The sequence below is a fragment of the Heteronotia binoei genome, chromosome 5, assembly GCF_032191835.1.
Source record: "Heteronotia binoei isolate CCM8104 ecotype False Entrance Well chromosome 5, APGP_CSIRO_Hbin_v1, whole genome shotgun sequence".
NCBI lineage: Eukaryota > Metazoa > Chordata > Lepidosauria > Squamata > Gekkonidae > Heteronotia > Heteronotia binoei.
Window position 1 is genome coordinate 106,094,618 of NC_083227.1, and position 571,723 is coordinate 106,666,340.

General features: G+C 42.3%; 4 protein-coding genes across 15 annotated transcripts; 1 reads left to right on the forward strand and 3 right to left on the reverse strand.

The window, feature by feature from the left end:
• Positions 1–420: 420 nt before the first annotated feature.
• Positions 421–52,328, forward strand: DCAF1 (DDB1 and CUL4 associated factor 1). 2 transcript variants are annotated; one of them, XM_060239993.1, is made up of 24 exons: positions 421–578; positions 10,513–10,630; positions 11,143–11,219; positions 12,490–12,563; positions 14,661–14,774; positions 16,359–16,496; positions 16,780–17,253; positions 17,717–17,818; positions 19,860–20,018; positions 21,268–21,447; positions 23,060–23,269; positions 23,480–23,649; positions 23,820–23,944; positions 25,734–26,994; positions 27,324–27,522; positions 29,216–29,298; positions 29,956–30,040; positions 32,419–32,652; positions 33,762–33,855; positions 34,573–34,677; positions 34,916–34,989; positions 35,211–35,315; positions 44,740–44,995; positions 51,381–52,328. In XM_060239993.1, the coding sequence occupies exons 2-24, from the start codon at positions 10,521–10,523 to the stop codon at positions 51,437–51,439; spliced, it is 4,488 nt and encodes a 1,495-aa protein (XP_060095976.1). In that variant the 5' UTR covers positions 421–578; positions 10,513–10,520; the 3' UTR covers positions 51,440–52,328. The 2 variants fall into 2 exon arrangements, with proteins under 2 accessions (XP_060095976.1, XP_060095977.1); XM_060239994.1 differs by having other exon boundaries at positions 44,740–44,866.
• A 6,612-nt stretch (positions 52,329–58,940) lies between these two features.
• On the reverse strand, positions 58,941–62,116 carry RBM15B (RNA binding motif protein 15B). Its single transcript, XM_060239995.1, has one exon. The coding sequence runs from the start codon at positions 61,966–61,968 to the stop codon at positions 59,200–59,202; it is 2,769 nt and encodes a 922-aa protein (XP_060095978.1). The 5' UTR covers positions 61,969–62,116; the 3' UTR covers positions 58,941–59,199.
• A 1,759-nt stretch (positions 62,117–63,875) lies between these two features.
• MANF (mesencephalic astrocyte derived neurotrophic factor) lies at positions 63,876–71,990 on the reverse strand. Its single transcript, XM_060239996.1, has 4 exons — positions 70,910–71,990; positions 67,862–67,989; positions 66,736–66,877; positions 63,876–64,299 (listed from the first exon to the last, which is right to left on the reverse strand). Exons 1-4 carry the CDS (start codon positions 71,109–71,111, stop codon positions 64,115–64,117), a joined length of 657 nt encoding a protein of 218 aa, XP_060095979.1. The 5' UTR covers positions 71,112–71,990; the 3' UTR covers positions 63,876–64,114.
• An 11,405-nt stretch (positions 71,991–83,395) lies between these two features.
• On the reverse strand, positions 83,396–424,025 carry DOCK3 (dedicator of cytokinesis 3). 11 transcript variants are annotated; one of them, XM_060240011.1, is made up of 56 exons: positions 423,762–424,025; positions 392,625–392,708; positions 388,262–388,302; positions 374,430–374,485; positions 370,103–370,199; positions 361,941–362,089; positions 359,287–359,371; positions 356,855–356,896; positions 351,204–351,358; positions 350,049–350,130; positions 338,935–338,995; positions 331,315–331,462; positions 324,149–324,237; positions 295,738–295,863; positions 265,688–265,812; positions 261,957–262,119; positions 253,012–253,118; positions 240,338–240,509; positions 231,738–231,835; positions 221,631–221,714; positions 217,833–217,933; positions 214,217–214,298; positions 210,620–210,790; positions 208,610–208,696; positions 199,175–199,367; positions 187,326–187,453; positions 186,560–186,664; positions 183,626–183,724; positions 181,279–181,373; positions 179,054–179,129; positions 173,078–173,178; positions 172,763–172,821; positions 170,866–171,014; positions 167,140–167,225; positions 160,953–160,979; positions 160,743–160,838; positions 160,081–160,141; positions 155,989–156,082; positions 153,477–153,625; positions 150,888–150,974; positions 148,497–148,601; positions 144,096–144,237; positions 139,515–139,681; positions 136,237–136,323; positions 134,704–134,883; positions 133,427–133,510; positions 124,717–124,833; positions 123,889–124,010; positions 122,254–122,389; positions 119,094–119,175; positions 109,048–109,200; positions 104,013–104,131; positions 100,663–100,750; positions 92,546–92,668; positions 91,880–91,962; positions 83,396–85,698 (listed from the first exon to the last, which is right to left on the reverse strand). In XM_060240011.1, exons 1-56 carry the CDS (start codon positions 423,796–423,798, stop codon positions 85,192–85,194), a joined length of 6,342 nt encoding a protein of 2,113 aa, XP_060095994.1. In that variant the 5' UTR covers positions 423,799–424,025; the 3' UTR covers positions 83,396–85,191. The 11 variants fall into 11 exon arrangements, with proteins under 11 accessions (XP_060095994.1, XP_060095992.1, XP_060095991.1 ...); XM_060240009.1 differs by having other exon boundaries at positions 104,013–104,113; positions 186,518–186,664; XM_060240008.1 differs by having other exon boundaries at positions 186,518–186,664.
• Positions 424,026–571,723: the final 147,698 nt, after the last annotated feature.

A 571,723-nucleotide genomic window follows, 5' to 3' on the forward strand; every position in this document is an offset into this window, starting at 1 on the left:
AGCGTGAAGCGGCATTCCCTTATTGCAAAGATTTACGCGTCACACTTCCCACAATAAACTTCTCCGTAAAAGATCAATAGTTTGCAGAATCACCGTGTTGAACTTCTTTCCTCGCGACCATATAAAGAAGCGTGCTTGTAGAACAAAACGTACACCAAGAACAAAATGTTGTTGGCGTTAAAGATTCCACTGGGCTCAAACTTTCCTCTGTACACAACACAGGGAAACACATTAGGTACTTTGCATTCCCAAAGTGCATTGAAACAGGAAGAGAGAGAGAGAGAGAGAGAGAGAGAGAGAGAGAGAGAGAGAGAGAGAGAGAGAGAGAGAGAGAGAGAGAGAGAGAATGAAGACGCATGCGCTCTGGGGCCCTCTGCTATCGAACTACATTTCCCGGCCGACTGCCACAGTTTGCGGGGTCCGTGTGTGACTATTGCGTAAGGGTGACGGTACTCTGGCGCGGTGACGAGCAAAGTGTGTGCCCGCCATAGTGATAGCCGCCGCCGGGCCGTGGTGCGTGCGTGTGCGGGGCCGGGAGGAGGCCGACAGGACAGCAGTGGCGGGGGCACATCGGGCAGGTATGGCGCGGGCCTGGCAGGCAGAGGGAAGGAAGTGGAGTGGGTCGAGGGAGGCCGATGATGAGAGGGACAGGCCGAGCTCCTCTAGCTCAGCTCGCCCGGCAAAAGGAGGACGCGGGAGGGGGGAAGTAGGCGGCTGCTCTTCAGCCCATGGAATGAAGCTCCCCGTGTGACTCTGTGTGAGTCGCAAGACGAGGAGCCGAAGAACAAGACTCACCTGGTCCATTTCAGCCCTGGGCCGGGCAAGTGGGGGAAGAGGAAGGCTGGGTGGTTCTCCCTTTTCTGGCTGGTGCTGTTCCCGCCCGGAGGTGGCGGCATCCCTGTTACAAACAAGGGATCCCAGTTGGGGACAATCGGTGACCCCTTCTTCTCTCTGCCTGCGCCTGCTGCACCTTCGATCTCCCTGTAGCCTGAAGAGCCATCGGCGGGCCACATACTTCCTAAGTATTTCCCCCCTTTCGCCTACTTATTCGCGCCTTTCTGCTGCGGAGCGCGAGCTTCCTTTCGCCCTGGCTGTCATCCTCGTGTCAGTAGTCTAGCGGCTTTTCTACAGACTCTCTTGGGACGTTTCGCCTGCTCTTGAGTTTATTCTGTTGCACGTACATGCTATGCGTACGTTGTTTAGGTGAGCCAAAAAAGCATCCCCAGATAGTTTAAGTACTTGGATTTACCCCTCGAACGTAAATAAACTGGAAGATAAGGTGCCTGTGCCTGTACAGAGTTCCTTTCCTCAATGGCTACAGCAAGCTCCACTTTTCTTGCATCCTGGACTGTGGGCAGGGCTTTCAGTCAAGTCCGTGTCTAGCATCTTTAATTTTAGAAAATAATGCCTGAGAAATAGTGATGGCAGTACAGGTCTGCTGTTTTAGTGTGTTTGGCATCCTTTATGTCCCAGCATTTCTTTGTTGTGTTCTGTATTTTGGCAGAAGTTACATGTGATTAGCAAAATGCTTGCTATTATCATGGGGCTGGATGTGTGTTTGGGGAGGATTGTATATTGTAGAAATTTCTGGGGGAAAGTAAAATGAATACAAAGACCCTCTTATTTGGGCCATGGATCAAGGGTAGAGTTTCTGCTTGGCATACAGAAGGTCCCATGTTCAATTCCCAGCGTCTCCAAGTAAGGATCAGGTTGTGGATGATCTGAAAGAACTTGTGTGTGAAATCCTGGAGAGCTGCTGCCAATCTCATTAGACAATACTGACTTTGATGGACTATTGGTCTGATTCAGTATAAACACAGCTTCATGTGTTCATGAGAGGTCAGGCTGACCAGTGGCAGATACAGCAGGTAAGTTTTACTTCCAGGATAGTGTTGTCCCTAAATGAGTGAGTTGTGTTAAATTATGAATACCAAGGAAAATGAAAGAATTGGCTTTGATGCACAGTTGAGGTGGGGTTGAAGTCATTCATCTTCCTAGTAATCCCAGTATCTCTTGACAAATTTCTCATGTCGTGTCCTGAACTGTAGCCCTTTTGCTTTGTCCCATGGAAATCAATGGGAACCACTGAGAACTGTATATTCTTCAATATGCATTGTCTTCCCTAACAACATAGCAAGTGTGATGAGTTGAGGTGTGTGTATTAGAAATATAATTCCTGGGGAGGGGGCTGTCCATGGTGACTCAGAAGAGGTAAGTGGGCAGGCTTTGCCCTCATTGCAACAAAGCCCCTATTGGAAGCCTTTTTTTCCACAGAAAGCCCAGTAAATTATGTTTTTATCCTATCTTTCCACCAAGGAGTTCAGGTTAATGTATATAGGGTTTCCACATCCTGTTAACCCATAAAGATGCACACAGTTAAAGTGTGTGCTAAATCTGAAGAACTCACAGATTGCAACCCATTTTATTTTGTCCATTATTTAGTTATGCAGAAAACTTGTATGTTGCCTTTCCAGACCTTTTCAAGGCAGCTCACAACAACCAAATAAACCAGGTATACTATAAAAACAAATTTTAACAATAAAAACATAATAAAGCAATTCAGTTGTTTATACTTTGCTTCGGAGTAATGCTCAGGTGGCAGCACAGAACTCCATGGGAGTCTTTGGAAACAAAGCTGGCTCCTCTTTACATAGCTCTGCCCTGGACATGCAACAGTGTGGCACAATGTTGGAAGTGTGTTGGGATGGAATGTTTGGAAGAGTTTTCTCTCTTGATAGTATTACTAATGTGCTAAAAAAATAGTTTTTTATCTTTTGCATCTTTGAACTAACTTATTACCTTTTGTAGATAAGAAACACATCAAGAGGAGTGAGTGAAATAGCATCTAAAGAGCCCTGGATTAAAATCCATTTAGGATCTGAATCAAGGTCTCCGTGGTCACATTCTCTATTAGAGCATATAAGTTTGGGTTCCTTTTTGAACAAAAGTTTACTGACATCAAATATGGGATTTATAGGCTACTTTAATTCTGATAGGTACCCTCTTTTTCACAGCTTGTTGATGGGTAGTTCCTTTTGAGAAGGACATGCTCACCATTTGAAATGACAGCACCAATAATTGTACTTGCATCTTCCCTTTGCTGAGACACATAAAAGGGGACTTCCATTTACTGCAGTGCTTGTGTGTGGTGGAGATATAAATACTAATGTACCTTTTGCAGTATTAAATGTTCCATTGTTAGGCTCACGCCCCCCCCCCCCCTGTAACGGTCAACAGCAGCTCATGGGATTTATTTCATTTGGTATAATGAACCTTCTGGACTAGGGTGCATAAGGATTAGAATAAGTACATTATATCTGTTAGCACATGATACTTTGAGCAAAGCATTGTCTTGCCATGGGATTAACACTTGGATCTCGGGGTGAGTGCATCTCTGTGTGCTAGTTTTGTTATGCTGCTGTTGAACTTTCATTCTTTGCTTGGTTTGATTCTGTAAATATTGCACTTTGAAGCTAATCCATGCAATGGCTTTTTAAGCACACCTGGAACCATAACTGCAAAAAATGTAACTAGTTAAACTACTTAGCAGAGATTATGAAGTAATCTTGTTGTCATGAGTATTGTTGCACACCAAAGTTTGTCAGAACTTGTAAACAACAGACATATGCCTTCAGCTCTTAGAAATCATCTTGGTGATTTTGAGACAAACCAGATGTTCCACAAAATGAGCTTCTAGGTCTCTCCTCCCCCTTTGGAAGAGTAGGGGTGCAGGCCCTGGATTTGTATTGGGACTAAGAGGAAGAATGGCTTAAGCCTTTGCTCCTGTGCCATTTTCCAGCCTGAAATCACCCTTTTGAGACAAAATGAGGAAAACTGAGGCTTTTGTGAGCAAGAGTGCTGAACTCTAGGCTCACTGAGAATATTTGGTACATCTAAAACCCGAGGATTACACACTTCCAATCAAATTGCAAAACTTTGCTTATCAGTATTATTCACCTTGTTTTGTACTGACTGCCAGCTTGCATGTGCAGCTGGTAGGCCTGGTAAATTTGTACACAACTTGAAAAGGAGGAATTGTACTGAATAGAAGTACATAAGATCACTGTTGTTTATTAAGTATGAAAAAGGCCAGCAGCAGGAAGTGTGAAGAAGGGAAGGAAGCAGTCCTGAAGGCAGGAGTCAGGATTATTTACTTTAATGAAACCATAGTATGGCTTTAGACTAAAACAAACAAACAAAAAAACCCACATATACACACACCAAACAATCTTATGGCATCTTAAAGACTCACTTCAATAGAATGCCTCTTCAGTTGTGAGCCTTTGGCATGATGAATGCATTTGTCTTTAAAGTGTCACATATTTCTTTGTTGTCTTGACTGTGAGAGATTTCCATGCTTACTGTCTGGAATTTGTTAAGATTTCTCTTTCTGGCCTTCTGGTCTGGGCAGGTTTGGGAGAGTGGCCAATTTACTTTGATTGGCCAAGTGGAACATGCATTGTATATGACCACAGTCAGACATTGTTGGATTCTTTAGCCACTGTGAAACCATTCTTTGATTTTAATCTGTGCTGTGCCTTGCACTGTATTAAGGAGCTGTCTGTTAGCAAGGGCTTGGTCATGCAGGAGTCAGCTGTAGTAATACTTGTCTGCTGTATAGAATAGATAGCGCTTGCTGTGCTGCTTTCTTCAGAATTTTAGAAGTTAGACCGTACTCGTCTCCAGTGTGGGCAACATATGATTGCTAGAATTACCCTAAATTATGGAGCTGTCCTATCATTGAGTACTAGGTCATGTCCATTTAAGTTGTGAATAAATATAGACTTAATATAGATTATATGATTTTTCATATTTAGGTAAAATCATCAATATTCTGAGATGCAAAAACAGTTCCAGCAGTTGATTTAAATATGTTATTTTGTAAAGGATTACAAGCTTATTTGTAATGGTGGTGGAAAGTGCCATCAAGTCACAGTTGAATTATGGTGATCCTGTAGGATTTTCAAGGCTAGAGACATTCAGAGGTGGCTTGCTTGGCTCTTTGTAGCAGCTCTGGGCTTCTTTGGTGGTTTCCCATTCAAGTAAAAAACAGGACCAACCCTGTTTAGTTTCCAAGATCTGATGAGATTGAGCTAACCTGGGCCATCCAAGTCAGGACCCCATTTTAAACCTTATTTTATGTTTATATCCTTCTGCTGATTAGAAAGCCCTTGGGCTTCTAGGGTTAATGCCCACAGGCGTGGATTTGGTACACATGCATTTAACTTCAACAGTATGATACTGGCTGTTCCAGTCTGTTAGGCTGTTCCAAACATTATCTTGGATGTTTCTTAACCACTATTTAAATCTTATCTGCTCCAGAATTGTGGTTCAGTTGATAATACTTTTGTAAATCTAATCCCATCCATTACTAGGGTCCTGTTGAGTATTTTGTGCACCATTGTATAGTGTCATTTGCACATAGCTGTTAGGGCTTTGATGAATCCCAGGTTAGGATAATGAGAATTTATGAAGATCATATAGTCTATCCAGTTTTAATTTTTAACCCAGGGTTTGACAAATCTCAGGTTCCAAGTTGCCATGGTGCCTAGAAATTTCATCATAGCATCAAGTATTTTCAGCAGTTATTTTATTGTAGTGCCCTTAGTGCAAGTTCACTGCTTATTTATCACTGTGCGGTAGAATGTTTTGTTGTATGATATAAAAATACTTGTGCATGAAATTGTTATCATTGCTTGTTTATATGTAAGCTTAACATTACACTTTCACTGATGGTGGATAACAGAATTTCTTAACCATTTGCTTTCTATATTGGCTCTAAGATTCAAGTAAATGGAGTTTTAAAGATCAGTGATAGAATTATGGGAAATTGTGGTGAAGTTAGGTTAAAGAAATTAGCTTTTTTTTGTTGTGATGACAATAGATTTAGCCCTATATTTATATACACTTTTGTTACAGCTTTAATAAAAATCTAACAAACTGAAGAGGCTAGGATTAGGTTTTGTAGCAACAGTAACTTAAAAATATGGACATTTAAACACAAAACTCTGATGCCTGAAGCATGAGCCTGGTTGCTGAATATTTTGACTGGCTCCCAAAGCCAAAGACAATTTTTGAAGGCCTGAATTCATCAAGTTTACTAGGAACATGACCTGTTAATTTTAATATGACTTGCTTACAGATATACTTATTTAGGATTGTAGCCTTTCAGTCCTCTTGTCCCCCCCCCCCCTTTTTAATTTTTTTCCTCCCAGTTTGAGGCTGAGGCTGAGAGTAATATAGTGACTGAGAGCCACAATGGACTCAGGTTGAACCAAGGTCAGAGAAACTGGGATTCAAATCAGCCCTCTTCCTTGGAACTTTCTGAGTGACCTTGAGTCATGTCACACTTTCTTAGTCTAACCTGCCAGGGTGAATTGAGGATAAAATGGGGAGCACAGAACTGTGGATGTTACCCTGAGCTTCTTGGAGGAAGGGCAGGACAAAAATGTTAGACTGGGTGATTTGTCCAGGACTAGAGATAGTGATTTGTTTTTAGTGCATTCCCACACCACTCACCCAAATTTTAGTATGCCATAAACAAAATTAGAGAGATAATATGTGGTTTAAGGAAGATATCAAATTACTAAATAACAAATAATCCAAGGATACTTATTTCATGTTCTCATCTTTAGACCAGAAAGGGACTATTTCAGTCTTTTTCAAGTCGCTTCCCTGCCTGTCTTTCCATTTGTTTGTAGGACATGTTCCAAGTCATAAATGGTGGTACCCAGCTCTTTATTTTGACTTTGGGATGCTGGAACTGTGTAAATCTTCTTTTGCTTTGAGTTTACGTTAGATCAGTGTTATTCATACACACAAATTTCTGCAGTGCTTTTTAAAAAAGGCATGCACATAATTCTTTTGTTAGACACACGAGCCATTTTTTTCTAGGGGTTTTTTGTTATCCTGATTTTAGACTATAATTCCTAAAATAATAATACAGCAAAATATCACAACCCCCCCCCCTACACTAACATAAACAAGAATCAGCTTAGATACAGCAAAATTAATTAAATCAATTCTACTCTGTCCCTGAAAGAAAAACCCTCAATTAACCTGGCTTCTAAATGCTAAAATTTACATGTACTTAGGTAAGGGGGAATGATAATGTGCTATATAGTGAAGAGATCTGCCCTTGCCATTCCCCCAGAGCGAGTTCTCGTTTGGTGATCTGCCAGCCTGGTGAGCCCAGGAAAAAACAGACACTCCGCCTTTCCAGAAGCCAGTTGTTACAATTTTGAAGGAGGCAGGGCTCTTTTGTCACCCAGTTGCAGCTCATGTGCTGCCCCCCAGCTGCTGATTCTATGTCATCGGTAGCAGAATCCAAGGCACACAGAACTGGCATTTAATCTTCATGGCAGCCCTCCTCTCCACTGGTGCAGATCTTTTTCTAGGGCCTATGGACTCACTATACAAATATGTCTGGAAGTCTTAAAGACATGGAATCTTACCAGATGCAGAAATTCTTGTAGGCTGATGCCACATGTACATTAGAATGGTGATTCCCTCTAATTTTGATCAATGTTATGTAACACTATATTGAAGCAACAGTTGGTTGCCACAGTAGAAGTTCTCAAAATTGGTATTAATTCAAATGTTTGACCTCATATTATATGACATGGAGAAGCAAAAAGAAACATGAAGCTTTGGCTCACCCTCCCCCCTTCCAATCTTGTAGCATAGGAAGCTTGAACATTTTGAGCTATTATAAGTTTCAAAAACAATTTGACATATTTATTGTTAATTTGAGAATTCTTGTTTGTGTATATAAAGGGTTTACTATTGTGTCTTAGAACAAAAAGTACTTTATTCAGTTCACTTGTCATAAGTGTTATGTATTAATATATAATATTCAAAATAGAGAGAGTTTAAATCTTGCTGTATAGACTGTGCTTTAGTATCTTGGGTTATCATACATCTACTTACCTGGAAACAGGGTTTTTTTGAGCAAGAATGCACAGGAACGCAGTTCCAGCTGGCTTGGCATCAAGGGGTGTGGCCTAATATGCAAATGAGTTCCTGCTGGGCTTTTCCTACCAAAAAAGAGCCCTACCTGGAAGTAACTATCACTAATGAGATTTACTGAGTAAAGATGCATAGAAACTGGGTACATGGTATTGTAAATGTATCTTAGGTTTTGCCAGTTGGGAAGATGGTAGGGGAAGTTGAAAAGTATCTACTTCAGTAGTCAAGGTTTTGAAGAAAGGGTTTATTATCTGGACTTGGAAACGATGCCTACATCTCAGCATTGTTTTGTAGTAATTGAAGAAATTTGGATTTTCAGGGAGAGAGCTCAGATATAAGATGTAACAAAGAACTTGCAGTACATGACAAGCTTCTGCTGCCCATTTCCACACATTAAGCCTTTAATAAGGGAATGACATTTTTCTCCATGCTTATTTGCAACAAAGTTCATCATTATATACAGACTATGGCATAGAGCAGGGGTGGCCAACAGTAGCTCTCCAGATGTTTTTTGCCTACAACTACCATCAGCCCTAGCCAGCATGGCCAATGGCTGGGGCTGATGGGAGTTGTAGGCAAAAAAAAAATCTGGAGAGCTGCCGTTGACCACCCCTGGCATAGAGTGTATTTAACTGGGAACAGTATGTTCCATTAAAGTGAGTGGGACAGATGTAAAAGAGATTGCTAGTATTCATGCCAATCTAGCCTGAATTTTATTTTTCAAAATCCTGCTGTTGTAATATAAACTTCTTTTATTGGAACCATCTGAAGAATCCAGAAAGCTTCTGACTTTACTTTGAGTAGAATGTGGAATGATTGCATGAATTTAAGAAACTTCACTATTCTTTCATGTATTATATTGCATCTTTAACATTTATTCGTGCGTGTGAATTTCTTTCGCATACATCAGTTTATTTCATTTGATGGGGAAGATGAAGGTGGTTGAGACAAATACTGTGCTATATGAAGATGCAACCATCTTATTTCGGCAGTATTTTTGCTAAATGCCTAGTTTGAAAATGCTCTATGTTCTGTACTTTTGAAAACCATTTTTCCAATATTTCATCCTAACAGTGTTGCTTCTTTGGTAATTAAGGCAAAAGCAGCAATGCTGTCATTACCAACATTATGACCTTTAATCATGGATGTAGGAGTTTTGCAGCGATGTGAATGGCTGCAATATTTTAAAGCACTACTTTAAAAACTATTTCATTTACAGTTGTGAAAGAGAAAATATTGTGTAAGACTCTGCCCCTCTCAATATTTCCCAAACTTTTCCCGTTTTTTTTACTCCTGAAAATTCCTTGGGATAGACCCCCCCTTTAATTTTTTAAAAAAGTTTCCCCATATCTTTCACGTGTCTTGAAGTACCTACTTACTACAGTCAATTCAACATTCCAGGAGGCTTTATTGACATACATAAATGCATTATTTTTGTTTTTGCTTCCTTGTTTTGAGCTGAGAGATTCCAAATGTTATTGCTGACGTTTTTTATTACCGGCACAATAGTTCATTATTGAGAGTTGTCATGGTGGTGTGATTAGGGTGCCATACTAAAATTAGAAAGATCCACATTCAAACTTTCACTCGGCTGTGAAGCTCTCTAGGTGACCTTAGTCCAGTTATGCTCTTTTAAACCTACCTCACAGGGAAGTTGTGAGGATAAAGTGGAGGAGCAGAAATATGCATACTCCTCATAGGTCTTGGGAGGAGGGTAGGATAAAATGTAATGCATTGAGATTACTGGCATTACTTTAGCTCTCTGAGTGAGAAAACACTGTTGAAGTTAACAGGCAGAGCTGTCTGCATAAAAAAGTACTTTCTAGCTATAGCTCAGATGATGGCCATCTGCTAGTATCCCTCTCCCCCTCCCCCAGTTATCCAGTGGTACTATAAAATTGGACACTTTGCTCTAATACAGAAAAGTATTCACAAACTTCTTTTGGCTGCCTTTCTTATAATACATTTAGAATATTCCAGCTCCTAATAGGCCCCTGACGTATGTACTTATATTATATCTTTCACTAATTTTGCTTGATTGCTTCAACCTTGATGAGAAAGGGTATCTGAATTTTTGTGATAAAGAAACAGTGTTAGATCAAATAAAGCTATATGAGCTCTGGGCCCAAATTGTGCTGTAGAAGGACAAGTGTAAATATTAACTACCTGTGCACATGTTTTTGTCTTGCCTTTCCTTCAAGATGGTATACCTAGTCTTTCCCTTCTGTTTTAACTTTGCAGCAGTCCTTTATGGTAGGTTAGGATGAGATGGAACAACTTGCCTAATGCCACCCAGCAACCTGTTGTGACTCATTGAGGATTGGAACCCACATCTCTGCAGGCCTAGTCTAATACTCTCACCATTACATCCCACTGTCTGTCTCACTGATTGGCTGTTTTGGTTTCCCCCACAAGGCAGGAGGAAGACGTTTACAATTACATTTGATTGATTGAGGTTTATGGATAAAACTCAGATGTTTAAAAACAAAACTGGCTTATTGAATAGCTTTCAGGTTTGTCTTTGCTTGTCCCCTTTTTTGTTAGGGTAAGTCATGACTTCAGGTTCTGGGTATCTGGATTCCAAAGCTGAGCTTACTGCTTTGCTAGAGCAGTGGGAGAAAGAACATGGCAGTGGACAGGACATGGTCCCCATCCTTACTCGGTGAGTATGATTCAGGTATATTTGAAATAATAAGTAATTATTCTTCATCTAATATAGTTGCTTTTCTGCCCTACATAACTGTTGAATTTTAAACATTTGGGGAAATGAGGAGAGCTGGGATAATTAAAAAAAAATAGATGGGAAGGGTGGAGCCAAGAGAGTGTTGTTGCCAATCCATAATAATTAATAATAAAGTATAATGATTTTAAGATATTTCTCTTCACAGCAGCCGCTTGAGGGGCCAGCCCTTTTCAGCTGATTCTTGTATCTCTGTGTTGGTGGATATATGACAGGGACAGCCTCTGTTCTTGGTAGATGAGTGTCTGGTTCTTAGCAGCATAAATTCCATTTCAGCAGAGCGCAGTGCTTCAGTCTTATTGCTGTCCCTTGCTGAGTCATTGTAGTGTATCTTGGCCATCTGTTGTAGAATTGGAATGGGTTGATAATCATTTATGAAAGAGCTTCTTGGGAGAGGGAGATCAAGGGGTTCATTGTTTTCTATTCTTGTCTAGAATGTCAGAATTGATTGAGAAAGAGACTGAAGAGTACCGTAAGGGAGATCCAGATCCGTTTGATGACAGACATCCAGGTAAGTTGTCATGAGAGTGTGCGCCAATGTGGTGTGATCTCCTTAATAGTATTTTTTAAAAACTGAAAAACTGCACAGATCTTATCTGCTATTACTACATTTTAAGCTTGTATACAACTCTCGACTCAAGGTGTAAGTGGCTTTACAAACTCTTCCAGTGCATGATTTTAAAGAACACATGTAGGATGGAAATTCTGAATAAATCTTTGATAATTTATGTAATGACTTGATCTGATGAACTGACTGATGAACAAAACCCTTCCTGCTCACAGCATTCAGTTCTAATGGTACTCTTCTTAAAAGTACAGCTAAGGCATTTATTTATTTATTTTTACTCTGATGCTTATGGGGCTTCTGAAATATCCTCTTTATTGTCCAATCTGGAAATAACTTAGTCTATCTAAAGTGAAGTTGGAATTAATTTTATAATAGGAGGTGTACAATAAGGAATTAGCCTGCAGTTCCAGAGCCAATAAAGGAATTTCTGCGTCATTAAAATCAGTTTATAAGATTGAACCACCAGAAATTACTGATGTACGCATACTGAATATCAGAGGTTGTTCAGTGAAAATAAGGAATTCTTTATGCTAGTGATATGCCAGTGATACAGGACTATTTAGTAAAGGGTTTCTTGATGTTACCACACAGGTTAAGTTGGTGGTGCAGTCTTCTTTTCCTTTGCATGCACATGATATGTCTGAGTTTACAGAAGTGCTGGGACAGCATTAGTCACCAGAAAAATTTGCCTTTACAAAACTTGAAATCTCAGTAATCTCCATACACTGATATGTGAACAGAAGACCTTTCTCACTTGATGATCTGAATATTCATTGTGCATTTTTTAAAAAAAAATAATTAGAACAGTATTTGCATAGCAGTTTGAAATTAAGGATTTTTATTGACTGGATTCAATAAAATTTTTAAATGTCTGACTATTAAAAAATTGAAAGAATGAGAACTGGTTAGTTCCATATCCTTCATATTTTTATCTCTTGATGTTCCTGTGACATGTTATGCCACAACTCTGCCCTTTTTTTGTAATTAATATTTTCATCTGTGAATTATGACGGTCATACTTGGTTCCATACTTGGTTGCTTGGTTACATTTGAACTTGTATATTTGTACAGTATAGAAAATACCTTATAACAACACATGTAAAAATAGTAATATGAAAAATATTCTGTCATGGTTAACTCAGAAACTTTGAGATGATGATATGCTTTAATTATTACATGTAAGTGTCTAATTTTCTTACTCATCCCTTCCTAGGTCGAGCAGATCCAGACTGTATGCTTGGCCATTTGCTGAGAATACTGTTCAAAAATGATGATTTCATGAATGCAGTAGGTTTATTTTTTATCAATTGATTTGCAGCTTGCGCTAGTCACCAATCATCTTATATTCTATAAGCAGAGTCCAGATACCTTGGAACACTTAAATCTGGTGACTGGAGCTGTGAACCAGCAAAACAGATTTTTCTATGAACCTGGAAAGGTCCTTAGGTTTGCAGAAAAATGTGAAATCTAAAAGAAATAAAAATATACTGGGCAACTTTAAAAAATCTGAAAATAATAAAGGAAGCAGCTGTAGCTTTTGACTGTTGCTAGACAACTACAACATTATAAGCTTGGTTCTATCAGTAAAAGGCAGGGGGCAGAGCCCTTTCCATCCCTATTTTTGCTTTTGAGGGAGGACTCATTGGGGGTACACCTGGCTAGATTTGCCATCTCCAGGTTAGGAAATTCCTGGAGATTTTGTGATGAAGTCTGAGGGTTTGGGGAGGGGAGAGACCTCAACATATTATAGTGCCACAAAATCCACCCTCCAAAGCAGCCATTTTTTCCAGGGGGACAAATTACTGGTGTTCAGTAATACTTTTGGGGGATTTCTAGGTCTCACGTGGAGACTGGCAGCCCTAAGCCTGAAAACAACCTTTCTATGACTTGATACCACCCAACTTGCATGACTGAACTAGGCCTGGCTGCCTGCTACTGTTCAGCAGCAGCAGCCACCCTATGAAAGCCAGTGTGGTGTACTAGTTAGAGCTTCAGATTATGGTCTGTGAGACCCAGATTCAGATCCCCACCTTATTGTGGAAGCTGACCAGGTGATTTTGGACCAGTCACATACTTTCAGCCTAACTTGTTGCACAGGTTTGTTGTGTAGATAAAAAGGGAAAGAGAATAATAGCTGCTTTGGTTCCCAGTGTGGAGAAAAATGGGTATAGCTGAAGATTGGGGGGGAGGGGGCAGATAAAAGGTAGATTGGTGAATGGCTGAGAAGGGGAGAATGAGGCAGGGAGAGTATATGGAGATTGCCAAGAGAAGGGAATGAGATTAGGAAATTCCTAGAAATGAGGGGAGATGCTGAGGAGGGGTCAGGTTGAGGTGAGGAAGGACCTCAGAGGGGTATAATGCCATAGACCCCACCCTCTAAAGCATCCATTCCCTTTGGGGAGCTAGGGTTGCTAACCTCCAGGTGGGGGCTGGAGATCACCCAAAAGAAAAAGGAGATAGCGGAAGAGAGGGAAGTGAGATGCTTCCCAGAAGTCCTTGCAGGTTCCCACTTGTCCTGTTACCAGGGATTTATAGGAAAGGAGGTGTCCATGTTGCCTTAATTAATACGGCAATGCATAAATAGATTTAAATTCTGATTTATCAAAGTTTTATTTTGCTGGGAATGAGACAGACAAACATACCTTGATGCAAAGGCAGCATGACTTACAGTGCAGTCCTTAGCAGAGTTACATTCTTCTATGTCCGTTGACTTCAATGGACTTGGAAGATTGTAACTGCAAGGATTGCAGGTATTAGACCATTTGCTGTAATTATAGACATTGTATTTAGTGCTTGCATGAATGGTGTGACATTATGAAAGCAATGTCCCCAACAGCCCCCTGCCCATTTCTTAAAGATTCTGCTGAGGGTTGGGGGACAATCTACAAAAGTATGCCAGGTTGCCTCAGGGCTCTGTGGCAAGAAGTGGAGCTTGTTAGGATTTGCCTTCTGTCATTCTTGTGCCTGTTGATTCCTTCTCCTCCCCCCTTGAGTCTCTCTTTCTGCCTTGCCTCCAGTACTGCATGGTATGTAGGTCTGAATTTTCCCTGTGCTCAGCAGGTAAAGATGGTAGAAAACACTTCCTTGAACTTGTTCTATTAATGGACCTTAGGCTCTGACCCATATTACTATCTTCTCATTTATTTTCACTAATTCTGAAAGTCTCACAATTGGATTGTTTATAGGAGAGTTGGATGTTAGGATGTTCCTGCTTTTAAAACTTTTTGATAAGGAATTATTAGAGCAACTAAACTGTCAGTAAAGAACTCAGTAAATTGTGTAAAGTATGTTATGAAAAGCTGCAGTCTTAATTTACTTTTTTGGGGGGTTAACTATTAAACAAAAAAGAAGACTGATTTAGTCCTATCCTTGATATTTTCTCAGCTGGTGAATGCTTATGTGATGACAAGCAGAGAGCCACCCTTGAACACCGCTGCCTGCCGACTCCTTCTAGACATCATGCCTGGGCTGGAGACTGCTGTTGTTTTTCAGGAAAAGGTGTTGCACATAAGAGGATACATAGATACTCCTAACTATCAAGTTGAATATTTTCACAGTCTTCTGTTCTTTCTGGTTTTGTGTGTGTGTGTGTGTGTGTGTGAGAGAGAGATCTATGTAGTTAATAATTTTTAAAAGGGTTGCTTCCTTTCTTTTTCTTAAAAAGCAATTACCTACTTGGTAGTTGAAGGTTATGGAGTGTGAGAGAAAACAATTTTGGTTGATGAGGAAACCTGAAATTACCTTTAAAGCCCTAAATGGCCTAGGACCTGCCTACCTCAGGGACCGTCTCTCCCCATATGTTCCCCAGAGAGTGCTGAGATCAAGTTCTCAAAACTTGCTTGCAATCCCTGGGCCAAAGGAGGCCCGACTTAAGTCGACCAGAGACAGGGCCTTTTCAATCACAGCCCCTTGCTAGTGGAACCAGCTACCGGAAGAGGTGAGGGCCCTGCGGGACCTTGGGCAGTTCCGCAGGGCCTGTAAGACAGTCCTCTTCCGGTTGGCATACAACTGATCGGTACTTGAAAATTTCGAATAGAAGGCTGTAGTATAGTACTTTGGTAAATGGCTTTGTTTTACTGTTTTACTGTTTTTACTGGTTTATTGTTTAAATGTTGTAAAATGATGTATTTTAAAACTTAATCCTATGTTAGAACATTTGTGTTGTGAGCCTCCCTGAGCCGCTTTGGTGGGAAGGGCGGGATATAAACTAAATAAAATGAAATGAAAATGAAATCTGCACTTAAAAAGAAACCTTCGGTTCTTTTAACACTGCGGAAAGGAAAAATTCCAGATGGGGTGTGGGTATGTGTTAAAGAAAATTAAACATTGATGCAGCTTCAAAAGAAACATAGGAAATAATCATGGCCATAATTACATAAGAGTATTTCACTGGGCTAGACTTGTGCTTTGGAGTATTCTTTAAGTCAGAGGCTCTTTCTCACCACCTGTGCACCTGGGAACAATTTCTGTTTTCTGACCATCAGTGGCAAGTCTGTTACAAATTAAATTATTTTGTAGCATGTAATAAGCCTGTTTTATTCATAGTTTTCAAGAACATGACTTTTGCTGTCTTTGTGATAATATGTTAAGTTAAATTGGTTTAGATAGTATTGTAGCTGATGGCTAAGATTCATAAAAGTGATATCTGCATATAAGGCAGAGTCTGTCCACTGCTTGAGCTCTCTTCGGTGTTTATAGAGGGTCTTTTCATTCATCAGTGGGAGCTGCTACAGCAAAAATATCCAAGAACACTGTGCCCATGAATGTAATTCTTTTGTATGTTTGTATTGCATAAGGGTCATTAGTTTAATAATAATCTGGGAAGTGACACTCTGGGAAAGCAAAAAAAGAAAAAGTATTAGTTATCCTCTTTCTTATAAGATAAATGCAGTGTGATGTTTGAGGAGCCAGTCAATCAGCATTACTGTGTAAAGTGTCTACGCCAAGCAGTGTTAATTCTTCCTGGAAAATGCTTCAATGTTTCATAGACTTCTCCTTACTTTCTCTACATTGGTTGTGACCTTATGGGCTGTAGAGAGAGAACTGAAAATGGTAATGTCTTTTTTTTTTTGGTAATTCTAGGAAGGCATTGTTGAGAATCTTTTCAAGTGGGCAAGAGAGGCTGATCAGCCTTTGCGAACATATGCAACTGGATTGCTAGGAGGTGCCATGGAGAACCAAGATATTGCAGCTAATTACAGAGATGAAAATTCTCAACTGGTAATAACTACGTGAATAGCATTTGTCACTCTGCGCATACTTTTTTCTGCCTGATAACATGTTGAAAAGTTGCATGTCAACTACCTAGGACATGTTTATATTTTTCAGATAAAGGAAATGAGCTCATAGGTGTGTCCAGGTTCTCACTCCTGCTTTAGGATGTCTCAGTGATAGCTAGAAGTATGCTCAGTGTAGTTTATTTCAAAGTAAGAACTCAAAATCTGTACTAAATTGGATGGCTTCTTGACGGGAAGTGATGCATTCTTGTCTTTTTTTGCAACAGGTGGCATTTGTACTTCGACGCTTGCGAGAGCTTCAAGTCAATGAAATGAATGTAAAACAGGAAAACAAGCGACTCAGTCCCCGAAAAGTGCCCTCAGACCCTCTTTTGCCTCTTGACGAAGAGGCTGTGGACATGGACTATGGAGAGATGGCTGTGGATGGGGAGCAGGAGGAAGTTACAGGGGACATGGAAATCTCATTTAATCTTGACTCAAGTCACAAAACGAGTAGTCGGGTGAATTCTGCCACAAAAAAGTCAGGGAAACAACATGAAAGAGAGAATTTCCGGAAAGCAAAGCAGAAACTGGGCTTTTCTTCAGAGCCAGAAAAGATGTTTGTTGAGCTGTCTAACAGCAGCTGGTCAGAGATGTCACCATGGGTGATTGGCACGAACTACAGCTTGTACCCTTTGACCCCTGCTATAGAGCAAAGATTAATTCTGCAGTACCTGACTCCTCTAGGGGAGTACCAAGAGGTGAGTACAGTAAGTGAGTAAAACTAGGTGGAGTCTGGTTTCCTTTTAAGAGAATGAAATGGTATTGTGGAGGAACATGATCACTTTAGGATATGCACAGAGCACCCTAGAAAGACTCTACAAGCGTGAGAAGGCTTGAAATGAAACTGCTGTTTAACTTTATTGCTCCTCATGGCTTTTTTGTACTGAGGCATGGAATTCCTCTGTAATAATTAGAACATGCTGCGAGCATTAGTCATTTAAAGAAGAGAAATACTGCAGAGATTGAACAGGGAATGACTCTTATGTATTTCTTGGCTCATCACCTTGCTCCCAAAAAGCCAGGTAAGAAGTTGTTAACCAAAGAGGGTGGAAATCCAAAAAGTGTTTGCTCAGCAGAAGTCCCAGTTTTCCTGGGAGTGTTGGTGATAATGGACCTCTAATTTTTTCAGGCTTTAAGCAAATCTTTTACTTTTCCTACCAGCTACTGCCCATCTTCATGCAACTTGGATCAAGAGAACTGATGATGTTCTATATTGATTTGAAACGGACCAATGATGTATTACTCACTTTTGAAGCACTAAAGGTAAGCTATAATATAGTACGCTGTTTGTTCACCAGTGGTGGCACTGAACCAATTACTGTATCTGTTAACTTGAAGAAAATGGCTTTGGATCCATATAAATTAGCTGGCACAGAAGTTGCAGTAGACTTTGAGAATGTATTACTTTGTTATGAGTTTGAGAAATGCTCCTGTTACCATTTGGTTAGAGAAATGTTCCTGTTGCCATTACCCACAAAATATTTTTCCTCTGAACTGCTTTGGATGGCCTATCATTACTTGGAGCTCTGCTATGGCAGACCTACAGATGCAAAAGTGCTTAGGAGCAGGTATATTCAGGTGCAACATGCATCTTGTCCTAGCTTTGGTGTGTTTTACTCTGATGCCTTTTTAAAACCTCTGTATGCTTCAGTTTTTGTTATTTTCCAATTGTAACGTATTAATATCCCTTCGGCATTTGCTGTTATGCCTTTCATATAATGCTTTTGAGCATTTCCATTTTTGTTATCTTCTTGTAATCCCTCTGCTTTGAAAGACAGGCCAGTATTGTTCTGTCTGTATTGTAACTGGGGACTAAGGCTGTGTGAGGGATCCTTGCAGCTCCTAGGAATTACACTCTACTGGGTTTATGAAGAGGTGTTCGTGCAACAGGAGTTAAAATTGACTGACCCCAAAAGGATTTGTCATATGTTGATCAAGTATTAACTTGATTAGCCCTGACCTCGATAGCCCAGGCAAGCCTGATCTCATCAGATCTTAGAAGCTAAGCACTGCTGACCCTAGCAAATATTTGGATGAGAAACCTCCAGAGGATACCAGAGTTGACAGGCAGAGGCAGGCTATCAAGCCATTTCTCTGAATGTCCTCCATGCCTCAGAAGGAGTTGCCAGAAGTCGCTATGACTTCTGGGCACGGACACATGAGCGTGTGCGTACACACACACACACACACACACAACCCATTCAAAAAAGTATTAACTTGATTAGAATAGCACAAAAAGATAACAGCAGGTTTGATATTTAATCATGAAAATGAGGCAGTGAGCTGATACTTTGAAACGATGGCTATGTTTTAAAATTGGATAGATTATAACTTTAACAGCAAAGTTTGTGTAAAAGTAAATGATTCACTGGGCAGGTTTTTTTCTGTTTGACCTTTATATTGGAAAACTAGAATCAGCTACGGTTTCAAATTTCTTTCCTTTTTTTCTCTTGGTTTTAAAAAATAAAACTGAAATAAAGCAAAGTAACAGTAACACCTAAAAATAAGCTGATGTTTACTGGATTGTTGTGCAAAGTGTGTATCAAGCAAGAACATCCTGTTTACAGATGACTGCGATAATAATTGCTGGCCACTAGGTAAAGCTTTCTGTGCTGCTAGGCTGTCCTTAACTGCTGCAGGAGTCACTGGCAAACAGCTTTCATGCTGACGTTACTGACAAATGGCACCATGAAGGAATGCAGATTTGGCTGTGATCAATTTGCTCACCATGGTGCTAAGCCTTGCATGAACTATTTCCCAGATTAGTTAGACAGTTCCAGATAAATCTGCTGTTCTGTGTCTAGATAGATCTGCCAGTTCCATGCTGCTGCACTAGGAAGAGCTTAATACATAGTATTCTGCTCGACTCCACTCTTGAAGCTAATGGGACACAAAATTGCTTTCTCCAGAGTTCTGATTATGATGTTTCACTGAGATGAAACTGCTGTTTTGTGTTTCAGATGGCCTACAAAAGGGAGGAGCTGCCCTGTCCTTGGATGTTCTTATTTTTACTTTGAAATACTATTTGAAATTTTGTTTCTAATGTGCATAAGTATTTAACTGTTGTGTTTTATTTGAGTGATATGGCTTCATAAAATTCATTACTTTTTGTTGGTTAGTTGAGTTGGAAGATATTCATTACCAATCTAGGTAGCCATTCTGCCTAAGCTGGCAGATGCATGAGGACACAGCAGTGTCATTTTCTTTAGCACTCTTTGGAACATAGAAGTATATTTCACTTCTTTGGGAGAGCACAGACAGGTGAGCAGTGGTTTTAACCTGATTCTTGTGTTTCTGTCCACAGCACTTGGCATCCCTGCTTCTCCACAACAAGTTTGCCACAGAGTTTGTTGCTCATGGAGGGGTACAGAAGTTACTGGAAATTCCTCGGCCTTCCATGGCTGCTACTGGTGTTTCCATGTGCTTATATTACTTGTCTTACAATCAGGATGCTATGGAGAGGGTAAGATCCCACTATGATGAAGCTGTAAAGTTCCTTATATGGTAGATTCCACATTAGATGGGTTCCCAGAACCACATTTTTCTCATTTGATTATTCTGTCACATATTGGTGTTCTATCATGTTACTATTTTCAGTAGTTTGTGCTGTACTTGTTAATAAGATGATTTGTCAATAGAAATGTAAAATTTCCGAAAATTTTGAAGCTCGGAAGAAAACCCAATTTTTTTCTGGTTTTTTTTCCCAGAAAAAAACACATATTCGGAAAAATTGGGAAAAAAATGTGACATTAGCACTTTTTTTTTCTTTCATCATTCTGTTACTTTAGGAACGTAAAATATGACTATGGACATATTTGGAATGCAATTATCACAACTAGCATATTAAAAATATAGGGTATCTAAACAATTATTACAAACAGAATTTACCTTTTAAATAATAGTTATTTGTAATTGTAACAAATGGAGCAACAATTTCCTGAACTGTTTACTTGTTTATGTGGAAGAGACAAAAAAACCTCCACAAAACCTCCTCCCCACAGTATTAAATAAAAATAAAAAACTCATTCTCATAAAAAAAATTGAAGAGGCGGGAAGTTTATAGAAGGACTAAGTTTCAGTGAATGGGCATGACCTAGAACTTGCTTGTCCTCAGTGCACAGAAATTGGAATAATCTGATAACATACATCTTTTTTAGAAATTATTTGGAAAATATTTGAACACCTTGTCTTAAAATATTTTATTCATTATGTTAAAATAAAATGTTCTATAATCAATTTCTTATCTTTTCTTTTTTTCAATTTTTCCATTTTTGGGGGGGGGAAAAAGGCTTCAGGAAAAAAAATGGGAAAAAATGTTTTCCCCCCAAATTTTCCCGTTTTTTTCCCCGGGGCTTCACATCTCTGTTTGTGAAGTTACAGTTTGACATTCTTGTCTGCTTAGTTTGAAACCAGTAGAGAGTAGACTGTCATGCAGATATTTCAGGGAGGCTTTTAAGGAGAGAATATAATTGGTGGGAATGATTAAAACAAACAGTGCTTGCAAAGTATGACTGTTTCTTCAGTGGCTTCCAGTGCAGGAATCTAAAAAGTAAGTTTGTAGTGGGTAGTGGGCTGAGATTGCAAGTGGTTGAGTTATTCGTTTGCCTCCTTACTACAGCAGTCACTGTGGAAACTGCTGAGAGGGCAAAACACAGATTTGGCATGCTGTTTGTATGAAGTTAAGATTGCCATAATATCTTCTTGTTCCATAGGTGTGCATGCATCCCCACAACGTATTATCAGACGTTGTGAACTATACCCTGTGGCTGATGGAGTGCTCTCATGCCTCAGGTTGCTGCCATGCTACCATGTTCTTCTCTATTTGTTTCTCATTCCGTGCAGTCTTGGAGCTCTTTGATAGGCATGATGGCTTACGACGCCTAGTTAACTTGGTAAGTATTATAGCCATTTTGTTTAATATTCTAAGGTGTTTCCTCTGTGTAGCCCTAAAGCGACATACTCCCTTTTTTTGTGTATTTGAAGTGAAGTTGGATATTTTGGTGGTCCTCCTAGCTTTGCTGTTCTGCATTGTGTAATGCTTTTCTACCATGTAATTTACAGTGCAAGCAAAAGAGAGCTGTAAATTTCATTATGTGGCTCTTACTGACCCCACGCATTTTGAGGCACTTACAGGGCCATCTTCAGCAAAATTAGCACCCACTTCCATTGAAGTCAGTGGACCTAGGAGGAGATAATTCTGTTTTAAGATGGCATACACTCCTTCTGCTTACTGTCTACGCTTCATAAATGCTGCATTTTAGAGATATTTAAGAAATTAGTTGAAGCTGGTGGTGATGGATGTGATAGCTTTTGATACTATTGTGCTGTGTTTGAATAGCACTAAAGAGAGAATCTAGGACAGGAGTCCCCAACATGGTGCCCACCAATGCCTTTCCTGGTGCCCACCAACCATTTTTAGAACATGGGTGAGGTGATGTGGAGCTGTTGCCCAGCAGGGCTTTTGAGTGGACTTGGGAGATCTGATTGGATTAAGATAATGATGTTTCAGTGGCATCTGTCACACAGTGTTGGTTTTATTCTCTCTTGCCAGAGTATTTTTAAAATTACCTTTCTTTTCCCCTAAATTTGAAGGCTACCAGAGAAAGAGCCTTCTCAATTGCGGCCACCCACTGGGGGAACCAACTCCCAGAAGATGTCAGGGCCTTGCGGGACCTCGCCCAGTTCCGCAAGGCCAGCAAAACAACATTATTTCGACTGACCTTCAGCCAAACTATATAGATGCCCAACACTACTGAATGCATTGTATTAACTTTAGCACCAAAGATTGTTTTAAAATTGTATTAATACTTTTAAACTATTTAAATTGTTTTAACTGCTTAATTGATAATTGTAATTGCTTGTTTACTGTTTTATTGTTTGATGTTAAAATGTTGTTAGCCGCCCTGAGCCTGCTTCGGCGGGGAGGGCGGGATATGTATGAAAAAATAAACAAATAAAATAAACTTGGGCAAAACTCTGTGTGTGACTCTGCCTCCTGCAGCAGCCATGTTGTGTTTTGTTCTGCCTCTTGTGGTAGTCATCTTGTAGTCTTATCCACCACACTGTGTCAGAATTCCATTGATGCCACAGGCTTAAAAAGGTTGGAGACCCTAATCTAGGTAAAAAGGTGAGCAGAGTCAAGAAGGCCTCTTAACTCTCCATTGCAATGGGACTAAAGAACATTGTCACAGTGAATGTAGAGGTCAAAGCCAATTGCAATGACATAATACCCCTAACCCAGTTCTTTGACCTTTTCACAGCTCATTTTTTCTGGATGCAGATATAAGCATTGCGCAACCATTGTTGTTTTTTTTTTGCTGTATTCTTGTGTGAAATGTTCTCTGATTAAATATTCCTTCACTGTAAATGAATAAGCACTGTTTACTTTTGCGAAGGAGGAAGGAAGCTCTTTTTTTTTATATAAATAGGAAGGCGATGAGCTTTTAGAGTCCATGCTTTTTGGGAACAAGATGATTTTAAAAGATGTTACCTTTTCCCTTTTAGATCAGCACTCTTGAGATCTTAAACCTAGAGGACCAGGGTGCACTGCTAAGTGATGATGAGATCTTTGCCAGCCGCCAGACTGGGAAGCACACTTGCATGGCCATGCGCAGGTATTTTGAGGCACACCTTGCTATCAAAGTAGAGCAGGTGAAACAATCACTTCAGCGCACAGAGGGCGGCATTCTGGTCCATCCACAGCCTCCGTACAAGGTGAGTAGAAGTAGATGAGCCGCTTGCTGTTGTGGTACTTGGGAATTTCACTGGTGTGCTTTTCATCAGTGTTACTAGATACAGGAATTAATGCTTTGTCATGTGCTCTTTTTTTTATAAGTGTACAGGAGCTGTCTTTTGTGAAAACACAGATTGGAAAGTTTAAAAATAAAATATTCTAATAAGTATTGTTACTTCTCCTCTTTGCAGGCTTGTTCTTACACTCATGAGCAGATTGTAGAAATGATGGAATTTCTAATAGAATATGGGCCTGCACAGCTGTACTGGGAGCCAGCAGAGGTCTTTCTCAAACTGTCTTGCGTCCAACTTATGCTCCAGCTTATTTCAATAGCATGTGACTGGAAGACCTACTATGCCAGGTGAGAGTGTGATGGAGTTTAACACACCCTTGTGCCTGGAACTGATGATTGCTCCAGGCAAGTGCCCAGCATGTGAGAAGGGTTCACTGTCCCCTACCCAAAAACAGCTGCATGTGTAGTGGCCTGTATGGTTAGTATTTGTCTGATGATTCCATACTTTGCATTTCTAGGAATGATACAGTACGTTATGCTTTGGATGTCCTGGCCATCCTTACTGTGGTTCCAAAGATCCAGTTGCAGTTAGCAGAGCCTGTGGATGTGTTGGATGAGGCAGGATCTACTGTTTCCACTGTGGGTATGTACAGTTTGGCCTCTTCTTTGTTTAGGTTCCATCATTCTTTGAGTTGCTTTGCTGGTTCCTGAATTTTCAGTGTCAGGCTTCGTAGATTATTCAAGGAGGTGGATGTTGAATGATCTGTGGCAAGTTGTCTTTGTAGCAACCTGTGCATGGCATTATCTGGGCAAGCACTCATAGAACTGGTCTTAGGCTTGACTATGATATTTTCACTTTTTCTGGGTTTGATTATCATCTGTTGGCTGCATCTGAGAGTCATAGCTTACAGAATTAGCATTATTTAGTTCCTGGGCTCCATCAGAACAAGGAATGCTGAGTACGGTGGGACAGAGAAGAGAGTTGTTGTTACTTTTTGTGCTTGGTAGGAAACAGGTGATTTATGCACACCTGAGTGTTTCCTTTGTCTGGTTGTGTCTACTGGTGTGTTTTAAGCAGAATCAAATGATAGAAGCCTCCCCTCCCCCCCCCCCAAAAAAAGCATGGTGTGAATTCTAGAACTTCTTTTTAATCTGAGTCATTGTTAAGGTTGTATGTGAGCCTCCTTGTTTGAGTGCAAACACACTTTATCCATGTTTCTTTCCATTTAATTTTTGTGGAAAGGAAAGGTCCCCTGTGCAAGCACCAGTCGTTTCCGACTCAGGGGTGACGTTGCTTTCACAACGTTTTCACGGCAGACTTTTTATGGGGTGGTTTGCCATTACCTTCCCCAGTCATCTACACTTTCCCCCCAGCAAGCTGGGTACTCATTTTACTGACCTCGGAAGGATGGAAGGATGAGTCAACCTCTAGCTGGCTATCTGAAAACACAGCTTCCACTGGGGATCGAACTCAGGTCGTGAGCAGAGCTTAGGACTGCAGTACTGCAGCTTTTTACACTCTGAGCCATGGGGCTCTTAATATAATTATACAAGGTAGTTTTGCATGCTTTTATTGTGAGGCTTTTTATGGCTACTTCAAATTAAATGACTCACATTAGCCACTGTTTGGGCTCCATTTAACTTTTATGGAAAATCTCACTTCTAAAGTTATAGCAGATGAATTCTTCTGGCCCACAGGCCAGTGTGTGCTTCTGATTGCCTGGCTGTAAACCAACAGTGTAGAAGAAACTGCGTTTGACTTCCTGCTGGGTCTGGGATGAGTACTGTGTGGGAGGTTAGGGGGAGCTGGTACCATTAGGTCAGATGTAGTTCTTGGTGGGCCTCTGAGCATCATGAAAAAGGGTTCTGAGAGAACAGGAATGAAGCTTTCAGCTATATGTTCTTTTTTGTTCAGTCAGTGGGCTAATTCTTATATTAAGGAATAACTTGGCTGCTGCTTCCCCCTATTTTGATGGTAATAAAAAAGATGAGAGGTTCTATGTGAGAGCTGTTAATTGTTTACCATATTGTGAGGAAAATAAATAAAGAGAGAGAGAGAGAAGTAGACATGCTGGCATGGGAAATAGTTACTTTAGGGAGGGGCTGTGCCTCAGTGACAGAGCATCTGTTAGTCTCAGATTCATCACCTACTGCCTGATCCAGTTTAAAGGACCAGGCAGTAAGTGATGTGAAAAACCTCTCTGCCTGAGATCCCGGAGAGTGTGGTCAATCTGAGTAGGCAGTAATGTCTTCCATGGATCAGTAAGGCAGCTCTATGTGTATGCCCTCCTATGTGATCTTTGTTATTCTGATGTTAGTTCATCAGTGTGAGATGGCAACATAAGGGAGCTGCAACTGTGCTGTTTCTATAATGTCAAAATTGGCCCCGCCTCTTACATTACTGATTGTGGAAATTCTTCCTTTGCGATTAGGTATTAGCATCATCCTGGGAGTTGCTGAAGGAGAATTCTTCATCCATGATGCAGAAATCCAGAAGTCGGCCCTTCAGATCATCATTAACTGTGTGTGTGGTCCAGATAATCGCATCTCCAGCATCGGCAAATTCATCTCCGGCACCCCTCGACGTAAGCTTCCCCAGGCACCCAGGAGTAGCGAGCACACGTTGGCCAAGATGTGGAATGTGGTGCAGTCTAACAACGGCATCAAAGTGCTGCTGTCGCTGCTGTCTGTAAAAATGCCCATTACGGATGCAGACCAGATACGAGCCCTGGCGTGCAAAGCCTTGGTTGGCCTGTCACGTAGCAGCACAGTCCGGCAGATCATCAGCAAGCTGCCCCTCTTCAGCAGCTGCCAGATCCAGCAGCTGATGAAGGAGCCTGTTCTTCAGGACAAGCGCAGCGAGCATGTCAAGTTCTGCAAGTATGCTGCTGAGCTGATAGAGCGCGTCTCAGGAAAGCCCTTGCTGATTGGAACGGACGTCTCCCTGGCTCGACTGCAGAAAGCAGATGTAGTGGCTCAGTCAAGGATTTCCTTCCCTGAGAAAGAGCTGCTCCTTCTGATCAGGAACCATCTCATCTCTAAAGGGCTGGGAGAAACTGCCACGGTCCTTACCAAGGAGGCAGACCTACCCATGACGGCAGCTTCTCATTCCTCCGCCTTCACCCCTGTTGCTGCCACTGCTTCTCCCGTGCCTCTGCCTCGTACCCCTCGTATAGCAAATGGTATTTCAGCCCGGTTGACTGGCCATACCTCTGTGGCTTCCAGTGCTGCCTCTGTCCATGCCCAGCCAAAGCAGGCTGCCCCCCAGAGCTCACTTGCCCTCCCGGGTCCATCTCACGCCAACAACTCCCCTGTGATTGGCAGGATTAGCTTCATCCGAGAGAGGCCGTCTCCCTGCAATGGCAGGAAAATCAGAGTGTTGCGGCAAAAGTCAGACCATGGCGCCTACAGCCAGAGCCCAGCTATCAAAAAGCAGTTGGACAGGCACCTCCCTTCCCCTCCCACGCTGGACAGCATAATCACAGAGTACCTTAGGGAGCAGCATGCTCGCTGCAAGAACCCTGTGGCTACTTGCCCCCCCTTTTCTCTCTTTACACCCCACCAGTGTCCAGAGCCAAAACAGAGGCGCCAAGCGCCAACTAACTTTACCTCACGTCTGACCCGCAGGGCAGCCTTTCCAAAGTATGGCGGGGTAGATGGTGGATGCTTTGATAGACACCTTATATTCAGCAGGTAAGGAAGATGTTTTCTGAATTCCTATGGTTCTTTTGACCAGTGCACATACAGACGTTGCCGTGTGAGTAGAACCTCTGATTTCATGGTGACTTATTTGGAAGACTTCTGTGTGCCCTTCTTCATCGTGCTCTACTGATAACAACCTGCAGCAACTTCCATATTTGGAGCATTGTACAGAAACTTGTCTTCCTTTTAAGAAGAACACTTCCTTCCTAGCAAGCTTTCTGAGGCAGCTGTCAAACTTCAGAGTTTGATTGTTGCTTACACGCCATTCTCTTTCACTTTAAGAATTCACTTTCTTAATTAGTTGCTCTTTCATTTCCCAGGTTCCGTCCAATTTCTGTGTTCCGGGAAGCCAATGAAGATGAAAGTGGCTTTACGTGTTGTGCATTCTCTGCCCGGGAGCGGTTCCTGATGCTGGGTACCTGCACAGGGCATCTGAAGCTATACAATGTCTTTAGTGGGCAGGAGGAGGCCAGTTACAGTTGCCACAACTCTGCCATCACCCACCTTGAGCCATCCAGGGTAGGAAAAGTATCATTAATATTAGTATGTTACTGTGGACTCCTGGTGCATTATAACCTTGTGGCTGTTGTGAATGATATGGGTTTTTCTTATTTTAGCTAAGATGTTTGCGATCCCTTTAAAGGCTGGTGAATTTATTGTACGTAGGTTTCTCTGAGCCAGAAGGCATTTCATCAGAAACTATCGGCTAAGCTCTGTGAAAAGTGCTACCTTTCTTATATTCAGGGTTCTTTATGTACCAGGCATATTTTTATTCTTTTCAGTTTAAGATACTTTTATGCAGGGCTTTTTTTTTGTAGAAAAAGCCCAGCAGGAACTCCCTGATGCCAAGCCAGCCGGAACTGCATTCCTATGCGTTCCTGCTCAAAAAAAGCCCTGCTTTTGTGTCTGATTAAATAATACAGTAGATTAGTCACTGTAAAAAGTGTTATTCATCGCAGGCTATGTTTAGATCTCATGAAAAAGAGATACTTATGGGCATGAGTAGAACCTATTGCCATGCTTGAACATTCCCTTCCCTCTCCCCCTCATGCACAGAGTGCAAGTGAAGGCTTATGAATTTGGTAATCCTTGAATCCGTCTGCACTTTCTGTGATGTCTGACTGTAGGCACCTGGGCAAATTGCAATTTTGGTTTTGTTTCCTCTCTGCAAATCAAATTTTAAGTCTTATGTTTAAAATCCTGGTTTATGAGGTACAAAAAAAGTTTAATTTGTCCAGTTGTCTGTATTCCGATTTTGTGGCAAACTTGAACTTGATTCAAGGCTTCCCAGATATGGAAACCACTGATCACGCTTCATATGTAAGGGAAGGAGGGAGGCAAGTGTGCAAATATGCCATGAAATCTGAATGCAGCCATTGTTATCACTGGCCCTAAGACTCCAGATCTCCAGTTTAAGCATATGGAGATATAATGCAGGAAAGGAAAAATTGCTACTTGTCAGTCTCTTTCAGCTTTGTAGCTTGTTTAAGGGCAGCCCAAGGGAGTTGAATCACAACTGTGTATAGAAACAAAATGATATATGTTTGGGAAGGTGTTGCTGAAGTGGGTATTCTTTATTAAAAGAGGGGGGAAACATGAAAGCCAAGTACTACTGTGTGGAAAAATATTTTCAAATATTGAAGGAAGAGAAAAAGATCCTAGGTGCTGCTCATTTTCAGTGTTCCTTGGCCCAAATTAATGGGATCATCTTTGAAAGGTATCAAAATTCTGTTTCATCAGCCTTCTATGCCACTGTGAGTGACAATGAAACTTTGTGCTGAAGAACTGATTGGTAGTCATTTCATCCAGCTATAGCTTATCATATAGATAAGAGTGGTTAGAGCGGTTCCTCAGTGGAACAGGCTTCCTCGGGAGTTGATGGGCTCTCCTTCTTTGGAGGTTTTCAAACAGAGGCTGGATGGCCATCTGACAGCAATGAAGATCCTGTGAATTTAGCAGGGGGGGGTCAGTATTTGTGAATTTCCTGCATTGTGCAGGGGGTTGGACTAGATGACCCTGGAGATCCCTTCCAACTCTATTATTCTATATGGTGGTGATTTTGCGGTGACGCAAAATATTGTCTGTCGTGTGGTGCATTTAGCAGATTTCCCAAACTGAAATGACAGGCAGAGAATCTGTCAAGAGTCATGCTGCATAGAGTTGTCCAGATATCTAACAATAATAGCCTTTGTCTGCCTTTTCAATCCCACAGGACGGCTCTTTATTACTGACATCTGCAACGTGGAGCCAGCCTCTGTCTGCATTGTGGGGAATGAAGTCTGTCTTCGATATCAAGTAGGTGTGCTTTTTAATTTATTATCGTTGCCCTAAATGGACCAGAATGTAAACTAAGCAATCTTTTAAGAAGCTGTAATTTCATGGTCTTGATTGCATTATAGAAATAGGTTAGATCTGAAGTAGAGCACTGCTTGTAAATCAGAAATTTTTCCTGCCTCCTGCTGCAGTTCCCCAGATGCTTCTCAGCAGTATCAGTGAATCCTCAGGAACAGTTCTGGATACTGGATTGCTGTCTGCGGTGGGGGGGGGGGGTGGGGGGAGGTGGAATGGGTGAAAATCAAATACTCTCTTCTGCTGGCCAAAAATGAAGTTTGGGTTCAACCTGGTGCTGTTCAAGTACATGGCTGGCTGCTGATAGATAGATAGATAGATAGATAGATAGATAGATAGATAGATAGATAGATAGATAGATAGATAGAAAGAAAGAAAGAAAGAAAGAAAGAAAGAAAGAAAGAAAGAAAGAAAGAAAGAAGATTGTCTTGGAGGGAAAAGCAGTTATAAGTAGAAGGGAAATTACTACCTTCTCCTGGCTCAATAACTAGCATTTATTACTTAATGCACTGATGCATTCAAAATTCTACAGAGGTGTGATAAATGACTCTAGAGAAAAAGGATGTTCTGCTGCTTCATTTGACATTTGATTCTCCGGTGCAGGCACTCCTTCACAGATGACCATTATGTGGAATTCAGCAAGCATTCTCAGGACAGGGTCATTGGCACAAAGGGGGACATTGCCCATGTAAGTATCTTTTGTGGAATTGCTAAAGCAATTAAATATTCTTGATGAGGTATTGAAAGCAGCTTGCAAACTAGCACTGCAGCTTGCAGGCAATGGGCAAAACATGGTGTAGAGAAGTGAAAGAACTTGAGGGATTGAAACACTGGGCTGTAAACTGCATAAAATCAAGTGGCCAACTGTAGATCCAAGCAACAGTGAATAGAATAGATCTCTCCTGCTTTCAGCCCTTTTGCACCATCAAAAGTAACCTCTTGAGAGTTGGGGGACTGCTTTCAGAAGGCAAAGCATGAGCCAGCCCATAATTAGATGGGAAAAAGGTGTTCTGATGCCGCAGCGTTGTCTGAGTGCTGGTACTGCTTAAGGCAGCTGTCAGTGAGATCAAACATGAAAGCCAGGCAGCAGTGTTAGACTCTTCAGCAAGATCAGAAGATAGAACAAGCTTTATAGGACTGGACTACATAGTCTGATTTAATGCTTTGAATACTAAACAGGTTCTTTCTTGAGGTAATTATTCTTACCATTAAACATTTATGGGATTGGATCAAATCCTTTTGTGAACAGAAAATGACTTCACAAAGTATTTTTGCAGCCTTCATGTTGCAGTGCCCTGCACACTCCAAAACTCCTGATGGTAGTAGGACACTTGGGAGCAGTGTGGGGGCTACAGTAGGAAGAGAGAATATGCAGAATCACTTCATCATTCCTGCATAAGTGAAGCAAACTCTGGAAGTGGAACAAAATATTGTGTAAGGATGAGGAAAGAATTCTGTCAATTCCCCCTCCTTGCCCATCCCCTTGCCATGTGCCAAATCTCAGGCTGCTTCTGAGGATCCCCTACTCTCAAGTGGCATTTTTAAGGCTTATGAGGGGCTCTATTGAGAAAGCAGCAAATTTTGTTGTTTGAAGGAGACATGGATCAGTTTCTAGCCTGAATGACTAATTTTGAAAAATATTTTCTGGGGCATTTCTTAAAACATGTTTACTTGGCAATTAATAATATTTTGGTCATAGATCATTAAATGTTTCCCTACTGTCTGGGAATAATAAAGGTTTTAAAAGAATCAATAAAATTCATTCTCTTCATAGAAGCTCTTTGATGTGGAATAAATGATAACGAATCAGTAGTTAGACTGTTTCACCAACTTAATATCAATTTGAAAGAGTTACAGGACTTCTGAAGGTGGCAGTCTTCGGCGGAATTAATGTCAGGGATTCTTTTCCTCTTCAGATGTAGAAATGTCAGATAGCATAAAGTTATTCAAATAGTTGACAATTTCCCTTTGCCTTTTATGCATTTCCATAGGTATTTGCATTTAAACAAACTACCTTTCTCTGTTGCCTTTCCGTTCCTTCTGTTAGCCTTCGAGGGAAATCTGATCTCCACTCGTGATCTGCCCATTTGTGAAGCAACAAGCTAACAATGTTTATTCTTAGCTACCCCACAAGATTCAAAGGGAAATTGGCATTTCAGGAATAGGCATAAATGAAATGCATCTGAAAAAAGGCAAATCTTCAAAGTATGACAAATAGAACTGCTTCCTATTTCAGCATGTATACGAAAATAGTTGTTAAAAGAAATTGGGCCCATAAAAAGCTTTTAGCAGCATGTGTCAGTAGTGCTAACATTTCTTCTCATTTTGTCAAGCATTCTACATTGTGTTACATGGAATCTTTCTGTAGCAGCCTCAACAATAATTCACAGGTCCTTAGCTCAGTTAAAACTTTCTCTGGGTCCTGACGTGAGACATCCCCAGCACACTGAGCACACAGCACAGCAGGTCATCTTGTGAATATGAGTAGCTAGGGAAATTAGAAGCAGTAGTTTGATTATCAGTGAGCAGTTGTGAGTTGCATTGCCCTAGAATGATCATTTGTGTATGCTAAAAGACTTCTGTTTCCACATGGTTCATTTGTAAAGGAGCTTTGTTGGTTACCTGCTACAAAGTTGGCAGATGTTGTGGTAAGTTCTCCAGCAGTGAAAGATATATGCCAAGTGCAAGTGTCACTATTTAGCATCAGCTGTGTGCTGAGCACTGTTCATAAGCTACCAATTCAAATGTAGCTATTTCTTACCCTCAGGGTGAAGTATTTAGTGACCACACTAGTAAGAGGACTTTTCATACAGTAACATGTACATGATTATTTTCTACCACAATAGCATCTGCATTGATTTCTGGTTCTCCCGCAGAGAACTGCAGACTTGTGCACTACTGAGCTCTTTATGAAGGTTATATGAGAAGATCATTGTTCACAAGGAAGGGTTTTTTGTTTTTTGTGTTTTGTTTTCTTTGTTAATGAGGGTGTATACTTATTTCTCTTTGGATTCTAACATCTTGCAGATCTTGAGTAATCTTTTTTTCTTCTTTTTAATCTAAAAGATCTATGATATTCAGACTGGCAACAAGCTGTTGACTCTGTTTAACCCAGATCTTGCCAACAACTACAAGAAGAATTGTGCCACCTTTAACCCTACAGATGACCTTGTCTTAAATGATGGTGTCCTCTGGGATGTCCGCTCTGCGCAGGCTATACATAAGTTTGACAAATTCAATATGACCATCAGTGGTGTGTTCCATCCCAATGGACTGGAAGTTATAGTCAACACAGAAATTGTATCTTTTTTTTTAACCTCAAATATGGTTTGCACAATTTAAAGAGCTTGGTATGATAAGTGAATGATTTAATTGCAGCATTTGATGTAATGGCCTTGTTCTGTCTGATGAAATATAGAGGTAGGATTCTGTGAGCTGTTACATCAGCAGCAGTTTGAAGTGACAGATTCTTGAGCAGATGGCTCTGAGTGGGCATTGCCAAGGGCTACAGTGGAAGTGCAAGTAATGCCATAAAACTTAAGGTGGGTTCATCCGTACAAGGTAACTTTTAGCTTTTTTGGTCTAGGGTCCTTCGAATTTCGCCTTAGTTGTGTAATGAGGGAAGTATACCTTGATTATTTTATGATATGATAGATGTTTAAATTGGTTAGACTTCTTGCTGGTGATGACTTCTAGATTTGGTTATAAATTATTTATTTATGTATTTATTACGTTAAATTTATATCCCACCCTTTCCGCAAGCAGACTCAGGGTGTGCTAACAATCTAAAATGGCATCAGAAACAAGTAGATCAATTAAAACCTTAAAAAAACATAAAAACATCATGGTGCTATAAATCAGAATAATACAGAATTAAAAACTATAGATATTCTTAAAGCTGAATTTTTAATGTCATTGAAAAATTCTTTTTCTCTTTTTGTTATAAAACCCTTTAATTTCTGTTTTGGTATAAAAATAGAAACACAACTTTGGAAAACATGGAATTCTTGCCCTGTGATTAGAACATATAATACAAACTGAGGAAACATATGCAGACATTGTCAGATTATTTGTAAATGTCACATATTCTCATGTGAGATGGAATCTTTTGTCTGGCTCAAAATGGTGTGTGAGGGTAAGTCTCAAGGGAGAGAGCAAATCTGGGAGGGCAGACAAGAGTGGGTCACGTGCTGCTGTTACCCTTGCAGCCAGACAGGTGGTTTGGGCTAGAGAGAAGTTTAGGACTGCAACACAAATCTCCTTATGTTAGGGCCATTCGTGGAATCCTTGTGGTGGATCCCAGCTTTATTGCCACAGGCATGTTCTGCTACAGCCAACAGTAACACACTAGATCACCATTGCCATAAATGAGAGACCATTCTGTTGATTTTCCGTAACACACTCTCCAGTGGGACCTGCGGACTTTCCACTTGTTGCATACAGTGCCAGCCTTGGATCAGTGTCGTGTAGTCTTCAATCACACAGGAACAGTCATGTATGGAGGTAAGATGCTGGTCAGCATGAATGATGTTGGTCATTCTTTGTGTCTGTATTTACACCTGACCATAGCCTTTGCCTATGTGTCTTGTGGAGAGCAAAACACTAACTTTATAGGCAAGGATACTTGCTGGCTCACCAAGGCATGTGAAATCTCCATCAAGTGGGCCTAACATATGCAAAGAGTTGTTTCCTTTCTCTCTGCTCCTTCCCAGAAACACAGAAGAGATGGGGAATATCTGCTGTGGGATGTTCATACCCACTCTGTTTGGCTCCTTCACTTTTCTAGCTTCTAGTGCTTCCTGCTTCTACTATGATGTTCAGTTTCTTGTCCGAGAGTGTTGGTGCTTTCTCTCTCCTCTTATTGAATCTCTTTTCCTGTCCTTTGGCCCTTTCTGCAATTATTTACTTTCTGAATGGTTTTCTGTGCCCTCAGGGCTTTACCCTTTCCCTGCAATCAAAAACTGCAGAAAACTCAAATTTCAGGCAAAATATATCACAGTTTGTAAATGTTCTTGACAGAAATGCTTGATACTTTTGATTTTTGGAATTTGGCCTGCTGGTTGTCTTTGTCCCATTTTGTCTTGCTTTAGAGACAAATGTGTATTAAAAGTTTATCAGTTTAATATTTCAGTGTTACATGCAGCTTTTTTATAGCCTCTCTTGGGACTGTTTTAGAACGGAAACAGTTCTCTGCTTACAAATCTTTTCCCCTTCACTCAGCAATGTTACAGGCTGATGATGAAGATGACCTGCTGGAAGAGAGGATGCGGAGCCCCTTTGGATCTTCTTTCAGAACATTCAATGCCACAGACTACAAACCAATTGGTAAAGACTGGTTATTGTCATCTGAAACTGTGTTTGGCAAGTATTTATGTGTTTCAGTTTTCTTTGTGGACAAGTTCTAACTGTCTGAAGAAATGTCCACAGAGCTCAAAGAACTCTTGTTCAAGGCTCCAGATAAAGTGGTTTCCTTGTGGACATCCATTGGATTTTTTTTAGTTGGTGCAAAGGGTAGATTAAGATGTTTTGAGACTCCTGTTGATTCTCATGTGTTCTTTTCCAGCCACCATCGATGTAAAAAGGAACATCTTTGATTTGTGTACTGATTCAAAGGACTGTTACCTGGCAGTTATTGAGGTAAGCTTGATTCTTGAGTAGCAAGAAATATGCTAACAATTGTAATGTGACTCTCCTTGCCAAATTAAATGAAATAGTTGAGTAAGTGGTAAAACTGGTGTTCTGTATATATAACATGGATGGCAATGATTAGACAGGTGGTGAGGCTGTATGTAAAAGTGCACAGTATGACTGGTTAAAAGCAAACACACTTATCTTTGGGGGTGTGGTTCCTGTTTTAGAACCAGGGAAGTATGGATGCCATGAACATGGACACAGTTTGCAGGCTGTATGAGGTGGGAAGGCAACGCTTGGCAGAAGATGAAGAGGACGAGGAGGAAGACCAGGTAAGAAGTGTAGTGTCATTGTGGCTTTCACAGGCTAACATTTCAGGAGAACATTTTGCAAAAGTGGTTTTCTTCTTCCCTATATGTTTTAAGTTACATAGAATAACTACACTGAATTGAGTTCTGGTGACACCTTTTACAGTATTGAATTAGTTTCATATTTATTTATTTTAAATATTTTTAAGCTTCCTCTCTACCCAATATAGGGTCCCCAAATGGCAAACAATAAAAACATTAAAGCAAAATTAAACACACACACAAACACAGACACACAAACGCCATTAAAAACAGTTTGAACGACACTGGTAAACATATGAATGGAGGGGAATGGTCAATGAAGATCAGTGAGAGAATGCCAGACAAACCAGAAAAGTATTCACCTACTAGGAGAAGACAACAGTAGAAGAATAGTCAGATGAATCACATTAGGGAGGGAATTCCATAATCTTGATGCCATGATCAAGAATGCTGTTTCATGGGTTGTCAGCCATTTAACCATAGATGAAAGGGCACCCATGAGAGTAATGGTATGTATGGTCTTATCTTTGTTTTTAACTACTAACCTCATTATTCTGTGGATATATAGTTAAAGTGATCAATTCATAGTACATTGGAACAAGACACTAAAACAGTCAATTTGAAGAGAGAGGCAGAGATTAAGATGTCTTGCAAGGATTCTTGGTTTCCATGGCACTCATCCAGTATCTATTCTTGATGCTTCTGGTGATGAGCCATAAAAATGAGTACACTTTGCTGTGAAAGTTGTCATTGCGAACTGTGAAAAAGAATGACTGCTTATTTACAGAGTCTGCTCTTCCTTTTGTTCAAGTGTCTGGGTCAGCCCATCATTTCTGCCATTACTACCTAGGGCTGCAGAAAGTAATATGACTGTTTACAGTACAGTTGCACATATGTACTTGGTTGCTTTTGAAGCTTGTGGTACTCTTCAGGGGATCAGATTTTTGCCAGGAGAAATGTTCTTGACAGTCTGGATTTCAAGAGTTGAGATCCAGGAGTCCAGAACTGATTAGCTTTTGCTTGTTTGTTTGAGGGTAGAAATACTACAAGTGGTCACAATGGAAAGTCAAGGCAACTGTCAGGGCAAAAGACAATTTAAGATGGGGGAATGTTTTTTTGAAATGTGTTGCCTTTGAGAGCTTTGAAGAAACCTACCTCAGAATAGAAGTGCTCTGTTTCATGGTTTTCAGAGGTGTCATGTAAGGTAGTTAGCACAAAAGGTACATTTTCTATTGAGCAAAAGATCACTAATGTATTAACATTTTTAAGAGAGAAAAAATTGAACTTTTATTTTGCTCCATCTTATCAACATAAAATATATTTATGTGCTTACTGCTGCTACGCATATCTGCTAAAAGCCTATAAAGTCACTTAAAATCTTTGCCTAGTCCATCTAAAACCATCTTAAACGTTTTGTCACATTCTGTAGAACCCTCCCTGTAGAGTGTTCAAGTTTTGGTTTTCAGTATGGTTAAGATAGAAGTATATGATCTTTTCTCTTTATGTTCCTTGAAGTCTCTACACCGCTTCTGGACGGCTGTGCATGAAACAGAAACAGTCTGAGCCAGTGCTGAGGAAGCTGGGAATTCTTGATGAGAATTCCTGAGCTGTGTATCGGTAACTTCCTTAGTACCCTCACTGTTGCCTGTTGCAAGAGAAAATGAGTAAAAAGGGAGGTACCTAGAAAAAACAGGGTTCTCATCTGCCCAGTTATATAGCTGCCTTAGGTTTTTCCAACAGTATGGCCTGGATCGGAGAAGGGCTGGGCTAAAAGTATGAATTTTGCAAAATATTTGTGTATGTGTGATAGAACCAATGAAGAATTCTTTTGCTCTCTCTCCCACTGCTGTTGTGGAAATGTTGTTTCTATAGTAGATGTCTAAGTGGCACCTTCCCCATGGCTTGTTTTGTGTTGTGGAGTTTAACTGGCAGTGAAGGGGAAAAGACAACCCAAAACAGTGGAATTATGGAGCATGAACTTTTTTCTCATAACAGTTTGGGACTGTGTGTGCCAATTTTGCTTGCCCTTGGCTTGCCGTTTGCATTAGTAGGGATGAATAGTGGACATCAATGCTTTTGTCACATGGTAAATCTTGTGCCTAGAAGCACCTTAAGTTTTCTCCCTCCATTAGGCTTGATGAATGACTGGCTCTTTCTGTCTTATCCACTCCTTGGCTGAAAAATCATGGTAGCATTTCTTCTTGAAAAACTCTGCATAGATGTTAAACATGAGATTTCCCAGTCACAATATACTGTCTGCAATAGTTGAGGTGATGCAGCCAGGGTCAAGAAAATTGTCAGATGCCTGACATGAGCCCTCTAACACCAGAAACCCGACTGTGGAAATATTAGGAGTGCCAGGAGCTGGAAGAGTGATTGTTGACATTCCAGACATTCTCTTGTTTCATGTGTCTTGTCTTCCACAGTCCAGAGGGACCTCTGCCAATATGAGCAATCATGTCTGTCGGCCAGTTTTGCTTATCTGCCAGGCTACTGGCAAATGATAAACAAGCAAGAGTTCTTTGTTTATGGGCAGTGGTATAAGGGAGGCAAGTCTTGGGCAGAACCACTGCTTTATTGAAATAGTTGCATAACATTGGAGAGGGTGAGCCTCAAGCAGTAACGTGGAAGCAATAATCTCTGCTTTAAAAGTCCCTCTCCTTCAGCTCAAATGTGTGTGGGATAGCTGGGACAACCCACTTATTATAGATCACATGTCCCAGACCTGGGCCCTGGCAATAAACTGGTTTTTGAGGCTAGGCCTTGTATGTTTGGTTGCTATGCTGGCTGAAATTGGCAGTAGTTTCAAGTTACACATAAAGTGGGAGAGCTTTCTGGTGATGTGTATGTTTGGGCTTACCCTGCTCTTGCCCAGAAGGCTACAATATGGTGTGGCTGTATTTCATACATTTCTGGAGCTGGTAAGGGTAAAAACAAATGAGCCCAGCTTTCCTTTCTTATGCAGCAACAAGGTATCATATAAAGGATGTTGATTGGCCCAACTTGTATTGCAGCTATTATTTAATAATGTAAGTAGAGAGCCAAGTTATTTGTGAGCATAAATGTTTGAGGCACTTAAAATGGTTAACTGCAGGTGGATCTAAGTTCTCTTTTAGGACAAGCAGTGATCTTAATGAAAGGCAGAGTCACAGGTGATTAGCTCTTCTATCCCATCATCATTATAGAAGTGCAGTTGTTTAAGGAAGTGTTGTTTACCCAGATTGTTATCAGCGAGGACAGTGAAAACAATAGATTAGAAGTACTGTTATGAGCTTTTATTGGGTGGGTCCCTTATACTTTAAATATGATGGAGATGGACATTTTCCTCCACAGAGAGGAAACTGTTTCTGTTTCTGTTTTTATTCAAGAAATGGAACTGTTTTCTGAACAGTTCCATTTCTTGAATAGAAATATGTATGTAGCCTCTAAAAAGTGCCTGAAAATGCATTTTACTTATAAAGTTAAAAATTTACACTCTATCCTTTGCCCTTTCATAAGGAGCCAGCTAACATTAAACCTGCATAATATAACAAATTTTAAAAATACTAAACATCTCATCCAACCATTTTTACCAGAGGAAAAGTCTTTATGTTCAGCTGAGTTCTAGTTTTTCCCTTTGGAACATTTACTCTCTTGTAGACTGTCATGCAAGCAACTCACAGCTAAGCATTATGAACAGATTATTCATCTATAAGATTAAGCTGTTTGCAGATCACATAGTATAGCTTGTATAGATGGAATACACAGTTGAAATACAGATTCTCCTTGTAGCTTTGATACAAACCCATGCATAATACACTTAACATAAGGTAAAAATTAATTGTTTTGTCTCTTTTTAAATATAGCAATTTCCTAGTATTCACTTCTTAGTATTTTCATAGAATTTTTACAATAAAAGCATAGTATTAAAATTAAGAGGAAATGCAATATGTGGTTCTACACCAAACTAAAGAGTATTTGAACTACTATTATAGAGTTCCGTAGTTACTGTAGATGCTTGTTTTGGCTGCCTATAATTAAAGAATGGACAATAACTGTCTTTTATTTCTTCGCTCTGATTTGACATGTATGGCAAATTGTTTGCTGTGTTACGTGTATTCCATCTATCCATGTCTTCTGGGTCTCCACAGAAGCCTATGGTAAGAACCTTGCCTTTTGTGAGTTAATAAGCCTAGACAGAGTTTGGTATTATGAGCTGGATGACCCTTGAGGAGCATGCATATGCTTGGAGGTAAAAGCAGACATAACCGTGCCCACTTATGCTGGAGTCTGTGGGTGGGATCCAAACCATGGCAAGTGGAGTTGCATTCTTAGAACAGAGCTTCCTGCCTCCCTACTGTGAGCAGCTTGTGAGGACTGGTGGACAGTGGTGCAGGCTACTGCTGATGGAAGGGAGAAATTACAGATCACCCCATGCGATCAGAAGGGCCTTCAGCTTGCTCGTGCAAGTGTCAGATCTGATCCTACTTCATCCTTTTAAGGATAAAAGAGGTGAATGAGCACTTATTTGGCTTGAGAGTAAGAACAGATTGAGGGTCAAGTTTGGACAAGAAAGATATAGAAAGGAAAGTAAAAAGAATGTGAATTGTATAGTATTGGAAGAAGCAATCCATGCCATTCAGTTAACAGTTTGATAAGTGGTGATTTTATGTAGATGGGTTAATGGTTAAGTATTAAGTACAATAAAAGAAAGTGAGGGGGATTTTCAGAATTAATAGGGTTTATCTGTTTATTTAGAGATATATAGGACAATGGGTGTGTGGCTATGTATCTATATAAAGGGGGAAAAGAAAAAAAATGGAGGGGAGGTGGGATTTATGGGGCAATGGGTTGCAGAGCCCTGGTCCTCATCAGTTCTGCAGTTGTCGTATGACTTGCTGGCCAGTTGTGTGCCTCTCGCTGTGCATGATCTGTCAACAATGAGTGCATATTGCAATCCAAATTACGGAACTTGATTTCAAAAAAGGGAAGTAAACAAGCCTGCAACAATTTCTGTTTGAAGCACAAAACTAAGTATATGCTATTAAGTCAGATCAGGGCTTTTTTTGCAGCAGGAACTCCTTTGCCTATTAGGCCAAGCACCCCTGATGTAGCCAGTCCTCCAAGAGCTTACAGTAGGCCCTGAGTGGGATCAAATTAATCCCTTCTGCTAAGTCAGGATTCTTGCTCCATCAGAGAATGAATCCTCATGAAGCAATAGACAGGCTTTTAAAATAAGTGTCATTATATCTGTAATATGCAATAGATGGTCAAATAGGAACCAAATCAACCATAGCAGGTTTGTTTGTTGTTTGCTGTGACTTTGAGTCAGTGCAATAAAAGTACTTCATTTGACTATAACAGCTTGATGAAATGTCTTTGTTTCAAATCCATTCTTGTGCTTTGGAGTAGAATGGATATTTGGACATTACCTTGACCACAAAACCATACTTTTTCCAGGCCTCCAAAAATGTTAGTCATGGTACACTTCATTAGAAATCTCACCAGTTAAAATCAGTAGCTGTGTTAGTCAGTTACAGAAAAAGCAGTAAAATCTTGTAGCAGTTTAAAGGCTAACAAATGACTTGTGGTAGGAGATTCCATCAGCTTATTAGATTTGTGATGTGTGTGTGTTTATTTACAAGCACACACAAAGTTAGAATGGGGGAATTGTCTGCATGGATAGTGATTAATATACATTTGATATGTTAAGTGTACTAAAATGCAGTCTGAATGGAATAAAGATGTAGAAGCAAATGTGTAGATTTCATAGGGAGTTACGTGGCTGAAACTCACTGTTGTCTGATGGGTAGAATACATGGGTCTGAGTAATATGTCAGATGGCCCTAAAAAAAGCAGTGATCACCTACTGAAAGCAGCAATTGTCTACATTAGATGAATCTGTGACACAGTTACTGATTGGGGGTCAAAAATCCCACAGATATAAAAATGTGCAGACATACCCAATGTTTGCAGTTTGGAAATCAGTTTGCATGGCACAGCATGTGAGAGAATTGCCATTTATACTGCCTTAAGCCATCTAGCCACTCAATTCTAGCCAGAAGAAATCAGATCTGTTAGAGAACTCCAGTTTAGCAGCATCACCCTCTGTCTTAAAGGTGCCACTGGACTCAAACTTTATTCTGTCTGTCCTCCTGACATTCTTTTTCGTGAGTACTGTAACCTTGAGGTCAGAAATGGAATGTCTGGGATATAAAAAAATAGTGTTCTCCTGAGATACCATTACCAAAGGGTGAAAGAGATACTTAAAGAAAAAGAGATTCATTGTCAGAAGGGCATTTTAGTTTGTTTGTGGTGGAGAATAGCAGGTCCTAAAAGGGACTTGGGCTACTCTTTAAAGGCACGGTGTGTGTGTGTGTGTGTGTGTGTAAATGATCCAATAGGGTTAGAAGTGGTGATACCATTGCAGTTGATATTCCTGAAAATGAAGTTGTCTGAAGAGAGAGCTTCTGTGGATGACTTTGTATATAACATGCTGTTACAGAGATATATAATAGAAGCAGAAAACACTTGCTGAATGAAGGGGAAGGTTCTTTTGTGGGTGGTATATTTCACTGTTAAACCACAGCCTCCTGCACTGTATCCCATGCCATTCACAAGAGGAACACAAAGCTGCAATAAGAAGAGGGAAGTTCTTTTCCATTCATAGAACACTCAAAATGACTTACAGATTTTTAAAACAGTTATAGCAACGTATACCGAAGCAATTAGTAAAAATACATTGAAACCTCAGATGTAATAATCAGGTTTCCTCAAAGACTTTTTGGAACAGAGAACTTTTCAAGAGTACCAGAAGGCTTGTAACAGTGGCATTAATTACACATTGAAGGAGGGAGCTCCACAGTGTTGGGATGGCAACAGAGCGCTCTACAATGGGCCCTGCTAACCATATGTTCTAGCCGCTGTGTATTCTACCAGATCATGTTTCTGAACAATCTGCAGAAGCAGCTGCACATAAAATGTGTTACAGTAGTGTAATCTGGATGCAGCTAACAGTCAGGTCCAGAAACAGCTTTAGTTGGCGAACCAACTTAACGTAGGGAAAATACACAATCATATGTGTTACCAGTGTCTATCCAGAGCCAGCGAGGAGTCCAACAGAACCCCCAAATTGCACGTCTGCTCTTCCAGGGACTGTACAGCCTTTGTCTCTTGCCTTGAAAACCCTCCACTTTCACCATAAGTCTACTGTGACTTGAGAGCACTTGCCACCACCACCATAGACACTGATTCAGCACTTTCACTGCCTCACTGGAATTAGGTAAAGAAGAGAAAGAGGAAGCGAGGGAGTGTGTACCATCAGCATGCCTTTGAAAGCTAGTAGGACAATTAAACTTAGGTTGGAGGATGTTATCAGGTGATGTGAGTATAGTATAGGTGATAAACAATGAAGAAACAAACTTTATTGATCCCTTTCACATTTTGTTTTTGTCAGCTCAGGGTGAAGGGTGTAGCTCTTTCTCCCTGTGTAACACCCCTGTGAAGTAGGCTTGGCTGGGAGACTGGCCCAAGAGCACTCATGGCGGAGTGGGGGTTTGCTCAGCTCTCTCCAGTACTAGTGTTGTGCTTGTGCTGCCCAAAAGGATGGATTTTAAAATGGATCTGGAGAATAAACACAATGTTCCTGGCTTCTTTCCTCTCTTCATATTAGATTATAAAGGTTATATGGACTTGAAAGAAGATTTTTTTGGGGGGATGTGTTGATTATGACAATATTTATCATTTTGGATGCTTGAACAAAGTGCATGAAGCGCTTTCAGAATTTAGGAAATGCAACAGTTTTAATATTAAGTATTATATATTGCCTGTTGACCAACAGCAGGTTTTCAGCTTGTGAATTGTGATTTGAGAGAGTCTGTGGATCCTAATAGAATTTTTTCAAGTGGTTTGTTCTTGTTCCCTCAAACAGCCTTTTTCTTCAGAGTTGTCTTTAAATGCATTGTGTCAGTAGCTGTTGCACCTGAGTCTTTAGTTAGAAGTTCTGTTAATTTTGCATTAGGACACATCACTTTCTGCCTTGTTGTCATTTCCATTGTATGGAAGTGAAATTTCAGGAATACAAGCAGTATTTGGAGATACGCTTTTTCCATAAACGGAAACATGCTTCTTCTTTGCCATAGCTGTTCCTGATTTTTATGTGCCTGTGAGCAGATGGTTTTGTCATGGAAGACTGATAGAAGTTTGTTTTCTCTAGTCCCATGAAAAGCTGAGCCAGTTGATCTTGATAGAGCATACCTAGAAAATGTTTGTCCTGACCAGGAAGTGTTTCATAGAGTTATTTGTAAACTATGTAAATTATTTGAAGGCCCATGAGATTTGAATTACAGTCCATAAATAAATCTTGCAGGACTAACAGAGTATCAAGAGTTGCATTTGCTTCTTTAATGTCATTAGACTGTGCTAAGGACATGTGCTTATAAAACTCACCACGTATTTTCGGCTTGATGGGAGTTTAATTTGTGTTGGGCTGTTAGTCTAAGCTCCTTCTGCAGCACTCTTTGTTGAAATATATAAGTAAGTTTTGCAATTCAGTGTGTTTTATTTGCCACACATTGAAATGGAAGACAAAATTATGTATTTCAGCAAAGAGTGTTGCAGATGGAGCTTAGACAACAACCTGACGCAAATGTTGTAAAATGTTGAGCTGACAAATTCAGTGATCAAGCTGATACTGGAACCTTATGTACGGCCTCTGATATTAGCTAAGTTAATAGTAACCGGAGCCATTTGCTATTATTGGTACCTGTTCGGCAGCCTGTGTAGCATTTTGCAGGTGATGATACACTGACAATGTAATGGGGAGTATAATCCCATTTAGCCTTTTCCAGCTGTGTATTGGCCTTCAGTAACATTACCTTTATGGAGAAGGACTCTGTCACATTCCTGTAAATTAGGGAGAAGGAGTTATAAACTCTGAGTGTACATTGGGTTGGCTTCTACAAGCAGATTCCACTTGTAGGCACAGATCTCTCCAATTACCTAGTAGACTTCTGAAAAAAGGTGGACCTTGGTGCCATGAGAATTGTCATGGGAGTCAGGGTGTGCATGACAACTGTAGTGAGAAAGGATCACATGGCCCCTCCCATTTCCCTCTAATGCTAATGGATCCTCTTGAGTCTGTAAAAACACCAGTGGGAAAGGTAAGCGGGGACAATGTAGTTCAATTCCCCCTTTTCAGAGTGGCCCTTTACTATATTTTGTTTATAGTATTTCTCATAACTGAGCACCAGCTGTTTGAATGCTTCAAGAGGCTGCTGGTGGAAGAAGGAAAGACATGTACTTGTGAGCAGCCCTCTTGCTGCTTGGAATACCCAACCCATTGTTTGGAAGGTGTGAATGACTATATATCTACACATCATCCTTTCAGACTTTGTTGTTATTTATGGCTGTTTTGATCTCTCTCTAGGAGGAGGAAGAACAGGAAGAAGAGGATGATGATGAAGATGATGATGACACAGATGATCTTGATGAATTGGACACTGATCAGCTGCTGGAGGCCGATTTGGAGGAAGAGGAAACCAATGAGAATGCGGGTGAGGATGGAGAAAATGACTTCTCTCCTTCTGATGATGAGGAATTGGCCAACCTGCTGGAAGAGGGGGATGAAGGAGAGGATGAAGATTCTGATGCAGATGAGGAAGTTGAGCTCATCCTTGGTGATAGTAAGTATACATAGCCCTGAGGAAGCCACTCTTGAATCAGCCCAAGGTACAACTTGCAAAGGATACTCTGACATCACAGAAATAGGAACTGGTTTGCACAAATAGGCCCAGGGCAGTATGTCAGCTTTCCTTCTGGTTTTTGTCTTGTTAGGAGGCTCATAGAAAAGCCTGTCACTGCTTCCCTCCACCTTTTGATGATTTAGATGCAGAGCTTTTATCTCCTATTATAGTTCAGACTCTGGTCTGGGACTATGTAAGCCAGCAGCCTTTATTTCCCATAGTTATTGTCCATGTGCATCCCTTTCTGATAATAGTGTTAAATGGTTCCCTTCCTTTTTAGCTTGGAAGATTTTAAAAATTAAAGGTTCCTCCAAATATCTTCTAACAGTGGGGAAACCACTTCATTAAGATAGGAGGAAATCTGTGGTTTCCCCCCGCCCAGCTTTTGAATTTCCTAAGTTACATAGGCCATCTTATTTTGGGTAGTTCCATAATCTTGGTTGTAAAGCTGATAGCTGGGTGTATATGGCTGTTTCCCCGCAGAAAACAGGTAAAGTGTGTACAACATAAACACATCTGTAAAAAAATCCATCTGGGAGCCCTGATTGGGTGGCTGTTTGATGATGTGCACATGTTCACATTTCACTTGCTGCATGTAAGACTTGTGCCTTGCAGTAGTGCATTTTCCATGTAGATTAAGGAGCTGCCAGTCCTGCCCTTACATTGGTTTCCTGAGTGCCAAACAAGAATATGATGGATCCCCATCTCCTGCCAGTCTCAAGTAGAAATAATTAATGGAAATTGCTGAGGTTCAGTAACCATGGTGTAGCTTCTCAGTCTCTTGTTTATTTGGTAGTGGTCACATTAAACTCCATGGGGATTATCTGTGAGTAAATGTGCTGTAGGCTCGAGATGTGATAACCCTGCAAAGTTAGTTCCTTGTCAGCACAGTGGAAGGGCACTTGATTAAGCCAACACTGCCTCCTTCTTGCCTGTCTTTCATTGGCTTTGCAAAGTCAGGCATGCAAGTACATTAAAGTAACCAGCCACCATTTTAAGAATCAGGGATAGAGCACGTTCATTCAAATCTGAGGAGATCAGCAGTAAGTAAATGATAAAACTGTGAGGTCATGTTGTATGCTTGATGTTCAGACGCTACCTGCAGATCCACTTCTGCTGTAACTGCTCAGTGCTAGAGCCCCTGCCTCACCCTGTGCCTCTGGGGTCCATCTACTTTAGCTGTCTCTAGTCTGCGCTCTCTGTTTCCTAGAAAGATGAAAGAAGGATGGGGAGTTGGGTTAAGGAACGAGCAAGGAAAATTATGGGGGGAAGGTGGCAGGGTGAAGAAAGGGGGATGCATGAGAGATAAGTGTGTGTGTGTGGGGAACCTGGCATGGATTTTTTGTGATGGGGCATAGACTTTGTTCTAGTAGTACAGAATGATGTCAAGAGGTGGGTTTCAAGCTTACACTGGAACTGTGTTGTGAATGCCCTGAAACTCCTGAATCATTCCTCTTAAAGGTATATAGATGTGGGTGGGTAGGCAGTGGTTGATCAGTGAAGATGCAAAGTCACCCTCCTACATGTGCCCAAAGATGGTTTCCTTAATTATATCATCACGTAATCCAGGGTTTAACCCTGATGAACCCAGACGATTTCGTAGTGGTCATATTAGACTCCAGAGGCAGCAGGGAGGCATAAATTCTTTGAGAAATGGAGGGGAAAATATTGTTAAGGACTTGCTGGAAAGGTGTTAAAGGGGGGAAATTGACTGAGTGGGGGGAAATGGAGTGCAGGGAAGGGTGAAGTGGAGTGAATGGGGAAAATGGAGTGCTTGTTTCCAGTTTATGGGATGCTGACCGAAGGAGGTGGGATGTGCCAAAGTGAGAAGTGGTAGAGCTCAGCCTGTATTAGAGTCATGAAGTCCTCACTGCAATCTTTCTCCCCCTCTCCTTAATTCCATGTTTCTCAAAACAGGCAGCAGTCAAGGGTGAGACAATCTGCGCATGCTCAGAGGCACTTTTCATATTACACCAAATAAAAAATTGCTCATCATTCATTCCAGAAAGGGACACATTACACAGATCGAATTAAAAAAACGAATTGTACCTTGATGGACACTTTGTAGTAGTAATTCTTCCTTTTTGTGCATTACTGGGGAAAATAAGTTTGTGGCTCCAGATTGCACCTGAAACTCACTTTGCCTTAGCAGCCAAGGACAGTGATGATGGAAGGAAAGGCAACTAAAATTATTTATATTTTTCTTACATTTCCTTTTGCTGACTCCAACAGGTTCTAGGCAGCTTCTGTCTATAACACCACATTATATAAAAACTGTTTCCTCTTCCTTGTTCTGCTTGTCCTTGTATTTATTTGGAAAGCTAAGCTCTGTGCAGCTGCTGTGCTATCTCACAAAGACAGGCGTCCCTTGGGTCTGCTTCTCACCCATGCCTGTCCTCCAAAAGGAGACAAGTGCCTTTTTTACATATAGACAGTGCTGGTGAGTATCAAGAAAAACACTGAGGTGAAGGGAAATATTTTCCAGAGGTGGGAGAGAAAATGGAACAGTGATTGGCTGAGCACAGCGGGAGGAAGAGTGTGTGTAGAAGAATTGTATAGAAGCTCCAGCAGTCATAGGCATGGGTACCCAGAGCATTGGTCCTGTGAAAAGAAACAGTTGTGACATCAGTGTGTTTGTTGTACCCAGATGCCATACTGTTGAACATCATAAAAGAATCAAGTTCCAAAAGGAGTTTGTCTCTATCTACTATGATCCTCAATGGAAGGTACAGTGGAAATCCCATAAGAAAAGGCTTCCAAGCAAGTTCCATGGGAACGGTTTATAGCAGGTCTGTTCTCTGTGGATGTGGACTAGCCAAATGATTTTGCTTGACAGGGCTGACAGTCTCTGGCCTCATGATTTTTTTCCCCTTTATCCAGTAGTTTGCTACATGGTGCCTAAAGTCTATCTCAAGTATCCATCATCATAAACTGTATGGGTGTGATTTGGTGGAAGAGAGAAGTCTCCAGACAGACAGGCACGCAGTGCAGTGTATTCATTATCTGGATGAACTGAACTACTGAATGCTGCAGGGCTGTGACTGGCTCTTCAAAGCACAGTCCATGTGGATGATCAACACATCTAACTTTAGAAATTACTACCTAAAGCTAGGGCTGATAGTTGGGAAAACAGGAGAGAGGCAGAGGAATTCCATGCTTGCAAGGGAACACTAAAAGAAGGCAGGCACAGTAGAATGTCACGATGCACAGAGGAACTGCATTCCACCTTATCATCCTTCACTGTTTTATTTCAAAGCACCCTGAAGGAAGATATATGTGCCTTCAGAAAAATGATGTTGAATCATAGAATGCATATACAGTCAGTATTGAACCATGTCCATCCGGGGCTGGAAGTAAGATGGTATGGGCTAGTACAGAGTGCCAATAAGAAAAGTGGCTGAAGTGGTATCTTCTGCTTTGAGCCCCTTGAGACAGGTAGTACCAGTAAGACATTTAATTTACGTTCATACTGGAAGCCATCATGTGGAGGGACGGTGGCTCAGTGGTAGAGGGACGGTGGCTCAGTGGTAGAGCATCTGCTTGGGAAGCAGAAGGTCCCAGGTTCAATCCCTGGCATCTCCAAAAAAGGGTCCAGGCAAATAGGTGTGAAAAACCTCAGCTTGAGACCCTGGAGAGCCGCTGCCAGTCTGAGAAGACAATACTGACTTTGATGGACCAAGGGTCTGATTCAGTATAAGGCAGCTTCATATGTTCATATGTTCATGTGTTGTGTGCATCATGATGTTGCTCTATATTTGGCCTTTGGTTTGAAATTGCTATGCAAATCTAGTGTGTCTTTGAGTTTCATCAATACTTTAAGCCAGGGGTCCCCAAACCCTGGTCCGTGGATTGGTCCCGGTCCACAGACTGCTGGCAGTCGGGCTGCATGAGGCTGAACTTCCTCCCCACCCGCTCTATTTGCAAAGGAAAGTTGAAGCCACTAGAGCAGGATAGGGGAAGAGCTACGATGCTTGCGTAGCATGCTCTTTGCAAGGAGCATGTTACGCAAGCACTGGCCCCGCTCAGTTTTCCCAAGTTGCAGGAAGCCTGAAGGGAGTGGGGAAGCACTACAATGCTTGCGTAGCGTGCTCCTTGTGGGAAGCTTAAGAGTTAAGATCTGTTTCCCTTCCTTTCCTCTCCCCACCCCCCGTCTCAGTTTCCGAAGGTAAGTTGGAGCCCAGTGCCTTTGTTTCTCTCTCTCTCTCCCTCTCTCTGTTTGTGTGAGAGTGTTTGTCCAGACTCCAAACCAGCACATTTTGTTTTATAGACTGGGTATTTTGAATGTAAACCTTTCAAATAGTAGGCTCATACTGACCACTATACCTGGCTGTCTCTCTATTATTGTACTTCCTCTTAGGAATTGTAGCTATTTTTCTGGGAAGACTATAGTTTTATAGGCAAACACTTCAGTTTAGTTTTGTAGACTCCCCCACTCTAGGATTCCTCCCTCTTTCCTGTACTCACTGTACTCTATTTCTGCAGCAATATATGCAAATCATACTTCTGAAAAAAATTCTCTGCGGAGTTTTCTCAACACTAGCCTTATTTCATTTTTCTTGTCAGGTAGTCTTGGAGAATATCTCTAAGATGTGTGCACTCAACTCACTTGACAGAGCTTAGGGTGGCTCCTGATCTTTTTGTCGGTGTTATGAAAGGCGTGTGCTTAGCTGTTTTTTTTTTTATGGAAGTGTCTACTTAATGTCAGAAAGTAAAAGTTCCTAGAAAGGATTGCCTGCCTGTTGGTTAACACTCTTGCTGACTTACTTCTGAGCATTGCAGTGATGAAGTTCCTTGGTCCTGGGCAGACTCATGCTTGTCTCAGAAGTAGGCTGTATAGGTATTTACTTAATCTACATTCCCTTTGAATTTCAAGGCAGAGTACAAAATTTAAAAGAATGCAATAAGATATGACAGCTGCATTCCTGTTCTTAGCAAGGTCCCCATCAGTTGACCAGGAGGACAGATGCTGTTCTGAGAGACAGATTACCATAAACGTTATCTTGAAGACAAGAGGTGTGATTGCCATCCTCTGCTGGGCTGCTTTAATGTTAAGCTGCAATATGAGGAAGGGCCCTCAAGGAATGATATAATAGCAAGCCTTGGAATCTGGTACTCCAACCTTTTCTATCTGTGCTGATGCCACTAAAATCCTGTTTGTAAAAAAAGGTGTTGTTAAGAGTCAGGTCAGAAACAAAGAAGTAGCAGCCCTAGTTATTTCAGTCCTCTGAAGCCTGCTGTATAAAATAAATTCCTACTCAGACAGCAATTCAGCCAGAAACCCTGATCTTGAAAGATTTTCAAACTACCATTTGGGTATTTAAAGCAATCCAAAAGTTGATAATATGTAATAGAACTTGGCAGTGTTTGCATAGTTTATGCAGTGATTGAGTGACAAAATGGCTGGTATTAAGTGGCAACTAGTATGCCTGTATCTACTTCCCTTGGTAATAATTTCCTGGTGAAACTAGTTAGTCAACACAAAGTACAGATCTACTTATCTGACACATCTCCTTAATCCTGCACTTATTCCGAAGAGCTCTTGGTGGCATACATAGGGCCATCCCTCACCCTCCAGTGACCTTGTGAGGTATGTTAGGGCTAGAGATAGTGGCTCAGATTCTGTTTTTCTCTAGAGGAAGACATTTCTGCCAGTGTGGGGGGAGGCCTGCTTCTGAGGACCCCCAATTTTAGTGATCACAATAGGCTGTTGGGGGGGGCGGAGTTCAGTGCCACTCATGTCACTTGACTGAGCTAATCAGTGACTGGTTCAGTGCTGTCCAGTGAGTTTTAAGACTTAATGAGGATTTGAACCTAGAACTCTCTGGAGGGCACCACTCTTAACCAGTGCACCAAAAAGGCTCCAAATTCTGGTGCTTACTTTCCTACAGAAATGCTTAATACATGCTTCAGTTTCGGAACAAGATCTGATGACTGGATTTCCACCCTTTTCTATGTCACTTTATTCTTGCATTTGCAGTACAAGGGATTTTGAAGCTGTCTTAGTGATTTTTTTTCTGATGAGTTTTCAGTACATTACAATGACATCTCACTTATGGTAAGTGATCTGCTTACACTGGAAAATTGCGCTTGGCTTGTGGCAGAAGAGCCCAGTTTAACCAATTTCCAAAATGGGCTGTGATATCAAAGCATCTGCTGATAGCTGGTTTTCTGAATGAAATACTGCTCAAAGGGATGGTTGTGTGTCTGTCTGGTATTACTGTGGTTACAGTGTTACATATTTGATTAGAAGCAGGTTGCCTTGCTTGTCATCTCTTGACATTTGGATCTTTGCATCAAACAATTAACCAATTTGTCCCCTTTCCAGCTGACAGCTCAGATAATTCGGATTTGGAAGATGACATAATCTTGTCTTTGAATGAGTGAGGAGTAGCCATCCACAGGATGTTGGCAGCAGGAAATCTCCCTTTTCAGAAGCAAGGAGACCAAATCAGGAGGTGATATTGAGCACCCTCTCAGATCCTAATTCTTGGGAGAACATCTAAAGAACTCCAGCCCTTCAGTTCTTGAAGTGGACAGATGCAGGTCCCTGGTACATCCAGAGCCTTCTGACAAAGAGACCAGTGGATTGGGCTTTATTTTCTCTGCCTTCTTCTTTTTGGTTTTTAGGCTGAGACATGACTCTCCTCTCTGTGGAGATCTCTGAAGATATTTCACAATATATTTTCTTTGTATAAAGTTCTTTCCTAAAGAACAGAGTAGTTTTGTATGAAACAAACAAAAAAAGATTTAAAAAAAACAGGCAGGTGTTACAAAGAAAGTATGCTTGTATCTTTCTAATACCTAGTCGCCTTGGTGAGTTTTTTGGGGAAAAGAAAGTTTAAAAATAAAAGGGCATTTTTACTGAAAAGGGTGGGGAAGGGGAGTAAGTGAATCATGGTTTGTAAAACTGTGGATGAGTGATATTTTTTATTTTAAATATAATTTTGTAACGGAGGTGTTGCCACCTGCTGTGAAGATGTTCTCTTTTTTTTTTTTTGGTCAGATGCCTATTGTCTTTTCAAAAGCCCAAGGAGAGTTCCTACTGCAGTAGCCATAGCAAATGACTGGAGATTGAGTTCTGTCCTATTTAGAACCTGCCATTGATGAAGATGGACTCTAGTCTGTAAGCTCCTCCTCACCCAAATGACCCCTTTTTGTGATTGAAATTTTAAAATCTTTTTTCCTTCCCTTCTGCCCTCTATGTGCAAACTATGAACTGAAGGTCTTTTTCTTTAATGTAAATTGTATTTATTAAAAAATAAATAAAATGCAAGCCCTGTCTGTTTATAATTTAGAGCTGCGTATGTCTGTAGCCCATCTGTGCATTGCCTGGAATGAGATACAAAGGCAGGATTATTCACTCAGGATCTGTGACTGCATTCCTGTGAAGGTAATTGACAGCAGTAGTTATTTCTGGAGGATGGTTTTCTGGTACCATGACCTGTTGACCCACCACCTCACTGACATAGGAGTTCATGGGGTAATCTTACAGTGGCTTACCTCATTTCTCTGAGGTCGAGGACAGAGGGTAGTGCTAGGGGAAAGGGTGTCCACTAGGTTCCCCTTAACATGTGGGGTTCCTTAAGGGGCAGTCCTCTCCCCAATTTTGTTTAACATCTATATGCACCTCCTTGCCTAGCTGACATGGAGTTTTGGGCTGGGATGTCATCAGTATGCTGATGACACCCAGCTGTATTTGTTGATGAGTGACCACCTGGACACTGCCGCACAAAATCTTGCTGAGGGGCCAGAGGACATGGTGGGATGGTTGAGGAAGAGTTGGCTGAAACTGAATCCAACCATGATGGAGGTTCTGTGGCTGGGTGGATGGGATTCAGGACTGGGGTATCTACTTCACTTGGCAATAATTTCCTGGTAAGACTAGTTAGTCAAAACACAGTGCAGATCTGCTTATCTAACACATCACCTTAATCCTGCACTTATTCCAAAGAGCTCTTGGTGGCATACATAGGGCCATCCCCCATCCTCCAGTGACCGTGTGAGGTAAGTTAGGGCTAGAGATAATGGCTCAGTTTCTAACTATATTTTTCTCTAGAAGAAGACATTTCTGTCAGTGGGGGGGGGGGACTGCTTCTGAGGACCCCCAATTTTAGTAATCACAATAGGCTGGAGGGGTGGGGGAGTTCACTGCCATTCATGCCACTTGACTGAGCTAATCAGTGATTGGTTCAATGCTGTCCAATGAGTTTTAAGACTTAATGAGGATTTGAGCCTAGGATTTTCTGGAGGGCACGACTCTTGACCAGTACACCACAAAGGCTCCAAATTCTGGTGCTTATTTTCCTTAGTCATTAGGACTGGGGTCCCAACTTTCATAAGCCATCAGGATTCAAGATTGAGATCCCAGCTTTCCACTCTTGATGGCGCACCTCTAATACCAGCACAAGCCATCAAGAGTTGGGTGTGTACTTGGATACCTCCTTATCTAGGAAAGTCTAGATAACGAACATTGCTAAGCTGATGTTTTACGACTATGCCAGGCAAGGCAACTGGCGCCATTACTGTAGCTCACTTTTCACTGGTCTGCCCTTGAGACTGTTCTGGATACTCCCAACTGGTCCATAATGCAGAGGAGCAGGTCCTGACAGGAACTCCACAGACTGCACATATCCAACTTACGCTGCACCAGCTGCACAGGCTCCCAGTGGAGTACTGGGTCAGGTTCAAGGTTTTGGTGCAGACCTTTAAGGCCATGTGCGATGTGGGACCCACATGTCTGTGGGATCACAACCTCTGGTATGCTCCCCAAAGAGCTTTGCACTCTGCTGAGTACAACCTACTGGTGATCCCTAGCCCTAAAGGTGTCCATCTGTCCTCAACCAGAGCCAGGGCTTTCTCAGCCTTGGCTCCTACCTGGTGGAACCCTCTGCCAAACAATATCTGTACCCTGCAGGACTTTAAGCAGTTTCGCAGGACATGCAAGGCAGAGATGTTCTACCAGGCTTTTGGTTGAGTACAGCAAGGGGTACCATCTTAACTGGCAGTCCCTTCCCCTCCTGTACTCTTTTTCTCGCTTACTGTGAGACAGTAATGCATAATTATGACAACTTTGGTGCCATCTGATGTTATTTTTAGCTGTTTTATTTGGATTTTAAATTGTACAGTTTGCTTTGTTAACCATCCTGGGCTCTGTGATTTCAGAGAAGGGCAGTATCCAAATCTAAATTATAAATAAATAAATAAATTGAAGAACAAGGCCATGTGTGAGGCTTCTCCCAAGAGGATCAAGTTCAGTCAGATCACATGAAGGTAGTCCAGATTTATTCTGGGATCTGTTTCTTATGCTGTCCAGCTCTCTTGTGATGGATAGAGGTGCTGTGGGAAGGGAAAGAGGGATCCCTACTCCTGTTCAGCTGAACAAGTTAGGGAGGTTCTATTCCTTTTTCTGAAGGCTGCTGCTAACTGTGTAGCTGCAATGTGCTTCTGGAAAATGTACATAGAAAAGTATTCAGCACTGTGGTTTTTAAGGATTTTATATGTTGTAAACAGAGGTAATCAGTTATGTGACCAGTACTAAGTGCTCTAGTAGCCTGCCCTGATATTACCCAATCTTAACCCATTGTGGTGAAAAGTTTCTTCTGTCATAAATATCTTTAGCTTTTGGCACAATGGATACCAGTTGATGGGAAAACATTCTCATTCCTATAATATTGAAGTTCATGGTAGAGTGCCTATCAACAGGAGGCAGTGAAATGTAGCAACCTACAGATAAAGGAAGGGTTTCTGCATACTCCACAATATGTAGAAGTATATTATGAATTTTTTAAAAAGGGGAAAAAGCCACTTTCAAACAGCGTAAGTATGTATGTGCTTTTGAACCTCCTGGACCCAAAGACTATTGAGGGCAGTTGAACCTCATTTTTTAAAAACATGAAGGGGAATGGCCTGCTTGAGCTCCAAAGTTTTTAAGATTACCCCAAACCTCAGCATGAAATCCGCCCCCCATGACTCTTCATGTCCAAAACTTGTTCCTTCAGATACAAAGCTGATGGTCAAGGGCAGTAAAGTAGGGACACACAGACATGGAAGGGGCTTCTCACATACCATAGTACTCCCTGAGAACTGGAGGAAGGGGGAAGATAATTTCTTTTGTTTAAAATAAGGCATCCCTCCCAGTCAATGAGAGCTGAGCAAGCCCATTGCTTTCTAAGAGAGCATGTTGAGGACAGTTGTCATTTGACGGAAGTGAAATAGGATGGTGGTGAATTGGCATGCCGACATGATTTGTGTCCAGGGAAAATTTCTAAAACATTTCTTATATGTAGTTTTAGCCTTCCTATAGTAATTTCTGTAGTGTTCCTGGTACTTCACATGCTTTCTCCTAGTCATTCTTACAAGACGCCTATATTATCCCCACAATGCAGAAAGGGGGTGGAAGCTGAGAAACATGGTGCCATGTCAAGCATCTTCATAGGTTATGGCTGAGGTGCCAATTGAACTGGGCACTTCCTCACATCTCACATTTAGTCATTTACACTTTTTAGAATAGGGAACTTTGGGTGGGACAGACTTATGACTTGTTTCAATTAAATACACCTATCAGTTGATTTGCTAAGTTGCAGTCTAAATTGGTTTATTGAATAATGAAATTTCTGGAATTGGAGCACAGGATGTGAGCATCAGCTATGTAATTGGTCCTGTCCTAGGTGTATCTTCTAACTAGGGAAATTTCTGATATAAAAAGGCTTTTGGAGGTGACAGTCTGTGACCACCGCACCTCTAGTATCACTGAAATGTGACAATAACTATCTGGTCTGCTACCCACAAAAAATAAATGACATGTCTACTTGGCAGGGCCTAGACATCATCTACATTGCAATAAAGTGGCTCTGGCTAGCTTCTTCCGACCTCCAACTTCTGAGAGGGCTATCTTGCTAAGTTTATTAAAATTGTAGATGCAGATAAGTTCATTTTTGTTTCAGTGAAATTAACACCTAAGGCAAAAAGGTAAATCCTGATGCTAGACCTGGATACAGATATCAACATGAAATGCTTAACAGCCTGTTCACACTGCAAGATTAGGGATAGTGCAAATTCACTCAAGCCCTTCTTGTATTCTGGCTGCATCTCATTGGATCCTCCCCCCCTCAGATAAATTCTTTGGTGCGGTGAACCTACTGAGTTTTAGCTACACATGCCCTTTGTTTATAATTAACCAGTGAGTCATTCATAGTTCTGGTCACTGGAGAGAGGATCACGTGTGATGAATGTGTTGGTTCTAATGGGGTACTTAATATGCTTGGGGTAAAATGCCACTGTGAGCACTTTGCTGAGTTGAGATGGATAATTCCTGGACCCTTTCTCTCCCTTGCGCCACGCCCGTGGTTCCTGGGTTTGATTGTCCGCATCTAGGATTACACACAAATTAGCTCACTCATGCTGCAAAAGAATTAATTTTGTGCTCCAAGTTTTCTGTTTTATATAGAGGAAAGGAAAGGTCCCCTGTGCAAGCACCAGTCGTTTCCAACTCTGGGGTGACGTTGCTTTCACAATGTTTTCACGGCAGACTTTTTATGGGGTGGTCTGCCATTGAAGCAGCTGTAAATAAGCATGATGTTTACTTTAGAAACAGGAAAAAACAAGTGTGCAATTTAAAAGTGAGTTACAATAGCAGTTTTAAGGTGGGTAAACTTGCTACCTGACCTAGTTTCTCTTCAGAAGGGGTTGGAAATCTAGGGGGAAAACTGCCCTCTTAAGGCATTGTAAGTACTATTTCTTAAATCTCTCTTATTTCTTAAATCTCTTGTCACATCAGATCTTCTTTGGAAAGTAAGTGAACAAATATATAGAAACCAATTTTCAAGCTATTAAAGTGGGTGGGAAAAGGGGAAGCTATGTCTTTTAATTACCTAACTCCAGGCCTCAGATTCAGAGGGAGCTCACAGGAGCGCAGCTCCTGCACCTTTCTGAGAGCTCCTCCTCTTCCTGAGAGTTCCACCTCCTCGTCCATTGAATAGTATGTGCAGCTGCATAACAATCCCTGGATGAGCTCTATTTTTCTACAAAACGATCCCTGCCTAACTCAGTGCTCCAGACCTTTTCACCAGAGTGAAGGGCTTTTTCTCCTTCAGTGAGACTCAAACTATCCCATTATTTAATGGGATATAAACAAATGCTTTAGTAACTTTAGACACAATGTCCTTACTGGATTCTGTAGTTTATTATTGCTTCTTTTGTCAGGGTTTTTGTCTTAAAACATAAATGAGGTGTGGCAATATCAAATGGAATTGTTTCAGCATTTTGCAATAAGCACATAAAACCAAACTTAACTACAGTTATAAGTGGAGCTAGGCCTCTGGAATTTCGGGCTAAGGTGCAAGGCCTCTGGGTCAAGCATATTAGAGAGGTGATTAACAATGGTTCAAATACTGTTCAATTATCCCCCTTCAAATCAGCAATTTACTAACACTGAGGATTATAGTTCAAGATAAGTCATTGTGTAAATCCACAGCAACAAAATAAAATGAGTCCAGCAGCACCTTAACAACTAATTCATGCCGGGAGAAACTTCTGTGAAAGTTCATCTGATGAACTCAGCTCTGAATCATGAAAGCTTGTTAGTCTGTATCTAAAGTGTCACTGGACTCTGGTTGTAATGAGTATTCTGTATCTTCCATAATTTCAGTATAGAAGAGAATTTGTTATCTTGACATTCTTGAGATTTTTTTTAAATCCTGAATTATATTAGCCTTAAATGACATAGAAAGAAGCTGATGGATGGGTGTGCTAAAATCTCAGAAGCCAGAACTGTGGCCTTAAGCCCTCTGCCTAGTTTTATGGCTCTGAAGTATCCAACTATCCATTTTTTTCGTAGTCTCTTTTATAACTATTTCAAATTCTTAGGACAATTATGCAAGTTTAATTAAGGTATTAATTGCATAATTCAGACACACATGGTGGTGGGTCTGTGGTGCTGTGGCATGTTTAGCATACCCACCTCTTCTACCAGGTAAAATCTCTCTAAAATCCACACTATGTCACAAAAGATACTTCTCATACACAGGAAAATCCTATGTATATTTTGATATGTAACCCTCATGTACCTGTTATAAGCCATTGCTGGTTTCCTGCTGTATACAAAAATGACCCTTTTGAGGTACATTACTCAGTTTCCTGTGCCCTAAGGGTTTAGGAGGGCAGGCTAATCAAAAGGAATGACAGATTGTAAAGTGGACCTCATAAAGGAGGGTCATGCAATAGCTCGTGATAATCCCAAGAAAGGAAGTGAGGAAAATGAGTGTCCATGACAGCCTCTCCTTTCAGCAGAATCCTACATCTACTTGCCTGTTATACATGAATAAGGAGATAAACCATTTGGAGATCTTACTACAATTTAGTCTACATGTGTCCACAAAGCATTTTTCCATTTATTTTAAAGGAACTGATAAACATTTAAATTTGGTATCGAGTTCCACTCAAGTACCTGGTTATCTGTCTTTCTGAGAAACCCACATTTATTACTGAATAGGATAGCTAAAAACAGCTTTGAATTTGCAATATTACATTCAATCCAAAATAAACACAATGGGGGGACAAGGTACCTGTCCTCTTTTATTGCACCAAGATTTGTTGAGGCCTTGAACTGAGCTTCACTATTCTCTTTGGTTACAAAGACTTCAAAAACTTTGCCAAGAGTTAAGTTGGTCCAATAAAGGATATGTGGCTAGGTAGCTAACCAATGAGGAATGAAGCAACCTGGCTTCAACTATTAAAGAAATCAAAAGATCACACAACCAGTATAATAATATCAAACAGTAGAAGAAAGGGCTGTAATGAACTTAAGTAGGTTGAAACAATTACTTGTATCTACTGGAACACAGAACCAGCCAAAGTCAGACCACAGAAACCAGGACACTGCACAAAGTTAAAAATCCATCGGTGAACAAGGCTTTACTGACAGCTTCCCATACATTTAAAAAATAAGAACACAGCAGACAGTGTCACGTATTAAAAACAAATAAAATGGGATTCATTAAAATGGTATTAAAATTAATTATAAACTAATAAAATTGTAGAATTTTTTTGGAGGTCTTTTGGAGCCCCACTCAAAATAATTGGCCTTAAAAGCAACCAGGTGGGGTGAGACAAAGAAAACATGGAATCAGAGAGAAAGAGAGTAAATGCTAGGCAGTGTCTTTGACTATCACTATCACCATATGTTCTTCTTCTAACTTTCCCAATGTTCTTAGTGCAGACTGGAGGTACTGCTGAGAGAATTCACAAGGAGGGAAAGCATAAAGCATGCCAGTACTGTCTCTGCCCTTTGCCCCTCCCACAGGAAGGCTGATCACCCCAGCAGCCTGTTTCTGTTTCAAGTAAGAGACCAGATTCCTGAGAAGCCGTCTTTGCAAGCCAGGCTCCACCACAGGGAAGGTCCCTTCAGCACCTGCCCCTCCTTGGGCAGCCTGGGTAGCCAGCAGTACAGCGTAGCCATTAGGACTTCCTTGCTTGATACGTCGAGTTACTTCGTCCAGCTTGGGCTGGTCAAGCCGAAGTCTCTGGGCGATCTTGAGCTGTGTTAGCTTTCCACCAGACAAGTGGTCTTTCAGAAGTCCATTAATGACTCCCAAGTCCCCTTCAAGGATATGCATAGATGTAGGGAAGCAGCTGTTTTTCAGGACAAGTAGCCCATTCCAGGCAAGCTGCAATGTATGGGCATAATCTGACAAGCTTTTTAATTTTTTTGTTTCCGATTTTGACTCTTCAGGAGTCTTTGATTCAGACTCACCAGTTCGATGATTGCGTTCGCTGTCCCTTTTTTTAGGCTGAGGAGGATCAGATGCTTCACGATGAGGCTTCTCCTCTGATGCATGCCGATTGTTCTGAAGAGAGTTATTCTGTTCTTTCTCCGCAGCAGGTTCTGTTGTGTGGTTCTCCTTTCGAACCCTATCTGGGCTGCGATCTGAAGTTGGCCCACCAGCCTTTGTCCTGCCTCTGTCTTCATAAGGTGAATGGGCAGTCCTCCCACGGTCATTGGAAAGGCTACGGCGTTTACGCCTTTCCTCCCAAGGCTTGAGCACACTGCGGTCACTATCACTGCCCCAACGTTCTCCACTGCGGCTGCGTGCTGACCGACTATAGGTCTCTAAATTATTTCTGCGCTCAGCATTTTTCACAGGGCTGGCCCAATCTGCCTCTAGAAAGCTCCTTTCCCTGTCTGAATAGAGGAGATGAGGAGGCGTCCTATCTCTGACTCTTAAGTCTTGCTCGAGACTCCTGTGTCTGCTGTAGCTTTCAGGAATCAATTCATAGTGTACAGGCAGTGGTGCAGGTTGGTACTGCTGAGGATATCGTGCTTCCTCTGCTTTGGCAAAGTCCACTCGAAGCCTTCTATCTGGCCCACCCAAAGGGAAACCCCTCATCTGTGCACAGGCAGCCTGGGCAGCATCCAAACTCTCATACTGAATATAGGCAAAACTGTCCCCCTTCACATAGTCAATAGTCCTAATGCTACCAAAGCGGTCAAATTCCCGGGCAAGGGCAGCGAGGGAAGTACTAGGACCAAGGCCACCCACCCAGAGTCGAGTGGTGGGATTAACTTTCCCATAGCCAATTTTGATAGGGTTTCTGCCAACAACCCGGCCAGACATGGCAACCTTAGCCCGATGTGCCATGTCCAAGTTTTGGAACTTAAGGAAAGCATAGGCTCCACCTTGACCCCGTGCAGGGCGCTTGATCACCACTTCCTCAATCATGCCATATTTTTCAAAAGCACGTCTCAGTTCCACTTCAGAAACATTGTGGTCTAGATTACCAATGAAGAGATTCCGGGTGGCTCTCTGATCATCCTCAGGCATGAGATCCTCCTCAGCTACTATGGGGTAGCCATAGGGGCGGCCGCGTTCATCATACAGCCCATAGTAATCCAGTACCCTCTCCCGCTCTCTGGAGAGTCCCAGAGCAACTGCCTCCAAGGCAAATGCTGCAGCAGCAGCTTGAGCATGTCTTGGTCTGGGCTCCCTGAGCAAAGGGCTAGCAACAGGAGACAGCGATCGCTGTTTATATGGATAAACACTATGGAGGGGGGGCAGAAATGCCAATGGTTCAGGGGATGGGGTGGGTGGGGGGGTGCGGCTTCGTCGCCCCCCTCGCAGGTACACAGGCTCCACCTTGAGGGGGCGATCAAAAAGGAGAAGCTGTCGGGCTCTGGCATGCCGCCGGGCATCTCGAGCATCTGCTGGATGCCTGAAGTTGACATAGGCAACACGGCCAAGATCAGGAGTATGGGAGAGTTTCACGCTAATGTCACTGGCACCACCGCTGGCAAACCTCTGGAACTGGCGAAAGAGCCCATCCTCCAGGAGCTGATCGGGCAGAGCCGGGCTTAGGCCGCTCACCAGCAGAGTCTTGTACTCACTGGAGCCCGGGGGTTCTCCTGCCAGCCCCACCCCAGCTGCCAATCCCAGCCCGGGCGCCAACAGCAAGGACGGTGCGGCAACCGGTGGGGGTCCGCCTAGCAGCAAGGAGGGCGTCACGACCGCTGCCGGCGGCACTTTGGCCTTGGCCACCCCCAGGGCCCGCGAAGTCGAGGAAGGCGGCGGCGGCGGCGGGGGCGCAGTGACGGCGGCCTGGCTGCTGCTGGTGCTGCTACTGCTCCTGGCGCTGGACGAGGCTGCGCGGTGGTTAGAATCGGCGCCGCCGCCGCTGCCTCCAGGCCTCTCCTCTCCGCGGTGGCTGCGGGAGCTGGAGCCACCCGGCGCGGACTTGTCCCGACTGCTGCGCGATGAGGCGGAGGCGGCCGAGCTCCGGTGCGGGCCCCGCCGGCTACTGCTGCTGCTCCCGCCGCTGGTGCTGCTCTCCCGCTCGCGCTCCCGAGGCCTCTTGGCGGAGGAGGCGCCCCGCGTTCCCCCCGACCCGGCTGGGCTGGAATCCCGCTCGCTCCCCCGCTTCATGGCTCCGGGGCCCGCGGCTCAGGAGGCGCCCCCGGCGGCAGCTGCCATCTTGGACAAAAGGGAACGAACGAAGGCGGCTCTGCCCAGTTGCCGCGCCAAGCGCACACCGCACGTCATCAGCCCGCGTCCCCGCCGCGAGAGGCAGCCGGAGACGGGCCACCGCCGCGCTTATAATGGCTCCGTCAGCAGGCGACCGCGACGCCACGCTCCCCTCCGCCGTGGAAAGGGCGGGGGGAGAAACGCCGTCTGCGTCGCTGGGCCAGGGTGACGAGGCTTCCAGGCACTCCTATGCCTTCCCGCCGCCGCCTCTCGGGCATCTTCATGGCGCGCGAAAAAAGCGAAAGTTGGCTGGCTCGCTCTTTCCCCTTTGCCTCTAACAGCACCCCGCCATACACAAGCCAGGCAGGTGAAGCTTGCGCTGTTTTGCTTAATTACTGCATGTCAGCCTGAGAGACAGATAAGCAGCAATAATAATCAGGAAATGTTGGCAGCCTGCTGCCTACATGTTGTTTAGTAACCCGAATGCGGCTGCTCAGTGAGAGTAACTGTACACGAAACACAGTAGAACATACCAGAATACGCTAGAGACATACCAGAATAGGTTAATGTCACTACACCTTTGCACAATAGCTACTTCTCTGGGCAAAAATACTAAAATACATAATTCAGTTGCCAACTTTTATTCCCATCTCCTTTTTCTTGCAGAGGACTTCTATAACACTTAAATTTTGTACTATTAAGAACTTTCTCATTTCTAGTTTCCTTCTCCCAGTAGATTTGCCTAGTTCTAATATTCAGTGTAACAAATAGAGTAAAATAAGCCGTTATAAAACACTACATTGTTTGACAGTTCTCTTTTAATCCCAAGTATCTTTTTCATATAGAGCTGTGAAATATTCTTGTAGCATCTGTCAGTGACAACTGTTGTACATTTAGTATGTTCATTTAAAACCAAACATTTCATCAATAGTGCCTTTCATCGGAAATATTTCAAGTTATTTATTTAAAACAAGTATACAACTCTCTACTAGCAGCTCTTACTTTTAATGATGACATTTCTGAGAACTGATATAGAACTCTAAAACTAGAATGGCTAAGTTCTTCCCAAGGAGAGTATAGGGATGTCTCCCACCCACCCCTAAGAAGCTCATGAATGCATTGTCCCAAAATAAAGTCCCCAGAAGATATCTAAGGGTAGATATCTAATCATAGTCCTCGCTTTCCTATTTCCTGCATTGGTACACACAGGATTACTACATCAAACTCTGTGCAAGCACCAATCATTTTCGTCTCTGGGGTGACGTCGCTTTCACAATGTTTTCACGGCAGACTTTTTACGGGGTGGTTTGCCATTGCCTTCCCCAGTCATCTACACTTTCCCCCCAGCAAGCTGGGTACTCATTTTACCAACCTCGGAAGGATGGAAAGCTGAGTCAACCTGGAGCTGGCTACCTGAACCCTCCTTCAAGTCATGAGCAGAGCTTAGGACTGCAGTACTGCAGCTTTACCACTCTGTGCCACGGGGCTCTTCTATGTACTGTACCTTCATATAAAAAGAATGCCACTGTTCCCAATTTCAGTTAATCCCCACATAATATCAGATTTCATTTAGATCATGTCACAGGCCTATTCAAATACAGCATGCCTGTTCACTCAAATGCCTGATATTCTATACATCTCCAGGCCATCTGGATAAGAAGTAGCCAAACAGAAGCATATAAGTCTTCACAACCAGGATGATAGGAAAGTAGCCTTTTTATCTTACAGTCAGGCATCTTAAACTAATGCAGCCTCAAACAATGAAAAGATACCCTTCTCAACATATTTTCAACATAATTTCAGTGTGTGCATTTGAAGATCTACTTTGACTTCAACACTTGCACTAAATTCAAACCAACTCATCAGACTGGATTTCTTAATTTTATTTTAAAAATTCCATACATATGTTGACATCTTAGCATAAACCACTGACAAGAGAAATGATAACTAAAGGCATGAGGCAGTTGAACCAGCATTGCAAGAACCGCTTCAATCTGACATTTCAAACTCAGTTTAATAAGTTACAAAACAGTTTTCCGTAAAGAAAATAGAAAGATTAACATAGTTTGTGTGTGATGTGCTAATGTGCTAGAGGCCACTACAGTGGTCAGAGGTCTGTCCTTGAACTGGCTGCCTTTGGTGCATATTTCGGCATCAGTTCATTGATTTTGCGAATGTAGTCCGATTTTTCAGCACAGCCTTTACACGTTTCACCCCAATCGTCTAGAATTTTCTTCAGTTCTTTGACTCTCAGCTTCTTCAGGTCCACAGTGCTCAAGTCAATCTGTTTATCTGATGGGAGGACAGAAAACTGGTAAATACAATGCCTCAAATAGCAGCACATTCCTTAACACTCTTATGCAGATTCCAGTGGAACTTGCTCCCAGTTGTGAATATAGTTTATAGCCATAGCATTAGATAATGGACTATCTGCAAGTCTTGAGGAAACATCTTTAAAGCCATATTTATTCAGTTTCCTCTGTTGTGCTTGTTATTGTTCATTGAAAGAGAAGCGTCATAGTTAATTCACATATTTCCATTATGTCATTTGAAAAAAAACAAACCAGAGCACTTAGTAATTTCTTCTAATTGACAATAACTTAAATTTCCATAGACTTCAATCCATACCAAATACCAGAGAGGTCTGCAACCTCTTTAAAAAAGAAAACGAGAGCTTTTAAGATATATCACAGGAGCAGAAGGGACACTAGAATAACCAATACATGAAAGGAACTGTAAAGATTAGAGATGCCCACAGAATGGGAAATGACAGAATAGTTGATGGTAATCCATGTGCAAACCATGTACCAATGTGCTAATATAATTACACAAGGTTGTTTTGCATGCTTTTATCGTGAGGCCTTTTATGGCTACTTCAAATTAAATGACTCAACAGTGGGCTACAGAATTTCTATGATTATTACACAGCTTGTCAATTATCACTAATGTATATTTTCATCTATATAAATAAGTTCTTTTATAGTGGTTCTTTGTTTATCTTGACACAGTTTGAATCCAGTTATGAAAGGCTGCTGACCCCTGTAGAAAAACTTGGGGTGAGGTTTGGGTTGATCATATACCACCAAGTGAAAATGTATCATTTTATTCAAATTGGCAAGTTTATTTCTTACCAGCTGTTCAGAGTGGAACAAATGACAATGAACTAGCAAATTGCCCAAAATGTAAAACTGAAAACGATCAAGAAAAATACTTGAAGATATATTTCATGTGTGTATGAAGCCACTTGAAAAGGGGAAAAAACAGCACCAACTATAATTAATATTATGGGGCAGAAGTGCCAAGAAACCCATAAGGGTAATTTAAGTGACTAGTGAAGGGCAGACTATGGATTTGAGGATTCCAGAAAGGTAACTCCCCCACCACCCCAGGCCAATTGATATTTGTTATTGGTACAACTTCCTCCCTTTGTATAGGATGGAAAAGTATGGAGTAAAAGCTCTGACAGAGGAAGTTATGGCAACAGGAATATTTGTAAAGGCCACCTTCATTTCCACAAATCAACAACATAATGAAAACTCAAAACCATCCCAGTTGTTAGAAAAGATTACAAGGGAGAGAAGATTACAGGAACAGGCAGGAAGAAAAGACTCCAAGGAAAAATGTTAGAGTAAGGGCTGACACTGTCCATGTCCTTAAAACAGGACCACAACTCAAAGAACACATCTGACATAAAAGATGTTCAGCAACAGAGGTCTCAACGGTTATTAATTCTTGCCTATAATAATTCTTTACATTGCTTGTAATCTTGTTTTACTTGTTATATTCAGAGAACAATTAGCTCCCACTCCGCTTAGCTTATAACTTAACAGTACAGTGGGATGCTTATCCTTTATGCATATTAAAGTTGATCTTCCCAAACTGTTACTTCTACAAGTTAACAATTTCCCTCCCAGAAATGCATTCGAAACTATTATCTTTGTCATCAGAATTATGGTCACTCTAATTCACAGTTGTAGGGACCACAACTGGACACACAGATGCCAATCAAGTGAAACCTGACCAGTGCATATGAAGGAGGCAAATATTTTATTCTACAGGCTGTAATTGGTTTTATTATGATTTTGTGATTTTATTTCTATTTGCTGTACTCCACTTATTCACTTTGACTTACTGTGCAAAAGCCATACTGTATACAAGACAGCCCTACCCCAGCACTGTAACCTTTTTAGTTAACAGATTATCAAGTTATATTGCCCAACCTTTGGTCTTTGGATGAGGCAGCGGGCTTCTATTTATCGATCGGTTGGTCTCCTCCACTACGGTTCTGCTGCTCTACTGCACTACTGTACTGTGGTACTATTTTGTGCTATACCACCTATATGTTGTAATTGGTTTTATTATGATTTTATTGTGATTTTATCTCTATTTCCTGTACTTCACTCTGAGCCCCCAAGGAGCCCCACAATATAACGTACGAAAGAAAGTTCCTGGAGATGTTTCATTCAATGCACTGCTCATATAAGGCAACCTGGCTGAAGCCTTTCAACTACAACGGTCCTCTTTACAAAGGGACACTCAGCACAGGTGACTCATCCAGAACTAGAGATCTTTCTCAAGTATGCACAGATCTTTATTGCAACAGGTATCAGCATAAGATGATCACAACCATTTCAGAACGTACAGAATAGACAAAAGTCTGGATGCATACCAAAACACAGAGTGAAACAAGTCCAATAAACCCTTTATCATATGTCTACTTTTACTCACCATACTTCAGCTCACAGATCTGACTATCTTTCTTCTTCAGCTTCTCACAAATCTTTTCAACAGGAATGTGATTACTCAAAGGTTTTGATACCTCATTAATGATTTTAGTGGCTGCATCACTGGTTGCTCCAATGTAGTAACACTAGGAGGGGAAGATGCAAAGAAATGGGAGTTTTTAGATTTAAAATGATTTTCTTTAGTTGCAGCTTTCTCTAGCAATTTGTCAGATTTGTCTCACAAAACTGAATGTGTTAGCTATTAGCTTAATATCTTTAAAGATTTCTGCTTCCTTTCAAAAAATAAAAACAAGTGACAACTCCAATACAATAGTGCATCCTCCCAGTATTTAGAAGTCTACTGAATTATAGATTATTTTCCCCCCAAGGGCAATCTGAAGCTTCGGCCACCAAGAAAGACCTGATGTTGTCCAAGTTCTAATGCATTAACATAACTACCTGTTACATTTGGCTTTTCTTCAGCCCCTGACAGAACATCTGACAGAAGTTGTTTCTGACTTGGTTATGGTTTAATGTCTGAATCGCAAAGACAGAAAACTTAACTGCTGTACCCTGGCAAACTCCTACTCTCTTATGCCATCTCTCTTAAACGTCCACTGGTCTGCTGAGCCATGGGAAAGGCACCAGCTTTTGGATGTTGTTGAGCCATGTCCTTGTCATTCTGGGATTATTTGTTGGACCCCCTGGGGCAACCTACTGCAGAAGCCTTGCCATTGTAAGTTGGAGCACTGATGGGGGGCATCTTGCCCACTCCCAAACACAAACCCTAACATCACACACTTGATAATTCTAGAGCTATATGTAGTCCCAAGCTAGTGTTCAAACACTTGTTATATAGAGACTTCTTCTGCAGATGCATTCATGACTGTCAAGTCTGTGTGTATTTAAAGACCTAGTCACCTGACAGGAATTTCTATTCAGCTTAGACCATGAAATTAATTTCCATTCAAGGCCTATTTTAAAATTGATTCTTCTTAAACTTTACCAGTGCTTCTCAGAGGCCAGTACTTCAAACAACTAAGAAAAAGTCTTGAAAGAACTTTGGTTTTTTGTTGTTCTTTTCCATTAGACTGTCTCCAGAACCTGAATCTCACTGCTGTTACACTTACCAGCCGGTTCTCTTTGCCTTTTGCCTCTTTACAGGATTTCAAAAGCTCTTTTTCAATACTGTTTGGTGTGAATTCAGCATTCTTGTCCTTTAAGCTTTGGTAGAATCTTCCCATGAATGACAGACATACTGTGAAGGAAAGAAAAGATGGAAAGGCTTGTAATGCAGAATATATTGTAATTTGGAAGTAGAATGGATGAACCTATGTCTCCTATAAGTTAAATGGAGCAGGGCCTACAAAGATCATCAAAGAATTCACAGACATTAATGATGAACACATCGTCACAACCTGTAATGAAGAAGACAAAAATAAAGAGACATTGTACACTTAACATGATAGAAAAGCAACCACTGGTGGAAAAATATGTCCACCTTACTTGTATTAATTGGAGACAAATGCTGCAAATGGAGGTGCAAAGCATATGTGCTTCGTCCGAATGGCATATACTTCCTCTTCCCAAGTCAATAAGTAGAGGCAGTATGTGTCACTTTGCCATAAGCCCAGTTTGTTTCCACCCATATCAAATAGGTGAAACACGCCATCTTACAATTTCTTGCTGTTCAACTTCACTCCAGATTTGAACCTCTTGCCCACACCAGGGGCAACAGTTATAAAGGACAAGCAATATACACGCAAGCCTTTGATGTAACTGGGACGTATCTGTTCGTACATGACATTACGAAGCTCTGGGTTCTTAGATGTGTTTGTTCAATGGCAACCTCCCCACCACCCTGGCCCAACAATGGCAGTCTGGAAGCCACTGCCCCCTTCTGTGCTGCTGGCATAATGAAAAAAATTCCAAGGCTGTGTGGAAGGACACCACAACCAACAACATTTTCCCAGGTTCCAGAGCCATGAAGCCAGCACAGGGAGAAGCCCAGCTGCATGATCTTTGTATTATACTGGTGGACTAAGAAGACACTGTGCTGCAGCAACTGAAATCCTCCAGTTTAATGTGAGAAGGGAATTTGATACTCCAAAATGGAGCCTATTTCAGCTCAGTGTTTAGTGACTCAGAGTTCAACTCTGAAACTATGATTGCAGTGCAAATAAGTAGTTAAGCTACCAGCCCCGTATTTAACTATATTTTGAAGTATGAAGTACTCTTACAGTTATCAGTACGGTAGTTCTGGCATCTTGGGAGATGCAGAAAACTATTTGTGTGAGATTGCTACATCCCTGAAGGTCTTGCAGGGAGATTTAAAGACTTTTCTTTTCTGGAAAGGCTTCAACTTGGATTGATAGGGGTTGACGGTTGTGGTTTACACCCCTAAGCCTGACTGTGTTTTTAAAGATGTTTCAAGGTGATTTTATCCTAATTGTTTTATACTTAAACTTGTATATTTCCTTCATGAACCACTGCATGGGGAAAAAACAGCCTATAAACACACTAAATAGGTACTCTTGGTTGGATCCTGCCAATAGTTTTCCTTCAGTGGGGAATGGGATTTTAACTGACTCTTGCAAGACACCTGATTCATTATGTTCTCGGGTTGCAGAAGGAAGGGGGAAGCAGAGAAATCACACTCTACTGATGGAAAACTTTTCCATCACCAAACATTTTCGGTAGGACTCAAACAATTTTAAAAGAAATTTAAAATTGAGAAGCGGCCCACGGGGAATGGAGAAAAAATATATACAGTATAATACAGAAGCTGGGCGGGGAGAGGTAATATTTACCTCTCTATAGACATTTTTGAGGGAAACAGCACACATCCTCCAATACCAACTGCTTATCTCCCATGTAGAGATAAAGATGCCAAATGCACACTTGCACTATACTGTTTTAAGTGATTACTGCCCACTTTGTCCACAAACCCCAACAGCCAGTAAATGCTAATAGGCTACAGTTTTTGCCTGCCAAAGGTCAGGGCTAGTAGACCATGAAGTCGGTTACCTAGCCCTGGAGTTCAGCAGGCTCACTACAATCAGGATTCTACAAGCCTTTATCTCTCACAGCCCCCCCTCCCCCCCCAAACACATTTGTTAAGGGCTAATTTATATAGCTATCTACATAACCTGTTAACTGCCATATGGTCAGCTTAGCTGTATGAACTCAACACCACAGATTAGCTATCCTGAATAAAGCTTCTATATATGAACAAAATACCTTCCAATGGGGCGAAGTTAATAAAATTTAACAATGCCAGTTTGCACTGGCTGTATTCTCTCTTATTCTTCCACTACTCAATATTACAGTAGCTGAGCAGTGGCCAGCTCTTACAATAAAAGTGTGTTATGTGCCTGGACATGACAAACTTTTCCCCAGAAGCCCACATATCAAATCCCAGGTGTGTGGAGTGCTGCTGTTAACTCCATTATTGGTGATTCCCCCTCACCATACGCTCTACAGAAGAAATTTACCATTAATGTATTCCAGTGAGCCTTCACTTGTCTTTAATCCAAATATACATTAATAAAACCAATAAATTATAAACTGTCTCAAGTGGCATCATCTCTCGTTCATAAGGCAAGGACTGAACAAGGAATACACCCTTTTCCCAAGAGAGAGCAGCTCACTCACACTATCTCTGCCCGAGGGTGAGAACAGAAGCCCAACTGCACAAGAAGGACATTTACCTTGGAGAAGCAGCCATGTGGCAGGGAGGATTCATGTGTGTCACCACAATTGCCCTGACACCTGGGACCGACCACGGCTTAATCATAGGCTGGCTATTACTCGACGAGGCAGGAGGCGACACTTATTTCCCACTTATTAAGGTACGAGTGGCCGGCCTCCATCCATCAAATCCCACCCTAGAGGACCCGATCCTCCTCTTGTGTCTTCCACCTCTTCCAGGAACTTTTCCTGGCTCCTTTCCAGTGGGCCGCTTCCTTTTCTTCTTCTGAAGAGACCACGAAGGCGACTCCCGCAGCCCATAAGATCCCCACACACCTCTGAGGTGGCCTGGCACATCCCCCCCCCCCCCTTCGGAAAGAAAAGAACCGGGAGAGTCTCCGAGGAGGCGGCCGAGTCAGCCGCGCTCTTTCCGGAGCAGCCCAGCCGGCACGCCGTAAGACTGCTTCTCGCCCTCCACAGAGACTCACCTTCACAGTCGCCTTCTCGCAGAGCTCGGCTGCTGCCCGGGAGCAGCATTAAGGCCAGCGCCGCCCAGAGCCCGTTGGCCGCCCGCATCCTCCCTCTCGGAGCCCACCTCAGCCACTGAGCCCCTTCGCAGCCGGCACCTGGACGACACTCTGACCGCCCACGCGCCAGTCCATTGGCTGCCATTCCCTTCCTTTTCCTCATCGCGGGCCGCCATTGGTCCACTCTGCTTGAGGACTCCACGCTACGTTGCCTGGTTGGCCAAGCTGCTTTCGGGACAGGAGAGTTGGCGGCCGCCGATTGGCTGAGTGGCCTCTGAATGAAAAGAGGGAGAGGCACATTTTCTCGCAAACTGGACCCATAGTGGAGCCATATTTATTGAGGGCGAAGGGCTCAGCAAATTCAAGGAGGAAGAGTGTTGCCATCTTTGTTTGAGGTCCATGCATGCCAGAGAAGCGGCTCTGACGACGAGCAAAGTCTGACTCGCGTCAAGAAACAACTTCAGTTGTTCACACGTATAACGCAGGGGCGTGAATACCACGCGAAGCTCACCTAGTTCGCTCCCCTTGACGCTTGAGTGACCCACCGTCCCAGCAGCGTCGGAGCCGTCTGATAGCCGAAAGCTTCAAAAAACACGCTTTGAGTCGTAACTGTCCAGGCGCCCCTCGCAGCGTCGTCTTTGGTGCCCCTCGCGGAGGTTTTGGACCCTTCCCTGGGCCGGGGAAATGGCTTGGCTGGGACTGAGCTGCGTCTCTCGGGGGCGCCTTAGCCCACCACTCACATTTAGTCCAGCAAGTCAGCCCGTCGCCCTTCCGGCTTCTTTTTTCAGAAAAGGAGAAATGTTAACATAATTACTTCAGAATGAAGGACTTGAGGTTCCGTGCAAATGCATGCTCGACCGTGGTGTCTTCAAGGCGCGCGGGGGGGAAGGGGGGGGGGAATCCGGGTGTTTTTTCAGTAAAGAAGGTGCTGTGTTTATAAGTGGCGAGCCAATGGACTTGTCCCGCCGGACTAGTTAAGAAAAAGTTCCTTAGTTTGCTCTATGATATTTCTGGATGGTGCGATTATAAACCTACATGCATATTCTAATATAGGGCTTCCTCGCGTTCTCGTTTTATTCGTTAAGTTCCTGCTTTGGGGTCTCGCCCCCAGCCTGTTCTGCAGGTGCTTTGCTCCCTCTAGTGGTGGATTCGACGTCAAACAGGCTTCCCCCCGCAGTTTAGTTTCCTGCGACGTCTCCAAAGAGTTGGAAACCACTGGGGCTTGCCCAGGGGTACTGTCTTTCCCTTTTTATCATTTGGCATAAGGCTTGACCTGTTTGCCCAACACAGAGAACCTAAGGGCACTGTTGGCATTTAATGGTATGTGTAATGTTAGACTAGCAAGACTGAGAAATTTGTAGGGGAACACTTCAATCTTCCAGGACTTTCAGTAGGTGATCTCAGAGTAGCTGTTTTATTGCAAAAGAATTTCAGGAACAGACTAGAAAGGGAAATTGATGAGTTGCAAGTTATTATAACACTTAGAACAATGGAATCTGCAGAACTTAACAGGGACGTTGGTTTATTGTCTCACTACATAAGCTAACTTCATCCATCCCTTACATATGTATTCTTACAAGAAGAGCTATACATCCTTTTTTTTTTTGTTTGGAACAGTGATTGTAAATAATTAAGAGTAGAATATAATGTAATTTCAAATGGTACGTTGGAATGTAGTTTTCTGGTCCGGGGACAGAGGAGCAAAGCTAATCACCCCACCTCAGATAAAAGGATGCTGTAAAATTACCTCCTTGCTTGAGAGATCAATGGAACGTAACAACAGGACCTCAGTTAATTATTTTCAGCATTCCACAGTTGATATATTCATTTCTTTCACTATATTCCCCCCCCCCCCCCAAATTAAACCCAAACAAACAGTGACCACATAAACTAAACTTGTTATTCTAGTTTGGTCTTTGCACCAAGTATTAAGCTTAAGCTAATTTTCTGCTCACTTTCTACCTATATGGATGGTCTGGTAACTTCCATTTCAGTGTATCTGATGAAGTGTGTGTGCATATGAAAGCTTATACCTTGAATGAAACTTTGCTGGTCTTAAAGGAGCCAGCAGACTCAAAATTTGTTCTGCTGCTTCAAACCAACATGGCTACCCACCAAAATATAACTCCCAGAGTTAGCCCTAGTGCTTTTCCATATGCTCAATTTACTCGTGATTTTCTGGGCAGTCAATCCACAAGCACTGGAATTAGTTTGGGTATGCTTTATCTGCACATCTGTCCTCCCTCTGCATTTTCATGGCTGTGGAATCCATTTATTTTGTTTTGCATGTGCCAAGTAATCAGGGATGGTACTGCCATCATTGCTGGCATCACAGCACCCTTGTTTGATTATTTCTGTGCATGCTTATATTGAAATATCCAAGTCATGGCTGCATATCTAAAAGAAGATATTAAAATATCTACATAACAAAATACCTGTGTATTGTGAGTCTCTAGTTCCTCTTCTCACAAAGATATAAGGAAAAAGACATATTTCCACAAGGGAAACGACTAGAGATTGACTGAAAGAAAAAAAGAAAGCTGGAAATTCACATAGCCTGCTAAACATCATTATAACAGAATATCAGGTGGGGTGGTCTGTAGCAGCGGAACAGTGTTTGAGTTCAGTGGCATCTTAAGACCAACGAAGAATTATTCATGGTATAAGCTTTCGTGGGCAAGCACATGAATAAAAAATATATTGATATTTTACTGCCTTTTTTTTTTTTAAAGGAAACCACTCATCTTCAGAGCAGCAAGAGAGGGAGTGGTTTGATGATGATAGTGTGATCATTGAAAAGTGGGCTCTTGGTGGGCGGGACTGAACAGGTCAAAGAAGACTGACAGAAACATTTCACACAAGGAAAAAGACAACTCAAAATCAGTTTCCAAGGATATATTGCTGTAAAACTGGTCTCAAAAGAACCTGGAAAAACTGCAGGAAAAAAAGCAAAAACTAAAATAAAAATGCATGCAAAAATTGGGATAAACCAAAGCAGTATGTGGTCAGTATTGACAACACACATACGTGGAAAAGTTCCCAATATAGACCAGGTTTTGTCAAGTTGATTTGTATGGTATGAGTCAGTAAGATGGGTAGCCATATTAGTCTGTTGCAGCAAAATTAAGTAGAAGTCTTCTCCAAGTTTTTATACTAAAGCATAGAAGTAGTTTTCAAAAGTTTATGCAAGAATAAAACTTTATTAGTCAAAGCAGCACAAGACTTCAGTCAGTAGGATGGTCAATTCTCCACAATGCTCAATTGTTTGTGAGGGCCTAGTATATAGTAGATATAGAAGAAAGCAGTATCAGCCAATCAACTGTATAGATAAAAGTGAAAAAGGGTCATAAACTAATAATTGCAATATTTCCTTATATAGAACGAACCTTATGATTTAAAACCATAACCAGTCCCTTACTGTAAAATGTATTACACATTTGATTATTACAAGGTAATTAAACATGGGCCCATTATGCAAACACATCTTACTGCAGATTTTCAGAGCAGTAAGCCTTTAACCTTGACTTTGGATTCTGTGTCCATCTTATGTACAATTCTTTTTCCTTTGATGTTATTTATTTTGCAGCTACAATTAAAAAAACCCTGCAATTTTCTAAAGCAGGGTGTAATGTCACTTGTGACGTGTTGGGAGTAGTGTCCAACATTTTTTTTTAATTATGCAATTTCCCTACTGCAGGAGTGTAGAAGCATCTTAGCCAAGTGCCTTCCATTTAAATTCTCATGTTTTAAGGTTTTTTGCATGCATTTTAGCATTCCTTCCTTGAATGAAAGGAAACAGAAAGGATCACAGGCAAAGGGGGAAAACCCAGTGTTGAAACTGACTAGAAGTGGCTGCCAAGCCCTGTTTTCTATATTGCTGTGCACTAGTTGTTGCCCACTCTGAAAAATGGAGTCACACGATATCATAACAGAGGAGAACATGTTGAGTGTACAGAATGCACAGTATAACCCACTGAAACTGACATTGCAAGTGTGATCATTGGCTCTGTGTGTGTGTGTGTGTGTGTGTATGCACCTATGCAAAGTTGGCTGCAGTGCCACCATGCTTTGCACATGACTGCAATTTGTATGGGGGAGGAGTCCTGGCAGAAGCTCTGAAGAGCTTTTTTAGTCTTGTTTCACTAAACTGACAAACAAAAAACATGGGGGGTGTTACCCTGACTGCCTGTCTCAGTTGGGCATAGGGCACTAACAAGGAACAAGGCTGGTCAAAAGGGTACAAAAGGAATCTTTGAACCCATATATACCAACGTTGATTTCAAGAGAAAAACTCAGTAACTAAGAACAATTTAAAAGTAAATAGTTTCTTTATTTAAGATAGATCCAAGTGGGCAATCATGTTTGTCTGAAGCAATAGAACAAAGTAGGAGTCAAGTAGCACCTTTAAGACCAACAAAGTTTTATTCAAAATGTAAGCTTTCATATGCATGCACACTTTGTCAGATGATGAAATGGGGATACAGTGAGCAGTGCTGCATATAGCTGGTGAGCAGTGGTTAAGCATGCAATATAGTACAAGTTAGAATCCAATGACAAAATACTGAAGTTAAATTGAAAGAATAGCTGTAGCAGAATTTTTTTGGGGGGTGATCCTCTTTATGAAATTGGTAACCAGAGGTCCAAGCTATTCAGCACTCTCCAGCATTCCTAATGCTAATAGCTAACAGTTTAGGCTGAGAATCTAGGTCAGTAGAGAAAGTGTGTGAAAGGTAAAAGTTGTCTTATGACAGGAACAGCCTTATATGGTATGAGCAGGAAGCAAGATACTGGCCATCTGTAGATGCATCTGGAGATTATGATAAGATGACGAAGAAATAGAGATAAGTGATAAAGTTTTCTGGAGGAAACTCTTTAAAAACCCTGGGATTTAGAGAGAAGTTGCTGACTGGGATTGAGACGGGGGATCTCTATGCTGGTCATCCCAAACAAATGGGTCTTGGGACTTAGACTTTAAATGAGAAAATGTAGACTAACAGGGTGTTAGTCTAATAGGGTGTTGACTATAGAATTATCTGTAAGGTCTTGAAACTTAGTGTGTATGTATTAGCCTTCTGAAAATTCTTTGGGTTTGGGTTACTGAAGGTACATTGAGGTGTACATAAGTAATTCCGGTACAGTTGGTTTTAGTCTCTATTTGAGGAATATGAATTAAACGTACACACACACACAGAACAATAGATGACTGATGCGATCTGATTGATCAACAAGTGTTATATTTTTCTTTGCTAACTCAGGGAGAATGTAATCAGCTTGCATTCCAGAGAAGATGTCTTGAAATTGGTATATACCAGCATCTCTCCAGACTCTAAAGTCCCTAGTTTCACGGCCTGGTTTAAACCATGCTTGTCCTAAGAAGCTTGCCATCGGTGAGATGGATGGTATTAGAGTTTTTTTATGTTTATCCCAGATTTTCAAAGTCAGGGATAAATATGGATTATCATCAGCAATAAATCGTCTATCTTTTGGTGTGTTCTGGAGAGGAGTGTGAAGTTTTCCAAACCTTAAAGGGTCTGATGATGCTCCGATGGGACACATCCTAGATGTGCTTGCTCAAAGTTAACCTTTTCTTGGTTGCCAGGCTAATAATTCTGGAAGATGGCTGTAGGTGACAGACATACCTACTTTTTAGAGAGAAATCTACTCAAAGAGGAAGCCATAAAAGTGCTTTACAGTACCTTGGAATTTACACTTCTGAATACAAAAGGAAGTGTCAGGGAGGCAGAACTACACATTGGGAAATGCAGGAATGCATGTTTCTTACCTGCGGGGGGTGGGGGGTGGGGAGAATAGTACCATTTAGAGGAAACAAAGGTTTTGCTATCTAGCAGCCTTCCAGAGTCTATGCCAGGCCAGCTCTCATTTTTCATTTGTGTCCTTCCTTAGGACAGGGCATTGACTTGGAGCAATGCCTTGGAGAAATCTGGGTAATACACTACACCAGATAACTCTACCCTACTATGGGACGATGAAATACTCTGTAACACAGAATAACATAATTCTTTATACGTTATTTATCTCTCGTGTTCTTATTATACAGATAATTATTTAAACCTTTTACCTGTACAAGTTGTAGATAAACCTCATATCTTGCTTATGACATTACTTCATCCAAGATCTGATAGCATACAGAATTGTGTTTATATTATAAGGCTACAACATTCCTCCTATGTTGTTCTCTTATTTGCAGATATATTTGCATCATAGCTGTATCATGTTTAAACTTCAAATAAAACTGTTTAAAACTGGGAGGGGGTGGAAATGGGGTGCTTATGTGTTCAGCCTTATATGCAAGTCACAATGGTGGGGTTACAGTGGGTATTTTTGCTTATGCCCTAAGTGCAGCTGCATAGTAACACTAATTTCCTGCTGTTCCTTGCAAATTTTTCCTTTGCAGATTGCAATCCGTCCTCCAAATTAATAGATCCCAAGTGATTCTTAAGTTTGGCAGTTTGAACCCTGTGACTCAACCACTGTTTTAATGTTAGGCTTCTGGGGACTGCCAAAATGGTTCCGTTCCTCCCCCCCCCCCCACAACTAAAGCATGAATGGGAACAATGTTTTCAAAGCGTTAGGCTTCCCATACCAGTTTCCCTCTCTCTCTCTTAACATCTCATTTAAATTTAAAGTGCTGACAATCCTGCCCTTATTTTGTTTGCATGCAGCACTGAAAACTTTTTCTTTCTTGCACTCTTCTCTGATCCCTCTTTCAAGTCAATACCAGCAGGGAACTAAACCTCACACAGCTTCTTTTAAACTCTGCTCCCCCCCCCATCATTTTAATTTTTTAAAATTCAGTGATCTGAGACTACTGATAGTCTCATGCCACTTGTAACATTAAAAAACAAACAAATTAAAACAAGGGAAACATGGAGCTTGTAAACTGATGAAGGGGGGAGGATTGCAGAAGTTGCAGAGTGGGCTAAACAACCTTGATGTTGGCAGGGAAGTGACCTTTGAGGGGCAGCAAAATGGTGGGTGGAGGAAATCCAAGGGAATCTATATGCTTTTGAATTACCTTTGGCTTGGAGAAGAAACAAGGGAAAAATCAGCACAAAAGCAATCTTAAAAAACCTCAGGAAACAGCAACCAGAAAGCAAACTGAATGCTGAGGGGAGGGAAATCAATGTAGAATGAAAAATAAAAGCTGATATGCACAGTGAAAGTGAGGGAAAACACCCATTCATAATAGGTCATGGTTTAATTTAACATGTTTGTTTCACTGGGCATATTATAGAAAAAATATAGACCATGTGCATCTATAGAGTCATGTATTTCTTGAATTATGGGCAGACAGGAGGAAGCAGACCCAGATCTTGAAGCAAACGTCATCGGTCTTATGGTGCCCCTGGACTCAAACTTTGCTTTTATCACACACAGACCCACAGTAACAAGGTGAGTGGAGATGGACCCAAGTAATGAGGGGACGGAATTTGTGTGGGAAAAGAAGAAGTAGCTGATCACAGCCACTGGGAAAAACCCGCCATATGGAGCCGCCCATTACACTGCCAACCCCAACCATAATTGGCAGTAAGTCTAACGATGGAGGAGGATTGGGGGGGGCTCTACCTGTGGGATGAATTAAGGACTTTGGAGGGTCGGTTCTGTCCCGTGCCTGTATGTTTGACACTTATGTCCTAGACATTTTGCTAAGTAACTTTTCATCTTCAGACATAGGGCATCTAAAGCATTAAATAACTCCTTTGTTAAGCACCGAAGATGGCATAATATAAGACTTCTTGCTGCATAATATAGGACTCTCTTGTGCTACTCTGGTAATTCAGGATGGGTAGTTATTTAAAAATGTAGGCATTCCAGTAACAGTCTGAACACATGCTTTGATGATTCTAGTAGCAGAGAAGCTACAAATCACAGGCAGTTGTGGTCTGGCTCACAAGACATTGACTTGCCCTAACAGCAAACAGAAGTCAGAAGGCCTAAAAGGCCACTTATTTCCACCCACTTCCAACAAAAAACCCAATGTTTTCTTAAAGGCTCTGCTTAGGGTAAACTTACCATAGCTGCTTCCTTCCAAGAATCAAGTGGATTTTTATTATGATTTGTGTCTTTTGCAGATAAAATGGCCATCCTTTTTGTTGGAATGCTGGTCTGCCTGGCAATCAGAACAGCAGTTGTCTAATACAGGAAACTCCAAGTCTACCATATCTACTTGTACTCCAAGTCTACCATATGTCAGCAGTGAAATTGTATGAGGCTGCTTTCAAAATCAGTGTAGGGTCTACATGGTAAAAATTGCATGGTACCAGCTGCCTTGCTTCGAAGAGGGGCAAATAATAACTGGCCAAGGTGAGAATATAATAATGTGAGAACCAACAATATGCAGGGACTATAGAGAACAAATGTGATGATGCATATCATATTCTGGTTGATCTATATCCACTCATATGTGGGCATCCACTGCTGTTGTAAATATGTAAAAGGCATCTCTTTCCCCTGAATAAAGGGGAAAAGGCATCTATATTACGTACATGTAGCCCCAACTACACAGGCATTGATTGCTGAATCAGTCATCTCTGTTTATTGCAAATCTCATAAAAGTACTTTAAAATGTTCCACAATTCTTATTACTCAGCTTTTCTGGACAAATTCCCCTGCTGGAATTTACAGATGTGTGAAGGCATAGTCACTCTTCTAGTGCTTTATTGGAGATGTAAGTCCTGTGCCAAATGGATGAGTAAAGCACACAGTCTCTAAGAACTCAGCAGAAAGATAAAAACATTAAAAAGAGAAAAAAAATAAATAGGGGATGGGCATTGCTAGGGGAGGCAGAGTCCTACTTGTACTTGTCCCTTTTAATCTTTTTATTCATTTGTAATATCAACAGAATTACAGTTATATATGGTCAAATAATCTATACATTCAACAGCATTAAAATAGACAGTATTAACAAGTCAGTAATAATATACTAATGCAACAGTGTATCTGTTCTGACAATCTATGTTGAAATAAATAACCAAAGACAAAAATAAACATTTGTTGTTGCTTTTAAAAGGGCTTAATGAGTACACTTGTGTTTGAGCAATACAGAAGAGTGCACTGCTCAATCTTTGCTGACATTAAAAAAGAACCTCTTAAAAGTTACAGAATGGTACAGCCATGAGTGTAGAGTTACTTATCACCAACGATGTCATAGACACTGTCCAGGAGGGCTTCTCTTACTTGTGCAAGCACATCCCACACAGCACCACAACTGTACTGGGAGATTTGCATGTGTGTGTCTAGTAACATTTTCCCAGCCACAAAAGATTGCTGTGCTTGTGGAAACATGATTCCCATCTAACAAATGTGCTAATGGAGGAAAAGATATTTGGTATTCTACAATCAACCCACTGCACATTTATTGTTCAATGCAGTGATTGTCTGAAAAGGTCCTTACAAACCTCAAATAGATGTGTGACTTCCCCAAGAGCTCTTAGTAAGGCTACTGGATGATTAGAGATCTACAGAGACTCTGGTTCTAATGCCAATTCTACTCTCCCTGCACTGATTTTTCCACTAAAGCTTAATGAAAAGTAAAATGTTTAAACACAGATCCTAAATGAATTCCATATTATGCTATCACATTCACTCAATATTAGTTGAGATGTTGCTTTTTTTGTTCCAGTCCATCCCCCACCATCATTCATTGGAAGTGCTTTGAAAGGTAACTGTGTAACAAACAAAGCTAATTTCCACTTGCTGTTCTTTGTGTGTGATGTTGTGAAACTTAAATTATCTATAATAATTTGTATTGAATTATTCTCTATGAATATGACAGGGAGTTCTTATGTTCTGCTCTCCAGCACCTATTCATTTCTGTTCTGCCATGGGTGGTAAAAACGCTGCTGACAACATAATCTCATCTCCAGAAGCTGTTTCCTGGGTTATTGGTTATTGGTCAGGTGCAGGGGACACATTTCTGGATTGATGAAAATGAGCAAGCTGAACTGATGCAGCTCATGATAGGCAACAGATGGGGAATGGCCAAGGTGTCCTAATTAGCCTGGAGTCATAATGTAAGTTGGCCCCAGTAGAGTGCTATACCATGACAAAAACTAAGGCATTGAAAATTCATTAAAGTATTCTGGTAAGAATCCTCATTTCACCCAGACAGGGGCTATTCTACCCACTGCTTTTTTTTTTTGCAGAAAAAGCCCATCAGGAACTCATTTGCATATTAAGCCACACCCTCTGATGCCAAGCCAGCCAGAACTGCGTTCCCGTGTGTTCCTGCTCAAAAACAGCCCTGATTCTATCTCTGTCTAGACTGTTCAGAGCCAAAGCGGTTCCAGTTGGCAGTGAACTTTCAGCAGCCTTTTTGCCCTCACAAGAAGCTTTCTCTCCCCACCTCCGCACCCCGGGTTACTGGTGATAATTAGCAGAAACTGAAAATGATACAAATCTTGGGGACAGCATTTTTACCATAGCTTAACACTGCTGAGTAAAAAGGGTCAAGCAGATTATAAAATACATTTTCCCATGCAAGCAACACCAGCAGCCTTCCCACCCACCAACTTTCTGGTGTGTAACTTCATTTGATATAAACTACATAGCAAAGGGAGAATGAGGTCAACAGGATACAAAATGCATCTATTTTACCTATGGGATTTGGTAAGATGCATTGGGGCATCTCAATAAATATGTCATTGGTACTTCAGACAGTATATCAACTCATTGCTTTAATATTAGGTATTAATCTTTAATTCCACATCACAGCAGTTGAGTGAATGGAAAAGGGAAGGAAAAAAAATCCCCAAACAGCAGATATTTACACCTAAAATCCACACCACTTATTTTTTGATTCAAGAAACATGCTATCACAATATATACAATGAAATATCTTTTAGGATTCTGGTACAAATTTTTTCCCTTTGAATTTGCTATTCCTTACGGTTAGTATAGGTTTTCTGAACATGAATACACAAAAAAGAATGGGTTAGAGGGAAGGAAGGTTTTGTTTTTTTTTAAATAGTAACAGATTGCCAAGATTAAAAACACATTTACAGGGCAGAGTACCAGTCAGACATCACAATCTATACATTTTTTGCTCAGTTTCCTGTACAAATACACAGCATTCAAGTGGGATATTTACACAGAAGCAAGATGGGAAGAAAATTTAAGCAATATGATTACCCCTGTCCAAATTTCCTGCTGTCTCATTCTTCCTCAGATAGGATATTACTTAGTTAGTTTTTATTAGAGAAATAAGAAAAAAAAAAGTGTGGGGATGTTTATTGGTGAAGAAATCCTTACATATTTTCCTGTTGCAAAAGAATTCAGTTATAATCCAATGCAGGATGGAATTGTTTTTTCCTGCTGATTTGCGTCCTCCAACATCTTTGACCCTTTATCCTCCTCTAAACTAAGGGTAAAAAACCCAAATATTTTAGAGCATTTGATAATCTTTTCCCAAGGCACCACGATTGTGTGTGCTATCCATGTATCTGAAACAAATATTGTTCCTTTAATTTTTGTGTCCAAAGAAGGTATAACTATGTTTTTCAAAGCCTATCAACACAAACCCCTTGCAATGGTACATGTGCTGGTGTGGTCTGAGAATTTACAATTTTAGTAATGCAGTATTGGACACCAATTTTAGCATTCAGATCCCATTCACACACCACAAGATATGGTATACTAAGTGGGCCTGTGATTTATATGATGCTTAATTCCATACTCATCAGCTAAAATATACAGAAAATCTCCTCATGTAGACATACAGAGCCTCCTTTTTAAAAGCCACTTAACAATGCACAAGGCATTGTGTACAAATGAGTGCCATAACTCTCAAGTGGGGCTTATTCTAATATAGGGGCGGCCAAAGTTGCTTAACGTAAGAGCCACATAGACTAAACATCAGATGTCTGAGAGCTGCAACAAAAGAACATCAGAGGAAGGAAGGAAGGCGGATGGGGGGAGAGGTGGAAAGAAAGCAGTTTTAGCTTCAAATTAATTCTCCAAGCTGCCAACTTGCTTGTCTTGGAGAAGTGATTTAAAGAGAGAAATGCCTTCTGCAAGCTGGCCAACAGGGTGGTGGGTGCTTCAAGAGCCACACAATATGTGTGAAAGAGCCACATGTGGCTCCTGCGCCACCATCTGGCCATCCCTGTTCTAATATGTTCTGCTGCCAACCTCTCAAACTCCAGAAAAACTGACATGCCTAAAATACCTTCCAGGAGCTTTAGATGGGTCACATTTATGCTACCTGGATGTTTAACATTGTAACATTAACACAAAGTATGCCTTCTACACAAAGAATAACCATTGTTATGGTCCCAAATATTTAAACTGTGCTTGGCAGGAGGTGTTTAAAATGGTATTGAAAAGTTGCTCATTCTAGTGGGAGAAATGTTGTGTTGTGTGGGCAAGAACAGTGAATGCATATGCCTTTTCCATGAAGAACCAGTTTGGTGAGAACAACTACAACAATGTGCAACATTTATTTATTTAGGACAAATAGCTGTACTTAGGGAATATATGGTGAAGACCATCTAAGGAAATTAATACTTCTAGGTTCTATTTTTATTCCTGTCACTTGCTGTTTTGAAAATTAGGTCAGTCTTTTTCCTACCAGATGCTCCAATTTCTCTTTCAATATAAAAAAAATCATAATGCGCTTTCAAGTCTGTTACAATGTTGGGAGTTTGAGTCTGTTACTATTTTTATTTAAGCAGTCAGAGGAAAGATAAACTGCATCTTGTACAACTATTTCTTAAATGTCTGAAGCCGCTGTTGGAATGAAACAGGAATATGGAAACATTGCCTAAAAGTCCTTCAAGTTCAAGTTCTTCAACTGGCATAAAGAAATGTTATTTTTCTTACCATACATTATTTACCTTTAATCTGCTAACACATATCATCTTGATAATACATATTAACATTTCTTTTTTCATAGGTTCAAGATTACATAGCTAGAATCCACATAGCCCATGGCAGTATGTTTAATAGATCAATTTTTCAGTAGTTCTTTTGATTAAAATTGTACAATTATGGCTACTAACTAGTTCCTGTATGTAAATACAATAGCTCTTTTCTTACACACATTCATTCATGTTTTTATATACCTGTACTGCACCTTTTCCCATCCTTAACCTCCTTTGTAAACATTTCAGGACTTTAAAAAAAAGAAGCAAAAGAGAAAATATTTTTCTTTCAATGGAAAATGCTTAAAAACTCTATTGACACACTGGAGCATCATGGACATTTCTTGAAGATCATGGTGTCTCTATGGCACTGTAACAGATAGAAGCACGGTAGTCCAGGAATAGTGAGATGCTTTGTGTAGAAAAGAAAGTAAACAGTATTACTTGAATAATGGTTTTGACCATGCAGATACCCAGCCTTGAACCAACAGAAAGCTGTCAGCTGAAATCGTTCCATTTTATTCTGCTATTTAGCAGCTCCAGCATAAATCATTCCCTTTCCTGAACAGGGTATAGCAACCTATCTAGGCTTCAGCACAGAAAGACCAGCACTGGGCTACAGGAACCTTGATTCTGTATTTCCCTTTTAAACTGCAGTAGTGATGAATGCAGATAAAAATGACAGTGGGAAAAACAAGAAATAAAATAGTCTGTCAGGTACAGTTAGTTTGAAAATTTGCTATAAAATCAACACAGAAGTCAATTAACTCTGGTTAGATTGCTTGAGCACACCAGAGTCAATGCAGGGAAATCACTGTAAAGAAGTTTATAGGCCCACAAACCTGGAAGATCTAGTTTCATCTTCAGCAATTTTTCAGTGCCTCCTTACTATGCACCATCAAGTGACATTACATGGCATCCCTGAATTCAAAATGAGCAAAGAAACACATTTCTAGTGCAACTGCTTCAACTTGTGCGCATCTCAAAACTAGAAGGAAAACTTATAAAAATTCCATGCCACCTCCCCCCCCTCAAAATTCTAATCCTTCTTTATTTCTCCAAAGTGTCTACACCTAATATTATGTACATTACTTCCTGTGTTCTTATCACCTGTAGAAGGAACGAAGCACCCACTGCAAAAAATAGACAAAACCCCAAACCACTAAAAATTTGGAAAGTATAAAATTAAATAAAAAGGAAGCAGCAACTGCACATGCTGGCCCAATCTCTGGCTCCAGACATTAACTCACAGCAGCAGAGAATAAACGAGTTCACTTTTTTCCTTTTCTGAAGACTTATAAATCTCTCTTCTGGTTCCTTAGAGCTGGAATGATCATGCAAACTGTCCTCACATAATTTTGCCTACTGCTCACTGATACCATGTTCCCATGCTACTCTTGCCTGTTCCTCTTTTGCAACACCAGTTGGCTGGGAGATTTTCCGATGCAGTGCCCGGTGTTTTTCATCCTCTTCCATTCTCATTACTTCCTCATTCTCCATATTTGGAAGGTGAGAGTGATATGGTTTAGGGGGTAGAGCTGGAGGATCCATAGTGTCCTGAGGAATGACTCCAGATGGAGCAGAGTGACTTCGGCATGGCTGGGATTTAAGAGTTTCCAGGACATCAGGTTCTGAGAGACTATACCTGACTGGGAGATAGGGTGTCTCTAAGTCTTCATCAGTATTCCAGGTCTGGCTAGGGACAGAATCCATTGTGTCTGTTCGAGGAGGGGGCTCAGATGAGTGCCCAAAGTTACTTTCACTTAATGAGGACACTCCACTACTGGCACTGCCTGAAAGGGTGGAGTTGCTTCCATCCAGGCCAGACTGGGGACTTGTGGGTGATGCAGGGATTGGATGAAGAGGTGACTATTAGAAAAAGAGAAAACAAACACACAAATACATGTTAAAATATACAAATAAATGTTTCTGTTCCTCTATGCTAAAGTTATTCTACATGGATTAAAAAATACAGTTTTTTGTGAGTGCATACCCACACTGTCTAGCTTTCCAAATACAAGCACCTGTTTGTGATGGCAGTGCAATATCAGTACCCAGCTAAGTCCTTTGTGGCAAAGACTAGTAAGGGTGACAACTGGTATCAGAAGTTTTAAGTTCTGAACCTATCCAGCCATGCCATGCATTAAGGACATGGAGCCAACCTCTGGGAACACCACTGTGCTTGAAATTTATCACATTGTCTGGCAAAGCACGGGGCTTCATGATGTTTCTTACACCTCACAAATGCTCCTGTTTTCTACAGCTGCTTCCATTTGTGCAGATCAGTTCTGATTCACTTCCACCCCTATGTCTTCCCAGTTTGCCTGAGCTGTAGCCATTTAGTTATGCAGAAAGTGCCAAGAAGATAGCCCCTTAAATTCAGTGGCTTAGATTGAAAGTGATAACTTCGGTGCATTCAAGAAACTGCTAGTACAGTGAAATTCTTTTGCCTCTGAACAGCATACCCTTAGCCATATGAAAAAAACAGTTGTGGAAACTCTTGTTTTCAATAGTTTGCTATGCAGCAAACCAGAGAGCGGGGATATGTTAAATCCAAACCCTTTGCATGGTTCTTTGAATTCTGCCAGTATCTGTGACACACTGCAAAACTGATGTTTTCTTTTCATTTTTCTACTGTACTTCTATCTGAGCCAGCATTATGATGTGAAGTAGAGTTTAGGTATTGACAAATGACTTACAACCCCATGTATATGAGAACTGTGTACATGTTTGAAATGTCTTCAAAAGCAATAAATGAGAATATGCTATTTAGAAGAAGAGGACATTGGATTTATATTCCGCCCTCCACCCTGAATCTCAGAGTCTCAGAGCAGCTTACAATCTCCTTTTATCTTTCTCCCCCACAACAGACACCCTGTGAGGTGGGTGGGGCTGAGAAGGCCCTCACAGCAGCTGCCCTTTCAAGGACAACCCCTGCCAGAACTATGGCTGACCCAAGGCCATTCTACCAGCTGCAAGTGGAGGAGTGGGGAATCAAACCCGGTTCTCCCAGGTAAGAGTCCGCGCACTTAACCACTACACCAAACTGGCTCTCCAGCTCATGGTTTAGTATTGAGCTGTATCCCATCAAATGGGATGTTGATGCCATCAAAGTGAGGATTTTCTCCATGTTCCCATTACCTCAGCAGCCCCTTTTGATTTCTTAAAAAAAATGTGCTGGAGGCCACAGGAAACTTGTCTGGGGTAGGGGGCTGCAGTGAGGAGTGGGAAATTAGGTGAAACTGCACTCTCCTGCTCATGGTTCTGCAGGAGGATTCTCAGGCTTTTTGTACATAGGATAAAACTCAGTGGGCAACCCTAGTCCTACTTTTTGTCTAGCTAGAAGCAATTTTAACCTGTTGGAATGAGAATGAAAGCTGTGTGAAAACAGCTGGGGAGGAAATCACCTACCAAATATTTGTAACAATAAGGAAAGGAAAGGTCCCCTGTGCAAGCACCAGTCGTTTCCGACTCTGGGATGACGTTGCTTTCACTACGTTTTCACGGCAGACTTTTTACGGGGTGGTCTGCCATTGCCTTCCCCAGTCATCTACACTTTCCCCCCAGCAAGCTGGGTACGCATTTGACCGACCTCGAAAACTGCTGGCGCCCACAGAGATGGTTTATTGGCAATTCAACAATCGAGCAAACAAAAATTTTTAAATACTTGGGGATCACTTTTAACCACAAGTTAAGCTGGGTTTCACATCGTAACAACACCGTCAACTTGGCTAAATGTTCAGCTGCTCAAATTAAACAGTTTTTCTTTGCAAGGGGCAACCAATTAGTTCCAGCAGCTATTAAAGTGTTCAATGCCAAAACGCTTGCCCAAATCCTCTATGGTATCCCTATTTGGATCTCAGCTTTTACCAGGAAAGTGGAGGGCATTCAAGCCTCATTCTTTAGACAAATTCTTGGTTTGCCAAAATGTGTGTCCTACTTTGCTCTCTGCTCTGAAGTGGGTCAGTCTTTGGTGGAGACAAAAGCCTGGATTGCAGTGTTTAAATTCTGGCTCAAAATTCATTTTAGAACAGATTCCAACAGCCTTCTTGATTGTATGAAAAGAGACCCATATATTTCATCCTGGACAGCAGTGCTTCTGTCTAAACTCAATCAGTTGGGGTTAGAGGTAGATGATTTTTCTACCGCTGATGAGTCATATATCTTCAGATGTATTAAACTGAGACTATGGGAATCGGAGGAAACGAAATTACGGCCAACTGACCCCTATATTTGCTCTCCAGCTTCCTTAGGTCTTTATGCTTTTTGTGGCAAAATGCCCAATTATCTATCAGACCTAACCACTCCAAGTCATCACAGGGCATTTATGTTGGCTAGACTAAACGCGTTTCCCTCCAAAGTTTTACAAGGGAGATATCAGCGAGTCCCTTTAGCCGACAGACTTTGCTCCTGTGGAGCAAATACTCCTGACTCAATCCAGCATATATTGCTTGATTGTTCTTTATACCATAACCTCCGTAAAGATTTATTTGGCAAGCTTTCTTTTTCTCCAGATTTGTCTATTCTGCCACCCTGTTATTATTTATTGAGTGATACTGAGGGGGTGGTTAGTGAGGCTGTGGCAAAATTTCTGGCTGACATCCTTAAATTTAATTCTGACCATGTTTGAATGCATCTGTAAGCTCGGTTTTATTTTGATTTTATCTCCAATGTTTAAATTTTTATATTCTGTGTATTTTTATCTGAATCTATTATGCCATTAAAGGTTTGGTATGGACCGACCTCGAAAGGATGGAAGGCTGAGTCAACCTCGAGCCGGCTACCTGAAAACCCAGCTTCCACTGGGAATCGAACTCAGGTCATGAGCAGAGCTTAGAACTGCAGTACTGCAGCTTTACCATTCTGCGCCACGGGGTACATGAGAAACAAAATTAACTGACTTCACACATGTGAAAATGCACAGGGAGGGCAAATGTGAGGAACAGCTGTACCCACAATAAACCCACATTTAAATCCTTAATTGGAATGTAACTAAGGCAAAGAAGATACAAATACTTATAACTGCCTATCAATCTACCTAAAAATCTGCCAGTGAGAAGAGATTTATTAAAACAGGACTCTTTATAAAGGTAAAGGTAGTCCCCTGTGCAAGCACCAGTAATTTCTGACTCTGGGGTGATGCTGTATCACAACGTTTCCATGGCAGACTTTTTTACAGGGTGATTTGCTATTGCCTTTCCCAGTCATCTACTTCTGTTTATACATAAATTCTAATAGTGTGAAAAATGTCATCAAAAGAGAAAAATAAAATCTGATCCTCTTTGCTCTCCCACTGTACAGCCAAGAGCAAATTAATAAGGGACATCTTATAAAATCTGATGTACAAATAATACTTCTATTTAACCCTGTTTTTGATATGCAAAAGGATTGTAGGTAATAATCATCTTGATATTATCAAAAGATGGCATTTCTGAAAACAATAAACAAAAGGACCTAATGGGTTTAATCTCTGGGCTTTTCTGCATGGGCATTTTTTTGTTAGTTCTGGCCCCATATTGCTTTGGTTTATCCCTTGATTTCCACATACATTTTTTGTACTTTTAGTTTTCACTTTGTGTGTATGTGTGTTTTTCCTGTCCCCACTCTCCCAATTTTTTTTTAGGCCACTTTTACAGTGATCTTTTTTTGGAAACCAATCTGGAGTCAGCTTTTTCCTTGTGTATATTGTTTTTTGTTGGTTTTCTTTGTCCTGCCCACTCCCACCCACCTCTAGCCCAGTGTTTGATGACTGGTGTCATGGTCAATCCACTCCCTTCTTCTCCCAAAGATGAGTGATTTCTTTTTGTTTTTAAAGAAGCACTGAAATAGTGCTATATCACAGGAGCATTATGACAATAGGCTTAGAAGGTTATTTGAATTCTCAGCTTTCATTTTAGAAAAACAAGTAAGCCTCTATCTTCTTCCGCAGAGATATAAGGAAAATGGCATTTCTCTGTGAGAGGAAAGGATACTTTTTTTTCTTAAATGAAAAGTGGGAATTCAAAGAATCTTCTAAGCCTAGTGTTACAATACTCCAGTGATATATCACTAGTGCAATTTTTTTTAAAAAGGAGCGGTTATACTGAGACGCTGATGATACTGCCGATGACAACAGCACTCTCCTTTGAAAATCCTCATTACTGAAGGTACACGAGAAGCAAAATTAACTGACTTCACACATGTGAAAATGCACAGGGAGGGCAAATGTGAGGAACAGCTATACCCAAACTAGGGTTGCCAGGTCCAACTCATGAAATATCTGGGGACTTTGGGGTGGAGCCAGGAGACTTTGGGGGTGGAGCCAGGGGCAAGGTTATGACAAGCACAACTGAACTCCAAAGGGAGTTCTGGCCATCACATTTAAAGCGACCGCACACCTTTTAAATGCCTTCCCTCCATTGGAAATAATGAAGGAAAGGGGCACCTTCTTTTGGGGCTCATAGAATTGGACCCCTGGTTCAATCATTTTGAAACTTGGAGGGTTTTTTAGGGAAAGGCACTGGACGCTATGCTCAAAATTTGGTGCCTCTAGCTTTAAAAAGCCATCCCCCCGCTGAGGCCCAGATACCTGTGGATCAATTCTCCATTATACCCTATGGGAATCGGTCTCCATAGGGAATAATGAAGTGCTCAGCAGACATTTCCCTTCCCCTCTCTGCTTTCTGATGACCCTGAAGCGGGGGGAGGGCCTCTGACTCCACCTGGGGATTGGCAACCCTAACCCAAACCAATTCCGATGCTTGTGGATCAACACCAAAGAAAATCAGGAGTAAGCCAAGCATGCAGAAAAGCCCCTTGTCTTGATTTCTCTTCTTTTTATTCTACCTACATGTAAAAATACTGTTTTTATATTAATTGATAGCTTCCAGTTACTCTAATTTTAAGGGCTGATTAAGAAGCTGCAGGTTAGAAATGTAATTAGGAAAGGAGTTCCCAACCTTTTGGAGCCTGAGGGCCTTTGGAATTCTGACACAGCATTGTGAGCTCAGTCACAAAATGGCTGCTGCAAGACATGGAGTCAATCACAAAATGGCTGCTACAGCCGACAATCAGTCACATAGTGAACATCTTTGTGCTGTGGAGGCAGATTGATACCAAAACAGCATTTTTAAAAATCTGCAGAGCCAATCAAATTTCCGATGGCCAACTGGAAGCCATCTGGCCATGCCCTCTTTCTAAAAGCATTTGCAGGGCACCAGGATAGGTGCTGGCAGACACCACGACACCCATGGCCATCCCTGGTCTAGGAGATAGCAATTATGCCAGGGGTGTCAAACCTATTTGTTATGAGGGCCAGATCTGACATAACTGAGATCTTGTCAGGTCAGGCCATATGTGTCATAAAATGTAATGCCAGGTAGTAGAGATATAGACTTTATAGAGGACACAGACAAAAACAATTTTTTTTAAAAAAACTTAAAATATGCTTAAAAGATTAGCACTTTTGCAATATTTTGTTTATTTAACGGTCTCTAATAACTGACACCTTTTGCTCTGAATTATTGCATCAAAAATCTGGAAGCAATGTCTGTGCTGTAGTAATCTTGAGTATGCTGTTCAGGTGTTCAGGTGTGTGTGTGTGTGTAAGTTGCAAACCAACTTTTGATTGATTGACTTTCATTACAGAAATCTCATAGTCAGTGCTTTGAGCCTAAGGCCCAGGGGGAAACGTGAAATGGCTGGGCTTTGTGAGCTTTTGTACATAAGTTGCTTCATGTGCTCGTCAGTCAGTGGAGAAAATAGAGGCTTTTGCTCTGTAGCTCTTGTGTGATTCAGCAAGCCTGGCAAGCTGTGATGCAGAAAGAAGCAAGAGAGAAAGAAGGAAACAGATGACAGTGAGGTGCTCGTGGGCCTGATAGCCCTCTGGGAGCCTGATCCTGCCCTTGGGTCACATGTTTGACACCCCTTCAGTTTCTAGGAGAATAATTGATTTCATGTTAATCTCTCAGGACAAATACTGGAGCAAATCAGTATAAATAACAGATGCGGATGTCAAAAACCTGCTCCTTGAATTAGGCTGATGGCTCTGCAGTTCGAGCAATCATTTTACCTTGCGAAGTGTCCGTGCAGGCAGTGCTGGGGGAGTATCATTAAGGTGGTGATGAAAGGCATCAAAATGCAAGGAGTAGTGACCTTAAACAAGATAAATGAAAGACTTATCAAAGAACAGTAGAAGAGAGTTCGTGTATTTGTTCACAATTCTTAAGTTTTCTGTGCTGTTAGACAAATGTAAATCCTGTAAAGCCCAGTACCAGTTTCCTAGAAAACAACCCTTTTGTGGTGTAACCTGGAACCTAAAATTCACACTGACAAAGAAATATGTGAAAAAGTTCAATATTAGGAAAAAAGATTTTACTCACTCCTATGACTGTATCAAGGCTCTCGTGACAAGACAACAGGCTCTTCAGCATTAAACATTTGAAACCTCAATTTCTTTTCAGCAACTGATGATCAGCAAGTATTTCTTTGCAGGTTAGCTAAACATGAGGTTAGTTTACATCATTCACAAACCTAATTCCAGTCCCAAAGCACATTCACAGAATTCCTGAAGTTTTCAGTATTAAGCTAATGGCTAGCCATGAGAATCAGGAAAGATCTTTCTTCTCTTTGTTCTTTCCTTTTTTTCAAAAGGAAAACAGATGACAGTGTTGGCCGCCACATTTATCTGGGTAGTAATGCAGAATTTTTACTGCAGTCCTACTAGCCATTTCCTTACCATGGGGTAGGCTTCGGGGAGGCACTGGTGGAGCCAGGATGCTCCCAACATGAGCAGACAGGAATGGCAAAGTCTCTCTGGTTCCGCTGTCCAGACTCCAGCTGCTTGGTGCTGCTGGAACAGCTGAAGGATGGAAACAGATGGAATTTGGATAATACTATAGTACAAACTTCATTGGGACTTGATGGACTGACTTTTCAAATTCGTTGAATTTAGTACTTTGCAACTGGCCCCATTCTGGTAGATATGTGCTGCCTTGAAGGCAGTGAGTGATAGACAATTGTGTACTTTTTGATAATAAGAATGGAACAGCCTCTAGAGACTAACATGATCAGAAGAACTAAGAAAAGTTTCTATACAATAAAAAGGTTTTTTTTCAAAAAACAAGCAAAATAAAAGTAAACTTATCAAAGAAATTTCAATATGCACAAGAGAGCCTGTTACTGTGCCGCGATTACCAAGATTAAGTTAAAAAAGCTTATTTATTTAGAAAATATCTATCCTGTTTTTCCATTCAAAATTGCCCAAGATAATTCACAAGATAAAAACATTTTAAAATGTAAAATAAAATGCAACTGACAACATTTGAACCCCCAGGACTAATCAAATCTCCACAGAGGCTTCCTAGAATAAAAGTGTCTTCACTGCAGGCTTGATGACAACACACTAAATGTACTTTCTAGGGGAATTCCAGAGCTCAGGAACAGCAGACAAGAAGGTCCCTGACAAATGACCTCAGAATCCGAAAGGATGAAGGCCAAATGCTAGAAGTGTTCAAAGTAAAATTGGTGAGTTGGAATGTTTAGTGTTGGGAGAAAACATAGACATTGTGGGAATTTCAGAAACTTGGTGGAATGAGGAGAATCAGTGGGACACGGTGATTCCTGGATATAAGTTATATCGGAAGGATAGGGAGAGAAGGGCTGGAGGTGGGGTGGCTCTGTATGTCAGAGAGGGTATACGGTCCAGTAAGACTGAGGTCAGAGAATTAGATTCCCTTCTAGAAATGCTTTGGGTTGAAATAGAGGGCCCTAAAGGAAATTTAACTATGGGAGTTTGTTATCGCCCACCAAATCAAAAGATAGAGGACGATTATAATATGATGGAAGGATTAAAGATAGTGGCTAAACGTAAAAACTGTGTCGTAATAGGTGATTTTAACTACCCGCAGATTGATTGGGTCAATATGTGTTCTGGTCGAGAGAAAGAGATTGAATTTCTTGATGCTCTCAGTGACTATGCCATGGAGCAGATGGTCACAGAACCTACCAGGGGTGGGGCGATCCTGGATTTGGTCCTAAGTAATGCCCAAGACTTGGTGAGAGATGTAAAAGTGATCGCACCGCTTGGGAGCAGTGACCATAACGTTACTGATTTCACCATTTGTATAAATAGAGAGTTGCCCCAAAAGACCAGCACAACCACGTTTAACTTTAAAAGGGGTAAATTCTCTGAGATGAGGAGGCATGTGAAGAGGAAACTGAAAGGAAAGGTAAATACAGTCAAAACCCTTGGGGAAGCTTGGAGGCTATTTAAAACTATAATCCTAGAAGCTCAGATAAAATATATACCACAAGTTAGGAAAGGCACAAACAGGTATAAGAAAAGGCCTGCATGGTTGACAAACAAAGTAATGGAAGCTGTAAAAGGTAAGAAGGACTCCTTTAAGCGGTGGAAAGCCAGTCCAAGTGAGATTAATAAAAGGGAATACAGGCTGTGGCAAATCAAATGCAAGACTGTGATCAGGCAGGCAAAAAGGGACTATAAGGAACATATTGCAAAAAACAAAGACCAACAATAAAAATTTCTTCAAGTATATCAGAAGCAGGAAACCAGCCAGGGAGGCAGTGGGGCCCTTGGATGACCAAAAGGGTAAAAGGATTACTGAAGGAGGATGGGGAAATGCCTGAGAAGCTGAATGCATTTTTTGCCTCCGTCTTCACTGTGGAAGATGAGAAGTGTTTGCCCGCTCCAGAACCACTTATTTTGGAAGGGGTGTTGAAAGACCTGAGTCAGATTGAGGTGACAAGAGAGGAGGTCCTACAACTGATAAACAAATTAAAATCTAATAAGTCACCAGGTCCGGATGGCATACATCCAAGAGTTCTGAAAGAACTCAATGTTGAACTTGTGGATCTCCTGACAAAAATATGTAGTCTTTCATTGAAATTTGCCTCCGTTCCTGAGGACTGGAAGGTAGCAAATGTCACCCCCATCTTTAAAAAGGGTTCCAGAGGAGACCCGGGAAATTACAGGCCAGTCAGTCTGACTTCAATACCGGAAAAGTTGGTAGAAACCATTATCAAGGACAGAATGAGTAGGCACACTGATGAACACGAGTTATTGAGGAAGACTCAGCATGGGTTCTGTAAGGGAAGATCTTGCCTCACTAACCTGTTACATTTCTTTGAGGGGGTGAACAAACATGTGGACAAAGGAGACCCAATAGATGTTGTTTACCTTGACTTCCAGAAAGCTTTTGATAAAGTTCCTCATCAAAGGCTCCTTAGTAAGCTCGAGAATCATGGAGTAAAAGGACAGGTCCTCTTGTGGATCAAAAACTGGCTAATTAATAGGAAGCAGAGAGTGAGTATAAATGGGCAGTCTTCACAGTGGAGGACGGTAAGCAGTAGGGTGCCGCAGGGCTCAGTACTGGGTCCCATGCTCTTTAACTTGTTCATAAATGATTTGGAGTTGGGAGAAAGCAGTAAAGTGGCTAAGTTTGCAGATGACACTAAATTGTTCAGGCTGGTGAGAACCAGAGAGGATTGTGAGGCACTCTGAAGGGATCTGTTGAGGCTGGGTGAGTGGGCGTCAACGTGGCAGATGAGGTTCAATGTGGCCAAGTGCAAAGTAATGCACATTGGGGCCAAGAATCCCAGCTACAAATACAAGTTGATGGGGTGTGAACTGGCACAGACTGACCAAGAGAGAGATCTTGGGGTCGTGGTAGATAACTCACTGAAAATGTCAAGACAGTGTGCGATTGCAATAAAAAAGGCCAACGCCATGCTGGGAATTATTAGGAAGGGAATTGAAAACAAATCAGCCAGTATCATAATGCCCCTGTATAAATCGATGGTGCAGTCTCGTTTGGAATACTGTGTACAATTCTGGTCACCACACCTCAAAAAGGATATTATAGCATTGAAAAAAGTGCAGAAAAGGGCAACTAGAATGATTAAAGGTTTGGAACACTTTCCCTATGAAGAAAGGTTAAAATGCTTGGGGCTCTTTAGCTTGGAGAAACGTCGGCTGCGGGGTGACATAATAGAGGTTTACAAGATAATGCATGGGATGGAGAAAGTAGAGAAAGAAGTACTTTTCTCCCTTTCTCACAATACAAGAACTTGTGGGCATTCAATGAAATTGCTGAGCAGTCAGGTTAAAATGGATAGAAGGAAGTACTTCTTCACCCAAAGGGTGATTAACATGTGGTGGTGGCTACAAGCATAGCCAGCTTAAAGAGGGGTTAGATAAAAATATGGAGCAGAGGTCCATCAGTGGCTACTAACCACAGTGTGTGTGTGTGTGTGTGTGTGTATATTGGCCACTGTGTGACACAGAGTGTTGGACTGGATGGGCCACTGGCCTGATCCAACATAGCTTCTCTTATGTTCTTATCTTTCAGGTACTTTGGAGCCAAAGGCTTCTTGAAACCAGCACTTTGATTGGTCTTGAAACAAAGTGGAAGTTAATACATTCAGTATAATACTGATTTTTTTTTTTATATAGACTCATTGGAGTAATCCCTCTGTTTGCATTCTGGCTTTATTCAGGAACTAATAAACTGGATATGAAAGAGAAGAGATAAACTGCATTGCCTTTTAGCTGAGACAGAGTTCTAGACTGTTTGAGAAGAAAAGTCTCAGAATAGCATACTGCAGACAGACAAGGGCCTAGAATGCACTTTAGCTGATGACTGCTCTGCCAGAGAAGAACAAGTGTCTGCTGTTGGACTTTCTATCTGTAGTGTCTCCTGCCCAATCTGCACCAAGTATTCAAGTAGTGTGTGACTGCTGATAGCTGGTAATTTTAGTTTCAAGTATATTGTGCCATTGAGATACTTTGCCAACCTCTTGACTACATTCTAGTCATTTTTGCTCAGGTGGTTAATTTTTTCTGCATAATATGCCCACAGCTACTGTGATGGCAAGCCATGTCATTGTACTTATGTATGACAGTTTTGCAATTGCTCTTTATTTCTTGTTCAGTGCAGGTTCACTGTCTCCTTGCTGTTTCGGGTAGTTTTCCATAGGAATGGCTCCTAATGTCCTAAAGTTCTAAAGAAGCTAATGTCCATGGAAATTCCAGATGCCTAACCTATATTATAAACTCAGCAAAAATGAGTCCTTTGAGGATAGGAACAATGGACTGAGGGGTCCTAACTATATTATTTGTTCAGGCCTGGATCCATCTAAGTGTGCAGCTAAAAATACCATTTTTAGAAAATATGTATTTCTTTACTAACTGATTTCAGCTGATAGAGCTGGTTTAAGTTCTTCACCACTGGACAGTTTAGGGCACTGATTTTAACAGCTATGTTATATTGACCGTGAGGAAATGGTCTTGCAAGCCCCATTCCTTTTTCATCCAGAACCTCAGAAAAAGCCAATGATCTTCCTGTGTCTCTGCCCTTTCCTCTTAATCCCAGAAGTATCAAGAGGATACTAACTACCGTATTTTTCGGACCATAAGACGCACTTTCCCCCCCAAAGAAGTGGGGGGGAAAGTGTGTGCATCTTATGGTCCGAAGGTACGTACCTTCGGGGGGGGGGGAGATCCGCTGCCTCTGCCTCCGATCCGGCGCTTCCCCCGCGCCTGCCTGCCTGGCTCCATCTTCTTCAGGCAAGCGCTGGGATCGCTCCACGTGGCCCCACCGCAAACCCAGCACTTCGCAAGTGCCGGTTGCGGAGGGGGCAGCGTGCTTCCTCCTTGCCTGTGTGCCTGGCTTCAGCTGTGATGTTTAAAGCAAGTGCTGGGATTGGAGGCCGGAGGGAGCAATCCCAGCGCTTGCTTTAAACATCACAGCTGAAGCTAGGCACACAGGCAAGGAGGAAACACGCTGCCCCCTCTGCAACCGGCACTTGCGAAGCGCTGGGTTTGCGGTGGGGCCACGTGGAGCGATCCCAGCGCTTGCCTGAAGAAGATGGAGCCAGGCAGGCAGGCGCGGGGGAAGCGCCGGATCGGAGGCAGAGGCAGCGGATCGCCCCCCAGGAGGAAGGTGCGTCCTATCCTCCGGAGCGCCTTATGGTGCGAAAAATATGGTATATATTTTTTCCTAGCTCCAGCTTAAAAAGATAAAGGTTAAGGTAGTCCCTGTGCAAGCACTGAGTCGTTACCGACCTATGGGGTGACACCACATCATGACATTTTCTTGGCAGACTTTTTACAGGGTGGTTTGCCATTGCCTTCCCCAGTCTACTGAGCAGTATATCTCCAGTAGTATATGCTGGTTCAGGCGCTCGGCTTCTGCTGCTCCTGGCACTTGCTGACTTTGGCTGATTCCGCATTAGCCTTTGCTCCGGCTCTGGCGCTGTGTTTCCCTCCAGGGCAGATGTTGGTTTCCGCATATCTTGACCCAGGGCGGCAGTTTGACCCGCCTCCAAAGCGGTGGCGCCCCGCATTTAGGAGATCCTCAAAAAGTGAGAAGTTTATTTTTGATGAGGTTTTGGGGCTCGAAATTTATGTGCGGAACTCACGCCAATGTGCTGTCAAACTTCTCGCATCAATAGAACACACCCACATAACTCCAAGCCCATGATTCCGCCCAGTTATTTCATCATACTTCCTTAATTTTACTCCCTTTGAAAATTATCCAATATTTTCCTGAAATAAAGTAATTTTTTTTAACAAATCATGTTTCACATCACAACGTGAAAAATATATAATGATGCAATGCGATTTTCTTTTACTGAATACATCCCTTGCTTCCACCTGCCCCCATTCTTTATTGTATTCCATGTGATTTTGATAATGTGTCATCGTATTGTGATTACTTCCCCCCTCCGATGAAATCACTCCTGACTATTATAATTTTTTTTTCAAATAAGATAGTTACAACACAACTAAATAAATAGCGATGTTACACGAACTACTTTAAAGGTGCACGATTGCCACCTTTATCTATTCCCCCCCCAGTATGGCCTCAAACGGGAATGGGAATTTGATTATGTTTATAGGTTTATATTTTTGATAGGTTGAGGAAACTTTCTCCCTTAACCCCTTGGCATAAATCTCCCCCCACACCTTCATGCATCTATTTTTAATTTGTTATAGCTTTTAATGGAAAACTGTGTGCTTAACATTCAGCGTGTGTGGATAAAAATGGAGGATCGCCGACTCAGATTTCCCGGGGCTTAGATAACCTGCCAATGGCAGGGCGAAAGGAAAACATGTGACTTTGCCAGTATTATGCCTCTGGCATTATGTTGTAATGCAAACAAAGACGATCGCGTTGTAACGCGAACATGCATGCATGTTAAAAAAAAAGGGAAGAGTATGAGGGAGGGGGAAATTGCTACGATTGTGTGGGAAACTCCGGGAGCAGCAGTAATGCGGAATCAGTACACATGGAACAGATGGGAATTGAATTTGGGAGAAATCCTCTAGTGCGGAATCGGGAAATCACGCCCGCATGGAACAACCATGGAGCAAAAGGGAGGCAAACGCCAAATGTGGAATCAGCCTTTGTGTGGACACACTAGTTTCAGCTTAGGGTTCCCAGTTCTGGGTTGGGAAATTGGAGATTTGGGGTGTGGAGCCTGAGGAGGGTGGGGTTTGGGGAAGGGAGGGACTTCAGTGGAGCATAATGACAGAGTCTACCTTGCAAAGTAGCCATTCTCTCCAGGTGAACTGATCTCTGTTGCCTGGAAATCAGTTGTAATAGCAGGAGATCTCCACCCCCCTGGAGGTTGGCAGCCATACAGCTTGATTACATAGATTCTCCAATTCTTCCACAGATCCTCACTTTCTGTCTCACAGAACCCTTAGCAAACATCATTGTGGTTTGCAAGCGCAGAATAAACCCCAAGGCATGAGCTTCCACAACATTTTCCTCTTGATCAATAAAATGTTTTCTTAACTAAACTAAAACTGACATTAGTACTATATTCAGCAGCAGGATATCATCAAATACCATCTAACTGTCACTTATTTCCTTTTGTTTGGCCTGTTTGGGAGCATTTAATAAAATTTACTACAAAGCACATATGAAAACCCCAAATAAAATATGCGGTGTTTTTTTTTTACTACATCTGTCTCAACCTATGTTTACACTGTGTTAGATTATAAATTCAATCCTTATGTTGAATGACTCGTGTCCCAGCTCAATAATCAGCTCAAGGGTAAGGTACTGTGAAAGTTCATGTTGCCCTGTAGTAGTCAATCCATTTGCTACAGGAGTATGCACTCTGAGGTCAGATATCAATAGGGAAGTCAAGTTTGAAAGGTTTAAAAAAAAAAAAAGCTGTGTTATTCAAGAAAAATCAATGCAGAAAGAAAAAAAACAGAGACTCTATTCAGACATCACAACAAGCTGCAACTGTATTCTGATCAGGCATGAACATCATTTGTTGCTGTGCTTGCTCCTCCCTCCTCCTGTAGAGCATGGAGCTTGACACAAAACTTGCCAGTTTGATTACACTCCAATTAATTATCCATTTGCGGGCACCACAGTTTACTTCACACAAGCCAGGACCCTAACAAAATTCTATTTAGAATCCTGGCTTGTGTGGAGTAAACTGTGGTGCCTGCATTTCTGTTTTGAATCCTGGGCAGGTTCCACACTTTGTACTTTCCTGGGTAGTACAAAGCATACCCCCACTTCATATGATGCTGTGATCTGTCCAAACATGGCTTCTGGGGTTTCCATGGCTGTTGGGGTGTGTGTGTGTGAGTTCTCATTCAGTATGCAATTGCCAGTATGAAGAGCAGGTAGGGGATGGTGTGGGGAAGGCTGGAGTGAGCAGCAAGTGGCATGAAGTTGGTGTCCCTGCATGCCTCCATCCTGCTCAATGATATTTCCATAGCAAAGTGACTTTTCTCACACCTGTTTGGGTGCAGCCCTTGTCTGTGTGAGTAATTAATCCACAATATAAAGCAGAGATAAATAATACCTTTTTCAGCAACAGACAGATTGGGATCACTGCAGGGTTTGCATGGTCCTATCACTTGCTGAAGCAAGGCTCGCTGGAAATTTGGGTGCTAGAAGAAAGGAAAGGAAGCACAAGAAATTAAGAGCAAACATTACAGACCTGTCAAACAGTACCATAACATTACTGATTTTCTTTACAGCAATGGAAGATCTCATTCACACAGAGAGAGAGATGAGGCATGTTTTGTTTTCATGTAATTGCCATTCAATTTGGTTGCTTAGTCAGTTAATAATTATAAAGTGTCTTACAAAATAGAGACATTATTTTATTTGTCTAATGCAGTGGATGAGGCCACTGGGGTATGTATAGCCCACTTAGCAATAACTAAACAATAATAAACTGGTTTGCTGGGAGAACATCTTTTTAGGCCAGGTTCATAGATCGAAGGTACCTCTTGGGCTCACCTTTCTTATGGGGTCCTGTATTTGATTGGTTTTCTAGCTATTCCTGTGAGTGAAATGCAGAGACCTGGCCACTATCATTCATATATTGGTAACTTTCAGATGAGACTATGTGGTTGCCCTTTCAGACAATCCACAGGGCTCTTTTTGTAGAAAAAGCCCAGCAGAAACTCATTTGCGTATTAGGCCAAACCCCCTGACATCAAGCCAGCCGGAACTGCGTGCCTGTGCAGTCCTGCTCAAAAAAAGCCCTGGTTACTTTAGTTACTTCAAAATGTTGCAACTTGTCTTTTGAGCATATGATACCTACTCTACAACAGCTGAACTGTTTCCAGTAAAATTCAATATTAGGGTTTGTAGAATCTTTCGGGCTCAAGTGCCGTGTTCTACTGGAGAAAGTTTTCTTTCCAGACGTTTCGTTCTCAGCTGTGGAGAACATCCTCAGTGGCGTTGCAGCCGGAGCAGGCGCTCTGACCTTCTTGGCTGCTGTGCATTGAGCGGGGCCAGGGCTGCTGGAGAGCTGCTATTTCTAGGCTGGAGGGGGTGTGGGGAAAGGGCAATTGGTTTGTGGATGTGCCCATTGTTTGGTGGGGCTTCCTGGAAGGGTAGTGATAAGGAAACTGGCTGTTGAATGTGACCATTGTTCCGTGTTAATTGCTGGGAGGGTTGGAAGGGGTGTGAAGATAAGGAAGATGGTTGTTGACTGTGCTGATTGTTCTGTGGAATGTACTGGTTATTCTGTGACTTTCTGCAATTTATAGTCTGTAGGGTGTTTTGCAGAGCTGGGTACCAAGATTGGTGGATGAAAATGCCTTCTTTCTTTCTGTTAAAATTGTGCTGGTGTTTGTAAATCTCAATAGCTTCTCTGTTCAGGCGGGTATGATAATGTGAGCCGTAGAAAGGACTTCAGTTCTTTCAAAGTGGATGACGTGGTCTTCTTGAAGTGCATGTTCAGCTACAGCTGATTTTTCTGGCTGAAACAATCGACAGTGTCTCTTGTGTTCGGTGAGGTGTCATCGGCTCACCTACCTACGCCATAGCCAAACACTTGACCGGCCTTCTTCAACCCCTTGTGGGCAACACTACCTCTTACATCAGGGACTCATCACATTTTTTTTGGAAAAAATCAAACCCCTAAAACTCCAACCCAGCGATCTTTTAGTAAGCTTCGATGTCGTCTCATTGTTCACTATGGTTCCCGTCAAAGAAACCCTTGTTGAACTACAACACATCTTTCCTGATGACATCACTGCCCTATTCCACCACGTGCTCACCACTACCTACTTCCAATGGAACAATAACTTTTATGAACAGATCAATGGAGTTGCCATGGGAAGCCCCATTAGCCCTGTCATCGCTAACTTTTACATGGAAACCTTCGAAGATACAGCACTAAGATCTGCCCTCCTAAAACCACGTTGCTGGCTCCGATATGTGGATGATGTTTTTGCCATCTGGAGTCATGGAGAGGCTGCCTTGAATAACTTTCTCCTTCATCTGAATTCAGTCCACCCTCGTATCCAATTTACCGTGGAGAAAGAAAACAATGGTCAACTTGCCTTTCTTGACGTCCTCTTTACCAGGAAAGATGACGGAAAATTCGGCCACACTGTATTCAGGAAACCCACACACACCGACCGCTATCTAAATAAGAATTCCAATCATTATCCTCGCCAAAAACGTACAGTTGTAAAAACCCTCATCCACCGAGCATCACGCATCTGTGAACCAAGCCAACTCCAGCAGGAACTACACCACCTCAAACAGTCACTGCAGGCCAATGGATACTCCCTACAAGAAATTAGGAGAGCCCTCCATCCCAAGAGACCATCCACACCAAATCCCGAGCCACACACAAATGTAGGTACAGCCTTCCTGCCCTACATAAAATCTGTCACCGACCACATTGGCAAAATTCTCAAACGCCACAATGTTGACATAGTCTTCAAACCCACACAACAGATCCGCCACATGCTGCACTCGGCCAAAGATATGAGAGATCCACTTTCAACCCCTGGAGTCTACAAAATACCCTGCTCCTGTGGTGCAGTCTACATTGGCACTACCCAACGCAGTATCAACACCCGCCTCACCGAACACAAGAGACACTGTCGATTGTTTCAGCCAGAAAAATCAGCTGTAGCTGAACATGCACTTCAAGAAGGAGACCACGTCATCCACTTTGAAAGAACTGAAGTCCTTTCTACGGCCTCACATTATCATACCCGCCTGAACAGAAAAGCTATTGAGATTTACAAACACCAGCACAACTTTAACAGAAAGGAAGAAGGCATTTCCATCCATCAATCTTGGTATCCAGCTCTGCAAAACACCCTACAGACTATAAATTGCAGAAATTCACAGAACAACCAGCACATTCCACAGAACAATCAGCACAGTCAACAACCATCTTCCTTATCTTCACACCCCTTCCAACCCTCCCAGCAATTAACACAGAACAATGGTCACATTCAACAGCCAGTTTCCTTATCACTACCCTTCCAGGAAGCCCCACCAAACAATGGGCACATCCACAAACCTATTGCCCTTTCACCACACCCCCTCCAGCCTAGAAATAGCAGCTCTCCAGCAGCCCTGGCCTCACTCAATCCACAGCAGCCAAGAAGGTCAGAGCGCCTGCTCCGGCTGCAACGCCACTAAGGATGTTCTCCGCAGCTGAGAACGAAACGTCTGGAAGAAAAACTTTCTCCAGTAGACCATGGCACTTGAGCCCAAAAGATTCTACAAACCCTAATGATGTTACCAGCCGTGAAAACCTGAAATCTTTTTTTGTTTTGTTTTTGTTTTTACTCCCAAAGGTATTATACAAATATACTTGTATGGAAAATGGACCTGTATACTAATTTCATGTTGCAGCTGGTATATAAAAAACCCTTTTGAAATCCTTACCTGTCCATTTTCCATAATAGCTGCAGGATACAGGGCACTGCTGGGTCGGTCCCGGTGAGCTGGCAGTAGCATCATCAGCTCCCGATTGTGGCGATATTTATCTGGTAGAGAGGGAGAGCCTGTAAACAAGTGAGAATAATCACATATATAGGACAAAACATAGTAGGGCTTCTTTATGGCCTAGTTCTCTAGCTTTTCTGAGATTCAAAACAGCAAATATTTGAAGTATTTATAGAATTCCGTAAGATGGTAATGAACCCAATCAGCAGATAATGGTTCATACCACTAGTGTTCATCTCACAGCAAAATGTAACATACATACACACTGTTGGGTTTATGACATACAGCACAGGAAGTCAATGAATGCATAATGCAAACTCCTTGCAAAAAATAAAAGTACATCTGGAAGATCCTGCTGTTTATTTACTCACACATGTTCTTTGCTAGATCACCTTAGATATACATACTTTTTAAAAAGTGCACTTTTATCGTTAACTGCACATGCCCCGATCTGGCTAGTCTGATCTTGTCAGATCTTGGAAGCTAAGCAGGATTAGCCTGCTAAGTAACTGAATGGGAGACCACCAAGGAAGTCTTGGGTTGCTATGCAGAGGTAGGCAATGACAAGCCACCTCTGAATGTCATTTGCCTTGAAAACCATATTGGGTTGCCATACGTCTGGTGCAGCTTGATGGGGCGGGTAGGGGGGAAATCACAGGGTCACAGCCTTTAACATTTACTGGATATTGTGCAATTAACAAACAGTACATTTCACTCAGAAATGTGAAAACATGGTATTTGTCAACATATCCCTATACTACAAGAAGGCTTCAATTGTGAGTTCTGTGGGACATTTTCTTCTCCATTTTGAGACTTATTGGGGCATTTCACGGTTTACCACTGTACTATCTTTTCTTGAAAGAAGCTTTAACATTAAAGTACTTGATGAATATACATCTGTTTAAACTCTGCCTTGATCAAAGAGTAAAAAAATACCATAACTGATGTACTATAGAACCTGATGCACATTTTAACACTGGGCTTTAATTTGCAATTTATTTGTGCCACAAATGAGTTCACTGGACAGGTTCAAAGAGCATGTTGTATCGCCATGCTTGCTATTGAGGATGGCATGCTCCTCCTTGCAAGCTTTTCACAATCACACGAGTAATATCTGAATACCACAAAAATACAGATATTATACGTAGTTGATAAAGCTTTCACATCAACAGAAGCATGACATGCAGACTGTAGAGTGAGACTTAGCACAGAGTGAAACGATATGGTCAGCACAGCAATAAAGCACCCTGCATTTGGTGTAGTTTCTCTTATGTTATTAAACCCAAAAAAATACATACTCTTTTGCATGATTAAACACTGTTTCCTAATTTCCAATAATTATTTTCACCACAAAGCACAAACAAATAATTTGAACATCCTATCATACACAATATTCACTGAATATTTTATGCTGTCTCATTTACTCACACTTCAAAGTTAGTCCTATTTCTGCATGACAAAATATAAAATACTGATCTTTTAGGAGTACCAACAACTGTGCAAAGGCACAAAACACATTACAGACATTTTTCCTTTTTTAAAAAAAATGCATTCCTGATATCATTTAAGGAATACAAATATGGCTAGGTGATCCATTAATATAGGAATACACATGGCTCCAAAATATCTTTGGCATGACAGAAACCAGTCCTTGGTGGGTTTTGGTGACATGTCAGATTAAGTCCTGCTTTCTGTGCTTTTATTCTGCACCTGTAAATAATCAACAGAGGGCAGTATTTTCCCCAACCTACTTTCAACATTTAAGAAACAAAATGACACACACAAACATTGTTTTTTTTCCTGGGTTCTGGAAAGCAACTAATAGGATTTATAAGATAATGCTTTTAGATATATTCTCTTAGCAGAGGGGAAAAAACCCTGCCCATACTTATTTTTGGTAAATGTATGAGTCTTTTTCAATCAGGGCATTTAAAGGCCTACTAACTTTGAGCTTCTTCTAATACCGATAAGGAACTTCACCAATGTATTTAAACCTGCTGAAAGTCCACTATTCAGTAAGTATACATATATTGTATAAAGTGTTGGTTTCAGGTAACTTGTTTAAAGTGATATATCACCAAAAAGCAGCACAGCAACACATGAATGGCGCAACAAAAAAGTGCTCAGTCTCTGAAACAGTAAATCAAGGTCACAAAATAGGATAGAGATTAGGTGGGGACAAAATAATATAGAAACTGCATCAAGATAGGTTTATGTATAACAGCTATATTCTGCACCCATCCACACTAATGAGTGGGATTATCCAGTAGATGCTTCTGAGTTTTGTCCAACCACATGCTACATAGTTCTTGCTATTGTAATGGATACCTTAGCTGGGGGAATATTAATATCTGAGTGACCCACTTCAGCAAACATAGTCCTACTGTAAAGCCAGTGCAGGACAATAAAACTATTGGGAGATTCATCCAAATAGGCAGCTGTGTTGGTCTGAAGTAGTAGAACAAAATAGGAGTCAATTGCACCTTCAAGACCAACGTAATTTTACATTGGTCTTAAAGGTGCAATTGACTCCTATTTTGTTCTATTGAGAGATTCACAAGAGCAATTGCTATAGCTGGATATAGCTTCTATGTTGTTTACATGGAATCAAACAATGTTACATATATATTGAGGTAAATTTTGATAAGTGAAAAACATACTGTTACAAAAAAGAACAGCTTTAAGAAGCATCTTTTATTTAATCCCAGCATCCTACAAATTTATTAATATGAATCTAGTATGGTATAGAGCAGGGGTGGCCAACGATAGCTCTCCAGATGTTTTTTGCCTACATCTCCCATCAGCCCCAGCCAGCATGGCCAATGGCTGGGGCTGATGGGAGCTGTAGGCAAAAAACATCTGGAGAGCTACCACTGGTCACCCCTGGTATAGAGGTTGACAGCATAAAAAGTGAAGCCAGAAGTCTCTGGTTCGAATGTCAGACTCACCAGGAATTTATTATGTGGCAAGCCAGTGTTTCTTACTGTTAACCATTCAAGTATTCTCAGTCACTTAATACAGGGGGCAGCACCACTGGTTTAACTTTAGAGAGTCATAAAGAATATTAAGAGGCCTGACCTAGACTTTCAATGGAATTAGGTGGTAATGAGATGACAGAATGCTGAGGTGATAGAATAGACACACCACTTCAGACTGCAGGGAAGGGTATTACATTCTTCTTTGTTCAACTGCCTTTAGAAAATGGAAAGCTAGCACAGCATTTGATAGGCTAGGCTACACCCCACTGCCTAGATGCCCTGATTTTTTATTTGCAAGAGATTTGCACAGGGGGAGATTAGAATTGTGGCTATCCCTACGTAGTCTGAAGTGATACAACCCATTCTGCTGTACATATTTACTAGACTTCAGATAATATATGAACTCAGATAATTTAAGAACTCAGAAAAGTGCTGTACAAAAATGTAATTGTGTTCCTAATGCTACCAAATAATTTACTTATAGTTCAAAAATGAACAGATTTTTCCCCTCATTCAGCTTGTATAAAACTTTTAAAATATAAAGTAGGATGTTTAGATACACCTGGGTAGAACTGATTAAACAGCAGTGAACAGAAATCTGAATACAGCAGCAAGGATGACCTAATGGCTCCTTCTGTGAGTACATACTCCAAATATAGCTTTAAAACATTAATTAAACATATTTACTTGTTAGATGTTTATATGGTAACCATATAATAATTTATATTGTAATAGATTACATATTCTGACATATAATGGCATCCTAAGCAGGTTACGTTAGAATCCTACACAAATCTATTCAATGAGAATTAAGCCCAGGAAAGTTTTTTTTAGGACTGCACTGGTTGTCTACCGATATTGAGGCTACTGTGTCTCTAAAATGAGACCACACTTTGACTTTAATAAGGATTTAATTAGGAAGTTACAATATTGGGAAAGATAGAAGGATGCATGCTATTTTCAGATGCATAATAACTGCCAATGTCAAATTTGAATTTGCCTCAATAAGCTTATCTCTACAGTACAGTGCTAAATGTGTCGACTCATCCCAAACGCTGATTTATGATACATTGCTGCACAAGGTTAACAATATATCATTCTTATTATTCTGTAAAATGGAACGCTACAAAATGAATTTCTGTTTCAGTAAGCATTAATTTCAGGAATTCCATGTTATCCTGGTTACATTTTCTTTTATAAAGGTAGTCCCCTGTGCAAGCACCAGTCATTTTCGACTCTGGGGTGACGTTGCTTTCACAATGTTTTCATGGCAGACTTTTTATGGGGTGGTTTGCCATTGCTTCTCCCAGTCATCTACACTTTCCCCCCAGCAAGCTGGGTACTCATTTTACTGATCTCAGAAGGATGGAAGGCTGAGTCAACCCTTAGCCGGCTACCTGAACCAGCTTCCGCTGGGATCGAACTCAGGTCATGAGCAGAGGGCTCCGATTGCAGTACTGCTGCTTTACCACTCTGCGCCACTGGGCTCTATACATTTTCTTTTAGCATCTAATATATTGGACTGTTATTGGAAACTGTATATGAAATGTTTTGCTATGTTACTCATTGATATGTTTAAACTTCAAATGTTAGAAATGGGAGGTGTCAAATTTTAGCTGATTCTCAACTAATTTTCTGATTCTCAGCTAATTTTAGCTATTTCTTGATTCTTAAGAAAGGCTAATACTTAAGATTAGACAGAGATATGGCTGGCTGCAAAAGTGTAGTAATTGGGAGAGATATTTTTATGTCTCTGTCAGACTGTGAATATTGACAGGTATATTAATCATCCAGTAAATCAAGGTTTCACTATCAGTTTTAAAATCACTGTGTAATCCACCAGAGGAAATAAGGGACAGTGAAATGTACTGGTATGGTGTACTTCCTGACAGATAGGTCTCAAGGCATTCCATCACAGTTGGTGACTAACTTGGTTGTCAATCTCAACAGAAAAGCCAAGGACTGAATGTGTCATGGAGACTGAGCTATCCTCTCACCTCTAGAGGTGGTCCCTCCAGGACAGAGATGAGGCACATTGGTGGGGGCAGTGTGGGGAAGCTTGCACTGCTGCCGCCCATGCTGAATCTGTTCTGTGGATAAATAGAGGGCTTCAGCCTCCAGTGTTGTCAATCCAGCACCTTTCATCAGCACTAAATTAAAAAGAATATAAATAAATATAAAAGGACTGAAGCATAATGGCAGAGCTAGGCATGTGAAATTTTGCACAGCACCTTGCTATAGCGCCAATGCTTATCAATCTCTAATTTTTGTAAACATAAAATTCATTAAAAGTACACAAAAAGGAATAAATAAAAAACAAACCCCATCTTTTTTCCAATGCCATGAAGCTTATTTTCTGCTACACAATTTAATTCCAGGTGGAGATTTTACAATACAATAAATTTGTATACTGAAGTAGAGAAAGAGTGGGGTTTTTCTTTTAACTTGCCTCCCCTGAAATTTCAAATAGACTTTTAGCTAATTTGAGCAAAACAGTCAAGAAGAAATAACAGTGTTCTGAAACTTATCAGAAACAGCAAGAATTGGAAGCGTAAGTAAATATGACAGTGGGTCATATTGTGAGCTTTTTTGCCATTTCATATCTCATATTCTGTGAGTAATCTATTGTCAGTTGAAGACGCTTTTTTTACATTATGAAGTAAAAGTATTAAGAAGTCAAACAAAACAGTAGCTCAGAAGGATAGATGTCCTGTAGCTGTGAGTAATGAATTTATGAAAAGCTATCAGCAACTACTTAGTGGTGCTCCTCTTCCCCCCCAGAACAAACACACAAACACAGACTTCCTATGGAGTAAAATCCTAAAATAGTATATGAACATATATTTATTTTCCTTGCAGTTATCACATTTATTCTATTTATTAATTCCATTTACTCAGCCTTTTATCATGTAATACTTATAGCAGTTCGACATGTATGAACTGGACTGAGATAAAGGGGTGGCGGTAGTGTGTTTAACTACAAATATTTCTACTGATTGCCAGCAGTTGGTGGGAAATGAATGGAATAAGCATAAACACTCCTCTCTGTCACTTTATAGGAAGACAACTATCATGACTAACATAATAGTCATAAATATAATGTAGGCAGGAAGAATGGCCTCAGAATCACTTCTTGAATGTTAAGACACATAGGATTGCACCCCAGAAGTGAATGTTCATTGACTCTCTTTCTAAAGTTATTACCTCCAGGTGTGCTAGTTTGAGGGAAAGCAGCTGAAAATTGTAGGTTCTTAAAACCTCAAAGTACTTCCTTATCAGTTTTGACCACAGAGGAAACAAAAATATCAAGGAGGTTTTTATAACTGCATGTTCAGCAGAAACTGTAGAAAGGTAGAATGGGATACATTTTTTTTTAAAAAGTAGACCATGGGTATTGAAAAGTATTGTCTAAAGTCTCAGGAAGGAAAAGAAATAGAGGGACAGGAGCCTGGAAGTACTAGGGCTCAAGAGCACACTGAAGAACCCATCTTTTGCCATTTTCTGAGCATGGAGTAGGGGTCACTGTGTGTGTGTGGGAGGTATTTGTGAATTTCCTACATTGTGCAAGGTGTTGGACTAGATGACCCTGGATATCCCTTCCAACTCTGATTCTATGAACTGTTCTGCCAAATGATACATGAAGCCAAAAGATTAATTCTATAATGCCTAGCAAATATGTGCAGAGAGGACTATATTGCTGCTATACACTACTGAAAGCACAAGATCTGATAGAGGAGAGAGAGAGAGAATGAATATGCCCTGGGGCAATGTTGTCAACAGCTAAACAGATCTCACCAATACATACTCTAAGCTGTCAGAGGGTATTCAAAGCCCTGCTGGCCCAATGGTTTCACTACACATCTTCTAAAAAGTTGAGTGCTTTTTGAGATAAGCCTTAAGCACCTTTCTATCTAAAAATAAAAGGTCTCTTCTTAGCATGGCTGAGAAAATTTTGAGTCAGTAGCTTTATGTGAAGATGCAGTTGATGAGATCTGTAACCAGGGATGTCTCAGCTACTTGAGGTCAATCAAGGTGACGTCTGAATGTTCCTGATAAGAATGTAACCCTTGCTGGATGAGACCAGTAGTCCATCTGGTCTAGCATCCTGTTTCACACAGTAACCAACCATGTAGATAGATCCAGGTGGGCAGCCATGTTGGTCTGAAGCAAAAGAACAAAGTAGGAGTCCAGTAGCACCTTTAAGACCAACAAAGTTTTATACAGAATGTAAGTTTTCATATGCATGCATACTTCCTTCAGACAATGGAATGAGGTACAGTGAGCAGAGCTACATATAGCTGGTGGGCAGTGATTAAAAATGCTGATTTGAATGAAAATTTACTTATACCGATTAGTAAATTACTGAAAATTTACTTATACCGATTAGTAAAACTTATACCGATTAGTAAATTAGGAAACTCACATTTGAGTTTCCCGAGAACTCTTGGGATCATCAGGATCTGGAGACTTATGGTTTTTTAATTTCTCAACAAATCTAGAACGTCATCTCTCATCATCTCAGTTCTTTTGACTCTGTTTCCTAAAATAGACCTAGATACATGATGTTTGGGCTTGCTCAGCACCTTGGATTTTGGGGGGCAGCCTTGGTCCTCCTCCTTACCTAGGAAAGTAGAGGGAATGTCTGTTGGGGGAGGAGAGTAAGACAGCTCAGCACACACCTCCAAGCACCACCAGGCACAGAGCACTTCTAAATGCCAATGGAGCCAAGCCACCCGTCAGGCAAGGCTCATGGGAAAACACACTGGCAGGATCCTATTAAGATGTTGGCCGCACCCATCCCAGCTGCACACATGGGCTTGACCCTTAGTGAGCTGACACAGATGGAAGCTGCTGAAAGGGAGAGGGTTGGGACTGAATGCATTGCCCACCTGAGCACAGCTGGCTGAAGCATCCAGGGGCTGATGGGATGTATGTAGGTGCACAGAAGCAAGGACAGAGTATGAGGGAATAAAAGACAAGGGGAACCTGGGAGAAGAGATCTTACTGGATCTCTGAGGGAAAGAAGGTGGCACAATCTCCCATTAAATTGGAGAGCTTCCCAAATGGCCAGGTAGGATGACAACAGTACAAATAGGGGAGAAAGTGTTCAGGTGCTCTTTTGGCAAGTCACATTGCTCAGGTGTACATACTGAGAATTCTGTTGTCCCTGGTCCTGGTGAAAAACCTCGGGGCCTTGGCATCATTTGGGGAGCTAAATGGATCAGTTGTGGGTTTCCAAAGCAAAGATTCAACTGTTTGAATACTTCCTTATGAAGATCTGACTCATCTGGGTCCAGAGCTCTTCTCCTTAGCCTATCTGCCTGGATGTTATATGTACCGTTAATGTACAGCTGACACTGTGAAACTCAACCCACTGGAAGAAGAGGTCTGCCTCTCTAGTCATCACTGAGGATCAGAAGTCTCCAGAAACACAGTGCTGCGGTTTTGTCAATGCGAATGAATACATTTATGACCTGGAAAAGAAGTTGAAATTCATGTCTAGAAGAATGATGCTAAGGCTTTCCTCCTGAGATTTCAGCCACTGTGTCTGTGTCATGTTATCCACAGAGCAAGTTCTCCAACAGGCACTGTTTGTCAATGTGATCCAAACAGATACTTGACAAAGCAGTATCCTTAGTTGCCCATGCTAAGTGCTCAGTCACCAGTCCAGGTAAGAGTTGAGACTGTCTGGAACTTGCATCAAGCATTCCAACCTGGCCAAAATGAGATGGTGGTAAGGTTGATGGAAACATTGCAGAGAACAAAGATGGAATGACAGCAACCAGCATGTCTGTCAACTGTTAGAACACACTGAGGTGAGAGGCAAGGGTTCTGCTTCTGTACCTCTAAGCTGATGAGCTTCCTCACTCTGTCCTTAGACAGCAACACCCCGGAAACAGGCATTGACTACCACACTCAAATGTAGACTATATTACTCTGGAGTCAACTGTTTCTTCCTGTTGATCTGGGGCATTCTATGCCAACACAATGAATGGGGGATGCCTCATAGTCATGTAGTTTGTTGAAATTTTGTAGATTTGCTGAAATGTATTTACAGCCAATATAAATGTATGCTTATTCTCATTGCCATAGAATAAGATGAGCTCTGTTTACAATCGTCTTTAAAGCCTCATGTTAAAGCTCAACTCCACTTGGAAAAATGTAGACAATTGTCACAAGAACCTTGAAAACATCGTCAGCAATGTGGTAAATCCAAATGGAAATTATGTTACTTAGAGTACCACCCCTGGTAAAAGACCCAACACATTTGAGCTGAAAAACTGATAGGAATAAGCAGATAAGCATTTGTGAGGTCAGTGAAAGACAGGAATTTCCGTGGATACATAGAGGATGGAGGACTCTTCAATTTGAAATTGTGGATCTCAAGATATATTTTTGAGATTTAGGATGTCTTTTGCTCACTTTTTTAAGGTGAGAGAAAGGTGCCAGTAGATGCTTGTTTCCCTCTCCAGTTCTGTGGTTCTGATATCGACCAGTCTTTGATTGCTACTGCCATGAGTCAGTTTTTTGTTGCTTTTGCAGAGCAAGGAGAGACTAAGAATCTGTTTTGAACTGGGCACTGTGAGGTTTTACACAAGACTCTCCTTGCTCCAGTAACCAGCCTCTGAAGCATACTGTAGCATATGAAGTTAGAAGTATTTTTGGCACTTCCCTTAGAAGGTAAGGGGAAGGCACATTTTGCCAGAACTGTGAGTCCGATGTGGAGATTTTACAAACCTTGAAAGATCTGAATAGATTGGATGGCCTATTCTGGTACTAGAACAGGCGGAAATGGAAGCTATCTTCCCTGTCTTGCCTTTGAAGCCCACTTCTGAAAATATGGTAGCCACTGTATTATGGAGGGGGGCATTATGGAGGCACTCAGCAAAGGTATCCCCTTGAAGATGCAAGAATGGACTTGGTGGGTGGGACTTCATCCCTAGGTCTCAGCCACAAATAGAACTGTGGTCCTGCCAGCATTTACAGTTGCCAGTTCTGGGCTGGGAAACTCCTGAGGATTTGAGAGTAGAGCCTGGGGAGGGGAGGGACCTCAGCAGGGTATAATGCTATACAGTCCACACTCTCCAAAGCAGCAGTTTTCATCAGGAGAATAAATCTCTTTAGTCGGGAAATCAGATCTAATTCCAGAAGATTTCCAGGTCCCTCCAAGAGATGACAACCCTATCAACATACTGCAGGGTATTTGTAGCACTACCAGCTAGGAAAGACAGCTGCTATAACACATAATTGAGAGTGTGGGACACTGATTCTAAAAGCTGTTCCTTCTGAAGACAAGTGTGGACAGCTGTAGCCACCAAGAAAGATATGGACACAATTCTATTGCCTGTTTTGTTTGGGTCCATAGCTCTGTTCAGGGTGGTGAGGCCGTAGGCCTGTCTCTATTCTGTGTAGGACATTTCTTTCAGGAGGAAGACAGGAATCCTTTGATAGGATTGCAACCATTTCATCAACTGCTGGAAGCAAAAATCCTTATAGCCTTTTATAAAAGGATACAGTCTCCTGCTAGGTCCCACTAATCATTCTGACGTTGTTCAGGAAGCAGAGAAAATCAGGGGTATGCCCTTTAAACTTGGGTATGGCCATCTGTACTCTGGCTGTGATACACTTTATTTATTGTTCTATTGTCCTTATTTTGTTCAGTTTTAATGCATTGTTTTTAGCTCTGAATTGTAGTTTTTTATTGTTGTCAGTTTATGTTGTGATCTGCCCTGAGCCCATTTATGGGAAAGGGCAGAAAATAAGCCTACTAAATAAATAAATAAATAAATAAGCTTGAATTCAGATTATTTTGGAGTTCTTTGAAGAAGAAGAAGAAGATGATATTGGATTTATATCCTGCCATCCACTACAAATCTCAGAGTCTCAGAGCAGCTCACAATCTCCTTTACCTTCCTCCCCCACAACAGACACCCTGTGAGGTGGGTAGGGCTGAGAAGGCTCTCACAGCAGCTGCCCTTTCAAGGACAACCTCTGCAAAAAAAGAAGAAACTTCTTTGAGTTTTTGATCAGAAGCATAGTCTGTAAATAAATAGCAGACAGCACCTTAGGTATGAATTCAGTGAGGACTGAGGAAGAAAAGAACAACTGGGTATGGCATTATCTCATCACATGAACACATGAAGCTGCCTTCTACTGAATCAGACTCTCAGTCCATCAAAGTCAGTATTGTCTACTCAGACTGGCAACGGCTCTCCAGGGTCTCAAGCTGAGGTTTTTCACGCCTATTTGCCTGGACCCTTTTCAGTTGGAGATGCCAGGGATCAATCCAATGCCTACTTCAGATCCGGGAGAGGGTGATTTATTCCTTCAATGGTTTGTGTGGCAACATACATAAAAGAGTCTGAAGTTTTTTGGATGGTATGGTCACCATGAAAAGATTAGGAGCAGGTTCTGCCCCCAACTCCTTATCTAAGAAACTTTGGGAAAATGCTGTTGTTTAGACCTTGAGGAAAATTGGTGGTCACAGCTGAAGAGAGAATGAGCACCTTGCTGGGCAGGCAACAGCTGTCAGTGGGGTGAGGGAGGGGCTAGTGTTCTGGGTGGTATGTCTAAATCCAGTGAAGAAAGAATAGCATTCTGTCTCAGAGACTGATGGAACTGCAGGGGAGAAGGAGACTGGGAGGGGGTAGTGCTTGCTCCTGAGAGGTTTACTTTGTACCACTTGGGAGTTGAAGATATACCCATGGGCCTGAGCAGGTGACTAATTTATAAGATTTAGCAGGTTTTTAAGCCAAAGGTTAACGTTTTCTTCACCACAAACTTGCAATGGCTGGATGCAATCCTGCTGACCTTTCCCTGACCCTTGCTCAGTGCTGTGAAGGGGGCTCCGTGTTAACTTGCAGCCCTTTTTTAGTAATTCACAAATGAAAGAGGCTCAAGCCTGCCTGTCGGCAGCAAATTTCTTGTTTTGACTCCTGCAGAAGAAATCCTTCCCACTTTCCAGCCAACAGTCCAGAATTTGAGGAGTCTAAAATATGTGTGTGCGCACACACACATGGGATAATGAATTGCTGTGAATGTGTAGAGAAACTCAAGGTCAATGGTCTCTACAAACAGGAGGGAGGCAGAAAGAGAAATGGACCAAATAGAGCTATAGCTACATACTCATCCATTATATTATACTTATTTTGCCATGAGAAGTCAAGCAAGGTAAGCCCTATACTCCACTACTACATGGAGGGGGCAAAAAGGAAGGACAAGAGCTAAATTATCTCTATGGATAGAAGGAAGGCAGGGGAAGAGCACTCCTTACCCAGCAGACACTGCCCAAAGGCAAAATGCCATACAGCCTAAGAAAACCCTCCAAAGCTTTTACGCCAGGGAATGAGATGATTGCAGCCTTGTGATAGCTGAATGGTAAAGCCCATCAAAAATTATGCCTGCTGACACATGGAGACCCAAACGTGGAAGGGAGCCAGGTTATAACCTCCACCCTATTTTATCTACATAAAAGACAGCCTCAACATACTGACTTTCAATTCTTATGAGCAAAACAGACTGACACCTTTTATGCTCACTCTGTGCTCCACTACTACTACAGAACAGACTGGCAGCAGATGAGCTGATGCTATAAGCCTTGGCCACAAAGATATAAGACTCATCCCTGGATGAAGAGAAAAAGTACAAAGGGGACAAGGGATAACTGTGAAACTGTCTTAGTGTCACTTCTGAGCAAAAGCTCCGGCTCACACTAACATCACTTCTTTTTTCTTATCATCTATCTTCTCTTCATGTTAAATCCTGGCTTGAAGAAAGGTAAGGCACCTGTAAAAGGAAGCAGCATGCAGACAAGGGTGTGTCTGTTCACTGCAGAGGCACAATAAAAACTAGATTGGCCCTAGGCCAATTCTTATTCTTCAAAGAGAATGTACAGAGCAGTACAACATCATAGTCTGGATTACTTAAGGATGACAATTAGGGAGAAAGTAAAATCCGTTTTCTGCCTCACAAGAGATATGACCAAGTTCCTCTGGTTCACTAGAAGTTCCTGCCCCAGTTATGACAATTCTTGTTGTTTTAGCTATAAAGCCATCACAATACATATCAGCAATTAAAATGGAAAAAAATGCCCACTAGAAGAGTTTGCATTTTCAAATATAAGCAGCAAAGCTAAATGTTGGAAGACTAGTTTCAAATGTAAGATTAGAATACATTTTTATCTTCCTAATGAAGAAGAAGAAGATGATATTGGATTTATATCCCGCCCTCCACTCCGAAGAGTCTCAGAGCGGCTCACAATCTCCTTTACCTTCCTCCCCCACAACAAACACCCTGTGAGGTGGGTGGGGCTGGAGAGGGCTCTCACAGCAACTGCCCTTTCAAGGACAACTTCTGCCAGAGCTATGGCTGACCCAAGGCCATTCCAGCAGGTGCAAGTGGAGGAGTGGGGAATCAAACCCGGTTCTCCCAGATAAGAGTCCGCACACTTAACCACTACACCAAACTGGCTCTCTAATGACCATTATATGGGAGTCAACCTGAAATGGAGTTGTATAATAAATGTACATTCAAAGTTTCATTTGCTATCACAATGCTTTATGTTTTTCCCAGTCTGCTTGAAAATACATATGGAGGCAGGATCAAACTTGAAATGTAAAATTATGTTCTCAACATGCATATTAAGTTTCCTTCCAACATTTCAGTGTTCAAAAGGGATATTGAATTATAAACAGAAAGACTAAGAATGTGAAACAGGCAAGTTATACCAAAGGGCTTGTTTTGCTTGAGTAAAAAGCATCCAGTTATTTTCTGAACACATTTTTGCATCAAATTTACACTGGGTGCCTCAGAAAACTGGGAGAAAAATTGATCTATCCCATCTTGATTCTCCAAGTAGCTTTGCTCTCAGTGCAAAGTGGTACCAGAGATCAAAGACCTTCAAGGCCAGTACCTCTTTATTTTTTAGTCTTTTTCAAGGACTGTTGTTTATGGCCAATTGATTTTTTGCTCCCTGGACAGTAAAGTCAATCTCTAAAGAAAGGATGACTTTTCATTTATTATAACCCAACAGGTTAGTAGCTGCAGTGGAAGCAACATATCTCTCTTAGGTCCACCTGTAACAGAAATTTTCAGTAGCAGCTGCACAGAAATGCAGACACCATTTGTCTAAAATAAAGCAGCATGGGTGAGTAGCAACAATGATGGTCTCTGCATATTTGATGATGAAATATTTCCTGTAGAAAAGGGAAATGAAACAGCCACCTGTGGTAGGCCTTTTAATTCCACGACAAATACGTCTCTAGAAATTCACTCACAATTCCATATTCTGACTTTAGCCAGGTTGAGATCATCATGGTCTCCCCAATTCACAGCAACAACTGCCAGTCAAGAGGGTGTGTATGTGGAGAGAGTGTGTTTGCATGCTTCTTGGCTTCTGCCACACCTTTAGAATCTTCCCATGTTCAGGTCTCCAAGACCACTCTCTCCAAAAGTAGGCCCACACAGACTCATTAATAAATGTTCAATAAACATGAAGAGGTCAAAACTAGTTTTAAAGAAAGAAAATATTGGATAGCAAAAGCTATTCTATGTCCTCTCTCCCCCCCTGACTTTGGTTCACTCATAACCTATGCAAAGAAGGCCAGTTTTGTACATCTTATTTCATGCCATTTTAATTTCATGCTGCCTGTTCTCTTAACTCCATTGTCCTCATTAATTTTCTTTTGATAAAAGCTTGGCATTAATTTTCAACCTCATGTTGTTATTCTTAGGCTGCTTCTCTTGCAACTGAAATAAATTCATGTATGTATAAGTGGACAGGCTGAAAGTTTGGTGGGTACACTGGATACAAACGGTTCAACTGCTTAAGAGTTTATGTATGTCAGAGAAATACACCAAAGGGATCTGAAATGATGACATGCTATGTGGGATCATTATAAAAGGAAGTTTGGAATAATTTGCTTTTGTAATAATGAAACTATTCCATGTGTCAAGAAAGGAATCACAGTACAGTCTAGAATACTGAAGATGAAAAACTATGGCTATTTCTTGAACTTCATATAAGGAGCTACCCACTTCTTACCTCGTGCACTAGAAGGAGCAGAGTTAATCATCTGTGATGGAGCAGAATGGGTAGAGCTCAGGCTTGAGGTGGACGGACTGGCCTAGGAAGAGACAACACAAACATCAGTTCTGATATTAGATATTAGAGTTAAAGGACACTAGATATGAATGGCATGGTAGCAAAAGAAATGATCGAGGGAACCTGGATTTTAAGAGTTTATCTGCTTCATATCAAGTATCACATGTAAAATCATATTTTTAATCAAAACTTGCAAGCTTAAGGTGCTGCTAACTGAAGAATTTCCCCACTATTCAAAAATATGCAAGCTCATAAATTTATGCTTAAAGTGATTTTCTGTACGGTCACACATTTAGACCATAGCATCCGACCTTCAAAAGCTGTAAGCAGAAAAAGAGCGCTGCACTTAAAGCTGACTGTCGTTCTTTAAGTGGTTTTCTGTGCAGGCACACATTGGGATTGCATGTGAGAAGGCCAACCACAAAAAAGATTTCTGGAATGAGGAGAACCAGCTCAAGGTCACACCCCTCCCACATGGGTAGGCTAGACGGCTGACTGGGATCAAATGGTCTACTGTGTCAAAGGCAGCTGACAGATCCAATGGGATCAGTAGCACCATCCTGCCTGCATCAAGGTGTAACCAAAGATCATCAACCAGAGTGATCAGAGCTGTCTCAGTCCTGAACCCCAGTCAGAAGCCAGATTGAAAAGGATGTAGAACAGATGTCTCATCCAGGAATTCCTGTAGCTGTTCAACCACTGCTCGCTCAATCACCTTCCCAGAAATTGAAGATTAGATACTGGGTGGTAAGTGACTAGGTCCCTCTTATCTAACGATTACTTTATCAGGAGGAGTGTCACAACTGCCTCCTTGAGGAAGCTAGGGGAAAAGCCGAGGGAGAGTGAGAGATTTATAATGTTTCCCAAGGTTTCTCCTACCACTTGCCTGGAGGCTTTCACCAACCAGGAAGGACAGGGGTCCAAGGAACAGGTAGTAGGCCAGTCAATAGGACCCTGTTAACAGCAACCTGAGAGAATAGGTTGAAGGGGTCCATAAATAGATCCAATTGCACAGGTAGGGCCCCAAGATTTCTACTGACTCCAAATAGGGCAGCCAAGTCTTGGTGAAGGAGTGAAACTTTATCTTTTTAAAAAATTGCAGATGTGTCACAGCTAATCGCCAGTTTTTCATCTACTCTTGGAGCCACCAAAGGGGTGGTCAATTGCCTAATAACTCTAAACAGTTGAGCTGGACAGGACATTGCAGTTACAATGAAAAAAGAGAAGAAAGAGTGCTTTGTTGCTTTCACTGCCACGTCATAGGCCTTCAAGAGGGCTCTATAAAGTATTCTCATTGCTTTGTCATGAACTTATCACCAGAACTGCTCCTTTGTCATGAACTTATCACCAGCAGTCTAAGCCTCCTTTTTACTATCCTTAGTTCATCTGTATACCAGGGAGACAAGGTAGTACAGGGGAGAAGAGGGAGCCAGGGGGCAACTTGGTCAATGGCCTCCAGAAGGCCCAGATTCCAGGCATTACATCAAGAGATCTGCTGGCGGAGCCAGACAAATCCCTCAGAGCAGTCCAGAATTTGATTGGATTCACGAGTCTCTATGGGTGAGCATAAATAAACTTGCCACCCCTGCTCAGGGAGCAGACAAATCTCAAACCAATCTTCACAAAGTAATGATCAGTCTATAGTACCAGTTTGCAAAGCGCCACTGAATCCAGATAAATTCCTGTGCAAAATATCAGATATAGCATGTGGAAGCCAATACAATCTAGGAGAGTCCCAATGATGCTGTGGCAATCATAATGTCTAAGGAGGCAGCAGACAAGGCAGCGTTGGCATGGACACTGAAGTCCTCCAAAACTATCATTTGGGGGAAATACAAGGCCTACTTCCCCACCAACTCAAACAGCCTCAGCAGGGAACCAGCTGGTAAGCTGGGCGGACAGTAAACCAGCAAGACTCCCACCTTCTCCCTGACACCCCATGCCAGGCCTACACATTCATTGTCAGTGATGTCTGGTGCAGGAATTACTTGAAAGAGAAAAAATCTTGGATGAGAATTACCACCACCCCTGTCTTTCTGTTTGCAACTCATGAAGGAATGAGTATCCTGGGGGAGTCAGCTGAGTGAGAGCCACCACTTCATCCTTGTCCACTCAGATCTCACTGAAGCATGCCAGTTCAAAACTGCCTTTCCGAATACATTCTTCAAGGGAGGCAGTCTTCTTCATAATCAATCTAACATTGCACAACATCAGGCTTGAAGAGGAAGGCAAAGAAGTCTGGCTCTGCCACCATAATTCCTTGGAATGGGAAGGTGATTAGAAGGGGACTGAGCATGCCATTTCTCAATCTTCTTCTAAATCCATCACCATACCTCCCACTTCCCTATCTTACAGGGATTCCCTGGTCACCTAGGCACGTCTCACAGCTTACTCTGGTTTCCCTCTCCACCTGTGGGAAGATCTAACCAGTTGTGCAGCAGATTTATAGTGTACCAAAACCCCCCACAATCTACCAAGCCCACAATAGTCCAAGCCAAGCTATGGACCTCCACCCTACCTACCCTTACAGTCAATCCTCCCCCCCATCAGCAGCCAGCCATGATTTGCAAAAGTTCTTACCTCTGCTGAGATACAGCAGCTTCTAGACTCTGCCTGGTGCTTTTCCTGATGTCCCAGCAAAGCCGCCTGAAGCACACCTGGCTCTGCCTTCAGTTATTATTCAGGTAATTAGCTTGAATCACCAGCCAGCCATGGTCTACAGGAGCTGCTGCCTCTACTAAGACAGAGCTGTAGCGTCTTGTGGTTCTGAAGCCAAACATGTTGATTGTACCAAGCACTGCATCTTTAATTGTGTTTGTCTGTGTCCTTTTATCTCCACTTACCTGACATTACATTTATGACAAAGCCCAATAAAGTCCTATTTATTTAAGATCCAGCCCTTATAACAAATGAGTTTGACATCCTTGTTCTACTACTCTACATTCTCATAACTTTGTATTAATTATTTATAAGCCTAAATGTTACATATAACTTCTACAGTTGCTTATTGTAGATGCACTGATTTTCTTTAAGTGACCTATACATCATGTTAAATCTACATATTTCTTGCAATGGGCTCCTGAAGTGTAACAGGGTATACCTGCATGTGGTACATGTCCTCTGCATTTTCTCCAATTGAACTGTCTGTTAGGATAACCAAATTTCCTGCTTCACTTGATGTATGGGAAGAAAGAGAAGAGGACGAGTGTCGGACTGTACCCAGCATGTTCAATGGGCTACAGAGATAGAAAAACAGATAAATAATTTTAATTGTTTGTTTTGATAAAGGACTCAGATTTTTTAAAATGTAGAATCTGCATCTCATTCACTTGGAAGCTGTAGCACGGTGCTTTTTAAAATCTTGAAATAATGTACATATGAAAGTCTTTACATGCTTCTACATTTTCAGTTCATGCTAGAATTGTCACTATATTAAATAAGGATGTCCAACTTTTGTCCAGTTGGAGATCATTATCACCAGAAGAACAAGACTGCCAGACTATGTTACAGAAGACTCCCTTATTTTTCATATGCAAATCAAACAATAAAACTACAATGAGCTAAATAATGGTTCCTGTGTCTATTCAGTTCTATTCACAGTAAACACTAATCTGTTATGTAAATACAGTAGTCCAGAATATATTTTCACATTTATATAAATAGACCATTACTTATACAGACTTCAGCTTGATCTATAAAGTATTAGAAAAATTGCAATTTTTGGAATTTAATATATATTCACTGGTTTGGGTCCCTAGCTACTGCAAATGCAGCAAGTTTGCAGAAGTGGGGTTTTTTTTTACCCCTCCCTATCCCCAGTAAAGCCCCTGACCCCACACACACCCCATCATAGAGATAGGGGGACTTGGGAATTGCAGAGGACTGCAGCCTGAAGGAAAAATGGGTAGAAACACCTGCCCCCATCTCTTGCATAGTGCTTCCTCACCTTGTGCAAGAGACTAGTGGATAGGTTTTTACTAGTCAATTGTTCATTCTTTTAGCAGACCTAGAGCACTGAACACCATCAGACATTAACAACATTAGCACCAAACTGTTTTAATTGTTATTTATTGAATGTTGTATATTTTAATTGTATCATGATTGTTTTATTGCAATTTTATTCCTTGTGAGCCGCCCTGAGTCTGCTCCGGTGGGGAGGGTGGGATATAAATCTAATAAATGATAATAATAACGTTCCACATATTGTCCTTCATAATTCAGAAAATGTAACCATTAAATAGTCATCTTTATAAAAAGAACCCTTTATCCCCAAAATAATTCCAATTGAAAAAGACTGGACTTCCTTATAACTCTTAAAGTTTGGTGTTGTGGTTAAGTACGTGGACTCTTATCTGGGAGAACCGGGTTTGATTCCCCACTCCTCCACTTGCACCTGCTGCAATGGCCTTGGATCAGCCATAGCTTTCACAGGAGTTGTCCTTTAAAGGGCAGCTACTGTGAGAGCCCTCTCAGCCCCACCCACCTCACAGGGTGTCTGTTATGGGGGGGCGGGAAGGTAAAGGAGATTGTGACCACTCTGAGACTCTGAGATTCATAGTATAGGGTGGGATATAAATCCAATATCTTCTCTAAAGTGTCTCTCTGCATCTGTACCTGGCAGCTATGCAGCTGTTATTCCATTCTAGACTTTATTCAACAAAAGGCTGCTACATAAAGATCTTCTTTATGCGGAAATTATTAAAGCAAAATAAAAATAAATAATTAAAGCAAATACCTATGACGATGCACCAGTTTGATGCTCTCTGGACTCATAGGACTATGCGATGCAAGCATATTGCTGCGTGGTGTGCTGGTACCTGAGCAGACTGGACTCAATTTATCCAAAGCAGGCAATTCCTGTCAAGGAAAAGGAGAAAAAAGTTGTGCTTCTTGTGAAAGAAAATTTGGACATCGTTATTGTTTATGGAGCTGAACATTCCACATGAATGAATTTGTAAATCTACTTTTAAAAAAACTGTCTCTTCCCTGTGGCGGCAGATCAAGTATCTATGATCAAATTCTATTGAGATCAATGGGCTTATATTGAAGTAACTCTGTATAAGATTGTACTGCAAAAGTCACAGTAGAATTTTACCATATATAATAAAGTGCCAGCATTGCAAGTATGTCCTAGTAGTTAATAATAAGCCATCAAAGTCCCCCAAATTTGGTTTATGCTTTCCCGTTAAGGGATATACTAAATGCTTGCAGCAAGCCTTGATGCATATTTCTCTCCAGGTTTCCATATTATTTGTTCCTAAACTCACTATGCATTTTAGTGTCAGTGAAAATACACATTATTTATACTGCATTATATACCACTGTGTCTCACTATCACCTCCTTCGGTGTCTTTCTAAAATATCCATGATGCAGATTAAATAAACAGAGGAACAAAAGAAAAATGTTGTCCATTTCCTTGTAATTTTCTTAATGTCTGATTTCTAGTAGATCACAACTTTTTGTATATTCAGCTTTCCTCACATCTGCTATTTTATCACACAGTAAAATATTTCAAAATACTGCTGTATTTTTTTTAAATAAACACCATGATTAGCAACTTACATGATACAAACTGGATCGCATCATCTGGAACTGGTCAATTAATTTTTTATGTAGTGGGCGCATCTCCGGATGTACAAATTTTTCATGCACTGCCAGACCTACTCCTAGGATATGAACCTATTAACAATAAAATCAGAAAGGCTTCATAATTACAAGCTATGCACCTCTCATTCACTGAAGAAAAATGGTTTGTAAATATTTGTAGCTCAATTTGTCAGGTTGCTCATGATTACTATAACTGAATTCCAGATTGCATCAAGAAGCAACAGGGAATAGGGCAAATGGATGGCATGGGGCAAATAATCTTAACAATCTAAGAACTCTCTTGATGGATCAGACCAGGGCTCTGTCTAATCCAGTTTCTTGTTTCCAAGTTTGCGTCCACGATGTAACTGCTTTCCATGTAACTCTCATTGCTGCTGAGATTGCAGAGATAATTGTGGTGGCAAATAAGCATCTACATTGAAGTTTCCCTGCACTTTCCATGCCTCAACACTCCATGGGTGCCACTTGGCCATTTATTGCTGAGTTATAAAGAAAAACACAAACCTAGTACCTTTCCCCTTATAAGTTTGTAACCAAAATTTCCCCTAGCCAGCTGCTCAGCCTGTCCTACTTAAAACACAATTAAGGTGGAGGAGAAGGGAGGCAGTTGCCTTGCTGATAACAAGAAACTTGTCTGGTTAGAAAGCACTTTTTCTCCCTGTCCCAAAATACTGTTGACAGGAAATAGGTTTAAGACAAAGAGAAATACTTCTTTACTCAATGAGCAATTAAATTGTGAAATTCGATGGCAGTAGATGTTGTGATGGCTATGAGCACAGATGGCTTTAAAAAAATATTTAGATGGATTAATGGAGGATAGCTCCATCAATGGTTACTTGCCATAAGGTAACCTCCATATATAAAGGCAGCATATCTCTTAAGTGCTAGTGCTAGGAGGCAACATCAGGTTGTGGACTGACTACTGGACTGATCCATCAGGATTCTTATGTTCTTAAGAGCAAAAGATGCAAACGGACAAGGTTATGCTGGTCTCATTAAATGCATGCACTTCACAGTTGGTTCTGTGCTCCTTTAGAGACCTATTCTTCATGAAGCAATATCAGCCACTGACCCTCACCACATCCCATGGCAATAAACCCCATAGATTAATTGTGTTACATAAAGAAGTATTTCTTAAACCCATTGTTTCAGGAAGGAAAACTCTCATGGAAAGCAGTCATTTAGCACTTTAATACATGATGTTTGCTGTCTCTCCAGTTCACATATATAGAATGTGACAGAAAGGTTGCTGAAACTTATTGAGGCCACTGTTGAGACTTTCAGGTCATTTTTCCTCCATGCTCATCTCTGTGGAAGTGAATGATAGGTATGAGCATATCACAAAAAGACCATGAGACTCTAGGAAGGAATGTGAAGGACTCCGGATACTTTTGTCATTTTTTTTCTATAAAAGGCATAGTGAGAAAAAATATTAGTGTGTAAATGTCAAGAGATGTTTGGGGGTTTTGATTTAATTAAGATATTCTTAGTTAAGGACTACTAGCAAGAAGTGGATTACACCTTACAAGGTTTGGGAAAACATGTTTGGCAGAAGCTTCACAAACCAGATCAAGACAACTTTAAACTGAATCTGTATGGGATGAAGACATAAACCTGAGCGGGCTGAAGTTGAATCCAACGAAGACAGAGGTCCTTTGCTTGGGTCGCGGTGCCCTGGGAAGGGAAATCCCCTTGCCGATTTTTGACGGTGTGCTGCTGAAAGCGGCACATAGGGTCAAGAGCTTGGGGGTTCTTCTGGAGCCTTCACTATCAATGGAGGCACAGATAGCGGCCGCTGCCAAGTCCGCGTTCTTTCATCTCCGACGGGCGAAGCAGCTGGCCCCCTTCCTAGAGCGCCGTGACCTAGCAACGGTGATCCATGCTACGGTCACCTCGAGATTGGATTACTGCAACGCTCTCTACATGGGGCTGCCCCTGTGCCGAACTCGGCGGCTGCAGCTGGTGCAGAACGCGGCGGCTAGGCTGTTGTTGGGACTCCCAAGATGGGAGCACATACAGCCGGGGCTGCGCGAACTGCACTGGCTGCCAGTGGGATACCGAGTTCGTTACAAGGTGCTGGTTATCACCTTTAAAGCCCTATATGGCCGAGGACCTGCCTACCTGAAGGACCGTCTCTCCCCATATGAGCCCCAAAGAGCATTGCGGTCGGCTGGAAAAAACCAGCTGACCGTCCCTGGGCCAAGGGAGGCCAGATTGAAGGCCACCCGAGATAGGGCCTTCTCTATTGCTGCTCCACTGCTGTGGAATCAACTCCCGGTAGAGGTGCGGGCCCTGCGGAGTTTGGAACAGTTCCGCAGGGCCTGTAAGACCCACCTCTATAAACTAGCCTTCAACCAATGATAAACTAGGAAATGCCTCTAAAAAAGTGCTCTTGGTTACTGAATTTTATGGAATTATTGAAGATCGAATGTTTTAGCACCATTGTAATTTGTAAATTTTAACTTGTAATTTGTCTTAACTTGGATTTTATTTGCAATTTATGTAATCTGATGTATAATGTATTTTATGTTGTAAGCCGCCCTGAGCCTGCTTTGGCGGGGAGGGCGGGATAGAAATTAAAAGTTATTATTATTATTATATTATATTATAAACCGGATGATGTGAAAACCTAAGTAGTACAATATAGGTATCTGGGAATTATAGCATGACATATCTATCTGTTTGTCTGTCTGTCTATTATGGTGTTTATTTACAACACCATAAATAAATAAAGACAGCTTTAAAAACAGACCAAAATAGCAGAGAAGGCATTAAGCAGGGATGCTCTTACTGTAACTGTTGTTCATTCAGTGGTCTTCTGTGCAGGCATACAACATTGAGATTGTGAGTGTGCAGCCCAGCTGTGGAAAAGATTTCCAAAGCTTTCTAGTAGGTTAGGAACACCCCTCCTTCCTCTAATGGTTTCCTGCCAAATGATCACATGACCAAGGGGAGAACTGCTACTACCTCAGTTCTCACTGCCAGAGAGCCCAAGACACTAAAGTTACAGAGAGGTCACAGTGGGGCAGGAAGGAGGGATGTGTGCCTGCACATAATACCACTTGATGAACAACAGTTACAGTTAAGTGCAACCCTGTTTTCATCATCATGGCTTCTGCGCAGTTCCATATTAGCAAGCTCACTGAGTGAAGCAGGTGAATGTGAAGCTCTCAAAGGAAGACACTATGGAGGAATGCCATCTCACCTGTTGTTTACTGCCCCATACTGACCTTCACCCAGAACTGCTTTAAAGGAGCAGGGAGCTCTCTACAAATGTCACAACAGAAATACATACAGGAAAGTGGCAAAGAAAAACAGCACTCTTCTGGAGAGAGTCAGGATACATAAAGTGGCAATCAACAGCCATACACTCAAGACAGAGTGTGAAAGCCTCTACCAGCCCACAAGGATGGGTTGTGTGAGGATACTGACCAATCCTTCCCCAAACAACAGAAAAACAATGCTAATGATTGTTAGATATGTAAGTGGGATTAACGCCGGATTTAATGTTTTTTACATTTTTATGTGTGATTTAATTTTTGTTTTATCAAACTGTTTTAAAACTGTTGTTACCAACTGTGAGGAAAAGCACCTCAAGGGTTAGTGATTACTACAGGACCTAGTTCAGCTTGCAGGTGTTTGTGACTTGAACTTCCTGCAGCTACCATCCTTTTCTCTTTTGAGGCTGGACTCAGGCATGAGGTAATTAGTCAATCACGAGAACCTGTGCCCAGCTGTATAATTATTAGGCAACTCACCAAGAAAATCACGGAAAAAATAGACAGAGAAATCCAAAGCATGCGTGTTGGAACACAAACCGAGAGTGAAAAATCTTGTGATGGATGCTCCTTTGGTGGAGCATTTCCTCCAATTCAAGCATGAACCTGATTCTTTACGCTTCTGTGTGCTGCTTAAATTTCCAATAAGGTTGTGGGGCAAGGTAGACAGCAGTAGATGGCTTCATCAACAGGAAATGTGGATGATTTTCAAATTAAGGACCTTAACTCCGCATGGGCTAAATAATGATTGGGACCTGACATGTTTTCTGTAATTGAGGTTAGATATGTGCTTGAATGATTTCTTGTGATTTGTAAGTTTTGGTTGGGACACTGCTGTAGCTTGCTACACTGTATCTTTAAAGAACGCCTAAACATGTCACACCTGTTACATATAAGCCACTTGTAATTGTTTTCCTTAGGACTTTTCAAGTGCCCTTCAATGTGATAATGGAATGGCGTTTTTTGCCCAGGGTATGAAAATATTGTTAAAAGGTATGTTTTAACTTTTTATATTAAAAATTGGTGGCTCATTTGTATATTGCTTAAATTTTATATGATCTTGTTATGTATTCAGGATTATTTGCAGCTTGAAGAAGCTTGGGTGAAACAAGGGTTCCAGTACGACCTTGTCTTCTCAATTTTTGGATTGTTGGCTGCATATATTAAGAGACATTGATCATCTGTACAACTATTTCACCAGGATTCTTTGGAATAAACTGAGCAATTTGCCACAAAGACTGGATTGATTCTTGGTGAACACGTTCCCTTTTGTGTTAAGGACTAATTGTATGGTCTTTTATGAATTAATATATGCTTATGTTTTCTTGTATTGTTTACTAAGTTTGGTGTTGATACGGAGGCTGGTCTTTACGGAAAGCCTTCTGCTTTGGATTTCTCTGTATAATTATTAGGAGCAGATATTAAAGCCCTCTGGAAAGTTGCATGAGGAGGGATTCCTGATTGGATCCAAAAGACCACTTGATGCCAGGGGGCAAAAAGTGACCCAGATGAGGTCAGGCTTGGGTCTCTGATAGGGGCACATGACTGAAATTTATAAATTGATGATCGGGGTAGAGAGAGCTGACAAAGAGAAATGGGTAGAGAGAGCTGACAAAGAGAAATGTTTTCCCCAAAATTCCAGAACTCAAGTGCATCCAATGAAGCTGATGGGCAGTAGGTTCAGTTTGGACAAAAGGAAATACTGCTTTACACAAAGAATGATTAAAATCTGGAATTTGCTGGCAGAGGATGTAGTGATGGCCAAAGGAATAAATAGCTTTTAAAATGAATTAGATTAATGGAGGAGAGGTCTATCAGTGGCTACTAGCCATGGTGACTGAGGGAAACCTCTATATTCAGAGGCACTAAACCTCAGGCTTTCAGAGCAGGGAAACCAATGGTCTCTGTGTCCTGTTGCTGGCCTTCTAAAGGAACTAGTCTGGCCATTGTTTGAGACAGGATACTGGATTAGATGGACCGCTGGTCTGATCTAGCAGGGCTGTTCTTATGTTTTTAATATTAAACCTTTAAGGAAAGCAAGAGTTTTGTAACAGTGTAAAGTGATGGCTAATACAATTGGGGTTTCCCCCCTATATTTAATCCAAACTTGTGACAAATTGGTCATATAATATTTTCAGACTCTGCTGAGGAAAAAGTCAATGAAAGCATATTTCTACAATCTACACAGACATCTATTTATTGTGGAACAATTGCTAGACTAAGTTAGGTTAATGTAAGATAAGTAGTAAAAAACCCTCAGAAACTACTTAACTTTCATTAAGCAAAAGGTAAACACTTCTATCTAAAAAAACCCAGATTTCCTACCTGTAACTGATGATCTTCGAGTGGTCATCTGTGCATTCACATTCATGGGATGAAGCGCCAGAGCCGATTGGTAATACCGAAGTCCGGGATTTTTCACTGCCTGACCCCGGTGGGCATGCGCTAACATCCCTCCAGTTCCTTCCCACCACCGCCTATCTAAAGTACCCATGACCGGCAGCAGAGGGGAAGGAGGGTGGGGAATGCACAGATGACCACTCGAAGATCATCAGTTACAGGTAGGAAACCTGATTATCTTCTTCGTGGTCTCTGTGCTTCACACTCATGGGAGATTAGCAAGCTAGGTTTACCTGGTGGCAGGAGCTGGTGGTTATGCAGAAGTAGCGGCTTGAAGGACCAGGGTATCCAGCTGTGCTCTGCAGCGCTTCCGGACATCCAGAAAATAATGTCGCATGAAAATATGAGGGGATGCCCAGGATGCAGCCAAACGGATGTCCACCAAGAAAGCACTCTTCAGGAATGCTGTAAATGTAGCCATAGCTCTAGTGGAATGCGCACGGAGTGGCCCTGGCAAGGGACGCTTCGCCAACAGGTAGCAGAGTCTAATGGCCTCTGTGATCCACTTGGAAAGTCTCTGTGCATAGGAGACAAATAGATTGGGATCCTTTCTAAACGGCTTAGTATGACGCATGAAAAACAACAACGCCCTCTTAACATCTAGGGCATGCAAACGTCTCTCTTCTGCAGAAGACGGAGAAGGATAAAATGTACGCAAAATCACCTCTAGATTAAGGTGGAAACTAGACACCACTTTAGGGAGGAACGAGATGTCCAGAGCCAAAGAAACTCCATCATCATGGAATGAGATGTATGGAACATCACACCGCAGAGCCACCAATTCACCTGCCCGCCTGGCCATAGTGATGGCCACTAAAAAGGCAGCCTTCCAGTCAAGAAGATGCAGTGGGCAGGTAGCCAAGGGTTTAAAGGCTGCCTCGATAGCCTTTCTAGGACCAATTGCAGATTCCAAACAGGAGGAGGACTCTTTGATGGCGGCTGAAGCCGCAAAAGACGTTTCAGGAAACGATTTGAATGAGGATGTGTGAAAACCGATATGCCATCCACGGGATCGTGATGTGCCGAGATTGCAGCTAGATACACTCGAATCGAGGAGTGATTAAGCCCAGCATCCACAAGAGTCAGTATAAACTCAAACACAAGCTCCAGACTAGTATTATGCCCTTGTCCCCCAGAAATGCAAGGAAATAGGAGCAGCGAGTTGATAGCTTTCTACTGTTCAACATTACATGCTTCACTCTGTCCAAGAATTCTGAAAGTTGACCCTCCAAGCCGTCATTTTGAGATGAGGGATGTCGTGGTGAAACAGGAGGTGCGGCTCTGAAGGAAACTTGTGGTGACACCCTCCCGTCATGGCCAGGAGGATAGGGAACCACTTCTGTCTCGGCCACCATGGAGTAATCAAGATGCACTCCGGATGCTCTTGGGCCAGTTTGTGAATCACTCTGGTGAGAAGAGGCATGGGTGGAAACAGGTAGAGGAACTTGTTCATCTATGAGAGTAGAAGACCATCCCCCAGGGACCCTGGGTCCATTCCCCCTCTGGAACAGAATAGCTCGCATTTCCGATTGCTTGCCGTGGCAAACACTTCTATCCTGGGATGACCCCAGTCCAGGAAAAGAGGTTCTAGATAAATCCAGTTCATCTCCCATTCGTGATGGGAAACCTCCCCTCTGCTCAAGGAGTCCGCTTGCACATTGAGCTCCCCCAGCAGGTGGGTGGCCACAACAAAGGTCTGGGCAGCTATGCAGGCTTCCCAAAGCATGAAATGGATAGCTCCCAAATGGATATGCCCACGGGCGTGGGTCCCAGCTGGGCAAAGGATGCGGCCGCTGAAAGGGGTCTGGAGTCTCACCAAACCGATCAGGCTGAGGTATCAGCAGCAGTTTCGGTGTCGAGCGGTCCTTCGGCTGGGAAACTTCGAGGTCCGACATCAAACATGGATCGCCGCCTTCCTTTGAGCATGCCGACCGCTGTGTAAGATCAATCTCCAGATCAGAGCCAGACAGAGAGGAGTGTTGAACATCCATCGGACCTGAGGGGCTTTTTGGTCGAATCGGTGAGGCAAAGATCTTTTCCAGAGGCTCTCCCGAAACAATTGCTGGGTCCTTCGGTGGCGGAGAAGGGGTCTGCCGATCTTGGCGCTGCTTCTCCTTCCTATGCTTCTTGGACTCAGCGGAGCAAGAGTCCTGATCCCCTTTGGCCTTCTTGGCTGGAGTCGAGGGTTCGGACTGGGATACCAAGCCCGTGCGCTTGTGGGGGCGGTCGGCTCCCTGGAGTGGCTGAGTTGGCTGGCTCGACAGTGAGACTGGAACCGATGCCGATGTGGCCATCGAAGTGCTAGGTGACGCCGATGTTGACATCTGCGGTGCGAGAGCCGATTTCAACAGCGCCGCTGATAGTCTTGCCGATCGTTTTTTTCTGGTTTGCTTAGAAAACTTCGAGCAATTATGGCAGGATTACACTCGGTGACCTTCCCCAAGACACAACAAACAGAGGGAATGTCCATCGGGAGGAGGAATCTTGCTCCCACACTTAAGACACCGCTTGAAAACCCCCCAACGCTTTTCCATAGATAGGAGATGGCAGGAGGAGGGGGGAAAGAAAACCCCCAAAGGGTAGCAACAATAAACTAACAGTCTCTTCTTCTTCTTTTTTATAGAACAAGAACGAGGAGAAACCCAGAGAGGAAAAAAGGTAAGTGAACTACCGACCGGAGCAACCACGAACATGTCTATCCGACGCGGCGGTAAAGAAGGAACTGGCGGGGTGTTCGCGCCCACCGGGTCAGCATGCGCAGTGGGGCTGTCGTGCGTGCCCACCGGGGTCGGGCGGTGAAAAATCCCGGTATTTGGTATTACCAATTAGGGATCGGCGCTGGCGCTTCATCCCATGAGTGTGAAGCACAGAGAACACGAAGAAGATCTGAATAATGCTCTGACCAATTACTTTACTCTGACTATATTGCTAGGGATATCAAATCAAATCACAGTACTTTTTCTTCATCTTTAAAAGCACAAGGATACCTGTTCATGCATCAGCTCTTTTAGTTGTGTGATTTTTTCTGCATCTCCGGGGTGAGTGGTGATATACTCTCTATCAAAAAAAGCCTAGGGAAGAAAAAAAAACAAATTTTGACTAGAAACTGAATGTTCCTTAAAGACCATAAAGAAGGTAGAAAAGACTCCAGCAGTCTTGTTTTTACACTGGTATTACGTAAGTGTTTTAGAAAATACATGCATATAGAGTTCTCAGCTCTGGCCCTAATTTTGGATATGGGACTTAAATTTATATTTTTTACCATAGTATGTTCATCCTCCCCCCTGTTTTTCCTGTTCTACTTTTTGTCCAGCCCCATTTTCCGCCACTTTTTCTTCTTCTCATGTTTAAAAAGCCTTAAACAGAAAACAAAAATGATGGTGGTGGTACTAGCAGGTATGATTCCACCTTACAGTCATAGTTCAGTTGCAAGTCCAAGCCCTGCAGCTGAAGACCAATGGTATAGACAATTTCTCCTTACATAAAATAATTCCTACTGAATATTCTCATTTCTGAGACCCAAAGCAGCATAAATTTGATCCAAACATACATGCTAATCATTATCACTTCTGACTATATCTTCAATTATTTTTAAATTTCTACTACTTCTATGCTAGAAAAACTGTGGGAAATAAGCAATGTGGGACATGAACAACTTAAAAATTAATAATATAAAAAAGGAGTGTGTTTTAGCATTCTATGTAGGTGAATACATAATTTTATGTAAGTTCTTTTAGAAATATATATCTAATTCCTGGCTCACAAAATAGTAGAGTGGATATACCTTTAGGGCTATGGCCTGTTGAACATTAATGAGGCCAAAGACAATTCTCCCTTTCTTCAGAAAAGTATTTTATTGCCTGCGTTTAGCATTAGTATAGGAACTAATTTGTTTGTACTATGCTATTAGAAATTGGGTTTTCTAAAGATAGCAGTAGCTTTCTGTTCTATAACCAGTTCCCAAGGTCAGTTCTTTTTTCTATGAACTTCACTAATTGTATTGGGACTGAAGTGTTTTGCATTATCACTACTTTCTTAATTAGAACACATACATTATTCAAAATACTGAAACCTCCAATATAAAATCTTTACAGCAATGCTTAGCTGTATGTACATTTTAATTAATCAGAACAATCTTAATGTTCTATTCCTGTTACAAGCATCTGTCATGACTCCTTATATTATTAAAAATTAAAAATTCAATATAGCTAGAAAACTGGTACTATTAAAGAGTTGCTACAAATAATAAACAGCCTCTGCTTACCTCCTGATATCGTGCTATGCCACCATTCACAGCTGCATCAATAACTCCATTCAGGCACATGCTGAGTAGGTTGATGTTACCGTGCATTTGTTTGTGTTGGTACTGGCTTATCAGTGTCCTTAATTCCTGGTTTTTGTTCTCCACTACTTGAATGGCATTTTCCAAGGGGCTTACCTCAACCTGCAAGATAACAGATGACCAACACCATCCTGGGCAGACATATGGAAATGAGAACAGGAAAAACAACCCCCTTCACCTCTAATTTTTTCAGTTGAAAGCAGCATAGGGTGGAAGGGAAGGAAGGATGAAGCCTCTCCTGCTGCTGTGCCATGCTCCAGAGCTGAGCCTCCCCCACCCATTTTTAAGATCACCTCTCCCCATATGAGTCCTGCAGGTCTCTATGATCAGCTACCCAACATCTTCTGGTGGTCCCTGGTCCCAGAGATGTCCAACTTGCCTTGATCAGGTCAGAGCCTTTTCAGCCCTGGCCCCTGCCTGGTGGAATGAGCTCCCCTTGGAAATCCAGGCCCTGCAGGATCTGCTTCACTCCATAAGGGCCTGTAAAACAGAGCTCTTCCACCAGGCTTTCAGTTGAGGCAGCGGACGTCACCTGTCTTTTGGTCTCCTCCCTTCATTCCAGCAACTGGGATCCAAAGGACTTTTTGGACTGATAAGTCAGTACTGTAGAGTCAGAGTTTTAAATTTTAGCTGTATTTTTATTGTGATTTTAATCTGCTTTAATTGTTTTGTTTGCTTTTTGTTGGAACCTGCCCTGAGCCTGCTTTGCAGGGAAGGCGGGATATAAATCAAATCAATAACTATAAATAAATAAAAGTTGCATCTCTGCTCAGCCATGAAAAGTGAGTCAGGCTGGGGGAATCCCCAACCTGACTCACATATCATGTAAGGAGGCCCTTTTAATTTTATTCTTGAGAAACAGCAGTATTTACTCAAAAGGAAGATGGCCCTGAATGTAAGATGGCCCCCTAAAAATGCTTACACAAAGAAATGTGTTTAAACTGTAACTTTAATATGAATGTAAGTTGACTCTATTATTTTGATGGAATACCTGGGGAAAACCTAGCATTGCACTGGAGTTAATACTGTATCAGTGGACATATGCCACAGACCGGCAGCATAGCATTTCAGCTGATCTTACCAAACATTAGGTTTGGTTAGCAGTTACAACAGCAGTCATATTGGACTGACAAAAACAAAACTGACAGTGTGGCAGGCTGGGCTCTCCTTGATCACTCAGTATTGCTTCTCTAATTATGAATGCTATCTCAACTAGTGTTAATGATAGTGGGTTTGATCCTATAAAATCATGAGAACTGTGGGGGTAATTTCACTTGGAGACCCCAGGCTCTCAGGATCAGCTTTTTGGGAGATCATGGGGGCTCCTAAGGGAAGGAAATGCAGGCACATTCATAAGGTTCCGCCTAATATATTTATATACATGGTGGACAGAAACTTTTCTACTCTTTTGCTATATATATTCAGTGCTTAAGAAACAAATATAATCCATGTTACCAGTTCTCTTCTCTCTACTTCAAACCATCGGGAGATCCCAGGTAAACTGTGAGTCAGGGTGAGAGTGGTACGTTCAACCCACAAGCTCTGCAAAAGAAAACACAGAACAAGCAAAACACAATATTTCAAGTTCAAACAAACCACAAGCAAAACACAATATTTCAAGTTCAAACAAACCACACATGTAGATGATAAGAATATAAGAAAATCTCTGCTGGATTTCATCAAAGTTCCATGTAATCCTGTATCCAACAATGGCTAGACAGGTGCTTCCACAGACTGGACATTGAAAGTAACAGCTTTCCCTGTTCGTTTGCTCTGCCAGGGATTGCTATGCAGAAACACGTTGCATCTTCTGGCAGCAAATTCCATAAATTAGTTATGTATAGTGGAGAAAAGTACTTTTATCAATCCTGAGAACTATAGGAAAGTTCTCTGTTTATCCACTTTAATCATACATCATTTTATAAACCCATTGTCCCCTTTTGATGACAGCCATTAGTTTAACACTGCAATCCTAAGAGCACTTTCCTGGGAGTAAGCCCCACTGAATAGACCTTAGTAGAATTCAAAGTAGACCTTCTTAGGATTGCTCTCTAAGTCACTTTAAAAGAAGAGTGCAAAAATTAATGGATAAGGCTATCAATGACTATTAATCATATTTAATCCTCTTACATTCTGAACCCATTTTAGAATGGCAACTAAGACATTCTGGAGAAATGATGATTAAGAAATTGACAACTTATTTCAGCAGACTCTGAAATAAGCCAGGGGCATCAAACATTCAGCCCAGGGGCCAAAACTGGCACACTCACAGAACTTATTCATTCTGTGAGCAACTGACTTGAGGGAGGGAAGGTAGGATGCTGCTTGGGTGTAGAGCAAGGTGCACATGGTTTGGTGTGTATTGTTGAAGCTGTCAAGAAATACAAAGGAAATGGCTAGAGGGCAGGTTTATGCTTCATTTCATTTCATTTGATTTATATCCCTCCCTACCCCACCAAGGTCGGCTCAGGGTGGCTCACAACATAAAAATTCTAACAATAAAATTCAAGAATTAAAATACAATAATAATTTACATAATTAAAACAACTAAAATATCAATACATCAATCAGTCACAGTATGCTATCTTATAGTCTTCTGTCAGAATATTTAAATGTTTCAATGCCGGTCAGTTATAAGCCAACCGGAAGAGGACTGTCTTACAGGCCCTGCGGAACTACGTGGCTGAGGTAAAATACTATTGGGGGAATGGCAGCAAAAGCAGAGAAAGGGGAGGCATGATGTTTTTCCCCCTTCTGCCTCCTTTGACTGCAGCTCAGTGAAGACTGGTGAATGCACTGCATGGCGGGGGTGGGGAGGGCAGTGCCAGGATCAGATCTACATGTTTTTTTAGGGAGGCAAAATTAAAAAATGGCGCCCCCTTATGGGCCATTCTGTTTTATGGTCCCATAGAACACAATGGACTCTGTACCCAATTTGATGCCCCCCACCTGTCGGCACCCGGGGCAAGCACCCCCCTCTGCCCCCCCTAGATCTGGCCCTGGGCACTGCTGAGCTGTCAGCACTGCCACCGATGAACCAACTGTGACTGTGAGGAGGATTGATGAGAGTGGGTGTGCAGATCAGCGATTTGCTGCCAAAGGGTCAGTCAGCAGGGGAGAAAGGAGGAGGAAGACTGGCACATGAATTGGGAGGAAACTGGGCAGTCTTACGCATGCTGCTCTGAGGGGGGAAATCTCCTAGCTTTGGAAGTGACTGGAGGAGAAATAGGGGAAAGAGGGCACCACCATTGGTGCTGCAAACCCAGACAGCTGCATAACTAGGAGGTAGAATGATTGTTGGGTCAGATGAGGGACGGTGACTCTTCTCTTCCCATTCTCAGCCTGTGAGAGAAAAGGGGGCAAGGGAGGGAAAAAAGCACTCCTTGGAGGTTTTTGAAACAGCTTCTTCATCAGGCCTTCTCCTCAGCCCTGATGCTTCTGTGGAAATGCAGGAAGGATGGGGGTGGAGGGATCTGGGACAGCCAGGTTCAGACCCCGTCCTCTTGAGCCAGGATCTTCTACCAGATAAATACTTCTGCTGGAAGAAGACCCTGAATTTTGCTTAACAGAATGATGAGATTCAACTCATTACAACTGGGTCACCTGAGGCCAATTGCTCAGCCTGGATCCCCTCAAAGGGTTGTTGACTGAGATGGGGATGGTGGATGGAGGAGTCTGTTGTACCTCTCAAGATCCTCAGAGGTACAAGTGGGGGTGGGAGGATGGGGAGAGAAAACAGAGTGAGACATGGATTGTAGTCATGCTCAGCTGCTGAAGCTGGACATATGGGGAAGGGGTGCTTAAAAACTACCTTATTTACTAGCAAGGAAGATGACATCTCCTAAAAATGCTATATAAATGAACAGTAACTAATTTGTATTAAATTGTAAGTTACATTCCCCCTCCCCCTTTATAGTATCCCTTGGAGAAAAAAATGGTCTTGCATATGATTAAATACATTTATTGGGGCTTTTGTGGGTTTTCCAGTGAAATCAATTGCTTTCCCTCCTAGAAATTAATTGCTTTTGTTTGTATTTTGAGTAAAAATAATATTGTTAATTGCATTTGCCTGTGTCCTTTATAAATGTATATTCCCAATGCCTGGCATTACATTTTATGGCACACATGGCCAGGCCTGACAAAGTAACATTTATGTCAGAACTCGTAACAAATGAGTTCGACACCTCTGCTTACATTCGAGGGCAAAAAAATCTGAATCCTAAAATGCTCTATTCCAATGTTATATGTTAAAGTTAGCAAGAATTTTTTGTGTCCTTCACGTTTCTTGGGAGTTTCAAAAGCTCTTATTTGGCTATTATTATTAGTCCCTATAAACAACAACATTGCTTAGGATGCTTACAAGAGGATGAATCACTGTTGTGCAAGAAAAAAGTGCATAAATGGTAACGTTTTCTATTAAATCTATTCAATGTGTTGGATCCTACTACTTCTTTCAGATACACAGACTACCTAAAGATCAAGGAAGCTCTCTGGAGGATCCTCTGCCAGAGAAATGCTTCTCATGCTGGAAGAAGCCCTGCATTCAGCCTAACAGAATTGTGAGATTCACCTCATTACATTTTACTGCAATTTATTTGCTCACTTTTAATACCTTTGGATACTTTAAAGTGTATTTTAAGATAGTAATCACCTAAGGCTACTGTTTCAAGCAGACATCTAACTTAAGGAACACAAACACAGCCAGGATAAACACTACTTTTAAGCATTCCTACCTTAAATTCATTTTCCTTGTCTTTTGGGCCTTTATGGAATGGCCTGTCATAGCGGAACTTTCTGATGTTGTTAACACGATAAAAGCTCTTTATACGATCAGGAACATGGTCCATTTGTAGCACATCAATATTATCTGGAATGGGAGTCACTGCATAGATCTGCAAATCTGTGAAGGACTTGAGTCAAAGAAAAAACAGTACATAGCACCCAACATGATAAGTCAGGTGAGTTTCACATATTACACTGTTAAAAGGCATATTTTGTTGTTGTTCAGTCGCACAGTCGAGTCCACTTTTAGCGACCCCATGGACAAAGTCACGCCAGGCCTTCCTGTCTTCCACCATCCTCTGAAGTCTGCTCAAATTTGTGTTAGTTACATCAGTAACGCTGTCCAGCCATCGCATCTTTTGCCATCCCCTTCTTCTTTTGCCTTCTGTCTTTCCCAGCACCAGGGTCTTCTCCAGTGAGTGCTCCCTTCTCATTTAGTTGCCAAAGTATTTGAGCTTCAGCTTCAGCATCTGACCTTCCAGGGAACAGACAGGATTGATTTCCCTTAGGACTGACTGATTTGATCTTCTTGCAGTCCAAGACGCTCTCAAGATTCTTCTCCAGCACCACAGCTCAAAAGCATCTATTTTCTGCGCTCGGCCTTCCTTATGGTCCAGCTCTCACAGCTATACATTATTACTGGGAATACCATTGCTTTGCCTATACAGACTTTTGTTGGCAGGGTGATGTCTCTACTTTTTATTATACTGTCTAGGTTAAAAGGCATATGCCAGACTTGAATTGCATTCAATATGATTTCCAAATCAAATATTATTTCTCTTAAACTGAGTTGACACAAAACTGAATTTTCTTTTCATTATTCCAAAGCAGTGAAATTGTTAGATTCACTGAAGGCCATGATTCTGTAGAAAGTTAAAAAATTAAGAAGCACTGCTTTAGAAACAGAAAACTGGCCTACCTTGTAATTGAACTGCCATATAACTGGACAGTTCCTGTTTGAATCAGTTTTCATTCTCCACATTTGGTTTGTTACTGAAAAGACATAAATCTAGTAGCTAGTTTCTTAACTAGAACCATAAATTCTGTTCCTGACATGCTCATAAATCCTCTTCCCCATCTCTATTTTCAATCCTGTGATACCTGAGCAATATTCACACTACCTTTCTTGTGTGCCTGTTACAGGCATAATGCATCTGCATTATGAATCAACCTTCACACTCTCTCTCCAATCATACCTCAACACAAGCACATATATGCCAGCAGGCTGGATATCTATGTGGCTTTTGAAGGCAGGCTTCTGTTGCAGACCTGGAACAGGGTGGCTTTGATGCTCAGCAGTTGGAGTCCAAGCTCTCCCTGTTGTTGTCACTTGAGGGATGAATAAACACATGGAAGAGCATCTACAACCAGTTTTGCTAAGTGCTTGGCTAGCAGAGGGTGGTCCCCCAGGAGTTGCCCTGCAGTGGACCTGGCAGCCCCTGAAGCACATACAAGCTGCAACCATGTCCCTCCCCCCTTGACACATGCTATCCTGACCTTTTGCACTTGTCTGGCATTCACAGCTTTTTTTTTTTTAAGCAGGAATGCACAGGAACGTAGTTTCAGTTGGTTTGGTGTCAGGGGGCATGGCCTAATATGCAAACGAGATCCTGCTGGGCTTTCCCCACAACCCCCCCCTGCGCGAAACAATGGTGACATCAGGGTGTGTGGCCTAATATGCAAATAAATTCCTGCTAGGCTTTTTCCTACAAAAAAGCCCTGCTGGCATTCATGTCCAAACCACCAGCAAATGAAAGGAGCACCTTGGAAGTTACATCAGGGGATTCTGTTCAGGGATTATGTGGAATTGCTCAGCACTCAGCATGGTGGGGCTTCTCCCCTTGCACTCTGCATGGCTTCTCATGTTCTTATTCACGTATCAGTGACACATGAACACACAAAGCCGCCTTATATTAGTCCTGTTCACAAGTGAAAGTGAATGCATGTTCAATTTATATACAATGTATGCTTTGTTTTTCTTTCTTGGTTTTTTGGCCCCACTGATGGACCTCCTGATGGTGCCTGGGTTTTTTGGGGGGGGGGGTTTGCCGCTGTATGACACAGAGTGTTGGAATGGATGGGCTATTGGTCTGATCTAACATGGCTTCTCTTATGTTCTTATACAAGCACTGAATAATTCTCATGTTGCATACAGTGCTCGTGCAGTTGAACATGCGATTTAAACTCCACATTTAGATCCCAGCCATTTTCTGTAACATGTGAGCAGGATTACTAAATTACACCATCAGTCTATCAAGGTCAGTATTGTCTGCTTTGCCTGGCAAGGACCTTCCGGCATCTCAGCAGATATATTCCAAATCACCTACACCTGATTCATTTTGTTTTGTTTGTTTAACTGGAGATGTAGGTTCAAACCAGGCTTTTTCTAAATGCAGGGTAGATACTTTAACACTGAGCCACATTCCTACTATGCTTATTTCTGAAAATATTGGTTCTTAGTTTTAGGCTTTAAACAGTTTGGGATAGTGGTACCTGAAGGAACACCTCGTTCCATACTGTCCATTCCATTAGTTAAGACCTTCCTTCTCTTTGTATCAACCCTAAAGGTGAGGCTGGTAGGAACTACAGTGTGATGCCTTGCCTGTGGAATGCTCTCCAACTTGAGGCCTGCCTGGTACCTACCTTACAGTTATTTAGGTGCAAGGCTAAAACATCTCTTTAAATCAGACTTAAAATTACAGTATATTCTATGTAGCCATTTGTTTTTGTGGCCTGCATAGTGCTGTTTGCTTTAATTTCTGGAACAATTTGTCCCTCCATGAGGGTTTTCTCAACAACTTTCATTATTTTATGTTGCATATTTTAACTGTTTTTTAGTTGATTGTCTCAAGCAGGTCTCCAGAGAAGTGGCCTATACATTTCCTAAATAAATAAAATACAGTATAAAGCAAATCATCTTCAGTATGTGGTTAAAGTGAAATGAAATTAACAAAAGATAAAAATATTGAGCATCACCCAAGCTTTCTGCACAGTGCTATGTGCACCCACAGCTGTGTGTGTGCATTCCCTTTTTCTTTAATAAAAGGGGCAGCTCTGCATTCACATTCCTTGACCAGAGTGGTATCCATCATCGTCTAGGGAGAAGATTCTGCAGATCTATCACTGTGGGCAACCTGCAGCCTATATAGCATAATCAGGCTGAAGATGATAGAACACAAATACAACTGAAAACATCATTTTTTCTCTCAAAGTTACATGATAGCTCTTTCTGTCTGACTGAAAATTAACATGTATTTATTATTATTTATTTCATTTAGAATATTTTTATACCACCTCTCCAGGAACTTGTACAAGGCTGTGATGTTTTTTCGGTTCCAAACAGAACCTTGGTCTAGAGGCCTGACTCTAAAATTTAACTAAGCCTCTTAATTGCAAAACATTCTCTTGCAAGGGCTAATTGGTATGGCATGTGGCCTTCAGTTAAGTTGTCAAGCACCTGTTGGAAGTTGGTACCATCCCTAATGACTTCCAATTAAAAGAAATTCCATGCAACTGAGAGAAGTATCTCTCTGAAGTTGTGAGAACCAAGGACAAGACTTGTCACATGGCTTCTTGGTTTCTCTGGCAACCAGGGAGAAGATTATATCACTTCTAAGATTCTGATGGTCTCAGGGCCTGAGAGCAATCAGACTCTTTCTATAAATTACATTATACTGTGCTCAGAATGGGAGTAGCTTAAACCCCTAACACTTCATCATATCAAAGACGGCTAGCAATCCAAAAGCTATGCCTGGCTGAAAACTTCTCTGTCTTGTGAACGTCCTTCTTGTCTGGAATCTTGGTAACGATGTGCTTATGTGTGAGCTAGTCTGGAAAAGAATAAGTCTTTTTATTTTGATTTTCCTTCACAGTCTTGTATTTGAAATATATATTGCACCTATATAAACCATTTATTTTTTATTAAATTTGTGTGAATCTTGTCTCTTCAGTCTCAAAGCCTAAGTCCAGAAGCCTTGGCTAGCTTGCCTGTAATTAAAGGTAGTTTGGGAACTCAGTGTTGCAAGCCTACCTTGCAGGACTGCTTTCTGGAATAACTTTCCTGAGAGGCTCAAAGGATGGCTGTGCATTTGAAGTTACTTGGGAATAGTCTCAGAGCCTGGTAGCAGCCTGCTGTTTAGCCTGAAGAGAGGGGATAGACTCTCTGAAGGATCTTGGTAATGTTTTGACTCTTCCTATATATCCTGGATATCTCTCTTTCCCTGGGCTTGGAAGAAGGGGAACCCAGTACAAAGGCAACATATAAAATAAAATTAATAAAACAAAATATTAAAAGAATATTTGAAGGATTATACAGTTAAAAATTTGCATATTGCTTTCCTTCACAATATCGCCAATTTTGATTTTGATTTTACTTTTGATCAAAAATTTGATTTTACTTTGTATCATTTACTTATTTTTTTAAAAGAGTAATATAAAATATCAAAATTCTCATATATATGTTGTAACCATAAGATCATTTTCATTGTACAGCAGCCTGATAAACATTAGACCAATTTTGCATTAAAGGATACACTGGGCATCACATTGCAGAATGCTATCATCTGGGTGATTAGGGTGCTGCATTGCAATGGCCTGTGGAAACTCACTAAGCATCCTCTGTTGGAAGGCCTCCAATCTCTCATAATCATGGCCTCGACAAACATACTCTTTGTTCTAAAAAAAAAAAGATAAAAGAAGTAAGTGTGAAAGCTGAAGTGTTTTCTCACTATTGTGGATAGAAAATCCTCTCAAAACAAATGTTCCTTAAGATATTGTCATAAAAATGCCAATTTATTAATTTCTGGACCTACACATCAATTTAAACCAATGAAAATATTATTGCTGATTCTCCAACATCAAATTTCCAGCCTGTGAAATACTTTAGTTAACAGATCCAATCTCAGAAATGTCTGTTTACTGGATCATTAAATGAAAAGCAGAAAGATGACACTTTATGTGGTAGTTAATTTTATTAATTCCCACTATGCTATAAGAAAGATTGCAATAAAGCTGCATAAAAGAATAAATATGGATCCAGATTATTAATGAAAATAAATTTTATCTGACTGTGGCAGAACACATCTGTTCTGACCTGCAGGCCTTGTTCCACCCTGCCCTCCTAGGAGTTCCCAACTCCCTAGAGTGGCTTTACTCTCAGGGTAACCTACCACCACCTGATAAGAATTTCCACTGTTTACCCACCAGGAGGATCAGCCTGCCCCCCAGCTCCCCTTCACAGTTTTGAGGCCTTGCCTCTGTATCTCCTGCTGTCCAGCACCTGGCCTCCGTGGGAACAAATCAATGCCTTGGGCATGACTGTCCTTCTTGCTGTATGTGCCCTAACTGATAATAAAATAGGAAGGATCTTTTAGGCTTAGCTGTTTTAGTTCTTTACAGGGATAAATCTGGAGCTTTATCCCTGGAGTTGTTCTAGCCCTCAGCCCACAAACTCTGCAGATGCTCCAGTAGCTGCCTTTTTGTTACTAAGCTCAATTTAAGGTATAAGCTATCACATAAAAAGCCCTTTATGGCCTTGTCCCCTCTTATTTGTGGACCACCTTTTGCCTTATGCTCTGCCATGACATCTTCCTTCATGTCAGTAAATCAAAATCAACAATTGCCTGTACACATGTTTCTCCAGTGTGACTCCCACTCTGCGGAAATGCCTGTCCAAGGAAGTCAGGAAAGCTCCTAGTCTCCCAGACTTCCGTGAACTATGCAAAACTGAGGGCTCTTCTGCACTGGTAATAGGGTTGCACTGTACAAAATGGTTCACAAACTTATTTTGATAAATGATTGAGACTGTGGCCTACACTGTTGCATAAAGCTTATTGTAAGTAGGATCCTATTATGTAATTTCTGTACTGCTTAATGTATGATGTTAATACTTATGTTGTTCTTCATTCTTTCTCGTGGTTCCAGACTTCGAAAATCCTAATGCACTGGTTACTGAATGTCCCATTTTGTTGACTGTACTGACTCATGTGTAATCTGCCCTGAGACTCTGTGAGAAAAGGCAGACCATAAATTATGTAAATCAATAAAGTTAAATTATATGTTTTAATTCTGGCCAATTGCAGAAATTGCTGATATAATAATGAGGTTTTCCACACAGAGATAATTTCCTGTGGTTTCTCCCTGCTGGTGCAGTTGCCAGTCAGTGCAGCAGCAACAGGGCTTCCACATGGTGAGCTTCCCTGAATTTTCCCTGTACCTATAATTTCTCTCCTTACATCAAGGGTTTTAAAAACGAACAAACCCATATCACCAGATTGCCAATGGTGATCCACTGCCACAATCTCCCAGTTCTCAGTTTTCTTTCTTTTTTTTTAAAGCCAACTCTCTAGGACCTTTTAATTGTGAAGTTGTAAGAGGGGAAGTACAAGCTGTACATTATATAACAGTACAACAAAAAAGGCCTAGAAACTTACATTGAAATGCAAAGCTAGGAACTAGTACACTGTTGCAACAGACTGCATTAAAAAATCCTCTAGTGCAAGTAGTAAATGGTGGCTGTAGGGCAGCCATCCCAACCTTTTTGGCACTAGGGACTGGTTTTGTGGAAGACAGTTTTTCCAGGGGGAGGGTGATGGTTTTGGGATGATACAATTGTGTACTTTATCTCTATTAGTTTGACATAGTGGTTAAGTGTGCAGTCTCTTATCTGGGTTTGATTCCCCACTCCTCCACTTGCAGCTGCTGGAATGGCCTTGGGTCAACCATAGCTCTTGCAGAGCTTGTCCTTGAAAGGGCAGCTTCTGGGAGAGAGCTCTCAGCCCCACCTACCTCACAGAGTGTCTGTTGTGGGGGAGGAAGATAAAGGAGATTGTGAGCCACTCTGAGATTCGGAGTGGAGGGCAGGATATAAATCCAATGTTGTCGTCTTGTTATTATTACTATCTTGTAATATATAATGAAATAATTATACAACTCACGGCCCGGTTGCTAACAGGTCATGGACTGGTACCGGTCCATGAACCGGGGGGTTGGGGACCCCTGCTGTAGGTTTTAACAAGAAAAATGCCACTCATGGGGTGGGGGCATGGGAAAGATCTTCACTTTTCTATCCACACATCAGCAGCCCAGCTTTGCTGTGGTTTTTCCAAGAAGACCAAAGTAAAGTAGGGTTTGAAAAGAATGCAGGAAAGCTAGGGAAAAAAAACCATAGGGGTGCATGAAACCACCACAAAGTTGTGGAGAAATAAGATTCCCCCCACCCTCCATTTTTCAATAGCATTCAAGCTGGGACCCACTGCGCCTCTTAGTCTGGCTTCTCTTCTCCACTTTCATCTAGGGTTCTCAGGTTCAATTTTGTCCCCAGCAGAGGGGGGGGGGATTTGGGGGGGAGCATTCTGGGAAGGGCAAGGTCATCCTGATGCAACTTTAAATTTTAAAGGGAAACTTTAAAGGGAAACTTTAAATTTCCTTCGGCTGGGGGGAAAAGCAGGAGTGGCGCCTGCCCTGCAAGAGGCAAATAGCCTCTTGTAAGGTAGAAGCCAACAGCACCCGCTTGGAAGGAGTGGACGCCAGGTGCTGCCATCCTGAAAGAGGCAAAATTGCCCCTTGCAAGGTGGGAGCTGGTGGCGCCTGCTTGGAAACAATGAGTGCTGCACTCTGCCACCCTGCAAAAGACAGGGTGCTGCGCTTGCTGCCATCCTTGCAAGGCATGAGCCAGTGGCACCCGCTCTTTTCATGTGGAGCCCCAGAGAACTGTTGGGTGGTGGGACTTCCCCTGCTGGCCAGGTGGCTGGCATGGGTGGGGGAGCCCTAAAAACTGGGGGAATCCCTGCCAGCACCAGGGGATTGGCATCCCTATACCTGTTTTTCTCTGTTGACACCTGCCCTTTCCCAAGAAGCTTCCACTATCTTACTACATATGTTACCCAGATAAAACAATTATCTCAAAATACCCAATACATTCAGATTTAACCTCTGAAACTACAAGACACATTAAGCTACTCACCGTAATATGTATATATTCTTATTACTACTTGCATTGATTGATTGTATCTTTATCTAGCTTTGCGGACAAAAATTGGCTTTCATAATTGCTCACATCAATCCCAATATGATATGACAAATCAATAAAGTGGTCCTTTGGGAGAAGATTTTCAGCTGGCTACTTCCTGCCTCTGATGATTCCAGGTGGAGGGAGGAGTTTCTCTGCTAGAGCTGTGGCCAAGCATGGTGGTCCAGAGCCCAGCTGCTGCCTCTCTTCCCTTTCCTTGGTTTTGTGTTTGCTACAATGCTTATGCTCATTTGCTGCAATGCTTATGTTCATTATACAATACTTAAGCTCAATGCATGTGCTTATTACACAATGCTTATGGTCGTTATTATTATCCCGGGTGTTTCATATTTATCTGTAATTATATTTATTTAAGATAAAAGGAGCAAAACTGCACACACAAAAATGTAGGGAAAATCCACAACAGGTTTATATTCCATATAAAGGTACCCCAACACATTTGAAATAGCACTATTTTTGTGAAAAAGAAATAATCTAATGCATTCTACACTGGACTCCAGTGTAAAATTATTCTTACAGCGTACACCAAGGAATATTTATTTTCATTTAATAGGTGAATTTTGGCATCTAGTTTCCTAGAGCAAGAAGTGACAACGCAGTGAAGCATCTTTTTCCCACAACCTCTTGAGTATTTTTGCCTACCTTAAAAAGGTCAACATAATTGCCTCCTCCTAACCCAGCAGTTACTAAGTAGCATTAATATTAAGTACAAAGCACACGTACAAAAAGTCCTGTGGAAAGTATTTTACTTTTTGTATTCAGCAGTTGTATTCCTTTCTAAATTAGCACTTTTGTCACTAAACTGGACAAAAAGCCTACTTAATATTTCCTGTCCCTCCGCAAAGAACCCAAATCCCTTCATTATAAGTTGTTCGTGCATTAATTCTTATTCTAAATGGCTTACCCGAAGAAAGAAGGGAAATTTTCTTCCATAAAAACCAACTCTGAAAAATTCAGGTTCCAACCGCTGCTGTTCCATTATGTTATCATAATAGGTAGCTTCCATTTTCTGGAGATGGAAAAAACAAACAATGGGCTCAAACAATGTTATAGCGGAAGACCTCTGTAGAACTTCAGGCTTGAAAATAACACTTCACCTTTAACACACTACCAGCCATGGAATAATTTCAAAAATGGGACTGGACCTAGTGAAAAAAATCCCCTGATAGAAGGGACTTCCATCACTGAAGGGAAAACTCTCTACCTTCTTCCTCCTGCTGTAACCCAGCATGCAAATAACATTTAAACTTGCTCTGTTTTGAATTATGGTTTTTCATTTTTTTTTTGAGTCAGCCCTGTTCTGTGGATCTGGTACCTACCCAATAGTCTATATAACTCCTGTGGAAGGGAACTTCTAGAAAGATAAAACTGGCAGACAGTTTGTTTAGTTTATCTTAGGACCAATTCATATGATAAAAGTCCTGTGGCGTGTTTAGAAAAGGGGCTTCAGTCTCCCAGCCTGGGCTGCTTCCAAAAACTGAAACAAAGGATCTCTCTTATGTGTAACTATAATAACATGTAAGTTTCCCAACAGAACAAGCAGCAGCTCCATGAAGCTATTTTTGTTTCTGAAAACAGTACAGTGGGAAGTCTGAAGCAGCTCAGGGTGGTGTACATCATTATTAAAAACATACAATTGATTAAAGTGTAAGATAAAAATTAGTTACAGATATGATCAATAGACCATAGAACAGTAGATTAGTTTGTGACATCTGAAGAGTGTGGCTAAATGGGCCTGGTCTGGCCTGCAGGCCCTGTTCCACCCAGCCCTCCAAGGTTTTCACAACACCTGGAGAGGCTTTTCTCTCTCTCTGGTAATTTGCCATCACCACCTGACCTTTATAAGGATTGTCTGCGAGGGGAATCCCAGCTTCCCTTCCACATTCTGAGGCCTTGCCTGTGTCTCCCACTGCCCAGCATCTGGTCACCATTGGGACTGCCTTGTGTGCCCCTGTAAGAATAGCCATTTGGCAACTGTCTGCCTTCTCTCTGGTGCCCCTTTTAAGATAGTGCATCCAATACGGTGGAGGTGTATGTGGTACAGAAAACCCAGCAGCAACAAAAGCTATAAAGTATTTGTTAAAAAGAAAATGCTCACAAGCACACTTTTAGTATATCACCTGACTGAACAAGGGATTCAAAAGAAATGGGCAAAATGCAAATCCTGTCCCTATCTCTACACGTACCCTACCAAATGTTAAAATATAGAACAGGCTCCCTTAGCTTAGAAAGTTACATATCTTGAAAGTATACATATCTTTACAGAATACATTATCTTGACGTTTCCTTCAGCTCCTCAGGACAGCACACGTTGTTAAATGGCTGCTACCTTCAGACCTCAGTTAAGGCAGAGTTCTGTCTGCTCAGATGGACTCAGCACCCATAAAGAGATCCTCCTCCTCACTTCCAGGAGTTTTATTACCTCTCTTTTCCCCACCCACTGACAAGGTCAGGCCAGGTCAAAGAAGCTTTTCCTGGAGAGCTCCAAGAGTTCCTTCCTGAAGTCTGTTTACTCTTTGAATCCTCCAAAGCTCTATTCCCTGCTTAAAGGTGGTGGGGGGAGGGAGCTTGACCATCATATTGTCTAGACCAGGGGTCCCCAACACCTGGGCCGCGGAGCAGTACCGATCCATGGCATGTTAATAACTGGGCTGCAGAGTGAGGCAGAGATACCACCCCTTTCACCCAACCAGGTCCCAAGCAGACGAAAGAGGCAATGCAGCCTTACTCCAAAGCACTACCTCTTTCATTCACCCGGGTCCCGGGTGGGTGGAAGGGGCAGCACAGCAGTGACCTTCACCTACCCCTCATTTAAAGACCCCCCATGAGGGGGCAGGAACAGGGTGTGGGGGCAGTCTGGGGCAGCAAAAAATCCAGCACCCCCACAGGTCCGTGGAAAAATTGTCTTCCACAAAACCGGTCCCTGGTGCCAAAAAGGTTGGGGGCTACAGGTCTAGACTTATTAGCAAATGTATGAAGGTAGGCTGATTGAACTAATGTCCCCCATTCCTGCATGTTCTCTTCCCAGAAAGATAGGAGGGAAAAACCCTTTAAAAACTCAGAGTGAAGGTTTTGCTCATTTCAGACTTCCAAAGAAAAAAAACACATTTCTTCACAAGAGAAACAATGAATCTTTACCCATATGATCACAATATTGATCCTGCCTAACATCATAAAGTAAGCATGCAAATAACTGCTTAGTTCATTTGTTTCTCAAGAAAGCCTAAGTGTATTTCACATTTCTAAGGCACTACATGTGACTGAATACATATTGTAAAACAAAGACACCACGTACCCGAATCCAGCTGAGGCTCTGATAATCATATAAGCTTTCATACTGAAAAGCCAATTCTCTGCATAGTGGGATTCCAAATTCCCAGCTCTGGGGGGGTGGAAAAAAAGATCAAAATCACAGACCAGGTAGGATTTTTAGACATACCGAAGTTAAGATGCAAATTTTAGTAGTTATAACCATGAGATCTCAAAGGATGAACAGACAAGATCACACCTGTCCCCAGAGATCATACTGATGGAATACCTCAGAGCTGCTCTTGCATTAGCCCTTTTATTCTTTTTTTAAAGAAAGCCCCATAACAGTTATTCAAATCCAAAAATTACCCATACATTTAAGAAAAATTAAGCTTTGAAAATTTATATTTTTATCTGTGTACTATTTCTGGGGACAACTTATTGAGATGATTTATTAAAAGTAAAGTGTCCTATAGCATATGTGTGCAATCCTGAATCCAAGGTGAATCTGTATTTTTCCAGTAGCAATTCATGGCCATTTTAGCAGCATTTTAGGAAGCTGGGTTCAGGTAGCTGGCTCGAGGTTGACTCAGCCTTCCATCCTTCTGAGGTCGCTAAAATGAGTACCCAGCTTTCTGGGGGAAAGTGTAAATGACTGGGGAAGGCAATGGCAAACCACCCCGTAAAAAGTCTGCCATGAAACCGTTGTGAAAGCAACGTCACCCCAGAGTCGGAAATGACTGGTGCTTGCACTGGGGATCTTTCCTTTCCTAGCAGCAATTAGATTATTTTGAAACATTTTTGAAAAAAAATGCAGTCCCTTCACTATAAATAGATCTACTGAGAAAGAATGTGAATAATCTGGTATCCAGAAGTATCATTAATCATGTTTAATACCAGGACCCCAAATTTCTGAATTTCCTGTCAAGACCACCAACACTATAGAGCCTTCTTAGTATAATCCATTGATGAGTTTTACCAGTTAGATTAAAGACAAAATAGCTCAAACAGTGCTACTTCAACATAACATAACATACACAGCACTGGCAGATAACCTAAGGAACCAATCCATGCCCATTTATTCACAGTAACAAGAATCTTCTGGTGGTCCCTGGCCTGAGAGAGATCTGGCTGTCCTCGACTAGGGCCAGGGCCTTTTCAGCTCTAGTCCTTCCCTGGTAGAACTCTCTACTTGAGAATATCAGTGCTCTACCTTTCTGTAGGGCTTGCAAGGCAGAGATGTTCTGCCAGGCATTTGGTTGAGGACAGCAATGTTCTAGCACTCCCATAACTCCCACCTCCTCCTTTTCTCCATACTCCCTCCATCCAGGAGGCTGGTAGATACTGAACCTATCTGTCATCTTTGACACAGGATACAGTATCTTTCAGTACTGTTTTTTGATGAAGTATTTTAATGTATTTTAATACTATGTATGGTATTTTAGCAAACTGATGTAAGCCACCCTGAGCCCTGCTTGCAGGGAATGGGCGGCCTAGTAAATCAAATGAAATAAAAATAAATAACATTTTCTTAAGAACATAAGAGAAGCTATGTTGGATCAGGCCAATGGCCCATCCAGTCCAACACTCTGTGTCACACAGTGGCCAAAAACTCCAGGTGCCATCAGGCGGTCCATCAGTGGGGCCAGGACACTAGAAGTCCTCACACTGTTGCCCCTCCCAAGCACCAAGAATACAGAGCATGACTTGCCCCAGACAGAGAGTTCCAACAATACGCTGTGGCTAATAGCCACTGATGGACCTTTGGCTCCATATGTTTATCCAATCCCCTCTTGAAGCTGGCTATGCTTGCAGCTGCTGCCACCTCCTGTGGTAGTGAATTCCATGTGTTAATCACCCTTTGGGTGAAGAAGTACTTCCTTTTATCCATTCTAACCTGATTGCTCAGCAATTTCATTGAGTGCCCATGTGTTCTTGTATTGTGAGAAAGGGAGAAAAGTACTTCTTTCTCTACCTTCTCTATCCCATGCATAATCTTGTAAATAATCTTTTAGGCTCCTGCAAGCATTTGAGGAGATAATTATACAAAAACGTTGTCCTTCCTTTCACAGGACCATCTCAATAGAACTCAGAATCCTGTTTGGATTTTTGGTTGTAGTCCTGAATTCATAAATATTTGAATCCTGGCATCCTAACTTCCCTTGTATTGTTGTTGCAGGGCATTCTCAAACAAATCTTGAAATGCCATTATACTGGTTTTCAAATGTCCCTAGTTCTTTCCCCTTCCAGGCAAAAAGCAGCAATAGAGCTTCAGGTAGACAAATGTTCCTATTAAATCAAGCGTAGTGGGCCACAAAGGAGAAGTGTAAAAATAACCTGGCCGTGGGAAAGAAAAGTTTGGGAAACCCTGCTCTAGACTGATCCTGCACTGAGAGCAGGGGGTTGGATTAGATGGCCTGTATGGCCCCTTCTGATATGTGGCTCCTGAGCTGCAGTTTGGCCACGCCAATCTAGAACCTGCTTTTGGTGGTCCATGGTATCTGAAAAACTCTCCTCCAACACCACATTTTAAATGAATCAATTTTCTTTCTGTCAGCTATCATTGTCCAGCTTTCATATTCATAAAAAGTAATGGGCAATACCCTAGTATAACTTATCAATCTTTTTTACATACCTTCCCTTTATTAAAATAGTGAATAATCTTCCGACAAAGACTTTCCTTTCGCTGCCACTCTGTCTGGGATGGATAGTGCAGGAACTCCCGAAGAGGTCTATCTTCCCATTGAAGCAGCTCACAGTACAACAACAATGTAAAAGCAGCCTCTGTTGGAATAAAGAGAAAGCTGTGATCACTGAGCAACAAATTTCCAACTGTCAGTTTAAATAGCTACACATGATCTCAAAAAGTATGAGGAAGAAAGAGAAAGTGAATTTGACACATTGAAGTTAAATTCTATTCACTGCATACATGCTATTAGAAAAGAAAATGGTACATGAAGAAAGTTCTTGCCCTTCTTATAGTTAATTGATATGTACAACAAAAAAAGGATTTTCAGCTGTTCAACTAAAACTTTATTTTTTCCAAGCTGTCATTTCAGCATCTCTTACAAACCCCAACATATGTATCTAATAAGATGTTATTACTATTAGATAGCATAGGTGTAATATGCAACAGATTAATGTTATTTACCCCAGAGTTACAGTTTGCAAACTATATACTTCACCAGATATTGTTTGAAAAATTAATGTAAATGTAAAATAATTAATCATATTTAATTTACTGCATTTGTATCCTGCCTTTTCACAAGAACATGAAGCAACACTTTTGTCTCTTAGCAGCCTGTGAGGTAGGATTAGAATGAGAACTTTGTACAAGTCGACAAGTGGAGTGCCTCGGATCTATCCCGGGGCCTGTTTTATTCAACGTCTTTATAAATGATTTCAATGAAGGAATAGGGGGAATGCTTATTAAATCTGCTGATGATACTAAATTGGGAGGGGTTGCAAATACAGTAGAAGACAGAAACAGGATACAGGATGACCTTGACAGGCTGGAAAACTGGGCTAAAACCAATAAAATGAATTTTAACAGGGATAAATGTAAAGTTCTGCATTTAGGTAGGAAAAATCCAATGCATGGTTATAGGATGAGGGAGACTTGTCCTAGCAGTAGTATGTGCGAAAAGGATCTAGGGATCTTAGTGGATCATACGCTGAACATGAGTCAACAGTGTGATGCGGTGGCTAAAAAAAGCAAATGCAATTTTGGGCTGTATCAACAGAAGTATAGTGTCCAGGTCACGTGATGTGATGGTATTGCTTTACTCTGCTCTGGTAAGATCTCACCTAGAGTATTGTGTTCAGTTTTGGGCACCAAATTTTAAGAAGGATATAGACAAGCTGGAACGGGTCCAGAGGAGGGCGGCGAAGATGGTGAGAGGTCTGGAGACCAAGTCCTATGAGGAAAGGTTGAAGGAGCTGGGGATGTTTAGCCTGGAGAGGAGGTGGCTGAGAGGTGATATGATCACCATCTTCAAGTACTTGAAGGGCTGTCATATAGAGGATGGTGTGGAATTGTTTTCTGTGGCCCCAGAAGGTAGGACCAGAACCAATGGGTTGAAATTAAATCAGAAGAGTTTCCGGCTCAACATTAGGAGAACTTCCTGACAGAGTGATTCCTCAGTGGAACAGGCTTCCTCGGGAGGGATCTCCTTCCTTGAAGGTTTTTAAACAGAGGCTAGATGGCCATCTGACAGTGATGAAGATCCTGTGAATTTAGGGGAAGGTGTTTGTGAGTTTCCTGCATTGTGCAGGGGGTTGGACTACATGACCCTGGAGGTCCCTTCCAACTCTATGATTCTATGATTCTAAGTTCACCTAGTCACTTTTACAGTACAGTGATGACAGGAATTTGGGTTCCCACATTAATACTAACTATTGCTACTAGACCACACTTAAGGCTGGATCTCATCTTGGACTTCCATGTACAGAAGTGTGACTTCCCTGACTAGCAGTGTCTTTTGGTTGTGTAAGAGACAACAGACATTTGTAAAAGCCTAGAGAGTGTATTTGTGCTGTTGTGCAGTGAACTCCTATGAATGGCTCAGCAGTTAGAGATCTGATTAGTTATCTGATAGTTGATAAATAGGTGGCTCATTTGCAAGTGGTGATTATGAAACAATCTGAACCTACAAGAGTTCAGGCATCCTTAACTGTGATGTCATTTAGATAACAGTTATTGTATAGTACAAGAGAGGCTAGATGGCCATCTGACAGCAATGAGGATCCTGTGAATTTAGGGAAAGGTATTTGTGAATTTCCTGCATTGTGCAGGGGGTTGGACTAGATTACCTTGGAGGTCCCTTCCAACTCTATGATTCTATGATACTACTACTGTATGCGTATGCCACTTGGCTGTAATATTTGATTTATAGATTTGCAGTTGTTAAAAACTATGTGAAGAGTCCAGTGGAACATTTAAGACCAACAAAATTTAATTCTGGGTATAAGGTTTTGTGTGCATACCCATTTGTTGGTCTTAAAAGTGCCACTGGATGTTCTATTGCTTCAGACCAACATGGCTACTCACCTGAAACTATGCAGCTTGTTACTTGTTAAGGAATCCTCCTGAATGCATATTTAGGGCTTTCAAGTCCCCTTTCCCTGCAGTGTCCTTTTTTACATACCTGTGTAGTTTTCAGCTTGCAAATGCATGTCACACAACTTGTGGATATAACGGATATACATCTCCTCTTTGTTAATTTCAGATTTATAAAAATTCTGTAGCAAAAGAAAAGAATGAATATTTAACAATTTGCCTAGATTAGGATATTTTTAGTGTTCTAAATTTATTTATACAAATGCACTTAAAATATGAAGGGGACTTAATTCTGTTTTTTATTTAGTGGTTTAAAACTAAAAAATCATACATTTCAATACAGTAAATGTTAACACAACTGGCTGAATCGAGCACAAGGTTCTTAAAAGGTCTTCACAAGGATCCCTAATTTTTCCAGAGTTCGCCTCCCTGCGTCACAATTTCCAGTCCCTGGGACATTTATTCTGAGGTCACAGGACCTGCAGGAAGTAATAACAGGGAAACCACAGTATACATGTTTAGCTAAACAGCAAAAACACTGTGTGCCAATTAACCAGCAATTCAAAAACTACTGAACACTATATCCAGTACTACTTTTTAGTCTCTTGTTTTATATCTCAATAATCATTCCAGAAATATATTGCATGTCAATTTCCAACAAAGTCCATATCACATCAAAGAGTCAAATTCATTCATACACTTCTAAAGTCCACATTACAATGTCCGTCGATTCACTGAATGCACTGAAATTGTTGCTTGCAGCAAAAATGATGTCTAAACTGTATCGTAAGTGAAAGCTGATAATATGCATCCTAGATTTGAGTCAGCATGTTTCAATCCCCATCTTCTTTGGGTCACAATAATTCTTGTGGAACAACTGCTCAGTTAGTATATAAGCAATACAAGGTTGTCCTCTCAATGATATCGGCAGTGAAGTTCTCATAATAACTAGAGGTGCTTGGTTCAACAAGTTTAGAAGTGGAACAAGCAGTGAAGTATAAGCTTTGTTTTCTCCCAGACCAGTTGATACTTAGGAGCCATTTAACTACTTATCCATAAATTATGTTTGTCACGTTTGAATCTAGTTTGAGCTGTTATATCATTGGTTTACGATCAAAAGCTCATAACTGCCTTGATATCATGAGAATGGTCTTTGTCTGTCACTAACATCATTGCACCAGATATTGAAAAACTTGCATGTTTGCATCAGTCACAACTATCACACTGAATAAAATGCCAATTATAAAAAATATATTATGTTAGCAGGTCTTATGTTGCTATCATATATTTGATGTCTCCTTTGCTACTTAGAAATAAAGTACTGATTATTAGATTTTTTTCTTTTTGCAGGTTTTATGCTGCTGCTAAATGCTTGTTTGCTATCACACAATTATATCCACATAGAATAAATCATTTTTGTTACCTACTACAAATACTTTGTCTTTATATCATATGGTTTAGAGTAATAAGCAGTGCAAATCTTTATGCAGAACCTTTTATACATAATTCCCTTGTGGTGGTGGCAAAACTGAGCACCCTCACTGGTTGGAACTTTTCTGCATGAACTATTGGCTCATGAACAATCTACCACCGTCTCTGGCCTCCCATTGGCTGACTCCCCTACCCCTGCCTACTGCAGGCCCAGAAATGTTGAACAAACCACCAAAACAGTCTTACCTCAGAGACAGATATCTCTCTGATACTTCTCAGTGTCTTCTCTGTCGACCGGCCTCAGAAAGGCCTGCTGCTGTACTGCAGCCTCATGAAAGGCATCACGGCTGGTGGCAGCCAAAGACCTCTGCTACCTCATCAACGGTCCATACAGACAGCCTCCCAACACATGTAACCTCCAAAGGCCACCAAAATAGCTAGGAATCCACCACCTCCACTATAATGTGACTAGGAAGCAAGGCCTGGCACTGCCAGGAGCATTTCCTCAGAGGGCATGGCTGTCCCAACTTTACTGTCTTTCCTGCCTCTTTCCTGTCACTTCCTCTTCCTTCACCCCTCAGCCTCACCCCAGGATGGCGGCTGAGAAGGAGATAAGGTTGCCAACTACATGTAGGGAAATTCCTGGACATTTGAAAGGTGGAGCTTGGAAAAGGTTTGAGGAAGAGTGGAACCTCAGACAGGTACAATGCCATAGACTCCAAACTGACAAGTTCCTCCTGGAGAACCATTGTTGCCAATCTCCAGGTGAGTGAATGAAAAGCCTAGAGTTCCACAGAGAATGACTCAACCAACAACAGGTTTTCTCCAGAGCTAGTGTCATAGAAATGTTGTATGCTGGAAGTTGATAAGTGGAATACGTCTCTCAGATGAAGACATTTGAAACAGTATTACAAGCTTTACTATTAGAGGCTTATGACCATCCACTATATAATAAACATCTTTATAGAAATGAAATTTAAAGCAACGTCTTAACATCATAAATTCTTTGCTGAAGAACAAGAATTATCTGCAGTTGCAACACATTGGACACTGGCACTTTAATTAATGGTTTTCAAGGACTTCAAACTGGATATGGACTAACTGCAAGCACTTTTGAATATTTATTCTTTGCACTTTATATCTTGCATTTGTGACAATATGCTGTTGTATGCAGTGATATGTGAAAATGTGTGAAGCTGAAGTGTTTAATTATCTATTACACTTTTGAAGTGTTTTTCACTAATTTTTCGTTATTTTTCCACAGTTTTTTGTTGTTGGTTGAATCTCCAGGTGAGGGCTGGAGGTCACTCAGAATTACAACTAATCTCCAGATGGCAGAGATCACTTCCCCTGGAGAAAATGGCTGCTTTTCAAGGTGGACAGATACAGAGAGTGAGAGAGATATGGAGGGAAAGTGAGACACAGAAAGAGATTGAAGTCATCTGCTTAAGACCAACAACGTTATCAGAGACAGACTGTTGGTCTGAAAGGGATCATTAAAGGCCCCTGGGGGAGAACTCACTGGGGCCAGTCCTGACTACAGCTGCCAGTTCCAGGTTGGTGGGAAATTCCTGGAGATTCTGTAATAGAATTTGAGGAGGGCATAGGAGTTAGGGCTCCAGCGTGGGGTTTGCCAGACACAGGTTCTTGCTGTTGAAGCTGCCTGGGTGATTTTGGACCAGTCACAGACTTCCAGCCTAACCTGCCTCACAGGGTTGTTGTTCAGATCAAAGGCGGGGGGACAGGAGAATGATGCATTGGTCTCCCCCCCCCCACTGTGGATAACGAGTAAAGACTGTCTTTTTCTGGCCACAGTCTACAACAGGTAACAATTTACAAATATTTGGGGGTCATGATTCAGTTCTCAGGGTCAAAGAAGGCTCACCACGAATATGCTGCCAATTCTGGTCGCAAATCGACCCAGGCCACCGTTAGGTTTTTTCTCACGAAAGGGGGGCATTTTATACCAGTTGCATTAAAACTCTACTTGACCAAAACAATACCCCAACTCACTTATGGAACTATGTTGGGTCCATCCTTATCAAGTTTTGATCCCCTTGCGAAAATTCAGTCCAAATTCTTGAGAGCCATTTTCCACTTTCCAACCTGCGTTTCCAATGCAGTACTACGCTTGGAAACTGGCTTGCTAAGGATAGAGGCTAGGGTGAGCCTACTTTCAGTCACCACTTGGCTTAATCTCAGCCATTGCCCCATGAATATCACATCGTTAATTTTAAAGGATAGTTATTGTTCCTCTTGGGTTAGAGCCATCCATCAGAAATTGTCTACGCTTGGCTTTTTACCTGAATCTCTCCAGATAATGGCCCTGGATCAAGCCAGGGCCATAGTCAAACAGAGACTAAAAGACATTGAGAGACAGAATGATATTGCCAAGGTCCCGGATTATCTAGCTCCCCCTCAAAGGATATGTGTGTTAGCTCCAGCCCCCTATCTCTCAACTCTAACAATACCATACCATTGTGGGGAGGAAGCAGGCGAAGTGAGAGGGATTGTTGAAATAGAGGCAAGTCATTTTAACAACCTCTATCACTCCCTTCCCCTGCTTCCAAGTGTTCCCTTTAAATAGCTTTTACAAGCTGCGCGAAAGTGAAGTCCAAGCGGTAAGTTCACCTCTCCACCATTTAAAGGAATGGTTTTTGCAAGCAGGCACTAAAAGTTGCATAAAGGAACTTGAAGAATGGTCAATACACATACACAAACCAAATACAAAAGTACATAGTGTTCTTACCATAAGGTTAACAGTGCAGCCTATTTTCTTGTTCTCTGTTTCATCTCCTTTCATACAGTCCCTATAGAAAAAGGAGGTGGCAATTGTTGGAATTTGCATGTTTCAAAATTTGTTTCAGAAATAAAAATTAGTGTGTATGTGGGGGGAGTGGGAATATGCACATAAAGATCAAAATGTTCTTTTTGATGTGAGAGAGGTGTTAGATTTGCATGAGTTCTAAATAAAGTACTTAAGCTACAGAGTAGAGAAAAAATGACATTAAACCTTTAAATATGCCTAACATATAATATAGTTACTGGTATGTGTTTGGATCCACTCCCTCTATGGAGTGTGATTTTCTCATCTCCCTCTTTTGCTGAAACCCCAAATGTTCTCTGAAATGCTGTTCCTGGGGTACCCCAGAAGCAGAATTTTGGGCTACAGAGGGAGGAGGGAAATTAGAAGACTTACCATCTTCTATCCTTCCACTAACAGAAACACTCAACTGGATCTAATCCCTGGAACCTAAGTTAAAATGGCAAATTATTCTGCTATTTTCCCCTTGCCTTATTAAGAGATAAATGACTACATAAGCATAATGGAGAAAAGTCGTATCTCTTGTTAGCACTGATATCACAAGCACTATGCAACAGATACCCATGAATGTTCAACAGACTTCTTACCTGTAGTCAAGGAGACGCTCCATCAGACGAGTAACTGATGTAACAAAAGAGATGCCAGTCTCCCGCCAAGTCTCCTGCTCAATCTTTTCCAGCAGGCTGTGTGAAATTAAATAGTGTATAAATCTTCCTTGGAAATATAAAGCCTGGAAATCCCTGGAAGCAATTTTAGTATTTATAATACTTCCACACAAAACTCAATCATCATCTTACCTGGGATAGGGCCCAAAGAGCTGAGTTCTGATCCATGTTGCATGAAGTAAAGATAAGGAGATTACTGATCTAAGGTTATACATTATCACTACTTCATACTAAGGGAACACTATACCCCCACTCTTTTTATGGAACCATAAATAGATGAAAATGTATTTTTCTTTAATATGATATAATCAGACATGCAAATTCATCCCCACATTTCCTTATTTTGGCCATTATGAAAAATAAATTTGCATTTTCCTTTTTTCTATGATGAGTGTTGTTTAATCATCTACCTCTCACCATCTTTATTGGTCCATGGAACATCATCAACTATCATATCACGCTAGAAGGATTATACACAAGCATGGCATCTTATACAGGCAACTATGGGCATTGATCCTCTCTTGTTCAGAGACTCTAAATATTTTAATAGTTTGTTAACCCAGCAGATCAAAAGACATATTGATTAGTTCAATTCCCTAACTGTAACACACAACAAATAATTTGTTATCCAGTGTCCTTGTAGATTAATGACAGGATCCTTGGAAGTTTGAGGTCTACCACCTTGCTTGTATTACCCTTGCTCTTCCTGGTTAATTAAATCTTCTGGTCAAAGCAGCTGGCTGACGGGGTCCAAGAGGGAGTTAATGACTCTGGTGTGTCCACTTCTAAAGAAGCCTACTCAGGACCCAGAAGATCTCAATAACTCAAAAGTCTCAAATGTTCTGTTCTAGAGCAAGGTGATTGAATGGGTGGCAGATGAACAACTTCAAGCTTTCCTGGATAAGGCAAATGCTTCCGATCCTTTCCACCGTTTTTAGGTCTGGTTATAGGACTGAATCAGCCTTAATTGCTTCGGCAGTACCCTGTTCTGGAAGATGAATTAAGGGAATGCATGTCTGTTGATTCTCCTGGATGTCTCAGCAGCTTTTGATACCATCAATCATGATATTCTTCTGGGCCACCTTTCTGGGCTGAAATTGAGAAGCACCATTTTGTGGCAGTACATTTTATTATGGCCATAGACCAGTAGTATTGTTTTGTGGTAGTTCTGGTCTGACGTATCTGGGTAGGTTTCAGAAGATGGTGGGTTTTCTAGGTGGACAAGTATCGTGCTTGTCAAGGCTTCTTTCACATTCTGAAGGACTAGGAGGTTTATAATGGGAGACAGCAGTCTATTGTCTGTTCCTCAGTTTCACTCAGCCTATTATCAGTTTTTAATCATTCATTGCAAGCCATTGCTGCAACTTGCTTGTGTGAAAAAATGTGTGCTTTTGTTCACCTGCAGAATGCCTTTTGGCTACACATCATAATACTCATCCCCCCTTACTTTAACATTTCTAACTATGGGCTTGCTTTTAGATGTCCTGATCATCCTTATTTCAGACAGGAAGAACTTTTTTCTTGTCTTTCATTTCAGTGAGTATGGAATTGGATTTCACAAATAACTTGGAGCCTGAAAAGGGACTTCTTAAAAAATGATGGCTGGAAAACCTCCGCTTGTGGATACCATATCTAAGCTAAGCAGTGTAGAGAACCAGACTGCTGCAGTAGAGGGTGACACCCTATTCTGGCCTGAGAGAGAAGAGAAGATTAATTATGTTTACTCTTTTCTGTCTTGGAAAAAGTAGCAATGGTAGGAGCTGAGTGTGCTTGACAATCAGTCTCAGGAGAAGAAATAACCGGCTTTTCCCATTTTTTCAAGAGGAGGGGGCAGCACATGAAGTGAAGGTTTCTAGAAATTGTTCTGCTATTTCTCCCTTGCCTTGTTTAACAGACAAGGGATAGATACTGGGAGCCTGAGGGAAGCAGAATGCTTCAGGATGGTGTGCACCTACTTCTCTGGATTTGAGGTTGTTGCGCCCTCAACATTCTTGGAAAAATTTTGTTGCCTGTTAGCTACATAAGGAACCTCTGGGATTGTAGGATCCTTGCTGTCATTCTGCAAGAAGACTCTGCTTATATATGCTTCCCAATATACAAAAACTTCTCAGGTCATATATAACTCCAGAACTCTGACACCTCGACAACAGGCCCATCCATGAGTTCCACTCTGGCCCCTGTTTCTCTGTCTAAAGATACTACCACTCTAATACATTCTGCCTCCAAGCCTCCCAGTAAAATACCAAGGTCACAACACAGAGGCAGGAGATGACAAACCACCTCCAAACATCTCTTGTCTTTAAAACTCCACAGTATCACCCTACGTTTGTTGTTATTTGACAGTAAAAAAATAAAGATAACACCAAACTTTATAAATATAATTACAAAGTGATTTTTGCTGAAATAAGAAATAAACTTAATTTGTGAAAAACCTATAAAACCTATAAATTGTTAGGTCAAATAAATGCAGTAAAGATGTCAGCAATATCAAAGATTATCTATATGCTATATAATTTATCAGTTACAATACGACACAAAACACTTAATGAACGGCAAAAAATTATAAATGGTTTTGCTTGGGAAAATAAGAAACCAAAAGTTAAATTACAAGTAGCTTAAAACAAACAAATTTACAGTCTTGTCATAAAAGTCTGCAAATTCTTGAACTATTATGATCTGCCTGCATAATTTTATAACCGTCTTTAGTTTGTACTGCCACTACAGAGCTTACAGCTTTCTTTTTATTCACTCTATAAGCTAAGAATTTACTAGCTTTATTGCCATATTCAAAATAATGTTGCTTTGCTGGGGTCATTTCATAGAAAAAGAGGTGCCGGAGTTAATTATCACAACTCATTTGCATATTTAATTTACATATGCCACACATCCTTGACATCACTGGAAGGTGTACTAAATTATATCAGCTCAGCATCTACCTTAAAATGCTTCTTAAATTATAACTGTCATAATAAAACCTTACTCCCACCATACTTTTAAAAATTGGTTTCTGTCAGGGCCCGGACCTGCAGGTAGAGACGGGCGGCTGCTGTTGCCCTGGCAATCGGCCAGGACGCTGGCAGCCGGCTACGGTGCTTTCAAGGAGTAGCTCAAGCGTTATCTAGCAGTCCTAATTAGTCTCTACCGTAAATCAGTCCAGCCGAAGGGAGAAGCAGGGCGCGTCGTCACAGGAATGCAGTGGGTCAGAAGCCAGAGGAAGCAAGCCGAATATATTCAAAGTACCGAAAGCCAGTCCACAGAGCAAAAGCAGAGTCCAGTTCCAAGTCCAAGATTCAGGCCGGGTCAGGAGCAAACGGGTTCTCTCAGCAGGCAAGAGGGTGCAGGGCGTGGTCACGTCCGAGGAGGATCGTTCGTTGCCAGCACAGTTTGCCCTAAGGCGAGGACTACAGATATACTGTGCTGGCTTGTTAACTCGTTAGTACTCCGGGCTTAGATCTCTCCTCCCACGCATGCGTGCTTCTTTCCGTCTGTCTTTGAACTCCTGCCGTCTCCTTTCACGGAGCCGGCTCACAGGTGGCGGGGATTCAGGAGGTGATGCACTAGGGCCCGGTGTGGCCTGATCAGTCTCAGGAGGGGATGAGCTAGGGCCTGGTGTGGCCTGATCAGTTTCAGGTGGCTCCTGCTCTGGGTTAGCAAGGGCTGGGTCTGGTGCAGGCATGACAGTTTCTGGCTTTGTATATAACACATTTTTATGCATCCTACAAATACCTAACTCTTCTAGCTCAGTTCTTGTTTCTTTCAGTTCTTTGCATATTCCAGAAAAATCTAGGCCTTCCCCCAATCTAAAATTTTAATCTTTGCTATCAGATTTGCCTTCTCTAAGTCTCTCTGTTTTTCAAATGTGTTGAAATACTGATAACATGATTTCTTATAACTGCCTTAACTGCCTCCCATACTGTAACAGGAGGTACTCCTTTACCAGAGTTAAGTTGAAAAGTTTGTCTTATTGCTTATACCAACCCATCCTATGGCAAACAATATGGATGTTATAATATCCTGAGATACCATGCCCTCTATTTAAATTAACAAAGCCAGAATGTTACCTAGATTTATGGCACCTGCACCTACGACAGCAGTCTGCTTTTTATCACTCTCCAGTGTTTTTTCAGCCCTGTTTTGTCCTACACCAGGGGTGGGGAACCTTTTTTCTGGATATTTATAACATCATTCGCGGACCATACAAAATTATCAACTTAAAAAACAGTGCTCCGCTGAGGGAGAACGATTCAGGCCAGCAAAATTAATGCAATAATTGTTTTTCTATTTGAAGTCATGTGGGGAGAGCCTAATCTGGTGCACACACAGCCCGCCGTCCTAGGCAAATGCCTAGGTCCAGGGCTTTTTTGTAGAAAAAGCCCAGCAGGAACTCAGTAGCACATTAGACCACATCCCCTAATATTAGCATATTAGGTCACATACTCATTAGCATATTAGGTCACACCATCTGGGATAACCAAGTGCAAACTGAACTGTGACAGTGACTTTTCCACGCCCTGCAGCAATTCTGTCCAGCCAGGCCCCAGGGAGGCTGCCGCACAGTACATCTGGGCCCTGTGATTCCTGCCTGGCCCTGGGGAGGCTGCTGCACAGTGCGGTTGGGTCCCACAATCCTCGCTGGCCAGAGAGGCTGCCACATGGCTCGGTTCGGCCCAGCAATCCCCGAGGGCCACACCAAGTGACCTCGAGGGCTGTATACGGCCCTTGGGATGGAGGTTCCCCATCCCTATCCTACACTAACAAACACAGATCCCTATTTGTGATTCTTTTAATCTTCTAAAAACATTCCCATAATTCCATGATTCCACACTGCCCACTTATATTAAGAATTGCTGCTTGCCATTCCCATTTTGTCAGATGAAGTCTGCTTAAGAGCATACGGAAGCTTACATTCTAAATAAAGCTTAGTTGGTCTTAAAGGTGCACTTGTCTACTGCTTTGTTCAAACTGAAAATATGCTATAATTGATTGTTAAAGGAGCTTTACTTAATTTCCTATATAAACTTTCTTTCATAGGTGCTGAATCAAAAGTTACCAAAGTATTCCCAGCTCTTGCTGCTTGGGAGTTAATCCTAAATGCATGAGAAATCTTAACAGCATCTATTAAGTCTGAGCCTAAGATTCCAAAAAACAGGTCCTCTAAATTAGTAAACTAGTTCACTTCATCCACCTTCTCCTTAACCTCCCTCAGGCTAAGAGATAATCTACTGTTGTTATCCAGTTCTTCTAACTTGTTTTCAAGTTCAGTAATTTTGTCATTGTTTCTATGGCATGATCTCATTGATGATATATTTTGTTTCTAACCTCAAGTTTGTTCTTCAGCTCCTCAACCACAATTTACTGATTTTACAGTTCTAAACTCTGTAAAATTAATTCAGTCTTTTTTTCATTAATCCTGTTTTCCATAGATTCAGTCTTACCATCTAATACTGCTACAGATTTTTCAAACTTTAATTTTTCTCCCACAAATGCATTAAACTCACTTTTAAGATCTCTTATGCTACCCAAAGACAGCACCACATTTGTAAGAGAACCTTCTCCAGAAGAGAGTGTAGTGGAGTTTTTTTGCATTATTTAGTTTTTGATGTCCCTTTACTAATTTATTTTCGATAAGGAAATTTTATAGGTCAGAAGCGCTGCACATCATCTGGAGTGCATTCCCTCCTCCCTAGCCATTCCTGCTGCCTCCTCAGCTGTTCCTAATCCCAATACTATCAGAAGTGAAAATATCAGAATAAAGAGTAATAATTGGGGGAGGGGCAGCTTTCCACTATTGGCTACTGTCAATCCAATCCTTGATATATCAGGCATTTTACAGAGCTGGTAAAGTCAACTGTACATTCCTAAAGTACTCACTGTGGAAAAGCATTTGAGACCAAAAGGACTTGCCCTCCCAAGAGCTGATGAATCTAGCCATCTACTATGAAAAAAGTACCTTTACATACATTTTTTTAAAAATAAGAATGAAGCTATCAGAGACTGAATTGTTCTGTGGACTAATTATTCTGTGTTTTATGTAATAGCACTTATATGCAAAAGGGTTTAAAATAATGCATACTTTTCAAGTGTTAGTATACATGATTTATAAGCAGTATTAATACTAGTTTCTCATACATAGACATATCATACTATTTCGCATACTAAAAAGCTAGACATAATTTCCAGACTTTTATTTCTGAACTGAGCTTCATGCTATGACACGAGTACCTTTTAGTGTTTTTTGGAGAAAGACTTTAATCATCATGCTAACATCCTTGCATGTGTTTATTAAGAGGTTTCCTGTAATATTAAGAATAAGGCTTACAGCAGACTGAAGAGCTCCCGATAGTTCTCATCTCCTTTTCCTTCTGACACCAAGCTGTCCAGTTTGTCAATCAACTCTGCCTCCACCTTAATCAGAAAGAAATAATACATAAAACCAGATTTCATCTTTGTAAATCCCAAACACTAGTGAAATTATATTTTATGGTTCATATTTTCTGCAGAATGTCTGTTTTTATGAAAGGACGGATGCTTTCTGTCCTTAGAGAAAACATTCTTAAGGCTAAATTGACCCAATTTAGTTTTCATGAAACAAAGGCATTTCTGGAAAATTGTACCTCATTGGTACAAATAAGGCAGCAAAAAGCAGAAAGGGCTATTTTTGCTTTTGAAATCTTACATTTCTCCCTCTCCCTGACTTTTTGGGAGTAGTCACCACAAAGATTTTCCGGAAAATCAATATGATGGTAAAAATATACCTATCACATTATTCTGTACTAAAGTGACAATTTTCTAGATACAGAGAATAAACACACTGCAAGCAATTCATACCGTAACAACCTTCATAACAATAATCAACCTACCACAAAATACCTGAAAAAAACCCATATTCTACCGCTCTACTCAGCAAAGTTTGAAGTCTTCTTCTAAATTAAGTGTCTCTTTGGTTAGAGGAAGAAGTGAAGTATGATAAAGGTCAGTATTTTATATGCTAGCACAAAAGGCTGCTGGGGTGGCTAACAATCAATCCAAAGATTAGAGTTAACAGCAATAATAATTTTACCATGAATGGCTGAAGCTGCTGCACCAGCCTAAGACAGTAAAAGAGACTCTTTGTTACCTTAGCCACCTGTTTATCAAGTGATAAAGAGGCACCCAGAGTTTCTCCAAATTGTGCACTTGCTCCCTTAAGGGGAGTGGTTATCTCCCACCAAATCCTCATTAGCATTATGCAAATTAGAGCCTTGTATGAAGACTCTTGGCCCTTCCAGGTACTCATCTTCTTCGGGTTGGTTTGGACAGACATTATGTAACTGCCTAGACATTATTTCCTCAAGACAAACTCCTGTTCTTTATGGTAGAGTAATGTTTCTTCAGAAACAAATGAAATATTATTTCAGGAAACAGTTATTTTTATACTCAACAAACAAGGTTTTGGGTTTTTTAATGGGGAAACTGACTTTGTTATTCTCACAGGAACCTCTTGGATGGTGCCCCATAACTGCAAATTCATACTAGTTTGGTGTAGTGGTTAAGTGTATGGACCCTTAACTGGGAGAACTGGGTTTGATTCCCCACTCCTCCACTTATAGCTGCAGGAATGGCCTAGGGTCAGCCATAGCTCTTGCAGGAGTTGTCCTTGAAAGGGCAGCTTCTGTGAGAGCTCTCTCAGCCCAACCCACCTTCAGGGTGTCTGTTGTGGGAGAGGAAGATTAAGGAGATTGTGAGCCATTCTGAAATTCTGAAATTTGGAGCGTGGGTGGGATATAAATCCAATATAATAATAATAATAATCTTCTTCTTCTTGTAGTAGTAGTAGTCCTTGTTGAAGTGTGCAGCTCAGCATGCCTGGACATTGGGGGGCACCACATAACTCTAAGGGTGTGTAGGTGTTATCGCCATGAAAAGAGTACTCTCTTTGTCTTAACCTGGGAGCTGCCTTCTGAACCCTCCTCTCTCTTGCTTTATCTTTTCAATCCCTTCACTTGGCCTTCCATGGAGACAAAAACTTCTGCAAGTGTCTCCAGTAGATACAGTGCCCCCATATTCCCCTACACATGGTGCCAGATTAGCTGGCTATTTGTGATAGGGATAGCAGTACTCTTTAGATTAGGCTTCTCTCTCTTCTTTTAACTGCATCCTGAATGTGAATGTGATCTACTTGAATAAATGTAACTTTGCCCTTTTGCAATATACTTATTGGGAGATTTATTTATTGCACTCAGTATCACGCTTCTATGATTAGGCAAACTCTATTAACCAAATATCCCAATAGTCCTTTCCTCATTTTCTGGCAGCATTTTGAACTGCTTGCCAATAACTTCATTGCAGGGGTTTTTTCCATTGACCCCCACCAAACTCCTAAACTCTTCAGCACTGACTTGCACATCTATAATTTAAAAACAAACAAACATGGTATACTGTCCTAGTGCGTCTAATTTTTCTGCATAACCCACACATGGGGACAAGTGTTACAACATCAAGCCTGAGAGAGGGTTGATGTCTGGAAAGGTTCTAGATAGTGTTTCTCATCTTTTTTGGTATGCTGACACACAACTCAAAATTTACTTGGTACAGTGACCCACTTAAAAAAAATAGAACATGCACAAATTAATAAAATTCCAAGTCTGAGACCCACTTTCACAGGCTTTGCAATCCACAGGGTTGGTCTATGCTACTCTCCTATTTCATCACATTCCTCATAATGTTCTTCAGAAAGTGTAGTCGTTTGTCCCACCACACTGCCTTTTTCTCTCCATGATTATAAGTAACTTGCCCACCTTCTCTTTCTGAATCCCAATGTTGCGTATGCTCTGTTCTCTATGTATCACCACAGGCCTGCATCCCCATTGGCTGCTCTCTTTTTTCTACTACTCACAGATCTATCTAGAGTGTTACTCACATTTTTCTGTTTCTTTCAGCACTCCCATGTTCATTATCCTCTTTCCCCATCCCATAGGTTTCACCACAGCCCTTTTTATTCCTTTTCTCTTTTCCCACCTCCACCTTTCACTTCTTCCATCAGTGTTTTTCTGTGCTCCACGTCTCTTCCTCATTGCTAAATTTAGCAATATCAGCCACCAAGGATTCAATTTTCTGGGCAGCTCGGACACAGAGGATATCAGACAGATCATGAAGTATCACTGGCTCACTGGATGCAACAGGCTAGAAAAACAGTCTCCATCTCCCACACAGGCAGCAGGTGTGCTGCAGCATTTTGCACCAGCTGTAGTTTTGAGAGACTTTTCTCCATCATAAGACATCGTGCTAGTCACTCTGCAAAAAACTTGAGAGCCTGACGACTGTTCAAACTTTTTCCTCCTGGACGAAGATGACATCACATTGAAACATGTAGAATATGCTGCTATCCATGTTGAGGGTCGTTTGGAACGTCTACTCCGTCTGGAATATGTGAAATATGGACTTTGTATTTTTCCTAGCACTTTGTTCTGTTCCAATCAATTTATAGCTCTGTGGCTACTTTATGGAACTCTTTTCCTAAGAATTTTGATGAATTGTTTATGAACTTTATACTAAAAATTTTGTATAATTAATTCTAATAAGTGTATGAGAGTCATTAGTAATTTTTTCACAGATTTTGTTCTTTGTTTGTAGTTTCCAGATCAGCTGCAAGAGCAAGCCTGTTCAGAGCAAGTTACAGTAGTCAAGCCAGGAAGTTACCATTGCATGGGCCACTATGGCAAGATCCTGGGTGGAGAAATAGGGGACCAACTGCCTTACCTGCTGTAGATGTGATGGGCCTTACACTATGAGGACTATATTAGGTACACGTTAGATTCTTCTAGAATATTTTTCAAGATGTAAAATAAAATTCAAGTCACATAACATCTTAAAGATTGACAAAATGTTTCAGGGTTCCTTTCCAGGATGTTTGAGATGCTACTACACTTGAATTTAGTTTTGCAACTATGACTAACACAGCTGTCTATTGGACACCTTTTGCAGATGTGAAAGTGTTTTGTTTGTAAATTAGAGATGGGGAGAGAGAGAGAGAGAGAGAATAGTGATAATGCTAATAAACCCTTACCTGTTTGAAGTTGCCATTTTTTCTCTGCTCCCAGTCCATCATGTCATGAAAAATGGGGATCATGATGTTTCGAACCTCTGGCTGTGGGACCAGTGTCACACCAAGAAAGGGACCAATCATTCCGGGAATAAAATTAATTTTATGTTCACCTGGGTTACAGAAAAATACATGTTTATTCAAGATATTCCATTTACATTTCCTGTTGTCATGTTTTTTAACTGACAGTCACATGACAACTCCAAATATTCAATCTTCAGAACTCAAGCAGCATAGGATGGCATTTCTTGCTTTGTTTTTAAAGAACAGCATATCTGCGTTTTAAAGGGTTGTTAATGTTGCATCCTTTCCAGACTAGCCACTTAATCTGTAATTGCCATGATTTATTCACTAATTTGTTGTAGACAATTTTGATGGCGCTGAAATCAACCTATTGCATTCCCATATTTTCTGTGTTGTGGTTTCATGTTTTTCAGATCTCTTTTGTGGTTATTCTTTTTGATATACTCCACAATTGCAATGCCAGGTTGTGCAGAATCAAAGTGCTACTGAGGCTTCCCAGAGTTATGGTCCCATTCTCCATTCTGCTGAATTAGTTATTCCCTAATCTCTGCCAGACTAATCTCTGCATTTATGAATCTTTGGGACAACTCCAACTGTTTTTCAAATTTGTGATAAAATTATGTGTAGCAGTATAATAAATTTATTATCAAAGATTCTGTCTGCTATGAAATAAAAAGATAACTGACTTGAAAACTACATGTGAGTGACCATATCCAAACAAATATGCATGAATATGTATATCTATTTGTGTGTGAATGCATGCACACACATATAGGAAGAGAAAAGAACACCAAATGTCTTAAGTAGGGAATAACTGACCTTGTAATATTGCTTTGATAAAGGCACTTCAGTGAAATAGCACTAATAACAATTTAAAAAACAAAGGATAAGACTGTAAATAAGCAATAATTTTGGAGCTTTACTGCTGTGGCAATGAAGGTAAAGAGGAAGTGGTAGGTAATTACTTTGTGTTTGCATACCTCTCTTGAGTACATCTGAAGAATGGTGAAAGTAATTGGAAATTATTAATTTCCTAAACTTGTCTTGGTTCTGAGAGGAAGGGAAGCAATGGCAGATAACGAGTGTGTGAGCTTCTGGGGGATGGGTAATGGTCAGATGTTATTTCTTCACTAAAGTATCAGTTTCAATACTGTTGGTGGCTGGGAGGAAACAATCCAGTCCTATTACATATAATGTGAAATACTCCTGAGTGCGGAGTAGACATAATTAGTATCTTACTATTTGTATGGATAAAGAATTATTGGACTACTCCAATAGTTGCATCATGACATTTTCACAGCAGACTTTTTATGGGGTGGTTTGCTATTGCCTTCCCCAGTCATCTACACTTTCCCCCCAGCAAGCTGGGTACTCATTTTACCGACCTCGGAAGGATGGAAGGCTGAGTCAACCTTGAGCTGGCTACCTGAACCCAGCTTCCATCAGGATTGAACTCAGGTTGTGAACAGAGAGCTTGGACTGCAGTACTGCAGCTTTATCACTCTGTGCCACAGGGCTCCAAGCTATTAAAACAAGCAGCACATTAAAAGCTGGTGGCTAATTGTCTGTCTGATTTAGTACACTCTGAGACCGTAGAAAGATTAAAGATTTAACAGACACCCCCAACATAGGATCATGTGTTATATAAATAAAATAGGAGATTATACTTAAAGAAATTATAATGCATAGCAAAATCCAATGGTTTTTTTGGGACAGGAAGATGTAATGCTGGTTGATCTTTAACTAAGGCAAAGAGATGTTTCAGCATATCAGACTGTACCAACTGCATCCTGTTTCACAAATTTTTAAAAATTTGAGAAATATGGAAAACTCATACCAAGATTCTGCCACATGCTGAACAGTTCGTATGCCATCATTACACGCATATCCCCATATCTGGAACAGAGTGGAAAGATATTATTCCATTATATATATAAAATGTAGCAAGGCAATAGTTTATATTAAAGTGGGCATTCACAAGTTTTCTTTAAGAGACAATATTAATATTTGAACGCTGGACTGCATTTTATGGCTTCTAAGATTTTCCTTGATTATTTTTCCAGTTGTTATAACATATAAGAAATAATGAATGGAATAGATAAATACATAGTAAAAAAATCTGAGGTTGGAAACTCAATGAGTATGTTCTTACTTATCTAGAATTTTTTTACGCTTGGCTGGAGTAACTGTTTCCATCTGGAGACTGGGCTGGTTTATAAACAAAACTGATAAGCTGAAATAGGAGTTCCAGACCTGGAAAGCAGAAAACAATTAAACAACAAATACAGTTATCTGTCATGCACATTATGTTGCATAAATATTTCATGAAGACATTTTACACCTAGAATTAACTCACACTGCCAATAGGGATCAGGAGAAAATAAAAACTCACAAAATGCCTACAAAGGCCTCTGTAAGTGTTGATCATATTCAATAATGCTTCAAGTGACACATGAAACCTGCATACTATCAGAGCAATCTGGGGGGAGGGAACAAATTGGAATAGGAAGCCAACTGACCCTAACTCTGGTATAATTTGGAGATACCTGATATAAGGGGCGTTTACGCCAGCTGAAGGCATGAGTGGTGCCACGTGGCATGTTTGCACCCATACAGCTGCATTGCAGTCACATGTTGGCAGAGCAATAGCATGACCCCCCATGCTGGTGCAAATGTGTATATGCCATGATGCTAGCCAGTAGGCTCCCTATGCACTTCCAGCATGGGAAGTCCCCCAGAACATTTGTAAAACTGCACTGGCAAAAATGGTGATGCAGCCCATTGACACCCATGATAAATCCCTGTTCACTGCACCCTACTTAGCTGTGGCCATGTCCTTGGGAACCCAAGCAGCTTGGGATACAGCCAAGTGTACACTCTATCAGCTCACACACCCATGCTGTCCCCACCCTTCACTGGTATCCAATGATGGCCCACCCTGCCCTACGAATGGTTCCTGGAGGTCGCCTCACAAAATCAGAGGTACGGTACATGACACAGGATGCTGTTTGACAGCTCCTTGCCATGGGGACTTAGGAAAAGAGCATACACACCTTGGTGGTAGTCACAAAACAGACAGGGCATCTGGCACCACTGGGCAAGAACTCTGGGGGAAGAGACCACTGGGGGAGCAAAGTCCACACTCCGTGGCTGACCTCTCCCTGATTTCAGGCCCCACAAGTACTGCAGCTCCCACCTGATGGCCAAACCCTTCCCTTGAAGTATGCCCTATTGCTGCTGACAAAGTGTGTCCCCAGATACATGGAAGTTTTGACAGGATGCTAGATCAGGTGTTGATGATCTAGATTCTGCTGTCTGTTGGGTCCCCCTGGCAACATTGAAGTGTCCTACGGTGCGTCCACAACTGCCAAATGCCTCACAAACTGCCAGCAAAGAATGCTGGTGTTTGCTCAACCATGGATCTCCCCACAAGCAGGTGCTTATCCAACAGGGAGAGCCATTACCCCACCAGTGGAGCCAAACCCTGCCATGTGCCCTCCCTTCACCAGAAGCTGGGCCTAAGGAGCACACAGAGACACCCAGCCTTCTGGCCCTTCCCTACTAATGCCCACTGGGGAGGTGCTTCTAGCACTAGGACCAAGTGGCGGTCCACATGTCAATGCCACGATTCCAGCCTTACCACGCTGCAGTCCCAGGTTGCCTCTAATAAAGCTCACCCATTGTGTTCATTCCAGGTGTCAATGATGGTTGTAGACCATGGGAGGTCAGATTGTGTAGGGGGTTTAGTGCAAGCCAGTCTGCAAGCTTCAGCGAAGTGCTCATCCTAACAATGATGCTGCCACAGCAGCGCACACAGATGTGTGGGAGAGGAAGGCTATGCCAGAGGCCATCATCCCCCCAGCCAAAAGTGTGTTCATTACAGACCTGGCTGATAATTACATTACCTCCTATGGATGGAAAAAGGTATTTAATGAGTGATTTTATTCTTGCCCCTTGATGTTCTGGACAAACACCTTATAGGTCTATGGGAAAAACAATCAGGATGCATTCTTTAAGAAATGCTAGTGTACTTTAATTGGGTATTTGTTTAATGTAATAAATTCTGTATGCTGCATACTAGAATGTTATATGATTAACAATAACTTCAACATGGTTTTAATTTTAATAACTGGTTTTAATTTTGGAACAGGCTTCTCTCTCTTTCTCTCAATTTATGGGGTTCTTGCCAGTCATTCCCCACACCCTTACTGAACCTGTTGGGAATGGGAGTCATAGAAGTCTCTATACTCCAAAAAATTCCCTAATAAAAAGCACAGACCCCATACCCAAAATCTGCAGGGCCACCCCATGAACCATCACAAATCAGTCAGGGTGTTCCAGGCACAGAAAGACCGGGTTAGCAGCAAGTACAAGCACAAATGCCGTGGGCACAGGCTAATGGACTGGCCCTGGCAGAGGAACTACTGCACTAATGATGCTGTCAGGGCCACCACTTCAAGGCTTGGTGAGTAGCAACATGTGAAGCTGAGTGGAGATCGTCAGTTTCAGAGGGCCTTGCAACAACACCAGACAAGGATGCTGAAGTGGAATCACTATGACTGCTACTGTGGTAGCAGCCAGGAACACCTTTTCCCCCATTCAGATGCCATGTATCTATCCCCTTAGGGAGATGACTGGTGGTGCTGCAGCTTTGCAATGGCTGGCCACCACAGTGTAGGTGTGGCTCAGGACTGTTGTGCCCAAATCTGACAGAATATAAAGATACATTCCCCATTTGCCTTACAAAATGGCATATCCTCTTACATACTGACACCTTTCCTGTGCACATTCTATGCAGATTAAACTGCACACAATGGCATTCTGACACCCAGTCTCCTGGCCCTTCCTTACTAACGCCCATTGGAGAGGTGCAAATATAAAAAACAGACCTCGGAATAGAACAAAATCATAAATTTATATCAAAACAAAAATTCTGGAATGAAGAATTTAAAAATCGTTTAAAAATAGTGACTGTTCTTAATGTGTTGTTCGATATTCTGATTGTACTTTGGTCAAACTTGATTTAACCAGATAGTTTTAGAGACGTCTACAAGGTTTTTGACGCAGAAAGAATGGTGGGGTACAAATATTTTAATTGATTAAATGAATTATTTTCTATAATGAGGGGCTATCAATAAACTTCAACATGAAACATCAGTCCCAAGTGGCACAAGTAGCAATGCTTGAAATAAGTAGCACCAACTATGGAAACTCCATAAGAAAGACAAAACAGAAGTTGCAAATGGAACTCGGGGGGGTGGGGTGGGGGGATGGAATGAGTGTCTATAGAACAGAGTCAAAGTGAGGTGAAGAAAAAAGTTCTAGGACCACCAGATTCTTAAAGACCTCAAATATGAAATTGCTGATCTACTAAAATGTAATTTCTTTCCAAAACTAAGAGCTTTCAAAAGGCTTTCAACAAGATACCTCACCAAGGACTCCTGAATAAGCTTGACAATCATAGGATAGGCCTTGTTATCAGTAATAAATAAAAGCCCTACCATGGTGACAAATCTGAGGATTTTCATTGGTTGGATGTGGGATTCGCAGGATTGGTTCACACTCTGTCTCTGACATGTCACTGGCTGATTCTGCTCTCCCCTGGCCACTGCTGGCTCCATCAGATGAGAACTCCACCAGATGTCCACTGACCACTGAGGGAAACAGTTCTCTGCTGACAGATTCTCCTGGGGGCTTACTGATCACTACTGCCTCTCCTAAGGGCCCGTTGTAGGAAGGCTGGGACAGTCTGTCTCCCCCCGCCCCAACAATGCTGCCACGACGCAAACAGTGAAACAAACAGTAAACTGTGAGGACATGTTTATGGGACAAAGCAGTAGCAGTTCCTTCTCTTCAACTGACACAAAAAGAATGTTCATTCACAGCAGGGAGAGACCAGTTCAACAGCAGCAGATAAGAAGAAAGAGAAGGAGGAGAAGAAGAAACTGGATTTATACCCCACCCTCCACTCTGAAATTCAATCTCCTTTACCTTCCTCCCCCACAACAGACACCCTGTGAAGTAAGTGGCACTGAGAAAGTTCTCACAGAAGCTGCCCTTTCAAGGAGAAGCTCAGTGAGACCTATGGCTGACCCAAGGCCATTCCAGCAACTGCAAGTGGAGGAGTAGGGAATCAAACCTGGTTCTCCCAGATAAGAGTCAGTGCACTTAACCACTACACGAAACTGGCTTTAAACAGCCTGACACTATACCAGGTATCAAGCCCCCTTTCTATCTGCAAATATACTTCACACTTTCTATTCAAAATAGGCTACAGTGTGTTCATATGATAGAATGGACTCTATTCTGTCCTATGGGTCCATAGGACACAATGGACTCCATTCTATCCTATCAGCCCATAGGACAGAATGAACGCCATTGGACAGACCAGAGTCCATTCTATACTATGAGCTCATTGGACAGAATGGACTCCATTTGTATCCTATGGGCCCATAGGATGGAATGGACTCCATTCTGTTCTATGGGCTCATAGGATACAATGGAGTCTACTCTGTTCTGTCGCCCCATGAGATGCAATGGACTCCTCTTTGCTTTCCCACTGCTTACAAGCGGGAGGGAGCAAAAGAGAGGCTTACAATGGCTCCCTGCCTCTTACAGCCACCTGTGGAGTGGGTCCACCTATCAAGCTGCTTGCTTTAAGAGGTGGGGAGCCAATGGAAGGCTCCCTTTCACTCCCCTCCCCCACCAGCAAGTAGGAGGGAATGAAAGGAAGGTTTCTAATGGCTGCCTACCTTCCTTCTTTCCTGTCTGTCTTCCTTTCATTTTTCTGTCTTCTTTCCTTCTTTTCATTTTCCTTTCTTTCATTCTTTTCCATAACTCTCCCTTCCTTCCTTTCATTCTTTATCTGTCTTTGTCTTTCCTTCTATCTTCCTTTGCATATTTCTTTCTGGACGTTTTCGCACTCACCTTCAGCCGGCGCGACCCCCCTCTTCACCGCGCAGGATCTGTGCGGATTTCGCACTAAATGCCGCGGAGCAGCCGGAAGAGCCGGAAACTTCCGGCGCAAAAGCCGCTCAAATGGAAACCGCCAAAAAGCAGTTTCCGTTTGAGCGGCTTTTGCGCCGGGAGTTTCCGGCGTTTAGTGCGAAATCCGCGCAGATCCTGCGCGGTGAAGAGGGGGGTCGCGCCGGCTGAAGGTGAGTGCGAAAATGCCCTCTGTCTTTTCTCCCCCTCTTTTTTTACCTCTCCCTTCTGTTCTTTCTCTCATTCTTTTCTCTTTATCTTTTCCCTACCATTCCTTCCCTCATTCTTTCTCTCTTTTATCTTTTATCCTGTTTGTCTATCTTCCTTCCTTACTGCCACCTACACGTTCATCAACCTCCTCCAATATTTTTCTAGGACCCATTGTATTTCTTCCTGCAATAGGTTTTACTGCTAGTGGGATAATATTAGAATTTGAGGGCACTTGCTGAAGTTGTTGGAAAAGAGGTTCAAGATAGAAAAAAGAGGACATTTTTCTCTACTCAAAGAGTAATTAAGCTAAGTAACTCACTGCCAGTGGCCATAGTGATGGTTATTAGCACAGATGGCTTTAAAAAGGGTTTGACAGGCTTATGGAAGAGAGATCCATCAATGGCTAGCAGCTTTGGTGACTAATTTCCATATACAGAAGCAGCAATTCTCTGAATACCAGTGCAAAGAGGCAACATCAGTGGAAGCCTTGGTCTCTATGCCCTGTTTGTTTGGCCCTCCTGGGTAACTGGCTAGTCACTGTGTGAAACAGTATGATCCTTGTTTGATCCAGCAGGCTCCATTTGTGTTCTTAATTTTAAGTTCAGCAATCACTATTGTTCAACAGGTCTAAAAATGATATACAATAAATTACAACAAAATATGGTGATCTATATCTGTAGACTTTATATACATTTTACATCCAATTTCAGATAGATACTTTCTGACAGATGAATGCCCATACAGGTGGCATTAGCACATTTTCTTATTAATATCTCTTACTGGAATTTCTGTCTTGGTTCACTGAATTGCTAAAGCTATGCTTTTATCATATTGTCATTGAATGAATTGATAACAAATACATAAAGTAAATATTCAAAATCATGGTGTTTATGAAAAGAGATGCTATTTTAAGAACATTTTAATATTTCCTTACCTTAAAATCAAAATCTGTTTCTGTGAAGTTCTTATGTAGTGCAGGGGACAGATACTGGACAGTTGTAACTATTATACTGCAATAACAGAAGAAACCATGTTGCATCTTTGTATAAACATAATGTATTATTTCAATCGGCAATGCAGACCACATTCTCTTTACAAATGTAATGCTAACTGATGTAAAAACACCTTCTATCATTATTTCATTATAAAATATTTTAAACAGTTTGTAATACCATCAAAGACAGATAAGACAGTGTCATTTAAACCCCAAATATTTTATTATACATGGATTTATGGATTTATTTTCCCTTGTAAAAGTCCCTAACCTAGTGTCTTACAACAACATTGTAAGACAACTTTCCTTATTAACATTTATCACCTGAACTAACAAAGCAGATTTTCACAAAATCTTGAGAAAAACTAACAAATATTCACAAAATGTTCATATAACTATGAGCATCAGTGGTGGTGTAGTGGTTGGAACAAGGGAAAAACTGGATTCAAAGCTCAAGTTACGAAGCTCACTGATTACATTGGGCCAGTAACCATTTTTAAGTCTAATCTACCTCACAGGATTGTTGTGAGGATAAACTACGCATGCCACTCTGGACTACTTTGAGAAAGGGTGAAATAAAAATTAATAGAGGTATGTAGTCATGTGGATTCCAATAAAGGTTGCCAACCTCCAGGTGGTATTGTGACAGAAGGAAAAACTGTATAGAAGTAAAAACTGTTAATACAAGTCTTTGCTTGCTACGCTATATTTTGAAACAAACAATTTGATATCAGTATTATTAACAAAAACACTTATGCCAGAATTTAACAAAAATTGGTAGAATTACAATAGAAGGTTGATATTACAGCAAGAGCAGCAATATTACAGCAAGACCAGCAATGTATTGCCTAAGTAACTTTCCGTTTAATTCGCCTTCTTCAGGCTACAGTACACTAGGTAAAGTCTTGAGTTCAGTGATTGAATAACCCAATATTTCCTTCCAATTTGTGCTAAGGACACCCTCCAGCTTTTGCAATTGCTGTGCAGATAGTTGCAGTGGAGCCTCAGAGATCAAGTCTTCCGTTAGGGGTTACTCTTTGTCAGATTCAAAATGTGTTTGTGCTAGGAGCCCGGGGAAAGAAGGGCTTCAGCAGTCCCTCCTGTGCAATTTCCCTGAGTTGGAATGGCCACGGTTGCTTGCCTCACTGTGGGGCTCCATGTGTTATAGTCAGGGTATGTGGAGCCCCACTTCAGAGCAAATGGGCCTCTTCTCATGGCTGTTTCAGCTTGAGGAAATGGCATAGGAAGGAAAGCTGAAGCCTCTCCCATATGTGCTGCACTCCCGAGTACAACTGGACCCCAGAGTATTTGGGAACATAAGTTCCCTGACATTATATTTACCTATAAATATAGGATCCCTGACCCAACTCATGCCAGATATCATGTTTAGTTTGGTCCAATGGCTACTGCTAACCACAGACAATCTAAGCGATTGTCAAAAACCCACTCCAGATTATGATATCTGTTTCTAGTTTGATGGGCAGCTGTGGTTATTGTGCACTAAGAATCAGGAAGAGGAAAGCAGAGAGAAGAGAAAGGGATATGTAGGCCTACAGTATATTAGTTCAGACATGACATTGGCTTCTGAAGTAATCCTAGCCTCTGGATATATTTCCAGTTATCTAGTTAAAGGTGTCTATGTTTACTAAAAGCAAAACTTTTTTTATCATTTCAACTCAGCATATAGATAGAATTATTAGATTTTTAAAAAAAGTGTTAGAATTAGGTTAGAGAATGTCTAGCTTCCCAAAAGACAAGGCTTCTCTATTTACACATATCCCACTTTTCATTCTTCCCTGGGTTCCCAAAGAACATTTAAAGCAGCACTATAAAATACAATTAAAATCATTAAATATCTAGCAAATTACAGACCCAGATCAATACCTTAAAGTTGTCCCTAATCCTCAAAAATTTGTCCCAAAAGAACTTTTGTTACTTTTCTGAACAGAACAGATTTAATATACTCCCTTTGGAAGAAAAAAATTATTTCTCTTCTTACTTCAGACCCTGGTAACACTTGAAACTGTGTCCCAATATGCACACACATAAACATGCACATTTTGAAGGTAAACCAACACCAAACTGGGTAGAAAAAACAAGTATATACAAACTACATCATCCTCAGGGGGGAAAACCCCCTGGAGTGTTTTTGAGTCTATACTTACTTGCTGGTGAGCAACCTCATCACCATCCAGTCTCGAGGGAAGACACTCATTTTCATCAAGTTCCGAAACACACAGAAAATTTTTAACAGAAATTCCTGGCAGAAAAGAAAAATCAGTAGTTACTGATACATACTAGACATACACATCCTGCTTACTGAATCAACATAAAGTAGACATATCTTCCTTATGTTATTTATTTATTTATTTTATTGGATTTATATCCTGCCCTCCCCACCGAAGCAGGCTCTATGTCACTGCTTCATAGTAGATAGGAGGAGAGTCTATGGGCTTGGCTGTCACATAAAATCAGGCATATATTGCTATTTATCTTCCATCGTTGCATCAAAAACTGCTCTTTTTTAGTTCAGTAGACTAGATACAAAACCAAGACTCAGGAGGTCTCATATGCTTTCTGGCACACTTTAGAATGGTATTATCATACACAATGTTGACATGATAGACTTACCAAACAGTAAGTCTTCACTGGAACAGAATAATGGGGAAGAAATTAAGTACTTCCGCAGAAGCAGGCCTCCCCCCAAAAGGTGCAATCTTAAAAAGTTACATCCTTCTAAATCAGTGGGTAAGACAGCTTAGCAGTGAATAAGTCTGCTTAAGACTGTACCACCAGTCACTTAATTACTACCTGATAGATGCTTAAAACATATAGGCTGTAATTGCTTGTAATGGAGTTTGTTGCTAATCATGCTGCAGAATGTGCAGAACAGAAATGTTCAAAAGGGTATTCCCATATGCAGATCAGTTGCGTGGTAGAATCAAACAGTTCAGGAGGATACTTATATAATGGAAAAGGATTTAAGTCTATTGCAATAATTAATGTAAGTATCACCTACTTTTACTGCACTGTTTTATACCATTGTGATCCACTGTTTATCTTGCCTTTGACAGTTTGTTATTCATACTGTTTTCTAGTTATGTGATCCTAGACCTATTGCAAGGGTCCCCAACATGATGCCCTTGGGTTCCACGGTGCCTGCCAACACCTCTCTTGGTGTCCCTTTTAGAAGGTGGGTGGGGCCAGGTAGCGCTTTTGCCCAACATGTTTTCCAAATGGACACTGAAGATTTGACTGGTTATGCAGATTAAAATAATATTCTTGCAGCAGCAGCTGCCATTACAGTGTTTATTTTATTCCTACTCTTTTTTCTCAGTGTATATTTTAAATTAGCCTTCTTGCACCCTGCGCCTGCACTTCCACTGTGTGTTTGGCTCTGCCTCCTGCTGCAGCCATTTTGGAGTTGTGTCCATCAACCTGTGCCAGAATTTCAAAGGTGCCCATGGGCACAGAAAAGTTGGGGGCCCCTGCCTTATGTTGTCTGACGGCATTACTTGACATTCTGCAATGTGCTGAGTTACAATGAGAAAGATGAGCTATAAATAACAATAATAAATAAATGGGATGTTTTGTTGTAATATATAAGCTTAGCATTGGTTACTATATAAGCTTAGCACTGGTTACCTACCAACTTTTGTGGACACAACATGGATAGAAGTGGTTCAATGTATTAAAATGTTTAATGTTTTGTGTTTTTTTTCAGAAGAAACTGGTATAAAACCTGTAACTTCCAACAAACTTACATTTGTACTATAAATCTGGGCAGCTCTCCATATTACAGTTCTAATAAATACTAGCCTTCTTCATATGTTATCCGCATGATTGAAAGCCAAACTAGATATGATAGCTATATTTTTAAATATTAATTGTATCTGTGCTCCCTCTCAAATTTAGATCAGGTCAGTGGTATGTGACAAGGAGGGCATAACTTTTTCTCCTGCACAATTCTACTGAATACACTTCCCCCTCCTAAAGCTGTTATACACCCTGTGGTGGAAATTATGCAGGAATCATATGTGTCTCACTAGATCTGTGTATGTGTAATTTGCACTGCATGTTATGATCCTGATTTAATTTCCCCTCCCAGCTGCTTTTCAGCCTGAAAACCACCACACAATTTTTTAAAATATGTAAATCTTGCTTGTCCCCCCATTCATGGATCTCCCACCACCACATCTAGTTTGGCCCTACAACAAAGGTAAGATGGATTTGTATTTACATATACTTGAACATGATGACTTCAAGGGTGGCACTGAAGACAGTTTTCTTAAGGTGTGAACCCATTTGAGTAATAATATGCTCAAAATTTACTTAACAAGCCTCTGCTGTTAAATATGATAGAGATATGCAACAAGTATTCATAAACATTACAGCCAGAGGAGATTTTCACCATATGGAGATAAAGTTTAGCCTTCCTATGGAAAGGAAATGGACTACAGATCCAAGATATAAGCATGAAATATAATTCTGAATCTGCTTTTTCTTTCTCACCTTTAGCTCATCCTTGCTCTGGAAATTGTCCAGTAAATGTTGGAAATGAGTGTCAGACATTTGACGAAGTAGAGATAAAAGACATGACACATATTCTCCCTGTCAATCCCAATGAAAAACTATTTCAGTAGAATGATTACATGCACAGTTCACATAAAATCAAATTTTAGGGTAGAGGGGAAAGGAACAGGGTTTGAAAATGTTCCAGCATCTATGAAAGGGGAACACATGCTTGGATTTTTAAAATGGTATAGCTGCAGTAACTTAAAAAGACTAGAATGTTTCCATTTTCATTTAGTAAACAGTGAAAGTGTTCTCAAGGTCTTATTTCAGTAGGCTAACGCAATAAAATTATGCAGATATTTCAGCTTCTGATCCAGCAAGTTGTTAAACTAATAACAAGTATAGTACTACATATAAAGAATGTTGTGATATTGTGTCAATGATACAAGTGAAACCACTATGTTACCATCAGCATCGATCAGTACATGCAGATTCTATGCTAACAACATCTGTCAATTCCAGAAGTGGTAGCATTCTATACCATTTTGTGACCCAGCAATGGACAGTGAGACATGGCCAAAGTAAAACAATAGTTTACTAAATGAAAACTTCATGATGGCAACAGGACTCAATGAGTCCTTAAAAGCTTTTGAGATTAAATACTGATACATAAGAGGAACTTGATGTATTGTGGAAAGCCTTCTCTAATGCATTGAGGACGGACTTGGGGTTTTAGGGTCCAGGGGCATTTGAGCTATATTTTACCATATACTAATTTCTCCATTTTTTTTTTCAGACCAAGGTAATCTGGATTGAGAAAATGCATCTATAGCCAACATAATACTGATAGCTTTTGCCTGACATTTAGGATTGTTGATAACAACTGGGTGAGAATGAATATTTGGAAGGTGAAGAGTAGTCATGCCTCATGCCTGCAATGGTGGTCTGTCCCAAGGAGCTGGAATTGTGGGCCCAGGGGCACAGAGGGAAGTGCAGGTGAGAAATTGACACAATAGACCTAAGTTACTTTTGAAATGGAAAAAGGCCATGGGGACAGATCCTGTATCAGGCAACCCACCTGATGCTCAATAAACCCCACACCCCAGTCCACCTGTTGGGGAGGAATCCAAGGAGTGGCAAACCTGAGGGAACCACATGGGCACCTGCCACTATGCTCAGCATGCCAGCTTCCTTGTTCCAGCCCAGGAGCTTGGACATTTAGAACCAGGCTGGGCTAGAACACAGCTCTCTGACTTTTTTTAGGCCTGGTGTGGAGATGTCATCAACCAAAATGTCTGCTGGCCCACCACCCCAATGACCGGTGTTGTAGTGTGTTGATGTGTATTATTGTTGGTAAAAGTGCACAGAGGATGCTTATGCATGTACAGTGTTGCTGCCTCTCTGCAAAGCGGAAGCCATCACTGCCAACCCATCCTTTTGATGGAGACCAACATCTCTCTCCAAAACAGACTTTTGTTTGCTAGCATACAAATAGCTTCACAGTTAGATGCTGCATTTCATTTGATACTGAAGAAAAAGACTGCCCAACCTTGTGGCTGAATGTCTTCTAATGCCCATCTTCTTTCTTTGAAAGAAGATGAAGTAGAATTCTGAATATTCTGGTTGATGCCATTTCCACTGTTGTGACAACAGGATACTGAATCTCCCCTCTCCACTTACTTCAGTATAGTTCATATAGGAAGGGAGGAGGATATTGGATTTATACCCCACCCTCACTTGGAGACTCAGAGTGGTTTACAATCTCTTTTCCCTTCTCCTCCCCACAACAGACACCCTGTTAGGAAAGTGGAGCTGAGAGCTTTCCGAGAACTGTTCTTGTGAGGAACAGTTCTGAGGGAGTTATAACTGACCCAAGGTCATACCAGCAGGTGCAGGTGGAGGAGTGGAGAATCAAACCCGTTCTCCCAGATTAGAGTCCACACACTTAACCACTACACCAAACTGGGTCTCTACTAAACCCAGTTACTCTACTAAATAATCTTTGTTATTAAAAAGAACTTGAGAAATATATCACACAAGGTGATTAAATGCAGTTGGGTCATGCTTTTGCACACTATGTACATAGTCAGCAAGAAAGGCAACATTATAATATTTTAATAAACAGATTATTTTGTTTTAAGATTATCACCTGTTTCTGGACCCAGCCTTGGCACTGCAATTTTAAAAGTAATTTTTCCTGTCATGTTTTCACATAAGGAAAAACAGCACCTGCTTTATTGTTAAGTTTTGGGTTGTATTAAAACACATAAAACAGGACCTAAAGGAAACATGGTAGTCCTAGTTAGTTCTTGCTCATGAATTGATACTGAACACCTATTTTGTAAATTAATACTGTATAGAAAGTATCTGGGTAAGAAAACATGAAAACTGTAAGTTCAAGACAGAAAAAAATAGTGAGAGAACTTGCTTTGTCTCCTTTCATAGTTTAAGGAATGCCAGTCTCTTTTTGCTTTAGCAAAATGGAAACAGCCCATCCTAAGCAGCATGCAACACATTATCTAGAAAAGGATCATAATTTCAACAGAGTGAGAAGAAGGAACTAACTGAGCAGAATCTTTCCAAGTACAAATGTGTGGTTAGGAACATTCAGTAGGTAATTACTGAGACACCCACTGATAATTTAAATAATGAGAGCAAGTTTTCTGTAAAACAATAATATGAATTAAGAAGGTAGGCCTTTTGAGGAGCTAAGTGACCAGCAGCCTAACTGCTGTGCTTAAATTTACCTGAGAATGTAAGTTTCAAGCTTCTCAGTTTTAAAGGAGACAAAGTTCATTCAAGAGCTGGTAATAAGGTGAATATGAAGATGGGAGGGGGGAGGAGTAGGTTAGATAAGCAGGAAATATAACCTGATTGTTAGTTACTAACAGTGATTTCAGCTGTGCATTGTGGGCAACGCTGCCCTCTTACCGCCTCCTGAGACTGCGATTTACTCATGATAGTAAGTAAAGTCTGTAAAAGTACATCCAGAAGGCTCTCCACCATCATCTCTACTTCCTCAACTACATCTGTCTCCTATAGTAAGTAGTCAGAACATAGACAGGTATCACTCCATGTAATTGAATGCGAAGACAAACATCTTTCACATATCTCAGGAGAAATCAGACTTTCGCTCTTAACAGAAGAAATAACTAAATATAGAATTCAGATACTGAGATAAAAATAATAATGGATTGCTGAAATACATAAACATACTTTCTAAAGATAAAAGTCCTTACAAAAGATTTAAAACCACAGTCCAGGATCCTGAGTGTTCCTGAATTCAACAGAATCAAATGTCACTGTTGTGCTCTATTGACAATTTGATACTCAAAATCCTGTATTTTGCAAAATTTTACCAGTATTTATGAAAGTTTTAAGGCATCAAATTCTCTCTGTAAATGCAGTTATTAACTCACAATACACCAAGCCTTCAATCTCAGTTAGAGATTGTCATGCTATGCAATGTCTACACACTCTGTTGTTAAAATTTCTGTGATATGTGTGCACAGCTGCCTCATGTAATGATTATATGACCAATCCCAACCAAAAATTGAACCTATATCCATATCTGTGGCAAATTTATCACAAACAGCTTTGCTATGTGGTGATATGCATTCATTGCTTGGATAAGGCCTTATAATATGAATTCATTGCTTGGGTAAGGCCTTATAATAAGTAAGCAGACACAGATTACCAAAGAGCTTGTTTTGATGATTGAGAAGATACTGCTAAGAATCCCAGAGCAAATCAGCAACTCTTTTTGCTGTCTCAGGTGAAGATGAATATGATGAAGAACCACAGGTAGCAAGATACGTCGGGATTCTAGAAGAGAGATATCACAAACTCAGCATTATTTGAGAACTACATTTAAATTATCACTACAAGTTCTTGATTTTAGTCAAAAGCATGCATGTGAAAGGTGAACAACTATCATAAATAAATATGCTAATACTATAAAATCCTCAGCTGGTCCCTTAGTAAATTATATGCTAACTGAATTAAGGACTGCCAGGAAAGAGATAGCCTCAATCTAGGTCAGGCCATTCCTGCAGCTGCTTTTGCAGGCCCAAATTATATGTGCGGAATTCCAGTCAGGGAAATCTAGAGGGCTTTGGCCCTCAGACATGGAAAACAATGTTGCACCTACCTATAACTGTTGTTCAACGAGTTGCCTTTGTGCAGGCACACATGGGACTGCACACGTATGCAGGTCCGTAGTCCAGAAGATTTCTAGCTTTCCCCCCTCTTTCTTAGCAGGGATAGATCCTCCCATAAGGAGCCCGCAGAGGCTATTTTCTCACTTAAACATTAACATGCTTTGGGGGGAGGGAATCCCCCCTTCCCTTTCCCCTCTGTTGGCTCTGTATAGGTGGAGCTCCCCCTGGTCTCTTGATAAGAAAAAAGAAAAAAGCTGGAAATCTTCTAGATGGCTAGCCTGCATGTGTGCACAGTCCCATGTGGACCAGAATAACAATGATAAACATGGAGAATATTTCTACATCATCTTCAATTACATGTTTGAAAACAAAAATAACTACCATTAAGCCTCTCTGATTTAGTTTTTAGTTCATAGCATCACAAAATGTCTAATAAGAGATTACTTTTCCTTTTTCATTCCTTTTGCTTATTTTTATTTAGAGTATTTATTTATTTAATTTCTATCCCACAAGCAGGCTTAGGGCAGTTCACATCATTAGAGTCTCACAACAGACCTATTTTTAAAACCACAATACAATAAAATTTATATTCTGGTTCAAAGCAAAAGTTAATGAGTCAACTCACAGTCCATTATAAAAATGCAATAAAATCTATATAATAATTTAATCACTGGGATCAGCATTTCATCACTAACAACCAAATCACCATAACAGTATCAGAAGAAAGAAGGCAACAGAAAAACAAATGACTTACCTGAAATGATTATCTTCAAATGGTCATCTGTGCATTCACACCCATGGGATTAGGGTGCCTGCACTGATCCCCATTGGAAACCTACCAAGCCAAAGGGATTTTCATGCCCTTTCCCTGCTGACATGTGCACGAGCCCCACCATGCATGCTCACCAGGATGGGCATGGGCATTCTTCCAGTCTCTTCTGACCACTGCATGATTTCAAACAAGTACTAGAGAACCAGCAGCTGTGGGGAAGGAAGACGGGTTGTGGGAATGCACAGATAACCACTCAAAGATCATCAGTTATGTGTAAGCAACTGTTTATCTTCTTTGTGATCTCTGTGCATCACACCCATGGGAGAATAGCAAACTCAGGCCTACTTGGAGGTCGGTGCTGGAAGGTACTCATGTACAAGCAGACTGCAGAACTATAATAATAATAATAATAATAATAATAATAATAATAATAATAATAATAATAATAATAATAATAATAATAATAATAATAATAATAATAATAATAATAATAATAATAATAATAATAATAATTTTTTATTTCTATCCCGCCCTCCCCGCCAGGGCAGGCTCAGGGCGGCTCACAACATAAAACATACATTACATCAATTATACTTATAAAACATAGTTAAAACAATTACAGGGTATTAAAATTAACATAACAGTATGGCGTTATAAACAAGTTTCAATAAATTTCAGAAGTAAAAACATTTCAAGAATAAAAGCATTTCTAGCCGCATATCTAGATTTGTCACAGTTTTCCGCTAGTTGAAGGCCATCTTGAAAAGGTGGCTCTTACAGGCCCTACGGAATCCCTCTAAACATCGTAGGGCCCTCACCTCCTCAGGGAGTTGGTTCCACAGTAATGGAGCAGTAATAGAGAAGGCCCGGTCCCGGGTGGCTTTCAGTCTGGCCTCCCTTGGCCCAGGGATATTCAGCTGGTTTTTCCCAGATGACCTCAGTGCCCTCTGGGGCTCATATGGGGAGAGACGGTCCCTTAGGTAGGTAGGTCCTCGGCCATATAGGGTCCTCGGCCATATATAGAACTGATCATCCCACCACTGTCTGTTGATGAAGACAGATGTCCAGGGCATAGTGCTTCACAAAGTATGAGGGGTGGCCCAAGTGGCTGCTTTCCGTATCTCTTGCAACAGTGTGCCCTTGAGAAACACAGCGGAAGTAGCAAGTGCCCACAAACAGGACCAGGAAGTGGATGCTCAGTCTTGATAGTCTAACTTGATAGTTTCAGCCAACCATTTGGACAGTCTGCAAGGAGATTTTACAACCCTGTGTATGGGTTACATATGACACGAAGAGGCTAACATCCTTGCAATATGACTGAGTCCTCTGCAAAAAGAAGAGCAGGGCTCTCTTTACACCCAAGAAATGTAATCATCTATCATGCTCATCCTTAGGTGAGGGGAAAAACACCAGAAGCAAGATATCTGACTGAAGGTGGAACGTGGACATCACCTTTGGAAGGAAGTTCACATCTGGAATCAACAGACACACACCATCCTCGTAAAACCGCAGGTAAGGAGGATTGCATCTAAGTGCCATAAGTTCTTCAACCCACCATCAGGAAGGTCATTGTCCAGGACAAATGTTGAAGTGAGTTCAAGACATGGGTTCAAAAAGCTTCCCTGTTAGTTTGTGCAGGTCTAAGGGAAGCTCCTACGGTGGTGTAGGATGTTTAACTGGAGGGTATAGATGAAGCAGATCCTTGAGGAATTTTGAGTATCTGAGTGAGTGAAGACAGAATGATCATCCACTGGAACATGATATGCTGAAACGGCCGTGAGGTGCAACCTATAGAAGAGTGGCCAGACTCCACAATGGAGAGGAGAAACTCAAAAATGATTGGCAACCCTGCTTGAGTCCAAAGGATGGTGACGAAGATGGTGAGTGGTCTGGAGACCAAGTCCTATGAGGAAAGGTTGAAGGAGCTGGGGATGTTTAGCCTGGAGAGGAGGTGGCTGAGAGGTGATATGATCACCATCTTCAAGTACTTGAAGGGCTGTCATATAGAGGATGGGGTGGAATTGTTTTCTGTGGCCACAGAAGGTAGGACCAGAACCAATGGGTTGAAATTAAATCAGAAGAGTTTCTGGCTCAACATTAGGAGAACTTCCTGACAGAGTGATTACTCAGTGGAACAGGCTTCCTCGGGAGGGATCTCCTTCCTTGAAGGTTTTTAAACAGAGGCTAGATGGCCATCTGACAGTGATGAAGATCCTGTGAATTTAGGAGGAGGTGTTTGTGAGTTTCCTGCATTGTGCAGGGGGTTGGACCAGATGACCCTGGAGGTCCCTTTCAACTTTATGATTCTATGAGTCAGGGAGAGCATCCTCAAAGAAGCATATTGCCCAAACTTAAACCACTTATACTGGTAGGATTTGCATGAAGAGTTCAGAGTCTATTACTGCCCCTATGAATTAGACTTGAGTAGACAGAATTAGATTGGACCTTTTTCTGGTTAAATCAAAGGGTGAATTTTTGTAGGAGGATCAGAGTGGTGTTTATACTGTACAGAAGAGTCTGTCATGAGCAGCCAGTCACCTATGTAGGCGCACAAAGTAATCCCTTGGAGACATACGTGTGCTACAATGACCATCATCGTTTTGGTGAACTTCCAGAAGGCAACTGAAATCCCAAAGGGGAGAACCTTGTACTGGTAGTGGTTTGAGCTGAAAGCGAAACACAGGTATTTCCTGTGGTGGGGCAAATGTTAATATGAGCCCTGTAGATCCAAAGTGACCATCCAGTCCCCCCTCCCCTGACTTGAAGAGTGGCAGAATGTTCTGGAGGTCATGCGGAACTTCTGTTATGTGATAAAGTCATTCAGAGTCCAAAGATCCATGATGGGTTGGAAACCCACACCCTTCTTTGGAACTGTGAGATAGCATGAGTAAAATCCCTGGCCCCTGAGGGTAGGTGGTATGGGTTCTATTGCATATTTGTTGAGCAGAGTTTGAACTTCTTCCAGAAGCACTGCTTATGGAGGAGTAGTGATGAAGAGCAGAGTTGGAGGAGTCTGAATAAATTCTATTGCATAGCCCTCCTCAATTACAGAAAGGACCCAATGGTCTGATGTAATGTGCCTCCAGATTGGTAGACATTAGTGGAGGCAGATAGGGTCAGAGGAGGGTGAAGGGGGGGAGTGATGAAATTGTAAAGTCAAAGACCCTGTTGTGTTGTCCTGGACCCCTTGGATCTGGCTGACTGAGAGGCTGTGGGGGAGAGGACTTGGATTTATGTCTGAAAGAATCTCTGGAGGAAGACTGGGTGGACCTTGGGTGCCAAGCCTGTTCTGGCATCTGTCTGGTAAAGAGGCATCTGGACCAAAATTTGGTCTATGGTTCACTCTTGGTAGAGTGTGAGGAAGACGACACTTCCAAGTTCCTTGAGGTCTTCATGGTCTTTTTAATCTCTTGCAGGACTGAGTCTGTAGTGGAACTGAAGAAACCATCACCACTGAACAGGGAGGGATGGTGGCTCAGTGGTAGAGCATCTGCTTGATAAGCAGAAGGTCCCAAGTTCAATCCGTGGCATCTCCAACTAAAAAGGATCCAGGCTAATAGGTGTGAAAAACCTCAGCTTGAGGCCCTGGAGAGCCACTGCCAATCTGAGTAGACAATACTGACTTTGATGGACTGAGGGTCTGATTCAGTAGAAGGCAGCTTCATATGGTCATATGTAAGTCTTCCACATAAGATCTGGTGTCTGATTGGAGGAGGTTGAACGGAGCCTTGCATGTTTCCTAAGTGTGATGGCATACGTGAGTGCCTTAGCAAAGACATCAACTATGTGTTTTGAAGAGTTCAACTGTTGCTTTGCTAGAAGCATTCCTTTCTTCTGGATGTGTGTAGTGGCCAATAATTTGTCTTAAGGGAGGGAAAGTATGATTTCCAAGAGTTGTTCCCATAAGGCATACTGATCTGCCCAAGCATGCTGTATAATTAGATGTTTTAATGCCCAAAGCTCCTGCAGAGTACAGCTTTCTATCAAGTTTCTTGCCCTCTTTGTCCATCAGTGTTGAGTGTGTCTGGTGGGAACTGGATGAGGAGGAAACCACAATTGAGTTTGGTTTAGGATGTGAAAAGAGAAACTCTGCACTGATTTCTTGGTTGTGGTACATGTGGTTGAGTCTCCACGATGAGATGGGTGTAGAGGCTGGTTTCAGCCATGAAGCCATTGTTGCTTGAAGCATGACTAATGTGAGAGGTAGGGAGATAGCAGTAGAGGTATCCATCTATATGACATCAAACACCAGGTCAGTAATGGTGGGTTGTGGTTGCCCGGTGGACAAGTCTAAGACGTGAGCCATCCATTTGGTAAATTCACCATAGGACTTCAGGTCTTCAGAGCGAGAGATATGGAAGTCATCTGCCACTCTCAGTGTCAGAGATGGGTAAGTGCTGGGAGTCAGAGTCAGCTAGCAAAATTACAATCTTCTCAGGGTCTGAATAAGAATGTCAATCAGATAGAATCTCAGAAAGAAATTTTAATCTGGGTTGGACATCCATTGTGCAATTAATATAAGTGCTAGGAGTCTGTTGATCCAAGTCATCCTGGTCGGATTCAGCCTCTGAGCCACTGGTGGGTCCTCAATGTCAGAAGGTTCAGACAGATGAGGTAGTGGGAGAAGATCAGGGTTTGGCGTCAGAGGCGAGACCAGAGAGAAGTTCAGTGGGGTGGTTGGGATGAACCTTTTGTGGTTGATCTGAGGGTACAGGATGTTTGGAAATGCCTGCTGATGCCAACAAATGAGGAGGGTGATGAATTCGGTGTATGGGCTTAATAACAGATTTCCAAATATTGACCCCAATCCTGTGGTCCATGAGATTGAAGCCAGGGAAAGACAAATTAAAGCAGACAGGCTTCATAAAGATATTGCCATTGGTGCTGGTCCCAAGAGACAGGAAGTGGTACTGGTGGCTGAAGGAAACGAGAACAGTCCCACTTGTGACTGGATGACTGGTGTTGAGGGGAGTGATTGTGGCTTTGTGGGTGATTGCCGATTGTGAGGTGGAATGAAGCAGCCTTGATTAGACAGTGTACTGTCCTCACTCTGGGATCTAGAATGAGAGCAGGAATGTGATGAGTGCTGAGTGAGATCTATCTCATGTTTGGATTCAGAGAGTTGTATCAATTGAGTTACTTTACTTTATTTGATTTATATCCTGCCCTTCCCGCCGAAGCAGGCTCAAGGCAGCTCACAGCAATAAAATCACAACAATCAATTAAAATTTCATAGCATTAACACATCAATTTAAAATTCAATAATTAAAACAATCTGGTGCTAACATCATATGTAGTTGTTCTGATGGCTTCAGTGTTCTTACATTTTCTCCTACCATAATGGTAACTCTAAATCAGCTACAGGCCAACCGGAAGAGTGTGGTTTTACAGGCCTTGTGGAACTGGGCAAGGTCCTGCAAGGCCCTCACATTCTCCGGCAGCTGGTTCCACCAGTAGGGGGCTGCTACTGAGAAGGCCCTCTCTCTGGTAAATTTTAGCTTTGCCTCCCTGGGCCCAGAGATCACTAATAGGTTTTGGGATCCAGATCTAAGTAATCTCTGGCTGTCCCTAAGGTAAGCAATCTTGGTGCCAGAGTTGGGAGCAATCCTGGTGCCGGAGGGTTCAGCAGATGGATCAGTGACCCCAAGAGTTGGATGGGTGGTATTAGTGGGGATGGCATCAGTTCTGATATTGGGCATTTTGGAGAGTCAAACATGGTCCAGTGAGAGTGACTGCGCCATGAGCTGCAATGTTTCTCAGAATCTTTCTTATGTTTCTTTTTCCTGTCCACTTTCATACTCTTGTCCTCTCTGCTTTTTGTAACAGGAGTGAAGGATTTCAACTTGGAAGCCAAGCTCAATTGTTTTGAGGAGTGGTTGCTGTAGGATTGGCTTGCTGCTGGGAGTGTTGATCTCCTGGTGTCGATTTGCATGCTGATGTTGATGACTGGTTTTGAGTGTCAGTCAGAGGAGATGACATCAGCACCATCAGAGTCAGGGAAAGCACTAATTCGATTAAAGCTGCGGAGAGTCAAGCCGCTTGATTTTTCCTCATCTGCTTCAACAATTTAGTGCGGTGTGGGTACAAGTCAATTCACTATGCTTCACTAAGGTACAACAGGCATGGAGCATGACCATTGTTTGGTGAAATTTTACTCCAACGCCTCATGCAGCACTTTAAAAAACCCCAATGCCTTCCTGTAAGCTGGGGGGAGTCAAAGCAAGGGGAAAAATAAAGGAGGGGGGGCGGACCTGAAGGATGGTACCCTCCTCCCCCCCAAAAAAAATAAAACTAGTCCTTTTTTAAAAGGGAGAAGTAGATAGCAGAAAAGAAATAAAGACTCAAGAAATAAGAAGCTAACTACAAATGAGGTAGGTCCACTGACTACAGTATTGGAGATTAGTATGATCATTGTGACAGTCAGAAGAGAAATGGCAGGATGTACGTATCCACCCTGGTGAGCATGTGCAGTGGGGCTCCTGCACATGTCAGCAGGGAAATGGCATGAAAATCCCTTCAGCTTGGTACATTACCGATCAGGATCGGCTTTCCCGTGAGTGTGATGCATAGAGACCACGAAGAAATCCAATAGAATAATCATTAATCAACATTAAAAGCTAGAAAAACAATCATTTGGCACCTAAAACCCAAAAAGTCAGTGCTGTATAGACAGATGCAGGGAGAGAATTTTTTTAGTTCTTAGTTCAGACCTTTATTGGCATAAGAGCAATAATGATTCACAATCAAAAGCAGGTACAAAGGCATGAAATATAGTAAGAACAATACATAAACAAAATAGCAGCCAATAATACTAATCAAAAGTAGACACCCAGCAATTAAAATACAGTAGTATGCCTAGATTTAATTTTATAGGCTTCTACTAAGAAGTTTGCAACACATGTAGTAATGTGGGGATTAACATCTTCTAAAAGGTAGGATAGAATTTTCCTTTTAGTAAATACATTGTGTTGGAGATATTCAGCTAAAAATTGTCTATGCTCTGAGGCCAGGAGAGGACATTCTAAAATAATATGGGATATAGAATCAAGGACTCCTAATTCACATGGACATAATCTATTTTGGAGAGGTATCTGTCTAAGCCTAGCATAGAGAACTGTTGATGGGAAGGCATTTAAACGTGCCAAAGTAAAAGTCCAACGACGGAATGGGGAGTCTAAAGTAAAAAAAATAATGGGGTATCTTCCCATGTCTTTTGGGGTATACCTAGATTGGATGCAGAGCAAACAGGGGAATGTGAGGGGAACACTTTTTGGTATTTGTGATCCATAAGCCTAAATTGGATTGTTCTTTATATAATTTGTCACATAAGAAAAGAGTGTCCACCTCAATACCAAGTTTTTGTAGTTTGTGGGTAAATGTAGAGAGCCAAGTAATGCTATGCCTGTCTTTCATCAGGTAGTACAATAAACTTCCTGAATCCGTTCTGAAATGAATTTTTAACCAGAACTTAAAAGCCATAATCCAGGCTCTGGTTTCTAGAAGGTGTAAATCTAGCTCTGCACAAATGAATGAGTAGGGGACACATTTGGGAGCACCTAAAATCTGACGGCAGAATGATGATTGCACATTCTCCACACAGGGACTAAAGGCTCCCAATCCACAAAGGTATTCCATATAGCAACTGAGGGAGGATTTTAGCATTGTAAATTTTCAGAGTTGCTGGAATGAACTGGTTACCTCCTAAGAAATAGAACTTTTTAATTTGCGCCAGAGAACATCTTACTAGACTTACAGCTCTATTACGATACGTTGGCCATCTAAGGTTGTAATTAAAGGTAATTCCCAGATACTTGTAAGCCTTCACTTGTTCAATTTCTTCTGTACCAATGCAACATTTTCATAGCTGCCAGCTCTTTGAAAAAACTAGGATTTTTGATTTTTCATAATTAATTACCAGTTGATTCAATCTACAGTATTGATGAAAGGCTTTCAAGTATTTTTGGAGGCCAATTCTGGTACGTGAAAGAATAACAGTGTCATCAGCGTATAGCAGTAAGGGCACTGCTAATTGTTCTAAGAAGGGAGGGTGGCCATTCACAACGGACATATGTTGGTTGAAATCATTCAGAAACAGATTAAAGAGATAAGGAGCAAGAACACAGCCCTGTTTTACTCCTTTAGTAATTGGGAAACTGGAAGAGAGTTGACCATCAGGGGATACTTTAATAACACCTGAGGTAGCATCATGTAGTTTCTTGATTAAGAAAAGTAGGCGTGGTTCCATCTCCAGAGTTTTAATTTTTTCCCATAGCAGATCTCTGGTGACTTGAGTCGAAAGCGCCCTTTAAATGGATAAAGGCTGCATACAATTTCCCTCTTTTAGGCTTCAGATATTTATCTGCCAAGAAGGCAAGGGTGGAACAATGATCAATTGTAGATTTCCCTTTGAGGAAACTAATTTGTTCCAGGCCAATGACCTTCTCTTTAGTTAACCAATTTAATAGGTGACGTTCAAGATGTTTAGAATACAGCTTACATGAGATGGAGAGTAGGCTGATTGGGCGATAGTTTCCAGGGGAAGCCGAATTACCTTTTTTATATATTGGGCATATTAATGATCTTAACCAGGACTCAGGGATGTTTCCGTTCTGATCAATAAGAGTAAATAGGTTTGCCAGTGGAATAGCCCACCAGTCCACATACTTCTTAAAGAGTTCAGCTGGAATCCCATCTAGACCAGGGGCCTTGCCAGTCTTCAGTTCAGAAAGAATTTCACAGTATCAGGATACAACAGGAAGACCCTGGAGTGTGATAGTAATACAGCTCTTCTCTGAGGATGGGGGCAGACAGAGCAAGCTCTCTGATGAAAATTGGTGCAAGCCTTCTGATGCAAATCTTATTAGGAGGCTTTGTATATTATGTGGAAGACTTTACTACATGAATACATAAAACTGCCTTATACTGAATCAGACCACTGGCCTATCAAGGTCAGTAGTGCTTACCCAGATTAGCAGCTGCACTCCAGGATCTCAGACACAGGTCTTGCACATCACCTTCTACCTGATCCTTTTAACTGCAGATGCTTGGGACTGAATCTGAGATCTCCTGCATGCCAGCAAATGCTCTACCACTAAGCCATGTTCTCCCAATCCATGACACCTTAAAAAACCCAGATCCCAGGTATATAGGGCATATCACACTTTCTAATTCAGATGGAAAAAAGGAGTTTGGGTTCTTCCTTTTTCCTCTCTGTAAAACTTGATAGTAAAACCTGAAGTTAAAAAATACATTGTTAGAAGAATCTGGATTTCAATGAAACAGTGATTCTCAATCCATGGGAATGCCACTCTGAAATGCATGGAGGAACAGCACAAAGCTCCAGGGAAGAAAAGAATCCCACAGCAGGAAGGTCAAGAGGCACTTCCACCCAGCACTAGAAGTTTATGCAGCCATTAAAATCGCCATGCTAGCTATGAAGATGCAGAAAGGAGGGAAAATATAGATGTTCCTGGCCACAGTAACTCTTCCCTGGCTCCCTTCCCTGGCGGGTAGGCTTATGGAAGTAGAAATCCCATTCTAGTTCTCTTCTGTTGGTACTGTTGAATTAGAACTCTACTTGCAGGTTCTTAGGGTGCTTTCAGGTGGATTTTGTCATTCTTACACAGTAAAAACCCAATTGCAAAACAGGTTATTTAGTGTGTGTGAATACACCTTTAGATATTCATTTTTCTATATCTAAACCTCCAGAAGAGGATTGCATAGACTAACTACATGTGAGGATTTTATAAATTTATCCATCAAAGAGATGATTGCTAATAAGTAGGGGAGCTCAGAAAGGGAAGTGTATATTTGAAAAAAGGACCTTGTTCAATAAGTTTGAGAAACATGGCTTTGAATTAGAGATGAGCAGATGCTTTCATTTCTACTCTGTTATCATTCCCTAGATCTATTATTATTTGGATTCTGCACTAATAGTCTTCCAGCAATAAAGGAGCATTTTACTAAATAGATCTCACTTTGGATTCTACCTAAAATTTCACTAATGGAAGGATTATAATCAGGACAAGCATGACTTCCCCACCTCTCCCTTGCAGCCACTAATGCTCCCTCCAAATGATGTTCATAGGGGCCAGGGGCCTAGGAATAAATTTATTGGGGTGGGGGGATCAGAAGTCTTCCACTGGAGTGGGGAAATGGGTGAAAACTGCCCAAGCCTGCAACTACAGAAATATTAGGCAGGATCCAACATGAGAGGTTTTAAGCAACAGCAAACTTGTGATTTTCCTTGAAATTCCTCAAATTCCTTGACAATTGCAGTAAGACGGATTCTAGCTATTACTTATAGTGTGCACCTATTTGTTTCACACTAACACCAGCAAATTCCTGTGACCCAATCAATAGTCTTGAAGTACTTGATGGTGCAGAATTGCTAGAGCTGAGCGGGTACAGACCTGAGCCATAATCAGTATGAGAAAATGTATATACACACACACACTAAACTCTGAGTATGCATGGCCTAGTTATATTATATCAGCACATTAGCAGCATTCTATTATTACTCACTTGTACATTAACAAAGTCAATTGTTACTATTTTTCTATATTACTTTTCATTTCCCCACATTTTTGTATATGTAGATGTAATGCCTCTTACCTGGGAAAGAAAACAGGCGACTGTCTACAGTACGAGCTATAGACTGCAGTTTAACTACATCCATAGATTGTCCAATATGCACTGTACTGGGCATGCTCCCAAGAGTTCCCCGTACAAATTCTGCTACCTCTTGCACTGTAAACATCTGCAGTAGCTCATCAAAAATGGCAGGGAAAGAGTTCAACAGAGCAGCCTAGAAAATGATATAAAGAATATGAGACTGAGATCTGTGTTGTTGCAGCAGGAATATAAATTCACAGGTTTGTGTGAAACACAAATAAATGATGGTGCATTGGGAAAAAGCAGAGAATCCAGACTAAGGTTCCAATTTTATAACACCTCGCTGTCTGTCTTGGGGAATATGGCATACGGTCTCATGGTTCCATCTTGCAGTTTTGCCACAGTAATAAACGAGTACAGTATCTTTTAAAAGGGGATGTTTTTAACTTCACTTTGTAAGTAGAATCAAAAGAATGCCAGATTGTTCTATTTTTGAGGGATTGGAAATTTTATGTTAGGTTTCTACTTTGATAAAGCTAGGAATAAACTATAACTCTTCAAAGTTGTTTTAAAATATTTATTATAACTGCCCCAGTTACAATACTACAATGTAACATCATTCTTTAATTCTAAAGGAGAACAGAGTTATGGGAAAAGTGCACCAAATAATACAAAGCATACACTTTAATTTTTTTCTGTAGCACTAAGGTATCTTCACTAGCTCTAAATTAGCCTAAACTAACCTCTGATTTGGATACAGGATCTATAACTGTTAACAAATAAACATAAATTCTAAGGATTACTTAAAAGTCGGGGTGCACCAAACCCTGATCATAAGATGTGGAAGGAAAAAAGGGAGCTGAAGAAAGCAGATAAAGATGTGATACTAGTTGATTTTAACTACTTTCACACTGACTGAGTGAACATATGCCCAAACTAGAATGTAGAAATAAGGCTTCTAGACATTATAACAGACTGTGCACTGGAACAGATGGTCACAGAGCCAATTAAGACTTGGTTTTGAACAAGGCTCGATACCTGGTACAAGATGTAGATGTTGTTGCACCATTTGACCACAATACATACTGACTACAATACTATTAAATTCAGCTTTGCAAAAAAAAAAAAAAAAAGCTTTATGACATCCAAACTATTTTTAGGCAACTAGTGTTTCTGTGAGAGAGCAGCACCAGATCTCCACATATATTGCAATTGGACATTACTTGAAGCAACAGATATAAAACAGAATGTTACTTTGTTTGCTGAATTGGACATTAAACTAACTGAGGAAGAGGTAAGGCTTTTGAAAGGAGAACAGCTAGAATAGAACTTAAAGAACACTACTTTGACCAAAGGTATGACTGAGGCTTGCAAGATATAACCAGTGTTTTCAAGATGGGACGGTGATGGAGAGTAGAAGGAAGAGTGGCATATATTACATTTTTAACTACAATATACCCAGTGGGGCTTATAAATTCTTGATGGTTATATCATTTAACTTTAACTCTGTTTCATAGTATTAACAACCTTTGTTAACATAATTTCTTCAGAACCAAGACTAAGGATGTTAAGTAAAGTGACTCATTAAGAGTTTAATTGTTTTACAGAAAAGCACAATCTTATTTCATTTTTAAGTCTATCTTGTAATTGATTAAGAGAAAAATGCTATAATATATTTTCTGGTGCTATTAACCTATTTTACCTAATTCAGTTGTTTATTTCTAATGTATAAAAATCAAAATAGTTAATTCTTGATGAAGATAATCTACTTTTAGTATCTTCAGGAATACTGGACCCTCTTCTGTGTGAAAGGGCTATTATATAAGGATATATAATAATTTGAATGGAGGAAGCACGCCGCCCCCTCCGCAGCCGGCGCTCGCGAGACACTGGGTTTGCGGAGGGGGCGGGTGCTTCCTCCGTGCCTGTCTGCCTGGCTCCAGCTCTGATGCTTAAAGCAAGCGCCGGGATCGGAGGGCGGAGGGAGCGATCCTGGCGCTTGCTTTAAGCATCAGAGCTGGAGCCATGCAGACAGGCACAGAGGAAGCACGCTGCCCCCTCCGCAGCCAGCGCTCGCGAAGTGCTGGGTTTGCGGTGGGGGCAGCGTGGAGCAATCCCAGCGCTTGCTGGAAGCAGAGCTGGAGCCAGGCAGGCAGGCGTGGGGAAGCGCCGGGATCGGAGGCGCAGATCGCCCCCCAGGAGGAAGGTGAGTTCTATGGTCCGGAGCGCCTTATGGACCGAAAAATACAGTAAATATTTCTTAGTTATATATATATATTGCTTAACACTTTGATACCTATAGAATTGGATTACTATGAGTTATATCTATTTCAGTTCTTTAAAAGAGTCACTATATGGAGAGCAACTATAGAATAACTTCTGAAGATTTTGTCAAACATGATAGATTTAAACTGAGATAATAGCTGGTTTTTAACTTGGTTTTTTGGACTTTAATGAAAGGCTGCTGGCTAATTAAACCTGTACAGAAAGAGGGGAAGAAGGATTAAATGAATAAGACTTTTTCTAAATCAGGGTCCTCCATAGCATGTGCTGTGTTCAGACAGAAAAAAGACACATTTGTTTTCCTTTTCCCTCCCTTTCTCACAGTTTAAGGGAGTTTTTCTTTATTTTTTATCTGTTAAATACTGTTCTTATATAATTCCTCCAGATCTTCCCCATTTTAAGGGGTCCTTTTCCTTTTAGCAATTATTTTAAGAAAAGTGAAGTTGATACATAGTAGATATTAGAAAATTCAAAATAATACTAGTGATGAGAGGTATATAAATATCCCCCTTGACATTATTTTAAACCAGAAATTGTTATTACAAGAGGGGGCTCAAACTACAATGCAGACTTGTCATATAATAAGACCTATAAAGACAATAAAATTTAAACTTGTATGGGTAGTAGTATATGATACCAGTTGTGGTGCGGTCTCTCAGACTATTCTTGGTTTATTAGATCTCTTGAAGCATATATTGATAATAAGACATGTTGAAATGTAAATTTTATTGGAAAAAACACAATATGTACAAGGACATATAATAGTATAAAGAATAGAATCCTAGATCTACAGAATTCTTATGAATACAACAGAACTTAATGGTGTTGAGATAAAATCTGAATAGAAACACTCAGGGCTTTTTTTGAGCAGGAACGCACAGGAACACGGTTCCGGATGGCTTGGCATCAGAAGGTGTGGCCTAATATGCAAATAAGTTCCTTCTGGGCTTTTTCTACAAAACCCTGTGTGGAAACCATGGTGACATCAGGGGATGTGGTCTAGTATGCAAATGAGTTCCTGCTGGGCTTTTTCTACAAAAAGCCCCATAAACACTAAAACTTGTAATACTAAGAAGATATAGCTTGAGTCAAAAGTGTCCTTAAACCACATTTATATGATTTAAGACCTCTAAGGTAAATGTTATACTGTCCTTAGAGATACTGCCTTCTTATTTTTTATTCCCCTCTCTGAAATTTATATATGTTAGCTCATCTACTTCCAAACCTCTATTTTATTTTTTAAAACCTATTACATTATAAGGAAGGAAATAGTAGAAAGCAAATTGTTTTAACAATGCAGTTAATAATAACATTTTTTCTACTGTTGGAATAATTAAACTGTTGCTGTAATATTGTTCTGGTCCATTGTATTTTTTATTGTTACATTGATAAAACTAAAAAGTTCAGTTAAAAATAGAATTATGCAGCATTAATATAATATATTGCTATAGTTTTACCACCTACACTCTCTGCCTATATACCTATCTGTATACTTTTATAAGGAGAGAAATGTAGGGAGTCTAAATGCTGAAAATGTCCCAATTCCACCTTAGTCTACACTTACACAGCTGGAAGTCGGAAAATAAGCACTGACTCCTCATCTACCGAACAAAATATTAATGGAAGAGACAGGCATTATGATCAGCTTCATACTAGTTTTACACACACACACACACACACACAAATTCACTTTATTACATAGCTCACAGCCTTAGCAAATAACACCAAAAATACCAAAAGCAACGTCAAAACTATAATACTGAAATCAATAAAAATTAATAATTGAAACTCTTAATATCCATTACAATTTTATAAACTATTAAAATCATATCAGAAACAGCAATTTAAGTTAAAAACAGCAACAATTCAATCACTCAGTCAATATAATTCATAAATTTATCAATCATCCATATTAACAGTGGATGATTTTGGCAAAGCCTTTATCACGCATGCATAGTTGATATGTGCTGAAATACGGTTGAAATATTATTGCCAATGCGGGTGTCGAAATTTCCCAGAAACATAATCTTTGTCTTGGGGAATGTGATCTCAAGCTCGAGATAATCTTCCAAGTCAGGCCAGCAATACTCATAATAGAAGGGAGAAGAATGTGGGGGAATATATACATTAATTACTACAATTTCCTGGTTTGTAAATGTCAGAAGGCAGGCCATCGCCAAGGACCCCAAAGGTCAAACACAAAAAAAGCCAGAAGGCTGTCACAATCACTCTTCACTAAAACATAAATCTCCTCAAAAAGTATACAACAAAGTCTTTTTTTGTCACCTTATACAATATTATAACAAACATATAACTATTACCAGAGCTCTTTTTCTAGCAGGAGCTCCTCTGCATATTAAGCCACGCCCCTGATGTAGCCAATCCTCCAAGAGCTTAGAGGGCTTTTCGTACAGGGTCTACTGTAAGCTCCAGGAAGACTGACTACATCAGGGGGGCATGGTCTAATATGCAGAGGAGCTCCTGCTAGAAAAAGAGCCCTGACTATTACAACCATGAATGCTCATATTGTCTTATACAACCACAGCACATGTTGTTATATGTGTCATATGTGGATTGAAGACCTCCAAAATGATGTTTAAAGTCCAAAGTTTTCTTTTAGTAATAATCCAAGGGAATCAGGCGAGGATGTTCTGTAATCATTGCCAACGAACTTGTCTACCTGTAGTCCATTTCCCCAATGCTTTTTCTAGATGGGACTTGTTACCAAATAGCCAAAGTTCCAACCCTCACACGTTGACTGAATACATTCACATCAAATGTCTTTCATTGTTCCAACAACTGCATTTTGCTACCAATCATCAACGCTGCAATCCTCACACACAACTCAATAAATCTTTTACTGTTCAGACTGCAGTGGTGATTACAGAACATCCTTGCCTGGTTTTCCCATAAATCCAGCGGTGTGTCCTATTCTTCACATATAGATCAGTATTTAAATTGCTATTCACCTATTTATCATTTATTCTGCTGCTCTTTACATCCAATAATTCAGTTATAATTCAAGACCTGAATACATGTATGACCCATACACTGTGTCTTAACAATAAATTATTGCATTTCAAAATAACTGAGGGCAACTCTGCTGAGATGAAAGTTACTGCACACCTCAAATCTGGTCTTGATGCTGGTAAAACTGATTAAGTCTCTTAATCTACCTGGAAAGTTGATCTATAGCTCCAAATTAACTCTGATTTGGGACTTCAATTCCTATCTGGGAACCTCCCTGAGCCCATTAGGGGAGGGCGGGATATAAATTTGATAAAATTAAAAAAAAAAAGGCCACTAGGCAGGGGAAGTACTGAAAATGGTAAATAATTATTCAACAGATATATACCTCTGTCCTTATAGTTGCAATGCATTTCTGAAATGATCATAATAGGCTCACCAGACTCTCCAGTAGCAACGTGCAATTTTCCAGAGCTATCATGATCACATAAATGAATCTCTAAATGCCTTTAACTTATAATAGTAGGCCTTTGCAATACTTTCTGTTTTAAAACAGTTATAAGAATGACCTGAATGTCAGCCACTCTAGATTTAATTTCACTCAAGGTTCTGTTAATCTCGAATAAACTGTAAAATAATTTTGTGGGCAATTTACTAGTTGAGTGCCCACATTCCTGATCAAATCAGGTTTCTCCTTGATGTGTCAAGGTGATCCGGAAAAGAAATTGAAATCATTGTTGCCAATGGGAATTTTTTCTGCAGAGAAAAAAAATCACTATTGCTTAATTGTGGTGATTCTAAATCACCATTCTTCAAAAGAGGTGTGTAGTGGGTTGAAACTGAAATAGGACAACAAGACCCTATTGACTAATTCACTTTATGGGGGGCATGCTCGTGCAGATAGTTATCCAGCTTGGATTCCTTTAGAAGAGGAGTGCCATTAAGGAGGCCGTTGAGTGATCCAGACCTTTTCTTCCGCTTAAGAGGCATATCAGTCACTAGTTCCTCTGTATGTAATTCTTGTTAACTTTCTTTCTTAGATAAGAAGTCAGGGAAAAACTGTTCATACACAATTCAATACAAAAATCCTCATAATAAGGCCATCTGTGAAGATTAATTTATCTAATTAAACCAACAATAATTTCAACACCCCTACTGAGCGATGCATTGTAAAGTAGATGAAATAAAATGGCTCTTTTCATTAAAATAATTCCAGGGGGCACTTCTCTTTTGGCTGGTTTTCACTTTGTTGTTAACTCATAGATACTAAGGACTTGATTATCACTGGGAGAGAAGCTTTAGGCTTAAGCGGCCCCTGTCTTCAGAATGGAGCCGAAAGTCCCATAACCCAAGCAAGGTAATAACAAACAGATCAAGTTTCTCCAGTTCTTCAATTTATTTTACAGAGTTAGATTAAACTTCAACACAGCAGGAGGTAGATAAATTTCCTATGTTTTTTTTTTAATGGGGGGGGGGATGTTTTGTTTTTTGTGTGCCTATGCCTGGAAGTCATGGCAACTTCTGACAATCCATATTGAGGCATGGAGGATGTTCAGATAAGTGGCTTGATACAGCCTGCCTCTACCTCCCACTCCTGGTATTCCAAGGAGGTCTCCCACCAAAGCATGTACCAGGGTTGGTCCTGCTTAGCTCCCAAGATCTGATGAGATCCGGCTTACATGGGCTATCCACACCAGGGCATGTATTTTATCTTCATGAGCTGTCAGAGATAGCTAGGTCTTCACAACACTCAATTCAATCCAATTACATCTCTATAGAGACACTGGGAGTGGAAAACTAAGCAACGTAATGAGCTAAAATAAAACATTACAAACCCTTCCTATTTTCTTATTTCTTCTTGATTCTCAACAACAGTCTTTCTCTTGTTCATGGATGGAACTTATTATCAACAATTTAAAACAGTTTAAAAGAGCAGAGCTACAAACCATCTGCTGCAGATGCCATCTTGGAGCCCTTATACTAGTTAAACTATTGATAAAATCCTCTGGTTAATTTATAAACAAAACAGACTGTGGGTCAACATGCTAACTGGCATACAACCCAGTATATCAGATAATAAAGACTTTGTCATATTGCTGTCAATTCTTTAAAATATTACCTTTCTCCAGTCAAAGAGCACTGACACAATACATAAGGAATCCCACTGATTTATTTGATTTCAGGCTGTGTGCATTATTTGGATCAACTGGTAAATTGGCAAATTAATCAACTTAAACTTTAAATTGTTCTAAAGCTTAATGAACAAATCAATGAGGAAGATTTGTAACCTGCAGGTCTAGGAATAAAAGTACACTTCCTGTTTTTTAGACTCTGATAGTACTGAGGTATTGCTGTAATAGCGAATGAAAAAGGAAATCTTGAAGAGGCCATTTCTTTTAAAAATGAATGCCAGCTAGTTATTGTTGATCAAACAGTGAGATTTCAAAAAGTAGCTATATTAAGGACTAGGTAAGAAAAAAAACTGATTGATCAGTGAAAAGGCACCTAATTATTCAACTAAAAATCTCCAATCAATTGATAGCCCTAAACTGATTTCTCTGAAGAGCAGAGTAGCAGTTTCATAGTCTTGCAACAACCATGTGAGTATGTTACTCTGACAGAAAGTAGCCAACGTCATTATAAAAATGTCTCCTTAACATAATCTACCTCACAGTATCACACAATTGAGAATATGAAAATTCTGTAATATTCCTTAAGTGTCTGAGAAAATGGGACTTATATCTTAATTAAGTAAATAAAAATGTGTCATGTTGGAGGGCATTTGCATTTAAATTAATGCTCATGATCACTTATATAAAACTATGGAAACTTATCTGTATATCTTATATCAGGAATCCCCAATGTGGTGCCCATTCACCTTAGTTGCCTGTCAAGTGCAAGGGGTTAAGTGGGTATCCTCCCAGCAAGGCATCTGATTGTCTGTGCAAATTAAAAGGCATCTTGCTAAACAGACCTTCTGCCTGAAAAACTGAAGTTACTTTTAGTTATATTTAATCTTGCTCCCAAACATTTTGTGGATTTTTCCACATCTTGCAGCACCCATATTTTTTATTGGCTATGGCAATTTTTTGATGTCCTATGGCAGCCATTTTGTGATTGCGTCCATCACCCGGTGTCAGAATTCCAAAGGCACCTGCAAACTCTAAAAAATTAGGGACCCCTGCCTTATATCTTTCCATAATAACCTTCATAAGGAAAACCATACTGTCTTTTTTGGCTCTCTCAAGTTCTTGGGACGTTATATTTTGAACATAGTAAATAAAGTTTATTTTGTGTTCCCTAAAAAAAGTGGGAAACAGCTATTTAGCTTGGTTGAGTAATATTATACCCACACTATAACAGAGTTACACCCTTCTATACTTACTGACTTCAATGGATTAAGACTGGACTGTAGCTCTGCTTGGGATTGCACTGTTATTTACGTTTATAGTACTTTAATTTTCAAAATGTTTCAAAATGACTTGAAGGTTCAGAAGCAGCATATTAAAAACATAACCGTAGTAAAACAGGATAACTTCTTAATATACAATCACTGTCATTTCAACCTTTCTGTCTAACTTAAATTATATTATTGGTACATTTTATGAAACCTCAGTTAGATTTAGTCCATATTGGTACAATATTCAGCAACTATTATATAGTGACATTATTTCCAGTGATGTATGTGTTTAGAGAATGAGGTACTAGAAGACCTGTAATTAGAGAGAACACATTGCTGTTTGTGGCCATCATCAAGGAAAATCAGACTATAATAAGAAAAAATGAAACCAATCCAAAATGTTTTCTTATAGATTCTTGTGTTAATTGAATATTTAGTTATCACCAAGAACAACATCTGAAACAGAATCAATCTCTTTGATTTTTCAATATTCTTTTACATTATTTTACTTATAGCTGCTTTATATTATGTCATTATTAAACATTCCTTGTGCTACAGGATGATGCCCAACAAATTCTCTCTAATCATCAGTTCTCATAATCAAGTTGATACATGCAGAGTAGCCCTTTTATTTGAGTGCTCTGAAAATCATTTCATAGTTGCAAACATTGAGTTGTGTGGTGTATTACCATTCTATGTGCAGAAAAATGGATTAGGTAGGGAAGAACAGTCATTGGGTATATCTATGATGAAAACTTGTGCAGGATATGGGGTTAATTACTTACAGAATTAAACGATGGCCTTGAAGTACCACCACATTTTTGTGGGGCACATGTCCCAGCTCCGCTCACCTGTCCTCCAGGCTGAGGGGCCTATGGGGCAGTTAGGATCAAGGGGCAACACAGTGGCAAATGGGAAACAAAAAAGTAAACTATTGAAGTATTAAACAGGTCATGTTGTATAAATATATAATCTCCTCAAGTAACCAAGGTCAATTGAGAAAAAAAATCAAAGTCAGTGGTCGGAGAATACTGCAATCAAGCACTTTCTTTTCCTCATAATATCAAAACAGAACAGCTGATTTCTTAGAATCTTGGATAACTGTTTCCATAATCAAGCGATTCAGTCATAGACTCATTAAAAAGGCCGTAGCCAAAAAGAGCCTGAAACTACTGCATGTTAAGGAAATATTTTTGAGAAAACATACGTGTAGATATTGCTTCCGACATTCTTTCATAAATATTTCCTAAATATGTAGCAGTATTGGAATCTTCTTGGCTAAGGCTCTATTAAGAAGTCTGTTTCCAAAACACCTGACTATGGAGGCAATTGTCTTTGTTGAATGCCTTATATTGCACCGTGACTGACCGCTGTTGAGAAAACTGATTGTGATATATGAATGCAGCTCATATCTATTCTTATTTAAGGAATGACAATCACAACGGAACAGTGTACAAAAAGAATCTCACCCATAAACATATATATCTAAACATACACACGCACACACACATTTAGATATATTTTTGCAGTGGTATGTTTCACAGCATTCATGTTTTTGTTCTTATTTATGCAAGCTTTGCAAAGTGCACAGATGGAAGTAAGACTATTTGAATTTGATAATATGGTTCAATTTTTTTTAACATGGATGTTTACATAGATGATAGTGGGTTAATACTCATTATGCAGTATAACACCTCAACAGTGTACAGATACAATATATTTCTGAGACCTGAGGTCCATGGGGCTTAGAGAACCACTTGACAATAAACCTCCACATTTAACAGACTGGGTCGTGGTCTGTTAGGTTCATGATGCCTTGCAGCTTACAAAGCCATGCATTCCCTTTAAATTGCAAAGCCCCATGCACAAGTGGTGCACAACCCGTGCACAAGTGGTGATTTCACACTCTTCTGGTTCCTTTCTGGGTGAACTGGAAGTGGATGAACGCACCACTTGGCCTTCACCTGCAGCATGGCCAAGTGGATGAATGGCCAAGTGGATGAATGGCCAAGTGGAAGTGGATGAACTCACCACTTGGCCTTCACCGGCAGCATTTAAATTTTAAATGGCTTTTGAAAGCTGTACAGCATGCGAGTGAAGGCTGAGCGATGATTTCACCCACTCTAGGTGGGTTAGCTCAGTGCTCGGCCTTCACTTGTGCATTGCAAAAACCACACCGTGTGTGAGTGGAGGTTGAGCAGCAAGCTCATCCACTCCACTTAAATTTTAAATGGCTTTTGCAAAACTACATGGCATGCCAGTGAAGGCATGCAGCAATTTCACCCACCCAGAGTGGATGAATTCAATGCTTGGGCTTCACTTGGCTTTGCAAAAGCCATTTAAAGGGAGCATGGACCTTACAAACCTCCTGTGAGGGTCATGGGAGTTCCATGTCGGCAAAACGGCACTGGGCTCATGGACTGCAAACTTGGCCCCGGTCCATGGAAAGCCCATGGTCCAGTTCATGCCCATATGTCGTATCAACTACTCTGTCCTTAAAATGATTACAAAACAAATTACACTTCCTTCCCACCAATTCTAAGACATGAATATGAGCAAAACATTTCAGGAAAGCAGTCAAGGGAATGCAAAAGACATATCTAACCAAATATTAAATTGCCAAACTTTTAAACCTTAAAGTAGACTAGCAGCTTTTTATCTCTAAACTTGATGGAGACCAAATATGCATAAATATTTCAATGTAATGAGGCATTGCATGAAAACTCAAAATCACACTCTCATGCAAAAACTTATGTTTTCTTCAGATTAGAACAGAAATGCAGAATATTTCTAACCTGTGTAAAGATGAGAGTTTCTGAGCTCCTGCTGTCCAGGCTGAGCACAAATCTGATGGACTGGAAAAGTTCTTGGATGCTGGTTCTGAATTGTTCCTCTTCCATTCCGCAAGTTGCTCTAGAGTAAAGGATCCGAGACTGCACAATAAACTTAAAGAGATATTCCAAGGCCTTAAGGAGCAGAAGAAGGACAGTACAACAAAGAAAAAGAAAAGTAAAGGAGCTTTAGAAAAAGCCAGAGGGGAAAAATTAGGCAAATGAAAAACAAATAGATTCTTCATTTTCAAAATAGACTGTAAATTTCAGTGTAAAATTGGGACATTTTGGAGAAAACTGAAAAATAATCTTTATGATTTTTCCTCAGAGGGAAAGAAAAGAAAATTATTTTATTCCTAATAGTATATTAAAATTAACTATGTTTGAAATGTATTTACAGAGGATTGTTTTCCTCCTACAAGTTACTCAAACTTCGGATGAACTGTATTTTCAAAATAGGCTGACCATACAATATGTATTCTTGAAAAAAACAGATTAATTTATTTAGGTAAAGTACAAAGAGCAATTTGACCATACAAAATCTTGATTAAATGTATGCTTCACTGTGCATCTGCCTGCATGAATTAACTACATGACACGAGAGGTACATCATTAGCAGCACAATCCTAAGGGGAGGGGCTGAAAGTGCTCTGGAGGTGGACTTACTGCTATACCAGCGGTAGGGAGACATACACCGGTGTATCCTTCTCTGCGCTGGCGGAAATGGGGCGTGCGCCACTCTCTGGCCGCCACAGCATGTTGCCGCCGTTGGCTGAGGATGCAGCACCACCCCTCCCCCGCCAGGCGCAAACCTCCGCCACGGAAAATGCTGGCGTGCCCCATAGGCACTCATTGAAACCAAAAACAAAGGTTGGCTCCACCGCTGTAGGAGCTTGCAAACCCCCTAGGGAGAGGAGTGATTGCCTTACCAATCCCCTTGTGCCTCAGGCTGATGAGCCCCCTCCCTAGCACCCAATCGCAGTCCCCCCCTCATATAAATACTTCCACTCTGGCCTCACACAACTCAGTTGTTAGGGACAGCTTCGCATGGCAGGAAGTTCTGCTGGTGAGCTCCCTGCCATACAGACTTAGAGCGAGGGACAGGCAGGCACGTTGGTGACGGGTTTTGCACTGCGCGGTTGCTTTGACAGTATCTTTGACTTGCGAGGGGGAGAGTGAGGTCTCTCCCCTGGGGCTAACTGCTCTTGTTTCCAGGTCTCCACAGGTTCTGGGCTCCCAGAGGCTCTGCATGCGAGGACTGTTGCCCATGGCTGGGTAAGTTGCACTGTGCCCCCCTCACTGTCTTCCCCCTTCCCTCACTCTTGACCACTTGTTGTGCAAGCATCTCTGGCACTTGAACCTGGCAGTGGGCTCCAGCAGAGGGCATTTGCTGACCCCGCTACCCTGTGCTGCTGCTTGCTCCCTTCCTTTGGTCTGTCCTCTGCTGTTTTCCCAATCCCTGGCAGGGCACGGTGGGGGGGGGGGGTGGCAACTGCCCCGATGTGGGGAGGTGGATCAGAGACTGTCCCTTTAAGAGAGCAGCTAGCTGAAATGCAGCCTGCTCCTCCAGCTGCCGCCCTTGCAGGTGCTCTTGATCTCTGTCTCCGTTTTGCAGGTGGGAATCCAACACAGAGGCTTCCGCATGTGTCGCTCCACCCCCCCCTCCACCCCCCCCTCCACTCCCTCAGCTGTTTCTGCCTGCCACTCTGAATGGAGCCCCACCATGGCGAGACTGCCCAGCACACACCAGGGAAACTGTTGTACTCTGTTGCGGAAAAATAAAGTCTGATCTGTACCTTCTGTTGTCTCTCCTGCTTGGCATTTGCTGCACGTTCCCTGGGCAACCCCCCCACTCTGTCAGTGACCACTCCGAGGGAGTGCCTGGGAGGGTGGGCAGACTTGGGTCTTGGGGGGGAGAGTGGGCTATGAGATGCCATGCTGCCCCTGTGTGGCTGGACAGGGGAGGGGCGGTGCTGCCCCTCAGCATGCCCAGCCTAATGACCTACCCAACCCCACAGGGCTGTTGTGTGCAGGGCACAAAGGGGGGGGGCTGATGAAGTGGATGCATGCCCAGTGCTCCCTCTCCACGTGTGGCATAACGTTTCCCTTTGGAAGCTGACTGTAGCTGCCTACGCTAGTTCTGCACTCAAGCACAGCTACATGGCAGTTCTCTGGATTGGGCTGCCCATCTCCTAACATTTCATCTTCTTGAAAGTGCCCAATGGATTCACAAATTGGATCAGGGCTGCAGTATAGTGCAAAGATTAAACCATTACTCCCAGTAAATCTCTCCTTCCCAACTTGCTATTTGTCTTCTTGAAGAGAATATATAGGTAGTAATGTGAAAAGTAATATATTTTCTACTGCATTATTTTATTAAATTACTCAGTTCCATAGTGAATAGCTACAATTCCAATTAAATTGGACAGTTCCGAGATTAACTTCTTAACTTAGGCTCTCTCACACACTCAAATCATATCATGCATATTTTATCAAACATTTTCCCTGATTAAATTTTCAATTCAGGTAATTTTAACTATTGGGGAAAAAATGAATATTTATATGGCATATAAAATTAAGATAGTGTACTTTTAAAGTCCCGCCCCCTCAAAAAAATCAAATATACATACTAAATCAGATCTCAACTGATTTAGGGTACTGAATTTTTGCTTATGAATTACTGCAGTTGGGGATGAGCGGGCAAGAAGGTTAAATTTCATTTGCAGCATCCTTGGTTATAGGAACCACAGTTTAAGAAGGATGATGCTGAAAAGCATTCAGAGACTACAAAGCCAAAATACAGTCTTTAAAGCACCTCATTTACTTTAACTGAGTAATCTTTACAATAGCCTGGCTTAAAAAGATTCTTCATCTGTACTCAATGTAACAACATTCATATGGACCATGAAGCCAATCTCTGAAGCTTTCATCAGAATATACAAAGCACATCAAGTTGACAGACTTTTCTGACACAAAACTATTTACACATCCCTAAGGTCTATGTCTTGCCATACACAAAACTCTTAAAAGTAGTTTGTTTTGAAATTCTGGAACATCTATAACAAAGATGAAAAATATATGCCAGAAGAAAATTAGTTTTAAAGAAGCCAGTTTCTTGAAGTTATTGAAATAAAGAATTGTAAAGAATAAGAAAAATAAACTGAAGGTACTGAAGTTAAAAAGATTTTGGACTTACTGTGAGGGTTTTGTCTCATCACTGGATTATAATTTATCCTTGTGATATGTAATGCCACCTACTCACTCTACAGGTAGTCATATGCAAATTTAATTGCAACTTCTTCCATTACTAGCTGGAGGTAGACGCCAATCAGTGACTTGCAAAGTTACAAGGTAAAAATAGCTTTAACCAAATCAGACACTAGAGAGACTGCCAAGTGGAAGAAAATGGGAAAGGACCAGAAGTAAAAGATGCAAGCAAAGACAAATGAAATGTCTAAGTACAGTCAAGGTTCTATGATTGTTCTCTCAGATTTTTCAGAGACCACAAATTCAGCCAACAAGTGTTTTTTGAGCACAAAGGTATTTACATAGAAAACATACCCTCATTGCCTCCTGAATATGGTCCTGTCGCACAAGTTCAGCTGATCGATCCATATACCACTTTAAACACCGGATCAGTTCTCTGAGTTAAAAACAACAACAAAATTATACCAGGCACTGGCTCTGAAGTTATCAAGCACAAATCGTCATTTTCTGAAACATGTCCTTTGCTAGCAATATTTTTACTAAGTTTATTTTTCATTGCTGTATACTGAAGTAACACAGAGATGTTACCAAATAAATGGAACAACAAAATATAATTTCTAGAATCTCAATTAGTTATGCTATATTAATGGAGACAGACAAAACAGATTAGAGACAGAGATTACAACAGATACTGTTGGAAAAGAAAATATGAAATACTTTTTCCTTAAAATTAAGACGAGAATATTCTGTCAAGAACAGGGAGAAAAAAGACTCCTGAGTTTATGACACATGTGGCCTAGCCCCACAAAGTCCTATTTATGTCAGATCCGGTCCTTGTAACAAAAGAGTTCAACGCCCTGGGTTACATGTAGAGTCAAAAGCAGACCAAAAGTCAAGTAATAAGAATGAATACAGAACAAGTGAAGAACTCAATGCACTGTACTTGATCATTCTCAGGACAGGTAGCACTGGAGAAAAGTAAAATAGTAAAATTAAGGTGGGTTGCCCCAGAGTTGTCTGCAGAACCAACAGAAGTGAGCCCAGAACATACTGTGTTGACTTGCATGGAAAGTCATAAATGGTGATGGAAAAGTAGAGATTATGCCAGTTGTGGGGTGTCACTTTTCAGATGAGATATAATACCTACTGTAGTGTTGCTCAGCACAATCAGTGTGTCTATTTTCAAACTGCACCACTATCATAGCATGGAAGGATGAGTCCTTATTGGATGAAGAAGTGGACAACCTGTCCTCAAGCCCTGCCTTGGCAGACCCTTCCTGAGAAGTTGGGGTCTCATGGCTTTTCTGAAGGGACTCTGAGCCACCACTGATACCTTCCCCTGAGCCAACAGGGCCCCAGAATGGACCTACCTGTGACCAGACCCACCACAGTCTCCCAAAGCACCCCAGGAGCAAAGGAAAGGTTAGGGCTGAGGCATGGACCCAGAGCAGAAGGTGCATGCCTCTCCTCTGCTAAGGAAATGCTAGAAGAACAAGTATGTCACCACAGGATCTGGGCCCCAGTACTCCTTAATGAGTATAGGAGCTAACTCAGTGTGTAGGGAAGAGTCCAATGCTGGAACCAGCAGCACCTGTAGGGAAACTCCCTATTTAAGGCTGCAGGGAGGCTGCAGCCAGAGGAAGACCAACTTATTCACGGTCTTGCTGACTACCCCATTAGTTTCTTGACCTGCTTTGTATTCATTCTCATTACCTGACTTTTGGACTGTTTTTGACTCTATGTAAGGAATATGGAACCCAGGGGTGTTGAACTCATTTGTTATAAGGGCCAGATCTAACATGAATGGGACTTTATCAGTGGTGTCACAGCATCCCCTTAGTTTTTCACAAGGCCATAAAATATTGCTATAATGCATGTAGAGTGGTATCGATAGTTTAAGCAGTTTCCCCAAATTCCAAGCTTTCATTTATTTTTTTAAAAAAAGTCTCCCTCACATTTCCTTATGGAGATATACCTTTTTCCTATATCTCCATGAGGGAATACTCTAGAGATTTCTTTTTAAAAACATTGAAATCACTCATCTGGTGGGGGGAGGGAGTGGTTTAACAATGTTGACAGTCCAATAATTGAAAAGTTGGCTCAGGGCAGGTAGGATAAAATACCACAATAGAATTACACACTAAAGGGAAAAAAGTTGACTTAAAATTGGCTTCTAGGGAAAAATCAGAGTAAAAATGGTCTCGAAACATTTGGATCCTCCCACTGAGGGGGGAAATGAAGTAAAAACTAAAGGCATAACAATATGGAAATCAGGGGATAAACCCTAAGCAGTATGGGACTAGAACCGATGGGAAAAAACCTCATGTGGAATAGTCCATTGTGTAAGGGGCTGAACCTATGGACACTCCCTAGATCCTTTTGGTACTTTACAACTAGTAAAACAAGAAAAATAAATAAACATTACAAATCAATAAGACATTCATCTACAATGTTCCACTATTTCATATTATAGTCTGACACTTTTCTATTCTATTTGACTATTCACCTGCACCCACTAACAATCTGGCTTCAGCTCCCACTAGAGGGTCTTTTTTTTCGCAATTAATGTTTCCTTGTGTCTTGCTACTCCTTACTCTGGGCAGCTTTGAAGCTGCAAAAGGATTCTTCCTTGGCCCTGACTTGCTTCGGAGCAGTCTTCTCATTTCCTGGCCTTCTTCAAGACTTCAGGATTTTCTCTGGCCCCAAGCTCTACCCTGTTGCTTCAGTAGATGGAGTTGCCTCCTCTTGTTTTAACAAAAGAGTCAATTTCAGTGAAATTTACAAGAATATGCTGCAGTACAAAGTCATAGTAGGTGCACTTTGACCTCTCCTGATGGATGACGATGTTGTCTGCGATGTCAAAAACTACTTTGCAGTACATTGAAGACTCAACACATGAGGCAATGTCTTTATAATGAAGTGCAAATGATAACACGTTCCCTAGGTTTAAAAAGCCGTGTTTTGGTTGTAGATCTTCGTCTTGATCAATTCACTTCATATTATCTGCAACCAATGCTCACAACAATATGCACGCGACTAGTCAGTTTCTTTATCTGGCATTAGCAGTTCTTGAATGTGTTATCATTTGCACTTCATTATAAAGACACTGCCTCATGTGTTGAGTCTTCAATGTATTGCAAAGTAGTTTTTGACATCGCAGACAACATCGTCATCCATCAGGAGAGGTCAAAGTGCACCTTCTAGGACTTTGCACTCCTTGGAGTCCTTACTCTACATGGACTCTCATGATGAAAAATGGCAAATGCTTTATTGTGTACATTATATGTTATAAAATAGTACGAGCTATTCCTTCAATAGCGAGTCTTTAAAAAATTCTTTGCAGCATATTCTTGTAAATTTCACTGAAGTTTTTTGTAGAAAACAGGTCTCCTCTGCTTTCTAACTGTATTGTGTTCATCCCGTTTGGTTTGCTTATCCTCTTGTTTTAACAGCAGGACCCTGCTCAACAATGCCAGGCTGGTTGCTCGAGCAACAGTTATTACCACTTCCGATCATGCACAATGCCCATTCCTTGGTTTGTGTTGTTGGGCCTCCTGCTGGCCAAAGCATTGAGACCAGCTGGAGGACATTAGACAGCATGATTTGATTTCCTCCTGGATGACTCTCTGTCCTCTGGGGTGAATTCTAGAAACCCTGATACAAATATTGTTTTAGAAATGAGGCACGAGGCACTGCCCTAAGCCATTTTGGGTTCAATCTGCATCAAAGAAATGACAGGAAGTCCACAGGATTGTCATCCTGGAAATGCAAGGGAAAATATGAAGATCTTATAGATTTGTAGTATTTACTTGTTTCTCTTCTTTTATTTGTTTTTCTACTTCAAATGTACCCAGTATATGCGAAACATAATATATGAAGTATATCAATAACTACTCAGATTAGAATTCTACATTCAGGTTTACATCTCATAGTGTTACCATGTGTGATAAACTTATAAAGCAGGACCTACTTGTATGCCAGTGCTCCTGCAAAATGCTTTTGAATGTAGGTGTCCATCACAGGTCGAAAATGAAAATATTTGCTGTCACGCAGGAGATTTATGATAAACACCTGCATGATTTAGAGAAAAAGAATACATAAACAGTAAAATATAGATAAAAATATAGCACATTAATAAACAGACATTAGAAATTCCATAAGCTTTTCTGCATTATTATTCTGTGATTTATTATAACTTTTCTGCTCCTTTTGTCTTCCAGCAAGAAAGGAAAACTTTAGGGACGTGAAAATGGGTTTTGTGCAAGGGAAAAAATTATTTCTTTGAGATTTATAAATATATTACAAAAACAACCCAAAGAGAACAGTATTTTATCTGTGTTTGTTGTCTTCCCACATAAATACAATAAAAAACTGCAGTCCTTTCTAGAATAAAAGCAAAGAAATCCCTTCAAAATCAGCCTCTTATACCCTGGAAAACATTCATGAAAAATTACAAAGAAGCCTAGCTCCCAGATGTAAAGTGGAGCATCATTTGTGCTTGGGTAGAAGGCTGCCAGTTCTGGGTTGGGAAATACATGGACACTTGGATGGTGAAGCCTGAGAAGGGTGGGATTTGTGGAGGGAAAAGACTTCAATGGGGGGAAATCTGTCGGCTGCATTTGATACAGTCGACCACCAGCTACTGTCTCACCACCTCGCTGACATGGGGATTCAGAGGTCTGCCCTTCAATGGCTTACCTCTTTTCTCCAAGGCTGGGGACAAAGGGTGGCTATAGGGGAGCAATCATCCCAGAGGCACCCACTTGTATGTCGTGTGCCTCAGGGGGTGGTTCTCTCCCTGATGTTATTTAACATCTACATGCACCCCCATGCCCAGAATGTCTGGAGATAGGGGCTGCAGTGCCATCAATATGCAGATGACACCCAGCTTTATCTATTGATGGAAGGCCAGTCCAACTGTGCCCTGGAAAATCTGGACCTGGCACTGCAAGTCGTGGGGAAATGGCTCAGGCAGAGTCAATTGAAATTGAATCCATCAAAGATGGAGGTCCTGTGCCCAGGTCATGGTGGTCTCGGAAGAGAGATCCCTCTGCCGACCTTTGATGGGGCGCCTCTAGCACCAGCTTCTAGGGTCAAGAGCTTAGGGGTGCTCCTGGAGCCTCCACTGACAATGAAGGCCCAGGTAGCAGCCACTGCCAAATCTGCATTTTATCATCTTAGGCGGATAAGGCAGTTGGTTCCATACCTGGAGCGTAGTGACTTGGCAACAGTGATCCATGCAATTGTCACCTCAAGATTAGACTACTGTAATGCCCTCTACATAGGGCTGCCCCTGATGCAAATTTGGAAGCTGCAGCTGGTGCAAAATGCAGCAGCCAGGTTGTTATTGGAGCTACCTTTACATGAGCATATTCAACCTGCGCTGCACTGGTTGCCCATAGTGTTCTGGGTTCGCTTCAAGGAGCTGGTTATGACCTTTAAAACCCTATATGGCCAGGGACCTGCTTACCTCTGGGACCGCCTTTCCCCATATGAGCCCCAGAGAGCACTAAGATCAAATTCCCAAAATCTCCTTGTGATCCCGGGCCAAAAGATGCTCGGCTGGCTACCACCAGAGATAGAGCCTTTTCAGTAGCAGCCCCTGTCCTGTGGAATGCTCTCCCTGAAAATATCAGGGCCCTGCGGGACTTGCCACAATTCCACAGGGTTTGTAAAACAGAATTGTTTAAATTGGCCTTTAATACCTAACGGGGAAGCGACCACTACACCACAGCATGGATATAAATATAATAAATAAATATAGTGCCATAGAGTCCAGCTTCCAAAGAAGCCATTTTCTCCAGGTGAATTAATCTTTGTTGCCTGAAAAACACTTATAATAGCAGGAGATCCCCAGTCACCACATGGAGGATGGCAACACTAGGAGGGGACAGGATCTGGGCAATTGAGCTCAATACTGATGGTCATCCAAGTGGCTCTTAAGCAGCTTGCCAGAGCCCCACCCCTAAAGGCCAACCATATTGTTGGTAAGGACAGGGTCAGCAGACCTGACAGCTGCAGGTTTCAATATGGTCTGCAATTCATGTCGGAAAAAGAAGGGGCTGCTGGGCACTCAGCAAAGAATTATTCCAGCAAAGAACTTTCATCCACAGCAGTTTTGAAACTACACTAAGCTGAACACGTTCAGAGGAGGAAGGAGAAGGAAACAGGTAGGTATGTATATGCAACCCCTCTAGGCCCACCCCCAAGACATTTGCAAACCAATGTACTGTGTTTCTTATGGAACTCAGCTATGCCTCCATGACCATATGTGCTTAGCAGCTATCATCTTCTTTAGCAAGGCCAATGGCTTTTGAGATCCCTGTGGATCTTACAGAACCAGACAGGCCCTTGAAGGCTGACACCACCACAGGCCTGGCAGCCTGATCAAAGGCATCCTCTAACATATGAGCTCTTGTACTACCTCTGCTGTACCCTGGTAACTACATGTCAATCCCAGTACAAAACAAAATTTTTCAAAGCAGCTTCTTGCCTAGCTTTCTTTGGGATCCTTAGGGTTAGAAAGTAAATGGTAGCCTCCCACTCAGACACTTCTGGTTGAGAGTTGTCCTACAACAATGTGCAGTTCAAAAGCAGCAGGCTGGTTTTCTGGATCCATAAGTCATCCCTGACTATATGAGGTGGGGGAGCAATTTGTATCTTTACCCATCACCATTATCTAGTCTATACCCAGTAAGAGTGGACAGTCCATTTCTCAACACCTGCTCAGAAGGGCATGATACCTTGATAATACATCTATACCATCACAAAAGGCTACAGTATTATGAGTTCTGTCTGACAGTGAATACCTGAAGTCAGTAGTCCTGGGAGGTGCTGCTTATATGGTCTGATATGCTTCAGGGGAGAGCATAGTGCACTCAGAGAACACAGAAAGGGCCCAGGCCAAGATGAATGATGCGGTGATGTGCCATATGTATAGGAGGTGCATATTACACATTCAGGAATCAAGAATGGATATATCCCTGAATTACGAACATGTTTCTTTTAACATTTTCCTTCCAGCTCACATTAAAAAGACTAAAAACTATAAATAACAGTTCAATAGTTCCACTGCTAAACATTTCACCCATGGAAAGCTGTTAGCCAATTTCAAAAAGACTTCATCATTATTACAGGGCTTTTTTATAACAGGAACTCCTTTGCATATTTTGTTGCACCCCCCTGATGTAGCCAATCCTCCAAGAGCTTACAGTAGGCCCTGTAAGAAGAGCCCTATAAGCTCTTGGAGGATTGGCTACATCAAGGGGGTGTAGCCTAATATGCAAAGGAGTTCCTACAACAACAATAAAAAAGCACTGGTCATGAACATAGTCAAGAATCCTTGAAATATTTTTATATACATAGTTGATACTGAAGGAGTTTACTTCCCTGGTGGCTACTGAACTTTGTATCTCCTTTCAACCAAAAGCACTGCAAAGGTTTAGCATATGGTTTAGTATGCTGCAGACATCTTGCAAAGCAAATCATTGCCAGATGTACCAGTCATATGAAAGGGAGGGGAAGGGTTCACTGAAACAATAAGAACTAAGCAAAATTGCGACTTGCTCACACAAATGAGTAATAGTGCAAGATATAAGTGAAATAAAAGAATTCTCTACAGTTTCTGCTAAAAATGGGGGGAAAGAGAGGAATGGTTTGCCTCCTACCGCCTCCTCACATTGTGAACTGTTGGAAAAAACAGTTGACAGTATCATACCAATCATGAAAGGGAAGATGAAAGTGTTCATCAGGAATGGGTCATGCTTACCAGAGACTGAAAGACCAGCAGTCCATATTTTTCTGTATTGTCATCCAAAATCACAAATAAGGTATCCAAGATATCCTGAAGGAACTGGAAAGATCCAAAATTCACATAGTATGTCATTTAATGTGTTCTCATAAACCAGATCAGTTAGTGGTTTATTCATATTATGTGTAAAAGAAGTGTGTCCTCAAATTCAAAAGGAAAATTATTAGTACATATTAAAACTATCATAGATTATTACTTTTTATAGTGCTAGTTCACTTTATAATTATAAATTGTCTGAACAGCTGCAGTTTTCAGAAGACATAAAAGATAATGGCCAGCTGTTCCTGGCCGCTGCTATGAGTGGAGCCCCGCCCCCAGCGAGACCGTCCAAGTTGCACCTGGGATACCATGGCACACCATTCCAGCAGAATAAAGTCTGAGCTGTGCCTCCTTTGTCTCCCATTTCTGTGTGCTCCTCTGCTCTGCCACTCTGTCCTTGGTCGGAGGGGGGGGATGTCTCAGAGGGCGGGCTTCCTTGTTTCTGGGGGGGCAGGGTGAACTATGAGCCACCTCTGCGAGAGGCTGGACAGGGGAGCCAGAGGGTCTTTTCCCTCACAGTCTGCCTCGCAGCAAGCTATGCTTCTCCCCTCCCCACGCTCAAGTGTGCTGAAGTCCTCAGGAAGTCTACTAGCAGCGCCGCAGTTACGTCATGGCTGGCCACCATCAACTTCAGATCTTTTGTTTAAGGTGTCTATTCAGCAACCTGCTTAATCACCAACTGTCATATTAAACACTTACATACTTTGTGGAAAGAGGCCAAAATGGGTACAATCCTAAGAGTTTCCTAGAAATAATCCCCATTGAATAAAATGGGAGTTATTTTTGAGTTAGACCTGCTTTGGATTGCTCCCTATTTGGCTGACAAAAAGTAAATATATTCTTTACTCACATAAGTATAATTCATAGACTTTATAATGTAAACAACTTTAATGACACAATTTATCAAATTCAAGTAATCTAAAAAAATTCTAAGCACTTTCAAAACGACCCTTGGCACTTACCGTGAGGGGTCCTTCTCCTAAGAGGACAGGAGGACATCTTGGGTGTTTCCCACCGTCCAATCAGGGAGGCAGGAATCTTTAAAAACTTCCCCTTCCTGTGGATGTGGGAACCACCCTCCTTCCAGTTCGGGTGACTCCGAGAAGCAGTAAAGAACTCTTGCAACCATCGCTGCTATGAAAAAAGGTGAGCTAACTGGTGGTCGGTACAAAAACTTGGCATGAGCCTCCCAAACCGACTGAAATAAACTCGTATAGAAACTGAGAAAAAACATGTAAACTACAGGTAGCCTGTGTTAAAGAGTAATCAACAGCTGTAGGTGAGACTACAGGAGAAGAAGTTAGATCCAGATACATAGATGCTGCCCAGGGTAGGACGATAGAAGAAGGGGAGGGCAAGATGTCCTCCTGTCCTCTTAGGAGAAGGACCCCTCACGGTAAGTGCCAAGGGTCGTTCTCCCTAAGAGGCGGAGGACATCTTGGGTGCTCCCATAGCAGTATGTCATACAGGGTGGGATCGTCCTACTCAGGCAGCACGTGTTGCAGGATTCGTCTGCCAAAGTTGCGTCCGCCGACACATATGCGTTCAACTTATAGTGTCGGATGAAAGTGGAGATAGATGCCCACGTAGCTGCCTTGCACACCTCCTCTATGGAGGCATTCCTGTTGAAGGCAGCATTGGTGGCCGCACTCCTGGTTGAGTGTGCAGTGATCCCTGGTGGTACTTGAAGGTTTAACGCCTTATACGCCTCCGATATACACTGCTTGATGGCGTAGCTAATTGCTGATTTGGACATCTTCTGTCCCAGTCTAGGAGCCGCTATATTAATGAACATGAAGTCTAATTTTCGGATAGATTCAGTTTTGTAAGATAGACCTTAATTGCTCTTCGCACGTCTAAGGTATGCCATGTGCGCTCCTTGGGATGCTTGGGATCCGGACAGAAGGATGGTAAGTTGATCTCTTGACTCTGATGGAATCTAGAAGAGACCTTCGGTTGGAAGGTAGGGTCCGGATAGAGGACCACCTTGTCCTTGTGGAACACACACACAGTTCCCTCTTAACCGATAAGGCCCCGATCTCTGAAACTCTTCTGGCCGATGTTATTGCCACCAGAAAGATGGTCTTCATACGCATGAACTTTAGGAATACAGAACTTAAGGGCTCGAAAGGAGGACCTGTTAGGGCCGAGAGTACCAGGTTCAATCTCCAGGTAGGAAACCGATGTACTTGTGGTGGAGAACTCATGGAGGCTCCTCTAAGGAAGCGTCGAATATGGGGGTGAAATGAGAGGTCCACGCCGTCCACCTGCTGGAGAACTGAGGATAAGGCTGCCACCTGACGTTTGAGGGTAGCTGGCTTCAATCCAGAATGGAGACCGTCCTGAAGGAACTGTAGGATCTTGGGGACAGAAGGATGCAACGGGTCCACGGCTTTTCTCTGACACCATCTGTGGAAGGCTTTCCAGGACATGTCGTAGATCCGCGTTGTGGAGCTTTTTCTGGATGCTAGGATGGTGATCGTCACGTCACTTGCATAACCAAGATCTAGGAGAGAGCGCCGTTCAACCTCCAAGCGGTCAACCTCAGCCAGTCTGTATGAGGATGCCACACCGGGCCCTGTAACAGCATGTCTGGACAGATTGGTAAGTGAAGCGGCTCCGCTACTGACATCTGTTGGATTGATGAGAACCAGTGACGTCGCGGCCACCAGGAAGCAACCAGAATGACGTCGGCCCTTAGCAGCCTGATCCTTCTGAGCAACCTCGGAATGATCGGGATTGGGGGAAAGGCGTATAGAAGGCCTTGCGGCCAGGGAGAAGTTAATGCGTCCGTGGCCTCCGCTTGGTAGTGGTAGTACCTCGTGTAGAATCGAGGAAGCTGGTGGTTCTGAGAAGACGCAAAGAGGTCCAACACCGGCGGGCCGAAGCGTTAAGAAAAGCTTCTTGTTGGGAGACCACTCTCCCGATTGAATGCTCTCCCGGCTGAGCCAGTCCGCCTTGATATTGCAAGTCCCCTTGATATGCTCCGCCCTTATGGACTTTAGATGTCTCTCCGCCCATTCGAACAGTTTCACGGCCTCCTTGCGAAGGAAAGTCGACCTGGACCCCCCTTGATTGTTTAAATAGGCATTGGCAGCGATATTGTCCGTTCGCACGGAGTTCCAGAAGGTTGATGGGAAGACTCGCCTCCTCGGGTGTCCACTGGCCCTGGGTAGGTATCTCGTTGAGGGTCGCCCCCCAACCTGAAAGTCTGGCGTCCGAAAGGAGCTGTATTTCCTTCTCTACGAGGAACGTTCTCCCCTGACGCAGGTTGTGGTCCTTCGTCCACCACAGGAGACTCTCCTTGACCTTCTTGGGAACAGACAACGACATAGGGCGCTTCTCCATGATCTGGATCTGATAAGGGCGCAAAAACATCTGAAGTTGTCTGGTGTGAAAAGCGACCCCATTGAAGCGCCTCCAGATTTGAGACTAGAAGACCCATAAGTCGTGCCAGGGTCTGGAGAGATGACAATGGTTCCCGCACTAACTGGAGCACCAATGCCTTGGTCCTCAGTATCTTGTCTTCTGGGAGGAAAACAGAATTCATCCTTGTGTCGATGACCATACCCAGATGTTGTAGCCTCTGGGACGGTTGTAAATGACTCTTGGGAATGTTGATTATGAACCCGTGTTGTTGAAGACAGGATATGGTGTGTATAACGTCCTGCTCCGCACTCTCCCTCGACGAGGATCTTATCAGCAGGTCGTCGAGGAAGGGGTGCACATGTATCCCTCTCTGTCTGAGGATTGCAATCAGGTTCACCAACACCTTGGTGAACACCCGTGGTGCCGTCGCCAGGCCGAAGGGTAAGGCTCTGAATTGGTAGTGAGTCCCATTTACGCAAAAAACGAAGAAACTTGCGATGTGCTGGGAGGATTGGAATGTGCAGATATGCCTCTGTTAGGCCCAGAGAAGACATGTAGTCCTGATGGTGCAGGGACTCCGTTATAGATTTGAAGGACTCCATCCTGAAGTGACGGAGGTTGATATGTCTGTTTAAAAAATTTCAGGTCTAGAATCGCTCTCCAGCCCCCGTTTTTCTTGGGCACCGTGAAGAAGATGGAATAGACGCCTTGACCTCTCTGCAATGGAGGAACAGGTTCTATCGTTGCAATTTGCAGCAAATGTTGAATTGCTTGAGGGTGATGCTTTTTTGTTCTGGGTTTGAGCGAAGAGGAGACACCAATTAACGAACAGGAGGTGCCCTTTTGAATTCTATGGGGTAACCCCATGAAACAATTTCCAACGTCCAAGCATCGACCCTCGAGGCCACCCACGCCTGCTGGAAGTGTAGTAGACGGCCCCCCACTGGAATAGAATTCCAGTCATGCTTTGTTGGGCTTGGGGCCCTTCTCAAATTTGTCGGACCTATCGGGCTGATTCCTCTGGAATCGTGAATTGGAGAAGCCCTTTTGGAAACTCTGTTTGGACTGTCCCCAGGTTGTTCTTCTGAAGTCCTGTTTTGGTTTGGAGAAGCTGGAGGAGGCACGAAAGGAACCAGACCTGAAGCTTCTCTTATCGGAGCGGCGCAGATACTTGGGCATGGCCTTTTTCTTATCCCGTGTTTCCACCAGGATCTTATCCAGGGTGTCTCCAAATAGCTTTTCTCCCTGGAATGGGTATGCTGACACGATGGACTTTGAGTGCACGTCTGCCGGCCAAGCCCGGAGCCATAACCCCCGCCTTGCTACAGTGCTTGATGCCATTGCTCTAGCGGAGAAAGTGAGGGCATCCAATGAGGCATCCGCTGAAAATTCGGAGGCCCTAAGGAGTCTGCTGGTACCTTCCAGGACCCATTTATCCACGTCCGGCAGTAGCTGAGTAAGCCGTCTTATCCAGACGATCGCTGCTCTGGAAACTATAGAGGTGGCCGCAGCTGCCTTGATGGCCAGAGCCGTAGCTTCATGGCTCCTCTTCAAGGCCAAGTCTATCTTTTTGTCCCAGTTGTCTCGCACCAAGCCATGGCCATCCTCAGCTAATAGACTGTAAGGCTGTTAGGCTAACAGACTGTAAGGCTGCGATTGGTGCATCCACCAATGGTACTTGCAGCATATCGTTAGCAAAGGCAGGTAATTCATAGAGCTTCTTGATAGAATTGGGTACCTGTCTGTTGGTACTAGGTTTGGCCCACTCAGATTTCAACTGACGCTCAAAGAACTCAGGGAAGGGAAAAACCTTTTCAGAGGATCTGAATCTGGGGAAAAACTCCGTATTTCCCTTGGGTTTGTTTCTGGGGTTGGCAAGTGGGTGGGGAGACTCCTGCTCCTCGGGTGATGCTTGTAAGTCTAGAGCAGACAGCACCTTGGCTAAAAGAGGTTGGAACTCTTCTGCCTTGAAAAAAACCGTGATGAGGGTTCCGGAACTGCAACGTCCTCTATCTCCTCATCAGATAAGAATTCGCCCTCCTCCCGATCTCCCCCATAGGAATCATCAGAGTGGGTCTCAGAAATGGATCTTTCGCTCTCCATCTGGTCACAGAGCAGAGGTTTCTTTGAAGCCCTATGGTGGCTGGAGCTACCTCTGGACCTCTTTGGAGAAGGTGATCTGGAGGGGGAACTGGACCTGGGGGACCTGGGTCTCCTATGGCCAGATGCCCTGACTGCTGCCCCCACCGTCTGCTTTATTGATTCAAGAAACTCAGTAAAAAAGGAGGGCCCCATAAAGGGTACATTACCCAAGCCCGACTGGGGCTGGCAGGTCTGCGTGGCTTCCAGCGCAGGTTGGATCACATCTGCAACTGAGTCTCCCGCCAGGAGGTTGGCATCGGGATGTTCCTGCGTCTGGAAGCTGCATGGCTGAGGTCTGTCCCCGTTTCGCGCCTTTTTGCGCTCCCCAAGATGGCCGCTGCCAGTGGGGAAGAGCCCTGACGAGGAAGCCTCCTCCGTGGCTGGGGAAGACCAGCGCCGCCTGCGTTCGCCTTTGGGTTTTCTCGCCCCTACAGGGCACGTTGCCGGTAGCCGAGGCAAGCTTAGAAGACATGCCGGCTCCGGAGGCGGGCCTCTCGGTTCTGCGCCAGGCGTCAGGAACCAGGTCGTCGTCCATGAACGCGTCTCTTGACCGACGCGTCATTTTCCCTCTCCTCTGCGGCTTGAATGCTGTGCGCTCGGCCGCGGCTTGAGTTTAAACAGCCGCGCCGCTTCTGAAGCGCTGAAGAAAGTGGGGGGGGAAAGGAGGCAGAGAAGCTGAGAGGGACTGAAGGACGGATTGAGAAGGCAGAAAAAGATCTGAGGTAGAATATCAGGAGATGAACAACAAGGTAGGAACTGAGGGGAAAGAAAAAGTATCTTTTTTTTTTTTTTTTTTAAGAGATAGGCAAGTAATGAGAAAGGGTAGGAACCTAGCCTAAACGCTGCTACTCCCTGTCGAGGCAGGAAATAAACTGGAAGGAGGGTGGTTCCCACATCCACAGGAAGGGGAAGTTTTTTAAGATTCCTGCCTCCCTGATTGGACGGTGGGAAACACCCAAGATGTCCTCCGCCTCTTAGGGAGAACAGGATTTGTCCACATTTCATGAATCTGTTCTAAATCTAGTTAATTGGGAAAGGTGGAAAAATGCTTTTCAAACTTCTCTGGGAAGCCTAATTCATTAAAGATTTATTACTGAATAATTAATACTTCTTACAAGAACTTATATTAATTTTAATAATCTTACAATAGTCTACAACTGAACAATTAAGGATTTTTTGTAGCGCACATAATATGGTTAAAGTATAACCATCTTACTTAAATACAATACTCTTAACAATTGAATTCACAATTAGCAAAGACATTTTAAAAATCAAAATATTGTACTATTTTAATAATAATAATAATACATTTATTTTTATATCCCGCCCTCCCCTGCCAAGGCAGGCTCAGTGTTTTATTAGATCAGGGGTGGCCAATGGTAGCTCTCCAGATGTTTTTGCCTACAACTCCCATCAGCCCCAGCCAGCATGGCTAATGGCTGGGGCTGATGGGAGTTGTAGGCAAAAACATCTGGAGAACTACCATTGGCCACCCCTGTATTAGATCATGTCATTGTTTTCATAAAACAAATGACCATATCTAGAACTAGAAACCATAGAGCATGGGTGTCGAACTCATTTGTTATGAGGGCCGGATTTGACATAAATGAGACCTTGTCAGGCTGAGCCATGTGTATCAAAATGTAATGCCAGGTAGTGGACATATAAACTTTATAAAGGGCACAGACACACAAAGATTTTTTTTTGCTTAAAATAAAACATGCTTAAAATATTAGCCCACTTGCAATATTTTGTTTTACAGTCTCTGATAAATGTCACCTCTTGCTATGAATTATTGCATCAAAAACTCCAGACAATGTCTGTGCGGTACTAGACTTGAATATGTGCTGTTCAGGTGTGCACATCTGTAAGTTGCAAACCTACTTTTGATTCATTGACATTCATTACAGACATCTCATGGTCAATTTTTTTGAGCCTAAGACCCAGAGGAACATGAAGCAGCTGGGCATTGTGAGCTTTTGTACATAAGTTACTTCACATACTAGTCAAGAACATGTGAAGGCACCATGGCACAGACTGAGGGCTATGTGCTTGTCTACAAAACTATAATTTTCCCCAGAAAAATGACTACAACTCAAAACAAAATACAATTTTCCTCCCAAAAACAACTACAAGAACAGAGAGACAGCCATGTACAGTGGTCAGGGTCAGCCTGCTATCTGGGAAGTCTAAATTCAAGACCCCTAATCAAAGGAAAATGTGAAAGAAAAAAATAAGGAAAATTTGCTGGGTAAACCTAGGGTGGAACACACTCTCAGCCAAATGCTGATTTTTCTCTTCTAAATAGTTCACATGTTTTCCTATTGAGAAAGACCGGAGGACATAAGTACAGATAAAAAGAGGAGGGGAACCCAGTTACAAGCCCAACAAAACTCTCTCTCTCTCTTTCTCTCTGTAGCAAGGCAAAAAGCTCATACCCTCACTAAACATTACTAGTCTTAAAAGCATTCTTTGTAGCTCTCCTGATGGTGGGGACTGGGCAAAGGAAGCTTTGTGTCATGGGTGCTGGGGACCCTGCAGAGGAAGACGAGTCTGCCAAGGAAACTGTACCCCTGCCACCTGCACCAGTACCCCTGCCTCCTGCTGAAGAAGATCCCAGCCCCCCTGCCTCACCCTCTCGGGTGGCTTGTGTGCGTGACCGCCTCCGTCAGGACCTCAGGGATCGGAGGAGGGCGGCACGCTCACAAGCAAGACGCTCCCTGAGTCCTGAGTTTTGAGAGGATTCTGGCCCTCCTAAGAGCAAGGATGCTTGAGTTGTAACAGGATCCTGGCTGCCTCCCAGAGCCAGCAATTAGCCCAAATGGGCAACAGCCAGCAGAGGGCTATATAGCTGTGGGCTTTGGGAGGAGGCTTTGTGGAAGCAACTAGTCATCTCCCTGACGTTCTAGCATCCACTCCGGCTTGACTTTGGTTCCTGACTCCCTGACTTTGGCTTTTGACTTCTGGACTCCCTGACCTCGGCTTCTGGACCTCGGACCTGCGATACTTGCACAGCGATTTGGATTTGGCACCTCGGACACTCCTGCTTGCTGGCTACAGACCTCGGCCTGCCTCTGGACTTTGCCTGACCCGGCCCCAGCCGTGACACTTTGGCTCTTTCTTTCCTTCCCCAGGGCAGGAGGAGGGGGAGGAGCCTCAGCCATTCATTAGAAGGAAGAAAGGCTTGTCTCAGTAGCTCTGCAGAGTGATAAATTGAGCCTGGCAAATGTAATCAACCAGCAGAGCTATAGAGCCAAGCTCCCTCATTGGCTGAGGCTGCTCCTCCCTCCTCCTCTCTTTGGGAAAAGAGAAGGGGGAGAGGGAAAGGCTGCTTTGCAGCTCTGGCTTATCTAGGAAACACAAAATGGCGACCGAAAAAAGCAGGCAAAGGGAAATGAAGCAGATGACAGCTAGTTGCTGGAGGGCCTGATTGGAGCCCTCTGCGGGCCTGATCTGGCCCGTGGGCTGTATGTTTGACACCCCTGCCATAGAGGATGTGTAGCTCCCACCCCATCTCAGCCTTACATGTCCTCTTCTTTCCTCCAATAATAACTAGTAGTACAAAATGGGAAATATGATATCATCATGATCAAAGCTAGAGAAGTAACTTTTCAGGAAATTTTGAAACCACGGGAAAAATTGGGCTAATTGTTTTTTGTATTAATTTTTAGGTTACTGTGGGAAACTGCATGTTTTGCATGTATTCTTGAGATAGGAATCAGCTCCACAGAATTGCCTGTGGAACACCGGATCAGATTCAAGTTCTTGGTGCTGACCTTTAAAGTTCATAACGGTCAGTGTGATGTAATGTTACCTTAAGCATTGCTTTTGTTTTAATTAACACACCTGAAGCCTGTTAACCTTAGCATTTTATCAGCATGCTGTGTGCATGCTCCTGTCTGCTATCTGTTCTGCTTTCCTGGCTGTTTGGATTGTGTAATAAGCTACATTCTGAAAGCAATGTCACCCCACAGTCAAAAACAACTGGTGCTTGCACAGGGGACTACCTTTACCTTTTGTATTATTTAATTTGTTTTTCATACTGTAGAGCCAAATTGTTGTAAACTTGCCCTGAGCCCTGCACAAGTGGAGGGTAGAAAAAAAAGAGAGTCAAATTAAATAAATATTTGTGAGAAAGAATTTTGTATGGTTGACCACTGATGAAGCCAGTTTGTAAAAAAATAACATTTTGGTCTGTTATTTTACAATTAAAATTAGAAGAAGTTTGTATGTTATGATCTTTTGTTATATTTATTATACATTTATTAAAAGGTATTTTTATTCTAGAACTCACTGGATTTACAATAATTTAGTTTTTACATATATACTTCAACTTTTATAGTTTTCTGGCCTTCCAGAACATAATTTCATAGGTTTAGAGCTAAGATGATAACAACTAGATTTCTGTCAACTAACAAAAGGCAACCAGGGGAAGTAATATTTTTGGCTTTTTCAAAGACTATAAATTACTAAAAAGTTGCCACATATAATAGTGGCTCAGAGCTGATTCAGTACCTTAACAATTTCTTCACCACTGACATGCCTCAGTCTTCCCAAGATATCCATTATTCGATCTGGATAAGCCTTCCATTTTAAGAGAGCAAGCAGGTCCACTGTAAAGTATTAAATGACAGGTATACTTATTACATACTAAGACACACTAGTTACAACAGAAAGTAAGGTAAAAGATAAGATGCCTCTGAAAAACAATCAACAATAGTAAACATTTATTTCCCCAAAGGCAAAACTGTACATTAGTAACATACAGAGCAGGAATCCCTAATTTTTTATTTACTGTGGGGAGGAAAGACAGACTGGTTATGGAAAAGGTAGCATTTTCCACACTGGCAGACAGAAGGCAACTTTTTGATAAAAAGTTATGTGATAGATTGTTCTAAAAAACAGGGTTGCACTTACCTGTAACTGTTGTTCATTGAATGGTCTGTGCAGGCATACATCGGGACTGCACATGCCAGCAGTGGAAAAAGTTTTCCAAAGCTTTCTGGTAGACTAGGAATGCCCCTCCTTCTGCTAGCACTTTCCCACCAAAATGATCATATGACCAGGAGGAGGGGTGCTGCTCCCTCAGTTTTCTCCATGCTGCTGCTGGAGAGCCCAAGAAACTAAGGTACCAGAGAGTTCATAAAGGACAGGAAGGAGGGATGTGTCTGCACAGAAGACCACTCAATGAGGAACAGATAAGTCCAACCCAGTTTCATCATCATGACTTCTGTGCAGTCCCACATAGGGAGATTAGTAAACTCACTAAGTGAAGGAGATGGGTGTGAAGCTCTCAAATGAAAAGACCATGGAGCAGCACCTTCTCAACTATACTTTAGTGTCCTATATTGACATTCACCTAAAAAGGAGCAGGGAAGTCTCTACAAGTGTTGCAACCAAAGTACATGCAGGAACAGCACTCTTGGAGAGAGCCATGATACGTAAAGTGGAATTGAACAGCCAACCCACAAGGATAGGTTGTGGGAGGATGCTGACCAATGCTTTTTGGAGTCTGAGAGACAAATAAAACTAGTGTTGGGTCCCTAGCAGACCAAAACCCAAGAAAAGTCACATTCAAGGAATGTACTAAGTGCACAGATGTTTGGCATCAGCAGTAAGTATAAGGATAGCATTGTATGGCAAGAGGACTGAGAAATAATCCCTGAGAGGGGATCTTGGCCCTTATCAGACACTTATGAAACTTCATGGATGGAGGGGGCATAGGTTAGAATCCACAATGTCCTCCTTCCACAGTTCAAAGTGCTGCATACTAAAAAATCTTATACCTCTGTTTTGTCACATCTTTAAAAAGCTAATAATGGAGAGGAAAGTTTAGAGAGTGTGAGTCCTAGCAATGGCCAAAAATGAATCAACAACACAAGAAGCAGGGGCAAAACCCTGTGACAGCCTTAGTAGTCTCTTTTCCACTTAAAGGTGCAAGATCTGGTAGTGAAGGAGTAGTGCCTGTTACTCAGAAAAGTTGGAGGATACTGCTACAATGCAGGAAAGAAGCTGACCAAATTACCAAAGTTGGCAGTGGATGTGAGAAAAGTGAAGTAGATGTGATGTGTCCAAAAAAAGGATGGACAGGATGTGCCATAAATGAACCTTATGCAGTTTGCAAAACAATCTGTGCAATAAAACAGCCAGAGGGAGGAAAAACCTAAGAACAGATTACCTTACCAAGGGATTAGAAGGGCATTCCCCAATGACAGCGATCCCTCTCAGGAGAGGAGCAAAAAAGGACAGGGCATGGAATGTCTCATTGTGGGCAAGGCCAAATAGCCCTGGCCTTCAATCAGAGTATCTGGGAGTTGGTCCGCTAGTCAATGAAAATCACAGTGCATTCCATGACCATATGGTGTGTTTGCACTAAAATAAAATACAAAAGTAAGGTATGTCTCGTGCTCTAGGTGAAAGTTGTAGTATGACAAACCAATTTTGCAGAAGACCCTGAGCCACTGGGGAACACATGCCCACAGCTGGGTCTTCACACTACAGGGAAGGAGGCACCTAAGATGACAATAACTTCCAGAGGTTTAGAGTCAAAAGTTTGAGAGAATGTGGTAGCCCAAAGTCACAAGCAAGTTTTCAGACAGAATGGCATTTGAACCTGGGTCTCCCCAACCAGCACTCCAACCACTATACCACACTGGCTTTCATTACAAATGTTGTCACATAACAGTGACTCCAGAGACAATTTGAACCGAGTTGAAATAACAGCTGTCTCCTAGAAGCAGCAGTGAGACTGAGAACCCTGGGGAGAGTAAGTGTCATTCCCTGCTAGGAGGAGGGAGTGTAGGCATATAAGAAACTGATGGCGAAATTGCCTACGAAAAGATTGGGCTTCAAGGTGCAGGTTTATCATTGTTACTGAAAACAGTAGCAGCTAAGGAGCTTCTAAAATCATTGATGGCTCAGAAGGCTACCACAGAACTGAGAGGAGAGGAGAGCTGCTAAAGATTGCCTCCAAAGAGCATACATTTGATCACTTCTGAGTTGCCCATGAAAATGGCAACAGCAAGCCTTGCCTGTGCTTGAAACAGCACCTGTGCTGAAAGACCAATAGGATTAAATTTCAGTGCTGAGACACAGCAGCAAGATGGTGGACTGAAGGCTGCTGTGACACAGTGTCAGCCTTTAGAACTAGGCATTAACAAGAGGGCTCGAAGCCAAGATCACCAGAGAATTAAAACTCAGCAGGTTTTAACCACTAGTCTGTTATCTCATGGATTGCTGCCTTGACGTGGTGAGAGGGCTTGCGCAGTTCAGTGAGGCTGTGGGCTATGCCATGCAGAGCCACCCAAGATGGACAGGCCACAGCTGAGAACCCAAACAAAATGTGATCCACTGGAGAAGGAAATGGCAAACCACTCCAGTATCCTTGCCAAGAAAACCCCATAGACAGTAACAAAAGGCTAAAAGATATGGTGCTGGAAGATGAGCCCCTCAGGTCAGAAGGTGACCAATATGCTACTGGGGAAGAGCGGAGGACAAGTATAAGTAATCACAGAAAGAGTGAAGCGGCTGGGCCAAAGCCAAAAGGACGCTCAGCTGTGGATGTGTCTGATGGTGAAAGAACAGTCCGATGCTGCAAATACTGCATTGGAACGTGGAATGTAAGATCTATGAATCAAGGTAAGCTAGATGTAGTCAAACAAGAGATGGCAAGAATGAATATCGACATCTTGGGAATCAGTGAACTAAAATGGACGGGAACGGGTGAATTTAACTCAGAGGATCACTACATCTATTATTGCGGGCAAGAGTCCCATAGAAGAAATGGTGTGGCCTTTATAGTTAACAAGAGAGTGAGGAAGGCAGTAATGGGATACAATCTCAAAAATGACAGAATGATCTCAGTCCATATACAAGGCAAACCATTCAATATCACAGTAATCCAAGTCTATGCCCCAACCACTGACGCAGAAGAAGCTGAAGTGGACCAGTTCTATGAAGATCTACAACACCTTCTAGAATTAACACCAAAAAAAGATGTCCTCCTCATCATAGGGGACTGGAATGCCAAAGTAGGAAGTCAAAAGGTAACTGCAACAACTGATAAGTTTGGCCTTGGAGAACAAAATGAAGCCAGGCAAAGGCTAATAGAGTCTTGTCAAGAGAACAAGCTGGTCATAGCGAACACCCTCTTCCAACAACCTAAAAGGCGACTCTACACGTGGACATCACCTGATGGGCAACACAGAAATCAGACTGATTATATACTCTGCAGTCAAAGATGGAAAAGCTTCTTACAGTCAGCAAAAACAAGACCTGGAGCTGACTGCAGCTCAGATCATAAGCTACTCATTGCTAAATTCAGGCTTAAACTGAAGAAAACTGGGGAAGCTATTAGGTCATTCAGGTTTGACCTTGATCACATCCTTATGAATATACAGTGGAGGTGAAGAATAGGTTTAAGGATCTAGAGTTGATAAACAGAGTGCCTGAAGAACTATGGATGGAGGTTCATGACATTGTACAGAAGGCAGCAATCAGCACCATCCCAAAGAAAAAGAAATGCAAGAAAGCAAAGTGGCTGTCTGATGAGGCTTTACAAATAGCTGAGGAAAGAAAGAAAGCGAAAGGCAAAGGTGAAAAGGAAAAATTCACCCAACTGAATGCGGATTTTCAGAGAACAGCAAGGAAAGATAAGGAGGCCTTCCTGAAGGAACATTGCAAAGCAATAGAGGAAAATAATAGAATGGGAAGGACAAGAGATCTCTTCAAGAAAATTGGAGAAATCAAGAGAACGTTTCGTAAAAAGATGGCTATGATAAAGGACAAAAACAGTAGGGACCTAGCAGAAGAGATCAGGAAGAGGTGGCAAGAACACACAGAAGAATTATACAAGAAGGATCTCGATGTCCTTGACAACCATGACAGTGAAATCGCTGACCTTGAGTCAGACATTCTGGAGTGTGAAGTCAAATGGGCCTTAGAAAGCATTACTAACAACAAAGCGGGCGGAGATGACGGTATCCCAGTTGAGCTATTCAAAGTCCTAAAAGATGATGCTGTTAAAGTGATGCACACATTATGTCAACACATTTGGAAAATGCAACAGTGGCCACAGGATTGGAAAAGGTCAGTTTATATTCCAATCCCAAAGAAGGGTAATGCCAAAGAATGTTCAGACTATCACACCATTGCACTCATTACACATGCCAGCAAGGTCATGTTAAAGATTCTACAAGCTAGGCTTCAGCAGTCTGTAGATTGGGAACTACCAGAAGTTCAAGCTGGGTTTCAGAGAGTTAGAGGAACTAGAGATCAAATTGCCAACATTTGCTGGATTATGGAGAAAGCACAGGAATATTAGAAAAACGTCTATTTCTGTTTCATTGACTACTCTAAAGCAACAAATTGTGGCAAGTCCTTAAAGAGATGGGAGCATGAGACCTCCTCACATGTCTCCCGAGAACCCTGTATAAGGGTTCAAGAAGCAACTGTCAGAACAGGATATGGAACAACTGATTGGTTTAGAATAGGAAAAGGAGTTCGACAAGGATGTATATTGAGACCCTGCTTATTTAATTTATATGCAGAGTACATCATGCAGAATGCTGGCCTGGATGAAGCTCAAGCCAGAATTAAGATTGCCGGGAAAAACATCAACAACCTCAGATATGCAGATAACACCACTCTAATGGCAGAAAGTGAGGAGGAAGACCTAAAGAACCTTTTGTTGAGGCTGAAAGAGGAGAGCACAAAAGTAGGCTTGAAACTCAACATCAAAAAACCTAAGATCATGGCATCCGGCCCCATCACACCTTGGCAAATAGAAGGGGAAGACATGGAAGTAGTGACAGACTTCACGTTTCTGGGATCCAAGATCACTGCAGATGATGACTCGTCATGAAATTAAAAGACGCTTGCTCCTTGGGAGGACAGCTATGGCGAACCTGGGCAGTATAATAAAAAGTAGAGACATCACCCTGCCAACAAAAGTCCGTATAGTCAAAGTGATGGTATTCCCAGTAGTAATGTATGGCTGTGAGAGTTGGACCATAAGGAAGGCCGAGCGCAGAAGAATAGATGATTTTGAGCTGTGGTGCTGGAGAAGAGAGTCCCTTGGACTGCAAGAAGATCAAATCAGTCAGTCCTAAGGGAAATCAACCCAGACTGTTCCCTGGAAGGTCAGATGCTAAAGCTGAAGCTCAAATACTTTGGCCACCAAATGAGAAGGGAGCAGTCACTGGAGAAGATCCTGATGCTGGGAAAAACAGAAGGCAAAAGAAGAAGGGGATGGCAAAAGATTAGATGGCTGGACAGCGTTACTGATGTAACAAACATGAATTTGAGCAGACTTCAGAGGATGGTGAAAGACAGGAGGGCCTGGCATGACTTTGTCCATGGAATTGCAAAGAGTCGGACTCAACTGTGTGACTGAACAACAAAAAGTCTGTATCTCCCAAATACAGCTAACAAGAAGAACAGGAAATTCACCAAAACTCTCCAAAACTACAGGGGATGAAGAGGTCCGAACAACCCCAACTAAAAAACATAATACTTTTCTGGTACATAACACCTTTCACAAAGAACAAAGGTAGTGTCCAATGGCACCTTAAAGACCAACCAAGTTTTATTCAGGGTGTGAGTTTTTGTATGCGCACACATTTTATCAGACAAAATAGAATGAGACTTACTGGTACATATATATTTACACCCTGAATAAAACTTAATTGGTCTTTAAGGTGCCATTGAACTCTAACTTTGTTCTACTGCAGGGGTAGCCAAACTTGCTTAACGTAACAGCCACATAGAATAAACATCAGAAATCTGAGAGCCTCAAGAAATAAACATCAGATGTTTGAGAGTTGCAAGACAAGAAGGAAGGAAGGAAAGCAAATAGATGGGGAGAGAGGGAGAAGTGGAAAGAAAGCAACTTTAACTTTAAATGCATTCTCCAAGCTGCCAGCTGGCTTGGCTTGGTGGTTCAAAGAGATAAATGCCTCTTCCAAGCTGACCAACAGGGTGGTGAGGGCTTTGAGAGCCACACGATATATGTGAAAGAGCCACACTTGGCTCCCAATCCGCAGTTTGGCCCCCACTGTTCTATTGCTTCAGACCAACACAGCTACCCACCTGGATCCACCTTTCACAAAGAGGCACAGGGAATTGCAAGACTCTGTTAATTCATGCCTCCAAGGATTTCACCTTGAAACTGAGGGCAGTCAGGAAAAGGTTCTTTCAGTCAGGCATAGCTAAGCCTTTAAAAAAGGCTTCCATCAGGCCACACTCAAGGCTTCCGGTTGGATCTGAGAGAAAGCAGAGAGGGGGAAGGTTTTCTTCAGTCAGGCAGCCTCTGCCAGGCCACACTTCTAAGCTTCTTTCCAAGAGAAGAGAGGGAGAGGGATTACTTCAGCTAGGCAGTCTTTGTCAGGCCATACCTCCAGGCATTGGATCTAACAAGCCAGGGGATGGGAGGGATTCCTTTAGTCAGGCAGATCACAGTCAAAGCCTTAAAAAAGAGCTATTTTGTATCAGAGCTCTGACAAGCCACACCTCCAGGTTTCTTCCATCAGAGCAGAGAAAGCCAAGGAAGAGGAATGTGACTTTATTCAGGCTGGCTCCCAGCCAAAGCCTTCAAAAAGAGCCAGTGAATCCAAGGCTCTGTCATACCACACCTTGCCAGGAAGGGGAAGGTCCCTTTATGCAGGCTGGTGTGCTCTTTTGAGTTCAGCTCAAAACAGCTCTTTTGAATTCCGCTCTAAAAAATCATGCCTTCAGGGGGTATGAGTGACAGAAAAAGATGGCAGCTCTATTGCGTTGAACCCTAAGGCAGATAAGATAGAGAGAATGGGTGTTTATCAGCACCATTTTAAAGCCACTATTGGTACAATCCTGAAGAGACCCCTTTTGAGGCATAATGACATAGTGGAAATCTAGAAACATTTCTTCTTTAAATGTAGTTTATTCTTTGCTAGAATATTAATGACAAAAAGAAAACTTTGGAGAGAAAGAAGTATTCTCAGCCTCAAGAAAGTAAAGGGGAAACAGAAGCATTGGAGATACTTTCCTCATGGCAGCAAAAAGAGAACTAAGGGAGTACTGCCCCTCCTCTTGGTCTTGTGATTATTTTGGTTTATTTATTCCGTAACTTATTCCGTAACTTTTGGTGGAAAGCCCCAGACAGTAAGGGACCTTCTATACTAGAAAGCTTTGGAAATCTTTTTTGTGGCTGGCCTACATACACACAATACCAATGTGGGACTGCACAGAAGCCACAACGATGAACACCAGAATCCTAATAATTTATTTTATTTGATTTGTTATAGACTTTTATGCAGTCATCCTGGGAATATGTGCTTTGTTGTATCTATATAGTTGATGTGTTATGACCTATGGCAAAAAGGCATTGGATTGGATAACCCAGGCTAGCTTGAGCTCATCACATCTTGGAGACTATGCAGGGTGGGCTTGGCTCAATATCTGAATGGAAGACCACCAAAGACTACCAAGGTCACTGTGCCGAGGCAGGGAATGGCAAACCACCTCTGAATATCCCTTTCCTTGAAAACCCTGCAGGGTTGCCATAAGTCAGCTGCACCTTGATGACACCCCCACACCCTCAAAAAAGGAGAAATGAACAAGTATTCTTACTTAGCCATTAATGATTGTCAGTACTTAAACTAAAATATTCTTTTCTCTAGTCCTTGAATCTACTTTCAACCTTATAATTCAAAACTACTCTACAAGACACTCATAGTAGTTGCACATGGCCAGTATAAAGACATTCTGCAAGGAAATGCAGTTATTCAGGATTTCCCTGCAATGTGAATCTGCATCAGATACATGTTTTAAGTACTATGCTTTTTGTGTGTAAAACACACACTAAAATATAATTATGATAGACAGGGATAGGAAAAAAATTCCACAACTCCATTACAACTGGGATTTATTTTCTCTTTATTCTTGGAGTTTTATCAGTTCTGCAGAATTCTATCCATTTTGCAGAATTTTAAAGAGCAAAATCCAAAGACTAAAGAGAGAGAATGCCATTTCCCATAGCTAAAGACATGGAAAATATGTTTGTTTTTTGGCAGCTCAATAATTCAGCATCCTTGAAACTTCCTGTATTCCATGTTTCCTTGAAAGAAAAATTACTTTACCATTCTGTGTGAGTTTTGTTGAAGAGAGCTGGGTAGACACTGAAAAAGTCTCTTTGGTACTGCGCTGAAAAATCAGGCTTGAAGGGATGTTGGGACAACCATTATAGTCTTCTTTGCAGCACGGCAAACCCAGGTACAATGCATGGTTATTGAATGTGCTGTTTTCATCACACTGCAGACATAAGAAAGTAAATGTATTCTATGCATGCACAGACAAAATATGCTATAGATGTAAGACATAATACTCATTTATTCAGTACATATTTTAGAAAATAAAGTGCTGTTTTCATCACACTGCAGACATAAGAAAGTAAATGTATTCTATGCATGCACAGACAAAATATGCTATAGATGTAAGATATAATACTCATTTATTCAGTACATATTTTAGAAAATAAAGTTTTCTACTAAATACTTTTGATGATGTTATGGTTATTAACAAAAAAAACACATTTTCATTTGCAGTAACATCTTCATGGAAAAAACCCTAGAGAATAAAACATTTCTGCTGAAATATCCCAAAGGTATTAAATACCTTCTGTTAAACATGATGCCAGAGCATAAACATTTCTATCAGCAAGTATGTCTCTAAGTAGTAAATGTAAGCAGATTAAAATAAAGGGGGTTGGTTGGTTGGTTTTGCTAAAAGGTTGTGCTGATTATTGGTCTGTTTGACATTTGGCTCCATCTTTCTATAACAAAAAAAGATTTCCTAAGTGGGTGAGGAAAATAGCTGCATTGCTCAGCAGTTGTGTATGGAAGGGATTGTGTCAGGGTGGGCTTATAAATGGGGACAAGGCTTTCCATATAACTTCTGTATAATAGCTTCTGCGTTATAATGAATTTTTTCCTTGATAAAATTCTGTTTCTAAATCCTACAACCAGTGGTTCTGAACCTGAGGGCCAGGGATCCCTAGGGGGCCATTAAATGATTGCAACAGATCCATGCATTCATGCAGCTTGAGCAGGTTTCCACCTTCCCCCACTGGAGCCTTCCCCTGGGCTCACCTCCATGGCAGCAATGTCCCTGTCATTGCTGTGTCAGGCCACCTACTGCCTGAGCTTCATCTGCCAGCCGGCTTGCTGCACCACAGCCACTTTTCACTAACTGGGTCCACCTGCTCTGCACCACCATCCAGGCAGGTGGTATCCAGTCATCCTCAGCCAGAGGACCCCAACTGTGCACCAGCCCGGTCAGGGCAGTTTGTCTACCTCCTAGGAGAATCATTCCTCATAAGAGGCTTCAGTCCCACAATTCCTGGAGACAGGAAATTTATTGCACTTTCCATCACGGGGGAGGAGCCCACCCTTAGTCAGGAGATTTCCAGAGCTGATAACAGTCCACAAAGATAAACTGTTAGAACAGTGAAAGAACAATGAACATGAAGATTGGTAGTCAGTCACCCTCTGGGAAGAGTAATAGGTTGAACAGAGACCACCACCACCCAAACTAGGGTGGGGTCAGCGTGTCCTCCTTGCCCTCAAGAATAAGGAACCTTCACAAGGAGTCCAATGCTCCATTATATCCCAAGGGGAGAAGGACACTCTGATATTCTTGGGATGTTACCAACTTCATCTGACTGCCAAACATAGAGATAATAGTAGGACTAGACCACTTGCTGTAGGAATCTCTGCAGCAATAGAGTTCATCTTGTAGTGCCTGATAAATGTTGACACCAAGGTCCAGGCAGCAGCCTTGAAAGAATCTGCAATGGATACATTTGTGCCAGATGGTGCTTATGCAGAAACACTTCTTGTTGAATGAGCTATGATCCCCCTGGGATTTGAAGGCCCTGAAATTCATATGCCAAGGAGATGCAGTCCTTTAGCCACATGCTTAGTGTAGCCTAGGAACCCTTTCCCTCTTGACTCCTGGATGAAAATCCACAAAAAGGGAATCTGACTTCCTAAATGGCTTAGTCCTTTTAATATGAATACGAAATGCTCTGCAAAGGTCAAGCGAATGCCAATTCTTCTTCCTAGGATGAGACAGCTTTGTGTAAAAGGACAGCAACTAAATCTCCAAGGAGCTGTGGGAATGAAGGTGGGATCTGTGCGCAGAACCACCATGTCCTTATGGAAGATGAATAAGCCCTTTCTGATGAAAAGAGCACCTATTTCTGAGACCCATCGTGCTGATGCAAGAGCTACCAAGAAAAGTATCTTCAGGGTAAGGAACTTACGAAACTTCCCTCAGAGGCTCAAATGGAGGACTGGTTAGAGCCTGAAGAAAAACAGGTTGCTTACCTGTAACTGATGATCTTCGAGTGGTCATCTGTGCAGTCACACACATGGGTCTTGCCGCAGGCAATGAATCCATTCCTCGGAGTTCCAATAGCTCGCCTATAGCGCTTTTGGCGCGCTCCCCTCCCGCTCTGGAGAGCAGGCAGCGACCGCGCATGCCTGGAGCGGGGGGGGAGCGCCCATTCCACTCAGTTTCTTCCAGCCGTCGCTGACACAGACACTGTACAAAGTTAGATAACAATCACAAGAGGCCAGCAGCGGGGAAGGCTGGGTGGGCGTGTGTGACTGCACAGATGACCACTCGAAGATCATCAGTTACAGGTAAGCAACCTGTTTATCTTCTTCGTGGTCTCTGTGCAGTCCCACACATGGGTGACTAGCCAGCTGAGTAACCTGGAGGAGGGTGCTGGTAAAAAAAGATAGTTAGTCACATAAAAATACCACATCATACACCAAGACTTAGGGGCAGAAGCAAAAGCACTCACCATACTTCAGTGGAAGATGGATCGGAGGACTGCTTGTCCGAAGGAAGCGTCTCGTCTCGCACGAACGTCCAAAGCATAATGGGAGACGAACGTGGAAGGAGAGGACCACGATGCAGCCGCACAGATGTCCTCTAGAGAGACGCCTTGTAGAAAGGCCGAAGACGTCAAGACCGCTCTAGTAGAGTGAGCCTTAAGGCCTTCGGGAGGAGGCTGTTTAGCCAGTTCGTAACACAACCTGATGGCACTAACTACCCATTTGGATAGTCTCTGGGTAGAAATTTTGTGTCCTTTGCGAGGTTTACCGTAGGCCACAAACAGGTTAGGGTCCTTACGGAAAGGTTGTGTACGATTCAGATAGAAGGCTAACGCCCTTCTGACATCCAGAGAATGTAGTGATCGCTGCCCTTGGTCTGATGGGTTAGGGAAAAACGTTGGTAGCGAGGTGGAAGTAGACAGATGAAACTTGGAGACAACTTTAGGGAGGAATGTAGGGTCCGGTCGTAAGACAACCTTGTCCCTATGGAAGATGGTGTAGGGAGGGTCATGTCGGAAGGCACATAAGTCACTTGCCCGCTTACCAGAGGTAAGGGCTATTAGTAATGCTGTCTTCCAGGAAAGAAGGTTGAGCTGTATTGTCGCCATGGGTTCAAAGGGTGTCTTCATTAGACAGGAAAGAACAAGAGATAAACTCCACGTTGGAACAAACGGTTTAACAGGTGGATGTAGGTGCAGCATTCCCTTGAGGAAGGATTTGGATAAGGGGTGAGAAAAAACCGTCTTGCCATCAATGGTGTCATGGAATGCCGAGATGGCAGAGAGGTGTACTTTAAGCGAAGAGTAGCACAGGCCTGATTTTTGCAGGGATAAGAGATAATCTAGAATCAGGTTTAGAGGTGTTGATTCTGGTCTTAGCTGATAGGGTGCGACGAAGGAGCAAAAGCGCTTCCATTTGCGTTGGTAGGAAAGTCTGGTGGAAGGCTTTCTTGCGTTGAGAAGGATATTGGTTACCTCGGTGGAGAGGCAGGCGAGTGTATTCTCCAGGCAGTGAGGGCCAGAACCCGAGGGTTGTGATGAAGTACCTGGCCGTTTGCCTGCGACAGGAGATCTCCCACGATCGGAAGGCGGCGGTAAGTGTGTTGTGACATTTGCAGAAGTCTGGTGAACCACGGTTGCCATGGCCACCACGGTGCGATAAGGATGCAGTCCGTGCCATCCCGTGCGACCTTTGTCAACACCCGTGTCAGTAGGGGGGTTGGAGGAAAAATGTAGTGAAGGGGACCTCTCCAGAGATGTAGGAAGGCATCGTTGCCCTTCCTGCAGTAGAAGCGATGACATTTGGCATTGTCCCTGGAGGCAAAGACGTCCACTTTGGGAGTGCCGAAGCACGTGAAGATCCGACGAAGGTAGGTCAGATTGATGGACCATTCGTGGTCGTCTATGCGTAGCCTGCTTAGTGAGTCGGCCAGAACATTCTCTACACCTGGGAGGTGGATGGCAGTCATATGGATGTTGTGTTTGATACACCATTCCCAGAGCAGTATGGCTATGCGGCACAGTCGAAGAGATCTGGTGCCTCCCTGCTTGTTTACATAGAAGACTGTTGCCATATTGTCTGTGGAGATCTGGATGTGGCGACCCCCGATGAGAGGGAGGAAAGATTGGAGAGCTCTGTGTACAGCAATCAGTTCTAAACAGTTTATGTGCCAGGTCCTTTCCTGAGGAGTCCAGAGACCTCTGACAGTCTTGCCTTCTAAGTGGGCTCCCCATCCCCACATGGAGGCATCTGTTGTCACGGTAGCCGTTGGAGTAGTTGGTAGGAACGGCATGCCCTCGAGGAGGTTGTCGAGGACGGTCCACCAAGTGAGAGAAGGAAGGACTCTCCTGGGAACGGTGAGCAGGGTGCTCTGAGGTTGCACATGAGGACGGTAGGCACGTACAAACCAGAGCTGAAGTGGTCTCATTCGTAGCCTGGCGAAGAGTAGGACTGCTGTAGTAGCGGCCATCAGGCCTAGAAGGCGTTGGATAGTTAGGGCCGATTGGATAGGTTGTAGCTGGACCAGCCTGGCAAGGCTGATGATTGTCAGAGCGCGGTCCTCTGGGAGGAAGGCACGGTGTATAGAGGTGCGGAGATGGGCCCCTATGAAGTTGAGATGCTGAGTGGGGGTGAAGTGCGATTTGGTGACATTCACCCTCAAGCCTAGAGAAGACAGGAGGAGAAGTGCTGCGTGGAGATTGGACTCGAGCTGATTTGGTGTTGGTGCAATGAGGAGCCAGTCGTCTATGTAAGGGAAGACTGTGATGTTTCGAATCCGTAGAGCAGCTGCCACCACCGCCATGCACTTGGTGAAAACCCTGGGTGCAGTGGAGAGGCCGAATGGTAGGGAAACATACTGGTAATGATGTTGGCCCATCGCAAACCGGAGATATCTCCGATGTTGAGGTCGGATTGTTACATGGAAGTAAGCATCCTGAAGATCTAGGGAAGCCATCCAGGAATTCTTTGGAATCAAGGGCAAGATGGACTGCAGCGAGATCATTCTGAATTTCCTGTACTCGATGAATTTGTTTAGCTTCCGAAGATCTAGAATAGGACGCTTGCCTCCATCCCTCTTGGGGACCAGGAAGTACCTTGAGTAGAACCCCGTTCCCCGATGTTGGGGGGGAACAGGCTCTATGGCCCTTTTCTGGAGCAAGTCCAGAATCTCCTGATGGAGGTGATGGGATGGGGGGGTAGTGACAAAGTAGTGGTGGCGAGGTAGTGAAGCGAACTCGATTGCGTACCCCAGGCGTACGATGGTGAGGACCCAGGAGTCGGTCGTAATTGAGCTCCAAGTCCTGTAGAATGGGGAGAGACGCGTGGGGTAGGGCGACTGAATGGGGAAGTCAAAGAGACTGCTTGGTAGGGAGGGATGATTTTTTGGTCTGCTGAGAGCGCTGTCTTTGTTGGAAAGAAGGCTTTTGTTGTGCAGGTCTTCTTTTCCAGTATTCAGTCTGCTTAGGAGAACGTTGGCGTCTTTGGAAAGATGGTTTCCAAGGTTGTTTGCGAATGAACGGTTGTGAAGCTGGTTGGGATACTCCTAGGCGCTTGGCCCTTTTACGACCGTCGTCAACGGAAGACAAGACCTCATCAGTGGAGGCATGAAAGAGGCCCAGGCCGTCGAAGGGAAGATCCTCTATCTTCTGCTTGATGTCGGGTTGCAGATTAGTGGATCTAAGCCAAGCGTGACGACGCAAGGCAACTGAGGAGGCGAAGACGCGGGAGGAACAGGAGACCGCATGGCGAATTGAATTGATTTGTTGTTTGGAGACCCTGGAGAGTTCAGAAACCAGGGTTGAGGCTGTTCTCTGAGAGGAATCAGGAAGCGAGGATATGAGTGGTGTAAATTGGTTCGCCAGATTAAAGGTATAAGCAGCGAAGTATGCTAGGTAGTTGTTAAGCTTCGAGTTGGTGGAAGCTAGAGTAAAGATTTTTCTTGCCAAAGTGTCTAATTTTCTTCCCTCACGATCCGGAGGCGTGGGATGTCTGGAGGGTTTGGTCTTCATGGCCGAATGAACAATAATAGAGTTCGGAGCGGGATGTGAGGCTAGGAACTTAGCATCGGGGGCATGGACGCGATAGAGGGAGTCCAGCCTCTTTGAAGTGGGGGGTACTGAGGCAGGTTTGTCCCAGGCCTCCTGAAGACCCTCCAAGTGCACCGGTAGCATTGGAAGCAAGGACCCGGGCGGAAAGTCGGACTGCACCAAGTCATGTACCATGTCCGACACCTTGGGGGAGTCCGCCTGGAGCGGTATTTTCAGTGCCTCAGCCATCGAAGTAATTAGGTTGAGGTACGCCTTGGATGCATCCGAAGGAGAGAGCCGGAGCTGTTGTGCAGGATCGGAAGGAAGAGATGGAGAGTGGTCTTCCGAATCCGAAGAGGCTGGGGACTCTCTGCCCGAGGAGGAGGCTGCCGTGGAGGGAGAGGGTGGAGGAATGATCGGTTCCGAGATGGGAGCTGTAGGCTCCGAGGTCTTGGAAGGGGACCGAAGTCGAGAATCCGGGGCCACGGATACAGTGGCAGAAGCAGTACGAGATTTAGCCACGTCTCGGTACCAAGGGAGCTCCCGGCATTGACGCGAGGGGCCAGCCTCTTGTTCCGATGATAGGAGGCGGTTAAGGAGTCTGGGTGAGTACTCGAAATGACTTCGAGGGTCACGAAGTCGAGAGGGGCGGTCAAAATGGAGTTGAGGTGAGTCTTCGCGTCGAGTTGGGCGCGCGTAACGAGGCCGAGGCGAGCCTCCATAGCGGATCCGTGGAGTAGCGGCATCACGATGGAAGTAAGGGTCGGACTCCTGGTATCTATGATGGACGTCCCAATCGGAGTACGAACCGGAATGGTGGCGAGATCGGCCTTGTCTCGGTGAAGGCGATCTGGAGAAAGGAGAGTATTCATATCGCCGTCTGGAGTAGTAATCTTGTTGCTCAAAATAGACGGAGGAACCGGAGTCGTGGCGGCTACGCGGAGAGCGTGATCGGATTCTAATCCGGTGGGAGGAGACTTGAGTTGCCGATTCACGGTACAGCGGGGAAACCGCAACATCTTGGAAGGAATCAGGTCGTAGAGATGGGCGTAGGTAGGCCTGTGTCGGGTCGGTGGTGCGGTCGGGTTCAAGGATCTCTGAAGGTACCACGCTGTGGACGGAGGGCGACCGAGACCGAATTGGAATCACCTCCACAGCCGTGGAGGTGTGAGGTGTAAGCCGAGGCATGTCGGTGATGACATCTACAGGAGTCGACAATTCGGGCGGCAGGAGTGGTTGAGCTGAACTCGATTGAGCAGTCGAAGCCATGGAGGTCGAGGCCGTAGTGTCACGGGGCTTTATGGGCGCCGAGTCTGCCGATTCGGAATGGCGAGCCGATTCGGAATGGTGAGGTTTCTTAGGCGCCGAATCCGAATGTCGAGGCTTCTTAGGCGCCGACTCCGATTCGGAATGACGCAGTTTTTTCGAAGACTTATGGCCAGTTTCGGCGTGCTTCGAAGGTCGTTTCCCGGACTTGTGCGTCTTTTGAGACTGAGGCGCGGCCGGGGAAGCCGAATCTCCCGCTCGAAGTGGGGGAGGCGGCAAGTCGGAAGTGGGCATAGCCCGCAAGGACCGTTCTAAGAGGAAAGCCTGTAGTCGTGCAGCGCGGTTTTTGCGTGCCTGCTTGCCGAAGTTCGCACAATACGGGCAAGCGTCGACTCGATGGCCTTCCCCGAGGCAGAAAAGGCAGTGACTGTGGCCGTCTGTGGTGGGGATTTTAGCTCCACAGTGCCTACACTTTTTGAAAGTAACTTTCCCTTCCATACGCTCCGGACGGTGTGGGGGGGGAAGGGAAGGGGGAAGGGTTGGAAAAGGAAGAGAAAAGCGCAGAAACGGTGTATTTTCTTTTTTTTTTTTTTAGGACGAATAAAGGGGGAAAAGAAAGCGATACCAAACGAAGTAGAGAGCGAAGTCCAAGGAGAAGACGAGCTAAGGAAGAGCGCAGCGAGGAAGGTGTTGTCCGGGCGGCGGAAAGGAAGAAACTGAGTGGAATGGGCGCTCCCCCCCCCGCTCCAGGCATGCGCAGTCGCTGCCTGCTCCCCAGAGCGGGAGGGGAGCACGCCAAAAGCGCTATAGGCGAGCTATTGGAACTCCGAGGAATGGATTCATTGCCTGCGGCAAGACCCATGTGTGGGACTGCACAGAGACCACGAAGAAGATCAACATGAAGTCATCAAGAGTGACACCTGAGGACTTTAGAGCGGCTGAGACAAAGTAACTTCTTTCAGAAATCTCTTCACTGATGGGCCTGGAGAGTAGTGCACCGATAACTGATGAAAGTATGGAATCTTTTATACCCCATATTGGCCCAAATTTTAGAGACCTCTGATGATTTTAAGGTGCTTTTTTTTTGCTTGATAATTCTCATCCGGAAATAACTGAATTAGTAGCAAAGGTTTTTTTTACAGAGCTATGGTTACTCGTCCTGATAAGTAGTACTATGTATCAGGTTTCACTATGTGGCTACTTTGTTTTTATCTTGTAATCCTAATTTTATTCCGTATGGATTTTGCACTCTCTTAATCTGTAACCTGGCTGACCCTCTATTTTATATGCCAATACAGGTTTGTGTGTGATGAAAGTATGGTGCTCAGAGCAGCCACCTGGCAACAGAGAGTGCTTGCTCTTAGACCCTGAGATACTCTATCCTGTAGGAAGGTCAATACCTGAGGAAGATCCTGAAATACCTGGTTGTAGGTATTTCACCATTTGACAAAAGCCTTCCAAGAACTGTTGTAAATTCTAGAAGTGGAGCTTCTCTGGGCCACCATCATAGTCTGAATGACCTGATCAGAGAACCCCTGTGTGATCAGCGCTTGCCACTCAATCTACATTCTGTCAGATGAAGCCAAGCTGCGTATGGATGACAGATGGGACCCCAGGTTAGCATACTGGGCAACAGAGGTTGAACTGATGATTTCAGAAGGCTGGAAAACTAAGGTCTCCTGGGCCAGAATGGGGCCTGGCCAATTAACTCTGCCTCCTGTTTCATTTTGTTCAGAACCTTTGGAATTAAAGGTATGAGGGGGAAAGCATAAGGAAGGCCCAATGGCCAAGGGGACATCAGAGCATCCACTTGTTCTGCTTGCTGACATTGGCGTCTTGAGAAAATGGGTGTCTTGGCATTAGTTGGGGAGGCAAAGAGATCTGTGCATGATAGGACAGAATATAAAACCAGGAACTGGAATGTTTCCTGGCTGAGGGACCACTTACCCTGGTCCAGCCTGGAGTGGTGAACTGAAGTGGCTCTGCCTTGCTCCTTGACCTTTCGGGCACACCCAGATGGTTGGTAGGAAACAAAGCACAGCAAACTTTGTGCTTGCCCATGGAAAAATACTGAGGACAGTAAACATGGTTATCTGGTCTCTGCTCTCGAGCACATCACATGCCTTGACCAAACAGCTTTGTACAGCTCAGTTATCCACCTCAGACAGTGACTCGTGATTATCTGATATTACTCAATAAAATGCTGGGGAAGACCCCAGCAGCTCAGCTCATGCTGCGGCCTGAAGACTGGCTCTCGAGTTGTTCTTTGCTTCAGTGAGCCAATCTTCTTGAACATTTGCCATGTTGCTGATGTGTTCTACTCTGAGAGAGGCTAGATATTGTTCTGCATGAGGATAGTTGACTCCTGCTGCAGCTTCTTTGCTTTGGCACCTCTCTGGTGGTTCACATGTGCCTTAGCCGTACCATTGTCTGTCTGTATACATATGATCAATTGAGACAAATGGTCTTTGAAGTGGAAAAGTACCAAATGAATTACATGCAGTTCCAAAAGAATGATACTGAAGGAAACTTCTTGATGGGACCAGGTCCCCTGCAAGTGGCCCAGTGTGCAATGGGTTCCCCAAACCATCAGGCTGGCATCTATTGTGATCTATAGGTCTGTCGTCACTTGGAAGGGTTTGCCTACAAACAAGTGTTTCTTGATTGGCCACCAAAGAAGGTCCTTCCTGAGATGCCAACCGATGCTGACTCTGATATGCTTTCGGAGAGCTAGGAGTCTTTGATATGTCAATCACAACCACTTAAGTACCCAAGCATGTGCCCAGGCCCAAGGGACTGTCTCAATAGCTGCAATCTTGTAATCTAGCAGATGTCCTAGGCAGGGCCGTCATGTGGGGTTCTGCCGCCTGAGGCAGAACCCCAACGTGCACCCCACCCCCGAAAACTTTTTGCACTGTGAAGCATGATGACGTCACACAGAGGTGACGTCAAAAGCGCTGTTGTTTCTGGGCACTGAGAGGCCAGGCAAGTTCCTCTGACCCCTCAGCACCCAGAAACAATGCAGAGCTTTCAGTCCTGAAAAAGGGGAGAGGGGTGAGGTGCATGTAAGAAAAAAAAATAACTTGACGCATGATGCAGACAATGGCCAACATTGTCCCGAATCAGGAACTCTTCTCTTTTCTCCCCCGCCCTTCCTTCCAACTCCATAACTTCAAAGTGACTTTAAGTGCCGGTTCATCAGTCACTCCCCCTCCCCCACCTTTGTCCACCTGCCTTGTAAATAATGGTTTGGAGATTGGCTAATTAAGGCGCATTAATCACTGCTCAAAAGGGGATAAATCAAAAGCCTTGCTCGGAATTGGCAACTCTTTCCCTGCCCCCCCCCCCTACATTTCTGAAAGGAGGAGCATGGCGGGGCTCTCTCCGCAGTAGGACAGACAGGCGCGCTCTCAAGCGCCACCACCGCCAACTCTCTCCCCAGCCCTAAGAGGGCGATTTTTAAGTAGGTGGGTTTAGGAAGGAGAGAGGGAGGGAAGGAAAAGAAGAAACAGAAAGGAAAAAAGAAGGGATCAAAGACTTTGCAAGAAGATAGAAGGAAGGAAGATTCAGATATGTTATTTGACACCTTCCAATTTGCATTCAGGTTTTCCCCTTCAACACCTTATTTCTACAGTCTGTTATCTACAGTCCAGATACGAAATCTTTTGCTGTTGTTGTTGTGAAGTGCGATCCCCCCCAAGCCCACTTGATGCAATCTTCCTGTGGGAGACCCCGAGCAAGGCCAATGAGAGTTGCTGAGGGGGACTTTTTGGATGCAGCCAGCCTGGCCCTGGAGGAGCGAGCCGGCCAGCCGGTCTGCTTCAGCCTGTGACAGCCTGGGGGCTCAGTACAATCCAGCCTGGGGGAGGGCAGGAGGCGGTTGTCCCCCCTAGTGGGGGACATGGGAGTGGAAGCAGAGGTCTCCCCCTTCCTTCCAAGTCCCACCCCCCACACGACATCAAGGGTTTTTTGAAGGCTGCCTCTCTGGTTAGTTTAGGATCGCCCTGGCCCTTCCACATCCCTGCCCCTGAGAGACCCTCTCCTCCCCACAGCCTCCAGTGGGCCAGCCATACCGTCATGCAGCAAATCCTCCGGGCACCCCAACCCCTCTGAACAGCGCAGCCTTCCTCTCCCCCACCCCCTTTGCTTCCCCTCTTTTTTAAAATATCTTTTTGCCCAAGACCTTATAATTAATTTTAAGTTACTCGATGCACCGTATCACTAAAACCAGGCTGGGGAACATGGGGGCATCGAAAAAGAAGGGATGGGAGACTTGTGGGGTGGGCATCGATTTGCATAAAGCTTTGTCTTTTGCGCCTGTAGAGCTGCCAAGGGTTAGAACACTAACAACGCGCCCCCTAAGGGCCGAAGCCCCAGGCAATTGCCAAATGTTGCCTAATGGACATGCCGGCTCTGATCCTAGGATCATCAAGTCAATTGATCTCACACAGTGAACCTGTTTTGCAGACTGAACGATCTTTTCTGCTCTGTTTACTGGAAGAAACTCTCCAGGAGCTCTGCCACAGCAGAATGACTGGGCAAGGGGATTTGCAGGAATTTCCTATTCTGCTGCCTGGGAATCACCTCCCCCAACTCTCCTTTGGAGGAGATCCCATGGTCAGAGATCTTAGCTGCAGACATCACTGTGACTGAAGCAGTGGGCAAAAGACAAACAGCCTTGGGGAAGATAAAGCCAGAAGAACAAAGTTGGCTTGTTTTTTAAACAAAGGGAAAGGCACACACATGGAAACAGGAAAACAAAGTACAACCAAAGAAGCTCCTTAAAAATAAAAATTTTCTTGTGAGCTCTCTAAATCCACTGATCTCTCATGCAGAGGCAGGAAAAAGACTGAGGGTGGACTCTTCCTTCCCCCGATGATGGAAAATGCAATATGTTTCCTGGCTCCAGGTGATTGTGGGAAGAAGAACCAAATAGTATCACAGAGTCCTCCTCCCCTCAAGGGATAACAAATGGTCCATTCAGGTACTTGTTTTCTGACATTGTGATGTGAGCCATTACACATCTACTCATGCACAATTACAGCAAAGTATGGAACAAATTGATGGCAGGTCATGAGTAGTGATAAACTATATATGAGTAATAATGAATGTTGGTACCTTATAAACATAAAGCTCATGAATATCATCTGAAAGAGTAGTCCCATCATCCCGCATTAATGGTGTAAAAGCAAAACCAAAAAGCTTCTTTTCTCCTTTATCTTTTGCTGAAATAAAAATTTACATACTTGCATGATTAATGGGAAGACTGATTTTAGCATGTCTCTCTCAATTATAAAAAATGCAGAAAACCCTTTCTTGATTCCTGGTTTGCAATGTCCTAATTCAGACTGTGGTTTTCACTGTCATAAAACATTTTAGATCTTTTATTACATGCTACAGCTATAGATTTATATCCTGGAATGTAGACTGAGCAAAACAATTATAAAACAGTAGTTAATTTCTAGTGGTGATGCTGTGTTCCGGAGGTTCTAAACCCTTCCACTGAAATCCCCAGGTAATTCTCATAGCCTGGCTCATTAATGATTTCAGCAACTCCCCTAAATCACAGTTCAGCACTCTAACATATACCTGATTCTTTATGGCATATTCAGTTTTGAGGAATTTCCCCCACCCCAGTCAGTCAAGAATATTTTGTTGTTGTTGTTCTTTATGGGCAATGGCATATCTATCCTATTTTCTACCCAGGGCAGATAATTTTTAATACCCCCCCCCCTTTATTTAATTTTTGCTTTTGCCATCAAGGCTCAGATGACTTATGGCAACCCCGCAGGGTTTTCAAGGCAAGGGATGTTCAGAAGTGGTTGCCTGCCTCTACATCGGTTCTGCTTAACCTATGAGACCTGACAAGATCAGGGAGGTTGAGGCCATCCATGCCCCTTCTCTATAGGACAAAATCATGAAATAACTGTGAAATAGAACAAATAATAATAATGGCCAGAAAATAGATTCAAGAGGGTAGCTGTGTTGGTCTGAAGCAGCAAAACAAAGTTTGGTCTTATAGATGCCACTGGACCCAAACTTTGTGTTCAATGGCCAGAAAAGAAATGTAGATAGTGAAAAAATTATTGTATTTAACTTCACATATATATAATCATGCCAGAAAAGAAATAAATCAAATTCCAACATGCTATTCCATCACAAGAGCCAGTGGGGTATAGTGTTTAAGGTACTAGGCTAGGATCTGAGAAATCCAGGTTTGAATCCCCACTCATGCCATGGAACTCATTGGGTAACCTTGAGTCAGTCACATTGCTCTCAGCCTAGCCCCGACCTGGATAACCACAAGATAATCTGATCTCATCAGATCTCAGAAGCTAAATAGGGCCAACATGGAGACAGGCAATGGCAAACCACCTCCAAATGTCTCTTGCCTTAAAAAACCTACAGGGTTGCCATAATTCAACTGTGACCTTATGGGGAAAAATCCATTGTACCACTCATATTCTAAGCAGGCATTTGGGAGGGCTTCTGTTCTCCATTTTGAATCCCAAGAGATGACCCTCTTAAATATCTACAAGGCATTTTTGAGAGCCAGGAGTCTGCCTGTGTATTAACTTTTACTAACTAACACTAGCCAAAACATCACAAAATGGTGATTATAAGCCTCAGCAGACTGGATGTTAAGAAACACAATGTGCTTCAAAGACGGTGCTCCCTTCCTCCATTGTTTCCAAAGGAAACCAGAGAATCTTCACAGTAGAAACTGAAGAGGGGGCATTTTTGCAAGCGCAGCAGAACCAGTGCAATGTACTTAGTACCCAGCATAATATTAACAAATAATAATATATATTTATACTCCTCTTAAATACATTTTGTTATCAAACAGTATAGGGATGAGAAAGTCTTGAGAGCAAGAAGTGAAAATAAAGGAGAGGATACAGAAAAATTAAGTGAAGGAAGACAGAAATGAATGAGAAACATGTGGAAAAGAGGAACAGGAATTAAGAGAGGGAAAGGTTGCTTTATCTTGCTGCAACACTCTTAACTACTGCTTTGCAAGATCTGGCTGAGCTGGGTGCAAGAAAAGGGAGAGAGAAAGGCTAGGCTATTGGAGCAAATGACCTGCAGGCTGGCAACTACCATCAAAGCTATCAGTACAATCTGTTAAGGAAGTTTGCTTGAGTCCTGGATAAAAGGGAAGCCTAATTAATCCTAGAGCTTTCTGCTCATTTGTGGTTTTGGAATAAGGTGCCATCAGTATGCTGATATTATCCAAAACACCTAGGGATGTTATAGAATCTCTGAACTAATGTCCAACTGCTGTAGCTGAGTGGCTAAACGTAAACAAGCTGAAACTGAATCCTGCAAAATGAAGTTAATGGTGATTGTGAAGGCTAATTCTGTGAAAGATATGGGGTTTTGAATAGGTCAAACTGTTTCTTGACTTGTTCAAGTGCCTGGGGTGATTTTGTATCCAACTTTATTGTTGAAGTAAGCTAATGCAGCAACAACAACAAAAAATGGAGTTCTAGTAACAACTCTGTGTTCCAGAGGGCATTCTTGTAGAGCAGGGGTGGGGAACGTCAGGCCCGAGGGCTATTTGTGGCCCTCGATATCATTTGATCTGGCCCTTGGGGACTGCTAGGCTGAGTCAAGCCACGTGGTGGCCTCCCTGGGGCCCAGCTGGCTGGCAAGGATCATGCGGACGAACGGTACTGTGCAGCAGTGAAGGACTGCTGCTGGGGTATGTGAGTGCCTTTAAAGGTGTGTTGGGAGCTGCTGCAGTTTCCACATGAAGGGAGGGATGGCAGCAGTGGGGGGTGGGAGCCAGCTACTACCAGTTCAATTTGCACGTGATTATCCCAGATAGTGTGGCCTAATATGCTAATGAGCGTGTGACCTAATATGCTAATATTAGGGGATGTGGTCTAATATGCCTGGACCTAGGCATTTGCTTAGGGTGACGGGCTGTGTGTGTGTGTGTGCCAGTTTTACTGAGAAACTTTGCTGTCATATTTTGTTATCTTCTTGCTACTGACTGAATAGTATTGTTTTATTTAAAAATTCTTTGCTGTTATATTCAGTTATTATCTTTGCTGTTATATTCAGTTATTTAAATGTTATCACATTTTGTAATTACTTACTGATTGACTGAACAGTTCTATAGCAATTGCAATCCACCTTCCATCCCAGTAATGAAGGTTGACTATGAATGAAAATAAACAAACAAACAAAGCTATGTCTTGCAAATCAGGGCCAACAGAACAAAATGGAGAAATGCCAGGTGATAGATGATTGATTTTTTATTTTACAAAGTCCCTACACGTTTTGCCATACGAGCTTTGTCAGGGGAATCAGAGCATTCACCTAGTGCTCTTAAATTCTTGTTCCAGCACTAGGTGAATGCTCTGATTCCCTAATGAAAGCTGCATGGCAAAATGAGCAAGGACTTAATTTAATGTTAGACTTGTTCAAGCGAGGAGCTCCTCCTTGGTCTCTCTCAGAGTACATGCTCTTGATAAGGTCCAGTCTAAATTCCTCTGTAATATTTTACAGTTACTCCTAGGTGTTCCAAATGCTCCCCTATGTCTTGAAACGGGTCAATGAGAACAGAAGATAGAATACCTGCGTATCAGTGGCTTAAGATCTATACTACTAATAAAAAAAGCCTTTTTCCTCTAATCATTCAAGATCCTCATTACCCAAGATGGATGCATAACATTAAGTTCAACCTAGAAAGAATGGGACTCTTGCCTGAGGATCTTTTGGCACAAAGCAGTGCCCAGGTGAAAAGTACCATCAAACAAAGGGTTAGTGACAAAGAGTAAGAATGAGATCTAATACAAGCTCCTTCTTTCCTTGCCCCTATTGATTCTAAATATATACTGAATATGGCCAAATATCTTACTTATTTGTATGTTCCATCTTATAGAACTTTTACTTTGGCTTGTTGTGTGGTTATCCCCTCAAGAGTTATAGATGGGAAATATAGGAAGATTCCATATGAAAACCGATGTTGTTCATGTTCTGTTGGAGAAATCGAACATCTGTATGTTCTTTCGTACAGATCAAGTTTATAGGGATAAGTTTATTTCCCTATTTCTAGACAGATCCAGTGGATGTAGGTGAGAGACTTCTAATTAATAAAAATCCAGGCAAGCAGCCAAATTCTGCTTCCACTTGGTAAAATCTCACAATATGAACTATGATCATGAGCATGTATAGTTTTTTACTGGTATGACTCAAAATCATTTTATATGTATTGGATATTTTAGACTTAACATAGATTTTGGGATTGTTATATTTTGCAAATGTTTTTAAGGTTTTATGTCTAATCATATGTTTTGTGCTAGAATTAACCTCCTCAGTTTTAATAAGATTGTATGCTTATGATTGTCTTTGACCGCAAATAAAAACATTCGTTCATTCAGAGGTTTTGATATTTGATTTTCTTTCTCCTTTTTCTTCTGGATTGGAGATCTGATGTTGCGGTCTCCCTGCAGTTGGACTGTCGAATAGTCTAAATCAGTGTTTCCCATTTTCAGGTTTGTGACCTGGTACTGGGCCACGGAAGCCTCACTACCGGATCACAAAAAAAGCCAAAGCTAGCCCCATTCCATCTCTGTGTTGTGCAGAGAGGAGCTGGGCTGCCTCTCCTTCCTTTTCCCCCACTCCCAGCGTTTGAGAGAAAAGCTGGCATCCATTGGCACTTTAGACCCATGAAGTGTTCTTCAAGGTATGAGCTTTCATGTGCCTTGCAGTATGTTCTTCTGGGGAGATTTCCCTGGGAGGCCTGGGCAGCAAAGAAGGGTGTGCGTCTGTTTTTCAGCTGGGAGAGGTGGGAAGTGGGCATTCCAGTAGCTGGTTGTTGTTTTTTACCAAATGATCCCTGGGCAGAATTTTTGCAGACTGGGGTCATCTGATAGTGAGGAAGGCTTTTTTTTTCTTTGCCTGCTCCTTCCTTCCTTCCTTCCTTCCTTCCTTCTTTTTTCTTTCTTTCCCTGCAAGTGACGCTCTGTCTGTATTCTTGGTGCTGGGGGGGGGGGAAGCAACAGTGGGAGGGCTTCTAGTGCCCTGGCCCCACTGGTGGACATTCTGCTGTTTTTTGAGCGTATGAGGGAATTTTTGGATTAGATAGTCCACTGGCCTGATCCAACATGGCTCCTCTTATGTTTATGTTCTTTCTTCCCATGTCTTTCTTTTTCTTTTCTTTTCTTTCCTTTCCTTCCATTTCATTCTTTCATTCTCTTTCTTTCCTTCCATTTTTGCTGGATGAAACTTTTCTGTTCATTATACTGTTGTTGCGGACATAGGAGCTCTGCCAATGAAAAGTTGTAGCCAGTTGTAGCCAGGTGGCCTTCTATGAGATTTCTGTGTGAGTGAGAGTAAGAGGTGTGGGGCAGAAAGAGATTATTGGAGATTACTGTGGTATATCTCAACAGCACTGGAAGAGATGGTACTATGAACTTGGCACCATTTTACTGGTCCTGCTTTTAACAGCTGTCTGACACCAAAATTAAACTCCTCCTGTAGATATTAAAAAGGATGAAAGTAGTTCACTGTCTAAGTATCTGCACAACAGGTTGTTTTTAAAGGCATGGGAAACACAGCCAGTAAAAAGCTGCAAGCCCCTCATAAATATCCTTTTTGGGATAACTGCAGAAAAGCTTGTATGAACTTTATATAACTTGAAATTAATTCATTAATTGCAGCACAATTCTCTGCTACCTTTCACAGCAATTTCCCAGTGTTTCAACCAAAGAAAAGTATGAAAAATAGCTGTCGAAAGGTTTTCTTGAAACCCAGCAAGCTTGGTTGTAGCTTGAGGCAGGGTTCCAGTAGCAGCAGCTGAAGGAAGGGCCTACTAAATGTGTCAGCATATTTTGAGGTAGAACAACTGCCAGTGCTCAGTGTGGGTGGTACACAGTGCTGGCATTCCTGATGGCAATGGCAACAGCATTCCCAGCTGCATACACTGGCCAGTGCTGTTGAGGAAGGGATGTGTAGGTGGTGCAGGCAATTGAACATGGACATTAGGAGTGCTTGCAAGCTGGAGAAGAATACACAAACAGATAGTTGCATGCAGGTGTGGGGGTGAAAAGAGGCGACTGCCCACTTTCCACCCCCATTTTGGCTCAGCATGAATTTCAGAGAGATTTTTATGAAAATGAATTTACTTCCGAAAAAGAGACAGGTTTGGGGGAGTGCCCTGGAAGTGACATCACAGGAAAAGGTGGAGTTTTGGTTCAGTGTGCCCCAGAAGTGAAATCACTTGGTCCTTGACACCACAGGAAATGACATAATTCCTGTCTCCTGGCTCCACTCCCAAATTTTAGTGGGCCACGAAGGAGGTGTAAAAATAACCGGGCCACAGGAAAGAAAGGTTTGGGAAACCCTGGTCTAAATGCTTCGAGGGGGGGGGGGGCTTCCTTTTGATTACAAACTTACTCTCAATTAGGTTCTATCCCCCCCTCCATACTTACTTTGCTCTTTTCCCTCAATTGCCAACAAAAGTAAGACAACAACAAAACAACTGAGGGGTGGAACTTAATAACAAAACTTCTGCATCTTTTAGAACACCTAAGCAAGCAGGGGCATCATTTCATACAATTTGTGATGTTAATGTGATCATTACAGCCTCAATTGTTACTTTTCTCCTTTCTATCCATTCTATTCTGTTTTGTTGTTTTAATTGGTGTTCAATTTGTTTTAAGGTTGAGACCAATAGGGAGTGGGACATCTGTTAATTTAGTTACCCATAAGAGTAGTACGTTTCAAAAGTATTGGTTTTAACTTTTAATTCCAATAATATCAATAATCTAAATGATGTATTATCTAACTAGATTAATTTCATACAGTAGACTCAAGGATAATTGAGATAGGGGCCTCTGTTTCTTTGGTAATCTGTTTGTGGATTAATATAGTACCAGGGATATGAGAAGTACAAGCTCTTTCTTTCACTCCTCTCTCCCCATCTATTCCTTTCCTTTCTTTCTATCTCTACCCTCTCTCCCCTTCCTCTCTCCACTCCCATCCTTCCTTCCATCTTGCTTTCTTTCTTAGAACTTTAATTCTAGTAGGTCTTTTGGCTCACAAGACTCTATAGCTTAGAGGGAACATTGTGCTTATTTAAATTCATTCATATTTCACCTTTGTTTCTGGGACACAAGGTGGATTGCAAGTGCTATAGAACTGTTCAGTCAAAGCTCTGATTTCCCTCGATGAAGCCTGCACAGCAAAATGTGTAGGGACTTGTAAAAAAAAATCAATAATCTATCACCTGGCATTTTTCCCTTTTTGTTCTGTTGCCCGGTGCAACCATTTTTCATAGGGAAAGTATTCCAGCCCTTTAATCATTCTAGTTGCCCTTTTCTGCACTTTTTCCTATGCAATAATATTTTTCTTGAGGTGTGGTGACCAGAATTCTACACAGTACTCCAAATGAGGCTGCACCATTGATTTATACAGGGGCATTATGATACTGGCTGATTTGTTTTCAGTTCCCTTCCTAATAATTCCCAGCATAGCACTGGCCTTTTTTATTGCAGTTGCACACTGTCGTGACATTTTCAGTGAGTTATGTGCCATGACCCCATGATCTCTCTTTTAGTCAGTGAACTGGTGAAGACTGACCAAGAGAGAGATTAGGGGGTTGTAACACTTCCCATATGAAGAAAGGTTAAAACACTTGGGTTTTTTTAGCTTGGAGAAACTTCGACTGAGGGGTGACATGATAGAGATTTACAAGATTATGCATGGGATAGAGAAGGTAGAGCAAGAAGTACTACAGGAGGTGGTGGCAGCTACAAGCATAGATAGCTTCAAGAGGGGATTAGATAAACATATGCAGCAGAGGTCCATCAGGGTTTATTAGCCACAGGGTATTGATGAAACTCTCTGTCTGGGGCAGTGATGTTCTGTATTCTTGGTGCTTGGAGGGGGCACAGTGGGAGGGATTCTAGTGTCCCAGCCCCACTGACACCTGGTTTTTGGGCCCCATGGCGCAGAAGAAGATATTGGATTTATATCCTGCCCTCCACTCCGAAGAGTCTCAGAGCGGCTCACAATCTCCTTTACCTTCCTCCCCCACAACAGACAGCCTGTGAGGTGGGTGGGGCTGGAGAGGGCTCTCACAGCAGCCGTCCTTTCAAGGACAACCTCTGCCAGAGCTATGGCTGACTCAAGGCCATGCTAGCAGGTGCAAGTGGAGGAGTGGGGAATCAAACCCGGTTCTCCCAGATAAGAGTCCGCACACTTAACCACTACACCAAACGGGCTCTCCTACACCAAACTGGCTCTCCTGTTAAAGCTGCAGTCCTGCAGTCCTAAGCTCTGCTCATGACCTGAGTTCGATCCAAAGTTGGGTTTTCAGGTAGCCGGCTCGAGGTTGATTCAGCCTTCCATCCTTCCGAGGTCGGTAAAATGAGTACCCAGCTTGCTGGGGGGAAAGTGTAGATGACTGGGGAAGGCAATGGCAAACCACCCTGTAAAAAGTCTGTCATGAAAACCGTTGTGAAACATCACCCCAGAGTCGGAAACGACTGGTGCTTGCACAGGGGACCTTTTCTTTCCTATGGTGCATAGGGAGAAGTGCTTCAGTCTTCCCTCCCAGCCAGTTTTCTGAACCTGACATGGCTCCAGGGAATCACTAGAAATTCCTAGAAATACTTGGAAATTACTGGGAAGATTTTTCTTTCCTCCCCCCCCCCCTTTGTTTCTGTATCTGGGGTAGGGGGAAGTTGGGGGCTTTTTTTGTACAGTGCTTGCAAACCACCACCACCACCCCAGCTTGGATTTGTTGTTTTCCTTGACATCAATCCTGTTGTGGTTACACTGCTACAGTGGCACTGGGTTCTGCTGGGGGTTCTGTACATTGCAGCTGGTTGTGCTGTGCTTATAAAAATGGTCATCTTGCTGAAGGTTGGTGCAGGTGGTAATGAGCAAACTGCAGCTGCTGTGCACTGAAATAGTAATGAAAACACATCCTGACAATGTGTTTGATCTGGTCCTTTGCAGGATTAGTGCAGAACAAATCTTCAAAATAAAAAAAAAACTTTATGCAAATCAGGTTCCTTGCAATCAAAGAAGTATGTTACACTCACTAGAACAATGCCTGAACTCAAAACGAAGGTGAGAACCACGGAACCTGTCTATGGGAATAGGCAGCTTGATGATTTCTCCCCAGCGAGGGCTATTACTATGATAAAGGACAAAGGAATGATATACACTTCTGCATGGCTCTCCTGAGCCCAAGCTGATACAATCCTAGGGGGAGGGAAGAAAAAGAGCACAAAATAAGAACAAAATAATATAAAACTTTACAGAAATTGCACTATAACGCTTATTGAATTCTTATATAAAGGATCCAGAAATGTTATTTTTTTATTACCACCATTCATATTTTCTGCAATTTATTGAATGATCATCCAGGGTTAGGGCTTTCTCTTGCCTTAGATCCCCCTCTTGTCTTGGATTCCCTCCCTTTACCTGACTTCTAGTTTTAGAGACCAGATGATAACATCCTGTTCATTCAAGCTTTATGTTGATTTGCTTGATTTTGGCTGTGTTTTTCTCTCTGTCTCTCACTCATGTGATCATCCATTTTCTACCCTGCCCCTACCCATCCAACAAGCCAGCTCAACTTTCCCTCTTTGACCATTCTTTTTAATTTTGTTTTCACACAGATTTGTTTGTTCATTGCCCACACATACACAGATTTCACAAATTATTTTGGGCCTGTGAACCTTCTAAATTTTGGGAGCAACTTGTTATATTTGTCTGAACACCTGAGGATTATCCCAGGTGCTCTGAATAATATAACCTAGCCCTGGATACCCATCCTTGAAGATTTTATGATTCACATGTGAGGGTCACTCATCACTATCAGCTATATGATAAATAATTAACACTCACCTGGCAAACAAAGTCAGGGATGAAATAGGATATAAAAATTACTGCATCTAGAGATGCTAGCAATAAAGGATTTAAAGAATTCATTTTAGATTGTGTTCAGCCTGAGGACCAGATAAAGAGTATATGCTAACGGAGGTGTTCAAGTAAGACATACTAAATCTTTCTTATTCCTTAACTGTTTCTTACTTCAGTTTTTGAATTAGGCAAGCAGTTTTTAAGTTATACCTATTTTCAGACATCAAAAACTTACTAATACACAATACTAAACACCTTAATATTTTGGACTCTTGAAGCACTTCCTATTCAGATCTCTTTAAGTGAAAAGGTGGCATACTTAGAACACAATGTCCTAATTCTTTAATTAGCAGTAAGAAAAAACTCTCAGGTGAATAATTAACATCCTAAATAACATAGCAACCATCTTTCTGTTGTGAATTAGTACAATGCACCAGGGCATTTTCAACATCTAACTTAAGTAATGAAAAAGGAACAAAAGTCATTTAAGTGTCATACAAGGTTCATAAATTTTCATTAGTACTATGAAATGACTAATTAAGACAAATAATAGTTTTCATGAAAAAAGTGTTCAGACAGACGCTCCTCTGTTCATTACACAACCTTCAATTCCATCTTATGTTATTCCAAAGCCCCATTGACTTAGATATCAAATACAAACACAAAAATAAATTCTTCCAGTCTTCTTAAAATCAGAAAAAACAACAGCTTTCTATGACATAAAGGCCACTGCAGCTCTATTTCTGGTAACAGCTGTTCTCATCTGAAACAGCAGTGGCATCCAAAGCAGTCTGAGGAATAGAACAAGAGTGGGGATTGATAATAGAAGTTAATAGTTGGTTTCTGTGTGTTCCTGAGCATGAAGAGTTTCAAAGGTTATACCAGTACCTCAGCATGGGCTCAGAAGAAGATAGGAAGCCAGAAAAACTGATGTAAATTGATGAACATGCTGACTCCCCCCCACCCCACAAAAAGTGAGGAGGCATGAAGCAATTGCTTGCACTAGTTGAAATTTCTGGACAGCCCTACATTGAGTACCAACTGAATGGTTATAGTTCTTCAGAGTCTCAGGCAAAGGTCCTTACCTACCAAATAACTTTTGGCTGGGGATGCAGAGGATTGAGCAAGACTATTCTGCATTGAGCAAGACTATTCTGCATTCAAACATGCTTTCTCTTTTGTGTCCATAAAGGGGCAGAAAAGTCACAAAAACTGCATCCCTGGTCACATATAGAAAAAAGAAGAGCTAAATCCAGGATCATATCCAAGCTCTGGACATGCCTATAAGATGGCATCACAACCCCATTAATCATGGGAAGTTCTCTCACCTCTAAAAGCCATGTGTTCCCCATATACCTCTTAACTGATGCCTGAATTCTGCTTTCATCTTCACCCATTCAATCACAGCTTTCAAACTGGTTCAGAACACCTCCAGATACTTAGTCAAAGTAATATAAAGCTGAATGTCATCAGCTTACTGATAACACTGAACACCAAATCTATGGATGAATTCTTCAAATGGATGTTGAAAAGCAATGGTAGATACACTGATCATTGGAGAACCCAGTATACCTCATGGCTAAGCCAACTTTCCCAGTGCCCCCATTCCTAAAAAACGTGCACAGATAAAAGTAAAACTAGTGGATAGACAGCCCAACCAGATGTTAAGACTGCTTAGCATGGCCTGCAAAATCAAAACCAGATGTTAGGACTGTTTAGTATGGTCTGCAATATCCAACTAGGCAAGAAAGAATGTGTTACTCTTCCTAGTCTTGAGATTCAAATCATTCACTAGGGCCACTAAAGTCACTTTTGTCCCCATAAAGCAGGTCAGAAGCCAGTTTTAAAAGAATCAAGGACAGATGATCATCTGAAATTGCTCTGTCACCACACATTTCACCAACTTCCTGAAAAAACAAAATGAAGGTGAAGGGTGGACGTAGAGCTAAAGCTGCCTAGAAAAAGGAAGGCCTTTTCCACAGGAGCTGGCCTCCTGTATGAAAAGGGAACTTCTTGAGAAATCACTAGTGAACAACTTAGGGATTCCCTTATCTCCTTCATCTAATGGTATGTAGAGTAGGCACAGAATCTGAAGTCAAGTTTAAAGGCCTGACTGCTTGGATTCTCTTCAGTAAGCTGTGCATGCATTATAGACCTTTGTCTAGGTTTGTTAATGTTGTCTGAGAGTTTTTAAAGTTGTGAATTGGATGTATGGTATTGGTTTTCTTGGAAATATAGTTTTATAAATATTATAGGGTTTCCTTGTTTGTAAGCTGCTCTGAGCCTGACTGGGGAAAGATGGAACATAATTGTTCCATGAAATATAAAAGTAAATCCTCCTAATCTCTTACAACAGGACTTTGGGTTTGTTTTAAATTATGACTGTATTTAATTGGATAAAGGATTGCTTATGATTGTCAGATGCAATATGTGAATCTTAAGATAACCTGTTTCAGAGGCTAAAAAGCATGACTATTTAAGGTTCAGAGACTAACAAAATTATTTCAGACAAAATCCTGTTTGACAGTGTCAAAAGACATCCAAATAGTTCTGATCACTGCAACAGCAAAACTGCAAAACAATAATGGGAATGTTGATGGAGTGGGAAAGACTGACAGCTTGTTAATATGACTTGTTGGCTCAGAGGACTTAATAGCCAAGGACTCCCTTGTTGTCAGCTGTACGTTTTTACATGCAAGAGCAACTCAGAGTTCAGGCATGTGAAAACAAATGTGTAGAAACACTTTTACACAATTTTTTCAATAGTGACAGCTCACTTTTCACATGGGAAATGTAACATATACATCATATCTAAAGCTCTACACAGAACCGGTCAAAAAAATTCAGTCCATCCATCATTAAACATCAAACAAAAACCAAAACCAAATGGACTTTGTATCTTTACCTTTAGAATCTCTCCATCTGCATAAAGAACATACATAGTGACTTCAATGTTCTTCTGGACACTTTTCCCACCTCTCTCAAAGTCCCCCTTCTCTAATGTCAGGTACAAGTCATTGCGTATATCACCTAAATAAACAAAGAGAAAAATTACATTTCAAAGAACATAATGAAAAATGTTATGCCTCTGTGAAGGTCAGTGATTTTTGTTCACAGTTTTGATGGGAATCCAACTCATTCCAAATATAAAATAAATAGTTAATAAAGATGAACATTTTAACACTACTAAATTAGATGGTTGTTAGTAATGCATTATGAAGCCTGAACTAAGTAATCTGTTATGAGATAAGGGGAAGGAAGTGGGATAATATTTTCGTATTATTCTGCTAAATTATGTGGTTTACAAACACTAAGCATTACTATTCTGGAAAAGCAATGACTTGACTAGCAACTTGTGAGAGACATTCAGCCATTCTTGATTTCTTGTAGTCAAGCCCTCATCCTGGAACACCTACCTAGCACTGCTCAAGTAACCACTCGGGGAACAGCATCAAGCGTCTCATGTGGCCGTTACTCCAAGCACAAAATAAGCAAGCCACACATGCCTCTGTGTTATTGCAGGGTGTTAGAGCAACAGCATCAGGATTCAGCATCAGTAACAGTAAAAAAATCACACTGATTGGCAGGTGACTGGGAAAGAGATTTTGGTGGACAGCTGAATAAGACTGAGTGAGCAACAGTATAAAAAAGTTAAATTATGTGGTACAGATTATAAGGGAAGAGATCAGGAGAAAAAAACTTGATGACTTTGCGGTGCTGCTATATAAAGCAATGGTGCATCTGCATTAGGCATATTGTATGTACTTGTGACCATCACGCCACAAAAAAAGTATATTGCAGAGCTACAAAGGGTGCAGAAAGGGGCAACCAAAATGATTAAGGGGTTGGATCACTCTCCCTGTAAGGAGAAGCTAAAGAGCTTGGAACATTTTGGTTTAAAAAAAGTTGACTAAGGTGTGGAGGACATGGCAAAGGTTTATAAAATTAGGTGGTGTTGAGAAAATGATAGAGGATATCCTCTCTGTCCAGTGACTCAAGGCCAGCCAGTGAACGTGATTGTCAGTTGATTGGAAGAGTAAAAAAAACCCTCACTTAACCTTAAGCTCTCTTTTCACATACCTGTTTGTAATACTAACATTAGTTTTTCTAAACTGAATGAAAATAACTTCCTACTTAGCTAGATTCCAAGCTGACTTACATATTTTGTACAGGTCACAGCAAAGTGGGGAATATGGGGAATGCTGACCCACTTTTCAATAACATTCAAAAGAGATTATTATATTCTAGAGAATCATCAGCTAAGTGCACAATGTAGCAATCTGTCATTACTGAAAAAAAAGTTTCAACACAAAATAACAGGATAGTATTACCTGGCCTACTTGCAGCAACAATCCTTTCCTACTCCAGTGCTCAAAACAACTGAAGAGTTTTAATGTGTTTATTGACTAGCAAATAAGGGAAAGCATTTGTTCCCAGACAAAAAAAACCACTGTATGACAAATTTATTTTCTTTCCTTGCATAATGCTTATAGTTGGCTTGAAGGTTTGCCAGTTGCAGTCTTTGAGAATAATACGTACAACTTCTTTGTTCTGTATAATATTCAAAGCACTGCACTTTGCTGGAATGTTGAGGACAGTTTCTTAATAGGAATTTGACATATAGGCTTGCTTCATGGCCCTCATTTCTACTGTGTAGCTCCATGAGAGACTGCTAGCCAAAAGTATCTCATGGCCAGGATGCTCCAAGTGCTAAGATCTATTAACAAAAATTTAAAAATCCTAAGTTGGCACCAAGGGGACTGTACAATGACTTTCAGATAATTTGTCTACCTTACCATACTATATGTTAATAACATTCAATGACTCATAACAAGGCAGACAGTGAATTTTAATCATTTTCCCTGTTGTTGACCATTGAAACATACTGTGAAATGTGAAGAATTAGCCTTTACATACAAAGAGTTAATAATTGGAAATTTATTTTGCCCATTACAATTCTGGGTATCTTGTTCCTAGCTGACTCTCACTTTACTGTGGTGCGGTGAAAGACAGCAAATATGTCAGCAGTCTAGTTTAACATCACACATTACAAATGTGCTTTTAAAAGGCAAAACAGCTTCAGCCCTCAATGCAAAAATAGCTGTTTTGATCCACCAAGGGAAACACATATATGGAAGCCATTTCCATGCAAGCATTCCTTGGCTGGATTGAAAAACTAACACAAACACTAAATCAAATGTGCATCAGCATTGTGAGGTACATTTAGAGACGAAGCATCCGCTGATTCAAGTTACACAGAATAGACGTGGATCGCATTTATTCCATATTGCAAAATGGATAAAAATGATCATCTCTCGAACTCCTCTGATGGAATGAATACACTGTTGTATGTGCAACAGTATCTAGAAACAGGTCACATTACTTTTTAATGTGTCTATCAGTGGAGAGAACTGACACACAAATTAGTATGCAAAATGTCACAAAACTGTAAATATAATACAGGTGTGCCATATCTTTCATAAAAAGACAGTGCTTACCTGTATATAATGTTCCTTGAATAGTTATTTGTACCTTCAGGCTATTGGGCTTTGCACCTCTGCAGATATTTGATTCAGAAACTTTCAGAAATAGCTTTTTGGCACAAAACTCATCCTTCCCCTTCAAAAGCAATCTCAGTCCAAGGGGAAAGAGTGACATATTTCCACTCAAACCTACCCCCAAGAAACTGCACCAAGTTAAAAGTACATGTTCAGGGAAGGAGGATGGGTCACCACTCAAAGAACAGGTAAGCAACTTCTCTTTCTTCTTTGTGGTCTTTGCACATCACAGTGATAGAAGAAAAGAACAGCAAACTAACTCATCTGGATGTGTACATGTACAGCTAGGAGACAAGAGCACTAAGCACAGCCCTGCTGAAGATATATCTGCTCTGGCTCTGAAATCTATGGCATAGTCTGTCATGAAAGCTGGGCCCAGATGGCTGTTCAGAAAAAGAATACCTCTGCTGAAGGCTGACGATGTGGTAAAAGCTCTTGTGATATGAACTCTGGCTGTCCCAGGAGTGCCTTATGAGCCAACTCAGCAGAATATGACAGAAGTTGTGACCCAGTGATTGAAATACTGGAAATAATCTTTTTTGTTCTTCTGGGGGGCTTGGGTAACATAAGAAGAAGTCCTGGTGTCTCTAGAGTGGTGCAGTTATGTCCAGGTAGAAGGACTATATCCTACAGGCATTAACAGACTATATACCCTCCTCCTTAGATGGGGTTAAGGAAGCAAGTGTGGAAGACAAGTTCCAATTCAGATAGAATTCAAGAGCAACTTTTGGCAGGAAAGAGAAGTTTGGGTGTAGGACTGCTTTATCAGTGGAAGTTGCAAACGAGGAGATTTTGAGCACAGAGTTCACTGGACCTCCTTGCTTAACAGTTTACAACCCCAGAATCCAACCTTGAAGGTAAGAAATCCCATCACAGGTAGCCAGAGATTCAAATGGCTTCCTTGTTAGCTGGGAGAGAATCAAAAGGTGGCTTAGTCGGTGGATGAAGCCTGGTAAAGCCATTGAAGAACTCCTTCAAACAAAGGGCTGCTTTGTTTCGCTGCCTTTATGTACTCAAGCAGCTTAAAGCTAGCAAGTTTACACCTAGCATGCATCTAGAAACCTGTTTGCAAGATATATTAGCTGTTTGCCATGAAAATAAACAAATCTGCTCACCCTGATCAAAGTTACTGAACCAAGTAAACTCAACTTTCAAGTGAAATTCATAGCATTCCAGACAGCTGGAGGAGGAAACAGGTTGAAATTAAAGATCTTATTTGGAAACTCCAGATGACTTATAGCACTGAGTGGCAAACCGAGACTTGAGGAAAGAGGAGGGTTTATGCAATGTTGCAAAGAAATGCCTATGTTACAAAGACCGACCTGAGGAAGAGCAGAATGGCCTCAAAGGCAGCTGTTCTGTGATGGGATGGAGAACCAATGGAAGGTCTGGTGCTGAACAGCATTAACTTTGTTCCAGTCTGTCCTAGAGCAAGTAAAAGACCTAGTATACTTGCTTCAGTGCACTGTGCACTGGTTTCTTCCCGTAATGCTACCTTTGGAAAGCCTTCCACAAGTGTCTTCATAGTTCCTATGGGTAGAGAGCTTTCTAGAAGCCAAAATCTCAATGAAGACTTTTGGATAGCTACGTTGCTCTATCATCTTCCTTTTGATTCCATGCAAAGTGGCAGAGCCATCCTGTATAGAGATGGAACAGAGGAACCTGTAGGAGGATATAATGGGTAATTGAGATGATCCATGGTGATCCACTGATAGCATCCAGTCTGAGAACTGGGGTCTCCTTGGCCAGTGTAGAACATTGTGGTGACTACAGCTAATGGGACCATTTGTTGGTGTCATTTACTGGGGCTTATAGCAAGTGCTTGCATCAATAGTTTAGGATGTTATGTGATGAATAGGAATGGGCATAAACCAGGAAAATGGAGGTTTGTCCCAGGTTGAAGTCCCACAAACTGGGACAAACTTCCCCCACTTTGCAAACTTGTTCATGTTTGTGAGGTTTGTGGATCTTCCCTCCCTCTTTTCTGCTGGTGGCAGCTTCCCAATGCCAACAGAATGGAAAAGGAGGGGGAAGAGAAGCCTTCTCAGTTGATTTGCTGGGTTGTGCTGCCACCACAGCATGATTCACACATGAACTGAGAAGGCATTTAAATGCCTTCCCAGTTCACTTTCTGAGTCATGCCATGAGTGAGTCAAATTAAAAGGCATTTAAATGCCTTTCCAGTTTACTTACTGAGTTGCACTTTCAGTGAGTCAACCAAAAAGGTAGCTTCATGCATTAATGCATTCAGGAGAGTTTTCCAAAATGCTGTGTAGCAGATAAGGAAGGAGTAGGAAGATGTGACTCATACCTCTTGAGCACACATGCACAGTCAAGACTGAACCTCTGAGCAAAGAGGACTTTCATACTTTAAAATCTAAGTTCTGTGCAAGAACAAAGCCCATAGGGGTGATTCAAAGAGACCATGAAGAAGAACAATAAGTATTGTAGAATTATGAAAATCTGAGTTTACTATAACTGCAAAAATCTATAATGTAAATTAATCATTTTTAAATCCTAAACATCCTTGATATGAATGACTGAATATGAACATGGCAACTCGTTTTTATAATCTAAAAAATTTGGTTTTAAATTTGGTTTTTACACTGAAACAGCTGTGAACATTTACGATACAGTAAGCTAAATACAAATAAATATTCTTAGTTGTTCATTGCTAACAATTTGGTTCTCTTAGTTAAATTTGTTGTAAAAAGATTTAGGAAATTATGTGGTCTTTCAATGTTGTAAACACTCCTTATACAATGTGCCTGCAAGTAGATAATTATTTATGCCATAGCTTCAACTACTTACATGTTAATTGCAATGAAGAAATTATGTAATTTCTGCATTGCTTAACATGACCTCTTAATACTTATGCCCCAGCCTATGGACAACATTGATTTATACTGCATAATCTGCCTTGTGTCTTAGTGAGAAAGGTGGACTGTAAATAACAGAAACCAAATTAAAAAATAATTGAAGGTGAGAACGTTATAAGTACTGGTATAGAAAATTCTCTCATATTTAACACACTTTAAAGTGCTGCATGAAAAATGTAAGCAAGAAGCTATAAATGCCCTTATATAAACATACTTCTATGGAAACAACTGTTTCAAAGCAAACAATACCTATTGTCTGTAACCATCTGATCAGTGACAGATCCTGAGGGAATGTGGATTCCTCTTAGCTGTGAACTTTCCCTTTATCTGTGATATTGCTTATGAGATTTTCAGATGTTTTTGCCATCAGTAAACGACAATTATGTTTTGGGTATAATTATTTTGATATTTCATTTGTTTCTTTGAAGTGTTATCCAAATGCCTGCTAAGTATAATGTTGTACAAAAAATTAAGTTGAGGAATTGTGAATCCTTCAAATCACAGCTCAGCAGGAAATACAAAAAGAATTTTAATATTTAGTTGACCATAAGAAATCATTGGTTGATCTGAGATTGGCATGTGACCTTAGTCCCTCCTTCCTGAGTTGTAAACTAGACAAATGTTCCAACTCTAATTTATTTAAGCATCTATTTTTAAAAAGGCCTTTTATCTAAGAGACAGGTTGTACAGTGACAACCTGTTTTTTGGGGGAAATCCTGAGCTGTACTGCTAGAAAATTTTCAGCCAGTCTCTAATTTTCCATTCTTGGCAAAGTGCTAGAAAGGGTTACACCCTCTCAGATCCAGGGTTGTTGTTTTTTTTATTTGTAAGAGACTGATTTATTTTTGACCCATTTCAATCTTGCTGATGACCTCTATCAAGAATTAGACAGGGGTAATGCGACTGCACTGGTTCTGCTGGATTTCAGTGGTCTTTGATACTATCAACTACAATATCCTACTGAGCTACCTCTCACCACTGGAACTAAAGGACATCATATTATGGTGGTCTGAGTCCTATGGGGGGGGGCGGGGTTGGGTTTGTCTCAGAAGATGCTCCATTATAGTTTTTAATGCTGCAAGCTCAAAGTTACCACATGTGCTTACCAGCACGGTATGTTCCTCATCTACGTGCAATGGATAGAGGAAGGTTGAAAAGAGAGAGACCGATTATGCACTAGGCTTGTTCCGGGTGGAAAGCCCTTTTGCTACCAGGGCTTCTCTCCATTTTTTCACAAGTTGCCCCAGAGCTGCGAATTGGCATGCTGCTATTCCACAGCAAGTGAGATCCTCTGACAAGTGGTTTCTGCTTGCTGCAGAAAAGCAGTGTGCCAACTTGCAGCTCCGTGGCAGCTTATGCGAAAATGGAGAGAAGCCCTGGGAGCAAAAGGGCTCTCTGTCCGGAACAAGCCTTAGTGCAAAATAGGTCAGAGTTGCTTGTTCATTGCCATCCTAATCCCCTGCCCTATGAGTGGTACCTGAATACAATATTTTTCATGAAGCAGCTGCAACTACTTTTCTCTCAGAAACACACAGAGGAGTACTTTTAGTAAGAATGCACATGACTGTCTGCAAAAAGTGGTATTCCAACTCTCAAATGAACAACTAATGACACATATTCTCATTATAATGTTATACCTCGTATTTATTAATCTCAAACATTCCATGAAATATATGACACAGATGAGAAAACAGCAAGCAATAAATGGACAGAACACAGTAAAGCAAAAACTTACACCCAACTATCTTCATCTCTGAGCCATTAAGAAAGGGGAGAGAATGAAGGGAAAGTAAACAAACAGCCAAGAAAATTTAGACAAGATAAAAAATAAAACTCACAGTTAAAAGATGATAAATGCAGTTTTCATCAGACACTCAAAATAAAAGACTGAGTACTCAGAATGAGGTAAAGAGAAAGGATGTTCTTGGGAAAACAGACAAACTTGCTTGCTTAGCTGACTGCTATTCAATTCATACTTTCAGATTTGATATAGACGCAGAACCAAAGCAGTGTTTTAGGCAATCCCTTTGAGGAGTTTTCTCCCATTATTTTCTCTGAACAGCAAATTATCATGTAACATGACAAAGATGTTTTTAAATGCCCTTCATTCTTAAAAGTAATTTCCCATGCAGCAAGGACTGATTCTATTCGAAACACAATTTACAATGCACCCTTGCACACAAAGAACTAACTGCAGGATTCCTAGGACTCAATGCAGAGTTTGGAAGCAAGTAGAACATGCATCTTTCCCAGTTGTTGTTTTATGTAACAGACATACTCTTTATTTTATTAGGTTTTAGAATAAAAAAATGAATCCTTAATGTGAAAAGAGCAATATTACCCTTATTATCATGGTCTTCTTTGTTTGCTAAACAACAAAAAGCAAGTTTTTTGAGACTGAAAGGTTGCCAAATATGTTTTGTTTCTAAGAGGTTTCTACAGAGCTCTGTGCATAAAGCTTCTAACAATTTATTCTGTGCACAGTTAGGGGTGTTCAACTGATTTCAAAAGGGTGTAAACAGTTTAACTCAGGGGTGTCAACATGCGGCCCGGGGGCCGAATCAGGCCCCCAAACAACTGGCTGTCATCTGCTTCCTTCTCTCTCTCTCTCTTGCTTTCTTTTGCATAACAGTTTGATTTGCAAGGCTTGTTCAATTACACAGGAGCTACAGAGTGAAACCTCTATTTTCTCCATTGGCTGACGCTTCTCCCTTGGGGAGGAACAGGGGTGGGGAGCTTGCTTTGCCAGGCTCTATCAATTGCACAGCAGAGCTACTGAGCTAAGCCTATCTTCCTTCTATTGGCTGAGGCTCCTCCCTCTCCTGGTCCCTGAGGAAAGGAAAGAGCCAGAGCTTCCTTTGCCCAGTTCCCTGGATCCCATGGGAGAAATACAAAGAAAGCACCTTTAAGACCAACAAGTGCTAATGTTTTAAGCATGTTTTATTTTAAGATTTTTAAAAAAATCTTTAATTGTGTTTGTCTGTGTCCTTTATAAAGTTTATATCTCTGTTACCTAATCTTAAATAGGTACATATACGGCCCGGCCCAACATGGCCTGGCCCAACAAGGTATCATTTATGTCAGTTCCAGCCTTCATAACAAATGAGTTTGATACCCCTGGTCTAACTATATACAGAATTGCACCCTTAGATGTCTAGACCAGGCTTGCCACAAAATGAATAATGATCACCAGAAAAGAACTGTGCTTACTATGTCACATCTGCTCCATTATGTTATTGACTCATCCTGGGCCTTATTTTATTGACCAATCACAATGAAAAGAATCCTAATCTTAGAATTTCTGTGTTTAACAAAAACATAGCTAGATCCAGGTGGTCTGCCATGTTGGTCTGAAGCAGTAGAACTAAGAGTCCAGTGGCACTTTTAAGACTAACAAAGTTTTATTCAAGGTATGAGCATGCACATTTCCTCAGAAACGGAAGTTAACGGTTCATATATAGAGACAGATGCCTCTGCATAGGTGAACAGCAAATTATCATACAACTTAATGAAAATGTTTTGACATATGTAAAGGCCAAACAGCGATAACAAATAATAACCATGGTGAGCATATAAGCTTAATTTTCTGCCATTTGTTAATTTAATAATCCAAATTGTTAAAAAGCATAATCCCCATATACACTTCTCACACAAACTCTTTCAGAGAGAAGCACCCAAAATATTTTGATTTTGCAAACAATGGAATTGGGGTTTTTGGTAGTAGCTTACAATTTTGAAATAGAATACTGCTATTTTGTGCAAAATACCATCCAAAAATGTTTAAACCCACAATATTCTATATTTTTCAAATGTATGTCATTCTATCATATGTAGTTTGAGTAGCTTTGAGATGCTAGAGGAATGTTTTCATCTATTACTTTTTAAATTTTAAAAAGATGGATAGAGCCAAGGCTTATCCTGTTTTTAAAAGAAACAAACAACTTTATAGCCCATATTTAAAGTCCAGTTGCCAATAGCTCATATGCAGGGGTCGCTTTGTAGAAAATAGGTGGTGGAGCTCATCCAGGGATTGTTATGCAGCTGCACCTACTATTCAATGGACAAGGTGGGGAGGAGGAGGGGGAACCCTCAGAAAGGTTCAGGAGGTGCACTTCTGTGAGCTCCTGCTGAATCCAAGACTTGCTCATATGTCTCATCAATCTCTCAAAAACCTACCAGATCCTCTTAAGAATATACAGATTACCAGTTAGGTTTGTTGTAAAAGTCCTTTTGTTCTGCTTACAAACCCCCCCCCCCCCCTGTATTAAAATTTAGAAAGAAACACTGGACTTACCAGTAAGGTTTCTTCTCATCAGCAGATTGAAAGGTATCCTTACAGTGGGCAGGGCATATACAATTTTTTTACAAAGACCTACACTATTCTTAGGAGGCAGATTCCCAGTTCATGTCTTGCCAAGCTATCAAGGAAGGTAAGCCCACCTCTAGTGTTGTAGTCACAGATGAGAGGAGGATTCTCCACGAAGACCTGTAACTACAGATACCCTAAGATAGGGATGGCCAAACTTGCTTAACATAAGAGCCACATAGAATAAATGTCAGGAAGGAAGGAATAGATGGGAAGTGGAGGTGAAAAGAAAGCAACTTTAATTTTAAATGCATTCTCCAAGCTGCTGGCTGGCTTGGTTTGGTGAAGTGATCTAAAGAGACAAATGCCTTCTCCAAGCCAGCCAATGGGGCAGTGGGAGCTTCAAGAGCCACACAATGTGTGTTTAAGAGCTACATGTGGCTCCCGAGCCACAGTTTGGCCACCCCTACCCTAAGGACTAAAAAGAATATGCTGTCAGTATCCCACCCAGAGGTGAGGGTGAGTTTCACAATTCCTCATTTGGCATGAGAATGGTAAAGAGTAAATTCCAATCCCCTGATTAAAAGAAACTCTCATAGTAAGTCCAATGTTTCATTCTCCATCAGTGGAGGAAGGTACTGTTATAGTGGAACATTGAAAAGCTCTGTTATCCCAGGATGGTCAAGCTCGAAGCATTACTGAAGAATCGTTCACTGAAGAACTCTGCGGTCAAATGCTGTCTTGGCTGAAGCAAAGAAAACTATCCTGTAATGCTTCATGAAGTCTGTTTCTGATCTCTAATTCTCGCCCTACATACTTCTTCAGTGGAGACACTGATGGGGAGCTCTGTTGGCATAGCAGTAATTCAGGTGAAGTGGGTGGTGACTCCTGAAGGCAATGGGAGATACTTTATTTATTTGTATTCCACTCTCCCCAATGTAACGTGGCGCAGAGTGATAAAGCTGCAATACTGCAGTCCTAATCTCTGCTCACGACCTGAGTTCGATCCCCGGTGGAAGCTGGGTTCAGGTAGCCGGCTTGAGGTTGACTCAGTCTTCCACCCTTCCGAGGTTGGTAAAATGAGTACCCAGCTTACTAGGGGGAAAGTGTAGATGACTGGGGAAGGCAATGGCAAACCACCCCGTAAAAAGTCTGCCGTGAAAACGTTGTGAAAGCAAAGTCGCCCCAGAGTTGGAAACGACTGGTGCTTGCACAGGGGACCTTTACCTTTCCTTTCCTCCCCAAACGGGCTCCAGGCAGATTCGAACGAGCAGAGTCAAAGACTCATTACAATAAATTACAATAGATTAAGAACATTAAAACAATAAAATTCAATGTAGCAGCAATTAAAAGAGACCTATTACCTCATATGCCAGGCAGATGCAAGCTTTGATCCAGCTGGCTATGGTTGTTTTGGATGCCCTTCTCCCTACGTAGGTGGGGGGAAAGGAAACAAATAAGGATTCCAAGATCTGAAAAGCAGCTGAGTGCTTAGTGGGATATGGCTTGTCCTCAAAATGTCAAGTTTCTGGAAGAAACAAGATCTTTCCTAATCAAGAGAGTTAAGAGTTCTGGGACCCTTCAAGCTGAAGTGATGTTTACTAAGGAAGATTACCTGAGGGACAGTATTCTCAAGGGAGTTCTTAAAGGTCTTAAAATGGGGCTTTTGGATGACTCACAAAACATTATTTGGGAAACAGCATCGAGTGGGAGTTTGATAGGGACATACCACATCGCCAGGCTGTACCTGGATATAGTCTGGCCCTTAAAATGGCAAGGACAGAAGACAAAGTCATCACTTGTCACCTCATTTCTCCCTGTTGGCTGATGCGGGCTTTTGTCTTCATACAGAGAGAATGAGCATGTGAGTCCCTTGTAACAGGTGTTAGAATGAGACACCTGCTCTTGGCTTCAGCTAATAGAGGCTGTGAGAACCAGCATGGTGTAGAGAGGCAGACTCTAATCTGGAGAACAGGGTTTGATTCTCCACTACTCCACATAAAGCCTGCTGGGTGACCTTAGGCCAGTCACAGTTCTCTTAGAACTCTCTCAGCCTCATCTACCTCATAAGTTGCCTGTTCTAGGGAGAGGAAGGGAATGTGATTGTAAGCTCTGTTGAGACTCCTTAAGACACAGAAAAGTGGGTATTAAAAACTTTTCTTCTACCTGCCTTCTGCATTGCTCCAACTTCCCTTCAGCAAACTGAAAGTGGCAGCATGTTTCCTAGATAAGCAGACTGGCCTCTGTGGTGATTTCGACTCTGCATGGCTCTGAAAAAGGGGATGCTTGAGCTACCAACTACAGGAACAAAGTACCCTGCATGGTACAGGTATCTGCCTCTGACAATGCTGAAGAATAACCCTCTGATATGGTGACAGGAGTCACTGGAGTGGAAACAATGACCAGATAGGAGATTATGAAACCCAGGATGCAGGTCAGGATCATCAGGCCTGCTGGAGTCACAGGTAGAAGTATAGTAATTGTTTCCCTGAAGGTGGCTGCTCTTCAGAGGACCAGAAGGATCATCTGGGTGACTAAGAGATTCAATGATCTGATTAGGAGGAAATCCAAGTACGGGAGGCATGTACTGCCTGGACCTGAGGAGGCAATGCCTGGAGAGCAAGTGGACTGGTACCTGAAAGTAGGCCTCCTTTAGGTCAATGGAGGTCCAAAGGTCACTTGCTTGGAGAGACAATGGACTGGACTGTCTTCTCCTAGTTTACTGAGCTACTATCAGGGCTTTTTTTTTAGCAGGGACACACAGGAACTCAGTTCCAGCTGGCTTAGCATCAGGGATGTGGCCTAATATGCAAATAAGTTCCTGCTGGGCTTTTTCTACAAAAAAAATCTTCATCAAATGGTGATGGTACCGTGTTGTACTCTCATCCCTCCCCCTCTAGGAAAGCCTTGAATGTTTGTTTAACTGGAGGATGGTTGGTAGCTGACCTCATTTCAGGTGCTATTCTACCCAAGGACAGCAACAATACCCTCAGAGACCATGGCTACAGGAAGAACAACTTCTTCCTCAAGAAGGGCTATGTTGCTGGGCTTCCAGGGTTGGAGCATGGTGAGCTGACCAGCCTCTCTTAAGAGGAGCAGACCGAGATCTTTGTTTTGGACATAAAAGGCATTTTAATGCCGGCTGCCTACATTTTCCAGTCAGGAATTTGTCTAAGACATGCATAGCAATTCAAGGGGACTTACTTTGGCTGATGAGAGATCCCAGGAGGGTTTTTTTTTCGGCTTTGAAGGATCCCTGATGAGAGTTTGCATTCCATCGTCTACAAAGAATCTCCGGAGTCATTGATTTGACATAAACTCATCAAGGTTCCAGCTTTCCATGGACTTTTGAAGACAGAGTGGACGGTATAATTAATTATAAACGTCGTTCAGGTAAAAGATTCTTATCTTTCACTTCAGGACCAGATTAAGACTTTTTTTTTTTAAGTTTTAAGATCCAGAACTATTGGCTACAGCATGATAATAAAGAGAAGTGGAAGGGGGTGAAAATGGAGTTTTTGGAATTAAGGGAAAGCAGTAAAATGCAACAAAAATATTGGCTGTTGAAAATTCCTGTGGCTTCTGAAAAAAAACCCAGCCATAACAAAACTGCAATCTCCTATTACAAGACAGGAAGTGACGTGTGCTTCAAACATCGTGAGATTTTCAACCAGAGAGAACGGGACTTCATTGCCAGAGAGTCAGGAAGTAACTGCTCAAAGAAAGAGGAACTTCCAAACATCCGGGTATTTTCATGAACCAGAAATCATAGAGAACCATTGGAGGCCATTATAGAAAGGTCAAAGTTTTTTTTATAAAATAAACTGGAATTGGACTGTAATAATATTCAAAACTAATATAAATCATCCCCAAAAGGTGAAACAATCTGGACTGTACATTTGGAAATGAAAAATAAGTCCTAGGGGGAAAAGGAAAAGTTTTTTAAAAAGAGAGGCTTGTAAACACTGCGGCCGCCATTTTGGAAATTTAATAACTTTAAAAATTAATTTCTCGAGTCAGGGCGCTCTGAGCATGGCGATTTTGGGCTTGCTGGAAACGGCATGCTCCAATCTATCAAATGCAACTATCAGATTGTGGATTGGTGAGATCATCTTGAGACCCATTATTTGCAATGGGCAGTCAGTAATGTCTGATCAGAAGCTGGGATTAAGAGTTAAATGGCCAAGAGCCTCCTCGTTGGGAGAGGGAAAGATGTCTAAACAAGTGCAAGATCAACTGAATGCCATGAAGCAAGACTGGTGAAAGCAATGAAGGACTTAATAACAGGAAGTGAAAAAAACTCACAAAGGAAATAACTAAAGAAATAAATTCAAGTGCTGAAGAAGTAAAGAAGGACATTAAAAAAGAGATTGATGAATTAAGAAATGAGGCTCAAGCAACAGCTAAAAAGATTGAAGAGATTGAAGTAAAAATAATTGATCAAGATGCTACCATTAAAAAGATGCTGGGCCGTGCCGCGCCGCTTCTAGCCACGGAGTGGAGTGGAGAGCGACGGAGGGCGAGGCGAGCGGAGTGACCGACAGCGGACGGCACTCCTGGCCTGCTACGGTGCCGGACTGAGCTGCGACACGCCGGGGCCGCGGAGCCAGGCAGAAAACGGCGGCGGGCGACGTGAGCTGCTGCAGCGGCCCGCTGGCCTGCCGAGGTGCCGAGACGAGCCACGCCGGGCCGCGGAACTGAGTAGAGAACGGGCGGCGGGCGGCGTGGAATGCAATGGGCGGCGCCCGCATAGCGGGAGGAGCGAGCCGAGCCAGCCGGGGCCGTGGTGGAGCGCGGCGGAGGCAGAGACTTTGAGCCGTGAGCTGGAGGAGCAGAGCTGTGGGCCGGAGGAGACTGAGGAAGGGACTAGTGAGGGGTTGGTGGGGGTGTCGACCACTGCATCAACTGTGCGTGGCGGAGAAACTTGGGGACGTATCCCCCCCCTCCCTTCCCGGTGTGGGAGTGGTTGTAGGGCGTCGCGTAGGGACACGACTGGTAGCCGAAGGGCCCGGATAACAGCGAAAGGGGCCGAGCTGAGCTGCGGACTAGGGCGGAGCCTGTGTGACGAAGGGGGCGTAGCGGAGCTCATGCCCCTCCGGGCCCCCCGAGATTGCGCAGTGGGCCTCCCGAATCCATCGGCCAGCTATATAGTCATCATAAGATCATCCCAACGACTCCCCTACCGAGCTGTCTACCTCTCAGCAACCCCCCCCTCCCACCACTTTAAAGAACAAGCTCCACATGGAACTCAGCACGCCCGAAGATAAAGACAAGGACACGGAAATAAGATCAATGCACCTTATGGACTTCAGCACTTTAAAAACTACTGCACTTTACTCAATTGTGTACATCTTTATATTAATCCCCCACCCCAGCAGATCTAAACTGCCAATGTAATGACAAGATTGGTTTGGTTTTATAGGCTATTTAAGAGGTGGATTATTAGCTAATTGAAAGTTGATTAGTAGCAAGTTAATTAGGGTAGAAATTATTGGGAGGGTTTTATAATTAACGAGCTAGAAAAATTGATTGGTGGCAAATTAATTAAGGAAGATATTTATTGGAAGGGTTTTTACAATTAATGAGCTTTTAGATTAAATTAATTGGATTTTTGGCTAATGATTGTGAAGTTAGGGAGCTAATTAATTAAATAGCTATATAGTAATTGGCAGATTAGTTTAATTAGATCGGTTTAATTAATTTATAAAAACAGATAGATTGGCTGGAAGGAGGGGTGAGAAGAAGAGGGTAGCTCTAAAGGTTCCATCGGACTAGGGATCATTGACAAGATGACTGGCCTAGGGATACCAGTACTCCTGGGGAGGGGAAGATATGACGGTGGGACGAGGCAGAGTTATAAGGGAAGGAGATCGAGACATAATAGTGCTCGACCCCCTTCCAGCCTCCGTCCCATCCCGACGGTGACAAGTAGTAGGACCAGGCTGAATTACTCGCCTCCGTCACTGGTGTTATGCAACGCCAGGTCCATTAATAATAAGACCTCTGTCCTGCGAGAGTTTCTGACCGAACAGGACATGGACCTGGCTTGCGTGACCGAGACCTGGGTGCGGGAAGGGGAGACGGTAGCTCTCTCCCAGACCGTTCCCCCGGGATACTCGGTCTTCCACCAGTCACGGACTAGCGGGCGGGGGGGAGGGGTGGCTCTTCTCATACGAGAGGCTTACTCCTTTAGGGCACTTCCGGCCCCAGAGATTTCAGGCATAGAATGTGTTGGCCTGATGTGGGATGTTGGGGAGGGGTTGGCGATCTGGCTGGTGTACCGACCGCCTAATGCACCGGCCAGCGCCTTACCGTCCCTGGTGGAGGCCGCGGCGGGCTGGGCGTTGGAGCACCCAAGGCTTTTGGTCTTGGGTGACTTCAATGTTCATGCTGACGACGCGGCCTCCAGCCAGGCGACGGACCTGGTGTCATCCATGGCGACACTAGGACTCTCCCAGGTTATTACAACGCCCACTCATCAGGCGGGACACATGTTAGACCTGGTCTTTGCGGCCGGAATACCAGTGACTGATATTGCAATGGAAGCAGTGCCATGGTCAGATCACTTTGCCCTTAAGGCCCGTGTGGGAGTGTCACCCAAAACCTGTTTAGGCGGAGAGCGTATTTTAGCTCACCCGCGGAGCCAGATGGACCCGGAACGGTTCCTAACAGCTCTTCGGGACACCTGGCCTGCTGGCGACTCCCTGGATGATCTGGTAGAGTCCTGGAACGATGGGCTCTCCAGGGCCATCGAGGAGGTCGCACCCAAGCGCCCTCTGCGTTCCCGCCCGAAGCCATCGCCCTGGTTCAACCAGGGGCTGCGGCAACAAAAGCGGGGACTCAGACGGCTAGAGAGGCAATGGCGGCGTACTCGAGACGAAGTGACCCGAACATCTTATAGAGAGAATTTGAAGGCCTATGAGATGGCAATCAAAGCCGCAAAGAAAGCGTTCTTTGCGGCTAAGATTGCGTCCGCAACTTCGCGCCCGGCCCAATTGTTCGACATAATTAGAGGACTTACAACACTGCCGCAAGGCAGACCAAATTCTATTGAATTGGAAATAGGCTGTGAGGCTTTTGCGAAATTTTTTGTGGATAAAATCGCGTCACTCCGCCCCGACTCCTCTGCCAATTTTGAGACAGTTAGTGAACCCGAGGCTCCGAGCCTGTCTTCGGATTATACGCTGGATGACTTCGACCCCCTCAGCCTGGAGGAAGTTGACAGGATACTCTTAGCTGCTCGCCCAACTACCTGTAAATTGGACCCATGCCCTTCCTGGCTTATTAAATCTTGCCAGGGTGACCTTAGATATCCTATACGGGATATCATAAATAGATCCCTGAGGGAAGGGCACTTTCCAACGCCACTCAAAGAGGCCGTGGTCCGTCCCCTCTTAAAGAAACCATCTTTAGACCCGGCCCAATTGGCACACTATCGGCCGGTCTCAAATTTGCCCTTTTTGGGCAAACTTATTGAGAGGGCAGTGGCGATGCAGCTGCAGACCTTCCTGGAGGATGCTTCCATCCTTGATCCATTCCAGTCCGGCTTTCGCCCGGGACATGGGACAGAGACGGTGCTGGTCGCCCTAATGGATGACCTTCAACGGCATCTGGATCGGGGCGGCTCGGCGGTGATGTTGCTGGACCTGTCGGCGGCGTTCGACACGGTCGACCATCGGCTACTGAAGGGTCGCCTCGCCGACGCAGGGATTCAGGGGTTGGCTTTACAGTGGCTTTCCTCTTTCCTTGAAGGTCGGGGACAAAGGGTCGCAGTTGGGGGGGAGCTGTCCCGGAGGTGCACACTTGACTGTGGTGTGCCCCAAGGGGCGGTTCTCTCCCCGATGTTATTTAACATCTATATGCGACCTCTTGCCCAGATTGCCCGAAGGTACGGGCTAGGGTGTCATCAGTATGCTGATGACACCCAGCTCTATCTATTGATGGACGGCCAGCCGACCTGCGTCCCGGAAAATCTAGACCGGGCATTATATGCCGTGGCTGAATGGCTCAGACTGAGCGGGCTGAAGCTTAATCCTGCGAAGACAGAGGTCCTTTGCTTGGGTCGCCGTGGTCCGGAAGGGGGAATCCCCCTACCAGCCTTTGACGGTGCGCCGCTGATAGCGGCGGACAGGGTCAGGAGCTTGGGGGTGCTGTTGGAGCCTTCCCTAAAGATGGAGGCTCAGATAGCAGCCGCTGCCAAGTCCGCGTTTTTTCATCTTAGGCGGGCAAGGCAGTTGGCCCCCTTTTTGGAGCGCGACGACCTAGCAACAGTGATCCATGCCACGGTCACCTCGAGGTTAGACTACTGTAATGCCCTCTACATGGGGCTGCCCCTGTCCCGAACTCGGAAATTGCAGCTGGTGCAGAATGCCGCGGCCCGGCTGTTATTGGGTCTCCCAAAGCGGGAACACATTCAGCCGGGTCTTCGGACCCTGCACTGGCTTCCAGTAATATACCGAGTCCGGTACAAGGTGCTGGTTATCACCTTTAAAGCCCTATATGGCTTGGGACCTGTCTACCTGAAGGACCGTCTTTCCCCGCACGTTCCCCAGAGAGTACTGAGGTCGGGAACACAAAATCTCCTTACTATCCCTGGGCCGAAGGAAGCCCGTTTGAAGTCCACCAGAGAAAGGGCTTTCTCTGTTATGGCCCCTACATGGTGGAATCAGCTGCCGGAAGAGGTGAGGGCCCTGCGGGACCTTGTTCAGTTCCGCAGGGCCTGTAAGACGACCCTCTTCCGGCTAGCCTATAACTAGCTTGAGAATTTTAATGTAACTTGCTGGATTTCTTTTATATACAGTTGAAATATTTATTAATGTGTATTAATAACTAAGGTTTTATCTGTTTTATCTGTTTTATCTGGTTTAAATACGGATCCCTTTATATGTTTAACTATTGTAATTTTGTTGGATCTACTATTGGAAGCCGCCCTGAGCCACTTGTGGGAAGGGCGGGATAGAAATCTTAAATAAATAAAAATAAATAAATAAATAAATAAAGCAAATACTACAAGACTGCAAACTGATGGAGAACATGATTCGTCTAAGGGGAGTACCTGAGACTGACCAAGAGGATCTAAAGAACTATATTGTCACAATAATAGCCAACTTTATGGAAGATGACCCTGTAGAGATGGGACGTTTGTGTGATTATGTTTACAGCGTCAATTCAGAATTTGCCAGAAAGCGCAAGCTACCCAGGGATGTGGTAGTGAAGTTTACCACAAGAGACATGGTGGGAAGGATCTTAAGTAAGCAATTTGAAAGCCCATTGGTGGTGGAGGAAAGCAGAGTTTGGATGACGAAGGAACTGCCGAGGAAAGTCATCACTGACAGAAAACAATTTAAGAAATTGACAGATAGGTTGAGAGACAAGGATATAAGATATAGATGGATTTTACCTGAAGGTCTTAGCTTTGAATATAAAAGACTGAGGAAAACAATAGTGGACATGCAAGGCATGAATAAATTTTTGGCGGACAATAATGAATTTGAGGATACAAAATAATTGAAAAATCATTATGGATTACAAATTAATTTCATGGAATGTAAATGGACTTAATTCACCTCAAAAAAGAAAAGCAATTTTTCATTGGATTAAAAAACAGAGATGTAATATAGTATGTTTACAAGAAGTACATATTAAGCAATTGGATTACAAATTTTTGTGGAATAAGGCTTTGGGGGAAGAATTTTTTTCATTAGCTAAAGAAAAAAAAAGGGAGTGGTTTTTTATATTAAAAAAGAATTGGAGCCAAAATTGGTTTTTAAAGACAATGAAGGCAGATACATTGCTGTGGAAGTGTTTATGAATGAAAAAAAGATGTTGTTGGGATTATATGCCCCTAATAGGGCAAAAGATGCTTTTTTAAAAGACAGTCAGCAACAACTTGATCAAATGACTAATGAACAGGTAATGTTAATGGGAGATTTCAATTGAACAATTAAGAACTCTCTGGATAGATCTGGAAACAAAAAGAAAAAAGATGGTAAGCTGCCAAAGTCTTTTTTTGAAATAATAAAGCCCGAAAATTTGGAAGACATCTGGAGAAAGTTTAATCCTAATGTACGTGACTATACTTTTTTTTCAGTAAGGCATGATTTCTTCTCAAGAATTGATATGATATGGACTACGATGGATTTGGGACTTATTACTAATAAAATAGAGATTCTTCCGAAAATAGGTGCAGACCACAATCCATTAATGTGGTCAGCAAAGGGAAGGAGAAAGAGAAGATGGAGACTAAATGAAAACATGTTGTCAAAAGCTGAAGTAATGAAATCTCTTGAAAAAGAGACCAAAGTTTTCTTCCAGGTTAATGAAGACCAAGAGGTTAATATTCAGACCGTATGGGATGCATATAAAGCTGTTATGAGAGGATTACTAATTACATTGAACAATAAAGATAAAAGAGCTAAGGAAAAACACCTGAAAGCCTTGCAAGCAGAAATAGACAGAAAAGAAAATTATTTGAAGAAAAGACCGGGGGGGGGGGGGAATAATGACAGAGATAACAATTCTACAGAATCAATTGAGACATTTATTGAATAAAGAGGTGGAGTGGAATTTAAAAAGGCTACAACAGAAATCATTTGAAGGCGCTAATAAACCGGGAAAATACTTGGCCTGGCAACTGAAAAAAAAAGGGGGAGAAAAAGTTCATAAACAAGATTTTTTCGGAGGGTAAAGATATTGTGGACCAAGCTGGAATTAAAAGGGAGTTCTACAAATTCTACGCCAAAAGATTCAAAGGTCAACAAGTAAATAGAGAGAAAATTGATGCCTATTTGCGAAAAATTAAAGTACAACCCTTTAAACGATCCAATTGAGAAAATAGAAATTGAAGCAGCAATTTGTTCAGTTAAATTAGGAAAAGCTCCGGGTCCTGACAGCTTTTCAGCAAAATTCTATAAAGTCTTGGGAGAAGTACTAATACAAAAACTTCAAAAATTGATCAACTGTATAAGGCAAGATGGGAAGGTGCCAAACACATGGAAAGAAGCTGTTATCTCTTTGATTCCGAAAGTTGATAGAGATTCCATGAATGTTAAAAACTATAGACCGATTTCACTATTGAACAATGATTATAAGATTTTTGCTAGAATTCTAGCAGAACGACTCAAACAGCATTTGAACATTTCTATTTAAGAGGAACAAGCAGGTTTTCTCCCCAGAAGGCAGATAAGAGACAATATCAGAACTGTAATAGATATTGTAAATTATTATTATAAGCATCCAGAAAAAGAGGTGGCTTTATTTTTTGCTGATGCAGAAAAAGCTTTTGATAATCTCAAATGGGACTTTATGTTTGCTGTAATGGAAACAATGAAATTAGGAGATGATATTATAAGGATGATTAAGGCAATATACACAGAACAACAAGCTGAACTTTGTGTGAATGCTGACTTGACTGAGCAGATGAAGATTAGCAAAGGCACAAGACAAGGCTGCCTCTATCTCCGTTGTTGTTTATAATGACCCTAGAGGTCTTGCTGTCTCAAATTGATAAGGAGATTGAGGGTTTGAAGTTGAAAGGTTTTTCATATAAATACAGGGTCTTTGCGGATGATGTGATGTTTATCAATGAAAATCCATTGCAAGTGACACCCTTGTTGTTGAAGAAAATTAAAGAGTATGGTGAGTTAGCAGGTTTTCATATTAACAAAGAAAAATCGAAAATTCTTAATAATAACTTGTCATCAGGCAAACAGAAAGAGCTACAAAATGTTACAGGTTGTGAAGTTGCTTCAAAAGTAAAATATTTAGGGGTAGAAATTACAATGAGAAATATTGATTTATATAAGAATAATTATGAAAAACCTTGGCATAAGATTGAAGAAGACATGCTAAAATGGAATAAATTGAACTTATCTATGTTGGGGAGGATATCTGCTATTAAAATAAACGTTTTACCAAGAATTTTATTTCTTTTTCAAACCATTCCAATTGTGAGAGGCAAGAAACAATTTAATTGCCGGCAAAGAAAGATCTCAGAATTTATATGGGTGGGCAAGAAACCAAGAATTAAGATGAAAATCTTAACGGATGCAAAAGAAAGAGGTGGCTTCCAATTACCTGATTTAATGCTATATCATGATGCAGTATGTTTGGTATGGATTAAGGACTGGATGACTTTGATTAATAAAAAATTACTGACTTTAGAAGGGCAAGGAAATCTTTTTGGTTGGCATGCATACATGTATTACGGGAAAGAGAAGATGGATAGTTTTTTCACACCATTATATAAGGAGGAATTTGCTGAATACATGGAAAAAATATAATAAATATGGTGATGAGAGAAAACCATTTTGGATAGTGCCGACTGAATTTATAAAATTGTCTCAAAGTCCACGAGAAGAGAAATACGTATCATATGAACAACTGCTAAAATTTCAGGGAGGTAAAGTCGAAATGAAATCGGCTGAAGAATTGCAAGGAAAATTTTATTGGTTTCAAGGCTTCAGATTAAAAGCTTGGTGGGAAAAGATATTAGAAGTACAGGTATAAGATATAAAAAACAGAAATGGAAAAAATGCTGTTGGGTGAAAATGAAAAATTGATTTCAAGGACTTATAAGCTGCTATTGAAATGGTCTACAGAAGAGGAGGTTGTGAAACCTCAAAGGATTAAATGGGCAATAAACTTTAATAAAGAAATACAAATGGAGATGTGGAAACACCTATGGAAGAACTCTATGAAAATATCGTGTTACAATATAAAAGAGAACTGTTTTAAAATGCTGTATAGACGGTATAGGATACCTAAAAAATCAGCAAAAATGCGCAATCAAGCTTCATATAGGTGTTGGAAATGTAAAAAACATGAAGGTTCTTTCTATCATATGTGGTGGACTTGCGATAAGGCGAAACAATTTTGGCTAATGATTCAACAATAGATTTTGAAAATTTTGGGATATAATATTAAGAGAGCACCGGATGTCTTTCTGGTGGGATTACAAATGGAAAGTTTTCCAAAGCAAGACAGGACATTGTTGTGGTATTTGCTTTCAGCTGTGAGGACAATGTATGCGCAAATGTGGAAGCAAGATAAAATACCAGAAAAAAGGGACTCCAATTGTTCTTATTTGGAGTGAAATGGAGAAACTTACTAGAATCTTAAAAGACTATAACTTGGAGAAATTTAAGGAAGATTGGAATAAATTCCAAACCTATGTGGAGATACAATGGAAGGTGAAGAGCCATTTAGTGGGTTTTGATAATATTAACTGAACTTTAAAAGAGAAAAAAGACTGTGATTACTGAGTAGTGTTTAGTAGTGAAATATAAGTTGCTGAGTTCATATAGTAAGTTTATGTGAGTTAAGATAAGATTAAGATTTGAATAATTTTTAGTGATGACTTAATGACTACGAAATTTATGTTTAATGTTTAACAAGTAATAATTGAATTTTTAAAGTGCAAAGGAGAATAGATTATGGCTATCTGATTAAATATGTAATATTGATGATTAAGTAGAAAGTTTTAAGTAAAGGAATAAGAATAGTAGTTATATTGGAGTTAAGATAAAGTTAAGTGAATGATAACTTATAGTTAAGATTCTATATATGGGAAATTTTACTTTTAAAAGGTTTTTAATTTGTTTTGTATACCGGCGGAGGTCACAATTTGGAGGGTGGCATGGGTGAGAAAATGTGTAATGTATTGATGAACTATATTTAGATTCTGATAGTAGAATATTTTTCAATATATTGCAAAGTAAAAATTTTTGTTATATATAAAAAAGAAGGGCTATGTTGCTCATCAGAGCCAATGCTACTATAGATTTATGATTGCTCCATAGGCAATGTTATCCCTGGGAAGAACAGGCAATACAGCAGAGATACTTGGAATTACTCACATTCTTCCAACACTAGTTCCATGGCTTGTCCTTTTTGGGGTGGGGGTGGGGGTGGCAAAGGTTTATGACATAAGCTAGAGAATTTGGCAGTCCCATTATCCCTGCATGGAATGGGGAGGGACGGTGGCTCAGTGGTAGAGCATCTGCTTGGGAAGCAGTAGATCCCAGGTTCAATCCCTGGCATCGCCAAAAAAAGGGTCCAGGCAAATAGGTGCGAAAAACCTCTGTTTGAGACCCTGGAGAGCCGCTGCCAGTCTTAGAAGACAATACTGACTTTGATGGACCAAAGGTCTGATTCAGTATAAGGCAGCTTCATATGTTCATATGTTCAATTAATTAGGCATGAGAAAAGGCCTGGAGCCACCCTTCCACAGTGGTGTTAGATGGAACATGGGGTTAAGCTTAGTGTTTAATCTGGATCTGTTCCAGGAAGGCTATGGAGTCTGGAAATCTTGGAGTCTCTGGGTTGGAAGGAGCCTCTGGACGGTCAAAATACTTGGAGTCTGTACTGTTAGACGTGTTCTCCACTTTAACGGAAGGAGAGAGCAAGGTTTCTTCTTCACCTTCATTTCCATCAGAACCTTATTAAGGGCCATGCCACCAAAAAGTTTCTTTCCCCAATAAGGACTTATGAAGAAGTTGGTTCTGGAGAAGTGATCAGCCTTCCAACATGTCATTCACAGATTATCATGAATGACAACATCAGAAGTTAGAGACTGTGCTGAGGCCTTTATAGTGTCCAGGCTGGCACCTGTCTGAGAATTGAGAGGCTCTTTTGATCTTGAGAAGATTCTGGCCATGACTAACCAGGTCACGAGTAGGATTTTGAAGGAGTTCCTCCATCCTGCAGATGGAAGCTCTGGAGAAAAAACCAGAAGAGTCAGAGCTTGCCCTGTTGAGCATCGGCCCTGTTGAGCAACATGGCCCTTTTTTTGAGGAAGAAGTTGTTCTTCCTGTAGCTATGGTCTCTGGGTAGAATAGCACCTGAAATGAAGTCAGCTACCAGCCATCTTCCAGTTAAACAAACATTCAAGGCTTTCCTAGAGGGGGAGGGATGAGAGTACAACAGAGTACCATCACCATCTGACAAAAAATTATTGTAATTCAGACTACTTACCATCACCTGTAAAATACTGAAGATTTAGGTTATTAGTATTTTAGTCTTATTTTAAATTGTTTGATTGTTTGATTTTATTGTGATTTTACTTTGATGTCAACCGCTCTGAGCCTACTTGTGGGGTAGGGTGGGATATAAGTTAAATAAAATAAGAGTAAGTCTTCTGCAAAGTAGCTCAGGCTCCTCCCTTTCATCCAGAGAAGGTCATGGCTCAGGGCCCCACCAAGAGTCTGGAAAGGGGACTAAGGATGTGATGTCCCTGGCAAAACAAAACAAAACAAAACACCTCACCCTGGATTGGCTTCTGTTCCAGTGCCTGAGGTACCAATGGAGTGGCTACAGCTGCAGAATTTAGGTCTGTAGAAGAAGCCAGCCCCAAAGAAGAAATATACTGCCCTGATTGTTCTCCCTTCTGCTCAAGCCATGGAGGCTGAGGCAGAGTACAGCAAATCTAAATGACCAGAGGGGGCAGAGTATCTGGATCTGGAGACAGAGGGTGGGGCTGAGTAGAGTCTTCGTGTGCTGCTAGAAAAGAAATGCTTGCACCACATCTAGGTCTACAGAAAAAAACCCTTGCACTGTGCGAATAGGAGCCAGGGTACTCTAAAGCTGCAAGAACTTTTGTTTTGGCTACCAGATCTTTTGCTTTGCCTCATTTCGGGGGAGGAGAGAAAAAAGGGAAGAGAAAAGTTTGTCCCTGATCTATGCCAGAGCTTTGGTGCAGAGAAAGGCTGTCTGTCTGAGCACTGTCCTTAATGGAACTTTGGTGAGTATATGGCAGGGGGAGCAGCAGAAGAGCAAGCTGCACTTACTGGACCTATGACATCTTTGGCAATCGGAAAAAAACCCACAGGAAAAAACCCACATGGAAAAAAGCCCATACAGAAAAATCCCACACAAAAAAAAGCCCACATGGAAAAATACCATGTAGAGCACAATAGATAATTTAAAATTGTGGATAACCATTCACCTCCATTTATGAGAATGAGCAGGTACATTTTAAGTTGTTATTTTAGGATTAAAATATGTCATATTCACATGCAACAATTTGTGTTGTGATTTTATCAAGTATAATTGAATAATAATTTTGCTATGATTAGTATATTTGATGGACGGCAGAGGGATCTGGCTTGCCACAAACTAACACTAGCTAATGTACAGGCATGTCACCAATATAAATGACATGGTTGCCACTTCTGTGCAGCGATATGATCGGCGTGTGGGAGAAGGCAGCTGCCTGGGATTCTGTCTCACCTACAGGGTGCCGCCAGGTCCTCCCACCCCTCTCCGCCACTCTCAACTTCCCGAAACGCAGACCCAGGAAGTTGTGAGTGGTGGGATGGTATGTCAGCATGCACTCTCCTCCAAGCCCAGCTTCCATTGCAAAGGAAGCCAGGCTTGGAGGAGAACGCCCCCTGCCCAGCTGCTCTTGCCTTTAAAGTGAGAGCCACCGGCTGGGGTGCGTTCTCCTACAAGTTCGGCTTCCCTTGCAAGAAAGCCAGGCTCAGAGTAGAACATCTGTGCAGTGCCTGAGAAGGGCAGTCTTGAAGTGCCTCTGAGAGCACACTGAGCAGGCATGGCTCGCCTGCAGTCCTGGTCTCAGCCTTCTTGGGCAGATCCAAGAAAGCTGAGAGCAGGGGCTGCAGGCAAGCTTTGCATGCACAATGCGCTCTCAGAGGTGCCCCAAGACTGCTCTAAGAAAGGCAAACTCGGAGTGCCTCCAGGAGCACCTCCAAGAGAGCACTGCACAAGCATGGCATGGCCGGAGTCTGCCCTGCCCTCTCCTGCTGCACCTGTCCTCCCAGCGGGTGGGGGTGCGGCAGCAGGGCAGGAATAGGTGGGGGGCGTGGGCAGGTGCTGGCCTGGGGTGCCTGAGGTCCTAGCACTGAGCCTGAATATGAGCAGGTGGAAGATAAACTTAATTATTATTTATTTATTTTTCATATTTATATCCCACCCTCCCCGTCAAAGCAGGCTCACTTAACGAGAATGGCTAATTTGCAATGAAGAATTATATCTGAATTGTTATTATTGTCATTGTTGTTCTTAAATAATTGTTGCTTTTACTATTAGAATTAGGTAGTCTTTTGTAGTGGTCATTGGGTGTCCACAATGTATTTGTTAAAATACAAGTAAAGGGAAATTGAGCTAGGAAATCGACTTATTTTAATGTTATCTTATGGTATTAATTTTTAATAACAAAATAAGTAAATATTAATCATTGGAAATGTTTTAAAAACCATATAGTTGTTCAAAAGCTGTGAATACTAGACAGTACTTTAGAAATTACTATATACCAACATTAAAAAGGTTGACAAATTGTAAATTAATAAATATTTTATTTTATTTAAAAATATTGTGATGAGTTTAATTTCAGTTATTATTGTTTTTCCTTCTTAATAACATTCATTGATAACAAAATGGTCACTTTTATTTCCTGTATTTTCCCTTCCAAACCTTTACTCTCAATAGCATTAAAGGCCTCTTCATATAGGCCAATTTTATTAGTGATGAGTTAATATACTTATAACATAGCAAACTTATTGTTTAATTATACTTGATAAAATCACAACACAAATTGTTGCACGTGAATATGACATATTTTAATTCTAAAAACAAATAAAATATGGGCAATACTCTCATAAATGGAGATGAATAGTTATCCACAACTATAAATATCTATGATGCTTTAAAAGCCAGTTTGGTGTAGTGGTTAAGTGCATGGACTCTTATCTGGGAGAACCGGGTTTGATTCCCCACTCTTTCACTTGCAGTTGCTGGAATGGCCTTGGGTCAGCCATAGCTCACACCGAGTTATCCTTGAAAGGGCAGCTTCTGTGAGAGCTCTCTCCGCCCCACCTACCTCACAGGATGTCTGTGGTGAGGGAGGAAGGTAAAGGAGATTGTGGGCCGCTCTGATACTCTGAGATTTAGAGTGGAGGGCAGGATATCAATCCAATATCTTCTTCTTTTAATGGTATTTTTCCATGTGGGCTTCTTTCTGCGTGAGCTTTTTTCCCATGTGAGCATTTTTCCTGTGAGCATTTATGACCGTGGGTTTTTTCTGTGAACTTTTTTCCTGTGGGCTTTTTTCATGGAACTGACATATTTCTCCCCACATATGCCATCCCACAGAAGGAGAACTGGGTCATTGCCCCCCAGTTGCTTGCTTGAACTAGCATGCAGTTGTGGGAGAGAATGCATGTGTGTGCATGTGTGTGGGAGTGCATAGGTAGTATTTATATGTGCCAGGGCTTCTGGTCAAGGGACGTCAACAGAGCTAAAGGTGGTTTCAATTTGGACTCAATTAGTGTTGGTAAGTATGGCCTCACAACTGGAGGTAGGAACTTACAGGTAGGCAGAAGGATAACAGCATCAGTGGTATCACTCTAGCATTCACCCCAAACTCTATGGTTTAATAATAGAGTTTGGGGTGGATACTAGAGTTACGTTGTAACTTTCAGCTTGCACAGGAAGCTGGGTCATTACATCAGGGATGCTGATCACGCCCCCTCCATTTTGCTGGACAGTGACCCACCACCAACGAAAGGGCAACGAGCAGGAGTGATAAGTTTGGCAAGAGCCAGTTTGGTGTAGTGGTTAAGAGTACAGACTCTAATCTGGGAGAACTGAGCTTGATTCCCCACTCCTCTCCATACAATTGCTGGTGTGACTTCGGGTCAGTCACAAGTTTTCTCACAGCTGTTCTCTCAAGAGCAATTCTCTCAAGAGCTCCCTCAGCCCCACTTACCTCACAGGGTTTCTTGGGAGATGAGGGAAAGGAGACTGTAAGCCACTCTGAGACTTCAACTGAAGGGCGGGGTATAAATCCTCCTCCTCCTTCTTTGTATTATTCAATTCAATTTATTGCTTATGGTCTACGACCAGCACAGATCATTATTCCTTTGTAATATGGCATCCTTATGCCTCACCAGCACTGGAGCCTCAGTGCAAAGAAGGACCAGCTGCCCACTTACTGCCCCCCACTGGAGCTTTGGTAGGGGTGAGGGAAGCAGTAGAGGAGCAATCAGTGTTTGCTGGGCCAAAGGCAGCTGATTCCTGGAAGGAGAAGGAAGAAGCTGATTTCTGGAAGGAGCTGGTGATTGTTTCTGCCTCAGGCCCTTCTTTCACAGCATTTTCAATGTAAGGAAGGACTGGCAGCCTGCTCAGTTTCCCTGCCAGAGAAAGGAACAGACTGGGGTGGGGGGGGAAGACAGATGAACAGTGGGGCCAATGGCATTGTCTGGGCACTGTGGCAGTATGTCCCTAAGGTTTCTATAAAAGCTCATCTCTTGGTGCTGCCACAGATAGTTACTCTTGCTGGAGCAACTTTCTTTTTTTGCCCCCACCATTACTATCAGGAAGCAGGGAAGGGGGGGGGGGAGGGTGCACTGTGTATTTATTCAGATAATTCAGAATGCTCTAGGAGGGAGAACCGTGGAAGTTTGCTCAACCATTGAGTGGGCAAATATAGACTGGTGGGGAAGGTCTACCTCTGAAAGATAGTGAAAACCTTTTCCCAAAAAAATTTAATATGCCTGCCCATGGAACTAGGAGGAGGCACAACCCATGGTAAGGATAACTTTCTCCACCAAATAAAAACTGCCCCATATTACAAAGTGCTGTTGAAATTCTCTTTAATTTTAAATGCCATCCAGCAAGGGGAAGGACTTTAAAAAAGACACCTTAAGTCACAGCTCCCAGAACTAGTTTTGGGGTCCTTTGGTTCCTGTAAAATATAACTCTTTCACACCATTTCTTAACTTTGGAATGAGGCCAGTGAAAATGTATTCTGATATAACCAAAATAAAGGTTCCTTCACTAATTCAAATATTATAATTTTCATAGATTGTAGCCAGAGATTCCCCAGCTTCAGATTATCTCTTGGCCATCAATCATTGTTTTGTGCATTCTTCTCCAAATACTATTCCATCCTTCTTACTCCACCTTCTTTCCTCCTACCATCAAGTATCACCAGGCCTATTCATAACCTATAAAATGTTTAATAAAGAAAAGAGAGTATTTTAAAGTTTTTTTAAAAAAATATTGCTTCTGCCAAAGTATTCCTACACAATAAAAGTAAATACAATTTGCAGATAAATCATTGAAACTTATTATCAGGAAATAAAGAAGGAAAATATTTTACTAACCTAATATGAATTACAATAATCAGTACTGAAAAGCCAAATGAACAGCTGAATGGAGCCTTCAATTCCCCATTTAGTGGTGATCTACTTACCAGGCATGATGACATCTGGGAAACCTATTTTTCTGGTAACAGTCACCCCCCTGTTAAAGATCATAGGGTATTCTCTGCGAATCTGTTCCATTTCTCCACGAAGCAGCTGAAGAGAAATTATAAGTCCTGCAAGGAAAAAATGCAACTATTTTTCTGAAAACATCAGCCTCACATTCAGAAAACACCTTTTTGTTAGAAAACTATTTATATGGGAAAAGTACATTTTTGTTAAACAAAGGAAATTGTTGTTTATATGCGTTTATTTCTGGACCTACAATGGACAGTAGTATGGAATACAGTTTCCTCTCCAACCTAATACTTTGGTGGCAGAGAGTCAGAAGCTGAAACCTCCAAAGTTAACCAGATTCCAAAACAGAAGGGCAACCTGAACAGAATCTAAACAAGGGAATAAACAATGTGGTAAGGCATGAGAAACTGCACAAGCTGGGGGTGGGGGGTGGGTAGAAATTTGACTGTTGCCTCACTCCTGATTCACCCTTCCAAGTTCTATAAACTTTTGGAGGATTGACTGGCTGATTTCCCCTCATCCTCCCCCTCTATTTTACTGATGCTCAACTTTCTGTACTCCTGGAATATATATAGTCCTTATCAGGTGATTCCCCCCCTTTTGCAAAGTCATATGTTTACAAAGTCAAATGTTAAATAATTTACAAAGTCATATGTTTCTGCATACCTGGGAACTCTCACAAGAGTGTGGCCTGATTTTGTTGCTTCCATTATTAACATGGTCCTATCTACTGTCACACCCTGAGCTAGCCACAGTAATCCATGCAATGGTCATCTCCAGACTAGATAGACTATTGTAACTTCCTCTATGCTGGCCTGTCCCTGAGACTGATCCGGAAGGTCTAGCTGATCCAGAATGTGGTGGCATGTCCTGACAGGAACATCATGGATGGCACACATACAACTTGTGCTACTCCAGCTGCATTGGTTTCCAGTGGAGTACCAAGTCAAGTTCAAGGTTTTGGTGTTGACCTTCAAGGCTTGGAGTGGTCAGTGACTGATGTATCTATGGGACTGTCTCCTCCATTATGTCCCTGAGAGCGCATTGTGCTCCTTGGACAGTAAGCTGCTAGTGGTCCCCACTATGTATTGCTATCCTCAACCAAGGCCAGGGCCTTTTCGGTCCTGGCCCCAACCTGGTGGAACTCTCTGCTGAACACCATCAGGGCTTTCTGAGATCTTATGCAATTGGAGATGTTCCACCAGACTTCGGGCTGAAGACAGCAATGGTTTCCAGCTGGCACCCTCCTTTGCTCTCTCTACTTGCCCCTCTTTCCCCCTACCTGTAAAGTAGTCCGCAGTCTTAAACTGGGAAATAACTAGAACTCACTATCTGATTCTTTTAGATTTGTGGCACTAATATTGTATATTTTATCCTATATTTGATGTTTTTATCATGGTTGTACATCCCCCAGAGACCTGCAGTAGCAGGGATTGGGCGATCCATAAGTTGTCATCATAGTAATAATAATAAATACTATACTGCTGATACAGTAACAAACTGGAAGCCCATAAACAATCATAGGAGGCAACTTTTAGCTACCCCACCCCCCTGGATGTCCTTGTCCTTCTATAAATTCTCAGGGATTTCAGGATGCTAATTGCTCCTTTTCCCATTTAATTATTAATCCCCACCAATGATCTGCGCTACCAATAATCTTTAAAAAATAACCCTTGTTAAGAACGAGGTAAAATAAGTTAACATTATCCCCTCACAGTAATCCATGCAACAATCACCTCCAGACTAGATAGACTATTGTGACTTCCTCTATGCTGGCCTGTCCCTGAGATTGATCTGGAAGGTCTAGCTGATCCAGAATGTGGTGGCATGTCCTGACAGGAACATCATGGATGGCACACATACAACTTCTGCTACACCAGCTGCATTGGTTTCTCGTGCAAAAAAAAAAAATTGGCAGGGCTGATAGAATAGCTGCCAATCTTAAAGCCGCAGTAAATCTATATTGTGGCTGAAAGATGAGATTTGAAATAGAGACACTCCCAACTTAGCTCCGTCTCTTGAATACTTCTAACAGCTAAATTGTATTTAGATTTTGGGAACTCCTGAACTTACTTAAAGGCATATCCACTATGCAGGTGACCATGGCTGTTAGGCTGCTAAAGAATGCTTTATATGCTAATCTGAAATATTCCTTAAATTGGCAGTGTTTCCTTCTCAGTAAAAATGGTATCAACATGGGGATTGTAGTTTCCCCATATCACTCCTGACATTTCCTGACAGAGCAGACAAGAACAAGGAAGACATCAGATCTGTCCCCACTTTTATCCAGATCATGGGGGAGGGGGGGGGCAGAAATCCCAGGCAGCAGATTGTAATATGCAAATAGGGCTACTAAGTGCAGCTGTCTGGACACAGCTCTTTCTCCTTCTGGTAGTCTTCCTTGAAGCTTGGATTGCATCTCATGGATGTGGGATGGAGGAGGAGAAGGAACTGCAGCTGCCCATCATCAAAGAGGTTACATTGTACTGCCAGGTTAAAGGCTGGGTTATTTCCTGCTCCCCCCCCCCCCTCAAGCAGGTACATTTCCTTGTCCCCATCAGCAAACCTATCTCTGTCCTAGGTCTGTGAAAGTGGGGTGGGCACTTTACTATTTAAAAAGTTCGATGCTAGTCAAATAATCCTGCTTCTTTGCAGGGATGTGTGTGGTCTGGTGATGTAAAAGGATGAAGGCAGATAAAGAGAGGAAAGTTTGCAAATGCATCTCATTCTCCTTACCCTTCTTGCTGCATGCTCTACTGAGGATACAGAGTATTTTAATGACCCAAGAACCTATGACTGCTATCAAACTTGAACATGGATCCCATATGGTTAAAAAAAACCCATCAATAAAGTTAAAATTTATAGACACACTTCTGAAATGTTTATTCACCTTAATAGTCACATTGGGAAACATAACTTGAGTTGCATTAGTCCATATTCAATTTTAATAGTAATTGATTTGATACGGTAAAGATTAGTTTCATCTGCATGACTGTACACTTTAAAAGTTTGTACCCATACCTAATTTCTAACTTAAAAGGAACTACTATAGCCATTTGCCATTAAGGTCTCTGATAGGAAAAAAAAATTAAAACACAATATACCAAATTTTAAGACAGAGTTTTAAAATGGTCACAGTGACTGAAAAGTTCTGAAAACAAGATAAAGGCCTGACAGTAGCTTGCCTTTGTCATATTACCTCTTGTAATCAGAGCAGATAAGAAACCATTTAGTCTCCACAGCACAGATTTCTCTCTGCTTGTTATGTGCTATTAGATTTATGGTAGATTTGTTGAGTTCTCATGTTGAGTTCTCATTATACCCTCTTTGATCATTAAGAGTCCAAGAATATGATACAGTAAACTGGTACAAACTGCAGTATGGAGAATAATATTTTAAATGCTATTTTTTTTTCTGAAAAAGAATAACTACTTGCAGTGTTGAAAAGGAACAAAAATGATAACTATGAAACTGGAATGTCTTGTACATATTTACTAGGGACCTAGAAGAACAAATTAAATTCTACCCAGGAGGGTATCTCTAATTGGCTATTAAAAGAAATGGAACCCAGAAATAGACAATTTTGTCAAAGTAATTTCCTTTTCAGTTTACATGGGCCCAATGCGTTCATCTACCTTAATTTTTTTTAAAAAAATATTGAATACTTTGGTGCAAGGAATCTATCAGAACCAGGTTTCGTAGCACTGATTTACAAGTGAAAGCTAGAGGCCTGGAAAAGAGGAAAAGTTTGCAATAGTAAAGGTAGGAGATGACAAAGGCACAATCCTAACCAGAAGTAAGTCCCATTTCTCAGTGGGCTTACATTCAGGAGACTGTTCACAGGATTACACTAAGAGCATAAATCCCAGTAGTTTAACCAAAGAGTCAGACAGGGTGTTTTTTTGTACTGTCACAGAAGAAGAAGGAAATGATTTTGTGATTATCTCAGTACGGAGCCCAAAAGGGTGGGAGTCATCTAAAACTAAGGCTTCAGTATTAATCAATAGGGTGGCTAAGAAGAAGGATGAAAAACTATGCCTACCCAAGTATACATCTATTTACATGAATTCAGATATTCTGACCTTTTTGATATTTTTTTGAGATTTCTATCCCACCCTCCCCTGCAAGCAGGCTCAGGGCAGTTTACAACAGGTAAAAACAATTCTATGTAAAACCAGAAATTAAAACCTAGAAGTTAGTTAATTGACCAAGGTGGTGGGCTAAGAACAAGCAGAGTCAACAAGGTCCTGTGGGCGCACTGCAAATGTGCACTAAGGCCTGCATGTCAGTAGCTGGGTCAGGCCATCACCTCTTGCACAGTTGGTACAATGTATAGCATAGGCGGGTTAGGACAGGGAAGGCCAATATAGCCAGACAGGATTAAAGCAGGGGAGGCCGATATCTGTCCTGTACTGGCATGGCTGGCAAGAATATACACACAGTTTGTCATGTACAATAAATGTCCAGCCACTTGGTATGTAATGTACACATACTGTTAGAGGGTATCTTGTGGGCTTAAGTCTCTTTTTGTACTTGGTAAGTGTGGGATCAGTCCTGGAGCTCATGACTACTTTGGTAAGGTATTTGGACAGGGGACTTTTGTTCTCAAACAGTATCTGTTAAATCATTTGGATCCTTCCCTTCCCTTGGAATGCATTAGGAATGCCATCATAACCCCTGCCTCTGAATAGGGCAAGTAAGCTCAATATTTAATGTCTGCATATCTCCAGATGTGCCTGTGCCAAACTGTGTCAGACCACAATACTCCAGCATTAGCATAGAAGTGGACAGTGTCAGAGGCATGTCTGGGATGGACAGGGGCTTAATCATCATCTTAAGCCTCCTCAACATTAACACAGCTAGAGTAACATCGTGTCAGCAATAACCCTACCATAATTTTAAAAATCCCCATACAACACATTCAGAGGGAAAACCCCCACCACCCCTGCCATGTCACAAACTCTGCCTTAGGATGCTGACTAAATATGCAGCCGATTGCAGCCCATCTAAACACTGCGTACCAAGCCGGGACAGCCACATCCAAGATGGTACAGTAAATGGCATAGGGTTTTCATGCTGGGCACAAGGAGGAGATAGTTTGTCTGCAATGGGCCATGCTGTGAGTGCCATGCCAGTTTAATCCCTGCCACAAGTGGGGGATACAAGAAGCACAACTACAGGTATGCTTCACAGTGTTAGTGCTGGGCACAGTGTTACTGCTGGCCATACACTAATGGTTCCTTACTACTTGCTAGATCAAAGTCCTGTGGAACAGCCCCAGCTGAAAGCAGAGATAGATTTGATAAAAACTCACTACAGGTAATCAGTTAAGTATTGGCACCATGGATACACAATGGCTTCCAAGAAGTGCATCCCAGCATGTGGGAACCTCCAAGGGGGAGGGGGCTGAGGGGAACAGCATCTCCGAGTGCAGAACTGCAAGCTCACTTGCTGTTTGCTGCTGCGGTGGAATGTTATGCATTACCGTCTGTGTGTCTCTTTGGACTCTCTGCAGGTAGCCCTCCAACAGGGGTAGAAGCTAGGATGGACTCCATTCACAGTTCAATCCCAATCACCTGCTGAGCCTGCAACACAACCAACAGCTGCAGTGACTAGTGTGAATCTAGTTGCTCTACCACCTCAATTGTATCCTGGTTCCTCCACCATGGCAAGCTGCTTGACAATCAGCTGTTTGATCAGCACAGTTGTCCCCATCATGGGCATGCAGTGACAGGGATAGCTCTATCTATGATTTTCCTATCTGTCAGGGCAGTGATCAAAGGGCCTTGCTGGAGGAAGAGAGCTGACAACCTCATTCATCTACCTACCTTGCTCTTAGAACTCTACACTTAAACCTGATCAATAAATGTATGGACTAAGAAACAACTTTGTCTCTCTTTCATTTGACATAAGACATACAGGGATTGGTTCCCACTCATTTCTTTTCACTAACATCAGACCAGGAGACGACAGAGGGTGTCCAATGTTTGTATGGGCCTGCTGTTTCAAGAGGGAAGGGGAGGCTCTTCAGGTTGCACAATCCATCTGATTACTGCTATTATTTAAGCCATGACAGGGGGAAGAAGGTAGTATGAAGAAGAATGTACAAGAGTTCTGTGATGAAGGTGAGCAGATGGCAGTAATGAACCACTGACTGCAGGAGAAGGATAGTGCATTATGGTTTATCAGCCAAAATTATTTGTGTGTATGGCAGCAAGTTAGCATGGCTGCATCATTCCAATTGACTGTTTAATGATGCACAACTTCAGCTGTGGCTGGATCTCCTAGGATGGCCTGGTAGCTATCTCAATGCAAGGCTTGAACAAATAAACTAGGATATGCTATAACTGTACATTTCCCCTGCACTATCATTTTCCTTGTGGTCCTGCCTGGTATACATGGCTGTCAACATCAGGGCTGCTGGAGGATTCCCAATACTCTGTCCTGCATCTCATTCCTGTATGCCCAGATGGATGCGTAGTTACATAACAGTTCCTGAGTGTGAGATATGTGAGTTCTAGTCTAGTATCTTTTATTTTGAAGCTGATTGTCTAGTTGCTAGTCAATATGTGAATTTTGCCTTCTTGCAAGCAGCCCATGGGTATAATGCAAACCCATAGTCCCTGTTCGCCACATGGGTGAAAACACATGAAGCTTTCTTATACTAAATCTGATTTAGTATAAGGTCAGTATTGTCTACTCAGATTGGCAGTGGCTCTCCCAGGTTCTTGGGTAAAGGTCCTTTACATCACCACCTACCTAGTCCTTTTAACTGGAAATGCTGGGAATTAAACCTGTGACCTTCTGCAGGAAAAGCAGAGATTTTTCTCAGTGGACAGTTGGGGAGATAACAGGAATCTGCCACAAGGACTGTGGCTGCCGTTGTGGCCTCACGGCTGGAGGGCAAGGAGGAATGGACTATGTGGTCTGCTACATGGTTAGGAATCCTGGGTCTGGGTCAACAGGCAGCAAGGGCTGACTTGGGCCATCAAGTTGGCATCTGCTGGGGAGGAGCAGAAGGCAGTCCCAATGTCTCCTACTTGCTAGCCCCTCTCTATTTAAGTGGCTGCCACCAGACTACTGCTTTCTCTGAGTTTTATCTTGACCTTCTGGCTAAGTTATTCAGGAACTCTTTCTCCTCTGTGGCCCACATGTGCTGGCTACAATGACAGATTGGGTGGGCAGCAGCCCGCTGGGAACAATTGGCAGCCTTGCAGCACAACCTGGTTGCACAGTATCCTCCTCTCCTTGTTTCACTAGTGTCTGTATCCCCTTTACCCAGCTAAAAGCCGGTGCTCTTCCACTCCAAGACCTGAATGAATGTGTGAGAGGTCTTGATGTTGAGCCTGCCAACAGAACTACAGAGGTGTTGGTGTTGCATCCGCCAACAGAACTACAGAGGCACATGGACAGTGTAGCTAAAATAGCTGTGTTTCCTTCCCCATGTGTGCATTTAGCAAAAGGAACATGGTTGCGGGGGGGGGGGTGGATGTGAGCTTGCATCTGTAGTGTTACAGAGCTCCTCCTGCTCACAGCACCATTCTCCTACAGTAGAGGATGCTGCGTTCCCTTAATTTCCTCCACTGTTCTCATTTGCACGGGAGTACCACTGAGTACATATTAGGAGGCTATGGGCACATCAGCATTTACTAGTTGGCTACTTCCATCTCTTGCTGTCATAGGGGCATAATTTAACACTCTGTGGCATGATAATTTAACACTCTGTGGCAGTAGGGGAAGTGTTGCTATGGACACTGGTGCAATTGGTATGCTCTCTGTACATTTGCTTATCTTATTTACTTTTATCGTATCTGTGGAATGGGCATAAGATAATGACGCGAGCTTCATACTGGTGTCTCTGGATGAGACTGTTAAGTTGATTAAAGAAAGAAGTCCATATTCACCTACCTCAGGCCTTTCCAGCATCAACTCCACACTATAAATCCAGAACTATTGAGGTAAGCGTATTAAAGAACTGTAAATGTTTGCATAAATGAATAACTGTTATATGTTATTAAATTATACTAAACAGAATTGTTAAGGTAGACTAACAGTAAACTCCAGATAGAGGAACTTTTTTTATATTGAATGCTGAAAACACAAAGCTGCACTTTACCTAATAGGAGTAATCAATCTAGCAAAGAGAAACCCCAGCTATACAAAGGATGGAATTATGAACGCGATTGGGAAAGGAGGGGATGTCTGTTGACAACCAACAACACTGCACATAGTCTTGCGGTATGCAAATTATACTACCTAGCATGTGTATTTAAGCACACAGATTCATTATATTATTTTTTTTAAAGCAATATACTGAACCCTTTAACAAATGATTGGTACTCAGGTCCAGAATAAAATATGCTGATGTGTAATTACCCTTAAATCACAGTAAATTAAGCTATGTAAAAACTAAGAATAATAATAGATTCTGGCATCCAGCTGTGTTGCTCTATCAACTCAGATTTTTTCACCCTGAACTGCAGATTATGCTACTTTACAAGTGAGGACCCACAAGGAACTTGTGGGGAGGGCATATCCCATTCTCCTTGTCTCTACTTCATCTCCATCACACCTTTTCTGACACTCATCCTCTCTTTCTTTAAACTCCACCACTTAAGTCACTCAGCCCCAACACTTGGCTGTCAACCTCTCCTCTGTTGCCAGCTTGGTAGGGAGGCGGTGACAACTCCCCATCTCCAGCTTTCCCGGGTTGGCATGGGGAAGCTACTATTCCTGTTCTCCTCTCTCCCACGTCTAGCTTCACCAGGTCGGGGGGGGGGCAGCAATTACTACTGCGTGCCACCTACAGCTTTGCCAGTGATAGCGTGGTAACCTCCACACACCTCTCCAAGTGTCGGGTGCTCCCCCCACTGCTACTTGCATCTTTGCCAGCTGGGGGGGAAGGGTAGCAACACCTTCTCCATTCTTATGACCTCTCCCTCTTAATGCATCACGAACTGCATCAGCAACCTCAGCCCCAGCATGGCTCTCAAGCTTCATTGATGGGGTATCCAGACCCAGCGCAGCTTTCGCAGGCCACAGAGGAGATTTCAGGCCATGAGATATTAACTTTGAAGAGTTCTGGGGGAATTAAATCTGCACCAGGGCCTTTGCATTCTTCATCTGAGATATTAGAAAACTAATTTCAGCTGATTGAGCAGGGGGCCACTCTGGTAGTTCAGCTAGGTTCCAATTATTCTGATAATCACAGTTACTACAAGAACTAGAGAGGGTATTCTTAGCAAAGTGTTCCTCACAGGTATGCAAGGAGAGATGAAAGTGTACTCCTAAGATGTAAAACAGAGCTAACTAGCTTTCAAAATTCATTCAGATTTCTATTATTTCTGGTAGCTCTGCTTAGCTATTGCTGATCAGCAAAAGCTTATCCTACCTTTAACTAGGCCAGTATTGGGAGGACAAAAAGATACCAGGTTTGTCTTCAGAACCGTGGTATAATTAGCATAGATTTATGTTTTAAAAAGCAGTGTGCTATCTGGAGCTCTGCCTGAGCTTCAGTGAAGGCAAATGCTTTTAGACAATTTATTCTCCTTTAGCTTGCCATATTTTTCAATTAAGGAGCACCTGAATTTCCATACAGGAAACCAGGGTTGTTCAAATCGAACAATTGCCCCATTGCCCCACTCCCCTCACAGCGCCTCCTCCACCCTCCATTTTTACCATTTTAAGGCAGAGGAAGGGGTGGTGAAGCACCGCCTTCCCCAGCTCTTTAAAGGCTGAACCCCACCGCCGCCGATTGGCAATTTTCCCAGTCAATCAGCTGATCGGTGGTGGTGGGGAGTCGGCCTTTAAAGAACCATGCAAGGCAGCGCTTCACTGCCCCTTCCCCGGCCTTAAAATGGTAAAAACAGATGGTGGAGGAGGCACTGTGGGGGGGGGGGAGGGTGGCCAGGCTGTGCAGCGCTGAAGTGGGGGGGGGGTCAGACTGCGCAGCCCGGTTATGAACAGGCTGCAGACTGGTAGCAGTCAGCGGACTAGGGGTTGGGGACCCTTGCTCTAGAGTCCAGCAGGTCTTCTGAGCAGGGACAGGAGGGAAGCTAGAGGTGGTGAAAGAGATGGAGGTGAACCACGAGGTGCTGCCATCTCAACCCTTCCCCTCTCAGCCTGCCGCTCCAAGCTCCTCATAGGACATGGCTCCAGGGATGCCTGCAGCTACTGGTTAGTGTGAGTATCCCTGGACCTCCAATGCCTGGAAGTGTTTCCAGCTGATGGAGAATACCAACTTTGCACAGTGCCAGCTGTGCAGGGCCCAGATCAGCCATGGGAAGGACCTCAATAAACTCATGACTTCCAGGATGCAGAACCAACTGAAGCATGTGGAAGCACCAAATGGAGCTGCTTCTTCAGGAAGAGAGGGACTGCTCCTGGGGTGGCCAAGTGGCCACCAACAGCCAGCCAGGAAGTGAGTCATCCTGTGACTGCCTCCAGTGCTGTTTCTTAGGGTTCCATGGTAGGGTTAGGGAGGGGAAAACAGAGGGCTAGCAGGAAGGTCACTCACCTCATTCCTGAAATGCTTGCTTCAGATGGTCGCCCCTTTTCAATGATAATAATAATAATAATACTTTTAATTTGTATCCCGCCCTCCCCGCCAGGGCAGGCTCAGGGCAGCTCACAGCATACGATCAAACACAATGGTTTCTGCAGACTGCTCCAAGATGCCTATCCCTGGTACATGCCCCCTGCTTGCACCACACTAAGCAGCACCAAGATTTCTTCATTGTACAGGGCTGCCAGAGACCATGTGAACTGTGCACTTCACATTCAACATCTGGTCCTCCTGTCAGGCACACAAGTCCTATTTCTCACGGACTGCACACTGGTGGCAACCCAGCAATGTTTTGAGTGGGAGTGGGGAAACTATTGTCAGGTGAGGTCAGGGCTGCCAGGCTCTGCTCCACATCCAGAAACTTGATGGGCCACACTCAGTGGACAGCATCTCAGCCACAACTGAGAGACATTGAGAGACAGTGGTGTGGGTAGGCAGGGACCTTTTCATGGACTACATGGTGAACAGTGGTGATGTGAATATGAAGGCAGTGGCAAAGCAATTGGGCCTGATGTGCATTTACTGTGTGGCCCACCTTCTCAAGCTGTGTTTGTTTAATGTTTAATTCGATTTATACCCTGCCCTCTTCGCTGAAGCGGGCTCAGGGCAACTTATATCTGAGTCATAGCATGCTATGATCACCGTCATAAAACAATAAAACCATTTAAATAATTGTTAAAACCCATAAATTAAAACAATATACAGTTTGGTGCTAACACATTAGATGTTCCTCATCGTTCCAGGATTGTGGTTATTCCAGAAATCTCCTACGATAGGTTGAAGGCCTGTGGGAAGAGAGCGGTCTTACAGGCCTTGCAGAACTGGGTGAGGTCCCGCAAGGCTCTAACCTCTTCCGGCAGTTGATTACACCAGGACGGAGCTGCCACTGGAAAAGCCCGATCCCTGGTGGTCAGTAATCCCACCTCCTTCAGCTTGGGAATCACTAGGAGATGTTGGGATCCAGATCTTAGCACTCTCTGGGGAACATGTGGGGACAGACGGTCCCTCAAGTAAACGGGTCCTCGGTCATACAGGACTTTAAAAGTAATAACTAGCACCTTGTAACGAATCTGGTACACTATTGGTAGCCAGCGCAGTTCCTGCAGTGCTGGCTGTATGTGCTCCCACTTGGACATCCCCAGTAACAGCCTAGCAGCTGCATTCTGCACCAGCTGGAGTTTCCGGGTTCATAACAAAGGCAGCCCCAAGTAGAGGGCATTACAATATCCAGTCTCGAGGTGACTGTTGCATGGATCACTGTTGCCAGGTCGCAGCGGTCGAGGAAGGGAACCAACTGTTTAGCCAGCCTCAGATGAAAAAAGGCGAATTTCACAGTTGCTGCTATCTGAGCCTCCATTACCAGGGAGGCTTCCAACAGCACCCCCAAGTTTCTGACCTTGGGCGCCATTAACAGTGGCATCCCATCAAAGGCTGGTAGGGGGATTTCCCTGCCCAGGCCGCCACGACTCAGGCAAAGGACCTCTGTCAGCTTCAGTCGGCTTAGCTTCAGTCGGCTTCAGTCGGCTCAGCTTAAGCCAACCAGCCACAGCTTTCAGCACCTGATCCAGGTTTTCTGGGACAGCGCCAGACCATCCGTCCATCAGTAGATAGAGCTGGGTGTCATCAGTATACTGATGGCAACCCAGCCCATACCTCTAGGCAATCTGGGCAAGGGGTCGCATGTAAATGTTAAACAACATTGGGGATAGAACCACTCCCTGAGGCACACCGCAATTAAGCGGGTGTCTCTGGGATGACTCTCCCCAATTGACACCCTTTGTCCTCGGCTGCATAGGCAAGAGGAAAGCCAATGTAAGGCTAGCCCCTGAATCCCTGCGTCGGCGAGGCAGTGGACTAGCAACTGATGGTTGACAGTATCGAACACAGCTGATAGGTCTAACAACATCAGTAACTCCGAGCCGCCTCGATCCATTGGTTAAGGATGCCTTGGGTCTGGATTCTGTAGAGAAATGGTGCTACCACAATAGCACTGGTTCTGCTGCTGGTCTTGCAAAAATGCCATCCTCACCTCTAGTTTCTACGACAATGACTGCAGATTGATACCTCGCCCTTCTCTCTGAATCAGAGACTCAGAGCAGCTTACAATCTCCTATATCTTCTCCCCCCACAACAGACACCCTGTAAGGTGGGTGGGGCTGAGAGGGCTTTCACAGCAGCTGCCCTTTCAAGGACAACTCCTGAGATAGCTATGGCTAACCCAAGGCCATTCCAGCAGGTGCAAGTGGAGGAGTGAGGAATCAAACCCGGTTCTCCCAGATAAGAATCCACACACAACCACAACACGAAACTGGCTCTCTACCAAAGAGATTCTCTGGGAACTGCTGGCCTTGTATTTCCTTGTCATTTTTCCCCACTGGAAACAATGGAGGATGAGTGCATCCTCTTTGAGTGCCCATAGAACTGGACACCCTGCTCCAATATATTTGAAACTTAAGAGTTCTTTTGAAGAGAGGCTCCAGCAGCTACACTGCAAATTTAGTACCTCTGCCTCAAACCCTCTCCCTCCAGCTCACTGAATATACCCTAGGAGATTTGCCATTGAGTATAATGGCCCCATAGTGGACCCAAATATACTCAATATTTCTGAATATTTCCTGAATCCAAATACAATAACGATACTGGTATTCAGGAATATTCAAGAATACCAATATTATTCAGGCCCAATATACCTGAACCTGAAAAAAAAATGAACATTGCCTTCTTGCACAACCCTAATTTCTCTCTTAAGAGCATGGCATTTATCTGAGAGCATCAAGCTTCTACACAAAGTATAGTTCTCAAAATTCCATTTTATTGCTCTCAATTTCTTAAGATTGTTATCAGATGATAACCATCTGATTTGAACACCAAAATCATTAAGCAAACTTATTAATAGAAGGGCATATGATTGCTAGCAATAGTTTCCCCCACTTAATGACAGTTTACCAGATCAATCAAATCAGTGGAGGTAAGAAAATAGTCTATAACACTTGCCCAAAAATTGTTCAAATAGGTAAATTCTATGCTTGCCTTAAGACTATTTAAAAGCAGGGCTTTTTTTTTTAAAAAAAAGGAAAAGCCCAGTAGGAACTCATTTGCATATCAGGCCACATCAAGCCAACTGGAACTGCATTCCTGCTCAAAAAAAGCCATTCAAAATAATAAATTTTGTACTGTCGATAAATGTGGCCATAGGTTTACCCGATAAATTGATCTTGTTTTCCTTGGATGATCTCTAAGGGTGATTAGAAAAACTTATTTCCATTAATATTCCTGGAGACACAAAATAAAAGACTTCTAAGGGCAGTGCAAGAACATGCATTAAAATCTCTGCAAAAATAAAAGATGCCCCAGGGATATCTGCAAGTCATATAATATATGAAGTTATCAAACTGATCCCAAAGAGTAACAGTTGACTTCTTCACTCACTGTGGAGGCAAATAAACACTTATCAAGACCAGTGTTAAGGAGTTCATCACAACTGCTAATGCCCAAGAGGGGAAATTAAAAAGTGGGAAGCTTTTAAAACATAATGACAGTGGTATCAAACTAAGGAGAACCCCTGAGGGTCTTCCCTTACCACCAGATTGAATTGCAACAAATGAATAAGCCTGATACCCAGATAACAAGATTTATCTAAGGTCCATGTCTCCTGAAGAAACATGAAGTCATTCTGTGCCAATAATTCTTTCATTTCTGGAGAGGAGCTTTTACGTTTCCATCTAGCAGTGTTCCAAGAGAGAAGTTACAAACACTGGCCATTTGGTGCCTTTGACACATTTTCCAGTCATTGGCTGGCACAGATTTGTTGGAAAGTATCATACAAGATCTAGTTTGTCCAGTTACAAGACTAGATTGTTTAAAGGTTTTCTTAGGTTCAAGCAGAAAAGAATTCTGTTCAATAATTTTAAAAAGTCACATGATCCTGTTGAGCATCTACCCCAAAAACCCTAGATTCAGAGAAAACATTAGTAGCAACCTGGCAACTCTGTATTTCAACAAGAGGAACCGGAAATTTCTGCTTTGTCAGTGACTCCGGAATGGCCTTCAGCACTACTAATGGTAGCCTGACAGAACATTTGACTAATTCAGAGGAGTTAACTTATCTAGAAAAAGAGATCCCCCACAAGGTTCTCTAAAGAGTTTTCAATCTATTAATTAGGTACATTGTTCACCAAAAGGTAGAGCCCCAAATGGTTCTGTAAGATTTGTTTCCATTGGTTCAAAGTGAAATCCCATAGCTGCCTTAGTAGTCTCATCCTTTGGGGCTTTATCTGATGGTTAACAGAGTATGAAGAAAGAAAAGCGACTTGCTGAGAAGATGTCACAAGATCAGTGAAAACAGGCTTTTCACCGAGCCTGCCTCGGCGGGGAGTGCAGGGTATAAATAAAATTTATTATTATTATTATTTATTTGCAGTATTTGCCCAGATAGTGAAAACCTAATAAAAAGTAGAGGGACTAGCCTCTGTGTATCAAAAGTTCTATCAGGATGTATACTGTACTATTTGAGATGTGATCATTTAGTGCAGTGGCCCCCAACCTTTTTGGCACCAGGAACCAGCCCAAGGGCCAGCAGTGTGCACGCACTGAACTCGACCTCCCCCCTGCCCCTCCCCCTTAGTTAATTGTTTTAATCAGGTTTTTAAGGTCAATTAATGTTTAATGTTTCTAATGTAACTGTTTTATTGTTGGTGCACCATTGGTCACCGTATTGTTAGCCGCCCTGAGCCTGCTTCGGCAGGGGAGGGCGGGGTACAAATAAAATTTATTATTATTATTATTATTATTATTATATCCACAATTCACAATTTTAAGACTCAGGAAGGGGCAGTGAAGCGCTGCCTTTCCAGGCTCTTTAAAGGCCAACCCCCTCCCTACTGATCACCTGATTGGCAGGAAAAACCGCAGCGAAGGCTGGGCTCCTGTGTCCCTCTGGTGTGCTCATGATCAACACTGGGCGCAGTAGCGGTGAGCGACCTGCTGGAAAAGTGGCACCACCCTTGCCTCCTCCCCACTTCCCACGCCTGCGAAGGAAGTGGGGAGGAGGCAAGGGCAGCACAGCTTTTTCAGCAGGCTGCTCGCCGCTGCTGCCCCCAGCACTGATCGTGAGCATGCCAAAGGGGCATAGCAGCCTAGCCTTCACCAAGGTTTTCCTGCCAATCAATTCATCGGTGTGTGTGTAGGTGTGTTGGCCTTTAAAGAGCCTGGGAAGGTGGCGCTTCACTGCCCCTTCCCGGGCCTTAAAATTGTGAATTACGGAGGGAGGAGGAGGCGCCAAGGGGGGAGCAGGGGGCAAGGGCCTACGCAGCCCAGTTGCTAACAGGCTATGGACCGATACTGGTCCGCAGCCCGGGGGTTGGGGATCCTTGATAGAGCATATTAAAGATGAAATTTTTGAGGAATAAAAATAAAGGGCTACATGGTCACCACAAATCAAATCTAGGGCAAGACAAGACTGACATAATCTGGACCAGACATTTTGATTCCTTCATATATGGTTCCCATATCTCTGCCAAATGGAGTGTAGCAGTATCTGCATTTTACAGTAGGCTCTCTGAAGCTTTCCTTGGTTCCAGTGTTAGACATGCTTTGATGAAGGAATCAAAATGTCTGATCCAGGTTACATCAGTCTTGTCTTCGTGGCAACTTGACCTGTGCAGCTCTACAAGAGATTTTTAAAAAGATTTTTTGACATTTAATTGTTTCTCTGAATGTCAGCAATGGAGGTCTTGCCAGCAGCTGGTTTTGCCAGTGTGTTTGTTGTAACTCCTATTAAGTTGTGAATAATCCATTTGTTATACTATGTGCTAGCTGCAAAACAATAGTAATTACATTTATAAACAATGTGGATTAAATGTTAATGTAAATATTGTTAACAATTCTTGTTAACACAGTGCTCTTGGGTTTCACTGAAACAAAAACTAATCAAAACCCAAACAAACAAGTCTGAAAGAACAGATAATAAATAATAAAAGCAAAAAAGAAACACAGCTCTTCACAGATGACAACAGCACACCACCACCCAGTCCACCAGAACCAGTCCACATAGACCTGAGTGGTTGCTGCTAACACTGAGAGGAAGGCCAGAGAAGCTCTCACAGGCCACTGAGGGCTGGCCAGAGCAGTTCCAGGAGGTTACTGCTGCCAAGGGTGGGTCTGGAGGAGAGAAGTCCATTGTCTGCACATATGCAGATATTGATCTCGTTTGGGAGGGATTTAAATCCTTCCATGTAATTTTTAACAAACATCAGATTTTTCTGCAAACTTGGGAGATTCTCCAAGTTTGGGGAAAAAATCTGATTGCTCTCAGTGTTGACCCAATCCACAGATTTTGTGTGTGAGAGAGAGAGGGAGAGAGACAGAGAAGGGGGGATAGAAAGAGAAGAGAGGATAGAGAGATGGAGGGAGGAAAGAAGACAGGAAGAAAAACAGAAAGACAGAAAGAAAGACAGAGAAAGTCTTCATTTTGCAACAAAATATCTAAGGCACTGTACCCAAATGAATATAGCAAGAACAGAGATGAACAATTCCTACTCAGTTTTCAAAATGTAAGGAAGTATTTTGAAGCTGTTTGTGTCTGTGGGCTGTTTTGCACATTTGTGGCAGTCATGTCACCAACCAAGTTGCAGCCCAAACTGCATTATAGATATGTATATCCATACAACACAACACATGTAAGTGGTTAGAGAGTCAAACAGGATCTGGAAGACTCAGGTTCAAATCCTCATTCTGGGTGACCTTGGGTGAGTTACAGCCATGAAGATTAAACAGAGAAGAGGAAAAGCTTGTACATCATTCTAAGTCCCCATTGAGGAGAAATGAAATAAAATAAAAACATATTTGTTGCATGTACACTTCAGTTTTTTAGGAATGCATGTCACGCCAATAATGAAATAACTATAAAGAATTAAATTTATCAGGGGCATTATAAACTATTTTAGGCTATCCTCAAGTTCTGCAGCCCTCAGAGTCATATAACCATTTGAGCATACACAAAAACTGTTCACTGAGTCACAGCCACTCAAAACGTTAAAAACTAATATAAAATGACATGCCTCGCTGGAATAGGATTTATGATAAGATAAGCATGTTGAGAATTTGATCATCTGTGTGTAATCTTTTTTATGAGCAGGTACTAGATTATTCTACATAAATCATCTATACAGAGACAAGAAGGCAGATGTATCGTTAGAGAAAGATTTACATGATGTTATAGATGAAAATTTAAGAAAGAAACACAAGTTACAGAAAAACTATTATCTGATAGGGCTCCTTGTACAGTCTTCTTCCATTATGTACATAAACCATATTTTGTAGATGATATACTTCAATTCCATAAACATTTTACATCATGCTGTGGCAATATGAAGGTTGCAAAATTCATTTTAAAAACAAGTTGTTTGACTGATGAACTTTGGGTGGTCATCTGTTCAGTCACACTTGGGTTAGCGCCTGCTCATGAACCCAACCATGGAAATATGAGAGCTAGCCTCAAATTGGTTTTAACTAACTTTGAGCTAGCCTCAAACACTTTTGGTGCATTTTCCTCCTCACTCTGAAGAGCAGGCATTGACTGTGCATGCCTAGACCTGTGGAGAAAGTACCCTCCCACTTAGTTCCTTCCAGCCACTAGTGGTAAGTCCCCTCAACTAATGTTAAGTGAACGAGAGATGCCAACAGCGGGAAAGGATGGGCAGGCAAGTGTAACTGCACAGATGACCACTCAAACATCATCAGTTACAGGTAAGTAACCTATTTATCTTCTTCATGGTCTCTGCAGTCCCACACTTGGGTGACTAGTGAGCTTTGATGTAACATGAGAGAGGGTGCTGGCAGCCAAGTTATGGTAGACAGTCACCAGTTCCAGACCTCAGCACAGTCTGACCAAAGGATGCGTCTCAACATGCTCTGACATCTAAGACACAGTGCAACATGAAAGTTAATGGAGAAGACCATGTAGCTGTGTTGCCGATGTTATCTAGGGACATGCCCCCAAGGAAGGCCATAGAAGTGGACACAGCTCTCATGGAGTGAGCTCAAGGCTGAACAGGTAATGGTTGTCCTACCAGTTCGTAGAAATGGTGGACATTATTCACTTGGATAGTCTCTGGAATGATATCTTGCGACCCTTCCTGGGTTTACCATAGGCTACAAACAGGGGAGGGTCTTTGCGAAACAGTTGTGTCCGAGTCAGGTAGAATGATAGGGCTCAATGGATGTCTAGGGAGTGTAATGCCTTATGCCCCTCATCAGTTAGATCCAGGAAAAAGGTAGGCAACATTGTAGGCTGTGAGAGGTGGAATGCTGAGACTACCTCAGGCAGGAAAGATGGATCAGGGAGCAACACCAGCTTGTCTCTGTGAAAGATGATCCGAGGAGCATCCACTTGGAAAGTACAAAGGTGGTTGGCAGGCCCGTAGCCAGAAAATTTCAGTTGGCGGGGGGGGGGGGAGTCCACAGGAAAAAAGTTTGGATAGAGGGCTCTCCCTCTGGCGGCCCCCACTCTCTCCACTGCCACCTTACTCCCCCAGCTCTGGAGGCCCCGCCCCCTCCACACAGCACCTCTCCCTCCCTCCCTCCCACCCACTTACTCACCCACCAACCGGGTGAAAGAGTAAAGAGCCAGCTCCTGGGGCTCTTGCAAGGTGCCTCCCCCCCGCCGATCACATGATCGGCAGAAAAAGTCCCAGGAGCCAGCTCTTTACACTTTTGCCCGGTTGGTGGGTGAGTAAATGGGTGGAAGGGAGGGTGAGGGGGGGGGCCGCCAGAGTCGTGAGGATAAAAGTGGCAGTGGAAAGAGTGGGGGCCAGGGAAAGGAGGGGCCACAAAAGTCCAAGGGGGGGTTGGGTGAGGGGGGGTGTGCTCCCCCCCCCATGGCTATGGGCCTCATCACTGGCCCATTTTGCTAAGGTGACGATGACCAGGAATGCTGTTTTCCAGGTGAGAAGATGGAGAGGAGTTGTTGTCATGGGTTCAAAAGGTTTGCTCATGAGCTTGGTCAAGACAAGGGACAAACCCCACCCAGGGACTCACTAGAGGCTTCCGTGGGGGGTGGAGTTGTAACATGCCCTTAAGGAAGGTCTTGGTAAGCCTGTGGGATAAAACAGAACTGTACTCTACCAAACTGTGATGGACTGAGATCACTGTGAGTTGGAACTTCAGGGTAGGCCAGACTCCTGCAGGAACACTAGGTATGACAAGACATCTGGCGACAGAGCCAATCTGGGGTCAGGCTGTCGAGAAGATACATAGACAGAAAAATGTTTCCACTAGACCCCATTAATGTGGTGGGTAGCAGTATATGGTGTACTTGTGAAGAAATATCATGGGATATCCTCCACACTGTCAAGAACAAGTCGTGTCAGATCTCTTCTTTGGAGAAAGTGACTACCTTGCTGGATTGGGGAAATGCTGTAGACATAGTTTATCTTGATTTCAGTAAGGCTTTTGATAAGGTTCCACATACTATCCTTGTTGACAAGTTGGTGAAATGTGGTTTGGATCCTGTTACCGTTAGGTGGATCTGTAACTGGTTGACAGATCACACCCAAAGAGTGCTTGTGAATGGTTCCTCATCCTCTTGGAGAGAAGTGACAAGTGCAGTGCCTCAAGGATCTGTCCTGGAACCTGTTTTGCTCAACATCTTTATCAATGATTTGGATGAAGGAATAGAGGAAATGCTTATTAAATTTGCGGTTGATACTAAATTGGGAGGGGTTGCAAATACAGTAGAAGACAGAAAAAGGATACAGGATGACAGGCTTGAAAACTGGGCTAAAACCAATAAATGAATTTTAACAGGGATAAATGTACAGTTCTGCAATTAGGTAGGAAAAATCCAATGCATGGTTATAGGAAGGGGGAGACTTGTCTTAGCAGTAGTATGTGTGAAAAGAATCTCGGGGTCTTTGTGGACTATACGCTGAATATGAGTCAACAGTATGATGTGGTGGCTAAAAAGGTAAATGCAATTTTGGGCGGTATCAACAGAAGTATAGTGTCCAGATCACATGAAGTGATGATATCGCTTTACTCTGCTCTGGAGTATTGTGTTCAGTTCTGAGCACCACATTTTAAGAAGGGTATAGACAAACTGGAACGGGTTCAGAGGAGGGCGACGAAGATGGTGAGGGGTCTGGAGGCCAAGTCCTATGAAGAAAGGTTGAAGGAGCTGGGCATGTTTAGCCTGGAGAGGAGGTGGCTGAGAGGTGAAATGATCACCATCTTCAAGTACTTGAAGAGCTGTCATATAGAAGATGATGTGGAATTGTTTTCTATGGCCCCAGAAGGTAGGGCCAGAACCAATGGGTTGAAATTAAATCAAAAGAATTTCCGGCTCAACATTAGGAAGAACTTCCTGACCGTTAGAGTGGTTCCTCAGTGGAACAGGCTTCCTCGGGAGGGGGTGGGCTCTCATTCCTTGGAGGTTTTTAAACAGAGTCTAGATGGCTATCTGACAGCAATGAAGATCCTGTGAATTTAGGGGGAGATATTTGTGAGTTTCCTGCATTGTGCAGAGGGTTGAACTAGATGACCCTGGAGGTCCATTCCAACTCTATGATTCTAAATGGAAGAAACTGGGGTTGTGGTGTAGAACCCTGCCCTGCTGCTGTGACAGAAGGTCAGGAACTAGAGGGACATGACAATACATATTTCAAAACTGTAGTAGATGCTGAAACCCTGGCTGCTTGGCCCATCAAGGAATCACTAAGATGCATGAAGTTTGATCGTGAAGGAGCTTCTGAATGAGACGCTATATCAATGGAGGTAGAGAAAATAGATAAAATATATTCCCTGCCCACTGGTGCAGAAAGGTGTCTCTGAGCATGCCATGGGTCACTGGTCCCTTGCCATTAAAAAAAACACTGCATTTGATGTTCTCCTTGGTAGCCAGTGCACCTATCAGTGGGTAGTTGAAGGTTCTGAAAATGGGAGTCATACTTCCAGTTGAGAAACCGCTCATTTTTGTCTGACAAGATCCTGCTGAGAAGAAGAAGATGATGATATTGCATTTATATCCCGCCCTCCACTCTAAATTTCAGAGTCTCAGAGCAGCTCACAATCTCGTTTTACCTTCCTCCCCCACAACAGACAACCTGGTGGGTGGGGCTGAGAGGGCTCTCACAGAAGCTGCCCTTTCAAGGACAACCTCTGCCAGAGCTATGGCTAACCCAAAGCCATTCCAGCAGGTGGAAGTGGAGGAGTGGGGAATCAAACCTGGTTCTCCCAGATAAGAGTCCGCACATTTAACCACTACACCAAACTGGTTCTCTGAGGAGATCTACCGAACATTCTGGACTCCTGGTACATGAACAGCAATCAGAAAAATGTTGTGCTCTCTGTACCAGTGCCACAGGGCAATCACACTTGAGTAATTTGGTTGAGGCACTGCTCCCATTTTTTTTAGTATAATACATGATTGCCACATCGCTGGTGGTAACTGATATGACTCAGCCTCTCTGTGACAGCAGGAAAGGTTGCAATGCACCACCAGAAACTCAAGGCAGTTGATATGAAGGTGTTATTCCATAAAGAACCACTGACACTGCGCATGAAGACCCACACAATGGACTCCTCAACCCCAGAGCAAGGCATCTGTGGACAGCACAACCTCTGGGGTAGTATGAATATATAAACATATGAACACATGAAGCTGCCTTATACTGAATCAGATCCTCAGTCCATCAAAGTCAGTATTGTCTACTCAGACTGGCAATGGATCTCCAGGGTCTCAAACTGAGGTTTTTCACGCCTACTTGCCTGGACCCTTTTTAGTTGGAGATGCCGGGGATTGATCCTGGGACCTTTTGCTTACCAACCAGATGCTCTACCACTGAGTCACCGTCCCTCCCAAGTTCTTTTGGGAGGTAGTCTTATGGGGGGTAGTAGATGGAACAGCATGCCTCTCAGGAGGTTGTTGGTTGATGCCCACCAGAGAAGTGTGGAGAGGACAGCCAGAGGAACTGACAATACAATTGACTGAGGCTAGCATTGAGGCATGAAGTAGCATAGGAACTATAGTTGTAGTGGTCTCATGTAAAACCTCACAAACGGGTGACGACCATGGTTGATGCCATGAGACCAAGGAGCTGCTGGATCAACTCTGCTGGCTAAACTGGTGTTGCCATCAGATCCTGAGCCATTGATTGCAGGGTGGAGGCCCTATCCATAGGGAGATAGGCCCATTGGTGGATGGCATGCTGGCCATGTTGACACATAAGCCTACGGTGGCTTGGAGGTACAGGGCAGTTGAAGTGTTGATCTCGAGTTGCTGGGAGGGGGGATCATACCACAAAGAGCCAGTCGTCTATGTACGGGTACATCAATATGCCCCACTTTCTGAGGGCTGTTGCCACCACAGCATTTGGTGAAGATCCATGGAGTGACTGACACTCTGAAGGAGAGTAACCTGTACTGGTAATGATGTCTTCCTACTGTGAAACTGAGATAGTGGGAATGCTGTGGCCTGATGGTCATATCAAAATAAGCATCTTGAAGGTCAATGGAGGTCAATGAAGGTCATGAAGGTCAAATGAAGGTCATGAAGGTCAAAATAAGCATCTTGAAGGCCAGGTGCTAGCAAGAAGCAATGGAAGAATAGTCTGTAGAATGACCAAGCAATATTTTGTCTTTATAATGTGATGGTTGAGACCTCTCAAGTCCAAGATGAGGCATTTGCCCCTGTCTCACTTTGGCACAATGAAATACTCAGAATAAAACTCTTGGCATTATAAAGCGGAGGGCACCTAGCCAATGGCCTCTTTTGCAAGAACAGTCTATACTTCTTTCAGAAAAAAGTGGGATGGGGGTGTGGCCACAAAATGTGGGATGGGGACAGGGATGAAACTGTATGGTGTACCCCACCAATGATAGTTAGGACCCAGGCATCTGGAGTGACAGCATCCCAAGTTGGAAGGACGCTGCCTGGTTCCCACTGGTGGGGTGACGGTGGGTGGAGGAGGCTTCCAGGTGGTGAAGTGAGTCAAAGAGGCTTCTTAAATGGTTGTGCAGGCCCCTTACTAGATGAAGGATTGTGCTTGAGCTTGGGTTGATATGACTGCTTGGGAGGAATAGGACTCTTTCTCCAGGTGTCTGTTGCTAGCAGGAAGCACTGATGCTTGTGGTAGGTGGTCTTCCAGTGCTTTGATTTGAACTGGCACTGGGTAATGAGCGACCCCAAGTTTCCAAGCATGCTTCCTGCTGTCATCTATGATGGGTTTTGTCAATGAAAGCATGGAAACCTTGGCCTTCATGTCAGGCTGAAGCGAGGCAGATCGGAGTCAGGCGTGGTGGTGAAAAGCAATAACCACGGCTAGGGTATTAGAAAAACAAGTGACAGTGGGTTTGATGGCATTAATTTGCTGTTTCAAGACTCTGCAGATCTCTACTATTGTAGAGGTAACTACCGGCTGGGAGAGTGAAGTCTGGAAGCAAGGGTATGAACTGGTTGGCTAGGTGGAAATTATAAGCTGTCAAATACTAGAGCCAATTGTGCATTTTCGACATGATAGTTGTCAGGGAATATACTTTTCTGAACAGGGCATCTATTTTCCTCCCCTCCTTACCTAAGAGAGCAGTGTTTGGATTGGCTTGTTTGGATTTCAAGGAGGAATGAATTATGACTAAGTTTGGGGAAGGATGTGAGAAAAGAACTTTGCATTTGACTGCTGTACCTTGTACATGGCTTCGTACCTTGTCAATGTAGGGCAACCACAGCTTCCTTCACATGCTTCCTTCAAGCCCTCTAAGTGTACCAGAAGCATGAGTACAATGGCTGCTGGAGTTAAGATGGATTGCACCAACTTGTACACCGTATCTGTCACTTTCGGTGTATTGCTGGTCATTTGCAGCTGGGGGGCCTCTGCAATACGCTTAATGAGCTCAAGATATGATGTAAATCCTCCAGGTGGGCAACTCTGGATTTGGGAGATATATGGAACACGCTGTCCTTGTTCAAATCCAAGTCATTGGTACTGTTAAGAAGTTTGATTCACTCAAAATGATTATGTTTCAGAAAGTTTGGTCAGGCTGCTTGTGGCCTGCCTTACCTGTTCATTTTTTCCTCTAGAAATTCATCTTGTGTTGCTGGGAAGAAGTGCACAGTGATCTCGCAGAGGTGACAACACCAGCTATGCCTTGTCTTCTCTGTCCGCTTATCTATTTTGTACATTCCACACAATTAGCCACCTGGAGGGGGGAGCAGTAGTTGGCTGCAGATGACTCTGGTACCCTCTCACGTGCCCAGAGACTATGAGGTCTTATGGTCAATCACTGGTTAACACATTTGACCATAGAAACTTGCTTGGAAGCCCTGACTGGCACAAAGGCCTAGACTCTTAGCGGTAAAGGTAGCCTCCTAACATATTCTTTAGCCTGGAAGGTACCTGTACACTGTCATGGCCTGTTGGCATATCTTGGCTCATTTCAGCCATTTTTTTACTTAGCTTGCGGAAGCCAAACCAGCACTTGCACCTGAACTCTGGAGACGAGTTGTCTTGAGCCCTGCAACTGGAAGGGTAACATCTTGTATTTGTAAACCATTGTTTTTGAAGTATTTTAGTTAGTACCTTAATATTTCACTTTCTTATTTTCCCCTCACTGAACTATTTTTCAAGTATTAAAGTACTACTTGCACCTTAATGAAATATATTTTAACATTCATAACTCCGGTTATCTGTCTTCACAGCTTGCAATATCTTCTAGTGCTTTAGGCTGACAAAACCACCTATCACTGAAACTTAACTCTTCTGAGTTTCTGCTGTGAGTCTACCTTGCAGGGAGGGATTCTTAGTCATTCCTGGTATGGTCTGGAGTTGTTCCTTTGTCTCCTGACAGGAGGGAAGAACAGAGGGCTGGTGGTAGCTACCAAAGTTGAGGTGCAGACAGATGTATCCCAGATGTTTGTAATTTGTTAACCTGCCTACTTGAACCCAAAGGTTGCCTGGCCGGGCTATGTTGGTGACCTTTGTGATAGGTACTGACACTGGACGGTTCAGAGGAAGAAATCTGCACATCTCCAGATAGGCAGGACTGGTTTGTGGATCAGGTCAATAATCTGCTGGAGAGAACCATCAGAAGCAGGCTTTGAACCTGGGGTCAGAACTGTAAGGTCGCATGGTGGACAAGGGACAAGATCCACAATATGGGCTTCCGTTGTAGCAGCATGGTCTAAAATCCAATGACTGGGATGATTGAGAGGTCTTGGAATATCGACCTAAGGAACCACAGCACAATGAGCCATAAAACAGGGATTGATGGCAGTGGCATGGAGTTCTGGACCTAGAGCAAGATCTCCTGTAAGAGTGCTGAGGAGATCTCGAGGTTGAATGGGATCATGCACAATAAGTCCATCAAAGGAGTTATCAAGCCCAGGATCAATGTTGAGAGGAGGCCCTCATGTCCAAGGAATAGCTTCAATGATCCTCTCTGATGTCATCAATAAAGAAAGTGAGATCGAGTCCCAGGTGTAACAGCAGCGATCGCCGTACAAGCCCAAAGAATGCTGCCTTGCCCCTGGGAAAAGATCTCTCGGGTGGTGGGGGATTGGTGTGACTCTTTCAGCTCCAATCATCGGGTTCAACTGTGGCTGTCTTCAAGCAAGTAAGTCCCAAACCGCTCTAACTATGCACCAAGAGGGAGTGAGATGGGACACTAATGGCTTGCTGTCCTGGGCGTAATTGCTTCAAGGTGGCAGGTGGAGTATCAACTGGCACTGAGACAGCCAAGGCAGACAGGGTTGAGGCTGCCACTGTGGAGGCATGGTGTGATCAGATGGCCCACCCTGAGTTAGAAATATTGCTGGGTGGAGGGAGGATTCCAAAAGAAGGCAATGGAGTTGAGCTACCCTGTTTTTTCAAGCCTGTTTAGTAAACTTGGCACAATGTCTAAAAGAGACCACTCAGTGTCCCTCTCCCAGGCACAATAGACACAAATTGTGGCCATCAGAAGATGGTAATTTGGCCTTACGCTTCTGGAAGAAAATTGTTTTTTCCATATGCCATAGCCCATGAGAAAGGAGGGGATGGAGGAAGGGGAGAAGAAACCCACGAGCTAAGAAGAAACTTTTTTTTTTAGGAGAAGATCAATGGAGAGAAGAAGCAAAGAGAGGAGGTGAAAGATTTCAAAGAGAAGAGGCATAAAGGAAAGCTTCAAAGAAGAGAAAAAGCAATGAGATGCAATGTGATGGCCAAAAAGGAACTTACTAGCAGTGGCTGACAGGAACTGACTGGGAGGGCATTTTTCTCCTCAGCTCCAGGTATGTGCAATTGATGCCTGCTCCCCAGAACAAGGGGGAAAGTGGGTCAAAAAGCATTTGAGACTAGGTCTGATATCTCTGAGGTCGAGTCTGTGTGCAGGTGCTAACCCAAGTGTGGGACTGCACAAAGACCATGATGAAGATGAGATCATAAAATTCTACTGTTATGGGTTTTCAAAAATAAATGTTTATTTTATTATTATAATGGTAATTGAATTCTGGAAAAGAAAAAGAATCAGACCCCCAATTTCTTCAATAACCACCTTGATGATCATCTGAAAATAGGGGAGTACTTTGATCATGGGTAGGTCTGTATTGCTTCCGTTTAAATGGGTATTTTTGTCTTCAGAACTAATAACTTTCTGAGAGAATGTATGATCACTTTTATATCCATTCATTTTGCATTTGTACCAGTGGTAATTTATACCTTTAATGTAATGCTAAGCAGTTGCATACAATATAACTGTGAATTATAAACTGCAAACCAATAGAAGCTCATAAATGACATGTTATTTGTTTCCCTCCTTCTAAACTTAGAGCAAAATTCATTTTTATGCACAGATAGATTATAATTATTGATTAATATATTTCACTTGTTAAAAATATACTAGACACTCCCTTTAACTAAAGCCTTAAAAAGCAATGAACTGAGTAAATCTTGAAAAGGGGATGGCTATGCATTATGTTTGTATGTTTAGAAATAAAAGCAGAATCTTGAGATTCACCCTTTTCAATCATGTGCAGGGAAGAGCTGGCATTTTTCCCCCACTCCGTCATAGAAGATGGAGAAATTTAGTAGCCCTGAGTATTAAGAAAGCAATGCAGTCAAATTCTAAAGCTGTGTTTATACGCACAGTTGGAGACAATGCTCATGGGAACCCATTTTATGCTCTAACAGTCGTAGCTGAGAACTGTCACACACATTCTTTTTATTTGAGACTAACAGTATGAGTACTCAGGGATTAGGCAATTCACAAATCCAAATAATAAATAAATAAATAAAATCTTACACCATTTAAGTCAATGGGCTTAGACACACATAACTATGTTTAGGACTGCACTGTAATGGCAAAACTATATGTAGTGGCATCCTATTGCTGCCATGAGGGCACTGCTGTCATTTTAAAGCGATTCTGAGGGCTGGATGCTGATTGAGCCTACAGTGTAGCACTCTGTCCCCCACCCCCATGCATTTTCAAGACCCAAAACAGCCGTGGGGGGGGTGCAGTCACTGTGGTACTTGATAAGGTGCTAGGGGGGGGGGGGGCAAGAGAACCTGAGCCTGCCACACTTATGGCATTTTAAAATCAGTATAACATGGCTGTATCCCTGCAGTGGCCATGAAGACATAATTACATCTAGACTGGCCATTCTGGTGCTCCAATGAACTAAATGAAAAGCTTTTGAGATGTTTGAAAATGTAACTTTTCAAAAGCAAAAACTATGTACAGGCTATGACCTTGACATACAATTAAAAGTCCAGAAACAAACGTATTCTGCTGTACATCCAATTCACAGAGAAACTATGCAAGTTTTTAATATAGGCAAAATTAGATATTACCATAGTTTGAGCTGGGTGCTGTATATTTGGTGCTGGACTTGCGAATGATGTTTTCATGGATCTGATACCATTCATTCTCATTGTTGCACCTACAAAAATATAACCAACTTTACCTGTTGCTTTACATAGATTTAAGTGAATGTGTTCACAACTCACAAAACAAAGGGAAAATACCATTTGTAAGTTTGGAAAAAAAATCCCACACAATTCTGTTTAAGAGCAGTGAAATCTAAAATGGTATATAAAATAGATAGGTCTTACCAAATTAAGAACCTCTGACATTCTATTGGCACTCAAATGCTGATAGCACCTTGGTGATCTGTTTGCCTAGAGATGTACTTCCCTCTTTTAAACATTACTTGCTTGGGCAGCATACACTAACATATCGGAAGTATCACATCAAGGGTAAAATGCTGTGATATGGGAAATGTGGGGGATATCTAAAAACACTATCCCATACTGGACAATAGTTATTTGCTAGGTATACATAATATCACATTTTATAACTAAATATAGATGCCTGGAACCCATACCATTGTTCCATGTTTGTTTCTTTCCAAGTGTTTTGGAAGTGGTCCTCCACTGCAGGGCCCATTCCTCTTATACTAGGCACCTTAGCATTTCCTGAAAAAACACCAGACTAGAGAAAGCAGAAGGAAGCAAATTTCACAGTGGAGGACCACCTCCACAGCTTTGAGAAAGAAACACACATTGACCAAAGCAAAGGTATTGGTATAAGACCCAAACCAACAGATGTGACTACAGGGCTGACCTCAGCAAACACTGAAGTAGCACAGCACTGGCAAAAAACCTATATTGCATCTGTAGCTATACAACATAGAAAAAGCCAGAAAATTTTAAATTACCAAATTTCATCTGCTTCTGCAAAGTGTGTGCTATTTCTTATCTTATCCATCAAGCTTACTTAACTTATGGAATACTGGATATACTGGATAGGAGCTGGCATCCACCTATCGACTCACCAGCTGTGTAGGGGAAAGCGTCCCAGGCCCTTTAGCATAAGCATGGAAAGCAGTACACATTCTGTCCTCAAGCCTTCCCTTGCAAAGACATATTCAAAGCTATCCAACACACACTTTGCATGCATATGATTATAGGTATAATTCCTGTCACTTTTAGTTAAACTATCTCAAGAAGCAGGACTGGAAAACTGTTGCCCAAGATCTAGAAAACTGCTGACAGTGAGAGGAGACAATACAGGACTAGATGAGCCAGTGATCTGACATTATAAGACAGCTCTATAAGTTTTCCGCATGGTGCAAAAAAAAAAAAAAAAAAGGTTAGAAGGAACCTGTATACTTGTGCTTTTTATACATACATAGTTTATTATGATCCAAAATCTGCTATTTGAAAACCCCACAGTGAATACATAGAGATGTTCTATAGAGGATTTCTACAATTAACGATAAAATTATTAAAATACTAAACCAACTGTTTCCTTATTGAGCATGCCAGTGTGCAAAATCTTGCTACCATAAAGGTAGATACTTCAAAATATTCAACAAAGAGAAACATAAAAATCACTGGTTCTGTGTAAGTATTTGGATGTAATTGGAGTGATGTACATATTTCTGAATGTTTGTAAAACAGGCAGTATAGAACAGGGATGTCAAACATGCAGCCTGGGGCCGAATCAGGCCCCCGAGCAACTGGCTGTCCTCTGCTTTCTTCTTCCTCTCTCTTGCAGGCTTGCTCAATCACACAGGAGTTACAGAGCAAAGTCTCTATTTTCTCAATTGGCTGAGGCTCCTTCCTTGGGGAGGAAGGGGGGGAGGAAGTGTTTGCTTTGCCAGGCTCTTTCAATCACACAGCAGAGCTACTGAGCCAAGCCTCTTTTTCTTCTACTGACTGAGGCTGCTCCCCCTTCTGGTCCCCTGGGGAAGGAAGGAAAGAGCCAGAGCTTCCTTTGCCTAGTTCCCTGGATCCCATGGGAGAAATACAAAGAATGCACCTTTAAGACCAACAAGTGCTAATGTTTTAAGCATGTTTTATTTAAAGGGTTTTTTTAAAAAAAAAAATCTTTAATTGTGTTTGTCTGTGTCCTTTACAAAGTTAATATCTCAGCTACCTAATCTTAAATAGGTACACACATAGCTCAGCCCAACATGGCATGGCATGGCCCAACAAGGTCTCATTTATGTCTGATCCAGCCCTCATGACAAATGAGTTCAACACCTCTAGTATAGAAGGTCATATTTGCTGGTTTCTATCATAGCAGAAAGACGCGGACGGAGATGTTGTGCGTATGGGGTAGGTACATATCTCACTTCAAGAAGGGCAGAGGGGAGGACATTAAAATGAGCCAAGGTGAAAGCTTTACAATATTTCGAGAATTCTAATGTGTAGAGGTAATCTGGTGGAATAAAATATTGGTCACTGTTCCCCAAGGCTAGAATAGAATAGGCTCATGATCTGTCAACTTGGAAAGTTGTGTCCCATATTCTCTGTTTAATCATTGCTCTGGCTTCCAAGTACCCAACATGCTGTAAGGCTGGAGAAACTGTATAGGTGTAATTTGTCCTCTACTGGTCTCACCCACCCAGAGTGGAAATTATCTAAAAGGATCACCAAAGTTAATTGGGTGTGTGTGTGGAGATTAACCTGAGCCAACACCATATATCTTGGAGCCAGGCTTTGAGTGGGACCAACCCTATGTCCATTTTAAGTAGGGCATTAGATACATAGCAAGATACACCAAATAAGGATCTAAGAAATTTGGACTGAGTTGCTTCTAGTTTTCAAAAGTCTCTGTGCAGACATAACTGCAAACCATACATAAGGTGTGGTATCACCTTGCCCTGGAAGATGTTTATTGTGTATGGTACACAATAAAGTTGCTGTTGCTGCTTTTTTGATAGACTCAGCTGCATGGGAAAGCTGAGCTCCCCATAACCCAGACAACTGGAACACTACTTCTAAATATCTGAACAGTTTAATTTGTTTGACCTCATGGCTGTCTGTCTGCCATCTCTGTTTGGTGGGTCTCTTAAGAGAACTGTGCTTTTCATAGAAGACCTATCAATCCATAGATCAATAACAGTACAATACATTTTCAACTTTTCCCTTGTTTACATAATCAACTTATCAAAGTGACTTGGAAAGCCTGTAATGATGAAACTAAAGAATACTTATTTTAAAAACTGGAGACTGGAGCATTGAACAGACAAGACAGATCTTTCTACTAACCTGAAAAATGCCCCAGATTTACAAGAAAAAATTGAAAACTAAATAAATGCATTGTAGATTTTAAAATCACAAACTAACACAAGCAGCTTTAAGAAATGGCTGCTCACTATAGTAGTCCTAGACAATCACACAGCCCTGAAGCCTTTGTTTCTGTTAGTAAAAGGCATGAGGAGGAGGCAGGGCCCTTTCCAGAGCTGTTTTGACATTCATGTTAGGAGGCAGGGCAGATGGGTAGAGAAAAATAGCCAAGAAGAAACAGGCAGTCTGCCTGCAGCTGCCCCAATTAGCCAGATGCCACTACCTTCACCACAGGTGGGGTTCAGGCTGGGTGCTACCTGCCTCATGTAAGGACAAAGTCCAAGTTGGGTGGCTGGTTTCTCAGCCTTTCAAAATGAGTATGGATCTGGGAGAAGAACCAAGGCAGCTTGAAGTCTGAAGACATCAGCAGAGCAAGCAAAGGGACCTCTTTCCACAGTCAAAGGAGTGTCTTGATGTTTTTACTTGTTGTTTGACTAGACAAACCTCTTCTGCATACATCACTTCAACTAAAGCCTTCTTATCTTTGGGAAAGATACCCAGATACTGAGACGTGCGCTCCCAGAGAATCATGATACCTCCCTGCAACGGCCATAAACATGGCTACCATCAGGCCCATCATCTCTGATGAGTAATTTGTTATGCCATCTAGTTTGTGACCTTCTTTGTCCAACCACATGTTGCCTAGATAGCACAACCTCTGCGATCAGTGAGTTTATTGGGAGATGATACATTAGAAACTTACAGCCATCTTATTTCAATTTGTAGAGGCTGTCAAGCTTCTTGGCCATGGGAAGTGTGGAGGAAGGCTTGGACCAAACATCTTTGGCCATGTCCAGGAATCCCTGGAGCATGAGGAATGTAAGCAGACCAATGTTGTCAGTATAGAGGACTTGTAAAATTGGATACCATGGCTTTGGATCCAACAACACAACATCGAGATCCAGTCCAGTCTTCTGCCATGCACAACAGTTGCTCAGTGTACATCTGCAGGTCCTCCATAGGTGACACTAGAGAATGAGATTTCACTGTCTCCTCAGGGGGTGTGATGGATAAGGCCTCAGAGTCAATGACCTGCAGCCTTTAACCTCTTCAGAGTTGGGTTCATATTGCTCCAATAAAGTCAAGGACTTTTGAGCACCCATCGACGTCAGCAGACACGGTGTTTGGATCTGATGGATATCAGAGCCAGGGTGTTCGGGCTGTTTTTTCCAGAGAAAGTTGGCATCCCTTGGATAAGGGTGATTTTGTGCCCCCTGAGCCTTCTCTCAAAGGGTAGACGGATCAAAGCCACCAAGTAATACACCGTCTTTCAGTCTGCAAAAATATAGTACAAGAATTGTGTACAACACATAATAAACAATACAATAACGATAGAGGCCGACGTTGCTAGGGCCTTTTAAAGTAACAGAAACCCCAAGGGGGCCAAAAACCCCATCCCCAAATGAATAGATATAAGTCCAAACTTGGAAACAGTCCAACTGAAAATTCACAAGATGGGTGCTCCAGATCTCGCTCCAGATTTTGATGACGTTCGAAAAGAACCCAATGTTCATACTGAAATGGGAAGCTTAATGCTGTGATTAGAGAATGTAGAATGGGGTACCTAAAGAACTGAGCCTGTTAAACTGAAGAAGGAATTGAAACGTCATCAAAATCTAGAGACGTATTTTGAAGAAAGTGGCTGCGTTGAAGCTACATTCCTCAGGAGCACCCACCTTGGGTGGGTGGACTATTTCCAAGTTTGGACTTAAATATATTCATTTGGGGACAGGATTTTTGGCCCCCTTGGGGTTTCTGTCATTTTAAAAGGCCCTAGCACTGCCGGCCTCAATCATTATTGTATTGTTTATTATGTGTTGTACACAATCCTTGTAATATATTTTTGCAAACTGAAAGATGGTGTATTACTTGGTGGCTTTGATCAGTCTACTAATTACACCAAGTGCCTTTCAAGCAGCAGCCTTCTCTCAAAGGGTGGCTTTTAGTCTTTGCACTCTCTCACGGCCCAGTCTTTGGAGTAAACTGACAGCAGTGGTATTATGGGTCCTGCCCATACATAATAGGCACAAGTTGTAATAATCAGACTGACCATTTTTGTGCCACAGTCAACACATTTTTTTAAAAAAATAAGGTCATCTTTCTTGAACTGAGGAATGAAAGAGCCAAAATTTTCTTGAGAAAATCAAAACGAAGTCCCTTTCTGCATTTACCATTCACTCTGGATTTTTTTTTCAGTATTAGATTCAAGATGACTAAGTCCATGACAAAACAGCATCCAAAAAACCCAGGGCAACAGTGAGCTGAAACCAGGCTGATCACTAAAGGGAGGTAACGCAATGCAGAATGGAAAAAAACCTGGAATAAAAGAACGTTGAATTCAATTTTAGTGCAGAATTGCTTAGAGGAGACCACAGTGAATATGGATTAAAAGGAGAGTGAAGAGGGCCAAAGACTCACAGCTCTCACAGAGATCTTTTCTTCAAGATGGCAAAGAAAAGACTGAGGGAAGATTGCTCTCCCTCTCCAAGTCATGTGGCCAGTTTGAAAGAGAAACACTGTCTCCAGGAGGGAGGGAGCACTCTCATAACCTAGAAAGTTCTTTACAGAGTTTTCCTCTGTGGCAGGCTTGTGCATGTGCAGTCCCATGTGGGACTGTACAAAAGCCTTGAAGACGAATCAAATAAGTTAAAAGCTCAGCTGAAAAGACTCTCACAAACGTTACACAGTCCCATCCAAATACCTTTCTTATTTGGTGTTATGCTGCTCTCTCCCCTTTTCTTCTCCTTTCTGCTTGTACAACACTTCCTTGCCTGATCACTATCCCCTATTGTCCTTGCAGCTATTTCTAATCTATAAGCTTCCAGAAGCTGGTTCAGGTAGCCAGCTCCAGGCTGACTCAGCCTTCCATCCTTCCAAGGTCAGTAAAATGAGTACCCAGCTTGCTGGGGGGGAAGTGTAGATGACTGGAGAAGGCAATGGCAAACCACCCCGTAAAAAGTCTGCCGTGAAAACGTTGTGAAAGCAACATCACGCCAGAGTCAGAAACCACTGGTACTTGCACAGGGGACCTTTACCTTTATTCATGCTTACTCTTACCTATATCCTGTAACATACAGCATGGGAAAACCTCAGTTCAGCAAAACACCCCCTGAACTCATGGGTACTGAACACTTTCCTGCGGCTAAATGCATTACAAAATAGCCTCAGGAGCATAGAGGAAGGTGATTTTTCCTCACCTGCTGCTTCACTCACAGCTACACCATTGCAGCTGGAGTCAAGAGTGGTGGCAGCGTCATTCAGCTCTCTCTACACCCACTGCTGCTTTTCTTTGCCATATACTGCTGCCTTCTCTCTCAGGGAACCCACCCTAATTTGGGGGACAGTATTTTATTCAATTTTCAAAATTTGAAAAGTCAAACATAGCATCTGTATCATCAATAATAATAATACGGAAGTCTATAAATCCTAACCAGAGATCTTATACTAAGTAAGCTTATAAATAGCTTGGCTCACATATAGTCAACAGGGAACCACAACTATGAAAGTGATTACAAATGGGGCTCTCAAGCTGCCGAAAAATATCAGTGGCAGCTGTTTTTCCTACCCTGCACTTTGTTTTCCTACAGAACTGTCAAGTCACAGTGTTTATTTGAAGAACTGCGTATTACCATTGCCAAACAGTAGCAAACAAATTAGAAGGTAGGACAATGAGTATAAGAGATACATATGCACACTCCTGAAGGAAATCCCATCAGTTACTTGGAGAAAATAAAAGGAAAATCAATTGGCAAAATGTGTCAAAGATACAAAAACACCTTTACTGTGTGAATGACTCTGCAGCACAGCTCGTCTTAGGCCAAGACAATTTCACTCATATATTTAGTGCAGTTTACCCTCTATTGACATAATAAATCACTTACGTGTAAACTTTGAGAACAAAATCTTTTTCTTCTTTTAATTCAGATATTGATGGAATTACATCCATGATACTTAATACTGCACAACCATATGGACGCCGATAATGCAGATGAGAAGGACCCTTCCTTGAATCATTTAATAACATGCGTCCTAAAAAGAAAGAGTTATTAGAATTACAATTTAGCTTTTAGTCTCCTAAACATCTATTGTGCATGAATGAATGTACTTGGAATAAAACAAATATAAAAATTAACCTTGATCTGCTAATACATATGTGGCTAAGACAAAGTAAATAAAGTGCTAATTGCAAACGGATAGTCATGTTAGCTTGCTGCAGCCAAACAAGAGTCTTGCAGCATAAAACTAATAAATTTATTATGACAGAAGTTTTTGTGAGCCACAGTTTACTTCGGTAGAAGTATGATAAAGTAAGCATTAGGAGAAGAAGAAGAATTGCAGATTTATACCCTGCCTTTCTCTCTGAATCAGAGACTCAGACCAGCTTACAATCTCCTATATCTTCTACCCCCACAAAAGACACCCTGTGAGGTGGGTGGGGCTGAGAGGGCTCTCACAGCAGCTGCCCTTTCAAGGACAACTTCTGCCAGAGCTATGGCTAACCTAAGGCCATTCCAGCAGCTGCAAGTGGAGGAGTGGGGAATCAAGCCTGGTTCTCCCAGATAAGAGTCCACGCGCTTAACCACTACACCAAACTGGCTGTATTTAAAAGCTTATGCCATAATATATTTAAGGTACCACAAAACATTTCAGTTACATTAAGAGCTTTGTCAGTTCAGTTGCCATAAAACATGGCCTTAGTTTCTCTGGCACAAACACAGTCCACAGTCTGGCACATATTACACTATGAAAGCATCACCATCTTCAAGAAGGGGGAAAAAGAAGACTCATCAGCTTGATATCTATACTTGGAAAAGTTTTAGAATAAATCATCAAACAGTCAGTCCTTGAGCATTTGAAAAGGATAGCTGTGATTACTAAAAGCCATCATGGGATTCTCAAGAACAATTCTTTTCAGACTAACCTGATCTCCTTTTTTTGTTTTAAGTTACTACCTTGTTTGATCAGGGAAATGCTGTAGACACCGTTTATCTTGCTTTCAGTAAGGTTTGTGATAAGGTTTCACAAAACATTCTTGTTGATAAAGTGATAAAACGTGGTTTGGATCCTGTTACTGTTGGGTGGATCTGTAACTGGTTGACAGAGTGCACCCAAAGAATGCTTGTGAATACTTCCTCATCCTCTTGGAGAGGAGTGACAAATGGAGTGCCTCAGCGATTTGTCCTGGGACCTGTTTTGTTCAATATTCTTATAAATGATTTGGATGAAGGAACAGAGGGAATGCTTATTAGATTTGTAAATGATACAAAATTGGGAGGGTAGCAAATACACTAGAAGAAAGAGTCAGGATGATCTTGATAGGCTGGAAAACTGGGGCTAAAACAAATAAAATGAATTTTAACATGGATAAATGTAAAGTTTTGCATTTAAGTAGGAAAAATCAAATGAATGATTATAGGATGTGGGAGACTTGTCTTGGCAGTAGTATGTACGAAAAGGATCTAGGGGATTTAGTGGACTGTACACTGAATGTGGTATCTAAAAAAGCAAATGGCTTGTATCAACAAAAGTATAGTGTCCAGATCATGCAAAATGGTGGTATCACTTTACTCTGCTCTGGTTAGACCTCACCTGGTGAATTGTGTTCAGTTTTGGGCACCACAGTTTAAGAAGGATACAGACAAGCTGGACCATGTCCAGAGGATTGTAATGAAGATGGTGAGGGGTCTGGGGACCAAGTCCTATGAGGCAAGGTTGAAAGAGGTGGATATGTTGAGCCTGGAGAGGAGGCGGCTGAGAGGTGATATGATCACCATCATCAAGTACTTGAAGGGCTATCATATAGAGGATGGTGTGAAGTTGTTTCCTGTTGCCCCAGAAGGTTATACCAGAACCAATGGGTTAAAATTAAATCAAAAGAATTTTTAGCAAACATTAGAAAGAACTTTCCGACAGAGTGGTTCTTCAGTGAAGCAAGCTTCCTCGGGTCATGGTGGGCTCTCCTTCTTCGGAGGTTTTTTACATAGAGGCTAGATGGCCATCTGACAGCAATGCTGATTCTATGAACTTAGGCAGATCATGAGGGAGGGCGGGAAGGGTTGTATCAGTGCTTGTTCTTGTGGTCCGTTCTTACACGCCCAGGGAAATGCTGATCACCACTTTCGGGTCAGGAAGCAATTTTCTCCAGGTCAGTTTGGCCAGGGTTTTTTTGCCATCTACTGGGCATGGAGCAGGGGTCACTGAGGTAGTGGGAGGGGAGGTATTTGTGAATTTTCTACATTGTGCAGGGGGTTGGACTAGATGACCCTGGAAGTGCCTTCCAACTCTATGATTCTATACCTTTAACCTCTATAACACAAAAGGTAAAATTATAAATATTGTGCCATCATTTGTGAAGTTTCTCTAAGAGATACAGTTACATCAAATTTAGTAACTTCTTCCCCAACTTTGGAATGTTTTCCTGTGTCAATTTTGCAAGTTAGACGTACCCTTAATTTTTTAAAAAAACAAAACCCTAAAATTAAAAAATCATGGATTATTTTCTCTATTTAAAAAATGTTTCCTTCAGAAGAGATGACAGCTGGCTCCACAAATTAATTTCACTGATGGTCCCTGGAGAATACAAGAATGATTGCAACTGGTATTCTTAATGCTATGACCCACTTGCAGAAATTGATAGGATTGAGCCTATAGGTCCTAATACTAGAGTGCTTGCTTTGAGAAAGATTTGATATCCACAAGAAAACACATTAACCCTTATTATAAAGGATTTTCTAAGCAGAAGGCAAGCCTAAAAGAATGTAAGAACAATTTCTAACAAGGACACATCTTGGACCCACATTATATGTTCCTTCAACAAGGTAACAGAGATAAACGGTTTATAGTTTCTGATCCTGTTAAAAATATTTATCTCCTCCACTTGAAATCCCAAGTAAAGAGATGACACAGGACCACCCCAAAATTACAAACATAATTCATTATATTCCTTCAGTGACAATTTTAACATCCTCCCCAACCCCTTTCCTTAATGAACAAAATCACTGTATTAAAAACAAATATAAAAAATATAAATAAGAAATACACAAGCATTACTTTTTCACATTTGATGCAAATTGATATCATTTAGGTCTCTTGCACAAACTAGATGCCTCCCAATCTCAAAATATCCAGAACTATATCATCTGTATAGGTTCTCCCTATAGTTAGGCCACTCAGGGACTGGATCCTCCCTTATTGTCCCAACAGAATGCCCTCTCCACTTCAAATCAAGAAGTTGAAAGCAAGAGACATGTAACTTGGTTATGAGCAAAGTTATGAATAGTTGTGTCATATTTCTTTTAAACTTGCAGATTAACTTGCAGATCCACCCCCCCCCCAAACAAAAACCCTGAAGAGAAAGGTTACTGTAGATGTCTCTGAATATGTGTCTGTGTGTTCAGCACCATCAAGTTGTTTCCAATTTATGGCAACCCTATGAATTAATGTCAATCAAAATGTCCTATTGTTAACAGCCTTGATCAGCTCATGCAAACTAAGGGCTGTGACTTCCTTTATCAAGTCAATCCATCTCATGCTGGGTCTTCCTCTTATCCTACTGTCTTCAACTTTTCCTAGCATTATTGTCTTTTCTAGGGAGCCTTGTCGTAGCAGTATTTGGTTACCTCACCAGCTTTTTCCTTGCTGATTTTGCATGTTAACCAAGAGTGCACACACTCTTCAAATATAGTAAACTCTGTATTCTTAAAGTTACTTTAATCTTTGACAGTTATTGAAACAATTACAAAAAGTTAGGTTAATTGCTTTTTAATAGAGGTAAGAGTTAAGATTGATCTTATTTTGCTTTATCAGATGTAACTCATATGCACCTTGTCAAGCTAAGAACCTTGTCTCTTCTCAAGGGTTAAGATTAATCTGTTCCAGCTGTTGCATCCACAGACTCTTAACTCCTTCAAGGCCGGAGCCAAGAAGATGGTAAGTAGGTTTTTTTTAAAAAAACTATGAAAGGGGAGGCGGGAGTAGGAACAATGATGTAATTTTACGGAGAATTCCCATGAATATGGGCTCTGGTTGGATTTGAAATGTCATCTGGAACAAGAGGGCCAAAAGCTACAATTGAGCTAGAGATCTGGGGGGGGGGGGGGGAGAGGGGTGTCACTGACTTACTAGAACTATTAGACAGCAGCATGGACTATGCTGAATTAATGGAAGGACACAAAAGCCATTGAAATTCTGCAGCTGTGCCATCTGTCAGATTTATGTCAGGGAAGTCAGCTCTGATATTTTGGTGCTATTTGATTAAACAGACTGTGCTGTCTATTGCTGTTAAATAAACCTATTCCTTATTCTTTTATGAAAAGGTCTGGTTTCTTGTGTGCACTAGCTTCAAGGACTCACAAATCTGAACACTGCTGGCTAGTGCCTCTGCTAAGCTGCACTAGAGTGCACTACTGCATCTATTTTTAGGGTTTAGTGCAGCTATTTTTGGTCCACCACAGGGACCATGCAGCTCCTGGTGTCTGCAATCATGTGTTGGGGGATAGAGGGAGTCAGGTGACAAGCTGGACTTGCACAGCCAGAGGCAACAGATGATGGGACAGGGATAGACAGGGCATAGGTCTATCTCTCTTTCCCAGATATAAAGTGCGGCTTTAGAACAACTTGCTGCCTTTCTGGAGGGCAAATTGCTACCTTACTGCTTCACCTCTGCAGATCATTTATTAAAAATATATAACTAGCATTGATAACACTACAAACACTTGGCTCCTTTCTCTTTGAAAACAAAGAGTGTGCTTCTAAGTCTGTCAAAGATTTTGTGCTCTTGTGTCACAATTGCGAAGTTTGCTTATAACATCTCTTATAAAGGGCATTTTGGAATCCAGATATTACATTCTGGGCAGGGCTGCTGTTAAAAAGTAGCCTTTTCTTTTTATTTATTTATTTATATTTAATTTATATCCCACCCTCCCCACCGAAGGCAGGCTCAGGGCGGCTCACAGGTTGGGGTCAAACAATGACCGAACCAGATAAAGCAGCGATAAAACATAAAAACAATGATTAAAACATGAATATCAATAGGTGCTAGTACAATAGTTCATATAAACAGTTAAGATTTCGATGGTAGCAATATAACTGGATGGTCGGTATTAGGTGTTCCAAAGGGACCCGAGATTGCCATAGCATGGTAAGAAATCCAGAGTGATGTTTAAGTTCCTGGTTTATGAGCCTAATCCACTGCTGTAGAAGTTACCATTATGGGAAAGCATGGTGGAAGAGTGCCATTTTGCAGGCCCTATGGAACTGTGGAAGCTCACAGGGCCTTAACCTCCTCCGGCAACTCATTCCACCAGCTAGGGGCAGCAACGGAAAAGCCCCCGGCTCTAGTTGACTGAAGCCTAACTTCCCTGACGTTGGGAACTGTCAACAGGTTTTGAGACCCAGACCGAAGTGCTCGCTGGGGCATATACGGGGAAAGGTGGTCCCTAAGGTATTTTTATATTACCAAATCATGTCAGTAATAGCTGTAGTCATTTTTGTTCATTAATAACTCAAGGGAGAAGGCAGGGATATCTGTTAGACTCTGGGATCAAATGGCAAAACTGGCTCCAGAGAGATGGGAGGGCTGTGGGAGTGAGTGATGATTCGGGGGTGGGAGGATAAGTTATTTTGCTTTCCCTCTTCACTGCTTCCAGTGTTAGTCTGAGAATGCATGGGTACGAAACTTTAACCATATTGGTGTGGTAGATTGCACACATTCCTTTTTTCCATGCTTGGCTTACTTATACTGCTTAATGCTTTGACTTGGGAACCTGGACTAAGCAGAGGAGAGTGAGGGGGACCAGTTTAGCTTGGCTGTTTTTGTACTGGGCTCGGATGTAAAGGATATTGCACGTTAAAGAGACGAAGTTTAAGACCAGTGGGACCTTTGTTGCACCTTTAAGACCAACAAAGTTTAATTCTGGTTATTGGTTTTCACATTTCTTCAGAAACATGTGAATGCACATGAAAGCTTATACCCATAATTAAACTTTGTTGGTATTAAAGGTGCCACTGGACTCCAACTTTGTTCTGTTGCTTCAGACCAGCATGGCTAGGCACATGAATAGGGTTACCATACTCTGAAAAGCAAAAAAGGGACACATATTTCCCAAACGACTACTTTGAACAACTGATCAGTATGACAAATCTAATTTTAAACACCCCTACTATTTAAGCAGTGATGATTACTAACTAGATATATTCCTAACCTTCATTGTTTTAAATAACAATTTTAATTAATTTATTTAGGTTAAATAATAGCAATGGACAGCTAAAAAGAGGACATCTGGTAACCCTATTCAAAAGGCAAATGTAGGTTTGCTCACAACTTTAATACCAGTGGCTCTTTTGGGTCACTGAGTAGAATTTTTGCTCACAACATCTCACAGCTTAGTCAAAAGAGTGGTGACTCCCAGGTCTGGGTCTTGACACACCTACTGATTGGCTCATTTGACCTTCTGGTGATTATCTCATATTTAGTCAAGAACCATCACCTATCTAGATCACATGCTTATAATAGAAGTTTAGAGAAATATAAGATTGATATGTTTCAACAAATATGCACTAATATGATAAGCAAATCAAATTTCTCTGGATGGATGTATCAGAAGAAGATTAGGTGAGTTTCTGGGTGTCTGTGACTTGGACTTTTCTATAATTCCTAAAAGCAGTGCTATAGAAACTGAAATCTAGTTCGATTTAAAATTATTATTCACTATAATAATTAAGCAATGTTAGGATCTTTAATAATTTTAGCACTTATTTTAAAGTGATTGTATACTTAATTTTTACGTAACTATACTTCTTAATGAGCATCACTTCAGTGCTCATTAAGAAGTACAAGCATGTAAAAATTAATCATACAATTACTATAAGAAGACAAGAGAAGACAAGAGTCACTGGAAAACAAGAGTTACTGAGAAGAGCCCTGACCTGGATAGCCCAGGCAAGCCCGATCTTATCAGATCACAGAAGCTAAGCAGGGTCAACTGTGGTTAGTACTTAGATGGGAGACTTCCTTAAAATACCCAGTCAAGAGGACAGGGGCAGGCTCTACTCATCCACCTCTCTGAATATCCTCCAGGCCCCTAGTAGGAATCAGTCACTAGAGGTCGACATGACTTCCAGGCGCAGGTGTGCACACACACACACAAAATATACAAAAAATACCCCCCAAAGGAGTTACTGAAAAGACAAAAGAATGAAATTTGAATCTAGTGGCAAGAAAATTTTATTCAAGGTATAGGCTTTCATATGCAAATGCATTTCTTCAGATTCAGCGTAACAGGATTTCCTCAACCATTATGAAAGCTGAGCCCAAATGAAAGCCAATAAGGTATTTTCCTGCTATTTATTTGGTTCGGTTTATACTGAACACACATCCCTATCTATAACCAAGTCATAGCCCTTCCCCTTCCCACTGATATACAAAACAGTACAAAATATACAGAAATACTCTTTGAATTGATTGAGTTAATATCCAAACTATTCAATAAAAGATACTGTACCTATCCGGATTACATGAGCAACAATGTATAGATCTTTCTTCATGTCCTTGCTGCTGAGATCCTAACAAAACAGAAAAAAACACAAGTAGTTTCAGTAATAACTATTTAGAGTGTTTTCAAATTTAAAGTCATCCCTATGTATCCCATCACATACAAAAACTCAAGCAACAATATATTATTTCAAATGTTTATCATTTATTTAGAAGGATGCCTCATCTACATTTTACACAAGTAAGACCTTTGCTAGTGTTGAGCCTTTACTTATTTCATAAGTAAAAGACTGGAGAGGAAGCGGCTGAGAGGTGATATGATCACCATCTTCAAGTACTTGAAGGGCTATCATATAGAGGATGGTGTGGAATTGTTTTCTGTGGCCCCGGAAGGTAGGACCAGAACCAATGAGGTGAAATTAAATCAAAAGAGTTTTCGGCTCAACATTAGGAAGAACTTCCTGACCGTCAGAACGATTCCTCAGTGGAACAGGCTTCCTCGGGAGGTGGTGGGTTCGCCTTCCTTGGAGGTTTTTAAACAGAGGCTAGATGGCCATCTGACAGCAATGAAGATCCTGTGAATTTAGGGGGAAGTGTTTGTGAGTTTCCTGCATTGTGCAGGGGGTTGGACTAGATGATCCTAGAGGTCCCTTCCAACTCTATGATTCTATGATTCTGTGATTCTGTATCTTTTTTCTCCTTCATATTCATAAAGACAGATCCTAAAAGGCAGAAGGAAAGAAACATATGGCTGCATAGGCTGATGGAAAATGAGGGTATTTTTGCGCCTCTGAATAAATAAACCCTCCCTTGCTTATAAAGATACAGTACTATAAAACTTGAAAGCTTGCTCATTAGTAATGTTTCAGTTGCTGCAAATAAAAAGGGTTTGGGAACATGACCCATATAAGAAAGATCTGCTGAGCATCTGTCCCTCCCCTTTCCAGGTAACTCGAAAAGTCAAGACCATGTCAGAGGCACAGGCATTTTGCACATCAGAAGGTCAGAGTCAAAAAGACTTTGGCCTATGGCTGTTTGCTGGAAGGCCCTGTTCAGCATTATAAACTCTGAAGCAATAGTGAACCCTAATGCCTGGAAAAAGAACAGCTTTCCTTTATTTTCCTGTACCATATATCACTGTAAATTGCTTTGAGCATGCATACTGTGCAGTATGCATATTGTGCAGAACAGCAGTATCAGAATGTATAAATAAACATTTTACAACTTTTCTAATGGACAATACAGCAGCCTACAATTTTAATACAATTCATGACACACATTTCAGACTGCTAGAAGTAACATTCATGTTTGGTATGGGTGTTAATAAATGAAGAGGAAGCTGGTTCTGTTCTGATAACTGAGGGCTAAAAAAAGCACATCCAGGTTTTTAACAAGTTGGGTCCAGGTTCCCAGACAGAACTCAGATTCCCTACAGCCACACAGCAACTACAGGGAATAATTTTTTAAAAAATAAATGAGAGTCCAATGAGCTCATCTCATGAGGCCTCAGTGATCACTTCAGCAGAAACCATTACAGCATTAACACCCATATGAGCCTCTCAGTCACTGTATTTGTTTCATTTCCTGGGCTAAGGGCTAGATAGGTGCAAGAATACTGAATTGGAGGACTTTAGAAAGTGACATTTCCTCAGATGCTCTGCCACTTTCCTACTTTTAGATAAAAAGGAGGGTTGGCACACAAAAAATACTGGAGCTCCTCACAACAGTGAAATGAAACATTGTAGATGCAGTCATCGAGGCTGTGGAAGACTATCTCTCACCCTCCCTTAATGACTCAGAAGAGGTAAAATATTTAGAGGAAATAGTCAGCACATCCTGAGATCATTTTGTGACTTCATTCAAGAGGAGAGGCAAAAGAAAAGTAATGGAACCTTGCTTTTCAGATGAAAACATAGCCAACAATTGAAACTGAACAATTTCTCCTCAGTCAAGATGCTGGCATTATAAGATGGTTGTGCCTTCATCTGGAGGATGAAGTCAGCCTTTTCCATCCCGTTCTCCTGCTTTCTAACTGAGAATAAGAAATTGTTGGAATAGAATGAATAAAACCAGCTAGTTTAAAAAGAAAGAACTCAGGGCTTTCCCACATTTGCATTTTCCTTGCTTATGCATTCCTGCTGTTTCAGGAGGCTTTTTTGGTTCTGCATATTTTGCTCCCCCTACAGTATAGTGGTTGATTCAATATGACAACACTTTATGCTAGACACAGAGTGACATAATATCAAATAAACCACTAGTGGTAATAAAACACAACATGGAAGGGGGATGGGGAAAACCCTGAAGCAAGCAGAATACAAAAGTGAAGAAAATGAGAATGTGGAAAGGTCCTCTGGGTCCATCCAAGAACTACTGAAGGATCTTTTAACCCTTTTGTTTCACTCTCTATCCAAAAAGCTCAGAGCAACATCCACATGTTTCCCCTCTTACTTTTTATCTTCCCAACAACCCTGTAATGTATGTTAGGCTGATAAAGGGAGAGTGATTGGCCCAAGGTCAGCCACTAAACTTCAGGATTGAATTGAGATTTGAATCTGGTTTTCCCCAGTCCTAGTCTAGCACTCTTACTTCTTTACACTACACTAGGTGGGAATGAGTAGGGCTTGTAGAAGTCAGTAGGTAAAGTAATAATCTAACTATGATGAAAGTGAGCAACACCTTGGGCAATTATATTACATAAACGAAACATTTTTGTCCTTCTAGGATTAATGTTGGGTATTACCTCTTTAAACATCACTACTGACATTTCTGCAGAAAACTGTTTTTCAATTAGCACCCTCTTCAAAAATATCTTTATCATTCATTTGGGGGGAAAAAATCCTGAAACTGACCAGAAAGCGCAGTTGCACTCACCTTTAACTGATGTTCAGGTGTCTTCTGTGAAGGCACACATGGGACTGCCTCAGAGCAGGCTTGCTACAGAGAAGTTTTCAATAAAAGAAAATCACTAGGGAAATAAAGCCATTCAATAAAGCATTCAAACGTCCACAAATTGCAACAGAAGCATTCATATATATTCAAAACTCACAGCAGCTCATGGCAAGAGCCAAACATAAGAAGCACAGTGGCAAAAAAGATACAGTACATATGTAATGATAGAGAATGACAAAGGCAAAAAACAGTCCACAGTTCTCACAGCCCTCATTGTAATCACAGGGGCAGATTACACCAGAAAATAGGTTCTTTTAAGACTTCTTTGGTCCTCTCCAGGAGAGTTGGCAACTGTAATACTTTATTTGTACTAAAAAAAGGTTCTTTAAAGTCTTCAGTGTAACTATCAAGACTTTTACTTTGAACATCTTTTGTATTCTGGTGCAGTGACTGTTAACTGCAATACTGTGGACTGGTTTTTGCCTTTGTGATTCTCTATTGTTACACATGTACTGTGTCTTTAAATTGCCACGGTGCTTGTTGTGTCTGGCTCTTGCTGTGAGCTGCTGTGAGTTTTGAATATATATAAATGCTTCTGATGCAATTTGTGAAAATCTGAATGCTTTATTTAATGGCTCTATTTCCCCAGTGATTTTCTTTTATTGGTTTTCCACACTGGGAGACCCCCTTTTGGCTACAGAGAAGTTTTCTACAAGCGTCTAGAATTTTACAGGTAAGTACTCTTGGCACAATAGAGCTACAGGCTTCATTTCCACCCAAATGATCACAGGACAAGGGACAGGGAGAGCCCTCAGTCCTTTCTGCCACTGTGAACATTATAAATACTGAGTACAGCCTGCATCAGGGAAGGAGGGATTGATGTGTGTCTGGCACAGAAGACTCTCAATAAACATCAGTTACAAGCTAATTGGAACCATGTTTTCATTGTTGTGTCTTCTGTGCAGTCCCACATGGGAGAATAGCAAGCTCAATTACTGTGGAGGTGGAGGTGGGTCAGTTAATGGAACTGTGATTGTTAACACCACTTTCCCAACAGCTGCCTCTCTCCTAGAGTCTACGTCAATGGAGTAGTGTTTGATGAACATCGTTGGAGAGCACCAGGTTGCATCTCTGCAGATCTCCATGAAAAGCTTCTGAAGATACTTGAGCTCTTGCTGAATACGCCTTCTGGAGAAACAGGCATTCTAAACCTGCTCTAGTGTAGGACATCTTAATTGCAGTTGTCACCTATCTAGAGAAGTCTGTGACAACACTGCCTTCCCTTTGTTTGGGCATTTGAAACAGACAAAGAAATTGTTGTCCTTTCTAAATGATGAGGTATGATCTAAATAGACTAGTGCTACTCTCCTGACATCTAATGTGTGCACTGCTTGTTCTGATGGGGAATGAGGTGTGGAAAAAACACTGCTGATATTATGTCCTTAGACAAGTGGAATTGGAAAACCAGTTTAGGAGCAAAGTTGAGACTACATCTCAAAACAATCTCATTCTTGTGAAATGGTGGGTCACTCCTGAATGTTCTGATCTTACTCTGTCTGCTGATGTTATTGCCACTAAGAATCCTGTCTTTTAAGATAAAAAAAGGACAGGTCATATGAGGCCATGTTTTCAAATAGTTTATATAGTAATTGAAATAATACAAGAGACAAACTCCATTGGGGGATTGGGGGGGTTTGACTTGTGGATACAAATTTATCAAACCTCTGAGGTTTAATAAAGCCAGCCATTTCATATTTTCCTCTGAGCCTTAGGCTCAAAGCACTGATCCTTGGAGCAGGGGTGTCAAACATGCAGCCCATGGGATGAATCAGACCCCTGGGAGACTCCTATCAGGCCCATGAACAACTCACTGTTGTCTACTTCCTTGTTCCTCTCTTGCTTTCTTCAGCATCACAGCTTGCTTTGCCAGGCTTGCACAATCAAGCTACAGAGCAAAACCTCTATTTTCTCCATTGGCTGACCAGCAAAATTATGTACAAAAGCACACAATGCCCAGCCTTTTCATATTTTTCTCTAGGTCTTAGGCTCAAAGTATTGACAATGAGATTTCTGGAATGAATGTCAGTAAATCAAAAGTCGGTTTGCAACTTACAGATTCACAACACCTGAACAGCATACTTCATATTGTTACAGCACAGACATTTTCTCCAGATTTTGATGCAACAATCTTTTCCTTTTTCCTTTTCCTTTATTTTTTTAAAAGATGCAACAATTCAGAGCAAGAGGTGTCAGTTATCAGAGAGCGTTAAATAAAATATTGCAAGAGTGCTAATCTTTTAAGCATGTTTCAAGTTTTTTTAAAAAATCTTTAATTGTGTTTGTCTGTGTCCTTTATAAAGTTTATATCTCTGCTACCTGGCATACGTTTTAGAACACATATGGCCTGGGCTTACAAGGTCTCATTTATGTCTGATTCGTCCCTTATAACAAATGAGTTCAACACTCCTGCATTAGAGGAAACATTTGAAAATACAGATTTAGAGTCTACCCATATGTGAATATCTGATATAGCAGCCAGGTGAACCCTGATAGAGGATGAGAAGAGGCCTGAATCTATCAAGAACAGGAGATATTTCTGCTAAGGGGCAAAACTCTGGTCTAATTTTCCTGTCTTTGGCCCATGCTTCAAGATGTAGTCATTTAGACTTGCAAGATTTCCAAGTGGATGGTTTGCATGATGACAGTAAAACTTCCACCACTCTGTCGGAGTACTGTTCTACGGTGAAATCAACTATGTGTTGAGATGTAAAATCTCCACATTGTAGTAACAGGATTCACTAAGAGAAGGTCTTGTGCCTGTGGTAGTGGTATCTATTCTGCCAATTTTGACTTTGATCTACCAATGAGCAACCAGTCATCCAAGAAAGGATAAATCAAAAAGCCTCTCAAAGGCAAGTGAGCAACAATTGCTGAGAAGCATTTTATGAAGCATTTTGAGAAGCATTTTATGTGGGCTGCAGCCAAACCAAATGGCAGCACTGCATATTGATAGGATTGGTCTTCAAACCTAAACTGCAAGAATTTCCTGCAGTCTTTGTGGAAAGCAATGTTGAAATATGTGTCTTTTAAATCTAGGACTGCAAACCATCACCATTCATCAATAAAGGGGACTATATATCTTTTAATGTTAGCATACAAAACTTACAAATGATCAAGTGTTTGTTGAGATCCCTGAGGTCTAAGATAGGTCTCTTTCACCTCCCTCTTTATCTATTAAAATGTAGTTACAGTAAAAACCCATCTGTTCCTCTGCAAGAGGAATGACCTCGACAAGAGGAATGACTTCACCTCCTGGAGAGGAGGCGGATGACAGGTGACAGTACTTGATCACCATCTTCAAGTACTTGGAGGGCTGTCATATAGAGGATGGTGTGGAATTGTCTTCTGTGGCCCCAGAAGGTAGGACCAGAAGCAATGGGTTGAAATCAAATCAAAAGAGTTTCCAGCTCAACACTAGGAAGAACTTCCTGACCGTTAGAGCAGTTCCTCAGTGGAACAGACTTCTTCAGGAGGTGGTGGGCTTTCCTTCCTTGGAGGTTTTTAAACAGAGGCTAGATGGCCATTTGATAGCAATGAAGATCATGCCCTGCATGCTGGGTGGGGCTTTGGGAATAAATTAAAATGTCATCTAAATAAATGATCACAAAGCGGTCAAGCAGATCGCGGGAGATGTCCTTCATCAGCCTTTGGAAGACAGCAGGTGCATTGGTCAGGCCGAAGGCATCACGAGATACTCGTACTGGCCATAGCGAGTCCCAAAACCCGTTTTCCATTCTTATTTATTTATTTATTTATTTATTTATTTAAGATTTATACCCCGCCCTTCCCACAAGTGGCTCCTGCGTGGATCCATACCAAGTTGTACACGCCCTGGAGGTCCAGCTTGGTATAGACCTGGGCAATCCAGTAGTTCTGGGATCAGTGGCAAAGGGTAGTAGTCCCGGATGGTGATTTTGTTCAGGGCCCAGTAGTCATTGCAGGGCTGGAGCTCGCTGCCTTTCTTCTTGACAAAGGGAACAGGGGCAGACAGCGGGAACATGGATGGACGAATGAAACCCGTTCCAGGTTTTTGGCGAGGAAGTCCCACAGGGCCACTAGCTCCGGTTTGGACATGGGGTAGAGCTGCCCCATGGGCAGGGGTGCCCCGGTACCAAATTGATGGCGCACTCATAAGGCCGGTGCGGGGGGAGCTGGTCGGTCCCCTTTTCCTCAAAGACATTGACAAAGTCTGTGTAGGCCGGGGGAAAGTAGAGGACCAGCAGCCGGGGCGGCAGCAGCCAGGGTGGCCGAACGGGCCTGGTGAGGATAAGGGTCCTTGAAGCTCAACTTTCTCTGTGCCCAGTCCACGAGGGGGTTGTGCTTTAAAAGCCAGTAGAGTCCCAGAATAAGGGGAAAGTGTGGCATGTGAGCAACATCGAATTGTACTTGTTCGTGATGGTGTTGGATCTGGAGTGTAACCAGGTGGCTCTCCTGGGTCACCGGACCAGAGCGAAGGAGGTGCCCGTCGATGGCTTCAACCAGGGTCGGGGTGTCTTTGTCCTGCACTGGGATCTGTGCTGCTTCACAAAGGCCATGTCGACAAAGCAGCAGGAGGCCCTGGAGTCAACCATGGTGTAGACAAACAGCCAGTGCCCGTCTGGCATGCCGAATGTGACCAGTACGAGGAACGGGCCCTGGCCGATAATGTAGGGTTCAGGGGAACCGGCTAGGTGCCCCAAGTCGGGGGGGTCCACTCAAACTTGGGGCTGGTCTTTTACTCATGACGGTGGCATGGTACTGGGCTGGGTGTGCTTGGCGGGGCAGCCAGAGAAGTGCCCCGTCCCTCCACAGTGCAGGCAGAGATTCTGTGCTTTTTCCTCAGGGGTGAGCCGCGGCCGTGCAGCCCCGAGTTGTATGGGCTCGGGGTCATCAGTCTCGGGACTGGTGTGCATCAGGGTTGTCACCATCACTAGGTGGTGGGGCAGCTGAGAGGGAAGATCATTGCTTCGCGCTTGGCGGTGGCTTTTCAGGTGGCCATCGATGCGGAGACACAGTGTGATTAGGCCTTGCAGCATGGCCAGTCGGTCTACTCGTGCCAGCTCATCAAGGACTTTGTCAGCCAGCCCCTCCGTATACTGGTCCATTAGGGCAGCCTCATTCCAGGCCAGGTCTTGGGCCAGAAGCTTGAACTCAGTGGAGTACTGGGAAACTGCATTCCTACCCTGCTTCAGGGTCTGGATCTTCCGACTGGTGGTTACTGCTTGCTGGGGGTTAGCAAAGGCTACTGCCATATGATTCAGAAAGCTCTAGTAGTCAGTCAGCAGGGGCGATGGGGCTTGAAGCAATGGGGTAGCCCATTTAGCTGCCTGCCCCTTTAAGAGGCTGACAATGAAGCATACCTTGGTCTTGTCATTGGGGAAGTCTCTGGCACGTAATTCAATATACAGTTTGAACTATGCAAGGAATGCAGGAAACTCCTCCTTCTTGGAGGATTGGCTACATCAGGGATGTGTGGTCTAATATGCAAAGGAGTTCCTGCTACAAAAAAAAAGCCCTGGAGATCTTCATGTTAACAGATATCTCGAAGTCAAATGACAAGGAGAAAGTGAAAGTCCGGTCTGAGTCAAAGATGAGGATCAATTGCAACTTGAGTCTTTTTGCCATAGTGGTGATGTCAAGGAACTTTGCACTCAACCTTGAAGAGAGGTGGATCATCAGGGTTGTGCTGAGTACTGACCTGGTGGTTTCAGCATCATGTTAGAGTCGGTATGTTGGTGTCAAGCAGTCAATGAAGTTGAATGTTTAACTTGTTAAAAGCCTTCTTTATAGGCAGTTCAGAAGTTGGCCTCAGGCCCTGGATCATTTTGTGTCACCTGGATTGGATTCTGTGACTGGCACAGATACCACTGAGGGGGTCCTGGATCTTTTCTGAGGGGAATCCAACATTTTCAGAACCCCTCAAGTGGTCTTTAGACAAAAAGCCTTTTCTTGCTGCACTTTTAAGGGGAAGAGGCTACATGCCTTACAAGAAACGGTATTGTGCCCTTCTCCCAAGCACATGAGGCACTGGTCATGGTTGTCATTTTGTGCCATTGTTGTGCTGCAACTGAGGCATTTCTTAAAGAGATAAAGAGCAATATGTGACAAAATATCCAATTTCTTCAATGAAATTATCTGAGGAAACTGGACGAAGCTGTAGTAGGTCCTTTCTCCACGGCAGCAGAAAAAGGATGAGGGAGGAGTGCTCTCCCCAACCCCCCATCATTTGGGTGGGACTGCACAGAAGACACAAAGCTGATATGGGACTGCACAGAAGACATGAAAACAAACTAACTGTTATGATGTTATGTGTTAAGGAATATGCAGAAGCCCAATATGAAAGCTAAAACTTAATATACCACCCAAGAGTGCGAGGTAGGAAATCCCCAGTTTTTCAGGTCAAAGCTTGTTCAGGCCTCTACCTCTCAGACCCACACTACCTGCAGAATAATAATAATAATACAGGTTGTAGGATAACTGGCAAAATGTATGTGATGTATTTTGAACACTGCCATAACAACAACAACAACATTATATTATTATTATGATTAAACAGTGCAGTGAACACTAGAGTAATCCCCAAAATCATTCAGAATAAACTCTACCCAAGATAGAATAGAACACAACCCCTTGCCAAAGCTTGGACAAATTTCATTAATAGTAGACTATGCTCATTCAGAAAAGTGAAGATTTACTTCTGTGTTCTGACAGCATAATGCCTGTATAGATTTCTCTTTGATGAAAGTCAGATTTGCACAAATACAGTTTACAACTCCTGACAAGACAGCCTCAGCATGAATGTTGAAGTCCCCCAGGACTTCAGGGAAGAGCAGGATATAAATGTGATAAAATAAATAAAATAAAATAAACTAGCCTATGGGTCCTCAGACCTACTCCTGAGCCCAGCTCTGTCAGCTCAGGCAGAGAGACTGTCAGGCAGTGGGGTGGGTTATACACCAACAGAATCCCAATCCTGTTTCTCAATCCCAACATTAGGCAAACAGCCTCAAAACTGGATGTCTCCTGGTTGGGGCATTGCACAAGAGGAATGGAATCCTTAAGTATTACAGCACCAGCACCACCCTGCCCGCCAGACCTATGCTGATGTACCCAGGGGGATATAGTTGGGAGAGATTAACCCGTCCCCTCCTTCAGCCAAGTCACAGTGATACAAGCCATGTCAGCACTTTCATCTGGGATGAAATCGTGAACGCCTGCTGTATGCATGAATATGTAATACAAATAAATATTTTGGTTATTCTGCTCAAATTAGATGTTAAATTAAACGTTGGCCTATAGTAGAACAGCTTGATTAAAGTGCAACAGCATCTTAGAAATCAACAAGATGTTTGGCGTATGAGCTTTTAAGAGTTATCAAGTAAGTATCTGAGTTTTAACTCTCAAAAACTTGTACCCTGAAAATCTTGTTTGTCTCTAATGTGTTACTGGACTCGAATATGAATATATGAGTTAGCAGTAAAACCATCTTTAGAACTCTAGTAAGTCCATTCTAATTTTATCCTATATAATGTTATTGTATGGACACCATTCAAAATGGCTGAGTTACAGTATATATGGACATCACAGGTGCTTATAGTAATGTCTGCCTAGGACTCTGCTGCCACTTCTGGGGACAGAATATGTTCCAGTCTGGGCTGAGCAAGATCAGCTGCACTGTCCTGCCTATCCCTGAGCCTCAGACACTATAAGACACCAAAGAAAGTTTCATAGTATATATAATAAACATGCACACACAATCCCCTAAAATTTATTTGAGATCAAAATCCAAATACTGCTACTAGTACTTGCTTTGCAATAAATATAGGCTAACAAATTACTCCCTTCACTATGCTGGCATTTTCAAATGGTGTTTGTCTACAAACACATGCAGCAAACCAAAAGACAGTTCTAATTTTATGCTTCATTAGAAGCAATGGGCAAAACAAATGCCAAATGGAAGACAAATGTAGCAGGAAACAGAGTATTTCCACATCCACTTTTAATTTTATATTGTTACACTCCTTTATTACAATACAAGTAACCTCAGAAAACCCTTCATGTCACTGATTTGTTCAAATCAGGCATATAGATATGATTCTCAAAACACAATACATGTGCAATTTTCTCTTACTATTCACCTGAAAAAAGAATTCTCATTGGAAAGTTTTCTTTTAAAAAATCATAAGCATTACATACTGTGAAAACTGCACACATTCGGTCAATCTTGTCTGGATTTTTGGGGCCCCCATTCTTGTTTAACCTTACCAGAAACCTTTCACTGAAAGGCAAAAGAACAACAAAAACAGACTTAAACACAAGAGATATGTAAGTATATGTTTTCTACTATGCCTACTGGCTAGAATTTCCAAAAATTTAATTAATTTTATTCAGCAATCTAGCGTTATCTTATTCTGGGAAAGTATAGCTACATTCATAAGGTACTGGCTGGGACTAGTTAAGTCAGCACTCTCCCTCCACCTGCTCCCTACAGATAAAGAGGATGAATTAATAGTTAAGATGTTAATGGAAGTATAATAATTCAGCATTTGAAACTACCCATTTTAATAAAATAATCTTGGTCCAATGACAAAACAAAAGAGATAAAAAGAAACTCACAGTTCACTTAACCATATCCTTTGCATTGAGACACTCGTTTAAACATCTAAATTTGTCTAACTACTTTTAAAAGCTTCAAAGAAGATTTCCACCAGAGTTTTAGGCAGCATTTTCCTGTTTTATTGTTACTTAGATTTACAGTTTAACCTATTGAAAGGTCTTTTAGGCAGGAACAGCCAAAAAGGCTGTTGAGAGTTCTGCTCATATACGTACCTGCATTCACTCATTTGTTATATAAAGAACAGTGCCATCCTAAGCAATTTACTCAGAATCCTTCTCAGCTGTACTCAGTGGGCTTACTTTCAGGAAAGCATCCTTATGACTGCACTAGAGGCATGCAATTATCTGAACCAAGCTAATAGACAAAATGCCATGGAGTTGCTACAAAGAGGCAGAATTCGATGTCAACACCTCTCCTCACTCTTCTGCTAGTGGAATTTCTGTTGAAGTAAGAGGCTTCATCAGTGCAAGAGGGAAGTGATGTTGCCTAATTCCCATCTTTTCATAGCACCCTCTCTGCATTTTGTTCATGGAGCTCCTGTGACTTCAGTCATCAGATTGTCAGAGATCTCAGGAGGTGAAAGGTAAGGTGGAAAAGATCCACAATCCTCAAGCACCTTTCACTCACACATCATAGAATTCAACCCAGGAAATGGCAACATTTTATTCTAATTACTGTAAATTGTGAGTGCACTACTCTAATCTGCACAATGAAAAGGGATGATTTTTACTTACCTGATCTGCTTCCCTTCTCGAACATCATATAAAAAGAAGAAGACATCTGCATCCTCTCCAATTGTATTATAAGTGAAACTCTTTAGACTCAGAAAGAAGTGATGAGGGATTGGTAAACGGCATGCTTCTCCATGACGCGGGCGCATTGTATCTACCTGATTGTAAAAAAGATATAGGGTTGGATCCAGTAGAAATGTCTATTGATAGAAAGGGAGGTAATTTTTTGGTCAGTTTCTTCCTCCCACAGCAGACCACTGACTCCTCCGACTCCTCCTCCCCTGGACTCCTCTTGTCATCAGGAGCAGTGTGGAGGGCATTTTAACTGCAGCAGGTGGTGGAGGGGAGAAAACCTGCCCCACTGATGGAAATCTCTTCAATTAGAACATTTTTTTGTGGGATGTAACCCAAATGCTTTATTTTCTGTGGAAATATTTCATATTTATACACTCATTAAGGACTCTCTGCTATACAACTGTCATACTGTTTCCATTTTATATATATTGGCTTTTGTTTGAATTATTTAGCAGCTTAGCAATAGCAAAATACCTTTTTGACCATCTCTTAAGAGTGTGAGGATTTATGTCTCCTTTACAATTGCTGAAGCTAATTTCTACATTATTGTATTTGGCAGAAGGGTGACTATGTGTCTTTGTTATATTTTAAGAGATTACTTACCATCTAGTAGAAGGTACACTAACAACTAAGTACAAAAGGTGAGGTTGCCTTATGCACTATGACAATCTCAAGTCAGCAGAGCCCTATGACCAACAGGGTTGCAAAACTATCCTATCATATTTTTCCCATTACGTGTTAATAGCAACCTTCAATTCCCATAGTTTACAGACTCTTCCCCTGAAAAACCAGTATCTGACCATCTGCTGTAGTTTGCATTCCACAACTGCATGTAGGTTCATGTAAGTGGGAAGGTTCTGATGAGCATATCCATTTTCCTTAATCCATACAGTAGTTCAGCAGCCTACACACCACCTTCCCTCAGGCTCTGAACTCTGAAAGCGTGTTTGGTACAAAGACCAAATTGAGACACAGTCACATGTTTGAGGGCAGATTACCTGTTTAGCAAAAATATTCCACAGATCTCTGAAGGCTGATTAGACGACAATGAAAGCAGCATGAAGCTCCTTTTAAAACTACTTTATCAGTGCAACAAGTACAAGTGTTCCATTTGGTAAATGACCTGTTACAATTTGATTGAATCTAGCCAGATACATTAATCAAAGATCACTGTGGCATACTTGAGACATATTTTGTAATAAAATCACTTGCATCCAGCCAACCTCAGCACTACAGTTAATTCAGATCTTTCAATCAGTCACCATGAAAATAAGGACAAAATACATGAGCAAGAAGCAAGAATTCTAGCTTTCTTTAATCAGATCCATCTTGACTGGTTAAAATTTGATAGGGTTCATTTAATGGTTCTGAGAAACCACGACAAAAGAGGAATTACTGTCTCCTCTCAACCATGCAGTAATCAAACTTGGGATAAAGAGTGATGAAATCTAGTAAATCACAAACTGGGTAAGAAACAAATCAGGCAATATATGTTAATTCATTTACCAAAGAAGTACTCCAGATGATTTAATCCACCTTAATCAAAATTCCCTGGCTTCATATATTAAAAAAATAATGGTGCAGATAAATTGTCACTTTTCTATAAGCATAAATTTTCACATATCTTTTACCCAGTGTTAAGTAACTTGCCTGTGAATATCACAATAATTAAAAAAAAATAATCCTAATTAATTGTATATATGTACCTTATAATGCATATTTTAAAATGGGCATAAACACTGCTGAATATTGCGGCTTGGATTCCACAGAAAATGTCTGTGTCTGAAAATGGAAAAAAACATGATATAAAGGCAATACACTCAAGGGTGGATGGCCCATTAAGAACAGCAGGGAAAATCCTAGGCAGCCCTTACAGCAACTGCTGTGGGAAGCAGACAGCAATGGCCCCCATGCAGAGCTGAGGAACTTCCACCATCACAAGGAAACCAGCTGCCTCAATTCTGTACAGGGCAAGTGAGCTTCTATGAGTGAGGAGGCTGCATGGGTCCAGGTCAGCTGACTTGTTCACAGCAATGGTGGCTTGCCCAATCTACATGGGGATGGGCAGCTGGCTCACCTGAGCCAACAGCAAGAGATTCTGTTGCAAGGATGGGGCCAGGCTAGCAGTAGGGGTTCTTTCCAGGGTTATCTTTGGTTCCCAGTCTTCCCTTTGGTTCAGTGAAAACACATATATATCTACTATGTCCACGCATCTTTAAAAAAACACACTCGAAGTTGTTGATAAGCTGAAGAATAAGACCTTGTATAGAAAGTAGCCTATTGCTACTAAGTAGAAGTATTTATCATTTTGGGGTCATATGGATACATGGAAGTATGCATAATTCAGATCTCCTGCAGCAAATCAAACTCCTTTGCCCAAGACTGGAAAGAAAGTAGACAAGCACATCATACAAAACCTGCTGGAAGTGATGTAGATGTTGACAATGGAGATCAATTATGAGACCTAAGCCACCATCCATCTTGGGAATAGTGAAACCAGAGGAATAAAATTCTAAAAGATTATGTGAAGGAGGCATTGCCTCTACACCGCCCCTGTAAGGAGGTGGCTTCTGATACACATGTATCTGATTTCCAATCCGGAAAACTGTTGAAAAGAATTGTATGAAACTTTATGATGTAACCTATGCAGACAACAGGGAAGACCTAGTTGTCTTGGATGACACATTCCAAGACTTTCAGGTGACATAAAAGTCTGGGTCAAATGGCTGGGAGAAATCAAAGGCTATGTTTGGACACCTGACAGTTTGGAACCCAGAGGTCTGGTATTGGAGAACTGAAAAGAGGCATTTTTGAGCCAAAATTATAAAATTTATGGAAGTGGCTGGTTGGAAAAGAGGAAACACAATGGTTGAAAGAACTACAGAGCCACTGCTGATGTCTGAAGTGGCAGTTATCCAGAGTTGTGGTGCTGTGGACATAGCCTGTGGATAGGAATGGGTACAAACTGAACCATGAATCATGATTTGTGCTAAAAATGGCCGGACTGTGATTTGTTCCAAACTGGTTCAGCTGATCCCACCACATCAGAACATGAAACAAAGCAGCTTTTCTTCTCGGCATATGGTTTGGTTTGTGTTTCCTTTGTTTTTCCAGACAACCTGGCACCAGCATGTGCACTTCTTGTCAGTTTCCAGTGAAACTGACTAGACGTGACAGCTCTGCTCTCCCCAGCAGCCTGCACTTCTGGTCAGTTTCTACTGAAACTGACTAAACGCCACAGCTCCACTCTAATGGCCCCTGCACTTGTGTACAGTTTCCAATGAAACTGACTAGACGCCACAGCTCCACTCTCCCCACTCACATGAAACTGAACAAAAGTGCAGGGGCCTGAAGAGCAGAGCTGTGGCAGCTAGTCAGATTCCAAGCTTCCTGGGGGTGAAACCTACAGGAGGCTGCAGGGTGGCTTCCCTTTCTTTCCCCAGCTCCCAGGAGAGCAGTTTACTATAACTTGGCCTCATAAAATCCCATTTGCACCAAACTTGGAAAGCAAACAGAGGAGAGTCTGCTACAGAGTTCGCTGCATCTGGCGTATCTAGCTCACTCGGGGGTCGTCCTATGCCTTCCTGAACTGAACAAACCAATGAACCATGAATTGTTCAGGACATTGAAAAAAAACATGAAACGAACTGAACTACAGATTTGGACAACCCAATGAACCACAAAATGGAATCACCATTTCTCGTTCCATGCCCATCCCTAGCTGTGGACTTAAGTTTCTGAATATGTACTAGAGTGTCATTAGCTTTGGTGCTTAATAATAACTCAACAAGGACATTGGAGAACTAGATAAAGTACAAAACAGGACAATCAAAATTATTAAAGTGTTGGAGCACCTGAGAAAAGCCTGAAGAGTCTGGGACTTACTTTTCAAGTTTAGAAAGATGACTAAAAGGGAACATGGTAAAAGTGTTATAAAATTATGAATAGGGGAGAGAGAAGACAGAGGGAACTTTGTCTCCTAACATACTAGAACTTTGGGGAACCCAATGAAATTTATGAGCCGTGGATTTAAAAGAAACAAAAGGGAAATACTTCTTCACTCAAAAAGTGATTAAAATGTCGAATTTGCTGTCAGAGAACTTAGTGAAGATCAGAGAAATAGATGGTTTTAAAGGGAAGTTAGGCCAATTCATGCAGGATAGGCCCATCAGTGGCTACTAGCCATGGAACCTCCACAATTAGAGGTAGCAAGCCTCTGGATGCATGCCTGGAGGCATTATCAAGGGCAAGTCTTGGCCCCTACTTGAGATAGTATGCTGGACTAGATGGATCACTGGTCTGAACCAGCAGCAATCTCTTTATGTTCTTATTTCTTAAGTTGCAGACTTCAAAAGAGAGTCTCTCTAGATCTGTCTTCAAGTGCCATTAGTGGATTTAAGGCCAGTACACCTATGTAGAGTGACAGAGCCCACCATAGCTTCAGCGCCATAATCAAACATGGTATGATTTATTAGTCTGATGCTTTGTTAAGCAGAACACCTCATTCTTGTACAGTGGTAGATTTCCCTCCCAATATCTACAAGATCTGTTGAGCCATACAGATCTTGTAGAAATTGACCCTCTAAAAGACTAGTACCAGAACTAGTACTAGTTGTAATACATTCATAAGTGAAATTAGAGTGATGCCCATGTTGACTGTTAGCAGCACAACTGGCTGTGCAGGGTGCCAGGAAAACAGAAAGAAAGAAAGAAAGAAAGAAAGAAAGAAAGAAAGAAAGAAAGAAAGAAAGAAAGAAAGAAAGAAAGAAAGAAAGAAAGAAAGAAAGAAAGAAAGAAAGAAAGAAAGAAAGAAAGAAAGAAAGAAAGCTGAGCAGGAAAAGAAACAAAAGGAAGTTTAAGTAGGAGATATGCATAATGTACTTGCTCTTAACATAAGAACATAAGAGAAGCCATGTTGGATAAGGCCAATGGCCCATCCAGTTCAACACTCTGTGTCACACAGTGGCCAAAAAACCAGGCATCATCTTTTTGGGAATGGGACTGTTGGTGCCCCTTCTAAGCATTTTGTTCAAGAAGAATCTAAATGAACTTATATGTGTGCATGCACAGAGATGACAAGAAAGAAAAAGGACTGTACACGAAGAACATAGTACAGAGCATCAACTAATTTGTACCACAGCCACCAACAACATGGCTCATCAAACTGGACTTCATCTAACATTTCAGATATTTCTTCTCCCTCATATCTATACTTGTCATATGGTGCTTAAATAAGCATATTTTATAAATATTCTGAAACCAGGTAGAAAAATAAAATGCACACAATTCCAAATTGCTTCATTTGAAAAGAGCCACATTCAATACAAAAGGCAATCTGGCTACCTCGCTGTAAGAATAAAATTATTATTGTACAGCAAATCTCTTCATTAAACTGTTTTAGCAAAAGGCAAAACAAAACTTGCATGATGACAACACTGAACATATCATTCTAACTGCTAATAATTAAGATGCAAAAGGTTAAGATGCAAAAGTAGCTACTCTAAGACACAGCGTATCACTTTGTCAGTTATGAGTTGCTTCAGAGAGGAAAGAAACAAGGCACCTGTAGCTTATCTTACCTGTGATGTGCTCTGCTGTACACTATGTCTACTGGATAAATGCTGTAAAGATTTAAAAAAAAATGTTTATGTTAAAGGATGCTTTTTAAAAACTTTTTTGCTCACAGCACTAATCAGAATTCAGATTACTTTCAGACTAGTCTCATTTAAATAGCATCTGGTTTTATTACTCACCGTGAAAATGACCTAAATATTGATACAAGCCTCTTGTCACATCAAAATGTAGCACTCTGCAGTGTCCCATACTAGGATATATCACTAATGCAAAAGATGGGACTGCCATCTCTACCCAAATTTGGCACAACAATCTTACACAAAGATGTGTACCAAAGCATCCTGAAAAGTATTTCAGCCACCAGAATAGACTCAGACAAATTGATACGATTATCATACACGCTATTATATTTCAAATGATATTTTAAAATATAAGTATGGATCCTAAACAGCTTGGGAAACTCCTGCAGTAAAGTACCCTGGGATGGTGGTGGGCTGCAGAGCAGGGTTCTACAGGGATGTACTTTATGTATCAGGCTATATAGCAGGGTTGTACAGATTATCACTTATGACATAACTATCCAGCTGAAAAACAAAACCAAACAAAGAATCCTCCATCTAACTGCCATGTACCTGAAGTCACTGCATCTAGAGATCTGAAGCATTCAGCAACTAAGTAATCCTAGAAACACTGAAGAAGGTCCTTAACAACATGTCATCTACCAGAAGATTCTAACTGCAAATGGAAGTGTTTCACAATCTTTGCTTCTCAATGTGAATAGGATCTATCTACTTGCCTACTGACATCCATCTTAGAGTACCTGTTCCATTTCAGTCGCTAGGATTAGCATACTCCTTTCTATAGGCTCATCTGGCTGCAATCTCCGCTGCTTGAACTATCTTCAAAGGATGTTCACTCTTTCAACCGTCTATGGTGAAGAAATTTTTCCAGGGCCTTTTTGGTTTTATCCTTTAGTCCTGTATCCCAACTCCAATTAGGAAGGCACAAGTTTATCTTGGAAAAACTAATGGACAATCTTTGAGGTCACATCTACTTCTTTTCTCATTGCTTTCCTCATTGCTATCTGTTCATTAAGCAGTGGTTCTGAGATGGGACACTGACTCAGTTGTCTCAGATTTCCACTCAAATCAGACCTTGGTCTTACCAACTTTTTACCTTTCTCCCAGTTTGTATATGAATGAAGCGTTCATTCCCTAGATGTTCAGAAATCCTTGTCTTTTAATTCAGAAAAGAACAGTTTTCTTCAGACAGGATAACAGATTGTATATCTAATACTCTGGCTGAAACAAAGGTAAAGCAGTCTCCTCTAAGAGATTCAGTTACTAGGTGGCTCAGCCTCAAACTATCCAATTTCATTACAAAGTGGCAAAAAAGGCTCTCCTAGATAATCTCTGAGACATACAATGAGGGCCCCAGCAACATATTTAGCCTTTGCCAGAAGCACACCTTGACACCTTATGCAAAGAGGCTACTTGGGCACAACCAACAGCTTCCATAAAGCATTATGCTAAGTATTTTGACTTGCTTGTATGTTTTGAAAGCTGGATAAAGTAGAAACTTGTTGCCATGAAACAAGTGCAGTCTAAGGCTGCATTTATGAGGAAAGGAGATTTTGCACCTGAAAGTTTTCTCTATATGTTTCCAAATCATTACTCTTCATAAAAGCAAAGTCTATCATTGTGGATGTGCAAAAGACCCTTTGAAGAACAACAGTTACATGTAAGCAATCTGTTCTGGGGTGGGGGGAGGTATCTAATAAACTTTGGACTGAAATCATAGTAGATATAGTCAAAAGTAAGTCCAGATAAGAAATACTATCTTGTACTCTCAGTAGTATGCTGAGGACATTTCAGATCAGAAAACATTAGAACATGGCCACAATGTGTGTGTGTGTGCCTATGCACACATAAACTGTCATAAATAATGTTCCACGGCCCTGACCTGGCAAGCCCAATCTCATCAGATCCTGGAAGCTAAGCAGGGCAGACCCTGGCAAGTACTTGTTTGGGAGACCTCCTTGGAATACCAGGATCAGGAAGTGGAGGCAGCTGTATTAAGCTACTTCTCTGAAAGTACTCCATGCCCCAGTAGGGGTTGCCAGACATCACCATGACTTCCAAGCATGCACACACACACAATTTTTTTTTGAAAACCCAAAATAATGTTCCACACATGACCCAAAAGACCACAAAGCCTACACTTTTGTAGGAAAAAACAGTTAGAAAAATTCTGCTACTCATCTACCACATTTTCTGCAAATTAGTCTGCAATGAGTGTACCTATATCTGTGCTTAAGGTACAGAATACTGGATTGCAGTTACTGAGATTTGCAATATTAGCATTAATACAGTTGTTTTTACTTTAATACACAGAAGCACCTCCATATATTGCAATGATCTACCTTAAGACACCTTACCATTTTGTATAGATCAGAGACACTGATTTGATCTGAATCCACCACCTCAAAGTCTTTCCGTGGAACAAGATCCAAACTTAGATGCCTGTTGGGGGGGAAAGTATGCTCCAATCAACAGAAATATATATTTTCCCTTGCCCATGCATCTAACCTACACGCAGATATAGGAACTGTCTATGGAAATAGCTGTATATGCACTAAAACTGTACTGAACCGATTTAAGGCTCAGCTCTGCAAATCATTTTTCCCACCAGAAAACACATTTACAAATATATTCACTCCACAGGACCTTACAGACTGCTATTCTCAGACACAGGAATGAGGAGATATCGCTAGTTTCTCCATAGCGAACATGTGCCTAGTTGCTTGAGCAGTGTATTTCAAACAAGGGTACATTCCTGGACTTTGTTTAAAGCCTGATATTCCAATATTGTTGAGCCTGTGGGCAATTCTGAGGATGGAAAATGGATGCTACTACAAAATAGCCGCCATGGAGTGCAGGGGCCAATTGTGAAACAATGGGAAACAGAAAGTCAAGAGTTGTCATATTATGAAGGCAACTATTTCTGAAAGGGTACTCTCCCTCAACCCCTTAAAATCAAGAAAAAAACAGGGCTTCTCCTCTGCAGTGCCCGCTGAACTCGGCGAGCGCTGCAGAGGGAAACTGAGCAGTGTTTTTTCTTGACTTTAAGGGGCCAGGGGAGCTCCCCCCCCCAACCCCTAAAAGTTAAAAAAAAAACCAAAAATGGGGCTCCCCTCTCCAGTGCCTGCTGAGTGCTGTGGAGGGGACGTGCTGAGCACCCAGTGTGATGTCATCATGCTGCACGTGTGCAAAAAATCTACTGGGGGGGTGCACATTGGGATTCTGCCTTGGGCAACAGAACCCCACATGCTGGGCCTGATTGTCACCGCCTCAACCATAGGCCTGGTGGAACATCTTTGCTTTATATGCCCTGTGAAACTGTAACAGATCCTGCAGGGCCCCAATCTCACTAGGGAGAATTTTTCCACCATGCTGGTGCCAGAGCCAGAAAAGTTCTGGGTCTGGTCAAGGCTAAGCGGATATCTCTGAGGCCAGGGATGACCAGTAGATGTGGATCAGAAGCGCACAAGGCTCCTTGGGGCGGTTTTGAGAGAGACGGTCCTGCAGATATATTGGTCCCAGTCTACATAGGTCTTTAGAGGATCACAGGCCAATGGGAGAGTCAGAAAGCACCAATGCATCTGGGCTTTTATATACGTAGGATTACACCCCAGTTTTCTATCGTAAGTATAGCATCTAACGCAGCCAGTAACATAAACATAAACAAATACAACAAATTATTAGATAACAGCACATCTCTAGTGCAATCCAAAACACTGTTGTACCACCTTGTCCTATTGACTCTGCTAAAACGTAATTCCACTTAGGAATACACTGTTTACCAGTCAAAATGAACAGGGCACAAGATTCAACAGTTATACAACAGGCTACATAGTGTGTAGAATCCCCTTTCTTGGAGGGTTTTTTTTTTTAAGGAATAGATAAATCGTAGGAAGTTTTAGATCCAGGGTATCTTGCATGCAGAAGCACAATAAACTAATTAATTCTTCCCCCTCACCCCTAATATTAATATTTATTTATAATATTTAAATCCTGCCACTTGGGTCCTCCAGATGCTAGTCTGATACTCTTTAAGGATACAGAATGTAGGCACATTATGACATCTTGTTGAATAAATATTAGTCTCAGATCACATCAGAGTTCCAAACTGGGAAACAACCTGTTTATTGCTCAAAAGCAAAAGTTGTTTTGAGAAACAGTAGGAATAGTATAGTAATGTATTCTCAGTAATGTATAGTAATGTATTCTCAGTTATTAAAAACTTAATTATGGTATTTATATTCTAAGGTAAAGTTGTTTATCGCTTTAGATATTTGTAGACTGTTTTGATTTTACATTTTTGTGGAGAGAATAAAAAAATTTTTTAAATAAACAGTTATGAAAAAAGTACACTTTAAGAGAATGTTTCCCATTAACTCTAGTTTCCTGCCATCACTTCTGATGTTCCACAGCAACACAGCCACTCTGTCAATAATGCTTTAAATTTTAAATGAGAAGGTGTATTTTTAATATAATCATACCACAGATATTAGGCACAATCCTGCGATGTTTAATGATCTTTAAACTCTCATTTCTTTCAATGAAGTTTAAAAGATTCATTCTTTGTGCACACCAGCTGCATTTAGTTATTTGGATTCAAAGTCCAAAAGGAACAGACAAAAATTAAACCAACATTAAATTCATCCCCCAGATCTACAGTTTAGATAAGACAAGCAAATGTACAAGCAACATTCTGAATTATATCTTTTCTTCATCCATAAACTTAAAAATAGGGAACATCAGGGGTCGTTTTGTAGGGAAAAAAGGTGGTGGAGCTCATCCAGGGATTGTTATGCAGCTGCACCTACTATTCAATGGACAAGGTGGGAAGGAGGAGGTGGAACTGTCAGAAAGGTTCAGGAGCTGTGCTTCTGTGAGTTCCCACTGAATCCGAGGCCTGGGGAACATTATTAAAATCTCTATTTGGATATCAGCAAGCAGGTTCTAGTTGTGTTCAGTAGCAATTCAAATGACATCTTAAATTAGTTAAACAAATGGTACCCATACTTACTCATTACCCCAGTCCAGTCGTACAGTGAGGTGCCTCTTAACCTCTCGCACTTGGTCTTGGGTCAAATGGCCTGAGAGTAGCTGTCTGCGAAGATCAATTAGTTCATTCATCACATGACGCAGTTTGTAGAAAAGATCTACTTTATGTTTCTGTGAAGTTTTATTTAGGAGTGGAGAAAATGAGGAAGAAAGAATTGAAAATTTTAGTTACATTAAACTGTTGACTTTCTTGATACCTGTTGAATCAAAATTTACCTTACAATAAAATTTCTATATAAACAAAGGTCCTAATTATAAGTTACTTATCTTTTAGTTAAATTACTTTAAAAGTAGGATATGAAGAAACCCTATCACTAAGTTACCAATTAAAGCTAGCTTCCAGCATCAAAACTCTATAAATAATATAACACAAACACCATGCCAGTTCAAGAAAACAGAATAGGTAAAAAAAATCAATAGCTTCTGAAACTGGAAATCAGCTTGATACAAAGGGTTTTGTTCCGGGTAGTGAATTGATTTTGCGGTGTCCTTTTGTTCCATGCTAGAGGCAAATGAATCTTGGGGGTTTTGCCAGATACAGGGGAATTAAAAACTGTCTGAATTAATGTTATCAAGGTTCCTATACTTGTTACTTATTTTTAGAGAAAGATTTTGGCCCAGTATTCAAATAGACTAAGATTAACTAAACCAAACCGCAAAGTATTAAACCAAGCTGTGAAGTATTTTGACACATTTAGACTGTATTCACACATGGTTGGATGTTGTATTACACTGCCATAGATCATTGGCAGTTCCTTAATTGTCTTTAGGGGTGGGCACGGACTGAAAAAATGGAGGTCCGTGGAAGTTTGATGATTGTGAGGTTTATGAACCACGAATCTACACAGGCTTTCCTATTTAATAGACTGGGTTGTGGTTTGTTGGGTTCATGAAGGGAAGGCATTCAAAATGCCCTCTCTTCACGCACTGAGACATGTTTCCAGGAGTGAAGGGAAGGCAAATTGGAAGTGTCAGCATTGTGGTGTGACTGGGAAACAGGAGGGGAGGCATTTAACATGTCCCCCCTTCACTCTCCAAAGTCACAGAAGGAAAGGCAAATTGACTTCTCTTCTCTCATGGAAGAATGCTGGTGTAGCACAAGTGGGGAAGGGAAGGCATTTAAACATGCCCCCCTTCACTCTCTGCTTCCAGGAGTAAAGGGAGGGCAATTAACCTTCCCTTCCCTCCTGGAAACATACCACCACTGTAGCACAACTGAAGAAGGGAAGGGGAGGCATTTAAACATGCCCCTGCTCCTCACTCTCTGAAGTCATGCAGCAGCAGCACACTTCCAGGAGTCAAGGGAAGGCAATCTGTGCCTCAGTAAGGAAAGGGAAGGAAATCCCATTGACCTGGCAATCTTCAGTGCCAGCATATCTAGCTCAGGGACCACTCCCACACACCACATGAACCTCCACAGGAAACATGGTGGTCTATGGGCACTTTGTGAGTAGCATGATTCCATGGACCAGGGTCATAGGCCACAAACCAACCCCCAGTCTGTGCCAAAATCTGGTCCATGAGCCAGTCCATGCACATCCCAAATTGTATTTTCTATACAAGAAAATTCAGTTGCCAATTATCTCTATGCCAAAAAAACTCTCTATGCAGCAATATCCAACCATGTGTAGATGCAGCTTTAATATGTTGTTCTAACTATCCATCCACTATGGTTTCATGATAAAAGCTCACAGGAAAAAAGCCCGCATGGAAAAAAGCCCGCATGGAAAAATGCCCACATGGAAATAAGCCCATACAGAAAAAAGCCCACACAGAAAGAAGCCCACATGGAAAATAACATTTAAAGCACCATAGATATTTATAATTGTGGATAACCATTCATCTCCATTTATGAGAATGAACAGGTATTACCTATATTTTATGTTGTTAATTTAGGATTAAAATATGTCATATTCACATGCAACAATGTGTGTTGTGATTTTTTCAAGTATAATTGAATAATAATTTTCCTATGTTATTAGTATATTAATTCATTACTATACAAATACTATACTCTATATACTATATAGTATACTATATAAGAAGAGGGCTTTAATGGTCTTGAGTGTAAAGGTTTGGAAGGAAAAATACAGGAAATAAAAGTGACTATTTTGTTATCAATGAACTTTATTAAGAAGGAAAAACAATAATAACAAAAATTAAACTCTATATAGAAACTGGAACAGTTTGAATGCAGTACAGTGAACTGCAAGGCATGCATCTCCCTAGGGTGAAAACCCCAGCCCAGGAGCCAAGGCTACATGTCACCAACAACAGCACTGCAGGGAGGCAGGACAGAGCAGAGGTATGGACTGTCTATCCTGCTCAACTGAATACAAAGTAGTGCTAAATACTCTCAATCTAAATGTAGATCATATAATATATGGCTTGTATTCAGCTTTTTCAGCCTGCAGAACTACACACAGTTCCTTAACGGCCAAGAAATATGAATGGATATATTCAAGCAACTGAATTTTTATATTCCTTGCCACTGTGAGAACATAATGGACTCATCCAGTGGCTTGGATTCAGGGTCAGACCTGCTGGACTCTTGGATTCAGAGTCAGATCTGCCTGGCTTCACATACAATATTTTTACTCAGATTTCTCTGTTCTTTCTAATCTTGACAAAATAAATGTGTTTCATTTTCATTCACTCCTTGTGCTAGTCTGTCTTCAGAGCTTACTCCACACATGCAGGGGAGCAGATTTTTTTAAAAAAATATTTTTCTATGCACATACGTTATTTATTTAAAACATTTATCAATCACCTTTCTCCCAGACACTTGAGATGGAAGACAGGTGACAATTATAAAAACAAAAAATAACCATAAAGCTAGGCAGCAACAATAAATCTGAAAAAATAATAGATCTGAAACGAAATCCAAGTAGTTGCATACAAACACTCATCCAGGTCATCCCTCCTAAAATGTTCATTTATGCATTCACTTCCAGTATCCTCTGCAAGACTGTTCCAAAGCATCAGAGTGACTACTAAAAAAACTTTCAAACATGCAGCTATTGCTAGTATTCTCACACAGGGGATAGAATAATTTAGAAAGCATTTCAGGGGCATACTGGGAAATATGGACTGATACTACACTTAGCACTTGCCTCCCTTCTGTGCAGGGCTCCTTACAGTGGCTCTTTTTCCCAGATTCTGCACTGGCATCCCTGGAGCAGGGCTGCATGCTCCCTGCCCTGCGGAAACTTGAGAGCTGAGAACGAGACCCGGAAAAAGGCTAATGTGGAAAAAGGTCATCATCTTTCAGGTATGTGGATTGTGAAAGCCTTATGGGCACCAGCACTTCAAAATGGACTTGGAACCAACATGCAGCCAATGATAATAAAATAGGTATATGTGATGTATTTATATGCTGTTTATTTCTCTTCATTTGGGACTCAAAAGTGGCTAATAACCAATACAGGAATCTGTTGTGGCATTTTGTGTGAACTGCAATTTCTGAATCATCTTCAAGGGCACTCCACTTAGGGGGGAAGTTTATGGGCCATATATAATTTGTAAAAACCACTCTTGGCTACTGCATCTACCTGCTTTTCTAATAACAGCTGAATCCAACAGGACTTCTATGCTCTTCACAATGTCCATCAATGAATGCTGAACCCCAGCCAGTACAAACACCTTACTGACCAGCATTACCTCTGTCTGGTCAAAATTCAGTTTCAATTTATTCTATGAACTTATCTTAATCACAATAGGATAAAGACAATATCATTTCATGGCTTATTTAATACTACATAATGGTGGATGTTGTCAGCATACTGGTAGCAACCCACCAAAAAAGCTGCAGACAAACTCATTCAGATCATGCATCTGCTTGTTTGCTATTACATTTATAGTCCATCTTTCTCAATGAAATTAAACAACACTGGAAAGAGAACAGAACATTGTGTGATACTTCACAGCAGGTCCTATGGAGCAGACTGTTCATGACGCTTTGTGTTCAGCCAGTGAGACCCCTTCAGAGCTACACATTCAACTCCTACATCAAATCCTATGTATTCCAGGAAATTATCAATTATATTAAACATGGCTAAAAGATCCACAAGGACAAACAAAAGACATTCCCCATGGTAGATGAAGATTGTTCACCAAGGTCACTAGAACCATCTCAAATCCAGGCCTAAAATCAGACTAAAATACATCAAGGGCAGAAGTGTCATCCAGATATTTCTGTAATTGTTCAGCTATCATTCATTCAATAATCTTGTTCAAAAAAGGGCAGATAAGAAGTCAACATCTGAAAATCAAGTGCATGTTTTTTCAATTAAGATCTAACACGGGTTCTTTTAAGGATTTAGGGGAAAGTCCCTGAATAGCAAGTTCACCATTTCCAAATCCTATATGTACCTCAGCAGGGCCAGTGAGGGCATTTGTGGTGGGGGCAGGCAGTGTGGCACCAAGTGCCTCCAACCGCACCAGCTGCCCCCCAGGAAGGCTAAGCAGGGGCAGCAGGGCAGCATGTCCTCTTGGAGATACTTGGAGTCTGCATCTGAGTGCACCCGCCACCCCCGGTGCACCTTCCCCACCCACAAGTAGGCAGCAAGGTGGTGGAGGAGGGTGGTGGAGAGGTGGGTAGCAAGGGCAAGTACCACAGTAGGGGAAGGGGCACCAGGGGCAGAGGGTGCCCACCTACCACCCCTGTGGCCATGTAGCACCCTAGGCAACTGCTTACCTGGCCTACTGGCACACGCTGGTCCTGAGGCCAGGTATCTATCTATTTCTTGTCCACCCTACCCTGAACAGCAGGGCTCAGGGTGGGTTACAACAACAAACATATATGACACATTTAGAACAATTAAAATATAATTACATAATATTAAAACCTACACAGAACATCAGGTGATGCAACTCACAAAATGGCAATCAGGCATTTCAACAAAATTTAAACAGAAAAGCTAGCTGAATATTCCAACATTGAAGAAACACTACAGAGAAATCCCATTCTCTGCTTCTTCCTATAATGTTCCAGTTATCATCACAGTTTACTATGATATGTTAGTTTTAAAGTAGCAGGCCTCTTTCCTGCCTGCTGCTTTCTAGGTCCTTGCTATGTAAAAATCCACCCATGATAATTGATTTTATTGTCACAACACTTATTTTAGTTGCTGCCATTACAAAAGCGGGGTTTTTTTTGTTAATTTTATTCTAAGTCAGTATCCTATTTTATTTAAAAAAACATTCTATTCTGGCTCAGAACCATAAAGTTTATTCTATTTAAAATAATGGCTCACTACTGAAAGGAATTTGAACCAAGATGGCTGGATGGAGGGGAAAGCATACAGAGTAAAATAGATAAAACCTGTTTATATTCTTCTCTAATTCAAGAGATTTAGGGTTAAAACCAGAGGTATCCTCATAATCCTGGATAATACTGTGAACTCATGTGATACGTGGGTATCTAAGACTAATATAAAATGTTTAACAAGCAAAACTGTTGATTTGAAGCAACACCGCACACTCTCCTTCAGTTGTGGAAAAAATAATGAAGGAGCTAACCTATCCTATTTCCACAGAAGCCTATCCTATTTCCACAGAATGGTGAGTCATAGTACAATGACTATTATTTTAAATTTTCAAAAGAGTAGCTGTGTTGGGCTGCAGAAAAAGAGCTAGGTTTGAGTAAACTACCATGCTAGAGACAAAATGATTTTCAGGATATAAGATTTTTATATTTTACATAAGTTTATGGAATATGCAAAAATCAGTTATGTCATTCTTCAGAATGGGGCTACTCAAAATATGCAAATAACAAAATGTTAAAATATTAATATGTCACATAAATTAAAACTAAAATATTCCATTTTCTCAGTGTTCTGATAAGAACATAAGAGAAGCAGTGTTGGATCAGGCTAATGGCCCATTCAGTTCAAAACTCTTGTGTCCCATAGTGGCCAAAACCCAAGTGCCATCAGGAGGTCCACCAGAAGGGCCAGAACTTCAGAAGCCCTCCCACTGTGGCCCCTCCAAGCATCAAGAATACAGAGCATCATTGCCCCAGACACAGTGTTCCATTTATACCTTGTGGCTGTCACTGACAGACCTCTGCTCCATATGTTTATCTAATTCCCTCTTGAAGCTTTTTATGCTTGTAGCTGTCACCACTTCCTGCAGTGGTGAATTCCACATGTTAATTACTCTTTGGGTGAAGAAATATTCCTTTTATCTGTTCTAAGCATTCATGAACTGAAGAACCAGGACAAACTATAACAATTTTTGCCACAATTCATGGTGGTTTGTGACAGTTGGGAGAAACAGCTGATTAGCTGGGCGCTCCCTGCTGCTTTGCTGTTTGGTTTAAACGGCTCAGGACCACTTAAACCAGGGGTGTCAAACATGTGGCACGGGGGGCAGATCAGGTCCCTGGAGGGTTCCTTTCAGGCTGGTGAGAAAGTCTGTTTTCTTCTCCTCTGATGCTTCCTTCTGCATCTCAGCTTGATTTTCTAGGCTTGCTCAACTGCACAGGAGCTACACAGCAAAGCTACACTTTCTCCATTGGCTGTGGCTCCTCCCTTAGGAAGGGAGGGGAGGAGGGAGAGCTTGCTTTGCCAGGTTCTCTCAATCGCACAGCAGAGCTACTAAGCTAAGCCTCTTTTCCTTCTATCGGCTGAGGCTCCACCACCTCCTTATCCCCTGGGGAGAGAGGAAAAGAGCCAGAGGTCCTTTGACTAGTTCTCTCAATCACATGGGAGAGATACAAAATCTTTGTCTGTATGCTTTATAAAGTTTATATCTCTGCAACCTAGCATTATGTTTTATGACACACATGATCTGGCCTAACAAGGTCTCATTTATGTCACATCTGGCCCTCATAACAAATAAGTTCAACACCCTTGACTTAAACCTTGCTTTCAGCCCCCACCCCAAGCTTTTCATGGAAATGAAAGCAGGGTTTAAATGGCCTGGAGCCATTTAAACCACTGCTACTTTCTGCTCCCTGCAATTATCTGTCAGGTGCAGAAAACAAGGATTTAAATAGCGCTGCTTTCTGCTACCTGGGAAAAGCCATGGGAGCAGAAAGGAGAGTATAAATGAAATGAGCGAAGTGCCTTCCAAGGGCACTTTACCCCCACCTATGCTGGCCATGGCAAGCTGCAGCCAGGAGAAAGATGGGAGGGAGTCCCTTCCCAGGAGATCGCCTCCCCTCCTTCTCCCCACTTCCCCTGGGAAGGCACTTCACCCCTTCTTTTTTCTGGCCCAGCTGTCTCAGGTTTACTTGCACAGCTTGTTTAAAGGGCTGCACCAATATACAGTCTACAAGCTGCAAAACAATGAGACGGTGATATCTCCCTGAGTCTGTTCACTAACATTTAGATTTCAGATTTAATTCATAATAGTATAGATCACATGAGAATAGGTCTGGGCCAATTTACAGCATATTTACAGCAGAAAGGGCTGATTATATCATATGTCCATGGCCTCAGCTAAAAGCCTGGCAGAAGAGCTCCATCTTACAGGGCTCTGATCTCCATGGGGAGCTCAATCCACCAGGTTGGGGCCAGAGCCAAAAAGGCCCTGTCCTAGTTGAAGCTAAGCAGACCTCTTTTGGGCCAGGGACTGCCAGCCAACATTGATCAGCCGATCTTAAAGCCATTTGTGTAACATATAAGAAGAGGCAGTTAGCTGGAAATGATTAATTATTTTCAATCCTTCACAAGTCTTGCCTTTATTTAATATATATTACACCTTAAATAAATAAATAAATAAAGTAAACCTTGTGTGGACTTTGACTCTGGGGTCCCAAAGCTAAGTCTAGTGGCTTAGACTCGCTTGACTATGGTTAACTTTTGTTTTATGAAATTCAGGGCTGACCTTCTGACTTAGTTTCCCTGTCAGCCTTAGAGGTTGACTTTTTTCTCTAGAGATCTTGGGAATAGTTAAAAAAGCCTAGTGGCAGTCTACCCAGTTTGGTCTGAGAGAGGGCATAGACTGTCTGCAGGATTTGTTTAAAGTTTTGTCTCTGCTTTTGTTAATCTGGACCCACCTCTATCCCTGCTTTCCTGGACTTGGGTCAGGGGGATAGAGGGGGAATCTAGGATAGCATGTAACTACTATGCCATTACTACTTGTATAAAATAGTATTCTTATTTTCAATGAACCTACCACATATAGCTGCTTCCAGAGGACAGCCCATTCCTGGAGGGTTGCTGTAACTTCAGTGATAACAGAATCTTCAAGTGGAACAACTGTTTCATACTGCCTGTAAGATAATGAAAATGCTTAAGAAAACTTCCATGATTTTTTAGGTTAAAGGTCATTTTGAAAAAAAAAACCATAGTACAAAATTACTTCTATTGTCCCTTGGACCAGGATGATCCACTCATTAATATAATGACTCCTTTACTGCATATAGACTTATTTACTATGCTACTCACTGCAGAACATATTAGAAGAGAAATAAATTCCTAAATAATTTCCCCTGCCTAGTTAGATTACACATAAAATCTACCTAGTTAGATGACAGTTTAGCTGTTACTTTTCTACCAGGCAATGGATTAGAGCTGTCCATTGAGATGGTGACAAACAGTATGGACTACCTGGCAAAGAAGTGTGTGAGGTAAAATCGGGGAGTTGGAATGCTTAGTGTTGGGGGAAAATATAGACATTGTGGGTATTTCAGAAACTTGGTGGAATGAGAAGAATCAGTGGGACATGGTGATTTCTGGATATAAATTATATTGGAAGAATAGGGAGGAAGGGTTGGAGGTGGGTGGCTCTGTATGTCAAAGAGGGTATACAGTCCAGTAAGATTTAGAAGGTCAGAGAATTAGATTTCCTTCTAAAAATGCTTTGGGTCGAAATAGTGGGCCCAAAAGGAAGTTTAACTCTGGGAGTTTGTTATTGCCCACCAGATCAAAAGATAGAGGTTGATTATAAAATGATGAAAGAATAAAAGATAGTGGCTAAACGTAAAAACTGTGTCATAATAGGTGATTTTAACTACCCACAGATTGATTGGGTCAATATGTGTTCTGGATAGGAGAAAGTGATTGAGTTTCTAGACACTCTCAATGATTGTGCTATGGAGCAGATGGAGAACCTATCAGGGGTGGGGTGATCCTGGACTTGGTCCTAAGTAATGCCGAAGACTTGGTGAGAGATATAAAAGTGCTTGTACTGTTTGGGAACAGTGACCATAATGTTGTTGATTTCACCATTTGTATAAATAGGGAGTTGCCCTAAAAGACCAACACAACACTTTTAGCTTTAAAAGAGGTAAATTCTCTGAGATGAGGAGGCATGTGAAGCAGAAACTGAAAGAAAAAGTAAATAGAGTTAAAATCCTTGGGGAAGTTTGGAGGCTATTTAAAACTACAATCCTAGAAGGTCAAATAAAATGTATACCACAAGTCAGGAAAGGCACAAATAGGTATTAAAAACAAAGCCTGCATGGTTAACAAACAAAGTAATGGAAGCTGTAAAAGGTAAGAAAGATTCCTTTAAGCGGTGGAAAGCTAGTCCAAGTGAGGTTAATAAAAGGGAACAGGCTGCAGCAAATCAAATGCAAGTCTGTGAACAAGCTTGCAAAAAGGGACTACACAAAAAACATAAAGACCAACAATAAAAATTTCTTCAAATACATTAGAAGCAGGAAACCAGCCAGGGAGGCAGTGGGGACCTTGGATGACCAAGGGGTAAAAGTATTACTGAAGGAGGATAGGGAAATGGCTGAGAAGCTGAATGCAAATTTTGCCTCCGTCTTCACTGCGGAAGATGAGAAATGTTTGCCCACTTCAGAACTGCTGCTTTTGGGAGGGGTGTTGAATGTCAGATTGAGGTGACAAGAGTTGGATTGAGGTGACAAGAGAGGAGGTCCTACAACTGATAGACAAATTAAAAAACTGATAAGTCACCAGGTCCGGATGGCATACATCCAAGAGTTCTGGCTGTGAGCCGCCCTGAGCCACTTGTTGGGAAGGGCGGGATATATATATATATATATATATATATATATATATATATATATAATAAATCAATAAACAAACAAACAAACAAACAAACTCAAAGGTGAACTTGTGGGTCTCCTGACAAAAATATGTAATCATTCACTGAAATCTGCCTCCGTTCCTGAGGACTGGAAGGTAGCAAATGTCACCCACATCTTTAAAAAGGGTTCCAAAGGAGATCTGGGAAATTACAGGCCAGTCAGTCTGACTTCAATACCAGGAAAGTTGGTGGAAACTGTTATCAAAGAGAGAATTAATAGGTACATTGATGAACAAAAGTTGAAGAAGACTCAGGAGAAACAGATTCTTAAGAACATTTCTTTTTAAAAAATGTTGTGGTCCAAATATTAAGCTTCTGCCTGGCTTTTATTGAGGAGGATCAGAGCAGTTCTCACTGAAAAGGAGCCAATCACATCTGCATAATGAGTCAGTATTTGCATTTGTCTTAGATGTGCTCCTCTACATATACTCTGCTCACAATTGCCTTTTGGGAGGCTTCAGTCTCTACTGAAACAAAAAGAAACTGATTTTAATTTATATGAGCAAGCAGATCACTGTGATAACCTGTTGCCTACAAATGCAAAATAAGTTTGTTACATTTTAGAATGACCAACAGTTGACTGAATAGCAGCTACTTTTTGTATATCTGCAACAAGGGATTTGAAGCAAGCACAGGATTCTCTCTCAAAAATGCATGAATATACATCCTCTGATTTCTATAGGTCACCTAACACATTCTTAACTACTCCAAGCTAAGAGAACAATTAAAGCATAAATGGGACAGCATAATCCCCAGAGGGGATGGACAGACTACTGGAATTTACCTAGGACATTCTTCTCCATGGACCACAGCTAACTACCACTTACTATAACATAGCCATGATAATCCATGCAACAGTCACCACCAGAATAGACTACTGTAACTTGGTCAAAACAGGCCTACCCTTCAGCCCAACCTGGAAGCTCCAACTGATCCAGATGCAGTCATGCTAGTCCTTACGGGGACTGATTGGACAGCACACATCCAACCTGTGCTACGCCAGGTGTGCTGGTTTCCAGTGGAACACCGGATCCAGTTAAAGGTCTTGGTTTTTACCTTGAAGGCCATTAGTGATCAGGGACCTACATATATTTGGGTCCGCCTCCTCAATATGTTCCTGAAAGAGTGTTATGCTCTAGTAATAAGAACCTCCTCATGGTTCCTGTCCTGAGAGAGATCTGGCTATCCTTGATTATGTCCAGGGCCTTACTGTTCCATAGGGCCTGTAAGACAGAGATGTTCTACCAGCCATTTAGTTGAGGGCACACAACATAAAGAGAGTTGTCACACAATGGCTATATATGAAACTCTACAACTGTGACAATATTATTAAGTTTAATATACAGATATTCAAACAGATATTAATAGCAATTTTGCACAAAATCAAATTCCCAAAGCTGAGTCCACGGATAACAATCTTCAAAATAGTGGATGCCATACTATAGCTTTCATCAATATGAAGTATAATTCTTGTTTCTTCTAGATGGTTTCTGATGTATCTGAAAATCCATGCATATGATATTCATACAATCCCATAATACTTCCTACAATGGCATCAACTGAGCTCTTATTTCAAAAGACTTTTGTCAGGCAAGGGATTAATCAAGCAGTAAAAATGGTATTCCCCTTTTTTATCTTGAAGCAATTCTTCAATGGGATCACAGACCACCATATAGATTTTCCAACAAACAAATTAGGCAGTTGGTGTGACAGCCAGTAGCAGGCAATCCCATGAATTGCAGCAAAAATAAAAAGAATTAAAAAAAGAAATCATTGCCCCCCCCCCCACTGATGGACCTCCTGATGGCACCTGGGGTTTTTTGGCCACTCTGTGACACAGAGTGTTGGACTGGATGGGCCACTGGCCTGATCCAACATGGCTTCTCTTATGTTCTTAGGATTGGACAATTTAACTGGGAATACATCCAGATGAAAAGAAAGCCCATCAGTACAACACAAATAATTCTCCTTGGGCTTCAGGGTACTGGGAGGGCTCCCATTGCTAACAAAGGTATGGGGCAGGAATACAGAGGAAAGCTAAATGATATAAGCTCTTGAACCTAGTTATGAACAAGAAAGGCTGTTCTGGAAGTTTGGAGAGAAGCTCCTTCCCTTGATGCTGCTGTGAATGCAGACGCTGTGTGGCCTAATATTCAAAAGAGTTCCTGCTGGGCTTTTTCTACAAAAAAATCCCTGATACTTAGCAAGTAGAACTAAACATTCATATGTGAGCATTTCCTGACACACGTTCAGTTCTCTGGAACTGCACCAGAACTTTAAGCCTAAATTAAAGTACTAGAAAATTAAAACAACATTCCTATTAACCTACAGAATATATTTAATAATGCCATTCCAAGGTGCTATTTGGCCAGAACTAATGTATTAAATTGTCTTATCTAATGCAAGCATCAAACATTCATAAAAACCAAAATGGGATACTCACCCTCTGTTACTGACAACAGCCTTTTTCAGGTGAATATAGTTAGCAGGAAAGATCCCCTGCAAGAGAAAAATTATCCTAGTCATCAGGACACATGACACAAGTGCAATTTAATAACAGCTGATAACCAATTAAAAATTCTGAAATCAACATGGACTTTTAGCTTATTTTATGAAATTATCATTTTAACAAACATTAAAATTATGACTTTACATAATTTAAAATGGCAAAAAATATGATCAAATGTTTACCCTACCAATCACTGTTCAATATTCAATTTTTAAAGGTTAAATAAACAAGGTTTATTGAATGTTTATCAATACAGTGATGAGATGTCCATACATTTTACAAAGACAGGATCAGTCTAATGTTAATGACAACTGTAAGGTCTAGCAGTCAATATAGCAGAATAAACCAAATTAGTTCAAGATCAAAAATAAATCAGTTTCTTGTAAAATAAATTCTGAGGCACAATATTATGTTCTATTAAATAAGAAATCAAAGGAAACCAAACAGGTACAACACACTCTTCATAATATTTTAGAGATTTCAAATGAGTTACATGCAGGTTTGTTAATTATAAACAGTTTTCATAATCTCTGAAACCAATTTTCTAAAGAAGGTGGAGAGGAGTTTACCCAGCTAGCCGCTATAGGAAGTCTGGCAGCTGCAATTAGGATATTTATTAAAATAGAAGTGAATTTCATAAGAGAAAGATCTTTCCAACTGTGTAGTAGATAAACATCTGGTTTTAAAGGCAAGTGGTAGCCAGTAATCAGTCTTATTTGGGTTTTAATTTGTTGCCAAAATGTATAAATGTGTTTACAGTTCCACCAAACATGTATAGAAGTAGCTAATTCTCCACAATTTTTTATACAAGTAGGTGCAATAGTTGGGACACATTTGTGAAGTCTGACAGGAGGCGACTACCACCTCATAAGTGTTTTGACAAACTGAAATTTAATATTAAAAATATTAGTTTTATTACATAAGAGTTCCAAATAATACTCCATTCAGCAAAGTCAATTTGTCTATGACAATCTGCATTCCAACTTTTCTGATATCCCATTGGTTTAGTTTCAGTCGTTCGAAGCAAGACTTCATACAACTTTGATATAAGTCCCTTATACTCATCTTTCAGGGTCTTTAGCAACTGTTCAAAACAAGTGAGAGGGCGAGTACGCATTATCTGGATAAGTGATGAATGAAACATATGTTTAATTTGTAGGTATTGAAACCAGTGAATGTTTAAGCCTGAATTTTTTCCCCTAATTTTTGTTTGTCTAAGAATAAGTTCTTATCAAGCAGATCAATCAATCGAAAGTGTCCTGTTTTACACCAGGAGTTAACAAAACTGTCATCTTGGTCTAAAGGGAACCATGATTGATTGAGAAAAGAAATAAATAAAGACAAGTCTGTAACTAACTTATCTTTCTGTCTCTGCCAGATCGTAAAGAAAGCTTTCAAGAAGATATTATCAGCAATTTTTGTTTGAGCTAAAAGTTAGGATTCCATAAAACATCCACTTTATGAAATGGCGTTAGGTGTACTAATTCAATCAGTTACCAATCAGCATAACACTTGTTTTGAATAATAAAAATAGCTTGAGTGAGGATAATAGCTTCATAATACGACCGTAGGTCTGAGTAATCTAAACCTCCAAAGGCAGCAGGATGAATCAAAGTCCTATGCATTATTCTGGTATGTTTATTGGGCCACAAAAACTTGTTAAGTGTACTCTGCCTTTTACCTAGTGTGGAGTTTGGGATAAGTATAGGTAAGGCTCTAAAAAGAAATAAAAATTTTGGGAGAATGAAATTTTTAATAAAAAATATCTATCAGGTCAAGAAAACTGAAGATTGTCCCATTTTAGCAAGATCAGGTGAAATGAAAACTCCTAATAACCTCCAAGTGGTCAATGTCCATTTGTTAAAGCCCATATCCTTGAGATCTTGCATAGTTTGTTGGGAAACTTGGATAACGTATAATTCTGATTTCTCTTTGTTAAAAGAGATTGCAGATATTAAGGAGAAAGAGGATTGATTGATTGATTGATAAAACCTTGCAGGCAGACACCGAGGTTAGAGCTTGGTCTGATCATTCCCCATTGACCTGTTTTATTGTACCGTTTATTCAGCAAACTAGAGAAAGATGGTGGGTGATGAATTTTTCAACACGAAGACATTAGACAGCAAATAGCTAAAAGCATTTCTAATTTTTTTAAAGAAAATTCTCCACAAGACACTACACTACACTTTCAGTATGCTGGGATGCTTTTAAAGCTACCCTCAAAGGACAAGTAATCTCGATCGAAAATGATCGTATTCCAAAGAAGTTGATTTATACTAAACTGAAATACTGGATTAGATCACAGAAATCTTTAAAATAGAATGGAAAGCCAAAGAACAAAGAAATGCTAGACGTATTTATTCCATTAAAGACTCTAAAAACGTGATTCATACTCAATCTCAATCTATTATCCAAAATTTTAGTAAATACTATTCTAAACTTTACTCCTCCTCTTTTCCTGATAAAGGTATAATAAGGAATTATTTGCAAAACTTAAAAGTCATTAAAACAATATCCCAAGATCATAAAGATTTTATGGAATCAGATGTCTCATTAACAGAATTGGAAACAGTACTCAAAGAGCTCAAGAACCAGACTACCCCAGGAAATGATGGTTTTCCATCTGAATTTTCTAAGTTATTTAAAAAAGAGCTCATAGTACCATGGGCAGCCCAATCCAGACATAAGTGGCAGCCGGCCGCTAGTAGACTTCCTGAGGACTTTGGCACACTGGAGCATGGGATGGGGAGAGGCGTAGCTTGCCGTGAGGGAGACAGTTGCCATGGCAATGCCGCTGGCGTAGGCACAAGGGAGGCAGAGGCAGCTGGAGTGGAGGACCAGCCCACCCACCTTCCATCAGCCAGTCCTGGCGCATGTGCCACAGCTCATGACAGTCAGGGATGGGGAGAGGCAGCCCCAGAGAAACTGATAGCCATCCCCAACCCGCCCCCAAACAGAGAACAGAGCCAATGATGGGCAGACCAAGAAAAAAGACAAAGGAGAGACGTTCCACCAACACGGGGAGGGAACAGGAGTGAGGCTGGGCACGTGCACACAAGAAACCTGGCTTGGTGGCGAGGTGGGGGTGGGGGCAAGACAGGCCCGCACAGGACCATGGAGAAGCCATCAATTCCCTCACACCCTCCTGCTGTCGGAGACTCTGCCAATGGCAGGCAGACAAGCAGAAAGTATCAAGTGCAGGAGTTCGCTGTCATGGACAGCGGCTGGAATGTGTGTCTGGGAGTGAGCAGCCCAGCAGCAGACACCCCCCCCCACCCAGAGACCCCATGTTGCCCTGATGCCCCTGCCATGTGCACGGAACACCTCCCCCGGGGGCCACGAAACACAGAGTGCAAGTGCATCAGCCACAGAACTCTGAGTCCACTTCATCAGCCCCATTAGTGCCCTGCATACAAAAGCCCTGTGGGGTCGGGTAGACTGTCAGTCCGGGCAGGCTGAGGGGCTGCACTCCCCTCCCCTGTCCAGCCATATGGGGGGCAGTGTGGTGGCTCATAGACTGTCCCCCCCCCAAAAAAAAAACCCCAAGTCTTCCCACCCTCCCAGGCATTCCCTCAGAGAGGCCACTGACAGAGGAGGGGGTTGCCCAGGGAATGTGCAGCAGATGCCAAGCAGGAGAGACAACAGAGGGTACAGCTCAGACTTTATTTTTCCGGAACAGAGTGCAACAGTCTCCCTGGCGCGCGCTGGGCAGTCTCGCAATGGGTGGGGCTCCATCCCGAGCAGCGGGCAGAAACAGCTGAGGGAGTGGGGGGTGGGTGGAGCGATACACGCTGGAGCCTCTGTGTTGGAGTTCCACAGCAGCAGAGGCGACCTTTGTTTTCGGTTTCAACGAGTGCCTATGGGACACGCCACTATTTTTGCTGCCGTAAAGTTGCGCCTCTCGAGGGGGCGTGTCATGGGCCAAACTGCTCAGGAAGCTGCCTAAGCCTGGCCGCGCTCCCAACTCCACCTCCTCCTCCACCTGAATGCCGCGCTCCGCCTCACTTCCGCCCACACTCGGGCATAGCCCTCAGGTGCCGCTGCCCTCGGGCAGAGTGGCACTTGAGTGGCCCCCCAACGCTGTGGCGGCGTTGGTCGTACGTCGGTGTAAACCCTTCCTGCGGCCACATAGTGGCTCGTCTGCTCCCAAAAGACTTTCCGCCCCCCCTCTCTGGATTGTGCTGTAAGAGAGTTATGTAATGTTATTCTAAGGACAGGAGAGATGCCTTCAAAATGGGCTCAAGCAAATATTATAGTGATTCCCAAACCTAATAAAGATCCTTTATACCTCTTCTTACCATCCAATCTCCCTATTAAACTCAGATGATAATTTTTTTACAAAAATATTAGCTAACAGGCTAAAACAAATTCATCTTCATATATAAATATAGATCAAACAGGTTTCCTCCCTAACCATAGTCTGACACTATCCACAAAACACTTAATATAATTCAATATTGCAAATCACAAAAATACAATTTGTTGATTCTCTCACTTGATACTGAGAAAGCTTTTGACTGTGTTGAGATTCCATACCTTAAGACAGTCTTAGATATGATGGGTTTTGGCCCATTCTTGAAACATGCAATAGAAGCCTTATATAAAAATCCTTCTGCTTCTTTAAAAATTAATGGCCTCTCCTCTTTTCCAATTCAAATCCAAAGAGGGACTAGGCAAGGGTGTCCATTATCCCCTCTGTTATTCATAATGGCACTAAACCTTTAGCCAAGGTCATCAGACAATACTCAAAGATTTCAGGAATTACAATAGGAGACAAGTGTCATAAAGTGGCCATCTATACGGATGATTTAACGGTTTTTCTAACAACTCCCAGACAATCCTTAAAAGCTTTACAACGCTCATCTTCCTCTTTCTCCAATTTTTTTTAACATGAAGTTTTATATGCACTTTTGCTTTTTATATGTAAATGAGACATTTTTAAAAAGCAAATGCAAAATTAGTACTAGTAATACATATAATCTAGGCTGCCAGTTAAAACAGCAGCCTTATTATCAACTATGGCACTTGGTCAATAATCTCGGTTTTATTAGCAAACATTTAATGCATTTAAGATTGATCAACACATGGAAGCTATTTCCATGCACTAATTCCCTTGCTGGATCAGAAATTGCACACACAGACTGGATGCAAACATGAAGGAGCCAATACCTTGCCCATTTTCACTATGAGTTGTAAATGATTTTCTAACATAGGGAAGGAGTGAGACTAAGTGGGCATTAACGTCTCATCAAACTCATGTTCATCCCCCAATGCCAGCATATTATACAACCCAAAAAAAAGACATGATACTCCCACACAGCACCATGAGAGTGAAAAATATCTCCTCCCTCTTCTGCTTGTCTTGTGTCATGCCTGTACACCTATAGCACAAAGTATTATTATATCTGTAATCAATCACAGCCCTCCAGAGCACTATATAAAACCCAGTAAGACCACCCATATCTCAGAAGGCAGCGTTTTATCAGGCTACACTTCTATAGCCTCCTGTTGAACAACTCAGAATATTTACAAAGGACTTCAGTGATGAAAAGTCAGAACAAAGGGCACTTTCACAAAACGGAAGCACGAACAGCTCAAGTAAGACAACAAATATTGATATTGCTAACGCTACTCTGCTTAGAACTCTTATAGATACAGTATCTAAGATACCCCAACTCAGGTCACAAACAGTAAACTACATCATTCCTACAGCAGAGGATGTAAGGACGAACTATCTCACACAGGCAAGCAAATGAGGAGGATCCTGCTTCAAGCATGGACTGTTACAAATATCTCTCACTGTAACATGTACCTACTGTGTATTGGCTCAACAACTCTTCCTTCCTCAACAGGTGCTAGCAGAGTTTCCTATACAAGATGCGCAGGGTATGTATGCACAATGCAGAAATGGAGGCCTGCTTTGGAGATACACTTGCAGAATGTTGGCATGACATTATTCATGTTGTTCACTGTCCTGAGCCCACTAGCAGGAAAGGGCGGAATATAAGTCAACTAACTAACTAACTAACTAACTAAATATAATCCACCATGCAAATAGAAGAAATAGGGAACACAACCAGATTTCTGAGTGACTGCCTCTACAACTGCTGAGCAGAGCCCCCCCCCCAAAAAAACAGAGTTCCAATATGAATCCCTACTAAAAATGTAAAATTTCAAGAAATTTTGAAGCTATAGGGAACACCTCACACACACACACAAACAGAGTTTTTCTCTGGGAGGGGAGGGGGGAAAGAAATTTTCCTATCGAATTGTCCTATCAAATCTTGAACTAATTTAAGATTTTATGAAACATAAAATGTATCATGACATAACATGATTTTCTAACCCCCCCCCCCTGAAAATATACCAAAACTAGCAGAAAAGCCCATTGTAGAAAGAAATACAATGGGCCCTAGAAAAATATTGGGGTGGGGTGGGGTAATGAGTGTCTGTGGGCAGAAAGGAAGGAAGACAAACAAATAGAATGAAAAAAGAGAGACAGAGAAAGAATGAGAGAATGGTAGGAAAAATATGGGGAGAAAGGAGTTCAAGAAAGAAAGATGAAAGGAAGGAAGGTAGACAGAATGAAATAAAAAGACAGAGATACAGCGAAAGAATTAGAGAAAGAACAGAAGGAAGAGGTAAAAAAGAGGGAGAAAGGAGTGAGAGAAAGGAAAATGAAAAGGAAGATAGAATGATAGAAAGACAGAGACAAAGAAAGAATGAGGAAGGAAGGAAGGAAGGAAGGAAGGAAGGAAGGAAGGAAGGAAGGAAGGAAGGAAGGAAGGAAGGAAGGAAGGAAGGAAGGAAGGAAGGAAGGAAGGAAGGAAGGAAGGAAGGAAGGAAGGAAGGAAGGAAGGAGGGAGAATTATGGAAAAGTTGGGGAGAAAAGAGTGAAAGAAATGAAAATGAAAGGAAAGAAAGGAAGGAAGAGAGGAAGACAGACAGACAGACAGCCATTAGAAGCCTCCCTTTCACACCCTACCACTTGCAGGAGGGGGGGGGGAGAAAGGGCGCCAAGGCAAGCCTCTTTTCACTTCCTTCCACTTGAAGGTGGCATAAAAGTGAAAGGGAGTCCATTCCATCTCATGCAACCATAGGACAGAGTGGACTCCATTGTATCTTATTGGCCCATAGGACAGAATGGAGTCCATTCCATCCTATGGGCTTACAGGATACAATGGAGTCCATTCTGTCCAATGGGCTCATAGTATAGAATGGACTCCAATCTGTCCAATGAAGTCCAATCTGTCCTATGGGCTGATAGGATAGAATGTGGTCCATTGTGTCCTATGGGCCCATAGGACAGAATGGAGTCCATTCTATCTTATGAGCCCACTGTAGCCTAATTTGAATAGAAAGAGTGAAGAGTATTTACAGGTGGAAAGGGGGCTTGATACATTGTATATTGTCAGTCTGTTTATCTGCTGCTGTTGAACTGGCCCCTCCCTGCTGTGAATGAACATTCCTTTTGTGTCAGTTGAAGAGAAGTAACCACTACTGTTTTGTCTCATGAACACGTCTCTCACAGTTTACTGTATGCTTCACTGTTTGCTTCTCGGCAGTGTTGTTCGGGGGGGGAGGGGAGGCATCTACAATGGACCCTGAGGAGAGGCAGTAGTGATTAGTAAGGCCCAGGAGAACCTGTCAGCACTGAACTGTCTCCTTCAGAGTTAAGTGGCTATGTGGTGGGGTTCTCGCCTGATGGGCAGTGGGCAGAAAAGAGCAAAATCAGCCAATGGCATACCAGAGACAAAGGCCCTTTTCACACTTACCAGTGGAAGCCGGAAGGGAGTCGGTATTGTGCCGCCTTGCAGTAATCCGAGACAGGGATGGGAGTTTTCAGACACATGTTTTTTTTCCCGATAGGGTTCCGTGATTGAAGCGAGCCATTTCACACTGTTCCGCTCTTATCCCGCTTCCACCAGCGCCAGCTGTTTTCGCCTGCCGGCTCGCGATCTCCAGTTTATTATTTGTTTTGGAACATCGGGCAAAGATCGCTATAGCGCTATAGCGCCATATCACAACAGCAACACCATAGAGATGGCTAGGCTCTATTGAGATAAGTTACCAGGTTTCAGCAGCGGCAATATCTGGCATCTTAATGGAGCCCAGAAATCCCTAGGGTGATGCTGTTGTGTTACGTCACTATAGCGCTATAGCGCTATAGCAATCTTAGCCCGACGTTCCAAAAAAAAAAAAAAGCTGGAGATCGCGCGCGCCAGCGGGCGAAAAAGGGCGCGAAAACTGCTCCCGGGTTAGATAATAATAATAATAATAAATTTTATTTGTACCCCGCCCTCCCCTGCCGAAGCAGGCTCAGGGCGGCTAACAATACGATGACCAATGGTGCACCAAACAATAAAACAGTTACATTAGAAACATTAAATTAAACATTAGTTAACCTTAAAAACCTGTTAAAACAATTAACTAAAACATATTATAACACTATCCTTGACGCTCTTCTAGTTAGTACTGATGGCGGATTTTCTTCGTTGTCGGTATAATTCAGTTATTCATAAAAGCTAATTTAAAAAGGGTGGTCTTGCAGGCCCTGCGGAACTGATCAAGGTTCCGCAGGGCCCGCACCTCCTCTGGGAGTTGGTTCCAGAGATATGGGGCTGCGGCCGAAAAGGCCCGAGAGCGAGTATTCTGTAGTTTAATTTGTCTTGGCCCAGGGGTAGTCAGTCTGTTCTTTCCTACTGACCTCAGTGCTCTCTGGGGTTCATACGGGGAGAGACGGTCCTTCAGGTAGGCTGGTCCTCGGCCATATAGGGCTTTAAAGGTGATAACCAGCACTTTGTACTGGACCCGGTATACAATCGGTAACCAGTGCAGTTCGCGTAGCCCCGGCCGTACATGTTCCCATCTTGGGAGACCGAGCAACAGCCTGGCCGCCGCGTTCTGCACTAGCTGTAACTTCCGGGTCCGGCACAGAGGCAGCCCCATGTAGAGGGCGTTACAGTAGTCCAATCGTGAGGTGACCGTCGCATGGATCACCGTTGCTAGGTCCCGACGCTCCAGGAAAGGGGCCAGCTGCTTTGCCCGCCTCAGATGGAAGAATGCTGACTTAGCAGTGGCTGTTATCTGGGCCTCCATTGATAATGAAGGCTCCAGTAAGACACCCAGACTCTTCACCTGCTGCGCCGCCTTTAGCTGCACACCATCGAAGGTCGGGAGGGATATTTCCCCCCCTGGAGCGCCGCGACCCACACAGAGAACCTCTGTCTTTGCCGGATTCAGCTTCAGCCCACTCAGTCTAAGCCACGTTGCGATAGCCTGTAACGCCCGATCCAGGTCTTCCGGGGGGGAGGCAGGCCGGCCGTCCATTAGCAGATAGAGCTGGGTGTCATCTGCATATTGATGGCAACCCAGCCCAAACCTCCTGGCAATCTGGGCAAGGGGGCGCATATAGATGTTAAATAACATCGGGGAGAGGACTGCTCCCTGAGGCACCCCACAATCTAGTGTGCGCCTCTGGGATCGTTCACCCCCGATCGCCACCCTTTGTCCCCGACCCATGAGGAAAGAGGAGAGCCATTGTAAAGCAGACCCCTTAACCCCAATGTCGGCGAGGCGGTGGATCAGTAACCGATGGTCGACCGTATCAAATGCAGCCGACAGATCTAATAACATCAGCACTGCTACACCGCCTCGATCCAGTTGCCGTTGGAGGTCATCTGCCAAGGCGACCAAGACCGTCTCCGTCCCGTGGCCCGGTCGGAAGCCAGACTGGCACGGGTCTAGGACAGAAGCGTCATCTAGAAATCTCTGTAGCTGCAACGCCACTGCCCTCTCGATGATTTTACCTAAAAATGGTAAATTAGACACCGGTCGATAGTTCGCCAATTCGGCCGGGTCTGCTGTTGATTTTTTCAAGAGGGGGCGGACCAAGGCCTCTTTCAGAGGCGTTGGAAAACGCCCCTCTAGGAGGGATCTATTTATGATGTCCCGTAAAGGACATCTAAGCTCCCTCTGGCAAGATTTAATCAGCCAGGAGGGGCAAGGATGCACCTAAGATGGTAGGTACTGGACATTTCACACAGCATCCCATAGCGATTTCAACCCGGAAGAAGGGGTTGAAAAGTGGAAGAAGCTGCTCTTTGTTAGTAGCGACTCAGGCATGCCTCACTACCGGGACAGCCGCGGGACTGTGTGAAAAGGTGAGAGTATTCCGGTAGCAGCCAGTTACTGAATCGGGTCTGTCTGAAATGCCAGCAGAAACCCGTTACTGATCAGTAACTGACCAGCTGGCATACCGGAATACTTAGGCTGTGTGAAAAAGATCAAAGTGTGAGCGAATCCTGCGTAGCCCACATCCAACCAATGAAAACCCTCAGATCTGCCACCATGGTAGGACTTTTATTTGATGATGATGATTATGATAATGCTACCTCAGCACATGTCTTTTTTCCCCTTCTATCTGGCTAGAAAGAACTCAGTTCTCATTTAAACATACAGAATTTTCCTCTGAAACTTTGGTGCAGTTTCTGCCTCACCAGCTTCTGGTCTCTTTTCCTTGCAGCAGGGTAGGGAAATAAGCTACTTGGGTACATATATCACAATGTTTTGAGGGGAAAGTGAAAATATCAATCACATGGGCAGAGACAGATAAAAAACAACAACAGAAGGCATGCAACAGCTGAAAGCTCCCGTTATGAAAATTAGATGAAGAAATGCATCTTTGATATTAGAACTGTATATGTCTAAAGCATAGACATATACAGTTCTTATATGGCTACCTCATCCCTAACTAATGAAGGTTTTTTTGATCAGAGGTCTAATAACTACATCCTTCAAAGGCCAAGGGAGAGTCCCCTCAATCATACAGGAATTGGTTTTCACTAATGGATTCAATACCTTTTTCTAACAAGATTTTAAATGAACATGGTCCAGAGCACAAGTGGTGGCCCTCACACTTTCAAAGACCCTGTCAGCTTCCACAGGCAACAGCAATCAGAAACTCCATAATAAAGGGTCAAGCAGATGCTTCTGACACCTCAAGTACTGGAAGTGCCCTCGACCTCCAAGTCAGAACAGATGAGAGAAATTTTGTCAGCAAAGAACCTTGCAAAAACATTACAGCTGTGGTTCAAATTTTCATTGCCTGCACAGCCAGGGTTAGGTGTTATCAAATCACACTACTCTGAACTTCTGAGCAGGATGAGAGTCTGCTGACACAATGGTGACAGAGAAAAAACTCAATTCAGGTGGGTAGCTGTGTTGGCCTGAAGCAGCAGAACAAATTTTCCTCTGCATGTAGAAATGGAGCAGATGCAGCTGTAGCGTAAAGCATGGCTATATATTATGAGATCATTAGATATGTTTAGGATGTTAGCTGGAGGCATGTAGGTATGTTTGTTGGTCAGTGGTTTCCAGTATAAGATGGTGTTTATGCATCCATTGTGTATTTTTACAGTAATGTCCAGAAAATGTATTTCTTGCATAGATTGGTTCATTGTCAGGTTGATGATGGAGTAAAAGTTGTTGAATGCCTGCTGGAATATGTCCAGGACTTCTTTCTCATGTGTCCAGACAATAAAAATGGCACCAATGTATTACAGGTATAAGAGAGGTATGAGTGGGTAGTAGTTCCAAGTCAGCCAAAAAGATGTTAGCATACTGTGGGGCCAAGCAGGTTCCCATGGGTGTACTACTGATCTGAAAGAATAAGTTGCCGTCAAAATGGAAGTGGTTATGGGTGAGAACAAAATAGCAGTTTAGTGGCGAAGTCAGGTGTGGTGTTGTCAGAAATCATATGCCTTATGGCTTGTAATCCATCTTGATGTGTGATAGGTAGGTAGGTAGGTAGGTAATTTTATTTATATCCCGCCCTCCCCGCCGGAGCAGGCTCAGGGCGGCTAACAACATCATTCAGTTATACAAAAAACAAAGTTACATTTAACATTAAAATTCTGATAAATTTAAAATTAATTAATTATTTAATAATAAAAGTGCTAATGCTGCTTGTTCTTTTTTATGATGGCGGTAATCATTAGCAACTACTTTCTTCGTCAGTGAAAGCCAGTCGAAAGAGGAAAGTTTTGCATGTTGATCTAAAGAAATTCCACATCCTTGGTGGCTAAAGTAGTATTCTCTGGAAGGTTGTTCAAAGAGTGTATTTTCCTCAGAACATCTATGGTGTCACAAATATAACTAGGAGGAGCACTGATGGCACAGGGTTCCAGAACAGAGTTCATATATCCAGATACCCCCATGATTATAGCACCTATGCCTGAGACAATGGGGTATCCCAGGTTGCTGGGCTTGTGTATTTTGGGTACAAGATAAAAGGTACCTGGTTGGGGTTCCTGTGGGGTGTCTGAAAGGATTTGTCCCTGAATGTGTAGGGGTAATTCGTTTATAATCTTTAGTTCTTTTTTGTATTCATGTATGGGATCAATCTCCCCAGCCAGACTGCAGAAACAAAAAACCCTCACCTAACCTGGCTGATCTGGCTCTAAGCTCCTTTCTAGATCATTGTTATCTTGGTTTCTGCCCTTCAGTGTAGTCCCCAAGGCTGCCCTTCCAAAAGAACCAGGTGGACAGGAAAGTCCACATTAAAGTCCACATGAAAGAAATTATTCCTCTGTGGTGTCACAGGTTGACAATATTGTTGGAGGAGTTCCTATTAATAAGATTAGCAGCCTTCAGATTAGACAGTTTTGTTGTTGTTGCAAATTTTGCCAAACAGGTTAATTCCGTGTAGAAATGTCCAGTTCAGAGAGTTTCTCCTTAATCAGCTTCTGCTTGGAGTACAGGACATTGTACTCTTTGAGTAGTTTATTAGAGAATGGGAGACAGATTTTCTGCATAGTTTGTAGGATAAAGTGGATTGTAGAGAATTCTTAATTCTCAGTCACTTACGTATAATGTCCAAGTGTCTGCATTTTGTAAGAAAGGAAATAACAGTCTGTATCAGCACAAGTTCCTTTGCAAGGTTGATGGAGTTCCATTCCATCCAGCTTAATGTGGTGCCTTTCTGAAGACAGATTCAGGTGGATAGCCAAGTTGATCAGAAGAAAGAATGTCTTCTTTGCTGCCATCACCACCACCTCATAGGCCTGTAAATGACCTTTATGATATGGTCCATCTATTCACCCCAAGTCTTCCACTGATGTTGTTCTAGTCATCCTCCAGTACACTTGATGTCACTCAGCTCCCAATAAAACATGGACCTGGGGGCCTCTCAGAGCATGAAAGAGAATGTCAAGTAACAACTCTTGTTTATGGCCCTAGTCAGTCCATAATTCATGCAGCTGTTTAAAGGCTGAGCTATCTGCAACCATTAGCCTCAATGCTGGCACGGGGTGGGAGAGGAGGAAGAAGGTTTTCAATGAATGCCCCAGACTTGGAAGAGGATGAGTGCTTCATACTACATAACTACATAAGCCACTTCACCCTCCTTTGCTGTAGAAGCAACACTACTGAGTGCAGGCGGTAGACATGCATGCCATGCTGTAGCGTTAGCTTTCTTGCTTCTTCCAACTGCCACAGTGACTGCTCTCATGCAGGCTGGCCATCCCTTCACTGCTGGGTCTAACTATATGACACCAGTGTCCCTTTGCTGGTATTGGATATTGCTGGATTCTGACTGGAACTGTGCCTGGCTTGACTGCTATTTTCACTGGACTCCCAGGGTGTGGACTCCAAGCTTTTTTTTTTTTTAATCAATATGCCACAAAGGATTTTTGAATACTTTTTGTAGTTAATTGCAAAGCTGAATAAATGTGAAGGTAGTTATTAAGTAGATAATCTTTCCTCACCTTTATATTGGGCTTCTTCAATGAAATTCCTCTGTACCATCCTGAAATACAAGAATAATCAAAATAAGTAGTAGATTCAGGCCCTTTTCTTGTTTACTGCTGCTAGAAAGGTGTTCCAGCCTGTAATTTTTCTTGTTTACTGCTGCTAGAAAGGAGTTCCAGCCTATAATTTTTGTGGCTGGCTACCTTCCTGTATGAATTTCAGTGTTCAAAGAGAAGTTCTAAAATAACTATTAAGACATACACATAGGAAAAATAAATTGCCACAGACAAAGTCAGACAGAGCATATTGCAGTCCTTTCTGCTGGGGATCAGTGGCAGGCTGCAGTCAATTCAATAATGCCTGAAATGTAGGTTCTTTTGAAAGGAGCAGGCAAACTCCTTTCATGCTAATAGACTATGGAGGGATCCAGGCAATGGACCGCAATACAGACAAAAGCTCTGGTTGAAATAGATATTCCTAACTGACTATATGTTTCTGCCTCATTTTCTTCCAGTCATGTACCCAGCATTCCCCATAATTTACCCATACTGCCTTACAAAAAGAAAAAGAAAAATTCTACCCTCCCACCCAAAAAGTCTTCATTCAATTCAGAATGATATGTGCGAGTTAAGAACACATACAAAATAAACATGTGCAATTCATTCTTCCCGTTCCTTCAGTTTCTGTTTGTGAAATTTCCTGGACAACCTCCATTCAGAAACAGAGGTAACTTACACATAAGTAGTTTGCACTGTTTAGATATTACTGGGAAGCAGGTTTTCCCCCAACATGCAAATCAGATGCTTGTTTTCTTTTTCATACGATTAGTTTAATAAACTCACAATAAACTTGTCTTATCAAGATCAGTGAGATGGAGGGGAGGACACTGATTAGATAAAGGATTATTTCTGCCAGAAGAATTTTTCTTCTTCAGCAATTCCTCCCTTCCAGTACAGACAACAATTTCACAGCCAAGGTGTTCTGGAGGGTCCTCAGAAGGGTGAAAAATCAGAAAAAATTCTCCTCTCTCCCTTTCACTGGCAGAAATCATTTATGCCAAAAGAAAAAACCTTTGGATTCAGCTCAATAGATGACCATATCTATAACATTTTTGTAGGAGCTTACATAATTTCAAAATGCACTAAAATAAATATATTTTTCAAAATGCCTACTATGTAAGTTAACTGGATATACAGGAAACATGAGGAGAAATATAAACATGCTTTGTTAATCATTGACACTACTAGATGTCATTCAAATATTTTTGGGAAATTATGATAATGTGATATGTTACTGGAAATCACAGCATATGACTATCAAAAATGTAACAAAATTCAATAACTAATATGGATACCTTTTTCAAGTTGACTTTTTGAAAAATATATTTATGAAACACTGTTACCACATGATAATGAGGTCAGGGTTCAAATATTTCTAGACAGATGGTCAATAAACAAACTGACCCCCTTTCTGAGTGGATTACTTCCAATAATGCTCCAGTCATTCTTACGGAAACTAGGTTAGATCAGGTTTTAGAAAGCATTTGAGTCATCATGGTTCCCAAATGATTAATTACAATATAGGTTCTCCATCTGTGGGATCCCGCTTCCCCTTGGGGAGGGGGAATGAGCAATGACATCGCCAATAGGGTACAACACAGTTGCTGGTGAGCACTGGCTTCTCCCTTCCTACTGGAAAATAAGGGCAGATTTTTCTTCCTTTTGTGCCTAAAGGTTAAAATATATGCTGGAGAAAGCAACTTCAACAGCATGCAATAGAACAAAGCTAGGGACAAGGAAGCTTTTCCTTATAAGGCAGCAAGAAGTATCTGCTTTTCTGGTTTAGGTGTTGGTCAAGATTGGGAATCACTAAATAGATCTTTATGCATTTCCCTTCCATTTTGACATCCTCTTCTCTCTTCAGCTGTAGAGCTAATAGGGGAAACAAGAGAAATATTCTTTTCACTTTTGCTTGGATTCTGTTTGAGAAGATAAAGAAAGAAGAAGAGCAGTAGCTGCTGCTGCCTGAATTCAGATTTATTTCATGTTGGTATACAGTGGTATAGTACATCCCCACTGTCACTGTTTCATTTACATGGGAGCACAACCATGGGGTAGGGGAATTTTCCTGCTCCACATGCATAACTCTGGGAAGGAAGATTAAAAAGATTCTTGGAACTTTGCATTATAGGTGTAACCATTTGGGCTTCTGTAAATGTAGGATGGTCGCCTGCAAGTTATTTATGGTCATATTTCTTAATTCCATTAACTTCAGCTTCTATTTTCCTTGAAAGATCCTTCTCCCCAGCACCCAGCATCATACATTACCTTTCTCTGTCTGCACTTTTCTCTGGATAAAAGGAAAGTCCATTTCTTCCCTAACCCTGTGCATGTGCTTATTTAACGGGACTACAGATTTAAATTTCAGGAAACTTTATCTCCATAGGAGGGGGGAACATTTTTTCTGGGGGAGAAATCCAGAGACTTTGGGGGGAACTAAAACATATTTAATGCTTATTGCTTATCAAAATTACTTAGTTTACTACTTCAGCAATATAAAATGCATAATTATACATTAGTATATAAAACTGTACCATTTAACATATTTATGAAATGCAAAAGTATAAAATTCCTTGATTTTCTATAAGGAAAATTGGAAATACAGGGAATACTAGATTAAGCTGCAAATTGCTGCAGCCTATGCTATCTTAACACATATATGTTAGTTTTTGCGATAAGCAAGGCGGGAAAAAACAAGGGATTAAAACAGGTAGTATATAAAAGTATATTATTTGGACAGAGACAGGCTCAAAGAGTTACAGTAAAACTATTGGCATATATTAAGGTAAACTTTATAATGCCAAAAGCACTGAATTTTTCAGTACTGGATTATCATAATACACATCATGGTATATTAATGAAGGACAAAATTCATCAATTTAAACAATAAGAACATTTTCAAAAATATTGTGCAAGTCTACAGCATGTGCAGAAATTATTATCTAATGCTGCAGACTGTCTTACAAAAAATACTACCAACTTTAATGGGGAAAACCTTGTCTTTAAAAACATTTAATCCAGGGGTGGGAGCCTTTTTTTTACCAAGGGCCATTTGGATATTTATAACATCATTCGTGGGCCATACAAAATTATCAACTTAAAAAACAGTGCTCTGCTGAGGAAGAATGATTCAGGCTGCCAAAAGTAATGCAAATTATTGTTTTTCTATTTTACGTCATGTGGGGAGAGCCTAATTCAGCACACACACCCCGACCTGCCGCTCTAGGCAAATGCCTAGGTCTAGGCTTATTAGAGCACGTCCCCTAATATTAGCATATTAGGTCACACACTCATTAGCATATTAGGCCACGCCATCTGGGATAATCACATGCAAATTGAAATGGTGGTAGCTGGCTCCCACCCCCCACCCCCCCTTCATGTGGAAACTGCAGCTGCTCCCAGCAGACCTTTAAAAGTACCACATACCCCAGCAGCAGTCCTTCACAATACTTACCATTCAGGTTCCACAGAGGGAGGGAGGGAGGGAGGAAGAAAATGAAGGAAGAAAGGGAAATAAAGGGAAATTAAAAAATGGGGAGCAGAAAGGATAACAAAGAAAAATAAAGAAAGAGGGAAAGAAAGGGGAAGAAAAGGAAAATGAAGAAAGGGAGGAGGAAAGGGGAAATTAAAGGAAACAAAGAAATGGGGGGAAGAAATAGAAAGGAAAATATAGAAATGAGGAGAAAACTTACCTGAACGGTGACAGTGACTTTTCCAGGCCCTGCAGCAATCCTGGCCAGCCAGCCAGGCCCCAGGGAGGCTGCAGTGTGACCGGGCCCCATGATCCCTGCCAGCCAGCTGGGCCCTGGGGAGGCTGCTATACAATGCAGCTGAGCCTCACGATCCTCTCTGGCCAGCCAGGCCCCAGGGAGGCCACCACGTGGCTCAGCTTGGCCCAGCAATTCCCGAGGGCCAGACCAAGTGATCTCAAGGGCCATAAATGGCCCTCAGGTCTGACATTCCCCACCCCTGATTTAATCCATCAATTACTGTATGAATATCTGTGAACAGTTCGATATTATGTGAAAGATGCTGATACCTGAACAGTTTGCAGCGTCTGTGTAGAGAAGTGAAAGCTTGGAAAAGAACCTAGGACTTCCTCCCTGAAAGCTTACCCTATTTTTTCCAGTGGAAAAACAGGTAACTTTGGGGAGCACTAAAATACAACAACCTATTCATACACCACACAGATGGTTAATACTAGGATGGAAGGTCCCAAATAGCAAAGTAGGTTTGTATGGGGAAAGGTGAGTTCAAAAGATTTGAAAAACACTGCACCAAAAACAAAACAAAACAAATCTCATCAATACATCATACTCACCCTCACATTTTTCCAGAATTTGGACAGTTTCTCCTAGTTCTAGAACCAAGCCTTGTACCACATTTCCTCGGAAGCTGCATATAACTAGAGGAAAATAACGTATTAAAAAGTCAGTGGATACATCAGTTTCATAAAAAGTTACATAACAGAATGTAAAACAACCTGTAAACTTATCCCACCATATATGCATAAAAACAAAAAGAAACCTAAGGTTATATCAGTCACCAGCTGTTTATGAAAAAAAACAGCAATAATGCAAGATTCACACAATCATAGTGTTGGAAGGGATTCCAGGGTAATCTAGCCTAACCCACTACACAATGCAGGAAATTCACAAATATCTCCGCCCCACTCACACACACAAGGCCAGCGACACCTGCTCCAGGCCCAGAAGATGGCAAAAAAAACCCCTCCAGGATCCCTGGCAAAACTGGCCTGGAGAAAAAATGCTGCCTAACCCAAAAGTGGCAACCAGCATTTCCCTGGGCATATAAGAAAGGGCAGAGAGAACTAAGCACTAATGTAACCCTTCCTGCCCTCCTTCCCATGATCTGCCTAATGCGCAGAATCTGCATTGCTGTCAGATGGCCATCTAGCCCAGGGGTGTCAAACATGCAGTCCAGGGGCTGAATCAGGTCTCTGGAGGGCTCCTATCAGGCCCTCAAGCAACTCACTGTTGTCCGTTTCCTTCTGCCCTCTCTTGTTCTCTTCTGCATCACAACTGGCTTTGCCAGGCCTGTTCGATCACACACAAGCAACAGAGCAAAGCTCCTCCCTTGAGGAGGAAGTGGGAGAAGGAGAGCTAGCTTTGCTAGGCTCTCTCAACTGCACAGCAGAGCTACTGAGCTAAGCCTCCCTTCCTTCTGTTGGCTGAGGCTCAACAAGCCATTGAGGTGTGTTTGTCTGTCCTTTATAAAGTGTGTCTTTTTGTGTGTGTTTGTCTGTATCCTTTATAAAGTTTATATCTCCCCCTACCTGGCATTACATTTTGTAACACATGTGGCCCGGACCAACAAGGTCACATTTATGTCAGATCCAGCCCTCATAACAAATGAGTTTGACACCCCTGATCTAGCCTCTGTTAAAAAAGCTTCCAAAGAAAGAGAGCCCACCGCCTTCTGAGGAAGCCTGTTCCACTAAGGAATCATTCTGTCAGAAAGTTCTTCCTAATGTTTAGTAAAAAATTTTTGATTTAATTTCATCCCATCAGTTCTGGCCCAACCTTCTAGGGCAACAAAAACCAGCTCCACACCATCCTCTTCAAGATGGTGATCATATCAGCTCTCAGTCATCTCCTCTCCAGGCTAAACATATTCAGTTTCTTCAGCATCTCAACAACTCAAAAAAATCCAAGGTGTCAGGTCACCACAGTGACTAAAAATTTCACTGTAGCACCCTAGTGCAAAGGTGTCAAACGCATATGTTATGAGGGCCTGATCTGACCTAAATGAGACCTTGTCGGGCTGGGCCATGTGTGTACCTATTTAAGATTAGGTAGCAGAGAGATAAACTTTTTAAAGGACACAGATAAACATGACTAAAGATTTTAAAAAAAAATGTTTTTAAAACATTAGCACTCATTGGTCTTAAAGGTACTTTCTTTGTATTTCTCCCATGGGATCTGGGGGACTGGGCAAAGGAAGCTCTGGCTCTTTCCTTCCCTCCCCAAGGGACAAGGAGGGGGAGGAGCCTCAACCAATGGAGAATACTGAGGTTTTGCTCTGTAGCTCCTGGGGGATTGAGCAAGCCTTGCAAAGCAAGCTGAGGTGCAGAAGGAAGCAAGAGAGAGGGAGAAGGAAGCAGACAAGAGCCAGTTGCTCGGGGGGGGGCTGATAGGAGCCCTCTGGGGGCTTGATTTGGCCCCCGAGCCACATGTTTGACACCCCTGCCCTAGTGTTTTCAGCAGTTTTTATAGCAGCGTGTCTCAGCAATTCTCAGTGGAAATACAAGGTTTGTTTATCATTTCACATCAGAATTGCTTGTTGCATGACTTAAAGATAAATGTGCTTTGAAATTCTTGTCATTACTTATTCATATGTAGTATGTAAACTTGACTTTACCCCAAACACTAGTGGTGGATGAATTCATTTCTTAACCAGTTGCTTTCTATACTGGCACAAATATTCACTTATATGAAACACACTTTTGAATTCTAAATCAAATTAAGCAATCTGTATGGTCCTATAGAATTATTAAAGTTTGTATTCAAGTAAACAAAATGCTGTTTCAAACAAATTTATTTTGTTGTGGTTCCACAATGACGATTACTCCTTTTTTTAATATATACTGCAATACCTCTGTAAAAATTTATGCCAAACTGTTAAGAAATCAGGATTTCATTATAGTAATAATTAGAATATGATAATTAAAACTCAAAACCCTATACATTGAAAAATAAACTTGATTCCTAAATTTCAGGTTGACTTCTAAAGCTAAAGATTTGCCAAGGCCTGTTATACTGTACCTATTAGTACTCATTATCTGCATAAAAATAAATCAGCTTTCCAGTGATACCTTAAAATTGAACCATAGGAAAAAGTTTTTAAAAAATTTAAGTGGATCACAAGCTGAACATGGTAGCAGTGTGATGTCGCTGCAAAAATGCTGACATGATTTTAGCCTGCATCAAGAGTCTAAACAGCCCTAAACAGCCTTACCATCTTTTAAAAATTTTGTACATGCAATCAAATAAAGAGTTCTCGTGAGTTTTAAAGTGTGCACAATGTTTTGTGTCAATATGATTAGTTCTAATAAAAACTAATACATAGAAATTATTCTTTTGTTGCATTAATAAAAGCATAGTATCTAAGTTACAGGAAACAATATTTTCATCCTGGAAAATTGTGTTCAGTACTAGTGCTTCACTTTAAGAAAGATGTAGATAACCTGGAATGAGTTCAAAAGAAGGCAACAAAGATGGTTACATAAAAATAAGCAATATATTCTATAGCCAGCATAGCCTGGTTTCTTGAGGAAGAAAACTGAAACATTCCCCAGAAAAGAATGGCACCAAGGGTGATAGGAAGACATTTTAGTGTCCTCAGATTGGTATTGTCATGGTCTTGCCAAGAAAGGTGGGAATGGGGTGACAGTAAAGTGATGTCTGGATGGAGATTAAGGAATCTGGAAGCACACACACAGATACCAGAAGGTCCTTTCACATTGGTTCTCTCCAACTGAAAGATGGTAATAGTTGCTTACATAATTTTCCCACAGTCCCCTGAACATTTGCTCTACATGCTGAAACATCTATTCCCTCTCTGCCCTTTAGTGCAGGGGCGTCAAACTCAGTTGTTATGAGGGATGGATCCAACCTGTGAGACCTTGTTGGGCCAGGCCATGTGTGTCATAAAATCTGCCAGATAGTGGAAATATAAACTTTATAAGGACACAAACATAATTAAAGATTTTTTTAAAAAAAAACACCTTAAAATAAAATATGCTTAAAAGATTTGTTTTTTAACAGTTTCTGATAACTTACACTTCTTGCTCTGAATTATCGCATCAAAATCTGGAGACAGTGTCTGTGCTGTAGCAATTTGGAGTATGCTGTTCAGGTGTTGCTCAGCTATGTGTCTGTAAGTTTCATATCTACTTTTGATTTATTGATATTCATTACAGAAATCTCATGGTCAATGCTTTGAGCCTAAGACACAGGGGGAAAAACATGAAATGTCTGCGCATTGTGAGCTTTTGTACTTAAGTTGCTCCATGTGCTGGTCAGTCAATGGAGAAAATAGAGATTTTGCTCTGTAGCTCCTGTGTGGTTGAGCAAGCCTGGAAAAACAAATTGTGATGCAGAAGGAAGCAAGAGAGAGCAGGAAGCAGAAGTCAGTGAGTTGCTTATGGGCCTGATAGGAGCTATCCGGGGGCCTCATTTGGCCTTTGGGCGGCAGGTCTGACACTCCTGCTTTAATGTATATTAAGAATAAAACAGATTAACTAGACTGCAAATTAAAAGAAGTTCTTATATTGTTTATATCCCTTCTGGGGTATATCAGGCTTAAGGATAAAGTTTGTAACATATAGACAGAGCTAGATTAGATTTAGATAATAGGTTTGGTCTGTGTATGAGTTATTTTAACTTTTAGGGTGACAGGGCAGAATCAGATTATGTGATTCTGCGACAGCTTGCTAATTTTATGAAATAGGGTTGCCAGTTACTCATGTTCTGCTGGCAGGAGGCAAGAGGGAGACTTCCAGGAAGGGGGTGGGACTCCACCCAAACAGTAAAGCAATGACATCATGTGAAAGGGATGATACCACATTGACAACATCATGAAGGATGTTTAGTTTAGTTTATTTGATTTATATCCCACCCTCCCCACCAAAGCAGTCTCACGGCAGCTCACAGTACACAGCAAATCACAATAAAACAATTTAGGTAAACATTAAGTTAAAGCAGTTAAAACAATTTGGTGCTAATTTCCATTTAGTTACAGATGGCATTCGATGTTCTTAGACATCCAATTAGATCTTATATCTTGGCAGGTTCAGTTAAAAGCTAATTGGAATAATATTGTCTTGCAGGCCTTGTGGAACTGGGCAAGGTCCCACAAGACTCTGACCTCATCAGGCAGTTGGCTTCACCAATGGGAGGCAGCAATTGAGAAGGCGCTTTCTCTGATTGATTTCAATCTTGGCTCCTTCGGCCCAGGGATCAATAGAAAGTTTTGCGTTCCAGATCTAAGTACCTTCTGGGGAACATGTGGAGAAAGATGGTCCCTAAGGTAGGCAGGTCCTTGGCCATATAGGGCTTTAAAGGTAATAACCAACACCTTGTAGTGAATCCGGTATACCACCAGCAGCCAGTGCAGTTTCCGCAGCCCTGGCTGTATGTGCTCCCGCATGAAGAGCCCCAATAACAACCTGGCTGCCGCATTTTGCACCAGCTGTAGTTTCTGGATTTGGGACAGAGGCAGCAGCCCCATGTAGAGGGCATTACAGTAGTCCAATCTTGAAGTGACCGTAGCATGGACTGCAGTTGCCAGGTCGCTGCACTCCAGGAAGGGAACCAACTATCTTACCCACCTGAGATGATAGAAGGCGAATTTGGCAGTGGCTGCTATTGGGGCCTCCATTGTCAAAGGCTCCAGTAGAACCCCAAACTTCTGACCCTTGGCGCCATTTTAAGTGGCACACCATCAAAAGCTGGCAGGAGGATTTCCCTGCCAGGACCACCGCAACTCAGGCAAAGGACCTCTGTCTTCATTGGGTTCAGCTGCAGTCGACCGTCTCAGTCTGAGCCATCCTGCCATGGCTTGCAGTGCCAGGTCCAATTTTTTTGGGACAGTCATTCTCTGTTTGATGTGATGTCATGCTCTGCCTTGAAGGCAAAACTATGGTAAATCTGCCCTCAAATCAGAGTTTTGCCTTCAAACCTATTTTGCCTTCAAAATTGGGGGATTCCCTGCTCCCACCAGGGGACTGGCAACCCTAGTATGAAATGTTGGCATGGTAGAGGAAGATGCCACATGGGGAAGGCTGAAGGAACATTGCTGAGTTTCCCTGAGATGACTTCCGAAAAAGAGAGAGTGGCACACTCCAGTCCACAGTACACGGCATGTCATGCTTCAGTCTGTTGCTCCCTCCTGCTGTCCTTTCCCTTCTTCAAACTGCTACTCCATGACCATGCTCATTCACTCAACTGTGCTGTGCCCAGTTCTGTTGGTGTGGATACAAATCATCCACCATTGTCTGTCTGCTGCTTCAGTCTGCCTGCCAATGCTGCCCAGGGTAGTTACATACTGCCCAGCACCAGCTGTCTTCTGCTCCATTGTGCCATACCCAGTGCTGCCCTGGTGGCATTTGCACTTTTCAGAGTTCATGTCCAGAATGCAGTCATTTCCTGATGGTTGGCACTGTTGCTGTGTGCATTTGCCACATCTACGCAATTCGGAGGAGGAGATTGGATTTATACCCCGCCCTACACTACCCAAATGAGTCTCAGAGTGGCTTACAATTTCCTTTCCCCTCCCCACAACAGAAAGAGCTTTGACCAATGCTCCCTCTAAGCTACAGAGTCTTGTGAGCAAAAATTCTACTTTGTGAGCTACTGACAGTTGTGAGCTACTGCATAAATTAGTTTGCTCAGGGACCATTTTTCCTGAGTTAAGACAAAAATGTGTGAGCCAGAGGCTAAAAAAATGTGAGCTGGCTCACACTAACTCAGCTTAGAGGGAACACTGGCTCCAACAGAAATTGCTCTTTAGAGAACAACTCTGACTGACCCAAGGTTATTCCAGCAGTTGCATATGTGGAAAAGTGGGGAATCAAACCTGGTTCTTCCAGATAAGAGTCGATGCACTTAACCACTACACAAACTAGAAACAGGCACTGAGAAAGTGGAAGAGGGCAAAGAGAAGCCTTGTAAAAAGTAGTTTGCTTTTTGCATTTTTTAAAAGAGAAAAATGGCTGTTCCTGTGATAGTTCCGGATACTCAGACACTTCAGATTTTCTAAATTTTAATTTCAAATTGATGAAGGAGAGTCCCTGAATAATTAATACCCCCAATAATAATATTTGTCATATTGAGTAAAAATATGCTTTGTTTTCAAACAAAGGAGTCTGTTGTAAAACTGCTGTTAGAAGCACAGACAGCCTTCACTGGGTGGGTGTTCACCGGCCACGGAATTGGATGACTCAGACGGGTACGATGCCCTCAAGCTGCACCAGGCGGGCCAACAAAAGCCAAGGCCATGAACAATGGAATCGACCACCCCCAAGACTTGCGCCAGCTGTGGGGAGCCACACAATCGGTGCACATGAAAGTTCAAGAAGAAGAAGATGAAGAAGATATTGGAGTTATATCCTGCCCTCCGCTCCGAAGAGTCTCAGAGCGGCTCACAATCTCCTTTACCTTCCTCCCCCACAACAGACACCCTGTGAGATGGGTGGGGCTGGAGAGGGCTCTCACAGCAGCTGCCCTTTCAAGAACAACCTCTGCCAGGGCTATGGCTGACCCAAGGCCATGCTAGCAGGTGCAAATGGAAGAGTGGGAAATCAAACCCGGTTCTCCCAGATAAGAGTCTGCACACTTAACCACTACACCAAACTGGCTCTCAGGAGCACGACCTGCCATACATGTGGGAAGGCTGGGCACATAGCTCGGATGTGCCGGTTGGCAGTGCTGCACCAAGGAAAACTTCCTTGCCAACAGAATGGCCGCCGCCATGAGATCGCACTAGTGGATGACATCCAGGCACTCACCACGTCAGGGACCCAGGTATGCCAGTTGCTCATTCCCTCCCTGGATAAATATTACATGACTGTGTTCATGGAAAGCAAGCCCTGCAAAATGGAAGTAGACTCTGGGGCAGGCCAGACGGTCATTTCGGCCCACACTTTCAGGGAGATGTGTCCTGGGGGGGGGGGGGGGAAGCTCAGTTAAAACCAACCTCATTCATTGTCCGGGACTTTCAAAAGCGGGAGGCTGCAATCCAGGAAGTGGGCCTGGTCCACATTAGGTACAGAAAGTTCAAGGGCGAGCTCCCCCTCATCGTGGTGGAGGGCGATCTGTGCAGCCTTCTAGGCTGGTGCTGGTTCCAGGCCCTGGGCATCCAAGTGGCAGGGATCCATTACACCCCCGTTCAAAGAGATTTTCAAAAGGTGTGCAAAGAGTTCCCCGCAGTTTTCAACGGGACTCTGGGGACATACACCGGGGCCCCCGTAGCCTTACAGCTGGACCCCAACATGCAACCCATACGGCTGAAGGACAGGCATGTGCCACTAGCTCTTAGGCCCAAGATCGAAGAGGGGCTTGGCTGCCTCATGGTCTAAGGGGTTCTGGAACCAGTCACCAATGCGAAGTGGGAGACTCCCATAGTAACCCCGATCAAACCCAATGGCAGAGTACCCATCTGTGCTGACTATAAATGCACGATTAATAAGGCATTGCAAGGTCAGGCATAGCCCATCCCGGTGGTGAGTCATGTGTTAGCATCCTTAGTGGAAGCAAACATTTTTGGAAAACTAGATTTGGTGCAGGCGTACCAACAGCTTCCCATGGATGCTGCTACAGAAGAAGCTCAAACCATCGTGACATACTGGGGGGCCTTTAGAGTTAGACGCTTACAGTTCAGGGTCAGCGTGGCCCCAGGACTGTTTCAGAACTTGATGGACTCTCTTCTTAAAGGTATTTCCCGGGTCCAGCTGTTCTTCGACGATGTGCTGATTGTGGCAGCCACCAAGGACGAATTTGCCGACCACCTCCAAATGGTGTTGCAGCGTTTCGAGTGGGCAGGGTTAAAGGTAAAATGGGAAAAATGTGTATTGGGGGTGCCCACAATAGACTTTCTGGGGTATACGGTGGACGCGAGTGGCATTCATCCGGCCCAGGACAAAATAAAGGCCATTTGTGATGCACCAGCTCCCACCAATAAGGCAGAACTACAATCGTTCTTGGGAATTCTTAATTTCTACCATGGCTTCCTTCCCCACAAGGTGGCGGTAGCAGAGCCCTTACACAGACTGCTAGAGAAAAGGGCACCGTGGGTTTGGGGTCGTCGGCAAGCTGCCGCTTTCCAGGCAGCAAAAGACATTTTAACTTCAAACAGCTTGCTGGCACACTTCGACAAGCGGCTACCCGCTGTGCTCGTGTGTGATGCCTCGCCTTACGGGGTCGGTGCTGTGTTGGCCCACAGACTGCCGGATGGTTGCGAGGTTCCGTTAGCATATTATTCCAGGACATTACAGAAATCAGAGTGAAACAACACTTAGATAGACAAAGAGGGCCTGGCTATCGTGATTGGGATAAAAAAATTCCATGATTACCTGTATGGCCGGTCCTTTACTACCTTAATGGACCACAAGCCCCTGCTGGGCCTGTTCGCCCCCAACCAACAAACGCCCCAAATGCTTTCACCGCAGGTGTTGAGGTGGTCCATCTTCCTAGTGGGTTATCAGTATGATCTTAAGTACTGCCCAGGGAAAGCAATGGGTCACGCTGATGCTCTGAGCCGCCTGCCGCTGCACTCCATGGACCCAGACCTGGCCCCAGCGTTCCAGATCATGTTACTGGAAGTCCTCCTGGATCGCCCGGTACATGCAAAGGACATTGCCCGCTGTTCTTCCAAAGACAAAACCCTCTCATGAGTTCTGGACTGGGTGTGGAGGGGGTGACCTGAAGGACGGGTGGGCTCAGAATTTTCGGCGTTCACATCCCGCTGGGACGAACTGTCTGTGCATAAGGGGTGCCGGTTGTGGAGAAGTAGGATGGTGGTGCCCCCGGTACTACAGCAACGAGTCCTAACAGCGCTGCACAAAACCTATCTGGGAATTGCACAAATGAAAGCGCTGGCCCGCAGCTATATATGGTGGCCAGGAATTGATGACACCATTAAATCCTGGTTGGCCTGATGTCAGCCATGCCAGGAGACACGTCCAGTGCCGCCCCACGCCCTGGTCCAACACTGGGTGTCCACTCGCAACCCCTGGTCCCGCCTGCACATCGACTTCACGGGGCCCTTCCAGGGGCATATATTCTTCCTCATTGTGGACTCCTACTCCAAATGGTTAGACGTAGTGCTAGTAGCCTCCACCTCTTCTCAGGCAGCGTTATGGGCACTCCACAGAGTTTTTGCCACACATGGCCTCCCAGACACGTTGGTATCCGATAATGGGGCGGCCTTCATCTCGGCCGAGTTTCAGGATTTCTGTGGCCGGAATTTAATAAAATACATAAGGTCGGCCCCCTTCCACCCAGCCACAAACAGCCAAGTGAAAAGAATGGTGCGTGCTACGAAGGAAACACTCCGCCCCATCATATAAGGGGAGTGGGAAGCGCGCCTCGCCGAGTTCCTCCTGGCGCAACATTCTACCCTAAGTACAGTCACCAGTCACAGCCCAGCAGAGCTTCTCATGGCCCGGCGGCTGACAACCCTCCTGGATCGCATGCACCCGGACCGCGCGCCTGACCTGCAAAAGGTGCCAGAGGTGGTCCAGGCCCCCTGGGGGTTCGACATAGGGGACTTGGTGTTTGCCAAAAACTTTGGCGGAGGGCCAACATGGATACCACCATGAGTATCCCATGTACTAGGGGCCGTCATGTATGAAGCCATCTTAGAGGGCAGATTCACAATAAGGCGGCACATTGACCAATTATGCACGCGAGAGGCACCCAGAGGAAAGACGAGGATGCACCCACCCCAGCACCTGCTCTAGGCGAAACAACCCCTGAGCCAGAGGAAGCAGAAGAGCCTGCAGCTACACCGGTGCCAGCACCAGTGGAACAGACGGGACCACCCTCAGTGCCAGAAACTGCAGAGGACCCTGTCCAGCCAGTGGAAGTCCCCTCAGCACCAAGACCTCCACCATCAGTACATATGAGACATTTGGATTTTTTGCTTCAGTATCATTAATCTACACTTGTCCCATTACCCCACTTTAGAGAGATACTTTCTAAGATCTTCTCCATTCATTTTTATTTTAACCACTCTAAATAATTTGATGCCATCTGAAAACATGACCACCTCACTACTCATTCCTAACTTCAGATCACCTATAAACAAGTTGAACACCACCAGTCTCAGTACAGCGGGGCAGGACAGAGGGAATGTGTGCCTGCACAAAAGACAGTCAGTGAAAAACAGTTGCAGATAAGTGCAACCCTGTTTTCATATTCAGTCTTCTATGCAGATTAGCAAGCTACACACCAATGTTGATGGGAGTGAGTCTCTTATCAAAGAGAGAATGCAGTACAGCATTTCCAACTGCTGACAATTACTATTATCAGGGGGGGGTTGTATAAAAAGCCCAACAGGAACTCATTTGCATATTAGGCCACACCCCCTGACATCACCAATATTTTACACGGATTTTTATAGAACAAGACCAGTATGAACTTATTTGCATATTTGGCCACACCCCCTGACACAAAGCCAGCTGGAACTGTGTTCCTGCTTCCAGAAGGAAATGCCACTGTAACAGGAGTAACTGAATATAAGACAGTTAAGATCTCTATTTAGATTTTGAATCTGAACATATCATGTCCATTTCCAGTGATTTCACCATGCACAGCATCTGCTTAAAGTACAAAGGTGCTCATTTGGATACACTGCAGAAGAATTCCCCACAGCTTCACTGAGGGACAGATCCAAAGGGAACTTAGAACAAAGGCCAAATTAAGAAGCTTTTGATAACCTTCAGAATCTGAGATATGATAAGCCCGAGCCAGGGTGGCCAAACTATGGCTCGAGAGCCACATGTGGCTCTTTCACACAGCAGCTTGGAGAATATATTTAAAGTTAAAGTTGCTTTCCTTCCACTTCTCCCTTCTTTCCCCCATCTAATTTCCTTCCTTCCTTCCTTCCTTCCTTCCTTCCTTCCTTCCTTCCTTCCTTCCTTCCTTCCTTCCTTCCTTCCTTCCTTCCTTCCATCCATCCACCTACCTACATCTGATGCTCATGTATTACAGCTCTCAAGCATCTGACATTTATTCTATGTGGCTCTTACATTAAGCAAGTTTGGCCACCCCTGAGCCAGAGGTTCATGGGAAAGGGTCTGAAAACAGATAATGGTGCAGTCAAAACAGAACTGATGCTGCCAGTGGAACTGATTGCTGTTGAGAGTAGAAATCTCCCCATGTGGAACTGTAGACAGATGATGGCAAGTATGAGTAAGGTTGCCATGGAGCTAGAGGTAATGGTGTTGGCCAAGGCATGCCAGAAGGAACTGACTAGGATGAAACTGATCATGACTTCTATAAAGTGGGGTGCAAAGGCAGCCCCACCTGAAGGATCTCACTCTCCAATAGAGAAACATACTGATTTTGAAGATGAGAGAATGTATTATGTGGAGCAATGTGTACCACCTCTTCAAGAACAGTTGGTTCCTCTGCAGTAGGCTATGGTAATTTATCTGACTCCTTGGACAAAGATGGAACTAACCCTTTGTCCAGGTGCTTAGACTTCAGGGTGGATAAAAATCAATGTGTATGTTTTTTTAAAAAAAAATTAAAATCAGATTTTTAAAATTTAAACCAGGTTTTTTATTTAAATTGAATTTTTAATAGAATGCTTTTTAACAGAATGCTTCTATTTAATATGTAATAGAACTATGCTACTATTAAAACATAAATTTAATTATGTAGAATGAGGCTGTATATTCATGCAATGTTTAATTTTTTTGGTAAATGAATTTCATTAATCCATTCACAATGTCATCCTCTCCCAGAGGTTTCTGTAAGATTATTTTGGGCATGTTTTCCTGTCTAGATTATCACAGATACTTGGTTTTGCAGTCCTCAAAACTGCACATTTCTGTCTGCAGAGACCGCATGCCTCTTCACAACAAAATTGTTATAAAATACAGAGTTGAGACCTTAAATCCATTGTTCCTTTGCAAATTTATGTACACAGAATCAGCCCCTTACCTCTTAAGTATCAAGTTTCAAGAAGTTCAATTAATAGAAGATTTTTTTTAGAGGAATAGATCTGTACAAGGAGCTAAGTGTGAGGAAGGAGTGTGTGATGGACTGCACTTAAAAACTAGATACTTAATGCAGCAGAATCAGAGATCTGGAAGTTAAAGGGTTATCAGTCCACTGGAATGGAGAGCTTGAGTGATGGGCTAATCTCTGGCCAGCACCAGCTAAGAAAAACTATATGATCAGCCAAGTGCTGAAGACAGTTCAGTTCAGTCCATTCCAATCCATTCCAGAGGCCTGTCAGTTGGAACCATTCTGAAGGCAGTCAGTTGGTTTCTGACAGAGTTTGGAGTCTGATAGGAAGTAAAACAGGTTCACTCTAGAGTGAAGGAAAAAGACTCCTTTGCCTTAACTGTAGTATTCCTATCCTGAGAAAGAATTCACTAACAGAATTCAGAGTCTAAATGTCAGCCTAAACTGAAGTACACTTTACACAGACACCAGAATTGGGATGGTGATTTGATTTGGTGAGAGTGATTGGGTAGTATGCTGAAATGCCCTTTCAAGTCAAAAGGAACAGGGTTATATCTTCTGTGGAGAAGATTAATTCCTGCCCAGTCTCTCTAGGGGGTTGGCTCTGAGAAGGACCCCGGGTCTGATGTGAAGAAAAAAACTTATTTTAGACACCTCAGGAGACAGAAATAAACTGTAGTTTCACTAAAAGAGTGAGGTAGGTCCTGAAAGAAACAATCCAACTCCAGGAAAACTGCACTGTCATAGGAAACTCTCTGAAAAAACTGTTGCTGTAAGTTAAAAAATAGTATATATAAAATCTCCCACTGTTAAGAGCCTAGAATATATGCAAACACGCTTCAAGATCATGATTTTTCCTGTTAAAAGACATGCACTTTGAAATAGAAACAAATTTTACTTTAGCTTTTCCAACCCCTGACTACCTATTCATCCCCTGCCTGTTAAATAAACTTGCATTCTCTGCTTGAATGTTATATTGTCTTAAGTGCCATTTCAAAGAATAAAACAAGAGAGCTCCTGTTTTCCCCATGAAGTTCCTGGGCAGGGCTAAAAGCCAAATTATATTTTCTGTGTGACAGAATGGGACAACCAGACATCAAAACCACAAATATTAACACGGGTTGCAACTGATTGGACAGTAGTGATCTGTTGTGCTCTGTGAAGAGTTAAGTTTTCTATCTGCTATCTGTTCTTTCAAACTTGCTGGATTGGATCCTGCTTTGCTCTGTTTTGTTTTGCTTCAAGGTGGCTGTTTCAGCAGGCTCAAGCCTTTTTTACTTTTACTTTCAGGATGTATTCTCTATCCAGTTGACAAGACGCTGAGTGTAGCCTAATTAGCTTTGGGTACGAGAGGAGAATAGCTGGTGTACAAAGGCTGTTTATCTTCCTCCACTTTCATAGCTATAACTTTTCCAATAGTAACCTATTCCATCTCATATTTTACTATTATTTTAATTTGGGTTAAATTGGGCAGGTTCCTACTGTGCTGGGAATAGTGCTGTGGCTGGAGGATACATGATAGGTTTCACCTGTGGGCTGAGTATGACTAGGCATTTACAGGCTGTGCTCTGCTACAGAAAAGCATTGTTTTAGCTGATTTTAATCAGTTTTAGCTTTTGTTTTAAGTAGTTTTTATTTATTTTTTTGTTCTTAATTGTTTAGCTTCCATTTAATTGTTTAGCTTCCATTCCATTTAGTTTATTCTTGCCTTTAACTTTTAAACCATTTTAAACCCTTTTTTAAAGAAATAATTTTAAAACTCTTTTAAGCAATTGTGGTTGTCCTAGTTTAATCTAGAGCTAACCAGCTGTGTAATGATTATAGAGTATAGATTTATATTAGTGGTTATTGATTATTGCAATGGGTAAAAGAGGGCCCGCCCTTTTGACAAGGATTTTAACATGAAACAAAAGCAAAGCAAACCAGATTACTTTTTTACTAGTGTCTCTCCAGCAGTTTCACTAAAAATAGGTTTGATCCTTTAATGCTACAAAGCTAGGTAGAGGTTGAGGAACTTGACAGATCTCACTCTCTGAACCAAAATGATTTGTTTATCTCAATAGGGAAAGATGATATGGCAATGAATGATGAGAAAGTTGGAAAGAGGTGCCAAGATCTCAGTCTGCAAACATCACAAACTACACTTGTAGCAGACACACTTAAATTTATCTATAAAAGGCTTGAGTTTATTGCAGATTATCTTCTTAAGATAAAACCACAGAACCAGGAACACTCATTACAAAGACATAGGAAGCCTCTCTATTCAGATACAGCTAAAAAGAACATAACTTCTAGTGAACGGCCTCTGTATAACAAGAAAAGGTCTTACTCCTCTTCTCTTTCCAAAACCAAAAATGAGCTCCAGGTAAATAACCTTCAGATGGTAGTGACTATTTTCCCCTTTAAAGGAAAATTGATAAACTGGTGGGGAAAGTGGAATACTAAAAACCATTTGTCCTACTTGTTGGACATACCAGTTTCCTCTATTAATCCAAAATTTACTGAAAAGCCACAAGGGCCAATCCGCTGGGACAGATATATATTAACTTTCTACTCACCTCGGATCCCAGCAATGATGTTCAATAGGGCTACTTATTTGAAAAGGCATGGAATCCAACTCTCAAATTCCTTGTTCAATCCGAGTAAAAAGCCACTTAGCATGTCTAGTCCCCTTAAGGAAAGGAAAACTATTAACTCAAAGTGAATTCAACCTTCCACTAAGGATAGATCCTTGGATGAATTCCTACTGACTAAGAAAGACCATGTTCATGAATCAGATTTAATTGACAAGATGACCTGTGAGAATTTTAGCTAACCAGATGAAGCCAAAAGTTTTCCCCCGTTGCCATCTTTCTGAAAAGATAAGCAACTGGACCTAATGAATGCAAATCTTATTCAATCATTTCATTCCTTACCCTTTGAGGAACAAGGCAAAACCAGGTAACAAATCTAAAAAAGGTATAATCAAATGACCTATACAGGTCCCCTGGTAAGAATCCTCAGCCAGCTCCTTAGATGCAACTACCCATCCTTTGACTAATAAGGAGACACATGTTCCAAGCCTGACTAGAGAGAAAATCCCTATGCTTCTTGAGCCAAAAATTATAACTAACCTGGGGAATATTCCGAAGTTGCTAGCCTTAGGTGCTTCAATAGCAAAAAATTGACTAACTGGGACCTGTGGACTCTATATTTTGAGTTGAAATATTGCTGACTGGACCTTGAGAATTTGTTGTAAAGACACTATATTTTACTCCTTTAGGATACTTGGCTAATGGATGAACTTGTCTTTCCTGGTTAATCTACTCTCTTTCAGAAGGCAGGCCATGAGGGGGTTTAGATTGAATATCGAACCCTGCAATCTTTTGGTGGCAGATGATTTGATTATTGCCTTCCTATTAAAGTTGGATGATGTGACAGTCAACCTTTTCACTGTTTGCATTCCCCCATCCAATCATGGTATATTGGTCCAGAGATGGGATCACCTGTCGATGACTTGCAAACCTGTTTTCCAGAGACCCCTTTAGTTCTAGTGGGGGACTTTAACTGGCAGTGATGATTATATGCTTTTTTTCTAAATGATTAGGCTCTGATAATGATAATTTTTTTAGCCCTGGTGTAATAAGGATGATGTAATAAAATGAGGTAGTTTGGAAATGGCTAAATTTGTGATTCAGAGAACTTCATCCCTCTGAATGGCCACTCAAAGTTTGATGGAACTGGTGACTTCACTAACATGAGTCCAAAAGGAGCACTGTAACAGATTATATCCTGGTCCCACCTGACTATCTCCCCCATTTTAAGTTCCTAAAAGTCGGTGACTTCTTGGGAAGTGATCACCTCCCAGTCTTTGAAGCTACTGACCTATCCTTATAACACTATCTTATTCCAGCACAAAGTTTTCCTCTGTCAGAAAACCAAAATAAAGTCTGTCAATTACACTGGAACTCTAACTCTAGTGATAAGACTCGAAAGTATAATGGGTTCCATATCTTGTAACACCCTTGTTAACAAGGTTTTGCAGTTTGACCCAGTGCATAATTGTTGGCATAATCTAGATGTGGTATTAAAACTGTTTAGACCACTTTACAGGAAAAAGAACTCCAGTAGGACATTCCCTAAGGTTGGAGGAATAGCTGGTTTAATGGTGACTGCAAAAGAATGAAAAGGCACATTCAACGGAAGCATCATGAGCTTAAAAGTAACTGTACTACAGCAGCCCTCTGAGAGTTGATGGAACTGAAGAAAATGTACAAAGAACTAATTAAGACAGGATGGCCCTTAATAAGGAATGGGGATATCGCATCTCAGCTATCAATAATAATAACAGATCTTCTGGTCTATTATAAGTACTACTATAAACCCAGTGTCTAAAATCCCATGCTGTATTGCCACTTTGACATGGGAACTCTATTTCAGGAGGCTATTCTCCGGTGCTAATGGTTCTAGTGCACCTGCTATTTTTCCACTTGATGCAACAGCATCCTGGCTGGAGGTATCGATTAAGGAGGCTATTTGCCTTATCAAGGGATTAAAATTAGGAAAAGCTCCAGGTTCTGATCTAATCTCTAATAAGCTATTCAAGGCTAATCCACTATAATGGGCCATAGTCCCAGCCCCAGTTTTCACTCAAATTAACATCAGTAGGCAAATACCTGATTCATGGAAACATTATATTATTGCCCCAATATTTAAAAAGGGATCCAGAAGTGACCCAAGAGAGCCAGTCTGGTGCAGTGGTTAAGTGCGTGGACTCTTACCTGGGAGAACCGGATTTGATTCCCCACTCCTCCACTTGCACCTGCTGGAATGGCCTTGGGTTAGCTATAGCTCTGGCAGAGGTTGAGCAGAAAGGTTAAAACGGATAAAAGGAAGTACTTCTTCACCCAAAGGGTGATTAACATGTGGAATTCACTGCCATAGGAGGTGGTGGCGGCCACAAGAATAGCCACCTTCAAGAGGAGGTTAGATAAAAATATGGAGCAGAGGTCCATCAGTGGCTATTAGCCACAGTGTGTGTGTGTGTGTGTGTGTGTGTGTGTGTGTATATATATATATATATATATATATATATATATATATATATATATATATATATATATATATTTGGCCGCTGTGTGACACAGAATGTTGGAATGGATGGGCCATTGGCCTGATCTAACATGGCTTCCCTTATGTTCTTATGTCTTTGAAAGGGCAGCTGCTGTGAGAGCCCTCTCAGCCCCACCCACCTCACAGGGTGTCTGTTGTGGGGGAAGAAAATATGGGAGATTGTAAGCCGCTCTGCATCTCTGATTCAGAGAGAAGGGCAGGGTATAAATCTGCAATTCTTCTTCTTCATCATCCTGTTATTGACCAGTCAGCCTTCTCTACATTCCAGGAAAACCAAATTCTGCTTATTTACTAAAGGAGCTCCAGGATTGGATGGAATCAGAAGCCAAACTGGGGCAGAAACCACAGGCTTGGAGGGCGGGGTATAAATCGAATTAAACAAACATCTTTTGGGGGGTGTTACATGCAAATTTTATTGACCTTAAGGGGATCTTCGATTCTGTAAATTGCCCTAAATGGTGGAACAAAAAAAAAAATCAAACCACCACGGACAAAAGGCTCCTAGGATTTATTCAACATTTATATATGGGTTTGACGGCACAAGTACAATGTGGGTACAATAGGAATTTAACAAATCCATTGAATTTTGAAAAGGGAGTTTATCAGGGATGCTTCTTGGCACCTTTTGATGATTACTGCCATCCACCAAAATTGGCTGAGATTGGTATATTTATTTTGCTTTATGTGGATGATGCCGTGATTTTGTCTCAAGCCAGTGTCAGACTAAAAAAGGGCCTTGCAATAATCTTCCTCCAGTTATTGTTGTTAAGAAAGCTTGGTGATAACTACCCAAAATCTAAGATCCTAGTTTTCATCAAGACAAGAAAATGGAACCCATCTCAATGGTCTATCAAGACAAGGCTTTCTCCTATTTAGGGATTCTGTTCTCTTTGACCCCCTAATTTGGAACAGTGCATAACAAAGCAAAACCTTGTGCAAATGCCATAAATAGCTTTTCCCACAATAGGGGGGGAGGAGTATATTCCTGAAGCAGTGCAAGTCTTTAATTTGAAAATTGCTGCCCTCATTCTTTACAGTCCAGATACATGGATTAAAGCTCTCTCTGATAATACCGACCAACCACTAGCCCAATTCTTAGTAATTCAACAATTTATAAAGTTTATGGGATAAGAAGGGTACAGAAACAAAAAGGGGAGGGGAAACAGGGGGGGAAAGGATAAGGAATCACACTGCACACTATTGATAATGGTTTACACATTTATATACCTATCATCATTTCAGTTTTAAGTCAATGAACTCTGAACCTCTATGATATTCCTCTAACATCTATAAAAGCTTATTGGCAGGATTTTCCAGCCATACGTATAGAGGTGACCATATTTGCTCCTTCTTTCACTAAGTCAGTAAGAATGTCCATCTCTACTACTTCCAGTAACTTCACGATTAGTTCTGATTTCGTTGGTGTCTCCTTCTTCTAGGTCTTAGTGTACAAAATTCTAGCTGCAGTTACTAAGTGTACATACATATGTTTCAAACTCTTATCTGTTACGTCTGGCATAATATTCAACAAGAAAAATTCTGGTTTAAATAAAATTGTGTTGTTATACATTTTTTGGATCACTTCATGTACCATAGACCAATACCTTCTAGCTTCTCTACATGTCCACCACATATGGTAGAAGGATCCCTCCTTATTCCCGCATTTCCAACGTGTTTCGGAAACTCCCTTATACATTTTGGGTATGTTTTATTTAAGAGTAGTGGATTTTGTCATTTTTATATTGGTGGACCATATTCGTTCCCACTGGTCAAACTGAATGCTATGGCCCACATTCTGTGCCCACTTCATCATTGATTCTTTTACCATCTCATCTTCCATTTTCATTTGAAGCAAAAAAGCATAGACATTTTAAATTATTTTCTCATTCTGGCCACAAATGATCTTATCAAATAATAATTTTTCCTTCTCAAAGTCAATTATTTTATCTTTTGCATATCTTGAATCTAGTTGGGCTTTTGTCCACCAATCTAAATTTACATTCTGATCTTTCAGTTCCTCATTAGCTTTTAAAAGCAAATAATTATCTAACAGATCACCATAGGTCAATAAATTTTTGTCTGTTCATAAACTGGGGTGGGTAAATGCTTCTATCAGAGAAACCCAGGAAGGGATCTTAGTATATATTTTGGAATAGGAAATATACACTAGCCCAGTTCTTAAGGAAAATATTGAATATTTCCTGCTGCATGTCAAACGTTGTATTATAGGCAGAATTTGGACAGGTATCTTCAGAAGCAAGAGCATGGCTTTTTGCCTTCAAACTGAGATTAAAAGAGCTCTTTGTTGAAGATGTTTGTTAGCTGCTTAAAATAGGGATACCACAGATCAACTTGGGTGGAAACCCTGGATAAGGAACTGATGAAAGTTGGAATGCTGACTGGTGATATTTTTTTGAGATGGACAAAACCAAGCATTTTCTTTGATCAAAAAGCAAGTCCTCAAAATCAACTATGGTAGTTTGAACCTGAGTGCTCACAGAGTATCCTCATTCCTATTTTTTTTTTTTGGGGGGGGGGGTACCCAAAATTAAAAAAAACAAAACCCAATCCCAAATGTACTATCTTACCATCCCATGTTATTGCAGAGCTTTTGTGTTTGCAAGACTGAACATTATACCTACAATGGTTTTGCAAAGGAGATTTTTAAGGGTAGCCTTCAATATGTGAATGCATTATTTAGGAGACTTGATTTAAAAAGCTTTAAGCATATCTTATTTAGTCAAGAATAAATACATTTTTAAAGCACTATCCTTGTTCCAACCTACACAAGATTAAAGATTTTCATGGCAAGCAACAACTACTATGCTATTTGTTGCATACTAATACAAAAAAGTTCTGATGTACCATACATTATAATATAAAATAATTAGTAAACATCTCAAATGAGGTACTATATATTTTGAGAAGTTTGATATCATTACAGTCACTATAATGCTATACAACCCTAACCACACACTCACAAGTAAGCCAATTAGTATATTTAAAGGTCACGTTTAAGGCTGAAACTGTGATTGACAAGTAAAATATTTCCTAAGTAACATAGATTTTGAGTCTGAAAAAATCATTTGATTTTGTCACGCAAAACTGAAGCTAAAGCAACCCAAGATATATCCACTACTGTCAGTTCAAGAGCTTGCTTGAGCTTGACACTTGAGGCTAGCTTAGGGCTTGTATAGTTCTCCAGCACCTTAATAAAGTAAATCTACATTTTTTTCTGCAAAGTTCTATAACATCTACAATTTTGTGTGCAAATTTTGAGCAAAAAAATTTACTCCAATTTTGATTTTTACAATCTCTGCGAGACATAAGCAAAGTCCACAGTAACTGAAGTGCTGAATTGTGCATTGATATGGCTGCAGAGATCATTGTGCTATAGTAACACAAGCCAAGTATCCTAGCGTTAGCAGTACTTACATGTAAGCCAACATTCTGTGGAGATTAGTGCCAGTCCTAGGTTTGTGGAGAGGACTGTCACTGATCTCCACTGTGCAGTTTCCTTACACATCACATGCCCACTAACATATGAACAAAGGAGCCTGGATGTAGCCGAGGTATATCTGTGAATAGAAGGGATGGTAATATTTGTTAGTTCCCCATCCCCCCCCCCACACACACACCGCAGACCTCTGGCTACATGCCCACCTTATTCCAAGTCTCCTTATTCCTAGGAGCAACATTTCATAACGTGTTTTGGGCTGCTACAGGAAGTGGGAGACAGGGATGTTCTGCTATGTAGACAGAACATCCTTCCATCCACCAAAATCTCTAGTGAATCCAAGCCACAGTCTCCCTGCTACAAGGAGCAGCAAGGCAGGACTTCCACTCTAATTTAGGCCCCTTCAGTACTGGCAGAGCTAAAAGGAATACAAAGAAGTTTATTTCTGAAGCAATCCAAATGGAGAACCACCCTGAGAGTGAATGAACAAGTTGGCAACAAAGAGCATCAATGCTTCTCTTGGCTGGTGTTATCTGCCACTTGCTCAAGTGGCCTACAGGCAGGTGGCATCCAGGCGCAGTACCTGCCTCCCCCTCATTTGCACTCTCTCTCTCACTGACAACTCCTGGACATTGCCACCTGGTTTCTCGGGAAGAAGAGAGGAAGCAACAAGAACCAGCAGCTCCACTCCAGTCCTCCTTCTTGTCCTGGTGGAAAGAGTGGGGAGAATGTATGGCATGCCAGCAAGGAATGGACAGCTGGAAAGAAGACCAATTTTTACTGCTGCCCAAAATGAGAAGGCAGGCTGTTCCTGGGGCCAGGCTAGGCAACTTGTCAGGCTGTAACAGAAGCCACCTCTGAAGTGTTGTCAACATCTGCCTGAAGAAGCTGACCTTAACACTGAGCCTGGAAAAGACAATAACAAAGGGTAATCTCCATTCAGCTTGGTTTGAAAATGAGCTCAGTTATATGTGCTACTTATTCCCAAAATTGGCAATAGCTCATTTATACACGCCAATTTTGAAACCCCATTATACCCTTCATGATATGGGGAGTTTAATGGTATATGAATGTGTCCACACTGCAAGCTCAGATTCTCCCACAAGACCATGAATCCTACCCTATTCTCTTCTTCTCTTTCCCTATAACTTTTCATGAAGGTCTTGAAGTCATCTCTCTGCAAAGCCTCCACTTCTCCCTGGAGCCTAGAATGCTGAAATGGAAGTATCCTCCTAGCACCAGTAGCTCTGGGATATTTAATATCCTTGCTGAGCACTCAGGTACCCTAAACAGCTACTTAGGTTTTCTTGTGCCTACCTGTACATGCTGAAAAACTCTATACTCCAAGGCAGAAAACTTCTTAGGGAAATAGGAATCCATAAAGCAGCCAGATTTTGTCAGCTGAGGAAATTTGCATTTTGACCTAGGTAAACCCAAACCTTGACACTCAGACAGCTTTTCTAAGATTCAGAACAAAGTGGCTTAATACAGGTATCATCTCTTTTCCAAAGCTTCAATAATTCAGCTTTAGCTTGGCATATACTTAACAAGGGCGATATTATCAAGTAGAATCAGTGTTTTTTACCACTCCCAGGAAACTGCACCAGAACAATATTTTATATTACTTTAATATGCAACAAATAGAAGCACATTGCAGAGCTACAATTTAAAGACATAACTATAATGTAACAGTTTAAGATAGTAAATGTTGAAAGCAGCATATAGAAATCAAAATCAAAAAGTTAAACTGAATTAGCAAAATCAGTGTTCAGTGATGAGTACGGGTTTAGTATTTTCTTGTTTCATCAATAAAATGTACGTTACATGTTATTCTAATTTAATTTTATGACCTCATGCAAGCCACAGTGAAACATCAGAATTTGTGTAAAGGTTCAGTCTTGCAGAGACCTAGCCTTGAAGAATGCTGAAAACTCATGATCTATTTGTGTTCCAGGCATTCTCTCTAAGTAGATAAACTGCTGATAATGCACCTTGTCCACTACCTTTTGATGTAGTAGTTAAGTGTGTGGACTCTTATCTGGGAGAACCAGGTTTGATTCCCCACCTTGGGCTTGGGTCAGCCATAGCTCTCACAGGGCTGTCCTTCAAAGGGCAGTTTCTGTGAGAGCTCTCAGTCCCACCTATCTCACCGGGTGTCTATTGTGGGGAAGGAAGGTAAAGGAGATTGTAAGCCACTCGAAGCCTCTGAGATTCAGAGTAAAGGGTGGGGTATAAATCCAATATTATCATCATCATCATATAGAAGACTGAGATTTAAATCTGAGAGACCTAAGAGCCTTATGGGGTGGCTGGGAAAGTTCTCAAAACTCAAAGTTTTCCCCTACAGACCTTTCCAGTGATCCCAGTGGGAAAAAAATATGAAAACATGGGGGGGGGGCAGTTAATATGAAACATATCTTCTTTTGGAATGAACAAAAGATATTGAAGTCCAGACTTTATTCTCTCAAAATGCTTTCTGAGAACTGTGTATTATGATGCATTATATAGTCTACAGCATTATATAGTCTACAGCATTATATAGAAATTCCTCTGTATACAGCAGAAACATATACAATTTAAAGGATATTATTACTGTTTAAATGTGGCTAATTTGGTATTCAATTAATATGACATAGTGTATATGGGGTCACCAAAAATCAGATGTGACTTGATGGCACTTTCCACCACCATCAGTTTATATTGGGGGGAGGTCAAATAAGGCAACCCTATTCATATGACTTACAAGGCCCCCTCTCGCTAAGTAGCTGCTGTGCAACAAGGGTAGGCAAAGCTGCTTGTAAGTGGGGTAGTGAGATACCCTTTTAGGGCAGGCTCAGGTCAGGTTAGAAATGGAGTGAAAAGGAGGCCAGTCAGAGGTGGTGCATTAGTGCAAATGGTAAAAGGAAGCTCTGGAGAGATCAGTGAAAAAACAGTGAGAAACAAGAAAGGCATCACCATAAGCTGAGCTCTGATGGAGCTGAATTTGCTTTCCCCGCCAGGGAAGGGGGAGCACTTGCACGTCTGGAAGGGTTTTTCCAAAGGCATCTTGGAGCACCACGACTTAGCAGTGATGATCCATGCTATGCGCACCTCAAGAACAGACTACTGTAATGCCCTCTACATGGGGCTACCTCTGACTCTGACCCAGAAATTGCAGCTAGTGCAGAATGCTGCAGCACAGTTGTTAATGGGGCTCCCTCAATGGGAGCACATTCAACCAGTGCTAAAAAGCTGCACTGGCTGCCTATTGTGTACCGAGTCTGTTTCAAAGTGTTGGTATTGCCTTTTAAAGCCCTATATGGTCAAGGACCTGTCTATCTAAAGGACCACCTTTCCCCATGCACACCCCAGAGAGCAATGCATTTGGGAGTCCAAAATTTGCTATCCATCCCCAGACCAAGTGAGGCCAGACTAAGCTCTACATGGACCAGGGCCTTCTCAGTGGCAGCACCGACGTTATGGAATGCTCTCCCAGAGGCCATAAGAGCCCTGTAGGACCTCTCCCAATTCCACAGGGCCTGTAAAACCGGACTCTTTCGACAGGCCTACAACAAGTAATGTGGGATAAGACTGCCACTGCTATGCTGCTGAACAATACCATCAGTAGGACCACTAACAGATTAACAGAAGAACTGAGACATCAATATAATCTGATCTGCCTATGTTAAAAAAAAAATTTCCATAGCACCAAATATCTAGTTTTTAAATTGTCTGTAGATGTTTTTATCATTTTAAAACTGTAATTCAAATTGTTTTTTACCATGACTGCTAGCTGCCCAGAATCCACTTGCAGAGTGGGCAACATATAAATCCAAAGTAAGTAAATAAATAAATTAAAATGTGCTGTGCAGTAGGGATCTTCTGGGCAGCAGGTCTCCTGCAGAAATGCATAGGATGGCAGGCTAATCACAACAGAGGAAAATTCTGGGAAGATCTTCTCATGTTTCCTGCTACCTGTCCATTTCACCTCCTCCCTCAGTCTGTTGACAGAGCAGCCAGTGGCCTTGAAGATCCAGGTGGCTCTTTCATTTTAAAGTAAAAATTATGTTTATGCAGTAGAGTTCCAAAGCGCAGTCAGAAAAAATAGCATAAAATACTGTTTGTATTTATTTATACATTAAAATATTTAATTCCTGCCTTTGCCCTTGATTCATCATGATTAATTAAGTGATACTAGCAAAGTGATTAATACAAATGAACACTAACTTAACAGTAAATCTTGCATTTTGATAATTTATGATACACATGGCCCAAATGACTTACATATATCAGATTCATCTCTCATAACAGATGACACCCCTAGTGTACATGAAGAGGTCTGCACTTTCTGTGTTTTTAAGTTTAATTCAATGTCCAAAACTGCAGTAAAGCTGTAATACTGACAATACTATGGCTGTTCACAAGTCTAAATAAGAAATGTTTTTGTTTACTACACAATAGAAAGTTTCTATTGCAATGTTTATTTTTTCCTACTTCTCAGAGAGCAAAAACTAAGATATATACCAACTTAAGTAGCATATTTACAGTTTTGTTTAAAGAAATCTAAGACTTTCATATTTTAAAATTTAGACTTGATGAATACTTAAGTCCCAAATTTCTAGAAAATATACTTTGGCTTTGCACACACAGAAACTTAGGAAACCCATGAGACACAAGCAGACCCCTGCTGGAACCCACATTGTCCATGCAGTCCGGCATTCTGTTTCCAATACTTGTCAACCAGATGTTTCCCACAAGTAAACTATGATGACAATACCCTTACACACTGTTAGCTGCTTGCACTCAGCATTCTACATATTGATTTTGATTCTAGGAAGTTCCATTTATAGTCACTAATTCACCTTAGTGACTAATACACCCATCCATGAATGTGTTAATCTGCTTTTAAAGCCATCCAAGTCAGTAGTCATCACCATATTTTGTTGTACACTTCCACAAATTTATTTAAAATGTTTCCATCCACCTATCTCCTTGGACTTACAATGGCTAGGAAAACAAGTTTCAAAGGCATAAAAACAACATAACTGTTCATTATCAAGATACAAAAAAATTCAGAGATTTAAAATTAAATAACTAAATAAAATGTAAATAAATAAAAATTCAATAAAACCTTTATAAATTCTGCAAGTTAGTGCACCTTCTTTTCTCATTCCAGCAGGCTGCTTCAGAGGACTGGGTCTACCACAGAAAAAAAGCCCATGACCTAACCACGTCATATAGTCAATTCTGAGGGAGGGCATCATAAAGTCACTGTATCTCAAAAAAGACATTGCAGAGCTGGAAAAGGGTATGAAGGAGGGAAGACCAAAATGATTGGGCAGTTGAAGCACCTTCCCTACAAGGAAATAGCTAAGGGGGACATTACAGAGGTTTATAAAATTATGCATGAGGTAGAGAGGGCTGACAAAGAGAAATTGTTCTTGCTATCTCAAAATACTAGTAATCGAGAGCATCCAATGAAGCTGATGGGCAGAAGATTCAGGACAGACAAAAGGATTTTTTTTTTACACAGAGAAGAATTAAAATGTGAAATTCACTGCTAGAGTATGTAGTGATGGCCACAAGAATAAACAGCTTTAAAGGGGGATAGGATAGATTCATGGATCATAGGTATATCAGTGGCTACTAGCCATGGTGATTGAGGGGAACCTCCACATTCAGGGGCACTAAACCTCTGAATCCCATCATCAGGAGACAACATCAGGGGAAGGTCTCAGTCTCTATGCCCTGTTGTTGGCCCTCCAGAGGAACTAGCTGGTCACTGTATAAGACAGAATGGACCACTGGTCTGATGCAGCAAGGCTCTTCTTATGTTCTTAAGGGAGAAAGTTGTCTGAAGAATGTAAATGGTGCCTGATAGAATACTAAGAGATGCAGAGGAACAATTATGAAAGACGTAGGTCATGAAGGGCTTTAAAGGTACAGCTGCTTTGAACTGGTCCTGGAAACAAACAGGTAACCAGTGCAATAGATACAGTACTGGAGTTACAAGTTCTGTGTAGCTGACCCAAGACTGGAGTCTTAGTGCAGAGTCAAAATTAAGGGGCCAGATTACAAGCAAAATGCAACTGAATGAAGGCACTTCTAGTTACAGCACCAACCTATTTATCAATCAACACCACACCACCATGCCCAAGAGTACCCAAGATCTTAATCTGATCTACTACTCTAGATATTGAAGAAGAAGATATTGGATTTATATCCCGCTCTCCACTTCGAAGAGTCTCAGAGCGGCTCACAATCTCCTTTACCTTCCTCCCCCACAACAGACACCCTGTGAGGTGGGTGGGGCTGGATTGGGCTCTCACAGCAGCTGCCCTTTCAAGGACAACCTCTGCCAGAGCTCTGGCTGACCCAAGGCCATGCTAGCAGGTGCAAGTGGAGGAGTGGGGAATCAAACCCGGTTCTCCCAGATAAGAGTCCGCACACTTAACCACTACACCAAACTGGCTCTCTAGAGAATCTAGAGAATCTAACCTTATCTAGGTCTGGTAGATCAGTACTATCCAAACATTCTGACTTCCCAACCAATGTATTCTCATCTTGCCTGGATTAAGCTATAGTTTGTTTTACCCTCAGTCACTATCACAGTCTTAAGCCACTGGCTCAGGACCTTCACAGCTGCCTCTGGAGGTTTAAATATTCAAATGTAAATCTGGATGTCATCTGCAAATTAGTGACAAACCCACCCGGGAACTCCACACCTAGGGCACTCCACACTTCAGATCTCAACTAGCTGACACTATCTCCTATAGAAACTCTTTGTTTCAAATATTTTGTTATAGTTTATTCAGCAAATATCATAGCTAACCATATCAAATGCTGCTGATTAATCCAATAATATTTATTTATTAAAACATGTTATGCCACTTTCCACCCAATCTATAATATCAACATCAATTGATTCAATTGTACCTAAAGATTATCTACCAAGGCCAATAATGCTGTTTTAGAGTCTGAAAACAAACTGGCCTAAACTCCTGGCCTGGAACCATATTGAAAGGGTCATCCAGAAGTGCCAGTAGAAGTTGTTCTCTCACAAGCTGCTCAATCACCAGCCCAATCATAATTATATGAAGAAGTAAACAAATATGGATAAATATGCCTCAAGCAATGCTACTGTAAGATTTTCCTAGAGTGAAACAAGTTTTCATGAATTTTTGTATGGAAATATGCATTTTCTGTACAGATATTCAAATAATGTGAAAATCAAAAGTTGAGTGATTTTTCTGCCTAGTTTCTGTACAGAAAGCCCTGCTTAAAATGAACTCTGTTAGAAGACCTGAAGAGCTGTCTTTAAGACACCAGAGTTGAAATCCATCTTGACTGAGCCGATGAGCATTCAGAACAAAGGTCACAATCAAGACATCCAATTAGTCCCATGTACACAAGGGGACTATATACATACACACGTATTTACAAACATTTGCCCCTTTCCTCTTAACACAAGTTTTAAACTTGAAGGACAACTATTTTTAAAAAATGCTTTTAAAATTACTGGGCTATTGCAAGCCCTCTGCATGATACTAACTAGGTCCTTGGATCCTGGCCAAGGGATCTCTGTCCCTGAGCTACTCTACAAGCAACAGCTAAGGTTCCAGAAACTTCCCAGTGTCAAATACACCACAACTAAGGAAAAGCATAGGCAGCAGCCTCCCTTTATGGACATTGTGTGCAAACTTTTCTTCAGTCCATGTGAGATGTACATTCCTTATGACAATTTTTCAATGTACACAAAATGGATCTTTTTATATAGCAGAGCATTTAAAAATGCAGTTTCCGCATCTGCAGATTCAAATGATACACTCCAGCAAGAGATGCACCATATAATTTTGCCTACTGTGCCAGCCGGTTCTTTGTTAATAGTAGAAAATTGTGTTTGGAGATGTCTTGCTTACACTTTAATGTTTCACAACATGATATTTATGTTTATGTTGCATACTTTTATTTCTAAATTATTGTCAACATATAGTCATAGTGAAAAGGCAAAGTGCTGAAGTTCCAGGCTAATCATGATCACAAACAGGGATGAATATAATAACCAACCAAGTCCACTTTTTACTATGAAAAAAGAAACTGTTCAGAAGCAGTTAGAGCATGCAGAATAATCACAACATTTCTGCTGAACTCTCCTTGCTTATGGTACCAATTTTCAAATTTATTGGCCATTTTAATGTTTCAAAACAGGCATTTCTCAGGATAAATAAATTCTATTTAAATAGGGAATAGGTGTGAATTAATTAAAATTCTATTTGGATAACTAATGCTATCCAAATGGTAATGCTGTCATCACGTTTGTACACCTATGACACAAATCTGAGATGACATAAAGATTAAAACCAAGGAAATGAAAAATTTACAATTTCAGGCCTCCAAGGCCACCATGAAACCTCAACACTGCATTGCAACATGATAGAGAAAAAAGAACAGCCACCAAAATTCAGAAGACAACTGCACATTAAAAATGAGCAAACTGTATCTATAGCTAACTGGACTAACATTTTATATTTGAGATGTACTGAGCTGGGTTCAAATAAGTTACATTTAAATCAGCCATTTTCAATTGTGAAGGCCAATGCATGAGTTGATTATGGGATTATGGGATGTCCAGACCTTAATTCAGTTTGAGGATATTATGTCAGTATAGTAAAAAATGACCATTAAATATAGCAACTGCTCACTCACATTTCCTTCATTTTTAGCCTTTACTTCACTAACAGTTTTTTTCTCCACTGAGTTATTACAATGCTGACTAATTCCATATTGCCACACTGTGTAATGTATACGGTTATAATAAAGCTCTGTGAATATCTTCAGATGTCCACTTTCGAAGCTGAACTGTTAAAATGCATCTCTCCCTGGAATCTCCATATCCTGCATTTTCCAACTATTACAAAAACATATTTAAATATAAAAGACTGACCTACATGAGAGCAAACACCTATTGGGCAATGAATGTAGTATCACAATTCATAATTTATCTAAGCAATGCAGAAAGAAAGTAAAACAAAATTGGGGGGGGGGGAGGTAAATCAATTCAGACTATAGCTGATCAATTTGAAAATTAACACAGTGCATAGTGATTAGTGGTTTTCTTTTACTGTTATCTCTGTTACAACAGCATCCATACTTTCAAAATATGGAACACAAGTATGATAATGAAAAGCAAGCTATGTAACTAAAATATCAACTAAAAGGCAAATAACAGGGAATGGTCACACTAATAACTTTACAAATATGGAAATTCATGCTAGCGGATGAGACAAGCCACAAATATGGTATTATCTATAGCCCTGGTTTCTGCAGATTGCCACAAAACTTATTAAACAGTGCAGAGACTCTAGACAATCAAGTTGCTTTTTGATTACTCTTCTTTGAAAGATACTGACTGAAAGCATGAGCATCACTGACGCCCCCTAACGATGCTACAGTAATGATTCCATCTCTTCAACCACAACAAGATCATCATAGACGACAGACTGAGAGAAAGGCACTGAACAAATAAGTAGATTAAAACGATGAGATTCGATTTCTTCTATTTGCGCAGGCTAATCCGGCGCGCGGGCTCCGGAAAACTGTACTTCAAACTCTCAACAATATATATTAATAAAAATAGTATTCGCTTGGATTTCAAATCCACACCAGCGATCTACAGCACGGGATCAAAAAGACTAACAGAACCGTTTCATTGGCTAAGCACACAACGTCTCTTGTTTTTATTTAATTTCTGGAACACAACCTGTAAAATAATAACAGCAATTAAATCCAGAGTTCCCCCCTCCCCCCTTTCCTTCGCTTTCCCTCCTGCGATGGGAGAGGAAAGGAGGCTAAGGGGGAGGGCTGGGCTGCAGCAGCGAGGCTAACAACATTGCGCACGCCACGGTTCCCGAAAAGGAGAAGAGGCGGCTTGCAGTTTGCCATCCGACAGCAGCAACATCCCGCCCCCCCGCACATCCACCAAACACCCTCCTTTAAAAAAAAAATGACAGCATTCCCAAAACGCCATTTTCTGACAAAGAAGCGAGCTGAGAGAATCTCTAAAAGTGCGAGGCACAGGCAACATGCGCAACAAGGAGAAGACATCGCCCGGCCCCTGCACTCCCCCAAAATTCACCTCAACGTGCCCCCCCCCCCCATCCCAGCGCGCAAGGAGAAGAGACGGCCAACCTACCCACGCCGTATTTTTCCTCCTCGGTTGGAGTCCACATGCTGCTCCCGCCGCCGGCGCCGCTTCTGCAGCCGGCGGGCCCCTGCCAGTGCGGAGCGCTGGAGCCGTGGTGCTCATGGGCAAGCGGAGGCGGCTTCTCCGGATGAGCCCGGGGCCGCTGCTCCGCACAGCCCCCCGGGCACCGCGGCTGTGGCGGCGGCGACGTCTTCTCCGCTTTCCTAGGCCGACAGGTGAGCTGGGTGGCGGGGGAGGGAGGAGGACGAGGCTCCCTTCCCCGGAGAGCAACAGCAGCAGAAGCGGCAGCAGGTCAAGGAGACGCGCAGCGTGCCCCCAACCCTTCGAGGCTCCTCCAAGTCCTCGCCTTAATCCAGCCGAAAGGGCCTGCTTGCCTCCCTCTCTCCGACGGCGCCCGAAGAAGCACCGACAGCCCTTCAGCCGCCTCTTCTCCGCTGTTGTTGTCGCCGCTGCTGAAGGACTCGCGCGCCCACCCACTTCGCGATCTGGCGCATGCGCGGACGCTTTTCGCTCCTAGCCTTCCCGCGCGGCCTCGACCAGCCTGGTAAACGAGCACTGCCGAGGCCAGACTGGGAGCCGGGAGGCTGGACAAGGCGCGAGGTTTCCTGGAGCCTCTTTCCGTACAGGGCCTTTCTTTATCTGGAAGCGGACAATCCGTTAAAATTTCTCTGCTTCATAGAAGACGCACATCCTTCCTGACGCTCGAGGGTGAGAAGGAGAAATTACAGCCTTAATATCAACTGATGTGTGGAAGAAATCCTATGGATGAGGAACGTTAAAAATATGCATTTTAACATAGACACGAAAATGCTGGGTGAGATCATCCAGAGATGTGGGCTCTGTGGTGACGCTCAGTTCTATCTAATGTTTTCAGCCGATCCCAGGGAGGCTGAAGAAACCTTGAACTGGTGTCTGAATCAATTTTTGAGTGGATGCAGGCTAATACACTGAAGCTTAATTCATACTAGATGGAGGTGCTGTTAGTGAGCACAGGGCTGGATCTAAGGGGGAGAGGAGGGGGCGCTTGCTCCAGGCGCTGCCGGAGGAGGGGGTGCCAAATTGGGTATGGAGTCCATTCTATTCTATGGGCCCATAACATAGTATGGGCCCATAAGGGGGCAGCATTTTTAAACCCTCCCCCTCAAAAAACATGTAGATCCAGTCCTGAGAGAGCAGGAGGTTTAGCCCGGAATTCAAGCCATCACCTATTCTGGATGAAGTTGTAACTCCCCATAAAGGAGCAGATTCCTGGCCTGGGGGGTTCTCTTGGACCTTATCCTACTGCTAGATAAATAGGTGGCAGTTGTGACCAGGAGCGCCTTTTACCGGCTTTGACTTTATTTAACTTTTTTCACTCCCATTCAGAGGCTCTACCACCCATCACCACATCTGTTGCACAGGTTCATGGTTATAGATAGGCCGGGCAATCACAGCACCACCCCTCTTGCCTCTGTTAAAATAGAGAGAGAGTCCTTACCTTTTCACGCAGAAGGTCCCCTCTCTCTCATTCACAGAGACAGTACCAGACAGGTTCAATCACCTTTAACAATCACCCCTCAATCAGACACTGCACCGTGCATGAAGCTATTGGGGCTTGGGATGTAGCCTCTACTTCAGTCACATGTTGCCATGTCCTGTTATATATATTTCTTTCCTTGGGACCATAAACATAAAGTCCATAGGGTTAAACAAACAATAAGTTTAACTCTTAGTTATGGTTTAACACAACACAAAAGTAAAACAGGTAGATAAATATGTTTCTTCAGAGTTAACTTTTGAACCATAGGCCTATTCACACATTCTAGATTCTTTGCTTTTAAAAAGTTGACTTTCATTCAGTGGCAGGTTGCTGTTATGTCGCAGGCTGTCTCAAGCCAACTTCTTCTTCCCTCAGTCAGCTGATTCCAGTTGAACTAAGGGCTGTTTAAGTGTCCTCACCAATAGTCCATCAGTTCCTATTGCTTGCTCCTAGGGAGAGACCAAACCTAATCTGCCCATCACAGCCAGTTAACCAGTTCTGGCCTTTCTTGGGCAGAAAAGATCTGGCCACTGTGGTGATTACATTTAGATCAGATTACCTCTATGTGGTGGAGCCACCCTTGAATAGTGTTCCTTGGTTAAAAATGCAACAGCTTGGATGTTGACTGAAATGGGTTGCGGGGACTGCATCACTCCGATCTTGTTCTGTCTTCACTGTCTTCCAATTTGCTCCTGGACTCAGTTCAAAGTATTGACCTTTAAAGCCCTGTATGGCCTGAGACCAACATACCTTAAGGACTGTCCTCTCCCATATGTACCTACCTGTTCATTTCAGTCATCTTTGGAGGCCCTGCTTCAGTTGCGCTTGCCGTCTGAGGCTAGTTGGGTGGTGACCCCAGAAAGGGCTTTCCTGGTCTTGGCACCAAAATGTTGGAACTCCCTCCCAGGGATATTAATCTGTCTCCCTCTATCACCAGGAGGTGAAGACTTTTTTGTTTCATTTGGCATACCCCTAATAACAGTTACTGTCCCTCTTCCCTGGTTCTGGTATTGTTTGTTTACATATTTTAATTGCATTATTTTATCATTTTCAATTTTGTTTTAATTATTCAAATCTTTTAATGTTCTATGTGCACCACCTTAGCGACCCCGATCAGGTGGAAAAGCAGCATACAAATGTGTTAAATAAATATAAGAAATAATTTCTGTACCATGAAAAATGCCTACTACATGATAGTAGTAGATATCCTTCAGCAGAAGCAAATCAGATAATACTACTAATCAGAATGCCACTGAGCAATGAAATTGTGTACCTGACTGGCCAGCATCTACAACAATTTTATGTATTTGTTTGTTTGTTTGGTATGTACTCTGCCCTGTCCCAAAAAGGGCTCAAGGCAGCTTACAGAATCAGATATAAACAATGAAATGCTATGTTAAAGTCAAGTTAAAAGACTGACCTGCACTAAGTGCATAAACAATAAATAAGATGGCAATAAACCATAATGAGATCCAGAGCATTCCTTAGTGACTCCTGTGGGATGACTTATCATGTGAAGTAATTTTATGGGCAGTAGTTCTGTGGGGCAGAGAGGCCGAGCTGGACCAACACTTAGTGCCTAAGCCAAAGCTCCAGTGGAACAGTTCTGTTTTACAATAAAGAATTGTAACAAGTCCCACAAGGAGGGTGTTCCATTAGGTCGAGGCCACTAAATACATTTGAATGAATTGGGATATTGGTTTAGTAATTTTGTCATGAGTTTTCTTATAGTGTTGGTCTATATTAATTGGACAGCAATAAGTGAGAAGTATCATGAGTAGATCATGATCCTTCTTACTTATTGTTGTCCAATAAATATAAATATAGACCAATGCAAGGCCAAGAGAAACAGCAATAGAATGAGATGTAGAAGATAATTATGGGAACTTATGTTGAATTCTTGAATAGAATTATAGGAGCTAGCATTTAAAATAAGTAAAGTTTTAGACAACCCTTTAATGCACCTCTTAAGTTGTGGTGCTAGAAGATGATATCCATGCAGGTTTATCATATACATGTTTGCTTAATTAAAACATGCACCATCAAGTAAAAGTACCTAGGACTGAAGCAATTTGGTTTTGGAAGCTCTGACCAAGCTTTCACAATGATTCTTGCCTTGATGTGCTACTAGGCTGTAACAGACTTAGATTCTGCTTCTATTAATGCAAGTGCAATAATGGTGTGTGTATGTTGAATTTCATTAATCCACCCCACCCTCAAACAGTTAATCAACACTCCTAGAGTAGAGTACTTTGATAATCTGTCCAGAATAGCTCTCAACATTTGGCATCAAATCACTATCACATTTACTAGATTATATTTATTGTTGCTCTTCTTGTAGGTTGGCTCAATGTTACAGTTGCTGAGCATTTTCACAAGGTCAGCAGCAATATTTCTTGGATGTTTGTCTGCCATCTTTGAGAGTGCACAACAAAGAAAATCAGACCTTGCCTAGTGAAGGAGACATATGCTAAAAGCATTTTATAGGAAAGCAGAGGAGAGATGAACACTATTGCCTCATTTATTTTCTCTTGTGGTGTATAGAGAGTACTGTGGAAACATCAGGAATAATGTAATGTTGAAAAGACATCACTGTTCCTCAGTATGGCTGTTATTTCCACACTAGGGAGGGTATATATCCTTGCCTCCCTACACAGTATGGACAGGTGTACATTTTCCCAAGTGAAAAGCCACATGGCATCCTTGCAGCAGCCTTTTTCTGTCTCTTTAGCTATAGCCTAACATTGCACATGGCAGCCATACAATATTGCTGATGGGAAAGAAAGGAATCAAAGATGTGTGCTGACTGCATTAGTTGACTGGACAAGCAGAAGTCCACAGAGATTTTGCACCATAGGTTCTGAGCTATTCCAGCTTGCATAAGCAAACAGAATGCACAATTTATCCAAGTAATGCAAATTTGAGCATGTGTTCCCTTGTACCATGTATATGTCAAAAATTAGTTCCCATGACTTCAGTTATAGTTGCTTCCTAACTTTGTTTAGGATTATAATCTTAAATGCTATTCTGAGCAAACACAGATTTTACAAATCACCCATCTGGTGTAGGATGGTCATAACTTTCTAGAGCTTGCTGAAGGACAGGCACAAAACCTGAAAGCTGTACTAAACACAGAAATGACGAGCTGTAGCATATCATTATACTTTGTAGCTTCTCATTTGTTGCCAGGCTTTTATTAAGTGACTTCAGTATGGGTAAGATCATATGAAGAAGAATTGCAGATTTATACCCCACCCTTCTCCCTGAATCAGAGACTCAGAGCAGCTTACAATCTTCTATATCTTCTACCCCCACAACAGACACCCTCTGAGGTGGGTGTGGCTGAGAGGGCTCTCACAGCAGCTGCCCTTTCAAGGACAACCTCTGCTAGAGCTATGGCTGACCCAAGGCCATTCCAGCAGGTGCGAGTGGAGGAGTGGGGAATCAAACCAAGTTCTCCCACATAAGAGTCCACGCACTTAACCACTACACCAAACTGAACGCTTTAAGTACCAAAGTGATCTTCAACAGGAACCTGATTTCTTTCTGTGTTAAGATTTCTACTTGCAACCGTGGATTTGATTTGAAGTACTCCCTCCCGTTAAATTTGTAACTGTATATTGTCTCATGTCAGCCTATGTATATAAGGACATCACAGGCAATGTTTTTGTCAATCTTTCTTTTCCTTTTAATTGTAGCTAATGCCAAACTTGATTCAGTACAAATACTTATAATGCTACCTAACAAAATAAGCTAATTTGACTGATTACGAAAATTGCTTTAAAAGGAGTTATTTCTGTGATACATTTGTATTTTCCGGATAATCTGTAAAAGCCTAATTTCAGCACTATCTTGAAAATACTAAAAAAAAAAAAAAAAATTAGGGTTTTTTTTACTATTGCACATTGCTGAAGCTAAGAAAGTATAGGTTACCATCTAGATGGGAACCCTGTGTAAGCCACCTTGAGTTTCACTAAAGAAAAGCAGAACACAAATATAATGAATAGCTATTGAACAGTCTGACATTAATCTCTAAAATTCAATCCAGAAAGTGCTTTGGTATGATTTATTATTTATTTATTTAAATTATTTTAGAAATAATTTAACTGGGGTTAGTTACAAGAAAAAGGATCTTAAATTCTCAACAGTTGCATTGTTGAGAAAAGACCAAGTACCCATTTAGTAATAAATGTCAGATTTCACTGCTGACTCTAATTTAATTTTTAACCTATTAAAATTCTTTATATCTTATAAAAATGCAAAGTTAAACTGTAAGAGGTTATTTGCATTTCAGTTAGACTTTGTATTTAATATTATACCCCAGTACCCTGACTGTTCAACAGGTATGCTCCCTTTATAGCTTCTTTTAAATGTTGTAAATAATTAAATATTGTTTCATTCTGCATACTGAAATATTTGCCCAGCAGTTGTTTCATAAAACACTTGGATATATAAAATTGCCTTTTATCTTCACTGCATATATGTTCTGTGTTTATGTAATGAAGCAGAATGAAGGTTGCAGAGCTCAGTGAGGTTGCTGTGGAAACCTATTCTGAATCTTTGTGCTACTGTGGTTCCACAGTCTATGATGCCCTTATGGCATTAAGATTTTGAATACCATCCAATAGAGATAAGTAGTAAAACTCCCAGTCCCATACTGATGCAGCTTTACTGCTGATTGAAATATATTCTCATTATGACCAACCCTGAATTTCCAAGGTCTTATATTTTTGTTGTTATGATTTATTATCCAATTTTTGACAAAGCAATACATATTTATCTTAATTATTTTGGATATGAATGGTTTATACCATTCTTAAGATGCTCTCTGTGTTCTAGAAAGTTGCTAGGATGTTGCTCTTTCTTATTTGTCCAAGGTTTAGAAATGGCCATGGAATATTCCATTTGCTAAATGCAGTTCCTTGAAGTTTGTTTAGCAGAAAGTAAGGCTTATGCTATTGGTTTCAGGATTGTGAAAATGTAAACAAATTTACATTCTAGGAGGTCACTTGATACTTGTTTCCATGTCTGTCATTGCTTTCTATCATTTAAAACACAATGTATTCTGAAAGTATCACTGGTGTTCTCACTAGTGCAATTTCCATGGGCTAGAGGGCCAGCTCAGATGAGTAGAAGCACTACAACAATTCTTCCATATTGATTCAGGAGTATGCCACACATGTGAATCACAAGAGAGAGTACAGAAATTAATTTGGCTTTCAGCACAGACTCAGTCAATTGCAGAAGACTATTAGCTTTATCGCATAGCATTTTGGTTTTTTAAGAAAGACAGCACTGAACTGTTATGTAAAGATACAGAACAGGTGCCTTTCACTTTGCAATGGATGCAAAGGTCATATCATGTATTTTCCCATTATTGTGCTGCCACATATCACAGTGCTTCTCTGTTTCATGTGTTAGTCACAGCAACCTTGCTATCAAATTAAATATTCCATGGTAGTTATTTTTAGAGAAATCCTTCATTATTCTAGCTGATTCAGTGAACATAGAAACCATTCTATAAGGCATGTACTAGACTACTAAAATAAAACTGTTGTTGCATAAATCTTTCTAGCAGTAACTTCACATGCTTTTTCTGAAATCATGAAAAATGGCAAGAAGCTATGTGTAACCATGGTTTACGAAGCACTATGATAAATGGCAAGGAGCTGTCCATGGTTCTGGGATGAAATAAGCTTCTAATGGCTTTTCTTATGTGCCGGTAACTTGCATATGTCACAAATCAATACTGAATATGACCTCATAATGAAAATGTAACTAGTAAAATTAAATTCTCTTGATAGTTTTTTTTAATTAGTTAGAAGGTTGCAGCAATTATCAATGTATTCCTGCAATCCTCTAGAGTTTGTAAATTTTGTCATAGCAAAATATTGTTAAACTAGGAATAAGGCCCACTGTGAAGCAAAATACAGTGGGGTCTAGAAAGAGGTTTGGGGTGAGTGCACCCCACCCTTGCTGTCTTCCCACCCACCCAAGTGAAGACAGTCACTCCCCCTCACCTCAAGAGGAGCTGATCTCTGCCATCTGGAGATCAGCTGTAATTCTGAGTGATCTCCAGCTCTCATCTGGAGATTGGCAACAGTGCTTCTCCAGGGGGAAATGGCTGGTTTGGAGGGTGGAGTGTATGGCATTGTACCTGCCTGCAGTCCCAACCCTTCTCAAACCCTCCTTCTCCAGGTTCCACCCCTCAAATATTCAGGAATTTCCTAACCTAGAGTTGGCAACTCTATCTTCTTCCCTTTATCTGCCCTCTGACTTCAACTTTCCATTGCCTCCCCCCCTCTACCTAGGAAAAAGACAGTCTTTCTCCACAGTGAAGGGGGATCAAAGCAGTTTACATCATTCTCCCCCCCCCCCCCCCCATGAGGCAGGCTAGGCTGAAAGTCAGTAACTGGTCTGAAATCACCCAGTCAACTTCTATAGCATGAGCCTGGGATCTGACAGACCCCCACTCTGAAGCCCTAACTCCTATGCCATCCTCCAGCTCCACCACAAAATCTCCAGGAATGTCCCACCAACCTGGAACTGGCAACCCTAGTCAGGACTGGCCCCAATTAATTCTCCCTCAGAAGCCTTTAATGATACCTTTCAGATGAACAGTCTCTCTCTGATGTTATTGATCTTAAACACAGGACTTCACTCTCTCTCTCTCTGTCTTGCTTTCCCTTCCTCCCCCCTCCCTCCCTATCTCTCTGTCTGTATTTGGTCTGCTGCCACAGGGCACAATTTCCCCCCTGTCTCTGGCTGTTTCCCCTCCAGAGGAGGAGAGGGAGGAGCCCTCGGCCAATTGAAGAAAGACTTTCTCTGACTGTTTCCCTCCTCCTCCCTCCCTCAGCCAATTGAGGGATGGCTGTCTTTATCTCCTCTGTGAAGCAGTGGCTCAATCCTTGTCTGTTCTGGTGCTGAAGGGTAGGGGTTGCTCTCCATTGAGATTGAGTGACAGGTAGATCAGCCAATGGGATATTAGGTAAACCCATGACCAGTTTGTTTGGATAATTATATTATAGGGGAGATGTTGTAAATATAAATTTATAAATATATAAAAATCACTTTTGTGGCACCTTAAAAATTAGTGTATTGTGATACAAGCTTTTATGACCCAGATCCCACTTTGCTGGGTGTATAATATGTTGCAATCAAGTGTCAGTAAAATTTATAGACAGTGCTGCTGCAGTTCTCAGAGTTCTCTCAGCCCCACCTACCTCACAGGGTGTCTGTTGTGGGGAGTGGAAGGGGGGAAAGATTGAAAGCTGCTCTGAGGCTCTGAGTAAAGGATGGGATATAAATCCAATCTCTTCCTCCTCCTCTTCTTCTTCTTCTTTGTCGTTGTTACATTACAAAGCATACCACAGATGAAAACAAGATCCAGTCAAACAATCCAGTTAGAGGGGATGGGGACCATTCCCAACTATTAAAAAATTGGCAAGGTATGATGAATAGGGTACATAAACCTATAATGGGGGGGAAATTACGTTTTGTTGTTTGAGTGCTGTACCCAGGGCTTTTATTGCAGGATGTATAATATGTTGCAATCAAGTGTCAGTTCTGAGAGAGTTATGACTGACCCAAGGTCACTTCAACAGTTGCATGTGGAGGAGTGGGGAATCAAACCTGGTTTTCTCATTTAAGAGTCTGAACCACTACACCAAACTGGATCTTAAACTTAAGTAAGCTTCATAATGCAAGACTATCTGGGCTCTCTTTGTCATAACTCTTCCCATGTTAATATTATAGTACAATATGTAATAGGACCACAGGTTTGGAAGGGATCAAAGGGGCATTATGAGCAACCTCTGTTGCAAGACATGACCATTCAAATATCAACCCTGTGGAGGTTTTCTCCATCTATCCAGCACACAGTGGACTAAAAGCAGAGAAAAGGAGCAACAGGTAGAAATTGGTAACAGGAAAGATGGAGAGCAGATCTTTAATTTGGGGAGGGGGAGTTTAATTCACAGAAAGAGCCCCATGGCGTTGAGTGGTAAAGCTGCAGTACTGCAGTCTTAAGCTCTGCTCACGACCTGAGTTTGATCCCAGTGGAAACTGGGTTCAGGTAGCTGGCTCAAGGTTGACTCAGCCTTCCATCCTTCTGAGGTCGGTAAAATGAGTACCCATCTGGGGGGAAAGTGTAGATGACTGGGGAAGGCAATGGCAAACCACCCCGTAAAAAGTCTGCCATGAAAACGTCGTAAAAGCAACGTCACCCCAGAGTCAGAAATGACTGGTGCTTGCACAGGGGACTACATTTTTTAATTCACAGAAGAATATAAGAAATTCACAAAAAGAATAGTAGTAATAGTAAACATTAGACAAATGTTTACTGAGTGCCTACAAGTCCCCAGCTATGCCATCTTTCAAATACTCATATGATTTAATATTCTAATAGCCACTTGTGGCCCCCATCTGCAGATGGTAAAATCTGCAGACTGAAGCCACGCAGAGGCTAAACAGATTTTTTTTGGGGGGGGAGGGGGATCTTAAACATTTTTTAAAATACACTGGGAGAGTTTTAAAATACACTGGGGGAGTAAAACACTTATCTCTGGCAGCCAACAACATTGGCGCTGGGTCCAGTGGTGGTGGCTTCACAGCCCAGGGCTTTGTGCTGAGACAGCAACATCAGCTGCACAGCCTGGGAACCCACTGAATTCAGCTGAGCCCAGAAGAAGGTGGTGCAACCTGGCTTGGTGGCAGAGGAAGCCAGCAGCCCCACTGAGCCAGCCATGGCAGCAGCACATGCTAGGAGCTGCTCTTGGCCCAGCCACCATGGCGCATGTTAGAAGCCACTCCAGGCTCAGCTGCTACATCGGCAGATTCTGGGAGCCACTCCAGGCCATTGAGGCTGGGCTCCAAGATTAGGCCCGGATATGATGGTTCATCAGTAGGGTGAGAAGATGGGATTCCCTCTCCCCACAAGTTATAAACTAATCAGAGATTTTAAAGATGGTACTTAAAACCAGTCCAACTGAAAAATATATGGACTTAAGTCCTGCTGATTAATTCGGGACCCAAGATGGCTATACTTTGGTAGATACTTTATAACGCAATTAACAATAGCCCACATTTATTTATCTGATTTTTCCTGTATCAGTTTTGTTGCCCATGGATGACAGTAGAAAGCATCTTCAGAGCCACAAGTATTGACTACAGCTGAATCTATCTTTGTATAATATGGAATGGGGTAAAGAAGGGCCATATGTCAGTAGATGTTAAAGAGCTAATGGTCATGGGGAAAAATTCATCCACTTATTCAACTTTTCCTTAGAAATAACACAGGCTATTTGATAGTTTGCTTGTCCTTTCTCCTTAAGGAAAAGGGTGGGGAAGCCATAGTTTACCTGAATGAAATCTTAAAGCATCCAACAATGGTACAGATTATGATCCACCAGTTAACAAGAGGAGATAGGATGTTACAACAATGCAGCCTCAGGGACTGGTTAGCAAAATATTTATATACTTTCCAAACTAAAAACTTGAAAGTTCTATACCAACCAGAATTGTAGAAATTTTCATGTGACATTTGACAAGGGAGATTCATGGCTGTATAGTATGGGGTTTGGAGTGCTGTTTTTCCACTCCTAGACCGGCATTCCATTCACTACACTATCTAGTAGTCCCTGTTTTGCACAGTCCAAACAACAGATTGTAGAAGCCTTGTTATACAAAAGCCCATACAATCATACACCTCATTTTTACAATCCTGCTTCCATGTGTATATTACTACCAGAGCTGTAACAAGTTTGATTTAAAAGATTCTCAAACTTCAAATTTTTCTGTACATAATAAAAATTTCCTGAATTAGAATTTTCTTCAACATTACCAGTTATGGGAATTTATATTTTACAGATTTTATCAAGGAAAGAAGTTTTTAAAAAATGAAAGCATGATGCTTTGACAATAGTGCCTTAATTTAAGGTGTTTTTTTAAAAGTATGTCTCATATTTCAAAATCTGAAAAGGTTTGCAATTCTAAGTTAAAGTCCAAAGTGAAATGTTGCAAAATATTAATTTGTGCACCATTTTATTTCATCTGTGATGAGCATTCATTTGCACCATCTGTGGTGTGAAAAGTTGACATTTGAAAATGCTACATTGGCTTGCAGACAGTAGTGATAAGAAACTGAAAGCAATAACCAGTCCTTGTTCTTTAATTTTTGTTTGTAACAGAATATTTACAAACACATCATCTCCATCACAGAGAAGCTAGAATTACATAAGGCAAAATAATTAAATAATAGTATGTGGGGGAAACAGCAGCATATTAATGCAGCTGCAAAAAATCCACTTTCTTCTGATTTTATTTAGTGCAGGAGAAGACTACCTTGACTTGACTAATCTGGTCAACTGGATCTATGACACCGTAATATTAGACTATTGTAATGTGTTCTATATGGGTCTGTGCCTAAAGTCAACTCAGAAACACTGGTTGTGACAGAATGTCGCGGCTCAGGATCTAGGTGATGCATGCATATTAACCCATTCTGCAGCCACTCAATTGACTGCCCATCTGTTATTGGGTTCAGTTATTGGGACTGTTATTGGGTTCAGTTATTGGGACTGTTATTGGGTTCAGTTATTGGGACTGTTATTGGGTTCAGTTATTGGGACTGCCCATCAGTTATTGGCTTCAAGGCATGGGATATCACACATTGACCTTCCTGGCCACAGGCCCTCATATCTGAAGGACAACTTTTCTTCTTGTGCTCTGCCGTGACAGTTTTGCTTATCTGAGAAGGGCCTTCTGCAGGTAGCACTCTGCAAATACACAAGATCAATGTGATGGATATCCTGGGGACTAGCAAAATCATGACTAAACATATGAAACTGCCTTGGGCCCCCTATAATCTATCAATCTAGAAGCTGTCTAATTTCTGACAGAGGTTCCCCAGGGCCAGAGGCAGAAAAAAATATTTCTCAGCATTTGCTACCTGGGATTCCTCAAATGGAGATACCAGAAACAGAACCTGTCCTAGGACCCACGGCTTGCAAAGCATGTATGCTATGACTGAGCCACAGCTCCTGGCCATGGGTTAGCCCTCCCTTGGACTATATCATTGTGTGGGGTTGCTACTTTTCCCCTCATTTTTGCTATAGCAGCCTTATACAATTTTTCTTCTGTCCACTCACTGCCTTTGATTCTACTGCCCACCCCCCTTATCCTCACCTGCTGTCTATCACATCTCAAAATCTGCTTGTTACAACATGTGAGAATAAAAGAACAAAATACAAGCCTTGCTAGATCAGATCAGTAGTTCACCTGGTCCAGCATCTTGTTACACACAGTGGTTAACAAATTACTCTGGAGAGTCAACAACAGGGAATAGAGACTGTGGCCTTCCCCTAATGTTGCCTCCTAGCACTGGTATTTAGAGGATTATTGCCTCTGAATGCAGAGGTTCCCTTTAGTTGCCACTGATGGACCTATTCTCCATGAATCTGTCTAATTCCCCTTTAGAGCTGTCTATGCCTCTGGCCATAGCTACATCCTCTGACAGTGAATTCCAATTTTAATGAGGCATTATACAAAGAAGTTTTTCCTTTTATCCATCCCAGATTTACTGCCCATTGACTTCATTGAATGTGCTTGAGTTCTAATATTTGGCAAAAGGAAGAAAAAAATTTCTCTGTTCACTCTGTCTAAAAAAATGGTAAAGGTAGTCCCCTGCGCAAGCACCACTTTTTTTCGACTCTAGGGTAACATTGCTTTCACAACGTTTTCATGGCAGACTTTACGGGGTGGTTTGCCATTGCCTTCCCCAGTCATTTATACTATCCCCCCAGCAAGCTGGGTACTCATTTTACCGACCTCGGAAGGATGGAAGGCTGAGTCAACCTGGAGCCGGCTACCTGTACCAGCTTCCTCTGGGATCGAACTCAGGTCGTGAGCAGAGGGCTCCGACTGCAGTACTGCAGTTTTACCACTCTGCACCATGGGGCTTCCCTTCACTCTGTCTACTATTTGCATAATTTTATAAACCTCAGTCATGTTTCCCCTTAGTTATCTCTTTTCAAAATGGAAAAATCCCAGACTGTTCAGGCTTTCCTCATGGGAAAAGTTCTCCAGCACTTGAATTACCTTGGTTGTGCTCTTCTGAACTTTTGTCAGCTCTGCAATGTCATTTTTGAGCTAAAGTGATTCGGCACACAGTATTCCAAATGAGGCTGCACCATAGACCTATATTGGGGCAGTATAACGCTGGGGTGTTTTATTTTTCAATCCCTTTCCTAATAATCCCCAGCACAGAGTTTGCCTTTTCCTCTTATGTGGCACATTTGATTGATATTTTAATGGAGAAATCCACTATGACCCCAAAGTTTCTTTCCTCTCAGTTTCAGCAATTTCAGACCCTATTAGTACACACTTGAAGCTGTATTGCCTTACACTGACCTACATTGAACTTTATTTGCCACATTGTTGTCCACTTATCCATCATGAGAGATATCCATTTATTCCTATTCTTTATTTTTCAATCCATAAAATAACCTGTCCTCTAATCCTGTGAATGCTAAGCTTACTCATGAATATTTGGTGAAGTGCCTTGTCAAAACCTTTTGAAATTTATGTCTACTGGGTCACCGTTATCTCCATGTTTGCTTGCTTTTACAGAGAACTCGAAAAGGTTTGTGAGACAAGACTTCCCTTTTCAGAAGCCATGCTGATTTTCCTTCAGCAGGATTTGTTTCTGTACATGCTTAATAATCCTTAATTTGATTACAATTTCTATTAACTTCCTTGTTAGGCTAACTGGCCAGAAATTCCCTGGTTACTTCAGGATCCTTTTTTGAAAAATTGTGCAACATTTGCTACTTTCCAGTCTTCTGGATGATTTAGTTTCAAGTTACATATATGGTTTAGCAAATCAATAATCTCACATTTCATATCCTTAAGAATTCTCAGGTGTATGCCTTCAGAACCTGAAGACTTACTGGTTTTTAATTTCCCCAGTTGGTCTAGAACGTCATCTCTTGTCACCTGAATTTGTCTTAGTTCTGTGGACTCCCTTCCAGAAAATAGAGGCTAATACATGCCCCACACTTTTCACCGTGAACACAGATGCAAATAATTCTTTTAGCTTTTTTGTGAAATTGAAGCAGATGATGTAACAAGCAGAGAAAACTAGCAGGTCTTCTACATCTCCTGCTATATTGAAGGATTTAAAACTTCCTAAACCAATCTTAGCATGTTCTCCAGTCTGTGATCTGGCAACCCAAGACTAATGGCCGTTTCAAAATCAGATGATGATATGGCCTGGGAATTGGGGTTGTCATGCAAATAAAAAATTCAACTGGCTTATGCAACCACCTTGTGCAAGCCTGAACAGGGCTCGATTTGCAATAACTATCCTCTTAAAATGTGTTTAGAAGTATTTAAGTACAAATTAATTCCAGTATATAATACTTATTGGGATATATAAGAACATTCTGAAAGGCATGATGGGTGCAATCCTAAGAATACTTTTCTAGGAGTAAACTCTGATGAATAAAATGGGGCTTATTTCTGAGTAAAACTGATTATGATTGTTTCCAGTGTCTTACAGAAACTTACTCAGTTGTTTCTGCTTGGTTATCCACAGTGGTCATCCATAGCTCATTACGTTGAACGTTAATTCTTCTATTTGTACACAATACAAGTCACTCTTGTTTGCCACAGAGGGGATAGTAACTCATAGTACAAGAGACAGCCAAAATGTTAGTTTAAATTTCTGTTCAGTGACAGAAAAGAAGTTGCATTTGCAGAGCCATTTGGTAAAGCAAATATTGGGATTTCAAAGGTACTGTCACTGGTGGAGGATTGATACAGATATGAAACACTTGCTGCCTGCCTGTAATGTCTATTTGTTTAACATGTATGTAACATATATCCTGTTATTTTTTTCAAAGGAAACTGGCCATATGAAGTGAGTTCTGACTTACTAAAGTTTATTTTGTAATAAATGTCAGATGCCACTGGACTTCTTTTCATTTCTGTACAGGTGCCCTGAAATGGCCAGGGTCCTGCATATCTTAGGAACCACCTTTTCCCGTAAATGCCCCAGCGAGCACTTTGGTCCAGGTCTCAAAACCTGTTGACAATTCCCAGTGTCAGGGAAGTTAGGCTGCAGTCAAATAGAGCCAGGGCCTTTTCCGTTGCTGCACCTAGCTGGTGGAATGAGTTGCTGGAAGAGGTTAGGGCCCTGCGAGAGCTTTCACAGTTCCACAGGACCTGTAAAACGGCACTCTTCCGCCATGCTTTTCCATAATGGCAACTTCTACAGCAACAGATTAGGCCCATAAACCAGAAACTTAAACATCACTCTAGACTTCTTACCACACTATGGCAATCTGGGGTCCCTGTGGAACACCTAATACTGACCGGCCAGTTATACTGCTACCATCGAAATTTTAACTGTTGTATGAATTATTGCACTAGCACCTATTGATATTGATGTTTTAATAATTGTTTTTATGTTTTATCGATGTTTTATCTTGTTCGGTCATTGTTTGACCCCAACTTGTGAGCTGCCCTGAGTCTGCCTTCAGTGGGGAGGGTGGGATATAAATTTAAATAAATAAATAAATGTCAACTAATCAGAGAGGAATGAAACGACATATACAAGCTAGTAAAACGGAGCAGATAGTTTAGATGTGGGATTTTCAAGGGAGATTTGGAGCCTAGGCTCCCCATGGACTGGCCTTACACGTACACATACCATCTGGTCATTAAAACTGGATGCAGGTCAGAAAGCACTGTAGAGCTATAAACCTGGGTAAACTGATATTCATTCAATGTCAGACCAAATTTCTTGTGCATTACTTGGGAACTGGTTGCTATCTAGAAATTATGCATAAATGGTAGCAGAATGACAGAAATAATACTGAAAATGAACTGTTGCCATACGTGTATAACCTCTTCAACCATATTGGCTTGTCATTTTCTGCTGATAGAAGTGTCCTGTTGGCAAAGGAGAGTGGGATTTTTATCAATTCCTCTTCTCACTCCAGACCCCCATTTTGGCCCCATCCTTTTCATGAGAGTCCTTTAGACCCCAGTAGCAAAATTTTAGCTAGGAGGCAGCCCCTCTTGCAATCTTGCTAATTGGATCCAACTCACAATTTGTCATAGAGAAACATGAAAAAGAATTTTGAAAAAAGAAAACAGTAGAGATTTCACTGCTAAAAAAGGAGATTAGTTTTCTTGTTAATGTATGATTTTCTCTGTGTCTAAAACCACTTGGCCCTTGGAGCAAGGTGAAGATGTCAGTTTGTTCAGGAGATTACTTGACCTTATTAGCTTGAGTCCAAGTCATAACAGCTGGTCCTAGTCACCCTGTAAAGAATGCCATTTGCAATTACAGCATTCAAGGGAAATGTAAGGTTTGAAACATGAAGCAGATGATTGGGGGCAGTCCTAAGAATTATTTTAGCCGATAGGTAATCTTTCACAAACCTTAAACATGTTTCATCCTGTCAAACTGTAATTTACCTCCAAGAGAAGCTAGAGAACAGTTTGTAATTGTCAATTGTCACATTTGCAGAAATTGCTGTTCAGTTTTTCTGCAATCAGGGTACAGGCTGTAGTTAATAGACACTGTGAACAGTCATAGTAATTCCTCTTTTTAAATCAAAGGCTAAAATACCTGTATAAATATTATTATTGTTATTTGGTTACATTATTTCCATTCTTGCAGATAAAGGGCTTCCTTACATTAGCAATTACTCTAAAATCATAGTGCCTTCTGTTTTTTTTCTGACAGCCAGTTCCACCACAATTGTTATACATATCACATTTATTACATTGTCTTTACTTTAGAACCCACTTTCTGTTTATAGTATCATTTACAGTACACCTTGCCTTAAACAGTTTTTTTATTCACATTGCTTTCGAATTCTGTAATCCTAAACCTATTGCATTGTTCATTGATTGTATTATGCTGTCTAATTGCACTGTTTATATCCTTGTAATCCAACTTGAGTCCTGATGAGAAAGGCTGACTACAGATAAAGTATGTAAGTAAGGCAAATAAATTTAATTCTGTGACTAGAGTTCAATTTGTAATATGCAGGTTTCAAGTCCCAGGTTCTACCAGGGATTCAATTCATAGCTTTCAATACATCACTTTCTTTCAACATCCCTAGTTCCCATCTATGAAAGGTATATAAACTACCTACCTTTGAGTGAAGGATCTCTTATTTGTTTATAGTGGAAGAAAATTAATTATATACTGGATACTAATGCATGAACTTTTTTGGTTCTTTGTGGCCTCATTATTCATCCCTTTTGCAAAAAAAAAAATGTGTATGCTAGTAAACCATTATTTCTTCAACATTATTAATTAATGTTTTGTCATTTTAAAAATCAATTACAGTGCATTCTGTTATGTGAAGTTGTTTGAAGTATCTCAAAAGATGCAAGCCAACCTGTACCAGTCACACAAGGTTATATAGCAAATGGCTGCAATACCACAGAGCGCCCATTCACAGTACGTTATCATTTATTTTGAAAACAGCTGGCTGCCATCATGCTTATTCTACAAAAAGCCTTGCATATCATCATTTTCCAAAGCACACTGGTTGGGGCTACATGTATTATATGGGGTAAGGTATTATTTTATGTGTTGTGAATGTGGACTAATGTTTTGTTTCACTAGTGTTCCTGTCTGGCTCATTGGAGCCTGTAGGACTGAGCTTGGGGACTCAGGAACAATGGGCAGTAGGATCCAAATCCCTGCTGCCCTGCTCCAATCACGGGCCCCCTGCTGGTTTGAATGATCCAATGGTGTCCTAGCGTGGGAACCTTGAACTGTATATAGTTGGCCCCGTTGGCCCAGTTAAGCAGTCTTATAGTTCAGCCACTATCATGCTGTAACCAATAAAGAGAGCTATGATCACTGCAACCGTGTCTTTTCTTTGCATTGAACTCATTATGTTATAGTGGCAACAAGGATGGGATTCTGGTGAGCGAGCCCTGGCAACCAGCACTGCACTGCACATTGCTGCTTCCACTTCCAGCTTCGTGCACTGCACCGCCATTGCCATCGACATGGCCACCACACCAGGAAAGCTGCTCGAGTTTGACACGGCCCACCTTGAGCTTTGAGAGACGTGGTTGGAACGGCTGCAATACTATGTCGAGTTCCACGAAATTGAAGGAACCAATACAAAGGCACTGCTGCTCAGCTCCTGTGGGATCACCACGCTGGAGTTGGCACAGGGCCTCATTGTTCCAACAATGCTCACGAATCAACCTTCAACCAGATCATCATGGCGCTTACTGCCCATTTTGTGCCACAACCCACTATCCAGGAAAGCGTGACCCTCAGATGCCGCACATCCAGCCACTACATTATCTGATTCAGAAGACTTGTAGGGCAATGATACTCTCAAGCTACACCACAAGGCCCAGCATCGGCCCCCACCACATGCCACCGATCCAGCAGCGCCGAAGACCTGCGCCAGCTGTGGGAAGCCCCATGAGCACCGTTCGTGCAACTTCCGCGATGCTGTTTGCCAGCAATGTGGAAAAACGGGTCACATAACTCGAGTCTGCAGATCCAAATTGACTCACCATTCTGCGGGGGGAACAACCCAGTGACAAAATGGCCGATGCCACGAGGTTGCCATCATTGAGGAGCTGCACTCCCTCACCACGTCAGCTGGCCACGTATGACAACTATCTGTGCCCCCCCCAGACAAACTTAAGACTACCATACTCATAGAGGGTGCTCCATGCAAAATGGAGATTGACTTGGGGGCCACCTTTGCGGTAATCTTGGCCCAGACCCTTAAACAACTGTGCTATACCCCTCCCTGGTAATAGTTTGGAACTTCCAGAAACAGGAGGTTGCCATACAAGGGGTAAGGTTCTTCAGGGTAAAATATGGACAGTACGAGGGAACCCTGCCATTGCTAGTCATCAACAGGGCCCTCTGTGGCTTATTGGGGTAGTCTTGGTTCCCCTAGGGATCTGGGTAACCGGCATCCACCAGGCCCCTACAAGCATGAACTTTCAGTGCATTTGCGAGGAATTCCCAGTAGTATTTAACGAAACCCTGGGGACTTACATGTATTATATGGGGTAAGGTATTATTTTATGTGTCCCTCCAGTGTCCCTGCAGCTGAACCCCACCATTCAGCCCATAAGGCTGAAGGCCTGGCGCGTCCCCTTCGCACTTAAACCTAAAATTGAAGAGGAATTAGATCACCTCATGGCACAAGGGGTCTTAGAGCTGGTCTCCAATGCATGATGGGAAACCCCCATCATAACCCCAGTGAAGCTGAACGGCAGCGTCCACATCTGTGCAAACTACAAATGCACAATAAATAGGGCCCTGAAGGACCATGTCTACCCTGTCCCTGTGGTCAGCCATGTGCTTGCTTCACTAGCGGGGGCCAAGATTTTTGGAAAATGGGACCTGGCCCAGGCTTACCAGCAGCTTCCAGTGGACGCCACCATGGCTGAGGCCCAAACAATCGTGATGCACAGCGTTGCTTTCCGACTCAAGCACCTCCAGTTTGTGATCAGCGTAGCCTCAGTGATCTTTCAGAACTTGATAGACATCCCTGGGGTCCAGCCATTCTTCGATGATATGCTGATTGCCATGACCACAGAGGAAGAGTTCACCTTCTGCCTCTATGCAGTGCTCCAGTGTTTCAACTCAGCTGGGCTGAAGGTAAAGAGGGAAAAGTGCCTACTGGGGGTTCCAAAAATTTACTTTCTTGACCCCCACCAACAAGCATTTCTCAGCCTCTTAAATTTCTACCATGCCTTCCTCCCCAACAAGGTGGCCATGGCTGAGCCCCTTCACCAGCTTCTAGACAAGTGGGCTCCCTGGGTTTGGGGCCATTGGCAAGCCGTTGCCTTTCAGGCAGTAAAGGGCCTTCTAACTTCTAATAGCTTGCTGGCGCCCATCGTTTTGGCCTGTGACGCCTCTCCCTACAGGATGGGTGTTGTCTTGGCATATCTGCTGCTGGAAGGCCATGAGGTCCTGGTGACTTATTACTCAAGGACTTTGCAAAAACTGGAGCACAACTACATGCAAATAGACAAAGAGGGTCTGATCATAGTGGCGGGGGTAAAAAAGTTTCATGATTACCTCTATGGCTGGCCCTTCACCATCCTGATGGACCATAAACCTTTGCTCAGCATATTCGTCCCCGACCGCCAGACACCCCAGATGCTCTTGCCCTGGGTCCTGCAGTGGTTCATCTTCCTGGCCAAGTACAAGTACTCTCTCCAGAACTGGCCAGAGAAGGCAATGGGTCTTGCGGATGCCCTGAGTCACCTGCCACTGCCATTGGGGGACCCTGATCCTGCCCCAGTGCACCAGATCCTCCTCTTTGAGTCCCTCCCAGACCAGCCAGTTCATGCCAAGAACATTACATGTCTGTCTTCCAAGGACTGGATTCTTTCCCTCATTTTGGATTAGGTGTGGAACTGTATATAGTTGGCCCCATTGGCCCAGTTAAGCAGTCTTATAGTTCAGCCGCTACCATGCTGTAGCTAATAAAGAGAGCTATGATCACTGCAACCGTGTCTCCTCCTTATATTGAACCCACTATATTATATTATGTATATGTTATACTTAGTAACTTTTTCAGTTATATTTCATGGCATTAGTCTTCTGGACTAGTTAGGATAAAATCTACATAACTACACTGCATCAGAGGAATAAACATCATAAGCATCTGTGATGGACTATCAAAGGTTAATGCCCCACAGAGTCTGAGAAGCTTTAAGAGACAAGCAGTTCAAACAGAATGCTTTTGAGTATTAGTTAAGAAATGCCAAACTGGAAACTGACAGTTTAAGAGGCAATTTAGGACTGACTGAGGACCGGGAAGGAGGCAAAGAAGGAATGAGTGGATCAGTGAGGATCCCCATTCAAGCCGAAAAGAGAAATTGCTTCTAGTAAAGAGAAGTAATCCCTGCCCAATGAAAAGGGAGACAGCTCTTGAAAGATGAGTGATCCTTGGTCTGTATAGTGAGAAGTATTTTGGGAACTTTTTTGTACATGCCTGCCTTCTATATATGAAGTGTAAGTGAAACTCAGAAATCTATGCTTGGGAGTTAAAGCAGAAAACTGAAAAAAAAAGCCCCTCTCCTCAAGAGTTTCAAATACCTTGTTGAAAACAAAAACACTTGTTGGCAACATATTAGCTAGATTTAGTATGATTACAAAGTTACCTCAGTTTTTATTATTGGTTCACCTCATACATCCTACCTCTGAATCCACCTGACATTTTCCCCTCCAAGTTAAATAAAATATGTTGTTTATTTTCAACTTTCAAAAGCCTCCCATGTGCCATTACAGGAGTAGAATATTGGCAGGTTATTATCTCTCTCTCTCTCATGGACTGCTGCCTTGACGTGGCGAGAGGGCTTGTGCAGTTCAGTGAGGCTGTGGGCTATGCCATGCAGGGTCACCCAAGATGGACAGGCTACAGCTGAGATCCCAGACAAAATGCAATCCACTGGAGAAGGAAATGGCAACACACTCCAGTATCCTTGCCAAGAAAACCCCATGGATAGTAACAAAAGGCTAAAAGATATGGCACTGGAAGATGAGCCCCTCTAGTCAGATGAGCTCCTCAAGTCATATGTTACTGGGGAACAGCGGAGGGCAAGTACAAGTAATCACAGAAAGAATGAAGTGGCTGGGCCAAAGCCAAAAAGACTCTCAGCTGTGGAGGTGTCTGATGCTGAAAGAACAGTCTGATGCTGCAAAGAACAATACTGCATTGGAACATGGAATGTAAGATCTATGAATCAAGGTAAACTGGATCAAACAAGAGATGGCAAGACTGAACATCAAAATCTTGGGAATCAGTGAACTAAAATGGAGAGGAATGGGTGAATTTAACTCAGAGGATCACTACATCTGTTATTGTGTGCAAGAGTCCTGTAGAAGAAATGGTGTGGCCTTTATAGTTAACAAGAGAGTGAGGAAGGCAGTAATGGGATACAGTCTCAAAAATGACAGAATGATCCCAGTCCTTATCCAAGGCAAACCATTCATATCACAGTAATCCAAGTCTATGCCCCAACAACTGATGCAAAAGAGGCAGAAGTGGACCATTTCTATGAAGATCTACAACACCTTCTAGAATTAACATCAAAAAAAGATGTCCTCCTCATCATAGGGGACTGGAATACCAAAGTAGGAAGTCAAAAGGTAACCGGAACAACTGACAAGTTTGGCCTTGGAGAACAAAATGAAGCCGGGCAAAGGCTAATAGAGTTTTGTCAAGAGAATAAGCTGGTCATAGCAAACACCCCCTTCCAACAACCTAAAAGGCGACTCTACACAAGGACATCACCTGATGGACAACACAGAATTCAGATTGATTATATACTCTGCAGTCAAAGATGGAAACGCTCCTTACAGTCAGCAAAAACAAGACCTGGAGCTGACTGCGGCTCAGATTATGAGCTACTCGTTGCAAAATTCAGGCTTAAACTGAAGAAAATTGGGAAAACCATTAGGTCATTAAGGTTTGACCTTGATCACATCCCTTATGAATATACAGTGGAGGTGAAGAATAGGTTTAAGGAACTAGAGTTAATAGAGTGCCTGAAGAACTATGGACAGAGGTTCGTGACATTGTCCAGAAGGCAGCAATCAGCACCATCCCAAAGAAAAAGAAATGCAAGAAAGCAAAGTGGCTGTCCAATGAGGCTTTACAAATAGCTGAGGAAAGAAGGAAAGCAAAAGGCAAAGGTGAAAAGGAAAGATTCACCCAACTGGATGCAGATTTCCAGAGAACAGCAAGGAGAGATAAGGAGGCCTTCCTGAAGGAACAATGCAAAGCAATAGAGAAAATTCATAGAATGGGAAGGACAAGAGATCTCTTCAAGAAAATTGGAGAAATCAAGGGAACGTTTTGTGCAAAGATGGCCATGATAAAGGACAAAAACAGTAGGGACCTAACAGAAGCAGAAGAGATCAGGAAGAGGTGGCAAGAACACACAGAAGAATTATACAAGAAGGATCTCAATGTCCTTGACAACCATGACGGTGAACTCGCTGACCTCGAGCCAGACATTCTGGAATGTGAAGTCAAATGGGCCTTAGAAAGCATTACTAACAACAAGGCGAGCAGAGATGACGGTATCCCAGTTGAGCTATTCAAAGTCCTAAAAGACGATGCTGTGAAAGTGATACACAAATTATGTCAGCAAATTTGGAAAATGCAACAGTGGCCATAGGATTAGAAAAGATTGGTTTATATTTCAATCCCAAAGAAGGATAATGCCAAGAAATATTCAAACTATCGCACAATTGCACTCATTTCACATGCCAGCAAGGTCATGTTAAAGATCCTACAAGCTAGACTTCAGCAGTATGTAGATTGGGAACTACCAGAAGTTCAAGCTGGGTTTCGGAGAAGTAGAGGAACTAGAGATCAAATTGCCAACATTTGCTGGATTATGGAGAAAGCACGGAAGTACCAGAAAAATGTCTATTTCTGCTTCATTGACTATGCTAAAGACTTTGATTGTGTGGATCACAACAAATTGTGGCAAGCCCTTAAAGAGATGGGAGTACCAGCCCACCTCACATGTCTCCTGAGAAACCTATATAAGGATCAAGAAGCAACTTTCAGAACAGGATGTTGAACAACTGATTGGTTTAGAATAGGAAAGGAAGTTCGACAAGGATGTATAGTGTCACCCTGTTTATTTAATTTATATGCAGAGTACATCATGCGGAATGCCGGCCTGGGTGAAGCTCAAACCGGAATTAAGATTGCCTGGGAAAATATCAACAACCTCAGATATGCAGATGACACCAGAAAGTGAGGAGGACCTAAAGAATTTCTTGTTGAGGGTAAAAGAGGAGAGCATAAAAGTAGGCTTGAAACTCAACATCAAAAAAACTAAGATCATGGCATCTGGCCCCATCACACCTTGGCAAATAGAAGGGGAAGACATGGAAGTAGTGACAGACTTCACATTTCTGGGATTCAAGACCACTGCAGAAATTGCTGCATGAAATTAAATTCACTGCAGATCACTGCATGAAATTAAAAGACATTGTAAGCCAAAATGCCCTCAAAACGAGGTTGGGGAATTGACAGGTGGGCACCTGGCTTAAAAAGGATCTAGAATCTATGTATACAGGATACATGTCCAGAAATTATTGCTTAAATTTACCAAGGACACTAATAAGTAAAATAATTAAAATTTATTTTAGAAAAATATAGAATCACACATACAAGGTAATGAATACATACAACACACATACAGTCCTAATAAAAATAGAAAGAAATGCAGAGATAACACAGGGATGGACAAACAGGGTGATAATTACCGATCGTGGTCTTCAAGAAAGGCTCCAATGGCGACGAACGAGGACTAGGGGGAAGGGACCCTCAACTGGCCAAGAATTGGGGATGTATCTAAACAGCAGGGTGGGAATACTGCTAGATGCACACCTGTGGGGAGCTGGACCACAGGTTATAAGGACTACCTTTGGCCCTTAGGGGATGGGAGGTACAGGTGCGGATGACAGTGGTCAGCTGGTACATGACCTCAGAAAAAGGGGAGGCTCTGCAATGACCATAAGGGCTGGACTTATGCGGTAGCCAATAGCCAGTTTATTGGTGGCACCTGATTGGATGCCCATATCTGGCCAATATGCTGCCTTGGCCCTGGTTACCTGATTGGACTTCCAGGTAACAATGGGCCAAAGTGGGAGGCTCCAGGATGACCATTAAGGGAAAGAATGGGAGAAATTATTAGGATGGGGGTGATTAAAACTATCAAACGTATCTAAAAAGGGGACAATAAATGGCCAAATTGCTACCTAAGGTAACACCTGGTCTAGACAAAGACACTTGGCTCTAGGTGAAGATGTTCTTCCTCCTCTTCAGTCTTCTATTGGCACCAGTCTTTGTCTTGGGTTCCATTAGACAAAGGCTTAGGTGGTTGGGCAGGATCCACGCCTAAGATAAGCTTGATGGCTTTATGCATAGGTGACATCTGTTGAGTACGTGAGCCTCCTGCTTTGCTGGGATGGAGTCTGGCACTGCAGGAAGATAGCTGCTGGTGGTGTTAGCCTCCCAAGATGGAATCTCTGGTCAAGGCTGGAAACCACTTACCTGGCCAGTTCCTGGCAGCGCACCTTCTTCCGCTACAACGGCCAAGATGGGGATCGCACGAAGCGACTGGAAACCATCTGTTCTCCTGGTTAGCACTCCTCGAGAGACACGGAGTGCTGCTGCAACGTTGTGGCTGTTAGTACTCATAAGTCCCTTCCAGTCTGGTAGACAAAACCCACGTTCTCCTGACAGATGTGTGTGAGTTGAGTCTCCAGGCACCCTGGCAACCAAACGGGAGACTACGATGTTCTGGAATTAGGGGTATTTTTCTCACAACATTTGCTCCTTGGAAGGACAGCTATGGCAAACCTAGGTAATATAATAAAAGTAGAGACATCACTCTGCCAACAAAAGTCCGTATAGTATTCCCAGTAGTAATGTATGGCTGTGAGAGTTGGACCATAAGGAAGGCGGAGCACAGAAGAATAGATGCTTTTGAGCTGTGGTGCTGGAGAAGAAGCTTGAGAGTCCTTTGAACTGCAAGAAGATCAAATCAGTTGGTCCTAAGGGAAATCAACCCAGACTGTTCCCTGGAAGGTCAGATGCTGAAACTGAAGCTCAAATACTTTGGCCACCAAATGAGAAGGGAGCACTCCCTAGAGAAGACCCTGATGCTGGGAAAGACAGAAGGCAAAAGAAGAAGGGGACGGCAAAAGATGAGATGGCTGGACAGCATTACTGATGTAACTAACATGAATTTGAGCAGACTTTGGAGGATGGTAGAAGACAGGAGGGGCTGGCTTGACTTTGTCCATAGGATTGCAAAGAGTTGGACTCGACTCTGTGATTGAACAACAAAAATTATGTTTCTTCCCTCAAGGCCTTGAACTGGGCCAGCATCAAAATGTATAATACTGTGACAGGGTAGGACTAGGGTTGCCAGTACCCAATTGGGGGCAGGAGATCCCTTGGTTTGGAGGCCCTCTCTCACTTAAAGGTTATCAGGAATGGGGGGGGGGAGGTTGTTAATATCCACTATTCTATGGAGACCTGTTCTTATATGGTATAATAGAAAATCAGTCCATGGGTATCTGGGGCTCAGGGTGGGGGGGGATTGTTTCTTGAGACAGAAGCACCAAATTTTCAGCATAGCATCTGGTGCCTCTCCTCAACCTCCTCCCCCCAAGTTTCAAAAATATTGGACCTGGAGGTCAATTCTATAAGCCCCAAAATAAGGTGCCCCATCCTCCATTATTTCCAGTGAAGGGAAGAAATTTAAAAGGAGCATAGTTCCTTTAAAAGGATCATGGTCCCTTTAAATGAGATGGCCAGAACTCCCTTTGGAATTCAATCATGCTTGTCACAACCTTGCTCCTGGCTCCACTTCCAAAGTCCCCAGATGTTTTCTGAGTTGGACCTCACAACCGTAGGAGGGAGAGCCATAGACCAACAAATAAGATGATAGATATAGAGGTTGGTCATCAAGAAAGAAGAAACCAAGGGAAAATCCTATGCATGAGGGAGGGAAGAGGGCAAGATTGCCATAGCATCACTCCATGGAGTGGGAAAATAAATCACATCCAGTCAACATTTGCTGTTCATGGGCCACATATTTGATTTTGTCCAAGACTTAGCCCTGGATATTTCAAGAGTCTGTGTTATCCTTTCCTATAACTGCCATTGCAGTTTTGTGGCTATTATAGTGACTGTTATTGTACAAGTTCACTTTATTACTGTTGGCTTCCTTATTCCTCACAGTATGGTAGAAGCTTATATGAAGCAGAGGGAGCAATACCAAGCAAGAAGAAGTTTATTAGCTTCAGACAGTTTCCCCTGTGTACAGTAATGTGTTTCGGTTAAGTCCAAATTCCCCCTCCCAGTTTAGCTGCCCTGCTTGCAGTCTGCAAACCCCCTTTCTAGCAATTTTCCAGTGATCATGGAACAAGGGCAAAATATTAACCCCAGTATTAAGTCCACTTATTAACAGCTGCAGTTATATTCTTAGCTGCTGTGGATATCATTTCCTGCTCCCTTATGTTTTATCAAAAGATACAAGAAATAGCACAGGCAGCATTGCACTCACTGTGTTTTGGCTTCAGACCTCCTAATTTAGCTAAATTCCACTGGCTGTGTACATCACAGAATTTCACTGGTTATTAAACATTATGACAAAGCCAAAACGGAATTATGGCAAAAAAATTAGATGTCCCTGTTTTGTCTACATAATAATATCACATAGCCAATAAGATTTGACTGTGTAAAGATATGAAAAAGCCAGAATAGAGTGAGAACTGAGGACTTGTCAATTCTGACAGGGGCAACAATATTCAGAATACAGGGTAAAAGAATCTGTTCCCTAGTTTTTTCTTCTGAACTGTACAGTGCAATTCTGAACACAGAACCTTATATGATCATGGACTTTAATAGACTTAGAAGTGTATAACTCTGCTTAGAACTGCATTAGTATTTTTTGTCACTATATCCCAGCACCCAGGTTTGATCTGTAATTTGTCAGTCATAATAAATGATCTTCAGGAAACCTGAGCCAGTAACTAGTACTAGCACCTCTTTTACCACCTTATCAACTACAAACAGAAGCCCCACTCCCACTTCTTACTCCTTTTGGGCCTACATCAAACATTACCCATGAGCAAGAAAGTGACTAGCCATTTCCTGGCAATTTTACAGCAGACAGGAAGGACATAATATTTTCCTCTGATTTGCACAGGGAAAATAAGCAGACAATATATTAATTGTCTTTATTAAGACAATAAGAGGCACATGCTGTGCATTCAGAAATTTTTACAAATAACAAAATAAAAATTAAACCTGCCTTGCGCAAAGAACATTCCCTCGTGCAGTTTTCAAAGTAGAGCTAATCCATAGCACTGAAGTTGTAGCTTCAATGCATCAACAAGGGGAAGATGACAGGTGTTCTGTTTTCAAACAGTGTAGGCTGTATTATGATTCCTGAGTTATTTGCTAGGATTATCCGCATTTTTACAGAAGCTTCAAATAGATTAAATTAGATCACTAAAAGGCCACTATAATACATTTTTTATACAGCAGCACCACAGTAATCTTCCTGCACAAGCAGCCAGTAAGTATGAATCCAGAGTAGCTGGCAGTTCAAGAGAGTAATTTTCTAAGGTTTAAATGAGCCTAGGACAGAGAAGCTTGTGTCCAGAGCTATTAAGGAAACAGAGCGGAAAGAAGCAATAGCTGAAGTTCCTACTTCAATAGGCTTAGAAATGAATTTGTTTTTATTAGAACCAAGATGTATTGAGATATCAAAATTGTCCAAAATTGATGTTTCAGAAGAAGCAGATCCCTTTGTAGTGTTCAGAGTAATGCAGGCATTTGAGAGCAGGTTAAGAGACAAGGGTGCTCATGGACTCAGCCTTGCTGTTTGAAAAGCAGGTTGGTGCAGCACCTGCAAGTGTTTCTATCAGTAGCATTTCGTTCACATCTCTCTCTCTTTTCTTAGGATCCAGATGATCTGACTGCACATTCATGCTTTTATCCTCATGTTTGGATTAACAGTTTATGCTGACCTCCAGTTGTTAGGCTTCTGAGGTGTTACAGGCAGTGCTTTAAGCTACTTTGTGCTTTTGACTTGGATTCTCCAAAGAATTATTGTTCTCACTGCCTGACTTTGGGATGGGGCTGCATAGAGCCAGTTGAGTGCTTTACCTCCTTTGGGCCACCTCAGCCCAGACCTTTCATAATTCCTGCAGAGAGTGTCTCTTGTGTTGCTATGGGCCTGCATCCATGTCTTGCCCAGTGGAGACCTGGTGACTATTTCAGGGGTCAGGAGCAAAGCCTACATCTCAGGCTCAGGCAGGATGACTTCTGGTGTTGCGGGACCATTGTCAGCAAGTGCCTTGGCCCACATAAGGCTCTCCCTAGTCCTGTTGGTTCTCCTTGGCTGGTTGCCTTGGCTCCACTGGCTCTTCATCGGAGGACTCTGAGCTGGTTGGAGGCATGACTCATATCTTGGCTGTCTTGAAACAGCTACTTTGACTGCCAATTTGTTTACAAGTTCAAATCATGGTGCTGTAGGATTCCCATTCCTCAGGCTGGGGTGGGTGATCCCCTTCTTTCTGGGGCTTCTGCCTGCTGCCAGCCAGCTGACTGGTGGGGAAACCCCCACCCCCAAACAGCAATGTTGCACAGCAACATCCCCAACATGATGACATCATGTGAAAGTAACATAATGATACTGGGGACATTTTGTAGTGACATTTTGCTTTTGGGGCAAAACTCTATTGTTTTAGGGTGATTTTATCATAGAGTTTGGCCCCAAAAGCAGAGCTTTGCCATGCAACATTCCTGATAGCAATATGACATCCTCAACCCTCCAGGAATGCTCCCACTGACACAAAGGTAAGACCTGGCAACCCTATGGTGTTGGTTATGATATTTAAAGCCCCATGGCCTAGGACCCACATATCTAAAGGATTGTTTCTTTCTGTATGTCTCCATGTGCCAGATATGGCCCCTAGGCTACACGGACTTACTATATCAAAAAGGCCTCAATGTGGCTCCTATAAGCTACTTAACCTGAAAATTATCCCTAGTTTTGGAATATCATTTTCATTTTTGATATTTTTTGTTATAATGTCCGGTTTATGTAGCCCAGGGACCATATCTGGTACATGGAGACATACAGAAAGAGACAGTCCTTTAGATATGTGGCTCCTAGTCCATGGGGCTATATAGCTGGGTATGGGTGTATACATATACACCCTCAAATTGTCCATTTTCAAGTATATAAATATGGAAACAAAAAAATTAAATTTCAGTTCTCTAAATATGTATAGCACATTAAATGCTGTATTATTCGGGTTCCCAATCCCCAGGTGGGGGCAGGGGATCCCCCGGTTTGGGGGCCCTCCCCCCGCTTCAGGGTCATCAGAAAGCGGGGGGAGGGGGATATGTCTGCTGGGAACTCTATTATTCCCTATAGAGACTTATTCCCATAGGAAATAATGAAAAATTGATCTGCAGGTATCTAGGACTCTGAGAGGGCTGTTTGAGGTAGAGGCACCAAATTTTCAATATAGCATTCAGTGCCTCTCCCCAAAATACCCTCCAAGTTTCGAAATGATTGGACCAGGGGGCCCAATTCTATGAGTCCCAAAAGAAGGTACCACTATCCATTATTTTCTATGGAAGGAAGGTATTTGGAGTTCAATTATGCTTGTCACACCCTTGTTCCTGGCTCCATCCCTAATGTCTCCTGGCTCCACCCCCAAAGTCCCCAGATATTTCTTGAATTGGACTTGGTATTATTTTGTATTTTCCAAATGAAAGTAGGCCAACAGCTGACAAACATGATGAATTTTCCTCCTTTTACTCTCACAAGGTTGGTTAAAAATTATTTACATTTTAACTGTTCCATACAACCATCCCATGAGATAGTTCAGTACATTATAGGTGCAATCCATCAAGTGCTGTTTCTGCACAACTCCAGTTAGGTTGAATTCAGGATGCACATAGACAATGCTTGGGTGATTGCCCAGTATTTCAAAGCCATTCAGACTCCTGGCTCAGCCATACAGAGTACTGGATTTCTACCAGAACATTACAGGAAATCCCCCCCCCCCGGTTTATAACAATTTTTATATTATTTCACCCCTCAGTCAACCTTTCCCAGTCAGAATAGGAAACAAACACGTCAGCTCACACTATGAGTACTGAATGCAAGTGAAACGAGCCATTTTTTCTCATTATTTCAAACTTTGGGTGGTTTATAATCTCAACTCTATCCCTCCCTTTAGCTACCTCCCCAGGAGTGAGGCTCACAATGTGATTGCTGGAACACCCCAGACTAGCAGGGACTGCTTGGGACTGGGACCCAGAGGCTAGAGAGGCAAGGCAAGAGCCCAAGTGAATTCACAGCCAGTCAGAAGTTTAGAAAATTCACTCATGTTATAAGGTTGCCAGCTCCAGGTTGGAAAATACATTTTGGGGGTGGAGCCTGAGAAAGGCAGGGTTTGGGGAAGGAGGGGAGAGATTTCATTGGGGTAAAATGCCATAGAGTCCACTTTCCAAATTGGCTATTTTATCCAGGTAAACTGATCTTTGTCATCTGGAGATCAATTGTAATTCCAGGAGATCTCCAGCCACCACACGCAGGGAACCTGGAGTGATGTACAATCAGCGGCCTGAAACAGACAGTTTGGTGTAGTGGTTAAGTGTGCAGACTCTTAACTGGAAGAACTGGTTTGATTCCCCACTCCTCCACTTGCAGCTGCTGGAATGGCCTTGGGTCAGCCATAGCTCTCGCAGTTGTCATTGAAAGGGCAGCTTCTGGGAGAATTGTCTCCGCCCCACCCACCTCACAGGGTTTCTGTTGTGGGGGAAGAGGATAAAGGAGATTGTAAATTGTTCTGATCAGACTCTGATTCAGAGAGAAGGGTAGGGTATAAATCTACAGTCTTCTTCTTAAGTAGTTTTATTGGAAGTGAATATCTTCAGGCCTTCCCTGAAATAAATGCTAAATGGGAAGAGCTGGATTTTGAGCAAATGCTTTCTGGTGGATCTAAAATGCTTTTTGCTGCTTTTAGGATTACTGGTCACATGGAGAAGTATCCTCCTGAACTGCTGATGGTTCTAATTCAGAGAATGAAGAAAGGGCTACTTTCTTGGAAGTAGTGGCTGGAGTTATCTCTATCTTTAGGACCCTTACTGCTGTTCTGTGGCAGTTTCACATAAGAGGGGTCATTTCATAGAAAAAGAATGAGGTGCCAGAGCTCATTAGCACAACATTTGCATATGCCACTGTTACAGGCAATGCTTTTAAGTCTCTTATTTTAATGGAAAAATTAGCTAAGAGACTTGGTAGAGCGAATTAGAAGCGATGATCTTTGCTTTCAATAATACAGAGTTTGAGTTTCCAGCCAAGAATAGACCAAGCAATTGTAATTTATAGTGTTTACTTAGAATATGTAGCAAGAGGATTTATACACACACACATCTTTGTACAAGCAAACAAGAGCCTAATAAAATAGAGGTTATCGATAGAAGAGTTCAAGGGTTGTGGAAGCGGGTAATATTCACCTGATCCAGAAGAGGAGACGTTAGTTGAATTGAAAAATACACAGAGAGGAACGCGAACGACCAGCTAACGTGCCCTATAGACCCAATTACAGGAGTAACGAGTGGTACAGACTGCAAATGGCGCCCTACAGAATGCACACTGAGGTGGATTTTTGACCCACTTTATATAGGGGTTCGAAATATGGGGGTCATTAGCTAGAAAGGGGCTTTGATGTACCATAGATGGCTATCTTGAATCGCTATGTTGGGAAACTTCACACATTTCGCTAGAATGATAAGCTTGGAGGGACTGCATAATTCGTTACCGGGTTTTGTCTGTCACTCGGAAAAGGGATCAAAGATTTTTAAGGCTAGGATCAATCAAGTTATTCATTAGATTGGATTTTAGCAAGGTAGAGGTGATAGACTGGAGGAAGGGACAATTGGCAAGTAGCAGAAGATCAGAGTGAGAATAGCATTTACTCGCAGTTCCCATGTTATTATGCGTCCCGTTTGGGCGGAGGTGCTAGAGAGGGAATGGGTGAGATTACTCTGAGAGACTAGACTGCAGGCACCAACCAAAACAAGCTCTCTGCTGGGTCTACTCCACCTGTTTAGATGGAGTGAACATATGAACATATGAAGCTGCCTTATACTGAATCAGACCTTTGGTCCATCAAAGTCAGTATTGTCTTCTCAGACTGGCAGCGGCTCTCCAGGGTCTCAAGCTGAGGTTTTTTCACACATATTTGCCTGGACCCTTTTTTGGAGATGCCAGGGATTGAACCTGGGACCTTCTGCTTCCCAAGCAGATGCTCTACCACTGAGCCACCGTCCCTTGGCCTGTCTTTGGTCGGACTCCATTTTGTTTAACCAAAGTAGGAGACCCTCTCTTTTATTTGCACTGGGGTACTCCATTTTATCAGGCAGTGCCTCTCAGTAACACCACACACCTCTGACATCACCAGAAGGTATACTAAATTGCATCACTTCAGCATCTACCTTAAAAAATATTTCTTGAATTATAATTGTCATAATAAAACCTTACTCCCATCATACTTTTAAAATTACTTTCTCCTATGTGGCCACAGTGGCATGATGAAGTTTTTCATCTGTCTGCTTTATATGCTTTGGTTATTTTCCCTTGGGGGGGGGGATATTAGAAAGTTTGTTAAATCTTCAGGAAAATTCTCACAGGGGGTTTAAACAATGGAGCCCAGGAGCAAGTATTTGGGGGGAGGGGGAGAAAGAAAGAGCACAATAAAATTTAGAGATTCTGGGGCTCCATTTCTGTGAGGTCCTGCCCAAAATGAGGCTTGCACATTAAGCCATAACCTCCAGAGATGGTTTGTAGTTGTAGGCTTTGCTGTATTTGGTGTATTCAGACTTAGAGAGGTACTGGACAGAGTCCTGGGTCATGATGAAAAGTGAATAAGATATAATGATAGAAATCAAAACTGGACTGACAGGAATGAGATGGATAGAGGAGTCAATAAAGTGGAGATTCCTTAGCTATAGCACAGTGGGTAAGAAGAAATTAAAGAGTTCAGCTTTCTGACACCCCAAGGGCTGCTTCTGTTTGATGGTAGTTCTGAAGCCACCTTCATGGCACCAGTTCAGTTGCTGAAGTTCCATGTACAGAGGGTTGGGGATGAACAGATGGAAGTGTTCAGTCATTACTGGAAAGCCAATTGCTGGATATTTGTTATTCTGCCTCAGCTGTGGATAGAAATTTAGATAATAGGACTCTCTGATTTAAACATGTATAGTACTTTAAAATCTCAGTAAATCTGAGTCTGGAGGCTCCAGTGTATGAATAGACTTGGGGGAAACTGTGATTATAAAATAAAACTTGAACTAAAACGTCTTGAAAACACCAGACATGGAGTCAAAGCAAGTTCCTGGTAAAATTTAGGATACTAGGAGTATATCCACATAATCCTCCGCAATTTTACTATAGCATGATCACTAGTGCTGTTCTGAATTTGCTCTGAGTTGGAATTATAGTGTGAACAGAGGAATTACCACAGGGATTGAGAGTTTAACAATTTCATAGTCACTCTCCCCAGTCTCGCCATTTTTGTGCTGCTTTTTTGCCTTAGCACCAGTGTTCCCTTTAAGCTGAGTCAGTGTGAGCTAGCTCACAGATTTTTAGCCTCCAGCTCACACATTTTTGTCTGAGCTCAGGAAAGATGACCCCAGAACACAATAATTTATGCAGTAACTCACAACTTTAATGCCTGTAGCTCACAACTTTAATACCAGTAGCTCACAAAGTAGAATTTTTGCTCACAAGACTCTGCAGCTTAGAGGGAACATTGCTTAGCACCATTCTTAGAACGCCATTGATGGAAACAAAGCTATTCAGACTGTAGGCTCTGTGAACATATTTTTAAAAATTATATTCAGAAAGGGAGTAGTTAATAGGGTGCATAGCCATGGAAGAGAGATTGAAGCTGGGAGCTGCAGAGCGATTGTTCGTCCCCTGTCACATGCAGCTGGGGGAGAAGTTGTCAGAATTGGAAAATGCATTGAATGGGGAGAATATGATATATGCCCTTTTCTGTCTAACATATTATGAAAAAGGTGTTTTGAAATTTTGGATGTCAAAACACTCAGATATTCAGCTATGTACATCCTCATTCTGAATGTGAACAAAATTTTAGAGCGGTCTTAGTTTCTGAGTGCCAAACTTAATTTGATTACATCCTTGTGGCCACCACAGGGATGCCATCATTTTAAAGTGAATTTAAATTGCTGTGAGGGTCTGATCTGGATTGGGTCCAAGGCACAGCAGGCTAAGGCAATCTGCCCCCCCCCCTTATAAATGGCTATACCCCCAGCTGTTATAGCACTTGAAAAGGTCTAAGGGAAAACAAGAATGCCATGCTGTGGGACCTTGTGACATTTTAAAATAACTAAAATGACAATGGTGTCCTTTTATCAGACACAAGAGCACTATCATGTCTTGTTGGACCTTGAATCTTTCTTTTTTATAAAAGATGTCAGCTTAGCCTCAATCAGGGCAAGTGCCTTTTCAGCCCCGAACTGGTAGAACATGTTCCCAACTGAAATCAGGGCCCTGCAGAACTTGTTACAGTTCTGTGGGGCCTGTAAAACAGAGTTGTTATGCCAGGCCTTTGGTTGAGGTGGCAAATGTGTTTACCATCTCAGCCACCTCTGCCAATAGCAAGTTTATTTATATTTGCTATCCTGCTAATGTCCAACAGGAGGTGTATTGGACTTAGGCTTCCCAAATCCCCCGCCTGGGCGGGGGACCCCCGATTTGGAGCCTCCTCCTCCCCCCGCTTGGCAAAAATCCAGAAAGCGGGGGGAATGGCGGCCCTTCCCATGCAGCCTAGAACCCAGCAGCTTCTCCTCTCCCCTTCCCACCGATCCCTGATGCTTCTCCTCCTCCCTTCCCTTCCCTTCTCACCTCCAATCGCAGCAGCTTCTCCTTGCCCTTCCCCTTCCCACCCAGCTCCATCGCAGCAGCTGGAGCTTTCCCAGGCTGCTTCCTGCCCCGCCCCAAAGGACCATGTGCCTTTGCACCTCCTGAGGTGGTGAAAGGCTTCAACTTTCTGTGTCTTTGTTACTGTGAAGAAGCTGGCTGGTGAGTAGAGAGCCAATCCCCTACATCAGATTTGCGAGAAGGGTGTGTGTGTGTGGAGGAGAGGGAAATGTCGTCATTATTCCCTATGTGAAATATTTCTCATAGGGTATAATGGGGAATTGATCTGGAGGTTTCGGGGGTCTGGGGGAGCTATTTTTTGTGGTAGAGGCACCAAATTTTCAGTATAGTATCTAGTGCCTCTCCTCAAAATACCCTCCAAGTTTTTGGACCAGGGGGTCCAGTTCTATGAGCCCCAAAAGAAGGTGCCCCTATCCTTCATTATTTCCTATGGAAGAAAGACATTTTAAAAGGTGTGCTGTCCCTTTAAATGTGATGACCAGAACTCCCTTGGAGTTCAATTATGCTTGTCACACCCTTGTTCCTGGCTCCGCCCCCAATGTCTCCTGGCTCCACCCCCAAAGTCTCCTGGCTCCACCCCCAAAGTCCCCAGATACTTCTTGAATTGGACTTGGCAACCCTAATTGGACTGCTCTGAGCAATGTAGGTTTTTTTTGCTGCCATCTTGTTTTAAATGGTTTTAATTATCTATTTATTGTATTTAATTTATGTTAGCTGCCCTGAGCCCACATAGGGCGGGATATACGTGCAACAAATAAAATAAAAATAAAATAAATAAAAATAATGTGGAAAACCCAGGTCTTATCTTAGTACAAGCCTGAAGTCTCTACAAGTGATTTATTTTATGGGAAATCCCCTCTGATGCTTTTTGTATCATAAAGCTTATGCCTAGAAATGCAAGTCTTTGCTCAAGTAATTCCTACTACATTCTAGTGCTGAAGATAATACTTATACTTTGTCATAAACTGTAAAGATCAGATTGTTTTCTTGACTGATTTCTTTTTATCTTCCATTCCCTATTTTTTATCAAAATTCCTACTGGTATTTTTCATATAAATGAGTACCTCGCTGTCATGCTGAAAACCCCCAGGAATCCATTACTTAAGGTATCCTACAGGGCCATTCCTCTATACACAGTTCAGCAAGCCAATTAGCTTGATATTTTTATCTCTAACCTGATTTGGAACTAATTACAAATCAGTATTTCAGCTTTCTATTTTGTGTGCTAAATACTCCAGTCAATTAGTATTACATCTCTACTGAACACAGCTAAATAATTCCATCATCACCTTCTTGATATCCCATTTTGGCTTTCAAGTTAAACAAGGAAATATACATGCTATAACAACAAAAACTGGAGTATGATAGACAGCCTAGATATACCAAACTTAATTTCCAGGAACACCGAGACAGGACATAATACAAAATTAATTATTTTTGTATTTATTATTTATTGTTATATTTTTACTTTACCGTCCTTACTGTATGGAGCTCAAGGAGGCATGCATGGGCTTCTCAAGTGGTCTCCCATTCAGGCACTAACTAGATCTGGGACCCATTTTAAAATGTTGGACCATAAATTTGTACAGTTGCTTCTGATTTATTATGTACATCTGAGATGAGAATCTGTGGATAAATCATTTTCTCTTGAAAAAGATGCCTTTGGGGGAAGGTCAAAACTGACCCACACTTCACCAACTTTTCCCATTCTTTTTGATGTCTTGGTGGCAGTGATCAAATTCTCTGATGCTGCTGCTAAACACCATTATCCCTCTATTATTAAACAAGAGACAATATGAGGAAAGGAACCATGGTTCTCCCACACATATCCTGGATTCCTGGCTTTTTTTTCTTTTTGACATGCTTCTAATAGGTATCCTGGTCTGATATCACCTCTCAGACTTCTGTTCTCAAAGCTCTATTAAATGTGCTGTATTCACAGAGCTGAGGGTGAACTGATGTATGATGATGAATAGTGATTTGATTACTATTGTATAGTGGGTTCTACGCATTGCAGAGTCTCAGGATTAGTGAAAACAAGCTCTTTAATAGGAGTAACATAGTAAAAGGCTACATTACAAGGGACAACAGGGCCAAACTTATATATCTCTGGGTTCCTGCGCAAGCACGTAATTGGGTCATTCAAACTGGTGGGGGCTTGTGATTGGTCCAGGGCTGCAGAGATTTGGATCCTGCAGCCCATTATTCCCAAGTCCCCAAGCTCAGTCTGCATGGCTCCAATGAGCCAGGCAGGAACACCCAAAGTCTTCCTTTGAGTCCACATAGATAACATCCCTCCCCCCCTTAGTTCGCAAGCCCTAGTGGACATAGTCTTTTAGGTACTTGTGGTGCTCTCACGTCGACCGCCTGAGCACTGGAGTGGATGGTGATGTGCTTGCAGCTTCAGATGTGGCGAGTGGAGGGCCAGGCATTGAGGGGGTCTCAGGCAGCTGTGCAGGGTCCCCAGAGGTCTCCGGCATTGAGGGTAGTTCTGGCTGCTTGGCAGTCTCTGGCGCTGGTAGGAGTGTGGCTTCCGGTTTCTCTGCTTCCTCTGGCTTGTGGGTTGTTGTGTCTGGCACTGCTGCTGGACCCGCTAGGCCCTCGTCTTTGCCTTCATTCCAGGACACCTCGTGTGACCGTAACTAGTCAATGTGCCATCTCATCATGAAACCCCCTTCTGAGGTGACCTTATACATGATGGCCCCTAATACTCTGGATACGCATGCTGGTATCCATGCCAGCTCACCCCCGAAGTTCTTGGCAGGGTCCCCTAGGTTCTCTGTATCAAAACCCCTGGGAGCCCGGACCACCTCTGGTACCATCCTTTCTGCTTGGCCATTGGTGGCTGGGTGAAAGGGGGCTGACCTTATGTGTTTTATTAAGTTTCAGCTGCAGAAATCCTGAAACTCGGCCAAGGTGAAGGCCGTCCTGTTATCTGATACCAGCGTGTCGGGGAGGTCATGTGTGGCGAAAACCCTGCAGAGAGCCCCCAACGCCACCTGGGAGGATGTGGATGCTACTGGTACTACCTCCAACCACTTAGAGTAGCAGTCCACAATAAGAAAGAATATATGCCCCTGGAAAGGCCCCGCAAATCCAGGTGCAGGTGGGACCAGGGGTTGCGGGTGGACTCCCACTGTTGGGCTGGGGTGTGGGGCGGCGCTGGACAGGTCTCCTGGCAGGCTGTCATCAGGCCACCCAGGACTCAATAGTGTCATCTATTCCCGGCCACCAAACATAGCTGCAGGCCAGCGCTTTCATGTGCACGCTCCCTGGGTGGGTTTTGTGCAGTGCTATTAGGACTCGCTGCTGCAGTACTGGGGACACCACCATCCTGCTACCCCACAACAGACACCCTTTATGCACAGACAGTTCATCCTGGCAGGACGCAAACACTAAGAATTCCAAGCCCACCTGGCCCTCAGGCCACCCCCTCCACACCCAGTCCACAATCCAAGAGAGGGTTTTGTCCACCCCCATCGCCAACCCAGCACTTTGAAGGGAGTGATCTAGCCGCTTGTCTCCCAGCCAGGCACGCAAGCACGGGGAAAGCATGCCTGGCTGGGAGGCAAGCGGCTAGATCGCTCCCTCCACGGCCATCGCCAACCCAGCACTTTGAAGGGAGCGATCTAGCCGCTTGTCTCCCAGCCAGGCACGCAAGCACGGGGAAAGCATGTCTGGCTGGGAGGCAAGCGGCGAGATCGCTCCCTCCGAGGAAGGGAGGAGGAAGCCCCCCCTCCGCAAACCCAGCGCTTCGCCAAGCTCTGTGTTTGCAGGGGGGGGCTTCCTCTGTCCCTGTCTGCATGGCTTCAGCTTGTGCTATCAGCACAAGCTGTAGCCAGGCAGAGAGGAATCACCCCCCCCTCCGCAAAGGCAGCACTTCGCCAAGCGCTGCGTTTGTGGGGGGGGGGGCTTCCTCTGTCCCTGTCTGTGTGGCTTCAGCTTGTGCTGATAGCAAGGGCTGGGATCGGAGGCAGGATTGAGAGGGGGAAGGTGCCCAGATCTGGGTGCACAGCTTCAAAAATTTTTTTCCTGTTTTCCTCCTCTAAAAACTAGATGCGTCCTATTGTCCGGTGCGTCTAATAGTCCAAAAAATACGGTACATCTCTGGGTTCCTGTGCAACCACGTAATTGGGTCATTCAAACCGATGGGGGCTTGTGATTGGTCCAGGGCTGCAGAGATTTGGATTCTGCTGCCCATTGTTCCCAAGTCCCCAAGCTCAGTCCACATGGCTCCAATGAGCCAGGCAGGAACACCCAAAGTCTTCCCTTGAGTCCACATACATAACAATTACATAATGATAGCTTAGCATCTCTTCTAAACACTGCTTAAAAACCCAAACATGTTTTGACAAAGGGAATAACACCAGTATTTAACTCCCCACACCAAAATACACACACACGCACACACCCCAATGGCAATTCTTGTAAGGTGACAAAAACAAACACTACTGCTGAGGGTCATTCTTAACATGGTACATCATTAAATCTACAGACCTTCTCTGTGGGGCTGTCATCAGCATTGGGAAGTTGTGGCCAATCTTTCTTGTCTAAAGCAGGGGTGGCCAAACTTTTGTCCTGCTTACAAGAAAAAACTGTATTAAAATCTAGAAAGTAGCACTGTACTTACTGGTAAGGTTTCTTCTCATCAGTGGATTGAAAGGTATCCTTACAGTGGGCAGGGCACATACAATTTTTTTGCAAAGACCTACACTATTCTTAGGAGGCAGACTCCCAGTTCATGTCTTGCCAAGCTACCAAGAAAGGTAAGCCCAACTCTAGTGTTGTAGTCACAGATGAGAGGAGGATTCTCCAGGAAGACCTGTAACTACAGACACCCTAAGACAGGGATGGCCAAACTTGCTTAACATAAGAGCCACATTGAATAAATGTCAGATGCTTGAGAGCTGCAAGACAGGGAAGGAAGGAAGGAAGGAAGGAAGGAAGGAAGGAAGGAAGGAAGGAAGGAAGGAAGGAAGGAAGGAAGGAAGGAAGGAAGGAAGGAAGGAAGGAAGGAAGGAAGGAAAAAAGGAAGGAAGGACATTCTCCAAGCTGCTGGCTAGCTTAGCTTGAAGAAGCTATTTAAAAAAAGAAATGCCTTCTCCAAGCTGGCTGATGGGGCAGTGGGGACTTCAAGAACCCCACTGTGGCTCCTGTTATCCCTGGTCTGAAGAGTGCCAGGATTTCCTGGCAGTGTTAGTCAATCACAGAAGTTAACCCAATGAAAGCGCACAAGGCTTGCCTGAATTAAAGTGCTCCACAGAAGTCTCATCCTTAATTAAGGCAAGCTAGTGTGAACAGTAGCATGAACTAACCTTATGTTCTCAATAACTTCCCTTTTAATTTCATCTCACACTTGCTGTTTGAATGGGTGAGAGAATCTGATCAAAAATAGAGAGAAATGGAGGTTAAAAAAAAGTCAAAAGACTTGCCCAAATAGCACCATCTTTTAAAATTAATGTTCATCATCAGTATAATTTTTAGACATGCATTGTAAGTTAACATCACAGTGATGAAAATTATGAGACTTTTTTTCAGCTGCTGCTACAGACAGAACACATGCAGTTATATGCAAAAACATTTCTGTAGTCATACATGTTGTAGTATTATATTATACAAAGCTGGTATAGATAGTGACTGAAATTCTTTTATATTGCCTGTTGCAGTGATGTCAAATGATAAAAACACATTTGACAAGAAAGAATAGGTAGGTATAAAGGATGAGCATTTCAAAGCCCAAAACAAAAGCCAGTGAGATCAGTGATGCCCAAGAGCAGGATTAGGTATTTAATGCAGTAGCATAAAACACTTAACAGCATTTTATTGCGTCTGAATCTGAATATTTAATGTTAATTATTTTAGCTAATTCTGTTTATAGTATCAGAGTTTATGACCAACAGTGGATATTATTTGTATCTTTTTATGGTTTTGATGAATGGATACATACTAATTACTTATGCTACCATCATTTTGAAAACTAGCTACAGAATTTTATAAAACTTTCAGTAGTCATTAAAATATTTATAGTTTTGTATTTTAAAACAGATTCAAAATATAATTATTGAAAAATTTATCTGATGTTCATTTATGCAAGATCAGAGACAGTATTCACTAAAACACATTAATGGAAGAAGATTTTTAATAAACAGGACATGCAAAAAACATACATATTAACTGACAAAAGCCTAATTAAGGCAATATATCTTGTTTTATTATAAAAGCTACCTGCAACCATATACAGAAGTATAGATGCAGAGCAAGGGTTGTGTGTGCCAAGGCAGCATAGAGACCACAGTTAGAGTTCATATCCCCTTCAAGCTCTTGAAATAATGCAAATAATGCAAAAGTATGTAAAAAAGTATGCAAAGTTTAAAAAGCTGACAGTTGATCTGAAAAACTAAGCCAGAAGGCAAGGGAAATCACCCCTAATTACCTATCATTGCAGTCCTAATCAGAGTTAAAAGGTAAAGGTAAAAGGTGATTTGCCAGGATTGAAATCAGGTCATAAGCAGAGAGTTTGGACTGCAGTACTGCAGCTTTACCACTCTGCGCCACAGGGCTCTTTGGCTAATCAGAGTTACACCCTTCTAAATCAATTAAAGTTAATGATCTTTGAAGGGTGTAACTCTGTTTAGGATTGCACTGAAAATAATCCTGCAGTCCTTTAATGAAGAACTAATTCATTATTTAATATCAACTGTACCGGAGTAAAAAATCCCATTTGAACTCAGGTATTGAATTCAATTTCTCTTTGTATAAGCACCTTTTGTTCAGAAAGCCCTTTCCCCTGAAGAAGCTTTGGGTGGGGTTAACTGAACCACCAGTAGGAAGTTTTTCCTAGTGTTAAACCCAAATCTGCTACCCTGCAACTCAGGAATCCCCAATCCCCAGGCCGCAAAGCAGTACTGGTCCATGGCCTGTTAGCAACTAGGCTGTGAGGCAGAGGCACTGCACTGCCCCTTTTGCCCTCCTGGGACCCAGGTGAACAAAAGAGGGCAGCGCAATCTTGGAGCAAGGCAGAGCAGCTTCATCATCCCTTCCGCCCGCCCGGGATTTGGGCAGACAAAAGAGGTGGCAATGGGAGGCAGCCTCAAAGTGAGGCAGAACAGCCCCACAGCCTCCTCCACCCACCCGGGTCCCAGGCGGGCAGAAGGGGTAGCAGTATCAACACCCGTCTCACCGAACACAAGAGACACTGTCGCTTGTTTCAGCCAGAAAAATCAGCTGTAGCTGAACATGCACTTCAAGGAGGAGACCACGTCATCCACTTTGAAAGAACTGAAGTCCTTTCTACGGTCTCATATTATCATACCCGCCTGAACAGAGAAGCTATTGAGATTTACAAACACCAGCAGAATTTTAACAGAAAGGAAGAAGGCATTTTCATCCACCAATCTTGGTACCCAGCTCTGCAAAACACCCTACAGACTATAAATTGCAGAAAGTCTCAGAACAACCAGCAAATTCCACAGAACAATCAGCACAGTCAACAACCATCTTCCTTATCTTCAAACCCCTTCCAACCTTCCCAGCAATTAACACAGAACAATGGTCACATTCAACAGCCAGTTTCCTTATCACTACCCTTCCAGGAAGCCCCACCAAACAATGGGCACATCCACAAACCAATTGCCCTTTCATCACACCCCCTCCAGCCTACAAATAGCAGCTCTCCAGCAGCCCTGGCCCCACTCAATGCACAGCAGCCAAGAAGGTCTGAGTGCCTGCTCTGGCTGCAACGCCACTGAGGATGTTCTCCGTAGCTGAGAACAAAACGTCTGGAAGGAAAACTTTCTCCAGTAGAACACGGCACTTGATCCCGAAAAATTCTACAAACCCTAATGATGTTACCAGCCGTGAAAACCTGAAATCATTTCTAATATATTGTTTTTCCTAGCTTATTAGGCTTTTGTATATTTTATTTCTCATTTACACTTGAATGAAGTTATATTACAGCTTTTAGTTTATAGAGTTCATTCCTGCTTAAACTCGAGATGTGAATTTATGTTACAGCATTGAGTTCATAGACTATATAGTGTTCATGTTATATTAATTTGTTTAAATCAGCTTTCTTAGCCTATTTGTGAGGCTTTTGCATATTTTCCTTCTCATTTAAACTTGAGTTGGGAATTTATGTTATAGCATTGTGTTCACAGAGCATATACAGAGTTCATGTATTAATTCTTAATTTAAATAATACACCATTCAGTTACCTGAAAATTTAAGTATTCTTTATAGTTTACAGTTTCATAAATATAGTGTATTAGCATTGAATGCATTTATAGACAGTGCTTTAGCTGTTTTTGATATTCATTTACATAGACTTTCTTTGGCAGGGCTTTTTTTGAGCAGGAACGCACAGGAACACAGTTCTGGCTGGCTTGGCAGCAGGGGGTGTGGCCTAATATGCAAACGAGTTTCTGTTGGGCTTTCCCCTGCAAAACAGCCCTGTGTGAAACAATGGTGACATCAGGGGTGTGGCCTAATATGCAAATGAGTTCCTGCTGTGCTTCTTTGATATTGTTACAACCCGGAGCCTGGCAACCCTACCTCCATTAGAGGTCTTTCTACTTATTCCTGAGACCATCTTGACTGAGCAGCACAGTGAATCTAGGCCTGAAAAGACGTACCGTAGCACTTAAGAGAGGGGAGGAGAAAGCTGCCAAGCAGGGAGTTGGCCTTGAGTTGTCCACAATATGAAGCCTTTAAATTGCATCTCAAGACTGAGCTGGCCTTGTCTCTGATTTTAGAAATGTCACTTCTCCTTGTTACTGGAGAGATAATAATGAAGGCACAACTTTCTTTCCAGAAAAGAAAGAAGGAAAGCACTACACATCATTATTTTAAATTTGTCCTAAACATAGTTCTCATTTCTACTTCTAAATCAGTGCAAGGACATGGGAAACTGGAATTAATCTTGAGCTAGTTGCTGGCCATCCTTAGGCTCCAACCATGCCCCAATTAATTTTAATAGGGATACATAGCACATGATGCAACTGAGCAACTTCCCTTTTTCACCTTTGATAGGCTGGAAGAATTGTCAACCAAGTGAAAATTTTCTACAAAAGATTTTCTTGTAAAATATAGATGTTCTCAATACAACAAAGAAAGATAGGAATATAATAAGAACCAAAAAGTCTGTATTTTGATAGTTTTAGTCCTCTTTTGGTGTGACTGGTTTTACTTTGTTTGCAGAGAACTGTTCCAAAGGACAGGACAAGAGACCCTGAAACTCTTCTTTTTCTTCTTGGCTGCTACTGCTAGACCTTCATCCAGTGAATTTTCCTGGCTTGCATTCTAGCTTATTTTTTTCCTAGAGAAATCCTCAAACCTTTTATCTCTGCTGGATGAGAATTAATGATATCTACCTTTCCAGTTTCCAGGATGACTCAGCAGATTCAGCCTATAGGTCTATTTAAACACACACACACCCTTTGATTAAAAGTCTTTAAAGAATGTGGCAGCTATTCTGAGAAGGAAGGGAGATATTTAAATCAACAACATATGTGGGAATTATAACTTCTTTGGGTAAGAATTTTGAAGTTTTAGATTTCAAAGGACTTCAAGAATAATGAGAAGAAAAAATAATTTTTGATCTCATCTATATCATAAGATTGGTTAGCGGTTTGTTTGATTAATTTGTTTATAGTCCTTTTTCCTCCTTTCAGTTGCTCACAGTGACTTATATACCTGGTTCTCTGGATGTTGAGCCTTATCATGGAGGCATATTTCATTGGATAATCCCAGTTCCATCTTCCCAGCCTCCCTGTGAATAAGGTTAGGTTGTGAGATAATGATTGGCCCAAGACAGAGAAATTGCTAGTTCTAGAGATGAATGCAGTCTTGTACATTGGCAAGTATTAAAAACATCCCCTTTTGAGGGCTGTGTCCTTGTTAAAGAAGTGCACAGGAAATCAGAGAAAAAAGAAAACCAACACTTTAATGACACAATGTGCAGCTGTGCAATTATTAAGCATTGTGATTTTCCCAGATCTAACAGCGTTTCCTCTGGGGTTAATTGAATACTATTGTTGCCATCCTCTTCCCCATGGAAATGAATCAGCAGCTGATGGACTAGCTGGCACCTCTACAATGGCTGATGGCAGGACAGCTAACATAGGACCTGTGCAAAGAGGTTTGTCTTGTTGAATCACCAACCATCTAATATAGTATTGTCCTTATAGATGTGAATCTTCTCTGCAATTAGCACATATATGATGGAGAAAGATTAAGTTGTGTTCAGCAGTGGAATGTGGTACTACAGACAGCAGAGTTGGGCCAGTAATAATTAAGGAAGATGGAATGAGCCAAGATGGCGTAGTGATTAATGTACTAGATTAGTACTGGTGAGACCCAGATTCAAACTCCCAGTTTTCCATCAAATTTATTAGTTTATTACTACTGCTATCTCTCAGCCTAACCAACCTCTCAGGACTCCTGTGAGCATAGTGGAAGAGGTGAGAACCATGTCCACCACAATTAACTCTTTAGAAAGGCAAGATAAAAATGATGCATCCTCCTTGAGAGAAGAGGAACAACAAAGAGTAAAACATATGTACAATATTCAGCAGAACCCAGAAACTGGGTAAGTATGTGTTCTGGTTTTCTTGGAAAGAAAATCAGAAAAATCCTCAGAAATCCTATGTGGTAAAATCCTCCTATTTCAATAGGACTTATTTCCAAATTAAGTTGGCATCACAAATATTTTTTAAAAAATTGTTAGCAGAGACAAAAAAAATTGGGAACATCTTTGTTTGCCAGAAGTGTTGATTTCCAACTATTTTTTTATGCAAAGGGGTGGGGGAGTAGCAGCCAGAAACCAACAGAATCTGGGCAGCGGTTTTTTATTTTTTTAAATTGATCTTGTTTTTAATGATTCAAGAGCTTCTTGCCATTAATAGCTGAATCAAATGAACAGCTAAAATTCCTAGAGAGGCAGGGTGTCCAGGGAAAGTGGAGACTAAATTTGCATTGTGGATTTCTTGGGAGGAAAGTGGAGGCTGGAACATGGAGATTGCAGCAGGTAAATTTTGCAACAGTTGGGCAATAGGGGAAAATGTGGGGATGAGCAATACATTGCAGCAAAAAAAGAGCACTACAGTCCCCCTGCAAGCTAAGGGGATGTCTAGCAGCAGGTCCATGCCAATAATTTATATTATTTATGTAAGGTACAAGACAATTTTGTTCTTAATGTGATACATAAGCACTTTGTGAAACTCCACTTACATTCCATTGCACCTGAAACATCCATACATAACAGAAAGAGAGAGATATTTTTGTTTGTTGGTAAAACTATTAGCAGGATATTAAAGCATTTATTGCTTCTTATGTTATATTTCTATCCTGCATGTCCTCTGGAGAGATCAGACTGGCTCGTGTGGGAGTTATCTCTTTTGTCTCACAGTAAGCTTGTGAGGCAGGTTAGGCCAACAGAAAGAGAGTATTTGATTCAAGGTTAATCAATGAGCTTCAGGGCTGAGTAGGAGTCTGAACACAGCTTTCCCTGATCCAAATCCTACCCACTACCCACCATACTAAACTGGCTTTCATGGGTCTCGTTCTTTAATTCAGGTGCCTAATTTATTGGTCGTTTGTAAACCATATAGATACAGGAAGAAGGAGGAGCAGACTGGATATATACCTTGCGCTTCACTACCCAAAGGAGTCTCAGAGCAGCTTACATTCTCCTTTCCCTTTCCTCTCGACAACAAACACCTTGTAAGGTAGATGGAGCTGAGAGAACTTTGTGACAAAAACTGCTCTTGAGAGGAACAGCTCTGTGAGAACTTGTTGTGACTGATTCAAGGTACATGTGAAGGAACAGGGAATCAAACGTGGTTCTCCCAGATAAGAGTCTGTACACTTAACCACTACACCAAACTGGCTCAGGGTCAGCCTAAAGACTGGGAAGCCGTCTAGAAGGCAGGAAAACTAGGAGACAGAGCCCACAGGAAATAAAACAGACATTAGTGGACAAGTCAGTGTACTGAGAAGGAGGGGAAGCCTAAAGGAAGGACAATTACAGAGGGCCAGGGAGCAAAGGAGACTAGGGGTGCAGTCACACCTACCATTAAAAGCGGGTGTATAGCACTCAAATCTGAACTGCTGAATATTGAATCGATGCAGGGCAGTTCAGACGAGCATCCAAGAATGCGATTCATTCTGTTGTGCGCGATCAGACATCCAATACCATCACGCTCCTTTCTTGGAGCATGCGTAATCAGATGGTGATTTCTGGGAGGGGAGGGGGTCCATTGAACATGCGCCCAACTGTTTGGAGCTGGGAAATCAAAACTTTCTTCAGAGGCAGGGGGGAAGGGCGAAAGTTTCCAGAATTAACATTGCCGATCCAAACTATGGAACTGCCAGGAATTATTTTCCTAGAAAATGGCAGTGACAATGATATCTTGAAATCCTCCACATTGAAAAAAAAGAATTTTTTCCTGTTCTGAATAGTGGGATAGCGTTCCCCCCCCCCTCCGATCCTGTGTTGATTGGAGAAGCAGAAGCGTCACCTCAGATTCCCAGATGATCTGGCAATGCACATGTCTGCTGGGGCTTTCTTTTTAAAAAAAGGGTGAGAGGCAGTATCGCGCGTGAGCTGTTCAAACAACAAAAAGCCGATCGTGTGCTGCTGTTTTGAAAAAGGGCCGGACTTTATGTACTGTCAAATTAATGCGCCATTCATGCGTAGCAAGCCTGGATGAACCCGGATGACGATCGATTGCCAGATGTGGCTGTCTGAACAAACACATTTAATCCTTCAGCCAGATGGAGCTGTGTCGTCACTAATGGTACGTGTGACCACGCCCTAGATCTAGAATTTAGATTCAAAAGGGAATCCTGCATGTTGTGACTTATCTCGAGAGGCATTTTATTTTATTTCTGGTCCTTGGTTCTCATAGCAGTTCTTTTGCTGAAGTAAGCACTTTGATTTTCTCTGTTCACCCCTCTCCTGCAGACCTATTACCTGTTTCTTAGAAACAGTCTTAAAATAATGAATTATTTGAAAAGCTCTTTTAAAGAAAGCTACTTTTTAAAGTCCTGTATCATTATAAGTGGAAGGAGGGGAAATGGCAGTTGGTAACTTAGATTTTTTCATTAACAGAGGACAATGTAGGAGATACAACCAGTGTATCAGTCATGAGACAAGAAGAAAGATGTTAAAATAAATGATAAATTTACTCCCTTACCATTTGCTTGGCAACAATTTGCATGCAGTAAAGCAAGTAGAGCTTTGATCTCAGGAGCAGTCTTAATTTCATGCAGTCTAAATAAATTCTAACTATGCATTTCTAAATAAATTAATTAAACCTCATCCTAAATAGGAGGACCTCAAATTTTGTGCACACTAATTTTCTGCCATTTTCAAGTATCTATGTGGCCAAAATAAGTTCTCACTTCCCCCTTGCATGTATGAATGCATGAAGTGGCCTAGAAGCATTTTATTTATTTATATTTATAGATATAGATAGATATGAAGATATTAGGCTAGAAAAGCTAATGGTTAAGTAAGAGCTTAACTGTACAACTATGAACAGTTAATCCTATTATTTAAAAAAATAAATTGTACAAATGCAGTGGATTACTACTAGGCAACACTTTCTGAGTAATCTGTAGAATAATAATTACTAATAATTATAATAGCTTTCTTTTTGAACACAATAGTGATGAGGGAGATGTAAAATACCGACTTAGATGTTTGGAAGGAAATATAATGCATTTCAATTAACACTGTTTTGAACAAAACTTTTGGGTTTTCAGGTTAGATTATACTGCTGCCCACAGTATGCCCCGGACAGTTGATGTTTCATTCCTACCTGGCATATCTTTGGTTTTATGTCTAGCCCAGATTTATCAATGTGTTGCAACACCTGTTCAATCAATCTGTATTAGGTGTTCCAGAGCCTTTTTTGTAGAAGAAGCCCAGTAGAAACCTATTTTCATATTAGGCCACACGTCCTGACATCACCATTGTTTAGCATAGGGCTTTTTTGTAGGAAAAGCCCAGCAGAAGCTCATTTGCAAATAAGGCCACACCCCCTGGTGCCAAGCCAGCCAAAACTGCGTTCCTGTGCATTCCTGCTCAAAAAAAGGCCTGAGGTGTTCTTCCTAGGTCTTACTAAACACACTCACATTATCAATGCACATTAATGCAAACTGGCTCATTCCCATTAGCAGTTCATAAACTAACCTTTGGAATATGGCAGGAACATTTTGAAGACCAAAAGGCAAAACTGTAAACTCAAAAAGACCATTTGTAGGAATAAATACAGTTTGGTCTAATCTTTCTTCAGCATGGACATTTGTCAATACCCTTTGGTCAGATCATAGATGTTTATCAAATTAGCAGCACTTAACACCTCAGTTAATTCAATTAACTTTGGGCACTGGTAGATGTCTGGTATAGTCACCTGGTTTAGCTTGCTATAGTCAGTGCAGAATCTGATGACTGTTTATTAACAAGAATCAAACTATCTTAAGATATTGTGACTACCATTTCCTGTATTTCTTTTAATTCCCTGTCAGTTGCACCTGCCATCTCTCCAGTCACCCCATAGGATGCATTGCCTATAGGAGAGGACTCACCCAGATCAATTTTATGTGTTGTTGTCAATTTGATTTTTCCTGACACAAAAGAAAACACTTGGCTATACCTTTGTAATAATTGTGTCCCCTCTCTCTTCTGGTGTTCAGTTAGGGTAGGTGGAATCACAATGTCATTTACACTGGTCATATTCAATGCTCCCTCTAAGCTGTGGAATCTTGTGAGCAAAAATTCTACTTTGTGAGTGACATTGAAGTTGTGAGCTTCTACATAAATTAGTTTGCTCTGGGGCCATTTTTCTTGAGCTAAGACAAAAATGTGTGAGCCAGAGGCTAACTGTGCGCTAGCTCACACTAACTCAGCTTAGAGGGAACACTGGTCACATTGTTATTTATCCCTTAGAATGTCCTTGTTCTTCCAATATGTACAGAGTCTGTTCATTACACCCATCATGGAAAGCTTTGGACATGTTATAATGGAAGGATCTTCCTTAAATAGTTCTTAGGGTTGATCTCCACCTTTTACATTACATTGGGTAACCCACTCACAATTGGGAAGGGTCCTTCCCATGTTCTATGGAATTTCTGTGCTTTCTTTGGATTCAGGATTAGCGCCTTGTCTCCCAGAGTACAGATTGGCTTCCTCACCTTGGTGTCATAACAGAATTTCTGTTTGTTTTGAGTGCACTGCAAATTCACTCCTCCTGCTTCCATGGTTTTTTTCAGTGTTTTACAACTGCTGCGTGAATTTCATGATTTTTGTGGGGTGACTTTGAGTTGTCTTATGCCAGTTCCCTTTTAATGGAGTTTAGTGGTCCTCACACTTTTCTGTCAAAAGGAATAAAACTGTACTTCCTTGAGACACTTCTCTATAGGCACAGAGAAAGTACTGGATGTTTACATCCAAGTCTCCTGAATGCACAGTGATGTAGGTCCTCAATATGCAATCCTAAGGAGAGTTACTCCATTCTAAGCCCATTGAAATGAATAGGCTTAGACTGGAGTAACTCTCTTTAGGATTGCACTGATAAGGTAAAATAAAGTCTCTCCTGCAAGCCATTTGTCTATGGATGGTGTGCTGACATGGTTAAATGATTCATGCCACACAGTTGCTTAGTATTTGCATTTAGTAGTGACATAAAGTTGCTGCCCAAATCCATGATGACTTCAGCTGAGAATCCCACATGACAAAATGCATGGATTGGTACATCTACTACAATGCTTCCCTCAACGTTGGGAATAGCCTCTGGGTACCTTGTAGCATAGTCTATCAGCATCAGAAGATATTTATTCTTTCTATTCATTGTCTATGGAAGAGGTCTCATGATGTTCCAGGGCTACTTGTGAGACAAGTTTTAATAGGATTTAAAGTTACTTTCCCTTTGTCCTTGTGCTTCCCCATCACTTGGCAAGCATGGCATGATCTGCAAAAATCCTTTATATGGCATCCAATGCTTGGCCAATAAAACTACTGTGGCAATCTGTGTTTGGTTTTTATCACACCCAAGCACCCTACAAAAAGGCTTTCATGGGCTAACTGAAGTAGTACTTCTAACTGTTCACTTCCTTCCCATATATACCCAAATATTCACCTAACCTTCTGCCTGTACAGTCTGCTTTTATAATAAATGAAAGAGACTGTTGTCAGCTAGCCTCTTGAGTTTCTCCTTATGCATGTTCCAGTAGTGACCTCAACATATCATCTGCCTAATGTGCTCCCACACTTGTTTTTTAGGCTTGCCTTCTCTGGCAGATCTTGTTGGCTTGGTAACAGTGTCTCAGTTAACAGTGTGTACCAAGTCTCTGCCTCTGCTGAAGATCTAGGGATAAAGATCTGACTGCTTCATCATAACTTCTAGAGACAACATTTACATGCTGGGCTTTTCCATATTGGTAATTCCTGATTAACATATTAGCTTGAATGTCCTGACAAATGTCTACCACAAACTCCTTTTCCATCCCTTATAAGAAATAGCAGTCCTGGCAGTCTGGACTTTGAACACAGGACTTCCTATTCCCTTGAGACTAATTAGCATGTTTGGGATAATTTGACTGGGTTGATCAGTGTTAGCTTTACCTTTGTGATTCTGCTTCTGATTACCTGCAAGCAATTATGTCCTGCCCGTTTAAATTTATGGTATCAAGAAGATCCTAGTGCATAGTGTCTGTCATTTTCCATACAAAACTTACTGGAGTTTGTTTTTCTAGGGATGTCTCTTGTTGAGATCATAACCACATTACATTTGGGTGGGGGATTTCTGAGGTACATCTTTTCCTTACCTCTAAACAATCCCCCCCCCCCCACACACACTGAGAAAATACCCTTTTTTCTCCTCAGATTCCTTGCTATGTTTGGGCACCTCAGCTAGGTTTCTGAGGAGTAAAATTTTACCACCTTTTTACTGTTGGTGTTTTCTTGGCTCCTGAGTTGAATTTATAAGTTGCCAATTTTATCCTCTATACTATCCATAATTTTTGCTGCCTTAGATACAGAGGCAGGCTTCTTATCTTTAATTATCCAAATGTATTTTTTTGGCAACAATTTATAAAATTGTTCCAAACCTAAGAGTGCTTCCAGATTTTCTTGAGATTTAACTTTACTCCTTTCTAGCCATCTTTTAAGAAGCTTAAGTAATTTACAGACAGCTTCACTACAAGATTCTCCAGGCAATTTACGTAAACCTCTAAAATCTCTTCTGTACTATTCTGCTAAGAGTCCATAATGCTTCTTTACCCTTTCTTTAAATAAATCATAATCTGCAGACTCCTGAAGACTAGTTTCAAAGTAAAGTTCATTTAACCCAGGGCATATCTGAGGTAAAGCATCCTCTTCTCATCAGACACACCAAAATCCTTACATGCCCTTTCAAAACTAATGAAGAAATCCCTTATATCATCTCCTTTTCCATACTTCCCCAATTTCTTATCAATCTGAGATAAATCTTCTGGCATTCATCATCCCCTTTCACACCTAAGCCTTAATTCCTCAATTTTTAACTTATGGAGCTAAGTTTCCTCCTCCTTTTCCTTTTGGGTAAGTACCAATTCCTCTTCTCTGAGGGCAGTCTTTTTGTGTTACACTTTTTCTCCAACAACAGCCGCCTTTTATGCTGTGGCCAATATCAATTTAGATTTACAAATTTCTATGTGGTTTGGATTAACAGTCTCCTCAGCCAAAGCTCCACCCCCTTCTCCTTTCAGCCACTTTCTCTATAAATGTATCCTTCTTTGGAGGCATCCTGACAAATTTTAGCTTACAGGCCCTGTTCAGATGCACAATATAATCAGATGTCACTACTGTTTCCTTCCGGATGTAAAGTGGCTGATCAGACAGCAACATCTGCCTCCTGGTATTAACTTGTGGTAGCCCCACCCCTCCCCAATCCTTTTCGGAACTGGATTATTTTGTTACCTGCTCATTTGCGGTGTTTTTTGACTTCTCCGGTTTCACCTCGTAGGGTGTTTTTACATTCAGTTCGATCCAGAATTTTAAAGTCTTCAAATCGCCTGCTACTGTTCCGCTTTAATTATTTCCCTTTTACATTTAAGCGTTTCAATTTTGGAGGGGGGTGTGCATGTCTCTGATCAGAGGGCAGCCAGAATACCAGTGCTTAGTTAAATGTATACGATTGCTTGGAAATCATGTCAGCACTGCAAAAACAATAGAAATTTAAATTACTAAATGAGGCAAGCAATGATATATAAAAATTTCAAGTGCTGTCAATTCTCATGCAAATTACTGCACCTTATGGTGGCTTTTGGAGGAGTCTTTTAAAATGGATGAAAACTTCTACAATATAAATTTGAAACGCCTGTAGAGAAAAGATCAAAACTAGTGTCGAGAAAAACGTTGCAGCAGCGGCTTCAAAACTCATGTCACCGAAACAAATGTAGATGTTTCGGGCAGCAATGATGCAAAACAGTTGTGAGAACGTTAGGTAATGTAAAAGGTGAGTTTCCAACGCAGTGATAGTCACAAACTGTCAGTGTAAAAACCCTGATAGTTTTCTCTGTCTGGATAGTTCTGCTGTGATATTAACCAACTTCCAGATGTCTGAAGGCTGTCCCAGAGCAAAAGGAGCCTCAGACATTCGGTTTACAGTTGCCATTTTTTTACTACTTAGCGATATGCACATAACCACATAATGTTTTAACCTATGTGCATATGTGCACATGGGCGTATAATGCGCACATGCACATAATGTGCACATGTGCATAATGTGTGCATGTGCATAATAGTGGAGGAAAAAAAGAACGGCATGGTGTCGTCGTGTGGACAGCAGAAGACGGTTTCACTGTGGAGTGATTCGAATTGGCAGTATGGCAGTTTGATCAATAATATCTGGAACAAAGATATTCGGAACAGAACCGGGTCAGTTTAACATGGACTCAACACGCTGTATGAACAGGGCCACAAAGTGTTTTTTATGTGACTCAGCAAGATATTTACTTCAGTGTAATGACAAACAAAATGAAATTTCACTTCAGCACTAATGGTAAATGTGGTATAAATTTTAAGTCAGTTTCCCCAAACAAGCACTCATTTCAAACAACCCCCCCCACACACACAGTGGCACCAAGCTACAAAATTATGTGATGATGCCCCTTCTCCAGATCTAGAAATTAGGGAGTTAAATTTCATATCCTACAAACATTTTGGTTTTTTTTAAATGAGACTTTTGGAACTGCTGAGTCTTCTAGTCCTTAGGCAATGCCTAAATTCAGGGTGCCACCTGGCATTCAGTTGGCCTATTATGAGGGGATTATTGAAGAAACCACAAAGGTTTGATGAAAACAACTAAAAACAAGTTTCATTCAGTGGTATGCATGGCTTGGGTTGTTTCTTCGTTTTACTTTTCTCCAGCCCTGTCAGAATTACAATTTAAAAGTTATGGGAGACTGTGGGCCTGACAAAGTGTAACAATTACAAAAGCAAGTTTCTTGTTTGACTAATCAGATTTATAACATAGAACAGAAAAGCTTTCAACAAGAACACTACCCAAACCTCACCTATCTTCATAATACCAAGAAGAGGAGGAGGAGGAGGAGATTGGATTTATACCCCCACCCTTCACTACCTGAAGGAATCTCAGAGTGGTTTACAATCTCCATTGTTTTCCCCTCTCCATATCAGACACCCTGTGAGGTAGATGGGACTGAGATAACTCTCTGAGAACGGAGCCTCCTGCAGCCCGTTGCATCACGGCGTGGCTGCAGGGGAGATTTTGCCCCCCCCCGAGGGAGAGCGGACTCTTCAGTGCGCTTTCGGGCGCATCTGGAGGGGGTGGGGCTTCAACACTTTTATTGAAGCCTCCGCACCCTGGCTCGTCAGTCCTCTCGTCTTGCTTGGCGGCAGGGAGCGTGCTTGCACGCTCTTAGCTTGAGTGAGAGAGGGGATTAGGCCGGGAGGCCGGAGCGTTCTGCGGATTGCGGCGGTGGGAAGCAAGGAGCGTCATGGGATGGCGTTTGGTGTTTGCCTTGGGTGCTGGATCTGTATTGCATGAGGGCTGTTGCTGTCTGGGTGCCCTCGAGACTTTTCTCTGCTCCACGTTTGCTAGCTTGTAGGGGAGCGTCATTTGGGCGGTGGGAGGCTTCAGTTTATAGGGGCCCCGGTTGCCAGTGCTTCCTTGTTGGGTGAAGTTATTAGTCTGGGTGGTGAGCTAGTTAATTTCGTGGTTTGGGTGGCCTCAGCAGGGCTGAGGTGACTGTCAGGGTGGGTCGGCCATTTTATAGGCGGCCATTTGTCATAGGCACTGGGGTGGTTGTGCTTTTCCTGCCCTCTTGTGCTTGGTGGCCATTTTAGGCTTGCTTCTTCTTGCTCATACCTTGCTCTTGGGCGGCCATTTTTATGAGGTGGTGAGCCATTTTAGAGTACATTGGGGCAGCGGCCATTTTAAGGTCTAGTGGGGTGGCGGCCATTTTAGAGGTAGGCTTTTGCCCTCCTCCCCCCCTTTTTTCTGTTAAGATATTTGAGGAGTTTGGGGGGTTTTGGTGCCTCACCTTTTTTGGTGTAGAGTAGCTAGCTGCTTTACAGCAGGCCTTTCTCCCTTTAATTGTGACTGGTGCTGTGCTCTTTAGTGAGCATGGCGGGGCGTAAAGGTAATGGAAAATCAAAGGGGAAGCAGCCTGCCCCTAAGGCGCCTAAGCTGCCCCCGAAGCGTCCTCCGCCCCCTTCGTCTTCTGATGAGGAGGGGGACGATGAAGTGAACGCAGTCATTTTCCAGTGACTGCAAGCATTGGAGCAGGCATTGGGGTTTCCACCTTCTCAGATGCCTAAGAAGGGGTGGGTTTCTAAGCGTGTTTTGCAGGCAGATATATTGACCCACTTGTCTCTTTTGGAGGGCAGATCTGCGGCGGCTGCGGCTGGAGGAGCTGTGGGGCCTGTTGGCTCTGATGTTGGAGCTGGCCCGTCATCCGGTGCGGTTGGTGCCAGGGCAGTGTTGGTGCCTGCTTTACCTCTTGGTAAGTCTGGGGATGGCTCTTTGCCTCACACTGGGCCGGTGGGGCCTTGGGGGGCTTGGGGGTCTGCTGGTCCTAGTGGAGTGGGTGCTCTGTCAGGTTCAGGGGCTCCTGGAACTTTAGGCTTAGAGCAGCAGAGCAATTGGATGTGGCCACAGGGTCAGTTCGGTCCATTTGGTAATTGGCCCGGGGTGGGGCAGCTGGGGTCAGCAGTGGCTTGTCCTGGCGGTTGGGGTTTCCCATCTCCTTTCGGGGTGGTCCCCTTTAGCGCTATGCCTTTTGGGGAGGTGCCGTTACCTTTGGGCGATCACCTGCTGCCTGCCACGAGGGAAAAAATCTTAAGGGAATATGTTGACGTATTCTCCCTTTTATTTAGAGAATTGGAGAAGAAGGACAAGGAGGAACTGGATGATAAAGAGAAGGAGAAGCTTAGGAAGAGGAAGGTTGATCGGACCTGGGCCAATTGGCTTCCGGGTTTTTTTATATACGCGGGAGTGATAGCGCGTGCGCAGCCCTAGTGGGCTGCTGCGTTGATACAATATATGGACATCATATACAAGGGGTATACGATGTTCAGTGGCCCAGCCTAGATCCAATATGACCAGGAGTTCAGGATGAGGGCCGCTTTATACCCTTCATTCCCTTGGGATCGGATTCACCAACAGTTGTGGCTGCAGGTGATGTCACCTGCGCGGCCCAATTTGGGGGACCAATCTGATAGTGGTCACCTAGTAACTAGGGCTTCCTCTTCTCCTTCTAGCACATCCTCCTCCTCCCACAGTTTTGCGAGGCAGGCGGTTCAACCCCGCTTGCTTTGCTAGGAGTTTGGGTCGCAGGGGGCGTGTAGTCATAAAGCTTGCCAGTTCAAGCATGAATGCCCCCTGTGTGCTGGCCCACACTCGTTCAACAACTGCTCGAGAGTTTGGCCGTGCAAGGGTCAGAAAAGATCAGGTGGGGGTCCTTCTCAAACTGGAAAAGGGTCCCAGGCCGATAAAGGTGGGTCCTCTTGAAGAATGGCTTCGTAGGTACACACGTAGGGAAGACAGTTTGTATTTGTTGAACGGTTTTACGTTGGGTTTTAGAATTCCTTTTCAAGGTTCTCTGGTACCAACTTGGTCCAGAAACCTTAGTTCAGTTGAGGGTTTAGAGCACATAGTTGAGGCTAAGATTGCCAAGGAATTGGCGGAGGACAGGATTTTGGGCCCATTCGCTAGTCCTCCTGTGGTTAATCTTAGGGTTTCCCCATTGGGGATGGTGCCAAAGAAGGCGCCGGGTGAATTTCGTTTGATTCACCATCTTTCTTACCCCAGGGGTTCCTCTGTCAATGATGGTATACCTGAGGAGCTATGCTCTGTTAGGTACACCTCATTTGATCAGGCCGTGGGCGTCGTTTGACGCTGTGGTCAGGGGGCTGAGTTGGCAAAATGTGATATCAAATCTGCGTTTCACCTCCTCCCTGTCCACCCGGATGATTTTGAGCTTCTGGGCTTTTCGTTTGCAGGGCAATTTTACATGGACAGGGCATTGCCTATGGGTTGCTCTGTATCGTGTGCCGCTTTCGAGTGTTTCAGCACCTTTTTGGAATGGGCTGTGCGCGAGAAAGTGGGTTTACAGGATGTCGTTCATTATCTGGACAACTACCTTTTTGTGGGCCCTGCTGGTTCTGGTAGCTGCACTCAGTTGTTAGCTGGCTTTATTGAGTTGGCCGCTGAGTTGGGCGTGCCATTTGCGGAGGAAAAACCCGAGGGCCCGGCCCATTGCCTGGTGTCTTTGGGGATTGAGCTGGATACTTTAGAGCAGTCATCTAGGATTCCCGGTCAGAAGCTGCAGGATTTGAAGGAAAGGATTAGTTCTTTCCTTCGCAAAAAGAAGGTTACGCTGCTTGAGCTGCAGCAGTTGGTGGGGCATCTTAACTTTGCCTCCAAAGTGGTTGCCCCGGGTAGGCCTTTTCTTCGCAGGTTCTGTGACGCTATGGCGGGCCTTCGCTCGCCACAGCACAGGACCAGGGTTACTAGCAGCATGAGGGAGGATCTGCAGATGTGGCAGGAGTTTTTGGAATCCTTTAATGGGATTTCTTTTTGGAGAGAAGACATGAGGCTTGAGGCTGAGCTTCAGGTCATGTCCGATGCTGCTGGGTCATTAGGTTTTGGGGTCTTCTTCCGTGGACACTGGTGCATGGAGGTGTGGCCGGAATCGTGGGTGCAGGCCGGTTTGAGCTGGGACCTCACGTTTTTGGAATTTTTTCCCATTTTGGTTGCGGTTTGGCTGTGGGGGAGCGATATGGTCAATTGCACTGTTCATTTTTGGTGTGATAACATGGCGGTTCATGTTATTAATTCCCTTTCGTCCAAATCGCAGTGGGTTATGAGGTTGGTGAGGGCCTTCACTCTGCGTTGCCTGCGGCTTAACATTTTGTTTCTGGCCAAGCATGTTCCTGGGTGAATAATGGGGTGGCTGACACTCTCTCTCGTAAACAGAGGTTTCATCAACTGGCCCCGGACGCCGATCTGGATGCGGCGCCGATGCCCCAGGAGCTATGGCTGATTGGAGAGCCGAGGCCTGCAGAGCGATAGGCTTAGCCATTGCACCTAGCACCAGGAAGTCTTATGAACGTGCTGTGTGGCAGTTTGAGGACTTTAGGGCTGAGGGAGGGTATCGCATTGTTTGGCTCCTCCCGGTGGAGCAGTTGCTCCATTATTGTGTTTCCTTAAGAGGTAAGGGACTGGCCGTGCGATCGATTCGAGGACACATGTCTGCGCTGGCCTTCGCTAGTAAGGCCTTAGGGTATAAGGAGGAAACAGCAGATTTTTGTATTCGAAAGATGCTGGAAGGGTGGTCCAGGGAGGTCGGGCCTAAGCCTGATACCAGGACCCCAAGGTGTGTGAATGCAAACCGTCCTGGAGACTCGATTGGATGGGTGCCTTTTGCTGAGACTCACATCTGGTGTCTGGGCCCTCCAGTGCGAGCCTCCCTGCTGGGCCTGCCAGGCGGGAGCTATGGCACACAGCTCCGGCTGGGGGGCCGGGTCTCTCACCCGCTTAAAAAGGCAGGGGAGCGATCTGAGGAGACCCCTAGCCCTGACCTGGCCGCAGTTCGGTTGCCCTTGCCGTTGCTATGTTATTTAATAAAGTGGCCCATAGTTTCACCAATCTTATTGTGTCCGTCTCTTTATTCTGACTTGGGGGGGGGGCAATGGAGCCTCCTGCAGCCCGTCGCATGCGGCGTGGCTGCAGGGGAGATTTTGCCCCCCCCCCAGCAGGAGAGAGGACTCTTTGGCGTGCTTTTGGGTGCATCTGGAGGGGGCGGGGCTTCCACACTTTTATTGAAGCCTCCACACCCCGGCTCGTCAGTCCTCTCCTCTTGCTTGGCCCTCCCGCCTGCCCTGTTTGTTATGTAGGCATCTTGCTGGTCGCCTCATTTTTGGAGGGGCCGGGTAGGAATTTTTTACTCCCCAGCTGTTTGGCTGGTGACTGGGGGTGTTTTTTGCCTACCCTGCTTAGCATATCAGTGGATTGTGGAATTGGCCTCGGGTTGGTGTCTTCGTATAGATTGGTCACTTTTTAGGGCAGGTTTTACGGGGTTTATGGCACCATGCGGCCTGGGGAGGACTGGTTAGCCTCCCCCTTTTGGGGAGTTAGGGGTCTGGCAGGATCAACCTTTGGGTGTGGCCTGAGGTATGTGAATGCAGACTGTCCTGGAGACTCGATTGGATGGGTGCCTTTCACTGAGACTCGTGTCTGGTGTCTGGGCCCTCCAGTGCGAGCCTCCCTGCTGGGCCTGCTGGGTGGGAGCTGTGGCACACAGCTCCAGCTGGGGGGCCAGGTCTCTCGCCCGCTTAAAAAGGCAGGGGAGCAGTCTGAGGAAACCCCTGGCCCTGACCTGGCCGCAGTTCGGTTGCCCTTGCCATTGTGATGTTATTTAATAAAGTGGCCCATAGTTTCACCAATCTAATTGTGTTCGTCTCTTTATTCCGACTTGGGGGGGGGGACAACTCTTGAGCAGAACAGCTCTGAGAGAGTTATGGCCAACCCAAGGTCTCTCCAGCAGTTGCATGTGGAGGAGTGAAGAATCAAACCCAGTTCTCCCAGATAAGAGTCTGTACACTTAACCATTAAACCATGGCTGGTTGTCATGGACCTAAAGTCTATAATGGACTCCCTGCCTAACCTATAGACCTCCTAACCCTTCTCCCAACAAAACACAACTATTCCCAACTCTGTCAGTTGACCAGCAGTTGAACTTCCAAAATCTTCCCATTTTTCCTTTTCCAATCATAAGAACATAAGAGAGGCCATGTTGGATCAGGCCAATGGCCCATCCAGTCCAACACTCTGTGTCACACAGTGGCCAAATATACACACACACACACACACAAACAGACACACACTGTGGCTAATAGCCACTGATGGACCTCTGCTCCATATTTTTATCTAACCCCCTCTTGAAGCTGGCTATACTTGTAGCCACCACCACCTCCTGTGGCAGTGAATTCCACATGTTAATCACCCTTTGGGTGAAGAAGTACTTCCTTCTATCTGTTTTAACCTGACTGCTCAACAATTTCATTGAATGCCCACGAGTTCTTGTATTGTGAGAAAGGGCGAAAAGTACTTCTTTCTCTACTTTCTCTATCCCATGCATAATCTTGTAAACCTCTATCATGTCACCCCGCAGTCGACGTTTCTCCAAGCTAAAGAGCTCCAAGCATTTTAACCTTTCTTCATAGGGAAAGTGTTCCAAACCTTTAATCATTCTAGTTGCCCTTTTCTGCACTTTTTCCAATGCTATAATATCCTTTTTGAGGTGCGGTGACCAGAATTGTACACAGTATTCCAAATGAGACCACACCATCGATTTATACAGGGGCATTATGATACTGGCTGATTTGTTTTCAATTCCCTTCCTAATAATTCCCAGCATGGTGTTGGCCTTTTTTATTGCAATCACACACTGTGTTGATATTTTCAGTGAGTTATCTACCACGACCCCAAGATCTCTCTCTTGGTCAGTCTGTGCCAGTTCACATCCCATCAACTTGTATTTGTAGCTGGGATTCTTGGCCCCAATGTGTATTACTTTGCACTTGGCCACATTGAACCTCATCTGCCACGTTGACGTCCACTCACCCAGCCTCAACGATCCCTTTGGAGTGCTTCACAATCCTTTCTGGTTCTTACCACCCTGAACAATTTAGTGTCATCTGCAAACTTGGCCACTTCACTGCTTACTCCCAACTCCAAATCATTTATGAACAAGTTAAAGAGCATGGGACCCAGTACTGCGGCACCCCACTGCTTACTGTCCTCCACTGCGAAGACTGCCCACTGTCCTCCACTGTGAAGACTCACTCTCTGCTTCCTATTAATTAGCCAGTTTTTGATCCACAAGAGGACCTGTCCTTTTACTCCATGACTCTCGAGCTTACTAAAGAGCCTTTGATGAGCAACTTTATCAAAAGCTTTCTGGAATTCAAGGTAAACAACATCTATTGGGTCTCCTTTGTCCACATGTTTGTTCACCCCCTCAAAGAACTGTAACAGGTTAGTGAGGCAAGATCTTCCCTTACAGAACCCATGCTGAGTCTTCCTCAATAACTCGTGTTCATCAATGTGCCTACTCATTCTGTCCTTGATAATGGTTTGAAAATGATTGGCTGAGGCTCCTGGAAGGTACAACTTGAAACTGTCTATCACAACATATTAACACACATTAATGATCCTCAACAACGTTAAATTTCTTACTTCATTAATGCAATATTCGGAAAGGGTTTACACCTTTCCTTCAAGAAAAAAGGAGTGCCAGCATATTTATAAAAAATATTGTGTTTTATTTGTATTTCTTATAAAATAAATCAGTAACAAGTGCATGACATCAGCAGCCTATAGGACTGGAAAATCATGACGTTCTGTGAATAATTTATTTCTGAGCCAGCTCTCTCAAAACTGTGAGAAAAATAATTGGCATTCTTACCCTTGGTCAATGGGGCTGAGATGCTGACAGAAGAATGACTTCCTAAGTATGTTCAGGCTGGATTCTGACTCATCTTCTATTTATATGTCGTTTATACATACCCAATGCTTGATGAACTACATGCATTAATCAACCATAACAGCACAGGTAGAATGTTCAGGTGACCTCAAGGAATGTCAGTGGAATCATACACATATTTGGCTGTCATCGGGAGCAGAGATTAGCATGTAGCCGATCTTTAGTCATGTTCAGATTTATTTAGTATTTATATACTACATTTCTTCCATCACAGAATTCAAGGCAGCCTGCATGGGATGTCTCCCATCCCATCATTGACCAAGCCTAGACCTGATTAAGTTTCTGCAAGGTTACTGCATTATGTCTGTGTCATTATGTCAGATTAGATACTGGGATTAATATATTTTAAAACAGGGATGTTGAACTGACACAAATGGGACTGTGAGGCCGGGCCATGTGTGTCATAAAATGTAATGTGAGGTAGCAGAGATATAAACTTTATAAAGGGCACAGACTAACACAATTAAATATATTATTTTTAACTTAAAAAATAAATATAAACATGCTTAAAACTCTTGCGATATTTTGTTTAAAATGGAAAGGTGTGGGAATAGTGGGATTTGGCAATGCAAATTATATCAACAAAAAAGCACAAGGATTACAGCAGAAACAAAAAATATAAAAATGCTCTGAGCCTGGGAAAACAATGAAATGGCATTACAAGCTCCACTCCCCAGGATCTACTCAGATTGGCAATGGCTCTCCAGTATAATATTCCCCTTTAGCTGTAGAGTGCTCACTACGTCAGCTCTATTGAGCAGAGACAAGCTGGCTCAAAGTAATGAACTTGGTACCTATGTGGCTTGTGTCCGAGACATTATTTGCAAGGACACAACTCTAGGAAGCCTGAGCTTCAGTTGTCTATATAGGAGCAATGAAAATGAATGGATGGATGGGTGGGTGGGTGGATGTATGAATATTTATTTACAAGCCACAGGTGATTAACCATAATGCATCCTTATTAACACCACCAAAAATATTCCAAAAAGTATACTTGATCATAAAAACCTTTGGGCACTGAAAGTGAAATTATCTCTACTCCATTGAAGCACATTGCAGCACAGACAAGGCTGCAAAGGAAATGCAAATGGACCTTCCATCAAGGTCCTGGGCCCTATCTATCTGAGCACAGAGCTCTTAATAGAAAATCCACTTCACGTTCTCCCCAGGCTCAGGCTCAGAGCTTCAAACGGTGAGGACAGGAGGGGGAGGGGGAGAAAAGAGCTTTGGGGGGCTGATTAAAGCTCTAGGTGGGCTGGTTTTGGCCTGCTGGCCAGACATTTAACATCCCTATTTTAAAATTTCAAGTTCATCAGTATATGTAGCCATGGATGGCAGAATTAAATCTACAGTAACCTGATTCCATAAACTGTTAATATAAAGATTAGAATAAAGCTGAAGCAAAACACCAAAACATTCATTGTGCCAAAATATTTTTTTTAAATCCTGAAGAGTTTATAGACCATGTAAAGAACAGATTAGCATTACTAAATTCAAATGCACATGAATTGGAAGGTGGGTTATAACCAGAGATATTATCAAGGAGGAATGTGCAAAGACTATTCCAGTAGCCAAAAGAAATTAAAAGCCTCAATAGATGACTGGTGAAATTCTTAACATTCCTTAGGATAGATGATAAGCAAAAGTAAAAGGTGATAGAAGTAGAATCAGAAGTCTAAATGCAGTACTCCAGTGACTGGCATGTAGAAACAAAGAGAATTATTATAATAATGAATGTAAAGGGGAAAAAAGAGAGCAAGACATTTGTTTCACAAGAACCAAGAAATCAAGGAGAAAGTTAAAGCACAGTTGGCGATACTGAAAGATCAACATGGTAATACATTAACTGACTAGGACATAATCAAGAAAAGATGGGAACACTACCCAGAAGAACCATATGTAAGAGGTGAAAGGGTGGCAGATCATTTGAAGAAGAACCCATAATTTTAGTGAAGTGAAAGCTGCACTCAAAGCAATTGGGAGAAATAAATCACAAGGAATAGATGGGATATCAATAGAGCTACTGCAAGTCATAGAAATGGAGCCAATCAAAATTTTAACAAGAATGTGTCAACAAATATGGAAAACAAAACAATGATCCACAAACTGGAAAGACTCAACCTATGTTCCAGTTTTTTTAAAAAAAGACTGCAGCAACTATCAGACCATCACATTAATTTCTCAAGTGAGTAAAGTGATGCTCAAAATATTTCAACAAAGACTGTGAATTTGGTGTAGATATTTGTGGGCTTCCTGCATTGTGCAGGGGGTTGGACTAGATGACCCTGGAGGTCCCTTCCAACTCTATGATTCTATGAAAGACTGTTACTGTATATGGAATGAGAAATGCCAGATGTTCAATCTGGATTCAGAAACTGAAGCAGCACTAGAGATCATATTGCAAATGTAGGTTGGTTACAGGAAAATACTAAAGAATTTCAGAAGAAAATCAACTTGTATTTCACAGACTATAGCAACACTTGACAGTGTGGATCATGAAAAACTCTGGTTGGTTTTTACAGAAATGGGTGTGCAACAACATCTCATTATTTAGATGTAAAACCTATACTCTGGACAAGAAGCTACTGTTAGGACAGAATGTGAAGAAACAGAATGGTTTGCAATTGGCAAAGGTATCAGAAAATAATGTTATCTGCTCAGTCTGTACGCAGAACCTTTCATGAAAACTGAATTAGATTTTGATGAAGGTGAAATGAGAACTGATTGAAGTAACATTAACAATTTGAGATATGTGGTTTACCACATTACTGGGAGATAAGTGAATACTTGAAATGACTACTGATGAAAAAGGCCAAGCTGAACAAGGCAAAAGTTATGCCTACTGAGTAATCACACAATTTTAAGGTTACCGATGAAGAAATCAAAATTGTTCAAACTTTTCTATTTCTTGGCTCCATCATCAACCAAAAGAGAGACTGCAACCAAGAGAGCCAGTTTGGTGTAGTGGTTAAGTGTGTGGACTCTTATCTGGGAGAACCGGGTTTGATTCCCCACTCCTCCACTTGCACCTGCTGCAATGGCCTTGGGTTAGCCATAGCTTTGGCAGAGGTTGTCCTTGAAAGGGCAGCTGCTGTGAGAGCCCTCTCAGCCCCAGCAGCCTCACAGAGTGTCTGTTGTGGGGGAGGAAAATGGAAATTGTGAGCCACTCTGAGATTCGGAGTGGAGGGCAGGATATAAATCCAATATCATCATCATCATCATCATCATCATCATCATCATCATCATCATCATCATCATCATGAAATCAGAAGGAGATTGAGACTGGGAAGTGCAGCCAGAAGCATTTAGGAACGATCCTAAAGTGTCAGGATGATCAAGGTCAAGATAATTCATACTGTAGTATTCCCCATTACTATGTATGGATGTGAGAGTTGGACAGTGAAGAAAGCCGACAGGAAGAAATGTAGTGTTGGAGGAGATTTTTGCAGATACCATGGACCACCAAAAAGAGGAATAAGTGGGTTCTTGATCAAATCAACCCATAAAGTTAAAATAACAAAACTGAGCCTATTGTACTTTAGTCACATTACAGAAAAACAAAGAGTCACTGGAAAAGACAATACTGCTAGGAAAAGTTGAAGGCAGCAGGAAAAGAAGACCCAACATGAGATGGGTTGACTTAATCAAGTAAGCAACAGCTGTCATTTTGTAAGACCTGAGCAAGGCTGTTAATGATAAGATGTTTTGGAGGGCGGAGGTGTAGCATTACATGTGAAGGAGGTATATAGTTATGAGGAAATGCATGTTTAGCCAGGAGAGGAGATGACTGAGAGGTGATATGATTACCATCTTCAAGTACTTGAAGGACTGTCATATAAAGGATGGTACAGAATTATTTTCTGTTGCCCCAGAAGGCCAGACCAAAACCAGCGGGTTGATATTAAATCAAAAGAGTTTCCGGTTAATCATTAGGAAGAACTTCTTGACAGTTGGAGCAGTTCCAAAGTGGAACAGGCTTCTTCCTCAGGAGGTGGTAGGCTCTTCTTCCTTGGAGGTTTTTAAGCAGAACCTAGACAGAAATGCTGATTCTGTGAATTAGGCAAATCATGAGGAGGACAGGAAAGGTTGCATCAGTGCTTAGGCCCCTTATGTACCCCTGCAAAGGTTACACTGGGAAAAAGTTGTTCCTCATAATCCTTCACCCCCAATTCTTTCATAGTACAAGTGCCAGCTTTGTTTGGCCCAGGAGTGGGCGACAGCAGGGCCAGACTGCCTAGTAGGCAAATTAGGCCATTGCCTATGGTGCCAACAGTCCAGGGGTGCTGAATTGGATATTGTCTCCCCCACACCTCTCAGAGTCTCCAAGAGGCACAGGCAGCTGGACTTTCTGCCTGCTTTTGCACCCTGGGCTGCAAAAGCAGGAAAAAGATCTCCCCCTCTCCATGCCTCTCGGAGTCTCTGAGAGGTGCAGACCAGGTGCAAAAGCAGGAAAACAATCTCTCCCACTGCACCTTTGGGTCTCTGAGAGTTGCAGACTGGTGGGGCAACCCCTTCTCTTGGATGGCCCAGTCTCTCCATTCTATCCTGTGGGCCCACACCTAGAAGTCATGTCAACATCTGATGACTGATCTCTACTGCAAAAGCAGGAAAAGAATATCCCCCCACACACACCTCTTGGAGTCTCTGAGAAGTGCGGGCTGGCAGGGCAACCCCTTCTCTGGGGTTGTCCAATTTCTCCACTGTAATGCAACCCCAGAGAAGGGGTTTAAAGTTTAAAACCCTTTCTCAAATGTCATGCTGCAGCAGCGGCCCAATCTCTCCATTCTGTCCTATGGGCCCCTTCTCTGGGGTTGTGCTGCAATGGCACACATATACACACAGACACACCTGGAAGTCATGTCAACCTCTGGTGATTGACCTCTACTGGGGGCCTGGAAAATATTCAGAGAGGTGGCTGAATAGACCCTGCCCTCCCAACTTTGTGATTTCATGGAGGTCTCCCATCCAAATACTTGCCCTGCTCAGTTTCTGAGTTCTAACAAGATCAGACATAATTATAAAAGACAAAACCAAATAAAAATATAACTACTTGTAACTGGAGTAATTCGTTATAAAAGGGAAGGTATGTAGTTGAGCAAAGAGTGTCCTCCAATTACAGAGTAGAGTGAATATAACATGAAACAAAATACAATCCTTTCCTTTTAGTATTGAACATATTGCCATCTTTTGGGGTTGGTTTTCTCATAAAGCCATTTTCTTTTAATCAGATTGAATCTTTGTCAGAGATTCCTGGAATTCCCAAGTTAAATCTTCTTCCTTTACCAGATTCAGTCCTTTAAGTTCCATAGAGTCAGCTGTATTAATTTGAACAGGGCCTTTTGAAGATCCTCTCCTGCAGATAGATATGATTTGTCAAGGCCTGTGTTCAGGCGCTTGTTTTGCCTCAGCTCCTACTAGGTGGAACAACTTAACAGAAAAGATTAGGAACACCCCACCAGTCTGTCTTTTTACAGGTAGTATGCAACAGAACTTTTAAAGAGGTTCTTTTTGTAACTTGGGATATTGTTCTTTCTGTTTTTAATATTGTTATATAGATATTTTGTTAATTATTGGTCGTACATATTTTAAGTATGATCTGCCTTGAGTCTTTTTTTTTTTGAGAAAAATAGATTATTTAACTCTAAATGTTTCTAAATAAATAAATGTGAGTCCCATCAGATCCCTCACTTGTCTCTGGGAGACTACAATAAATCCATTGCCTCATGAATCCTAAGACCACTGGAATAAACTCTTTTGTTCTGCTGTCTACCCTCCATTAATGTGTGAATGGCCATCCTTTACACCCAGGAAGACTTAATACTAGGAGGAAAATTTTGATGTACAATGCCTTTTGCCTACTTGTGAAGACAGTTTTTAATTCCTGAGTGTTAACAGAGTTTAAATGAAACATTTATCATTCCAAGTTGTAATTACTCCAGTTCCTATGGTGTAAACCAGGAGTGTCAAACATGCGGCCTGTGGGCCATACCCAGCCCCTGTAGGATTCTATCTGGCTCCCAAGTAACAGACTCCCTCTTACTTAGTTCTCTGGGGCTGTTGCTGCCATTGCATCACAGCTAACTTTTGCCCAGCTCTTTCTTCCTGGTTCCTGCTTCTTGCACGAGAGAACCAAGCCATGCCTCTCTTCCTTCTATTAGCGAAGCTCATCTCCTTTGGTAGGAAGGGAGGGAGAGGGAAAGTGCTCATGCAGCAGAACAAGAGCAAAGCCTGACTCCTCCTGTGGCTCCTTTAAGAACAACAATGTTTCATTTCAGGTATAAGCTTTTGTTCTTCTTCAGAGGGTGGGTGGATCATCTGCCAAATACAATTTACATGAGATTGCTATGCTCAGCTGTTTTCTTTGCGATTTGGTCTCTCTCTCTCTCTTTCACTCACTCACTCACTCACTCACTCACTCACTCACTCACACACACACACACACACACACACACATGTAGGTGCCTTAAAAGGAAAGGGCATATTGGGATAAAGGGAAAGGGAAATTAAAAGAAAATTATTTTGGCTTATTCTGAAAAGGGTTTTTTTTAAAAAAAGATTTTCAGTGCCTATCTGGGATTTAATTTTCTTTAAGAAGACCCTGATTAAGAATTAGAACCCTTGGATTAGATTCCATAGTTTAATGACTGGAAGTAGATGGTTAAGTGTATTTAAAAATACATTTATAGTTCCATATATTCCAGTTCAACACGTCTCCTTCCCTGGCTGCCTTTCTAGCACTGATGCACTAGCACTGATTTTGCCTAGTCTGAAATCAACAAATTTCACTTGGAAAGATTCCCCTTTCCAGTTTAAACAGATGAAGAAGAAACCCAACAGCACAGCAATCTTTTTTAGTGGAAAGGAGCAAGAGTACAGTAGCACCTAACAAAATTTGTGGCAGGGCATGAGCTTTTGTGATTCACTGCTCACTTCTTCAGATAAAGCTAGAATGTGGTTCTTATATCCTTGAGAGTGGAGCGATTTCAGATTCCAAATGACTATACCAAGTGTTGGTAACAAAGCAAGAAACCTAGGTCTCAGTTCAGCCTTTGAGGATGCATTGAGCTTCATTAACAGTTGCAATTCAGCAGTTTCGCTTTCTAATCTCACTTTGAAATTCCTTTGTGAGAGAATGGCTACTCTTAGGTCAGCAACTGAATGTCCTGCCAGGTTAAATGTTCCCCTACTGGTTTCTGAATGTTTTGTTTTCTAATGTCAGACTTGTGACAATTTATTATTTGCACCCCCCTGGATTGGATCCTCCTGGACCAAACTGAGACCTAGGTTTTCTGTCTCATTACCAATGCTGGTATCTCCATTCCTACTACCTCCCCGCATGTCACACCTAATCTAATCAATCCTGCTATTGTTGTTCATCATTTGACATCTGAAATCACCTTTATAAAGTTTATATCTCTGCTATTTCATGTTACATTTTATGGCACGTATTACCCAGTTTGATAAAGTGACATTATGTCAGATCCGGTCCTCATAACAATTGAGTTCAACACTCCTTTTATAAACTGTTATTTCACCACACCTTGCAACCACACATCTATAGCCTCTTCATTATTTATATGGTACCCCCCCAAAATTGCCAGTGTTTGCTGATATCAACATCTAAAACATAAAGACTTGGCATACATTCTCCAACATTCAGTGAACACTGATTAACTTCTTCTCTCACACAGGTTATCCCTGTTTATTTGAAATGGATTCTCTTGAGTAAGTGAGAAACAATAAACTCATACCTGTTGTTTGTTCCATTAACTATTTCAAATACTGATTGAATTTATTTGAGGTTTTAATAATTTTATCTATATTACTTAGGTTCTAGAATTTTATTTAGATTTATAACCTGCCATCCACAAAAACTCAACTCAGCATCAGTAGCAACCTTAGAAAATAAGAATAGTGATAGTTACAAATAGTTAAAAACAAAACGTCCCAAAGATTGAATATGTACATAAAAACCATTTTATTATATCAGTGAAATAATCACTTAGAAAGTTAATGCTTGCCCAAATAAAACATTTTATGTTTCCTCTTGACAATGATTTTTGGAAGAAACCTGCCAAAGAAAATTATCCACCTAGTGAATTAAAATTCAGTAATTCAGGTCAGAAGGATGGAAAGTAATTTAAAAGCCACCAAATTTGCATTTAGAGAGCCTGTTCAAATATAATTCATGTTGGAATTGGTCATCATGGAATATTGTATGATAACAGTAATGCATGTGAGAAACAGTATGCCTTTGTTCATTATCTATGCATCAACCATGAAGCAATTTAGCACTCTGTTGGAATGATGCTAAAAGATTTAACAGAACTACTGAGATCACACATTTGTTTTGTGTCTACCCTAGATTTTATGTGCCTGTTGATGAACTAATTGTCATGAATATCCTGGTCCAATGCTTACTTTCCACTTGTGGTTGGAACCTTGATCACACAAAACTAGTGTTCTGTATACCCAGAGTAACATCATATTCCATTGTTCTTGGGGAAAGCAGCAATCCAGTAATCAATTTACCATGCACATAGTTCAGCATTGGATTTCCCTGTAGAAAAAAGGACTAGCTGCAGAGATGGTGAGACAGATCAAAAGGACCATGTATGTTTCCAGATACACATATGTAATTCATTTGCCTGTCTTCCCTTCAGATGTCATGTTTTGCTGCCAGTCAAAAGGAAGGAACTCAGCATGGCTAAGTCTTTGCTTCTGTCACTTCCAGTATCTGCTTTTTAGAGACATCTGATACCCTCCCTTGCAGTTACACAGGCGCGCGTGCGTGCACGCGCGTGTGTGTGTAGGGCATAATGTGACCTCTGCTTCAGTCTCCCTTCCCAGTCTGCACAGCTTTTTTTCAAATTTGAAACTTTACTGAAACAGCTAAAAGTCTTACAATAAAATCTCAGGAACAACATACATCTTAAATTAAAAGTCAAAAAATCAAGAAATGGCACACGGCTTTTTTTGGAGCAGGAATGCACAGGAACACAGTTCCAACTGGCTTGGCATCAGGGGGAGTGGCCTAATATGCAAATGAGTTCCTACTGGGCTTTTTCAACAAAAAAGCCCTGATGGTACATATAAATATAGACTAATGATAGAGAAAGTACACCAAATATAATAATTTTGGCAAATATAATATTTCCAATTTAGATAAACACTAGCTAAGTAACTAAATTAAAAAGAAACTACAAGAAAACTACTAAACTTATTTACGATTGTATTTAGAGCTATAATCCTCCAATACCTGTATGGTCTGTAATCCACCCTGAGCCCACCTCTTGGAAAGGGCAGAATATAAATCTATTTAAATAAATAAAAATAAATATAACTAACTGCATATCTACATTACAAGACTAGTTGTTTGGGGTGGGTGAAATGGAAGATTTGCTATAAATTCAATTGTTGGGAATCACAATTCAACAAAATTAGAGATATTTTTATTTGTTCGATCTGTGTCTGTTGGTCCAAAATTTTTTTCATAGCAAATATATCCAAATCTTCTTGTACCGATCTGATAACAAAGGGAGTTTATTGCTTTTCCAAGCTGCTGCAATGACTATGTGGGCTGCAGCACATAATAATGCTATTAAGTCTCATTTTATTAGGGGAATGTTTGTGTTTTGAAATAGATTTAGCAGCATTACTTCAAGTTTAAGGGGAATTAAATAATTTGTGATAATAGATATTTACTGATTAAGTTCCTGACTTGGAAATATTGGTACCAAGAAATCTGTGTTTTAATTTTGGATTCTATAACAAATTTTTCTAAAACAGTATTATTTTTTGTCATATCAATTAGTTTTGTATATTGGGTTTTCCTCCAATGCCTATATGATTGCAATATATCCTTTATATACTACATCATCTGTGAATAGACTGATTTTCATCACCTTATCTTTTGTTATGATACCATCGATTTGGGGATTCTTGCAGATGGCTATGACTAGGGGTTCAACAGAAAGCGCAAAAAGTAGGGGCCAGAGTGGAAATCCTGATCTGGTACCCCATAATAGTGAGAAATCTTTGGAGGACATGTTATTTATTCAAATTTGGGCTACAGGTGAAGAGTATTGGGTTTGGATAGTGTGTAGAAAGCTTTCACCAAACTTCTTGTGACACAAGAGTCTAATTGGATTCAAGTTTGTCATAGCTTTTTCTATATCAATCAATTAGATAACGACTGCAATTCATTTTTTCCTGTTATAATTTATGATGTTAAGTGATTTATGAATGTTCTGCTATGTTGTGGTTTGCCACGTTCTCAGGGTGCAGGCAGGCAGGAGTCCAAAGCCAGTCCAAGGTCCAAGTCCAGGAAGTCAAGCAGGAGCCAATTCACCAATGCAGAATCACAAACCGGAATCAGAAGTCAATGTCCAAAAGCCAAAAGGTCAGGGTGCCAAGGAAATCAAGCAGGTCAGTATCAGGAATGAGGAAGGAGTGTGGATGCAAGCCAGAGAATAGACTTGTTGCTTCCACAGGGTTACCAGGTCCTGGGTGGGAGCTATATGGAAGCCTCAATCATCTTGCTCCCTGGGTTGCAGTGACTCTGCTAGAACTCAGGGCTGAGAGATCTGAAGCATCGGCATGCCTCATGTCTTCGCTCTGAAAGTTCTTTCTGGAGCCTGCTTCGAACTCTTGAGATGGGAGGGGGAGAGCTTGGAGGAGACTGATCGTCAACAGCTGACACTGGTGCCTGGAGAGTGATTGATGGGCCAACTGCTGTTTGTTCAGCTGAGGAACTGGCTGGCAACTCTTCCAGGTCTGTTAATAATAATAATAATAATAATAATAAATTTTATTTGTACCCCGCCCTCCCCCGCCGAAGCAGGCTCAGGGCGGCTAACAATACGGTGACCAATGGTGCACCAACAGTAAAACAGTTACATTAAAAACATTAAATTAACATTAAACTAACCTTAAAAGCCTGAATTAAAACAATTAACTAAAACATTTTATGACGCTATCCTTGACATTCTTCTAGTTGATGCTGATGGCGGATTTTCAGTTATTCATAAGCTAATTTAAAAAGGGTGGTCTTGCAGGCCCTGCGGAACTGATCAAGGTTCCGCAGGGCCCGCACCTCCTCTGGGAGTTGGTTCCAGAGATGTGGGGCTGCGGCCGAAAAGGCCCGAGAGCGAGTATTCTGTAATTTAATTTGTCTTGGCCCAGGGGTAGTCAGTCTGTTCTTTCCTACTGACCTCAGTGCTCTTCCAGCTCCTCCTCGTCAGGGCTCATGACATAGTTCGGCATGAACCCAGTTTGGTCTTGATGAATGTATTGTCTGATGAATGTATTTAGTCTGTTTGCGATAGTGGCTGTAAATATTTTGCATCTTGATTTATAAGTATAATTGATCTATAGGAGTGGTTAGATCTTTATCTGGTTTTGGTATAACTACTATTCTGGAAAGCAACCATGACTGAGGAACCAGTCAGAGGATAAGACATCATTGCAAACCTTAGAAAGAAGATCTATTAGGATATCTGCAAACTTTTTGTAAAACTCACTTGGGAAGCCATCTCTACCTGGTTTTTTTTTGTTATTATTTCTCAAGAATTTAATAGTGCTTAGAAGTTTGTTTGTTATAGGGGCGTCCATTATATCTCTGTTCTTTTAGTAGTTTTTGTATGGTAAAGTTTGAGACCTAGTATTTCTCAATCTGCTTTAGCCTTGGATCAGATGATGCCTGTCTTTAGAGAACATAAGAAAAAATATTAACCTTAAGCATGCTCAACACTAGAGAAGAGCTTGAAATGAAACAACAAGCAAACAGGACCCATTGCTTATATGGAATTGAACAAAAACCTTCAATGAGTCACTGAGACCATGCAGTGATTATTGGAACTGTCTGGGGCAGTGATGCTCTGTATTCTTGGTGCTGGGGGGGCACAGTGGGAGGGCTTCCAGCCCCACTGGTGGACCTCCTGATGGCACTTGGGGCTTTTTTGCCACTGTGTGACACAGAGTGTTGGACTGGATGGGCCATTGGCCTGATCCAACATGGCTTTTCTTATGTTCTTAAAGGGAATAAAACTAACTGTATTGGAGGTGATTAGGACTACTTTGGTGGGACCATTCAGTAATTCTTCTGGTTATAAAACATCTTTTTCAGATCATCTGCTATCTCACCTCACTGCCCCTCCTACTTCCCTTACCTTGCAGAACTGTAAAAGTATACAGAGAGATGCAGAATTGTAAAAGTATACAGAATACTGGTAATTTCCAAAAATGTCCATGGACTTCCAACTTGTTAACATTTTTGTGTGTGATCATGTCACATGTTTAGTGCTCTACTGGTAGTTTAAGGTGGATTGCATGGTTTATAATAAGGCTATAAAGCAGGTCAGGTTAAGAGAGTGTTACTAATCCAAGGACATCCAGTGATGACATCATCATCAATCTACATTAGATTTTTAAACTCCCCTCCCCTGCAAGGTAGGGTGCAGGGTAGTGTATATCAGTAGGAATTAAAAACAGGGTGCAGGGTAGTGTATATCAGTAGGAATTAAAAACAGTGAAAATATAATTAAAAATACAGTAAACAAACTGATAAAATGGCAATAAACTACAGATTATGCCACTGCCTTGTAGGGAGGGGGCAGGAGACAGGAGCATGGTTTATATCCATGGTTTATGGATTGCATGGTTTATAATATGGCTATAAAGCAGGTCAGGTTAAGAGAGAGTTACTAATCCAAGGACATCCAGTGATGACATCATCATCAATCTACATTAGATTTTTAAACTCCCCTCCCCTGCAAGGTAGGGTGCAGGGTAGTGTATATCAGTAGGAATTAAAAACAGTAAAAATATAATTAAAAATACAGTAAACAAACTGATAGGATGACATTAAACTACAGATTATGCCACTGCCTTGTGGGGAGGGGGCAGGAGACAGAAGCACCAGAAAGATGAAAAACCTGTCCTCAACCAAACACCTGGTGGAACATCTCTGTCTTACAGCCCCTGAGGAATTGCATTAGATCCCACAGGGCCTGGATGTTATTTGGCAGGGAGTTCTACCAGGTTGGGACCAGGGCAGAAAACACCCTGGCCCTGTGGGATCTGAGGACATCTGGATGTCTCTTGGGCCGAGGACCATGGTAAGTTTTTATCTGTCGAGGGTAATGCTCTTCACGGAATATACCAGCAGATGTGGTTCCAAAGATAACATGGGTTCCAGACCATTAAGGGTCTTAAAGGTTAACACCAGAACTTCGAACTTGATTCAGTACTCCACACAGCAGACTGAATATTTATCATTTGAGGGGTCACTGTAATGACCCGCACCACCACATTCTGGACCCACTGGAGCCTCTGGTTCAGTTTCTAGCAGGGTCGGCCCTGCCACTAGGCATTTTAGGCATCTGCCTAGTGTGCCAGCCTCTGGGGAGCACCAAATTGGATGGCCCATGTAACTCGGGCTTCTCCCCCCCACACGCCTCCTGGGATTGCCCCAGAGGCACAGGGTGGCTGGGTTTTCCTCCTGTTTTACTAGCCTTTCCAGTCTAGGGCTGGCCGTGGCCTCAAGGGTAACCCTATGTACAGTGAGTTACAGAAGTCTAATCTGGAGGTGACTGTTGCATGGTTTACTGTGACTAGGTCAGGACAAGACAGGTTGGAGGCCAGTTGCCTGGCCTGGCACAGCTGGAGGATGCTAGTCTGGTAACATTTTGATCTGGGCCTCCATTGACAAGAAGGCATACAGAACCACACCCAGGTTCCTGACAGGAGGTGCCAGTATTAAGGGCACACTGTCAAGAGCTGGGAGTCCCTCCCATCCAGCCACAGACCTGAGGACCCCCACCCAGCCACAGAACCTTTGTCTTAGTCAGATTCACTCCCCCTGGTTTTGTTTTAACCAGTTCTTCAGTCAAATTTACTGGGGCAGCATTCAGTCAGCTGCCTATCAAAAGATATAGCTGGGTGTCATCAGCATACTGGTGGCATCCTAACCTGAAGCTCTGCACTAATTGGGCAAAGGGTTCATATAAATGTTAAACTGTATGGAGAGAGGATTGTCCTCTGAGGAACCCCACATACTAATGTGTACCAAGTTGACACCCACTCTCCCAGCATCACCCTCTGTTCCCAACCCTGGGGAAATGAGGTAAGCCACTTCAAGACTACCCCATGAAACTCCAACATCAGTGATAGAATGGGGATGTGAACCCTGGGTTGGATCCTGCAGTCCAGAGGCATATGTGCATGGAATATTCCCCAGCATTCCTTATCCCCGGAGCCAGTTTCAGTTTGGGGAAAGTTTATTCCCAGAGTCTAGGGACTTGTGTGTCATAATAGTTGTTCTGATTGGATAGCTGCAGTGGGGAGAGGCAAAAGAGTTAAATCACTTCTTTCTTTCTCTTTCATGAGAGGAGACCCATTCACATGAGAAGCAAAATTATTGATACACAATCCCATAACTATGGAGTAGAGAGGTTGGGGAAGAACCTAGACCATCAGTGATATTCCAAGTTTCTAACCTTTTACTCTTAGTTCAATACTGTAGCTGCTATCATATTCTAACTACTAGTAAGTAATGCCTTTGATATTTCTTGAGTTATAGAAAACATATATTGAGTTCAAGACAAGTTCTAAATGCTTTTCCAAGCATATGGCTAAAATAATGTATGTGTTTATAGGTTTTTATTAATTTCTTTATACTGTATTTTAGACATGTATTGACCTTATTGTTTTAATGTTGACATGTTTTCATGGTTTGTTGTTCACTGCCAGGGGACTCTATTTGAGAAGAAAGGTGGCATAGAAATGTTTTAAATAAATATACAAATAAATATATACATTTGTTTGATAGATTATATCCCTTGACTCGACTCCTTTATAAATGACACTGGTCTTATAGATCACCAAAGTTTGAATTCAGTTACCGCAGTTCTTGTAGCCATATTAATTCTTATGAACAAAATTTTTATTAATAATTTTTTTCTTTTAAAAAACCAGGAAAAGAACAAGGGAAAAAACTTAAAACCCATATTTCATTACTTTCCATTACATATTCCATTATATTCCAAAACCCATATTCCATTACATTAAGGCCATATTCCATTACTTTGGCAAAATAGAGTGATTTAACTCCCTATTCCACTCATTTCTAATACTCTGCATTTCATATTTGTTAATTTACATAAAATATAATTTAGGTTTCATTTTCTGCCTTGATTGGACTAAAGTTTTCAGGAGCAAAGGGGATCCTGAGACACTTAACAGAGATGCATTGTTGGTGCGTCTGGGGTAGGGTTGCCAAGTCCAATTAAAGAAAAATCTGGGGACTTTGGGGGTGGAGCCAGGAGACTTTGGGGGTGGAGCCAGGAGACATTGTGGGTGGAGCCAAGAACAAGGATGTGACAAGCATAATTGAACTCCAAGGGAGTTCTGGCCATCACATTTAAAGAGACAGCACACCTTTTAAAATGCCTTTCTTCCATAGGAAATAATTAAGGATAGGGGCACCATATTTTGGGGCTCATAGAATTGGACCCTCTGGTCCAATCGTTTTGAAACTTGGGGGTATTTTGGGGAGAGGCACTAGATGCTATACTAAAAATTTGGTGCCTCTACCTCAAAAATAGCCCCCCCAGAGCCCCCAATACCCACGGATCAATTTCCTATTATTCCCTATGGAAATCGTTCTCCATAGGGAATAATAGAGTGCCTAGTAGACATTTCCCTCCCCCCCCACACTTTCTAAAGGGGGGAGGGCCTCCAAACTAGGGAATCCCCTGCCCCCTCCCTCTCACACACACACACTTACCAGATCTTCCTCCGGACAACTCTACTTCCTGTGAAAACGAAAGCAAAAGAAAGGGAGGGGCCGTTCTCAGAAGCCCTTCCTGCTTCCTGCCCAGCCTTAAAGGGGCAGACATTTTGCAAACGGCTCAGGAGCTCTACAACATGAAGCCTAAAGGTATGTTCTCCCCCCCCCCCACCCCCGCTTCCAGAGTTTTGAAGAGCGGGAGATGAGGCTGCGAACCCAGAAGTCTCCCGCCAGAGTGGGAGGTTTGGGAAGCCTAGTCTGGGGCCCTGAGAGGGGTCTCTACCACCCTGGACACTGTGACACCCGACAAGGTGTGGCTGCCAGCTAGCAGAAAGAGAGAAAACCCGCTGGTTTGTGAGAGCTGCTGGATTTTGAGAACTGTTGCCCTTGCATCTTGTACCAGCACTTTGAAAAACCTATCCTGCACCAACACCAAGAGCTGCTGCCTATACTGCACACCAGCACTTTAATAGAACTGCTGCCCTTGCACTTCTCACCAGCACTTTAAAGACATTTAAAGATGCTCTAATACTCAGACGTACCAGCACTTTAAGAACAAGCTATAACATCGGCACCAACACTTTAAAACTGTCCTCTAGTCAGCAAATTAATTGCTGTGGTATACTATAGCATCTCCCAACTGATTGACCCCGCCCATTACTATTGCTCTTTTTGAGATTTTAAAAATTGACTATTTACAGACCTAATAGGAATGTTTTAACTACTAAATGAATTGATATGTAAATTTTGCTAATTAATTAGATAGATTGTGGGAGGAGAGGCTTTTATGTTAATTGGCTAGGAATAAATTATTAGTAACAGGAATTAGTTTTTAGCTAGGTCATAGAAGATATTAATTAGTTAATTAATTGTTAGAGCATTAGGTTGAGTGGGTGTGGGATCAGGATACGCTAATCTACATACTGTTGGCGACCTGAGAGTTAATGAAGACCATCAGCAAGAGATGTCTGGTCAGGGAATTCCAGTGCTCCTGGGGAGGGGAAAGTATAGCAGTGGGAGCAGGCGGGGTTGGAACGGAAGGAGACTGAGACACAGGAGGGCTTGCTCTCCTTCCAGTCTGCATTCCATCCCAAGGATAGCGGGTATGGGGGCCAAGTGGAAATACTCGCCTCCGTCCCTGGTGTTGTGCAATGCCAGGTCCATAAATAATAAGACCTCAGTCCTGCAAGATTTTCTAATCGGGCAGGACATGGACCTGGCTTTCGTGATGGAGATTTGGATGCAGGGTGGGGAGACGGTAGCTTTCTCCCAAGTAGCCCCGCCTGGGTTCTCCGTTCTTCACCAGGCACAGACTAGTGGGCGGGGGAAAGGGGTGGCCTTTTTCATACGGGAGGATTGTTCCTTCAGGGCACTCCTGCACCTGAAGATCACAGGCATAGAGTGTGCTGGCCTGATGTGGGATGTTGAGGAGAGTTCGGCAATCCAGCTGGTGTACCGTTCACCTAACGCACTGGCCAGTGCCTTACCATCTCTGATGGAGGCTGTGGCAGGCTGGGCATTTGAGCACCCTTGACTTATTGTCCTGGGTGACTTCAACATCCATGCCGAGGACATGGCTTCCACTCGGGCGGCGGACCTAGTGTCTTCCATGGCAGCACTGGGACTCTCCCAATATGTAACAACGCCCATGCATCAGGCCAGGCACACGTTGGACCTAATCTTTGTGGCAGGAGTTGTAATGGATCAGATTCTTCCAAGGCAGTGCCATGGTCTGATCACTATGCCCTGAAGGCCCATGTGGATACTCCACCTCTACCCTGTTTAGGTGGTGAGCAAGTTTTGACTCGCCCATGAAGCCAGATGGACCCTATGTGGTTTCAAATGGCTTTGTGGGATCCCTGGCCCTCTGGTGACTCGTTGGAAGAGCGTACGGAGATCTGGAATAGCCAGCTCTCCACAGCCATCGATGAGATCGCTCCCCGACGTCCTCTTCATCCTCATTCACGATCCGCCCTGTGGTATACCCTTGAGCTGCAATCGATGAAACGGCGATTAAGACGACTAAAGAGACAGTGGCGATGTACTCGTGACGAAGCGGACCTATGAGATGGCAGTCCAGGCCACAAAGAAGACTTACTTTGTGTCCCGGATTGCATCTGCGACCTCGTGCCCAGCACAACTATTTAGCATAATTCGGCCATTAACAACCTTACCACAAGGTAAGCCAAATGTTAGAGAATTGGAAATTGTCTGTGAGGCTTTTGCGAGTTATTTTGTAAATAAGGTCTCATCACTCTGGCAAGACATTCCCGCCACAATTGATACAATGAAAGAACATGAGGCACTGAGCACATCTTCTGGTCCATTTCTAGATTCCTTCACTCCAATCAGCCTGGAGGAAGTCAAAAGGATCCTTTTTGCTGTGTGCCCTACAACTTGTGGGTTGGACTCATGCCCGTCCTGGCTTACAAAAGCTAGCCAGGAATCACTACATGAGCCACTGCAAGCTATTGTCAGCAGATCCCTCTTAGAAGGGATCTTTCCCACATCTCTTAAAGAGGCTGTGGTCTGTCCCCTCTTGAAAAAACCATCTGCAGACCCGGCCATAATGACAAATTATTGGCAGGTGTTGAACCTTCCCATTTTGGGTAAGGTTATAGAGCAGGTGGTGGCGATTCAGCTACAGGGATTCTTGGATGACACTTCCGCACTGGATCCATTCCAGTCCAGCTTTTGACCAGGTCATGGGATGGAGACGGTTCTGGTCGCTCTCATGGATGACCTCCTGCGACATCTGGATTGGGGCGGCTCAGCAGTGCTGTTACTATTAGATCTGCCAGCCGCATTCGATACGGTTGACCATCAGCTACTGTCTAGCTGCCTCACCAACGTGGGGATTCAGGAGTCTGCCTTGCAGTGGTTGGCCTCTTTTCTCCAAGGTCAGGGACAAAGGGTGGTGATAGGGGAGGAATCATCCCAAAGGCACCCACTAGGATATAAATCCAATAAACCTTAAACCTTATGTGGTGTGCCACAGGGTGCGGTTCTGTCCCCGATGTCATTTAACATCTACATGTGTCCCCTTGCCCAGATTGTGAGGAGGTATGGGCTGGGAAGTCACCAATATGCAGATGACACCCAGATCTATCTGTTGATGGGTGGCCAGTCCGACTGTACCCCAGAAAATCTAGACATGGCTTTTCAAGCTGTAGCATCTTAGGCTGAGTCGGTTGAAGCTGAATCCGGTGAAGACGGAGGTTCTCTATCTGAGTCGGGGTGGTCCGGGAAGGGAGATCCCTTTACCGGCTCTTGACGGGATGTCATTAATACTGACCCCTAAGGTCAAGAGCTTGGGAGTACTCCTGGAGTCCTCTCTCACAATGGAGGCCCAGGTAGCAGCCACTACCAGATCCGCCTTTTTCCATCTTCAGCAGCTACGGCAGTTGGCTCCCTTCCGACTTAGCAATGGTGATCCATGCTACGGTCACCTCGAGAATAGATCACTGTAATGCTCTCTACATGGGGCTACCCTTGACTCTGACTTGGAAACTACAGCTAGTGCAGAACGCTGCAGCGTGGTTGTTAATGGGGCTCCCTTGTTGGGAGCACATTCAGCCAGTGCTGAAATAGCTGCACTGGCTACGTATTGTGTTCCGAGTCCGTTTCAAGGTGTTCATTTCGAGGTCTGTTTAAAGCCCTTTATGGTTGGGGGCTTGCCTTTCTATGGGACTGCCTTTCTCTGCATGTTCCTCAGCGAGCACTGCATTCACAGACACAAAATCTATTGGCCATCCCTGGACCAAAGGAGGCCAGGTTATGCTCCACAAGGGCTAGGGCCTTCTCAGTGGCAGCATCAGGAATGTGGAATGCCCTCCTGGAGGCTATAAGAGCCCTGCGGGATCTTTCTACCTTCCGCAGGGCCTGCAAGACAGAACTGTTCCGACAGGCATTTAACATCTGACCCAGAAGAAGACTGCCACCCCACATCTCTAAAGAGCTATGATTACTATATGAACACCATCAGGAAAAGAATCCGCCTATATTAAAGACAGCACCATATAATGTTTTTTAGAATGTTTTAATTGTAATTGTATTTTATTGGTTTTTAAATTGTAAATGCAAATATCTAAATTGACTGTCAGCCGCCCTGAGTCCGCTTGCGGAGAGGACGGGATAGAAATTTAAGATAAATAAATAATGCCACAGGGCCATATTTAGATGCCAACAAATAGTGCAACTTTGCCATTCTATAGAAGATGACAGGTCATATCTAGACCTCAGCTGAGAAAATGACAGCTCTTTCTCAGAATATAACAACTGATGCAATGTAAAAATCCCCTTATCAGTCCAAGCCTTCCACACGCAAAAACATAATTCTTCCAAATTTTTAGATCTGGACTGGCCCATAATGTTATTCAGAATGTGAAAATGGATCAAATTGATATTATCATGCCATTATACATGTTTTCTAGTGACAGAAGTTGCAGGAAGAATGGGATCTACTCTAGCATAAGTAGACCCTAATGCATTCCACTTAGACACCTGACAAAGACTCCAAAAGAGTCCAGGATGGGCAGTCCAGCTGTAAGGAGCAATCACAGTAATTAATACAAGTTAATGAGGATGCTTTATGATAGAAAATAAGATCAGAAAAACCAAATCATCCTTCATTGAATGTAAGCAGCATCCTCTTTAAAGAAATTTGAGGTGATGAGGAACCCCACATAAATTTCCAAAATAAACTGTTAATATTATGAATATATCTACAAGGTATATAGAAAGGAATTGCATGTAAAATATAAATAATCCTAAGTATAATATTCACTTTGAGTGTATTTACTTTGCCTCATAGAGGCAAGTTTAAAATTGCCCATCTGCCAAAATTCAAAGATATATCAGTAATTAGCTTGTTAAAATTTAGCAAAGTCATATGCATAAAATCTTTAGGTATCAGTATTTCAAGATAAGTAATGATATCTGGACACCACCGAGAATGCCTATAGTTAAATGCACTCTGTGATATAATGTACAACAGTGACATCTACTCAGATTTTGCCCAATTTATCAAATATCCAGTCATATCTCCAAAGGTATTAATCATATTCATTAATGCAGGAATGGAAGACTGAGGTTCTGAAATAAATAAAAGTTTATCTGCATAAAGAATAATTCTGAATTTGAAAGAATCCCATTGGACAGAATGGACTCCATTGTATCCTATGGGCCCATAGGATGGAATGGACTCCATTTTGTCCTATGGGCTGATAGCATAGAATGGAGTCCATTCTGTACTATGGGCCCGTAAGATACAATGGAGTGTCCTATGGCTCCATGAGATGGAATGGATTCCCTTTCGCTTTCCTGCCACCTGCAAGTGGGAGGGAGCGAAAGGGAGACTTGCAATGGCTCCCTGCCTCTTACAGCCACCAGTGAGCTGATTCACCTATCAGTTGCTTGCATTAAGAGGTGGGAAGCCATTGGAAGGCTCCCTTTTGCTCCCCCCACCTGCAAGTGGGAGGGGGTGAAAGGGAGGCTTCTAATGGCTGCCTACCTTCCTGCCTGCCTGTCTCTGTGTCTTCCTGTCATTTTTCTGTCTCCCTGTCTTCCTTCCTTTCATTTTCCTTTCTTTCACTCCTTTCTCCCCAACTTTTCCATAACTCCCCCTTCCTTCCTTCTTCTCATTCTTTCTCTTTCCTTCTCTTTCCTTTTCTTTCATTCTATCTTCTCATTTTTCTTTCTCTCACTCCTTTCTCCCCTCTTTTTTACCTCTCCTTTCTGTTCTTTCTCTGTCTTTCTGTCTTTTTATTTCATTCTCTCTGCCTTCCTTCCTTTCATTTTTCTTTCTTTGACTTCTTTCTCCTTATCTTTTCCCTGTCATTCTTTCTCTCATTCTTTCTGTCTCTCTCATTCTTTTTCTTTCCTTCTGTTTATCTTCCTTCCTGCCATGTACACATTCATCATCCCTCCCCCCAATATTTTTCTAGGGCAAGTTGTTTTTCTTCCTACAACAGGCTTTATGCTAGTTATGTATAAAGTCATGAATATTATTATTTTGTCTAATGACACAAGCCAGAGGTCCCAACCATAAATCAAAAATATGAGGAGAAAGAGGGCAACCCTGTCTCATATGCCTCTCAAGAGGGAATGGTGTGGGAAATATGCAATTAGTTAGCACCCTGGACCTGGGAGATGAATAAAGAATTCTAATCCACTTCAAAAATTTGTGAGGGAAACCAAGTTTACTCAATGTAGATAAATTTCTAATATACTTTTCAAAAGCTTTTTCCACATCAAGTAAAGGAATGGCAACTTGATCAGATCTGCAACTATTTAAAGCAATCAGATCAGTAACCAACCTAAATTATCAGAGCTTTGCCGACATTGTATAAATCCTACCTGGTCTACATGTATCAAAGTTGCAACAACCTTTTGGAGTCTGTTAGCAAGAAGAACAGTTAATATCTTAGTATCTACATTCATCTAAGAAATAGGCCACGGATTTGCACAGTATGGTCTTTGCTGAGTTTAGGAACTACAAAGGCATCCTTTGACAGTGGTAATGAGCCAGACTTCATAAACAATTGTGAACATTTTCACCTGTTTCCAATGCCAGTCAGATCCACAGCCAGAAATTTTATGGTTAAGTGGCCATGGTAGGAACAAGGTTGCCCCATCAGCCTAAACCTTTAAACTCATTGATGATTGTCATAATTCTAGTACAGTGATGTCATGAAGTGGGACCTGATTATCCCATTTTGAATAGCAGTGTTAACAGTCGTACTTCTACACACCATTAGGGATTACCATATGATATGTGTAGTCTCAATCATATAGATTTGAAAAGATGGGCTTTTTAGCAGAGTAGATGATGATAGATAGATAGATAGATAGATAGATAGATAGATAGATAGATAGATAGATAGATAGATAGATAGATAGATAGATAGGAAATTAACTGTATGCCAACTATACCAGGTTATTGTACCCTAATTCCAATTTACTTGTGCAGTTGCAAACTTACATAGAAGTTTTAGGGCCAAACATTATGTTTCATAATAAATCAGGTATGGATTCCACAGACCTGACAAGCTTTCCTTGTAGGATTCCCAGCCTCCCGCTGGGGGTGGGTTTTCCCCCAATTTTGGAGCCTTCAACCCACTGGCACAGGATTGGCCAGTAGGGAGAGCCAGACCCCCAGAGAGTTCTGTTGGAGCCCAATGTGACCAGCACAATGATGTCACCTGGTAGCGATGTAATTGCTTGGGGGATGCTCTGGTGTTTTGGTGTTTTGACATGCTGAGTGCAATGATGTCACTTCTGGTGACAACATCATGCCCCAAGTGCAAGGACAGTCTCCCTGCTGGCAGCCAGGTCTAAGACCTCGCAACCCTATTTCCTCATAACCAAACAGCAGCTGCAGAAATGGCATGGACCCAGTTCAGCTGGGGGCCATGGCATGGGAGTGGGGGAGTAAGAGGCCCTGCCTTCCTTTGTATGCCACAGTTGTGAGGTGAATTGTGTCTTTAAAAATATGTTCTGTGCGGTTGTTGTGTGACTGCAAGGAAAGTGAGTTGGGTCCATAGTTGGGCTCAACTTCTACATAAGTGTAGTTTTATTCTTAGAAGAAGCAACATATGTACAACATGGCATATCATCAGTTATCCAAGGAAAATTAATTTCCTTATTATCACACTGATCCCATTGTTCACTTATTTTATCTATTTATTTTATTCCATTTGTATCCCGCCCTCCTCGCCAAGGCGGGCTCAGGGCAGCTCACACAGACATGCATGTGCAAGAGTAAATACAATAATACATTAAAACCATAAACCATAGAATAATATAAAAACATAAAATACATTAAAATATTTTGGCGCTGTAATCTTAGTTTCCGATTCTCTGTAAGCCGATCTTAAATTGTCTTCTCTGCAGCTGCTGTACAGCAGATTTCAAGGGATAGTTCATATGTTACCTAGGACTGTAGTGGTCAGCAGTCTAGTTTACAAATGCCTGGTGGAAGAGTGCCGTCTTACAGGCCCTGTGGAACCGTATGAGCTCTCGCAGGGTCCTAACCTCTTCTGGCAACTCATTCCAACAGAGTGGAGCCACTACAGAGAAGGCTCTGGCTCTAGTTGTCATGAGCCTGGCCTCCTTAGGGCTGGGGATTGTAAGAAGATTTTGTGATCCAGACCAAAGTGATCTCCAGGGAACATATGGGGAAAGGTGGTCCCTAAGGTATGCAGGCCCCTGGCCATATAGGGCCTTAAAGGTGAGAACCACCACCTTGAAACGCACCCGGTATGCAATAAGCAACCAGTGCAGCGCTTTCAGCACAGGTTGAATGTGTTCAACTTGATTAGTAGCCTACATTCTTCTATCAAGAGATGGTGGACATCATGAGATTCAAAATTCTTTTGGAAAGTTGAAGGGTAGGGGACAGCAATTAATCAGCACTTCAGTTTCTACAATTGAAGATTATTGAATCACAGAAGCTTGCAGATCACTGCCCTCAATTAATTCCCTAATACCAGGTACATAGATATATGTAGTTACTGTTAATCCTGGCTTGTTCCCTAGGTGCACCCTTGTTGCAATATAGGCTAGGATATCAGCTATGTGTCTGCAAGGGAAGCAGGGGAATGGGGAAAGATGCAAGTGTGAATAACACAAGAAGATGAACATGATGAAACCAGCATTTGTTAAGACAAACCAGAATCTAAATGATTGTGAGTTGAATTGTGGCTTCACAATTTGCCACAGTTAAAATAAACCATGGTCTCATGTTATGGCAGTAACCCTAGGTAGGTCTACTCAGAAGGAAGTCCCATGTTATTCAACAGGGTTTACTTCAAGAGAAGTTTCCTTAGGAGTGCAGCCTATGTCTGGAGTGAGCCTGATTATTTTTATTGGAGCTAACAACAGATATACAACTCATCTCCATAAGCTCCTAGGAGTCTGCATGATTCGCTCAGCTGCATTTTGTTTTAGTTCTTGGATTTGTATCAGGTTTCATTCATGGTTAATTTTAGAAACTGTCTTTTGGTCTATTGATTTGAAAGGATAACATTGCATTATTCAGGCCTGCACTTTAACAATGTCAAATTTTGATTTGCCTGTTTGTAACAAGATATATTACAAGGTCAGCCACATCAGTTTTCCAACAGAATTCTGACTACATTTCCCTTTATTTTCCTGTTTATTTTTCACTAAGTTAATTTAATTCTTTCTCACCTTTTCCTGTGCGCCTCTGTTTTGCATTTCACTCAGAATAAATTAATTGATTCTTGAAGCAATTTTATTTTATTTTTTTTAAAAAATGGTGACTAGATATTCAAGGGTTATAATAATATATATATATTTCTCTTTTTGTTGATTTTCTATCCAAGTTCTCTCAGCCATCAGTTATCTTTTTTTTAAAAAATCCATATTGAAACCTTGGAACAAAAATGAGTTCTGTGGCAATTTCAGGGCTAAGAGTATTTGTGTAAACTATTCATTAAGGGTTTTCTTTCCAGTAATAACTCCTACTAAATAAAGACGAGAAAGGGGTGGGGGTGGGGAATGGGAAGGCTGAAGTGGGAGAGAAAGAAATCTCATTCACATAAAGAGATGGGAACTTTTTAGTAAAGGGATAAAATATTACCTAAGAATATCAGATCTGTTATATCCAGCCTTCTTTAGATGGGTCAGCTGCCTTCTTTATGGATGTTTCCTAGAAGATGTTCTGTATCCTGTGCAATACATCTCCTTCATCGGAAAATACAAATGTCTATCCTTCCAGCTCCTTCTCTGCAGTCTCTTAGCAACAATGTATACCAGACCCACGCCTTAAGTATGAGGAAAGTTTCCTTGGTCTTTCAAGTTTTGGTTCAGGCTTTTTGGCCTAGTCATGTTACTGATGGCTCCTCTCTGGGAAATTAATGTCACCATGACTGGCAGTTTCAAGAGAGATAAGGGATGAGATGGAACCAGGCACAGGTGCAAGTGAGATCATGGGCCTGGGAGCTTCAAGGCCAGAGACCAAGCGGGAATTTTATACTCACATTCCATCTCATTAGCATATAGGGTTTCCAAGTCCAATTTAAGAAATATCTGGGGACTTTGGGGGTGGAGCCAGGAGACTTTGGGGGTGGAGCCAGGAGACATTAGGGGTGGAGCCAAGATCAAGGCTGTGACAAGCATAATTGAACTCCAAAGAGAGTTCTGGCCATCACATTTAAAGGGATGTCACACCTTTTCAATGCCTTCCTTCCATAGGAAATAATGAAGGATAGGGGCACCGTCTTTTGGGGCTCATATAATTGGACCCTCTGGTCCAATCGTTTTGAAACTTGGGGGATATTTTGGAGAGAGGCACTAGATGTACTGAAAATTTGGTGCCTCTACCTCAAAAAAACAGCCCCCCCGCCGAACCTCAGATACCTGCAGATCAATTCCTCATTATTTTCTATGGGAATAAATCTCCATAGTGAATAATAGAGTTCCCAGAAGACATTTCCCTCCCCTCCCCCCGCTTTCTGACGACCCTGAAGCGGGGGGAGGGCCTCCAAACCAGGGGATCCCCTGCCCCCACCTGGGGATTGGCAACCCTATTAGCATATTTGAACCCTGGGCACTGGTAAGATGCTTGATTGTGAATGTGTATCAGCTTCAGAGGTATGTGATTACTTGTCTTAGTAACACACCTGGGTGTTCAAACTAGGGTTGCCAATCCCCAGGTGGGGGCAGGGGATCCCCCGGTTTGGAGGCCCTCCCCCCGCTTCAGGGACGTCAGAAATATCTTCTCTCCATTGGAAATAATGGAGGATGGGGATATCTTCTTTTTGGGCTCATAGAATTGGTCCTTCTAGTCCAATTTTTTTTTAAATTTGAGGGTGTGTGTGTGTGTTGAGGAGAGGCACCAGCAACTATGCTGAAAATCCGGTGCCTCTACCTCAAAGAATAGTCCCCCCAAACCCCAGGTTCCCACAGATTGATTCTCCATTGTACCCTACGGGGACTGGTCTCCATAGAGTATAATGGAGTGCTGAAGCTTCCCACTTTCTGATAACCCTGAAGTGGGGGGAGGGCCTCCAAATCTGGGGATCCCTTGCCCCTAACTGGGGATTGACAGTCAGTTTTACATGTTTTCTAGAGATGAAGAGTCTTAAATTGTGTTAAGCCTTTCAGAATCTGAGAGTTGTTGGGGTTTTTTTTGCTTATACTATGTTTCTATATATCAAATGAGAGAAATTATTGAAGTTTTAACATATTAATTGGCATAAAACATACTCTATCACATTATATAAGAAATAATATAAGTATATGCAAGATTGGAAGGAGGGAAAAACAATGACCTCAGTATGCATCCCACATCCATTTTTTTGCTTCTCATATGCATTAATTACACTGATGAGTCATTTCATTAATTCAGAAAAGAAAGAAAACAAGTTAATCATCACTGTATCTACTGGGAAAGTGGCGGGCCCCTGAATTGATAATGAAGGCCTCTAAAAGGGCCCATTCAAAGACAAGGTAGGTGTCCATACCTACTCAGAGAACTTTCTGGGAATGCAGAAATATATACCTTTGGAAATTAACCAAAAGAAAGCAGAACAAAACTAACAAGTGGAAGCAACATAACAGCAAAGTGGTTCCCTCATCCTCCCTGATGAAGATGAGAGGACCACTCACAGTCAAGGAAGGATTATCTATGTATCCAGGAAATACGCAGAAATTAACCAAAAGGAGGTGGGGGCTTCAAGAAAGAGCCTGATGAATATTAAATATATCCCAGAAGCTATTTGAAAAATTATTTGCTTCCCTTCTGCTTAAGGCTGATAGAGCAAAAATCCCCAGCATTTCTAAATGACCAGAACATTAAATGGGTATTCAAACCGCAGTGCTCAGCCTTAAGTATTTTAGGGACTGAATAATAGAAGTGGAATAATGCAAGTGGTGCTAGAGGAAGGATGCAGGAGAATGGCTCTCATGTGCCATTGGCTCAAGGATGCCTGCACAAAAGAGAAACAAGGCTTAGCTTTGCAGGAACCTCCTGGGCTTCTGGAACCATCTGCAACATTTTGTTGTACTTCCTTCTTAAGATTGCTCCCTTTCATTCAAGGGGAGCTTCTCCACAGAATATGAGAAAAACGGGAGGGCACTTTAAATGTGGGGCATATTCCGCTTGTGGTTTATCCTTGCAGATCACAGAGTTTGTTTATCCTACAACTGGATACAAAGTCTTTTTGAAGGATACCACAACATGCTCAACAAAGAGATGCATTTATGCAATTCTCTGCTCATGCAAAAAAAATTATCTGGGTTCTACAACACGCGTGGTATGCACACGTGTGTTGGAACACAAATCCCGCACTAAGAACCACGTGTCAAAAGCTCCCTTTGCGCAACATTTCTCAAAATTAAAACATGATCCTGAGTCTTTGCGGTTTTGTGTCATTCTTAAGTTTCCATCTAAACTACGGGATAAGGTGGACTGCAATAAATGGCTTTTGCAGCAGGAAATGCGCATGATTTTCAAGCTTAATACGCTGATTCCCTTTGGATTGAATAATGAGTAGGACTTGACATGCTTTCAGTGAATATGGATGTACTTATGAGATCTGAGTATCTTATACTGTTTAATGTTATTTTGGACATCACTGTAGCCGACATTACTGTTTCTTTAAGGAACGCTTAAGTATGTACACCTGTGTATATATAGCCTAGGAGTAGCTGTGATTTCATCACCATAGAAGTGTTATCTACTGTTGTAAAAGTTTGGCGTTCTTACCTGGTGTTGAAAATAGCCTGTGAAAAGGTATGCTTTTTACTACATTGTCTGTATATACATGGTTAACATTTTAGTGTTTTATATTAATTCTGAAATTATTTGTATGCAGCTTGAAGAAGCTTATTGCGAAACAGGGGCATGAGTACAGTCCTGTCGCCTTATGGATTGCTGTCTGCATATATTCAAGATATTGGACTTAGATGAATAATTAACATTTTGACCCAAGATTCCTTTAAACCACTAACATTCAATTGCTGAAGAAGTAGGAACTGGCTGTTTGGGGACACGTTCCTTATACCACTTAAAAGTTTGATTGACTTCATGTTTTTGTAATAAATATATGCTCTTTTTGATACAATTTGGATTACTGCTTAATTGTTTGGAGGCTGGCATCATGGTAGCTGTTTGCTTTGGTTTCCTCTGCCCAACTGGGGATTGGCAACCCTAGACAAGACACGAGTGACATAGTGCATCCAGGTTGAGCAAACCTATCTCCACAAGCTAATTAGAATTTCAACTGGAGAATCCAGGATGGATAGAATTTCTACCTGGCACTTCTCTGGAGGAGTCTGACCAATTCCCTCAGTTGTTGCCTAGGTGATAGACACAGAAATTGCCTAGGTGACAGACCGTAGAAGCAGAGGCACATTCCTTTGGGGCTGACTGTTTGCTGTCTGTCTTCTAAAATGGGATTTGGGCCTTTTAAGAATGCAAACCTGTCATGTTAAACTGACCAAACATTAGCCACCATGGCTATAGCTGCAGACCTAATTCTAATTGCTGCTTCAAACTGGAACATTGTCTGGGCCCAGCCAAGAGCTGACTTCCTGATTCTGCTGGAGATTAAACTGAATTATCAATGGATGATTTTAAGAAGGCGTACTGCTGGATTAGACTAAGGTCCCTTTGGCCCAGCATTCTGTTTCCAACAATCAGTAGCCAGATGACATGGGGAAGCTCACAGACACTGCAAGAGACTACAGATCCCCTTTCCTTATTGTGTCTCAGCAGCTGAAGTTTACAGGTATACTAAACCTATAAGCAGTACTAGTCACATGATTTTGAACACTTCTTGGTATAAGGAGATGGCATTTTAAGCAGAGTCTGAGCCATATCAGATAAAAGAATGCCTAGTAAGAAGGCCTTTCTAAAAGAAGTAAAACTTATGTAGAAGTGGAATTCTACATAGAAATTCACTGGAATGAGGCAATTCTTTAGCAGATGGCAAGATAAAAGTTGTAAACAGGAAGAGCAAAGTTAAAGGAAAGGGATACTTTGGAGGAGCCCTAAATCCCCCAAACATGACTGAACTAGTCAGAGGAGCCAGATGCTACATTAGTGTCAACCTGATTTTTTAAGTTTTTGCAAGTATAAAAACTTCATGGCTGGATTCCCAGCCAGTTTTAGCTGACATAGGCACTTTTTCCAGGGGGATTAAAAAGTCAAGGTCAGACAGGCACAGCTGCCACCTGTTCTGCTCTCGCACTCACCCTGTCCTCTGATGTCTCTGAGACTGGTCAAATAGCTACCAGTAGGGAAGTGGTAGCAAAATCATCGGCTACACCCCTCCCATGTTTCCTGGTGTCTGACTGTGGGAGTCTGCATGCAAGACAGATTGGTGTGAACCTGCCACTCAGCTCTAGATACTAACTGGTATTCTTTTTTAAAAATCACTGCCAGGGAGCACATGGTCACTAAAAATGTAAGGGAAAAAAAGAAACCCAAACCCCCACAATATGCGTATGCCTTGTGCGGGAGTGCATGAATGGGATTTGTCTGCTCCATTTTGGGGCAGCATAATTTGAGATGCCTTCTGGTTGCACAGAGCTGCTCGTCTGTACCCAGCATATGACACTGCATTCAGCATTTGTTACAGATTTAAAATGATTATTGTTTGAATTTCACTCAGTCTAACAATGAAAAAATATCAACAATTTTCCCCAATACGCACTCATGCTCCCAGGTACCCTGAAGTGTTTGTGCAAATGGAAACAAGTGGAAATGAGCCTTAAGAAACTGCCTGCTGGTACAAAAGATGTGTCACCAGCAAATGGCTGTGGCAGAAATATTGCTGTTCTCTTAAGCTGGACCAGTGTAAGGAAAGCAGTATGCCATGAGCCAAGCCACCCCTTATCTTATTGTGTAATCATGGCTGTTTTTGCTAATTGGAAATTACAGAACTAGAGATTCTCATGTGAGAGTTTCAGCAGAATAAGGAAAACACAGGATCATTTAATAATTAAGAAAGCTTCTATTCTCATGACTTGTGAAGAAAAAACAAAAATATGTGCTACAAGGCACCAGGAAGCAGTGGCCATCTCTAAATGCTGGCTCTACTATCACGTCCTTGTTTATGAGATGTAACGGATCTAAGAAAAGTAGGATGGCAAACCATACTCAATTACCTCCTGCAGCAACCCAAATGAAAATCACAACTCAATGTCAAACATTCCAGCATTTTTAAAAAACAACAGCAGCTAGGCATGCACTAGCCTTTTGCATAAGATACAGGAAATTATGAAGCCTTTGCTGTCATGCTTGTCTGCAGTTTTTGTGTAGGAAATTGTTTGTAAGCAAAAATCTAGATTCTAGAGTATGTTACCCATGCATCACAAGTATTACTGCTTGACTAGCCCCAAATAATTAAGCCAGCTTGTATGTTATCTGTCAAGCGCCAATATTTCTCAATAATAAGTTTTTTGTTTTAAATCAAAGCTGTTTTATTGTTAGAAATTCAGAAGCTGTACCAAGGACACAAGCCTTGGGAGTAATGACGTATACAGGGTTACACAGTTGCTATATAGGATATCTTCAAAGGTTACATTACAGGTGCATACTTGAGTAATGGGTTCAAAGGTTACTAAACACTGTCTCTTTTATTACTAAGGAATTTAGGCTATTAAAAACATCTCCCATTCTCACACTTCTCCAGCAGAAGATAAGAGTTGTCTGTGTGAACCTGTGGGAGAGGCGACTTGAAAGTGGTACCAGCCAGGCTGTAGCATAAACATTCTTGGGCCAGATGGATTTATTACTTGCCCAATGGTTTATTTATTTATTTCTCAGATTTATATCCTGCCCTCCCCACCGAAGCAGGCTCAGGGTGGCTAACAACAGTCAAACTAAAACAATAAAACAGTAAATAAACAATTAAAATTTTAACAATTAATTAATACCAATTAAATAATTTCAAAACAGTTTAAAACGATTTAAACAATTTTGGTGCTAGTGTTGATTTCATTAAGTTCAGCGACGTTGGGCATCTACATACTATAATTCAGCTAAAGGCAAGTTGAAATCGGACTGTTTTACAGACCTTGCGGAACTGAACAAGGTCCCACAAGGCCCTTACTTCTTAGTTCCACCAGTGGGGGGCTGCAATTGAGAAGGCTCTTTCTCTGGTAGCCTTCAGTCTTGCCTCCCTTGGTCCGGGGATTGACAATAAATTCTGCAATCCAGATCTGAGTACCCTCTGGGGAACATGTGGGGAGAGACGTTCCCTAAGGTAGACAGGTCCTCAGCCATATAGGGCTTTAAAGGTGATAACCAGCACCTTGTAGTGAATCCGGAATACTATTGGCAGCCAGTGCAGTTCCCGCAGCCTTGGCTGTATGTGCTCCCGTATAGAGAGACCCAATAACACCCTGGCTGCTGCATTCTGCACCAACTGCAGTTTCCGGATACGAGACAAGGACGGCCCCATGTAGAGGGCATTGCAGTAGTCTAGTCTCGAGGTGACCGTTGCATGGATCACAGTTGCTAGGTCACTGTGCTAAAGGAAGGGGACCAACTGTCGTACCTGCCTAAGGTGAAAGAAGGCGGATTTCGCAGTGGCTGCTATCTGGGCCTCCATTGCCAATGTGGGCTCCAGCAGCACCCCATTGTAAATAACGGGGGAGCAGTAGAGAGCTGGTGACCAGCTCTTTGTCTAACAAACCATTAAGTCACAGAAATAAGCGTGCTTGACATTATCAAAGCAATATGGGGTTTTCTGCATTAACAGATTCTACGTCATTCTAGTAACACCTGCAGGAAGTCATCCTGTAGACTTGATGTAGTCATTGCCTATGCCAAGTTGCTGCCCTTCAAAAATGAATAGTGTTGATATGGAAAGCAATCAATGCTCAACTGTTTTCTACAACATTTTGAGTATGGTATGGCATATGGATTGTCTCAGTGTCTCATAGATTATAGCAGTAAATCACTAGGATGTTTATGGATCTGTAAACAAAGACTTCACATAATATTGTAAACATTTATTTTATTTGAAATATTTATATCCTATCCTGACAGTGCTTGAGACAGCTAAAATAAATTAATTATTATAATAATAATTATTATTATTATTAGAACACAGCACCCGGGAAAGTGAATTCCATAACCTGTCTTCAAAGACAACTCGATCTACATCACATTGAAGTAATGTAACCTGGATGTTAGCATCTGTGAGAATGGTCAAGTCTGTTTTCTTCAGGAGTGGTTACAGTTGGCAAACTAACCTAAAGTGTTACCTGAGCACCTCAAGCTCTGGCATCTGTCTCTCCAGGAAATGTGCAAAATATGTTTTATATTTATTTAGTAAATTAATAATTAGTCTAATTTGCTCAGCATTTTCTTCATAAAGCTGTGCAATTCCTTTAACAGCTATGCACAATCAGATCAGAAAATTTTAGCAGCACTAGGAGTAATCTGCAGGGCCAGTGCTACCCAGGTAGGTGGCCACCTAGGGCACTACCTGTCCACAGGGGCAGGCAGCAGGTGCCTCCTCCCCGTCCCCGCTGCCCTCAGTGCCCTTTCCCCACCGCTGCATTTGCTCTTGCCACCGCCTGCCTCTCTGCTGCCCTTCTCTGCCTTCCCAGGTCTGCACTTCCACCAGGATGTGCTGAGGATGAGTGGTGATGGTGGGGAAGGGGCTGAGCGGAGTCCTATTTGACCTCAGGTAGAGCAGGAAGAGGAGAGAGAGTGCAAGCAGTGCCTCGGAGAGGCTTGCATGATCTACTGCACATGGAGAGGGGTACCTGGGAAATTCGTGGGTGGGTGGAGTGAAGAAAGTGTAGCAAGGGGCTGATGCCCAGTGATGGCTGTGGACCGGGCGCTCGCATGGTGACACCTGCTGCTGCTCCACCTCATGTTGGCTATGGCTCTGATACTCCCCTTGGCAGATTCGTGGGTGGGGACAGCAGGGAAATTGGGACTGGCTTGGATTGGCAGTATAGCCATGGAGGAGCCTAAAGTGGGAGAGCAGCATGGCTTGAGAAAAGTTCTCCTCCATGCAACTTTCTCTTGTGAGCCCCCTTTTGGATGCTCCCAAGAAGGGATGTCCCCCCCCCCATATATGGTATTGAAATTCATAGATGTTTCAGACAGGGGGCAGCAGTGCCATGGTCTGGCTTTGCCTGCCTATGAGGGGGAAGGAAGGGTGTGGGTGGTGGGGAAGTCAGAGGCAGGGGGGGCCTGGCCAAGGGCGCCAAAACCCCTGGCACCAGTCCTGGTCATGTATGGTATGTACAAAAGCTGTTCCTTGCAGTCATACTCATGAGTACAAACTGGTCTCATTCTGAAGTGCTTTCCGCATAATGGCAGGAATATATTAAATGTCTCTCATCATAAGGGAAATTTACTGAGTTCACAGTGCCACTTGAATCCTGAGTCTTAGTGGAAGGATCTCAGTTGCATAAAGGAATACCCAAGAGATAAAAGGATGAGGCCAAGAGAATATGAGGAAGAAGGATGGAACTGTCAAATGCTTCATACTACAAATCACTTTTAAATGAAATTCGGACAAGGTAATTATTACCGTAAGTATCAGGAATACATGAAAAAGACCAAGTATAAAATGCAAATGGTAGGTTAATTAGCTGGACAATAATGCTGCCAGAAAGATTTAGTGTTACAGCAGATCAAAAACACATCATCTCAAAGAGGTGACACAGAAAGGCAAATGTTAGTTTGGGTTGCTTTTGCAGACAATTAATATTCAAGATATATGGCACAAGCTATGAATCACTGAAAATATTGTGTCAGGTTTGGGACATATTTTAAAAAATGAGAAACTAGTGAAAGAAAACAACAAGAATAGACTAGTGTTCAGGATAGAATCTGCTCACCAGTTCTGCACAAATCCAGTTGAAATGAATAGGGCATGTTGCTTTTGCTCAGCTCACCTTCATTTAACTGAGGTCAATGAAGGAGAACATCTTGGTACACTGACAGATATGAGAATTAGAATGAAAGAACAATCATAAGAACAAACTCTTTAGACAATGGCAGAACTGGAGGTTTCAAAATATTGAAGGTTGCTACAGCAACAAAAATATTCTTTGTTGCCATTTGTACAAAAAGTAATATACAGAACATGCAACAAGAAAAAAAAGTATAATAATAGGAAAATCATTCCAGATGCAAGAACAATGCAACAATGGAACATAGCTCCTATGCCAGTTGTGACACCTTTTGATGATCATAACTGTAGGGCTGGAAATACTGGAATGAAGTCTCCGCAAGCCCGCTGCTTCGCAGCGTGGCTGAGGGGACGTTTTGCCTCCCTTCGGAGGGAGAGCGGCAACGTTGGCACCTTTCGAGGCGCGTTCTGAGTGGGCGGGGCTTCAGCGCTGTTGCTGAAGCCCCGCTTGTCGCTGGGACAGTCTTCCCGGCGTTGTCAGCAGATGAGGAGTGTGCTTGCACGCTCTTGAGCTCGTCTGAGGCTTCAGTAGGCCGGGGGACTGGTGTAGCGTCGGGACTGCTTCTGGCTGCTGCTGGTGCGCTGCGGAGCGTCTGGGATCGTCGTGGGACGTTGTTGCAATGGCTAAACAGTCTGTGGTGCCAGGGGCATTTGACATTGCCTTACTTGGGCTTTTCATGTTCACTCCATTCTGGGTGCAACTGGCCAGTGGTGGGAGGTTTTCGTTTTGTAGAGGCTCCAGTGCCTGAGCTTCTTTATCCCCCCCCACTCCTCCCCCCCCCACCCTGTTGTGTGGGGGTGTGGAGCATTACAGGTTGTGTTTTTTAAGGTTGGGGTGGTCGTGTGAGTGGGGCCGCGTGCCTGCCAGGGGCAGTGGGTCATTTTTGCTGGCGGCCATTGGTGTTCGCACTGGGGTGGTTGTTCTTTGCTTTCCTCGGGTGGCTGGGCGGCCATTTTAAATTCTCTTCTTCTTCATGATCACTGGCGGCCATCTTGTAAGGGTGAGGTGGTGGCCATTTTAGGGTGTGTGGAGCGGCGGCCATTTTAGGGACAGGATTTGGCCTGTTCGCCCTCCACCCCCCCCCCTTTTTTGTTTTTTATTTCGCGGCTGACTGTGGCTGGCTGTTTGTTTGAAGGGCTCTCTGCCTTGTGGTTGGTATTTCTCCCTAGGAGTTTAATTGTCCTGCACTCTTCAGCACAGCATGTCGGGCCGTAAGAGTTCTGGTAAACCCAAGGGGAAGCAGCCGGCCCCTAGGGCCCCTAAGGCGCCACCGAAACGTCCACCGCCACCCTCATCTTCGGATGAGGAAGGCGATGACGACGTCAATGCAGTCATTTTTCAGCGACTGCAGGCATTAGAGCGGGCATCAGGCCTTCCACCTTCCCAGATGCCCAGTAAGGGGCAGGTTTCCAAGAGGACGTTACAGGCTGATATACTGACCCGCTTGTCTCTTTTAGAGAGCAGATCAGTAGCGGCTGCTGGTGGGGCTGCGGGGCTTGTTGGCCTTGATGTCGGTGCTGGACCATCATCTGGCGGTGGTGCTGGGTCTGCTTTGGTGCCCGCTGTGCCTTCCGGTAAGTATGGGGATGGCTCCCTGCCTCACATGGGGCATGTATGGCCGTGGGGGGCTTGGGGGTCTGCTGGCAATGGTGGGGTTGGCTCTCCCTTAGGGGTCGCTTCTGCTGCGGGCTTAGAGCAGCCAGGTAACTGGATGGGGCCTCAGGGTCAGTGGGGCATGTGCGGTCATTGGCCTGGGGCTGGGCAGCAGGGGCCAGGAGGGGCTTGGCCTGGCATCTGGGGTTTCCCTTCTCCCTATGGAGCGGTGCCATTCAGTGCCATGCCTTCTGGTGAGGTCGCCTTGCCTTTAGGCGACCACTTGCTGCCTGCCACTAAAGAGAAAATCTTAAAGGGAGAATATGTGGATGTATTCTCCCTTTTATATAGAGAGCTGGAAAAAAAGGACAAAGAGAAACTAGATGACAAAGATAAGGAGAAGCTTAGGAAAAGGAAGGTTGACCGGACCTGGGCCAATTGGCTTCCTGGGTTTTTGATATATGCGGGAGTGATTGCGCGGGCTCAGCCCTGGCGTGCTGCCGCCTTGATACAATACTTGGACATCATATACAAGGGGTATATGATGTTCAGTGGCCCTGCCTGGAGCCAGTACGACCAGGAGTTCAGGATGAGGGCCGCCTTGTACCCTTCACTCCCATGGGATCGGATCCACCAGCAGTTGTGGCTGCAGGTGATGTCAGCGGCACGGCCCAATCTTGGGGATCGATCCGACAGCGGTCACCTTGTATCTAAGGGTTCCGCTTCTCTTTCTGGTGCGTCCTCTTCCTCCCGCAGTGCTGCGGGGCAGGCGGTTCAACCCCGCCTGCTCTGCTGGTAGTTTGGGTCCCAGGGGGCTTGCAGTCGAAAGGACTGCCACTTTAAGCACGAATGCCCCTTGTGTGCTGGCCCACACTCCTTCAACAACTGCCCCAGAGTCCGATCCCGCAAGGGTCAGAAAAAATCAGGTGGGGGTTCTTTCCAGTCTGGTAAAGGGTCCCAGCCCGATAAGGGTGGGGCCTCTTAGTGTGTGGCTTCGTAGATACCCACGTAGGGAGGACAGTTGTTATCTTTTGAATGGTTTCACGTTAGGTTTTAGGATTCCTTTTCAAGGTCTTCGGGTACCAACTTGGTCCAAGAACCTTAGTTCAGTTGTGGGTCTTGAACATATAGTTAGGGAAAAAATTGCTAAGGAGTTGGCTGAGGGCAGGATTTTGGGCCCATTTGCCAGTCCTCCGGTTGGGAATTTTAGGGTTTCCCCGTTGGGGGTGGTGCCAAAGAAAGCACCTGGTGAATTTCGTTTGATTCACCACCTTTCTTATCCTAGGGGTTCATCGGTCAATGATGGCATACCTGAGGAGCTTTGCTCCATTAGGTATACCTCATTTGATCAGGCCGTGGGCGTTGTGCAATGCTGTGGTCAGGGGGCGGAGATGGCAAAATGCGATATCAAGTCGGCATTTCACCTTCTCCCTGTCCATCCGGATGATTTCGAGCTGCTGGGCTTTTTGTTTGCAGGGCAATTTTACATGGACAGGGCATTGCCTATGGGCTGCTCTGTTTCATGTGCCGCTTTTGAGTGCTTCAGTACATTTTTGGAATGGGCTGTGCGCGAAAAAGTGGACTTGCAGGAGGTCGTTCATTACCTGGACGACTATCTGTTTGTGGGCCCTGCTGGCTCGGGCCGTTGCGCTCAGTTGCTAGCCGGCTTTGTTGAATTGGCCGCTGAGTTGGGTGTGCCATTGGCCGAAGAAAAAACTGATGGCCCGGCCCAACGCCTTGTTTTTCTCGGGATTGAGCTAGATACTTTGGAACAGTCATCTAGGATCCCTGAGCCAAAGCTGCTGGATTTGAAGGAAAGGATTAATTCCTTTCTGCGTAGAAGGAAGGTTACGTTGTTTGAGCTGCAGCAGCTGGTGGGGCACCTTAACTTTGCTTGCAAAGTGGTCGCCCCTGGTAGGCCTTTTCTGCGCAGGTTTTGTGACTCTATGGCGGGCCTTCGCTCGCCACAGCACAGGACCAGGGTTACTAGCAGCATGAGGGAGGACCTGCGGATGTGGCAGGAGTTTTTGGAATCCTTTAATGGGATTTCTTTTTGGAGAGAGGACATGAGGCTTGAGGCTGAGCTTCAGGTCATGTCAGATGCTGCTGGGTCACTGGGTTTTGGGGTCTACTTCCGTGGACATTGGTGCATGGAAGAGTGGCCGGAATCGTGGGTGCAGGCCGGTTTGAACAGGGACCTTACGTTTTTGGAATTCTTTCCTATTTTAGTCGCGGTTTGGCTGTGGGGGAAGGATATGGTCAATTGCACTGTTCATTTTTGGTGTGATAACATGGCTGTGGTTCATGTTATTAATTCCCTTACATCCAAATCGTCGCGGGTTATGAGGTTGGTGAGGGCCTTCACTCTGCGCTGCCTGCGGCTTAACATTTTGTTTTTGGCCAAGCATGTTCCTGGGGTGAATAACGGGGTGGCTGATGCTCTCTCTCATAAACAGATGGAGAGGTTTCGTCAGCTGGCCCCAGACGCCGATCTGGATGCGGCGCCAATGCCCCAGGAGCTATGGCTGATTGGAGAGCCGAGGCCTGCAGAGCGATAGGCTTAGCCATTGCACCCAGCACCAGGAAGTCTTATGAGCGTGCCGTGCGGCAGTTTGAGGACTTTAGGGCCGAGGTAGGGTATCGCATTGTTTGGCCCATCCCAGTGGAGCAGTTGCTCCATTACTGTGTTGCTTTGAGAGGTAAGGGATTGGCCGTGCGATCAATTCGGGGATGCATGTCTGCGTTGGCCTTCGCTAGTAAGGCTTTGGGGTTCAAGGAGGAAACAGCAGATTTTCGTATTCGAAAGATGCTGGAGGGGTGGTCCAGGGAGGCTGGGCCTATGCCTGATACTAGGGCCCCGGTGTCTCCTGAGATCCTTCGGGGTTTAAAAGGGGTTTGGAGCGCAGTGTGTGCGTCTCATTTTGAAGTAGTGTTGTTCCACGCAGCCTCTCTAGTGGCCTTTTTGAGGGCTTTGAAGGTTAGTGAGCTGGTGGCAAGCTCCAAGAGTGATGTTTCCGGTAGGGCGTTGTTGTTGAGGGATGTTACGTTGCTGGCGGGTAAGGTGGTCCTTACTGTCCGGCGATCTAAAACTGACCAAGAGGGCACGGGGACAGTGCTGGAGTTGGGTCCGTGTTCGGAGGTGGAGCTTTGCCCAGTTGCCGCATTGGCCGACTATTTGGCTGTGCGGGGAGGCTGCGAGGGATTGCTGTTTTGTCATGCGGGAGGTAGTCCCCTGACAAAGCATCAATTTTGGGCAGTGACGTCAAAGGCCTTAGCCCTGTTGGGTTTGTTTGGAATGAGGTTTGGTACCCATTCCTTTAGAATTGGGGCAGCTTCTACAGCTGCGGCCTTGGGTTATTCTGCTTCGGCCATCCAACGCCTTGGCCGTTGGCGTTCCCAGGCTTACAAAGGTTATATTTGCCCTATGCTCTGCTAACGAGTTTTAGTGAGGAGCTGGGGGTGCCTTGAGGTTTGGTTTGTATAACTTGTCTGTTTCTTCTTTTTAGATGCTGTGGTTCCTGGCTGAAGGAGCAGAGTTCTCATCTGCGGGCACAGTTATGTGTTTTGGGCGGCACATCAAGCTCGGAGAACTGCTGTTGGCTCTCAGCTGGGGCTCAGCAAACATGTCACGATAGAGTGGAGGGGGCACCGTGGTCTTCAGTGGCCTGGCCTGCTCCCCCTTTTGTTTCATGAGTCCGGGGCCCCTCCTCCGCAGGTATTGATTATTCACCTGGGAGGAAACGATCTCGGGCTGATTAAAGGCAAGGCGTTGATCTTGCAGGCCCGGGATGATTTCAGGTACATAAGGAACAGATGGCCTGGTACCATTATAGTTTGGTCGGCCATGATTCCGCGCTTGGAGTGGCGCAGTGCCTGGAATCCAGCTGGGTTGGAAAGGGCTCGTTACCGAGTGAATAAGGAAATTCGCAAGGTTTTGGAGGGTGGCTTAGGTCACTATTTTCCCCATCCGGATATTTCTAAGGAATGTCCTGACCTCTACAGAGGGGATGGGGTGCATCTCTCAGAAAAGGGTAATAGGCTTTTTCCTGAGAGATTTGCGGCAAGGGCTTTTGTTGGTTTTGGGTCTTTCTGTGGGTGCTAAGCCCTAAGTAGAGACTTGGCCTTAGTTGTGGCAGGTTCTACGGGGTTTATGGCACCAGGCAGCCTGGGGAGGACCGGTTAGCCTCCCCCTTTTGGGGAGTTAGGGGTCTGTCAGGATCTACCTTTGGTGTGGCCCGAGGTATGTGAATGCAGACTGTCCTGGAGACTCGATTGGATGGGTGCCTTTCGCTGAGACTCGCGTCTGGTGTTTGGGCCCTCCGGTGTGAGCCTCCCTGCTGGGTCTGCCTAGCGGGAGCTGTGGGTCACAGCTCCGGCTGGGGGGCCGGGTCTCTCGCCCGCTGAAAAAGGCAGGGGAGCGGTCTGAGGAGATCCCTGGCCCTGACCTGGCCGCAGTTCGGTTGCCCTTGCCGTTGTTGTTCATTTTAATAAAAGTGGCCCATAGTTTCACCAATCCAATTGTGTCCGTCTCTTTATTCCGACTTGGGGGGCAAATGACTACCACACAGTGCCACAATAAGAACACATTCATGAGAGTAAGCCCCTTTGAACATGCCTGAGTAATTTTCTGAGTACAGCTGTTTAGGATTGCACTTCAAGAGAAAAATACTAAGTAGGTCTTCTTGGAAATAAATCCTGAGTTCAATAGACTCCAAAACAGGTGTGCAAAGGATTGTGGCCCAAGTCCTTTATACAGAAAGATTTTGTTCATGTTACAGTTCAAAGTCTCAGGAACACTCTTGTAACTCATTCCTGAGTTAGAAAATAATCCTGTCAGAATGCTTGAGCAGATTAATCAGTTTTTAAAAATTGTGGTGCAGATGGACTAGCCAGCTGAGTGGAGTTTGAGGAACTGATTCCCGGGTTGTAGTTTGCCACTTTAGGTAACATGCCCAGATGCAGTATATTGTGCAATCTACTGCTTCACATAAGAAAACACACACACACCCTTCACAGTAAATTTAATTAATGCACAAGTATGAAACCGGTCTTAAACTATTTGTAAAATGGCATAATATACTTGGCAATAAAATGTTAAATAGCATGTCAACTTGGGACTCTATTGGTGTCCCTTTAAAAGATAAGACTTTTATTTGCTCAAAGGATATGGAGGAAAATAAAAGATTAAACCCTAAAATATGTAAGAAGTGCTCACGTTTTAAATGCTTTTAGCTCATAACCTAATTAAAAGATTTACTTCAACATTCCCAGAAAATTCATTCTGCACTCTGAATAAATGCTATAAGCCTGGAGAGCAGACAGACGCTATACATAACAAGTGGTTTAATCCCTGCTTAAAGTGTAAATCTCACCATTAGCTCTGGCACAGCTATGGCACCTCCCTAATCAAGTCTGAGAGCTTCCTGAAACTATATCCCCAATGAAATAGGATGCGGCACAGCTATAGTGATTATTGTTGAAAGTGGTCCTGTATGAATGGAATTTTTCATTGGATGGAAGAAATCTGCATAACTATAATTTTGAAGCCATTATATCAAATAAATTTGCATCAACCTCTAAGGACCTAAGAAGATATGATTTGTGTGTGTGCACGTGTATTGTTACATTTGAGGTGATCCCCATCCCTCACAAGGATCCCTGTATTTGTTCCTCTCCCCCCAAATTATCTTTTTACTTAACAGCCAAAGGCTTGGATAAAATATCTAGTTTAATATGAAAGGAGGACCCCCTCCCCTGAAAGTAGCAAGAATGTCCTTGGACTCTCTTATATGAAAGAAGCCCAACTACTGGGATGCTCCAAAGAGGACACTGATTAAAGGCCTTTTGTCTAAAGCCTCCAGAGCTCCCTCCTATGAGTAATTGGCTCCAGTTTGCTTGGCAATGAAACTGATGCCCTCAAACTCTCCTCACAATACATCCTGATTAAGTAACTAATTCCTGAACCCAGGCAATATCATCAAGCTCAATGTTTGTTGAACCAACTCAAACCTATCTGCTGCTCAGGTTGCTCAGTCACCCAGCAATGAAGTTATTAATTGTTCCTTTTCATTCCATCTAGTGTGACCATATTAAGACTTCCATTTGCACCCAATCTTATGCTTGCAGACTGCAGCGTAGCTGCTAGGCTGCATGAGCAGAGTTTGCTTCCCTGGATGGGAAGAGTCAGGGGGCACCTGTTTCGGCGTGCAGAGAAAAAGGTGGGATCTGACAGTTAGACTGTCAGATTGTGCTCCTTGTCGGCTCCTTTGTCTTGGCGGACGATCGGCTGAGGCTGAGGCTTTTCTTTTGTTTTTGGTTGGACGTCGGGGTTTGTTGGGGCAGTCGACTGGGCAGTGGCGGGTGAAGCGTTGGCTGGAGTGTCGGCATTGGCTGGAGCATCAGCTGCAGTGCGGCGGGCTGGCGGCAGCATCGGAGGCGGTGGAGGACGTGGCGTTGTCCTTGTTGGATGAGTCTGCCTAGGGTTTGGGGTCTGCTGGGGCAGGGGTTGTGGAGCCCAGGGGTTGGTCTTTCCCCTTTTAATTTTTGAGCGTGTGGGACTGTGGGGCAACCTGGGTTTTTTATTATTGCCGTTGAGGTTGGCAGGTGACCATTTTGGAGAGCCTCCCCCCCATTTTTCTCCTACTGGAGACATCGGTGTGCAGCAGAGGCTTTTGTGGCCATTTTGAGTTCCCTTTCTTCTTCCAAGGGGAAGCCATTTTAGAGTGGAGCTGCAGGAGGCCATTTTGTGGTCTTGTGCTTGCTATTTAGATGGCTGGTGGAAAAGGTTTGAGCAAGCCCAAGGGATTCCAGTGCTCCTGGGGAGGGGAAGATATGACGGTGGGAATAGACAGATACACAAGAGAAGGAGACAGAGACAAAATGGTGCTCGGCCACCTTCTAGTCTACTTCCCATCCCAACGGTGGTAGGTAGTGGGACCAAGAGGAAATGCCCATCTCCGTCACTGGTGTTATGCAACGCCAGGTCCATCAACAACAAGACTTCGACCCTCAAGGAGTTTCTACTCCAACAGGATGTGGACCTGGCTTGCGTGACCGAGACCTGGGTGCGGGATGGAGAGACAGTAGCTCTCTCCCAGATGACCCCCCCAGGTTACTCGGTCTTTCACCAGTCACGGAACAACGGGCGGGGGGGAGGGGTAGCGTTGTTCATACGGGAGGATTACACCTTTCGGGCTCTCCCGGCTCCAAGGATCGATGGCATTGAATGTGCCGGCCTGACGTGGGATGTTGGAGAGGGGTTGGCGATCTGGCTGGTGTACCGTACGCCCAACGCACCAGCCAGCGCCTTACCATCACTATTGGAGGCAGTGGCGGGCTGGGCATTGGAGTACCCGGGGCTCATGGTCCTGGGTGACTTCAATTTCCATGCCGATGACACGGCCTCCACTCAGGCGATGGACCTAGTGTCTTCCATGGCGACACTGGGGCTCTCTCAATTTGTCACAACTCCCACGCATCAGGCCGGGCACACATTAGACCTGATCTTTGCATCCGGGATTTTGGTGACGATATCGCGGCTGAAGCGGTTCCATGGTCGGATCACCTAGCCCTTAAGGCCCGTATGGAGACGTTGCCCCAACCCTGTATGGGCGGAGAGCCTATTTTGGCTCGCCCCCGGGGCTTGATGGACCCGGAACGGTTCCAAACAGCCCTGAGGGATCCCTGGCCCACTGGCAATTCCCTCGATGACCTGGTGGAAGTCTGGCAGGGCCAGCTATTCAGGGCTATCGATGAAATTGCACCTCGGCGCCCTCTGCGCCCTCGCAAGAGGCTGGCACCATGGTATACCTTGGAGTTACGCCAGCTGAAGCAAGGGCTCAGACAACTAGAGAGACGGTGGAGGCATACTCGGGACGAAGCGACGAGAACATCCTATAGAACGCTTATGAGGTCTTATGAGATGGCAGTCAAGGCTGCAAAGAAAGAATACTTTGCAGCCAAGATTGCATCTGCAAAATCGCGCCCAGCACAATTGTTTAGAGTAATTGGAGATCTTATAACATTGCCACAAGGCAAACCAAATATTAGGGAATTAGAAATAGGCTGTGAGGCATTTGCGAAATATTTTGCAGATAAAATCTCATCGCTCCGCCAAGACCTGCCTATCACATTAGACACAGTAAGTGAAACTGAGGCTCCGCGCCTGTCTTCAGATTTAGTACTGGACCACTTCGACCCACTCAGCCTGGAGGAAGTTGATGGAATTCTCTCTGCTGCTCGCCCAACAACATGTGATTTGGACCCTTGCCCCTCTTGGCTGATTAAATCCTGCCAGAGGGAGCTTAGATGTTCCCTACGGGACATCATAAATAGATCCCTCCTAGAGGGGCATTTTCCAACGCCTCTGAAAGAGGCCTTGGTCCGCCCCCTCTTGAAAAAACCTACAGCAGACCCGGTCGAATTGGCAAACTACCGACCGGTGTCCAATTTACCATTTTTAGGTAAAATTATCGAGAGGGCAGTGGCGTTGCAGCTACAGAGATTTCTAGATGACGCTTCTGTCTTAGACCCGTGCCAGTCTGGCTTCCGGCCGGGCCACGGGACGGAGACGGTCCTGGTCGCCTTGGTGGATGACCTCCAGCGGCAACTGGATCGAGGCAGTGCGGCAATACTGATGTTATTAGATCTGTCGGCTGCATTTGATACAGTTGACCATCGGTTGCTGATCCACCGCCTCGCCGACATAGGGGTTGAGGGGCTGGCCTTACAATGGCTCTCCTCCTTCCTCATGGGTCGGGGACAGAGAGTGGCGATTGGGGGTGAGCGATCCCAGAGGCGCACACTAGACTGTGGGGTGCCCCAGGGAGCAGTTCTCTCCCCGATGTTATTCAACATCTATATGCGCCCCCTCGCCCAGATTGCCCGGAGATTTGGGCTGGGTTGCCATCAATATGCAGATGACACCCAGCTCTATCTACTAATGGACGGCCGGCCCGCCTCCGCCCCGGGGAACCTGGACCGGGCTTTGTAGGCAGTTGCAACGTGGCTTAGACTGAGTGGGCTGAAGTTAAATCCAGCGAAGACAGAGGTTCTCCATGTGGGTTGTGGCACTCTGGGGAAGGAAATATCTCTCCCGGCCTTTGACGAGGCGCCGCTGAAGACGGCGCAGCGGGTGAAGAGCCTGGGCGTCTTACTAGAGCCTTCATTATCAATGGAGGCCCAGATAACAGCCACTGCCAAATCAGCATTCTTCCACCTGAGGCGGGTGAGGCAGCTGGCCCCTTTCCTAGAGCGTCGGGACCTAGCAATGGTGATCCACGCGACGGTCACCTCAAGATTGGACTACTGTAACGCTCTCTACATGGGGCTGCCTCTGTACCGGACCCGGGAGCTGCAGCTAGTGCAGAACGCGGCGGCCAGGCTGTTACTTGGTCTCCCAAGATGGGAACATATACTGCCGGGGCTGCGCGGACTGCACTGGCTGCCAATCGTATACCGGATCCAGTAGAAAGTGCTGGTCATAACCTTTAAAGCCCTATATGGCCAAGGACCGACCTACCTGAGGGACCGTCTCTCCCCATATGAGCCCCAGAGAGCACGGAGGTCAGTGGGGAAAAGCAGACTGAATATCCCTGGGCCAAAAGAAGTTAAACTTCAAAGCACCCGCACTCGGGCCTTTTCCGTTGCGGCCCCACAACTCTGGAACCAACTCCCAGAGGAGGTGCGGGCCCTGCGGAACTTAGACCAGTTCCGCAGGGCCTGCAAGACCGCCCTCTTCAAACTGGCGTTCACCAATAACTGAATTAATGTTTACCGCCAGATTAATAATGTTTACCGCCAGTGTTAATTTAGGAATGTTTTAATTAATTATTGACTATTGACTGGTTTTAATGTGAATTTTAATGTGAATTTAATGTTTTTATCATTGTATTGTTTACTTGAAATGCTGTTAGCCGCCCTGAGCCTGCTTCGGCGGGGGAGGGCGGGATATAAATAAAATTTTACATTACATTACATTACATTACATTACAAGCCCAAAGGAAAAAAGCCAGCGCCTAAGGCGCCCAAGGCTCCTGCAAAAAGGCCACCACCGCCGTTATCCTCTTCTGATGAGGAGGGTGATATGGTGGTTGATTCCAATATTGCTTGTAGATTGAGAGCATTGGAACAGGCAGCAGGCATCCTTTCTCCAGGTGGGGAGGATGGTGTGAGGCAATCTAAGAAGGGTAAGCAGGCGAGTATTTTCACCAGGCTGTCTATTCTTGAGGGCAGGTCTGGTGGAGTCGTGCCTGGCAGGGACGCTGGCCTTTGCAGTCCGGAGGTGGGTTTGATGATGGCTGGAACATCGGGGGTCGGTTTGCCATTGGTTCCTGCTGGATTTGGAGGTAGGTCAGGTGATAATTTACAGGCGGGGCCTGGGCAGGTTTGGCCATGGGGAGCATGGGGGCCTGCTTTGGCGGCCGGGCAGGGCGCTTCCATGTCAAGCACGGGGGCGCCTGCCTCCTCTGCATTGGGTGCGTTTCAGAATTGGGCTTGGCCGTGTGGGCAAGGCGTCCCTAGTGTGTACCCGGGCATAGAGCATCCTGGCATGGCTGGTTCCTTTATGGGGGCACCCTCAACATATGGGATGGTGCCTTTTGCTGCTTTGCCATTTGGGGAGGTTGCCTTGCCGCTGGGGGACCACTTGCTTCCTGCTACTAGGGAAAAAATATTAAAAGGGGTGTACGTGGATATTTTTTCTCTTCTCTTTCGGGAGGTTGAGAAAAAAGACAAGGAAGAATTGGATGAGAAAGAGAAGGAAAAATTGAAAAAACGGAAGGTGGACAGGACCTGGGCTAATTGGCTTCCTGGGTTCTGTATTTATGCCGGGGTGATTGCGAGGGCGCAGCCGTGGTGAGCAGCATCCCTGTTCCAGTATTTGGACATAATTTATAAAGGCTATACAGCCTTTAGTGGACCAGCCTGGCTACAATATGACCAGGAATTTAGGATGAGGGCTGTACTGTATCCGTCCCTTCAGTGGGATCGGATCCATCAGCAGCTTTGGCTGCAGGTTATGTCCCCAGCTAGGCATAATCTGGGTGATTGCTCTGATAGTGGTCATTTGGTGAGTAGGTCATCCACATCTGCTGCTGGTTCATCAGGCTCTCCCCGTGGTGCAGCAGGGTAGGCGGTTCAAGCCCGCATGCTCTGCTGGGAATTTGGATCCCTTGGGGTATGTAATAAGAAGGCATGCCAGTTCAAGCGGGAGTGCCCCATGTGTGGTGGTTCCCACTCATTTCACAACTGCCCTAGAGCCCGTGGGTGTAAAAATACGAAGAAGCCTGGCGGGAGCGGAGGTGCCTTTCCAGCTAAGAAAGGGGCCCAGCTCGATAAGGGTGGGACCTCTTGGGCAGTGGCTGTCAATGTACCCTCGAAGGGTTGATAGTTTGTATTTGTTAGAAGGTTTTAAAGTTGGGTTTAGGATCCCTTTTCAGGGTCCTCGAGTTCCAGTTATGTCAGGAAACCTTTAGTCAGTTTAGGGCTTGGAGCAGGTTGTTAGGGACAAGATTGCAAAAGAGCTGGCTGAGGGGAGGATACTGGGTCCTTTTTCACATCCTCCAGTGAGTACTCTTAGAGTCTCACCTTTGGGTGTGGTGCCTAAAAAGGCCCCTGGTGAATTTCGTTTGATTCACCATTTGTCTTTTCCTAAGGGGAAGTCCGTGAATGATGGGATCCTGGAGCACTTATGCTCTGTTAGGTACACCAGCTTTGACCAGGCTATTGCCGTGGTGAGGCGTTGCGGGGTGGGGGCAGAATTGGCAAAATGCAACATTAAGGCTGCGTTTCGCCTTTTACATGTCCATCCCGATGATTTTGAACTTCTAGGGTTTTCTTTTGAGGGTCAATTTTACATGGATAGAGCATTGCCAATGGGCTGCTCTGTGTCATGTTCGGCTTTCGAGTGTTTCAGCACATTTTTGGAATGGGCTGTGCGGGAGAAAGTGGGTTTGCAGGATGTCATTCATTATTTGGATGACTACCTTTTTGTGGGTCCCGAGGGGACTGGGTGTTGTGGGCAGTTGCTGTTTGGCTTTGTTGAGCTGGCGGCGGAGCTTGGGGTTCCTTTAGCGCCTGAGAAAACTGAAGGTCCGACCCAGAGGTTGACCTTTTCTGGAATTGAGATTGAAACTATTGTGCAGTTGTCTAGGGTGCTTCTTCAAAAAATAGTGGAGCTGAGGGCTAGGATTTCTACCTTTCTTCTTAAAAGGAAGGTTACTTTGTTGGAGTTGCAGCAGCTAGTTGGGCACCTCAACTTTGCTTGCAAAGTGGTTGCTCCTGGGAGGGCTTTTATCAGAAGACTGTGTGATGCTATGGCAGGGTTACGCTTGCCTCAGCATAAAACTAGGGTCACCTGCAGCATGAGGAATGATTTGAGGGTTTGGCAGGAATTTTTTTTTCAACAGATATGCATCCTATTTATTTATTTTTCAGAAAAATAAGTTGTTTTATTATATTATACATACAACATATAACATAGCCAAACATACATACTCAGAGAATTCAACATACCCACCACCGTTTACAAAGGAACGTATAGATAACTTTCTAACACTTATATCTTATTCTGTCTATTCAAATCTTAAATGTTCCACCCATTCGTACACCGATTTCCAAGTATCATTACATTCCGTAATATTACCATCTCTCAACCTCGTGGTTAAGAGATCCATTTCTACAGTCTCCATTAATTTAAGTATAAACTCATTCCTATTTGGAATATTATAGGTCTTCCAATATCTGGCGTACAGAATTCTGGCAATAGTTAGTATATGGAGCAGAACTTTTTTTTCCGATTTGGACACATCAATTTTACAGACATTTAATAAGAAAAGTTCGGGTAGATGGGGGATTTGTTTTTTTAATATCTTTTGAATCCATATGGACACCTGAATCCAATATTTCTTTGCCCTATCACAGAGCCACCATATGGGGAATAGAGAACCTTTCATTTTGTTACACTTCCAACATTTATTTGAAACCTCTGGATATGCTCTGGACAGTTTATCTGGGGTATAATACCAGCGATAAATCAATTTGTACAAATTTTCTTTAAATAAAGCAGATTTCATCAATTTCAAATTTTCTTTCCAAATCTTTTCCCATTCGGTAATTTCAATACTGTATCCGAAATCTTTCATCCATCGCACCCAGGCTTCTTTTACCACTTCATCCTGCATTTTATATTCTAGTAACCAGTTATAAATTCTAGAGACTAATTTCCGATCTGACTCAAAAATAATTGCATCAAATTCATTTACCCTGTTCGAGAAGCCTTTTTCTTTATCGGATTTATACCTGGATCTTATTTGTACCTTTAACCACCAGTCTAATTTAGAATATTCCTCAATTTTTAATTCTCCTTTCGAGTCTAATAAACATTCATATGTATAGCTTTCCTCCCAAAAGTAAAGATTTGGGTGTAAAGCCGCTTCCACCGGCAAGAGCCATTTAGGTGTATATCTATATATCAACATTTTTATTTCCCACCAAGCTTTAAAAAGCGCTCTTCTTATTTCATGTCTGAGAAATTTGCTATCCTTTGCTGGAGGGCTATACCAAATGTAAGAGTGCCATCCTCTTGTCAAGTCAGCGCCTTCCAAAATTAACACTTTTTTATTTTTTAATAGTAGCCAATCTCTCACCCAAGTCAAGGCACACGCTTTGTAATACATCTGCCAGTTCGGAAGCGCAAATCCTCCTCTTAGCTTAGACTTTTGCATAACCTTTAATTTGATCCTTGGTTTTTTATTCTGCCAAATGAATTTTGTCACTAATTTGTTAAGTTGTTGGGAAAAGCTCTGGGGAATTGAGATTGGAATCATTTGGAACAGAAATAATACCACAGTCTAGAAACGATGTTTCTGATAAGGCTCTGTTGTTAAGGGATCTGCAGCTATTTGCGGGTAAGGCAGTCATCACTGTCCGTCGCTCTAAGACGGATCAGTTGCAGAAGGGTACGGTGCTCGAGTTGGGTAGTTGTTCAGAGCTTGAGCTGTGTCCAGTTACTGCGTTGGCTGCTTATTTGGCAGTTAGGGGGCCTACGGTTGGGTTTTTGTTTATACATTCGAATGGTAGCCCATTGACGAAGCATCAGTTTTGGGTGGTAACATCACGGGCTTTGGGTGAGTTGGGGTTGTCTGGGGTGCGGTTTGGGACCCACTCCTTTAGAATTGGGGCAGCCTCAACAGCGGTTGTCATGGGGTATCCTTCCACTTCCATTCAGAGATTGGGCAGGTGGCGTTCCTCGGCCTATAAGGCTTATGTGCGACCTTTTATTAGGCTGTGAGTGACTTGGTGTTTGTTTATTGTTGTTTCTGTTCTTGTTTAGCTGTTTTTTCTCTTTAGATGCTGTTGTTCCTGGCCAGAGGAGCTGAGTTCTCGTATGCGGCCATAGCCATGTGTTTTGGGCCACTCATCAGGCTTGGAGAACTACGGTTGGCTCTCAGCTGGGACTCAGCCAGCATGTGTGTATCAAATGGTGAGGGCACCGGGGCCTTCAGTGGCCGGGCCTGCTGCCTTTGTTGTTTAAAGATTGTGTGGGTCCTCCTCCTCAGGTTTTAATTGTTCACCTGGGAGGTAACGATCTAGGACTCTTAAAGGGCAAGGCCTTAGTTTGGCAGGCCTGGGATGATTTCCAGCACATTCGGGAGCGATGGCCTGGGACCACCATAATTTGGTCAGCCATGCTGCCCTGCCTGGTGTGGGATTGTGCTTGGGACCCTGCAGCTATAGAAAGGGCCCGGTATAAGGCTAATAAGGAGATCAGGAAGGTGCTGGAAAAGGGGTTGGGCCACTATTTGCCCCGTCCGGACATTTTGTTGAAATTTCCTGACCTCTACAGAGGGGATGGGGTCCATCTCTCGGAAAAGGGCAATATGCTTTTCCTGAGAGATTTGCAGCAAGGGTTGCGGATGGCTTTGGGCTTCCTGGTGGGCACTAAGCCCTAAGTAGAGACCTGGCCTTAGTAGTGGCAGGTTTTTGGGGTTTAGGGCACTATGCGGCTAGGGGAGGACTATGAAGCATCCCCCTTTTGGGGAATTTGGGGTCTGGCATGATCAGCCTTTGGGTTTGAAGACCTGGGTTTGGAGAATGCAGGCTGTCCAGGAGGCTCGACTAGAGGGTGCCTTTCTGGCAAGACGTGTGTCTGGGTTTGGGTCCTCTGGTGCGTGCCTCCCTGCTGGGCCTGCCTGGAGGGAGCTGAGTAACACTCAGCTCCGGCTGGGGGGCTGGGTCTCTTGCCCGTTAATGGCAGGGGAGCGGTCGTGGTGACCCCTAGCCCTGGCCAGGCTGCTGGTGAGGTACCCTTGCTGTTTTTTAGAATATTGAATAAAGTGGCCCAATTTTATACCAATACTCTGTGTCTGACTCTTTATTCCATTCTTGGGGAGCAAAATATTCATCTGTCCACAGTCAGCCAGAATTCAGGCTCACCAGTAAAAAACCAGACCCTGCATAGCACCACTGATCTGCCTCACTGTGGATCCTAAACTCTGCATTGCATTTGGCCAATATCAGTATTCCTTCAGATCCTATAAAGAGGCCTCTCAAGCCCCTCCAACTTTTTGAACCAACGCGGGGTTCTGCTCCCAGACTTTCTTCCACTTGAAGTCACAGGAGTCCCTCCTTCTCCAGCTCTGTATGTAGGGGATGCTCCACATGCCAGTTAGGAGGACAGATTTTGGTAACAATACAAGCAAGCCTCATGTTTGTTTGGTTAGACCTGTCACCATGGTTAAACATGTATCAATCAGTAGTTAGCGGCAGAGACAACAAGCCTCTGAATACCAGTGCACAGATGCAACATCAGCAAAAGGCCTTGACCTCTGTGCCCTGTTTGTTGGACCTCTATGTCAACCGGTTGTTAAGTCCTGGTTGTTCAGGATTCTGGACTAGGCAGGTGAACCTCTTGTCAGATCCAGCAAAACTCCTTGTGCTCCTAAAGCACCACTGCTACTGCCTTTATTGTGTCTACATTCTCTTTCCTTTGCCTAAAGAAGCACACCACCAGTTCCCTTCTCTGTTTTGCCTTTCATAAGGCCTGTGTATCTAGTTATTCCACAGAGAGTTTTATGCAAAATCAGTACCCAATATTAAAACATTTAATTTTTGATACAAATACTTTTTATCTTGCATATTTTTGTATTTATTGATAGTTGGTGAGGTTTTTAAATCTGTGATAATAAATGGGTTGAGTTTAATTGCTACAGAACTTATTGTTTTTACTGAATGCATGCTTGTTTTTAAGATCTTTTTGTTTACTACCATGAGCCTTTGGGAAGGGTGTGATAAAAATATGTTAAATAAATAAAAATTATTCACTCTTCAGCATTTCTATACTATCAGAGGAAAGAAAGCAAAATAAATTAGTGGACAGGAACATGGGCCTGCAATCATTTTGACAGGCACAGGTTCTTGAGGTTCAGAAGTGTATAGAATGGATCCTAAGCAAGCTAGAGACACCAAACTTGCAACAGATCTCCCCAGATGCTCCACTACATGCCCTCCAAGTTATTGCTTTGAAGTTTTGGAAACATTTTGATTGACTGGAGAGAGTCTGTCTGGAAATGTCTCTGTCACTCACAAACAGCATGAACCTCCATGAACAGCTTGAAGGTTCATGGAAAGTTTGTGCTGTTGACCTGCCACAAACTTGACTCTACAAACCATCCAAAATTAATCACAAACTTTAGTTCATGAGCCGGTTCATATCCATCCCTACATGAAAATGTGCCAAACTGCATGCATATGGGTCATTATGTACATTTGCTGAAGAGGTCCTAAAAACCATAAGTTACAAAGTTGCATTTTTGATACAGAAACATCACTGCCATGTCATAAAATATCACAGTGCCACTCTTACACAGGCACTGTTGAGGCCAAACCACATTTTTGAATGATAAAAATATGTTTTAGAACTGAACAGCAAGTGTTTATATAAGAGGGTGCTTAACATGCCCAACAAAGTCTGTGTCATTCAGCTGCCTGGATGGAGTAACAGATTCATGATGTTTCCTTTCCAAGACACTTAATCAAATGTTATCTTTTTGTGTAACTACAAAAAGGGTAAATTTTGTGCTGCAGCTAAAGAAGTGCTGCTAGAGCACCCTCAGTATGTGTGAGGGGGTGGGGCCAGTCCTGTAGTTATAATGAACTTGCTTTTCAGCAGCAAATAATAACTTGGCACTTCCACAGCAATAATGCATGATTTTATTTGAATCTGGGACAATTGGAAGAAAAGCCCAAATGAAATGCAAACTACAACAGATTCCTATTATTATTACTTTTGAAATGCCTGTCAGCTGAATACATATTTGCTTCATAATGTGAGATGAGGGAGGTCTCCAGATGCCTCCTGACAGGAAGGCATTTGCCTCCAGTGCCGGAGTTTTGCTAGCTGGTTTGTGTCCTCTTGAGAAACAGCTTAGGAATCGAGGGCGAGTAAGAATGACAAATTAATCAAGAAAATACTTGGAGAGTCTATGCAAAACCAGCTACTGATGTATCTGGGGTACAGCCAATCCATTATATAACAAAGATGTAGGTTCCTCTGTGACTATTTAAATCCTGAAATTAAAAAAAATCTCTGTAGCCTTTTTGGATGTATATGTCAGTCTCTGTTGTTGTTTTTAGCTCTTCCAAGTACATTTTAAAAATCATGGACCTCGAAAGAGAAAACAAGTGGAATTACTTCTGAGATACATAAAAACATGTCTTCATTCAGTAACGTAACACTTAGGGGCTTCGCTCAAACTGGGATACATTAAGAAAGCTAAGTGCCTGGATTCTGGTTTAGAAATTGGTTGGGAGTAGGCAGCTTAATGTCTGATTATTCCTCAGATGCAAGGCAGCAAATGTGAAGATCTAATTAGGTGAAAGCATGAGAAGGTTAGATGAAATGGGCCCAAGAGGATGATTAGAAACTAGGAGGAAAAATGAAAAATCCCAGGGAGGAAAATAAACATTTTTCCTTTCTGTTACACCACATATTTCTAACATGATGGGATGGGGGCAAGACATGGATTTGCCCCACAACCTCATTACTGTGCTTGGAAAGTTTTATCTCTTTACTTCTTCTGAAGCAAAGCTATGATGGTTGGGTGAAGAGGTGCAGGCACTTCTGAATCTAAACTCTTTTGGATTAAACAAAACACTAGAAAACAAATTCCACTAAAGCAAAGGAAACTTACCTCCAGGACTGTAACCTCTCAAGTGACTCTACATTCTTTTATGCCTGGAAGGGCATTGCACTCTTGGTCAGAATCTCCTAGTGATCCCTGGCCCCAAAGAGGCCCGGCTGTCCTTGACAATGACCAGGACCTCTTCGGTCCTGGCCTCAACCTGGTAGAGTGCTCTGCTGGAAGACACCAGAGCTCTGTGAGATCTCTTACAGTTTTGTAGAGCCTGCAAGGCAGAGATATTCCACCAGGCTTTTGTGTAAGGACAGTTGCCAAGCCAGCACCCTTTTCCTCCGCCCTCTTAGGGGTCTCCTCCCACCCCAAAGCAATGTACAGAAATCTGCACTTTAACAAGATGCCATCAGCAGCTTTCGGGGTTGGACCATGGTGAGCTGACCTGTTTCTCTCAGGAGGAGCAGACCGGAATCTTTGTTTTGGGCATAAAAGGCAATCTAACGCCTGCTGCCTACATTTTCCAGTAAAGGAATCTGTCTAAGACATGCTTGATAATTTTGAGGGGACTTACTTTGGCTGACGAGAGATCCCAGGAGGAGTTTTTTTTCATCCATCATCTACAAATAATCTCCAGAGTCATTAAATTGACATAAACTCATTAATATTCCAGCTTTCTATGGACTGTAATAAATTCTGAAAGCAAAGTGGATGGTTTAAACAAGAATAGACTTCGTTAAGGTAAAAGATTCTTCTCTATCACTCCAGAACTAAAATAAGACTGTTAAAAGAAAAGATTTAAGATCTAGAACTATTTGCAAGAGCATAAAATCAAGGAGAAGCGGAAGGGGGTGAAAGTGGAATTTTTGGAGTTAAGAGTAAGCAGAAAAGTGCAGAGAAATAGTTGCTGTTTAAAATTCTTGTGGCTTTGAAAACCCCCCCAGCCATAACAAAACTGCAGACTCTTAATATGAAACAGGAAGTGATGTCTTTTCAACTATCGTGGGATCTAAAACCATCGAGAATGAGACTTCATGACCAGAGAGTCAGGAAGTAAGTGTTGAAAGAAGAGGAATCTTCAAGCATCCGGGTCTTCTCTAGAGCCAGATACCATAGAGAAACATCGGAACTTTAAAAATTAATATCTGGAGCTAGGAAGCTCAGAGGATGCCAATTTTGGGCTTGCTGGAAAGGGCATGCTCTAATCTATTGAATGCAACTATCAGATTGTGGTTTGGTGAGGTTAACACATTTTATGCAATGGGAGGACAGTGATGTCTGATCAGAAGCTGGGACCAAGGGTTACACGTCTAAGAGCAGCCTTGCTGGGAGAAGGAAAAATGGCTAAACAAGTTCAAGAACAACTGGATGCTATGGAGGCAAGATTGGTGAAGGTAATGAAGGATTTAATAACCGGAAGTGAGAAGAAGCTAACTAAAGAAATAAACTCCAGTGCTGAGGAAGTCAAGAAAGAGATTAAAAAAGAGATTGATGATCTCAGAAAAGAGTCTCAAGCAACAGCTAAAAAGACAGAGGAGATAGAAGTTAAAATTAAGGATCAAGATGCTACTATTAAGAAGATGCAGGACAAAGCAATACTACAAGACTGTAAGTTAATGGAGAATATGATTCATCTAAGGGGAGTGCCTGAAAAAGACCAAGAGGATCTAAAGAAGTACATGATTCATCTAAGGGGAGTGCCTGAAAAAGACCAAGAGGATCTAAAGAAGTACATGATTCATCTAAGGGGAGTGCCTGAAAAAGACCAAGAGGATCTAAAGAAGTACATTGCTACAATTATGGTTGAATTTTTGGGAGATGACCCTGAGGTGATGGGATGTTTGTGTGATTATGTATACATGGTCAACTCAGAATTTGCTAGAAAGCACAAGCTACCAAGGGATGTGGTAGTAAAATTTACTACAAGAGACATGGTGGGAAGGATCTTAAGTCAACAATTTGAAAGCCCAATGGTTGCGGAGGAAAGCAGAGTACGGATAATGAAGGAGCTGCCGAGGAAAGTTATTAGTGACAAAAGACAATTCAAGAAATTGACAGACAAGTTAAGAGAAAAGGGAATAAGATACAGATGGATTTTACCTGAAGGTCTTAGCTTTGAGTATAAAAGACTGAGAATGACAATAGTAGATACCCAAGGCATGGAGAAATTTTTTGCGGACAATAAAGAGTTTGGGGATACAGAATAATTGAAGAACTATTATGGATTGCAAATTAATTTCTTGGAATGTAAATGGACTTAATTCACCACAAAAAAGGAAAGCAACTTTCCATTGGATTAAAAAACAGAAATGTAACATAGTTTGTCTACAAGAAATACATATCAAACAGATTGCAGATTGCCTTCCTCTTGTCTGACGCTCATTCTGATGTTTCATCTAAGATTGCCCGTTTCTGTTATGTTGCTCAGTTGGAAAGGAGGGAAATTGAGAGTGTAAATCTTGGTTATGAGTTTTAACAATATGTGCAATAGTTGGCGTCAGGAATTTTGTGTAAGAGGTGATGGGTTTGTTTTTATGATTTTGTTTTTGTTTGTATTAAGCTGGTCGGATGACCGTGAATAAACTACTACTACTACTACATATCAAACAATTGGATCATAATTTTTTATGTAACAAGTCTCTTGGAAAATAATTTTTTTCATTAGCTAAAGAAAAAAAAAGGGAGTGATTTTTTTATATTAAAAAAGAATTGGAGCCAAAACAGATTTTTAAAGACAATGAAGGCAGATACGTTGCAGTGGAGGTGTTTATGAATGAGAAAAAGACGTTGTTATTGGGACTATATGGGGCAAAAGATGCTTTTTAAAAAGACACTATGCAACAATTAGACCAAGTGACCTATAATCAAGTAATGGTAATGGGAGACTTCAATGGAACTATTAAGAACTCTTCGGACAGCTCTGGAAACAAAAAGAATAAAGATGGCAAGCTGCCAAAGTCATTTTTTGAACTAACAAAGCAAGAAAGTCTGGAAGATGTATGGAGAAAGTTTAACCCTAATATACGTGACTATATATTTTTTTCAGCAAGCATAACTCCTTCTCAAGAATTGATATGGTATGGTCTACGAAAGATTTGGGACTTATCACTAACAAAATAGAGATTCTTCCGAAAATAGGCGCAGACCACAATCCATTAATGTGGTTAGCGAAAGAAAGGAAAAAGATGAGAAGATGGAGGTTAAATGAAGGCATTGCAAAAAGTAGAAATAGTGAAATCTCTTGAAAAAGAAACTAGGAGTTAGGAAAAGCTCCGGGTCCTGATGGCTTTTCAGCAAAATTTTATAAAGTTCTGGCAGAAGTATTAGCACCTAAACTTCAAAAATTGATGAACAGTATTAGACAAGATGGGAAGGTGTCATATACATGGAAAGAAGCAGTTATTTCATTGATACCAAAAGAAGAAAGAGATGTTACAAATGTCAAAAATTATAGACCAATTTCATTACTGAATAATGACTATAAAATTTTTGCTAGAATTCTAGCGGAACGTCTCAAACAGCATTTGAACATTTCCATTCAAGAGGAACAAGCAGGTTTTCTCCTCAGAAGGCAAATAAGAGACAATATCAGAACAGTAATAGACATTGTAGAATACTATGAAAAGCATGCAGAAAAAGCTTTTGATAATCTCAACTGGGACTTTATGTTTTCAGTGATGGAAAAAATGAAACTAGGAGATGATTTTATAAGAATGATTAAGGCAATATATACAGAACAACAAGCTAAACTTTGTGTGAATGCTGACTTAATAGAACAAATGATAATTAGCAAAGGCACAAGACAAGGTTGCCCTCTATCTCCGTTGCTATTTATAATGACCCTAGAGGTCTTGTTGACTCAAATTGAAGAGGATAAAGAAATAGAGGGACTGAAGTGGAAAGGCTTTTCCTTTAAATACAGACCCTTTGCAGATGATGTGATGTTTATCAATGAAAATCCATTATAAGTGACGCCTTTGTTGTTAAAGAAAATCAAAGAGTATGGAGAACTGGTGGGTTTTTATATCAACAAAGAAAAATTGAAAATCCTTCGTAAGAATCTGTCACTATGCAAACAGAAAGAGCTACAAAATGCTACTGGGTGTGAAGTTACCTCAAAAGTAAAATATTTAGGTGTGGAGATTACGATGACAAACATTGATTTATACAAGAATAATTATGAAAAGTTTTGGCATAAAATTGAAGAGGATATGTTAAAGTAGAATAAATTGAATTTATCCATGCTGGGAAGGATATCTGCAATTAAAATGAATGTTCTACCAAGAATTATGTTTTTCTTTCAAACTATTCCAATAGTGAAAGATAAGAAACAATTTAATTTGTGGCAAAGAAAGATTTCAGAATTTGTATAGGCGGACAAAAAACCAAGAATTAAAATGAAAATTTTGATGGATGCGAAAGAGAGAGGTGGCTTCCAATTACCTGATTTAAGGTTATACCATGATGCAGTTTGTTTGGTATGGATTAAGGACTGGATAACTTTGCTTAACAGAAAATTATTGGCATTAGAAGGCCATGGAAATATTTTTGGTTGGCGTGCATACATGTATTATGGGAAGGAGAAGATGGATGGACTTTTCTCACACCATTATATAAGGAGGAACTTGTTGAGTACTTGGAAAAAATACAGTAAATTTGGTGATGAGAGAAAACCACTTTGGATTGTGCCAATAGAAGTTATAAAGTTGTCTATAAGTCCACAGGAAGAAAAATGTATATCGTATAAACAACTGCTAAAGATTCAGAGAGGCAAAGTAGAATTGAAATCGGCCAAAGACTTGCAGGATAAGTTTAACTGGTTTCAATTGCAACAAATTAAAAGCTTGGTAGAGAATGATATCAGGAATACAGGTATAAGACATGAACAAACAGAAATGGAAAAAATGCTGTTGGGTGAAAATGAAAAACTGATTTCAAGGATTTATAAGCTGTTACTGAAATGGTCTACGGAAGAGGAGGTGGTGAAACCTCAAATGATTAAATGGGCAATAAACTTTAACAAGGAAATACAAATGGAGACGTGGGAACACCTATGGAAGAACTCTATGAAAATATCGACATGTTATAATATAAAAGAGAACTGTTTTAAAATGCTGTATAGGTGGTATATGGCACCTAAAAAAATTAGCAAAAAGGAACAATCAAGCTTCAGATAGGTGTTGGAAATGTAAAAAACATGAAGGTTCTTTCTACCATATGTGGTGGACTTGCAAAAAGGCAAAACAATTTTGGCTTATGATTCAACAAGAGATTTCGAAAATCTTGGGATATAATATTAAGAGAGCACCAGATGTCTTTCTGGTGGGATTACAAATGGAAAGCTTTCCGAAGCGAGACAGGACATTGTTGTGGTATTTGCTTTCAGCTGCGAGGACATTGTATGCGCAAAAATGGAAGCAAGACAAAATACAAGAAAAATGGGACTGGGTCTTAAAAGTATTAAACTGGAGTGAAATGGACAAACTTACTAGAATCTCTCTGTAGCCTGGATATGAGGCATAATTTCAGAAGATCTCCAGGCTCCACCTGGGAGTTGGCAAACCTACCAGACTAATTAAGAATTCTGGAGAACTTGAGAACTTGCATATGGTTTTGTGTTACTTTGGTTGTTCCTTATAAAAGGTAATATATGGATTTTCTTTCTGAATTGAGAAGGAAAAAGGGGAGAAGCAAATACACAGGTGAAGGAATGTGAGACTGAATTAGGAAACAGCAGAGTGAAAGTCAAGCAGCTTGGAGTGTGAGATCTCTAGAGATGTGGGATATTGGATCTGCTGCCTGTACAAGTACTCTTTGCTTCCACAGATGCTCTATCTAAACAAAGCAAACATTACCAAGATGTCAGTCTCCAGTAACATCTGAAGGAAACTAAACCCAGGAAGTGTTGACCCTAGAACTTTTCACAGCTTGGGGAAATATAAAGTGTACAGTAATAGCATTAGAGAACAAAAGATAGCTCTAGTTCCTTTTGTTTAAAAGAAGACATTCTCTAATATGTGGATGTGTTCTATATATACTTTGGAAACAGGCAGGGCTTTTTTTGTAGCAGGAACTACTTTGCATATCAGGTTACACCCCCCCCCCAATGTAGCCAATCCTCCAAGAGCTTACAGTATGCCTTGTAAGAAGAGCCCTGTAAGCTCTTGGAGGATTAGGTTACATCATGGGGGTGCAGCCTAACATGTAAAGGAGTTCCTGCTACAAAAAGGCCCTGAAAAGAGGTGATCAACACTTGAATTTAGAAAATGTTCTGACCTGGGCCATTATTTGGAATCCTGTGAAAGAAAGTAAATGGTCACAAATATGTTACCAAACAAAAAAGTTGTAATGTTAAAACGAAAGTTTCCACCATATGTTACCTGAAGCACATTTTAGACAAACCTTAAACAACTGTACGGATTGTGAAAGAAATGGAAAGCATTTTCATGAGCATAGAAAATGAATCATGTGTGTGTTTATTACCACATGTATTCTTAGAATATATATTTCTTTCATGCAAGCATTGGGGTGTTGCTGTCAGTTTTCTCCTTCACAAATCTGCCCTAGATCATTGCTCTAACAGTACCTTTTCACTGGGAAAAAAAATCAGCTTTCTTCAGCTACATTTTCCCTCCAACACATTGTAGTCTAATTTTAGCCTCTCAAGAAGCTTCTTTTCCAGGTTTACCCACCCCTTTTCGCATTTAAATTATGTTCCAGGTTTTAAGACAGCAGGCATTTTGGTTGCTTAGCAATACCAAGCAACACCCCCTCTGTGAACAGTCTTCCAAGCTTTCCAGAGACACAAGAAAGAGAATTTCAGGAAAGGTGCTGTGAACTAAATACACATTCTATTTAATTGAATGGACATGCATAAAACTGGTGAGTTACAGAAACAACTGTGGAGCTTCCACAACCCTCTTAACAAATAAAGAGATGGCATCTGCAGAGACAATTCAGAGTGGCAATTATCATAAAAGAAATAAAACACATCTAATTAATGGGATTTAGCAGAAATCAATTTTTCAATTGCACATATTACAAGAAAGCTTTTTAAGCTCATTGATTTAGTTATTTCAACCTCCAGCCCTCCTGTAATTGGCAACCCCTGGACAAAACTGATGCAAGAATGGAAAGATTCCTTGACTACTGCAAATACATTAAGCAGTTTGCAGCAGGGCTTGACTGAAGGCCTGGGGAGAGAAAGGAACAGGGCGCTTTTTTCCACCTGGGATCAATTAATTGTGGTGCTTGGCCCTTGGGTTGTTCTTAAAACAGTGCACAGTTCTTTGTAAAGCTCTCTGGGGTTATTAGAGCTTCTAACAGAAGATGATGATGTGCCTCCTAAAGATCAGCACAATTCCTATGTAGGCAGAAGGGTAATTGCTGCTTCTTAAGCCTCTGGTGACATGCAAGATTTCCCTCACATTAGGAGGAAAACCCTAGCAAGCTGCTTAAGCTGGTTTCATGGCACCTTCCTGCCCCTTGAGCAGTCAAAGCAGATTAATGCATGGGACACAATAAACCAAGAAACGACTGAAGGCTGAAGTCTTCCACCTCCCGCATCTATGCCAAACTCAGTCAATTTGTGATGTTTCTTGCATAGCTCCTCCTCCTGTTCAGTTTTGGGAAGGTTCCTTACTAATCCCTTGGCGGAATTTGAAGTGTTTTATGATCTTTTTATTATTTAGCCTTACGAGAACTAGGTGTGCTGCTTCTCAGAATAAAAATGGAACTGAGACCACCCATCAAATTCATGTCTGGGCACCACGGCTTTTTTTGAGCAGGAGCACACAGGAATGCAGTTCCAGCTGCCTTGGTGTTAGGGGGTGTGGCCTAGTATGCAAATGAGTTCCTGCTGGACTTTTTTTCTACTAAAAAGCCCTGTGTGTAACAATAGTGATATCAGGGGATGTGATCTAATATGCAAATGAGTCCCTGCTGGGCTTTTTCTACAAAATAAAGTCATGCTGGGCACAAATTAGATCACAGCCAGGTTACTGTCTTACAAATTACCTACTGCTTAGCAAAATTTCTGAGGCTTGGCTGTCTTCCTTTAGATGTATCCAGCATGCATTCCTCTGTCTGTCAATGGGCATTCCTATAATCTAAATATGTTTGGATGCAGGGGTTTTTTGAGCAGGAATGCACAAGCATGCAGTTCCGGCTAGCTTGGCAACAGGGGTATGGCCTAATATGCAAATGAGTTCCTGATGGACTTTTCAAAAAAATATACTGTTTGGATGTATCCTGGATAATTGGGGCGGGGTGGGGATTCCATCAATCTGAGGAAATGAGGTCTGAAATGCAAATTCTTATTCTGGAATAAAGTTTGCTAGTCTTTAAGATGCCACTAAACCTCAGTTTTATATCACACAATCTGAGTAATGCATTCAGAATTTGCTTCACCATCCTTGTACTGGTAGGAGGATTTAAATTGCAATCTTCTGCAGCTTCTGCAGGTTAATACAGGGAAAGGCAGGGAGAATTCCTCACGGTCATAATTAGAAATGTGGCTTGATGGCATAGATCCAACCATTCCGTGCAGTAGTGGGGAGGGGGAGAGACTATTTTAGGATAAAGTCAACCCAAGGCTTGTTGCTTTAAGGAACAATGGGTATACTTTATTGTTAAAAAAATACATCCTGTGATAGGAAAGGAAAGGTAGGCATTCAGGCTATCAATCTAGCTTGAGGATGGAGAGAGATTCAGAGAATACAGCTTGTCCCTCTGGAGGCTGGAGAGAGAAAGAGAGAGAGGTAGCCAGAAGGAAGGAAATACCTAAGAATAACAATTTGAGATCAAAGATATAGCAGAACATCCATTTCCCCTTCTTATATCAGCTCTCTGCATGGCTGGTTGTTCCTCTGCATGGATCCCACGACTCCAGGAATTATCTTTCTGGGAGGCAGAAGATGTGCTTCTGTGCATAGATGGTTGGATTGTATGTTGGATTGTATGGATGGCTAACATTGTATGTTGCTGTTCTTGCTAAGCATTTCTTGCTTGCTGGATGTAACAGAGAGGTGACAGAAATAAGACAGTGGCAGGACTGAGAATAAATAGTGGGACTGAAAGATTAAGTTTCCACAAGAATATATGTATTTAATTACCTTGTCCACCTAACTGAATTTTGAGATTTTCTTCAATGAGAATATTAAGTTCTTTTAGCTGTACAAACCAACTTGAATCTAGCTAGGGTCACCAGGATCACCATGGACTTGTGGTGACTAGAAAATGAGAAGAGAAGCATAGAGAGAAGTTTGCTGATAGTGGTGACATGAGACATAATTATAAAGGTTGTGCTAAGGACTGAAACAGAAATGACAGAGTTCATGTACATATATCTTTCCATTAATCTGTTAAAGATAAATTATACACATGCGTCTCTGGGCCATCGGGAAAGAAAGAATTTAACTCTTGAAGACTTTGGTTAATCAGTTGAAATCAATCTCTCTGTACTATAATTAGAAATTTTAAAGGAAACACAGGTTTTATAAAGACATTGTTTTAAAATGTAAATAATAGTTCACAGAAACTAGTTTCACTTAATGAAACCGAGCTGGCTTTAATTTATGGATTTGCACCTGGGATCTGGATTTCAAGAAAGGTATTAATACCCAAGGTACTTGAGTCCTCCATTTCAGGGCTCTGTTCACACAGCGTGTTGAGTCCGTGTTAAACTGATCCGGTTCTATTCCGAATATCTTTGTTCCAGATATTATCGATCAGACTGCCATACTGCAATTCAAGTCACTCTGTGGTGAAACTGTCTTCTGCCATCCACACGACGGCACCATGCAGTTCTTTCCCCCATCCACTATTATGCGTATGCTCACATTATGCACATGCATACATATGTGCATGTGCACATTACGTGCATATGTGCATGCACATAGGTTAAAACATTATGTGGTTATGTGCATATCGCTAAGTACTAAAAAAAATGGCGACTGTAAACCGGATGTCTGAGGCTCCTTTTGCTCTGGGACAGCCTTCAGACATCCGGAAGTTGGTTAATATCACAGCAGAACTATCCAGACAGAGAAAACTACGAGGTGAAACTGGAGGACTCAAAAAACACTGCAAAGGAGCAGGTAACAAAATAATCTGGTTCTGAGAAGGATTGGGGGGGGGGGTGCTACCATGAGTTAATACCGGGGGGGCAGATGTTGCTGTCTGATCAGCCACTTTAAATCTGGAAGGAAACAGCAGCGACATCTGATTATACTGTGCGTCTGAACAGAGCCCTTGATTCACAGGGTTTTTTTGGGGGGGGCGGGGTGGATTCTGGGATTATTCAGCTTCCATTATTCCCTCTGGTAGATCTTGGTGGGGTGAGTTCTGGACTGGCTATTTCTCAATCCAATGACAATGGAATTGCCAGGGATCTAGTGCTGTCTGACTACTAAAGATCCCCCAAATTTAGGGTTACCAGTTCGACTCAAGAAATATCTGGGAACTTTGGGGTGGAGCCAGGAGACTTTGAGGGTGGAGCCAGGAGCAAGATTGTGACAAGCACAATTAAACTTCAAAAGGAGTTCTGGCCATCACATTTAAAGGGACCTTTAAGCCTTTTAAATGCCTTCCCTCCATTTGGAAATAATGAAGAATAGGGACCCCTCTTTGGGACTCATAAAATTGGACCCCCTGGTCCAATCTTTTTGAAACTTGGGGGGGGGTGTTTTAAGGAGAGCCAACAGCAGCTATGCTGAAAATTTAGTGCCTCTGCTTCAAATAACAGCCCCCCCCCCGAGCCCCAGATACCCATGGATCAATTCACCATTATACCTTATGAGAATCCATCGCCATAGGGTATAATGGAGTGCCCAGCAGACATTTCCCTCCCCCCTCCACTTTCTGATGACCCTGAAGTGGGGAGAGGGCCTCCAAACCAGGAGATTCCCTGCCCCCACCTGGGAATTATACAAAAAACAATATGGCTATACAGAAAAGTGGTATTATAACAAAAGGAAAAACTGTATAGAAGTAACAATTGTTAATGCAAGTCTTAGCTTGCTGTTCAATATTTTGAAACAATTTGATATCAGTATTATTAACAAAAACACTTGATGCCATAATTTAACAACAATTAGCAGAATTACAATAGGTTGATATTACAGCAACAGCAGCAATTTTACAGCAACAACAGCAATGGATTGCCTAGGTAACTATCCATTTCATTCACCTTCTTCAGGCTGCAGTACACTAGGTAAAGACTGTGATCAGGCAGGCAAAAAGGGACTATGAGGAGCATATTGCAAAAAACATAAAGACCAACAATAAAAATTTCTTCAAATATATTAGAAGCAGGAAACCAGCCAGGGAGGCAGTGGGGCCCTTGGATGACCATGGGGTAAAAGGATTACTGAAGGAGGATAGGGAAATGGCTGAGAAGCTGAATGAATTTTTTGCCTCTGTCTTCACTGTGGAAGACGAGAACTTTTTGCCCGCCCCAGAACCACTAATTTTGGAAGGGGTGTTGAAAGACCTGAGTCAGATTGAGGTGACAAAAGAGGAGGTCCTACAACTGATAGACAAATTAAAAACTAATAAGTCACTGGGTCCGGATGGCATACATCCGAGAGTTCTTAAAGAACTCAAAGTTGAACTTGTGGATCTTCTAACAAAAATATGTAATCTTTCATTGAAATCTGCCTCCGTTCCTGAGGACTGGAAGGTAGCAAATGTCACCCCCATCTTTGAAAAGGGTTCCAGAGGAGATCCGGGAAATTACAGGCCAGTCAGTCTGACTTCAATACCGGGAAAGTTGGTAGAAACCATTATCAAGGACAGAATGAGTAGGCACATTGATGAACACGGGTTATTGAGGAAGACTCAGCATGGGTTCTGCAAGGGAAGATCTTGCCTCACTAACCTGTTACATTTCTTTGAGGGGGTGAACAAACATGTGGACAAAGGCGACCGGATAGATGTTGTTTACCTTGACTTCCAGAAAGCTTTTGATAAAGTTCCTCATCAAAGGCTCCATGAGAGAAAGAGTCATGGAGTAAAAGGACAGGTCCTCTTGTGGATCAAAAACTGGCTGAGTAATAGGAAGCAGTGAGTGAGTATAAATGGGCAGTCTTCGCAGTGGAGGATGGTAAGCAGTGGGGTGCCGCAGGGCTCGGTACTGGGTCCCATGCTCTTTAACTTGTTCATAAATGATTTAGAGTTGGGAGTGAGCAGTGAAGTGGCCAAGTTTGCGGATGACACTAAATTGTTCAGGGTGGGGAGAACCAGAGAGGATTGTGAGGAACTCCAAAGGGATCTGTTGAGGCTGGGTGAGTGGGTGTCAACGTGGCAGATGCAGTTCAATGTGGCCAAGTGCAAAGTAATGCACATTGGGGCCAAGAATCCCAGCTACAAATACAAGTTGATGGGGTGTGAACTGGCACAGACTGACCAAGAGAGATCTTGGGGTCGTGGTAGATAACTCACTGAAAATGTCAAGACAGTGTGCGTTTGCAATAAAAAAGGCCAACGCCATGCTGGGAATTATTAGGAAGGGAATTGAAAACAAATCAGCCAGTATCATAATGCCCCTGTATAAATCGATGGTGCGGTCTCATTTGGAATACTGTGTGCAGTTCTGGTCGCCGCACCTCAAAAAAGGATATTATAGCATTGGAGAACATCCAGAAAAGGGCAACTAGAATGATTAAAGGGCTGGAGCACTTTCCCTATGAAGAAAGGTTGAAACGCTTGGGGCTCTTTAGCTTGGAGAAACGTCGACTGCGGGGTGACATGATAGAGGTTTACAAGATAATGCATGGGATGGAGAAAGTAGAGAAAGAAGTACTTTTCTCCCTTTCTCACAATACAAGAACTTGTGGGCATTGGATGAAATTGCTGAGCAGACAGGTTAAAACGGATAAAAGGAAGTACTTCTTCACCCAAAGGGTGATTAACATGTGGAATTCACTGCCACAGGAGGTGGTGGCGGCCACAAGTATAGCCACCTTCAAGAGGGGTTTAGATAAAAATATGGAGCACAGGTCCATCAGTGGCTATTAGCCACAGTGTGTGTGTATATATAAAATTTTTTGCCACTGTGTGACAGAGTGTTGGACTGGATGGGCCGTTGGCCTGATCCAACATGGCTTCTCTTATGTTCTCTTATGTTCTCACAACTTGAGTTCGATCCCTGATGGAAGCTGGGTTTTCAGGTAGCTGTAGGGTTGCCAAGTCCAATTCAAGAAATATCTGGGGACTTTGGGGGTGGAGCCAGGAGACATTGGGGCGGAGCCAGGAACAAGGGTGTGACAAGCATAATTGAACTCCAAGAGAGTTCTGGCCATCACATTTAAAGGGACAGCACACCTTTTTAAATGTCTTCCTTCCATAGGAAATAATGAAGGATAGGAGCACCTTCTTTTGGGGCTCATAGAATTGGACCCCTGGTCCAATCGTTTTGAAACTTGGGGGGTACTTTGGGGAAAGGCACTAGATACTATATTGAAAATTTGGTGCCTCTACCTCAAAAAACAGCTCCCCCAGAGCCCCCGAAACCTCCAGATCAATTCCCCCATTATACCCTATGAGAATCGATCTCCATATAGGGAATAATGAAGACGTTTCCCTCTCCTCCCCCCTCCCCCCCCGTTTCTGGCAAATCTGATGCAGGGGTTTGGCCTCTCTACTCATGAGTTGCTGCCAGCTTCTTCACAGCAACACAGACACACCATCCCAAGTTGAAGCCTTTCAATCAAGCCTCCAGAGATGCAAAGGCACATGGTCCTTTGGGGATGGGGTGGGGTGGGGCTCTCCCCCCCACCAGCCAGCTGACTGGGGGCAGGAAACAGCCTGGGAAAATGGAAGAACTCTGGCTGCTGCGATCGTGGCTGGGTGGTAAGGGAAGGGCAAGGAGAAGCTGCTGCGATCCGGGGTGGGAAGGGAAGGGACGAGGAGAAGCATCAGGGATCGGTGGGAAGGGCAGGGGCCAGGAGAAGCTGCTGGGATCAGGGCTGGGTGGGAAGGGCCGCCATCCCCCCTGCCCCTGCTTTTCGGATTTTTGGCCAGCGGGGGAAGGAGGCTCCAAATCGGGGGCCCCCCGCCCAGGCGGGGGATTTGGGAAGCCTAGGTAGCTGGCGTGAGGTCGACTCAGCCTTCCATCCTTCTAAGGCCGGTGAAATGAGTACCCAGCTTGCTGGGGGGAAAGTGTAGATGACCGGGGAAGGCAATGGCAAACCATCCCGTAAAAAAAGTCTGCCATGAAAACATTGTGAAAGCAACATCACCCCAGAGTCGGAAACAACTGGTGCTTGCACAAGGGACCTTTCCTTTCCTAGAGCAGTTAGATGTACAAGGTTACTGAGAACCTAGGCAAGCAAAAGCTTTTAAATTGAAAAAAAGCATTTTTATTGATAAACACAGAGAAAGATATCAAGAATTATGAGGTTTTTAGAAAAATAAAGGAACATAATTCCAACCTCATTTTAGTTCTGCACTGATAGCATTTTGTTGAACTGCCTAAGATTCCAAAAATTACTAGGCCAAGAATCAGTAATTAATATATTCAGAAATGATTTGAACTTTTAATTTTAATGCAAAAAATAGGAATTTATCTTAAAGAATCCTGTTCAGGGGAAAAGTACAACTGTCATACTCTGGTTTCTCTTCAGATCACACAACTCTTAGTCTTTGTTTCATTTGCCCTCATTGACATGGATACACAGTCAGACCTTATTGGCTATATGACAGTTCTCCTTTTTCTCTGAACATAAAAGCATGATGAATGTAAAAGAAAAATGCTGTTAATTGAGTAATTGACTGGGGCTATGAACCAATTTGTTTTAGAAGACCTCCATTGTTGCCCAGAAGGTACTGGATATGAAAAGATGCCATTTTTTTTTTTTTGGTGAGGGGGACACTGATCCTGGGAAGCTCAAAAGGGGCTGCATGCGAACATTTCTTTCACCTTTTCAAAACTGCCTGAATTGTTGCAAAAAAAAATGGCCTTGATTTGTGGAGCGTGAAGTGACACACGTCCTGATTCAGAGCTAAGTGCTTGTATTTTATAAGAAATCCTGCTTTATAAGACAGTTAAAAAATGATTGAAGCATTTTTTCCCCCTAGACTGGTGATTTCCAGTTCTCTCCTTGTGGGGAAAGCCTTTTCTAAAAATGAAGTGGTGGGGGGGGGGGCACAATGTAGTGTCACTTGCAAATATGGGGCGCAGCAAATGGGGAAGTCAGTTTTGAAGCTGTTCTTTCCAGTGTGTTGGTAATTTCTAAAGACAGATGCAGAAAGGGATTGTGTAGCTGCATTGGCCCTTACCTTATAGGAAGCTTGACTGACTTTAATGGACATTGGGTATGGCTAGCTAGTATTAGATACACATCCCTGACATGCTGGGAAGAAGCAAAAAAAAAAAAAAAAAAATCCCATCAAAAATACAGAAATCAGCAATTTGTTAAATCTCTCTCTAATACCACATAGGACCCACAGATTCCTTAAGAGGCTGAGTGCAGTGGAAGAATGTGGTAGTTCTTGTATTAACAATGCTGGTGATCAATTTTAGTTGGTGCACATGTCACAAGGTATTTGTGACAGGAAAAGATTAACCACCTATCAAGACATAAACGTTCCTTGAGATCACCACTTACTGAGTACTTATCCATCTGGAAGGTGTTGTGACTAAAGGGACAATGGGTGTGAGACAGCTCTGGGGCTGCTGTTGTTTCCTGTTTCATCAAGCCTGCAAGTCACAGAAATCTCAGATCAGGTTTGGAATGTATAGACACCAGGGATTTCACAGTGTAGCCCAAAAGAGGTGTTTCTTCATTGTAACATAGACCAAGCTTATGCTCTGCAGGAGTTATAAATGACCATGCTGAGCTTCCGAATGACACATTCCTTTTGAAATACATTAAAATAGGTTTGCACATAAAGAAAATAGGACACTGTGAAACCATCCAGCATATTTTTAAAACAGCCTTGTAACTGCGCATAACTGCCCACTTTCTGAAGGCATCTCTCAATCAAAGGTTGATGCAACACCAAATTATTTTTTTCCTGAAATGAGGACAGGATATTAAACTAACACAGAACAGGCAGTATGATCATCCTATTATTTCAGTATCTGGGCAAGTCAGGAGTTGCTCTTTAATTGGACAGCCGACCCTGGGGCAATAAGGAGTTAAGAGAAATCTAGTCTCATGACTGCCTGCTGTGCTTCCTCAATTAGGAAATGAAGTAGCAAGACAGTGGTTTATAATTAAAACTAGATTTGAAGTGTAGCATGTCAAGAGAAAGGTTTGTCATACTGTATTTTTCATAGACGTGACGTATAGAAAGAAAACTGAGGAAGCAAAGAATTGTGACCAAGTTGGAGGCTGCACAGCAGAGGCACATGGGTGGAGAGGTGTAGGAGGGAAGTAAGGTGCCTCTAAGGCTAAGTAATAATTAAAATAGACAGTGGCAAGAGAATTATGTGAACAGTTCCTTCTTTCTGCAACAAATAAAGAATATCACATTATATGCATATTGTATTTATATAGGTGTGTGTTTCAATACTAACCCACTTGTCACTTGGTTCTTACTCATTGAATGTATTTTGTATTCAAGAGAGTTAACCTGGCTCTGGAGCAAGCCAGACGGAGTGACCCTTCAATACTATAAGCCAGCATTACACAAGCCACTGAGAGGCAATAACAACAGGTTTTAAATCACCCGCTGTTTCCTTCCATAAACTGAAAGCAATACAGGAGACTGTAGGTGGGAGCTGACAGTGATTCTTATTGCTGCTGAGAGGTCCAAGGCAAGTGGCCCCCAAGGCACTTGCAAAGCTCTTGGGACTTGGGTCTGCTTGTGTCTGGACACCTGTAGCCCTCTAAGGCAGAGGCCAACTGGAGAATTTCGCCTTAAATTAAAAAGGTAGGCAACCAGCATGTATGTTTAGGGATGGGCATGAACTGGGAAATGTGGTTTGTTTTGGTTCTTGGTGTGCCTGGTTCATGAATCAGGAACCATCATGAACTTTTAGGGTCCAAACAAACTATTTCAGTTTGTGATGTAGTAGAACACCCTTCCCCTTCCATGTGCTAGAGATACAAAACTCTCAGGGGATCTCCAGCTGACTCTCCTCTACCTGCCCTCCAAGTTTGATGAGGATTCGAATTATGGATTCAAGTTACACATCCTCTATTGTTTCCAATGGACTAAGGTCAAACAAGTTTATCTCAGTAGAAACAGAAGGTGGAGGGCATTTTCACAAGCCCAGCCCAAACCCAGAATCTCTGCAGTAAAAATAGAAACCCACCAGAACCATTACGACTTACTAGTGCCCAGCAGAGGGATATACTAAAAGGAATGACAGGATTGCCCACTGGAAACAGTAGGAAAGGCTTGAAGGCCCATTGGAGATAATAGGAGTCAGGAAAGCCAATTGACTTGCATGGATTCCATTGAAATACATTACAGCACAAAATAATTACGATGAAAAGGGGGAGTAGATTTTCAATTAATGCCTCTGGACCCAGATAAACTGCTCTGGGACTGGAATAACAGGTCCCACAGTGGAAAGATGGTCCCCAGAAATATAATTAGTGCTCTGGGATTTACCTGCAAGGTAAGGTTAGAGGAGTTTTGCTTGACATCATTGCAGTGATGTTTTCCACGAGGTCCAGTTATATCTCCATGCTACCTAGTATCTTCTGTGGAGAAAGGTCAGTGTAGATTTGTACAAATAATATGCAGATGTCATGCAACTGTATGGAACTCCTTGCCATCTGACTCAGTTGATGTTCTGAATTGGGGTGTGGATGTGATAATAGGCAGAAGCGTCAATGGAAGTTTCCAAGAGATTTTGTTCACAAATAAGATACTGGAGGACAGAAACAACCCTACAGTTCATCTGTACTGAACCAAGATGAACCTACCTTTTCTGATTAAGTTATGGAAAATATTCTTGATTCCTTATTAGTTACTCATTTCTTTAGAAAATATCCTTCCCTGTTTAGGCGGCAAGTGGATTTATGCTCTCCTAAGAAGCCAAATGGACCCTGAGAGCTTCAGAAGGTTCTGTGAGATCCAAAGCCCCCGGCACCTCATTAGATGAGCTGGTGGAGGACTGGCATAGCTGGTTCTCTGAAGCCATTGATGAGATTGCTCCCTGGTGCCCTCTCCACCCTCGTGCCAAACAAGCTCCATGGAAGTGAGAGTTGAGATGGCTAGAGCAAAAGTGGTGGCGTATCCATGACAAAGTGTCAAGAACATCTTACAGGACACTTATGAAAGCCTATGAGGTGACAGTGAAGACTGCAAAAAGGGATTTTTATGCAGCCTCCATTGTGTCTGCAAACTCACTCCCAGTCCAGTTATTTAGGACTATTCGATCATTAACTGCCTTGCCACAGAGCAAGCAAAACAGTAAGGAATTGGACATTGGCTGTGAGGCTTTTGTGAAATATTTCGCAGATAAAATCATGTCACTCAGCTGGGATTTCTGACCACAGTTGATGCAGTAAGAGAACTAGAAGCCCCTTGTCCATCTTCTAGTCCTTGTTTGGACCATTTCAGCCGGCTCTCCCAGGAGGATGTCAACAGGGTCCTGGCAGCTGTGAGATCTACCACCTGCATCTTAGATCTGTGCTCATCCTGACTGCTCAAGGCCTGTGGGGATGGAACCCAGTCCCCCTGGAAGAGATTGTCAACTTGTCCCTTTTATCAGAGATTTTCCCAGTGGAAGTGAATGAGGCAGTGGTATGACCACTCTTGAAGAAGCCATCATTGGACCCATTGGTTCTATCCAACTACCACCAAGTATTGAACCTAACGTTCCTGGGTAAGGTAGTTGAGTGAGCAGTTGCTGAACAACTCCAGGCCTTCCTGGATGAAGCATCTGTCCTGGACCCATTCCAGTTCGGTTTCTGGCCTGGCCATGGGGTGGAGACAGCAATAGTTACTCTCACGGATGACCTCTGGGACACCTGGATCAAGGCAGATCGGCATTGCTGTTATTGTTAGATCTGACAGCAGAATTCGATATGGTCGATTATGATCTTCTGACCTACCACCTTGCCGACATAGGCGTGAAGGGGACTGCCTTACAATGGTTTTCCTCCATTTTCCGGGGTTGAGGACAGAGGGTGGCAACTGGTCACCGCAGTAGCCAGGTCTGCCTTTTACTATCTACAGCAGGCTGTCACGTCTTGGGGCGCAGGCAGGAGGGAGTCTAAAGCCGGTCCAAAGTCAAAGTTCAAGGAGTCAGTCAGGAGCCAAGTCACCACAGCAAAATCGCAATCCAGAAGGAGAAGTCAGTGTCCAAAGCCAAAGGGTCAGGGTGCCAAGGAATTCAAACCGGTCAGGAACTGGAATCAGGACGGAGTGTGGATGCAGGCCAGGGAATCGACTTGTTGCTTCGACGAGGTTGCCAAGTCCCGGGCGTGAGTTATATGGGCACATCAATCAGCCTACTTCCTGGGTGGCCATAGTTCCTCTAGTAATCAGGGCTAAGAGATCTGAAGCACTGGTGCACGGCTCATCTGTTTTCTGTCAGTGTTTTTCGAAGATGGGTGCGCATTCTTGAGATGGGAAGGGGAGAGTTTGGAGGAGGCTGATTGTCAACAGCTGGCGTGGGTGCCTGGAATGTGGAGAGTGTGATTGACGGCCGAGCTCTTGGTTCTTCCTGGTCTGTTAACCCTTCCAGCTCCCCCTCCTCAGGGCTCATTACACAGGCGAAACAACTGTCTCCCTACCTATCCATCCAGGATCTGGCCACAGTGATCCATGCAATGGTCACTTCCAGACTAGATTACTGCAATTTGCTCTATGCAGGCTTGCCCTTGAATCTGATCCAGAAACTCTAACTGTGCAAAATACTGCGGCACGCCTCCTTGCTGCAGTGCCTATACGGCGTGCATGCAACCGGTGTTCTGCCAGCTGCACTGGTTACCAGTTGAATACTGGGTCTGGTTCATGGTTTTGGTTCTGACCTTCAAAGCTCTGAATGGCCTGGGACCAGCTTATCTGCAAGACCACCTCTTCTTGTATACCCCCCATATAGCCTTACACTCCAGGAATAATCATCTGCTGGTAAACCCTGGCCCAAAAGAAGTCCACTTAGCCTCAACCCAGGCCTGGGCATTCTCTGTCCTGGCCCCTACCTGGTGGAATAAGCTTCCATTGGAGATTAGGACACTGCAGAGACTGTTGTAGTTCCGCAGGGCCTGCAAGACAGAGCTGCTTCATCAGGCATTCAACTGAGATGGTGGAGATTTTGTTGTTCTGGTAGGGACCCTGATGAAATAACTCTGTTGACCCATTTATCTTATACCAGCTGCGGGATGTATGGAGGGAGTGGAGGCAACTGATACCCCTAACTGCAGAATTGGTTTTTAGACTGTTATATTGCTAGGCTTCCCAACCCCCCCGCCCTGGCGGGGGACTCCAGAATTTATAGCCTCCTCCCCCGCTCTTCAAAAGTCCAGAAGCGGGGGGGGGGGGGGAGGGGAACGGCGCCAATTTCATGCCACTCTCCTGGAAAGAGCCTGCCTGATTCCCTGCACCAACTGAAGGCTCGGCACTGGAGTCCAGTCATCACCCAGGCATGTTAAGAAAGAGCCTAAAAAGAAGGGAAGGGAGGGGGGGTGTCTGTCCTGTCCTGTTAGTAAGGAAGATTTGTAGAGCCTGCGCGATTTGTAGATCTCATTGCTCAAACGGTGGTTGGTGTGTAAATAAACATTCCTTCCAGGCACCGAGAGAGGGGAGATCTAGCAAACATTTTCTCCTCACACAAACCTGCCCTGTGCCTTCACTACAGAACAGAAAGGCATGAGGTGTTCTTGATGAGATTTTGAATGATGCATGAACTGATAAACTGCCTTGCCCTCAACCTGTCAGCAGCAACTTCTGCAGAACTTTGCAGTTGAATACTTATTGAGAACTTTTGGGGCTGCTTTGCTTTTAAGAAGAAAAGCCTCTCTTCCAGAACAGGAATTGCAGTGGGTGGGTGTGCAGGCAAGGAGTAGTCTTCTGACGCTGTTTTGCTCTGTGACTAAGGTGCTTTCTACAGTTATTTAAGGTATTGGTTTAGAGTGCTTAAGTTTTCGTTTTATGTGCTTTTCAGCCGGGCTGGGCTAAGCTCAGTCCCAGCCTTGTGTTCTTGTGGAGACTGTGTATTTTTTCATTGTCTTATCTGATTTATTGCCTCCTCTGCTTTTATTGCCTTTGGCTACCCCATGTTCAGCTTAACTTTAGTATATGCTGGCCCGGGTGTCTGGAACATTCTGAAGAAATTTGTCTTAATTTTTAAAACCTTGCTAAAACTTTGAACCCAGTGGCACCTTTAAGACCAACAAAGTTTAATTCAAGGTATATTTTTTCATGTGCAAGCATACTTATTCAACTCATTTCCAGATTACAGAAGTCATTTTCACTTGAGAAAATGGGTGTTAAAACTAACCTATTTTTATTTGCTAGCATTGTTTAGCTAAGTTAATTATCTTGCTCTCCTTCCCCCCCCCCTTAAGATATAGCAGGGTTTTTTTATCACAACAAACACACCAAACAAACCAATCCTATAACAACTGGGGGGAGGGATTTTCCAGGTAAAGATCAGATAGTTTGACAGGAATTGTATTTTTTGTGAAAAAGAAGCAATATAGTTTATTGCATTATGAATATGTTGGTTCTAGATGACATTTAAACATATTTTTGAGCAATGTTTCCTCTAAGCTGAATTAGTGTGAGCTAGTTCAGTTTTTAGTCTCCAGCTCACACATTTTTGTCTTAGCTCAGGAAAAATGGCCCCACATGAAACTAATTTATGCAGGAGCTCATGACTTCAATGCCAGTAGCTCACAAAGTAGATTTTTTGCTCACATGACCCCACAGCTTAGAGGGAACATTGCTTCTGAGTCTCAGGTGTTCTAAATGCAGTACTGCAGATATTGTTTTGATATTGTGTTCTTTTCTAATCCCACTAAATGGAAAGACGAATAACTGATACTTGAAAGTATTTCCTGGAATTATGGCATATCTCCAGATTACAAAGTCAATTTCTACTGGAGAAAATGGATGCTTTGGAGGGTGGCCTTTGGGAGCATTGTAACCCCCTGAGTTCTGTGTCCTCCCCAGGCTCCACCTCCAAGTTTCCAGGAATACCCCAACCTGGAGCTGGCAACCCTACTCCTGCCTCTGGTCAGTGACAGGTCCTGGCAACCCTAGAGCTATTCTATTACATGATGGTAACCAGAGCTGCTTATTAGGATTTTTGGTAGGGGTGATATATGCAAACCTCCACTCCCAATTGCTAGACATAGAGGAGGACATAATATGCTCTAGTGTGCATATAAGAATTTTCTCTGGTGTGAATTATCTTAAGCTTCCAAATTGCCAAGTTCCTGAAGCATAAAGAGCTACAAATTCTTTTTTGTGGCAAAGGGAATGCAACTGAGAAATACCTGACCACAGAATTACCATAGGTATGATAGAGCTACTTAGCCTTGTAATTGTGTTTGACCTGAGAAGACAGCAGTAACTAAGTCTTACTAGGTTGGGAATGGCTTCCACTGTTTAAGGGGGAAGCCCATATCTGTTTTGAATTAAGTGACATTATTTAGCAAGCTTTCATCCAAATTTGTCAATTAGAATCTTATCATTTGAACTGAGTCTAGCACTAAAGTCTCTCCCCCCCCCCTTTAGAATCAGGTGTGCTGGAGTATCTAATAAAAGTTCTTCAATAAAAAATTCAGATTAATTACAGCACCTTGCTATATCTGATCATTTTTGCTGGGGAGGGATATATACATTTAGTATTAGAAGAGACCCCATTTTGAAGTGTAGGAGGATAGCCATTGCCCATGGGTTTGAATTTTTTAGATGGACACATTCAATTTAAGTGATGTAGAAATTAGGATTCCTAACCCCCCGTGAAGGGTTTTAGAGGTGGGGTTTGATGCAGTGTGCTGGAAGTGATATAGAGGAGTGAAGCTCAGGAAGTGACATCACTTGACCTTTGACTTGGAAGTGATGTCACTTCCTTGCTCCTGACTCCACCCCCAAAGTCTCCTGGCTCCACCCCCAAAGTCCCCAGATATTTCTTAAATTGGACTTGGCAACCCTATATATTGCTTTTAGATTGTATATTGTTTTATTATATATATATATCCGACTTTAACCTTATATTATTGACTGTTACCTGCTCAGAGACCATTTGGGAAAGGGCAGGCTATAAATTGAAATATATAAATGAATGAATGAATGATAAAAGAAACTGGTGGATCTCTTAAATTGTATTCTGAAAAATATGACACATCATGGCCAACCAGCCAAGCTTAATGTCTAGCAGTAGAAAGAGACTCAAGCAAATCTAATCTGAGTTACAGTATATTAAACCCCTAAAAGAGACATAGCTTTTATGTACCAGATGTAGAGAAAATATTTATACTGTCCCCTAAGAAAAATGCAAAGTAAAAAGAGGGGACCTAAAGAATGAAAGAGTGCAGGGGGAGCCATCATGCAGTGCCTTTGAATAGCCAAACCTGGACTAAAATTCCCATTTTAAAAAAAGCAATGCAGTCATCAGAGGTACAATTCAAGCTAGAGTTTGTATTACTGTGGGAGTGTTTAAAACTGTGCTCCCCCAGTGCATTTTCAGGGGATCCCTGAAGCCTCAACAAAACTAATACAAGGAAATGCTAAATAGCTAGAGATTTTTTTCTGAAGAGATATCATTCTACTTTAACAGTGCAAATAGGTACAGTGAAATAAAACAATATGGTCCCAAACTGTGGTGTTCTTTGAACAACCAAACCAGAATAACCTCAACACAACAGAATTTTAAAAACATTGTGTAATTGTGACCAGTTACACACATGCCTCTTCAAGTGTTTGTGAACCTCTCTCCTACTGTGGGATTCAACTATGAAAGTTGTGCCAGAAAACAACTAGAAGGGATTCAGTGCTTCTCTATAACAACACTACCCCTTACACTTTGAGAGTAAGCCACACAGATGATTTTTAAAGGGAAAAAAGCAGAATATTTGAAAAGCTAAAACTGTTGAACCTTATCTATGTAAATTATTCAATGGTGTATTTTCAAGTCTACTACTTCCCCCCCTCAGTGTATTAAGACATCATGGTAATTATACACACACAAAACATAAAAATGTAATTTCACTTAGTACTAAATTGGCACAGATTGTTGCTAAAACGTATCTAACTCTCCTCTGAAAAATTTTATAATTCCCAAGCCACCTATTACAAATACAAGAAACGTCACTCATAATATTGATAATTAGCCATATCTTTATCATTGAAATGAAATATTTCTATTTTTCTTTAATTTATGGAGTGCTGAATACACATTAAGTAGTGTCTGTTATGGATGGGTGAATATGATTTTAGAATAACCCAGGTTTAGCTGTTTGAAGTGAGAAAAGTCCCCCATCTACATTCAAGGAAAGAGGGATGATGTTTTTATTCTTATAAATGATCCAAGTACTGGTAGAAGCAGTATCTAAATGCTAAATTCTTCTACTTGGTTAGGCTTTCAGTTGCCCTGATTACTCATGGCTTTCACTCCCATTACTTTTGTTTAGGCAGAGGACTCATTTTGGTGCAGAATGCAAAACTTCTAAAGTAGCTAGACAAAAATAATCCTGGAGGGAAGTTCTGAACCTTTACAATCAAGTTCTGATTGGTCCAGGGAGAGACTCCCAAAATAGAGGGGAAAGTTCCTAAACTGGGCAGCCTGGAGTGTGGCTTGGTGTTGGGGTCTCCAGCAGTTCTGTTGGGTAAAACTCAGGAGGTTGTTTAACAAGAAATAAGATCAGCTACCCCTTTGGTGCTCTGTTACTGATATTTGCTGAAAGTCTATCTGCTTATACATTGTCCCTGACTATCTGCCCTTTCTAAAATGTATATGTGTAGTTATAACAAAGCTTGTAAAAACTGCAGTCTCTGAAAGGACCTCTTGGGCTAGAGCTCACCCACAAGCCTTGGCTTATTCAGGCATACATTTACCAGGGAGTTTGTGCTGAATCAGACAGTTCTGGCATAGAGAAAGGAGAGGGGGAGGAGGAAGATGAGAATGACCCCTTCCCCACTTCCACACATGCAGACACATTCTCAGAAAAGGGTTAATAGGTTGACCTAAGGTATCCTGGGGATTGTGGTAGTTCTGATAGGAATTAACCTGGTCCAAAGAACCTTCTAGTGGTGGCAAGATACTGAGTTTATCCTGATGGAAATGAGTAAAGGCTTTTAAAACAGACCAAATTCTGGCAGAGGTTGGAGGAGCTGGTGTGCGCAGAGAGAGTTATCCGCTGGGAAAGCCAAGGGGCCAGAGTCTGTCACAACGTTAAGCATTAAAATACTTAAACAACATTTTGATCAAAGTTGCTAATTGCATTGCTAATTGACTGAAGAAGTATTGAAGTGAACTAACTTTGAGGCTAGACTATTAAAACACACTATATGGGGTCTGTCTGAGAAGACAATTTGGGAACTCCAGCTGATACAGAATTCTGCAGCTTGTTCACTAGTGGGAACTAGACAGCATATTAGAGCCAACACAAAATTTCTTCTTCAGCTAGAGCCCTTGTGGAAACCCCACAAAAAGTACAAGATAACCACGTGAGCTATGCCAAACTTTCTGTAGCCACATTTCCATTTCCACTCAAGCGCTCCCAAAAGTTTTTAAGGGGGAAAAAAGGCAGAAGTGGCTTGGGGCGGCTTGGCACTTTCACACAGTCAAGTCCCCTCATATCCGCCCTGCTGCTTCCACTGGGCAACTGGCTGTCAGCTCAGAAATTTGCTACCACTTCGGAAGTGTCTAGCTTCTTGAGGATGGGGTGAGTATGGGATGGGGACAGGCGGCAGATGTTTGTGTGTGGAAGGAATTTTTGTGTCGATTTCAGAGTCCGCCCAAAGTGTCAGTCTGTAGTCACCCTATTTTATGTATTTTATTTATAGTGTAAGCTGCCTAGAACTCCATAAGGAAGAAAGACAGTTAATAAATGTTTTAAATAAATAATGTGTAAGAATGGACAGTTTGTTCACTTATTGTGAATTTCCCTCAGTGGTCTAAGGTAAGCCAGCCTCTATAATGGGAAGAAGCTCCTTCCTAAAAACAGGAAGGGTTGCTAGTTTTTTAAATTTTTTTACAAGTAGGAGGGGTTTCTCTCTCAATTTCTCTGACCCATCCATAAGTATTCCAACTCCCACAAACCAAATTACAGCACACACTGGAAAAATTCCAAGCAGCTGTTACAAACAGAAGAACTGAACTTGGAAAGTGCAATAACAAACAAAGGGTGTTTTCGCACTCACGTTTTACTGGCGCCACGACCCTCCTGACGCCGGCGAATCTGCATGGATTTCGCACCAGAAGCGCCTGCGCACCCAGAAGCGCCGGCTACTTCCGTCGCTAAGCCAGCGCAAACGTTTTCCTGCATCTTTGCGATTTCCGTTTGCGCTGGCTTAGCGACGGAAGTAGCCGGCGCTTCTGGGTGCGCCGGCGCTTCTGGTGCGAAATCCATGCAGATTCGCCGGCGTCAGGAGGGTCGTGGCGCCAGTAAAACGTGAGTGCGAAAACGGCCAAAGAGAAATTTGAAAACAGAGCAAAAGGCCCAAGAAACTGAACCTTGTACCAGAGGTAGACCAGCTAATCCCCTTTGGTCATGTTGTGACTTTCCCTCCAGGACTCCCAATAAGGGCAGATAAGACTGCCCTACGTTAGGACCACCTAAAAAGGAAAGTCAGTGTAAGTGAACAAACTTTCCATTCTCGGGTGGTCAGGGTGGGGCAGACTGCACAAATGGGATGTTTAAAAAAGAGGTGAATCCCCAGATAGGCAACTTGACCTATCACCCTGTCACAGTCTGTTGTAGGACTCTTCTACGAAAGGATGTGGATGTTGATGCCATTCTATCATTGCAGTAATATCTAGTGAAGGTGTGGACAGACTTCCAGGTTGCAGCCCTGCACACCACTTCTAAGGATGGAAAAGCTCTACAGGAAGCAGAGATGATGGCCTCCCACTCCAAATGAGTAAGCCATTGGAGGTTCCAATCCCTTTACCTTATAGGCCATAAAAATACAACCTCTGATCCACCAACCCAGGGTGGATGCAGAAATTCTAGCTCATCTAAAGAATTCAAACCTAGAATCAGATTTCTGGAACAGTTTTCTATCTATATAGAAATTCAGGGCCCATCTAACACCCAAACAATTACATTATATTTCCTTTAGGTGGTTGGGCTCAGCAAAAGGAAGGCAGAAATATATTCTCTGACTTATGAAAGAAAAAGTTGGCTAGGAATAAATGCACAGCAAAACCTTTTTGGTACCAGAGACTGGTTTTGTGGAAGACAATTTTTCCAGGGACCGGGAGTGGGGGGTGGGGTGCAATGGTTTTGAGATGATACAATTGTGCACTTTATTTCTATTAGTTTGGTGTGGTGGTGAAGTGTGTGGACTCTTATCTGGGAGAACCGGGTTTGATTTCCCACTCCTCCACTTGCAGCTGCTGGAATGGCCTTGAGTCAGCCATAGTTCTCGTAGAGTTGTCCTTGAAAGGGCAGCTTCTGGAGAGAGCTCTCTCAGCCCCATCCACCTCACAGGGTGTCTGTTGTGGGGGAGGAAGGTAAAGGAGATTGTGAGCCATTCTGAGACTCTGAAATTCGGAGTGGAGGGCAGGATGTAAATCCAGTGTCGTTGTTATTGTCTTCTTCTTCTTCCTAGATTGTAATATATAATGAAATAATTATACAACTCACTGCCTGGTTGCTAACAGGCTACAGACCAGGGGTCGGGGACCCCTGATGTAGAATACAAAAATACTTGTCTACTGGAAGTGCCTGAAGCCCAGTGCGTTTTTCTTGTCTCTGTCCTCTTCAAGGTATTTGTCTATGCCAGGGGTGGCCAACGGTAGCTCTCCAGATCTTTTTTGCCTACAACTCCCATCAGCCCCAGCCATTGGCCATGCTGGCTGGGGCTGATGGGAGTTGTAGGCAAAAAAAATATCTTGAGAGCTACCATTGGCCACCCCTGGTCTGTGCTATCTCAAAACAGGTTTACTTTGAATGGGACACTGATCATCCTACAGAGGTTTGATCCACTTGCCAATTGCAGAGACAGGTGCTGGTCCTGGCAGTCAAGTTCAATGCCATCATCCTGGCAGAGAGCTGGAGAGAGTTCAGTGATGTGTTAGCTGAAAAGGCCATTGCCAGGGTAATTTTATTGTGAGGTCATCTTTATCTCCTTTGGAAAGGCTTTGCTGGCTACTAAGAGGTCTGAGACTCAGAGATAGACCACACTGAAGTAAAGGGAGCCAGCTGTTGAAGACTGCAAGGCTGTGACCAAGGTCTCAATATTTCTTGTAGGACCAAGTCAATCTTCTTGTTGCATAAATCTCTAGGAAGTTCATCAGTTTCAGCCAGGACCACTGTGTTAGAACTCAGATCCACCATCAGGGTATCCACCACTAAGAATCTGAAGCAACTGGCCATTTGTGTGACCAGGGAATGAAAACATAAAATGACCTGAGGGTTTACCTTTGGTCTGGTCAGTGCATTCCACTCAGTCTTGGCCACCTTGTTGAATACAGATAGGAATGGGACTCCTGAGGATGTACCCATGTGAGAAAGGCTCTTGTGGAACCTGTCAACTTGTATCAGGTTCTTCTGCCTCTTCCTTACTGCTAGGAATCTCCAAGATGTGCAGAACCTTGGGAAAGACTTAGGAAAGGCTTCTTGGGGGGAAAGACTGAGTCCATCAGAGAGCTATAGCTCCTGGATATAGGCCTACGATGGAGAACTCATTCTTTGTCTTTTTGGGAGGGTGGAGGACTATGGGAGACCCTGTCACAATTTCTATGCGCCTGTGGGAACTCAGTACAGAACAAGAGCAACTTCTACTTTTAGATTCACATATTTGTTTTCATTGCTTTTTTGATTGTGCAGACTGAGTAGCTTGCCACAGAAGATTAGCCATGGATACAGAAATGAAAGCTTGGAGCTCTTTCTGCATTTCACCCTTAATCCAAGGTGAGAGGTGAGAACGTGCATCTGTGCCCAAGAGATTAGGCACCATAATATTCCTCTAAGTCTTTGGGCTCAAGGAGGGACAGATTGCCTTCCTAACTGGAAAAGGAGAAGAATCCAGCACGAGAGAGCTGTATAGTTCTGTGTGTCTAATCTTTGTGTGCCTTAATTGGTCAAGGCCATGCATACTGCCATCTTCAACTCTTTTTTCTCTGTCCTTTTTGTGCCTCATAGGAGCGAGTGGAAGAAGCTGTGGCATTCCCTCAGCCTTTTCCCTGCTCTTTCTGTGCCTTACCACTGCAGGGGAGGGGAACCACACCCTTTCCAAGCCTGAAGCCAGGCCTATCTGTCTCAGGCATGAGAGAGAAAAAGGCATGTGGTCTCTGCCCAATGCAGTTGGGCTCCAAAAGGTGCTGCTGCAGCTGAGCTCCTTTGTCCCAGCTGGATTCATGCACTATGAAGAGAGAGGGAGAGAGAGAAGAAGCGGTTGGCCTGGCTATATCCAAGCCTTGATTTACCTAGCTCAGGAAGCAAGGAGGTTACAGCCTTGTCACTGGCTCCCAACCAAACTGGAATGAAAGCAACAGGATTCCTGCCACTGTCACTGCTGTTCCTATAGTGCTTATGATGGTAGAAGCAACTGGGGAGCTCGTGGCCTAAGCAGAGAGACTCTGTGGGCTTGCTCTCTTGAGGGTATAGACACCATCTGAGGCAAACATGGCCTCAGATGGTGAAAATGCTGAAACCCTCCCAGATAGGAAACAGGGAGAGAGAAGAGTAAGAAAAAGACCATAAAGAAAGGAGTCACTGTGCTCTTTAACAAGCATGACTGGCAATGACCTGTCTGCAAGCCAGACAGGGCCAATATTGGGAGATTGGGGGAGAAGCCCCTTTTCATTTATTTGCTTATTTTCTTCAATTTATATCCCACCCTTCCCACAAATGGGCTCAGGGTAGGTTACAAGGTGACATAATTGTGATGATAAAACAATATCACATTTAGCCATAAGAGAAAGTTAAAAATTAGAATCACAATCAAGAAACCGACACAGGACATTGCCTTGGTGGCAGCACTCTGATGGAACCTTCTAAGCAGTACTGATAGGTATTGGCCACAAACCACAAGCACAGGGCTGCTGGTAGGGGAGGCAAAAAAGGAAGGGGCGCGCGGGAGGAAGCCTGCTGACTCAGCTAAAAATCTGGCGGAAAAGCTCCACCTTGCAGGCCCTGTGGAATTGTAACAGATCCTGCAAGGCCCTGATCTCAACTGGGAGCTTGTTCCACCAGGCTGGGGCCAGGGCTGAAAAGGCCCTGGCCCTAGTTGAGGCTAGCCAGACATCCTTCAGGTCAGGAATGACCAGAAGATGTGGGTCAATTGAGCACAAAGCTCTGTACGGAAC

What these genes read in the sequence shown, in the direction of transcription:
- DCAF1 (XM_060239993.1), top strand. Translation starts at nt 10,521, where the DNA reads ATGACTTCAGGTTCTGGGTATCTGGATTCCAAAGCTGAGCTTACTGCT. An exon ending in TACGACGCCTAGTTAACTTG is followed by an intron (nt 21,448 to 23,059) that starts GTAAGTATTATA and finishes TTTCCCTTTTAG; the next exon opens with ATCAGCACTCTTGAGATCTT. An exon ending in CCCACCTTGAGCCATCCAGG is followed by an intron (nt 27,523 to 29,215) that starts GTAGGAAAAGTA and finishes TCAATCCCACAG; the next exon opens with GACGGCTCTTTATTACTGAC.
- MANF (XM_060239996.1), bottom strand. Translation starts at nt 71,111, where the DNA reads ATGAGGAAAAGGAAGGGAATGGCAGCCAATGGACTGGCGCGTGGGCGG. An exon ending in GCGAGAAGGCGACTGTGAAG is followed by an intron (nt 67,990 to 70,909) that starts GTGAGTCTCTGT and finishes TTTCCTTCACAG; the next exon opens with TATGTCTGTCATTCATGGGA. An exon ending in GATCTGTGAGCTGAAGTATG is followed by an intron (nt 64,300 to 66,735) that starts GTGAGTAAAAGT and finishes TCCTCCCATCAG; the next exon opens with ATAAACAGATTGACTTGAGC.
- RBM15B (XM_060239995.1), bottom strand. Translation starts at nt 61,968, where the DNA reads ATGAAGCGGGGGAGCGAGCGGGATTCCAGCCCAGCCGGGTCGGGGGGA.
- DOCK3 (XM_060240008.1), bottom strand. Translation starts at nt 423,798, where the DNA reads ATGTGGACTCCAACCGAGGAGGAAAAATACGGCGTGG. An exon ending in TTTGTTCTCAAAGTTTACAC is followed by an intron (nt 324,238 to 331,314) that starts GTAAGTGATTTA and finishes ATATTTTTGTAG; the next exon opens with GTGCAACAATGAGAATGAAT. An exon ending in CAGATGGAGAGATTCTAAAG is followed by an intron (nt 262,120 to 265,687) that starts GTAAAGATACAA and finishes CCCTCCCCCTAG; the next exon opens with GATTGTATCAGCTTGGGCTC.